This window comes from Stegodyphus dumicola, chromosome 10 (genome assembly GCF_044657685.1).
Source record: "Stegodyphus dumicola isolate Sdum_Otavi_A_Nest chromosome 10, ASM4465768v1".
Lineage (NCBI taxonomy): Eukaryota > Metazoa > Arthropoda > Arachnida > Araneae > Eresidae > Stegodyphus > Stegodyphus dumicola.
In genome coordinates, this window is record NC_140777.1 from 134,351,586 (window position 1) to 134,928,301 (window position 576,716).

At 33.5% G+C, this 576,716-nt stretch overlaps 1 protein-coding gene across 7 annotated transcripts; it reads right to left on the bottom strand.

Annotated features, from left to right (window-relative positions):
• Positions 1 to 5,434: 5,434 nt before the first annotated feature.
• Positions 5,435 to 486,387, bottom strand: LOC118192450 (plasma membrane calcium-transporting ATPase 3-like). 7 transcript variants are annotated; one of them, XM_085825569.1, is made up of 20 exons: positions 486,031 to 486,387; positions 234,854 to 235,021; positions 153,012 to 153,212; positions 124,105 to 124,338; positions 102,277 to 102,402; positions 95,015 to 95,149; positions 93,706 to 93,861; positions 92,367 to 92,569; positions 88,252 to 88,387; positions 64,093 to 64,199; positions 59,798 to 60,039; positions 55,623 to 55,890; positions 51,629 to 51,808; positions 46,598 to 46,792; positions 37,482 to 37,673; positions 33,004 to 33,217; positions 27,415 to 27,626; positions 20,155 to 20,445; positions 15,859 to 15,957; positions 5,435 to 12,920 (listed from the first exon to the last, which is right to left on the bottom strand). In XM_085825569.1, the coding sequence occupies exons 2-20, from the start codon at positions 235,017 to 235,019 to the stop codon at positions 12,714 to 12,716; spliced, it is 3,564 nt and encodes a 1,187-aa protein (XP_085681695.1). In that variant the 5' UTR covers positions 235,020 to 235,021; positions 486,031 to 486,387; the 3' UTR covers positions 5,435 to 12,713. The 7 variants fall into 7 exon arrangements, 5 of the variants coding, with proteins under 5 accessions (XP_085681695.1, XP_085681693.1, XP_085681692.1 ...); XM_085825567.1 differs by lacking the exon at positions 486,031 to 486,387 and adding an exon at positions 422,236 to 422,461; XM_085825566.1 differs by lacking the exon at positions 486,031 to 486,387 and adding an exon at positions 404,696 to 404,816.
• Between the last annotated feature and the right edge of the window lie 90,329 nt (positions 486,388 to 576,716).

Consider the following 576,716-nt stretch of genomic DNA (forward strand, 5'->3'; position numbering starts at 1 on the left):
GAAGTATTGTAGAAAAAAGAAAATATATACATTTTATATGTATATTTACTATGTAATTACAAACTATGTACATACGATTGTGTCAAAACGCACTGATCAAAATGGTAAGACAATGAATGTTTTGGTCACCACGAAGGGTACTTATGGATTATCAAATTTATTGCCAGCGGATTTGAATTTTATTAGTGACTATTATGAATCTCTGCTGAATGGATGCTTTTAGCTATTAACTATAATTGAAATGAACAAGTCCTAAGACTCCAGGCTCGAATTTATCTTACATTTGGATTTAAGTCACTGTATGTTCTCGGCTCAACCGTAAAACCTTAAGCTACACTCGTCTGAGACCACTCGCTGATTTTTTTAAAGTTGCATGTGTTGCATAAAGTTGCTTTAACTTCTTGGGCACACATTGGACGATATTGTGCCTTACGTAACTATATTAAAATATTTTCGGTTGGCCCCAGAAAACGATTTGGCGAGAACATGTTTTTAGAAAAAATTTCTCGTATAATAATTTGCAATCTAATAACCTATACTCGTTTTAACCTCTATCTGTGCGTGACTATATAAGATACTGTCTTAAAAATATTTTTATCATGGTAATGGTTGTATAACATGGTCCAAAGAATCTTTGGATGCAAACAGGATGAAGATGAATCCTGTTTGCAATGAACGCGATGATCCTCGCTATAAGTAGCCTCATGCAGTGCATGTCAGTTGTCTTCGAAGCATCATATATTTTTTCGAAGTTTAAAACTTTAAATCGGAAGCCATCGTTTCCGAAATACACATTTTGAAAAATAAATAAATACTTTTTTTTTTTAGATTTCTACATGCATTTTTTTAAAAACTGAAACTTAAAACACTCATGTCATTTTTTTTGCATAGGTATTTTGTATTTTAAATTTCGATCTGATTTATGAATTCTAAAGTTTTCCTTTACAAATTATAAGAAATACATACCAAATTTAGCTGAAACAATGAAAAAAATTAGTAACTGATATTTAACTGAAAGGCAGTTAAAAATAGCAAAACATTAACAAGATTTAGTGATAGAACGCTATTTAGTGACTTAACCAAATTTTAAAAACGCAGTTTTGAAATTTCATCAAGTCACCAAGCAGCGAAAACATAAAATGGTAAATGAAGAGGTAAAAAACGAAAGACGAATAATCTAGTTGTGAACACATAGTAACTTAAAACGAACTGGTAACGAAAACTGACGAACATTTTAGGCTAAACTATAATAAAGTCAGAAATCTTTCTGAATTTATGCTTCAAGCTTTTTTAGCTCGATACATATACCTTTCTGCTTAGCAATAAATGTGCTGACTTCAAATTGAATATCTAGCATAGAATAGGTACAGAAAAAATAACCAAAGTAGTTAACCAGCCGCAATCAAAGAACTAAGATCAATTAGCAAGCTCTGAAATGGAAGATTACTAGCGGAATGGCAAAAGCAGCTGAATTCAGGTAGTTTGCCGTGCGTTCAAATGCCATTAAACGGATTATCTCAGTGCTAGTTAATAGTTAAATAGGAGTTAAAGTTAAGAGGAGCCAGTTTTCCTTAAAAAGCTCCTAGCCTTTTTTTTCTGACTATCGAAGTTTTGAAGCTCTTTTTTTACAATAAAATCTTGCACTTTTTTCAGCTGCCTAAGTTTAATTTGGACACATTGAGAGGTGCATTGTCTTTTTTTTTTTTTTTTTTTTTTTAATACTATGCTAGAATTTTACTGTGCCTTCCTCATAACACCTGATATATGAGTGAGAATTCAGAAGTCAAACAACAAAAATATAACTATTTTCAAAATTTTCACAGGACTAGTTTCGATGGATAGATTTTTCACATTAAAAAAAAATCTTTCTGTTCTAGTTAACGATCCTATATTCCAATCCATCTTTGCCTTCGGCCTTTAAAGAAATTATGTTTTAGTTCTGGTTTCATCAACAGAGGGCGCCACTAGCTTATTCTTGTCCAGGCTTTCTCATTATTTCCTATCTTGTTCATTTGCGGTTTTGCAGCTAAGGATGGTGGTTCGGTAAAACCATCGAAACTAGTCCTGTGAAAATTTTGAAAATATAACGCTGATTTTTGTTGTTTGACTTCTAAATTGTTATTTGTTCGGCGTGTTATTGTGTCTTAATTATATGAGTGAGACTTTGGTGTTTATTTTTTTATTTATTTTTTTTATTTATTATTTGATGAAGTGTGCGTGAATTTACTTTCAATTGTGTTATTTGATTCCTTTCCAGAATCATATTTTTCATTTGATAAAGAGAGGATTTCAGCTATTACCACATAGAACTCTCAGAAATCAAGAATTTGGGTTTAATAGCCGCATGGGTGAAGTCTGATAGTTTCAAGTTAAATAAAGTTATTTGCAGCTCACAAAAATATAAATATTTACAAAAATAGGATAGCTTCTTGTATTTAAATATATATATTTTAATTTAAGAGTTTGGTAAAAAATGTGATTCCATTCTCTTCGTAAAGAGTTTTAGCATAAAGAGTTTGATTTTCATTTACTTCAAATGGCAGACTGAATGTTTTGCAGAGTGAGACTTCGTATGAGTATTTTCTTGATTCAAGCTTATCGAAAGAAAAAATTCATAAAGAGCGGGATAATCTTGAAAGTTTACCTTTGATGATTAATATCTTTGTCTTTTTCTTCTTTATTTTTTTATTTCATCTATAGGAATGCAATTTGCATACTCAAATACATGCTCAAAGCAAAAGATATTAAGTTAATCTTAGCAGTTAATTTTAACTTAATATCTTTTGCTTTGAGCATGTATTTGAGTATGCAAGTTGCATTCTTCCCCTCACCCCGAATCAGTTTCAAGTTCAAGAAAGTGTAGACTGCAGTGTTGAGGAAAAACAAAGGAGGTGTTTATCGATAAAACATTGAAATTATTGAAAATAAAATTAAAAAGAAAAAACCTCAGGAAAAGTCTTATGTTTTTGTTCATTTAGAAACACATAACTTTAAAAACTGGAAGCTAAATCCATGTAAATAGGAGTACGAAAATATGCAAATCTAGCTTTATTTGGCAATAAACCTCTGTTTTGAAGAAGTAAGGAAATTTTAAAACTCAGACTTTGAAAAAATTCGCTATTAGGAACCAAACTCTCATATTTAATGTGTTTCGATTACCTACGGAAAATCAGAAGCTAATGTTTTTCCTATTATATATTTCTAGATTATTTAATTCATTTATATCTTTGCGAGACAAATTATGTTGAATGTTGGAAATCCTTCCTTGTAAGTTTAATTCAAAACGAGGGACTGATTCATGGTTTTTTCTGTGTGTAGCATGAAATCGACTTAATTAACTTTAGGTAATTCTCCACAAAAGCATCTCTCATGAAGACAACCTTAGAAAGTTTCACCTTAATCGGCTCAACAGCGTAAAATTCTTATGTAATTTTAATAGGAATCAACGAGTTGAAAGAATTTGTTTGCACGAAATTAATTGACCAACGCTCCGAAAAAAAAATTATCTATTTAACTAAGACAAGCTATTTTAAGCTGAATTATAACTCAAATACTAAAGCTATGTGAATCTTTTTCATTGAATATAATGCAAATTATTTCCTGCAATCAAGTTTTGAAAATAAAGGCTTCTCTTATCATGCATCTTTATATAAATAAGCGGCTAAAATGTGTGTCGCGGATAGTTTACTGTTGCCACTTGGAAAAATGAGCGCAGAAATTAACGTTTCCAAAGTTTTTAATTAATATCTCGGCTGATTAAAGTCGTACGAAGATGAGAACGGTATCGATGGATTCGGAGAATTTTTTGGAATCCGAGGATGCGTGTCTCGAATTTCAATTCGGCGCCGTTCCGTAGATATTCGAGAAAAAAGAATTTGACACGTAGCCAAATCCCTTTAATAGGGAAAACCCAAGAAAGAAAATGGAAAACGTAGGGAAAAATTAGTTTTTAATTACTATATCCCCTAATTAAAGTCCCAAGAAGACGTGAATGGTCAAAATGGCGCGCCTCGGACCTGCGGAATTCAACAGTGTGCTTCGCTAAGCCCGGGAGTCAGCCGTTTCGGAGGAGATAATGTTACTTCACCCCATGTATATATGCGGCTTAAGTGTCTATTTGTCGCCGATAGTTTATTGGTTGCTTGCGTAACTGTACTAGCCAATAGGGTGAAGTTGCCACGGCACAGGGCTGCCCTTTCAATTGAGACGTAGACAATTTCCTGTAAAACTTGCCGTTGCTAAGACCATCAATAAGTCTCAAGGCCAAACGCTTAAGCGTGTTGGCATTTTTTTCCTGAGCCTGCATTTGGACACGGCCAATATTATATTGCCTGTTCAAGAGTTCGTGAAAGAACGGACGCAAAATTAAAAAATAATGGATGGTCCTCTGCAAGGCGAGCTTCAAAATGATGGAAAGATCTACACAAGAAATGTTGTGTACAAAGAGAATTTTGACACGTGAATTAACATTTCATTATTTAATTCACCTTTATTGAATAAACTAGTGGTGGTTCTTAAGAAATGTACCGCCAGTGGTTTCCTTCATTGTAATCTACTTTAAGCAATTAAGCAAGTACAAGGGGGAAACCCCGTGGGGGTAGTAAGCAAAGGGGCGTCCTCGCCGCCTGCCCTGGGTAATTCAGTTTAAATTAGCAGACACCTTTGCACAAATAATTTTAATTACAATTTATAATATCTAGAACAGAGGTCATTTCGTATGACCGCCGGGCTTTCTAGTATACATATATACTTTAAAATGGTTCTAGTAAATTATTATTTACTTTTCATAAGTTTGATACTTCCTATATTGAATCATTTAACAAATAGTTAGCACTATAGAAGTCTGAAATATTGCTTTAAGATTTTACTAATATATTTAGCATTAAAATTTTATTTTATTGCAGTGAATATTATACGTGTTTGATGTTCAAGTAATAACAAAGCATTCATTTAAAATTACTTGCAGAAATTCTTTTATTTACCATTAATTTGAACAAAATAATTAATAGATGCACGAGAAACTGAAATAATTGCCAAAACTCTAACTTCATTTCGTATTAATTTTTTTAAAAAAAGAAACTCAGTGCAATTTGCTGGGTAAGCCCACCTTTTTTAGAACACGAATATATTTTAAAGAAAGAAGAAGCTGAATCCACGTTATTGTCATGCACTGAATCTCTTTTCATTGAATTAAATCCCCAAGTTAAGATTGAATGCTTTCAATTAATTTAGATAATTCTTATACCTTACATTTGTATGCACTCTTTATATACCCATTTATTTCTTTAATGCTTTGAATTAGCATGCTTTGTGCATACTGTTATTCTTTAAATTTATCGATTAGTCTTAATCGTGGTCTCAATGATACTATAGCATAATTAAATTCGTAGCCTCTTAATTTATCAAAAATGAAATAAAGAAGTCCAGTCAGAAGTAAGAGTAGAACTTTAATAACAAGCCATTCTTTTGGCATACTTTCAACTACTTACACAATCTTTCTTTCAAAACTTGTAACTCGTTGTATAGTAGTCATGACTTAAGCACAGCAATGGGACACATCCATGAAATTAAATATTTATTCACTAAGATTATTTATAAGTCCATAATCCACACTGGCGGCCCTCCTCCTGTTGAGTTGCTATTTTCGCGCACCTAGGTTGATGCATTAGAAATCTTTACTTATAAGGACGACTTCATAGTCTGAACTTTATTTATTTAAACTCGGTTTAAGTTAATGGCAAGCAAAGTTTTCAAGTCCAACAATTTAGCCTTACTGCTTATTTTAATCCATGACATCATTATCAAATGTACATATTAAAATTTCTTCAGCTTATAATAGTACTTTAATAGCAGCTGTTGCAACATTAAAAGAACTGAACGAATGTATGCTTATCAGGCGAAATTAAATCAACTTCCTTTCTCATTTCGAACATTTTGTTACATTAGATAATTTCTAACTCCGTGTTTGCTATTTTCTTTCAGGAGAAAAGTATTTTAATACGTACAAGCCAAAACTGGAGAAATGTAAACGGCATGAAAAGGGCAAATATTTCGATTGACCTAAATATAATTAGAAGAGCTAAATTTGTACTTCATTTCATTTTTTCTGCTTTGACATAATATTACAAAAATTTCTTTTGGTCTGTTTCTGAACTGGCAAAGCTTCACTTATGGAAAAAGATCTGCTTGCATTGCATTAAATATAAGAAAGCTGTATGACAATTTTAGTTAAAAACTTAAGGTTAGTTGAAATAAAATAAAAAAAATATTATAAACGAAAATATTTTATTAATAAACAAACAGGTAAAACAATTTACTATTCAATTTCACCTTTTAAAATTTGGTTTACGAGCATAATTACAGAGGAACAGAGATTTCTTTATAAATCTGAAGCAACTAATTAAAACTGAGTTTTGAACTGACTAAGAACGCTTTATAAAAGTTTTTCTTTGACATAGTATTCAAACTAGTTATTTAGTATCAGTTAGAAAAAATAAAATAAACTTTATATGTTATTATTTCTTAATTAATGACGTTGATTTATTGTTCCTGAGTATTAAATATTTTAATATTTTGTTTAATGGTATACAATATGTTACTTAAAGTACGTTACTTGTTCACTTCGTAGAACGATGAATCTATTTCAGACTTACCCTTTCAATCAAAAGTTATTAAAGAGTGAAAAGCTTTAGAACTTCAGTCATAACTTTGGGAAAATACGAAATTTAATCATTTCGTATAAAATAAAACTTCAACATACATTTACAACATTCTGACTTAAATATTATCAGTGTCAGGACAGAGAAAAATTCTCCAAAGATTTATTTTTATACCAAGGCAAACATTAATGCAGTAATAAGCTATAGCAACACCTCGAAAACACTTCTTTATGTACTTTACATTATTATCATTATAATGTCTCACAAGGACTAAATCATCATTATAGTTTCATAGAAAAGGAAATATAACATTCAGAAAACTGTAGAATACAAATCAAAAAATGATATCTATTACGTATAGGATGCTAATGTATGCTAAAACTTCATGCACAAATACCATATATAGCTTTAACAGACGAATACAAAAATTGGCAGTGTTTAATAATTAGCACTATGTAACTTAAGCATACTATTTTAAAATTGGAAAGATTTCTTACATCAAGCACAATAACTTATCAGTTCACTGTAAAAAATTTCCAACAGTAGCCATGATCAGCATGTGTTTTTACGTAATTGGGCTTACATCTACAAATAAAATTAAATATTACAAATAATATTTTAATTAAATGGTTGCGAATCATTTAATTAAAATTCTTTTTAAAACTGTGTTCCCTAAAATATTTTACATATGTATATATATACGATAATGAAGGAAAATCAGGAAATCGTTACAGAAAACTAAAATACCTCACATAAAGTTTTTACATGCCCACCTCATTACGAATAATAAGTCCGGAATTCTAATTTGTTTACGATAATGTGGATAAAAACATAAAAATATCAAAAAATGTTCCTTAAAAAATTTGTTACTGTGTGATTTCTGTAGCAAATTTTATTTAGTATTTATTCTTTTAAGGAATTTAAATAAAAGCTGAAACTGAAATTTTAATTATTTTTAAATTTAATTAAAAGTTCAGCTGACTTTTCTATATAAACATATTTAAATACTAAAATTTGCGAAAACGATAAATTTCATAAGTTTGCCATTTAAATCATTTTTATAACTGCAATGCAGATTTATTTACATACTAAGTTATTATTTTATGAATATAATTTTAGGTTTAGACTCTTAAATATTAATACGCTTTTACAAATGTTAAAGAATTACATAGATCTTCCCATTTTGTTCAGAAAAATATGGAACAGAGAAAGATCTGAGAACTTTTATTCCTAGTAACAGTTAGTTTGGAATATTTCGAACTTTGAAGTACCAATTTTTATATATATATATATATATATGTGCCTTTAAACTGTTGAGATTTTTTTTCGTAAGTGTACAGTAAGTAAACATACAGTCATTTTTGCTTTAATTTCTTCTTTGGTGACTTGAGTTCAAATTAAATAAAATTTTTATTGCCTTTCTATTAAATTAATTATTATTTTCGTTATAAATAAGGTATTTTAAAATTTATAAATATAAGTAATATGTTTTAATTATTATTTCTTTTAAAATATGAAAAGTGGGAAATTTATGCAGTGATTCTATCTGCATGTTTACTGTTTAACCGTCTGTGTGAAACATTATACATTATTATAGATACTTACTATACTTTACCCCTTATGGGCATATAAACATTCTCAGTTAAATTTTTGGGTTAATTAGTATACTCGCTAGTATTATTTCCTCATCTCTGTTTGATATGTATAGTTTGAATTAACTAATAAATATAAAATTTGTTTAAGTCTGCGGTAAGTAACGATAACAATGATTAAATATCATATACTTGCTTATATGAAGTTTTCATGAGCAAATTTTTAACCGTATAATCTCTAAGATACAAAATTTTATAAGGAATGCCAGAAACTTCTCGAAAAAAATTTTTTAAAGACTATTTTTAAAATTTGGGAAACACTCATGCAATGATTTTATTGAAAGCCGCCAGTGCAAAGCAGGTAAAGACATACACACACATACAACAAAAATCAATGAAATAAAATTTCCATTCCATGTGCAAAGAAAAAAAAAGCAAACAAACAACACTAAAAGAATTCGCACTGAATGGTCCCGTGATAAAAAGGAGGAAGAGGACACAAAAAACTTTTTTTTTCTTTGATAAATTCTGGAGGAAACATATATGTATATATATAGAATGAATGGAGACGACGCAGGGATTTTTATATATTCTTCAAAAAATGAATAACTATTTTTCAATATGAAAATTTCCCATTTTCATGTTTTCTATTCTTTATGTAGTAATTTAATACCAATAAAAGTTTTCGAAATATATAAATTTAGGGAAAATTTTCCTTCGTATTAAAATTTGCTCGCTTTTAAAGTGATTAAATTATTATATTCTAAATTTTCATATTAATCAAAATACAACTTTTCCAACAAGATTTCGTGAGTCTAACATTAAAAAACACCAAGCTTTCTGAATTTATAATTACAGAATACAAAAATTACATCTTAAAATGAGGAATAGTGATTTATATTTCGCCTCTTGTTTTTGTAGATATAAAAATCCATGAATTTTGAAACATGGAAATTTAGACAATGTTAAAATTTTTTACCCGAGGAGTTTCTCCAACAATATTAATTTATATTACATTAAGAAAGTTTCTTTGATAAAAGTTCGTTGTTTTAAAATAATTTCAGTTCTTTTTTATTAAATTTTTTTTAAAAATTTATTCATTCAGCGAAATTCAATTTACGCTGCAAATATGAGGTCAAGGAATTCAGAAACATAACTGGGAAGTTTTCTTTACGTTCTATTTTTCTAATGTGGAACATGTCAAAAACTTTTAAGCGATTCATTTACTTGTAGCTAAAATCTACAATACCACGAAATCCTAGATTAAGGTCAAGGTTTCAATCTAATAATCACATTTAACTAGATCAATGTGTTAAGATTTGAATCATCAGACTGAAACACTGTAACGATACTTAAATAATATAATTCAAAGTTTGTAACTTAAAATGTAAACAATATAATTTTGGATTGAAAGTGAAAATAAATATTGCACATACTGCTTTAATTCATAATATCTTGCAAAATTTCGAGCGAATTAGGAAGAATGATTGTATCAAACCTTCTCTAAAAGTGGCCAAAAGCCCTGTATAATGTCTATGCAAAATATCTCGGCTTGGATAAGGCTAAAAAGGAACTAAAAATGCATACCATAATTTATAAACATGGCTTTCATACATCGTGAACGATATGCAGTTATGAAACCTGATCTAAATTTCAAAAAATCAACTACAGCACCACATCGTCTAAGCATTTAATGGGTTTGCATTTATAAGGAATGTTTTAAGGACTTGCTAAGACGAACTCTTATATACATTTCGATGAATGCAATATTATTTTTTGTACAAAGCATGATAATATTTTGTCCGAATGTGTGAGAACATTCAATAATTCTTTTTGTCTTACATTGTTTTTCAAAAAAATTTCTCATTTATTTGAGAAAGCAGCAAAAAATGATATGCCGTGCAAGGATTTATGACGCTGCTTATGTATAGTTATACTGATGATTAGAGGTATATAAGAGAAAGCGATGTTATCTCTTTGACTTCGATTCCGATCTTTCCCTGTTAGTTGCATTTAATAGAAAAATTGTTAAATATTTGTTTAACGCCAAGACACGATTTTGTTTTCTTATTCTACTACAAATGACATATTTACAAATTCTTTAGTATTAAAGTTCTATACATTTGCTTTGTAGCAAACGTTTTGACAATATTAAACTTGTATAATATAGGAGTAAGTTATTTTAAAGAGTAGAAGTAACTGAAATCGTAAACCGTAAATTAAGAAATTTTTAACTATACAGGTATCCCTATGTTATGTGAAAATTAATAAATGAATTTTTATTATGTAATTTTCTACAATGTATTTTAATTAATTTATTTACATTAATAAATTAATTGACATACATTTTTATTTTTGAACATAGATCTTTCTCAGTAATAAAACATTCAAATAATACGCATATATTAATTGACAAAAAAGGATTTTAGACAAGGAATGCAAGAGACTTCAATATAAAGCTATGATTTTATCCAATTTCCTAAAGCTTCCCAAAAGTGCATCCTTGAGAATTAAAGATTTCAAACTACTCCAAACGAGTTAAAATATATAATCAATCATACTGAAAATTGCGACTTGTGGCTTACGTTTGTTGAAGAACCTTAACCATAAATGATATAATTTGAGGTTTGCATACCAAGTAAAGCATGTATATATTTTCGAATTCACTGTCGTGTCTAAAAAATATGATTCTCATATTAACATATCATATAACATTCATAAGTTAAGGAAGATAATGCTAGGTGAGAAAGTGCAGGAATATTAGAACTTCGGTATTCTACAATAAATATTTCATTTTAATGATTAATTAAGAATGATAAAATAGGTTAAGAAATGTTAATTTTCTAAAAGTAAGTTTAAAAATATTTACTTTGTCTCCTATTCAGTTTTCTCCCTATGAATTGCTTTTTAAATGCGCAGTAAAATTTTTTGAAATTTTTTGAGCATTTTAAAAAGTTTTATATCTTTAAATCTACTTTTATACAATTTTTCTTTATCCATATATTTACTACGCATGTATTTACACATAATATAGTAACATTAATTTTATTTTCAGATGTTGATTTTGATATGTGCACCTAAAATTCATCAAGGTATTGTGAAATTTAATTTTCGTGATACGATAAATTATTTCTCAGGTAATTCATGAGTTGTACTTGATATTCATCAATTAAGTATCTGGTGGTTTATATATAAGGGATACCTGTATTCCAACTTTACAGCACCGTTGTTTGCAAAGCTACATCTACGTAGAATGGGAGATGACCCCCTTTCCTCTGCATCCTACATTCTAACTACGCATCGCAGCGATACCGTACATTCGAAAAATTGCATGACTTACGTTCCTGATTTACATAAACTATAAATTCTATTGCGCATGCGCGAGTATTTCGTTGACAAGGGTTAAGATATAAAACTGACAGAATCCACATCAGAGCGCAACTCTTGTTGAAGCTTTAAAATTCTAATTAAAAATTAAAGAGGCCAGAAAACTGTATTTGGTCGTGTTTCTTGCACTTCTATTTTAAGAAAGCACTCGGTTCATTTTGAAACACCACCAATCTATTATTTCACCTCTATCCTGCAAATTCGGTTCTAATAGTTAAGTTAGCGGGTCGGCGTTTTTAAAGTATTTACAATATCTAAAAATGGGTTTCCATGCCCAACATTTAGATAGCCACCGATGAATTTAAGGGTATTTATTAGTGGAAGAGATTTCTAATTATTGACCACCCTTTCCTCGACGTCGTCTCCATCGCATTCTTCGTCCTCCTTGCAGCTCGAAGAACATAAAGCGAAGAAGAGGAACTTGGCATGGAGTTTTTTTTAATTTTTTATTTGTTGGCTTTGTAACTCGTTGTCAAAATCTCGATGCGTCAAAGAGTGGCACCGGACGTTTGCAATGGGCACCGACAGCACTCATTGAAGGAAATCGAACGAGGAAAGTTGGATCGAGAAAGTCTTCAGGTGTCTGCGACTATCACCACAGTTCACCATTTTGATATTTTCAGAACAGCGAACGACATCCTCTTTTTAATTTGTTGTTGTTGAGCACTTTACAAATGTACACGTGATTAAGTTGCCACTGTTGAACCTCAGCAATGTTTTTGTTTATGTAGTCACGATCTAACACACTAAAGAGCGATGATCTATTTGGTCTATGGGAACTAACTTCTTCCCTTGTTTATTTTTATATTTATATATATATATATATATATATTTATATATATAATATATTCTCTACAGTCTTCTCTTTCTTCTACTGGATTATAAAAACACACACAGTGTTACAGAACCGGATCGAACGGCTTGCTCTTGAGGCCGCTAAGTAGTGTCTTCTAGTACTACGAGTGAGACAGCCAGAAAAAAAATTTGGATTTTTTTTCCTTTCTCCTCGCACGAGAAAAAGAAGATATTAGAGAGATAGAGAGAGAAGGAAAAGAGAGCGAAAAGGGTTAGTAATTCAAACAGGGGTTTCGTTGTGAGCGGAGTTCTTCTTGTCATTACTGGTAGTTGCATCTTTGATGACATCGGCGCTGGTGGAGGCCGTGGCGTTGGGATGCAAGAGGGGAACGCGCTTGCTGGCAGAGCGGCCTAGGGCTCCGCTTGCGTCCGTTGTAGAATTCTTGCGCGAGTCCATCCCGCTGCGGAACGCACTCACCACACGAATCTGGAAAAGAGTGGATCATAATCAAATAAATGTGCATAGAATGCAGAATAAATTTAGTATGTGATCGATGCATCTGTTACAAGAATCGCTAAAAGACATACGACTCATTCATGAAATCAAAAAGATTAACGGGCTTTTCAGTATGACTTAGTTATTTCATTTTGGTAACTGTATGATTCCCGAAATCAATTAAGTACTGCTTTAAAATCAACTTCGTAAAATATAAAGATCCAAAATATTTATTGAAATGTATAGATTAAGAGAAGTTAAAATGATTAGAAAAATCTTTTGTTATAAGTTGCTCCATTTAAAAGGAACAAAAGTTTTAATGCTCTGAATTTATGTCTGAGCATTAGTATTTATAATAGTTCTTTCTTGTTAATGTCTACATGGGTTCATTTTTTATGACTTTGAGAGCTTATAAATTAATTAATATCATGTCTGAAAAATTTGACAATGACATAAATAGGAAATTTATAAATTGCAGATACGTAAATATAATATCACGTATACTTTAAGTACGGAAACGATTTGGAAGACAACACATGTTCTATTAAATAAATGTGAAAATACATAATTTTATCACATATGTGGATTTAAAAATATTTGAAGTTTAAGTTAATGTCTATAATAATTTATGGAAACTGCGTCCTTAGCACAGAAATTCTCATTTCATATTATACACATAGAATTCGGCCGATTCTACAACTTTATTGCGAATACATGTTAACAATAACTAGATCATTAGCTGTAATTTAGTAAAAGATTGTAATATGTAATCTAAACTTCAAAGACATAGGATATCTAGGAAAAAGAAATCACGAATATGTGATTTCTTTTTCCTAGATATCCTATGTCTAACTAACCAATTTTTGTGATGATATCACTAACCAACTTTTGTGCAAACCAAATCAGTGCATACCAAGTCCAGCATTACAATCCATATCTACAACGTATTAAATGAAATTTTACATTCTACGATTGAGTATTTACCGGTAACAGGAAATAGCTTTTGCTCAAATACAGAGTGTACTATGCAAAATTCAAGTCCTCTTCTTTATCCTCAACGATGTCGCAGCACAATTTATCTCTCTTTATTTGTCTGTTTATCTCTCAAATATTTGCAACCAACTCTTTTGTTTAAACAAAATTTCTTTACCATAGAAATTTTCATGTTAAATGGAAAATTATTTTTTAGAACGATCCTCGAGTTAGAACTTTTCAAAATGTGAACCTTAATTATGAACATTTTACGTCCATATTTATAAATGAATAATTAAGTGACCTTTAAAGAAAAATATCAATTTTTAACGAATTACTCTAAAATTTGCTTTTAAAATTAAGGGTGAAGAATATAATGACAAGGTTATTAACAACACTTGTTGTAATATAATAGATTTATAGCTTTGGAAAGTATGAAATATAAATAAGGAGTAAAAACATTGTTGACTATATATTTCAGCCTATATTCTTTATTTATTTTTTCATGTTTTTCTAATTTTATTCATTACTGATCCATAGCATTACAGAAAATAAGTTTATCAATTATTTTATCATAATCTATCTACCTATCTACCTGTCTATAAATCTATCTATCTAACTACCTACTAACTACCTATTATACGCATATCTAACTAATGGTAATTAAGATGAAATAAAAAATAATCAGAAATAATCAATGGCATATATTAAAAAGCATGCACAAAGCAACAATGTGTAAATTAGATAAGATAAAGATAAAAATAAAAAATAGATTATCTTTGGTCAAGTCAGCTTGCAGGGTTTATATATAATTTAACTAACATTTATTTTAAGCTATCTTTCCTGTCAAGCCTAACTTTCCCCTGGAATTGCCAATGCCAGAGTATGTAAATTTTAGTAGAACGCGCAAAGTATTCAAATTTTCAGCAGAAGTATTTTTGAGTTAAATAGAAGAGAAACGAGTTTGTAGGTGTGCTTTCTTGATTCACGAACGTGAAGCTTGCTAGGTAGAAATTTAAGAACCGCGCGTCTCGGCCTGTGTGCTTGCTTCGGCAGTTAATTGAATCTTTCAACTTTTTATTCAGAAAGTTTGCTGAAATTTCAGCTGTGTCTTAGAACGCGGTTAAGTTAGTTACGTTTAGAGAGCCTCGTAGGTAGTGACTTGTTATTATTCATTTTTAGTTGTACTTTCTTATTTTTATTTAACCGCCGGGTCGGCGTAGTTTGTGAGCGTCAAGTGAATGCATCTATAACTTCTAAAGTGGAATAAAAAGGGAGTTAAACCCTTCTTAAGAGTTTGTGTATTTTCCAGTATATAGCAGTCACTACTATTGTTGCGGGCAAGTTGGGGCCACGCAACACCACAAGCTAATACAGCGTTTCAGTAAGAAATAGCTCATATATTAGTGACATACTAGTATTATGATGTACGCAAATAAATGCAAACCAGTTATTATTCATAAGGAAGTTGATAAAAAACGGAAAAGTAGTAAATACCCAATGTCAGATGTGGACCATACACATCAACGAAAGAATATAGAGATTTGAAGAAAAGGGCTAATGATATTAAAATGTTCAAAAATTAAAAATTTATGTGTACAAAATTACCAAAAGGTTAAAATTAAAATAAAAATGAAGCTCAAGTTAAAATCTTATGAAAATTTCAAGTGAAAATATTTTCTTCCAGTACTATTTTTATGCAGTCTAAGGAACATTTTTATAAAACTTTTAATATGAAATTTAGGGTATGGCCCAGGAGTATGTAGATGACAATTTCAATCAGATCCAAATTAATTTGCTGTAGTTTTAGCCATTAGATATTAGTATGTTCTAACAAATATCTTCTTTCACGAGGAAATCTAAAATATGCTGATTCCTTTATTACTGAAATATCAATTACTGAAAGGAGAAATAGTCGTTTTCGTGGATGCGTCCGGAATCAAGATTTTAAACTTACCGCTTCATCGGTAGCGGCTTTACTATAGGGAACTGGTATCAATCTGTCTTGCAGCTCCCCGCCAATCACCTGCAACGACACACTTGATTGCAATGAAAGCTGAAACACAATGGCAGCACCTGGTTAGTCGTTGGGCTATTCCAAACAATGAACGAAATACTAAAAAAAGCAAAATTTTCAATAACTTTTTCAACAATTAAGTCACTCAGAAATGGCTAAATAATAGGGAAAATATATCACTTTTAGATCAAGTACCGCCAAACATTTATGGCACTTTCTGTGTCATCTCGCTTCTGGTGGTGGAGCGGAGAGGGTAGGGATCACCACAAAAACTAAAACGAGAACTGTAAAAAATAAAAGAAAACTGAAAAAAAAAAAAATTGCTTTGTAGGATTTGAGGTATTGTGAGCCTCACGAAGATGCGTTGAATGAAAATGAACGTTAATAACATCCTGACACAACAGTAAAGAAGCTTTATTTTGCCCAAAATGTATATTAAACTTTAGAAATTTACGAAACTTTACTTATGAAAATAAAAGCCCGAAACATATTATCTTCTGGGAAAATAAGATTTTTGGAGTTAAAAGCTCCAAAATTTGTGGACAATTACGTTAGGTTATATTAAACTATACTACTATTGTCATATCGTTCCCTTCTCTCGGAAAGAGTTGCAACTGTCCGAAATGTTAAGATTATCTATCTTCTATTCTTCTCAAGCATAACAAGTTCTCAGAATGTTGCCATTTTGCAAAACATAATATCTTTATATTTCGAATTTAACCGATCTGTAACAGAGTAATTTCAAAGCAATAAATGAACTTCTTTATAACTTGAATCTTTATTTTATTTTTTGATAATACATCTATCTAATTGATGCATTTTAAAATAAAGTATTACAGTAAATAAAGGCTGTTTCTGACGTCATTTAAATACATGCCTAGTACAGAATTGTTTTGCATCTCTTTTTTTACTGTAGCTATAAATTTATGGGAAGATTTTGATCAGACAGATTTGTTAGGGAAAAGTATTCTATAGAATTTTAGATGAAATTACTTATTTAGCAACACTTTTCTTTAATATGAGGAAATTAATATTTTTAATTTAAAAATAATAAATCTAAAAGGCCACGTTTTCCAAAAAGGATAATTTGAACTATACAACAAAATGTACATTTGATACAGTGCTGAGAAAAATAAAGGAAACTGTACAACAACAACAACATAAAAAAAAAAAAAAAAAAAAAAAAAAAAAAAAAAAAAATCAGTCTTCTCAGAAATGATATTGATACATAACGATCTCCTCTGTAAATAACGATAAATAATGAAACGATCTTATTCTTATAATTTCATGAAAAGTAAGTAATGTATCTAATTAATATGGGGTTTTATTTAAATGTTTTATAACTCCATTTTTAAAACACAAGTTAATATAGGTTTTTAAACCAGATCCTATGCCAATTCAAGCAATATCTAAAAGCAATCTTGTATTGCCTGAATAAAACGCGTGATTGGAAAAACAGACTGTAAAATCGAAGAAACTAAAAGGCCTTTGTAAAAATTTAAACATTTGCGTGTCTCACAATACATCAGATCCATGGTTTAAGTTTGCAGACACTGAAAAATAAAACAGCCCTTTCAACAGAATACATCGAAATGCCACAAGCAAATACAAATTTAATAATCACAGATAAAAATGGATATAATATGAATACGACAAAGCATAAAAACATGCAAAAATGGATCACAATAACATGCAAAATATACCTTGGTTCATGTACCGCTATTCCATGCTATGAATTCAAGATTAATTCAGGTATTAATCTTTCAGATATTTTGGGGATAAAAGGGCAAGGGAGAAACGGTATCGGGAAAGGGCTGGGAGAACAGAGTTTATGAAGAAAAAAAAAAAGGCAGTCCCTAATCTATTAAATTAACTTTCTTTCTGATATGTTTAAAAGTTAAAAAAAATTTAATTTCAGAATTTGCGCCCGGCATGGTTTTTTTCCTGTTTAAAAGGCGTAATCCACTTTATGCGGCTTTTTTTTTCCATTGTGAAAATTAAAAGAAAATTGCAAGAACTTGAATGAACATTATTGTTTTGTTTCTGAAGATGCTATGCAAAATTATGGAACAGTATCAAATAAAAGTTAATTATGATAATACTATAAGGTATTTTTTCTTTTCTTCTAGCGTGCCTTCGTGATGTAACGGTATCACACTCCGCACGTATACAAAAGAGGCATTGCTCATTTTTCATGTCTCCAGTTTAAAAAAAAAACCTAATGCCTTTACAATACCATTATTCATTTAATGGATCTTAAATTTAACTTCGGTTTACATAAAAATTTTTTTTCTTTTAGTTATGTTTTCAAAATAGAATACTAAATAAAGAATGTTTGCTGGTTATAAAATGTGCATATGGTTCTCATAATGATTATCTAATGAATATCTTTCTAGCGTCAGATTTGCATTTTTATGAAGAATTTTAGATTACGGAGATTTTTGCTATTATTTGTCATTCTTACGATTCTCATGTAATTTCTTGTTTTCTGCAGGATCTGTTTTATTGATGATGACTTAACAGCATGAAATTTATCTTGAATATTGATTATCAGATAATCAAAAACAATTTTTGAAATTAATGTATAAATTTTTAAGACATTTTGATATTTTTTAAAGCATACGCGGTTTTTAAAAGTCATTCTAACAAAGTCAAGCCATTATGTTGTGACTTTAGGGCTGGAATTGCAGACTAAAAGAAATTCAAGAATTACTGAATTTCTGAAAAACCGAGGACCTCTTTATGAATATACGGTTTTTTTGGTTTACTTGATTAGGGCAACGCATTCGAGGGCTATCTACCTAAGAGAAGGAATGCCTAAGGATGCCTTCGTGGAGGACTATCTAAGCGAAATCGGTTCAAATACAGATTGCTCTTGGTCTTGGTGAAAATCTAAAACGCCAAATATGAGTAGGGGGCGCTTTAACTAAGAAGTACTGGATTTCACCAGTTTCGTAGAATGACAAATGCTGCCATTATTTTTAAAATCAAAGTCATACTGAATATTTGGCTTCAAGCGATAAGTGGAACATAATAGTTGAAGAAAAATTATTAGGATTACGATAATTTATACATTTAATTACTAATTTTTATTAGTCCAAAAGGAGTTGGGTCTCGAAGGACTATTACTTTCGTTTTGGCATTTTGCGTCGGACTCCTATAAATGTCGGTTCACTTTTCAAACTGTTGCCACCAAATGTTAGAGTCCTGCATTATATTTGAAGAAATTAAATAATAAAGAATCTGCATAAAGATATGTATCGCATTGTGATAAAATAACGGTACATAGAGCCATCGAATTTTGAATGACGTAATCCTCAAACGAATATGGGCATGTGGAAGATCAAATTTGAAATTTGTTTATTATCGATTTCCTATTTTGTAAAACTCTAACGAATTTTCGATTAACATACTCAAGGATTTCAAAACGAGCAATGGCAACGTTGTGCAGAAAAAAACATTTTTATCTCCAGCGCGCGAGTCTCTGTATGGAAAATTCTAAAGATATGCTCATTTTAAAACTATTTTGCGACATTGCTGTTGAACTGGATCTTATGCTTTAAATGCGAAAAGAAAGGTAACACACAAAATGTTAAAAAACGCCCCTTTGGACGAATTTAAAATCTGAAACATTTCAGATTTTTTTATATTGTTTTTTATTTTATATAAAATATGAGCTTATTACACAAAATATGGTTAAATAATATATAATCTTTGCAATAGTAATAACGTGTAACATGCATTATTAAAAGTATGGCCTACTGTACTGTAAGTTATTTTTCCCAAAGCGTAAAATCATTAAACTACTTGTAATATTCGTTAGTCGGAAAATAGTTTCTGTGCAACCTCACACTAGTGTGAAAAATTAATTTGAGAAAAAAAAAATCATTTATGTAAACACTGTATTTTCTTTCAGTTGTCTCACACTGCTTTTAGGTATCCCGCACAGCACACATGTGATGTTACGTAGTAACAGCGTTTAGTATTCGCCATCTCAGTGATATTTAGATTTACAAATGTTTGCTTCTAAAAACTAAGCAGAAATGTTATACCTTCTTTATAGATTAAGGACTACCTTTAGTTATTACAATAAATGTCCATGACATATTCACTATTTATGACACTATAAATGTTTTCATTTGTTACTAATGTGCTTATGAGTATTCAAAGCATATCTGAAAAATTATACTGACTGTTAAACTACAAATAGAATGCAGGATGAGGCACAACAATTACCTGAGTTTGAAGGCGTGTGAGTCCTCTGATCCAAAGGATCTGTCCCGTTCTCTTCACTTCCTGAGAGATTGAACCCCTGGATGTGTCCTCCACCAAAGATCCTCCAGCGTCGAGATCCTCTGGGTTGCCCGAACCCCACGTGAACGTCTTGGGGATCTTCTTTGTGGGGATGGAGGTGATGCACTGGCCCCACACCAGTACCCCGGCACCTAAAAACAAGCACCACAGCCATTGGTCCAGAGAGAGAGGAGCTGTCGAAAAAGCCCGGCCTCCAAACTGAACAATTACAACCTGCAGAAGGCAATGAGCAATTTAAGATATTGCTGGTATTAATAAAGATATACACATGCTTTACATGAACGGTAAATAAAACTGAGATATTGAGTGCCAAAGAGAGTAAATTAAAACGAAAAAGAGTAAGACAGTTGGTGCAGCTATTATATCTAGTAGATCTAATATGCCTAATAAACAGTAAAATTTCACTTTTTCACCTTTTTTTCCTAAGCAGAATTTGGAGGGGGAAAAAGAGCGTGCACTTTTAAATATCTTTTGACTATTTGCTGCAGACTATTAAACCTTAAGATTTTAACAAATTTGGTCACATTATATCGTTTAATAAAAATATACGCAACCTGAATTTTTACATGGCTCTTGGTAAGGGAAAAAGTATTGTTGCTGCTTTTAATTGTATTCGGTCTACTGGAAAGTTATGTCCGTTTTATAACAACAATTTTCGACACATAAGCACATGTTCATTTGCCGTATGTTCGACTCTCTATTTTTATCGCGTAATGTATACATACTGAAGTAGCAAGTTAACTAAACCAAAATTGATTCACGTTAGTCTTACGTGTGGAGCGATAGTGTATCCATGGCCACTGATAAAGTTCATTAACGCCACTGTATTTTATACGAATTTCAACAAAGAATAAATGATACAGAAGCATGTAGAAATTTATTGAAAGTGTTTGTTGAAGGTACAATTTCTTACAAGGCAAGCAGAAGATGGTTTGACAAACTTGGAACAGGTGATTTCGAACTTTTTGATAAGCCTCGTTCTCGGCGATCATCTTTGCTCGGCGACGGTGCTGTTACGACCATGTTGGAGCAAGATCCTTTTGTGACAACATCGGAGATCGCAGAAAGGCTTAATTCAGCTCTTCAAATCATTTCGAACCATATTTGGAAGATAGGATTGGTGTGGAAATATTCAAGATGGATGCCACATGAATTAAGTCAGAAGAATTTGGATGATCGAGTCGTCATATGCACATCTCTGCTTGCTCCAAACAGAATGAAGCCCTTCTTGGACCGGATGATAACTGGGAATGAAAAGTGGATCACCCATAGAAACATCGTAAGGGCATATTGTGGACCCAGAAAACCTAGCCCTCCCAATTCTAAACCAAATTTGACCCTGAATAAAGAGAATGTTGTGTATATGGTGGGGGCATTCGAGGACCAGTACATTATGAGCTTTTAAAACCAAACAAAAAGCTCAATTGGGAGAAGTACTGTCAGGTGACAGGTGACGGAGGACGGGGACGCCTGACGTATAACATAGGTAAACAGGCATATGTCCCACGTCCTCCACTATCTCGAAGAAGCAACTCGCTGGAGCCCCGTGAGGCTGCACCAGGAGTTTACATGGCCATACAGGGGCTAGATGTCGGGTAGTTTTTACATAGGACGTTGTTAATAACACAAAGTAACTTAGAAAGAATATAAAGGATAGCATTAAAACATTAAAACACTCATATAAGCTGAAACACATAGATATACAAAATTAAACGTAAAAGCATAAAAACACACTCGTAATTACGTAACATAAAGACATAGAAACACACACGAAAATACATATCATGACACATAGAATACATATGGAAACACGTAGAGCACATAAATGCAAATATTACACTCAGAGGAAACATATAAGACATAGTAAGGTGTGCGTAAAGCAGTAGTGCTGTGCGGAAATATGCTCAGTTCCCATAATACATAATGTACATACTTTCATTAGGGGCTTCTGTTGCATGAATTACATATTTCGTTGCATACACTACATTCGTGCATTGTACGGATATTATATATTTCGATTTACGATAACACATCATTCCATTGGGTGCCCAGTGCTTCACACTGATAAACATGTCAGTAACATTATATCTGCAAGTTGGTGGCTATTGAAAGCAGATGTTAACACGAGGCTCGAAATTGAATGTGGAATGTGTATTACAGAATGTGTACATACTGCGAATATCTAATAGTTGAGTACATTGTCTGCAGTACCATGCTACTGTGGCTCGCAAATGTCTTGTCCTAGGGCGTTGATTTGCTGTACAACTGCGCAGATGCTCCTTATAGCTGGCGGGTGTTTGATTATGAAACGATAGTAAAGTGTTCTATCATTCGTTGGATGTGGTAAGTGGTGGTTTGTTGTTAGACTGCAGTCAAATAGATAGTGCTCGGGAGAACCTAGCATGCCACAGACACAATTGTCAGATGCTGAGATGCCATGACGCATAAAATAAGATGGAAATGGGCCATGACCCGTTATGTACTGTGTCAGTGGGGCTATTGTTATAAGACGTTCCGTGTCTACCTTTGGTAGGAAGTTATACGTCCTTCTCCCTGTGTCGCCACTATTCCATTCTTCTTGCCACTTTTCTTTACAGATGCTACGCAGAGTTTTCTTGAGGTGTGAGACGGGGGTAGGGGCACTTATAGTTTGAGCGTGGATGTTGTTGGCAGCCTCATTAGCCAGTCGGTCTGCGACGTCATTCCCTTCGTTGTCGGAGTGTCCTTTTACCCATACCATGTTAAAGCGGGCTTGATGATTATTGCGTAAAAGTTACTGTATATCTATGATGATGGGTGAAGCGTGGTGATGATCCCTGAGTGCGTGTAGCACTGACATGCTATCTGTGTAAAAAGTCGCATTGGTAAGGGAAAGGTTGAGGGCATGTCGTAGCGCATTCAATATTGCTAGTGCCTCTGCTTGGAAAATACTATTGCTGTTAGTGAGATGTCCTTTCCATTCCTTTACTAGTGTGCCATGTTCGTAGTGAGCAAACGCGCAGCCCACTCCCTGATCATGTTTTGATCCATCAGTGAACAGTTGTGTAATCGCACAGGAAGTGCGTTGTCTGGAGTGCGATGGCTGATGTTGGATTTTGACATGGATCCCTCTACCTTTGATGGCAGGGTGGATGTGTTGCACACTGCCAGGGAGTTCATAGTCTGTTGTTCTGAACGTAATTCCTGCATATGTGGCTTCATGTCTGTGATGAGTGATTCGTACATAGGTAGCCTCTGCCTCTGCCTTTATGTGTAATGGCAGCAGGCCTGCAAGTATCGTGGCGGCGCTGGACGCTGTTGTGCGATAACCTCCGCAGATGTTTAATGCAAACGGCCGTTGAATTGTGGTCAGTAGCTTGGTCTTTCGGCTGTTCATTGGTTGTGCCCATATGACTGCTGCGTAGAGAATTATTCTCTCTGCCACTGTCAGATATAATAGTTTCCTGATATGGGGGTTTTGTCCCCAATTTCTCCCTTGAAATTTTGAAATTGCCTGGCTTTCCTTGCGATGGTCGATGTTTTTGTACGTATTTCTTGGAGATGCGGTAACCAGGTGAGTCTTTGATCCCAAGTGACTCCTAGATATTTAATCGTCTTCGTTATTTTTAAGTTCTTGCCCAGTAGCTTTATACATGGACGTCTTGTGGGATTTGTGCCAGGACGTGGAATTACGATGGCTGCGGACTTTTGCCGAGAGATGGTTAACTTAAGTTTATTGCATAGGTCCGTGAATATCGAGCAGGTTTCTGTGGCATTCCGTTCCAGTTCATCTCTTGTGCGGCCAGACACCAGAAGGGCTACATCGTCGGCGTATGCTATAATATCTGTGTGCAAAGGCCATTCATGTTGTAGTATGGAGTTAAAGGTGATTATCCAGAGCAACGGACCGGCGCAAGAGCCTTGTGGACACCCTCTTTCCTGCCGCTTGATAGTGAGGCCATTGTTGTTGGCTACTATGAGCAAGCAATTAGACAATTTAAAGACAACAGCCCAAGAAAAGAGGCCGGCGATTTTCAAAAGGAAGGACATCGTACTGCATCATGATCACGCCAGGCCACATGCTGCTTTGGGGCCGCGTCAAAAAAATTGCAGAACTAGGCTGGGAAATTCTGTCCCATACACCACATTCCCCGAACTTAGCACCTTTTGACTATCACTTGTTTTTGTCCTTACAAAATTTTTTGAAGGGCAAAAAATTCAAAAATGAAGTAGATATCAAACAAGCACCAGTTAAATTTTTCGTATCAAAAGTTACATCATTTTTCAAAAATGTGATATACAAATTGTCAAGAAGTCATTAATAATAATGGCAATTATATAATTTTAATAAAGTTTATTGACGGTATGAAAAATTTGTATTTTGTTTTATTCCAGAAACGGACAGAACTTTCCAGTAGACCGTATATTTGGGCCAAACTTGGCGACCTTGCACTTAGAATTCGAACCCCGGGAACTCGGCAGAAAAAAATCTTAGAGGGGGAGAGTTCGTTGCTGGTGAAAAGTCGCATCGGTGTCAACTGTTCGAGAAATTAACGTTCTAATGTATCATATATTGTTATTATTGCATTTTTCAATAAATCTGAAGAAATACAAGCCTCATCCTCTAATGCAGTCCTTGAAAAGCATTTTTATGAAGTCGAGCATGAGCTTAAAACTGGCTCGTGAAAATTTCGTTTAGAAATTTCATTTTATTGTTTAGAAATTTCCTTTTATTGTTTAGAAATTTCCTTTTGTTGTGAATTCTTTGTTGCTTGATGTTGTGAATGTGTCTAGTTGAATATGGTTACACAGCGATCAAGTCGTCGTTAACCTGAGGAAAATAAGATCTGATGCCGCCATTTTCAATTAGGAACTATATATTTAAGCCACTGAATTTATTTTGTATTAAATATCGCTTTAAATTTTGAACTATCTGAAAATTTGTTTTATTTAACAATTCAGTATGGAAATAGAAAAAGTAAATAAAAAAAGATTATCTTTGCAAACTATTATTACGAGGTAAACTTCAAATCGAAACCGCAAATTCAAATCCACATAGTGACGTTTCTGATTAACTACTTGCTCAGTTGATGGTTAAAGAGCAGGACTTTTATTTAGCAGATAGCGAAATAGAATTTACCATTAGACTAATAAAAACGTAATCTTTCAAATTATGTCTCTTTGGGAAGCCTAACATAAATTATCAATTTAGAGGGATTTCCTCAAAATCAATCTACTGGCTCTAATAATCGAGGACCTGCTAACAATGATAGAATTTTAAATAAAAACTGCAAAGAGATTTAAATCAACAGAATGTAATCTTATGTTATTGGATAGATTCAAAAGTTTTGTATGAAAAGTAATGTCCCATATCACTGCTATGCTTACAGGGAATAATTTCTGATTGTCGGAGGTAGTGATTGTCTCTTTAATATTTTTATTTATTAAGATTATTTTTATATTAATATTTTTTAAATATAAAATATATTTTAATGTTTTTCCCCTTTTTATGGGCTAAATAAATAAATAAAGTATATATAAAAGCATATATTGACGGTATGAAAATGGTTTCATGGTTTTAATCAAATGTTTTGAAATTACAAGAAATATTTTTTTAGATATTCATCATTCTTGGTCATATGTGGCTAAAAATGAAAGCGTGGCATTTCCGTAAAAGCATTATATTGTATCTTTAACGGAATTTTAAGGAACGATAGAAGTGATAGAATAAAAATGGCAATGTTCAGTTCAGCTTAATTTTCTTTGACAATTTTGATATCAAATCCGTCATTGTTAATTTTAGTCATATATAACCAAGAACGTTATGATAGTTCAAAAATTATTTTTCAATTTTTTAATGCATTTAATTAAAACTGCGCACTTAAAAAGATTATTAATATATATTTCAAGAAATATTTTAGCAGTTATAAAAATGATCATCAAGATTGTCTTTGGGCAACTAAAATTTTAATCACTGCATTCCTTAACCATTTCCAGACTGCGCGCCTTTGTTTAAGACGTTCTCTCGGGACGGAGGAGAGTCAAAAGAAATGCTCCCACAGGACGGGTGCGTCGTAGTAAGTCTTAACTTTAGAAAAGAAATCATTAAAAAGAGTTTAAGTCGAAACGTCATTTTTGGTACCAGTTCAGACTATTAATTAAGCTATCATATACGTTAAAATTAGCAATCAATAGTCTTTTTTCTTTACTTTACATGAAAATATATTAAGAAAATTGCTTAAATTAAAAATAATTTTCAAATGAGCTGTTCAAATTATTGCGAAGCTTTAGTTGACAAAACACATTAACGAACTTCAAAACTAATTACAAAAAGTACAAGAAAGACAATTTACGAGAACAAGTAACAAAATCTTTAACGGAAAGTGGAAGGCAGGCACTCAGCTTAATCTCTGATAAATGCCTCTATCAGAATCACTAGAAATATCACTTTAGAAAATGAATCGTCACTGTAATTTATGTCATTAATTGGCTCATTTACTATGCGAGTATATCTTTCATCTGATAAATACCGTTTTCTCGCCAAAATAAGCTGCAGTGAAGGTTTTTCTAAAATTTAAAGGGAAGAACACAAAGCGATGCAGAACTTCACACAGTAACCCTAAAAGACCCTGCAAAGCACAGGGAAAAAAGACTAAAAAAGGATTCGGAGAACTATCGGGAACGCAAATGTTTATATTACGTGGCGAGTTAAAGAGGCGATCCCCTGTTTGTTTACATTATGCTTTCTTTCCCCTGCCAAGTGACTCATGTTTCTCTCATTTCGAGTAGAGTGTCAAATCTACACGCAACTTAAATCCTATATGGACAAGCAATGCCATCTTGTGGCAAAAGTTAGTTTTTAAAACGGTCCAAGAGACTAGCACAAATATGTGACGGCCGAGGGTGAACGAGAAAACTCTCTGGCACGCCAGCGTGCTAGCCGGGAAATGAGTTAGTTTCTTGCTGGAACATATGCATGACAATAGGCAAGGATTTGATATATCAGCAAATTTTATGAATTCGTTCAAGTAAGCAGAATTCTCCTGTTGTTACGATTAAAACAGATTTAATCATTTAGTACTAATTAATTCGCTCATTTTACACGTTATGATTCGAAAATCACTGAGTAGCACATTTCTATGGTTTCATCTGTTTCTGCTTAATCTGCAGCAAAAATTATAAGAACCCAAATTTTTGACGTACCTGAGCGGCGGCGGTGACAACGAGAATGCTGTAGAAGACGGGGTTTGTGAGAAGGCCCTCAAAGATGTTCCTCTCTCCGTGGATTTTTCGAGCATTGATCTCATTGAAGAGGGTCATCATGACGAAAGTGTTGAAGATGATGGTGAAGTGCTGCGTAGGCGGAGAATGTAAGGGCGCGTACATGCCCGAGTCGATGTCGAAGATGCGGTGCCCTAGATGATTAAATAAGAGTACCGTTATTGATTAGGTTATAACGGAGTGTGCTTCAGAAAGACTGCATGAATAAATACCTTCTGAACATAGTAAACTAGAGAAATTTAAATTAAAAATCAGTTCGAACATGCAAGAAATTGTCATTTATTGAAAATAAGTTGGCACTCATTTCAACTTTGTCAAAGCGTTGTCGTTACGTGAACACAGTGGAAGCTACATTGCTTCACGTGGAAGTTAGCGTACTTAGTCGAAAGAAGAGAGGCTGAATCTAGAACAGGTATTTCCATACCTTCCACAGGTATGGATTGGAAGCTACATTGTACAAGAGTTTTTTTTCAGAAAAATTTCAAAAGATGAATCCAAACTGAGTGTTTTGTTTAATTAATGTGAGCGAATCAATTGCAAGCCTGTTTTTGTACTTTTTCGCTTTTTTCTGTTTAATATACCGCATGGACGTGATTATTTTTATAATTAATAAATTCATAAACTCTTGGAGTTCCGATACTGGTGCTATGTTGAAACACTTAACGGTGTTCTGCAGTTCTGGACCGTTTTCAGGAACAAATAAAAATTATTCACATAGTAACTTAGAGAAAATAGCTTCCACCATAGACATCATCGCAGAACGGATAACGTTCGTTAAACAAGGCACGAACGTATCTCCTTAAACTCAACAAATAATGTATTTTTGGTTATTGCAGGTATGATTTCAGCGTTATTTTAAGAGTGAGTTAAAAATATATTTCTTTGTCTTTACGGGCTGTCCTATCAAGACCACACAAACTCTGCACTGCAACTTCCTCATTTGGAGTACATTAAAAATGCCAAAAGTAATGCATATCTGTACGACCCATACTTTTCGAAACAAAAATATGACGTAATATTCGATGCAGAATATCGCTATTTGCACATGTTTACATAGGAAGCTGTTCAAAATCGGTCGCGGACACTTAGCCGACAGGACACTTAACCGACACCAGTTAGCCGACAAGACATTTAGCCGACATGGACATTTAGCCAACAGGACATTTAGCCGACAGTGACACTTAGCCGACAAGACATTTAGCCGACAGGACATTTAACCGACACGGACACTTAGCCGACACGGACACTTAGCCGACAAGACACTTAGCCGACAAGGACACTTAGCCGACAGGACATTTAGCCGACAGGACATTTTGCTGACACAGAGAGTTAGCCGTCAAGACATTTAGCTACGGGATACTTAACTGTCAACACAAATAAAAAGCATAAAAATTGTAAGAGAAAATTGTTTGTTTGAATTTTTCTATTAATTCATGTTTTTAATTTCTATTAATTAATTTCTATTAATTGTTTGAATTTTTCTATTAATTCAGATTTAAAATATTCTGTATAGGACACAAAGCCGACAGTAACGTTTAGCTGACATGTACCCAATAATTATTCAAACTTACTATCAATTACAAAATTTCTCGACTTCTCCATAAGTTCAATATTTAAGTTATTTTTTCACTATCAGTAAAATTCAGTTTTCGATTCTTAAAGATCTCATGCATACTTTTAATTATTGTGTTAATTTAACTTGCCTTGGCGTATTGCCGGCTGTCACCTTGCCTACATCCGGAAGACTATGCTGCGAGTATAATTTTCAAGAAAAAGCTGGTGATAGCACTTCATTTCACAAAATAGAATTTTTAGATATTTTTATTTTTGAAACTGAGATTGATTTATAAAAATTTAGCATGTTTATCAGGCATAATTAATGTTCTAAATAATTATAAAGCTGTTGCATCCTTTCAGGTCTGGATATTTGTTTGGGTTTTCCTATGCTGTAAGGAAATTTGTATCTCCTTCTTTTAAAAAATAATATTTTAAATCTGAATTAATAGAAAAATTCAAACAAACAATTTTCTCTTACAATTTTTATGCTTTTTATTGGTATAAATAAGTAAAAAATACTAAAATTGAAAAAATGAATTTTTGAAAGTTTTTGCTTAAAATTCTTATTTGTACTGCTTTTTTAAAATTATATCTGAATATTATAGTATAATATTCTACAAAAAAGTTTTATTTCAATAATATTTCATGATACATCATAGTGATTAACACTTTTAACACTTTAATAACTTTTATGCATTTATTATAATGTTAAAAATTGTATTTAACTGTAATAATTAATTAATTGTGCTAGTATTTTATAGTGATTATTTTTTAAATTTATTTCTAGTTCTGCATAAATTTTCTTATATATTGTTAATTTATTTTATTAGCCCAAAGAGGCGGCAGCTCAGAAAAGCTATTAGTTTCGAAACGGCATTTTGCTTTGTTTCACTATAAATGTCCGTTTCACTTTGCAAACTGTTGCCACCAAATATTATCGCCCTGTATTATATTTAAAGAAATTAAATAATGAAGAATCTGCATGAATGCATGTATGTTTCTCTCGCACTGTGAAAAAAACAACAGAATTTAGAACCATAAAATTTTGAATAATGTAATCCTCCACCCGAACATGGGGCACCTGCACCGCCTAATTTCGAATTTGTTTTAATCCATTTCATATTTTGTAACTTAAACGAAGTTTTGATTAACAAATTCAACGAGTTCAAAGCGAGCAATGGCAACCCTGTACAGACAATAACATTTTTATCTCCAACGCGGAAATTCTAAAGATATGTCATTTTCAAATATTTTGTGATATTGTTCTTGAATTGAATTTTATGTGGTTTACTTGCGAAGAATATGATGTTTAATAAATAAAGGTAACACGCAAAACGTTACAAAAACGCTCCTTTGGGCGTAATATAAAATTATATTGCTGAGTGCTTCCAGAGTTTATCTTTTTTTTTCCTCATTACACTCAAAAAAGTTTATGCTCCGAATTTTATGAATTACTAAAATAAATAATCATCTTTTAATGTTAATAATTAATGATCATATAATCAAATAAATGATCGTCTTGTTATGTTATAATAATTTTAAAAACTACTGCCTGAAAATACTCATAAAATCAAAGAAAATTATCAGATCTTGTTTAATTTTACCTTATTTGTTTCAAAGCATCATATGCTATCAGTATTATTTAATTTTCCTTTATTTGTACACAAAAATAAGTTCATAAGTTTTGCGTTTAGAATTTTTACCGTTTAAGTAAAGAAATTTATACAAGAATTACGCTTGAAAAAATGCGCAAAATGCAATAAAAAATACTTTAATGAGATATATTAAATCTTGTTTGCAAAAACTGTGACTTTCATCACTTATACAACGTATCACATTTAATAATTAAAAACAGTTATGTGATACAAACGCCATAGGTTTCCGTAAGCCAGATCGTCCCTACTCTTTCTTGCGGACATGTGGGCGATGCACGCTCCGCCCACTGGGTTAGTCTATCTCTTATAAGGTCTATGTATGTACTATGTATCGTGCTGTTTGGTGTATATTGGCGAAATTGATAAAGCGCTGAAATTTCTCGTCAGGGATGAAAATGAATGAAATTTCGAAAGAAAAAAAGAATTTTTTTAGCTAAGTACGGCGGTCACTAAATTACATTTTAATGTGAGAGCTTCAAAAATTATCCATAAAGCTTCTTCATTTAATCAACTGGGTTCTTTTTAACACTTTCACATCATTAATAATTTTTCTTGTTTACTTAATGATATTAATTTTCCAATCTCGCTCTTCCAAATGCTTTCAAATTTTTAATACCTTTACGTTTCATTACTATTTTACACATCACATCATGTTACATTTTTTCCCTTACAAAATCATTTGGCTCCTTCCACTAATGAAATTTCCTTTCCCTGTCATGAAAAATCTGAATAATGCAATAAAAATTATTTTTATTCTTGAATTATACTTTTTATGGAAACATATAGTGGTGAGGGTTAGTTTAGCAAAGCTATTTTATTTTGTTATTAAAAACAATTAAAAAAAGTGAATTTTTTAAGACAAGCAAAGGTATAAATTACTATTTGTGACCTCTATAATTTGCAGTTCATGATTCTTGAGATAAAAATTCTGTAACATTTTATTGACCACGCCTCTCGCTTAAAATACTTACTTAGGTAAATGTTTATAGCCCTAAACTAGTGCATAATGTTTAATTTAGAAGTAAAATATTCTTTAAGGTTTTGTTTTATTCATTTTCGAGAAATTTCAGCGCTTTTTCAATTTGGCCAATGTACACCAAACAGCACGATACATATCAAACAATGCTAAATTAACACAATAATTAATAGCACAATATGAGATCTTTAAGAATCGAAAAATGAATTTTACTGATAGGTGAAACAATGACTTATATATTGAACTCATGGAGTAGTCGAGAAATTTTGTAATTCATAGTTTAAATAATTTTTGGGTACGTGTGAGTTAAACGTCACAGTCGGCTTAGTAACTTGTTGACTAAATGTCTTGACAGGTAAGTGTCCCGTAGCTCTAAATGTCCTGACGGCTAACTCTCTGTGTCGGCCAAATGTCCTGTCGGCTAACTGTCCGTGTCGGCTAAATGTCCTTGTCGGCTAAATGTCCTGTCGGCTAACTGTTCGTGTCGGCTAAATGTCCTGTCGGTTAAGTGTCCTTGTCGGCTAAGTGTCCGTGTCGGCTAAATGTCCTGTCGGTTAAGTGTCCTTGTCGGCTAAGTGTCCGTGTCGGCTAATCTAACTGGTGTCGGTTAAGTGTCCAGTCGGCTAAGTGTCACGGACCCGTTCAAAATGTCCGTAGCGCATATCAAATCACTCACGTTCACGTCGTGGAGTGGCTGACTGTTCACATTGTAGCAGTATGGTGTCCAACAAAGTACAAGCAGCATGAAGACCAGCAACTACGTCACTTTCTGTAGTAACTATATCTTGATAGACCAATTTCTTCACATGGCTCCATAGGAAGAAATCCAAAGTTGTCCAGATTTGGCGATCGTGACAGTCTAAAACCGAACCCCCCACGTTCAATCCAGCGGTCAGCATATTTCACATCTAGCCAATCCCGTACAGGAGCGCTGAAATGCGGTGGAGATATATTCTGCGGGAGCTATAGAGTATATAACGGATATGAACCGTAGGCGATGTGACGTTTCTTTCGCATTTATCTCGAAAACTATGGGTGGTACAGGTACAATTTCTGTGGCCGTTTTTTATATAGTCCAAGTCAGGAATCTGGCTGTGCAGAGTTTGGGTGGTTTTGATAGGATAGCCTGTATATATGATTTATTCAGATGAAATGACCTTGCTGACAAAATTCTAAAAATTAGTATAATTTTACTACAGTAAATAAATGATCGTATGTAATAAAAATGTAATGATCATTTCTAAAGAAGGACAAAATACAAACTAAAATGAATTCTTTCGTATTTTTACTTTCAGTTTTATATATGGAAGCTGAAAATCATACCGATGAAAAGTAAAGTGAAGATGACTGTCAGCTGATAAATGGCATGTCCAAGAATGTTTTTCATCATGGTCCTGGAGATGAGAGGTTTTGTCCTGCCGTAAGGCTTCCTCAACAACAGTTGGGGGGTTGGCATCTCTGTTGCCAAGGCCAGAGAAGCTAAAGTGTCCATGATTAGATTTACCCAGAGCATTTGCACTGCTTTCAAAGGACTGTCCTGAAAAAAAAATCAGGTTCGCAGAATTATACAGATGTATACAAGACACATTTTTTCACTCATTTCTAATCCTTGGTTAACTAGAAATTCAAAGACGTACTCTCAGAACACGTCTACGTACTAAGTGTTGCAGTTTTTACATTGAGTATATCTTACTTTTTCATTAACATTTATAAGGAATGTCGGTGACTATTGTCATTTAAAAATGTCTTTAGCTTAGGCTTTCCCATTATTCGTGTCACTTATCGTCACATTTTGTTATGTTAATCACCAAGGCGTTCATCTCCTAAAATCAGAAGGATTTAGAAGCAACATAATGTATATCTCAGTAATTTATATCTTTATTTTATCTCTCAGTTATGAAAATGATATAATTTATAATTCATAAAGCTGAAATTATTTAATATAGTATATGAGAGATAATTTTTATAAATATTTACACGTTAGAGCACTTATCTCTAAAGCGATATGTTAAGTTTTTCGGTACAGAGTAACCGTTTGCCAACAAATTTGTTACAATTTATTTTCAATAAATGTTTAAGCTGTTATACCAAGAATTGCAGCAACATTAATAATCACATAACTCAAACTGATTACTTTCCTACAATTAGTATGCAGTGCTTTATAAAATATTTCACTGTTGCCGCTGAATCCTAAAAAAGTCAAAACGCACGCGATTTCTTGACTTTTTACATCCCCCCCTCGTTGATGATTACAACCTGTGGAGATGGCAACCCTTACGGGTTACGAGGGTCTTCCTCATTCCTTATACTATTTACTTCTGGGTGACTACGTTTGAATCTCTTGTAAGACAAGTTACAGGTAATAGTTTGGACATCTGGAGAATAGTTTGGGCGTCAACAAAACATTGTTTCACTGTTGCCACTGAATAATAAAAAGTGAAAGCGCACGCGACTTGTTGACTTGTTACAACACATAACAGTAGCCTTTGCAGTAAAATATTCCGTAACGTTATAAAATTTCTAACATCAAATTCCGCTTTGAAACTTAATCAATTAAATCATATATTTTCTAAATAAAAGGTTATTAATAATTTTTTATAAATATCTGTATTTTAAGATGCGAAAGCCCATGCTCTCGAAACGTGTATGTGTTTATAAATGGGGGGGGGGAACCGACCGTTTGGGCTTAATATAAAATCTGAAAACTTTGTAGAGACATTAGAATTAACTGGAAAAGCCGGAGAGATGAAAAATTAGCAAACGTCTTCGCCGGGAATTGAACCACGGACCTCTGGAATACCGGCCCAGCGTGCAGAACCACTACACCACGAAGGCACGTTAGGAAGGCAGGAGAAATACCTTACAGCTTTAAAATTTTATTTATTTAATTAATTTTTTTATTATTTAGTATGATGTGACTATTTAAAGTGATTCAAAAATATAATATTCAATAAAAAATATTTATTTATTTTAGTAAGATATTAAACCTAACATACTAAAATCCCAGTTTTACGAAACTTGATGCAATCATTTTGAAAGTGAAAAGACCATTTACTTTCATTGACTGACTGACTGATAACATATCGCCAGAATACCACTGAGATCAGTAGTTTATCTGGCTCAATCAAATTTATGCCAGATGGGCGCCATAACATAAGACTATCTTCATATAATATCCGCCGTAAGGAGGAGCAAAGACGGATAAAGGATAGGAAGACCAGCAACGCAAGAGCTCAGTAATAATTAACAGGCGCAGTTAAGGCGTGACTAAGTGGGAGTCATAGTATGTGAGAATTTACTTTCATTATGGGATTAGGAGCAATATATACAATATATAGAGGTAGTTCGACATACGTTAATAATTAGTTCCAGCTCCTTTGACTTATACCAAACTGGACGTATATCAGACGAACTTTTTCGATAAGAAATAAAGGAAAAATAATTAAACCGTTCTTATAAAAAATTGTACTTTCGTTAGTATAACATTATTTAATACTTAAATACAAATGTAATGGATGAAATATATGCTGTACATCACTGGTCGTTAAACTTTGTCGACTCACGGAACCTTTAGAACTGATAGGTTTCTTTCGGATAAACCCATCCCTCTCTTAAGAAAATATATCTTAAAACAATATTTAAAGTAGATCAATAAGTTACAGGTAATGTATGTAAAGACATGTAAAGAGAAGTATTGTATTTTTTATTAAAAATTTTAGCATATAATTTACCCATTAATAGCATTAGCTCGTATTGCAGATGTCACTTACTTCTTCAGCAACTCAATCTTACTTCAATCAGCAGTTTTAAAAACTTCTCGTAAAATGGAGAAATTCTTCTTTCCATAACTCCGATAAATTAGGTATAGACTTAACTATAAAATATTTTAGAAATTTCTCTATTTGAAGAATTTAAAATTTTCTTCTTGCAACCTAGAGAATTCGTAGGTCAGCACTAAATCTTCTTTGAAAATTACAGAAAGGTGTAATTCATCATCCCAGTGCCTAATGCTATGAATATCGTGACTGAAGATGTCTTTTAAGAATTTCTTTCTACTTCTGATTTAAACAAGATTAAATAATAAATCAATATTAAGTTGCCCTTCCATTTTCCTTATATGTTTCATTTTTTGAATGCATTATGTTAATTAATAAATTAAAAGAATTAAAAGTGAGTTTGTGCGCTATGTGGATCAATGATTTTTTTACATTATTTTCAACACACATATTTTTATTATTCGTGCCCTAAGTCATTTTAGCAAAATGTTTGGAAAAAATCAACTCTTTGAAGCTTTTAAAAATGCCATTTTTCTTTTTCTTATTTTGGTACTATTTCGTTTTGAGGACCGTAAAAAATCGCCAAACTATTGTTGATGCCAGTGCCGCCAAAAATAATTGCGGCAACCCTAAAACAAGAAAGGAAGTATAATAGTAAATAACTATCTAAAGATTATTGTTTTAATTTAGATGAAGGGCTAATTTCATATAATACATTTTTATTATTATAATTAATATAAAAAGGCTAATCATGACTGAAAGGAAGCATAAGAGTAAATAACTATTTCAAATCATTATTATAACTTATATATAAAAAAAGCTAAACATAACTGAATGGATTCTTGCATCGCTATTTCGCTACCGAGTTATCGCTAAAGCATAATTTCATCTCGTTGGTTGTTCAAACATAATTTTCTATAATGAATGATGCCTTTTCTTTGAAAAAAATTCTCGGTAACGTGCAGAATCGCCCACTTATTTGTTTGGCGCTTTTTTTTTATAAGGGTAAAAAACAATTGAATTTTTGTCAATTTTTTTTAATTTTTTAAGCAAAAATAGGCCGACCTGTACATAGATAAAGTCAAGGGTGTGCGCAGTGCCATATTTATGCAATTCTGGGATTTTTTTTAAAGTGAAAATAGGTGGATGTGTACATGGATTGCAGACTTTTCGTCATGGGCAATACCCAAATTGTTAAATCCATAGGCTATTAAAAAAGGATTTAAAATCAAAAAAGGATTTAAAAATAAAATTAGTATTTCATTGGCGTCTTAAAAAATACAGAACTATCTAAACTTACGCAATTTGAAATCAGCGCGTACGCTAGATTTGGCTCGCTGTTAAATGGGCGCGTTTGTTAGACTTGGCGCTTTTGCGCATGCATTTTCGTTTCAGTTTTTTACGGTCCTCAAAACGGAATAGTAACCTTATTTCATTTAGTTTTACATAAATATCTGACTGTTATATCTGACATTTTAGATATATGAATTTTTCTATGCAAAATGCGGCAAATCTTCGACAGTTAGACTTAATTTTGTTGCTTTTCTATTTAAAGATTATCCTAAGTTGCGATATTTTAATTCTGCTTTCTTTTTATCGTTTCTGATGTTTTGTTTTCTTGTATTATTTCTTCACTTGTCTACTGTTGTGTCTATTTAATTAAAATTTACATGCTTTTCTCTCTTTTGAACTCAGTACTCAACCGGACTTAGTGGGTGAACATCAGAATTAGCATCTGCTAAACTTCTTTCCTTTTATTTTATTTACTTTATTTTTTTAAGCAAAACTCAATGAAGACAACAGTGATAATACATATAATAAATCCCATGCAAGATGAAAGCTTTCATTAACATTAGGCAAATTTTTTAATATGAGTAAAAACCAGAAGATTTAATAAGCATCAAATTTCCGCATACTGTTACTTATTAAATTAATATTATATTATATTAAAGAAGGATTTCGAATTTTTCGGCATATTCTTACTATGCCTCTTAAAAACAGGACGTAAATTGAATCATTTCTTACTTCGATTGCGCATGCTCCAACGAAGGCCACTATGACTGCCACGACGTTGACTGTCAGCTGGAACTGAAGGAACTTGGCGATGCTGTCATATACATTTCGTCCCCACATAACAGCTTTAACGATGCTTGTGAAATTATCATCTGTTAAGATGATGTCGGAAGCCTCTTTTGCTACATCTGTCCCCGCAATACCCTAAAAAATTGCGTATATTTCTAATTCTCAAGTTCCAGTATACAAATAAGCTACAATCAAAAAATTAATTAACAACTTTTTCAAGAGCTTTCCATGTAAAGTATGATATAATTTCATAAGTATGCATGATTTAAGAATTGTCATACACTTCATCATACAACAAAGAAGATAAAAAGTATAATAACCAAATAAATTTCTTTTATCACTCAATAGATTTAACACTTTCTGACTGAGAAAAATGCTCTCTCTGTGTCTGCGGGACCTCACCAGAAGCCAAATGGTTAAGACAGTAGAAAACTAGTAGTTATTGGCTCAGATCCATGCTAAGATGGTGGCTGCATAGTGCTTCTGTTATGTGAAACGATTTTGGTTTCGTTTAGTTTATTATGGAAAAGGACAATACAATAGGGCTGTCTTCGAAAAGGAGGAATACGTTCGTGGAAGACTTTCTAAGGTTCGTATACACGTTACCAATGGAGAAAACCAGAAAAACGCCAATGCAGCCAGCCCGTTCGCCTGGAATTGAACCGTTTCAAATTTCTACTGTTCAGGGGTCTTATTCTATTCAGCCACTGAGGAGCCTACCTTAATAAGGTTAGGTTAGGTTAGGTTATTTAATTACGACAAAGCCTCGAGGGCTATCTGCCTAAGTGGAGGAATGCCTTCGTGGAGGATTTTTTAAGGCAAACTGGCTAGTATACACGTTACACATGGGGAAAACGACGAAAACACCCAAGCAGCCAGCCCGTTAGCGGGATTCGAACTTCGGACCGAACTACCAGTGTTCAGCGACTTTACCGCTCAGCCGCTGGTGGGCGTCTATCTTAGTAAGAGAGAAAAGCGTCAGAGGATAAGATTGAATTAAACTGGATTATTTAAATTATGGAAACGCACGCTTGGGATATTTGTCTAAATGGAAGAGGTGCCTTAGTCGGAGATTGCTGAAGGAAATTTGTCTTAGAGGACAAAAATTCCGTTGTTGTGTTATGATAGGATCTGCTCTGTTCAAAGAAGTTCGAGTTTCTTTGCTCAGGTTCACTTTACTCAGATGCAACATGGTGCTAGTCAAAAACGTCTTCTCTTTTTTTTTCTATAATACGAATTGCACTATTCTATATGTTATTAAATTAGACTTTGCTTCTAAAGAAAATACGCAGATGCCATCTAACAGCCAAATTAAAAGTAATGCAAGTTCCATTCATGTGATAAGCCTTTTCTGTGAACTTTTAAGTAACTTTTATTTTTATGTAATTCGTAAATCATTCCGAAATAAAAGCGCAGAGGCAAAACTATTTTAATCAGCAGAACAGAAGACGTATTATATACGGTAAGGGTATATTAATGACAAAATTAAAAGAAAAAGACATATTCATAAAAAATATTCTGTACCACTGGGGTAACATTTTGTCTATGCAATCAATAAAAAGGCTATTATTTATATCATAAAAATTTTCATCGAATCATCGAATTTTTCACTAATCGAAGCGAATCAGAACTGCACAAACTATTAATCTCAAACAAACAAATTTTTAATTGAACTGTATTGTAAAAGTATAAGTCATTATATTTATAATTTTATCAAAGAGGTTTCATGTTTTATTATTCATGTAAAATTGTAGATGAGTTTTGGAAAGAGAATGGTTTAATCTATTGTTCCCATCCATCTATACGGTAAATTAGTGTTCTCCTTTTATTTCATTAATTATTTTATGAGTATTAAATAAAAGCTTATTTTATAAAACTTTTTCTTTATAAGTGAACAAGGTTTTGAGTGAAAAATGATATCTAGATAATGACAGCCATTTATGAGAGAAATAACATGATTGATAACATAAATCAGTATTGAAAACTTGATTAATCTTTATCCTTGTGGTAGACTAAAATTGCTTTTTCCAGAATTTATCTGTCATTTGTTATACTGTAAGCTCTACTTGCTTATCTTCTAAGTGACAACTGTACTTGTAGTACGTGCGTGTAGGAATTACACAGGAGAAGAGTTAAAAGTTCCCTTTATTAAACTGTTTAAAATTTACAATGCGTCGAGTTGACGCTAACACACTACGCCTCACTTGGGCGGTAACTCAAATCACAAGAAATAAAAATTCAAAGATTTTAATAAGTCGTAGAAATTACGCGACAGGGTTCAGATAATCCTGTTTCTAAACTCGCGTCGAAAACTAGTGGCAGCAAAGTAAATGCTGTTATGCCACGCAAACCAGCAATAAATGCAGAAATAGAAGCTCACGCTACAGAGGTGACGGCAATAGACTAACTCTCTAATTTTCCATTTTGAACTCAGTATTTAAACTTTGGTAGAATTTGCATTCCTTCACGCGTGCTACCAAATTTAAATATTCTGGCATTGATAATTAGGGGAATGAAAGCTTATAGGAAAGCTTAAAATTAAACTTGTTAACTAAAATAAATATAAATTCTTACAATATTTTGCGAGATTTGAACGAAGGAGTCTTATAACCACATACATTTCGTTAATTCATTAAGGTGAGATTTATTTCATAAAAAGATTTTCAAAAGTGAAGAACAACAGACATTTATTTTAAGATAGTTTTCGTTTTAAGTTGTTGAGATGAAAAGTTTGCTAACCAGCTACTCTTCTTTGTATGCTGAATATTAATCACCTAGAATCACATAAATGAAGGAAAGCATGATAAGTAATCTTTCAAGAAAGCTGCCCACTAACATGCAAGAATTGAAACAATCCATTAACGCGCAACCATTGAAAAGTGACAGTTTCTCATGGTAAACTGGTCACTATCGTGAAAAAATCCATTTTCATTTCTAAAAACCCCATTTGCAATATTCGTTGGAAAGCAAGCACTAAAAAGGAAAGTGATCCTTACTTAATCATTTATTTCATAGAGTGTAATAGATACTATTAAAAAAATTGACGAAAATTAAATCAAAAGACTAGTTTTAAATTCATACTTAACCAAAAATCCCATAATTTTAAAACTCATTACATTAGTAGTTAAAATGTAAAATGACAACAGGGCAATTAAACTTGTCGTTTAGAAAAGAGCAAGTTACCAGCATTAATCAAATTTACTCAGAATAATTTAATTTTTTTTTCAGTAATTGCTTTTACCTCTTTTAGAATTTCTAATGACATCCATCGTAACGTATCAGATAATCATATATGCATCATGCATTAACAATACTTCATTAGACTTCACAGAATTACTAAAGAAAAATATTATATGAAAAATTGGAAGTTCATTATTATGCTATTTGAGATTTTTGAAATAATTGAGCAAATCAAGATTGTGTTCTGGAAAGAATTGCTTTATGGCGAAAATTCTTTATGATTAATAAATACTTATGGGATAATTTAATGTTGAGAAGGAAGAATATTATAGTTTCCTACGCGTTCTCTGTTTTGTTGTGAATTTCAAAAAATTTAATGAATAGGGGAAAAAAGAGAGATTGCCATTATTTATTTATTTTTGGATGATTTGATGACTTACAATCTGATTAACTTGTATGGGTTACTGGTAATGTTCTACCACATTACAAGTACAATTTGAACATTTATTTTTTTACAAAATCAAAGCTGACTATTGAGAAAAATTAGACTCTGAGGTTTACAACTCTGAGGTTGATAAAGGCTTGTCTTTCGATGGCAAATCTGGGCAATTGGAAAATGTTCCAGTCTATGAAAGAACGAGTCTGGCTAGAAAGCTGAAAAAGCAGAATTTCTTAGTCTAACTCCAGTGATTTCTAACAGATCGTTAGAGCCACCTGCTGTCTTCTGTAACTTTCACAACTTGAAAGCACCATGCCGGAGCCACCTGTAAAAAACTTTTCAACAAGATGTACTTGCTAACTGTGCGTCTTAGTAAGGATCCTGTTGCCTAACATAGGGAGTTTTAAAAGATTCTATCACGTTAATGAATCACAGCAAACAAACAATATATATGCACGTGTATTGTTTAGATAACGTTTATGCGGTTTATTCTTATTTTTTAAGTTAATTTTTTAATTTTATGTCGAAGCGCTAGACCCATTCATCATCCAGTGGGACGATGGGATCCGAACCAGTCATTAATGGGGCCGTAAGACAGCACAGACCTTTTCTTGCCCGGAACTTATTCCTATGCCAAATGCATAGCCTGTGACAATGGAATTGTGATTAGGATTGCATATCATTATATCATATTATCAATATTACAGATCTTTATTGGCTCATACGCGACTCTTGCTACATCCGCAGCCGAACTTCAAGATCACTGTTGCCATTACAGACACATGAAGTGCGTTCGACATCAGAAGTTCACAATTGTTCGCAAAGGTATATTCCCACCGTCGTAGCTTTGCAGCTGCACTGCAATTTTGATAGAGAAAACATACCAGGGAGGACGGATCCGAGGATGTCCGACCCTTTTTATCATACCAACAAATCACTCCAGAGGGATTTCGGCTCTTCATTATTTTAAGCGCTGTCCTGCCTCACAAGCATTATACACTTGCAAAAATCCATCCCTTCCCGGGTTTCGAAACTGGGGCCAGTGATACGGCAACTAGCATCACAAACTACTATAGCAAACAGGGCGGCTACTGCCCTTACAGAAAGACGTACGCCCTTCATTCTTTAACAATAATCTAGCCGAAGCTATATTGACAGGATGATTCAGTTCTGAATGTAGATCTGAAAGAATAGAGCAGACAGTCGTGAAAAAAGAAATTCTGAGGCTAATTAGAACTTTTGTTTAAAGAATGGCTTACACTTGGATCCATTTGCGCTTTGCTTCGTACACTGCTTTTAAATATACGTACTGCAGAACTTTTGAAAATTGAACTGAAGAATGTTTTTGAAAATTTCGAAAACTGAAGAATAAAAAGTATTTTCTTGTTAAGGTCTGAAATGCCCAGAAGCTGACACAAAGTTAGAGCAAATTTTCACTAAAACGTATTAGCAGTTTATGCATCAGTGGTTACGAATTAAAGAATTCGTAAATAAAGTAATGGTAAGGAAAACTATCTAATAGTTTTATATTTATTTAATATGACTTGAAATGCTATAAAAGTTAGTAAAATAAGTAACCGCATTTATCAAAGTATAACATTAAATTATGGAAATTGAAAGAAGTTATTAGGGAATGAAATTTAATGACAGAAATATGCATACTGTATATTCAGCTAAAGTTGAGACGAAACGATTCTCGCAATAACAAACAGAGCAGTTATATGATCTAAAACTAAAACTGCTGTTATTTCTGTGTTAAGGATTCACGTCTTAAATAGGTTTTACAATGCTTTAATTAGAGTTTTCGTAGGCTACCATTTTAGAGAGATTTACGAATTTCTAGCACAGGCCCGCCTTATTGATTCTTTTATGTTCTAATCCAGACGATTTTAATAAATAACTGCTTTTTCTAGTTAATCTATTACACTGACATATTTACTATTTGGAGATAAAAAGGTTTTCGAAAAAATAATACAAAATATAACATTATAACAAATATTGGAAGCAAAATATAACATTATAATAAATATTATAATGTTGTAAATATTGTAAGGATATTACAACAAATATTATAATATTGAATAAAGGAAGAAAATTAATTGTTTTGTGCTACATTAAAATAAAAATAATATTTAATAAAAATAATATTATTTTTAATTACATTAAAATAAAAGTAATATTTATTACTACAATAAAATTTAGATTTCAAAATCGGGAGAAAAATCAACCATAAGCATTCTTTCTTTTCAAGTATTCTTTCGTTTCACTTGTTTTTGTGCAATCAACATATGAATTAGCGCACTAATTTCAGATTCGTAATGTGTCAGGAAATAATTCATAAGGATTTAAATATCTTTTGAGAGGAACCATTTTCAATGATTCAGATAAATATGAAAATGAAATTTACACTTTATTATTCATTACAAAATAAATAATTAAATTAGCAACTCCTTTCAACAAATACTGTGATATCGAATAAAAAAGAAAAATTAATTGTTTTATGCTGCATTAAAATATAAGTACTATAAAATTTAAAGATTCCAAAATCGGAACAAAAATCAACCATAACCATTCTTTTTACTTCCTTGTACGAAGTAAAAAGGAAGTATTGTAATCGCGAAAAGTGTCAGGCAGCATATTTCAACGAAAATATCCATTTTGACCGATATCGAATGCAATTTAACGATGTTTTTGCGCGATATCTGTACGTAAGGACAGAATAAAATACTCTTTTCCTTCAAAAAATTATAAAACTGCTTTAAAATTAATTCTGAAGAGAGTTTTTCGTGGCGTCTGTACGAACGTATGTACGTATCTCGCATAACTCAAAAACGAGTAGCCTCAGAACGTTGAAATTTTGTATATAGGCCTGCTATAACATGTAGATGTGCACCTCGTATTTTGGTTGGAATCGGCCGCACCAAACGTATATAAATATATTTATATATGTATCCACTCTGTTACCCGGCTCAGTGATCTCAATTTCTTTACTCTTATGTGTTTGTAAATTGTACATTTTTTGCTTTAAAAATGATTGTATTATGTTGTTTTTATCTTCCGGTTAAGGGTTTTATGCCTTTAGTAAATCTGTGTGCAATATTTTTAGAATTATCAACAATTTTAAAGTTGTCTAAGTGCAGCTAAGCCTTTTTTTAATGGCGGCCATTGATGTTTACATTTGAAACAGGAGACTAGTGGATTTGTTGCCAATCTAGAGAAACTTAGCTTCTCAACAGCAAAGATAACGCATTCATTTATTATTGCCAATTAAATCATGCTTAATTCTTTCTGGAATTTTTTTCGAGGAAATAAGTGTTTAAGATTTACTTCGTAATTTTTAATAGAGATATTTTGAGTTTTTATGTATTTTTGCTTTCTCGCGAAGTGAGAACTGAATTAATTAAATGAGAAATACTCAATCGTCTGTGAAAAAGTGTTTCTTTTTTGTTTTGTTTGCTTAATTTCTTTTATACATCATTCTAGCTTTATTATAGTATTTGAATAGAACACGTGGCAACGATTAGATAATTCTATTCTTTAAATCATATAAATTTTGTGCGTTATGAGTTATAATGTGAACGAAATATATAAGTTAACTGTTACATAATTATTGGATTATATAACATTTAACTTAGTTTCCGTTATATAATTATTATATAAGTTAACTGTTATATAATTATTAATACTGTTAAGTGAATCTAGCGCCAGAGTGTCACTATGGTAAACAAATACTAGAGTGAATTTTAAAAAAATGCATTTATTCTATTGTGATTTATGCGCTGTCAGCGAAGTAGATTTAATTCAATCCAATAAGTTTAAATGAAATGTAAGAAAAAGTGCGTATAATTTAATATTCCAATACAAGGAAGTCATGTGGCGTACACATCACATTTTTTATAAAGCGTACTTTCGTTTCACTTGCTTTTGTGCAATCAACATATGAATCAGCGCACTAATTTCAGATTTGTAATGTGTCAGCAAATAATTCATAAGGATTTAAATATCTCTTGCGAGAAATCATTGATAATGATTCAGATAAGCATTTTATTATTCAATACAAAATAAATAATTATATTAGCAACTCCTTTAATTTAATATCAATACAATCATACAGTAGATGAAAATAAATTACGAATTTATTTGGAAACTCCTTAACCGCAGTAAATTCTTCTCTCTTATGATGAATTTAAATTATCAAAACGATACAGCTGCCTGGAACTCGGCTGTAAATGAAAGACCGTTTGCTTTCTACTAGCAAAAGTTTCATTTAAAACTTTCTACATTCTTAAAATTTAAGTTTGTTTAATTTGTTATCTTACTCCATTGCTATATTAATTTATGGGCATATTTTGTATTTTATTGTTTAATACAATTCCACACTTTAAATGGTCTCTACTTAGTTATCTCTGTTCATACAGCCACAATCGAATAATCCAATCTAATGCGCTATTTCCATTTATATTTTATAGTTGTTATTTATATCTTCAGTTACTATGCATAATTTTACAGTTGCTATTTATATCTTCACTTCTGGGAAAAATATTTTTCTATTATTATTTTGTACAATTAGGTCTCGGGTGAGGTTCGAAATCAAGATTTCCGAACGCCCAAACAAACGCTGTAAAAACTGAAACATGCAGAGCCATTAACCAGCTCTTGTTCGGCAACCAGTATAATTCGTACTTAATCACAAGACTTATGAAATTTATTTTTTTGTATTTATTGATGTAATTGAATGCCGCGTATGTAAGCTCTATTGCATTTGTTTTAATTACTGTGCTTTTGTTTTTTCATGTAAAAATTCATACACATTAAGTCTATTTCTAATGGATTTGTTTCTATATTTTATTTTTGTTTCTTAGTATTAAATCTTTTTATTCTTTTTTTTTTATTTTGCCTCTAAGTCCTTTTTGTATATAGCGCGCCAATCATTTTTTATCTTCCTCTACTCAAATATTTTTGACAGACAGGCTTACATTTAGATATTAGTGAAAGTACCACTTTTCAAACATTAAAGAAGGCTTCTATGCTTTGTTTGTTGTTTCAATTAAAAATAAAGAGAAGCACACTGTGAATAAGTGATATTTTTAAGAATTAGGATTTTTAATCATAATGACTCAGGTACATAACCAATTAATCAATTTTTTTTTCAATGTGCAGTAGTTGCATATTGCGTTCTGGAAACGAGTAGAAATATACCATAAAATAGTGCATTTTGTCACTAATATTTTAAAAGATACAAAAGATTTCAGAATTATAATCTTGAAACAACATCATAACAATGCATTTTGTCACTAATATTTTAAAAGATACAAATGATTTCAGAATTACATTTTGAAACTACATCATAACAAATTCAGAGCTGCATTTAACTTATGTAACTTTTTCAAAATTCTTACTTTGTTTTCTACAAGAGAACTTTTGCTAAAAGTGTACATACCATAGCGAAGCCAACATCTGCTTTTTTCAGAGCAGGACCATCATTGGTGCCGTCTCCTGTGACCGCGACGACTTCTCTGTTAGCGTGTAGCTTACTGTCTATGATACCTTTCACTAAAGTGTATTTGTCTGTGGGTGAACTACGAGCTAGAACCCTTAATCGCGGCCAAATTTTGTCCAAAAGTTGTTGTTGTACCTAAAAATAGAAGCATCTGATAAGTATCAACAGTAATTTTCTAAGTTTACATTATTAGATTACCATTCTAGATATAATTATAATTTCCAGAGTCTGATGGCTATTTTCTCATTAGTATCAATTCATAGAAAGGCTTTGTTGTTAGTATACGAGTGATGAACAGTGTTGCCGCTATTTAGAGGAAAAAGTCATCAAAAGTTGCTGCCGACATTTATACAACTTGAGCAGTTTGAATAAAGTCATTGAGTTAACAGATTTAAAATTAACAAATCAACAATGTTAATATTCTTAACTGCAAAAAGAAACACCCGATGCAAATTCTCAGCTTCAAAACGCGCTCTTCAATTTCATTGGGTGAAACTCTGTAGTTGTCAAGGGAATATGGAAAAAATTTCATATGATGCGACCAATTAGGATTTTATTACTCGTATCTGCAAATACTCTAATTAGGCAATGGCTGGAGATGAAGCTTTTGAATAGACGAGTTTAACTGTTAATAAAAAAATTAAGAGAAGATTCTGATTATTTTTGTCGGCAGGCATGAAGTAAAATATTCTACTAAAGATATCACTGTTTTCGTTGGTCTTAACCGCCCAGTAATCTCTTATCTTTAGAAACAGTTTCAGATTAGTAGGCCTGTTTCCTATGGGATCAAGCGTTGTCACACCTTTTGATGATAAATATCTGGCTTTTAAGCTGAGCGAAATTGACGAGTGACCACATCAACTACAGGAGCAGGTTTACTACAACAGTTGAAATGACAATATTTGTGACTGCTGTGAGGCGCAGACTACATAAGAAACGGCTTAGGATATCATGACTTTGTGTCTTTTATGTATCAAAAACAAGAAAAGCAGAAGCAGATAGCATTGTAATCCTATAATAAGCGTATGAGAAAGCAATCACAGAAATGTTATTATTCACCGTCCTTTCTTTGCTGGCAGTATACTGATGTGCGGTGGGTTTCTTAGAGTTATTAATGGATTATAATGTTCTTGCATGTAGAGGAAATCTAAAGAAGAGCACCTCGAAACTTGAGGCATTACTTAGGTATCGATCAGCCACTATAATTATTCGACCTCAGCACTATCGAAACTTTAGGATTGCCTTTTGCATGTGTTCTCAGAACGTACCAAGTTCTCCTATGTACTCCTTAGAACTCTCAAAATATTCTCAAATAGTCAGAAATTTTCCTGTTTAGAGAAACGGCAATTATTGCCATCTTATGTGCTTGTCTACTTAACTGAATGTAAAACTGCGTTCAGACGACGGTATAAAGGGCATAAGTGGTTTAAGCCGAGCTGGCGTTGCCAGGCAACTAGTCTGTGGTACGTCAGAAAATCTGGTTTAGGGTTCTTGGCATAAAAAAAGGCGTAGGTCATTGATTGGTGTTTACACCAGGGTACCTGGGTTCAAAGACCCTACCCTTTGTAGAACGTGTTATAAGGTATTTCTCCCACCTTCTTAGCGAGCCTTCGGGGTGTAGTGGTCTGCACGCTCAGCGCGTAATTGAGAGGTCCGCGGTTCGATTCTTGGCGAAGGCGTTGCATATTTTTAATCTTGCCTGCTTCCAAAGAATACTTAATGTCTCTACAGTGTAAGTACTTTCGAATAGAATAGTGAAAGAAGATGAAAGATGACATATATATATATACATATATACGCAATATATTAGAAATTAATAAGTATATACAAAAGCTATTTAGTTTATTTTAAAACTATAATTAATGTTTAGTGTAAGAAGTGATAAAACGTCACTATAAGCAATATATGTATGAATTAAGAAGACTCATACACCTTAAAACCCATAAAATCATCGAATATGTGACTGTTGCAAGAATTGGGATAACTTATTTATTTTAAAAGCAATTACTTCCAATCTTTTACAGCTGACTACATAATATAGCTTCTTTCTGAAATAATAATCAGAAAGTTTGAGTTGCCACAAATATTTTTATAATTTCATCCGCTTTGTGTCAAAATGTTTCGCCATGTTTTCACCTTGCGCGCACAGTTTAAAACATTCTGTTGCATAATTTAATTCCATATTTGATATATAGCTTTTATAACATTTGGAAACTACTGTGAACCAAAAATTCTAAGAATTTCCTGTTAAAATTTTATTTTATTTGGAGTTGAGTTTAGAAAATGTATTTTATTAAAAAAAATCTGTAATGTTTTCGTGCATAAAATTTTTTAATATTAAAATATTCATCAGATTTTTGGTTCAGTTAGAAAATAATGCTCATTTGAAGACTTCCATCAAATTTTAAGTATGTACCATTACCCATTTTTAAAATATCATGCGCGCAAGGTGGAAACATGACGAAACATTTTGTCACAAAGTGGATTAAATTACAAAAAATATTTGTGGCACGACAAACTTTCTGGTTACTAGTTTCCAAAGCAGCTATATTATGTAGTCAGTTGCATAAAGTTGGAAGTAATTGCTTTTAAAATAAATAAAATATTCCAATTCTTGCAACAGTCACATATTCGAAGATCATAAGGGGTTTAAGGTGCATGAGCTCCCTTTAAATGGAAACCTAGGAATCGGCTAGACTAGAAAATGTTCCTAAGATCTAGGGGGGGGGGGAGGTGTTCGAGCTGGCGTTATGCAAAAAAAATGTTAGTGCGAGCTTTACAGTGCCATGTGATATTGAATACATTAACACAAACAATATCGCTTTTGTTTTTTGTACACTAACTTCAATTTTCCATTCTTTAAGCCAAGTCTCTAATCCATGTACGTGTTCTTGTAGTAAGTGCTGGACTTCTGGATAAACAAATGCGCTTTGTGCTAGGATCGCTGTGCCATCAGCGTACATAGGTAAAGCTGTGCTTGGTGTTTTAGGGATGCCGTTTACATAAATATTGAGTAAGACTACCTTGTGGGACACCGGCTCTTATGGCATGGCGGGTGGATAGTGGGCCAGAGATGTGAACGATAAAGTGTCTACCAGTAAGGTAAGAATTAATGATATTTGTGATGTAGCCTGGGAAGCCCAGGCTGTAAATTTTGTAGATAAGGGCGTCCAGCCATACTGTCAAAAGTCTAAATCAATGAAAACTCCTCCTGTGATCTTGCGATGGTGAATGCCTTTAGAAATAGTCTGAACTACTCTGTAAAGTTGGTTCGTCGTTGACAAATTTTTTCGAAAACTAAATTGATTTGATATGATAATATTCGTGTCTTCAAGATGCCTTGTAATCCTTTTCAGTAGCACGGCGTCAAGTAGCTGACTAAGTCCGGGCAGTAGGCTGATTGGCCTATGGGAATTAGATTTATTGTCAGGCTTCTAGGGCTTGAGGATGGGTGTGATGAATGCAGTTTTCCAGGGGCTTGGAAAATGCTGCGTACGAAGAATTTCATTGAAGAGCTTGGTAAGGATAAAGACCATATTTGTAGGAAACATCTTCTCGATGGTGTTAGTAATTCTATCCTTGCCTGGACTTTTTGATGCAGCTAAGAACTTCTGTCGGCATAACTGGACTAGTGTTGTCCGATTATGGAATAATTGTAAAAGTAGAAACTAGGTTTCCTTTTGTAGCATCAGTGAAGTTCGAAGGCAAAGTTCGAAGTTTTAAACTTTATGCCGACTTGGAATAAGCGTCTACCAATCAGAGCGAATGCGCAAAACCTGAATGGGAAAGCTGTAGATACATCCAACTCATATGCAAATTTAGCAACGCTAAGTGGCTGCGGCTTAGATCCTGTGCCACAGGTGAGAACGGAATTTCCGCATTTTACTCCTTGTGACTATGTCTCTATGACACTTACATCGCGTACGAAAGCAGCCTAAGAAGCTTAGTGTCAGAGCTTGCAAGTATATTAGAGGTGATCACATACCTTGTTAAGATAAATTTCTTTTCTTTGCATAGCTCACAGTTTTTTTAATATACTAAGTGTGATACATACATATATATATATAAGATAAAAAATATGAAAGCAAGCGTCTCAATTTAATTCACTATAACCACTTTTATTTTCTATTTCATTTGGAAACTTTATCTATCTGTTCTAAAAATAGCGCTTTAGTCTAAACTGCGTCATTCAAATTATTCATGCGAGCTTACGTAACCCTTAATGCAGATGCCTATTGACCAATCACCAAATTGCAAACCAAAACTTTCTCTTCGCGTGCTTCCATCTTGCAAAACTACGCACTACTTCAGCTTTGCTCTTTACTGTGCTGAGATGTAATTTCGCTGGGTTGCTTTCTATCTCAACAATATCAAAAATTTAAATCTTCTGTGGAAAGGCACGACTAGAATGCCGAGTGATTGTGGCCACAAACATCAATTGGAAATAAAAATGGAATTGGAAATGCCAAGGTCAAGTTCTTTAGATATTACCAAGTTAACATTATTAGCAAACTACGCAATCAAAATTCTTCTTCAGTATGGATCTAAGCACGCATCGGCACTGCTCCGGCTTTTACTTGTGCTCATATTATAACATATATATATATAAGATTGTAAATATATATAATATATTTTTATTAAGGTTTTTAGCCATGTATATGCGATCGAATTATCTACCATCTTTTGAAGAGTTTATTACATCTAATGAAATTTTGAGTCAGTTAAAACGTTAAAGCTTAACTTTTTACTTCTTGTATCCAAAGTTTGGAAAGAAATATAATTTCTATGAATTTTGCATGCTTATTACTAAATATTATAGCATGCTTTACTATTTTTGAAATTGCTGGTTTTTCAGACAACTAATCTATCATAATTTTGTGCTTGAAAATCTAGATTAAATTCAGCTTGAAAGCTAATAAATATCAAATGCTCCTGCTACTGCATATAAAACTTCAAATTTTTCATACTTACTTCTCCGTTGGCGTCTCGTATCCTTGAGTTGAAATCCTTTCCTTCCAATACAAGAAAGTCATCCCCTGGTCGAATGATACCGCATTTCATACTGATGGATCGCGCAGTGTTGATATTGTCACCTGTCACCATCCGCACCGTGATGCCTGCTTTTTGACACTGCCGTATGGCCTCAGGTACCTACAATCAAAAACAAGGAGTGGTAAATTGCATATTTCAAAATCATCCAGTGTGAGTGACAGTCAGGCATATGATGACTAAGTCATGATGGTTAATATTCACTATTTCAGAGTTAAGAGTTAAGTTTTATAGCTCTTGAAAGTTGTTTTAAAGAGCTAAATAAATTTGAGAATTATTAAATTTTTCTCTTCTCGGAAAAGAATAAATGGCTGTATTATAAACTGCTAATACAGCCTATATTATACTTGCTAATGTATTTTGGCATTATTGTCATTCATTTTTACCATTTCGTATCGCATTTTAGATTCACCATACCCCCAAAAAATCGCTAGCCGGCCTTTAGTTTTGCAAAAGTTAGTCGTAGACATAGTTTCAGCAACAAAAACGGGTACTATTCGGTTTTGAGGACCGTAAACGATTATTGTTTTAATTTAGATGAAAGGCTAATTTCATATAATACTTTTTTATTATTATAATTTACGTAAAAAAGGCTAAACATAACTGATTGAAAGCATAAGAGTAAGTAACTATTTCAGATCAATCTTATAATTTATATAAAAAAAGGCTAAACATAACTGAATGGATTCCTGCATTGCTATTTCGCTAATGAGTTATCGCTAAAGCATAATTTCACCTCGTTGATTGTTCAAACATAATTTTCTAAAATGAATGATGCCTTTTTGAAAAAATTCTATTGCAGACTTTTCGTCATGGGCAATTCCCAAACTGTTAAATCCATAGGATGTCAAAAAAGAATTTAAAAATTAAACTAGTATTTCAACAGCGTCTTAAGAAATATAAGCAAAATATAATATAATATATTGCTTAAGTTTGGTGAACTATCCAAAATTTGAAATCAGGGCGTACGCTAGATTTGGCGCGTTTGCTTGGTTTGGCGCTTTTACGTATACATTTTCACTGCAATTTTTTTACGGTCCTCAAAACGGAATAGTACCCAAAAATGTTTTAAAGCGCACAAGTATTCATGTTTTGGGATTTTTAAAATTAAAGAAAAGAATTTCATAAAAATTACGAAATGTAAATTTTATACGTTCCTCCTCCCGTACTTATATTAATCAAAATTTCTCGTTATAACAAATAAAACAAAATGTTTGATTCCCATACAATAAAAATGGCCGAGATATTTAATTTCAAAATTTGATATTTTTGAAGTAATTTTAAATTTGCATTGAATCATCTGTTGATAAATAAATTAGATTAAGTTGAGGTTGTTTATTTCCCTTTCAAGGCCTTCAATGATATGGTTTTGTAGCATTTGGTACGCTGAAAACAATTTCTCACAAGTAATTTATAAGCCTTCAAAGTTTAAAAATACGTTGTTAATATTGTCATGAAGTTATTTTGTAGTTATTTTGGAATCACAATCTGATAATCGTAAAAATGTCATTAAACTACAAATATGTTTCACTTTCAATTAATTTAAATAATATTACGAGTTGGCTGCGTGTGAGTACTGAAGCCTGTGAATGTTTTCTGAACAGGATTGCTATAAGATTCTGTACACAAGATCTTTATTTTGAAAAAAAAAAAAGAAAAATATATACTGAAAAATAGTTTTCATAATAATCTGCTTAGAGATAGATGCTCGTCACTTAATATCTTAACATCAGAAACCTTTTCTAAACTAATATTTTATTTTTATTTACGCATAATTGCAAACATTTCTCTCTTCAATTGTGTTCAGAATCTTAAATGTGATCACCGGTTTTAATAGCAAATATCTCGGTGTATTTTTGTCGACGGGAGTTAAACATGTCTGTGTTTTATTTTTTATGACAAGGAAAACATTTTCTTAAACGTAAGTATAGGGACAGGAGAATGTATAAAAAGTTTAATTTTGTGCATTACACAATTTTTTTTTTTCGTTTCGTAATTATTGTAATTGTATGAATTATCGTAACATTTCTGTAACTAAAAATAATATCTAAGATCTACTGTGACCAAGTAAGTACTTTTGTGGACACTGTGCATATTATGTTACAAATAGCTGGGAGGTTGTTACCGTTACAAATATAAGTCTTGGAATTACCATTGAATAATTATCTGTTATTGAAATTCACAATCATTGTAAAATAAAAACTGAATTTAGACCGATACTGCTTTAAACTGTTCTTTTTATTCATGTAAGCCAGGGTTTTTGCAAAATATTTCTTTAATGAGAGCGTTAAAATTTAAGCTCACAAATATTAAAAAAATAAATAGTTTACTTCTTTTCTCGATTATTCTATGGATCATAAATTTACTTACTTTTGGAAGTAAGTAAATTTATTTTTAGTTACTTACTTTTGGAATTTTCGTATTGTTACGAAACATGCAAACTAAGATCCCATTTACATTATGTTTCGGCTACGCGGGACTTGACGTCGAAAGGGACAAGTCTCAGAACCCGCACAATTCCAGGAAACACACGTAGCTAGGTTACCATGCTCACTTGCTACAAGTACTTGAACGCCAAACAGCAATTGATTATCGTTCAAATCGGGATCACGTGATCCTTCAGAAGCAGAACTTTCGTCTGATTGGTTGTCTGTAACCGGGACCCGAGACAATTTCGGTGAGGTTTAAGAAAATCCCGCGTAGCCGCAACATTGCTTCCGTAGCTAGGCGGGACTTCAGGCGGGGATATTTTTTTCTAGGAGTTTAAACCAGGGCTACCAGAATCTCCTTTCTCAGAAAAGTCCCGTCTAGCAGGGACTGTAGCCATGTGTGATAACCTCTTAAGGAAAAAAAAATATGAAAATCAGTTTAATGAAGATTTGAATCTGGAGTTATTAAGCGTGTTTTCCATTTCTTGAGGTTTATCGATTAAGTAACATTAATAAAATTTTAACTGAAGTTCTCCTTTCAGAACCTCTATGATTGGTATTTGAGCATCTTTTCCTATCACTCAAGAGCATTAAAATTTTCTTAAAACCAGAATTTTAGAAGTTAATGAAAAAGATAGGATATTATCTGTATTCAATCTCAGGGCCGTCGCAAGAGGGCCCTGAGATATGATTACAGTATTACTTAGATAATATTACGATTATCGAGACAAATTTTGTGGTTACAGCCTGAAAACCAATTACGTGTTTCACGTAGGAATATTTACTTTGTTTCCAGAAAATGCTTGTTTTCAATATCTTTTTTCTTAAATTTGACATTTGTTAAAGATTATAGACTACTGTCTTCTATATGTTCTTTGCTTTGATGCTACAGTATTCCTATTTCAATTATAGTTTACCCAGATCTATAATCAATTATAAAGTATTTTCTCCCTCCTTCCCTCATTCCTTCGTGATGTAACTGGAAGCACGCACTCGACGCAAGTTCAAGAGGTCCGGAGTTTGAATCTCGGCAAAAGCAGCACATTCTTCACATCCCAGCATAAAAAAAGTCTAATAACTCTGCAAGTAGCGCTCGAACTGAAAGGTGGTGGATGATATTGCAATTCGTTCCGATTTGGCGATAATTCGATTTAATTATAAATAATAACATAATAACACAATTAAGATAAAATAACCCGCCGAACATGCATTAATTTAGAAGTCAAACAATCATTCCTTTCCTTCCATCAATTATCTATATAACTGCACGTATTTTACAGAAATTTAATTTTCGAGTTGTTTATTCGCCTAAAATTGTTTTATGCAACATGTTTTATTAAAATATGTAAGATAATCTGATGTAAATATGTAATTTATTAAAATATGTAAGATAATCCTACGAACTGAAAATTATATTCCAGTTTATTACTAATTTAAACTTATTTGATTCATCAATAAGACAAATTGAATAGAAAAAATATGCTTACCTCAGGCCTGACAGGATCTTCTATACCGACGATGCAGATGGCTGTAAGATTTTGCACTATGTTTTGTTCATCGTCCCAGTTCGGCTCCCCATCGCACCTCTCTTGATTGATGTGGGCTTCATCCCCGATCACGAAATCTTTGTAGGCTATGCCGATGGTCCTTAGGCCGTCGCAGGCCATCGGCTCTATGACGGACGTTACAAGTCGGTCGGCATCCGACGGTGTGAACCGTTCCAGTTGTCCACCAGAGCCGAATATAAATGTACATCTTTTGAAGGAAAAATGTTTGTTTACTACAGGCATTACAGAAATGAGCATTTTAAAGCCTAATTTCATAATTTAAAATATGCTATTTTAGATTAACTATTAAACATTAAAATGCACGAATGCGGACAGGCTGAAATACTCAATTTATATCAATAGTGCAGCTAGTAGCTATTTTGAACCATGTGCAATTATATATAGAGTGACGTAACGATATAAGTGGCCATGATATAAGTGGCAAGTGACGTAACGATATAGTAAACATGGACTTTTATTTTCCGCTTATTTTTTCCATGATAGTAAAGCGACTGCGCCCAATTTAATGCAAATGACAGCTGCGCCCCTAGTGGCGAAATTTGTAAGAAAGACCTTGCAAATCGAAAATGAAAACAGATAGAGCAAAATTTCCAATTAGAAAAATTTAGAGCATTAGTTAATTAGTAAGAAACGATATTTGGTTCACACAGATAATATAAATTGTCGCCTGTATGCCCAAAGATGTCCGCAATTGATGCGCGACGATTCTAATCTACATATTCACCTTTCGGAAATGTAGCAGTGCGCAGTTGCAGATTGTGACGTTGTACTGTATTGTAACGTCTGTAAAACTTTAATTTCCAATGCATTTAAAATGTTAGTTTAAAAGGTGTTGGCTCTCGCTTTATAAAAACAGCATAATCTCAAACCTCATTATAATCTCGATGGTAGACGATAACATTAGCTATCACCGTGTGACCGTTTGCTTTTGAGGGTTTTTTTTTTTTTTTTTTTTTTTGGTCTGTGTGTGTGTGTGCAAAAATTTGAATTTAAATAATTTTCTTTTTATTTTGAGAATGATGCGTATATGAAATAATTATTAAATGGGAGAATTAAATATTATTAAAATTAATGTAGAAATATCAAAGATTTAAGAAACTAAATAATCGTAATAAAATTTATATGAGAATTTAATTAAGAGTAAAATGTATTAAAATTTGTTTGGAGTTATGGTAAATGAATACTATAATTATCAATAATTGTATGTTAAACATAAAGTATATTGAGGGAATACTGGTTCAGAAACAGAGGCCTGTTTTACCTCTGCATAATTGTTCCTTTTCCCCTTCTCCTATAATACAAACTTTGAAGGCTCCCATTTTATTTAATTTTTTATATAGGATTTTTATTTTTTATAATGTAGTGTGATTTTTTAAAAATATAATGGAATATTGTAACGCAGTTCAAAAGGCTAGTTGCCTTTAAACAAGGAACGGAGGCCTTTATAAGTAACTGTCAAAGCAATCTTTAACCACTCACGAAAATTTAGTACACGAGCTCGTTAAAGTGGTTATGTCCATGTATGTGTACTAGGAGAAAGCTGTGGGGTCTTCCAGTTTGTGTAAAATAAGAAAATTGTAAAATATAACATTAAAAGAAAAATCATAATTTCAATAGTGATATTACAAATGATAAAATATTAATTATAAATGTGAAAATTAGCATAGTGTAAAATTTTAAGATTTATGATTATTCGTAATAATTATAGGGCATATAAAATTTTTAGAATTGTGATACTGTACGCAAAAAATTTTTGAAATCCTTCAATGAAGTATCAAAATTGTGATGTGAATGTTCCAGAAACAAGAACTGTTTACAGACTGGACTCAAATCTTAATAGGACTCTAAAAATGTGCAATTATTTTGAAAGAATATATGCTTAAAATTATTATTGAATTCAAAATTTTACGACTTATCATTTTTTTTTCAATTGTTCAAAAGTTAATTTTATGTTTTGCATTTTCAAAATTATATCTCTCATACTTATCTGTTCTAATGCTTTTTCTCTCAAAAAGGCTTCTCTATCGCTCCGCCTTTTTCTTTTGAAGAGCAGAATGTGTAAGATAAAAAGTATGTAAGAAAAATAAAGAATATGTAAAAGGTTAAATTAGCAGTGTAAATTTCCTTCTCTATTCTAAAAATAGTAACCTCTATTTGCACCACGTCATTTCGAAAATTCAAACAGCCAATAATAATTTTACAGTATTAACTATCCAATAAAAATGCATTGAGAACCAAAACTAACTCAGTCTGAATTAAGATTTCATCCTCAACATAACGCACTTGCTTTCTACGCTTTCGCCTAGCTTGACTGCAGTCTGTCTGCTCATTCTTTCTTACTGCAAATTTATCCAAAATGTAAATTGTGGCCTCAACATGTTTACTAAAATAAAAATTGAATTAAATATACCTTGAGTGCCAAATTTCTTATTCATTGTGGATCGGCGCTTCAGCATTCTACGACATCAAAATTCTCGCTGTTCATTACAATTCAACCACCTGCGTTCTACTACAGTATATATTAAGTATATATATATACAGGGTGCATAAGAAATATATATATATATTTAAATTAAATTTAAATTAAGACATTTTAATTGCAAAAAAATAAATAAATATAATTATTATTGCTGCAAACTAATTTACAGTATCATTTAAATTCACAGAGCATATGTAAATTAAGTGTACGTATCTAAAACCATGAAAAAACATACTATTCCAAAAAATTAAATTTATTATTCCAAAAAAATGATTGCATAAGTGAATAATTGTTGAGCAGGCAGGAGACAGACGTACCAAGGGGAAGTTGTCTCCAACCTAGCTCTTCAATTACTCAATTCGTGTTTCGTCATCCATATAGGCAAGGGTAAAAGTAATTCAAAACCAAAAGTAAAAGATTAGAGTTAAAATTAATTAAAAGTCCATTAAATGTAGAAAACCAAAGTAATTTAGAAACTCTTTCCTATTGGAAACTTCCCCATCATAACATTAGGTTTTCTACATTTAATTTACTTTTAATTAATTCTAACTCCAGTCTTTTACTTTTTTTTTCTCAAAATTCCACTGTTTAAATTTCTTTTTTAGTCGTTCACAACAATTGGTTTCACTTTTGGTTTTGAATTTTAGTTTTTACCCTTGCCTATAATGATGACGAAACACGAATTGAGTAATTGAAGAGCTAGGTTGGGGGCAACTTCCCCTTGATAAGTCTGTCTCCTGCCAGCTCAACAATTATACACTTATGCAATTATTTTTTGTAATAATAAATTTAATTTTTTGGAATAATATGTTTTTTCATGATTTTAGATTAGTGTGTAATTAATTTACATATGCTCTTTGAATTTAAATGATATTGTAAATTAGTTCGCAGCAATAATCATTATTTTTATTTATTTTTTTGCAATTAAAGTGTCTTAATTTATATTTAATTTAATATTAGCTTTATACGAATAGAAAATATTTGTTAAATTCAAATTTCATTCCTTGCAGCAATGGCGCAAGAGAATAATTTAAATTTAATTTAACTTTAGTATTTTTTTGTGAAACAATATACATACATTTATACATTTTCAAATTTGGTCATGCAGCGCCATCTTACGAGATGGCTACTTTGAATGTCTTCTATTGAAGATGACATATGCAGTTACATGAGATCCCGATTCTAATTAAGGCTTGCAAATATATTACTGTTATATCTAATATTTTAAGAATAACTTTTATAATGGACCAGAGTTATAGTTCATTTCTACAGTGGTGTAATTTCATTTAGCACCGAGCATATCCATGCAGCCCGTCAGAACGAAGATTTGCACAGAAGAATCAGGGTAAGTGGTTGTATTTATATGATATATTTAGAGAATTTACTTTATAGATTCGAAATGATGTGCAAAACTATGCACAAACCTTTATTCTTTACCATTCTTATTTCCTTCAGAAGATTCTATTCTTAATGTCACACTAAAATGACTAGCATCGTAAAGGTTAAAGAAAAACATGTTACAGAATCATGTGCGTTGTAATAAAAAGAAAAATGAAAAGAAAAGATGACGTGCCGAAGCGCATAACCAGTTGGCAAATGAAATAAAAATTCTTACTTTTTTAGGACAATTTCTGAGGCTCCCTTGGTGAATATCCTAAATCCGCCGTTCGGGAGTCTTATCACAGTACTCATGGATTTTCTGACGGAGTTGAAGGTATACACTTTGTGAAGTTTTTCTTCAGGCATCTTATCACGCACCGCTTGATAGTCCTTGCCAAGGTCAAGCACAAACCCAAGAAGGGAACACTCCGTCTTGTTACCCACTTGCTTCGGCAGATCGCCGGGATTGTCAGGAGGCTGAATAACAATGAAGGTGCATTGTTTTTCTTACTTTACCAATTTGTATTTACAATCAAGGATTCCATAATGCACTGACCACCGAGAACAAGAAAATTATAAGATTAAATAGTAGTCCCCTGTTATAAATAATTTTTGTTATTCAGTGCTTTTTCACAGGAATCTTGATTTTACCATTAAATTTTTAATACAATATTTACATCAATATCATATTTCTTAGATTCTAAGCTATCACCGATTGCAGAATGCACTCGTTATTTCGTTATAGCAAACAGAAGAAAAGGCTTAGATTCTAAAATGACAAAATTAGTGAAAGAAAACGCAATGACTTTGTTAGATATATTTGAATAATTAGCTTAAATTTATTAACATCAGTAGCATTCGTATTAGTAAATAATTAGTAATTTAAAAAAATCTGAGATTATAAGATACCATTGATACTAGAACGTCTCGTTTTCAGCGCTATTTGTATGGGGAAAACGGTGCACCTTAGAATCAAATCTTAGAATCTTAGAATGTTTGAGAGAGGTGGCTATGAGTTTTATTTTTTTAAAAACTGATTCCAATAATGTATTTTACTTAAATATTTAAGATGCAGAATTTTATGAATGCAGTTTCAATACTGTGGCTGGAAAGGGATTTGTAAAAAAATTGCTTTCCACGTGTGTCTACAAAGAAAAATTATAATTAGTAAAATATTGAATTTCCTTGATTGATTAGTTGAAAATAAAACTTTTCTTATTTTTAACTACAAGTTTACCATGAAGGGGTCCATTTAATAATTAGTTAAGGAACCACCTACAAATTTGATAAAGATTGCCTATTTAACCCACTAATTATTAAGAAGAGAAACATTAATTTTGTAGCTTCTCTGTACATTTTTTTCACAAAGTTTCAATTGCATTTGTAATCAGCACGTAATGGATTCAATGCACAAAGAACAGATAGTTTGATAAAATTTGTTGTCGCAAAAGAATCACTTTACAGTTCTAGAACTTTTCACACAAGTTACTCATATAGCTCTTCTCAGTAGGGCAGAGTATAGTCAGTAGTTGCCACTTTAAACTACTAAATATTAAGCAGACACCAAAGCAAAGCGCATGTATAGAGCGAAGCTCATACGGAGATCTAATTCTTAACTAAAAAGCTGGGAACTGATCATTTCTCGGATTTTATATGATTTTTCGCCCGGAAGCCGGGAAATTTTCAGTACTTTCCCTTTCTCCAAATTACTGGAAGGCCTATACGGTTACATATAAGGGTCGGATATGGCTACAGTTAAATATAGGGATTAAGTACATTTAGACATGGACTGGACTAAAATGTTGCGAAGTTTAACGACATTTGGAGATATTTCGCCTAATTTGGAGGCAAAATTAGTTGCCAAAGCCATCCTCTTTTTCGTAATCTCTCGCCAACTTAACGAGGTAGTCATTTAGATTGCTTTAAATAGAGTTTATTATGTAACCTAATTTTTGCGGTAAAATCGCTTTTTCGAGGCACTTGATGTTACATTACATAAGAGCTACTATAATTTTACATATAATTCCACTAAAATTAATTACATATATACAAAATTCGTAACAATATTATATACGGACAAAATGTAACAGAGATCTGATTTTCTTGTTAAAATTTCAATTCTTATTAAATTCGAATTAAATCACAATTCTGCGTGATTTTAAACCAATTTCTAAGTAAACTACCAAAGAAAGTAGAATAAAAAGATAGCAAACATTTTCGGACTAGGTTAAAAAGAATGTGCCGCTTAATGTGGAGTGCACCCTTATAAAGAAGTTTACTTAATTTTTGCTAGAAATTTGCATGTCTTGAGCCCATGGGTGCTGAAAAATGCTACTTTCTGACGGAAAAGTTTAACGTTAATTACAAGGTGGGTTTAGTTAATATTGGTATGATTCTTTTGCCTTAATGAATTGGCAAATGGAAAGAAATTCCGTAATGTTTGGGGTTGTTTTTCTGTTACAAAATTTCAGTGGAAAACTAACCTTCGATCAAAATGTTTTCATGTTTTTTTTTTTAAAGTATTTTTAGCATTGTGTATATGTTAATATTATGTATGAATTATATTTAATGAAACTTGTGAACAAACAATTTATTCAAAGTGAAATTAACAAAATTGTGATCAAAGTACTATTTGTGGACAACCATTTGGAACAAATTAAGCCGTTTTACAGTAATTCCAATGAAAAAGACATGGAAGAACATTTTCGGAGAGGTTTTGATGGATTTGGTTGAATCGATGGTTGATTGTATTTTTGAATTTTTACAAATTTCTGATTTTAATCTTTATATTTAATTAATATTACATATTTTATATGGATTTAGATAGTATGTTATAAAGTCATACTTCGTCGTACAGTTTATACATTTTTAAATATAATCTTTGCAAATGTAAACGAAGTTTATAAATATTGCAGAAATTATTCAGTAGTGTACTACTATTTACTGTCATAGTGTCATATACATCCACTCGTATGTTTTGAAATTTTAAAGTTTTTTTTGTAATTTTGTCCCTTTTTTTTACAAAATGTAATATAACGGGTGTCTCAGTACCCCATTTCAGAACTTCCAAGAGCGGTAGGGCACATCCTGATGACTCGGAATCATATAGCAATGTAGGGTCTGAAATGCTTTTCTGACGCGGTAGATGGCTTTGCGTGAAAAGTTCCGAGCGTTCTTGTAGAGAATCGTCATTTCGCATAAGGATGCAGAGTTAGTAGGATGACTAAGGATATGAACGTGATTTCACCGATATACATTTAGGAAAGTCCAGAGATGTAGAATGTAGTAAGTAGCTGCACATTACTTACACACGGAACGATATACTACGTGGCTTATTGCCAGCCACAATTTCTTTACAACGCTGCACCGGGGTTTACCTGAGAAAGGTTCCTTTCAAAGAGCTGCTATGAATTGGGCACGATCAGCACGGATACGGACATCAAAGAGAATGTTCTACATCACGTTCAGGGGACTCCAAGTTTGAGTAAGCGAGGTGTAGTGCATACAGTGGGCGATTCTCATTCCAGCGTCTGGAGGATTCTCAAAGAAAACGAAATGCATCCATATCACGCGCAGCGTGTCCAGGCATTTATGCACTTCGTATTGCTTTTGCAGAATGGAGTCTCGAAAGGTGTGCTACATATCCTGTTTCCCTGCTACTGTGTTGTTCACTGATCAGGCATACTTCCCAAGGAAAGGAATTTCAACACATATAACGCCCTTTTCTGGGCGTTGCAGAACCCTCATGCAATACGATTCCTTGCAGCGCAGAGCCGGTTTTCGGTAAATGTTTGGGCCGATATTGTGTTGGATCATCTTATCGCACCATACCTGTTCTTGTTTTGTCTAACCGGTTGTTAATACTTGATCTTTCTGCAGCAAGTCTTTCCACAACCTTGGAGGCGAACAGATTTTTGCATTCAATGTAGTTCAACACAATGGAGCCGTTGCCCATTTCAGCCGTAACGTTCGTACCCATCTAGACGCCAGATTTGGCCATCTGACTTGGTGGTCTGGTGAACTGGCTTGCTTGATCACCGGACCTATCATTTCTTGATTTCTTTTTCCTGGGTCGTATGGAGATACTAGTATATTACACCCCTTTGACAACGCTTAGGAGCTTAACAATCGCAGTAACTACCGAGAGAATTCGAGATACAGCTAGAATATTCCAGATTATTCGGAATTCTCTTTGACGTAGATGTCAGGCCAGCACTGAAGTCGGTGAAAGAAACTCATAAACCATCTTTCACCCACATTACTTTTGTTCATGTAAATTTATTATCAAAACGATTATTAAATTACGTGGCGTCTTTTTATTTCTGATGTTTCTGCACACAACATCTCGTCAGGAAAGCATTTTTGACCTTGCATTGCTATATGATTCTGAGTGATTCGAGGTACAACCTACTCCTCCTAGAAGTTCTGAAACGTGGTACTGAGACACCCGATATTAAAAATAATATATAAAACAATCACAAAAATTTTAATATTAACATCAACATTAGAATAAAAGGAGAACATTATTACCATAACTCGAGATGTGTAGGCGCTGTTGATTGAAATAGCGTCCACGATCAAAGAAGCCACTTCGGATGGGAGACTGGAATATTTTGGGGTACTCTTGTACAGCACATCTTAACAGAGAGAAATTGCATTAAGAGACCAGGCAGGGAAAAACAATAATTCCATACTTAATTAATTTAGACTAAATTTTATTACTCGTTTTAAATATTTACTGCATACAGACACTGATTTCTTTTTACGGGCCATTGCAATTTACATGGATGTAAATTGCAACAAAATCTAGATCATTTAAAGAATGCTTTTATAATTAAGACATTAATGCTTTTATAGTCCTTTTTAGTCATGTATATCTGCTCGGTTACCCTTTATCTGGGGGAGAATTTAAGAAATTACCACATTCCCCATGCTTGCTTTTATATATGAAGTGCTTACACGTCCATCAAGCTGTTGAAAGATGTGTGGTTCAAATCTTGAGGAAGGCACACTTATTTCTCTATCTCCCTCTCCCTCTCTCTCTCTCTCTCTCTCACACACACACACACACACACACACAAAAAAAAAAAAAAAAAAAAAAAAAAAAAAAAAGCCTAATAAGCTCTACAAACTTTTTTTTCAGTTTTCTTTGTTGTCCAGAATATTAATTTGAAGAGAGACAACGAATTATTTGGCTAATAGTGAAATGATAGGCACATTTTTAGTAATATTATGCTAGAAATGACCTGAAAGCGAGTTTGAATTTAGTAAAGCTAACGATATATGGTTTTAAAAGACAAACATATTTTTAAATACATTTTATTTTCAACATATAGGCATGTTACGATTTTGTAATAATTGCTTACAGCAGCATGTTTCCAACTGACGTGCCAACTACTTAATTTATCTTTAATATTATGCCAAAATATTGTTTTATTATCGTTACAAAGGAAGTCGTTTTAAAGTCAATATATTTTTTAATAATATTTTAATACTTTTCGACAGCATCAATAGTTGTTATTAGAGTGTGAACTGCTGTTTCCATGTTATTAGGTTATTTCTCTTAGCCAGTGCTGAAATTGCGACCGGGCCCACCGGAATAGTATTGAGATGAATAGTATTTTAGAGGTGCGAAATGGAGCCCTTTTCGTTCGTGAAAATACTGGAAGAGTCATACACGTCCAATGTTAGTGGCTTCCAACGGAAAGACAGACTTTTTGAAATGGTATAGCCAAATACGGGGCATAAAAATTGTCACTTTCACAAAGCGTTATGTTTGTTCTCATCTAATTTTCGGATTCGTGGAGAAAATTTTTCCTCCTGTCATATTTTGCTTGATAACCAGAATTTTATCGACAGGAGATCGTGTTCAGAAAGTTTTGGTGTCTGAGCTCAGAAAGGCTTCTCTCTTTTTCCATACCTATTAATTTCCATACCTATTAATTCTCTATTAAAATTTCATCCATACTATGTTACGTTTTACGGCATTCTATCTTTTCTCATTAGTGAAGTTTTAACGTTTGAAACTTTTTAATTGTTTTACGCGAAATACAATTATCTTTTGTCATCTTTGAAATAGTACATTAAACTGTATATTTAGGGCTTAAATTTAGCCGGAACCTGGTCAGCTATTTCTTAGGTTTTGAGTGAAACTGTAATTTCAGCCGGAGCCCCAAATAAAATGAGGTCTGTTATATTATTTTAGCATTTAACAATTTAATAATGTAATAAATTTTTATTTATTTAAAAATTAGTCAAAACAGAAACTTATTTTGCCTTCAGAATTCATTTTTTCCTTGAAGAAAGGGAATCTGTTTTACAAATTCCAGCACGAGGACGAGTTTTGTTCAAAATCTGCATCAAAATAAGTTTGCCGTTTTGCCTACTTTTGAACTTTACACACGGGTGTTTCTTCTCTTTCAGTTTTTATTTTTACAATTTATTGAATTTTAATAATTATTTATCTAATTATTTTACTGTGTTATTAACCGTTATTTTATTTATTTATTTATATTTTCTGAAGCCCTTTTATAGCGCTCCAGTACTTTTAATTTTAGATATTAAGCCCTGCTCTTAACAATCAGAATTTTTACTTTAGAAATACCTCTTTATAAACAATAACTGTTTCACTGCTGAAAACTGTTTGTTTATTACTGGCAAAGTTTGTTCGATCACTGCATGCCATCGCCTACTTAAGTAATAAAATATGCAGAATTATTACAAATGGTCCGTCGTGTTTTAAAATCCTGTATTTTTCAAGTTATGGATCACATGTGTTTTTGATGTTTATTTAAAGACAAAAACTATGACTACAGTAGAAAGTATTTTGTATTTTATAATATGAAGACAGTTTATTTATTGTTATTGTGAAACGCGCGTTTCGAAGACAGTAAAATACAGATTCACCAAGCCGAATTCTCTTAGTATCGCCAACTTAAGAATATTTACAGACAAACAAATTATAAACAATTACAAACGTTTCTAATGATGTAATGGAGAAAGTTAGAGAGAGCTTTGCTTGTAAGAAGCTAAAAGAGTCAACAGATCGCTCTAGTCACAAATTTAATATATCGCAGATCACTATCTCGAAGATTGTGCAATGGAGACTGCAACTGAATCCTTTGTTTGTAAAACATACAATAAAGCCGGATTATTATATCAAAGGCGTTTTGCAATCGCATTGAGGAAACATTACAAAACATTACTTTGCCTCCTGTTTAATATTATGTTATGGAATGACGTTTTATCTATGCAGAACGGCACAATGTTTGGGTATAAACACAGAAAATTATCATGCTGTCTAAATAGGAAAGGTGTTCTGCAAAACTAAACGTCTTCTGCGCCGTTTTAGAAACAGAAGTGTATGAGCTCTTTTTTTCAGTTCCAGAATATTGTAAGTAATGTTGTAATCTAACTTATTGTGGTTAATTCCTCAAGTGGCTAATGATTCAGAAAATTTCTTATTCCACCAAAATGGTATTCCACCTGATTGGATAAATGAAATACGTCGCTAGCTGAAGATCAGCCCCTAGGTCGTTAAACTGGCCGATATTAGGTACATGACTTAGCATTGTTCATGTAGCCACCAATGCCTTCGAATTTACGCCTAGCGATTTGTTCCTCTGGGAAAACACTAAAGACAGTGTTTATGTTCCCCTAGTCCTAGCAACATGACAACATCACGACGGCTTAAAAAATGTTACACTCTTATGTGCACACTTGGAAGACCATTCTTTAGTATGTGTCGTATCACTAGAGTAGCATGCATAGAACATTCACAGTCTTATGACTAAAATCTAAAACAATTTCATTTCCTTTTTAGGTAGCGGTTTTTTTATTTTTCATTTCCAGAACTTTACAGAATTTAAAATCCTGTATATTATTTGTAATAGCGGTGTATTTATTCTCAATAGTTAAAGTAAAAGTCAAATAAGTGAATGGAATTTAATTCAAAGAAACTGCGCAAGAAATGTTTTTATGACATTTACAACGAAATAATAAAAATAATGAAAAGACGATAAATTGCTGTGAACTGGTTATTCGCGAAGTTTTCAGTTATTAATTGGCTGCTTTTAAAATAGCTTATTAGGAGGGTAATTTATTTTAAATTTATTTCGATTTTAATTAAAGTAAAACAGCACCAAAGATATTCATTAAGGAAAGGATGCTTTCGTGGAGGCTGTTTTAAGAGAAGTGGCTTTTATTTGCGTTACAGTTCGGGAGATTCATAAAAGTTACTATTAGCCTGCACTATTCACCGGGATTCAAACTAGTCAAACTATGAGTGTTTGGAAGACTTATACACTCATCCACAGGTGGGTACGCTATTTATTTTGCAAAACATTTGTACTATTGGGATAATCATAAAAAAGATGTGTCTAGCGTCATCTGTTATACAACACATCTAGAATAATTTTGCTCTAACAGCCATTTTATGAAACCTGAATCTTTGAATAACAAATAATATGTAATTCTTATACTTCGGAGGGATGTAAAAGAATTATGGAATGCATTCCATGAAAGTTCTCCTATTAAAATGTTAAGATGTAAATTATGAAATTTTCATCATAGATCTGTGTATACTGATCAATCAGTCATATTGCCAGTATCGCCTGACGGGAAGTTGCATTGCATCTTTTGCAAACTGATAGTAGTAAATTAGTCGTGGATTTTTTTTTCAAACTTGGCTTTGAAAATTTTGGTGTGGTTAATTTATTTAATTGTTTCCAAATGAAGAATGCAATGTAAAACACTAGAAGAAAAATGTTTTGGAGTTTGTAGTTGCAGATCGTAAGAGAAGTCCTCGAAGTCTTCAGCTCATCAAACAGCTCGAAAGAGCACTAAAATCAATCATAAAATTGTAGTTTGTGGAGTTCCTTCAAGTTAATTAACTAATTATTTTATAATTTAGACTTTTACTGTAACCTTTTTCCTTTTGTTTCCATGCTAAACTACATATAAGCTCGCCTATATTTAAGTTTTTAGATTATAAGACAGAGCATGTTCTGTCTTTCGAGGCATGTATGTTGATAGCTCCGATCAGATTTGTAACCTTCGGCATTGCATTATTACTGCCGATATTCATTCTCCACGCCGGTTAGATCTGTGAGACAATTTTGCCTTAAATTGATTTGTGTACCCTCCGGCTACTACATTACATGAATTTAAACTTTTACATTTGACTGTTACCTTAATTTAGAATTAATTCCTTTTACGAGGTAAAGGAAGCATTACAACCGCAAAAAAATTCAGGTATCACATTTCAATGAAAATATCAATTTTGACCGCACTCGAATCCATCTGAACGATGTCTTTGCGCGACATCTGCACGTACGGAGAGAATAAAGCATCCTTTTTTTCCGAAACGGATTGTAAAGTGGATTTGAAAGGGATTCAAAAGATATTTTATCATGACGTCTGTATGTACATACGTACGTATATATCTCACAAAACTCAAAACAAGTAGTCTCACAACATTGAAACTTTGTATATGGGACTGCTATAAAATGCGCTTACCTCCATTTTTGGTTGCAATCGGCCGCACCAAATAGTATACGTCCACTTTGTTCCCCGGCTCGGTGAGTTCAGAATTTTTTATTCTTACATGTTGGTAAATTATTCATTTTTGCTTTAAAAAGGATTAAATAATATTGTTCTTGTGTACCGGTTAAGGATTTTATGCATTTGGAATTGAGTCAGTTTGTGCATCGAATTGAGTGCCTTTTTACCGAGTGGGAGCAAAAGTAAGCTTTCAGTTTTGTACACCAAAAAAAATCTGTCTTCCTACCCACCAGCCAAATTGTTTGTTTTTGCGTAGAAATTCTAATTGCAAAAGTTGTTTTTTTTTTTTTTTTAAATTGTTCTTAACTGTATTTGGTGTTTTATGTTTTTCTGTATTTTACAATTTTTAATGAAGATGTTTTGAGTTTAATGTATTTTTGCCTTACCACGAAGGGAGAATTGAATCAATAGAATGAGAAATATATCTGTAAAAAAAAAAAAAAAAAAAAAAAAAAAAAAAAAAAAAAAAAATGTGTATAATTAATTTAGATGGCCGTAAAAGGAAGTCCTGTGGTGTCCGCGTCAGTGGTTATTTTTGGAACAATGCAGACTTATTTAGTTCCTTATACTTCTGCTTTTCTGTACTTCTATGTTATGACTTCATGGTTTAACTATTAGTTAATAGCTTTTACTTTTTGTCTAGAAACTTTTGTCTCACGAAAGCAAGAAAAGAATATTTAATTTATGTAAAAATTTCTGTTTAGTTTAATGGTGCGAACAGCGTTTTTGGTCATAACAAAGCACAAAGGCCTTTAGCCGCGTAATACCGCATTTTTAAGAAGTCACTGCCAACTACATTCACTTCTAAAAAATAAGGGCATCGTCCTTCTTCAGTGAATTAGGATGTTAGCCAAGAAGTTAACTCATTGTTAGTGCTTAATGAGCACTGTTGTAGTTGGCCGTCACAGCTTGTCGCTTTTGTTACAATGAAGTATTTAAAAGCGCTTTGTGCTACGTTCCTTTTTGTGTAAAAGTGATTCATTTATCCATAGCAAATAGCTGTTAAATCGAATAACGAAAGCGAGTTCAATTTACAGCTTTCTGTCTCTAGATTGAAAAGTAAAATAAAAAGGGCTTAATGCATAATAAATATTAAATACTTACGTATGCACTGTTGCATACGGGAATATAATTACGGTTAGAAAACTAGATGTTGAAAAGACATGGATATTAAACATATATGCAGTCTTCAATTAATCTAAGCGAAAAAGTTTCGTAAAAGTGTGAATACATTAAGTAACATGCACTTAATATACACTATTCAACTAAAAGTATGAAGAATATTTATAATGGAATGTTTGTGGGGATTTATTTAATTTACTTAACAGTTAATTTTATTTTGAAGCAACCTTTCCTATTGATCTCGCTTTCAACTCACGCTTTCTTGCCAGAATGTATATAATCTAGCTCGCGTGTATTCAAATGAGGTAGAAAGAAGTTAGTGTTTAAGGGAAGGTTTCGGAAGGTGATTTTAAAGAATTTCGGAAGGTGTTCTGCTTGCCTGAGGATCACGTTGTTATCTTTGATTTATTAGTAGGGATTAGATTTCTGTAGCGTTGAAAGATTCTTGCCATTAGACATGTTTATGCCGACTTTTACGAGTCAAAGCCTGCCTGCGCGTTAATTAGTCTGTGAAAAAACGTTATGATAACTAAATTCTATTTTATTTTAAGTTGTTTGTTACTTTTTGAGCTAAGCCAAAAGTGTTGGATTTTTGTAGGCACGTATCGCTGCCATCTGTGGATACTATTGAGTCAGTAAGGGTTCTTTACACTCTTCGGTTTGTTGTACTTCAGACTAAAAATAATTCTTTTCACAGTCTATTAACGCCTAGTTAGTTTGTGCTTGCTAAATACGAGACGTTATATGCTATCTGAAAAAATCCTGCTTCAGATATAATTATTTCTCAAAAGATAGAACTGTGTGCTTCATAATGCATGTATGATAATTACTGAATAGTGCTTTACAAAAAAAGTAGCTGTTTACAAAAAATATTGCAATTTCTAGTCGATCTATAAAATTTAGTTAACTAAAAGTGTTCAAAGACAGAAAAAAATATTTTTTTTCGAGAGAAGAATCTAAAATTATTCAGTGCAATCACTCAAGCTTTTAATCAATAAACTGTTGACGTAAGAAGCTGTCATGATAATATTCTTCTTCATACATCATAGAATATGTAATAGTAAAGTGAATATTATAAACTTAATTATTCTTTATTTTATTATTATTATTATTATTATTTTTTTTTTGTGTGTGTGTTACACTATAGTAAATATCTTTCGTTTTACCTAGGTAGAAAAAGGATGATATCTATTCGTCGATTACATTTGCCTATGAAATTCAAATTTAAAAGGTAACTAATTTTCATGTTTTTCTTGCATGGAATAGATTATAGCAAAATATGCAAAAATGGTTTTTTTCGTAAGAGAAGACTGTCAGTACAGACTGACATTTAAAAAATAACAGAAAAATCAGGTAGCCTTTCAGCGTGGTTTGTAACTTATATATATATACACATATATATGTGTGTATAGATGGTTTTAATGAATCAAGCTAGTGTAATTTCACAAGTTCAATTAGTGATTAATAACAACTGAAATGAATATGTGTTTTAGTAATTAATAATAACTGAAATGAATCTGTGTTTTTTGCTTTTAAATAACTAACTTTGTTGATAACAAAATAAATTTGATAGAAAAAATTAATATCTTATGCTTTGTTGAATGACTACATCACACTGCCGAGTGGAGATAAAAACATTTTAATTTGGTCAGTGGCAACACATTTCTTTTAAATCGTAGAATTTTTTATTAAATTAGGGAGACAAATATACTGAGAGTGGCAACACATTTCTTTTATACCACCGATTTTTCTGATTACATTTGAATACAATTATCTTAAGATTTGCTAAGTGGGAACCCAAAACTTTACCAGTGAAAAAGCGAGCATATTTTTTTAACACTCAAAGGATTATTCTGAATGCAAAAAGCACAACGTAAACACAGAAAGTGATGGGGCATACAAACATTTCTGTTCGCCTCCTTCAAACACGCTCCAGCACATCCTTATTCCATCACTGAGAGCATTTATTGTTTACTCCTTGAATGCGCCTCACCACCACCTATTCCCCCTCACTCTTCCATTCCTGCAACGGTCTGTACCGATGACTGATGACATACTGTACCAACCACATTATATTAAAGTACGCGAGCAACTCTTAATCAAGATGGTATTGAAATACCTCTTCCACGGTCTCGTTTAAACTTCAAATACCAACTAAAACCTCTTGCATCAAATTATTGGCAAAATTTGTGAAATAATGCTTCACAGGAGAGACGCACATATAAATTTATCTCTAATATAAGCTTCACATGTCTGTATTCGAATACTGCATAAATTACTATAGAACAGGACACGGATAGTTCCCACATATTTCAACGCAAGAAATATGGCGATCTCCGATATTTGTATATATGGAGAACCTACACTTTCTTATGCCCCTTAACTGGGGATAATCAAATAAAAATGCCCACAAAATAATCTGCTGTCATTCTAAATGTTTCTAATTAAAGATAAATATCAGTATACGAAATTTAAAAAATATGCAACGACTCTCTTCCTACGGCCTAGATCTTTGTCAAGTAAGTTCCTCGTGCTGCGTAAATTTAATGAACTTTTGCATCTTGTGAAAACTCTCACAAAGCTAGAAAAGTTTTTAAGGGTTAGTTAGTATTGGAAGGCATTATCTGTTGACCCATGTTATATAGCTGTCGCCTCCCCCATACTTTGACATGTACCTACAGAGTCTGTACAGAAAGTAATGAGACTGGCTCTATAAAATTCATTTATTTGAAGATAATTCTAAAGACACTTAATATTCTACTAAACAGCCTTCTTCTGCGTTAATACGCCTTTGCCAAATGACTCTGCCACCCACTGATACCCACCTCCAAGTTGAATGCTTTCAGAACGCGATGTTACTTTTTTTCTGCAAATTCTCCTGACTGTCAAATCGATGACATTTTAAACCGCATTTTAACCGAGGGAATAGAAAAAGTACGGGGGGGGATTTATCGGGGCTGTATGGTGCATGGAGGTAGGAAGTAAGAAGGAGTCGCCCTAAACAAGTTTCTCCGTACCCTGCTCTGAAGCACCTGCGATCCCTACGTGGTGACCAAAACATTGGGTCATTTACCATTGAGTTCTATGGGATTTGACGCGTTCGGGTGTAAATATTTTGTAATTACGTCGCAAATATACATATAAATGTATATATTTTCTTTTTCTACAACACTTCAGAGTCCTAAGTATGTGAAAACAACATATTTTTAAACAACATTTCATTCTGAACGGAATTAAATGCTATACTTTTCACAGGACAGTTTTCTCAGAATGGTTTAATTTCAATGAAATATTTTCATAAGTTTTCGTTAATTACATTAGAAAAAAAATTAAGGTAATTCGATTTTATTTGGTTAAGGTACAAAAATTAAGATCAAAGTTTATTGCATTATTAATATTAAAATTATGCATTATTTCTTTTCTATTTATAGAGCTTCTTCCTAAAATACTTTCTTAAATATGACATGATTTTTTGGCTTCTTTTAAATCGAAAAATGTAAGTCAATTTATAATTAATGCTCTATTCGGTTCATTTTAAATTAGAGAATTATTAGGAATTAAATAGTATTTGACTTTCTCTGAACATTTCTGAAAGGGAATAAAATAATTTTTTTTTTAAAGTATTATTTAAAACTTGTAACTGAGTTATTATAAAATGTAAGGGGAATAATTCTTTTAATTATACTTATCAGATTTTTTTTTTTACCCTTCATTTCAACAACACATATTCCAAAACTCTTTATTACGTTCTTAAGTGCGCATCTCATAGCATTTGCTTTACAATACCTTTTAACAGAATGCTTTCTAATACGAACAATTCTTGCTTAAATAGTTTTATAACGTATTTGTCAACAGGATTTCAATTTATGTTTACAACTCAATATTAAGGTTATTATATATTTAGATAACATTTATAATCATTATAAATTAGATACATTTAATCATTAGATTTCTTCACAGTGCTTTCATAGTTGTTTATAAGTGAATAAATTCTTCATTTCAAATACATTTATAAATAATTTAATGAATATTTAAGTATTTTGTCAAAGGCAGATACATGCTTTTTGCAAGCACATGCATAAATACCCATACATATAATTTTGACGAGGATTGCAGCATTTGATGGTAATTTTATTTTTAATTAACCCAAATAAGTAAAACGTGTAAGCCCAAAGTGATTATTTTTCAGATATATAAAATTAAAACGATGGGTCTAAAATGAGCAGCAGTAAAGCCTCTTCTCTAAAAAATTTTAAAAGGTAAATGTTACAATAATATATGGATGTGAAAAAAAAATTTGTTTTATTTAAAACATTTTGACGTTTGGAAAATAAAATAAAAGTAGCGAATACTCTATCAAGGGTATCGAAAGACGTATACAATTTTAAATGTACGTAAGGTATTTTTCATTCTTTAAGCATAACATTTTTCTTAAAATCTATATTTTTGTAGTGCAACAGCTTAGAATTTTATAAAACAAATTCATAATCAAAATCGCTGTTGTTAGTTATCGAAAAATGACCAAGATGTGATTTTTGCGTAAATGTCAGTAAACTATACAAATTGCTATTATCCATCACACTATGAATGTTTCTTTCATGCGAGAGTGTCCCTTTTTCGATTTCTATGGAACTGTCGTGTGTCGAAATACTATCAGAATCTTGTCAAGCGAGCTTCTGAATGTAAACAAAGAAACACCCCGTCTGGTGACCCAAGCTTCAAAGCAGTGCTTCACTTCTAGCGCGGAATGGCCCCTCCTCCCTTTCCTACCTCCATGGTATGGTGGTGGGGGCAGCATTTCGACTTTGTATTTTGCGAGGAACTTGGTCACTTTGAAGGATGTTTGGAGCAATGCATTATCCAGTTGTTTGTGAGCTCAGGGAAGACACGGGCGGTTCGATTTTTCACTTTTTAAAGCATTCCTTGTAAAAAATCTGCATTTAACTGTCTGTCCGGGTGGCATGAACTCTTTGTGCAAAGAGTGTCAAAGAAGGCATGGACTTCATTTTTGATTTGCTGACTTGAGTCTTCTTTGACAAGGAGATTGGGCAGTGTGCTACTCTGCACTCTGTGTTTTTGTTTTGGTATTATACTCAAAAACTCATGCTTCATCACCGGTAATCACTTGATTAAAAAATTAGGGTCACTTGTTAAACACTCTAGCAATTCACGTGAAATCGACTCATGGTTTTCTTTCTGTCCATCGGGCAAAATCCTAAGAACGAGCTAGGTACAAATTTTACGCATTTAAAGTTCTTCCCTGCTGATCTGATGCAAAATGAATTTTGTAAGTCCCAACATACGCAAAATTATTCGGACACTCATCCGACGATCAGAGTCCAAAAGCATATTAAGCATAGGAATTTTGTCTACATTATCTGAAGTTTGAGAGTTTGAAGGGCGCCCAGCGCGTTGCGTTGTTCATTTTGTCTTGCAGAACCTTGAGATCTGATTTGAGGAACCCCGAGGTTTCGTGGAACATAGTTTGAAGACCGCTGTTCTGAAGATATTTCGTTCGAACACTCTAATGCAGAGATTCTCAACCGGGGTTACGCAAAGAAACAAAGTATTTTTAACTATTAGATTCAAAAATTAAATACTAAAACATCCTGTTTAAGTTTTTTTCTCTAACACTCATAACTTTTTGTGATCTGAGCTTTGTTCAAGTTCAATAGTCGCTCACAGACTTTAGCAAAATTATCCCGTTTTTATTTTCACAAACATTCTTTTAGCCACAGACATAACAAAAGTTTGTCATAAATGAGGCTTTTAAAGGAGTAATAGAAGTGGCTGTTGTATTTAATAGAAATATAAATTTAATAGAAATATAAATAAGTATTAAAAGGTAACAATATCTCCCATCCGGAGACGACTGGCCAGCATCCATTAAGACGCCTACCACTAACGACACATCATAGGCAGTGTCGACTGGATTTTTGCTAAACTCGGGCGAGCTGGAGTGTGTCCAACTGGAGGTGTGTAATCTTCAGCGATGAATTCTGATTCAATCACAATGCTGATGACCAATGCACATGCGCATGGAGGCGACCAGGCCAGTGGTCTGATCTGTTGCTCATTGAGTGGCATTTAGCAATTACAGAAGGTGCGACGGTGTGGGGAGGGATTTGTTGGGACACACGACCACCTCTAGTCATCCTTCGGGACACTATGACAGATTGCAGTTATGTGGACATTTTAACGCTGGTTGTACTGCCTATACTATCAAGTTGCCCAGTTGCCATTTATCAGCCAGACAACGCTCATCCACATACTGCGGGACTCTCCTAACAATGTCTTCAAAGATATGATGCATTACCGTGGCCTGCCAGATCACCAGAACTCTCGCCAATGGGGCACGTTTAATGCATGCTTGGAAGGGAACTGATACTGTAATTCTTTTAGAGTTGATCAAGTTATTAGCATGTCTACACCCTTTCCGGGCTCATATTGCTCTATTTTGAGTTATAATAATTTTTGTACGTTGATTTGCTGCTGTGTCTTACAGCAGGTATTTTGTCTTTTTGTTGCTTCGTATTCCTTACCTTTCTAAGTGACTTGAGAATATCGTTGTTTGTTGTTTGTCTGTTCTTATTCGGAAGGCAGATTGTAAGGTCGGAATTTTCTCAGAATATCGTGTTATGCCTCGAATAATAATAAGAAATGCTTACCAGCAAATTTCTAAATTTGATAGAGGCAGGATCGTTGCATATCGAGAGCGTGGATTATACTTCCGTAATATCTCCCGTCGCACTGGTTGACATCCAACCACTGTAATGCAAATATGGAATCAATGAGTTGCTGAGAGTCATACCGAACGGCATTCAGGATCTCAACGCCCTCCCAAGACTAACGTCCTAGAGGACAGACATACTGTGAGGTCAGGTCTGCAAAACGATACGACCACATCATGGACCATTGGTCAGGAAATTGGCATATTTGCCGCACGCCCAGTGTCCGCTCGTACGGTGCATCAACGTTTGTAGCAGCGTGGCCTATCAGTACGGCGACTATTACTTCGGCTTCCCATGACAATGCAGCATAGAGAAAGACGGCGACTCTAGTGTGCCGAACGACAGAGCTGGATATTGGAGTGGAACAATGTCATCTTTGCAGACGAGTCCCGGTTCTGCGTGCATTATTCTAATGGCCGTATACGTGTCTGGAGGCTCCGCGTGGAGACCGCACATCGCCTGCTTATATTCGATACCGGCGTAGGGACCCTGCACCTGCCGTGATGGTTTGCACAGCCATTGGGCTTACGAGACGCAAATCTTTAGTTCAGATCGCTGGTAATTTAAACACAATTGGGTACATTTCTGACATCTTACGTGCAGTGCTTGTGCCCTATCTTCGAGGCCTGCCAAGCGCCATCTTCCAACAAGATAATGCAAGACCACATGTTGCACGTCGTGTTCTGAACTCCGACCTCCCTCGATACACAGGGTATTCGACTGCTTCCCTGGCCTGCACGGTCTCCAGATCTGTCACTCACTGAAAACATGTGGTCATGAGTTGGAGAGTAGCTCGCTACCTCTCTCCAGCTAAAAACTATTAAAGCATTCCTGTTGTAATTCGCGACTTAGGATTTACATCGCGAAAATTGGCGGCGAAGTATTTCTTTGCATACAATATTTATTGTATTGCAGTATTTTCTCGCATCTTGCACATTTCAGATTTTTCTCTTTCTTATTGAATGGCTTATTCTCAAAATTAAAAACAGATATTTAGGAACTCGCTAGAAGGCTAGAACATTTTCTAGAATTGCCTCGCTAGAACGTTTTTTCATTTGACAACACGCAACACAGTTAGTTGCAAACTTGATCATTCAGCTCTATGGTGGAAATGGCCAAAAATATGAGATTTCATTTCATGTGCACTTAGATATTCTGTTAAGTAAATGCATTGATATGAAGTTTTAAGGAATGATTAGCGTTTTATAATTCTGATTTAGACTGGAGTAGGATTATTTTACAGAAAGATTTCAGGGTAAATTCCAATGAAAACGTTTTGAAATTATTTAAGAATGAAAAATAGTCTAATAATTGGAAATACAGATTGAAAAAGTAACAGAGGAGGAATCTGATATACCGTGATTTATTTGGCTTTCGCGGAATCTGAGAAAAATCCCAAAATATGGTAAAATTATTCGCAGAAATTTGGACAGAGACAAAATACCGCCATATTTATAAAAAGCTCACTCAGCCATCTGAAATACAGTGCATGTATTTCTCAATAATATTTTTGGTATTCACACCATTAACATTGTTAATTAAATATTAATTATAATTTTAATAAACTGCTATAGCAGCTCAGACGCCTATTTGTTACTACGTAGCATGGAATTTTTTTAATACTAATTTTCCTAATTAGCATAATTTATAGTATGTGTAACCGATAACATTCCATTTAGAACCATTATGAAGTAATAAAAGCTTATTTATTACATTTGCAAACATCAATATGCAGTGCGCCACAGATAACAAGCTGCTTTAAATTCACAAAGCGACCATTTTTTGAAATTTTAACTTAAAATAACAATTTAATGTTATTGTCGATTTACAACAGATGGCGCCACAAAACATAAGCTTTAGAAACTTGTTAGCAAACATTTAATTGTAATACTTTTCTAGTCGTCTATCGAATGCTATTTAGAATGAAGGCAATGAAGTGTATGATAAATTAGTATAATTTTTTAGACCTAGAGATGGTTACAAGATTTTGAGTATTATTATGTGATAGAATGCTTAATTTAAGCTATTCACACTTAGTTACAGTTTTAATAAATATTACATAACGTAATGATTAGTTTCAATCGAAGAACACTGAATAAGATTCTAGTGCTTTTATTTCACTTTAGTTATAAATAATAGTATGCTCTAGCGCAGTAGAGCTTATGTCTAGATGAAACCCGCCATCGCTTTCTACATACATTTCACTAAATTAATACCATGTATGTAGCATTTAATGTATTCACTTTAAAAGAGGACATATCGTAAATGCAGTAAACTGATATATGTCAGAGAAAATAAACATATTTGCGAGAGATGTAAAATTGGAGACAATGGTCTTAATTATGTAACGAAGCCTTGGCGCACTGCGTTGGCGCAGTGGCTAGCGCATCGCTCAGCAACACCACAGGTCCGGGGTTCGATTCCCGGGTTGGGCAAGGCCGACTCAGCCTTTCATCCTTTGATTTCCATTACTTGGGTCGATAAAATGAGTACCAAGTTCTTTTGGGGGATTAAACACTGGGGGCCTGAGACCAAGCTGACCACTTGTTCAGGATATATGCTTACGCACCCCGGGGCCCACGGTCAAGAAAGCAGATTTTGGGCACTCCAGGCCTTGGCCCATTAGAGCTGTTGCGCCACTTAGGTTAGTTTAAGCAGAAAGTTACAAAAAGCAAAAACTTTACAAACAATAGAATAAAATAAGAACAAAAACACCGAAGTCAATGCCTAAGGAGCGCTTTTGCCTCCCAGTATCTCGACTGCTCCCTGACGAAAAGCGCCACATCCAAGCAGGTGGTCCCTGCAAATTTCTTCTCCAGAATTACAAAATTGGAAAATAGGATCGCTTGAAATGCCTGTGCGGTGCAGGTGATCGGAAAGGCAACATGTCCTGTGGAGAGACGGAAAGCCAGAAATGCGCTGCTTCTTGGACTATCGGGAATAAAAGGACTCATCATTCTCCAACTTGTTAAGGTTGTGTTAGTCTGAAGATCTCGTAAGATATTAGACGTAAATAAACTTTTAAAAACACTTGAATCCTCCAATAAGATATGGTTGTATTAGGATGTTGTATTACGCTGGCACCCCATCTTTTTGAAAGTACAGGGGTTGGACAAAAATATGGAAACACCTTTAAAAAAACATGTTTCTTTGCTTAATATGGTGTAGGAAACCCGTTGGCATCCAAAACAGCTTGCAGTCTTCTCGGAATGGATAAATACAGTTCCTGTATGTTTGCCAAGGGAATATTATACCATTCTTCCTGCAAAACGGTGGCAAGTTCAGATAACGATGTTGGCGGTGGATAACGAGAACGCACTTTCCGTTCCAATGTAGACCACAGAGGTTCGATAATATTCAGGTCTGGTGACTGTGGTGGCCAGGGGAGATGGGAAAACTCATCCTCGTGCTCAGAAAACCAGTCCTGGACAATGTGAGCTGTGTGAAAAGGGACTTTGTCGTCTTGGAAGACACCATTACCATCGGGGAACAAAGTTTGTACCATGGGATGATCTTGATCGGCCAAAATGTTCACATAAGTCTTTGGCAGTCATGTGCCCTGACACAGTTATCATGGGGCTAGCAGAGAACCACGATATGGCTGCCCAAACCATAGCAGAACCCCGCCATTTTTCACTCGTGGCAACAAGCAGTCTGTATTATAGGCTTGAGATGGCGTTCTCCAGACGTAAACTCGGCCAGAAGTGGGAAACAATGTGAAAGAAGACTCGTCAGACCATATTACTCGCTTCCACTGCTCTATAGTCCAGGCTTTATGGCTTAAACACCACCTTTTCTTGTTACGGGCATAAGCATCACTGATGAGTGGCTTCTCAATTGCAGCACGGCCAGCAATTCCCTGTTTATGAAGCTCCCTTCTAATTGTTTTGGTACTCACAGGGTTCGGTAACACAACATTCATTTCAGCAATAACTTTTGCAGCTGTGGTCTTCTTATTTTTCGCTACAATTGCCCTTAATGATCGTCTGTCACGATCACTCAAGACACACTTTCGTCCGCGCTGTGATTTAGCAGCTGATGTTTTTCCGCTTTTCAAATATGCGGAATAAATCTTCGATACGGTACCTCTTGAAACACTAAACACCTCGGCTACCTTGCTTACGGAAGCACCTACCATACGTGCTCCAACAATTTGCCCACGTTCGAAGTCTGTTAACTCTGACATAATGCAATGACAACCTCACATAACAGTACTCCAACAACAACTGAACTGTTTAGCACATTTACGAAGTTGTATAGGTAGCGTCAGTAGTCAAAAACGCCAGCGCCACCTACATATTTCATTAAAATCAATCCTTCTTTTCAAACATGCATTTCACAAGGTGTTTCCATATTTTTTGTCCATCCACTGTAGGTCCGCTTATTCGTTGCCCCAAAGGCCACAATGGCCAGGCACCCAGTGGAGACCGATTTGTTTCCCATTCAAAGTGAGAGTTCTCAAGAATTCTTGGCATTACAAAACTTCAGGTGTTTATGTGTGTTCAACAGAGCTAATTGATTGAATGGCTGCGTGAGAATCAGAAAAAAATGACTGCTTTTGTAAACTTGTAACGGATAGCTAATAATTGCTGTAGGGCTATACAGATGACTAATACTTTACTATTAAAGGAGGTAGCAATGTAACCTGCAGGGGCGTAGAATAATCTCAGTTACAAAGAGCTTTGAATGTTCTTTGTAAATGATATTTAAAAATATGCATACAGAATCACCCGAAAACTTTTTAAGCAAGATATTAAATAAAACTAAATTTTCAAGTTTAATAAATTAAATAAAGCTAAAACTTTAACAAATATACTTTTACGGGAGGCAAAATGTGTGTTAGGACGGCGCCTAGTGGCAGAGTTTAGGATTCGCCGAGATTGCACTGCGCGGCAAAAAGCCTAGCGCCGGCCTTGTTATTAATTAAAAATTTTGCTTAAAAAATTTTACATTTACTTTAGTTTGTTACTGATTTTATTTGTTTAATTTCATTATCATTTAATTGTTTAATCAAGTCTGACTGCTAAGGAACACGGGTTCGGTACTTATTTCAGAAATTAAGCACTGGTTTGACAAAGAATTAGCAGATGTTCATATGATATACTTTTAGTAATATTACATCACTAAAAATATTAAACATTGAAGTTACAGTGATGAAAGTTTTGCACTGCATAAATTCAGATTCCCGCGATCAAGTTTATGTTCATTTGCTTTCTTGAAGAAAGCAGCGTTTTGTCTTCTGTAATGGCCTTAGCGACATGAAACGGCGTTGGGACAATTTATTCCTAAGACGAGATGATTTGCTGTTAAATATTACTTGCACAAACATCCGCGAAACTGACGGCGTTGAACGATAAATCGTCAGTTCATTCGATTTCTGTGCAACGCAAGCTATTTAGTACATACATATAAAAGAAATTTAAGATAAATTTACATTTATTGTAGTATTTAACATAATTTTGTCAGCAATTAATTTAAAATAGCAACATGATTCAACAGAACGCATTTAATAGCTATAACTATCGTACTTAATGCAATTATATAAGCAATGTATTTAAAATAACAACATGAGCATGTCCAGAAGTTCCATTTATTAGTTTATTTAATGTAATTTTGTTAACAACTTATTAAAAACAACACGTATAAGCATACTAGAAATTTCACTGGAAAATTCCACAGACTTCTCTAGTGGCCAATAGTTCAGCAGTTGCTGCTAATAATGCCTCAGATATCAAACTATAGCTTCTTTTCCCATTGATGAAATACTGGCAGAGCTGGGGCTAGACTTTTCCCCGCCCGGTGCAAACTCCTCACATCCAAAATTCAATATATATAAAATCTTAACGGTAGCCCAAAAGGATTTGTTAAGGTTTTTTACGGTCTCGCCGAGCTTGTAGTCTAGCTGCCTGCTGTTACACTCACTCCTATTATCCTCTTTTTCTCTTATTGTTAACGTTTTGTGTGTTTACTTTATTTATTAAATACGACGTTCTTCGCGCTTTCCTCACATAAAATTATATTCAACAGCAATATCACAAAATATTTAAAAACTGCATATCTTTAGAATTTCCGATAGATAGTGTCACCTGTTGGAGATTAAAATATTTTTTTCCGTATAGTGTTGCCAATGTTCGCTTTGAAATCTAATCAAAGAAAATAATAGTTTGTTAATCAAAAAATCATTTAAGTTTTAGAAAATAAGAAATAGATAATACAAAATTTTCAAATTAAAAAATCCGGCTTGCCAGCTCTTGGCTATCAAAATCCGGGAGAGGAAAAGAAGTTTCCGGGAGAAGAAAAAAAAAAAATTTTTTTTCAGTTAGAACTGAAAAAAATCTTTGCCTCCTTAATATCGTTTAAAAGTATTTTTTGAGCTGCAGGAGCAAGCACACTCTCGCAAATACTTGTATATTTTGTTTTACCACAAGATCGTTACCACAAGATCTACCACATTTTCCGTTAAAGTTGTCTCTCTTCATAAGCTAAACAAATTGAGTTAACCATTTGTCTTGAAACGACGTCGAATATTTTGTCTTTTTTTGTGGTACTTGTTTACTTGCAGAATCAGAATCGTTGTTTTTCGCTAGACAATATTATGAAAGCATTTAAATAATTCAAAAATACGCACTTGTTTGAAAGAAGAGATTGAAAATGAGAGGGTGAGGGGAGATGAAGGCGCACGCGCCTCACCGCTCAACCGTAGATTGCTGCTGCAAAAAGAAATGCATTGACATTGACGTTCTTTAACTGCTGCGCGTGGTTGTGTGATTTTCGATGTTCTCAACCATTTCGTCCGTGCACATTGTGTCGCTATTTTCGAGAAACTTGATATTCCGGGAGAGTAATATTTATTTTAAATTCCTTCCGGGAGCCGGGAGATTTTAATTTTCAGGAATCAATTCCGGGAGAATCCCGGAATTTCGGGGGAGGTGGGAACCCTACTTCCAGGTTCTCATGTTCGGGTGAATGACAAGGTTATTCCAGAATACGATGGATCTAGATACCATTCTTTCTTCACAGCACTAGAAACATGCATGCATTTATTCAGATTCTTCATTATTTAATTTTTTAAAATATAATACAGGACGATAAAATTTGATGGCAATAATCTGAAAAGTGAAACGCCGTTGATAATGATTCAGCGCAAAATGTCGTTTCGAGACTATTACTCCTATCGGGAGTAAGGTCCATTTTGGGCTAACAATTGCATAATAAAATGTACTGATTTGGGAAGTAACTATTATTGTTAGGCGCAGTTAGTTTGAATTTAATAATCACTACTAATCTTTAAGACTTTTTAATTATTTGTATGTATGTGCTGTTATGATTAAAACATTATAATTCGTTTGAGAAATTCTATTTTTCGTTTTCTTCTTCATCGTCGCATTTGGTAAGTAAATTTATGTACCCCGCATTGAGAGTGTAAATTCTTCTACATCATTGTAATGATTTTGATTATATTAATTAATTATTTTGATAAAAAGCGCAGTTACGGTTTTTCTGTTGTTACTATATAACTGCAAAAATGATGTGAAAGATATACTTCATTCGAAAATAAACAGTAAGGAAATGGGAATAAGTTAAAAAAATCAAAAATTCGTGGTACTTCGTTCATTAGAAAAGTTACAAATATTTATTTGTATGCAGTACTAATCTATATGAATAATAATTAAATTAGTGCATTTAATCTTTTTATGGTTACTAAAAACTCGGCTCCTTTTATACGCATTTAAATTTATAAATATTGGTAAGCCTAGGTAATGTTATAAATATATCTACCTATATTTACTGCAGTTCAATAAACGTGTATTTGTTGCTCATTCAATAAAATACTAGCGAAATTTGGCTTGAAACCATCACAGATTGAATTTTCTCAAAATACCAAGAAATCATAGCATTCATTTTGTTGCCAATTCAAGAATGCTCAATTCTTAAACTCCAGAACTATAAAAAAACTATTAAAAATAAAAACAAACAAACAACCCCCCCCCCAAAAAAAAGAATCTGAAAGAGTTCAGATTTTAACGGTCTCCGGAAAAGATTTGTTAAGGTTTGCTACGCTCTGGCTCACGTTTTTCGCACTCTACCCAGTCTGCTGTTGCATTCCACCCTCCTAGCTTTCTTATAAGTACCATTTTCTTCTAACTTAAGCCATATAAGATTCAACAGCAAAATTACAAAAAAATTAACAGCAGCATAGCAGCATATATTTAGAATTCCTGATGCAGTGTTAAGTATTGGCATACGGTTTTCTATTTTTTTCAGTCTTTTCTCAGTTCATCATATCAAATTTCAATTTTCTTACTAAGATGGCTTGCAAAACATTTTTTGGGGTCTTTTTATAAGAGAAAACTTTATTTATTAGATATTACGTTCTTCGCACTTGCATGATATAACTCAACAAAATGAAAAAATACAGTGCTGGCCATTAAAATTACAACACCGTGAAGGAAAGCAAATACAAAAAGGTATTTATTGCACGGAAACATTATAGCATGAAGACAAAATGATTAAATTTATAGGCATTTTGGCAGTTTATAGGGGTGAGAAATTAGTAGAAACAGCTGTCAGTCCTGGGAGGTAAAACGACCCTACGCCATTAGGCATGGAGTCAAACTGCGCTTAGATGATACAAATGGGCAACTCATTCCATGCTGTTTCAAGTCTATGCCGTATTAACTGGAGAGGGGCTGCCGGCCAGTCCTTTAGTAACCCATGACCAGATGTTTTCAATAAGTGAAAAATCTAGAGATCGTGAAGGCTAGGGCAGCAGTCGAATACCCTGTGTATCGAGAAAGGTCAGAACACGACGTGCAACATGTGCTCTTGCATTATCTTGTTGGAAGATGGCGTTTGGCAGGCCTCAAAGATAGGGCACAAGCAGTGGACGTAAGATGTCGGAAATGTACCCATCTGCGTTCAAATTACCTTCGATTTGAACTAGAGATATGCGTGTCGTGTACTCAATGGTTGCCCAAACGATCACACCAAGTGCGGGGGCCCTATGCCGATATCGAATGCAAGTAGGCGATGTGCAGTGTTAATGGAGCTTCCAGACACGTATACGGTCTTAGAATATTGCACGCAGAACCGGGACTCGTCTGAAAAGACGACATTGTTCCACTCCAATATCCAGCTCTGTCGTTCGGCGCGCTTAGAGTCGCTGTCTCTCTCTACACTGCATTGTCAAGGGAGCTAAGTAATATTCACCCTTCTGATAGTCCACGCTGCTGCAAACGTCGAAGCAGCTTACTGATAGTGGGCGTTCTGCAAACATGCCCATTTCCTGACTAATAGTCCGTCATGTACTCGGACGGTTTTGTGAGCTGACCTCACAATATGTGTGTCCTGTCTGGCTTTAAACATGGGAAGGCTTTGAGATCCTGCATAGCGTTAAGTATGGCCGTCAGCAATCCATTGATTCCATATTCATATAACAGTGGTTGGATATCGAGCAGTGCGACAGGCGATATCACGGAACTATAATCTACACTTTCGATAGGCAACAGTCCTGCCTCTATCGAATTTCGAAACTTGTTGGTAAGCATTTCCTCTTCTTTTTCGATGCATAATACGATATTCTGAAGAAACCTCCGACATTACAATATGCTTTGAGAATGAGAAATCCCACTACACAAATTTTCTTTTATGCAGTGCTTTATATGTCGTTTCTCCCTCTTGCGCCGTCTAAATGCTCTGAAATACTAATCATTTGCATATCGCAGCCTCTTCTTCCTTTCGTGTGATTTTGAAGTTCGTCAGATCATTCCTTCGTGGTGTTTCAATTTTAATGGCCAGCAGTGTATTTCTGAGCAGAATATCTGTAGAATTTCCGACAGACAGTCTCTCGTGTTAGAGATAAAAATATTTTATTACGTGCAGAATTGCCACTTCTCACTTTCATATCATTGAGTTTTTTAATCAAAAATTAATTAAATTTTTACCAAATGTAAAATATAAAATTCAAAATTGAAAATTCTGGCTTCCAGGTGCGCATATTTGGGTGGAGCATAGCACCAACGTTATTGAAAATTATTATGGCACTAGGTACCGTAGGGTTTTCATTATGTGAGGAACAAACATACATTCATGTAAAGTCTTCATTATTTAATTTCTTTAAAGATAATACAGGATGATAGTATTTAGTAGCAACAATTTGAAAAGTGATTCGCCTTTATAGTGGACGACTCAGAATCTCTTTTCGATAGTAATAGTCCATTAGGAATAACGTCCCTTCAGGCTAAAAATAACTGATTATATTAAATGCAAGTGTAAAATATATTATAAAATTTTGATTAACTAAATTAAATAGTGCTCGAACCATTTTATCCAGTTTCTTACCAGAAAAAAATTGCGTAAAGTATGTATGAAGTAACTAAAACATATTCTCCAGGTTTTCACATAAAAGTTCTCGTTTGGAGTATTGGAATTTTCAAACATGTTTAAGAAGTATCAACACAAGCAACGGATTCATTTTAAAAGAATAAACTCGTACGAATACACACAGACAATAAAAAGTGTACCAGCTTCATCATATTGGTGCTTATAATGCTTTTAATTTAAGCATTATGACTCGACAGGGAATCGTTTAGGAGAAGGAATATGCAATAATATATGAATTAGAATATCATTTTGTGAATTTAATTATACTTTAATAAATTTGATGAGTTTTGAACATGGAGGACTAGACAGCTAAGTAACGCGGAAACAAAATATAATTGAATGAATTGAACATTTTTGTCTGAATCGTTATAATTTCCATGTGTTCGAATGCTGAAGATTTTAAATTTTATGCAATAAATCAGTAATAGGTAAAAGAATGTTAGAGCATTGCCTTTTTGATGAATTGTTTAAGCCTTTTTGTTTTACGTTTCTAAATTGCGTGGCATGTGTATGACTTGGTTGTATTTGTCTTTATAAATTGTTGCTTTAAAGGCTATAAATATGACGTGATTGGAGGATTTGGGGAGTCTTATCAAGTACAATTTTAATGCTATTTTTCCATCGATATTTAAATGATAAAGTATGTGGAAAATAAAATATTTTAGAATGCAACCTATAAATGTTATAATTAAGTAGCATATGCAAATGAAAAAAAACTGACATTATTTCTTAGTTTTAGATATCTTTTATGAATGTTTCGGTTTAAAATTAGAAGTGTTTAAGAAAATACCATTGTTGTGATTACAATGATAACCTTAATGCTTATTGTGCGAAATGCTACAATTGAATGCGATAATAATATAAAGTGACATAAAGTGAACTTTCCACTTACTGCAGATATAGCTTCTCACTACAGTCATTCTGTTGGTGGTAAGTGTTCCAGTTTTATCGGAACAAATGGCAGTAGCATTGCCCATCGTCTCACAGGCGTCAAGATGTCGCACCAAATTATTATCTTTCATCATTTTCTGGAATACAAAAAAATGTGCTGTTAAGATTCTGTTACCAAGAAATTATCAGAAATACACAATCAGAAAAGCGAGTGCAGTTTAAATTCACCACAGCTTGCAATGGAATTGTCATAACTCTAGTTAAATTATAAAAAGGTTTTATAGAAAAAATTTCTATAATTCCTTTTTACTTTACTTAAATTCATATTTATACACGACATAGTTTGCCGACAAACAAGAACTAAGCAAACATATTTACAGGTGATAGGTGAAGAAAGACGGGGTATTTCCCCCGTCTTCCACTCTCTGCAGATAGGCAGCACATCCCGTTTAGTCCCTAAGGATGCTCTATCAGAAGTATATTAACAACATATTCATACATAAGTATGCACGTAGCAGAGGTTCTGCTCTTGTGTAATAGATTTGTGTTTACAGGGTAATGTCCAATATTAAACGTATGACACTAAGACATATATATATATATATATACAATGTATACAGTACATAACATATAATAAAATTAAAATATAACTAAATAAACATAACAACATAACTAAATAAAGTACTTGGATGATTAAATTAAACATAAATTAATTTATGTCAAATAACAACAATAGCAAAAATGTAAAACAAGAAAAATCAGCTTTACACTTGCAAATTTTCCAGGACTAGTTACGATAGTTTTATTGAACCATCATTTTCAGCTGTCAAAGTGCAGATGAATTTAGCACTTATTTGCACTTTCGCAGCTGAAGATGATGGTTCGGTCAAACCGTCGAAACTAGTCCTGGAAAATTTGCAAATGTAACTCTGGTTTTTGTTGTTTGACTTCTAAATTAATCTTTGTTCGGCGTGTAATTTTAACCTAACTTAAAACATAACTTAATTAAACAATAAAAGTATACACAAATGATGAGTTTACGATCACTCAAATTAAAAAGTATTTTAAGTGTTTAGATTAAATACAAATCCATTTAAAGTCTTCAGTGGAAACAGCTCTTTCATTTATACTAAATAATATACATAATTACGTTTTAAAGTGCGCATGCTATAATTATTATAACCTAAGGTAAAATTTTAATTTCTGTGTTTAATAGTTAAATGGCAGTTCTTAGAATTTGTTTTAAAGTTCTTTGGGTAGAGCACCTGTTCTTTTGAAATTATCACGTCTGAACTTCATTGGCATCTTCATTCTGTTTGACAAATATTTCGCTCCATAGCTGAAATAGCGTTGATTGTATTGCTGATGTTCTTAATTGATGCACAGTTTTTGATAATAATTTCTTAAAAGTGTCTCTATTGCTAGTCAATTGAGGTAAATGAGTGGCAGCTGTAAGTGGACAGTAAATGTCATAATATGCTTTAAAATCCATAGACACATGTAATTCTATTTGAGATACAAGTGCGATGAAAATAAGTTGGAAAGGGTACATGTCTTATAATAATTAGTTGTGAGATGGCTATGTGTTTATTTGTGATGACTTTAGGAGTGAAACTATATGTGTAGCAATTTTTCTTAGATCCCATTTTATTTGCTACTGTTGTATTGCTCTTTCTTGTAGAATTCTTTTAGGTGGGAGGAATGAACCAGGATATTTAGCTCCTTTGCTTCATAATTATTGTTTGCTTCTTTAGCTTCCTAGTTTACAGATATGTTACCGTTTTTTGAAATGAATGAACTGAATGCGTAGTCTTTAGGGTTTTTTTGAAGCAGGAAACGTGAAAGATGTGCAGTGTCCTTGCCGGGATTCGAATTCCTGACCTTACGATTGCCAGCCGGACAAGCTTTCAGTTATACGCTGTACGGAGGGAGGAAAACCTTACATCTTATGCATTCGAGTTTATACTTAATGATAATCAGTGCATGAAAATGTAGATCATTCTTCCAAAAAGTAAATGGCAAAAACCAATCGAAAAGTAAATGGCAAAAACCAATCAAAAAGTAAATGGCAAAAACCAATCTTCTTTCGGCATTACTTCTAAAAAAATGAATAAACTCAAGGTAAAAAATAATAAAACAAAAATAGGTAACACGTGCAATTCAGAAAATTCAAATAACTCAGAGAAAATTTCGAGAGTAATGTTGCTACAAATAACCTTCAATATATGCTACGACGAACTTCTTAGTCTGTAACAGCAGAAATAAAACTTTTACAAAAAAAAAAAAAAAGAATTTTTTTTTGTAATATGGTACTATTAACAGAGAACATAAAGTAATATCCGAAATATACTGATGTTCAAAAGAAAATTTTCACATTTGGGTGGATTACTTTAAAAGTTATATTTTGGTAGAGACATTTTAATGGAATATTGATTGATAAAATACAAAAATGTATCCCACATACACATAAATGATCGTGTGTAATTCTCATCGACGTAGAAAGGTCTGAAACAGAGGTTGCGAAGAAAGGAAGTTTAATAGAAGGTCAGGTACCCTATAGCAATCATACAGCTCTTACAACACGACTTCGTACTGAAACTAAAGCAGTTATGAATCTTTGTGGAAAATGGTCTTATCTTCAATTCTCAAGGTCAATAGGAGGACTAATCTGAATTGCAGTTATCTATGGAGCTTAAGTGTGGAGATCTGGCTGGCCAAACAATTCAGTTAATATCTCATTTTTCATAAAATTATACGCATATTAGCCCGAGGTAGATCAACATTGTTGACCATAAAAAGTAAATGAAGGCCATTTGCTCCCTGTAAAAGCAAACAGGGCTCTACGACCTTTCCCTCGTACCTCTAAGCAGCCGCAGAGTCTCTGTCAAAGACTACTTAAAACTCTGTGCGTTCAGTAGTGCAGTTGGCCCTCATTTCCCTTTTTAAGTACGACAGTACTTGACACAGTGTACGAGTTTCTAAAAAGTGAGGGTATTAGCCGAATGGATTGGTTAGCTAGTTCTCCAGACCTGAATTCCATTACAGAGCATGTCTGGAAGGGCAATTAAACTCATTTTTCTTCTCCCAGAAACTTTTAAGACTTAGAAACAGCGTTGCTGCAATGTCAGCCTAACTTCCACGGGGATTCATTGCCAGCATGAAGTTGAGTTTAAGAACTGTGTGACAGTTAGAGGGGGTACATATGGATTTTTAGTCTTCTTTTTTACTCGATTTTCCAACTTTTGTTTTATATTTTCCTGCGCCAATAAGCTTTACAAACGATCATACTTGTATGCATGTTATACGTTTTTATAATATCAGCCTATATATAAGCCAAATTTAATTAAAATCTATCCTTCAGTTCTGAAAATAATCGACCAAATGTGGAAATTCTCTTAATTTGAAACACTAATGTGAAAGAAATACAACACTGTAATAAGTAAAATAACAAAACAATATTTGGAGTCTACTTATTATTAGAATGCACATGAAATTTCCTGAACTGCACGCATTATATTGGCTTTTAAACTTTCCATAATTTTCTTACCATTCTTATACCTTACACCTATATATATATATGTGTGTAAGAACAATACAAAAAAGACCAATTTTGGTCAAACCATTCTTATACCTTATAGTCTTATACCTATATATTCTTATACCTATACATTCTTATACTATTCTTTAAATAGTCCTCTACTAGAAACAATGCAAGATAATAAAAATTCAAGCAAAAGTTTTGAAAAATCTGGATAGCCGAATTTCCTTGCAAATGAAAATGGTCAACGATTTTATTGCTGACATATCATTCAGTTGATAGATATTATGCAAGCAATTTATTACTGAATTAGAGCTTTCTGATTTTATTAATAATACCTGTTCCCGTTCCCGATTTACTCTACGTAACAAAAATGTTAACATATTTGTTGGTGAACATAAGATTTAAAAATATTCTTTTAAAGGTTTGTATTTTAGGAGTTGATATTTCACCTGCTTTTAATTCCAATATGAGAAATATCAGTTTTCCAAATTAGGGTCGAAGTTTCTAGTAAAAGCACGACAGCAAACACCCATGCATACGTACTGTGACAGTTTTTTAAAGATGAAAGGTTTTACCTTGACGGAATAGGCAAGGGCGAGGGTTACGGCTAGAGGCAGTCCCTCCGGCACGGCGACCACCAGCACCGTGACTCCGATGATGAGGAACTTGACCAACATCTGTGTATGCTCCGCCTTCCATGTATTCTCGTTCACAACAAACGTTGTGATAGCAAACCGGATCATGAGGATTACAACTGTGAACGCTGCTATCGTCGAACCTTTTTAAAGAGAAGCAACATTTAATAATGAGAGAGTTCTTAGAAACAAAGGCTGCACATTAAATCTGATTTCTTTCTTATTAAGCGTATTAAATTTATATATCTTGACCTTATAATTGTGCTCATTTTGAACAGAATAAAATTCTGTTTGGAATTTGTATTGGCAATCTTAAAGATTATTATTATTATTATTATTATTATTATTATTATTATTATTATTATTATTATTATTATTATTATTATTATTATTATTATTATTGTTATTATTACTATCATTAAAATAATTTGATTTTTATTATTATTAAAATAATTAGGTAAATGAGCTGGATCCAAAGTAGTAGCTTCTAGCAAAATTACGTCTTGCTGAGTGATGTTGAAATAAAGAATGATAAGCTGGAATTTATGTTAAAAGATTCAGAAATACTGATTTCTAATTGTGTTACGTTATAGTAGCATATTTATTTTCATTTTTTTTATCACCAGGTGAATAATAATTTACCCATTAAATTATCGACGAGCTGCCGGTAATTTAACTCGCGCAAAAGCATGAAGTTTCCTAACTGAAATCGACTTTAATAAAAAATTACATTACACCATTCAATATTCCCTTTACAAATATTAAGACTATTGCCAGAATTCTAATTTTTTAAATTCTAATTACTATACATCTTATAAGCTAATTTATATGATGTATAGTACCATCGCATGAGCTAAATTATATGATGTGTAGTAGCCATGCTTGAAAAGGTTTTAGAGAAACTACATGAAAGCTGATGATTTATTGCAATTTCTCTTTTTGGTAGGTGATTACAGTGCTGTATATTTTAAAATTATTCAACTGTTGTCTAAGCTGATTTTATCAGTCTGATAGATTTATTTACATGAGCTGATTTTGAATTAACTTTTAAACGGAAGTTTCAGTTTTAATATTAGACCTCCCAGTTTTTGCTATAAACATGAATAATATAAATTCTGTTAAGATTTGTTGAAAAAAAAATATTTTATCTTTCTACTATGTTAAAGAAATTTTCCATTTAGTAAAGATATGTGATTATTATTGTAGGCTACGCAGCCCATATTATGCACTTTCGCTTATTACTATGAACCTATCATTTCTAATTATTTTCTATTTCTACCTGCGTATCCAATTTGAATAGCTAGCTTGGTCAGTTTGGCCTGGAGCACAGATTTTTCTTTGTGGGGATTACTGTCTTCGTTGGCCTTCTTTGGGGGGATAACTTCTTCTTGATGAGGGGCAGTATCATTTGGAATGTTTGCTTCAACTTCTGCAGCTATAATAATAAACAATTAAATAAAAATTTGGAATTATTAAATACTATACTGAAATCATATGTCAAGTACTAACTAAAATAATATGAGTCATTTCATCCTTTTATACATCGGAACTACAAGTTTATCAGCTTAACTAGAAATTTTCGGTCAATTTCTATTTCTCACAATCGTGACATCGCTGAACTGAAATCTTACAGCAAAGATTTTACGACCATGAATTTTTTTGGGTGAAGGGAAAATCACTCTTTGTTGAGTGGAAAGGTGATTGAAGCGAAAAGTTCGGCTTAGCACTAGAGGATATAATATCTTGTTGATTATTTGCAGAAACAAAATTTTATCTAAAATACAATTTAGTTAAAAACATTAAAAGTTTATAGAATACAACATCACATTTCCTTTTAACTCAATCTTGAAAAAGAAGTTAATTTCACTTGATTATATTTAGAATTTTATTATGACAGGGTATTTCTGCTGCCTTCTTAGCATGCCTTCGTGGTGTAACGGTCAGCACGCTCGACGCGAATTCAAGAGGTTCGTGGTTCGTATCCAGGCGAAGGCATTGCTCATTTATCATGACTCCTGCTTAAAAAAAATCGTAATGACTCTACAAGCTAAGCTCTCTCGCTATTTGGAGAAAGCATGTACTTGGATTGAAAGAAAAAGACTTTTTAATCGACCCTAAGCATATACTAGATCTTTACTGCGAACTCCAATTAATTTATTTGTGTGGGATCACCAACTGATCTATCAGTATTTTGAACTCCCGCTCCGTTCAGTTGAGAACACTACGGGAAGACAGTTTTTAAATCATCTGCCTAAATTGTCGAAACAATTCATCAGCAATCCGTTGAGCAGCCATAAGCCCGAGAGCATCATTGATTAATCGTGCTCGAAGCATTGAGAGTAAAAGGTGCTGAATTCATCATTAACATTAAGCGTTTGGGCAACAGTATTCCAATGGTTTAACTTTACCGATCAACAGTACCGTGTACCATCCTAACGCGCCATTTTTGCACATACATTCAATTTACAATCTTTTTAATTTTAGTTCTCTTTGCATTTTTGCCAGATATGTTTTAATCACACTGTATAAAGAAGACATGTTCAGGAAATTTAATTCTGAAAATGAAAGAAGTTAGTTACGAAACAAACCTTTAGGGTTAGGTTTGGCTACTGCGTGTTCTTCATTTTTGGCTGCTCCTAACAATGTGAAGATGATTCCAGCTTGTGAATTCACACCAACTGCAGCAACAAGCATCTTGCCGCTGCCTTCCATTACGTGTGTACCTATTAGAAAAAAAAAAACAGAGTTTTTTATAAGCAGTCAAAGTAATAAGAAAATTTTACTACTGGCAATATTCATAGAATTCATAACTTTTATTTCTACATATAATAAAAAACATATAATAAAATAAAGAATCTGTTTATGTGTGGTTCTTTTGTTCGTGCTGAGCGCAAGCTGCAAGCTAATAGATCCAGGGCTACGAAATATGGTACATAGGTGCATCTAGACAAGAGCCAGTGCACCTCGAAGCGATTTTTTTTAAAAATTTTAATCAGATTTTTTTTATTTCATCTTTTTTGATGAAATCGCATCATTTTGAATACTTTCATTCTTTTAGAAATATAGTTTTGGCAACAGTTTTTCATTCAATGCTTTGTACACTAGACTGCTGATTGTTGAAAATATGAGATAAAAAGCTGTTTATTTTCTTTTGATTTTTGGACACGCACATCGCAATCTTTTTATTCTGACGCGCATGAGTCTCGCGAGGCACAAGAGAAAGATTTTCCTTTCCCCCCTCTCTCTCTCTTTATTAGGTAATGGCAAAGGGGTTTGTATATTTTAATTATGTCATCCACAAAGCACAATTTCAATTGGTTATTGCTTTCTGACAATAGCTTTATTCTTTTAAAAATGTTGGTTTGGCAACATTTTTCATTCATTGCTTTGGATACTGGACTGCTGACTGTTTTCTCTTGAAAATATGAGATTTATTGTCTTATTTCATTATAATTTTTTATATTATGTTTGAATTATAGATAATTTTAATTATATAAAAAGTTTTGCATGATTTGTTTTAAGAAACAAAGTTTTAATTTCTTTTATACCATTTAAATTCTTAAGATTTTGCAACGGGAAGTTGACTAATTTATTTATTAGGATAATTAATATTTGTATTAAGGGATATTGCTTATTTCATTGTAATTTTTTTAATATATGATACATTTTTATTGAATTTTTTTGATAAAGTTGTTCTGCAGAGTAAAATTCTGTGAAGGTTTTAAATTTAATGTTTGGTGTTCCCTTTAGGCATTTTTACGGTACATTTAAAAGCCAGACGAAGGTTGGCCGCCTAGCTGCTAGTTTATCATATTTCAGTAAACTCAGTAAAATTTCAGTTTACTGAAATAGGAATTATATTTTTTTAATAAGAATCTGCAGTTAATACTTTCTTAACAAGAATCGGAAATTTTCTTGTTAACAAAGTGTACTAAAATCGAAAAATTAAGAAAATTTCTGGTAATAATCAATCAAAGAGAAAGAACGAAAAAACAAGAATTTTACTAAGACGGATAAAAACAACCTGCATTATTAATATTTATTTCGTTTTGTATGTGCGTATGCGTATTTCAGCTCAACTCAAACAACGCAGTTTTTAACGTTTTTCAAATACAAATACACATTAAAAATTAAGTTAATTCCTAGATTGCCATTTACCGTTGGCATAGCTGTTTTGTGACTCTAATAAGATATTGCCAAATATATATATATATAAAAAGAGACCGATGCCATTGGTAAAGAAAACGAATCATTTTTGTTTCATTACTTTCTCAAATGTAAGTTCTATATCTCTATTTCTACTGGGCCAATTGGCGAAATTCAAATCGCGCTTTTCATGTCTCGAAAGCGCGACTTAGAATAGGATATATATTAGATTTATATACAGCATTGCTCTAGGATAGGTATTTTGACACAAAATCGGACTTTTTCTGAAATGGCATGCCAATGTTTTTCCATATTTCGATTCTACGACTCAAATTATGCCTAAATATTAAATTTTGAAAAATTTGGTGCGAAATTTACAGATAAATTGAAAAATTTATTTGTACATTTTTTTTTCAGATTGCGCCAAGAGTATTTCACCTGGCGAACTTCTCAATTTATAGCAACCTATTTTCCTTTCCTGTTTTTCATTGTAAACGAGCGGAAAAATTCAAGCCATCGCTCATTATTCCAAATAATTTTAAGAAAGGGCGTAAACCCCATTTGGCGTTATTATTGCTTATAATAAATACGCCAAATTTCGAAACTCACCAATGTCTAATTTTTTGCAGGTGTGCTTAGAAATACATCTACTTTAAGATGATGGTAAAAATTTTGTAGGTTATAGTTTAAAACTGTTTTCGAAAAATTTGTAAAAATTGTTTAAAAATATAAATTTAAAAAATAAATCATAAAAAATAGGCGAATTTTTTTTTTGGAATGAATCTAAATTTCGAATTCTGGAATGAATCAAGAAAGTTTAATAAAAAAGAGATATATACCAGATATAATTAACACTAAGGAGCTAAAATTTTGAGAGCAAATTTTTTAAAAACTGCTTGTGTGATGTTTATAAAACTTAGCAATTTGGCATAATTTGAGTCGTAGAAGCGAAATATGAACAAACATTGGCATGCCATTTCAGAAAAAGTCCGATTTTGTGTCAAAATACCTATATTAGAACACTGCTATATATAAATTTAATACCAATCCGAAGTCGCGCTTTCGAGACATGAAAAGCCCACCAGCGGCCGAGCGGTAAAGTCGCTGAACACTGGTAGTTCGGCGCGAACGGGCTGGCTGCATGGGCGTTTTCGTGGTTTTCCCCATGTGTAAACGTGTATACGAGCCAGTTTTCCTTAGAAAGTCCTCCACGAAGGCATCCCTCCCCTTAGGCAGATAGCTCTCGAGGCTTTGCCATAATGACACACCCACACCCACGAGACATAAAAAACGAAACGCAAATTGAATTTTGACAATCGGCCTAGTAGAATGGGAGATACAGAACTGTCCTATTTTTCTTTTTCCGCTGTGTACAACGGCTCAAATCTGTCATCGGACACTTTTATTTTTGTTATTTGCATAGATCTTGTACTAAATATTGAGATATAGACTTAAGATATTTTCATAATATATTATTTTTTCTCTATTTTAATATTTATTAGTTACAAAATAAAAATCATCAAAATATTCTTTGCAATAAAATAATTTATTCCATAAGGGTAGTTCACATAATATTACTCACATAATAATTCGGATACTCGAAAGTTTTATTAAAATGTTTTGGAAGACGGTGGCTCTTGACTTGCTTTGTTTTTACTTTAAATAAAAGCACGTGACTATCGCCTGCATTTGGAAAATTACTGCTTTAGTGAAGTATATTAACAGTTCCATACCTGAAGTGAACGTGGCTAGATGCTACAATTTAACGACAAGTTCTGTTCGAAACTTAACTATTCACGATTTTATTGACAATATCAGAATATTAAAAAGAAATTCTTCATACAAAACGTATGTATTAAAACGATGGAAATTGCGTCGAACTTTTAAAAAGTCTGGACCACAATACAAGCTAACACGAAGAACTGAAGACTTATCCTATGAAAAGTGAAACAAAATGCAAAAATTAGTGCCGGAAAAACTTGAAACAACGACTTAAAATATAATTTAGCCCTAAAACTGTTCAAAGAGTCATTAGGATACTATGGGTAATGAGCAAGAAGAAAATTCTTCGCTAACAAGAAAACAATGAAAATAAGTTTGGCTAACGCAAAATCCATATTAAACTAAGATTTATTACATTAGAACAAGGTAATATTTGCAGAGAAATCAAAATTCCATACATCGGGTCCGATAAGTGAATTACCTTGTGACAAAAACTGAATGAAGAAGTGCATTTGAAAAACCTTTTATATACTGTTAACCTTTTGAAGACGGGATGGCCATTATAGTGGCCATAGAATCCTCTCTTTGAAAAGACGGGGTTGAACAAAATAAAACATTCTAATGAAAAAAAAAAAATGTTAGTTAAATCCATGTCAAAACTCATGAAAAGTGTAATTCTAGTTAAAAGATATCAAATGAAGATATGGATGTCATATTATTTTCATGTTTTTATGAAAAGTGTTGTTTAATTTAAATTTCCACGTTTCTATTAAAACTTTTTGACTCATAAAGAATATTTCACGCTTGTTTATAGCGTTCGAATACTTATGTAGGTTCCTTTACAGAAAATTTTAAAAAACTTTCTTTTTCAGCCCAGAAGGACGATTAGTCTCGAAATGGCATTGGGCGTTGAATCTCTTAAATACAATGTATCACTTTCCAAATAGTTGCCACCAAATGTTTTCTCTGTTTATTATATTTAAAGAAACTAAATAATGAAGAATCTTCATGAACGTGTGTATGTTTCTCGCACTGGGAAAAAACAACAGTATATAGAGTCATCAAATTATGAATAACATAGTGCTCCACCCGAACATGGGCACCTGGAAGCCCGAAATTGGAGTTTGGGATTGTCTATTTCATATTTTGTAAAGCTTTAACGAATTTTTAATAAAAATCTTAGCAATTTCAAACCGAGCAGTGACAACACTGTAGAGCAGGAGTTCCCAACCTTTTTCTCCCTAAGAATACATTCTAGAATATCTGTTGGACGGCAGTCACCATTTACGTTTACAAGGTGAATTTATAGTTAGATAGAATTAATAATACATGCACATAAAAAAAAAATTGGTCGCATTTCGCGTTTCACTGGTATCTGTGTTGGACGTGATTTCTGTTTCATTAAAAATGAGAAAAATTTCACATAGAATTTTATTTTAATCTTACAGCGGCGGGCACATGTTGAACGATCAGCGGGCGCCATGGCGGGATTTGAGATAGGGAATCCCTGCTGTAAAGAATAAAACGTGCGAGACTGTCTTTAAATTCTAAAGATATGCTGTGTTTAAATATTTTTATATCAAAGTGGCGTTGGCCCAAGTATATGTCTGTAAATGAAAAAAAAAAAAAATATCCCTTTGGGCGTAATATAAAATCTGAAAGTTTTTTTTTAGTCCACAAGGGCAATTTTCCCAGAAGAATATTAATTTCGTTTTGGCATTTTTTGTTGAAATGTCGGTTCACTTTTCAAATTGTTGCCACCATATATTAGAGCCCTGTATTATATTTAAAGAAATTAAATAATGAAGAATATGCATAAATGTATGTATGCTTCTCACACTGTGATAAACAACAATACATAGAACAATCCAATTTTGAATAATGTACGTTTCCACCAGAATATGGGTATCTGGAAGCCCAAATTTGGAATTTTGAATTTGTTTTATTATCTGTTTTATATTTTGTAAAACTTTAACAAACTTTTGATGATCAAATTCAAGGATTTAAAAGCAAGACTATCAACGCTGTGCGGGAAAATAGCGCGCTAGACTGCGTATCAGAAATTCTAAAGATATGCTCTTTTTAAAATTATTTTGCGATACTGCTGTTGAAGTGAATTTTATGGTTTAAGTGCGAAGAACATGATATTTAATAAATCAAGGTAAAACACAAAACTTTAAAAAAAGTCCCTTTGACCGTAATGTAAAATCTGAAAGCTTTCAGATTTTTTTTTAAAAATTCGCAATTATAAAAGAAGACTTTTTGTTTTCCACTAAGAAGTTTACAATAACGTGATGATTATATGTGAAAGAAGAACGAAGGCATTTTTCCAATATTTAGTAACTTGTATTTGCAAATAAAACTTAAAAGCACAATCCTCGATAAACAAATGTAAGCCATTGTCTTAAATCAAATATTGCTATAAAACTTTCAAAATATCATACAGCAGTAGAATATTTAATGTTTTTTCGAACTTCAATAATTCTAAGAGTCTTTTAACACCAGAAGATCCGTTAAAATAGTATTAACTGAAAACTGCTCTGGAGTAAATATTTGAAATTATTTTTATTAAGTCCCATGCTAAATTGCATTAAATTCTTCACTAGTTATAATAAAGTAAATCTATTCGTAAAAACAACCACATGAATTTTTATGGTATCTAAGTTTCCTTTCATAAAATTTCAGTATTTTATAATAAATTAAGGAATAGTAGAATAAACTTATATGATTATACTTATATTTATACGTATGTGTGACGTAGAATCGAACGTAAAATCGGTATAATTTTATTTTAATTATTCATCAGTAAATTAAAATATATGGAACTTTCCACTTGTTTTAAAAATTTAAAGAACGAACAGCGACTAAAAAAACTAAATTTTTGTTTATAAGAAAATGACAAATATTTTTACAGGATATTTATAAAAAATTCACATTCATCTTTATTTGAAGACGGACGTATTTCTTTTATATCTTGTATAAGGGAAGTAACATTTACATGCACAGTATTTACGCGCTAGCAAACCAACTTTCCTTTTAATATTATTTTCAAAGGTATCCTCAAAAGACTTTAACATATAATTTGACGATTTGAGTGCTGACAAAAAAATTTTCAGTAATCAGAAACTATCATTAAACGAGTTAAAAAGTAGTCTTTAAATATGCATGTAGAAGGTTTAGATAAAATTCTGTCGAGTTTAGTTAATATTCAGAAAAACTGAATTGTAAACCGAATTATTTTCAGCTTGATGTTTTGCAAACGATAATCATTTAAAAAGCCAGAGACTTGTAAAAGAAAACAATATGAAGCACTTATTTTTTTTTATTTATCTTCAAACTGGTGATTTTTGTTAACAGTATACGAAAAATAGTAATTATCTCTTTATTTAAAAGATAATTTTATGCTGAATAAGTTTAAATCTGAAGTCTTGTTTACAAAATTTAATCATTAATTGCGAAAGGAAAGAAAAAGTTGTAAGGTATTTCGTCTGCTTTTCTAGAGTGCATTCGTGGTGTAGTGGTTCTGCACGCTGGGCCGGTATTCCAGAGGTCCGTGGTTCGATTCCCGGCGAAGGCTGTTGCTAATTTTCCATCTTTCCGGCTTTTCCAATTAGCCTAATGTCTCTACAAAGTACACAACTAAAAAACACAAATGGGATTAAAAAAGAATGAAATGATGTATTTTGACCTGCAGTTAAGCTATTTGAAATTCGTTTTAGCTTTAAACAATGTTTAAAACAAATTCTAAATTTGAAGTTAACAGATATATATTTCAAATTAGCAATGAAACATGACATCAACCTGATAACTAAAGATATAATATTTATACAAATAACATAAGCAATAAAGTTGTTGTATTATTCCACCGCTGTGAATAGCATTTTAAAACTGTGAAAGACCTGGGTTTAAGTATTTTTACAGTTAAATTACTATAGTAAAGAATATGTTTCAAAATATATGCAAATAGCAATTTTTGAAATACCTGAGAGCATCATGGGGTCAAAATCCTCCCCCTTTTTTACATGATCTGATTCTCCCGTTAGAGAACTTTCGTCCACTTTCAAATCGTTGCTCTGAATGATGATTCCATCCGATGGTAAAAGATCCCCTGTAAGAGAACAGCGAATGTCGATTAGTTAAAAACATAATAGAGCACGAACGAAGCAAAGTAAAACAAAATTGGAGTACTAAAGCGAAACTTTTCGAAGATTATTAGATTTTTCTGAGGAGAGGAAAATGATAATACTGATAATAATAATAATAATAATAATAATAATAATAATGATAAAAATAATAATAATTAACAATAATAATAATAATAATAATAATAATAATAATAATAATAACCTCTGTCAGGATTTGAGGCATAGAATGTCCAGTTGCTGTCTATGCTAACCTTACAATCTTACACAACAGCATGCATCAGACAGTGCGATAATTCTCTACAATAAACTCTGCTTTAAGATATAAATATGATTCTTGCTATTTCATATCATTATTTTGCATTACTCATTAAAATAATTTTATTGGAGTTTGGATTCTCCCATTTATTAGCCCAAAGGAACATTGTCTCTGAAGGACTATTGTTTTTGTTTTGCGATTTTGCGTTGAATCACTGTAAATGTCCGTTTCACTTTTCAAACTGTTGCCACCCAATGTTAGAGTCCTGCATTATATTTGAAGAAATTAAATAATGAAAAATATACATAAATGTATGTCTATTTCTCGCATTGTGATAAAACAACGATACATAGAGCCATCGAATTTTGAATGACGTCATCCTCCTACGAATATGGGCATGTGGAAGACCAAATTTGAAATTTGGAATTTGTTTTATTAACGATTTCATATTTTGTAAAACTTTAACCAATTTTTTTTTATCAAACTCAAGGATTTCAAAGCGAGCAATGGCGACACTCTACGGGGCAAAATAACCTTTTAATCTCTAGCGCATGGATTTGTGTATCGGGAGATGATATAAATTTTGTGCATTCTGAGTTAGAAAATGAATTTGTTAAAAAATGACAATGACATGGATGAGATGTGAGTTTCTGTCTTGCGACGACGACTGCTCTTCTTGATTTTTGGTAAATATTATTTTTGCTTCAAAATCGTAAAAAACAACCTTATATTTAGCGTAGGTATAATGAAACACTCAATCGATTTCGAGGGCAGCTAAAGGTCCCTCCTCATCAGGAGAAAGATATACATAGAAAGAAGAAAATAGGAATCACAGAAACACGTGGTGCTTATCAGCACTGCACGTGGTTATAACTAGATTTTTAATCAGAGTTGCACTGGCCGCCTACTTTTACTGAGCCAGGCTGTCTGATCAAGCATAAAGAAATATTAGCGAAGTTAAAATAGGGAGCGAGGGGCAAATGCACATTACGCTCAAAATCTGAACTTCAAATAATGGAAAGCAATTCGCGCGAATTGGATTTTCTTGAGGCTTTTCACATTCACAAAGATTTAGAAAGTTTAGTTAATGATTTGAAGTCCAATCCAGTCCTTCCTAATGCCTTTAAAATTCTACTATCTTAATTCAATTATTTTTGCCGATAGATGGCGTTACCTCCTCGCACTTGGTACTACCAGAGGGTATAAAAATCCGTTCAGTGGTTGCTTTCCATTATTTGAAGTTCAGATTTTGAGCGTAATGTGCATTTGCCCCTCGCTCCCTATTTTAACTTCGCTAATATTTCTTTATGCTTGATCAGACAGCCTGGCTCAGTAAAAGTAGGCGGCCAGTGCAACTCTGATTAAAAATCTAGTTATAACCACGTGCAGTGCTGATAAGCACCACGTGTTTCTGTGATTCCTATTTTCTTCTTTCTATGTATATCTTTCTCCTGATGAGGAGGGACCTTTAGCTGCCCTCGAAATCGATTGAGTGTTTCATTATACCTACGCTAAATATAAGGTTGTTTTTTACGATTTTGATTGTCACATTAGCGTGTTTCTCTTCTAGTCTATTATTTTTGCTTGTTCTCCTAGATATGGCCAGTAATAGTGAAGCACCTGATAGGGGCAAAATTCCTTGGCATGCTACTTTCAGCGATTATGACAGCGATAATGATTCTACTTATTCAAATTATTCAAGAAAATCGACTACATTCAAAGAGATGTCTGTAATTGCTTCAGAGACCCGGCGCTTCAAAGCATAATCGCTACTCTAATTTATACTAAGAAAAGCAAATCTCAGAGAAAAGCAGAGAAACCCGCAGGAAGTCCTAAGAAAATAGCAGATAATACTAAGAAATTCAAACTCTCCCCTTCAAATTTTGAAGCAGTAGTTAACAAACACAGAAAAGTTTTTCCTAATTTAACAGATGCTATCTCGCAAGAATTAATACTCAGCTTCCGACTAACCCAAGAGATATCTCACTCAAATTAGAAAACGAAATCGCCGATAAATTAAACTGTGTTGAGTCTTTGAAGACATTAACCTCCCCACCAGCGATAGAAATGCGTTCAAAGTTACAAGAAGAAATTCAACAAAATCAGTTCATTTTAACAAGCATTCAGAACACCCCTCGCAAATTCTAAAAGAGATGATAAAACAATTAATCAGAAAGATTGGCAAACTCAAAAGAAAACAGAGAAAAATTCCTAGTCTATCCCACCACCAGATATTCCGCAAAATAACAGATTTTAAACTCTTAACGAAAATAACGAAGCTATGGAAGTTACAGATGAAACGCAAACGATTACAACACAGAATAACGCAGAACATAAAACGAAAATTCCCCCATTAGTCATTCCAGAAAACGATTGATTGGCCTGAAATAGAGAAAATGCTCCGAGAAATATGTAAAAACGAATTTGAAGTTACAATCAAAGCCAGACAGATTTTCCTTTACACTACCACAGAAGCCGATTATAAAGTTACAGTTAATAAATTCCAGAAAGCACAGATTAGTTTTCATACGTATCAAATTTCCTCAGCCTCTTCAATTAAAGTTATACTTAAGAATATCCCAAGATGCTACACAGAGCAAGCAATTCATGCAGACTTGGAACGCAGAAGCTTCCCTATAAAGTAAAGCAATTCACGAAGAAAGCAGAAGACCCGTTTACCTATATTTTTCCTTGAACTAAAAAGAAATTCTGCAGGAGAGAAAATTCATCAATTAAAAAATATGTCCGGATTCAATATCACAATAGAAAAATATCAGCCTAGAAAACGCCCAATTCAATGTTTCAGTTGCCAGGAGTTCGGGCACTCCCAAAATAACTGGTTAAAAAAGTCAGGTGCTGTAAGTGCGGACAAAATCACGGATCCAATACCTGTAAATTAAAACCAGATGAAAAACCAACTTGCATTTACTGTCACGAAAATCACGTTTCTTTTTATCGTGGTTGTAATGTATACAGAAAAAGATTCAATCATTTAGAAAAAATAGAAAAAACACAAGAAATGCCCACTAAAGATGATTTCCTCGAATTCATTCAAGCTTCAGGCCAAACTAATCAAGAAATGCCTAAAAACCTTTACAGTGACAAAGTTAAGCAGAAAAATCCACAGGAAAATTTAGCAGAAATCATTAACATTTTCAAAGATCCGAAAACCCTTTGTCTCATGAAATCAATAACCACAATAGCTCAAAGAATTAAATCAGCTAAATCAAATATGCAGAAACTTTGTCTAGCTTTCCAAGCCATCGAGATTATTTTGAACTTTGCAGACCAAGTTGAATTCGCAGCTTCTCCCAAGACATGCATAGCCGAGCGGCAGAAATCCTCAAGCTGCAGATCCTCACATAGTGGGGCCACGTTTACTTCTAGAGACTCTGCACTAGGTGCAAAAAGTACGTTCCATCTTACTGATTCAACTCATCATTAAAGACACCCTGCTTATAATATATTGGCAAAGGCCGCACTAGGCCGATTGCCTCTTAATTGTGTTACGACATAGACATAGACATAGACATAGACTGTGTATTCTGGAAATTCTAAAGATATGCTCATTTTAAAATTATTTTGCGACACTGCTATTGAACTGAATTTTATGGTTTAAGTGTAAAGAACATGATATTTAATAAATAAAGGTAACACACAAAACGTTAAATAACGCCCCTTTGAGCGTAATTTAAAATCTGAAACCTTTCAGATTTTTTTTTATTAGTTTATGTGTTCTGTTTAGAAACATAATGTATTTGTTCTCATTTTACGGAAGATGGGTGGTTTCGTGGTTTTCCCCATGTGTAACGTGTATACGATCCAATTTCCCTTAGAAAGTCCTCCACGAAGGCATCCCTCCCCTTAGGCAGATAACCCTAGTGTGCTTTGCCATAATTAAATACACCACACCATTTTTCGGAGGCTTTTAACATCTGATGATCATTTGCTTGCATATATAAGTAGGAATATCGATTTATCTCGAAAATCTTCGTTCTGCATGCAAAATTAACATTATCGAAAAGGTTTAAATTAGCATATAATTATACTATTTTTTAAGTGATACTGGAAATTTGAAAGCAAACTTAAATTATATTTCATGCGAATTTCAACAATTATTAGAGGTAACATGTCAAGAACAATTTGTTCTACTTTAATAACATTTGTGCTCGCTTGTTATGAAATATATTTTAAGATTTAACTAACGGAAGTACTCGATGGCAGTTAAGTTAGATTGAGAGTAATGTATCTAACAACAGAGAGAACGATACCGCTGTAATCCTTCTCTAACAACGGTGCAAAAAATACAATTCATAGTCATATATTTTTCAGTCTGATGCGATATGGAACCCACATAAAAAATTTCGATAGGAAAATAAGCTAATTCTCTTTCATTACATCCGCGACAATGGCACGTAGTTTTGAATGATTTTCGTCTTTCTAATCAAATGGTCGTAAAAGCTCACGTTCCATCCAATATTTCTCCTATATTCAATTTTAGTCGATTAAAGTGGCAAAAAATTCATCATAGTTGATTAGAAATCAATAGCGCGAACAAACAAACACACAGACATTCTTCTTTATATAAATAGATTTTGGAAAACTTACAAATTTTTGCTTAACAAACTCTACGATTTGAAAGCGAGCAGTAGCAATAGTTTTCGAAATAAAGCATTTTTATCCCCAAAGTGCGAGACTGTTGCCACTCGAAAGCATGAGTGCGAAAATGAGCGCTTTCAGAGTTTTTGATTATTATTTCGGCTGATTAAGGTCGTACGAAGATGGGAACAGTAGAAATGGCTTCAAACAAATTTTGGGAATCGGGAATAATGTATTTAATGTTTGGCAATTTTATTTTTACTTCATCGTAAAAGTTAGAAATTGTTTATTAACAAACTCTAGGATTTAAAAGCGAGCAGTGGCAACAACTTTCGAAATAAAGCAGATTTTCATCTCCAGCTTTCGAGACTGTTGCCAAAGGGAAAAATGAGGTTAAAAATTTATCGCTTTTTTCGAGTTTTTAATAATTCTGATTTTAGCTACTTTTTTTTTGTAAGAAACGTGGACGTCGACCTTTTCCGACGTGGATCCAGAAAAGAATCGTAGAAAGTTTGGCGACGATAGCTATAGTAGTGTCTGAGTTATTAGAGGACAAGCACACAGACTTTCTTCTTTATATATATATATATATATATATATATATATAGATATTTGAAGCTAATTTGCATCGCTATTCTTTATATAAATTTCCATGTTATCCTGCATCTGAGAAAATTCTAATCAGTTAATTACTTTTCCGTCTAAAAATCTCATTTTGGCACATTATAAAGAAAACACTCTCGATTATTATTCGACATTTTTTTTATTATTTTATATATAGTATTTAAATAACAAAAACATCTGATGTGGAAACTACGTAACTTCCTTGTATGGGCTATTAAATTATACACATTTTTTGCTGAATTTCATTTAAACTTTGGAATTTCATTAGAAATATGTTTCTCATTCAATCAATTCATTTCTCACTTAGCGGCAAAGGAAAAATACACAAAATCTCAAAATATCTTTAAAAAAAAGTTACAATTAAAATTAGAATTTCAACGCAAAAACAAGTAATTTGGCTAGCGTACAAGAAGAAATATGTTTTGGTGCACAGAACGGAAAGTATGCTTTTGGTCAAACTCGGTAAAAAGGCACTGAAGGTGCAGAAACTGACTTAAATCACTATTCTACTAAGTTTAAAATGTAAACAAATATGGTTGCTCCGATAGGCTTAGCCGCACATAAAGAACTTTTTTAAATTGTTGTTATCTTCATTAAAAATTGTCAGATACAGAAAAACATGACTCTAACGCATGACAGCATATATTGAAATAGAGGAAAGAACCCATCATTAATGTTTACCTATTCTTTTATAGAAATAACATTAAAATCACTTGAATTAGAATATTTATTTTTATATATTTTTTTTAATTTTACAGGTTGACAAAAGCATAGAAAAAATTTAATTTCTTATTTAAAATCAAACTCTTTAATGATTTATATTCAAAAATTTTAATTCTCAAAATTTTTAGAGAGTTAATTTACAACTCCAGCAAACTGTACTGACGTTTGCTCATAAAATACAATTTTTCCGACCAATTCTGGAGTTGAGGGTATATTTTTCTTTTTTTGATTTATTGTATACAAATTTACGATTAAGACAAAATTTAATAAAATCTTGGGTTTCTTACCAAAGAATTCTACTAAAACTAAATGTCACAAGAAGAAATCTTAACTATAAAAATGTTTGTTTTCTTTGCTTATTTTCTCTACGACAGATTTAAGAAACGTTTCCTTAAACAAGTCTAATGTTTTTCTTCTTTATAACCTGCATATCATAAACTTCAGACCCAGAACATAACTTCGAGTTATAAATTTAAACGATCTTTTAGAACGTAAAAAAGAAACTATTTCTGCAGAAAAATGAACTGAAAGAAAAATATTATTCTTTTTGTTTCCTTTGGAATAGAAAGCAAGAGTACTATAATAATCCGAAATAAATAATTTTCCTGTTAATCTGCAGTATATTTATTATTGTTTTTCTTTCTAAAGAGGTTAGAATACAAAAAGGATCAAAGCAGCTTTTCTTGTTTCAAATAACAATTACTTAATTCTTCTCTCAAAGGGATAACAAAACAAGAAAATTCGATTAATTAAAAAAAATGTGTTAAAAATTTCATATGTTTTTATATAAAGCACATGAAACAAATTTGAAAGTGAAGATGAAGAAGTAATTGCATTAATATGAATAATATTTATTTTATTCAATGTTAGTCTGATATTTAAATGCGTGGTTATGGCTTCAAACAACATTCCTTACACATACATAGGTTGTTCGCATAAGTGGCAGGTTTTTACATACGTAGGTGTACATGGGTTTTTAGACGATTTTGCTTTCCTATAAAAAATCATCCGCTTGGAAATTTTTTTAGCTGCAACTAGATTTTTTTAAAGTATAAATTATTGTCCGCTATTCATGTGTTGATTTATTATCTGCTACTGTAGATTCATCTGTTTTCACAACAGTTAACCTATCGATAGCAATTAAACCTATCGATATTTAATTATATTGCTATTTAACTGAACTTCCAGTTTTTTTCATTTTTATCATCTCAGATGAACCCGGGTTCAAATCTCAGAGAAGGCATGGATGTTTATAAGCAGAGACTGCCTGTGCGGTAAAGGGGCACTGAAAAGTGTTTTCGAGAGGTGGATGGCAAATCCCGGACCCTCGGGATGCTTTCCTTCAAAATGGAGCGGAGTTGCACAGTTAGTGAGGCAAAACTGTGCCTGTACGAACGATGGTGAATTTCGGGTGACCCACCCACATCTACCTGTACCTGCCAAAACTCTATGCCTGACTTCCAAGAATCCTGTTCTTAAATTTAGTATCTCATTTACATCTTGTTGAGAGCAACGGAAGGCAAAAGTGATGGTATAGTTCAAAATGGTAAGCTAAATAAGTTAATAAATATAAAATACTCGACTACGCCTCGACTCGCAATTTTTTGAAAAAAAAAAAAAAAAAAAAAAAAAAAAAAAAAACTTTCCTTATTTTTATCAATTTACTCTTTGTAAATTAAACTAATATTTTCTGCTCTCAAAAGAAGAAAAACAAAAGTTATCCGAAGTCATTACCGACTTATTTCAGGTAAGATTCCATTGCCTACTGGGCTAAATAGCTGAAGATCGGAAAATGTCTTAAAATCTTTCCACGTAAGAACGATTGCTGTTAAATGAATGCTACATATTGCTAAAAAATGCTTAGGAACAACATTGTTATTTTAATAAAGTACAGATTTCGTCAACAAATATACCCATAAAAGTGTAAAAAGGACGAAATTCACTAAGCTGGGAATAGCCGTCCTCCTTCTTTGAGCATGTAATCAGAGATATTAATACTCGATCAACTATATAATTCTGTACCTCCTTTCACTTCTATGATAATATATCCTTAAATTTAAGTTTTGGAATTAGTTCTTAATATATGAACTACAGAGCCGCCGACCTTTACTGTTTTCCTACTTTCGACTGGCTACAGGCTGTAATATACTATTATTATTTTTTTTCCACATTTATGCATACGTGTTTAATGCTCTTCTAAAACTAATTTTTTGCTCTTTCAAAATGAATTTCTTATTGTTCAGTTAGAAAATAGACAGCAGTAATTCTCGAAGGAATAATTTTTGCTTAATTTGCGTTCACTGATAATCAGCATATTTCTTTTTCCGTAAAAAGATTCCTGCAGATTTATACACGTCAGTCTCATGAAATTTTAGAAAATTTACTGAGTTTTAATTTATTATTTGATATGGAGGAATAAATTTATGCCACACGTTAAATGTTATGTGAAGACATCCATAGGAACACATGCGTATACTGTAGACTGTGTGTTATAATAATTCTAGCTAGAGATTGACTAGGTTTTTTACGGTACGTTACAATAGATAACACTTCAACTCGCATCCAGAGTTACAGTTGGCAGTTACAGACTGCAGGGTTCTAAATTATGTTACAATCTGGTCACAAAAGAGTTCATACAAGGAGTTTTACTTTTTCCATTTTGAAACCTACCTGAATATTTTGTGAACAAATAAAAAGGTTTAGATTTAAAATTTCATTCTTTTCATTCAACTCCTTCGCATAGATAGAAGCCAAAATCTACTCCCCTCAAACAACTAAAACGCACATGTTCACGAATTTCTGTTGGAATGAATTTTCTTAACTCCTTCCAAGTAGAATACTACAGGGTTAACAGTAATATACTTAAATGAAGTAATTACTTTTCTTTTTGAGATCTTTGTGCAGTTTTACCTACTGTGAGCAGTATACCCAGGACAGGATTGCAAGTGCAAGCATCAGTAGCTAAACGTTGACACTAAACAAAGGAGAGGGAAGTCTTTTCAAAGGAATGATTGACATGTCATTTAGCAACTCACGAAACCAATGAGCTATGTTTAACGTGATGGCACAGTGATTAATGTGACAAGCTGGTAAATTATTTGTGGTTAATTAAAACTTTGCGGTTCTGTGTCAGACGTAGCCATAACTTATTATATGTCTGTTAAGGCATAGGACTAAAGTAGAAGTACGAGATTAAGTAGAACAATATATGTGATGCCTTTTTTTTTTGACTAAATTACTGATCATGTCGCAAGACCTTACAATGTTTAGCGTCCCCCCCCGAGAGTTCAAGCTCCATCGGCATCAGGAAAACGGATGGATGACTTCAAGTTCATCTTAGACACCATGGAAGCATCGATGAAACCGGCCGTCCTTTCTTCGATGGTAGAAGTTTGGGAATGACTTTTCTGGAACAATTAGACACTCTCGTTTTACTTTATCCAGTTGCAAAAGATTACCACAGCTGCCGCTGAGCTTCGAAGATAAGCACTGAGTTAGTACAAAGACATCGGTAAATTTTTGTTGGGTGAACCAAGTAGTGAGAGTTTGAAATGTTTAAAACCGCCGTTGTGAAAGCATTCCCCATTATGAAAAATAGGATGGAACTAGAAGTGGAACGTTTTGGTAGATACCGAACTAAGGCTGAAAAGTTAATGTTATTTTAAGGAATATACAAATCGTAAACTTATTATTTGGAAAGAAGCCTGATGTGGAGTTTATTAAAATAGTTTGCCCAGATTTTGCCTCAGATTCAGGATTTTGTTGAGCTACGAAACCAGGTCACGCTAGAGTAATTATTTGAATTAGCGGTGAAGTTTGAAAGTAGGCGATTATCAATAAATACATGTATAGTGAATTATGAACAAAGGTCGAGCGGATATATTCATAGATCTGTAATGGAAGGAAGTCCAAAGTTTAAAAGCAATAGACGATTTAGTAACCAAAAATGTTCGCCCGCTAATGGCGATCGCCAAAAAAAAAAAAAAAAAAAAAAAAAAAAAAAAAATTGTAAAAAAGGAAAATGAGAGAGATTAGCCAGCTTTTAGACTAGACACAGATGCTGAAACACAGGAGGTACAGTCATTCCGGTCAGAAAAAGATCCTTCTTATATTTAATTAAATAAGGTGCTGTTAAAATTTGTCTCACCCTGTAATTCAAATTCTGTTAAATACTAGGAGGTGCATTATTGGCTACGGGATGCAAACTAGATTTTTGACAGTAAAATGTTTTAAGATAAATTTTAAGTGGTATAGAGTATTTGGCGTGGGGGGAACTAGCGTAATAATTGCCGGGGGCAAGCAGTGTGAGTATGTAGGGAAAGTATTCTTCAATGTGCAGGAGAAAAATAAGTACCAGAAGATTTTATTTTGTGTGTGTAGTGAGAAATTTACAGACTAATGTAATTCTGGAGAGGAATATTTTAAAAGTTCTTGGCGCTAAAAATTAATAAATTTCAGGAAACTACACCGAAAATGGAGATGAACAAGTTCATGAAAAAAGAAGTCCGACCGCCAGCTTTGAATCTGAATGCGAACGAGAGAGCTAAGTTGAAGCAGTTGGTAAGAAATTCTTCAGACTTATTCTATAACTTTGACTCAGGTAGTAAATCATACAATAGAAACCGGAAATTACCCTCCCTGAGGAGCAAAATTCTACCACTATGATAAGATCAAAGAACAAATAATTAAAAAACATATTGAGAAATTTCTGGAAAATAAAATTATAATCCCTATACTCTGCCGAAAAAAAAATAATCACCCATCCACTGGTTTTAAAGCATGGAATGTTGTTATTGAAAACAGAAAATTAAATAACAAAATAAAAAATTTTCTTTACCCTTTACCGATAATTGAGGAAATAATTAGGAAAATCAGATCCACAAAATACATAACAATAGACCTCACCTCTGGATATATGTGATATATGTGAAAATAGAGGATGTGACAAAGCGCATTTATTACCAAATCAGAAGTTTATGCCTTTCTTACAATGCCATTTAGCCTATGAGGAGCACTCATTACGCTTCAAAGAACCATGGATATTATACTAAGACCTGTCCTCGGTAAATCCATTTTTATTTACATAGACAAAATAATAAGCACTAAAAATACAAGTAATGAACACCTTCCGAGGTTTAAACGAAGCGTTTTTACTTCAGAGAGAAGTAGGTTTAAAGGTGAATGCGGCCTTTAAATTCGAATTCTATATCGAAGAACTTCGATATTGAGCTATAAGATATCTCAAATGAGAACGTAAGCAGGAGACTCTAAAATTATAGCGACAAAAAATTATCCATCCCGGAAAAGGACTTAGCCACATTTTCGGGCTTGTGCTCATATTATAGGACATTCATCAAACATTTTGTTCACATAGCAGAGTTAATATTGAGTTTAAAAAGAAAAAAGGGCCAAGTTTACTTAGTCGCCAAACAGAACCACTGCGTTTGTGAGACGTGAAGTGGCATTAATCCAAACTTCTATCCAGAAATTTCTTAAAGCGTATGCAAATTAGAAATCTTCGCAAATACATCAGATTTTGTGGTTAGTAGCCTTGCTTATGCAAGATGGACAGCTAGTTGCATATTTTAGCAAAACACTTAATCCAACTGAAAGAAATTATACCGCTATCCAGAGGGAGACTTTAGCATCCTTGTTGGCAATACAAAAATTTCGAGCTTATTTTGGGAAAGTCCTGGGCATGAGAACGCTAAGACCATTGTTCCTTTGTATTTCGGGAAGAATTTATATCACCCATACTCACACTATTCCAAAATCCAAAAAATTAATTATTCCATTAAATTCCAAAAATCAATTTAATAATTAAATATACGCTCGGGAAAAAAATGTTGCAACGGATGCTCCATTCAGAATTAAACTAGATGATGAGAGGAAAGAAGAAAATATGCCATGTTAACTTAAACAATTTTATATTCAACCGAAAACAGTTATCTCAGAACTACAAACAGGCCCGAAATTAAAAATTATTTATAGTTATTTAAAAGAGCCCGATTGTTTTGAACATTTTGATATAACTAGTATTAGAAACATCACAAAATCACAAATCACAAAATTGTTGACAATATTTTGCTCTACTTCAAAATAACAAATAATAATAATAAGACCAGTTATCCCAGAAAGTTTAAGATTAAGTATTTTATGGACTGTTTGATGCTCCAATTTCAGGCCATCTGGGAATAAGAGAAACAGTCTAGAGAGTAAGAGAAGCTGTTTGTTTTCCACAGCTACAACAATTTGTAACTCATTATGTCAAGTTCTGCTACATTTGCCAGTTAGTAAGTGATATTAATTCTAGCCCTGCCAGGTACTTAAATAGCAGAAAAGCTAGCTATCCTAATGAAAAAATAGGAATTGATACATTAGGTTCCTACTCAGGCAGTGAAGAAAATAAAAACAGGTATCTGCTGGTGATCGCTGCTTTTTCAGAGTGGGTAGATATAATCCTCTCAGAAGAACTTCCGTTAAAATTGTTACAGATTAATTTTTAAATAAATTTATGTTAAAATATGGAGTTATATCTTTTCTTTTATATATATATATATATATGCGGCTTAAGTGTTTGTCGTCGATAGTTTATTGTAGCTACTCGGAAAAATGAGCGCGGAAATTACGTTTCCGCAGTTTTTAATTAATATCTCAGCCGATTAAAGTCGTACGAAGATGAGAACGGTATCGATGGATTCGGAGAAGTTTTTGGAATCCGAGGATACGCGTCTCGAATTTCAACTCGGCGCCGTTCCGTAGATATTCCAGAAAAAAAAATCTGGTGCATAGCCTAATCCCTCTAATAGGGAAAAACCAAGAATGAAACTGGAAAATGTAGGGAAAACGTAGGGAAAAATTAGTTTTTAATTAATATCTCGGCTAATTAAAGTCACACGAAGACGCGAATGGTCGAACTGGCGTACCACGGACCTGCAGAATCTAACGGTGTGCTTCGCTAAGCCCGGGAGCCAGTCGTTTCGGAGGAGATGATGTTACTTCCTCCATATATACTATATATGCGGCTTAAATGTCTGTTTGTCGCCGATAGTTTATTGGTTGTTTGAGTAAGTGTACTAGCCAATGAGGTAAAGTTGCCACGGCACAGGGTTGCCGTTTCAATTCAGACGTAGACAATTTCCTGTAAAACTTGCCTTTGCTATAACCATCAATAAGTGCCAGGGCCAAACGGTTAAGCGTGTCGCCATTTTTTTACCTGAGCCTGCATTTGGACACAGTCAACATTATGTTGTCTGTTCAAGAGTTCGTGAAAGAACGGACGAAAAGTTAAAAATAATCGATGGTCCTCTGCAAGGCGAGATAAAAAATGATGGAAAGATCTACACAAGAAATGTTATGTACAAAAAGATCTTTGACATGTGAATTAATTATTATTTAAATCACCTTTATTTATTGAGCTAGCGGTGGCTCTCGAGAAATGTACCGCCAGTGGTTTCCTTCATTGCACTCTACTTTAAGCAATTAAGCAAGTAGAAGGGGGGAAACCCCGTGGGTCAGTAAGCAAAGGAGCGTCCTCGCCGCCTGCCCTGGGTAATTCAGTTTGAATTAGCAGACACCTTTGCACAAAACATTTTAATTACAATTTATAATATCTAGAACAGCGGTCATTTCGTATGACAGCCGGGCTTTCTAGTCTCTCTCTATATAAGCGAAATACCACTGACTCATCACGAGATCTCCGAAATCATACATCCGAATGACTCGAAATTTTGCATATTTACTCTATCTACGATATAGACGCTCACTAAGAACGGATTTTACGTAAATCCTGTCCATAATGTATTTTTGTTATACAATAGAAGTTACTCATACATTTCGTTTTCAAATCCAAGTTCAGAATTTTCTTTTATTGTTGCCAAAACTAGATATGAAATATAATGTTGCCAATGAATGTATTTTCCTTTAAAATTATTAAATTGGTAAATAACTTGCATCAATCCAATGAATGTAAACAATATTTAAATGATAAGGTTAATAATAACATTTATACCTAACTTTTATCATAAGTTTCATCAAAATAAATATTGTTACGAATTTGGTATTTAAAAAGCTAATGTTAGTTCAATTACAAATTAAATGGTTTTATTTCTCGCGCAGTGCAGCGCGTGACGAATATTAAAAGAAAGCTAAGCCGGAAAATTGAAAATACAAGAGCGCGTGCATTAAATAAATAAATATTTCTTTTTGATTTCGAGAAAGTACTGGAAATTTCTAGCGCGTGATTTTAAAATCTTATAAAAGGAGGAAAACATCTCAGTTTGTAGTTGCTTAGTTTGTTGTTGCTTAGAAAACTGCTCTTGTTGATTGTAGCGAATTCGCGGATTAGCGTTCTTTAGCTGTTTTGAATTACGTTCTATTGGATATTTGAGTAGTTAAAAGATAACTACTGTGAGATATTGTAATTCTGCATGATAATTTGAGAAAATTTAAGCATTTTTGTTGTGATAATAATAAATTTTTGTTCATTTTTCATCGGACTTGTGCATTCATTTCATAACGAACCCGTACGCACGCAACAATTTTTGGTGTCAGAAGTGGGATTTGAATGCCAATAACAAGAGCGATGGAAGAACAATTCAGGCAAATGATGACTGCATTTGCTGCTTTCCAAGAAAAGATGGAAGGAGCCGTCAACTCCGTTAAGGAAGATATAAAAGCTGTACAAGAAAAGATGGAAGCTGGCCAAACATCTTTTAAAGAAGAAATTAAAGAGGAAATGAAATTGGGCCAGGAATCCGTTAAGGAAGAAATGAAATTGGGCCAGGAATCCGTTAAGGAAGAAATGAAATTGGGTCAAGAATCCGTTAAGGACGAAATGAAAGCCGTTCAAGCTGGTCAAGAAGAAATGAAAAGAGAAATTACTTGCATAATAGAAAATAAATTTGAAGCTATGGAAGGCAGAATTGACGCAGTTGAAAATAAAGTTGAACATATTGAAGAAAAAGTTTCTTCCGTAAAAGATCATATTGAAGAAAGAGTTTCTTCGGTGAAAGAAGAAATAGAAGAAAGAGTTTCTTCTGTAAAAGAACATATAGAAGGGAGAGTTTCTGCTGTGGAGGAACAAATTGAAGGAAGAGTTTGTGCCGTCCAACACCAAATCGAACAACAAATTGATGAGAGAGTTTCTGCAGTTGCCAAAGAAATGGATACTTTAAAGAAATTCGTATCGTCGGCAGGGAGCAGGAGTGATGATTTTAAATTCTTACCAATGCCTGCTCGTCCACCTCTGAAGCTATCCACATATGATGGGAAGACCTCCTGGCAGGTGTATAAGACACAATTTTCTATCATGGCGGATGCGAATGGATGGGATTCCCAAGCTAAGGCCTGTCATCTCGCCGCTTCTCTAAGAGCCGACGCAGCGGATATCCTTCAGACTCTTCCCGAAAACAAAAGGTTAGATTTCGAAGCTCTGTCCGGTGCCTTGGAGTTGCGCTTTGGGGAGAAGTGTTTAAAAGACTACAGCAGGCTCCAATTAAAATCTCGTCAACAGAAGCCTACCGAAACACTTCAGGAGCTTGCCGCGGATGTTGAAAGGCTGTCCCATCTCGCCTTTTCGGAATACCCGACAGAAACAAGGGAAATCCTGTCCTTGCAATACTTTATCGACGGCATCCGAGATACTGAAATACAGAAAGCTCTACGAATGGCGGATGTAAAAGATTTAAAAAGTGCTCTAGTGTACGCCATGAAATTTGAGGCAGCCCAGCAAGCCACTCGTAGAGACCGCTACCCAGTCAGAGCTGTGCGAGTCCACGACCCAGGGGACCAATTGATGGCTCGTTTAGATGATTTATCCAGACAAGTCGATGCTTTGATACGGAGTAGCAGTGAGAACAAAGTGGCTGTAAGATGTTGGAGATGTGGTTCTGAAGGTCACCTACGACGGCATTATTCGTGCCCTGGGGCACGAATAATGAAACGGATGAGTTGACAAGACCGGTGAATGCTTTAAGACGGAATAGTGGTGAAACAAAACCGACCCTAAAGTGCTGGAATTGCGGTGTTGAAGGCCACCTACGAAGGAACTGCAGAACTCCCCAGAGCACGGAAAATAAGGCATACGATTTAAACAGACAATTAAATGTCACGGGAAGGAAAAGGACTGACAAGAAACCAAAGTGCTGGAACTGTGGAGCTGAAGGCCACGTACGAAAGAATTGCAGAACACCCCAGGGTACGAAAATTGAGACAATTTCTGAGCAACGGCGCAGGAAACAAATTAATGACCATATCAAGGAACGGAGGTTGCCAGATAATGAAAACCCTGTTTTAAAGCCCTTAAGATCTCTATAGTGAGTGGCAACAATAACGGACTGTCCATCAATGGGAATATCGATGGAGTTCCTTGCAATATGATCATTGACACAGGAGCTAATGTTACCATCATTAGGAAAGATTTAACGGAACAGTTTAAAGATAAACTTATTTGGACGCCATCCTGTGTTACCCTTCAGACTGCGTCTGGTGACAAGATCGACATAACTGGGAAGTTAAACGTAAACATCACGTTTGGAAGTGCCGCCTACCATCACACGGCATATGTGGCGGATATTACAGATCCATGCATACTCGGATTGGACTTTTTAAGGAAATACAATTTTTCCTTAGACTTTAAAAACAACAAATTGCTTTCAGCATCTGAGGACATGACTATCCATCCTCAGAGAGGATCTTCACCTGTAAACGCCGACATCTTGTCTGAAAGACCCTGCTCAGAAAGCTGCCAAGATCATACTAGAGTCGGAGAGAAACACCAAATTACTGGCTATCCTCCATCCCAGATGCTCTTCGCTCAAGACCTTCGTCTGTCTTGTGACCGCCTGTTTGGTCGCCCTACGGATGCGCCTTCATCGCCTGAGGAACACATTCAAGATGTCCAGGCCCGGTTTGAAGTGATGCACCGTTCTGCACGAAAGCGAGTCAACTTGGCGACGGAGAAAATGAAGACCAGATGCGACACAAGAGCTACTAGACAGAGATCCAACAAAGGAGACAAGGTGTGGTTGTGGAACCCAATTCAACGAAAAGGACTGAGTCCTAAATTACAGTCACCTTCGGATGGTCCATATACAGTGCTGAACACGAATGACGTCGTGGTTCGGATCCGTGAGTCTTTGAACTCTTACGACAGGTTAGCTTATTACTATGGCCATAGTACGTAATGTAAATAATTGTAAATAGTATCAGACCATGGTCCTTTATGTTTTTAAATGTGTATTTGATTTGATTTGTATTTAGTATTTGTTTTGTATTTATTATTTGATAGCATTTGATTTGTTTAAGTTAGTTATTGCATTTATTGTTCATGTTGTTTGATATTGTGATGTAATGTTTATGCCTCAGTTGCATTTATGCCACAGTTGTAAGTTTAGCTTCCTGTCCAGGGATTGTACTGCCCGGGACGTGCAGTCCTTGGGAAGGGGGCAGTGTTACGAATTTGGTATTTAAAAAGCTAATGTTAGTTCAATTACAAATTAAATGGTTTTATTTCTCGCGCAGTGCAGCGCGTGACGAATATTAAAAGAAAGCTAAGCCGGAAAATTGAAAATACAAGAGCGCGTGCATTAAATAAATAAATATTTCTTTTTGATTTCGAGAAAGTACTGGAAATTTCTAGCGCGTGATTTTAAAATCTTATAAAAGGAGGAAAACATCTCAGTTTGTAGTTGCTTAGTTTGTTGTTGCTTAGAAAACTGCTCTTGTTGATTGTAGCGAATTCGCGGATTAGCGTTCTTTAGCTGTTTTGAATTACGTTCTATTGGATATTTGAGTAGTTAAAAGATAACTACTGTGAGATATTGTAATTCTGCATGATAATTTGAGAAAATTTAAGCATTTTTGTTGTGATAATAATAAATTTTTGTTCATTTTTCATCGGACTTGTGCATTCATTTCATAACGAACCCGTACGCACGCAACAATATTATTGTTAAGAGAAATAAATTATTGTGATAAAAAATAAAAATGTTGTTATTTATAACAATTGTCATACATAAAAAATCAGAGACAAATAATTATAATAATTATAATTGATTAAAAAATTTGATAACAAAGGTAATAACATTTATTTTCATGAAACTTATGATAACGGTTAAATATACACTGGTGTGCAAAAATTAAGGACGAGACAGTTTTTTCAATATAATTTTGTACAAAAGCTTTCCAAATCAACACATTTAATACCGTAAGATCCCCAATACGTAAGGACATGAGTAATGTAAGCAACACTTACTAAAAGAGAAATCAGAGGAATAAAAAGGAGCTTTATTGAAAAAGTAGCATGGAGCGCAATGCGACTGAAGGCCGAAACATCCCTGTGATGGGTGTCTAGCAAGAAACATCCGGTCTTTAATAGGGAATATGATTTCCCCTGACTGCTAGGCAGGTTTCACAGCGTCTGCCCATGCTGAGAATGAGGGTGTCAATGAGTTGTTGAGGCATTGCTGCCTATTCGTCTTGCAGCGCCAATCGAAGCTCCGGAATCGTTACTGGTGGTAAGGTACGAGCTGCCAAGCGTCTGCCTAGAAAATCCCATACATGCTCGATGGGATTGAGATCCGGAGATCGTGCCAGCCAATCCATACGTTCAATATCTTCACTCTCTAAGAGCTGTTCGGCAGCTACTGTGCGATGACATGGTGCATTGTCGTCCATGAAAAGGAACTGCGGACCCATAGCGCCTCTAAAAAGACGCACATATGGAAGAAGAATCTCGTTACAATAACGGGGTCCCGTTGACTGAACCTGCGTCGAAGATGTGAAGGTCTGTACGACTACCAAGCATGATGCCTCAATGCCTCAACAAACAAGGACACCGCCACCTCCATACCTGTCCCTTTCAATGATGTTCGAGGGATGATTGCGGCTTCCCCGCTCTCTCCAGATGAATATGCGATGAGAATCGCTACTCAGACTCAATCTGCTCTCATCTGTAAAGAGTACTCGTCCCCATTCATTGTCTCTCCAATTCCGGTGTTCCCGGCACCACAGAAAACGCCTTCTCCGATGGGCAGGCGTTAGAGGTACAAACCGTACAGGGCGTCGTGTAAACAGACCACCACTATCAGTCTTCTGGCCACGGTAAAACGCGATATCGGTCGTCCAGTCGCCTGTGTCGTGTGGCTAGGGACTTCTCCCGCTGTCTGCTGCCTGTTTCTTCTGGCCTGTAAGGCAATATACCGGTCATCTGCGGGTGTGGTTCCTCGTGGACGACCACTACTAAACCCCCGGATAGCTGTTCCTATAGTTTGAAATTGTCTCCAAAGTCTTGAAACGATGCTGTGAGCAATTCCGAACTCTGCAGCTACACTTGTCACACTGCGGCCTTCCTCCAACTTCCCAATGATTCGACCTCGGGTAAAAGCATCCAGATGTCGTCTAACAGATTGATTATTCGCCATTTCTCGCTGAGGCAGCAACTCGGTGTGATTTTAACTGCTGTACGGCGTGCAATCTCTTTGCCAGAAATACTGATCTTACACGGACAACATGCTTTATACTACTCAGACACTCCCCCATTACGTCTACCTGCATATCTGCGCATGTGCTACCGTACATCACCTTACTTAATCTCCTGATTGGTCTTTCTGTCAGCTCTGCCTCTTCGTTCAGCTGATATGCTAATTTTTCAACTTCGTCCTTAATTTTTGCACACCAGTGTATATAAACCTTAGTTTTAAAATGGCAATTTTTCGTGGTGTAGATCCCACCATGTTAAATAACGGGGACGCATCCCGATACAGAGTCACTCATGGGTGATGTGGAAATCTGTGTATGACAGATTCACTGACTGGCATTATATTTCCCAACTTTAAATTAAAAATATGTACATTAATTATCAATTCGAAATTAGACATTTCGTGTATATAAGGAGTCTAGATTCACATTTACTTAGATAGTGTGCCCAGCAAAGCCGGCGGTTATCAGCTAGTTTAAAATAATATCAGACATCGGAAAGCAGTTCGTTAACCATATTTTTGAGAATATGTGTGCAAGTCTTTGCAGAATATATTTTAAGGTGGCTCCTTATCGACCACAGTCAGAATGCTGCTGACCGAGTGAATCGAAATATCGTTAAAATTATCCGCAACTGCAGAAAACATTAACACCAACATTAGTACTACTTTGTGAATAAATATATGACAGTTGTGTCAGGATTAGCACCCTCATGTAGACATTTAGCAAGTCCAGAAAATCCACGGCAGTTAATTTTTCAGGCAGAGTCCTCCTATCTTTACTTTATCTAACACAAGTTTCTGTCTATTCTAACAGCGATTCTTAACAGCCTTTTGATTGCTTCTTTGCTTAATTTTAAGTAGTTCCTAACACAATACTCTTTCTCCGTACAACAATATCCAAGCTTACATGTAGACTTATGAGGCTCTTAGCTGTCTATTCGGCTGCGTTCCCGGAGCAGGGTGGAGCAGAGAGTAGATGGTTTCTGCCAGGAAGATATCACACTGTGAGGGTAAGGCCAGGTCAGTGGTCTTCCTTGGTGGCGCTCACTCACTCACTCACTACTGTGTGAAAAACCTCGCATTTGCTTCGAGGACAGGTAAACATACTACCGTGAAGATGCAAGCTGAATTATTTGTTGGCCGAAAGTTAATTATACCTCTTGATAAACTGCTTTTTGTTGAAAAGAGGTCTGCAGAATATAAGATGGCCGACATTCACAAGTTAGTGGGTGAAGCAATTAGATATTCCGCTATGGTCCAGGCTAAACAAAAGTTTTATTATGAGAAGAAAAGGCGGGAAAAAGTGGGAAGAAAGGTGGGATATAAAGTCTTGAAAATTATATTCGTGTGCACCAGAGGGAAAGGTTCGGAAGTTTTGCAATAAGTTCAAAGACCCATTTTTACTTGAATAAGGGAGACAGTGGTACTTTCGAAAGGTTAAAACGGTGAAAGTACGAAAGAAAATGCAAACCAATAAGAAATGTGAAAACAAATTCAGGTAGTAGTTTTTGGAATTTAGTGGATGCCTGCCTCGAAGGAAAAATTGTATAAAACATTAGAAAAAGATCTGATTTTCTATTATTTATATTGCTGTAGATTTAGTAAATATCAGCAAACAGTGTTGGGTGGGTTTTTATATGCATAGTATACATTATTTTCGGTAGAAAATTTGCAAGATATTTTTCTTGTTGGAATTTTTAAAAGGCTTTGAAATGTATGTATTCGGTTTAGTCTTGCTAAGGTAAAATATCGATGTTATAAAAATATAATTCGGATTTCTTATTAACTAAATTAAAAAAAAATAAAAAAGAATTTAATAAAAAAATAAAGTAGCAAAGTAGTGCATTTATACTCACATTTGAACTTACGAATAAAATGCACAAATATGCGAATAAGAACTATCTACTTATTCCCTTTTTGAACTGGCAACATTTTACATACAGTTATAAATAAGAACGATGCAAGAAAAAAAAATAACTTACCATACTTGACTTGGCAGATGTCCCCCACCACGATATCGCTCACTGGGATCTGCATCACTTCCCCCCCTCTTATCACAGAGAATTTGTGCTCGTGCTCGATTCGGTTTTGGAGGCCCCGAAACTGCCGCTCTTTGGTGTAGTCGTTGAAGGCTGTCACCAACACCACGATCACTACCGACACCAGGATAGCTACACCTTCGATCCACCCTGCCTCACTCTCCCCTTCGTCATGTCCTGAATAAAAATACACTTAATGAACATAAAATCTTTATGAATACCTCTCACATAACATTAAATGAATTACTTATATGATGTCATTAAATGGCAAGGAAGTGATATTTTATTGCACAAAATTCATTTTTTAAAATAGGTTAAATATCTAATCAAATAACGTAATTTTAAAAGTAAAATTGGAGTATATTAATACGTATGCAGCGTCTGTTATGAAAGTTCAACCACTTTTACCTGATCAGTCTGAAAAGTGTTCAGTTTCCAGAGTCATTAGTCTTATAAATATTATTATTTTCACACGACAGAAGGTGATTCTAATGCCTATACTTTCATTATCGTAGCCGCATAGTAAATCTGAAAAGTTATCGGAGCCACGTAGCAAATCGGAAGTAAATCTGAAAAAGTAAAAGAAGAAAGCGGAGAGTCTTTTCTTTGTTATTGTAATGGTCATTTTAGTAATAATTAATAATAACAGTAATTTATAATTTCTTATTTATTTAATTTTTTAATTGGAAAAACTGGTTTCAAACTATTTATATAAATTTGTAAAATAAATAATAATTATATTAATCGTTTTTATTTTAGATACTGAAATTGCAAATCTAAGGTACGATTCTTGGAAACAAAGTAAAAGAAAAAGAATATTCGAGAATTAGAAAGAACGATTTTAAATGCTTTCTGTAATGGAAATGCCAAATGTGTGGTTTCCATCTAATGAATACAGAACATTCGAGAACGGGGAGTGGATAGCTGTTTATAGTAAAGAGTAATTTCCCTTGCCGTGGGAGTGTGGGCTTGGACTGAGTTCGTTGCCATTTCTGGGCATGGCGACAAACCCAATAAGAATAAATACCTTCGTTTCAGTCAAGAGAAAAAACAACTAAGTGGACGAACAGCAAAAGGGCCATGCAGTGGCGGCCGGAGAAAGCGGAACGTTGGGGAAAGGATTCTAAATAACTCGACGTGAGAACGGAGAAGGAGATAGTCTTTCACGAAGAGAACAATGGGACCCTTGCAGTGAACAGCCGGCAAGGAGCTTGCGAAGCACAGAACGGGAAAAAATTTCTTCATTTCATGGATTCGAACAATGGTTAATTTAGGGTCTACCACATTTCCTTCCTGAGTGCCCCTGCCCGGGGGTCGACGTAGAGAACTCTGCGAAGCTACTGGCTAGGATCTGCACCTAGGCAGTCTCGGCCACGGGGGTATAAAATTTATGAACTTGGTGGTTCTGAAGGCCCTGAGATAGGCCACTTATTGGCCGGCCTCGGAGTCTGGCATGTTCTGAGCGGTGTGGAACCGTAGCCGGGGGGGTCTTTCCCCCGGTTTGCTGGGTAACGGCCCACTGCGACGGGCTCGCCCATGCGACTGGCAGGAGCAATTGACGACCAGTGCTGCCTGGTGTCTTATCCAGGTAGTGCGCTGCTCCCCTGGAAGGGTAAAAGTGGAGGTTGAACCTCCACGAAGTGCCCAAAGGGGGAGTAGACCCGTAGTGTGGTTAGTTCACGGGGCGGGCAGCCAAGAACTTACTTTCTTTCCTGAGTCAAGTTGGCATCATACTTTCCTTTCGAAAGGGCGAAAGATGGAAGCAACCCGACAAATACCTTTAGAAAGCTTCTCTAACAACTTTAAGAAGAATTCTGCTGCTGGACAAGCCTGCGAAAGCGTTCTTCAGTCCGGCTAAATACAGAAGTGCGTCAGCTACATCCCAAGGTTCCTTATCAGAACGTGTTACTCATTGGTAAAAGTGTCCTGGTCTTGAACTGTATCGGGATTACTGTGATTTTTGTTCCCATAAGACAGTTTGCTGGTATCTAATACAGAAGTACGTCTTCTTCCTCCAGAGTTATCGTCATCGGAATTTATCGCCTATGGAAAATCGTGCCTATGGAAAACTGTGCCAGTAGTAGTACGAGTAAAAAGCAGAAGACAGATGTTCCCGTAAGATAGTACGTTAATGCTAAATGAAATTCCGTTGAGAGTGATTGTCCAAAATAAGATTATATGTAAATATTTCCAAATATGTTCTTTAGGTTTTGGTTAATCATAATATTATGTATTCCATTAACTAATGTTTAATAAAATTGCGTTAGTACATTCAAAAATTATCTTTGATGCAAATTCTCACTGGCCTCACGATTGGGTTATAAAGCTGGAAGTTTTTAAACATCATGCCGTCAAAGTAAATTTAAGGATAGGTTATTAATTATTAGTTATTATTGACAACTTAGCTGTAAGAACGAAACGCAAAAGAATTTTAATTTTAACGAAACTGAGTTTTAATTTCAAACGACACTATTAGTTTTTTTCTCCGTAACAAATGGTGCTGTGACTGAAACTGTACAACACAAGTTTTCACCATAACCTTACATTCCACCTTCTTTTTTAGATAAAGTTTGAGAAGCTCTTACGTTGTACCATCTATATGGTGACTAAATTAGTTAATGGTTCAATATCTGAATGTTGTTCATAGTGAAATATACATTTCTGACTTAAAAGATTCAATTTATATTTCATGTAACTAAGAACTCAGTTGCTTTATATTTACGTAATATAATCTGTAAAAGAAATAAAAATATTTACGTGAATGATAATTTTTAAAAGAAAGACCAATTAACTTTCTAAATATATTTTGAGATTTTATGTAAATGAAACTGAAGGATGAGTTTGCGTTCACTATTAAAAATATTTAAATATCACAGAAATCTAAGGAATCTTTACAAAGAGTTAAACAGGCATTTTTCATAATGCAACACGTGACAGTTATACGAAATAGGATAAATTCGTTCAAAGAGGACTATCCAAGGAAAATATATTTATAAATAATTTAATTATAAATTTCTAAATGTTATTTATGCCAAATGTGGGGAATGGAATGAAATTTACACAAAGCGAACACTTTGAATATTCAGCCTTATTAAATTAGCATATAGCATCCATTCAATTGAAAATGTCAGTATAAAATGTCTCATTTAATTTTGCTGAAAAGTGAAACAGTCGATAATTTCCAGAGTTTTCTACACTGCTGGCGATTAAAATTGCAACACCAGGAAGAAATAATCTGAAGAACCTTAAAATTACATAAAAGAAAGCAGTTGGGATATTCAGATGATGAGTATTTCAGCGCATTTAGACAACACAGGAATCAACAGTGAGAAACAACATCTGAAGCACTGCATAAAAAAAACGTTGTGTAGGGGATTTCTCATTCAGAAAGTATTTTGTAAGGTTGGAGTTTGCTCAGAATATCGTGTTATGCCTCGAATAAGAAGAGGAAATGCTTAACAGGAAGTTTCTAAATTCGATAGAGGCAGGATCGTTGCCTATCAAAAGTGTAGATTATTGTTCTGTGATATCGCCGGTAGCACTGATCAACATCCAACCGCTGTCATGCGATATGGAATCAATGAATTGCTGAGGGGCATACTGAACGGCAAGCAGGATCTTAACGCCCTCCCATGACTAACGCCAGAGAAGACAGACATATTGTGAAGTCAGCCTTGCAAAACCGTACGAACACATCACGGACCATTAATCAGAAAATGGGCATGTTTGCAGCACGCCCAGTATCAAGCAAAAATTATGGTCACGCTGCTGATAGTCTACGCTGCTGCAAACGTCGACGTACCTTACGAGCTCTAGGTACAGGAGTAGGACAATGTCGTCTTTTCAAACGCGTTCCGGTTCTACGTGCAATATTCTGACTACCGTATACGTCTCTGGAATGACCAAGGAGGCCGCACGTCTCTTGCTTACATTCGATATCAGCCTAGTGTGATGGTAGGGACAGCCATTGGGTACAAAACACGCGCATGTCTAGTTCGAATCGACGGTAATTTGAACACAGATGGGTATATTTCTGACATCTTACGTCCAGTGGTTGAGCCCTATCTTCGAGGCCTGCCAAGTGCCATCTTTCAACAAGATAAGGCAAGAGCACGTCGTGTTCTGACCTTCCTGGATACACAGGGTATTTATCTGCTGTTCTGGTCTGCACGGTCTCTAGATCTGTCACCCATTGAAAACATCTGATCATGGGTTGCTGATAGATTGGCTCGCCACCCTCTCCAGCTAATACAGTTGATGAAGTGTGGCATAGACTTGAAGCAGCATGGAATGAGTTACCCATTTCTGTCATCCGACCCCAGTTTGACTCCATGGCTAATGGGGTAAGGGCCGTTTTAGCTGCCAGGGTTGGCATACGTAACTACTAATTTCGCACCCTTGTAAACCTCCAAAATGCTTACAAACTTAATGATATTGTCTTCATGCCATACCCTTTACGTGCGTGCAATAAATCTTTTTTTTTTTTATTTGCTTACCTTCATGGTTTACAATTTTAACGGCCAGAAGTGTAATTTAGTACCTATTAACTCTCTTAAATGAATGTTACTTTTAAAATCTGTCTTTTAGGTTCCGCTTTCCGTGTTTCTGAAGACTTTAATTTTTAGTTTTATGACATATTTTTAAAACTGGTAGAATTGTTGATTATAATATTTAAGCGAAATTTAGGCATCTAGCGTGCCTGAGACAGAATAAACATGAATGAAACTATTATTGATTTTAAACAAGCGGTTTCTGAAATCAGCTTAGTCAAAATTGTTTGAAATTTTGCTAAATGCTGAAAAGAAAAAGACAGATTTTTGAATGGATATTTTTTAGATCCACTAGCATTATATTCACATGAATCATAATTAAAGAATACGAGATAAAACCTTTTCTTGGGTTATTAGTGATTTTTTCTATCAGAGATGATGTAGTTTACAAAATGCATCTAAAAATTTTGGATTACAAGTATGCGAAATGCTATGTTGCATTTATTATTCAGGTTAGTTTATTGATTATAGCAAAGCTAAAAAGGGCTATTTATTTACCTTTAGGAAATATAACTTCGTGAAAGACATTTTAACATTTCGTGAAAGAAGTTTTGTATTTCTGCCAAAAAACAAAGAAAGTCTCATGTAGCCAGACTGTTGATAAAACCTGAAACTAAGTCAAAATAACAGTGTTCAGTTAACTTATCTGCCAAGCTACAGTTAAGGCCCACCAGCGGCCGAACGATAAACGATAACACGTGTATTTCTGTCCGGGGCTCGAATCCGGGGAACAAGCAGGCTGTGAAGCATTTTCGTGGTTTTCCAATGTGCAATGTGTATCTGAGCCAGTTTTCCTTAGAAAGCCCTCCACGAAGGCATGCCTACGGCGCTTTGCAATAATCAAATGAACCAAACTAAGCCAGTCACAGTTAAGCAATTCGTGGGACGAACAGTAGCATGTTCCAGCAAAATGTTTATAAGCGATATCTAGTAATTTGCCGGAATTTTCCAAGTTGTCATTCTGATGTATTAATGAAATTAAGCTGTTATATGCGATAGCATGCTAACCATATATGGAATATGATTTTAAAACTGGGTCATTGTAAAAATTTAACAGATTTTTCACTTAAGAAATTTATTTTTCTGAAAGGACTTATAGAAATCCATATACGAGTAATAGCCGATAAGGCAAATGAATTATTAATGGAGATCAAGGACAAATTTTTGCAGGTCTCGTAGCCATTGAACCAAATTAGGGTGACAATTATAAACAAAATTAAGGATGACTTCAAAATTAAGCATTATTAATCTCTCAACATTAAATTAGTGCATGCTGTCATATAATCATTTATGACCTCTATATTCCTTCAGTATTAAGAATACATTCATACGGAAGTGCAAATGAAAACTACGAAGGCACTAATCAGTAATAATTGTTTAATTTGTCCTGGAGGGAAAGGCATCCTTATAATAATTTTGAGATGACGCTTGAAAGTTACGCAATGTAATTATAAACTTAAGTGACAACATTTTTGACATGAATATTAAACTATCAAAATTATTAAAATAAAATTAGATGTACTGTGTCATTATTTGCCACGTAGACATATTGCGAAATGAAGTAGACCAGTCTTCCGGACCATATCAGTTAGACTAGTCTTCAATGCTTTCATCAAATAGAAGGGACTTAAGCTATAACGCATACTTTGGAAAGCGACTATAAAAATGAATGTTAATTTTAAAAACTGTCTAATTCCTGTTAATTCTGAATAAATTTCGTTAAGAAAAAATGGTAGTAATTTAAAAACATCAAAAAATTTGGAATGTTACTAATTTTGTAGATTTTAAAAAATTGTCAGTAAAAATTAGAAGGTATCCTATGTATTACAAGTGCTGGCGAGTTATATACATAGGTAATGAATAGTCCTTTAAAACTACCTCTGTATTATGAATAACTCATTTTAGAAAAAAATGGAAATTTAGGATATCACTTTAACATTATAAGGTATTTCTCTCGCCTTCTTGGCATGCCTTCGTGGTGTGGTGGTCTACATGCTGAGCGCGTATTCCAGAGGTACGCGGTTCGATTCCTGGCGAAGGCGTTTACATATTTTTTACCTTTCCTCCTTCCAAATTACCTAATGTCTCTACAGTGGCACCCGAACTAAAAGGGTACTGGAGGATGATTCTCCTCATCCAAGATTTGGCGACTGGGTCTCTTAAAAACCCCAGTTGCCTTTTAAAAGGGGGGAGTATATAAGGTATTTCTCCCGCCTTCTTCGCATGCCTTCGTGGTGTGGTGGTCTGCACACTGGTATTCCAGAGGTCCGCGGTTCGATTCCCGGTGCAGGAGTTTGCACATTTTTCATTTTTCTTGCTTCCAAACTACAGAATATCTTTACAACATAACTAATAAATTAATTAGCCAACATTATGTGGATAATGCTGCAGCTAACCACTTTCAGAAGTGAAGCCAAATTGGAATAGTGTGAATAAGCACAACAGAGTTGTTTATTTGAAATCAAAATTTTCGATAAGTCAAACCGCCTGTCTAAATGCATAAAATATTGTCTGAATTTGGAAAGAATGTTAATATTTTTTGCTATCGAAATTTTTCTGCTCCCTTTCACAAATAATGAAAAATTGAATACACGAAGAAGCGTAGTGGCAGAGCAATACTTTGAGCTCAGAGAACGAGAGAATGAAGACCCTAATTTTGGAACAGAAACTAAAATATAATTTTCAGAGTATGCAATTTTAAGATTATTTCAGACTTTCACTCTTTAATATGAGCTCATTAACAGTCGCGTTAAAAATGACACAGCAATTGCAAAACAGAGATGAATTTTTTAGGGCCAAAAGGGTGTTAGCACGAATGTGATTTTGACGGCAACGGGATTTTCTGTCGTCAACTATAAAAGGCTGAATCATTTTTTCAAATTGCTGCCACCAAATATTATCGCCGTGTATTATTTTTAAGGAAATTAAATAATGAAGTATCTGCATGTATGTACGCATGTACGTTCCTCACACTGTGAAAAAACGACGGTATCTAGAGACAGCAAATTTTTAATAACGTATTCTTCTATTCGAACATGCGCACATAGAAGCTCGAAATTTATATTTTGTATTTGGTGAAATTTTAATGAATTTTTGATTAGCAGACTCAACGATTTGTAGGTGAACATTCGCTACACTCTACGGAATAAAGAAAATTTACCTACAGTGCGCAAGACATGTGTATCGGAAATTCCAAAGGTATGCTTTGTTTAAATATTTTGTGATTTTGCTGTTCAATTGAATTTTATGTTGCGTAGGTGAGAAGAACATGGCATTTACTAAATAAAGTTAACAGCGAAAGCGTTAGCAATAAAACGATTTAAAAAAAATGTTTTGCAGGCCATTTTAAGAAAACTAAACAATAAAATAAAATAATATATAAGATAATTTATCTAAAGGGGTAAATAATTATCCCTTTAGATAAATTATTTTTTGTCCAGAAGACGGAGGCAGAATTTAAACAAAAGGACATCCAAAAGTTAATTAATGATGCAATCAAAAATTCAGATGTAGCCAGAGAAAAACAGTCACTGTATTATAATAAGAAAAGAAGAGACTTTAAACCCGGGGACAAAGTACTGAAAAAAAAAAAAAAAAAAAAAAAAAAACACGCATTGTCTTGCGCCCCACTCAAAAAGGTATCAACATTTTTTACCAGATTTGAAGGCCCCCTACGTGATTGAACGTATTTGTGGATCAGTTTTATATTTAAAAGGAAGCACAGAAAGCAATATCACTGCCAATGTGGATCAAGTGAAAAAATACTATGATCGTAACGAGATGCCTATTTTTAAAGATCTTTTTCAGGAAACTTCAAACATAGGGCCCTCAACAGCACAAATCGTTCTTCCAGGAACCAAAAGGAAAGAAGACAGAGTCTTGGAGCCGGATGAAAAGAAGCTTCGACTTCAAGAGCCGAAATGGATGAACAAGCGGAAAATAGAAACACCCCATAAGAAAAATAAGGTCCTGAGAAAAGAAGGGGAGACTAGACCCCACACAAGATCGACAAGCAGGCAAATGGAGAAGAAAAAGCAACTGAGATATCAGAACTCACGACACCAGCCACTAAGGAAGGAAGGCAAGAATAAGTTAGCAACTCAAGCTCCACATTGGAAACGTCCATTAGACAGGGAGCCGTGGAACAGAAGAAAATATTTAAGAAACTCAGGAGATCCCACAGAGGTCCCACGGAGGTCCAGCACGGAGGTCCAGCCAAAAATTCTCCGGCGAGTCCAAGGAGGTTCTTCGGCCACAGCCGGAAAGCGTCCAGTGCACGCAAAAGTAGACCATAGCCTAAAGAAACCAGTTTGGGACAGAGGTATCAAAAGAAAACAGCCGGGAACGTAGAGCAATGGGAACGACTGGCTTCGGCAGAGGATCTGCGTGAGACACCTGAATCAAGTTCTATCGTGAGAAGACTTTGTCAAAAAGAGAATAACAGAATTATCTTAGACAGAACAAAGAATTATTCTATTTAAATTTATTTTAAAATCTAGTTCGAAATTTGTTGAAAATATTTATTTCAGTTTTGCCTCGGGAAGAGGACAATATTTGTTTAATTTAGCAAGAAACTTACAATTTTGTGTTTGGCAAAAAGCTAAAAAGAGTTGTTTTTGCATTATGCAAGTAATTCAAAATTTTTGTATTAAGCAAGTAGCTTTAAATGTTTATAAGAAGCAAGAAAGCTTAGCAAATAATCTTCGCCTTGTTAAAATGAAATGCTTGATCGCAGAGACTGTGAAATGCTTGAATGGTATCAAGAAAACGAACTTCGTTACTAAAGTGTTAGAAATTCGTGCATGTAATTAATCTATGCTTATTTTTCAGCGGAGTAAAGTAAGAAATTAATTAAGTAAAAAATGTTTGAATTCTTAAATACTTAAAGTATTTCGTATGCTTGAAATTGTTCTTCGAATGAAAGAGTAGTCTATGCTACTCATGATAAGTACTAAAGAGAAGTTAAGATAATCTGAGAGTGAATGTAAAGTAAAAGGTTAGTCTCTCCAGCCAACACTAAGTTAATTTTTGCCAGCGTTAGCACCTCAGGCTGAGATTTGATTGTAAGGTGTCTGTTTAAATCTAGTTGGTTTAATTCTAACAAGCAAATGTGGGGTAGTCGGTAAGTGTTGTACTCGTTTTACATAAAGCACGCTCGCATTTTACGGTACACTATGATGGAGAGGAAGGGGCAGTCTTAATGTGAATAGAAAGATTGAATTGAGTAAATGTAGGAAAGGGTTGAACTGTTAAAAAAATATTGAAAGTGTGGCAAGTGTAAGATAGGGTGTAAGCTCGTACTAAACTTTTTTCCTTCCAGGTCAGAACAAGAATTGCTAAAGAAAGAATATATTGTAAATATGTGCCCACATATGTCCATCTGTAAAACCTTAAATTTAGTTAAGATGTAGATTAAGATTGTAAAGGTGAACTCAAATGTAGATTTAAAATTTAGCTATCTTATCAAGGCTTTTAAAGCATTGTTATGTGATAGTTAATTTCTGGCGAGGGAAATTGTAGGGTTTTTCCTTATTTTGCATAACAAATTTATTTTAACTTTGATTTCCTGTTCTAAACTCCTCAACTTCCCTCACATTCTCTCGCCAGAATGTAAAGTTAAGGGAAGTGCTATTTGAACGTGTAAATATCTCAGTTTATTCAGAGCTGTTTCGCTAGCCAAGCGCATGTTTCATTGTTATTTCGCGGTCACGCTAGTAAACCTCTTGGCCTTATCAGATTAGTATCACGCCGGTTAGATTTCTGTGAGTCTACCTGTTAGGCGTAAACTTAAGTGCGCTCTTGCACTATTTATTTCAGGTTTGATTTGTATTATATTCTACGTTTTAGTTCCCACCGGAAGTGGACGGTGTTTTTTCACCCTTCTTCTGTGCTGGTAATTTATTCACGCCTGTGCGAGAATTCGCCAGGTTCATTGTAGGATCTAATTTAATTTATGTGGAATAATAGAGATAGGTCTTACAACGTGCAGAATTAATCGACTTAATTGATTCAATCAAGTCTAGAAAATTTTAAAGCACGTGCTGATCAAGAAAGCTGCCAGAAGTTTTACGAAATTGGAAAACTTTTGATGAACAATACGAAACTGAACAATTGTTAGTAAAAGTTAAAATTCCATCAAGTGTGTAATTATACAAAAAATCAAGAATAAATTCTAAACTGCTTAAATAGCTTCATTTGAGCATTAATTTTCATTCATTATTTTAGGACTAATTATTAGTTGTTAGTTATTACATTATCAGATAAATTTAAAACTGGTATCACAATTTGCAGTACACAAATCGTGGTCTATTAAAGTCAGCCGCTTAATGAAAATTATACTTATAACCAAATATACTTAAAGCCGTAGTGATACCAATTAGCGGCGGGTACTGTTTTCGCATGATTTTCCCCTCCTTCTACTGCACATAGTTTTATCCTACGAGGCTAATTTGGTAAATTATATTCCCTTCATTATTTTTATTTTTATTCGGCGTATTCAATTTGTGTTTGCAAAGCATTTCCTACATTTTTTTCCTTGCATTTATCATTTGAAACGCATTTTGTGCTGATTATTCGTTAAGCTATCTGCACGTGGCAGGCATCTTTACACTTAAGAAACTTCTGAAATATAGGATTTCGCTTCACTTATTTTATTTACGTTCCAGCTCATTGTAGCCTTCTCTACTGGTGATGTGTTCGATCTTTCGAAATATGTGTCTTTTGCTCGCCAGCCTTCTCCTTCGTTCCTGCAAAGATACTCTTGGGAACTACGGTCAAGAATCACTCATGTGAGGAGCTCCTGAGGCTTTACAGGGTAACATTACGCTCATATGTCCGGCTTAGTTATAATCAGGTATTATAATGTTAATCCTCTCGCTGCGCATCCCGACATTTCCACGGGCAACGTAAAAGTCGCAAAATTTGCGCAATCCGCGATTTCACTCGGGGATGAATTTTTGCCGTTTATTTAACTGTACAACCCGCTCTTTGCTCGTTCAAAGTTTCCTTTCGCCTTTTTTTGTGATGTTTAATTCTTTATTTAGGTTTGGGCTAACAGATGGCGTTAGTTGTCCACATTTCTGTCATTACATACAAGAATACGTAATATAGCATTTTGCCCGCGCTTTTCAGACCTCAAAGATGTCTAGCAGGAAGCGTTTCGCGAGTGATATAACCTATATTCCTGACGATATTTCCGACACTGATAGTAGTACTGACTCTCATTTCAAGTATATTGAAGATAGGTTCAGCGAAACTGATGAGAATTTCTCGGATTCCTCTGCAGATAGTGATGAATCTGAAAATTTAGTTTCTATTGAAAACGTTCGACAGTGGTGCAAAATTGACATGCAAAATATTACATTATGCAAATATTTTCATTAGTATATGTTTTACCTTTGTATTTTATAAAATAAATCATATTTTTGAAAATTAATTTAACCAATATTAATTTTCAAAATTTTTTCCTTTTATATCACCATTCTTCAATTTCAGTATTCTGACAACCTTTTTCTATAATCTATATTGAAAGAAAAAAACTCTTTTACAAAAACTTGTTGTATATTTTAACTCTAAAATACATGTAGATTTGAAATATGTAATAAAAAATACGCAATTTTTGAACCTATTTTGATAAAACAAGTACGTAGTGAGAAAGTTTTAATATTACTATCTATTCTTACTGGAATATTAAGTTTCTTTTAAACAAATAGTATTGCGATATCTACCAGCAATGACTTCTTTTCATTTGTTGTATTATTACTGTAACCGTATTTTTCGGAAATTAAATTATTTACTTAATTTCCCCCTCCCGATTTTCGGACGGTAAATTTAGTTAAAAAGGAGTGAAATGCGCGAGAAAATGCAGTATTTTTTGTGACGCTGACAGACCACCTTATCCAGAAAAACTTTCATTGATATCAAGGGGGCTATTTAGATAATACGCAATTGTTTCACGCTGTACATATTTTTTCCTTGAAATTAAAAGGAAACAAGTATTACTAGACTGAATTTGCTTGTAGCTAAACTTAACTTCTTATCTTCCTATGAAAATTACTAAAAGAGTTTAAAACAGAAACTGTTCTTTACTGGATTATAATTGCATTTGTTATCTGGAAAAGATAGTTGACTGGTTGATGACTGGTCTTTGCGGAGAATATTTTAAACGGAAACTAGTCCGATGTCAATGTAGATGAATTTAATTTTGGGATGAATTTAATTTTAATTTAAAGCAATTTTACAAATGGTTTAATTCAACAAAGATTATTTTCAAGGTATATATGATATACGTCTGAAAGCTGTTAAATTTTTTATTCGGTAACATAATTTTATAAACTTAAACTGGTTCAATTCGAAGAGAAGATATTCGGAATTTAGAACACTTGCAATCCAGACGAAATGTAAGCAATTGAATCATGGAACACGCAAAAAAGGACTCCAGAATATCATATGTTCTGAAGATTTATTCATATATTCTGAAGGAAGAGATTTTAAGTATCGAAAATCTCTTTATTCTGTTTTGCCAAACTGTTTAATTTGCAAAAGATATTCTTCTAGTAAGCATCACCATCAGTAGAGCGAGTAAACACTCAGTGGTTTATCAGGTTACGGGTATAGGTGCTCTACTCTTATATGCGCCCTAAGATCTCCAAATGTGGCGATATGTGTTCTGCGCTGGTTTTTGGCGCGATTCAGTGCTGTGGGATGGTTTGGTGGACGATGTTTGTATGGCAACCCTTTTGACTTTGAAACGTAACTCTTTTGCTGCAGTGATTTAATTGCTCGTTGGTTCGTGTCGTGCGTGTTTTGAATGTTGCAATGAGAGACGTGGTGGCAAGATTTCACTCATATATTTTAGATTGTGTGCAAACGAAATTTAGTATTAAAAGGTACGATGTTGGAGTTGTTAACCAGTCTTTTGTTCACGGGTGTGTTTATAGGTAGAAGTGCATATTTGGAATTTATTTCTGTGGGAGTCAGGACTTTTAAATCGGAGTTTGGCGTGTCCGAAATGCGGAGCTGATATGAGAACTCGGAAGAAGAATGGTAATTCTGATAGACTTGCGTGGGTTTGCAGTCAAACGGTTGCTGCTAAAGTATGTGGCTGTCAGCGGAGTTTAAGATTTGGATCGTGGTTTTCGTGTAGTAAGTTAACTTTGGAGGAAGTTTTTATCGTTACTTTCAAAATTTTGAATCACAGAAAGACATGTGATACAGCAAAATCGTGGCGCTTTTGTTCACAGACGTTGCGTGACTAGCGAAATTTTATTCACTTATGTATTATGGTAAGTGCATTTTATTTGATTGTCTTTATTTTGTAGAATGTTGTATTAATTGTTTTTTTGCTATGGATTTCTGTTGTTATTTGAATTGTTTGTAATTTATTTTAGTTTATTTTATTGACCTGTGAGCAATGCCTAACTTGTGCAATTCGCAGATTTTTTTAAAGTTTAAAGAGAATTCTGTGTACATGGTATTTTTTGAAATTTATTGTTGTTATGTTAATTTATTAAAGCGAGGTGTGCGTAGTTCTTAGATTCCTTCGCTGCTTAGATAGTGGAATTCGTAGATGTTTTTTTAAGTTAAAGCATATCTCTGTGTACATGGATTCTTGTCAAATATTTTTTGTTAGAAACTTTACGTTTTTGCTATCTAAATTTTTTGTTTTTGTGTCGGATTTTTACCTTAAATTGTGTGTTCAAAACGTGGTTTTTGCATGTTCGAAAACAGCGTTTTTGGAGACATATTAGGCTTAAAGTTGGAACTGAAGACAAAAAATTTAGATAGTAATATGGCACCGTGGAGTTTCTCGCCAAAAATATTTATTTTCACTTTCAAAATAACATCTTATGCGGATTCCAATTTCAAGATTTTATTACGGTATTAAACTAACATGCATTGGAAGCAAAGAATGAAGATTAAAAACTAATGAAAATGGCTCGACGCCAAATAATTGTATTTGTTTTAGGTTTTATTTACAGAATGCGGATAACACTTAAATGTAATAGCCGTGATAGCTTTTTAATTTCACTTACTTACTCGGTTAGAAAACGCTTACTTCTGTGTAAACTCAGTAATCAAATATAGAAAAGAGGTTATCTTTTATCGAATTTTTATATCCAAGACATATCCAAGAAATTTTTACTGTAGGAATTAGAAGTAAGCGATTTTATGTGGTAAAGAAAAGAATTATCTACACATTTTTTTTGTTTCAGTTTTGCAAAAAGACGGTATATTGTACTGTTCATATGCCTTCCAAAATATGTTAATTAAATGTAAATTATTTTCTTCTTTACGAATTTATTAGGCATTTAATTACCCGAGTCCTAAATTTAGAATCATTTCAATAAAATTTAAGTTATTAAAAATGTTTATGTTTTAAAAAAATTTATGTCAGTTTTAAAAGAATCTTTTACTAATCCCAGAACTTAACCCTAAGAGATAAATGGGATTTCTTAAGGAAAGTAAGCATAATCTAAAGAAGCGTTTACTTTTAAACTAACCAGTTTTATTCAGTTACTTATCTTCTCTATCGTACCTTATTCCCGTTTCTTGGCAGAATGATATTTCACTTTCGCGTGTTGTGCAAAGTAGGGTAGAAAGATGCTATTTAAGCTGGTGTTTGAGTTACTTTAAACAGAGCATGTTCTGTCGTTCGATCACGTTATTTCGCAGATTTAAGTAATCTATTTTACGGCCGTGCATACTAATTGCTGGTTTGTGTATGCCATCTCGTATTAATTATCTCCGTGCAGCTTCGACTGATTATTTAACTTAGTTTTAAGATTAGATTACATTTCTATTTTGAGCAAGCTAAGTTTGTAAGTACCAGAAATACCGTCTGCAAGTTACTTCTTGAGTTAAATAACAGGGTCTTTTCACGCTTTGTACGACTTGTCATTGATACAGATTGAACACAAATTTAGTTAGAATCTTACAATAGTTTTAAATGCTATAAATTTTCACAAAGAAGTATGGGCTGAAGAATTCTGTATATGGGACGACCAAAATTCCAGCGGCTTTATCTTCTAAACTGACGGAAAAAATTAAAGAAACAGCTATAAAAACTCTTGTAATTTACATGATTTTGCAGTAAAAACATGAAATTTCCAGAGAATCTTTATTTTGCCATGCCTGACATATCTTCAAAATGCATAAGTGATTATTTCTTTAAGAAATAAATTTAAAATAAGAACGTAGGAAATGTATAAAGTGGAGTATGGAAATAACCTTTAGAGCTACATAGAAAACAATTAATAATGTTTGAGGTCTCCCCTTACGGAAGTGGAAGCTTTACAGCGATTTTTCATGTTGTGTATTAGATTATTCAGCAGTTTCTGCGGTAACAAAGTGTATTTACGATAAACACTGCCTTGAAGCTTTCGTAGAGCTTTAAGCGGGAGCTGCAGTGGTGCACGTCTGCGTCCTACTGAGTGCCACACGTTTTTTATTGTATTTAAATCCGAAAAATATACGGATCTTTCCATCCGCTGGACTGATTCACCCTCAAGGCGACTTGTCACCTGTGCAATGCGATGAGGACGAGTATTATAGTCCATTAAGAAGTTATTATCGTTTGCAGCCCTAAATAACTTCATGTAAGTATTAAGGATATCTTTTCTGTATATTTCAGCATTCATAATTGCTGTGGTAAAAACGTGACGATCAGTGGAACATTAGAATGATGCTCCCCAAAAGCATTATTTCAACTTATTTATACCGCTTTGTTTTCACATATCCTTTTCGGCTTGTGTTTTGCTCTTCTCAGATTGTTAAACGTCTGAAATCGTTCTCCAAACAAAACGAGACGGGTCAGCAAAGAGAACTGAGTTCCAGTGCCATGTATTTTAATCACTATGATCTCGGCACCTCTCCAACCGGGCGGATTTCGCAGTGCCAGATAATGGGACACAAATGACGGGCTTATTTGCATACGGCACTCTTTTATGCAGACGGGCTTTCACGGTATATTTGGAGAGTTCATGATGCTGCAGTAAGCTTTTTAGCAATCCGAGTTGACGTCAGTTGTATATTTCTTTTAGCAATCATTTCCAAATAACGTCCTGTGGTTCTTTGTAGCACGGTTTTCAGCCCTTTAAATTGTGTCCAGATTGGCTACTTTTAGGTTTTTACAGATATGTGTCAATATCTGTCCTAGTTCCATTCTTTCAATCGCATGGTATTTCTCAAAATCCGTCAGATACCTTCCCAACGATACGTTCCACCTTACACAAGAGAAAATTTTATCCATCTACTTGCTCCTCGAAATTAGAATTTGAAACAATCTCTTACCCTCCTTTCCTTACGTGCCGATAGGACGGGCGCAAAATTACACTGAACAACATTTGTGCCAAAAGGACTGGGGAAAAATCATTCTGAACAATATTCGTGCCGAAAGGACGGAACAAATCCCACTGAACAACATTCGTGCCGAAAGGACTGGGAAAAAATCATTCTGAACAATAGTCGTGCCGAAAGGAGGTGGCAAAATCACACTCAAAAACATTCGTGCCGGCCGAAAGGACTGCGGCAAAATCATTCTTAACAATATTCGTGCCGAAAGGACGGGCGCAAAATTACACTGAACAACATTCGTGTCGAAAGGACTGGGGCAAAATCATTCTGAACAGTATTCGTGCCGAAAGGACGGGGCAAAATCACATTGAACAACACTCGTGCCGAAAAGACGGGGAAAAAGTCACATTGAACAACATAATATTGAACTTGAGTTACAAGCCAACCACTTTACATTGAGCTTCAAGTAATGGTATGAACATAAATCATCTAGTCTTTAATTTTTTCTCTCAGTGTAGAAATTTTGCAGTAATCTTAGAAGCTTTCAAGAACAGCAGGGAAACTTAAAGGTAAGCAAAATAAATACTTATAGGAAAATCTTTCATAACAGAGGCTCCAAAAAATGGTTGAAAGAGGGAATTTTTTGAAAATAAATGATTACCATCTACTAATATGTAGAAAGATTGTAAGATTCTACATAGCTTAAAATAATTTGGGTGCTGATCTTTACTTGAACTGTGAAGACTAGATCTTTAATGAACTATTCAATAAGTTCAACTTGTATCAGTAGCTATACTTAAGAAGAATGAAAAGACTCTTTTATTCAACTAAAAAACAATACGAACAGATGACACTTCTGGTGCTTTCTCGTCAATACTTTTGGCGGCAACTCGAAATAGAAAACGCAGAATTAAAACTAATCAAAAGTTGAATAAATCAACCGAAGCTGCAGAAAGATATTTAAACGCGTAGTTGTCTTTGACTAATATGACCGACGTAGATTAATTGGCAATTAATATGCACGGCCGTAAAATAGCAAGTTTAATAACAATAACAAAAAAAAAAAAAAAAAAAAAAAAAAAAAAAAAAAAAAAAAAACAGAGGCGAAAGGCAAACATGCTGTCAACATGCTCTGTCTGAAATAACTCAGACATCCGGTTAAATAGGAGTTTTCTACCCTATTTTGCATAATGCGCGAAACTAAAATCTCACTCTAGCAACGAGGCGTGGGTTAAAAAATAAGAAGTATACAAAAGATTGCTTCCAAAATAAAATTAATTGTTAATTTGTTGAGACATTAGGTTATTTCGTAAGCAGGAAAGATGAAAAATTAGGTATGCCCTCGCCCGGACTCGAACCACGGACCTCTCGAATACGTGTCGAGAGTGCTAACCACTACACTACGAAGGCATGCTAAGAAGGCGGAAGAAATACCTTATATACTTCCACTTTTAAAGAGCGACTGGGGATTAAGGGACCCAATCGCCAAATCCTGGTGGTGGAGAATCATCATCCATTAGTTCAGGCGTCACTGTAGAGTCATTAGGTAATTTCGAAGGAGGAGACGTGAAAAATGAGCATTGCCCTCACCGGGACTCGAACCAAGGACCTCTCGAATACGCGTCGTGCGTGCTGACCACTACACCACAAAGGCGGGAGAAATACTTTATATACTCCCCCTTTTAAAGGGCAACTGGGGATAAGGGGCCCAATCGCCAAATCCTGATGGTGAAGAATCATCATTCACCACCTTGTTTTTAGATCAGGCGTCACTACTGAGTCATTAGGTTATTTTGAAGCAGGAGAGGTGAAAAATGAGCAATGTGCTCGCCAGGACTCTAACCACGGACCTCTCGAATACGCTTCGAGCGTGCTGACCACTACACTACGAAGGCATGCTAAGAAGGCACTATGAAGGCATGCTAAGAAGGCGGGAGAAATACCTTATACGTTCTAATTAAATAAAACCCTCAAGATGTAAGAAAATATTGCAATAGACACATAGAAGAATGCAATTTCCGTGTTGAATTGTAAACTAAAATCAATTTAGAAGTTTTGTATCTTAAAATTTATTTTCTCATCTTTTTAAATCTTAATCGTTTAGATCGGTTTCTATAAATTTGTTGCAAGCCAGATTTAGGTCAAAAAAATTTTTCTCCAATGAGCTCATAAGCTTTCAGTGTTATTTTATATGTTCACAAAATGATTTCGGATTAATTAGACTATTGAGAAAAATAGGTTTTAAATTTATAATTTCACTTAAACGTTTGGACTTTTGGAAAGATCTAAATTTAATAAAGTTTGGGAATTTTGCACATATTAGCGGTGCATAGGAAAGATTTATTTATAAAATATATAAAATAAATACTGGTATATATAATACAAGACTGGAGAGAATAGTTGAATAAGTTATATGTTATAAAATATAAGAGTGAAGTAACAGGATGAACAATAAGTTAAAAAAAAATTCACTAGCAGTTGAGAGAAAAACCCATAGCATGTCAGCATTTTGATTCCGTTTGGAATTACTAACTGTCAAAGTATCCTCCTGTAGTTTTAAGAATTTTGTCCATATGCGCAACGTGTTATACAGTTCAGTTTTCTTCAGAAAACTTTCTATATAGATATCTTTCTTAGCATATCCGTTGAGCGCCTTTATTCGTGATAATAAAATACGTATCTACCCAATATTTTCTTGGTTCTAATACCTGATTAAAATAAATACATTTCTTATGTGTTTCATTCTAAAGAAGTATTCATAGTTTAGCAATAGCATAGTTTAGCATAATTTTTTTGATTGATCGAAATTTGATTTCTATTGAAATCAGAAATGTCTTGATTTCTATTGACATCGTTCGATAGAAAATTACATACTTTACGAAATAAATATAAATTACCCATGAAAATTAAATTCACGGGGATAATGATCGAAAAGATTCCATCAAGACGCTTGGTATTTTAATAAGAAACACGTGGTCGTAAATAATATGTGACTTGGGTCGTAAATAATATAAGTGATGTGAGTATGTGTCGTAAATAATATATGCGTTTAGCGTTAAATTTTTATTTCATAATTTTTTCCATCATTTCAGTTTTTGTTTTCTTTATGCACTTTTTAGTCCAAAGGGGCAATTTGCGCAGAAGGGCTATTCATTTCGTTTTGGCATTTTGCGTTGGTTCACTACAAATGTCGGTTCCCTTTTCGAATTGTTGCCACCAAATATTATCGGTCTGAGTTATATTTAAAGAAATTAAATAATAAAGAATCTGAATAACTGTATGAATGCTTGTGATAAAACAACGGTACCTAGACCCATCCAATTTTGAATAACTCAATCTTCCACAGAATTTGGAATTGGAATTTGTTTTATCATCGATTTCATATTTTGTAAAGCATTTAGAAGTTTTTCATTAAGTAACTCAACGATTTCAAAGCGAGCGATGGCAACACTATAAGGAAAAAAAAACATTTTTATCTCCAGCGCGCAAGACTGTGTATCAGAAATTCTAAAGATATGCTCGTTTTAAAATTATTTTGCGATATTGCTGCCGAATTGAATTTTATGGTTCAAGAGCGAAGAACATGATATTTAATAAATAAAAGTTACACGCAAAACGTTGACAAAACGCCCCTTTGGCCGTAATGTAAAATCTGAAAGCTTTCAGTTTTTTTTTTCATTTTATTTTTATTATTTAATGAATTTGAAGCCTTTAAGTTAAATTTGCGGAAATATTTTCTTTCCTTCCATCTAAATTTTACTTCATAGTCTTTGCTAGAACTGAATTTCAACAGAAAAAAAAAAAAAAAAAAAAAAAAAAAAAAAAAAAAAAACCACCTGATTTACGCTCCACGAAAAGTAAAACATAGTCCAGAATCTAGCCAATGCGCGATTTTTCATTTCAAACTGGTACCGGTTGCTGCGACGGCAAAACGAAAGTGGAAATTGAGGTTAATATCATTTACATTGAATGTTTTTTTACGGTGCATCTATTTAAAATGAAACGTGTGTGTGTGTGTGTGTGAATATGGCAAAGCCTCGAGGGCTATCTGCCTAACAGGAGGGATGCCTTCGTGGAGGACTTTCTAAGGGAAACTGGCTCGTATACACGTTACACATGAGGAAAACCACGAAAACGCCCATGCAGCCAGCCCGTTCGCGGGATTCAAACCTCGGACCGAACTACCAGTGTTTCGCGACTTTACCGCTCGGCCGCTGGTGGGCCTATTTAAAATGAAACGAAAGTAGATATAAAGCTCAAACAGAATAATTATTACCTTTTTGTGACTTGAAACTATATTAAGTTAGCGAAAATTACTCTACGCCATTTTTATTTCAATATTTTCTTGATTCCTTCCCTTTACATATTTTTGGAGATTAAACGATAATTTCTAGAATATTATCTCTTTTAATATATTTTTTTAGCTTACTATTTTAATAATCATTATTTGAAAAGAATTAGCACTTCATTTTAAATTTCTTATGTAAATTAATTTATCTTTTATTTGCATTTTCATTTATTTTTAAAGCTTTTAACTTTTAAAGCATTTATTTCATTAAAGCTTCAAGTTCTTTCTAATGTTCTTGAAACTCATAAAGATTATGACCGGTTCAGCAGGAAAGTTTATAAATTAAGAACTTAAGCCTCAAATGCAAACAGGAGAACACGACCACGTGGTAGATCTTCTTAAGGTTAAGAAATAGGCTGATCTTGTGTCCTTTCATATGTACTTTCCTGTGTGCTTCGTAAATGAATGATATGATAAAGAGTTTTTGAAAGTAATTTAATTTTGGGAAATTAGTGTGCTCTGGATCAGACAGAAATCTCAATAGAAGGTTTAAAGGAGATAGACATTTTTAATCCTATCACTATAATGAGGAAAATGATGTTTGGAGCTTACTTATCTCGATGATATAGCACTGACATGAGCTTCAACAATTTCAGCTAAAGTATAATTTAGCTGTTTTAGGGATTCTAAGCATAGTATAATCCTAAATATTCGAATCATTATTGCCCGAGGCTCGGCAGAGCCAGGGAACTAAATGTCTACAAATAATATAGTATTATTAAGTCCAAAGGGGCAATTTGCCCTGTAGGACTATTAATTTTGTTTTGGCATTTTGCGTTGGTTCACTATAAAAGTCGGTTCACTTTTCAAATTGTTGCCACCAAATATTATCGACTTGTGCGTTATATTTAAAGAAATTAAATAATGAAGAATATGCATAAATGTATGCATGTTTCTCGCTTTGTGATAAAACAACGGTACCTAGAGCAATCTAATTTTGAGTGACGTAATCCTACTGCAAATATGGGCATCTGGAAAGCCCAAATTTGAAATTTGGAATTTGTTTATTATCGATTTCATATTTTGTAACGAATTTTTGATTAACGATGAGTTTTAACGATTTAAAATCGAGCAATGGCAGCACTCTTCTACGGGGGGAAATAACTTTTTATCTCTAGCGCGCGAAACTGTGTATCGGAAATTCTAAAGCTTTGCTCATTTTAAAATTATTTTGTGATATTGCTGTTGAATTGAATTTTATGGTTTAAGTGCAAAGAACGTGATATTTAATGAATAAAGGTAACACACAAAACTTTAAAAAACGTCCCTTTGGGCATAATGTAAAATCTGATACCTTTAAAATTTTTTTATTTATTAAATTAAATTCCTTTTTATTAAATTTTATTCATTATTTATTGAATTTTAAACTTAAATTTTGACTTTGTTGTGTCATTTACTGTATAATTTCAATAAGAAGGCTACCTTGCTACCTAAGAAGGCTATTATTTCTCTCAGCTAATTCCTTGAAAAGATATTGTGAGATACGTAACACACTGTTTTATCTTTTAAAATTTATTTTTTGATTATTATTTTCTCTTATATTTCGATATATGGAATTTTAGGTAGTGTGGGAAAGATTTGAAAATTATTTTTTGCTGGTTTGTAATATTACATACATATGTCTGTACTATTGGGAAATGCGAAATCTGTAATTATGTGAGTATGCCGCGTGACAGAGAAAAGAATAAACCCAGACCTACGAAATTTGAAACATATGTTGAATTTTTAAAAATCCAGTTTAAAATTTTTTAATTTAATGTTGAAACTTTATTATTTGCCTTATTTTGCATATACCTTCGCTTGGTGAAGAAAGTAAAAATGTTAAGTTCATCCTGAACTTTTAACAAAATTTATTAATTTTTGATGATTTTTCCAAAATTATTCTATTTATTTTTAATCATTTCATGTCCATTATTTTAAAATTCCAGCATCCAAAAATGTATCTGGCACAAAGTTTTGAAGTTTTTGTACATTATAAAATCAACTCTTCATCCACTTTTAGAACAAGAAAGATAAAAAATATATTATAAGCGATTTCCTAGAATTTTTTTAAAACATACTGCAGTTTGATTTTAAGCCGAAGAGAATATTTCCGGTTTTTCTCCTGCGTCAGATAATATTGCTAGGAAATATTATTTCTTAGTCCTGTTGGTTTTGAGGTTATGATGCAATTATACGTTACGCCTTTCTAAACTTTCCTCCGCATAACTTTCTTTAATAAGGATTTTATTCAGTTATTTATCTATTTTCTTACATTTCTAGAAAGAATTTTTCCAAAGGAATTAAATATTCAGAAAAATAAAATTTCGCAAAGGATTATTAAAATGCCAATATTGTAACGAATTTGGTTTATATGTAAATAATTTTAGTGAAATTATATGTGAAACTGTAGTATATTTTTTGTATAATGTAACATAAAATGTTTGAAAGAGAGGAATCTCTGCCGGGAAAGTAAGATTACAGAGACAAGTCTATTGGAGGTAAATGGCTACCTCGCTAAAACGGCGAGATATTACAAAGTTGGCGATGATTTTGCTGACTAATTGTTGTTGCCAAATTTATCATGAAACCACAGAAAATCGCCATACCTAGTGAGCATTTGGCGACATTTCGGTCCGGTACCTGTGTAACTGCAAATGGTACTGTAATTGGATAACTGTAATTAATTCCTATATGTAACCATATCCTGCTCTTGTAACTTGAACCCTATATACCTTATGGAAGGTATCAGAGATTTCTCGACGGCCGGAGGAAAACTATCTAAGACCGGCGAGACTATCAGCTCTCAGTTTTACTGCTCAGAGTCAACATCGGCGTACTGAGATATCTCCGTGGGAGCTTCGCTCTTTAGATGGTCTTTGTATTGTTGTTGTGTTTAACGTTCTTACTAGTCTGAAGTGTAACTACTGATTGTGCTTTGCGATACTGAGGAGAGCTATACGAATGCTTTTGTGGAAGTTCCAGAACTTTAAAGTGTTTATTTGGGTAAAAACAAATTTTATCACACTATCACAGGTTCTATGGGCATTCAACCTATTACGAACCCGTACGTATACAACAATATGAAAGTATTACTTTTATTACTTTCATAGTGTGTAATTATATAACATTTTAGGATTATAAATATAGCCTTTTTTCCCTGCTAGAAAGGTTTATTTTCAAAGAAATTACTAATACCGTAAAGGTATTACAATTGAGTCCCGCAAACTCGACTCCTGATAACTCGACATTCCATATAGTTCGACAGTTTTTTAGGAACCTTTTACGATATCTCTAGGCAAAAAGATCAACTATTGCATATAGCACATATATTTATTATTTATGCCTATACCTTTCCTGTTCTAGCCCATGATGTGTTGATTTGCTACTCTTGATTTAGATGTGATGAGAATTATTACCACCTTTCCTGTTCTGCTTAAAGATTTGAGTGGTCTTTTTCTGTAATTTTTTTATGGAAATTTTGCTGTGTATGGAATTTGGTATGGAATCTAGTATGGCATCTGCTATGGACAATCTGTTCCTCCGTTGCCTACAGGATGAAGCTGCACGACGATGGTATGACTGTGAGATACAATCTATTATCACACGATATTTTTCTACCAAGAACTACTAATAATGTTCCTTTATTTCTTTATGTAAGTTTTTTACTCAATTATCTTAAGGTATTTGTTCTTTTTATGACTCCTATTGTGCTAGAACTTGACATAAAAAACAACAACATTAATTTAATTGTATGTTGTAATTTTCCATGTCTAATATTGTGCTACAAATGTCTAGAGTTATTTACAGTTAAATATTAAGAGTTCTGAAAAAAATCCACTCCTTATTCCGTAAAACTCGTCTTTTCGGAAACTCGACAGGCCACATTATGTCGAGTTTGCCGGACTGTACTGTATTATACTTGCAATAAAAGTTTCTGTTATTCAATAAATGTTGTTTCATTTTTTAATTTGTAAAGACAAGTTTTGGATTTAGTACTCATCTTATTACTCTCAATTTTTCTTGTCGATTTAGGGTATATAATAGCAGAGATAAAGACTTGACTAGCACTTAAAAATATCTGATTGTAATGAAAATTTTCTGCCAAAAATCTTTCTTAATAAAGTTAAGGAAAAAAAAAACATGAAAGCAGTATTTTTAGTGCAGGCAGTAATCACCATCGAAATGTATAATTTTCTGATAACTTTTTGGTAGTTTTTCAAAGCTTTCAGCACAGAAACTTAGTGGCCGCGAGTCCAAAAACAGATCAACATCATTTCGGACCTCCTGTACAGAAAGGAAAGTTAGCATCAGCAGGATGTAGCTGCAGGTGTGAAAAAATGTAAAAGCCCGAAGGGCCCGATGTCTTTGCTGTATGGTGGGTGTGGCATAAGATCCCATTCAAGCCCGAACAGTGTCCAGCCGGTGAATGCAGACACATGTGGTACTCTTTGCGGATAATACCACGGCAATCCTACCAGATACAAAGCAGGATGTTTTTGTTAGTCAAGTCGCTCGCTGCCGAAGAGCTCACCGAGAGCAGACCAACCTCCTTTTCGGCCTGTGTTGTTGAAGTAAACCCACGTTTCATCACAAGTGACTATTCTGTCCAGAATTTTGTTCTTGTGTTGATATTTGAGCAGATTAGTGCAAGTTCGAACGCGTCTGTCCTTAACTGCTTGAGTTAGCTCATGCGGCACCCAGCGACTGAAGTTGTATGTACTGATCTTTTTCCTCAAGTTCGCGCAGGCGGGCATCATGAAAATCAGTATGCCGGCCTGAGCGCTCTGCTTCTTGAATGTCATAGTCCTTGTTGTTGAACTTTCAGTAGAAAACCTTATAGTGTCATATGATACAACATTAGTACCTAAAGTTGTATACACGATTTGGTGACATTCTGTAGCTGAACTTTTGCAACAGAACATTAGAAGTATGTGATGGTTCTAACGTGGTAGCATGATAGTTCCATTTCAGACAACTTGCACGTAATAATAACGATATTATTTTGCATATTTAACAACACAGTGTTCTAAAGCAAGTCTCTTTCCTTTAAATGCCGAAAAGCGTTTGACAAAATATGATTAAACACGCCAACGTGAAGTGTTTGCGCGCACGATATTTGCGTGGCGGGAAGCTTTCGTTAAAACCCAATCTTTACAATTATACATACTATTTCATTTGTGATTTTTACATTAAAAATATTCACATTTTTCTGTAAGATTTTCTGATTAAAAGTTGATTTTCTTAAATTTATTGGGCTAATCTTTGGAATATGGTAACAGGTAGTTTGGTGAAATTTTGGTAAGGCGATAAAGGTTACTAGCTAGGACTTTAGCAGTGTACGTGGATAAAGTCAAGAGTGTGCGCAATGCCATTTTTTTGGAATTCTAGGACTTTTTTTTAAGTGAAAATAGGTCGACGTGTAAATGAATGATACCGTGTATGTGCAATTCTTAAAAACGCGGCAAGCAGTGGGCGATTCTGCACTTTCTCGCAATTTCGCACCTAATCTTCGTCATGATTAAGCACTTTTGTTCCATAAAAGTTCTAGCATAAGCGTAATTCGGCTAGCAGATTGTTTAAAAAAAATGTTGAGTAAAAAAAAACAACAACAACAACAAAAATATGCCTTCACTTCGTAAAAACAAAATGGCATAAAAAAAAAAAAAAAAAAAAAACTAGCAGGTTGTTGTAGCAGGGTTGGTCGCCAAATTTTCGGCAAAAAATCGCCAAGTTACCATAATTCGAAGATTAACTATTTATTGTAATGTATTCATATTTTGGATTTTCAAATTCCAACATCCGATATACACTTCCAAAATTTTCATGGGTGATATAACAAGCTTTTTGCCCTCTTTTAAAACAGAAATGTTAAAAATACTAATTAAGTGGTTTCAGAGAATTTTTTTTAACCTTTCGTCCGGCATACGCAGCTTCCCAGACCGAATGGATGTGAGATCCAAAGTTGGCCGCGTCGTCAGCTTGCACATATAAGAAGGTTTCTAAGAAATGTTTGAAAGTTAAAATATAGATTTTAAAACATTATTTGCTTTTTAAAATTTTTTTGTCGTTTTGTAAGTTTTGCCACGCCGTACTTCAACGTGAGATATACTCTCCTCAATAAAGTGTATCTACAACAATATATATTTTTACTTTAATTACGATTTTTCAAAATTATTTTCGAAGCAGTTTTGTTTTTGAGTTTTTCTTAAAAACTTAACTGTAAATTGCTTCACAAATCGCGAATTTTTAGGTGTAAATCGCTTTCCACATTGCCAAATTTATCGCAGTCGTGCACATTTGCATTCTAAATTTCACTTCGAATTTCCTAGCAGATAACCACCTTTATATTCTCTATAACTTTTTTATTCTCATATTATTGTAGGTATTATATCTCCTACAATAGAAATATATCAGAATAAAGTTGAATGTATATTTTTCTTTCTTAGCTCAGACATTCAAATAACCAAGGCTGAGTAATTTAACAGCGATCTTGCAACATGTAAATTAACAAGTCTTCTCATGAACAGCTGTTTAGAACTAATTGCGGCATTCCATTCTATTTAAGTATCATTACCCTGCAGAGCCGTGCCAAGCTATTTTTTCACCTGAGGTAAAATGGTAAATGTGCCCCCCCCTATATATAGAATTTAATTATTAAAGTAATATTGATTATATTATCTCTTAATATAAAGTTAGCAGAATGTATCTAAATGAAGTAACCCAAAAGTATGAAAATTAATCCCGAAATTAATACATTTACAAAGTTTTAATACAAATATAGCTATTTTGATATATATATCAAATTTAGAATTTAAATGATATTGTAAATCAGCAATAATTAATTAAATTTTTTTGCAATTAAAATTTCTTAGTTAAATTTTAAAATTAAATTTATATTAGCTTTATAGGAATAGAGAATATATATATATACATACATATACATATATATATATATATATATATATATTCAATTAATCAATACTGTTTAGGAAATAAATTATTATTTATTATATATATATATATTATATATATATATATTATATATATATATATATATTGCAGCACAATGCGGAAAAAGTTTTGACCGAAACTGGTCTTTTAAGTATTGCTTTTACAACTTTTATTATAATATATATAGCTATATTTGTATTAAACAAAAGTAAATGTATTAAATAAGGATATATATATAATTCTTATAGCATAATTATATTATAATTCTTAAAGTATTTTTTAATCGTAGCTTTATAAATTCAGAAAAATATTATAGTCAATTATTTATAACTTTCAAATGAAAATGCTAAAAATTCTTTTTTTGATAAATAAAAATGAAACATTGCATTAATTTCCAGATTTTTCTTGCAATTCTTCCTATTGTTTTATTAATTTAAATTTACAGAGTCTTATTTTCCCTAATAATAACTGACAAATTTATAAATAAAATTAAGGTAATTTTCGAATTCGTATAGCCAATTTGGTGCCCTTCTAGTGATTCACCTGAGGCAAATGCCTCGCTTGCCTCACCCTTGTCCTGGCTCTGTTAGCCTATATTACTTCAAATTATCGAGATATACTGCAGTTATATTTTAAGCTTGTATTATTTGTTGATTCTAAAATGCCTTTAAGTTTTTTCATTTACTGCTAATCTAAATCTTAGAATATATTCGTTATACAAATACCTTTCGCTCCCTCCTCTTTTGGTGATTCGTAAAAGGCAAGGCCGAGGGATACTAGTGCTGCCACCTGGAGGATGATGAGGGTGACATCTTGTAGCGCTTCCCATACCAACTGCAGGAACGTTTTGGGAGGTTTGGGGGGAATCATATTCGGACCGAAGACCTCTCTTCTGCGAGTGAGATCCGCCGCAGAACCACTGAGACCTAATGAAGAAACAAAACTTTATTCAAGTAAACTATCACACAAAAGATTCAAAATTGAAACAAAGAAGCAATAAAACACCACTAGAGCATTAAACGTGCGTGTATTAAATTGCAAATAAAATTTGATGAAAACATATTTCCGAGATACCGTGAAAGCTAATCCTGCATGTTTTCAAAATTTAATGTAATCTTCACTAGTCTTGGGCCCCACTTTATGCTTTTTAATCCTTACATTTTTCAATCTTGGAATTACTACGCATTGTATGATATGCACGAAAATGATCTGATAATAAAAAATCATAAATAGTTTTAAAAGAAATAGCAACACTATCACACCTGATATTCACTCATTAGCAACATTGTCGATGTCGGAGGTCCTATGACTTGAATCGTTCAGGATCACTCTAGAGGTCTTTTCATTAGAGGAAAAATATGATGGAGTGAGTTTCTACTTTCAGAGATAAAGAATGGACGGCAAGGAATGAATATGAATGCGATGTAATGTTGCAACTTCGAGCAACATAACATCAATTCGTCTAAAATGTTTAACTCTACTGAGTCACAGCATTCCATCATTGCCGAGCTTCACATGGCAGAGACATCCAATTAGTATGTTTCGTGGAAACGTTTTCGGTATCCCCCGTAAAGCCCTGACTTAGCCCTAAGAGAATTTCAGTTGTTCACTTATTTCAATGCTAAATGTAAATACACATGTTTCATGGATGATGCAGACTCTGAAAACGAAATTCGCAAGTTGTTATCGTGAGTATAGGTGCAGCAGATATGAGGACCCTTATACATCCACAGGATATGAATTTGAACATAGGGGACGGATCATGGAAAAAAAAAAACAGAAACATTGTTGCTGAAGTACTCCAAGGAGTTTTATTTCGATAACCTAGTTATTGACTGATAAGAAATTACCTCATTCCTTTGTGCTTGATGGGTAAATGATTAGACGCTGAGGTGGCTGGCTGATGGTCCGTGATTCAAATCCCAGCTATGATATAGCTGATTTCTTCGAATTACTAACTGTGAAAAACCTAATCAGTGAGCTTTGGAAAACTTAATCTTTTCCTATACTAATGCCCTAATAATGCATATATTGGAGGATAACGCTTCACCTCTCGGATTTGATCACTGGGTCTTGCGACTTTTCCCAGTCGCCTTTAAAATGGATCAGAATGTAAACGACTATCGTATTACTCCGTGCATGCTCTCTGGTATAAATGGCTAGCACATCCCGATTGGCAAATGGAAAATACGTAGTTTTAATACTAGAGAGGAAATCGTTCATTTTTCAGTCTTCTCCTCTGAGAAACTTAGTAGACTTTGGAGAATACTCTATGCATATCATTGTACGAGGAAATGTAATTTATGCTACTTTAAAATTCATTCCAACCATTGTCCCGTTGTCAGATCTGTTAGTGGAGATCAGCTACAGTATACAAATCAATGTTCTAATTGCTAATAACAATTGAATTGGATTATTTAAATTACGGTAAGCACTTGGCAGCTATCTGTATAAGAAAAGGATGTTTTCGTGGAGGATGTCTTGAGAGAAATTGGTTTATATTCATGTTGCGCAGGGAGGTAAATGGCCATGCCGCTAGTCCGTTCCTTAGAGTTAGAAACCAGGTTGAACTAAAACAGTTCAGCTACAGTATTCAATCAGTAGCTCTGAATTCATCTGAGCTTAAACATCAAATAGAGATTAAAGGCCTACTCATCAGTGTTTTAGGTTGATGAATTAATTACTTAAATTAATGCTCGTTAGGTTTATCTGAATAGAGAGGATGGCTTCTCGGAGAAATAATTGGTATCTATGTTGGGAAAATCACGAAAATACCCATACTACTGATAAACTTCAGTCAATTTACTCTTAAAATAGGCCACGGAAAGATTAAAAATCTTGCTTGTCTGTCCTTACCAATTCAAAATTTTTTTAAAATTCGATTTATTCTTTTCATGATTAGTTTACGGTTTTCCAACCTTTTTAGTCAAAATGTAGAATAATAAGATTTGCAGAAAGGTATTAATTAAAATGTCACAATTGTGAATAAAATTTAAATAATTTGTTGGTGTTTTAGAGAAATACATATCAGATATTTTAAATTTGTTGCTCTAAATAGTTCCATTAGCGAAATTAATTTTATTAAAATCTAGAAAAGGAATGTATAAACTCTTTATGTTTGTCCTTTCGAAATTAACGATAGGAATTCTGTATGCGTATAAAAATTTAATGAACTCATTAAATCTTTTAAATTTGTAACCTAATAAACCAAAGACGGCAAACTAAAAGATAATTTAAAATTTAATGCTTCATATTTTAAAAAATAAGGTTAATAACCCGTATTTGATTAAAAATTAATTATGCTAGGCTACCGTATCTAGAATGAGGTTGAATCTGATTTATAATGCCTCAAGTCATTGAAAAAGGAAGCTTGTAAAAGTATTTAGATTTAAACTAGACAATCCAACCAATTTTAAGACCACTAGAATCATTGATTAAAAGGCTCATTTACATCCATGGTTAGATGAAGCGTTTTATAGAATTCTGAAATGAGGATTTGAAGAGTTTTTAAAGTGCTAATATTTCTTTTAAGCTTATATTCGCATTGGAAGCAATCTTTCTAAAAGAAACTTCATTATTAAAATTAAAATATCTTTTTACAGCTATACAGAATATCAGGTAGAAGTTTTTAGAGTTTTTTAAAATTTATTTACGGAAGTTTTCTAAAGTGTTTAGATACCTATTCCTTAAAAGTGTTAGATGAATTTGTCAAATTCATGACCCCGCAAAATTTTCTTCATTTTTATTTTAAACTGCATCTGATTTCTTAAAAATTAAATTCCAAACATTAGCTTATGCACAACGTGGAATTTCCCCTTAGAATGTCCTTTATTTGGGTAGAAGCCAAATAAATGGCCCTCAAACACTTTGGCTGCAGTAGGTTGCTTAAACAAACGGTAGCGACTAAATGGTACGAAAATTATCTTTAGTTCAATATGATAAGGCTTCTTGTAACATATGCAGATCGTGTACGTATGTAACTGTGGATAAACAGAGGAAAATTTAAATATATTGTTATTAGACAAATAATTTTAAGCGATGAATAAATTATGAATACCTGAATCTCGAAATTTTTTTTTTGTTAATACGAAATGTTTAACATTTTTTATTTGTTCTTGTATAATAGATCATAACTGTAAAAAGAACATTGAATTCTCCTGGAATTCATGCATGAAATTCTGAATTTAAAACTGAGGTACAAGAATGCGAGAAAATTAAACTGAATAAGCACCAAACTCGAGAAAAGACAGTGGAAATATGCTGCATATAGGTTTCTTTCTAAATTTAGATACGTTAGCAACAACGCCCAAAGATATATCATTGAAATTAGATTCATTATCAAACTATCGAATAAAAGAACGAAAATGAAGTGCCTAATTCACCTTCCAAAACGAAAAGGAGGAAAAGGCAGCTATAATTAATAGCTGATTAAACGTTTATTAATTATCCATTCCTTTAATTAAAAAGAGCATCTTAGTGAATCCAAAGATGAAAAAGTTTCTCAAATAATTTTGTTTTAGATACCGCCAGTTTTAATAATAAAATGAAACTGGAAAACTAAAAGAATGTAGTTTACTAATTCAGAAGTCAAACAACAAAAATCAGCGTTATATTTACAAAATTTTCACAATTCCTGTGAAAAGTTTGTAAATATAACGCTGACTTTTGTTGTTTGACTTCTGAATTAGTATTTATTCGGCGTGTCTTATTGTGTCTTAAGAATGTAGTTTGCTTTCATAAAAACTAAAAAGAGATCTTTTATTCCATTTCTTAAGTAAGACGCTTCTGACGCTTCTAATATATTATTTTCTACAAATTCTAAAATGAATTTTCTCCTTGGAATTCTGTGACAGAATTTGCTCAAAGCAGCACATCATCTCCTTATACCCTTTTTACCATCATCTTTAGGACATTGTTGCACATCATCAATATAAATCTGCCATTGAAATCACCGTGAAATTAATTTGATATTTCTTTTCTACGAAGTTTATATGCGAGTGATATAGAACACATAAGTTTGAACAATCAATATTAACTTTTGCTTATATGCTTGCATCGAAAGCGAATATACAATTTAATGAAAATAATGTATTCCCAAACTGTGCTTAGATTTTTGATATTTAATTTGTTCCATACTATTTCAGAATTAACTATGTGAGACGTTAGAATAAAGTTTTTATAGATCATGGAACTATTTAAAAAAATACGCGCAGACATTTTCAGCGTAATTTAAGAAAACCTTTCATATTCTTCGATTTTTCTTTTCTTTTCTAAGAAATGGAAATCAATCCAAAATTTTTTTCGTTCATAATGGCTTCTTTTGATCAGTTTCTGTATAAAGCTTGACGATAATTCAATTTTCAACGTTATATTAAATGACTCAGAAAAGAATATTATTCTCAATGAAAGAGACACCCCGTACAAAATTTTATTTTACTTTGTCTCCTTTCGGAATGGTCAGTTGTATCTGTAAGACAATTCTTTTGAGTCGATGACCCTTTTTTAGGAAAAGAAATTACTTGCGATGAACAAATAATATTTTATCACCATTATTTTTTACCATCATGCCAGAACACAATAAAAAGGGCGAATGATCTTTGAATAAAAATGACAAAAGTTATTCTTTCTTCTCATTGCTTCAAAGCCAAAGTTTCCTTTATTCAAATTAATAAAAAAAAAATTACCAAAAGTTTTATTTAAACATGAATAAAATTCATAATAAAATTAATTAATAAAAAAGTCTGAAAGCTTTCAGATTTTACATTATGTTTAAAGGGGCATTTTTCTAACGTTTTTTGTGCTGCATTTATTTATTAAATATCATGTTCTTCGCACTTTAATTGTAAAATTCAATTCAACAGCAATCTTGAGAAATAATTTTAAAATGAATATAACTTTAGAATTTCCAATACACAGTCTCGCGCGCTGGAGATATAAATGTTTTTTTTTCCCCGTACAGTGATGCCATTACTCTCTTTGAAATCGTTGAGTTTGTGAATCAAACTTTTTTATCTGAAAAAATATGAAACAGATAATAAAACAAATTCCAAATTAGGGCTTCCAGATGCCCATATTCGGTGGAGGATTACGTTATTCAAAATTGAGTGGCTCTAGGTACCGTTGATTTATCACAATGCGAGGAACATACATACATTTATGCAGATTATTCATTATTTAATTTCTTTAAATATAATACATGGTTGTAATATTTGGTGGCAACAGTTTAAAAAGAAAGTCAACGTAGAAGTGAATCAATGCAAATTAATAGCCCTTCTGGGCTAACGCCCTTTGGGCTAATAATTTAAAAAAAAATTTGTGGAGTTTCATTTCCATCAACAATAAAATCTCTCATTTTTTAAGAATGCACAGAAATCTTTTAACGGACCAACATTTAAAGCATTATCTCGCGCTAAGCGTTCATTAAGTCAAGACTATGGACTATGTGCCAATCATTTTGAGTATCCATCGCCATACAGAACTCATTATTCTCCGTCGATCTCTAAGTTCACGGGTGTCTAAAATAACAGTGGGATTTTCCTACACATAATGTGATTAAGAATCAGAAAGATTTTACGAAAGAATCCGCTATTTCAAGTTAGACAGATAGTCCTTACGTTCTTTGTTATGTAGATAGTCATTATGTGCTATCATATCAGTGAATATACTTCGTAAGGCTTAAAATATCAGGGAATGTTATTCCGTTTAAAACACTTCTTTAAAACTGCGCATGTCTTAGCCTAGTAATTAAAAGATTATTAGGATACTTAGTTACAAATCTTTTTTTTTTAATTAAAAGAAACATTATTTACTTATTTTTGCCTCAAAGTAAAGTATTATACTATTCAACTATAGTGTTTTTTTAATACCTCCAACACATCAAGCTCATACGAGGTGTGACCCCCCCAAAAAAAAATACGAGACTGGTCCAATAAATCATTGTACGGAGAATTAGTTCTCCGTGACATTATCACCTTCAAAGTAGTCTTCTTCAGCATTCATACACTTCTGCATTTGGTGCTGCCATTGCTGATAACAGTTCTGGAACGAGGGTTTTGGAAGGCCGTTCAGGAGATTCTCCGTTTTTGCCTGAACCTCTTCAACTGAGGTAAAATGGCTTCCGTTTAAGCAAGATTTAACTTTAGGAAATTAAAAAAAGTTACATGGAGCCAAATCAAGCGAATAAGGAGGATACCCCATCACAGTAATGCTTTTGCTGGTAGAACCTGCTTAACAGATAGATCAATCCTTACAATTCTATTAATGAAGAAGACAGTTAACGTTGCCTTGGATTTTGATTTTGACATGCGTGCTTTGTCCCTTTCCCCTGAAAACCGCTTATGCGATTCAAACACACGTGCATGAGACAAAGTTTCATCTCCATAAGCCTAGGGTTACCTTTAAAATGTTTTCTCCGGGACTGATTTCTTAAGTTTCACAAGAAACTTGATGTTGATTCGCTGTACGGTTTTTACATTAGACATTTTTCCGGCAGAATATAGTTGCACGTGTTCACTCAATCAAGCATCTAAGCTTTAATTTTTTTTCCTTGGCAAACCATTTTTGTAAATGTTGGGTCATCTTATTTGAGAAGGTATTTTATATTCCGATCAGTATGAAATTTTGTAATGAATTAAAGAACAATATTTGTGAAATCGATGAAACTGATGGATACTAAAAAGTCTGCTGAAATTTATTTTGAAATTAGGGAGAATTAAACAAACTTTCATAATAAACATTTCTTTATTTCTTGATTTCATTAAAGCTAGTTTTGCAAATCTAAAAACAGACCTCAGAATGTTTGCTATCGGTTATGATTAAAAATTATAGTGCTGTAACGAAAGTTTTATTTTTGTTATCAATATTTATATTCTTGCGTGCGTACGGGTTCATAAATAGATTGAATCCACAAGTCCGATAAAAGGTTAATAAAATTGATTCTTATCAAATATATCAGAACTCAGAGAATTTTCCTCAGAGATATTCGCACAATGAATTTAGTGTTCATAATATCACGCAATATAATAAGTAGTTATACTTTGAACTACTAAAACCGTTAGAATACAATGCAATGCAAAGAGAAAGCTAATCCGATCTGAACTTGAGAAAAAGAAAATGATAATAGTAGATAACTAAACAACAACTGAACTGAGATGTTTCTCTCCGGCTTTTTAAAGCTTTCAATCGGTCTTGAGAGAGTTCTAGTAATTTCCTTTGCTTCTTGAGATTTCTGAAAACCAAAAGAGTAGAATTACGGTTACAGCTAACACAGTAGTCAAATACATTTATTCAATTTAAATATAAATTACCGAGATAGACGTTTATTAAATGTTAAATGCACTTGCTTTTGTATCTTTATTTTTCCGGTATAGCTTTCTCTTAAAATATGTTCACTGCTGCATTGCACGGGGAAATAAAATAATTTTAATTATAATTCTACTAAACATATCTAATTAAATACGAAATTCGTAGCAATATTGATGCAGTATTAAAAAACAATTGGAGGGCTTGAACCAACAAGGACTCAGCTCCACATTTTTCAATTTCCGGAAAATTTTAAACATTTTCGAAAATTAATTTTTTAACTTATGTTATAAAGGTTTGTCCGCATTACACGTGCTGGTAAAATGATTTTTTACGACTACTCCAATGCAAAGAATGATTTTTTTTTCAACAAAAATGGCCCATGAACACAAAATCCACCAAAGTTTAGCTGGGCCCTTCTTGCTGCAAGGCCTTTAATTATTTTTGGGTTAACAGAAATATTCTGTGAGACTGCGTGGTCGAAACTGAAGAGCAAGACAACAGAAAACGTGAAACTTATTCTGGTTTCAAAATAAATTCTGGTTTCAAAAAAAGTAAGGTTTTTACAAGAATACGAATTTTAATTTGTTGATGTCATTCTTTAAGACAAGAGGTAGCTATATTTTTTTAGAAATAGTGGTAAATCTATTACGAAATACTTATTCAGTGATATCTATTACGAAAATATGCTGTAGATAGATGATCTCAATTTAACTGTTTTACTGCAATGAATAATAATGAAAACTTTTTAAAATTTGATTACAAATATTTGATGCGTGAACTGGTACCGGACGTAACTAACGATTCGCTTCTAGCAGTATAATATTCTTCAATTCCTCATTTCAGCAGGCTTTTTAGAATTCACTGAATTCTTTTATCAGCCACTGGAACAGCGATATCGATCATTTAGTCCAGAATTAACCATCATTTTTTATGAATGCGAATCGAAGATAATGGAAGTTCTTAAAGTTCAGAACAAAAAGTCATAAACCTTATTTCTGGAGAACCATATTAAATAATATTGATGGTGGACAACCTCTACATATACGATAGAAATTTTACGATGTATGTTTGTACATAGAGCCATTCACTATGCTTTTCTTATCCAATATTTCCAAATGAATTCGGGAATTAAAAAGCATGAGTTATTTATAAATAATAGATACATTTATTCAAAACTATTTTTGTTTCTAGCTTCTCAGACAAAGTAACATCGATCAAACATATTACGCTACATATTAAATAATTTAAAATGTGATTCTGAATATATTTTTGGATAAAATATTTATGACCTTAAATTTTGAGGCTCAAAGTAATAGTAAAAACTAATTAATGTAATGTAGATTTTCATTCAGAGCAATACAAGCACCGTTTCTCAGTATATCTCTAGTTTACCAATTCTCAATCACATATAGGGCGCCACATATTGCATGTACCAATCTGAGTTAATAACCATGCCAGAATGTATGTGCGCATGTGTAGCATATCCAGATAGTGTTTACAGAAATGCTTGAGCTAAATTAGCAACAAGAGAACCGAAAAATAACAAAAACGAACATGTGACGTCAGAATAATGTGATTTTTGTTACTCCATAAATTCATGAGCTCACCTTGTAAGGATCTTAAGTTTTACTAACGTTTATTTTATTTTAAATCTTTACTATCACTTCTTATTTTCTACTTCCGGCCAGAATTAAAAGCTTTAACTTATTTATGCAAATTTGTCTTGCGAACGCCAAGTACTTAAGTTGTGGCTTTTTGCCAAGCAAGAGAGAGGAAGGAGTTAGTAGAAGCAGGCCGCTTGCCATTGCAGTTTTACTCGGTTGCTGGTTGCCTTCAAGGCCAGAGGTTTAATCCTCTTGATAATTGTAAACGTATCGTAGTGTTAACAGTTCTCTGTACTACATACGGCCTTTCTGTTAATATACGGCCAATCTTCAAGTAGCCATTTGTTTATTAATCCAAAGTTAAGTCTAGTTAGAGTTTAGTTAATATTTTTATATTGTTACGTTCAGACCACAAGTGGTTGGTCTCTGTATTCCGAAGTCCGGAAATCATTGTAAAGAGAGAAAAATAAAGGGTTTCGTATACCCTTCCTGTGTATCTTGTCTACTTCCCACATTTATTGAACATAGCTTTAGTAAGCTCCCTGCTCCGAGTCAGGTCATGTAATGTTCCCGAAGCAAGTAAGGAGGAACACTGAACCTGATAACCTAACTTCAGATTTGATAACGAATTCACTTTCTTTGTGCCGTAAATTACCGATTGTGTTTCGAATCTTAGTCTTTTTAATTAAGCTTAACAGTTTTGAGGAAAATCTTAAAAAACATATTGTTAATTTTCTATTGCTTAAATCTCAATTTGTTCTTTTAATTAGTTCATTATTAGTCCAAAGGAGTTTTGTTCCTGAAGGACTATTGTTTTCATTTTGTGATTTTGTGTCGAATTCCTCTGAATGTCTGTTTCACTTTTCAAACTGTTGCCCCCTAATGTTAGATAATATTTGAAGAAATTAAATCATGAAAAATCTGCATAAATGTATGTCTATTTCTCGCATTGTGATAAACAACGGTACCTAGAGGCATCGAAGTTTGAATGAGGTAATCCTCCTACGAAGATGGGCATGTGGAAGACCAAATTTGAAATTTGGAATTTGTTTTATGATCTACTTCATATTTTGTAAAACTTTAACGAATTGTTCAGTAACAAACTAAACGATTTGAAAGCGAGAAATTTCAGCAATCTACCGGAGGGGGAAAACCTTTTTATCTCCAGCGTGCGGAATTGTGTATCGGAAATTCTAAAGATAGGCTCATTTTAAAATTATTTTGCGACATTGCTATTGAACTTAAATTTATGGTTTAAGTGCGAAGAACATATTTAATAAGTAAAGGTAACAGACAAAACGTTAAAAAACGCCCCTTTGGACATAATTTAAAATCTGAAACCTTTCAGATTTATTTTTTGGCTGTAATTTTTCAGCTAACACTTTTTATATAATTCTAAGGATATTAATAATCTTTTCACTGAGCAAGTTCCTTTAGAAGATTATAGGTTATCCCCTTAAAAATTTAGTGTTTTAATTTTTATTGCTTTTTGATACTGAAAACCTAATTTTCTTGAGTTGCAATATTTGAAGTCCACTTAAAAACTGTTTATACCTACACCTGTTCAAACAGTATAATACTTTATTAACTTGCTCTTTACTTTACAGATTTACTTATAAATGTGCTTTATGAGATGGGAAATCTTTCTTTGACCTCTCTTCTAAAGACCAGAAATTGTTTACATTTACATAAGAAGGTAAATGCTTTGTGAGAAGGTAAATTGAAGAGCAACATGAAACCTTTTATATGAAATGTTTTATATAAAAACATTAACAGCTCAGATTAGTACAGTGTACACTATTTGAGCACCAGAGTATGTTGAGAAGCATAATCGTAGCTTTTCATGCATAGTACAGGCTAATTTATGCGTGATAAATGAAATATTTATTTCGAGAAACGTGTGTAAAATTACAGAATCGCTCAAATGAAAAGGTAAATTGATAATTATTAGTTTGAGTAACAACGCTATACAGCTTTATAGCGAAGAAGATATCAATAGATGTTAACATTTATCTTATTTTGCAAACGCAAATTCATATGTAGTTGTTGAGACTAATCTCTCTTGTATTAATTAGAACAAGCCCACGTAATTTATCGTGGCAAGGCGTTCAAGATTACGTCTGACGTTGGCAAGAGCCTTGGAAACCCTATGGGTGACAGTACGGTTTTGCTAGTTCCACCCCAATTTTGAGGCAGAGCACCTCGGAGGGTGGATTCTCTTCCCTTACCTTCAACCACACGCGAGGACTTTTGGCTCGTCATATATTTAGAATGCGCCCATGCCGCAAAGACACTATGCATTTACAAACATCATTCCCTTAAGATACAATAACACACCGTACAAGTATTAATTTAGAAGTCAAACCACAAATATCAGCGTTATATTTTCAAATTTTCATAGGACTGACTGCTAAATTAATCCATGCCTTCTCCGGGATTCGAAACTGGATTCTTCAGTATGATAGTCAGAATCATTAACCACTATCTCGTTTGCGCGGAGAATTCATATGTTCAGATTTTATAGAGAATATACGTATTATTATTATTATATCATACAAACAATATTTGCGGCAAGTAACTACACATGAGTTCATTACAATAAAAGAATGAATTAAGTATAATATAGTGGACATTGATCGTTATACATAAAATGCCTGACACATTCTTGCTCCATTTTCCTGAATAGTAGTCGGTTAAATAATATATATATTGTAGTCCTGAATCACTCTATTTAAGTAGAATTTAAGTCTAGGTAAGAGTTGGGATTTATAAGGAACAGCAAGACAAAAGCTGTAAATTTTATAAAAATCTATTCGTAAAACAGCTGTCTAGGTAAAAACATATCGTTTTTCAATCTATTGAGGAAAATACTATCTAACTAAGCCCGCCAGCGGCCGAGCGGTAATACCGCTGAACACTGGTAGTTCCGACCTGGGTTTGAATCTAGGCGAATGGGCAGGCTGAATGGGCGTTTTCGTGGTTTTCCCCCCTGTGCAACATGTATACGAGCCAGGTCCTTTAAAAGGTCCTCCACGAAGGTACCCAAACTCTCCGGAAAATAGTTTTAGTATGCTTTGCCATAGTAAACTAAACCAAACCTAAACTATCTAAATGAACTCTCTCAAAAAGCTCAGAGAAGAAATTTAAATATGACTTACTGTTTTCCTGTAATATGAAATGATATCAAAGAAAATGTTCAGGTGTTCAAAATGTCACAAATGATGTCAAATGTTATCAAACTATAAATATTGCCCTTTTTCCTAACCTAATTTTCGTTCTTTTGGAGCGAATACATACCTTAATAGCATAAAATAGACAAAAATGTGTATAAACCCAAAATTTAACTGATAGATATGAAATAGACAATAGAGCAAATTCGAAATTCCAAATTCGGGCTTCTAGGTTTTCATATTTTGGTGCAGGACTATGTTATTCAAAATATGATGACTCTAGTTTTACGCAGTACGAAAATGTAGACCATATAGATTCTTCATTATTTAGTTTCTTTAAATATAATACAAAGCGATAATATATAGTGGAAACAATTTGAAAAGTGACGCAACCGTTTATAGAGATCCAAAGCAAAATGCCGTTTAGATAGAATATCTCTTCTAGATTAACGACCCTTTGGGATGATAAAATAACAAATAGGCACTCGTATTTAGTGATGAAAAGGATTATTTTAGCAGAGTTTACAAGATTTAAGTTAAGAACCAATGGAAAAGAAACAAACAAACCATCTACTCTACCCGTCAGCTTTAAAAATATTAATTCTTGAATAGTAAGGCACACGGGTGACTATGCATTTGAGGCTGAAATTTATCTTAAAACTTACGAATAGATTTAAAACATGAAAATTTTACGAAGCTCATCATTATTCCTTAATACTTTGTGAGACATTCCATTTTCTGCCTCAGGCAAATACTGAAGGCTATGTAGCAGAGCTCAATAATTGTGATTGTGTTAGCAACACATGTTTTAATGCTTACGACAGATCAATATCGATTATCAACATTCTGAATCCAGAATCTCTTTGCTCGAAGGAAGCCTTTGAACCGTTAGTCTATTACAGTTGTCCTTTATATTAAATGTTATTATTCCAAAGAAGTGATATGATCGTTTATTCGCTCGGTTGCCAAAAATCCATGTATTGGCCATTTAAGATTTCTATTCTAGGTATGATAAAATATAAATTAAATAAGCCTGTGCGTAACCGATATTACAAAATGTTGAATTTCTGAGTGATGAATGATGGCGTAAACCGTAGGCAATATTTTTATTTTCTAATATTCAGTGCAAAGTTTTAACAAAACAGGAGTAATAAAAAATAAACAACATTGCAATTTGAAAACATCGGTTTACAGTCTACCATCTCAAAGAAGAGTTTGAAATTTATCTTATGTTAATTATAGTTTGCAATATATCTTAGGTTAATTAATCAATTATTATGATTTCAATCTTTACTTTATCTTCTTCTCTCCATATTCCTCAACAGAATGCAAATTAGGTGTGAGTATTTAAACTGAGGTTTCGGGATTTGAGACAGAGAGTGTTTTTGACATTCCCCCGTCACGCTGCATTTAATTACGATATGTGGCAACGGCGAAATATCTCAAGCACTTCTCCAGAATTTAAGTACGCACTTTTGCAACGGTCCCCAAGCTCAGGTATTTCTCCAAAATTTAATTACGCAATGTGGCAACGGCGAAACATAACAAGAACTTCCCCATAATTCAAATACGCACATTTACAACGGTCCCCAATCTCAGGAACTTCTCCGGAATTTAATTGCACAATGCGGCAACGGCGAAACATCTCAAAAACTTCTGTAGAATTCAAATACGCAATGTGGGAACGTCGAAAAATCTCAAGAACTTCTCCAGAATTCAAATACGCACATTTGGAAACGGTCTCCAAGCTCAGGAACTTCTCCAGAATTTAATTACGCAATGTGGGTACGGCAAAGCATCTCAAGCACTTCTCTGAACTCAAACATGCAAAATGCCATCGTTGAAATATATCAAGATCTTCTCCAGGATTAAAATACGCACATTTGCAACGGTCCCCAAGTCCAGGAAGTTCTCCAGAATTTAATTACGCAATGTGGAAAAGGCAAAACATTTTAAGAACTCCAGAATTCAAATACGCAGCTCTAAACAGTTGTAATTATTTTGCTTTGCAGTCTCTCGCTGCCGACATTTTGAATCTGACAAGCGGATTAAGTTACTGAGTTAGCTTCTAGTTGAGTATTTAACTGTGTAGACTTTGACTACTGTTCAATGTTTAATTAAAATTTGATTGTTCTATTTATTTACATCACTCCGAGTTGTGGTTATTGCAGCATAAGAACAGCATACACTTATGTTCCTAGTTCTGTTTAAATTTCAGAATCGCGTATTCTTAGGTAGCATAAACAAACGACTTCTAGCAAGACTGTATGAGGAATTATCCTCAAGTCTTAGACAGCAGAGAGCCAGATGAAGGGTGTAAATATCCTTCAATCATATATATGTGCACAGATGGCCGCACGTAGGCTTACATAAGGCAACAATTCAGGCTTAACTTAAAGAAGTAGCGTTGAACTTAATTTAAAATAAAATGTAATTAAACTAGCTTAACAGCTCACAGGATAACTTAAACGCGCAAGAAGGCTCTGACTCGTAGAAGCGGACGGAAACAAGCTTAATGGTTAGAAGCACTCAACGCCACAGAATCAAATCGCTTGTAACGTCAAAGTAACAACGTGGCCTTCAAGAGCAGACATGAAACGCTCTAAAATCACCTTCCGAAACCTTCCTTTAAATAGTACTTCTTTCACCCTAAATTTGAATATACGCTATGCGCGCGTTAACTGATTAGCATTCTGGCAGGAAACCGTGGGTGAAAAGGACAATTAAAGGAAAGCTGCTTTAACTAAAAATTAAATATTCGTCAAAATAAATGAATCCCTTACAAATGAAAAGGTTGTTATACCATTCTTAAAACTTTGTAATTGTTTTCAGACATAGCAATAACTCGCTTGACGCCCGTTAGTGTTTATGGAACACAAGTAGCATTATTAGATCAAGTGCAACATTATAAGTTTATTATCAAAACATGAAGAATATGTATGTTTATTGTCGGACTGTGGAAAACGATGGCAACTACAGTTACCAAATTTTGCACACACGCAGTCTTGTATCCAACCAGGTATAACACTGCGACCGAGTATATGACTGCGTGTCATATACCCGATCGGATATAAGACTGTAACCGAATATGGTCTTATACACGACCGGGTTAGAAGAGTGTATATACCTCAAAGCCCGAATTTTGAATTCCGAATTTGTTTTTGATTTATCTTATGTTTTTCTGCTTATTGAATGTATTTTATATGAGAAAAAGCTTTGAAATAAAATGCGTGTGTTATCTTCCCATACTTGTCGTGATAATGGTGCAGGTGTCCTTTATGACCGTAAACACTAGAAACTAAAATTTGAAAACTGCATAGAATAAAGTCTGAAGTGCCAAAGAAACAGAAAGAAATAGTTTTAAGAGAAGCGTGTTGCACAGGTTTTTAGCAAGCAAAATACTTATTACTAACACACTTTTTATTAACTTTTTATAATACACTGCTGACCACTGTAAATGTAACACCCTGAAGGAAGCATGCAAATAACATGAAATTTACAATATGCATTAGCGGAGGAGAGATAGACGATTTCAAGTTCGGCAAATGTGTTTTTCTTGTGGTTAAAAAAAAAAAAAAAAAAAAAAAAAAGATCAATTATGCCTCGCAGTAAACAGCGATCATCGTTTGATCAAGTATCCGAGTTCGACAGAGGAAAGATAGTGGCCTACCGAGAGTGTGGATTATCTTTCACGGAAATCGGTAGTCGTGTTGGACGAAACCAAACAACTGTAATGCAGATATGTGACCGTTGGATGCAGAAGGGTACGACGGACTGACGTGTTCGATCGCATCCACCTCAGTGCACGTGATGACAGGACCATAACAGTGACGGATCGCTCAGTCACATCACGAACCATAGCACAGCACATTTAGTCTGTAACACATCCTTCAGTGTCTGCGCGTACCATTCGACGCCGTTTACAGCAGAATGATATGTTCGCAAGACGTCCATTGCTTCGTCTACCCTTAACGCAGAACCACAGACGTCTCCGCCGCCAATGGTCCGATGAAAGAAGGATGTGGACGGCAGAATGGAATGATATTGTTTTTACTGACGAGTCACGTTTCTGTCTGCAACATCACGATGGTCGTGTGGCAGCGGTGATCTCCAACAATGGTAGCTACTCTGGCTACTGATTCTGGAAGGAACCACACTTTACAGAAGTCTATAAATTTAATCATTTGATACTTGCTCAACATGTTATCTACTAAATAAATTTTGTTGTCATATCTCTTGTCTTTCTTGGTGTTGGTGTGGTGTATTTAATTATGGCAAAGCACACTAGGGCTATTTGCCTAAGGGGAGGGATGCCTTTCGTGGAGGACTTTCTAAGGGAAACTGGATCGTATACACGTTACACATGGGGAAAACCACGAAAACGCTTTCTTGGTGTTGCAGTTTGGGTGACCAGTAGTGTAGGATAGCATTAATGTTTTTACATAATTTTTTAATACTATGCATTCGATTCGAAACATTCGATTTGAAAACCAACTGATAGTCTCCGTCTGGTCATTAAAAATAAAATATTAAGAAAAATTATCTTAAATAAACTTTAAAAAACATACAAATACGTCGTTTTTCTTCTTAACTAAAAATATAATCCATTGTTGTTAATTCACGAGGTAAAAACAGAAACGCATCAAAATATTAAAAACTCGTATTATCGTTTAATTAAAATTAAAAGCAAAAGTAAATGTAACGGCTTGCGATCTACAAAATGTACAAATATCTACGAATTGTAGATGTACAAATATGTACGATCTACTAATAAATAAATTTTATATTTTATACAGAATAGGATGCATACAAGAAATGGTCAGAAATTCTGCAATTAACTAATTATTGAGTGTTAATAATAACTGTGCTTTTTGACTAACAAACTCAACGATCTCAAAGCGAGCAGTCGTAACACTGTACGAAAACAATCTGATGTGTACACCACATGACTTCCTTGTACAGAATATTAAATTATACGCTTTTTTCTTGCATTTCATTTAAACTTATTGGATTGAATTAAATCTACTTCGCCGACAGCGCATAAACCACAATAGAATAAATGCATTCTTTAAAATTCACTCTAGTATTTGTTTACCATAGCGACACTCTGGCGCTAGATTCACTTAAAAATTATTACTGTAACTAAATTTGTATTACTGTCAGTTTGCGCGCAGTGCTTCAGTACAAATTTTAAATTTTCGGAAAATACAGTTAGTTTTATCTTTATAAAACAAATTCTTATACACTATTAAGTAAAATAAATCAAGAAATATAATCATCTATGTATAAAGATGACACACTGAAAATTTCATATATGTATGACAAAAACAATTTGACTTATTAAAACTCGAAAATCAGCTAAAATTCTCACTTTTTGTGTTGCGCAAAAGTGATGACTCCCCTTCAGTATTATATTTCGTTCGTATTATAACTCATAATGCACAAAATCTATATCATTTAAAGAATAGAATTATCTAATCGTTGCCACATGTTCTATTCAAATACTATAATAAAGCTAGAATGATGTATAAAAGAAATTAAGCAAACAAAACAAAAAAGAAACAGTTTTTCACAGACGATTGAGTATTTCTCATTTAATTAATTCAGTTCTCACTTCGCGAGAAGACAAAAATACATAAAAACTCAAAATATCTATATTAAAAGTTGCGAAGTAAATCTTAAACACTTATTTCCTCGAAAAAATTCCAGAAAGAATTAAGCATGATTTAATTGGCAATAATAAACGAATGCGTTATCTTTGTTGTTGCGAAGCTAAGTTTCTCTAGATTGGCAACAAATCCAATAGCCTCCTGTTTCAAATGTAAACATCAATGGCCGCCATTAAAAACAGGCTTAGCGGCAATTAAACAACTATAAAATTGCTGATAATTCTAAAAATATTGCACACAGATTTACTAAAGACATAAAATCCTTAACCGGAAGATAAAAACAACATAATTCAATCATTTTTAAAGCAAAAAATGTACAATTTACAAACATATAAGAGTAAAGAAACTGAGATCACTGAGCCGGGTAACAGAGTCAATATATATATAAATATATTTATATACGTTTGGTGCGGCCGATTGCAACCAAAATACGAGGTGCACATCTACATGTTATAGCAGTCCTATATACAAAATTTCAACGTTCTTAGGCTACTCCTTTTTGAGTTATGCGAGATACGTACGTACGCACGCACGTACGTACATACGTTCGTACAGACGCAACGAAAAATTCTTTTCAGAATTAATTTTAAAGCAGTTTTATAATTTTTTTGAAGGAAAAAAGTATTTTATTCTGTCCTTACGTAGAGATATAACGCAAAAACATTGTTAAATTGCATTCGATAGCGGTCAAAATGGATATTTTCGTTGAAATATGCTGCCTGAAACTTTTCGCGATTTCAATACTTCCTTTTTACTTCGTACAAGGAAGTAAAAAGCACTCATATCTCCATCGCGCGAGACTGTCTATCGGAAATTCTAAAGGAATGTTGTTTTTAAATATTTTTAGGCCAAAGGGGCATTACCCAAATGCTTTCAAAGGTGTATGTGTGTAAAAATGTTTAAAAAAAAAAAAAAAAAACACTCCTTTAGCCTTAGTATAAAATATGACAGCTTTCACGTTTTTATTTTTTATTATTTTTTAAAATTTAGATTTCTTGTTAAAGTTTTTGTATATAAGTGTGTTTAAGTTTATCTAAAAGATTTCAACTCTGGACACTCCAATCAAGTTATAAATTTATATGGCCTTTAATTTGTTTAATAAAAGCTAAAATCTTCAAACTCTATAATTTGCTTCAAAAATTGCTTTACATTGCTTTCTTTCTATTTTACATTTAAATTTTCTTTTCTTCAAATAAATAAACTAGGTATCCTTTAAAAGAAAATTTTCATAGTTTTATGTTATTTCTTAGGCTTAAATTTAACAAATTAGACAGATAGTTAATAGTTCTTTATATAAGTTTATGCAATCAAGAAGCTTATGTTTTTTTTAAAATGTCGGGAACTAAAACTCTCGTAATACATTCATATCCATTTTGGCAATTTATTGCAAGTAGTTATTTGGTCCGAATTAAAAATTAATTAGAATTACTATTGACAACCAAGAATTAAGAAATAATTACAACAATGAAATCAAAAACATAATTAAGAATTAAATTGTCGCGAAAATTTATTGCTAGGCCGAAAAATATAATTTGTACTTTCTTAACTAAAAACTTATAAATAAAACTTACAAGGTTTCAAATATCATCCTTTGTTTACTATTCTAAATTTTACAGAATTTTTCTATAGTTCCGGAATCTGAATACGCAAATGATCGTTATCGCATTAATAAACTTATCAGATGAGAAATGACAGCAAGTTTATAGAATAGACTAGTATTTTGGTTTAACAGATAATTAACTCATACCAAATACATTGCATACTTAGAATTAAAAAGAAAAAGAATATTTTCTGGCGCTGTTAGTCTTGTCAATGTTTAAAGGTAATCATAGTTTGATGTACAAAATATTCATAAACTTCTACAGATAGATTATAAAAGGCAGTTGCTTAAAATACATGAAGGAAATACACTGCTCTCCGAAAGTTAAAGAACAGCATGTTTTTCAAAGTTCACAAGTGAAAAATGTCAATAAAATTTTAATTCGCAGTTCATATCCATGACAGTAACGAAGTTTAAGAAAATATATGCGAAAACAATAGCTACCACTTTTATTTTATAGAAATGAAAACTTGAATAGGAATTGGTGAAAAAATGCAAAAATTGTAATTTTTGTTCACCAGCATTGATATTGAGTTGTTATTGCAGTTTCGTGGACAATATCCAGGAGAGTTTATCAATGTCCAGGAGAAGTCGTTTGCCGGATTCGTTTGGACGTGGCGGTCGATCGGATGGGTGGAAATGGAAATGCCACAAGCTGATACTGCTAGATGTCTCAATGTCTCTGGTAGTGTGGTCCACTGACTATGGAATCATCAGTTTGAATCCGAGGATTCTGTGTCTAGAAAATATGATCCTGGCAGACCTAGAGTTACAACACTTGAAGAAAGACCGTTATTTAGATCTTTCTGCCCGAAGGAGGAGTAACATTACTGTGTCTCAGCTCATGGCAGATAATTTAGTGGCGACAGGAACAAGAATCTCAGCCACTACCTACAGTGCGTAGATTCCTGCACAGTACAGGTCTGTATGCAAGACGATCTGTTGCTTGTATCCCCTTGACCCGAGGACACAGAGGTGCCCGTTTATGTTGGGCAAGAGAACACGTCTCCTGGACTAGTCAACAATGAAAGTCTCTTCCTTTCACAGACGAGTCCAGATTCACATTGGAGTGTGATTCAGGTCGTCAGCTGTCCTGGAGGGAACAACGCATCAGATACAACCAATACAGCATTGTGAAAAGACAGTTACAGAGGTGGTGGAATAACGGTTTGGGCTGGGATATCTCTGTGTAGTCACACTGACGTGTATGTGTTCCAGGGAAGAACTTTAACCAGTGGGAGATATCGAGACGAGATCCTTGATCAATATGTCCGCCCATATGCCACTGCTATTTGCCCTAGATTTCTTCTGATGGACGACAATGCGTTACCGCACCGAGTTCGGGTTGCTAAAGAATATCTTGAGGGTCACGATATGGAGTGGATGGAATAGCCAGCTCAGTCTCCAGACCTGAAACCGATAGAGCATCTTTGGGACTACTTTAGGAGACAGGTTGCTGCTTCAAGTCTTCCTCCAAGGTAGTTAGATGAACTTGAACAAGGAATTACTCCGTGATTTCATGATCAACAACTCATTGACAGCATGTAACGTCGCTGCTGCCAATGTATTGCAGCTAGCGGTGGGCATATTCCTTATTAGAACCGATTTTTGTAATGTTCCCACCTCATATTTCCTCAAAAAACTGTGATATACTGTTTCTCCAAGACTGGATTTCTCTGCCAAGAATGCAATATTTTGTTGTAATTCATGCTTGTTTTGTGCTTTAGAAATATTCTATGTCGCATTCATTAAAGAACTGTTAAATGAACATGGCCTTTAAATTTCTTTTTTTTCTATGTTGCTTCATTCTCAAATAAGACAGAAAGAACTTGCTGTTCCTTAATTTTCGGAGGTTAGTGTATTATTATCTTACAAATCAAAATACTAGTGTTTATAATAAAGCAAGTTATTCTTACCTAATACTACTGCGATTTACTGTAAAATAAGCGTATTCTCTTGACGTAATAGTCTGTTTAGATTGCTTTAATTGTGCGCTAAAAGAATTCTAACTCTTCGGGGTCAAAAAGAACTCTTCGCATCTATTTTGCAAGTTCGCGTAGACATTATTTTCACTGCTAGGATTAATGTTATTCTGAGGCTATGTATATATTTTAATTTATTAAAAAATTATTCTTTACAAATTGGTGTTTAATAATCATCTAGAAATTCCAAACGAGATGCAATGTTAGCCCATAGTTACACTTTAATGACTGTAAGCTTCTTAAATTTGAAATAAGAATAAATAATATGCTTTAGTCTCAAACAACGTGTATTAGTTCAGGCGCTATGAATTACAAGAAGATTAAAAATTCGCCATTTCAAACATTTTTGCGAGAATTCCATTTAAATAACAGAGTTTGGGAAAAGGAATTATTATAATTTAGTAATATATAGTAAGCCTTAATAAATACAGCAACGAGCCCTCTTCTCCAAAAAAATTTAGATTTTGATGACAGTTTTTACTTCGATTATTTTTAGATCAATATTAATTATGAATGTTATGAATGAAGAGAAAAATTGTTACGAGCTTCTTAACTCGATTTTTGCTTTTTTAATGTGTAAATGCTAATGACTAACTGACCTATTGAAAAAATATTTACTAAACCTAAGTTCTAAAATCAGGACTAAAACCTCTGAACTAAAACCAGGACCTCTGGGAGAAAACATTTATGTTCTATCACATGAATTTGCTTTAAGAACTGTTTTTTTTTTAACCTGAACCGTTTCCTTGTTATAAATTTTTGGAAACCACCAGTCTATTTTAGGATACCAGGTTATCAAACAACATTTTGCTAAAATTTATTTTAAAATTAGTTTTAAAATTAGATTTTGAAGTAAAATTTAAAGTTACTTTTAATTTTTCTAAATAAAATATTTGAACTTCTTTAGTCAAAATACATACTGATTTTCTTTTACTCATCAGTTTACATATGGTTGCAGATTAAAATATTTCATTTAACTTAAGGATTACTTTGAAAAGCATTCATTTCTATAAAATTAGCTAATACATGGAAGCAAAGCAAAGCAAGATATTTTAAATTTTAACTTCGATGAAATTGAGACCTGAATTAACATTGATTTTCTCGAATGTATGCCTTTCGAAGGGGACATGATATTATCAAAACTGCTAGTGAATTTATATAACTTTTATGGTGTATTTATACATAAAAAGTTAGATCAAATTTGACAGAATAGGTAGACAAAAAGTACATGTTCAAACCAAATGAAGGATATCAATTTAATTTACAACTAGCGGGCTTCGGCTAAAAAACTCCTAATAAATGTATTCTACGTACACCTGAAAAGAAAATGTATAAAAGCATTTCAGTATGAATAAAATCAATTCTATATCTATAAAGAAAAATGGCTGTGTGTTTGTGTTTTTGTTCGCGATTAACTCAGTCACCACTACAGCTATCCTCACCAATCCTTCTACTGTTTCTATGTTCTGGAAAAAATCGACGTCTACATTTTTCCAAAAAAAGTAGCTAAAATCTATATATACATATAAAGAAGAATGTATGTATGTTTGTTCGCGTTTAACTGAGTCACTACTATAGATATGGTCACCAAACTACCTACAATTCTTTTCTCAGTCATGGAAGAGGTCGACGGCCACTTCTTTCAAGGGGGGAAATAAGCTAAAATCAGAGATATTAATTAAAAACTCTGAAAACTCTAATTTTCGCCATAAAAATCTTCTTTATTTCGAGAAGTGTTGCCACTGCTCGCTTTCAAATAGTATTGTTAATTAAAATATTCCTCATTGCCAAACATAAATACATTATTCTCGATTCCAAAAATTCGTGGGAAGCCTTTTCGACTATTCCCATCTTTGTACGATCTGTAATCAGCCGAGATATTAAATAAAAAACTCGGAAAACACTCATTTTCGCATTCATTTTTCCGAGTGGCAACAGTCTCGCGCGTTGGATAAAAAAATGCTTTATTTCGAAAAGTGTTGCTACTGCTCGCTTTAAAATCGTAGAGTTTGTTAATCAAAAATTTGTAAGTTTTCCAAAATCTGTATGTATATAGAAGAATTTCTTTTTGTTTGTTCGCGTTATTGATTTCTGATCAATTATGATGAATATTTTGCCACATTTAATCGAGTAAAATTGAATATAGGTGAAATATTGAATTGAACTTGAGCTTTTACTCCCACTTGATTAGAAAGAGAAAATTCATTAAAAACTGCGTGCCATTGTTTCTGATGTAATGAGGGATAATTAGTTTATTTTTCTATCGAAATTTTTTATATGGGTTCCATATCGCATCAGACGGAAAAATGCATCACTATGATTCGTACTTTTTGCATGGTTAGAAAAGGATTACAGCAGTATCGTTCTCTCTGTTATTAGATACCTTACTCTCAATCTAAATTAACTAACATCGGACACTTCCACCAGTATTTTAATAATAATAAACAAGTCGCGTGAGTCCATAAATAGTTTTAATTTACCTCTGTTTAAAAAAGACGAGGGCAATTTTATAATTCCATCTCGCACACGATTCGGCTCGCAAAAAAGCAACCTGCGGGGTGCGAAAATTAGCGTTTTCAGAGTTTTAATGATTATCTGGGGTGACTAAAGTCGTACGAAGATGAAAATGCTCGAAATGGCTTTCAACGAATTATTTAAATCTGCTGGTACCTCTCTGGAAACTCAACTCCCCGCTGTTCCGGAGGAAATGATGTTACAAACAAACAAACAAAAAGACAGACCGACACGCACCAGCTCTGAAGAAATATCGGATACAATAATTGTAAATAAACATCGGATATAATAACATCAGGTATATATAAATATTGTATGTATATAATTGTAGGATAAATAGGCATAAATATGGATGCATAAAATAATAAACGCATATAAATATCGGCTGTAATTCGGTGCATATAATAATTTCGAGTAAATTATACTTGCTGTAAAATTAGGCAAAAATAAAAGTTAATTAGTTTACCAGATTACTAGATACCTAGATTTAGTACTTAACAGATTTCGCATCTTATATCGTTATAAACTTTTATAAACATTAGATTTTTATTTTTGTTTTTGGATATTGCGATAATGTTATGTTTTGTTTTACTTTATCTCCTAAATTTTATGTAATAATTTTAGCTTGTATTTTTTGTGTAATCAATTTTTTTATGTGTTTCGTGAAAACGCATTGTCCAAAATATAGTATCCAGTTTTTCACCTTCCCATCTTGGTAGTTTTTGAAGAGATCTCCAGAGCGATCCACTACGAATAGACGCATTGTTGAGTGCGTACGGATTCGTGATAGATTGAATGCACCCAACTTGATAAAATTTATTTTACTAAAAGGAACATTTCAGTTTTGGAACTTTCAACAAATATTCACGCAATTATTCACAATATCACAGTGTATAATCCATTGCACCTCAAACTACTAACAACGTTAAACACAATGCAATGCAAAGCGCATCTAATGAGCGAAGCTCACACGAAAATATCTCAATACTCCGAACTCAGGTGGAAGTAAATAACAACTGAGAAACTTACTCTCTCCCCTGGTCTTTTGGGATAAATTACTAGTACCGTCCACTTCTCGAAATTACTGGAAGGCATATGAGAATCGGATACGGTTACAGCTAAGCGTAGCATGAATTAGAGTTATTCAGTTACAAAACCTACTACAATTATACAAGAACCGGACAAAATCGCCAAATCGTCGACAAGTTTGACGACTTTTCGGGATTTCGAGGCGAATTTGGCGGAAAGAATTATTCCACAAAACCATCGCCAACTTGAGGAGAAATATACAACAATTTCACTAAAATTATTTACATACGTAATAATTACATACAAAATCCGTAACAATATTCTTTACATTTGCTTATAAGAGACCATATGGCATCTGCGTTTTATTACTGCATGTAAACAAGACTATAATTTTTTTTTATTAAGGCGAATATTTAAGTAAAAGTTAATTTCCTCTTCCTTACGTAGTTAAAAAAACATGGGTGTGATCAAGTAACCAATTAACACTAGCTTAATTTCTGGCGATTGAGGCGTTTTTACGTTTCGGGAAAATCGTTTCAGGAAAATTCATTAATTCGATAGAACCGTTTCCTACCTGTCAGTGTTCTAGCCATCTCTGGCCACTGATTATGAATGCAAGGCCATTTAATAAACTCCATAAATTATGCAAATCGTAACCGCAAAGTCTGTAACGACTTCATTAACCTTTCACCGCCGGCGAAAAAGAAGTTAAAAGATGGAGAAAAAGAGAGGAGGTTAACTCTAAGACATTGACGAATAGTCGCTGAAACACCCTTAATGAGGCCATTTCAGAATTTCAGGATTGACGCTTTTGTTAAGGGGGCTGAACAGGACAGAGGAAATGGGTAAAGGAAAAAATGATTTTCCAGGTAATAATTTTGAAGCCTGTGAATGGATTTGAGCTTAGGCTCTAAATTTGATAACGAGAGAGGAAAAACACTGACATATAAAAAGAACTAGTATTTCTTTTTAAGATGCTGAAAAGGATATAATAATGTTTTAGTCGCTCTAGTATTTTTAGAATAAAAAAAAAATATTAGGAGAAATTCTATATGCCAGAATAAGATTCAGTGCCTTTAAAAGCGAGAACTTTCATAATAAGCAACGTAAAATTTCTGGTGAAATTCAGTGCATTGAACTTGAGTGAAGGAATAGAGAATAGCGACTGAATACCATCGGAAATGTGGGGAAAGGTGTTGAGAAACAGGAGTTTAAAATATTTGATTAAAATATTTGAAAGAATTAAAAAAAAAAGTGTACATTAATATTAATATACGAGGTGTGACACACACACACACACACACACACACACACAAAAAAAAAAAAAAAAAAAAAAAACCGAGACTAAGTATGTAGCTTGAAACCAGAGTGGAGTTGGCAACAACTGTTTGTGTGACGTCATGCCACACACCTCCTCTATCCATGCGGCCAGTTTCGACTTAACCGACCACGCCAGTAGGAAATGCTGCGTCACTGAGTGAACACGTGCAATTGCATTCTGCCGGAAAAATGTCTGCTGTAAAAACACCAGCGAATCAACATCAAGTTTTTTGTGAGACTGATTTTTCTCTTTCTAATCAAGTGGTCTTAAAAGCTCAAGTTCCATCCAATATTTCAACTATATTCAATTTTAGTCGATTAAATGTGGCAAAATATTTATCACAATTGATCAGAAATCAATAACACGAACAAATAAACAAACAAACAAAGAGACATTCTTTTTATATATATATAGATTTTGTAAAACTTACAAATTTTTGATGAAGAAACTCTGCGATTTGAAAGCGAGCAATAGGAACACTTTTCGAAATAATGCATTTTTATCTTCAGCGCGCGAGACTGTCGCCACTCGGAAAAATGAGAGCGAAAATTAGTGTCTTCAGAGTTTTTAATTAATCTTCGGCTGTTTCAAGTCGTACGAAGATGGGAACAGTCGAAATGGCTTCCCAGGAATGTTTGGAATCGGGAATAATGTATTTAATGTTTGGGAATGCTATTTTTATTTAATTGTAAAACTTAGTAATTTTTAACTAACAAACTCTACGATTTGAAAGCGGGCAGTGGCAACAACTTTCGAAATAAAGCAGATTTTTCATCTTGGGTTTGCGACAAAGCTGCTATTCGTAAAAATGAGGACAAAAATTAGCATTTTCAGAGTTTTTAATTAATAGCTCTGATTTTAGCTATTTTTTTCTTTTGAAAAAAAATAACGTCGATCTTTTCCAGGACCTAGAAAAGAGTTGTAGAAAATTTAGTGAAGATAACTATAATAGTGAACGAGTTAATCAAAACAAACACACAGACAGACACTCTTCTTTATATATTAAGATAAAGAAATAAAGCAGAGAAGAAACATTTTTAAAAGGTTTCAACAATTAAAAGTCATGAAAGCGTAAGATGTTTCTGACAACAGGAGAGGTAGAAAGAAAGGAAGTTTTTATTCTCAGTTGTCGTGTGCAAGATTTCTTGCGTGTTTTATAATTCGAAAAGGTATTAATATTTTTGTATTTTACTTCAACAATTCGCAAAAACATTGCAAGTTAAGAATGACTCTAAGAATGGAGAATTCGAACGTTTAGGTTTGCAATGTTGTGGTTCATCGTATATCTCGTAGTTATCTATGCAATCGGTAATTTTAGTTTTATCTCAGAAAATCCAATTAAAAAATCTTCTTAATGAGCTGATAAAATATCTTAAGTAATGTAACGGTTCTTCAAGTATTTATCTTTGCCAGATGCTAACAAATCAGTGTATCGAGTTTCAAGCTCTTAACGTACAGCATTTCCTCGGCTTTTAATGTGTCGGATATTCAGTGATTGATTAATGTTTAACTTTTTTCTTCTTTGTTTCCAAGCACTCGTCATATTTGGTATATATTTCATTTCAGTGATTTTCTCAAGATAATTTAATCAAGCATTTTTAGAACGAAGTAGTACACCTGTCTCAACTGTTGTTAGATTACCTCGTTTTCGGTATTTTAAAATCATAACCAGAACTCGTATATATGCAATGCACAAAGCAAATATATTAACTCACCTTTCCGAAATGTCCATAAATGTTTAGTGTCAAGCCCCCCAAGTCATGTTTAATAGTCCTAATAAATTTCTATAATAATAAGGAATGACATCACTAAATTAAAAAATTTCTGTTGGCAATCGAATAATAAATAGAAGCTAACATAATCAACCTTTATATGTTAATGTACTCTCTAATCTGCCTATAGAACTAATCTGCCTTATATAAGAATATGCATAAAATTAAGCAGATATAAATCCCACGTGATAAAATTGACCTTACGAATGAATACGCCTTTAAAGAAAGAATATGACTACGAAAGAATATATCTGACGAAGATACCACAAGTATAACAAAATCAAGTAGATTAAGCAGATTAAATAAAGCAGATAAATTAAGTACGAATCAGGTAGATAAAGCAGGCAGTTTAAGTGTGAAAAAGTGTAGAATCGCTTTCTGTTATATTGTACATTACGGGGGGGGGGAATTTCAGATATTAACTTACTTCCAAAGGGGCGTTTTTTTTAACGTTTTGTGCGTTACCTTTATTTATTAAATACCATGTTCTTCGCACCTAAACTATAAAATTCAATTCAAGAGCAATATTGCATAATAAGTTTAAAATGAGCATATTTTTAAAATTTCCGATACACAGACTCGTGCGCTGGAGATAAAAATGTTTTTTCTGTACAACGTTGCCATTGCTCGCTTTGAAATCCTTGAGTTATTTAATCAAAAATTCGTTAAAGTTTTACAAAATATGAAAGCTATAATAAAACAAATTCCAAATTTCAAATTTGGGCTTCCAGATGCCCATATTTGCAGGAGGATTACGTTATTCAAATCTTGATGGCTCTAGGTACCGTTGTTTTATCACAATATAAGAAACATACACAAATTTATGCTGATTATTCATTATTTAATTTCTTTAAATATAATGCAGGGTAATAATATTCGGTGGCAACAATTTGAAAAGTGAAACAAGGCTTTTAGTAAATCAACGCAAAATGCCAAAATGGAATTAATAGTCCTTCTGAGCAAATTGCCCCTTTAGACTGAAAAAGAAGCTGCCAAAGTGTATTTTCCTGTCTTCAAGAACTCTGTTCTTATACACGTTAACTGAATTGCATACTGAAGAGAGAGCCAACGAATGTAAAAATGGTAGCAAATGTAAAAGCAGTAAGCTAATGGGTTAATACGCAAAGCTTTAAGCATGTACACTGTGAAAAAAAAATGGGACAATTCTATATCTCCCGTTCTACTGGCCGATTGATGAAATTGAAATTGCGTTTTTCATGTCTTGAAAGCGCGACTTAGGATATGTATTAGGTTTATATACAGCATTATTCTAACATAGGTATTTTGACACAAAATCAGATTTTTTTTTAAAAGACATGCCAATTTTTTCCATATTTAGATTCTACGACTGAAATTATGCCAAAATCACAAAATCGCCTTGCAAAAATCGTTCCAGTAGTTTCTGAAAATTAGCTCCTCAATGTTAATTGAATTTGGTATATATTTGTTAATATCTCTTTTTTTTTTTATTAAAATTACTAGCAGCTTCGCTGCCAGCCTTCGTCTGGCTTTTAAATGTACCGGAAAAATGGCTGAAGGGAACACCAAACGTTAAATTTAAAAACTGCATAGAATTTTACTTTATAAAAACGTTATTACGTATAACAAAATTACAATGAAATAAGCAATATTCCTTAATACAAATATTAATTATCCTAATAAATAAATTAACCAACTCCCCTTTGCAAAATCTTAAGAACTCCAATGGTATAAAGGAGGTTAAGAACTTTGTTTCCTAAAAAAAAAAATCACTCAAAACTTTTCAATATTTTAAAAACAGTGAAATGAGCAATAAATAACATAAAAGAATGAAAAAAACGAAAAATTCTGAAAAGCAAAGTACAATTAATGATATTTTATCTTATATTTTCAAGAGAAAAAAATTAGGTGCTACTTTGGTAGACGGTTGCACGGATTTTTGGCGATTTACATTCGCGCAATTGTTGGCGTGGTTTTTACAGTCATCAGCCATCTTGAAAAATGCTATTTTTACGTATTTTACGCATATAGTAAAGTATTAGAAACTTAAAAAAAATAAATATCGTTAAAAATAATGGATTCATTTTTTTGTTGAAAACGTTGTTTTTTAAGATGGCTGGCAAATGTAAATAAATACATTTACTAAGAGTATAAAATGCTAAAGTAAGGTTAAATTATTACTTTCATATAATAGAATAAAAACACCGCTCTAAGCCAACATTTAATTGGATTAAAATAATACTTAAATTGAATATCGAATTAAAAACATTATATCAACATTTAAAAGAATTAAAATATTACTTAAATACTTTAAAATAAGTTTTATAGGATTTAATTATTTAACATTAAAACATATGTGGCAATAAATATCTCAGGAAATTTTGAAAACATTGTATTAATTTTTTAATAAACGTTGAAGTATACAATTATAAAGTAAAAGAAAATTATGCACTTACATTTTTTTTAAAGTATTTTACCTGTCGTATATAAGTACCGCATAAAAAAAAAAAAAAAGAGTCTTTTAAAGGTCTTCATTTGTGATCCACATCTCTAGCACTAGCGAGGTTTTCTCCAAAAATTTAAAATAAATTTCCTCTGACGCTATTAACAATTTATAAATAAATCTTTGATTAGGAAAGCCAGATTGGCCAAAATAAGGACTCAAAGAGCAGTTTTTTTATTCCGATACCAACGATTCTTGGTAATTATAAATAACAATATTCATCTTCGAAACTAAAATATCCATTCCATTTGAAATCTGAGAAATTCGAAGAGATGAATAATAAAATTTTAAAATAGCGCGGTAATGCACAAATATTCAGTAACCAATCAGAGAGCTGATTACATCACGCATAGAATTAAAATTATTTAAATAATCATTCATAATAAAATCATTTTTAAAAAAATGCAAAATTAAATTGTATTTTAATATTTAACAGCCATAAATAATGTTTAAAACATTAGATTAAATTTATAGATATTAATAATACCAATTACTTTTTAAGTAAGGTGACGTCATTGATTACATCATCCACAACATAAAATTATATAAAATATTACAAACAAAAAAATTTATTTCAATTAAAAATGCAAAATTAAATTGATTTTTAATATTTAGAAGCCATAAATAATATTTAAAACACGGAATTTATGCATAATAAAACGCATTATTTTTTAAATAAAATGACATCAAAGTATCGGTTACCATAAATATCTTATCCAGCAATGGGTTTACCATAAGTCGTATTACTCACCAAAAGAAAAATCGCCAAAGTCCGAGCAACCGTCTGCCAAAGTAGCACCAAAAATTACAATGAAATAAGTTTTATCCCTTAATACAAGCTCGGCACCAGCTCGGCCGCTGGTGGGCTACCAAACATATAAGAGTAAAGAAACTGAGATCACTGAGCCGGGTAATAAAAATGATATATATATAAATATATTTATATACGTTTGATGCGGCCGATTGCAACCAAAATACGAGGTGCAGTCGAGGTGTGTTATAGCAGTCCTATACACAAAATTTCAACGTTCTGAGGCTACTCGTTTTTGAGTTTTGCGAGATACATACGTACGCACGCACGTACGTACATACGTTCGTACAGATGCCACGAAAAATTCTCTTCAGAATTAATTTTAAAGCAGTTTTATAATTTTTTGAAGGAAAAGAGTATTTTATTCTGTCCTTACGTACAGATATAACGCAAAATCATCGTTAAATTGCATTTGATAGCGGTCAAAATGGATATTTTCGTTGAAATATGCTGCCTGAAACTTTTCGCGATTACAATACTTCCAAAAAAATGACAATGAAATATGCCAATCTCTTAAAAACAGTGACATAAGAAATACGAGGAAAATTTGTTGCCAAACCTCATATTTCTAAAAGAATGAAACTATTTAAAATGATGCGATATCACATTTTTAAAGATGTGAGATGTGAGAAGTGTACTCTGAAGCTTCATTTAAAATTTTTTTTAAAATACAAAATATTATCATTTTTCCAAAATTCGTTTTGTAAAAGCAGTCGCAAGGATGAAAGTTTAACGTGTCCAAAAATCAAACAAAAATAAACTGTACATTTTTAAACATAAACTTTTTTAGAAAAAATCCCATTGAAAAGGTGTTAAGCTCACTTAACACATAAATAAATAAATAGATTAAATAGATTCGTATTTAATCGATTTATTGAAACACGAAATTTATTTTAAGTTCGTAAAATAGCTAAGTGCCTACGTTTCATGACGATGTGAAAATGGAGTGCGTGGAGTAAAATCTCGCTTTCCTATAGCCCATTATGTCACAAAATGATGCGATTTCGTCACAAAACATAAAATTTAAAAAAAAAAAAAAATAAAAATTCGAATTCGAATTTCGAAAAAATCGCTTCGAGGTGCACTGGCTCTTGTCTAGATGCACTGGCTCTTGTCTAGATGCACCTATGTACCAAATTTTGTAGCCGTGGGTCTATTAGCTGACGCGCAGCGCAAACGAAAGACACACACACAGACAGACTCTTTGTTTATTATATGTAGAGATTTGACTCTTTCTTTTGAATTTTGAAATTTAGTTTTATTCCAAATAAAATTAGCCAATTTTTTATGGTTTACTTTTAACATTTATATTTTTAAATAAATTAAAAAATGTTTTTTCACAAAAAAATTTAATTATAACCTATAAAAGTTGTAATATCATCTTAAAGTAGATGCATCTCTAAGCAAACTTGCAAAAAATTAGAGTTTTATTCAAAATTTTGTAAGATATACATGAATTTACATATTGGCGCGTTTTGAAATTTGGCATATTTGTTATAAGCGATAATAACGCAAAATGTGATTTACCCACTTTATTAAAATTATTTGAAAATATGAACGCTGAGTTTTTTCCGACTTGTCTACAATGAAAGAAAGGGAAAAAAATTTGTTGCTATAAAGTAAGAAGTTCATCAAGTTAATTATTTTTGGCGCAAACTTTGCATGCAAAAAAAAAAAAAAAAAAAAAAAAAAAAATGCACCAAGATAAATTTTTTAATTGAATTTCTCTGTAAATTTCTCACCAAATTTTACCAAATTGAATACTTAGGCATAATTTGAATCGTAGAAGCGAAGTATGGAAAAAAAATTGGCATGTCATTTCAGAAAAAGTCGGATTTTGTGTCAAAATACCTATGTTAGACCAATGCTATATATAAATCTGATATATATACGAAGTCGTGCTTTCGGGACATGAAAAACGCAATTTGAATTTCATCAATCGGCCTAGTAGAACAGGAAATATAGACATGTCCCCCCTTTTTTTTTTGCACAGTGTACATGCGTAATGTTTTGCGTACTAACCCATTAGCTTATTACTTTTACCTTTGCTATCACTTTTACATTCGTTGGCTCTCTCATCAGTATGCAAGTCAGTTAATGTGTATTAGGTGTCACAGGAACAGAGTTTTTGAAGATAGGAAAAGAGTTTTTGGCAACGAAAGTTGAACTTTGTCTGTATTATTTAGGGTGTGTTGTAACCCAAAAATCTTCAAAAAATTGTGATTTTGTATTTTTGCATTTTCAAATTCTCTACACTTTTATCTTTATAAAAATACCATTCTTTAATCTCTATGAAAATTAGAACTGTAAAAGATCTAGTTTTATTTTGTCATCGAATGCTTTGATAAACGAGGATTTTTACATAATAACGCGTTTTTCTCCAAACGTGATTTTTTTATACTCGATGTGCCTTTTCTCAGGAACTACTGCTCACAAGTATCTAAAATTTGTATGGCTTATTTAATAGGTTTCTTAATATTTACTGAAATGAGCTTTCTGTGATAAACTCAGAAAAAAAATAGTTAAAAAAATTGTGTGTGAGAAAAGTGCTAAATTTTACTATGCCTAACAAAATATTCTGTAAATTACTCTTAAATTTCAAAATGCTTCAAAATCTCATTTCAGTATAATCAGGTAGGTATTCTTTAATAACACAAAATATTTCAAGCGTGTATCTGCAGCAGATTTTAAGAAAAGGTACATAAAAAATGGCCAATATAACATTGTCGGTATAGGGGTTTGTGACACCCCTTAAGCCCAACTCTTACGTTGCCTGAATAAGGTTTAGTAGTTTGCTCGTCGTGTTTTCTCTGGTGATTAGAGAATCTGAGCCAAAGCTTAGGTTAATTTAGGTTACCTTAGTATGACACAGCACATGTAGGCCATTTGGTCAAAGAGAGTGATGCTTTCGTGATGGACTTTCTAAAGGAAGTTGACTTGTATTTACGCTACTGATGAAGAGAACCAACCATGCATCGCCAGGGTTCAAACACGAAATGAACTACCAGTGTTCGGCAGTCTTTAACTGTTCTGCAGTTTGCAATAGAACGTTGCCTTGTGAATTTTTTACCCTAACCATTTAAGTTTAAAGCTGTTATTTTATCAAATCTCGAAATTAACGATGGGTTATTCTGTTAATCACACAAATGGTGTAAATTATTAAGCTGACGTTTTGAGGAAATGCTATTTTTAACTGTCTTCTGAGTTCATAGCTACTTTCACAGGAAGTCTGAAACAGAGCTATAGATCGCCTGACTGTCTATACAGAGCAAGAATTAGTTTTGAAGTTAGCCAGTTTTCTACCTATGATAGTTGTTAGATAGTGCAGTAAAAATTGATTAGTTCTTCTTCCAATGGGAAAAATATTTACTGAAATATTATTAATGGAACACTCCATTTAACGACTTTCATATTTCATAAGAAGAAGGTTGTAGAACAAACACTCAGTTTAAGTTTCTAACATTTAAGAAGGGGATTAATTTAAATGTTTTAAATAATAATCCGGTAAACTTAAGTTAACTTTAGTAAAATGCGTATATTTTTAATTTCCATATTAGCGTTACAAACATCCGAAGATAGCATCATTATCACCGCTGAAGCTATTATCTTTTCGTCGAGGTAAGTGACGTGAATAATCCCTTTTCAGATCAGTTCTTGTCAATGCTATTAACTGAAATTCATTTTGTAAGTTAAAAAGGAGCTATTTCGTGAACGCACGATCGACATAATGAAGTGCCGCTTTACGAAGGAAAAGAGGGGTTTGTAAAAATGACAATACATTTTTTCCTATGCAGTATAGCGAAAAGTAACTTATTTAATCTTTAGTTGAAAAATAAAAATACGCTTATACATCAGTTGGGTTTCTATTACAATGCATTGATGAATCTTTTGATGCGAATTCTTATTTCGTTCCATATTGAAATAAATCTCTAAATATTTTTATTGTTTCATTACACAATATGAAAAATATCTTAAGAAGAGAATATATAAGAGCACTTTATAATAAGACGAGGGGTCGGTCTCTGTATAAAGAGAAAAGTAGATATCAAATGCCATTTGTGAAGTAACTTTCATAATATATTTCTTATAAAAATTTTAAATGTCTTAAAATATAGATGTGATAAAGCATATTAATATTTCCCAAAGAGGGAAATTGTATTTGAAATATAAAGAGGCGCAATAAAGATTTAAGTTTCGAAACCGTATGGAGACTGTTAAAACACTTTTTAAATGATTTTGCGTTGCTATTAAAAATCGTCTTCTTGGGAAAAATTTTAATTGAAATTATGTTTTTGAAAGTAAAATCTATCGTCTGCTGCTTGATAGCCTTGTTTCCATGGGAAATGGCGCTTTTATAGAAGCAATGGATGGAAGGTTGTGTTGTCGGTATGTGATTTTTTTATATGTAGAGCTACAATAGGTAATATTGTCAACAAGAGAAAGGAAAGCAACATAAAAGTTCAGATCCAAGTGGAAAAATTATTCCAAATACGGTAAAAAAAGCAAGGAACGGAAGGATAAGGAAAAAAAAAAGGAATATCTAAGGGAAAAGCGGAATGTTTAGAATGTTGCAAAGGTAAGATCTTTAATGCTAAAAGAAAATCCTCCAAATCAAAGGAGAGTTTCAGAATCACTAAATGATCAGTGTCAATTGCAAAAAAAGTGATGAATGTTAATATGAACCTTAAAAAGGCAAAGAAAAAAAAACATAATGTGCAATGTCTTTCTCCACGACATTTCGCCGAACGTAGAACGCGCTGCAGAATTCTTTATAAAAAGAATTTGTCTGGATAAAAATGGAAAAAAAATTGTCACAATAGGTGAATTTTGGTACATTTAAAAGAGAATAATAAAGCAATAAAAAAGAGATCCATTTATTATCATCAAAGAGAACGGAGGGTAAAGAGATATGAAATACCATCTCTTTACCCACAGTGCTATCAGGCAGTAGAACTACATCAAGACAAAGTAGCTACATGTTAAAATCCACTGCAAATTTTCTTAAAAAAAAGAAAAAGAGAACAAGAAACGGATATCAAGGCCCTTCACTCATATCCCTACTAAGCCTCCTCATGCAATACCCATGGAGTTTTGCGCTTTTCGACTTTTAAAAAGCGAATTATCCAAGCGTGGACCTACAACCCTCCTTCTACTTTAGAAAGTTGAATGGGACAAAATACCTCTTCCGATGCTACAAAAGCGTTATTGTCTTAGAAATTACGGTGCAGAAAGATAGTGAAGAATAATGGTTATCAAAACGAACATTTAAAACACAAAATGTTAGGTCAAATATTTCTGTATATATATAAGGAAAAGAAAAATCGTGTAAAACTTGTGCGAAAAGCCTCTGTAGTAGTTGTATATTCGTCGAGAAAGGGAAAAAAACTATATGAGTTAAAAAAAATTCGTCAAATGGAGAATTTAAATACTTTTCATTGTAAGTTGCGTTACGTCTTAAAAGGAATTATAAAAGTTTGACATGGTAATTCAGATATAACTTGAATGAAAGAAAAGTTCTACATGAAAATATAGGTATTTTAAAATAGGCACAGAAACGTCCGGTTTTATGTCAAAAGGTATATATTACCTCAAAAAAGTGATGCGTACTTTCAAGGAATGTTTAGAGTGAAAAGAAATATAAGAAACACCCAGGCAAATAAGATGAAGAAATAAAAGTTAGAGGCTCATGAAGATGATATGATACATTGGTATGATTTAGTAGTCTGTTTTGACGCCATATAAGGCGATAGGTCAGCAAAATAAAAATATATCATGATCGTAACATGATATTACACTAATATCATGTAATATGAGTCGGCATTGAGTCTGCAAATCCTTGAACTGTATTTTGAAGAATATTAACTTGCGCCCATGACTAGCGTTCACTTCAAAAACATGAGATGTTCATCGTCTTGTGGCCAAAAATATTCCACAAACTATCAGAACAGAAAGCGATCTGAGGATAATTATAGCTAACAAAACAAGACAATCTGTAGGCAATGTGCATTCTGTTAATGGTATTTGCATGTATTTGAGAATTATAGTGGAGACAAGTAACATTTTTAATGTCACCTGAAGATAGGGTGCAAATACTTCATCGATTTGCCGGCCTGTCGTTTATTATGGCTAATATGTTTATTTGAAACGATACGCTATTAATGCTGATGCCACTTAGAAGTGTGGCTATACCGGAAAGCTGCATCATAAAAAAATAATAGGGCCAGCTACTGAGTTCTCGTCGGCCAACATCAGTACTTTGATAGCATTCTGAACAGCAAACGTTTATAAAAAAGACAGTCTTAGAAAAGGATGTGGTAAATAAAACCCTACACAAGCTTGTCTATGGTCCAAGATATAGATCAGGAGGTGGCCAAACTTCATGACGAAAAGATCCATGTGTTAGCCGGCAAGAAAGTTCGAGAGCCATAGCTCGATTTTCCAAGAACCGCAAATTTATATTAATATAATTTTATAAACAATGAGACTTGGGTTTGAAAAGAAAGAAATTTTTAAAGTAAATAAATGAGAATTTGGAAGTTTTTATACGGTTATATACAATTATAGATAAATGAATCTTATTTCTTCTGATCTTCGTTTAGAAAAGTATGTTCCAAGAAAGTATACATTTGAAGCTATTGTCAGATGCAACTCATGACTCAGCGCTTTTCTTTAAAAGTGAAATCCAAGTATTTTCTTCTGGTTTACTTTATACCCCTCCTGTTATAATTGTTTAATTTTAATAAATGTTAACTCATACTGGAAGAATATGCATTACTCTTTATGAAAACAACAACAAAAAAAGATTTTAATTTGAGTGAAGAATAAGCCACTAATTAAAAAAATATCGAGAGTTTTATCCTTTATTTTTAACCCATAAAATCCTTTAGAAATAATAAAATAAGTAATATGGGATAGCTCGCCTTGCAGAGAATCTGTTATTTGAGGATTACAAATATTTAAAATTATGACGTTAGCTTTTTAGGCCTTTTTCATAAAAGTTAATTATTTTTTATCACACAATTAAGAGATACGGAGATCAAATATAAATCTAATAACACTAGCTCTAATTAACATACTGAGATCAAATATAACTCTAAATAGTTGAACTAATTCATCAGATGCGAATGTGATTATATCTTTTTTTATGATCCAGACATTCGAAGTTTCAAATCTGTGGAATCTTCAGAAAGTTTTGATCGAAACCGCGAGTCTTAAGAGCTTTTACATCTTTCAAATATTTCGAATATTAAACTAAGAATAATTTAACTCAAAACGTTGGAATGACTAGCTTTATAGTATAGAAGAATTAACTACAAATTGAAGGAGATTGCTAGTTTTGTGGTATATGAACCACCAGGATCGCTCATGAGGGCTATAAGTACCATATACATTGTTTTAGGGTGGCATCCAGTGAAATCTGCCAGTATTTTTAATCAGAATCAGTTCACAGGATGTAATTGTAAAGTCTCGAAATTATCTTTGTGTCGATAATTTTGGCCACAGATAACCCAACGCTGATAAACCCAGCAACTCATGTCATGATATACAAACGTTCCGTTGAGCACATATTCCAACTGTTAACAAATCGAACTGTTTAGCCGCAGCTTTTAAATTTTCAGCTGTTATTAAAATACAGAACAAATCAAATTTTATATTACAGAAATAAAATATAGCTGTAAATACTGTGGTGATTTTATGTAACAAATGCAGATATAATATGAAAATTTAAGGCTTCCGATGTTTAGAGACATGCACAGATGTTCGATGTGGAAGCACGTTGTGACAAATGTACAGATTTGTGACACAATGGTTTAATTCCTGAAGTCCTGCCTCACAAATACACGGACCCACTTTATTTTAATTGTTTATTGCCTGACTCTTAAAGAGAGTCAAATAACTGAATAAACTTCTAAGAAAGATATTTAATTAAAAATATAATTACAGTCTTTAAAATATCACCGAAAGCTATCTCTTGAACTTAAAAACTCTGGGCATATATTAACTAATTTGCTTTCTGTCAGGAACCGACGGAAGTAAAAATGAAAATAAACACACACATGAAAATATCTGGTTAATAAGCGTAATACTTTATACAGGTGGCAGCATAGCTTGATCAACGGTGTGGACCACCTCATCTGATCGCTGATGTACTTGCTGTAAATCTTGTTAAAGTGAAGTAAGATCATTAAAAATTGCAAAGCTGCGCGAAACAAAAGGCCTAAACATTTACCTTCTAAGAATTTCGTACATATTCCAATGTAACAGGCGGGATTTTCGTGCTCTAAATATAAAATTACACGTGTTCACGTTACCAGGTAAGCGAAATGTGAACTTCCTCAGTGAACACGAATCTGCCCCCGAAATCATCCACTTGCAGTTCTATCTTGAACTCTCTCCGTGTGACTTATCAGTAGTTTTTAATGTCTATGTTACATGAAATTTGTAAGACATGAACTGCAAAAGTTTGGACAACACACGCCATAATTTTGCTTATTGTACGTTTGCTTATGTTACCCGCCATTCCGGTTACTGACCTATGCTTGGCGGTCGACCTGGATGTGCTATGAGTTGTCAATGCATAAGAAACTCGTTTGTTCAAAGGGTTTCATACTTTTCGGGATGTTGTCATAGTAAGGTGCTTCTTTAGCGAATTTGATCCAGAAATGTCTCTGGATATCGGTGACTGATGCAGTTTTGCGTGTCTCCAATAAGCGGAGCGCGTGACCGAGTAATCCCAAACTGGCTGCCCGCGGAACGCATGTGGTCTCCAAAGCAATTTTTATGCGGCCTGCCGACACATTTCAGTTATGATTTTGTTTTCATACAGTGCTTAGAGATTTCGATGTAGCATAAATTCATTGCGCAGTGGATAGCGATGTAATGGTAATTAAGAAAATAGAAAAGTAGTAGCAAACATTTAAAGCAGTCATTACATTCCAGTTGAGTTCAAAGCTAGATAGCACACAGCCAAAAGTACTACATATGTAGAATTTAACAATAACAGCCGCGACCATGAACAAAAATACACATGCGCCCATTCGGACTAATTTATTCAAGAAATCGGGTGGATTCACATGAATCATTGGTAGCAGAGATATTTTCCGCGTTGTTGTTTTCACTGCTTATTTCTAATGCGTTCAGAGATTACAAAGAAAATTACTTTTAACTAATATAAGGTAATTTGCTGATCATCATTTCTAATTCAATGTTTGATTATACTGTGCTTAATTTTGTGCATTTATTTATATATTTACTTATTTGTTTATATATTGGTAAAAATATGGAGGTTCTCAAAACTTAATTTTACCATATATACATAATTGCATGATAAAGTGTAATAAATAAGTATTACTGTATTGTTATAATTATCTAATTATTATATTTGATTGTGTAATAAATGACTGACAATTAATTCTGATATAATACAAAAACATTTATCGTAAGTTCGTACGATATATTGTATAAGAATTCTCGCAGTCTTTTAACTTAAGCATGTATTTCTTAAAAACGTTGAGGATAGAGAAGATGTTATTGTTACAAAGAATAACACTCATTCCCTTAGAATAATTAAGAAATTCTATGATTTCAGTCATTTGGGTGGGATGCTCATTAGCTTTACAATTTCTCAATTTACGGCCTATCGTCTTTTACAGTTTTATCCACATAAGATTTATTTACCGTGGCTTAATCCTACGAGCCATCAATATGATTTATGTTCGAGCATAAGTAAACTCCTTTTTTAACAGTACTATCGTTTTTAGACGAGTTGATTCTGGGTTTAGGGAATTTAAGGCATTCACGATACGAGGTCGGGTGACCAGTAGATTGACAATTTATGCTCTTAGCCTTATTCTAAGGTGACCTCATAACTTCTACAGCACTTACCTTAAAGAGAAGTTGATACTGAGGGCATAAATTTAATTCCGATTTGTATCACCTACTTTGTAGTGTACCTTATGCCACTTTGTTTACCTTATGGTTTATTTTTTAAACGACTTTCGAACATTGAACTATATGCTGATTACGTATCTTCATCTTGCTAAACTACAAATAGGCTTAGATTTTTTAATATTAAAAGTCTAAGAACAAAGTAAAATTTGAAATCAATAATAAATTACAATGAACTCTAATATAATAATTATCATAATTGATTTTAATAATTTTGCGATATTAAGTAATTATTATAATTATACCATAATTAACAAATATGATATAGCTTTTTTCATCTTTGAGCTAAAATATATTTACATCAATGCACACTGAAAAAAAAAAAAAGAAATTCCTTAATAATTAGTTATAATAATTATACGATAATAAATTACTATTACAGTAATTTCACTACTTATATTAATCATAATAAACAATCATTATATTTCTTTTTGATTTTTGCTGTGAAATTAATATGCATAATTATATTTGGAGGGGATTATTATTATATTTGAATGCATTATTATAGATTTATATTACAACAACAAACTCTATAGTTCGCTCCTGCTACTTAAAGCAACTGCGGCTTGTTTGCAATGGTCGTCTTCTAGTAAGTGGGCTTGAATCCACGTTTTGGAACACTGAGTTATGTCACTCCTTATTAGGCGGGAGGAAAAGTGGTATTAAATTACATTTAGGTGAAATTTAATGGCCTTTTGGTTACCACGAGGTAAGATGGGAAGGCCTGTCGGTTAAAAGGGACATCAAAGGGTGACCGTTATTGGTTAATATATCTATCTGAAGAGCGCCGAGAGGCTAAAGGAAGGAAAGTGAGCATATGCTAAATGCTCCGAATTTTTGCCGAAAGATGGCGCTATCTTTTCACTTTATAGCCGTAGGATATAAGTACATCTGCCCACTTCATTCTAGTCTAGGAGATGTCTTTGTTCCTGACGAAGAGAGACCGGTACCTGTTTGTCCTCGAAATCGATTGAGTTCCTGTCTAATCTATGGCAAACATAAGGTGGTTGCTGCTAATTATATTTTATTTTGATTAGTCATAAATAAGATTTCTTTTCGTACCATTACCTTACAGGATTCTCGAGAATAATGTAGAGAAAGCGAACGTCAAGATTCAAGAGTTTATCTATGCTAAATTTAATGTGTATCTTTATGATAAATAAATTGTAATTTAAAAAACTGTATCCTTAAGTTTGTTTTATTAAACGTAGCCTCAGATTTCAAATTGTAATTTGTTCTTAATATTAAAATTATTTATATTAAGAACAAAGCACAATTTGAAATTTAATACGTTTTAATATTAAACAATCTAAACATATTTGTAGTATTGTTCAGCAAAATGAAGATGTGTAATCAGCATACACTAATGTCAATGTTCGAAAGTCGTTTAAAAATAAGACATAAGGTTAACAAAGTAGTATTAGGTAAACTGCAAAGTAAGTGATGCAATTGGGAATTAAACTTACGCCCTCAGGTATCAACTTCTTTTTAAGGCAAACCCTGCAGAAATTATAAGGGCAGATTACAAGAACCTAAGTGCACAAACTGCCAACCTGTTTGTCACCCGGTGTTGTATCGTGGATGCACCCAATATATATTCATCTAAAAACAATAGTGCTGTTAAAAAAGAAGTTTACTTATGCTCGAACATTAAGAAGTTATAATATTAATGGTTCACAGGATCAGGCGCCGGTGAATAAATCTCATGTGGATAAATTTGTAAATGACGATCAGCCCACAAACTCAGAAATCTCTAAAGATAATAACCATCCCGTCCAAATGACTGAAATCAGGGAATTTCTTAATTATCCTCAGTAAATGAATGATATTCTTTGTAAGAACAACATCCGCAATATCATTTTTAAGAAATACATGCTTAAGTTAATAGATTGAGGCAATTGTTTGAAATTATGAATGAAATTAACAATATTTGTAAATAGTATGTAAAAATTAACTGTTATATGATTAAAGACTTATAACCCTACATTTTTCCTTATCTTTCCTGATTTATATTTTATATTATCGAAAGTGTATTTTGAATACGGAGAATAATTTAATGCGCTAATCTTATAATTATTCTTTCATTGCTCCTAGTTTCCGACCCTTCTTCTTTTGGGCTCTAACCTTCCATAGATATGGCTCTAGATGTCAGTCTTTCCTCCCCCCATACCCTAAACTTGCTTATGTTGAATGTTCACTTACACTCTCTTCCAATCATTTGTCTTGGATCATCTATCAGCCAACTACAGCACTCGTACTTCTTGATGTCATATCCCCATCCAAGTAGTAGCAGCTCCATTTCGTGGCAGTCCGCCATCTACACCTTTGTATGGTTATTCGGTTTAACGATCTGAGTTTATTTAGAAATGAAAAAGTTGTTCACGGGAAGAATTTTTATATTGTTTCCTACATAATAACATCAGCAATGCTATGGATACGAAATGCTATGTATATTTACAGCTTCGATATATATACAGGATGGGACTTTCGTCCGAGTGCCTGTTTACATGTAACTGCATCGCCTAAGCCTGAACGACAGAAGAGATGGAATGATAAATCATATAAAGGAAAATTCATTCTTTTATTCCTGCAGAAATTTCTCATAGATGATGAATTTCATATAGATATCTGAATCAGAATTTTACAAATCAAGAACATTTTGCAATGACTCCAATGCCAAAAATAAAGCGCTGTATATATATCTTTATATCATATGCCGATGTTACTAAAATTATTCTGGAATAAGTAATGAACCTGAGAATCTTTTAAATGGGATCGAAACAAGAAGGAGATCTAGTATAATTAAGTATCTAGCTGTTCACGAATGTTACACACTAGTTGGAAAATAAAAACATTCTTGTATTTGTACTTAATGAATGCATTTTCATCTTGTTTTCTGTTATATAGTTTTTATAAATTATATTATTGTTATATTATTCATAAATTATATTATTATACAATATAATTTTAAGTGTAAGCCTGCTTGATGGTAAATCAACTAGCTATCTGGTAAAGCAAATAGCTATCTATTTCAAAACAGCGCCATCAGATCTTTCGATCCACTTGGATAAATAAGCTTTGCATTCTCTATCAGAAGTCAATCGCGGGACAGGTCTCGTACATTTGTGTTATTCTAAGCTAAGGGTTTGAGACAAAAGTAAAGTCTACTTGAGTTTTCTAGAGAGCAGCATTTCGAAGTTACAGGTATTTGAAATGGAATCTGCAGGAGTGTGGAAGTACGGTGATTTTACAAAACGGAAGACCATATTTCAAAATTGAGAATTGGTAGATCTGAACTGCAACAGCATTTTACAGCATATTTCTCGAAATTTATAGTGTTTAGGCAAATAGGAAATGTATAGTGTTCATAGTACAAACTTTTCTTGGGTTACTAAGCTTTCGCGAAACACGTATCAAGCGTAAAAGCTGATGAAAGATTAGTAAGACTAAAATTAAAGAAACATTGAAGATGTATAAAGTCGGCATTATAGCCGAACAACCAGTGCAGTGAACAGCAGTATGTGAGAGAATACCACAAGCTAAAATGATTTCACTAGCATTAGTATTCCATATTCTGACTGAAGCTTCGTAGAGGGCAAAACATTGTGTCCAGTTGGTCCCTTATTTCTCGGAATGTTATTTAAGCGAAGGTTTGATGATTTTAGTGAAAGATTTCTGTCTCAAATAACGGCAAATGACAAAACGTGAATTAAAATCTTTGACCAGACTTGAAATCGTTACCGATCTAATGGAGACGTTCATTCTTCCCGTGATCCCAATAGTTTCAAGATGCGGAAACATTGATAAAATAAATGATGATCTCTGCTTTGAAATTACTAAGGGGTTATCATTAAAGGTAGAATTTCAAATGGGAAAAGTGTAAATCCACCTTTTACCTCTGAATAATGTCGAAAATTGCTTAAAAGTGAGCTTACCTTCTTAGGAATGGTGAATTAATTTTGAAGTACACCCCCGAAGTAAGAACGTTATGACTTATCTAACAAAGCATGAGAGGAAAAGTCTACCTCACCAATCATAGAATTCCCCAAATTTAAAATTCTTTTAACTGAAAGAGACCCTTCCGTGGACAGCAGTTTTCATCCTTGAAAGAAGTTTCTTTAGCTTTTGACTGCACCATTTAAGGACTTGAAAAAACAGGACTCTACAAGGAGTAGCAGTTTCCCATAACACTGAATCACGACTGCTGTGAAGCAAGGGAATTACACAGCGAACCCGAAGCATAAACTGCCTGAAATAAAATTATAAGCTAACAGAAAAATATAAGGCAGCATTACTTTTTAAACTACTTTCGATGTTGTATGTTTTATGTGCCCCCGATGGCCATTATATGTGCGGTCTTGATAGCTATTGAAAGGAAAGTGGTAACTGACAGAAGAATTATTTGCAGTTTTGGTTTTTTATTCTAATTATAAGCAAGTGATGCACGGTTTGAAATTGACTAAATTATTACATGCATAACATAATTTAAGAAATTAAAATAGTAATGAATAAAGAAATGTGTCATTGCATGATATCTGTTTCAAAATGCAATTTAATCTATGACTATAATACAGAGTTCATCTATAATACAGCATTCAGTTTGTAGATAGGCCTACAATAAAGTTTTTGATAAATTCTGTCTTTGATTAAAGAGTTCTTGTCGACATCTTAAAGGCATTTCCTTTGTGTTAGTCATCATTATTAGGCATAAAACGAATATAAAGAAATTGTGTTTTTTGATATGTTTAAGTCACATATAGCCTCCACCAAATGTTTTACAGACTATTTTTCTAGTTTCAACTCGTATCTCCGTCACTCATTTGATCCGAAACAGCAACAATTTTTATTACTATTCTCTGTAAATATACTACGTATTTAGGTATACATACAAATGCTAAATGCGACATATTTTTTTAAACACAGCATTATGAGAGAATATCATAGTTATTCTTATAAATCTAATATCTACATAATATATCTGCTATTTGAAAAAGGAATTTATGTTTTGTGAACTGAACAGTTAAGATCTAAAACTATTCAATGTTTGAAGCATGGTTATCTCATACAGAATTTGATGTTGTGATATTCTGCCTTTTTAACGATATTCTGCCTTTCTACAAGTAATAAGGAGGAACTGAAGAGATAAACAGGTACTTTTTAACAAATGTAGCGCATTCAGAAGAAAATTGTGTTTAAGTGATAACATATTAAATACATTAAGAATTAATATATTGAAATCATAAATTTATTATGCACTGTAAACTAACAGACAACAGAACACCGCAGGAGGCGGTCCGAGGGTCTCCCAGCTCTCTTACTCTTCCACTAGCCACTCGAGAGGACTTAATAGGACAGCTCGCCGTGTATTTTGAGAGTCCCTTTGTCGCACAGACACTATTCACTTAGAAATATCCATGTCTTCTTTGGAATTCGAATCAAGGACCAATGGAAATAAATATCACGAACCACTATAACATCTGAACGGTTGTCATGTGAACACGCTTGCTTTTGAGTTCCCACAAATAAGAAAAGTAAATAAACAGATAAAAAGAGCTGTACTATGAGAAAGTAACAACTTAAATACATAACCGTTCTTGCCACCTTGTTGAAAACATCACAGAACGTCACTAAGTTTATTGTAAATGCGTCTGATGTTACAATCGGAAATCATTATCGAAACATTTATAACTTCATAAATAGACCAACTACCTGATTGTGATTTGGAGGAAGCGGATTTTAATGTCTTATGTTTTTTTATAAGTGTTTTATACATTTTGCATTAAGATATAGATCTAAACCACTTTAGCAAAAGCTAAAGATAAATAAACACAGCCATCAACAAAAGCTACCGTCATTTGATAAAGCCATAATATACTTTGTGTGTTGAAGCATTTTTTTAAGGCTAGGGACAAGAAAGCAAACTACTCTTCTTATTTTGCGAACACTGATCAGGAAATTCTATTTATAATTAATTTTGATGCCATTTACATGTAATAGATAATCTTTTCAAATTACAGCTATCAAGTACCTCAGAGATAGCTCTCTGAAATTTCTAGGATGCTTGATATTTTGACTACACTAATTCAGGTGTTGGTGCTTTGTAAATCTATTTCAGGGTGCCTTCATGAATATTATTACGCAAAGATTTGCTTGTTTGAACAAAGCGATGCTAACACATCTCAACTGGAAGAAAGTGAATAGCAATCTTCCTTCAACAATATGTTAAGTTCAGATAGTTGAAGTGTTTGTTACATTAATATATAAGGACATTTTGAGATGTTTAGCAAGCTATATAATTTTGGTTTATTTGCAATTTAATATCTTACTTATGGAGAAGAAATTAAGCGTCATTTCTTGCCTTAACGGCTGATTCTAGAAGACATGGTTGAGTTATCGCTTGGTACTGCTTACGTACTATTTAATACACAAGACAATCATTCACCTAAAACTTTACTATCCGCGAGTTGCGGAGAGAACATCTAAAAAAGAAACAAACTTGAACTATGCGAATTATCATCAACTTACATATTTCCTAACGCTAATTTAGCTCCATCAAATCTTTGGTATTTCTAATAACAAATCTGGCAGCCTCACGGAATAAATTCCAATAAAACATAATTAAGATAACATCCTGGTTTTAAAATATGCCGCTTACCGTACAGTTTGTATAAATATTTGGTCTGAGCGAGTATAAGCAGATGGACATAGGTAAAGGTGGGTCGAAGGACATATCGCTTAATACCAAAAGTTAACATGGAAATAAAGACGCACTGTGCCAGCGTAACACAATTCTTGACAGGCCAGGGACCATTCCCAGTATACCTCAACAGATTCAGACTTGGAGATATTCCTTTCTGCGAATGCGGAGAGGAAGGCGGCATGGACCGTTATTTACTTTCATTGTGTACATACATGAACCTGGCACTTGAAGAAACCAGCGGACTTTGCCTGGAAATAAAAGACGCACTGTGCTAGCCTAGCACAATTCTTGACGGGTCATGGACCATTCCCAGTGTACCTCAACAGATTCAGACTTAGAGATACTCCCTTTCTGCGAATGCGGAGAGGAAGGCGACACGGACCGTTATTTAGTTTCATTGAGCACATACAAGAACCTGGCACTTGAAGAAACCAGCAGACTGTACCTGGGCAATGTGATCGTCTAACACACTCAAAAATAGAGTAGCCCTTCGTAAGACAGAGAAAATCTCAAGACACCTCGTAAGCAGAAACAACTGTGAATAATATTATGCTTCAAATGTTCAGAATTTAAAGCAGATAATCAGAATAACGCTTGGTGCCTGCAGTTATCAATATATAGAAACTGTTATTAGTATGTAATATTCAACTTTGTTACTTTGGAGTTTTCCCCGCCGTGATGGTATATAATTCCGTTTGGTTCATGTTTCCATGGTCAGAAGCCATCACAGCGGTGCACTCACTCACTCACTCACTCATCACTGAGAGGAGACAAGGTTAAGATTCAAAATAACGTAAAAGATGTTAATAAAACTTAAATCACAAATATCACAAATATGCTATTTTATTCTGGATTTTAAAAAATGTCGAACAAATGTTAGATAAGCTTACACCAGAAAGATATTCTTCATTTGTTCCCATTTTAAATTTGAAATTAAAAGCTTTCTAAATGACTATTAAAAGGGAACAACTAATTCTAAAATTTATTCTTCACTTTGAAGATGCACAATTGCTAATTACTATAGACTTTTGAAATCGAATAACAATTTTTAATGTTTAATTTGAATAATAAGGCTGATTTCTGAATCACATGTGCAAAGTATACAATAAATTAAGAACATCAAATAAATTTATTAGTATTTCAAACGTAATTCTCTTCCCCTGCGGAAAACGCACAAAGACTATAACACTTGTATAATAAATATAAATAAATCTCAAAGCTCTTTAAAACAAAATCTATCGCATTCAAAAGGTACTTCCATTGCACAGATTCAAAACTGCAAATGCTTTCAAAATTTTCGTCAGCATTTACATGTAAGTATTTTTAATCCTGGATACATCATGCATGAATGGAGCAGTTTATTTACACGTATTATTAAAATAAATATAATTATTACTGGACTTCGTATATTATGTTTCTACGAAAATTCTAACTCATGCCTCTAAAAATTCAAACATACGAAACAAAAGCATAAAACTCCATGAATAATCAAAACTACGATTCCATTATTTGAATTAGGCAACTATTATTCCCATTGTTTCTATAATTTTCAGGGTAAGGATATTAAAATTATGATAGTGTATTGTATATTAAACGAGCGTTTCAATTAATATCTATTTCGATAATATAATAAAAACCAATAATATTTATTACAGATTGTACTTAATGACATGATTAACTGTTTTACACTTTGTTAATAAATACACGTAGACGATTATTCCTTTCAATTTCATAATAGGCTGGTAATTGCAATAATTAAACATTTTACGCAATATTTCATCACAAATGAAATTGATAATAACTATAAGTTAAAACCAAATTTAAATTCTCATTGTGAACAATATTTCTGCTGTGTCCTTGAAGTTATAGTAAGAATTGAAAATATTACGCAGATAAATGACAAAGAAATATATATATATATATATATATATAAAACAAATATGCATATTTGTTCTTGTTAACTTGATTCCACGACGTGGAAGCCGCTAAATTCTGTATTTAATGTAACCATTCACATTCGCATTTCGTCCAAATCAGCCTAACGAAGAATTTCTTCGGAAAAAAGGTTTTTATACAAGGTGTAAGGAAAGTATTTGGCAAAAATGTAAAGCCAAAAATATAAAGAAGAGATCAAAACAAGAAGGCCAAACAAGAAGCAAAGAAGTAATGGAATGTAACTGCCAAAATGACGCGTTGAATTTGTATAGAGCTTCGCTGAGCGGAAGATAAAAACACACAACTGGCGTAAATCGTAAGTTGTGCGTGCAGATTTCGAGCTTTATATGCATCTCTACAAGAACGCAAAGCTCGCCTACATGCTTTATCTATGAAGTTGCGGCTGAAATGGAGCAGTTATTAAAAAGAGCAGCAATGAACAATTATCACGTGCTTCCTTTGAGCAGTTGCTCCATTATCATCTGCAACCTTACTGATAAATAGTATGTCGGAGATCTATACTTTCGTATACCGGTGCATATTATTTAAAATCCACACGAGAAATGAGAATTCACGTCAGAGGTCTGTCTTCCCTGAGTACGTATTTTTACCAAATATTTTACGAATACTCCGAGTATAGTTGGATTTAATACATATACATTTTTCTGTGAAATATGTTTAACAGTTATTCTTTAACATTTTCTAAGTCTGTGGGCATTCATTAAAGTATTCTGGAAAGACAAAAATTCAAAAAACAGTCTGTGTTTTATAATACATTATTAATTAAAATTTCTGTCTTAAAAATAATTAATTATCAATTTACTTAAGGGAAGTAAATTCTGCGCTTTCGAAGCATGAGCATGCCCTGGCTAACTTGTAGTTTTTAAAATGTCCTATTGCTGAAGAATCGAAAGTATAATTCATTCAATGTATAGGAAATGTAATTTCTAAATTACGTAAGGGATCATTAAAAAATGTCATTTTTAGGAAACAAATTAAATATATTATGTACTGTAAAAAGGTCACCATTAGTAGCTACGGGAATATATCGCAGTAGGCATCGTATCTGTAACTCAGTTCATCAAACTTGAGTAGAAATCAAACACAACGTTAAAAGCAACTTTGCAAAATCTAGAAGAAACGCTGAAACGTACTAAAGTAAGAATAAACTTCAAACAGTTCTTTTATACTTTTCTGTGAAATATGTTTAACAGTTATTCTTTAACATTCTCTAAGTCTGTGGAATGTATACTTGCCACTACATTCATCAACTTTTAAATGTGTATGGGTAGCTATTTTATTATCTCCGATTAAAGATGCCATCTTTCAACAACATCAAAAGCCACAATATACATTGATCTGGCACGAAACATTCGACCATATTTGTGGTTTAAACCACAAAGGTAAGCAACATAAGGAGATGGGGATAAGCTGGTAGCTAAGTAAAACATAATTCAACTGGATAAGGAGCACAAGGATATGAGAAAACATTACTTCCTATAATCAAAGCTCTCATCAGTAAGATCAGGGTGGACCCCATGTTTGTTCCTCAGGCGAGTTTTCAGACCGAGAGCTCTATTTTTGTACTGCTATTGAATAAATGAAGAAAGAAAATTGAAAGAAAGGAGAATTTTAATTCAAAAGCAGCCACTAAAGGAATTTGATTTGGTTTATCTGATTATGGCAAAGCAATCAGAGTGCTATCTCCTAAGGGGAGGAATGCCTTCGTTGAGGACTTTCTGTGGGAAAATGGCTCGAATACAAGTTACACGTGGGTAAAATCACGAATACACCCATGCAGCCAACACGTTTGAGTATAAGGAGGCTACAGGCTGTTGATAGTTTATTTCAAGATTTTCAAATTTTACGCGCAAAAGACAACCAGTTAGTTTCCAGAGCAATAAAAAACTATTCCAGACGTAGTTTGATTGACTAACTTAGTGATCGTATGCCTAGTGTTTCAAAAAACCTATGGGCGCTGCCATTACTACTCTACTAAGCACATAAAAAGAGACCAAACTACGTCTAAGCAGCTTGTAATGTCCCACTGCACTTTGACCCAGGTTTTCTGAAATTTCATGTTAAGTAATAGGAACAAACGGAGCCACCTATTAATTAAAACTTTGCTATTTTACAATTTCTTTTCTTAGATTACAATAATTATAAAATATATTTTATAAATATTATGTAATGCAACATAAAAGAAGAAGCATAAAGTGGCCTACGGTTTAATGGTATGCAACGGACATTACAAACCTTACTTCTTCGTCGAAAAACGAAGTTAAAACAAATTAATTTTATTTAATGACTTAAATAGGTATACCATTACCAGGAAAAAATGGCTCTTTAAAGGATACATTTCTAAAATTCCAGGCTCGGTGGCGCAGTGGCTAGCGCATCGCGCAGCAGCACCACAGGTCCGAGATTCGATCCCCGGGCTGGGCAAGGTCGACTCAGCCTTTCATCCCTTGATTTCCATCCTTTGGGTCAATAAAATGAGTACCAAGTTTGCTTGGGGACTAAACACTGGGGGTCCTGCGATTAAGTTGATCACTTGTTCAGGGCATATGCTTAGGCACCCCGGGGCCCACGGTCAAGAAAGCAGATTTCAAAGCACTGCAGGCATTGGCCGGTTAGGGCTCTTACGCCACTGAGTTAAATTTTGAGTAAAATTCCAGCACCTTTCGTTCTGAAAACTGTTTTGACGAAGTAATGTTATTATCTAACAAATAACGAAGCCTCTGAAAAAAAGAAGGAAAACTATATTTTGTTCAGTTTAAGTAATGTAGAAGTTAAGTCTTTTCTATTCTACAATATAAGGACCAGTTTTAAAGAGCTAAAGATCTTTTGTGAAGAGTTCTAATGTTTGACTACACGTCAAGTGTCTAAACCTTTGATAACATAAATAATTCGTTAATCAGACTATTTGGATATTCATGTTTCCATTCTGCTTATTTTAAATAGTCAACAATGAATTGTAACTGATTTCTTAAAGGTAATTTATTACGAGGCTTTACAATTATGACTTTACGGATATCTTTTTATGTACCACTTATTACGTATTACTTTAGAGCAATGTCAGTTTCATAATACATATATTTAGCGATATTTTTAATAATTATTCAAAGCCGTTGAGTGTTTTGATGAAGACATGAAAGGTTAGCTAATATTTAGAAAACATTCAGTTACTAGCAAAGAATAGACTACTACAGTGCAAAGCACTCCATTTATTTCGAAAGAGGTGATGACAAAATCTAAGTATTTCTCTCTGATATAACCAAACTGCAAATGCAAATCTACAAAGTTAACCTCTGTTAACTCTACAATGGACTGGATTAGATTGGATTATTTAATTATGGCAAAGCACACGAGGGCTATCTGCCTAAAGGGAGGGAGGCCTTCGTGGAGACTTTCTAAGGGAAACTGGCTCTTATACACGTTACATATGGGGAAAACCACGAAACCGCCCATGCTGCCAGCCCGTTCGCGGGATTCGAACCTCGGACCGAACTACCAGTGTTCAGCGTCTTTACCGCTCGGCCGCTGGTGGGCCTAACTCTACAATGCAAATACGATGATAGAACACTAGTTCAACTGTAATGATAGAACTTGAGATGTTTACACCAGACGCGTCGCGAATTCCATTACAGGTAAACTATGCCTGTTCCCTTTCTACATTTACAACATTCTAAGTCAATCGCCTATCTTCAAAAAGCCCGTATAAAAGAGTGGTTAAAATAGCTCAGTATGCAAACTCTTAAGCTTAATGTCTTGCATTAAAAACGCCATATCCAACAAGTAAGGAATATTGATTTTTTTAACATACAATTCAACAACTTTAAAGAGAGGTTTAGTTCTCCATAGCTGTTCTTCATATTTGAGAGCTAGCAACTAATTGTTGGGGAACGTGTTAGTATTATAAAGTAATTTTTATTAGAAAAATGGAGGCATAAATGCAGAAGATGATTGTAAAATATTTGGCAAAATGTTCCTCAACATTTACGTAATAACGAAATTACATATTACGTAATGGGATGTGATTGCAGAGAAATAACGCGTTGAGGTGGTAATACTGATGTCGATGATGAAAGCATTCCACAAGCTTTCGTCATTTTCTGTGCTTAATTTGAGAGATATCCATCACTTCACGAATGCAGAGCTCCCTGGCATACACTTTTTTCTATGGCGCTGCAGAAGGAAACAGGAGAACTGCCAAAAGATGCGTACGAAATGATTGACAAATAAATAGCTGTCAGATCACCAAAAATTTAATCATATTAACGAGGAGCTGTGTGAAAGTAAATCTTGCGTTATTATTGGACACATTTTTGAGCACATCCTGTAAAATGTTAGGCGATTTAAAATGATTACTTCCTTTGGCTTTTACTTGTCTTTTTTTGTACCTACTTGTCTCACTTTTCTTACGGGTCATTGCTGACACGCGCCATTTTCGTATACACATTTCATTGCAAAATATGCTTATTTCATCCCATTTACCAGCTTTTACACTTCTGCCAGTTATTTTAGAACCTCGCTGCATATATTCTAATGATTTTACAAAAAATTCGCATGTTTTTGCAAACTTATGAATTCTGCTAAAGAAAATACGTAAATAAGAAAGCACTTCGCAAATTGGGGGTACTTCTGTGAAGAAAGAACATAAAACGTAGCAGTAAAAATTGTGCAATTTTAGGTGAATGTGTGGATGTGCCCATCAGATTTGAAAAATTGACTGCCGCATCTTTGAAAGACTATACTATGTTTTGTTTTTAAGCAAGAAAATTGAAATAAAGTCATATGTCATAGCAAGTCCAAAATGGTTTGCTTAGTTATGTACAAAAGTAACTTTCTCCATTTTCATCATTTGTAACTAGATCGAATTTCTATGAAAATGACAGCAATCAACACTTAGTTCAACATTTTAAGACACCTAAATAAAGCTGATCTCTTAAAATTTTCTCTTGCAATTTTTTAAGAGACTGTCCTGGAACAGGACACATAGCATTACCCCAAAGAATAAATAATAGGATAGATATTGTCATACAGTTACGATACTTAATGTGCTGCAGATTGTGATATTGATTAATTTGCATGCTCCGAAGATACATCTCAAACAATATGCCTAAACCTAACGTAGCGTTTGAATCTCTTTAAGCTAAAAAGTCAGCATACAGTCAAACAATAAAGAACACAGAGGTTACCGTCGTTAGTTCGTTTACACTTTAGTAGATCATTGTACATAGGCACACCAGCAGCCGGGCGGTGAAGTCGTTGGCTATTGATACTTCAGTCCGGGTTTCGAATCTCGGCGAACAGACTGGCTGCATGGGCGTTGTCGTGGTTCATGTGTTTGTCTCACTTGACTCACTTACTTAATGGTAACATCAGCAATAGCCCTCGAAATTCATTGTGGCAAGGACGGGAAATTCATTGTGGCCTCTCGTTGGCAAGAGCCTTGAGCACTTTGTTCAGTTAATCTTGCCCAGCCCAGGGATCGAACTTCGGACCTATGGTGCTGCTGCGCCACCCGGCCTTCCCCATGTGTAACGTGTATATGAGCCAGTTTCCCTTAGAAAGTCCTCCACGAAGTGATCTCTTCCCCTTAGTCAGAGTGCTTTGCCGTAATTAAATAAATAAAACTATTGTGCATAATTTCGTAAGTTGCTTTGTAGATAGAAATGGCCTACAATTTAACAGCTTACAAGCATCACAGGAAGTGAATAGATGCAGCTTTTCTGAAATAATACAGTGAAATCTAGATCAATCTTCTTATATTTTATTGCTTACAAATCAGGTTGGTTTTACTAAATTCCGTGATTTTGAAAGCCCTAAATTCGTTGGTAAAGATACGAAGATCAAATTACAAAACCTTTGTTTTGAAACCGGATCGAAACAGATGTATTAGACCCCTGATGAAAGACTGGCTAGGTATAGACGATAAGAAATTACGTTTGCGTCCCAAGCATTTTCTCAAGTTTTCCTCCAGCTCAAGAAGCTGCACTGTGCAATGATCCATAGTGCGGAAAAGATAAAAAAACATTGACATATCCATAGTGCTTTGACACTTAATTGAAAAACCTATGATACTTAATTGATAAACTTATGATACTTAATTGAAAAACCTAACACAAAAGATAGGACACTTTATGACATCCATATGCATGGGATCTACTCAGGCAGAATGATTCCGAAAATATTCGTATCTTTTTGGATGTAATATGTTTTCCTCTCAAGGAAATACGTACATATTCGGAGTCATGCTGCTTGGATGGTTCCATAAATCGATAAAAGACGACCTTTATCGATTTACAGAACCAGATCGTAGAGATGGGACGACTGATACAATTCGTTCCTCAATTGAAATGGGTAAAGTAATATGAAAGGTAATGCAAAATGCGTCATGAGGAGTATAAAATTTATTAAGGGAACGTCCATGTTATCTCAAATGATTTTTCAAAAATTTCAGTTTTTCTGTAGGTTCTAAAATCTACATAAATAAAAAAAAGGGTGTCTGTGCATTTGTCTTTCATCTTGCATACAAATCTACGGTTTTATTCCGTAATCTTGACGAACTTGGCGATCATGATGAACACACACTTGGCTTTCAAAACAAGAAGAAGGTCATTGTCTACATAAGATTTCTTAAAAACTATTCCACGAGGTCCGCGCTCTTTATATACGTATATTTTAGGTTAATTTAACGAACTTTCAATAAAAAACATAGCGACTTAAAAGTTTTGTGCTGACACTCTACAAAGCGTGAGATATTTATGGTTCCAACTGAACCAGAATATTCGAAAATATAGAATAAGTGTTTTATCAGTCAGGAAAAGGCAATACATTTATTTGTCGCTGGAATTTAAAAAACAAACTCCGCATTTTAGCATACATGTGTTGTCATTTCCCGAACTAAATTATTTTCCCCTTCCAAGTGGTATAAGGTATTTCTCGCACCCTCTTAGCGTGCCTTCATGGTGTATTTGGTCTATACGCTCGGTGCGTATTCGAGAGATCCGTGGTTCGATTTCCGGGAAAGATATTGCTTATTTTTCATCTCTCCATAAGATTTCTTAAAAACCGTCCCACGAGGTCCGCGCTCTTTATATACGTATATTTTACAATTTAACGAACTTTCAATAAAAACTGAGCGAGCCTCTACAGTGGCGCCCGAACGATAAGGGTGGTGGATGATGATTCTCCAGCCCCAGGATTTGGCGATTGGGTGCCCTAATCCCCAGTCGCCCTTTAAAAGGGGGGAGTATATAAGGCATTTCTCCCACCTTCTTAGTGTGCCTTCGTGGTGTAGTGATCTGCACGCTCGGCGCGTGTTCGAGAGTCCCGTGGTTCGATTCCTGGCGAGGGCATTGCTCAATTTTCATCTCCCCTGCTTCGAAATAACCTAATGTCTCTATAGCGGTAGTGTGTAGCAATTCAGAAAAGCGTAAGGTACATACTTTTTCTTTCAAATGTTTTCTGTTATTAATTAACAAGTGAAGAGATTTAAAATTAATAAATGCAGATTCATTTTGTTTGTTATTTTTTAGGCTGAAACAAGTGAAATGACATTTCTGGCTTATTTAAAATCATCTAAATACGCAAAGAGAGCACGTTTGTTTCTTCGTGTATGTGTCATTCCTGTAACTCTACAGCTTTATTGCGATCTTGATGAAATCTTGCACACTTGACTATCAAAACAAGAGGTAGGGCACTGTTTATATAAAATTTTGAAACATCACATCATGAGGTCGGCATTTATGTAAGAAGGTAGCGCTCATGGCACCCATCTTATGTTTACGTCGCTCTTGTTGAGTTAACTCCACTCTGCCAGTAGCAGTCATGCATGCTGAGCAAGGAATGTATACTTGCTTTTTATAAATTTGAAATCACGTAACCATCTTAATTTCACATCTCCGTTACTGCGTTCTCACTAGCAGTTCTTACTAAAACCATTAGATGGCGGCAATTTCGTTTACTCTTTAGAACCTTTAAAGCAAAATTTAAGTGTCCTCTCTATCCCTTTTTCGCGAACATTTCGAAATTGGGGAAGATATTTGGCAAACTGGATGGTGAATTTTGAAAAGCTGGTTTCCAAAGGAAGACATAATCGACAAAAAAGCAAATAACAATTCCTACTAAAACCGTTACAATGCTCCACAGTAGTTCTACCTTGTTCTACAGTTTTATTCGAGGTTGATAAAATTTTGCGCTTACCATAGTAGGAAAAAAATCACTTGAAATAAATAATAGTAATAAAAACTATTTTCATCGCCTTAATTGAAACTTCTTCTCTCTGCGCAAAGCCCGGGAAATCTCGGGTACTAAATATCATAGAAATATACCCAATGAAAGGAATACGAAAGAAATTCCCGAAGAATATGATATGTGAATTTAAAACATGACTCACTTACAAAATGATGTTTTGTTACAACATTAAAAAAAAAACTAAAATCACTATGACGGATCTTTTCTTTTGGCACTATAACTGCATGCTATTTGCTATCAGTTTTATAGAACTCACTTACAGAATTCATCTTAGAAAAATACTTCAATACATTATGATATAAAAACTTAACGAACTAAAACAGCTTGTCGCAAATTGCGCAAGTTAAAACTTTTAGAAAAATTAATCCAATACTTACAGTGACTATTTATTTACATCGTTTACTAGACTTTCATTAGCCATAAAACATTCGCGTTTTACATCACTGAGTAAAATAAGAAACTCGTAAAAGAAGCTGTATATGAATTAAACAAGAAATTCGTATCGTAAAACTTTCAATCCCTGAAAAAAAAAATGATATGAGGACCTCACGAATTTTGAATGGCATTTCCCAGACTGCTGCAGTGATAATTGTAAAAAAAACTTTACATTTTAGAAATTTCATGTGTTTTTTTATTTGCTAGAAATAAATACATTACATTTCCTGGGATTGGAATACATTTCCTGATTAAAAGTAAGAGGGTCCATAAGATTTGGAAATTTCAGAACTCACAATTTTTCGTTGGAGTACAAATTTTATTTCCTTGCTTTAAGGGAAATAACACATAAAAATTACATCTCATGGTTTCTTTAACAGTTAAATAGAAGACATTCGGAAAAAGTTACGACGAACCTGTTGGAGGCATTATAAGAGTTTTATTTTAGTTCAATAATCAATAAACAATATAAGCAACCGGTTAAGATTAAGAATAATATTCTGTTATCGTTTCCCATTATCTCACGAGTTTTATACTACCGCTTTTAGAATTTGAATGATAAAAGCGATTATGGAGAACTGAATGTTTAAAGAATAAAATAAAGTATATTTAAAAGCGAAGTATTTAATTATATCCATCCAAAAAAAAACAATTAAAAAGAGATTCGAATGATTCTGTATCAAATACGTCATACATAGTGTTAGAAATATCTTTTAGAAGTTACAGTAACTGTGCAGAAGCTTAAAACAAATTATCATTCGGATATACAGGATGAATGTTTGTTTTTAAAATGATACTACCAAAAATGGCGGCCTAGTTAGGCTTAGGATCATTTTAACTTTTAAACGCTTGATAATTCTATAACTAAGGCAAGCGGATTAACTGAAGACATAAAAACCTTATTCGGAACATAATAACAACCACTTTTCACTCTTATTCAATTACTTTTAAAGCAAAAAATGTACAGTTTACCAAAATTATAAAAAATGAGCTTGAATGAGCCAAAATTGAAATGTTCACCAAAAACTTGAATGATAAATTTTAGGAAGAAATCACAAGGAAATTTTGTGCGCAAACACAATAAGTAAACTTTCAAAACATATAAGTGGGGAGCTGATATTCAAGTACAAAATAATTTTAATGAAAGATTTTCTATATTACTTTAAGTATTAGTAATAATTATTTAAATTTAGTGAGATCCTTTAGCTTGATGCCTGCTGCAAAGAGATTTTATGTCAGGTTCCAATTTAGTTAACTTCTTCCTGTTTTATTATATCCAGAAGATTTCATTTTTTAAGCAGCAAATCATTTATGGCATTAAATCCACCTTCTGCTAAATATGAGATGAAAATGGTAACAAGTAAGTTCTCTTGAAAATTTTTTTTTGTATTTGGATATTTGATTTCGGTTTCCTCACAAAGCCATGCCATTGTTCCTTTTATATTAAGTAAAGTTTTAATTGACTCATCTTTTTTCATTTTTGCATCTTGATACTGCATATTTGAAATATCGGCCAAATCCAATAACATTGGCTGAATCATCGGAGTCGGGGAATCAATTTGTGTCAAATCAGAAAATTTTACTTTTAAATCAGTTGATAGAATTTTCAGATGATCGACAATAATATGTACAGCGGAATCAGCCACTTCACATTTTTGGTGCCAATGAAACTTTTCAAAATTTTTATTGTGAATATATGCCTGACATAATTCAATAAAGGTAATGAAATCAAATATCTTCGTTTTTGCATCGACAAGAGTTTTATTTGCTCCTTGAAGTTGTTTATTTAATATATTTAGTTTTCTAAAGATATCGGCTAAATAACTCACAAATGCAACCGTTAACAGGTTTTTCATTTCAGGTTTGTTGCTTAAAAAATAACTAAGAGTATCAAATAGGTACATAAATCTTTTTAAGCAGCAGCCATATTACTTCAGTGTGGAGTTATAAGTCTCGTATAGTCTTAATTTTGTTATCCGCAATTTTTAAAAGTTTTCCCCCAATGGCGGCACTTGTCTATAATGGTATTGGCCAGTCCTAAGGCTCTGGCCACTCCTAAGTGGTGGCCATTTTATTGTGGAGGCACCTAATAAGCGGCCACCGTTACGTCCTATTAAGGGGACAGTCAATTTTTACATCCATGTCGTCTTCGGTGTTTGAACTGGGCCTTGGGTAAAGTAGTCGGCTCTCCTCACTGTACCGTCTGAGCGACTTCTTCACAAAATAACTTGAAGAGACGTCCACATTTGGATATAGCATTGATACACATTATACACAATATACTAAATATTATTATTTAGTATTTAGTAGGCATTTAGAACAGGCGAAATGTTTATAGCTCCCAGGTTTTTCCTTTGAATAACAACAATTCACAAGAAGCATTTCTGTATTCTCATCTTTCATCAATTTTAAGCAACACTTTTTCTTCCACATCATATGAGAAGCACCAACTGCAGCACAAGATGTTATATTTTTGGTATATTTTTTGACATATTAGTAATTTTTTAGCTTACTATAAATACGTTTGGAGTTAGTGGTGCTTTCTAATAGTTTACAGAACAACAATTTTTCGGAAAAATCACCTTTATCAATCACCTTCCGAAGTTACAAGTAAGGCCTCAATGTCTTTTAAAGTTGATCCATTCCATTTGCACCGAAAGGTTTCTTGTTTTCAACAAGTTGTACTACAATATCCTCACTCATTTCATCTATTCTTCTGCTAACAGTATTGTTACTTAGAGGCATAACTGTCTTTGTCACCTTTTTCTAGAACCGTTTTAAGAAATGCTGATATTGATGGTTTGATAAAATTCTTCCCTATAGTAAAACGTTTCCCAGATTTAGCAATGAGTAATGAAATTTGGTAACCAAGCTTCAAAATTACGATTAACAGTTGCATTAGGAGTAGTAAATGAAGACTTCAATGTTATTTTTTTTCAAAATTTTTCTTGTTTGAAATTAATTGTTAATAAAAGTTTAAAAATAAACTGCCATTTTCTGCCCAGTGTTTTCTCCCATCATATTAGTACACGTATTAATGGTTTCAGAAGTTGTTAAACGAATGTTGTTAAATGCCAATAATTCTTTTGAAGCGATTAAAAGCAGCTCTGTTATTCAAATGCACCTTTCGTATCCTTTATTTAGCGTGAAAGTTTAGCTACTGTTGCCCGTAGTTGCAATTTTGTGCTAAGGGAAAAATGCAGGCAATGGATGAAACAACACAGTCATCCCCAAGAGAGAAGTAATCGTTTCACTTAGGTAGGTTATTGCTAATACTGTAGCATTGTACTTGGAATCCATCCCAACAAAAATTTTCATATACGGGCGTTTCTGGTGTTTGAGAGAAACATACGTTGAGCTCCGCCGATGTTAGTGATGTTAGTTAGATGAAAGTGTTAATTAAAGTTTTGTGGCTTGTAATATCGGGTAAGTGAGCTACGGATTGCGTCTTAGAATGCTACGATCTATACTTTGTCATAGAAGCATGAGTATTAAACCAGATAATCTAAATTACCATTTTTGTAAAGTCTGAGATACTTTAATCTAACATAAATTAGTTTCCGTAAATCTCTCTAGAGTCGACGTTTTCATGCCCTTTCCCATCGATCAGAGGAAGGTAATTTTGATCGTATAATTTTACAACCATCTTTTTTTGTCATGGTAATTTTATCCGATTTTAGAAGAAATAACTCAGAACGTTTGATTAGAACTTTGTTACCTCGTATATTCTTTGCTAACGTAAAATGCATGTGACGTTGAAAGAATGTTTAGTGAATTATCAACAAATAAAAGTTGAGTCTTTTAAAGTACTACAAAATCAGAAAGGGTGTATAGAACCCTTTATTAGCTCAAATCAGGTTTAACAATGGGTACCAAATCCTGCTTACAGAACCCAACACTTTTCTCTTAAATCAAAGGTAACCGATAAACTAAAGTTGATGAAAACTAAATCTAACCTAACAGCTTCACAGTTTAACGAGCGCGCAAAATCTAATGGCAAGAATAACTCAAAACCGCAGAATTCTAATCGCGAGAGAATCAAAATTAGCAACGTGGTCTTCAAGCATTCAGAAAAACCTCTGATTTTCTCCTTCGAAACCTTTCTTTAAATACTTCCTTCTTTCTACCTAATCTGAATTTCGCGCGGGCTGGAAATTTGCTTTTTGGCATGGAAATGATAGGAAAATCATTTTACTGAATAACGGGTTAGAAAATAAAATGAACCTTTAGATTAGAAAACTTGGTTAGAAAACATTCTTTGGAGAAGGTTTGTAAATATTAAAATGTTAATTTATTTTTACTAAAGCCATCACGTGGCCAACATTGTCGTTAACAGCAGCGCATACATTGTTGTTGTTTTTTTGTCGATGAATTTCATGGAAGATGGTTGCCCAAAGCCTCAAGGAAGTTGGACTTCTACTTCCACCTCAATTTTGAGATAAAGCGCCCCGGGAGGGGTCCAAAGATCTCCTCCTCTCTCTCCTACTACCAATTCACACGAGAGGACATTCGACTCGTCATATATTTAGAGGGACCCTATGTCGCAAAGACACTACACATTTACAAGCATATCCATGCCTTCTTCGGGATTCGAAGCCAGTAGGCCCTTCGGTATATCAGTAGGATTCCCTAACCTCTATACCGTCTGGGCGGCACGCATACCTTATTTGAATCTTGAAGTTATGGTTTATATAGTGACATATGTTTATTGTCAGCCAAGAGATATTTATTTCTGGAATATTCTTGGAATGTTCTCTATAAACTAGGATATACTTCTTAAGTTTTGCTTGTTTAGAAAATTAACTGAGATTGCTTTTATTAATCATTTCTTTATTATTAGATATTTATCATAATCTTTTATTTATCATAATCTAAGTATTTTACTTGAAATGGAATCTCTGCTTAATTGTGCTGTTTTCTCTATTTAATTCTAAGCTTTTCTCAGAAGTTTCTTTTGCTTATAAGTTCGCAATTAATTTTATTATTCTATTATTGTTTACATAAATAATACTTCTATTATTGTTTGTATTTTTTATTGCTATCTTTATTCTTCTTGATATTTTCTTCAATGAGATTAAAATATATTATTGTTTTTTCGCTACATTCGTTGGGTTTTGTAGTTATTATTTATTTTAGTTAATTTTTAATATGTTATTTTGCTTAATATTTATTTAGAAGTTTTACAAACGTGTTAATTTAATTATAAAGGGGGTCTCCTATTTTAACCATTTTCACCGTCGAGTAGTCTGCAGTTTTGGTTTCGAGAACAATAATAAAATCAATGAGAATTGTTTTATTTTTTATGGCGTAGTCGAACAGTATGTATGGTTACTATTATTTTGTATTACTTAGCTATTTATAATTTCATCCTTAACTATAACTTCCTTTTACGTTTCCGCACCAGAAATGTAAATTAGTTTGAGATCATCTAAGCTGAGGTTTTTCGGTTGTAAGACAGAGCATGTTTTTGCCTCTCAAATCCAAGTTACTAAGTTTAGGCAGCTCTGACAAGATTGAAATTATTCAGCTTTCCACTATAGCTTCCTTTATTTAAATTGTTACGACAATGCATAGTTTTGAGCTAACTTAGAATTAAAGTTAATCGTGTAGTCTTCTACTACTAGGCTTAGTTTGAAGTCTGGAATTTAGTGTTACTTTATATTACATCGCCACAAGCGGTGGCTGGTACTGTGAGCCTGAAATGTGCGTTTATTTTGAAGTTCTGAGTGTAATAAAAAGGTTATTTTAACCTTTTTGAAATTCTATAGCTCCTTTCAGAATTTCAGACCCAGCGATAGTTCGTTTATCGTATGTTAGGAGTGTGATACCAGTTTATGCAACATGTCAAATTCTAAAAGTGTTCTTATAATAATTTTCCTCATAAAAATTTTCATAGCAAACGGAAAAGCGTCAGTGATTTTACAATACAAAAAATACATAAAATGACAAAAACATCCGAAATGAGCAATTACTTAAATATTAGTAACAGAGGTTTTATATGGAATGGATTTAAAATCCTTAAGCCGATTTTGTGAGTTTTAAGCAATAAATATTTTAAAGGAAAGCTATTATTAAAATAACTGGGGTAAACGATTCAAATCTTTCTGTGTATTTAAATCTGATTATAAAATCGTAGTTTGTTAATCGAAGCCACCTCTTTATCAGAAAGAGTGCAATCTTCAGAATTAATGTTATTTTATGAAAACCAAAATTATATCTCAAAATGAACAATCAGTATGAATAATTCAGCAGTTGCAGAGGTAATTCATTATTAATGTACGTGCGGGATTTTTTTCATGTTGCAATTGATATAAATTACGGAATGTATTCACTGTCAAATGATTCTTCTTCTTAGACGTTCTGCCCTTCGTTATTTAAATTTATGTGGATATTCATTTTCGGGTTCAGTTAAAAGATTTTCTCTTGACTTAACTGTTACGAAACCATGAATTATTTTCTATAGTATGCAATAAATGAAGATCCTTCTCTTTTTAATTTATTACACTGTTCACAAATTTGGCTGGATAAACTCTACTGATTTTTGGTCATGGATATTGCATAACAGAGTCAAAATCAATCATTTTTAACTGCACGTTTTTATATATAGTCATGTGTACAGATGCATTCATACCTAAGTTAGGTAAAAATGGACCTTAAAATATAATTGTGATTTGTCAAATTCTAGTGCTTCAAATTTTCATCCGTGTTATCCGATAGAAAGTTATATTCTTCAACGGCTGATGTCTTACGCTTGCATTTTATATATAATCACTAAACGGAAATTTGTTATTCTTTAATACAGTGTTGAAGCACCAGGTGCTTAAAATAAAAATTACCTAAGTAGTTTCGTAACATTGCTTATAGATGCATTCATGATAGTTGGGTTTTAATACAAAATAGAAATATTTAAAAAAATGACTTGCTGCTTAAGTTTCGTGTCCTGTATTAATAAAAAAATGCACATTTTTTGAATCAAAAGAATATAAGACTCTTAAAATTTTATTCTCAGTTTCTGCATTTAACTTTTCAGGAAAAAATGATGCAAAAGGTCACAAAAATATAACAACATGCTTTTAATGTACGGTATAGTCACACAAACACTTTCTCGTAATATGTGAAACCCTAGCCGAATCAACCAATCGAAATGAAATTTCAGATATTACTATTATTTGAAGCTATGCGCTTGAGATTCCAATGATTTAAAATAACAGAATCCTCACGGTTACGGTTACAGTGAAAATCTTTCAAAATTTTCGAAAGGTAACATCCACTTTTTTCCCTTATACAAATTAATAGGTTATTCATATATATATGTAAACATGTACACATGGGTTACAGCTTATTTTTTTAATATAAAAGAAGTAATAGATGCTACAGAAAAGAATTGACGGCATAGAAAATTATTTATATTAATTAGTGTTTATTATGAAAAGGAAAAATTGGCATTAGTTATTTCTAGTATAGCTTCGGCAAGATTTTCTTTGTTGGAGGGTGATAAACTTCAGAGCTGAGGCTGAGAAGAGTCTTTCCACACTAACTTAGAGTAGGATGAAGAGCTGTTACTGTTAGGGCTACTTCTTTTAACTTTTAAGAATAGACTTTTATAAGTTCTAAAAGAGGTGTCTTGCAAGCGCAATCATATTTCCCCATTTATTCAAAGGCCGTATAGAAATCTTGTTTGTATTTTTTTCATTTTGATATCTAAAGGCTCTTGGTTCTTTAGTTTTATTCGTTTTGCCCTAGTCAATATTATCCAAAAATATTTCTTAAAATCTAATTCATCACAAGAAGAGGATGATAGACACTCGCTTGCAATGTCTGCAGGTTGACTGCCCTGATTCGAATTCTCCAATTGTTCTGAGAATAATTTTACTTTTAATGAAAGTCAATGGATGACTTTCTTTGCCTTTTTAATTTGTTAGTCATCCAAAAAAAATCGATGTTTTGGATCTCCATATATTGAACCCAGAAAGATCTCATTGTCTAGCAAACTAGTTTCTCTTTTCTTCATTGAAGAAATAATTCCTTCTGCAATAAGCCCTCCATTTCAGAAAGAACAAAGATTCCATCCTCGCCTCCTGTCACTTCTTCAGAATGCATCTTTTTTGTGGCTGTATACGGTGTAGAAAGAAAAATTTCCAATTCTGCCAGTTCATTCCACAGTCTTTCAGTTAGTGAAACATTAGGGTTATCTACATCTTCTAAAAACGTTCTTAATTCTAACAGCCAATTTATCATCAAATATGTACTTCCTTATCGCATTGTTTGATCAATAATTGCTCTTTTTCCTGTTCGCTTCCTAAGAATGGCATCAATTTTGGGAGTTCTTGCTGCTATTGCTGCTTACCTAAATTTACCAGTGAGATTTGTAACTAAATGAATCAGTTTAATCACTAATGGCAAATATCTCATCCATCCTCCTCCCTTATGTTTATTTATTAATAAGTTAATAAAATTGAAAATAACTATTTATTAATGTATACAGTTCATAAATAAAAATAATAACTCAGCTTTTCATTAATGGTTTTCAATCCATTTTAATTTCATTTCAAATTCAAACTGTCCAACGAAAACTGGAGTTGTAGTCGACCTGTTTTTAGCGACTCCAGCTCCGACTCCTTTTACCCCAAAATCTGCCCGTCTCCGATACCGACTCCATAACTCCGACTCCACAGCTCTGGTGTAATCATTTCTCTAACAAACTTTTAAAACTTTCGCAATCTTTCAGATTCATCACCGTAAAGTATACGACTTAAGTTAGTCTCGTAGATCAATTAACTGCTGTCTTAAAATAGCAATATCGAACTATTTCAGCTGCTACTTAAATACCATTTTACCCTCTCTGTCTCTTTTTTTCTTATACATATGGAATCTAATATTAATCGCTAATGCTATTTCTGCAGCACTTTATGTTGATGATTACCTATCATCGAACTCAATACATTATTAGCAATCATTTTATATTAAGTACTTTAGCTCCCATTTTATTACATTTATATTTATATTTTCAGTGGTTTTTCAGTTTTAGAATTCCACAGATAATATACATAACTTATTATTTTGGCAATAATAAATATTAAAAATTATAAAACATATAATCAAAAACTGATTATACTTGATGAAGATCATCTCAATAAAAGCAAGTGTAATTTATGCCTCATCCAAACTGATGATACTTTTGCATTCAAAAAGGTTTTCTTAACCAAACGTAATCAGATAGTAAACAGAACCAGTGTCATATTCTCTGTAAACTGAAAGGAAAACTAAATAATTATTATAGATTTATTAATATATTATGGTTGATAGAAATATAAATTATTCATTGTAACTCATCATAACTTTTTAAATTATGGGCATAAATTTTATGCTTATAGGCGGTAGTCTATACTTAATAGGCCGCTCAAATAGTATAGTTGTTAAGGGAGCCGAAGAACCTGGGTTCAAATCCCGCAGAAAGCATTGATATAAATCATCTATCCGCTCATAGGAAAAACGAGTATTTTAAACTCGGTTATATACCAGGACTCTCTGGAAGATGATACAGCTAGTCACACACAAATGAGAATTAACAACAGTACACCTCCAACACCATCCGACGTCCACTTTACCAATATGGAGGTAAAACAAGTCCTAAGACAATTACCAAAAAAAAGCCCCAGGCCCTGATGGAATTAATTATGCAATAATGAAAATAGCAGTGGGCGCTTGCCTGCCATTCTTTGTTAAATTATTTAATAAACTGTTACATACAGGCACATTTCCACAGGCCTTCAAAGTTGGACAAGTTGTATTATTCCTTAAAAAGAACCGCAAACCTCAAGACCCTTCGGCCTATCGCCCTATATGCTTGCTACCATCCCTGGGGAAAAGTTTTGAAAAATTGATCATGAATCGTCTTCGCCATCATCTACACTCTGGAAATTATCTGCATCCACGCCAATATGGATTCCGCACAGGATACTCTACGTTACATGCATTAAATGATATACAAAAGGCCATCTATGACAACCGTAACCATGGTTATCACACGGCTCTAGTCAGCATTGACTTAAAAAGCGCGTTTGATATGCTATGGTGGCCAGCAATAAAGGAAGCATTAAGATCAGTTAACTGCCCCAGCAACATCTTTAAAGTGCTTTCACACTATCTCTCTGACAGACGTCTCATCATTGTTCATAATAGTGGAATATTGGAAAACCAACAAACTATGGGCTGTCCTCAGGGATCCTGTGCGGGGCCACATCTGTGGAATGTTACCTTCAATGATATCATAGCGACATCCTGGCCTGAATATGCAAGCTTACATGCGTATGCAGATGATGTAGCATTCATAGTAAAGGGTAAGCCTCGCGATGAAATACAAAGGAATTGTAATGAAGTCTGTGAAAAATTTCATCATTGTCTAGAGCGGATATTAAAGATAGCTGATAACAAGTCAAAAATTATACTTTTCCCGAAAAAAGGTGGCTCACTTACCAGACAGCCCAGAATTTGCATTAACAATCAACGCATACAAATAGTGAAAACCTTGCGCTATCTGGGAGTCATTTTTGACACCAAACTCACCTGGATTTCGCACCTCCTCAATCTGAAACAAAGAGCAGTGACCATAGCCAATTATCTAAAACAATTTCAAGGCAATAAATGGGGCATCAGTCACCATTTTCAGAAAATCCTCTTCCAGACATTAATTGAAAAAATCATTACCTATGGATGCGCTGTATGGGCGTCACCAATGCAAGGTCGGAATATTAAGCACTTAAACATGATTCAAAGACCATTTGCACTACTGATTACTAGGGCCTATCGTACAACTTCTACGGATGCCTTAAATGTGCTTGCCGGACTACTTCCTTTACACATTAGAATTGAAGAAGAGGCAGCTAGGCAAACATTGAAGCAATTAAGTCAAATTTCTCAATACAAAGATGAGATTTATAACCCCTCGGATTATGAAGGATCTCTAATTAATGTTCAAATACATCCAGCCAAGAAAGGAATTGGAGTCCGCATACTGCACCAAAACGCAACAGATCCAGAAGTTAAAGTATGCCTATATACAGATGGATCGAAAATTGATAATGGCGTAGGAAGTGTATTTGTTGCAGTCGCTAACCAAAACATTCTACATACTTGGCAAGGGCACTTGCATGAAAATAATACTGTCTTCCAGAGCGAAATGTTGGCTACAAAAGAAGCATTAACTTACCTAGTAGAACAGCGTCATAATAGAGCTATCATATTTACTGACAGTTTATACTCGATACATGCGATCAATAATCCCGATCACTCTTCTCCCATTGTAACTGCAATACAAAAGATACTAAGAGAAAACTACAATAGCCAATATTTCCTCAAATGGGTCAAAGCGCATGCAGGTCATGCATGGAACGAATTTGCTGATACTTTAGCAAAGCAAGCGGCTGAAAATCCTACAGAACACAATATAAGGCAGTATCATATACTCTGGCCAATGTCACACTTCAAAAAAACAGGCAGAAAGCAACTGACACATGGCAAAATGAATGGAATATCAGCAATACAGGACGAAGGACAGCTTATTTTATTCCAAAGGTGCATCTTGAACGCAATATAGAGAATTCACTGTTAGTCCGATTTGTCTCAGGGCATGGCCCGTTTCCACAGTACTTTGAAAGATTCAGAATTATAGAAACAGATAATTGTGTTTGTGGTAATATAGGCAGCCCGGATCATTATCTCACAGACTTCCCACTCACAGAGCAGCATCACGTTCATTTACCAGAGCTTAATAGACAAGCCTATTGTAAATTTATAATTAAACAAAAATATCTTGTGGAAAAAATAACAAAAGTCATGGACAAACTATCTGCGTTAGGCACCGATCTTTGCCAAATAGCTTAGTAACACTGACAATGTTCATGTAATTATGTGCTTGAAAAAAACACCTGCAAGTGAATACACTATCAATCAATTGTCTATTTGCGTGAATATAATAATAAAAGTCATGCACATACCTTCTGCCTTAGGCTTGATCAGTGCCAAACTGTTCAAAATTGCTGAATATGTACTTACATGCTTGAGAATACATTTGTGAATTACTGCATAACTATGTGTAATATTTATCAGAATTACTAGCAGTAGCACTGCATAATTTGTAATGTATAATAATTGTATAATTGGTAATGTAATTAGTATTGTAATGTATAATAATTGTATAATTGGTAATGTAATTAATATTGTAATGTATAATAATTGTATAATTGGTAATGTAATTAGTATTGTAATGTATAATAATTGTATAATTGGTAATGTTTTTATTATTCATCGTAACATACACTGTAAAGTCTATGTGTGTACTGCATAATTAGTATTATAATGTATTGAAATTGCATAATTAGTACTCTAATGTATAATTGGTAATGTATGAATTGTATAAATCAGTATCGTAATATATAGTGCATGCTGCAAAATTAGTTTTTAAATGTATTATAATTGAATCATTAGTATCGTAACGTATTGTAAAAGTAGCATGTTAAAAAAGCCCCTGTATGGCCATGTACTTATATTTTTCTCAGATATCAACAAACACTGGGACCCGGGCAGTTGGACGGCAGCCAACCCCATTGGGGCTCTGGATAATGGCGGACGTGGTGCTGTACTGATTAACCATTAAGGTAAAGGGACAGTGCCCACGTCCTCCGTCACTTATCACTTATCATAGGAAAAACGGTGGCCACCTATTATGTGCCTCCATAATAAAATGACAAACACTTCTGGCCTTAGCAGTGGCGAAAGCCTAAAGATGTCTAGTGCCCGCCCCCCCCGAAAAAAAAATAACTTACAGCTAAAAAAACTAAAAAAAAATAACTAATAGAACTAAAAAAATAATTAATAATAGAAAAAAAAATAACTTAAAGCTGAGGCTTCATTTTAGACATGGCATTCGATTAAATAATTCTAAAAAAACTTAATTATTACAATCATTATCCTAAAAATGTAACAGGCTGCAAATTGCGTTTACTATTGCCATATCGAAAATATCAAGTATGCTTTTGTTGACTACAGTGTAGAGACATTAGGTATTTTTTTGGAACCTGCAGAGATGATATGGTCACTTTACTTAACCTGTTCCGCCAAACTAAGTTAATGGCACTACAGGGTTAGGAGCAGAGAGAAAAGCAGCAGAGATGAAAAAAAACAGCAACGCCTTCGCCGGGAATCGAACTACAGACCTCTGGAATACGCGCCCAGCGTGCAGACCACAGCACCACGAAGGCACTCTAAGAAGACGGGAGAAATACCTTATAGATGTTAGAATGACATTAAATTCATATTAATAAAAACTCTGATGTGTACACCACATGACTTCCTTATAGGAAATATTAAATTACACGCATTTTTTCTTGCATTTCATTTAAACTTATTAGATTGAATTAAATCTACTTCTTCGATAACGCATAAAACACAATGGAATAAATACACTCTTTAAAATTCACTATGTTTGTTTACCATAGCGACACTCTGGCGCTAGGTTCACTTAACAGCATTATATTTTGTTCATATTATAACTCAGAATGTACAAAATTTATATCATTTGAAGAATTATCTAATCGTTGCCACATGTTCTATTAAAATACTATAATAAATCTAGAACGATGTATAAAAGAAATTAAGCAAACAAAACAAAAAAGAAACAGATTTTAACAGACGATTCAGTATTTCTCATTCAATTAATTCAGCTCTCACTTCTCGACAAGGCAAAAATACATAAAACCTCAAAATATAATATATTAAAAATCATGAAGTAAATCTTAAACACTTATTTCCTCGAAAAAATTACAGAAAGAATTAAGCATGATTTAATTCGCAATAATAAATGAAGACGTTATCTTTGTTATTTCAAAGCTTAGTCTCTCTAGATTGGCAACAAATCTACTATTCTGCTGTTTCAAATGTAAACAAATATGTCCGCCATGCTATTTAAAAATTAGGCTTAACCGCACTTAAACAGCTTTTACATTGTTGATAATTCTACAAAGATTGCTTGCAGATTTCCTGAAGATTTTGCAGATTTACGCATGTCGTAAAATAGTAAGCTTAAACTAGTAGCAACAACGTGCCGAAAGGCAGAACACGCTCTAGCTGAATTAACTCAGACCTTAACTTAAATGGTAGTTTCTACCCTACTTTACATAAAGCTCTAAACTGTTCTGGTAGGAAAGCGTGGATAGGAAAATGAGGGTGCAAATGAAGGCAAAAGGCTTTTGAAAAATAAAAATTAACTGTTAGGAAAATAAAGTACACCCTTTCAACCTATACAAATTGTTATATAAGAGTAAAAAGTGATGTACAATTAATAGGTAATAACATATTTCCTTATTTACATCTTCTTTACGATAGTTACAGAGATGACAGGTAAGGAACGACGAAAACAACAGTATTTTGCTATCTTCGTTGATGGTTAAGGCACGTATAATCCTACACTTCTTGCTGTACCCCAAATCGCGTACCGCTGTAATGAGATAATAAAAAAGTGAGAAACCTATTTATACAGTATGCTCTAGAACAACGGTCCTCAACCGGTGGTCCACGAATTATTGGTGGCCCGTGAAAACTTTTTGATGGTCTGCAAAGAAATTGGAACTCTATTTATATTTTTATGAAGATTCAGTTAAAAAATTATAAGTAACAAAAACCTAATTATGGAATATGGATTATACTTTTTTTTTTAAATTTTAGCTACTACATTTAGCGAAATTCCTTCTGAATTTAGCGACTTTTTAGCTACTTTTGCATGTGTATCTGAGCGACATTTGAAAGGGAGAGTTGACATCCATGGGTATACTGCTGTTATCAATAATAGCGCGAAGTGGAATTCTCTTTCCTTTTGAATTACAAACATATGCTATTGTGGCCATTGATAATACGGTTTTTCTCCGTGTCAATAGGCATCTTGATGGATTTTTATGATAACCATCTGCATTCTTGTTAATAACTGCATCACTGGAAATTTCCGTTTTGTTTTGTATAACTGCTGATCGATGGCGCCATTGCTGAGTAAGCGATGATGATTATGTTTACAATAATTAAAAATTGACGGCATAACACTGACAGTTTATTGATATTGCTTTGCGTTCGCAGGTTTGCTCTTGTTTTTCGTGAAGTTCCTTTTCATTGGTACGGAAATGTGAAGCTTTCTGTACAGGAAGGTAAGATTTTTGTACTTTTCGTGTAATTTTTCAGTGTGAACGAAATATGTGTAGATTGCTGATTACTACTGTATAAATGTATTTACTTTTTTTAAATTCATATTAGTGGTCCGCCAAATAAAAAATTATATACTATATAGGTCCAGGAAGTTCTAAGGGTTGACGACCGCTGCTCTAGAAAATATATTTATATTTTGTATCTTTGTAATATATTTTGTGTCTTTATTATCGAATTCTAGACATATGTGTTTACTTAGAAAACTTCTCAAAATAAGACAGGGAATTTTATGCAAACAGTTTCAGCTTTGAGAAAAGAAGGTTTCTATAAAAATAAAACTTAGTATTTTATATTTCCTATAGAAGAAGAAGCGTAAATTAATTAAATGAAACAAAAAAAGCTAGCTATATTTCCTTAGGAAATTTGAGAAGATGGTAAAAAATGAATAGAATACTTTTGATTTCCTTTTTCGGAAAGATTTCCACCAGAGTAAGAGGTAACTATAAGCCATAGTTGAACTTCTGAAGGTTAAGGGTTTTCTATTTGATAAAAAATGGGCTGGTTATTAACTTTGTGGCCTTACAAAATTGCAATAAAATTCCTTAAAGGCAGCCACCCATGGCTCGAGACTATTTTGTACTTCTGTGGAGGCTTCTGCAGTCGGTTCAGATAGTATGAGAATCAGTATTATTTATTACTGATGTTTATGCTGCCAGAACAGTTTCAGTGATGGTCTTCATGAGAGATCTCGTTGCACAGCTATTAACATCTCCACAAATTTCTCACATAAACATGTAGAGCGTTTTGCATTTAACATTCATATGCAACATTTTATTAATTGTAAATATTACTGTAAGGTGAGACGAAAAAATGCTTTTTTTAGTAGCCCTGAAATTCCTTATCTTAAAGTTATATACCTGCATCATTTTGAGAAACTTTTGATGTCGTCAGGGTTTAAAGAAATAAAATTATAGCTAACTTTTTCGTTAATAATTTATTGCTTAGTTAGATAATTAGTATTTTGTGTTAATGTTACTTTGCTCTTCACAATTTCACAATCATTTTAAAAATGAAAAAAGAAAAACGTAACGGTTACTTATTCCTTTGCCTTTCACTTTTAAAGAAGATTGCTTACATCTGTTCCATAACATAAAATGATAAACAGCAGAAGACAATTCAAAGAGAGGAATTCTTCATGGAAAAAAGGAAAGGGGAGATGCTAAGAGAAACTAGGTAATTCACCTGTTCTGAACCTGTTTCATCCATGCTTATTCATGCGTCCTTTTCACCATAGCTTTCATTATTTACTCCACCCCTGCTGTCCCAAATTCGAAAAATTCTGTAGAGGTATTAGGCTATTTTTTGGAAGCAGGAGTGGTGAAAAATGAGCAACTCCTTCACCGGGAATCGAACCACGGGCCTCTGGAATACGCGCCCAGCGTGCAGACCACCCCACCACGAAGGCATGTTAAGAAGGCGGGAGAAATACCTTATATACTCTCCCTTTTAAAGGGCGACTGGGGTTTTTAGGGAACCCATTCGCCAAATTCTGGGTGTGGAGAATCATCCCTCCACCGCACTTTTAGTTCTGGCGCCATTGTAGAGACATTAGGATTTATTTTTTGGAAGCAGGAGAAGTGAAAAATGAGCAACACCTTAGCCTGGAATCCAGCCACGGACCTCTGGAATACGCGCCCAGCGTGGAGACCACCACACTACGAAAGAATGCTAAGAAGGCGGGAGAAATACCTTATAATATATATATATATATATATATATATTTATATTCAGGTTATTTTCGATGTCTTTCGTAAATCAAAGAACAGAAGACCAGAGTTCCAAGAGCATCATCATCTTCTCTGACTGAAGATCAGCATTGCAAGCTATCTAGAAGGGCGAATGTCAACTCAGTCATCAGATCATTGAGCTAATAAACAAAATCATTGCTGCCCAAAGAACCTGCATTTTACAATGGATACCGGCTCATATAAATATTTTTGGTAATGAGAAGGCCGATGAGCTTGCAAAGGCATCCCGTGATTCTCCTCAGCCATCCAACTGCCTAAGCCTTGTTGATGCCAATGCAGTCGCCAGCCAAAGACTAATAGGTCAAGTTAAAGGAAACTCCATCCCAGAATTGAACTGTGACAGAGCCTTATCGACTATCATAACCAGACTTAAGGTCAGTTTACACCTGTCAGAGCGGCTCGGAGCGAGTCGCTCCTTACAATTACTTTGACAATGTAAACGCTCACTTTGACGGAGTACAAACGTAGGGGAGATGAGTCAGCGCTTCCGTTTCTACTTTGAACCTGTTGAAAAATCTCTCCGGGCAGTTAATCCGAGCAGCGTTCGTAGGGACGTCGAGACAGTGAATTCTATAATCCGAGATTAAGCGATAGCCAAACCATGGCATTTTTCAATGCATACGCATCTTATGAAGTGTTTTACTTCTATAATTATGTGAGCTTATATTCATTTTTCTAAAAGCATCCCTACATGAGGATGCAATAAATATATGATAAACTATAAAAATAAAAAAAAAATATAAAAAAGATATGTAGATCAGTTTTATTGGGGATATTTAAATTTATTGCTTTGTATAAAAACATTCTGAGCTATAATTCGTTACATTTCAGCTTGGATGTGAAACATGTTCAGCTTGGATGTGTGTGTGCAAGTACTGAAGGTGTATTAAGGTTTATACAAATTATGCTAGATGAATTCTAATCTTTTTAAACTATACGTTTTATCATTTTAAAAGTAAAGTATAATCACTATATTTACCCATTATTAATTTTGTTGATATCACTTTGTGTGTGGTCCAGAAACACAATTTCAGTAGGATCCAAAAGTAACAATTTGCGATAAATATCTTCCTCTTGGAACTATGTTATAATATATATATTCTTTTACCTGTGGTAATATATGTAATACTCCCTAGTTTTTTGCTACTTCTTATTTATTTAAGATTTTCTGAATAATTAGGTAGATATCATACAGTTTACTTCTGTCGTGTTAATGGTAACTTTGAATAAATATTCCATGTGTTAATTTTGCATTCTTCTCTAGAAATAACACAGTTCCAGTCAGAACTCTGCATAATTAATTCATGCACAGAGAGCTACTGATTCTGTGGATTCTGGATGAATAAATATATTCTTTCTATTAATAAATAATAAAGCACATTATTACTTTTACATTATTTTGTAAATGATTAATTAGTTGTAAATAAACAGTTGTATATAGTAGAAAAACTTTGTTAATTTGACTTTCAGTAATCACAGTTGACTAAATAACTTCTCTCAAACTGAGTTTCTTTTAAATTCTTGTATCTGATATGCAATAACGTTTTTGTAACTTTGGACATTCTATCCGAAATTCATTTAATAGTTCATTTGATACTCCTAATTCATCGCGACAAGCTATCCAATCACGTACCCATTTTTTTTCCCTCCCAAGAGCAGAAATTAATTCGTTTGAAACTGCTTCGCAGACTTCAAGCACTGCAGCCTAAGAACATCTATGTATGTTCAATGCATATTCTTTCCTGCAGCTGCGACGTCGATATCCATTTCGTAAACAAACGGAGGCGAGTTGTCAGTCCACTCTGATCGGTGTAAACAATCTATCAGAGTACAGGTCCGTTCACTCGGTTCGAAACGCTCGGACGAGCGGCTCGCTACGAGCAGCTTTGACAGATGTAAAGTGGCCTTTAGGATAAATCACTCGAAAGGGATGAGGATATCTGCAGACGGACAGCGTAGTTACACCAACATTTGTCCTCATTGCCCAGATGACATCCCACTGTCTCGCCATCACATCTTCAGCTGCCCAGCAATCCAGGCCAGACTGTTTGACATCGGCACTGAAGACCCTGTGGACCTACGTTATACTGATAGAGCTCCGGAGGTTGCAAAAGCTGTCTTTGACAGCTTCGGAGCTTTATAATTGCACTTTGTCATAGACACGACATCATCAAAGAACAGAAACTATAGACAATATTGATAAATACCAAAACTTCAATAAAAGCAGTTTTTTTATATTCATAAACTAAAACTAAATATTAAAGACCTAACTAAATGCTGACCTCATTCCCCTGAATCTATGAAATCCCCCGTCCAAGGGAAAATTCCGTTCCGGTTGACAACCCTTGGGCTAATATTTATATTACACAGAGGAAAAAATCATAAAGATCATTTAAAAAAACTGTGTTTTGGGATCAGAGCATTATTCGAACCAACTGTGTCCAGCAGTTTTACACATTTTACACTGTTGGACGAAGATTGATTAGCAAGACAACACAAATATGTTTAGAATAATCTTTCGGAATCTGAACTGCCTATTAAGTGTGTAGGGATTTATATTATTTTTAACTAACAAGTTAAGTTTTAATTTTAAGCTTTCCTATAAGCCTTCTTTCCCCTAATTGTCAATGTCAGAATATTTAAATTTGGTTAGCTCGCGTGAAGGAATGCAAATTCTACCTCAAAGAAAGAGTTTAAAACCGAGGTTTAGTAGGAAAGTTAGAGAGAGTTAGGCTATTGCCGTTAGCTCTATTTCGTAAGCTTCTACTCCCTTCTGCTTATTGCGAGTTTTCGTGGAATAACTGCATATACTTGCTGCCACTAGTTACGACGCCGGTTTAAGAAACATGAATTACCGGTGGCCTGTAGATTAGCTCAACGATTTGTGCATATCTTCGAATTTCTAGTTTAGTTCTGTAATTTCAATTACCTCCCAAGAAGAGGCGTAGTGTGTTTGCGTCGACTTGACGCATTATAAACTTTAAAGAGTGTAATAAAGGGTACTTTTAAACTCTTCTTTCTGTGCAGTTATTACTCTTACAGTTCTCACGCAGAAGTTAGATGACAAAACTCTACAAGAGTGTTCAGTATTTGTAAGAGAATTCGAAGTTTTGATTGGTCGTCTGTTTTTGTTCTACTTCTATGCATTATAGGTGTTTTCTTTTCAACAGGAAATTTCAAAAATCAATACGAAAAACAGTTTTACAGCAAAAATCGTGGATTGTTCACTGTATCCGGCTACCTCCTCAAAATTTTGGAGAGTACTGAGTGTTTTTTTGTCACTGAATGGGCCATTTCCGGCCAAATCTGGCAATTCGCATCCACCTGTCACTTTCTGTCAACCCTAAACCCGCTCTGCGGGGAAGCTATCTCAACGTGGCTTGTATTGTTGCGTAGATGAACGGACCGTACAAATAAACATCAAGTACTGAAGTCTAAACTCAAAACATTTTATTTTTTTTTAACTGAATGAAGAACTACTTATATACACCTGAAGAACATGCTGGAATATTTCAGTCTCGGAATGTTCTGGAACATAAAGAAAACAGATTAATCAGAAGGAAATTTACATAAAAACCAGTTATCAGGCATCTTGCCTTTGATAGGTTTCGAATCCAGGACCTTCGGGTTTTGGGTCCTGCGTCTTCTTCGCTAAGCTATGAGGAGCTCAGACGAAAGGAGCAGTTTTCGCTACAATAGGAAAGCAACATCAGCTTGGGTGCTGTAATTAAACTTGTTTCATTGGAATAATCTTCATCAAGTATTACCAAGTTTTGTTATATATTGTTACGAAATATACAGATGCGGTAAGATAGCTTCCCCGCAAAGTGTTTTTAGGGTTGCCATAAAATAACAAGGAATGCAGAGTTGCCACATTTGGCGAGAAATCGCCCATTTTGGGACAAAATCGGCGATATACCATGGACGGATGGAGAACCTTCTGGAAAGAATTCTTACCGGTTTAGCTCAGAATGTTCTCGAACACAAGCCGAAAGCTATATAAACCTTGCTGGCTCGCAGTCAGTTAGAGAGTGTCTCGTCTAGAGTGCGAGATAGTTAGTCTCGAGTTAGTCAGTCCGTGCAGAGTCGATCGAGTTGACAGTCGGGCAGTGAGTGCCGAGTGGGTCGTCGAGTGCATCGAAAGAGTCTAGTGTATCGCGGTTAGTGCATCGTCGGCAGAGTGCGTTAAGCTCCGGGAACGACTGAACCGAAGAGTCGGGAGCTGTGCTCTGTGTGTCGTCGAATGAATCGCAAGTTGTAGCGTGGAGAGTCTCGAGAGTACGTGGAGTTCTGAGAACGACCGAGCAGAGTCGGGAGTTGTACTCTGGTGCTTTGCAGTGAAGCTGTGTCCACCGCTATTGCCTGAGAGTGTGAAGGACTGAACCGAAGAGTAGGGAGCTGTGCTCTGTGTGTCGTTGAATGCATCGCGAGTTGTAGCGTGGAGAGTCTCGAGAGTACGTGGAGTTCTGAGAACGACCGAGCAGAGTCGGGAGCTGTACTCTGGTGCTTTGCAGTGAAGCTGTCTCCACCGCTATTATCTGAGAGTGGGAAGGCTGTGTCGCTGATTGTTCCAGCGTGTTTGTAGTAGATCGTCGACGACTGCAAAAGCGGTTTGGAGCTGTCTTGATTAATATTGGTAAATAAAGTGTTTTTCGATATTTCATCAAGTGCTGTCGTCGTTATTCACTCCAAATCAACATGAACCCCGTACGAATGTGAAGGAAAAAAATAACGTAACAACTGGTGGCGCTAGGAAATAATTTAACAATATTATATATTTGATTATATATATATATATATATATATATATATATATATGATTTTTCATATTTATAATCGGCAAGATATTTAATTTGCGTACATTCAGGTTGATCATTTAAAGAAATTTAAAGTAATATCTGATAGTAATTGCAATTATTTGCAGAACCAGAGGTGAATTAGTCTGGTGAATTTCAAAATCTGCGAATCTACTACGAATTTAATTTCAGCTAAAACTCATATCCAATTACCCTGAACAAAGCAGCACTCACATGAATGCAGTTCAGGGTAATTGGATATGAGTTTACCCTGAACAAAGCAGCACTCACATGAATGCAGGGAAAAAGAAAACTATGTCTCCTAATATGTAGCTGTAATTCATATCTTGTAGAATCCCTTTTAAAAATATTTACATTTAACTGATTGCCCTCCAAAAACATGCAAGGTCAAACCGAATGAACTACTAAGCAACACTTGTTTAAACTGATTTTCTTTCGATCTTCCTTAAAAGTCAAGACTTCAAGAACACAAATGAAAGGCTAAAAGGTTTATTAAATTACAAATCTTGTGGCTCATCTAAAATGCAGCAAAAACTTCCCCTACCCCTGCTTTTATGCTGCCAGAAAGTCTAATTTTTAAATATGTACAACCCAAATGATACGTAGCTTTCAGCGCCTCACTATCGCAGCTTTAGCTACTTCGGTTTCTAGCGTGCGCCCAAGCAAATACAAAATTACTCATCAGAACGCAGATCATCATACAGGTAGTCGTTTCATGAATAAAACAGTTTTCTGTCATATTGCCAAAGCTCTTTCTTTCAAGCACAAATTTGCCGGCTGTTTAAAAGTAAACTAATTTACAATTTGGTGATGGCCGATGGAAGAAATAGAAAGTACAGTAAAGAATTAACATAAAATTTAACATGTTAGTTAAAATAACCTTAAACCAATGCACATGTGTTTGTCCCATAACGGCTAAACATTGCGATGAAAATTCTAAAATAATTTTTTTTAAATCTGAAACTGCTGAAGACGTTCATTAAAATTGATATGAGAAAGAAGGGCCACATTTAGACAGAAATTTTCCAGTCACTGACTTAAATAAAGGAAATGTGTATACCCAGCTACCGGTATGAGTATTATATGTAAAATTTAAGTTGTCGTGTTTGCTTTAGTTACCGCACATGATGGCATCGGAATTAAATAAAGAAACGTTCACTGTCACTTCATTGACGTAGAAGTACTAGGACTAGAAAATACAAATTTTCACTTTACCGTCTGTTGGAGAGGTGTGCAACTTCCTGCAGAGGTTGTGTACTCCCCCATGCTCGTCCTGTATCCTCTGGACCGCCTCGTATCCGCGGGTCTCCATCAGGTCGCGGAGCTCCGCGACGGTAACGTCGAACTCCTCCTGATCTTGGGTCCCTGAAGCGCTCGCCATGCCTGAAACAGGACACAGAGTTTATTTTCATGACACATTTAAACTAAATTACAGAACTAATAATATCATTAATATAATGCAGTATTTCTCAAGCATTTTAACCTGGTGACCCAAAATGCTTATTTATAGTTGCGAATGAATGCAAGTGTATGGTTGCCCAATCATATTCAGGTTGCGGCAGCGTTCATAGCGTAATTTGACTTGCGTAGTACAATGATGTACTGCATGAATGTGCTCCAGCTCGTGCCGCATTCGTGTACTAATGAGCTGCCATTTCGAAGTGTGACAGTGATATGAATCGGTGGAGTGCACAGCATCGTGCCTTTGCTGTTGAAAGTTATTTCAAAAATAACTACTCTGTTATTTCTACCCAGCGTCTATTTCGGAAAAATTTCAACTTGGAACGTCATGGGAAAGTTCCAGATGGACGGACCGTTTCGACAGACATTTCCAGGTAGAGTAATTTCCCGTTTTGGTGACATTTCCTGGCCGCCTCGCTCACCTGATCTTTCACGTGCAGACTTTGGGGGCACCTGAAGTAAGAAGTTTCCCGAACACGTTCCTGAGTTGCCACCATTCCTGAGTTGAAATATCGCATCAGAACTGCCGTCAGCAATGTCCCAGGGAATACGTTACGCCGAGTTATGGCAAGCTTCCAACGCCGCCTAGATGAATGTGTTGTGCAAAGGGGCATCATATTCAAAAAGTAATCCACGCAATGGACAATGACTTACACATTAGTAAATGACATACCTTTAATAACTATTTATTGAACATAAGGGGTAATAAATAATATACGGTTACTGCCTTATAGTGTGTTTTTAATACCCTACTATGAACGCTGCCGCACCCTGTAGTTGCGATTCGTAGCGACTCGCAGGCGTGTAGTGCCAATTCTTTGCGACACGCACGCATATAGTTGAGATACATTGCAATTCACATTATTGTAGCTGTGATTTATGCCAACTCACGTGTATAAAGTTGCTCCTGGAAGGAAAAACAAAAGAGGCTTCTATAGGGTGGGCCAAATAAGACCTACTAATGTTAAACACGGATAACCCTTGTAATAATCATTTATTTTGATTAATCCTTTTATACATTAAATACATTTTATGTAAATCATGTATGAAATATGACATCAGACAAATGTCCACCATTTTTCTCGATACGGAGATTGGCTGTTTTTAACGCGTTTTCCATTACACCACGTAATGTTTCTGGTTGAAGTCTCAGTACTTCGTCTCGAATATTTTGCTTTAGCTGTCTAATAGTCTCTAGTTTATTAACATATATTTTGTCCTTTGAATATTCTCATTAAAAAAACGATTCTGCTGCGCCATTGGCCGCAAAAAGTTTTCAATCATTATTCTGTAAGAAGCTCCGGAATCGTTTCCGGCGTTCCATCCTCATTATCGAAGAAATATGGAGCGATAACACCATTGGACATAACACCGCAACAAACAGTACACTTGAATTAAAATATTGCCGATATTTACGCTGCGTCATAACAATTGATCGTTGACAAGAATAGGAAAAATCGATAATTTTAACGTGTTGTTTTGTACTGTATGGTTCCATAATAAGTTTCCAAAAATTAAATTATAACCTACAAAAAGAAAAAAAATAAGTATATCAAAAAATAAAAAAGTTATTTATGTTTAACATTGGTAGGTCTTATTTGTCCAAACCTATAGAAGAAAATACCATAATAATGAGGTAATAAAAATAAACATATGCAGTTGTTCACAATTATTTTGGCAGCTAAGAATAAGTTCGTAACTGTACTCATAACCGCATAATTAACAAAATCGTTCTTGAAAATGTTTCGTGACCCGTCACAAATTGTGGCCCACCTTCTCATGTTGTGAATTCCCAATATTAAGGAGTGAAATACGTTGTACAATACGTACATGGTATCTATTACGTAGCAAACTGACTAGATTTCTCTACTTGTACTCTCTCTTTCTTGTACGAAGTAATCGCGAAAAATTTCAGGTATTATACTTCTACAAAAATATCCATTTTGAGCACTCTAATCCATTTTAACGATGTTTTTCCTTGATATCTGTAAAAGTTTTTTTTGTGACGTATGTATCTTGTATAACTCAAAAACGAGTAGAATACGAACGAGTATCTCAAAAACGAGTCGCTATAGAACGTTGAAATTTGATTAGGGGACTGCCATAACATGTAGTTGTGTACCAGCATTTTTCGTTATAATCGGCCGCATAAAGTTGTATATATACATATATACCGTGTATTCCTGCGCATAATGCACTTCAAACTAGGTTTTTTAGTTTTTAGGTATATTCACCGTATAACGGGCATTCTTTTCTTTGCGTAGAAACCTGGCAGATATAGTGCGGTTCTGCTATCTTTTGAAGTTATTCATTGCAAGATTTTTCACAGGCTTTCAAACAATGGTATACTGAATTGACAAAGCAATAAGGGAATGATATATGTGTGGGGAAAATGCTTGAGAGGGTAAATAATTCCGCAAAGATGGTGTATTGTATTCAATGCATGTGTGCACAAGAATATTATTCTAGGGTTTTCGAGATAGGAGGGACATTATTTGAGGTAGGGATGTATGCCAGACCCTAATGAATTCACGGAATTAACAGTTAGCTATTTTCTCTTTCTGTAGTCATTTAAAGCCGTGATTTTGAAGTGAATATCGAAATCAAAGAAGGTAAAGGGAGCCAAATACGTCGTATTAGCCTAGAAATAGTGCGTGAGTGAATAAAAGCATGGATTGAAATTAAACCCGATATAATTGAAAAGTCATTATGAAAAGGTTTTAGAGACATTAGGTTTATTTCGGAAGCAGGAGTGACGAGAAATGAACCAACGTCCTCGCCGGGAATATAACCATGGACCTCTAGAATGCGCGCCCAGCGTGCAGACCACCAACCACGAAGGCATGCTAAGAAGATGGGAGAAATACCTTATAAGGTAATATTCTAATACTGGAGATGTAACGCAAGTTATTTACGGATCAGAATAATAGTGATAGCGAAAATGAAACAAAATTCGATGGTGTACCTGAAGATATAATACGGAAAAAGAATACGGCAAACTTTTCATATTATCAAAGAAGAACATTTTTTAATTTCATAAGGCATGTCATTTTAACAGTATTTAAATGCATATAGAAATGTAACTTTTGTGTGCTCTATCGCTATGTCCAGTAAACAGACAGAAAAACGCACGAAGGTGTAAAAAGCCCTTTTATTTAACTCATTAATTTAACAAAAGGCACTTCTTGTACTTACAAAACTAGCCAGTATTTATGCCGTAACTCAGAAATAATAAACTAAGATAAGTCATCAGTTAGCCAAAGGCGACACAGAAAGAATAACCCTCAAGTAGGTTGAAATCTAACACCGGCATGTCGAAGCCTAGGTGAGAATAACGCAACACTGCAGACAGATTGCTGTCTAAGAGATACAATTAATAACGTGGCCTTTAGCAGGCGGAATACGCTCCGATTCAACAATCTAAAATCTTCATTTAAATATTCTTTCTGACGCATCTGAAAACATGCGAACTAAAATTTGCATTCTGGCAGGAAAACGGGGGAAGGAGAATGACAGAAGAGCTAGTGAACATTAACTGGTTAGTTAAAAATAAATAAGTTCTTAAAATTTTTTTATTACCATTAATCTAAGTAAAGATTTCACTAATAAAACATTCGTGCTTAGTTTTTTCTTACTTTTATGTTAACATTCTTAAAATGTTTCTTATCATATGTGCAGATAATACGGGTATCTAGAAATCCTATAAATCCAATAAGAAGTGAGGTGAAAAAGTAACAAGAAAGTATTATTTGGATCATTTATATGATTACCTTATAACTGAAAAGCCTCCTAAATATTGAAAGGGAAACTGATTTTGGCTTGCGGAGAAATGAAACTGTCAGATCCTGCTTTGTTAGAGTAACAAATGTTTTCATTAAAATTTGTCTTTTCTTTTCTTTTTAAAGCATTACCTGAAATGTTATTAACGATAAATGGTGCTCTTAACATCAGACTGTATCAGCTATCATTTACAATTTCGATCCATCGTTATGTAATGCTCATGCGGCTTAATACGATATGCGACAAGAATTGCCAAATAAATTCACCACGCAAACGGAACATGCATCATGCATTCTGTCACACAGAACAGCTTCCGCGTTATCCACACATGTGGTGATACTGAATTTGTTGATATCTGTCAAACATAACGCTGAGAGCTCTTAAAAGCCTTGTCTAACAAATCTATTTGCTTACGCAAGCGTTACGCACGTATGTTATCCATATAACTGCAAAGCTAGGTACAGTATAATATACATAAAATATGATTATGTATTAATAAACATGTCACAGTAATTCTAATGCCAGATCTTAATTCATCAAGAAATGTAGTTTTCAACCATTTCATAAACTTTTAAGGGAAAAATTAGCTTAAAATTTCGCTAGTATGATAAAATCAAAGAATTGAAAATTTTCAGAAATTTGCTTCGTGATTACTGCTTATAACCAATTCAAGTTGCCATCTTATTCTTTTCTGCTTTCGCCACGTTTTGGCTGTTACAACCTGCCTCAAATAAGGACGCTTTCAGAGGGAACATTTTAATATTTTGGCTGCCGCTTCACCCGTATTCGGGTGACGACATAAAATTCTGATTAGCATGCATTAGCCGTTACTCCGGTGTCAGTTCTTTGAGTCCTGAACGAGGTAAAGTAGGTATTCGAAAGAAAAATGAATGTTGAAAGAAAGAAACGAAAATGATTGTTGCCCGACAGGTAAATTATGTTCTTTCTTCGGTATCAATTTTCTTTCTTCCTAAACAACTAATTCTTGTAAAATATGATCAGCACATTTATTGTCTACAGCACATTTATTGTCACTGCACTTTTAAGTATTCAAACCAGAATCTGAAGATGTAATCTTGTCTACAATTATTTTTCTGAAAATTCTCGATTGATCCTTATCGCTACTATTTGTGTTTTTGTACGCCTCGCAACAGGTTTCTTCTTCACTGCTGTATGATTCACTTAAAAAGTACTTATTCGTGTTTCTTTTAGACCTTGCAAAAAGTTGGGCAACCATTTTCAGGCACAAAAACTTCATTCATTTGTCACTACAGAAAAAATATTTGAAAAAGAAGAAATAAAGTTCGAGTCTCACATCCTTTCGTAGAGAAATAAGTTGCTTCAAGCCACCACAATTTATAATGTCATGATCAATTTTTACATGCAAATAATAATGTACTGCTAGACAATATAATATAATTTCTGAAAATCAATTAACATAAAAACGTACGTTACAGCAAATAATGAATCGTCAAAATTGAGATGTTAAAGTTTCAGCACAACTTTACAACAGTACTTAAATGTAATCTTTGTAAACAATTTTATAGTTCTTAATTAATTCTGATAGTAAACATATCATGTTTACAAAAATGATTTGTAACGTGGGAACATCATGCCTGTTTCTAATGTAATATATAATGTCCTGAAACATGTTGCCTGTACCCACTACAATAGATAACATCTTGAACATGCACCTGCACAACTATGTATTTCGCAATGTATATCATGTAATTTAATCCCTTTTACTTTAGCTAATTTAACGCTGAAGGGTTAGGAGTACCGTTGATGCCACCGCCAGTGGCAGTACTTGTAGTGCTCATTGGGGTCACAATTTCCATCACGACTCGAGGAATGATGCCAGAATGTTTTTGCCATGAATGTCAGTTTTCTAATTAGTGTGTGGGGCTAATACCTGCTTACTTAGGGTAAATATTAGGTGGCCCCTCTCACTTCTACATAACATAACATAACATCCTTTCGTAGATACTTCGTTCTTGAGGAAAGATTTTAAACTGTATGCATGTCCCAAAATATTTCTTTCTAGATCTTACTCTTACGATCTTACGATCTAAACTCTTACGATTGGAAACAATTGACGCATGGTATAGGAACGCTCGTAGACTAAAGGAGATTTTCTTGCAAACTCGAGTGGCAGTCAATATATTAAGCAACATGTTCGCTGTCATATTACGAATGGAAAAATCGTACAATCTTTTGAAGCAACTAGTTTGTTTAGTTGTCTAAAGGCAAACCGGGAAAGGTTAGTTTCGGTTATATGAATTTGGCAAAGCAGTGAGGGCTATCTGCTTAAGAGGAGGTATGCCTTTGTGGAGGATGTTTTGATGTGAACTGGTTTGTAATCATGTTACACATGGGAAAAACCACTAAAACCAACCATGCACCAATCTTTTCGCCTCAGATCGATCCTCAGTTAGATCAAAATACCAGCATTCCTCAGTCTTAACTACTCGTTCATTGGTAAGGCCGTAAACCGCGGAAGAAATACTAGTGTTTCCAGGTTTTAGCCACTCATTATCTGTTGACATTTACACCTCTTTTTATCACGCGTATTTTTTACGACATCCGTTCTTTTACCATTTTCGGCACCTCAAAAAACGACAGAAATGAGTAAATATTGATAATAAATTTATTAAGAAATAAAATATTAATCGTATTATTGCGAAATACAAATGATATCACATTCAAATATAAGTAAATTATTTTTAAGTTCTTATGTTAGTGAGATGAAAATGCAATGATGTATTTCATTATAGAGGATTTTAAATTTATTATTTAATAATTATATTTTAAAATCGAAGCTAATTTTAATATTCATCGAAGACAATTATGGACAGTAAAAAAGGAAAACACCTTGGTAGGAAAAAAAGTAAGTTTAATATTACTTACTCCTGCAAGGAAATTCACTTCTTACTGGTTACGAAAACGCACTTTAAACTAACTTCAATGTTTTTATTTATTTCTAAAAAATAGAAATAAAAGAAAATAAGAAATGGAAATCTCTATTGTTCTCCCATCCAAAGGTTTCCTTGTCTTCCTTTTCTTCATCAGATAATTCTTGAAAAACCCTAGCTAAATCAGCTGGTTGCACATATTTTTTTGCCATGAAAACCGATATAAAATTTACAGAGCCAAATGTATTCAAATTAAAATAATAAAAGGCAATTAATAACACAAAATTACAAAATATTTGAGAAAAAAATATTTTCCGAATTTTAAAACACGACCACGGGCGTGTCGTAACTTTTATGGAAAAGCTGCCACGTAGCACAAAAGCCCAGTTAATAAAAAGTTAAATGATTTCCTGTGTGCACATTCCATGATATGGGAAAGGGTGGAAAGGAGGAACAGAAATGACCTTCAGACGTCTCAGCTTCAATATGCGAAAAATGTGCATTAAAAACTGAATTTGTCGTAAATTTTGCGCATACGCGCTTGCTGGAAGGTTAAAGTTCGTAGTATGCATTGCTTCTTAGAATCAGACTTAAGTCAAGCTCATCGTATATCCAAAAGGTATTTGCAAAGGAAACTACACTTGTATTTAACCCAAAAGATGGGAAAACATTTCATTTGTTAGGACTACACAACTATTGAGTCATACGCAATTTCTGATCGTAAGCAGTGAAAATATGAAACTTATTATATAAATAAAGAAAATATAAAATAGCTTTAGTTTTTATTCCATCATAATATAATGAACAATCAAATAGCTTTAGGTTTTAACCTATCATAATATAATGAATGTCTGTTTACAGTTGACTACGTACAACTTTGAAATAATTTTAATTAACATAAAAAGTTTTAAAAATTACGAATATTTTTCTCTTCTTAAAAGTACCCGGAAGTTTTCAGAGTAGATACACATGATATTCCCCTTTCTAAAATTCTAAGGAATGGCTGAAAGGATGTTAACAACAGAAATCTACTTTTTAAAACTGAACCCGAACAGTAAACTTCTGTATAAAATATAGAATTTCTAAATTAAATTTACCATAAGCAGATAAACATATAATAAATTTCTATCAAAAATTCATTTGCATAATATTTATGTTAAAAACAAAATTAAAATCAAATAACTGCGTTGACAGTCAAAAGTAAGCAAAAAATTAAATCAAGGAAAAATTATTGATTAGATCCTAAGGTTTGATCCTATTCAACGGATCGTTTTCTTCAGAGCGAAATGTAAAATTTTACTCAATATTCAACAACAAAACACATTTTACAGAACTGTTTAGAACAATGTATTAAACTTTATATGCTTTTTAAATTTTAATAATCATAAACACGGAAAACAATGACTTTTGTTCAAAAGATTTAGCATGCTGCAATAATGTATAATATTTTAACTTGTAATATTTTCTATGCATTCTAAGAAATAGGAACGAAATGGAAGGGAAACACGCCAAAGTAAACCATAAAATTAGGCAAAGAAACAACCTTGCGTTTGGCATTTAGTCAAGCCTCTATCGATTTTGAGAGCAAACAGGTATATTCCTTTATATATAGGTCTTTTGAAATGGTATATTAGTAATATAGATATTACTCTAATATAATAATTCAGAATTTCATCAATCAATGAAAATATAAGCAATTAAAGAATTCAGCTTTATTTCTACCAATAAATAAAAAAACTAATCAAAAAGCGAAATAAAAGAGAAAAAAAAAAAAAAAAAAAAAAAAAATGGAGGGAGAAAAACAAAAGAAAAATTCGGAATCCTCAATTAAAGTCCAGGTTTAAATAATGCATATCAACATTCGCAGAGTATGTATCGCATGAGTGATTGTATTTACGATAATTCAGATAAAACGAAATAAACTTTTTTTCATTACTTAAAGAAAATTAGTGTTTGCAGAAAAGATCCGACCACTTTTATTTCATATTGAATGCCCGATAATTTTAAACACTTTCCATTATTTAATTTATCGTTTCTTCATTAAATTTAGATTTTAATTTTAACTGAATTTTATCTATTGAATTTCCCCTTTAATTTACATCATATCTGTGGTAACATCGTTTGGGATACTGAAACGTCATCTCTCGAACTCTTCGCGTTGCGATTTTCTTTTTGTTCATGTGGCAACAATAAAAGAGTTCGATATAAAAAATAAACATTAGAATTTGCTCTTCAAAGAAGAAACTCGCTAACATTTTACTCTTGTTTTCTCGTTAAAAAATTTATTTAAAGAACTTTGTTCTCTACAGTGTATTGTTAATACATTTGTATTAATCAACGAATCTATAATATCCGTTTTAGTGTTTTATTTACGCTTGAATTTTAAATTAAACTTTAACATCTTTTATTAATTAATTCAAAGCTTTTGTTAAAAAATAACGGAAAAAATTAAATGCACACTAACTGTTACGGTATTTTGATTGAACATTATCGGTGCACGGCACTAAATTCCTTATTCCTGATCTTACAATGAACAAGTTGTTTACATACTTCAGATTAATTGAATGGTTTGCTTACTTTGGTTTATTTAGATGATAATTTCAATTTCACGAGCTTAATTAATTAGAAAAATATATACCGTGATTTGTAAGAAATGTCAGTTCACAGAATTATGTTTCTAGAAAACAAAATCTCACTGATCTGGCGGACTGTGATCTCACCATTTTTGTTTCCTAATATTGGAAAGGGCTCAGATTTTAATGGTCACCCAAAAGGGTTTGTTAAGGTTTTCCTACGCTCTCGCTGATGTCGCAGTCTACCAGTCTGCTGTTGCCACTCACTCCTGCTAACCGATATCTTTTTGCATTTTTAGTTTTATTACTCAGCATCATTTTTTTTGCACCATATACAATTCAACAGAAAAGTTACAAATATTTTAAAACTTGCATGTGTTTAGAATTACGGATGCATTGTTAAGTGTTGCCAGACATTTCTCAATTTTTTATTCTTTTCTCACTTGATCATGCCAACGCACAGTTTCGCACAGTTAAGATGGCTTGCAAAACTTTATGTTTTTATTATTAACGTTTTGTCTGTCAAATTTATTAATTAAATATCATGTTCTTCGCACTCACGCTGTAACAAATTCAATCAAATAGCAAAATCACAAAATATTTTAAAACAGCGTATCTTTAGAATTTCCGATAGACAGTCTCGCGAGCTGGAGGTAATAATGTTTTAATCCGTACAGTGTTGTCATTGCTCGCTTCCAAATCGTTGATTTTGTTAAAATTTCATTAAAGGTTTACAAACTATAAAATATAAATTAAGAATTCGGTCTTTATGATCATGGTCACGTTCACATATTCGAATGGGATGGAGGACTACGTTATTCAAAATCTGGTGGTCCTAGCTACCGTCGTTTTGCATAGTGCGAGAAACACACATACATTCATGCATATTCTTCATTATATAATATCTTTAAAAGTAATACAGAGCGATAATATTTTGAGGGAACAGTTTGAAAAGTTATACGCCACCAAATTCTGTTTTGAGACTAATAGACCTTTTGGACTTTGGAGAGGGGGAGGACTAGTGTATTTTATTGAAATATTCCTTTTGTCCTCCATTGAATGATGAGACCTCTGAACGCTGATAACTAGAAACAGGTTCGAATTCAGAGGAGTTGCCCGTCGAAACCATCCTGTAAAATCTTCGCGAAAGAAAGTGTCGCAGGGAATATATCGCAAGGGGAAAACATCATCGTACAAAACATCGTAAGACAAAAGCAAAGAAGAAATATCTCAATTCTAAAATGTAGTTGCATAAAATTTTGTGGTCGAAAATAAAGCGGTGGTAACGTTTCACAGTTTTAAAATATCGTGGTAAAAATTAAGCACCTACAAATCATCACATGATGATATAAAATCACAGACATGAGTTTTCTAGTTATAACATTACTAAAAAGCCCAGTGGTTGTACGAAATGGCCGCTGTTCTAGATATTATAAATTGTAATTAAATAGATTTGTGCAAAGGTGTCTGCTAATTCAAACTGAATTACCCATAGCAGGCGGCGAGGACGCCTCTTTGCTTACTGCCCCACTGGGTTTCCCCCTTGCTTAATTGCTTAAAGTAGAGTGCAATGAAGGAAAGCTCAGGCGGTACATTTCTTAAAAGCCACCGCTAGCTCAATAAATAAAGGTGATTTAAATAATAAAATGTTAAATCACATGTCAAAGATTTCTTTGTACACATTTCTTGAGTAGATCTTTCCATCCTTTTTAAGCTCGCCTTGCAGAGGACGATCCATTATTTTTAATTTTACGTCCGTTCTTTCACGAACTCTTGAAAAGGCACTATAACGTTGACCGTGTCCAAATGCAGGCTCAGGTAAAAAAATGCCAACGCGCTTAATCGTTTGGCCCTGAGACTTATGGATGGTCATAGCAAAGGCAAGTTTTACAGGAAATTGTCTACGTCTCAATTAAAACGGCAACCCTGTGCCGTGGCAACTTCATCCCATTGGCTAGTACAATTACGCAAAAGCAGCTAATAAACTATTGGCGACAAACAGACACTTAAGCCGCATATGTGGTGAAGTAACATCATCTCCATCATCTCCTCCAAAACGGCAGGCTCCCGGGATTAGCGAAGCATACCGTTGGATTCCGCAGGTCCGTGGCACGCCATTTTGACCATTCGTGTCTTAGTGGGACTTATACGAGATATTAATTAAAAACTAATTTTTCCCTACGTTTCCCGTACATTTTCCACTTTCTTTTTTGGGTTTTCCCTATTAGAGGGGTTTGGTTACGTGCCAAATTTTTTTTTCTCGAATATCTACGGAACGGCGCCGAGTTGAAATTTGAGACACTTATCCTCGGATTCCAAAAATTTTCCGAGTCCATCGATACCGTTCTCATATTCGTACGACTTTACTCGGCCGAGATATTAATTAAAAACTGGGGAAACGTTAATTTAAGTGCTCATTTTTCCGAGTGGCAACAATAAACTATCGGCGACAAACACTTAAGCCGCTTATATACCAAAGAAAATAAGAGAACCTGCTAGATGCCTTTTTCCTTTCGGTACCCATCTCACTTTTCCTTTCTCCGTTTTCTCATCCGAGATGTTTTCCATTTCCTGAATTCATTATGTCATGTGCCCTTGGGTTTAATTTAAGAAACCGGCAACGTTGCACCTGCAATAGCTCGGTAATATAGAACTGTCTAAGTCTACGTCGTGGTTGTGAGTGCGCGAGAAGTAAGTAATGATTTTATCTCGACGTTTCATATTTTCATGTTAACTAATAACTATTTTCTGAAAGAACAAGAGTTATACTTAAACATTCAAAATCTTGACAAATGTAAAAACTAATTGCTAGGTATAAGAGTTAATGGAACTTTAGATTTATGATCCTAATCACTAAAATCATTACTTTCTTCACCATGTTTGTAGAGACATTAAGTTATTTCGAAGCCGGAGACTTGAAAAATGAGCAACACCTTCGCCGAGAATCGAACCATGGACCTCTGGATACGCGCCCACCGTGCAGACCACTACACCACTAAGGCAGGCTAAGAAGGCGGGAGAAATACCTTATAACTTTATAAAGATGTATTGGTAGATTTTCATTAAAAAATATCGGATAAAAAGGACAAAAAAAGAAGATATATACATATTTAAAATTCCATTAATTGTTATATGTAGCAATAGTTTTTGCTGATTTCAAGATTTTAATGGCTTCTTGATTTCTTAATAAAAATTTATTAGGTAATGCCTATTGCAAATTAATGATATATAGAGTTAAAAGCATTACTCATCATTTTGTGCTTTGAAATCATTATGCGAAAATTTACTTAATTTTTTCCAAGCAGAAAACGCAAGTCTACAGTGTTGTCATTCATGCAAATATTTGCAGGCACTTTAATTTTTAGCAGGATATTTTAAAACTGTGGCAGTGGCTTGAATTGGGGGTGTGGAAAGGTGATAGGAGACACTAAGATAATTCCTTGCGGTGTTATTCTTCAAAACTCAAACGTAACTTCCCTTTTCTCTTTTAATTTAATATTCCGTGCAAGGAAGTCATGTGGTGTACACATCAGAATTTTTTCTAAAGCTAGCACTTTCCATGTACACTGTTAAAATAGTTTCTTTAAATCTCTGTGTTATTTTTTTTAAAAAAAAATATTGTTGAAATTAAGCAGAAAGATCTAAAAATATAGTAACTTTTTCCGAAATGTTTAATATCTATGCAGGGCGAATCTGAATAAGAGGGAAAATTTTATGGTGTAATAGAAGCAATATTCGAGCAATATTCGTCATAGAATGTATGGTCGGGAAACAAGCGGTCAGAAGTTACAGGGTAGTTTTCCACTGTCATATTAAAAGAATTAACACAAGAATAATAGGAGATACATCAGAAACCATTTGATTAATAGAACGTGCTCATAGAAATTACTCAAAAGATTTTCCGCCAGCTGTAATGCAGGCTTCGCACCTGCGGGATAGGAATTGACGCACATTTGCGAAGACATCAAGCATTTTCCGAATATCGGTAGTAAAAACGGCGATCTGGCGACTAGATCTATTTTGGTCACAATGGCGCACTCGTAGCTTAGGCTTTTCACGTGGCCCCACAGGAAAAGTCCAAACACGAGAGATCCGGTGATCTTGTTGGCCAAGCTATGGAACCACCTCGACCAATCCATCGCCCTGTAAATTTTGTGGTTTGTGTAACCAGCAATCCTTTCGGTAGAATCCACGGTAGAGAATGTCTTTGGGTGCGAGGACCTACGCTTTTTATACCATTAATTTACAATTTTTACAATGCCACCTAGCGGCTCTCCGTTTGATTTCCGACCATACATTCTATGACGAATATTGCTCATATAGTTATCTCCTATCACGCCCTAAATTTGTTACCTCTTTTTTAGATTCATCCCCCTCCCGGGGTTCGATGTAGAGAATCCTGCGAAGCTACTGGCTAGGATCTGTACTTAGGCAGTCTCGGCCACGGAGGTATAAAATTTAGGAACTTGATGTTTCTGAAGGCCCTGAGAACGGTCACTTATTGACCGGCTTTGGGGTCTGGCACATCGGTACGGCTGTAGTAGTCGGGGGTTGCGCCCCCGGTTCGCTGGGTTATGTCCCACTGCGACGGGCAGCCCGAGCGAATGCTAAGCAGTAAATTAATGACCAGTGCCGTCTGGGAGATTTTTCCTGGGCAGTGCGCCTCTCTCTCTGAGGGGCCAGAGTGGAGGTTGAACCTCCGCGCCTGGCTCTAAGGAGTGGGGTGACATGTAGTGCGATTGAGTTCGCGGAGCAGGATGACGTTTTATGACACGATGTTTTTTTTTCTTTGCTTTCTTATCTTTTGTATGATTGTGTTTTGTATGACGATGTTTTTCTTTGCATTGCTGCCGCAACGTTTTCGTCCGTCACCGTTTCGGCCTGTAACCCCGTCGAACGGGCTATATATGCAAGCTGGTTTTGGTGATTTTCTTCGTTTGTAACGTAAATATGTGTAAGTTTAAATTTAACACCTTTGCCCCGAAGTCGCCCCTTTCTTTCAGTACACACGCTTTCAATGCTTTATTTAAGCAAACAAACAAATCCTGCCTCTTCTTGCATAAATTTCAAATTATGTGTAACGGTTTTTATTATTTAATCATTATTAACAAATATGTTATTTATTAATAAAAGTCAGATTTTGCTAGCTGTTTTACAAAATAAAAGCAATTGTTAGCTAATGAATAAAATAAACTATATAGATAAAACAAAAATAAACTACTTATCATATTAATTAGATCTAATATTAAAGAATTACTATAATGGGACCCAATTTTCTGTATCACTGCCGGAATCAATGTGAGAAAGTATATTATTATTTGAAACACTTGCACACACACACACACAGATATAAATTACAATAAGAAATATATATATATACGTATATATTACAATAAGAGATTTTGCAAAAAAAAATTAAAAGAAAAATTTTTGTAAAGGATTATTCTACCTTAAGAAAAATCATGTATCATGTTAATTAGTAGTGAAAAGTGAAAAGTGGAAACTGGAGAAAAAAAGTTTTCGTAAAGGAAAACGTTTCCTTCTAAAATTTTTCCTTTTCACAACCAATTAATATGACACAATATTACTGCCCTCTACAGTTTTCCCTTAGATAAGATGATTCTTCAAAAACATTCTTTTTTTTTAAATTTTGGCAAAATTTCTTATTGCAATACTTGACTTTTATTCAATCCACTGCAGTCTGCATTTCAAGGGTAAAGACAAAAAATATGTAGTAATGGTGATGGCATAGCACGTAGCTAATTGAAGAGGAAGAATTGTGATAGCGCAAAATGCTATAATGTTGGATACAACGACTAAGAAATTTGGCAAACGAGTAAGATAAAATCTTCATTTTTATTTTAACCGACATTTGTTGGCGCTCTAATATTGCCTATTCAAGAACATTTACATTTTTGAATTCTGCTGAGATAAGAAGCGAGCGAAGGAAATGCTATCTTAACAGGAAGAGAGGCAAAAGCTAAAGTGCGTAGTTAGTGATCCAGTATGGAAGCTCACCAAGAGAAGGTTTTGGTTTAGGTTAGAAAGGTTTCAGCTGTCAAAATATTGGGTTCAAGTTCCAAATTAACTACGTCATCAGTGTTACGCAAGCCATGTGACATAGATTAATCTAGAAATGAGACAGTTCAGGAAAGGTATTACAATTTTTAGAAAACAGAGAGGAAATACCCAAATTAAAAATGAGGAATTAAGAAGCTATTCCTAAATTAAATTATAAAGCTGATTTACATATTTTTTATTTTATACACACACATAATATAATATATATATATAAATGGATTCCAGTCATAAGCGCTATTGAAATAGCAATGAGGGTTGAAATTAAATTAAATATGTCTAATCGCTTATTAATGTTTACGTCTTTACAGCAGAATGTAATTTGTAGAGGTGACCATTCATTACTGATAAATTACTCAGTTATATGTCTATTTTAACATGTCATGAATCCTGAATTGAAAAATCTGGTAAAGAATTTAAAATATTTTTCCATTCTCAAAACATTTGAAATCAGTCTGATAACATGACAATGGTATTCTAAAAACTTTAATAATTTTCATTTCTTGGCACAGTGTGGATAGACATACCACAAATTCCTCGTTCTCCTTTCCGCTAAAGTTTGAATTTTATTTTTGCTTTTTATCAATTAATTCATCTCTTGCAAGAGCAGATGTTACTGCCACTTGGATTATGTAGTTCGCATGTGTTGTGGAAAACATTCTTCATTCAAATCCTAGATCTTTACATCTGTGTTTCCTCTTACAGTGGCACAGGGAGTTCTCAGAATGGTGAGAAAAATAAAATTTTTAAATGCAGATATAAATGATCTTCTAAATTTATATTACGTTAATTTACGTCTGCACTTTATATAAGCTGAGAATTAAATTTTTTCAGAAGTTGCTTGCAGGGAATGTGGTAAAAGTGGATCCAAGTTTTACCTTCTTAAATGCTGATCCTAGAGATACCACAGAAGTAACCTATTTACCTTACATAAGATCGGTTTTGATTTCAGATTATAAACAACACTTCAGATAGGATTACACAACAGCATTACATGATCTTGCATTTTCTTTAACTAAGATACATGAATTATGCCAACAAGATTTTTAATTTTCTTTAGATATTGTAAGGATTATGTTATTTTGATTTACAGTTAAATTTTGAGTTAGAGTTCCTTTCCTATCAATCCTTAACTTCAGCTTACTACTTCCGGCCAGAACGTAGTTTTAGAATCACGTCTGAATACATAATGAGGAAGAGCGGTATTTAACCGCGAAGTTCTTCGGTCTTAGTGAGAGAGATACCAGGTATTCTGGCTGCACGCGTCTGCCTTTTTAGGCTACTCTCTTGTAAGTTATTTTTACGCTCGGCCGTACTTTAGGCCCTTGGATAGCTTCGCAGTCTATTAATGTTAAGGGTCCAACTCGGTTAGAATCTCAACAGCTTCGACTATATGTCTTTAGTTAAGATTAGTTTAGCATTATTCTTAGTCTCTTAAATTCAAAGCCCAAGTGTCGGCTTTATTGTACACTCCGAGACGGAGTTTGTTAAACTTTAGTTTGAATAATAAAGGGCTAGTTTACCCTTCTATCTTGTTGTTTCCCGTCACACGAACTCAAGCGATTATTCGCTTATCGGTTCTTAAGATTCTTCCAGTTCAACAGTAACTTAGCATTATACTGTGAGGAATCCTACACTATATTGCGTGAATTATGATAACACGACTTTGCATTTTATTTAGCTAAGTTGTGTGAATCATGATAACTTGATTTTGTTCTTTATTTAACTAAGTTGCGTTACCTAAGGTAGGCGAACTAAGTACAAAAAAGTTTTGCATATTTATGTCATCTAGAATTGAAGAATAATGATATTTAGTAACTTTCCTATGGTTTAAATGGAAAATTCCGAGTAAATTTCTGAAGACCTGATTTTTTAATTTTTTTTATAATACTCTGAAAAGGAAGCAAATATTTCATTTCTCTGAAGAAGTCCAGTCTGTGGTCTGAAGAGACAAGAAGTCATTTTTACGACTTTCTATTAGAAGATATAATAAAACTAGTGCCTTTAAGAAACAAATGCATTGAGAATCCCTGCTCTAATGTAGAAAACAGCTAAGATAAATAATGTCATTATGTTAAAACTTTGTTTTATACAGGATGAATCTTAACAATCACAACAACCCTCCTCTGCGAATTCAATCGCACTACAGGTCCCCCCACTCCTTAGAGCCAGGCGCGGAGGTTCAACCTCCGATCTGGCCTCTCAGAGAGAGAGAGAGAGAGAGAGGCGCACCGCCCAGGAAAAATATCTCAGATGGAAGTAGTCGTTAATTTGCTACTTACCAGTTGCTCAGGCTGCCCGACGCAAAGCCATACCGCTCAGGACCTGCCAGACCCCAAGCCCGGCCAATAAGTGACTTTTCTCAGGGCCTTCAGAACCAACATAAGTTCATAAATTTTAGACCCCCGTGGCAGAGACCGCCTAGGTACAGATACTAACGAGTAGCTTCGCAGGATTCGCTACGTCGAACCCCGGGGGAGGGGAGGGATGAATCTGAACAAGAGAGCACAAATTTTAGGGCGTGATAGGAGGCAACTATATGAGCAATATTTGTCACAGAATGTATGGTCGGAACTCAAACGGAGAGCCGCTAGGTGGCATTGTAAATAAATGGTACAAAAAGGGTAGGTCCTCGCACCCAACAACATTCTCTACCGTGGATTCTACCAAAAGGATTGCTGGTTACACAAACCACAAAATTTACAGGGCGATGGATTGGTCGAGGTGGTCCCATAGCTTGGCCAACAAGATCACCGGATCTCTAGTATTTAGACTTTTCCTGTGGGGCCACATGAAAAGCCTAAGCTACGAGTGCCCCATTGTAACCAACATGTATCTAGTCGCCAGATCGCCGTTTTTGCTGGGGATATTCGGAAAATGCGTGGTGTCCTCGCAAATGTGCGTCAATTCCTATCCCGCAGGTGTGAAGCCCGCATTACAGCTGGCGGAAGCTTTTTTGAGCAATTTCTATGAGCACGTTCTGTTAATCAAATGTTTCCTGATGTATCTACTATCGTTCTTGTGTTAATTCTTTTAATATGGCAGTGGAAAACTACCCTGTAACTTCTCACCGCTTGTTTCCCGACCATACATTCTATGAAGAATATTGCTTCTATCACACCGTAAAGTTTTCCCCTCTTATTCAGATTCACACTGTATAGATATTAAACATTTCGGAAAAAGTTACTATATTTTTAGATCTTTCTGTTTAATTTCAACAATAAATTTAAAAAAAAAAAATAACACAGAGATTTACGGAAACTATTTTAACAGTGTACATGGAAAGTGCTAGCTTTAGAAAAAATCAGATGTGTACACCACATGACTTCCTTGCACGGAATATTAAATTAAAAGAGAAAAAGGAAGTTACGTTTGAGTTTTAAAGAATAACACCCCAAGGAATTATCTTACTGTCTCCTATCACCTTTCCACCCCCCGGGGGTCGACGTAGAGAATTCTGCGAAGCTACTGGCTAGGATCTGTACCCAGGCAGTCTCGGCCACGGGGGTATAAAATTTATGAACTTGGTGGTTCTGAAGGCTCTGGGAAATGTCACTTATTGGCCGGCCCTGGAGTCTGGCACGTCCTAGCGCGGCATGGTACTAGTAACCCGGGGGTCTCCCCCGGGGTCGCTGGGTAATGTCCCGCTGCGACGGGCTCGCCCAAGCGATTGGTAGGAGCATTTGACGACCGGTGCTGCCTGGGGTACTTCCCCAGGTGGTGCGCTGCTCTCCTGGAGGGTAATAGTGGAGGTTGAACCACCACGATGTGCCCAAAGGGGGAGTGGACCCGGAATGAGATTGAGTTCTCGATACGGGGAATGCCCAAATCTTCTTCTTCATCACCTTTCCACACCCCCAACCTCTCGAGATAACACTTGGCTTGAAAGTATATTAAATGCCGTCATGTTGCAAAGACACTGTACACTTATAAACATCTATGCCTTCTTTGGTATTCGAACCCGAGCCAATGCGAACCCGAGCCATATGACTTCTGTACCACCATAACAACGAGTCAGGTACCAGATCAAGGCAAAATTTCAGTTACAGATCAAGACACAGTTATAGAAAAAATCTTCTACTATAACTTTTAAATCAAGAATACGTTTAGCAGAAAGCTTGGGATGGATTTACATTATTCAGAAATATATACAGGAGAAATTAGAGAAGCACAATAGATCGAAAATAAATTAACATCATTTATTGCATTTACTAAATCACTTCAATTAAAATAATTTTAAGAATGCAAATTAATATTCCTTTAAAATACAGTGAAGTACAAGTGACAGAAAGTTAAGGTATGCGATCAAGATTTTATAAGACTGTTACTTAAGGCAATGTATGTATGCAATTGGTGAAGATCATAATAGATTCAGAAAATATTGTTCATAGTAAACAACAGTAAAATGTAAAGAGATAGGTTTTTTGCTCAGAGTTTAAAAAATTAAATAAAAATTACTTAAAAGATATTCATTTGGTAATATAATATTCATACCATTAATGCAAATTATATATGTATTTTTTTACACATACCGGGTGTCCTAAAAAATGTTTTCTTGCAGAATTCTTGGTTTTAGTTCGAAACCTTTCCGACAGATAGCGCTGCAAATCCCTTCTAACGTTCTTTCCAGTTCTGATGTACGCAGATCATCAAAATACGCATCCGCAAGAAGGGGTCGATGTTTTAGCCCTCTGAGAGGCTAGGGTATTCGCTAAGAAAGCACAAATTTCCCAAAACTACTATGAGACAAATTATGTTTTTGATTTTAACGTAAAAACTCTCCCAATATTTCATACCTGGATTTGTGTACTTTTGATATATTGCCTTAATTTCGTTGACCTATTTTAATATGCACGTATATATACGGACTTACAGATATCACAAAAAATATTCTAGGCCGTATATATGCGGCCTTGCCGCTACTTATGTGTTATCTGTGACTGGACGAGTAGTAGAGACCTGGATAGCAATTTCTGTAGGAAAGTGTTGAAAATGACTAATTCCTTGGAGTACAGAATTTTCATAGCATCGAAATTCCACCGACTGTGGAAGAAAGAGTATTACCGAAAGAGTATTTCCAGGGCAAATTTTAAAAGTTTCTAATGATCTACAGCCGAAGATAGTGAAAACATACGAGAAATTCAAACCAAGAGGTAGCATCGCGGATGAGAAAGTCGGAAGTGTTGGACGACACCGGTCGGCTATTACAGAAGCAAACGAATAGGTCGTTGAGGAAACAATTGCACGGTCACCGAACTGCTTCAGTTTTCAGTTTCTTAGAGAATATTTTGATAACCGTGTAATTGCTTTAAATTACCCATGCGCCACAGAAAAGGGAACAGAGTGGCCACCGTGTTCATCAGACATAAATCCATGCGATTTCTTCCTTTGAGGGTAACTTTATAAGGTATTTCTCCCGCCTTCTTAGCATGTCTTCGTGGTGTAGCAGTCAGCACGCTCGGCGCGAGAGGTCAGTGGTTCAAGTCCCAGCCAAGACATTGGTCATTTTTCATTTCTCAGCTTTAAAAAAAACCCTAATGTCACTACAGTGGCCCCCGAACTAAAAAATGTAGTGGATAATGATTCTCCACAACCAGGATTTGACAACTGGGTTCCCTAATCCCCAGTCGCCCTTTACAAGGGGGTATATAAGGCATTTCACCCGCCTTCTTAGCGTGTCTTCGTGGTGTAGCGGTCAACGCGCTTGGCTCGTATTTCGAATGGTCCGTGGTTCGAGCCCCGGCGAGAACATTTCTCATTTTTCGTGTCTCCTGCTTCGAAATAATCTAATGTCTCTTCAACTTAAGCCCACCAGCGGCCGAGCGGTAATGTCGCTGAACACTGGTAGTTCGGTCCGAGGTTCGAATCACGTGAACGGGCTGGCTGCATGGGCTTTTTCGTGGTTTTCCCCATGTTGTGCATACGAGCCAGTTTGCCTTAGAAAGTCATCCACGAAGGCATTCCTCCCATTAGGAAGATAGCCCTCGAGGCTTTGCCATAATCACACACACACAAATTCTTCAACTTAAAGGAAAGATAAATCACCGAAAACTTGATACACTTCAAGAAATAATTAACGACAAATGTGCAGCAATTCTATTGGTCAATTTATAAAAAAATGTCTGCTAATTTAATTTTTCCGAATATTATATGTGATTGCGACTAACGGTGGAAATTTCGAAAATATTGTAGAATAATTTTTATTCATTAAATGCGCATTAAACCGAGTCTTCGAGTATCTACCTAAACTTAGTGAGAATACGTTTTGGCTGAAATTAATCTGAAATTAGTTCTGATGATCTCATGAATAGATACATTTTCTTCCAAAATTAATTATTAATTGATTTGTATATAATCATTAGACACTGGAAGAGAGTATAAGTACAATGGTAAAAGTTTCGAGTAAAACATTTTCAGATAAAAGAGATTAAAGCTGCGACATAATTAAAACGCAGAGAAAATGCACTAAAATGTGTCGTTTGGACTTATTCCAGCCATTCGCATGCTTTCAGATTTTTTTTAAGTTCTGGACCAAAATAATCTACTTATTTTGCAAGCTCAAAATATTTATCTGAAGGTGTCATAAAATAATTAATTACTCTAAATAAATATAATAATCTAAATAAATAGTGTAACAGTAATAGTGCATTTTTTCAGAAATTAAATGTCTTTTAACGAATTTACGTGAGTTTTGTAATAAAAGATGAAATTTAATAAATATCACTACATTTACTTTCTAAAAAGTGAAAATATTGGCTTTTAGAAAAATCAGTAAAGTTTTTATTCGATCTGCATGAATTTCAGATGATCTTTACTTCCTTGTAAGAAGTAAAAGAAATATTGTTATCGCGAAAAATTCTGGGTATCATCTTTCGACGAAAATATGCATTCTGACTGCCATCGAATGCACTTTAACGATGTTTTTGCATGACATCTGCAGATAAGGACAGAATAAAGGACTCTTTTTACACAACCAGATAATAAATGCGATTTTGCTTTCAAAATAATTGAATTATGTTCTTATCTTCCGGTTAAGGATTTTATGCTTTTAGTTAATCTGCATACAATAGTTGTAGATTTATCAACAATTTAAAAGATTTTACGTGCTTTACTAATTTTTTTACCGTAGCAGCCATATTTGTTTACATTTGAAAGTTACAGTGAATTAAGTCAGTTGGTGCATCAACGAGTGTTATTCTGCTCAGAGTGACCTAAAGTTAACTTTCAATAGTGTGCACCAAAAAAGCTATCTTTCTGCCCGCTGGCCGAATTGCTTATTTTTGCGTTCAAACTCTAATTTTAATTATAAAAATTGTCTTTTTTTAACTGTATTTATTTTAACTGTATTTTGTTTTTAACTGTATTTTACAATTTTTAATGAAGATATTATGAGGTTTTATGTATTTTTGCCTTCCCGCGAAGTGAGAATGAGAATGAGAATGAGAAATATATTTCTAATGAAATTCGAGGAAATAAGTTTAAATGAAATGCAGTAAAACTTGCGTATAATTTAATATTCTGTATAAGGAATTCATGTGGTGTCTGCATCAGATTTATTTTTCTATATTCTACTGCACATAATGCACGTTGATTTTCAACTGTTTCAGGTGAAATAAAAAATGGTGAGTATAATATGATGTATATAATTTTCAATAATTTTCAATTTGCAAAAGTAAAAAAAAAAAAAAAAAAAAAAAACATTTGATTGAAATATAGCATTTTAGAACCAGTAACTTGTTGCTATTAGTAATGATAAGAAAATTATTAAATAGTAATTAATTATAATATTAAACATAATAATCTATAAAACCATTTGACTCGTTTCAGTATCAAATTTTCAATGTATTATCATAGCCTTTTACTTCCTAGAAATAACTCCAATATATCTAGACTTGTTAATAAGTTTGTTTTAATCTAGAGGAATGAATTACTAGCTGATTACTAATTAATATTTATGAATTAACAGCTTCCTGAATTAACAACTTCCTGAATTATTCCTGAATTAATAGCTTCTCTAATAGTATTTCTGAATTAATAGCTTCTCGAATAGTATTCCTGAATTAATAGCTAATAATTAAGTAATAGTTATGAAGATTGTAAAGCATGTCGAAAACAACCGAGTGTTGGAATTATCAATTGCATCTTAATTAAAATATTTTCAATTCCTTGTCTCAAATGTAGTAAACTACGACTCGAAGTTTATGACATTTGAAAATATAATTTACCCATTGCTGCGTAATAAATTTTAAGCATCAAAGTAAAAAGCAACGAATACATCAGTTAATTAATACCTAAACATAGAGAAAGTAATTGAGCTGTGATACGTTTTACTATCCATTACGTGGACAATGAGAAAAATCAGTTGGTAATGTACCTGTTCTTAGATGGCAGCTGTGTGGCTGCGCCAGTTGCAAGCGAGTACGTTCACTTCCACCTGTTAAAATGAATCCAATGTGACTGACTAGCTTCAATACTTCATTCCCTAAGGTCCTCCTAATATTTTTTTTTTGTAATTTAAATTAAACATATATAAATTTACGTATGATTTATTTGAAGGAAATACTGAATAATTTCTATATGTATGTTCCACTTTTATTCATTAGGTTTATTGAAAAATGCTAAGCATTTAAACTTTAGAATGGCAACCAAGGTGTTTCATTCAAAAACTTATAGTTTTTCAATAGCTTCAAATCTGTTTAACTTAAGAACTGATCATTATGATTCTCAATGACTAAAATTTAATGAGTTAAATATGCAAAATGTAATATTAAAATCATTATGCTCTTTCGTTAGAAACTATTGCTATTGACATTTAAGCATGCTTTAAAATAATATAGTAAACGTTGAATGAATTTGCTTAAATTAAAATAGCTGAATTGACGTAAAATATTTGAAACTAATTTTACATTTAATTTTTATACGTGTCTGGGATATCGGAGGCCAAAATATAACTAAAGACTCACTTTTCTTTCCCAGTTAATACGTGCGCCCTAAGGTTGCGACATACAAGTAGTTTAGTGTTAAAGCTTATCAGGCAAGAAAATTTGATAAGCTGATTTGCAAATTCCTGATAGTTGAGAATTTCTTTAAAATCATAACAGTTCAATTTAAGAAAGATATAACGGGGCGAAATTAAGATATATATATACATATATGTTTATAGAAACAACTTTTAAGTCAACTCGAAGAAATTAACTTCTCATAAACCAATATACTTAGATAATAATTCATAGGCCCTTATTTTATAAGATTCACCCCATATATGGCGAGCCGAAAGTCCTCTCGTGTGGATTGGTGTTAAAGGAGACGGGTGGGAGACCTTCGGACCATCCCGGGGATGCCTTAACTCAAAACGGGGGTGCAAATAGAAGTCCAACCTCCTTGAGGCAAACTAATTTATGTTAGATAAAGTAGGTCGTACTTTACCAAAAAGGTAATTTACAAGCTCTGGTTCAATACTCATGCTTCTTTGATAAAGTATAGATTATAGTATTCTAAGAAGCGATTCGTAGCTCACGTTACCCATATTACGATCCACAAAACTTTATTAAGGATTTACGAATCATTTTAATCATGTAAGGCTATCTTTAAAAAAATGATTTTTTTCTGTAAAAAACGTATTTCTGTGCTTTGGAAAACTTATCACATTCTGAAAGTCTTCCTTATATAATTAAGTTTCTTAGGTGGATCCGTGGATTACGAGGATTACAAACCAGTTATTCTATGCATGATTATACGTGCAGTCGTTCTGAAAAATCCTGTCATAAAACATAAATTACAGTAGCCATAAGTTACTTTTTTACATAAAAACAAAAATGCTTTTAGAGCTAGTAAATTTCAAAATACTGAAATATTGAAAATTTTAAAGATTAATCTCAAAAGTTTTAAAATAATGGCATAAATATTAATACTGATGGCTCTAAAATACAAGACAACACTGAGGGTGGTGTATACAGTAAACGTTTTTCCCAATGTACTCCTGTGGGACACTTCAAGTCGAATTTTGACGTAGAGATCCTTGCAATCGCATTGGCTCTGGAAAGATAAAGATCGATTGTTTCTCTAAAGCAGTTATTATAGTCGATTCCAAAGCAGCCATCCAGGTTGTAGTTATAAATCATGACACAGATATCCGGATTATGTCAAAAATAAGACAAACCTTGAACTTTCTTTATAAACACAACAAAACAATCATTTTTAAATGGATGCCTTCACATGTAGGTATCGACGGTAACGACAAGGCAGACTCACTAGCCAAGAGAGAAACACTTGTGCTACAAGACAGCAAAACACATCATCCTGGGGCACACTTAGAAAGCATATTTTTGAGAAATTAATGGATACTCTTAAATCTGACCACACAGCAAAAGCAACAGGAAATCTTGGGCTAACATTCAAGACACATGGAAAAAGTTTTGTCAAAAACACCAAAAGGGGCTGTGGCAAACAGGTCACGATTGCATGGCACATCATCCGTATAAAATTGGCCTCCTTCCATCTAGTATATGCCAAATTTGCCATTCGGGCGTCATCAATTCAGAACATCTTATATGCCAGTAACTAGATAAGAGTCTCAGAAACGTGGTGAGATAAGTAAACTATACTGGAATGCCAGAGCTTTCATGAACTCTTTGAAAAGATTACATCTCTTATGTTCCTTTCCTTGTTGTTTAAATTTTTAACTTTTTTGTTCACATGTTCATTTGTTCTTTTTGACTATTTATAATTGTTCATGTGTGATACTTGAGCTGTTTTATATGTTTGGATTGATATTGCCAATAAAGCCCAATGTAACAACAACATTAATGCTAAATCTGTAGTCTTCTTTACAGAACGAATTTTTTTATCATAAATTTATCTTAAAACTCCTACCATTTTAATGTGCCTAATACACACTGATTTTAAAATTCGTGATTTAAAATAAAATTATGGGAGAATTATTTCATCGCTTGACAAATTAATGTATAATACGTATATACATATAAATGAATGATATTTGCACAATCTTAATGACATGATTTCCTCTTATTGCCGATGTAATTAGATGTTTGCATTTTGCATTGCAACTTCCTTTCATCAATATAAAAAAGACGCCAAAAATAATAAAACTGTGCTTAAAAAATATGAGACCAGCATTATTTTGACACAACAGCTTGCAGTGCTAACGTGAAACATATCATTATATGAACTAACATCTGCTTTGTCACGAAAACAAACAAACGTCGATATTATAATGAAAGAAAGTGAATTATATTTTCGACAGTGCGGCGGATTTCCTTTTGAATACTTAATATCTCTTGGTGACAAATAAATGTTATTTGGTTTTACCTACTCTTATGTTTATTACTCTATGGATAGTATTTTAAATCAATCGCAGAAGAAGAAAGTACCTGCTAAAATGCAAGGTAATACATCTATTACGTTGGTAAAAATGACTTACCAAAAAAAAAAAAAAAAAAAAAATCTGAAATGCTTCAGATTTTAAATTACATCTAAAGGAGCGTTTTTTTTAACGTTTTGTATGTTACCTTTTTTGATTAAATATCATGTTCTTTGCACTTAAACCGTACAATTTAGTTCAATAGCAATGTCGCAAAATTATTTTAAAATGAGCATATCTTTAGAATTTCCGATACACAGTCTATGTCTATGTCTTATCACTTAGTAATAGGCAACCGACCATTAATGGCCTTTACCAATATATTATTAGATACACAGTTCGACGCGCTGGAGACAAAAAGGTTTTTTTCCTCCGTAGAGTGTTGCCATTGCTAGTTTTTAAATCGTTGAGTTTGTTACTCAAAAATTCTTAAAGTTTTACAAAATATGAAATCAATATAAAACAAATTCCAAATTTCAAATTTGGGATTTCAAATGCCCATATTCGCAGTAGGTTTACGTCATTCGAAATTGGATGGCTCTAGATACCGTTGTTTTATCACAAAGCGAGAAATATATACGCAGTGATCCCTCGTTTTTCGCGGTTAATGGGAACCAGAATCTTCCGCGAAAGCTGAAAAACAGCGAGTAGGATTTTTCCCCTTGGAATTTTCGTGTATGCGAGTACAATAATGTTTTAAATATGTAAACAGTATTTATACTTTACACATTTAAGACAAAAGTTACTACAGTATACGTATTTACTTGAACGTGTCAGAACTAATTAATAAAGTTAATTACAAAAAGTATACAGTAATAAATATTAATCAACATTGCTTTCTGAAAGAGACGAAGAGTCTTGTGTTGGTGGCAGAAGAGAGGCTGTCACTTAACTCCATCGGAGACTTTTCTGCTGGAGGCGCTGACGGTAGAGACGGGGGCTTTACATTGGAGAGAAACATGGTGATGGGTAATCGTTGTCTTCAAAATTGCCCTAGACAAGGACATAACCCCGTCAACGCGATTGCTGAACTCGACAAGTCGAAAAATAATGTCGTCAATGTCTTGTGCAAATTGTTGCATCGCTCTTGCCATGTTGCAGATTCTCCAGGGTAAGGCCACGCTTTTCAGTTTCTTCGTCTTCCTCTTCGTTTTCTTCGACACTTGCAGACTTTGTCATGTCAAGGAATTCCGTCCTCATCGGTCAGTGGGTCCGAGTGGCAATCGATAAGGGCGCTGATGTCTTCTTTTGTCATATCGACAAATACTTCATCTCACCGAATTCTCCACCGCTGAGTGATAAACTTCTTCAGAAGTGAAGCCTGGAAGGGCACCACGTTCGGCCATAATTTCTTCCAGCTAGAATTTATGGTCTCACTCTTCATGTCCTTTAATGTTCGCTGAATGTTAGACAAACGTGAGGCAATGTCGTAACTGCGACAGTATGCTTTCAAGGTGAATTCGTCATTGGCATCGTCAACTGCCGAGATGAGGCTTTCCATCGTGGAGCTAGTGTAGAGTGCCTTAAAGCCACGAATGACACCTTGATCCATCGGCTGAATTACAGATGTAGTGTTCGGAGGTAGAAACTCCCGAACACTACATCAGCACACCGTCATATTGCACACCGTCACACTGTCATATTGCACACCGTCATATTGCAGGTCTGTTGCATGGCCTCCTGCACAGTCCATCAGGAGAAAGACCTTAAAGGAGAAGCCCTTTTCAACCAGATACACCTTCACCTGTGGAATGAAGCAATGGAGGAACCTTTCAAAGGTCAGAGCTTTTGTTATGCATCCAGAACGCTGGCAACAGAGCCGTACTTTTGTTTTTTAATGCCGTGTATCTTTGGCTTTATAAATAAGGCCTGGCTTAAGCATAAAACCTGCAGCATTGCCAGTCATTATGACAGTCACACGGTCTTTGTGAGCCCTTGAAGCCTGGCCCCTTCACTTTGTCCTTGAAGAGAAATGTATGTGAAGGCATCCTCTTTCAAAAAAGGCATGTTTCATCCATATTGAAAACCTGTTCAGGGAGGTAGCCTCCCCTGGTTAGGAAACTCTTCCTCCACGTAACGACAAGCAGATTGTTGTTAACAGAGGAAGCCTCACCATACAGAAACACGTTTCTCAGGCCGTATCTTTTTTGAAATTTTTCGAACCAGCCTTTGCTGGCTGAAAAGCCTCATCCTCGAGGAGGCGAATCACTCCTGGCAGCGCTATTACTGGCTTGAGGTTCGTCAGCACCTTCTTCAGCCTCTTCCCTGTCATCACCAGGAGAGAGTTTGGTCGTAGAGAGCTATGGCCTTTGTCCTGATCATATTAGTGTTCAAACTCACTGCCGTTTTCCTGCAATCAGCAATCCACAATGCCAGTGCAGCTTCCATTTTCACAATTCTGTTATTACGCGGAGTTACCACACGTTTCGCTTCTTTATTGAAGGTTATTGAAGCAGTTTTGCGGATGTTTCCTTCCTCTTTCTTGATGTACCGCACTGTACATTCATTCACCCCGTAATGGCGTGCCACAGATGTATAACTTCTGCCCTCTTTGATCATATCTAAAAGTTTCACTTTTTCGCGGATGGTCACCATCTTTTTCCTCTTGGGCGCCCCGGAGGAAGCTTTGGCAGGGACACAGCGCTTAGGCGGCATTATAAGGGCTTAATTAATAAAAAAAAGTTATCGCTTAAACAAAAAAAGTTATCGCCAACACAACACTAAAATACAGTATGTGAGACAGTCAACATCATGGACAAGACTGGCAAGATACAACAAGAGAATATGCTAGGTGAAGCTGCGATAATGCGCAGACAAATCAATTCACAGGGATAAATCCACTCGTACTCTCATTGCTCGATTGTCGCACCGGAAACCAATCGCGCGCCTTTGTGAGAGCCTGTGGTATGTACTCTGAGTCAACTCATCTCTTTGTTGGTTGTATTTTTTCATTTTTATTTTTTGATGAATATTTTGGAAAAGCCCGTGAAGCACTAAAGCCGCAAAACATGAAGCGTGAAGTGGCGAGGGAACACTGTATACATTTGTGCAGATTTTTCATTATTTAATTTCTTGAAATATAATGCAGGATTCTAACATTTTGTGGCAACAGTTTGAAAAGTGAACCGACATTTATAGGAGTCCGACGCAAAATGCCAAAATGAAAGTAATAGTCCTTCGGGACTCAAATCCCTTTGGACTAATAATGTTTCACTTAAATAAAATTCCTGTGAATTTATATAAAGATTTTGATACATTAACAAATAATACGGAAAACATCTGTGTATTCACAAGTGTAAATGTGCGGGTGATTGTATAGTGTATTGTTACGATTTTGCACAAAGATAGATAGATAATTTCAGTAAAATTATATGTGGGATTGTTGTATTTTTCGGTATAATGTAACATGAAAATCTAAGAAGACTATATTCTGCCAAAAAATAAGTATACAGAGGCATATCTATTTAACGTTGAGTAAATGGATATCTTAGCGAGATATCGCCATGCTGGCTGTGAGTTTGGCAAATAATTTTTGTCGCAAAATTTGGCGAGAAATCTCCCGAACCGCCAATATGTAAGACAATTTGGCGATAATGTGGCGACAATGCGACAATTTGGCGACATTTCGGTCCGTTTCGTGTATCATCGTAATAGGTATTGTAATGATTTCATATGCAAGAGTATATGGTTGTATCCGACCTCATATGCTTCCCAGCAATTTCGAGAAATACTAGACATTTCTCGGCGGCCGGGAGAAAACAATATAAGACCGGAGAGAACATATGCTATCAGTTGTTAGTTCAGCAAGAGTTCGGAGTATTGAGATGTCTCTGGGTTAGCTTCGCTGTTTAGATGCGCCTTTTATGTACTTATAACCTTCTTAGTAGTTTGAAGTAGTTTATCAAGCTATTACCAGTTCTGTGCGCACTGAATTTGTTACGGAACCGTACGCATGCGACAATACATTTTAAAATCATTCTTTAAAACATATTTAAATTTCTTTTGATTTTCGGGTAGTTTTCTTTTTTTATTCGGGCTATAGCCTCATTTTAGTTTAGCGTCATTTTCTGAGAAAATTGCTCGTAAGTATTTTTTAGTGGCTTTTCCAACTGCATTTTTGATCATTTTTTATAACTGTTGATAATGCTCGCGAGGGAAATCTGATTCAATTGTTATCTCATAACTTTCCTCTAGGGAATTTTTACTTCCTTGTAGGAAGTATTGTAATCGCGAAACATTTCGGTTATTGAATTTCAACGAAAATAATTCATTTTGACGGTTCTCAATTCCATTTGAACGATGTTTTTACATTACATCTATATGTACGAACAGAAGAAAGAGCTGTTTTCCAAAACATATTGCGAAATGGATTCAGAAGAGTTTTTTTTAACGTCTGTACGTACGTACGTATGTATGTATCTCGCATAACTTCAAAACGAGTAGACTCAGAAAATTGAAATTTTGAGTATAGGACTCATAACTCAACGAGTAGCCGTGAAACGTCGAAATTTTGTATTTGGAACTGCTATAACAAGTAGATGTGCACCTCCCATTTTGGTTGAAATCCACCGCACCAAACGTATATATATTTATATATATATATATAAATATATAAATATATACCCACACTGTTATCAGGCTCGGTGAACTAAGTTATTTTTATTCTTATATGTTGGTCAACTGTGTACTTTTTTACTTTAAATGTGATCGATTTATATTGTTCTTATGTTCAGCTTAATGTTTTTATGCCTTTAGTTAATCTGCATGAAATAGTTGCACAATTTTCAACAATTTGGAAGTTTTTTAAATTCCACTAAGGCTAATGACGCCGCCGTTTGGTTATATTTGAAACTTAGTAGCATAGTGAATTAAACCAGTTTCTGCAACAACTTCAGTGTCTTTTTTTCGAGTGGAGCCAAAAGTTTTGTGCACCGAAATATCTGTCTTTCTGCCTAATTTTAATTAATTTAAACTCTTAATTTTAATTGTAAAAATTAACGATTTTCAACTGTATTTGGCGTTTTAGGGTTTTGTGTATTTTACGATTTTTAACGAAGATATTTTGAGTTTTTCTGTATTTTTTCCTTGTCACGAAGTGAGAACTGAATTGATGGAAGGAGAAATAGTTTTCTAATGAAATTACAGGAAATAAGTTTAAATGAAATGCAGGAAAAAGTGTGCATAGGCCATACAAGGAAGTCACGTTGTGTCTACGTCAGATTTCTTGTTTACATTTGTGCAAAAGATCAGCATTTATAACGTATGTTTGTAAAATCCAATACCATAAATAATCAAATAAATTCAAGAACATTCACTTAAAATTTAAAGTTTAGATATGTGAAGGAATACAAATAATGTACGTTTTACCTTTACAAAGCAAAAATTCTGTTTCTGATAAAAAACGTAAAACCATAGGTTTTTTATTAGAAACGAACATAAAACTTGAGATATTTGGAGTTTCAGTTGTTCCTAATTAATCCTTTGGTTGGCAAACTTTTGTCTCCAGATATACAAGCAGAAGAAGTCGCAAGGTGCATATTAGGAAGAACGAGCTGCATATGGAAGATCACCATGAAATAAGGTCAGGCATCCAAGAATTAATTCTTCTAACACAGTCATAAGGTACTTCTGCTGTGTATTTCGTTATGGAAGGGTTAAAGTCGCACTATGAGAGTGATAAATAATTTTTTCCGCAGTACACCTTGCATAAAGAAAAAAAAAAAAAGGACAGTTCTTTATCTCCCGTTCTATTGGACCGATTGTCGAAATTTCACTTGCGTTTTCTATGTCTCGAAACGCGACTTAGGCTATGTATTAGATTTATACATAGTATTAATCCAACATAGGCATTCTGAAACAAAATCGGACTTTTTCTGAAATAACATGCCAATGTTTCTCCACATTTCGATTCTACGACTCAAATTACGCCAAACTATCAAGCTTTGTAAAAATCGCACGAGTAGGTTTTGAAAAATTAGCTCTCAAAATTTTAGCTTCTCAGTGTTAATTGAGTTTGGTATATATTTATTAATCTTTTTTTTATTAAACTTATTTGATTTTTCCTTTCATATGTCGAAATTCAGGTTCATTCCAAATGAAATTCACCTATTTTTTATGATTTATTTTATAAATTTTTATTCCAGAGGTTCGGCGTTCGATTCCCGGCGAAGGGGTTGCTCCTTTTTCATCTCTCTGGCTTCCAATAATTCCTAATACTCTTAAACAAGTATTTTATGTTTTACCACGATATTTTCGACGACGATGTTTTTAAACTTTGAAGTTTTTGAACCGCTTTATTTTCAACGACGATGTTTTGAACCACTGTGTTTTAGAACTGCAATGTTGTCTCTTCGCTTTATTTTTCTTCCATGCTGTTTCATACGACGTTACTTTGCAGTGTTTTTTCACGACGGGTTTTTGGAAGCAATGTATTTGCCGCTACGTTTCTGGCGGATATTAGTGAGAGGGAATGACACTCCAAGTGAAACTGAAGTTAAAGAAAAAAATGCTAATTGAAACAAGTTTTAACTTTAGAAAAAGCACTTTTAACGACTGCAAAAACAGCGAAAAGTAATTGCCCGTCTTTTATTTAGTTGCAGCTGAAAAGGTGATAATGTTCAGTCGCTGAAACAGCTTCTATTAAAATGTATAAACTATATTAATTAAAGTTGTTTTTCTTGCACTCAAAAAATATAAACCCTTTAAAACTCAGATAAGAAGGGAGATTCAAAATGAGTTTAAGTCTCACTTATAAATTTCGCGAAAGATTAGCCTAGCAAAAGTTTTAAATAAAAGTAACAACCACCAGGAATATACAAAATATAACATGTACGTTATTTGCCTTTGATAGAGATAGTCTTCATAATATTGCGATTAGTGGTATTAAAGAAAATTAAGAGCTTTTATATTATCACATAAGCAGGTTTGATAAGGACTTGGTTCTTACTGTTTCAAGCAAGCATTCTCAAATATTTTTCTGAATATCTTCAGTCAGGCCAGTTGGTTTTCCAATCCTGGCTTCCCGGATATTTTCCCCAATTTTCCCCAATTGTGTACCCAATTTTCGTTGACTTAGTTGTATTACAAATTAATGGTTCCCAACACGCAGCGGAGTAATAACTTTTGATTCTTAACCTTTCTTCATCTATGTAACCAGAGTAATCAAAAACATGGCCAAATGCTTTATTTCCTTAAATAAAGATCGTAGACTAGTAGAGTTATTAGGTTATTTTGATGCTGGGGACTTAAAATATGAGCAATACCTCGCCGGGACTCGAACCTGAATCTCTCGAATAAGCGTCGAGTGTGCTACCGTTACACCACGAAGGAGGAAGAATATACCTTATATACTCTCCCTTTTAAAAGGCGACTGGGGACACAATCGCCAAATCCTGGTGATGAAGAATCGTAATCCACCACCTTTTAGTTCGGGCGACACTATAGAGTAACTTAAAATTTTTCAATGTCAGGAAGCCGAAGAAATCCGCAATGTTTTAGCTGGGACTTGAACCTGGACCTCTCGCACTCGCGCCCAGTGTGCTGCGGTTACACTACATAGGCATGCAGAAAGGAGGAAGAACATACCTCTTACGTCATCAAGTAAAAAACGTTCTCAAAATATAGTACAGTTACAGCCTTGAGACTAGGTGTGTTTCATAAATACAAAATTTAGTTTTACATCATTCTCGTAAAATAGAATTCCACTTAATAGACTAAACATTATGTTTCATTTTGTAACCCGTAATTGCATAAACAAATAGTTTTTTATTTGCTGCCTAAATATTAGGAAATATTTACTTTCGAATGAAAATATACACTGAAAACTAATCTAAGTGAGTAAATGAGTTCACAAATATCTCCGCTAATTTTACGCATAAAAGAATGAAGCATTCTTATTAAAGCACTTGAATATTTTACTAATTGAAAATTTTACTTTCCATGCATTAATAAAAATTAAATTTTAAATTTACAAAACATTGTCAATACTAAAAGTGTCCCCATAAGCTTCTTTACAACATTCTGAGAAATTGTTTTAACTGAAAGTATCCATTTACGTCCAATATATATGAAACTTAAGTCTTTACAGCCTCCTGTTTCGAAAATCATTATAAGAGATTTAGAAAACTTTTAATAGATGTTATTTTAGGTATATACTCCGGGTATATGAGAAGCAAAATGGTTAGAATTCTAAAGAGAACAAAATTACATCACGTCGGTTTAAAAATCCATCACAAATAATGTGCAAAGATGCAATGAAAAAGATATGAATCATTGGATTTTCCAGCATATAAGTAACGGCACATCCTTTAACGGATCCTGACAGCACTTTTTTGTATCTACCCAATCATTCTTCTCGTTATCAACGCTCTGTCAGCACTTCTCTACCTAGGGTTTATTATCTCCACGAGCAGCGGCTTCGCAAATCACTACAAATCTGGTCATCGTGAGTGAAGAGACAAGGTGGTTGTTTGCGAGATAATTAGGATAATCCCCCCCCTGCAAAACGAAGTACTCCAACAACGTGACTAGAACTTTTTTTTTTTTTTTTTGTATGGGATAATATAACGTTGCGCTGGCACACTTCCAGTGTAGTCTGCTAGCTTATGCGTTGAACAAGTAGTCCCAGAGAATTTGCATTATTATCCACCTTAATAACTCCTGACAGCTATTATTAATTTAGCACTGCGTTACATCTGAGTTTAGCTGACCATTGCGAGGTACAACAAAAATAAATACACAGAAGCGACAATATTCACAGCTGAGGGAATTAATTATTTAATTCTACTACTTCTGCAATAGAAGGGTTTACTGAACTGTACGCACAATTTACCTACGTAAACTCCGAGAAGCAAAATTAACGAATTTACGAATGATAAACAACTGTTTTCGTTAGTTTAAAATTAAATATATTCGAAAAGTTCTAGCGTTAGTTATGAAACCCGCTTAACGTAGCAGCTCCTTTCTGCCCTTACTGTACGAGAGTTAATTAATTGTGTTAGTTTTGCTTGTGCATGTAAATTTCATCTGGGCAACTCATTGCGTAGTAATAATCACAGCTTTTTCTTTAAAATTTTCTTTATAACCACGTTTTCAACTTTTCAGTATCAATCAGAGGCTAGACATCTTATAATGTATTTCTCCCGTCTTCTTAGCATGCCTTCGTAGTGTAGTGGTCAGCACGCTCGGCACGTATTCGATAGGTCCGTGGTTCGAGTCCCGGCGAAGGCGTTGATAATTTTTCATCTTTCATGCTTCGAAATAACCTAATGACTCTACAGTAGCGCCCGAACTAAAAAATAGTGGTGCATGATGATTTTCCACCCCAGGATTTAACGATTGGGTCCCTGAATCCTCAGTCACCCTTTAAAAGGGAGAGTGTATAAGGTATTTCTAACGCCTTCTTAGCATGCCTTCGTAGTGTAGTGGTCAGCACGCTCGGTGCGTATTCGAGAGGTCCGTGGTTCGAGTCCCGGCGAACGCGTTGCTCATTTTTCACCTTTCCTGCTTGGACTGGCGAATAACCTAATGGGTCTACAGTTTTACTTTGCTAAATGAAAATCAGTTACTAACGCTAACATCTAAACAAAAACTGATAAACATTAGTACCAGCACTACATTTTACAATGATTATTTTTCAATTTCTCAATAGAAATATTAAAAAATATATTTATTGTCAAATAGCCAACCTAGTGGCTATTTGTATTAAATATGCACACATAAAAAACTATTATATTAAAATTGGTTACCGTTTTAATTATCAAAATTTAATTATAATACTTTAATTCTAAAATTTAGTGTGAAATTTGGGCCTGTTTAAGAAAGACCAATTTCTTTATTTCTGATCTTATTTCATTTAGCTTTCACCATAAATTAGGATGCACTTTTAATTTTGGTTTGTATTGCATTTCAAATAAAACATGGAAAAATCCTTGTTCACACAAACAGGTTGTGCAAAAAGGCAATTCAAATTTGATAGCTTTATTTGAAATGGCTTTAAATTCTTTTTTTTTTTTTTTTTTTTTTTTTTTTTTTTTTTTTTTTTTTTTATGGTTCAGTCAAAAGTTAATAAGTTTGTCATTTCCGAAATCTTCAGTTAGAATTCGATCACAGGAAATTTCTGTCAATTGTTCTTTTTCTTTACGAGATTTTTGAATTTAATAGTTAAAAATACTTTGCTTCTTTGCGTACCACCGGTTGAGAATCGCTGATTTAAATAATTCGAATATCAATAGTTACCAACTGTTACCAACTACGACACAACTAAGACTAACTATGACCACAACTAGGACAATTGCATAAGCTAAGTGAGAAACTTGCATTATGTTATGCATGTTTTATATAATTGGGAATTTTAAAGAAGCTAGAATTCCGCCATTTTTTTAAATACTTACTATTCGTTTCCAGCAGTGGCAGTATGAAAGGTATATATAAATGATTTGTATTCACTTTTACTTAAAAGGAAAAGTAAAGAGTTTACTTCCTCGTTTTATTCAATTTCTAACGTTTTGAAATTTCAGAATATTACATTTCGAAGTGCAATGACATATGCAGAATTACTAGCAATAAAATCTGCGATATTTATTTTCATTTAAAATATCTTTAAACGGAGGCTTTTATAAAAGGCTTATTTATGCTGCATTCGAGTAAAACGTTTTAATGGCTCGCAGTTAGCTTATATCTTAGAAAATCAAAGTTAAAAAAAGTATTTTTACACTTATATTTCAAAATGCATAATATCCGAGCATTAGTTTTATTGAAGCTTAAGGTTCTAGAATTCATAGATTCCGTTTCCTCTGGTTTATATTTTATTATGGTTTACTTTTTATTCTCTTTTCCTAACATGCCAATTGTAACATGTACAATTGGCATGTTAGGAAAAGAGAATAAAAAGTAAACCATAATAAAATATAAACCAGAGGAAACGGAATCTATGAATTCTAGAACCTTAAGCTTCAATAAAACTAATGCTCGGATATTATGCATTTTGAAATATAAGTGTAAAAATACTTTTCTGTTATACATAATGCTGATATATACAACCCATGATAAATATGTCTTGTTATAAGAGTATTTGCTTTATTGTTAACCCTTTGTTGCATCATGTCCACTCTAGTAGACAAAAGTTTAAATTTGTTTATTCTTCTGTAAATGCCTTAACAGGTTCCATTCCTGTGTTTATTCATTCTATACTATTAGAACTTTCAACTGTCGATCATACATGGCTGTATAGCATCATTAAGTAAAGCATTGCTATTTGGAAAATGGCTGCTACTTCTGGTTCCAAGTTAGTACAATTTCTCATAATAAACATTATATAATACTTAAATTTTCTTATACTGCCCTTTTTTATTCATAATTAGCAATTTTAGACATTTTATTTTAAATGTCAGTTTGAGAAAATTGTGGAGTGGGTAGATAAAGATCTACCAAAAAGAATGAATTCAAACCCAAATGCACTGCTTATCAAGACAAAACACCACTGAAAATGTTTATGTTTGGCAAGGAATTTCCAGAACATTTGGCGTGTGAATCCAATAGGTACAGGTTACAAAATCGTAGCAGAATGAATTCAATCACAATCTGTAAAATGAAGGTATTTTGTGGGATCTGTATGCACAGGTCAGTTGTAGATTTACCATTTAGAAGATGGCAAGGATCACTGCAAACAAGGCAGGAAATGATTTCAAATGCAATGACCGTAAATCGTTGGGAAGAGATTTGTATGCATGTACGTATATGCATGCTGTCCACTGTAGTGAACAAACTGTAGCAATTATTTAAAACGAAATTTAAATAAATTTTTTTTATTATTACTAAGGTTAATTTAAGTAAAAAAATACAAATATTTTCGTTTAACTTCTCTAGATTATGTGTATGCAACAAAGGGTTAATAAAGTAATAAAACTAATAAAATAAAAGGAATGTTTGGCTTCCGGCAATTTTATGACAATGACTATATCTGAAGCCCTTTTATTGCAATTTCTCTGACCAATGCATTCGTTAATAAAAATTTTCTGTAATTATTTAGTGGTGTGAGAAAATAGTTTATATGGTTTCTTGATGGTGACTTAATTTATGAATAGTTGAATAATACTTATTTACTCAAATGTAAGTTACTATCATTTACCGCTTACAGTTTATCAGACACTTGCGGAATGTACCATGTTCATTAAAGAAATTATATATTTCAAGGACTCAACATATCACACAGATCCAAGATACGTATAAAAATTATGTATAAATGTTTGGGGTTTACTATCAAACAAATCAATAAGCAGATTGTATCATACAAAACTAAGACCACAATGGATACGTAGACACAAAAGACACTGAAAGAGATCAACCAAAATTTGGAAATTTAAAAAATTGGTGTTCAGCTTCTGGAAAGTAATCGTGTACTGAATATATGTCTCCATTGCTACCATGCCTTTGCTTCATGGCATGAAAGGCATGGTGAATGCGAAGAGAGCCAGACTTAATTCAAGTAAGTTTTCAAAATCTGATTTCCAATTTCGTTTTGCTCAGTTTAGTGTATTTATAAATAAGATAATGAAAGAAAATTATCAGCAACAAACTGTTAACCGACAAATTGTCGAGCTAAAACTATCATGCAAATTATACTCTTTTTAATCCAATCAACAGCTACATTGTACAGATATTAGATATTTTGTTTAAAGCAGGAGTGATGAAAAATGAGTAACGCCCTCGCCGGGAATCGAACCACGGGCCTCTGGAATACGCACCTAGCGTGCTGACAACTACACTACAAAGGAATGCTAAGACGGAAGCCTTCTTAGTATGCTCTTAGCAATTTGTCGGTTAACGATAGTAACCTTATAACATATTGATGTTTCTTTGCACGTCTTCCGATTCTTGGACTCTAACGGCTATCAAAAGGAACATTTCAGCAGTTATATAATCCATAATAAAATCATTCTAATTTTTAAAAAGGAAACTGAGATGGCCTCGTTGGATATAACAATAAGGCACAATGACATACTCATGTCACATGATGGCACATACTACCATTAGCGGGATCATGTGTACTTTTGAGACCCCCTATAACGTTTCAAGTAATTTTATTGTTTTCAAAATTACATAAAAACTCCTGGAATAAATGCTTTCTTTTAAACATTACGTTTAGGATGCTGTTAGAAGAGAAATACGCACTCCCATTTAGTTCTACTTAGAAAACTTCTAAAGTTAGACTCATGATTTATTTGTGAAAGTTTTATTTATTTTCTTACTTCATGAACGGCGCACTCTATGTTACCTTCTATTTGTTAAATGTCAGGTTCGAGGTTTAAATAAATATAATTTTTCCTGCTATTTTAAAAGCTTTCAACATTTTTAAGGTCAGTTTCTTTACTGGAGTTTATATTAGTTCTCTTCTAAGAATAAAGCACTGAAAACTTATGTGTAATTTCTCTGTTGAATGAGCTGTAGGATTGTAATACCATCAGTTATATACCAATATGCATTCAGAAGGACAAGTAAAAAGGAAAACATACTTTTATTGCTCTAAGCTATTTAACTTTTAAATTTATGCGAAACATTTCAGTGTCCATAGCTAGATGACTACATAGTAAATGAAATCATATTTATTAATTATGAAAGCTAAATTAAAAGATTTAAAGTGAGGCATAAAAAATTGCAAAAATACGCAGAAGAAATGAAAATGCATACAAATTCAATATGTTCTCTTTTAAATGATGTCTTATTGATAATTAAATCAATCTACAGTTCAGTGATAAATTATAAAATATCGTATAGGTAGATTACTTTCCAAAATGTTTGTAAAATAAGGCTTCAAGCGGGTTTCGAATCTAGAATTCCTTTATAAGCTGTCAAAGTGTGAGAATGCTTACAAACTATTAAGAAGGCAACCAACTTTTTAAAATAAATACTAACTTAATATTGGCTTAAATAATGAAAACGTTTTAAATTTCATTTACAAATGATCATGAAATTATCGCGGTATGAAATTTAAAGCATTTATATCTTGTAAATACTTATAAATCAATGACTAAAAAGCTTAAGAAAGAAAACTGTTTACAAATAATGTACGAAAATAAGAAAAACAAAATAATATTTTAAACTTTAAGATTTTTCGAATTTCAAATGTAGAATCTTAGCAATTTGAAATTTAGTTCTTCTTTTGCGGTTAGTAACATAAACATTCACTGCAGAGGAATTTCTAGAATTTGTTAGAAATCTATTCTGAGAATGCATGGCCATGAGAAATAGTAACTATGAGCCATCAAGTGAAGGAAAAAATATACATTTCGGTTCTAATGCTAGAAACGCCTTTAAAGATACAATTCGGATTTTGTCCAAGAAGAAGAATAGCGTAGCAATCTTGGCAGAGATGTTGAGAATTCATTTGACTTTTGATTTAATTTTGAAACTTTTACAATCATTTATTGAGCGGATGATAAAATTAGCTTTTTAAAAATTATTTTAAATAAAGTATTAGGATAATTTCAATAATCAAAAGAAAGTTTCATAAAATAATTGCTGGTTCCGCAAAATGATACTTATAAACATTTATATAATGCATATGTCAGGTTATCCGGAAAATAATGCAAGTTTTTGCAATTGTTTATCTTTCCTGTACATTTTTAGCAACAAAAATATTTTGAATTACATTGGTTTATATATTTTGAAGCTCTATTTTTGCTCTATATTTCTATAATAATCATTGTGTTCCAAAATCATTTACTAGGTGTCTTTGTTTAGATGTCAAAACGGGGTTTTCTGCAAATTTACTTTTATGAGTGCAAGCTAGGCCACAGCGCAGCACAAATGGCTCGAAATGTCAACGAAGTATGAGGTGAGAAAAATGTTAATGAATCTACAGTTCAACGGTGATACCAAAAGTTTCGTCGTGGAGAATTTGACCTGGTAGATCCAGAGCATCTTGAAAGATCTTCAGCTGTTGATGACGATGATTTGAAGCTGACACAAACACGTGCATAACTGTTTGAGAGCTTGGCGTAAGCAAAACAACGATTTCTGATCACTTGAATCGTATAGGAAAATCTAAGAAGGTCGATAAGTGGGTGCCTCACGAATTGAAAGCGAAAATTAAAAAAAATCGCCGTTTTGAAGTGTCGTCTGCTCTTCTCCGCAACAAAAACGACCTTTTTCGTGATCGAATCATTACGATCAGTGGTTAGAACGCGATCGGACACCACAACACTTTCCAAAACCAAATTTGCACCAAAAGAAAATTACGAGAATTGTTAGGTGGTCTGAGGCCGGTCTCATCCACTACAGCTTCCTAAATCTGGGCGAAACGATAACGGCAGATAAGTACTGTCAGCAAATCAACAAAATGCACCAAAAATTACAACGCATGTGCTCGGCATTTTTCAAAAGAAAGCGGCCAGTTCTCCATGATGATGATCGGCCGCACGTCGTGCAACTGACCCTACAGAAATTGGACGAATTGGGATACGAAATACCCCTCTTCCCCCATATTCGCCTGACCTCTCGCCGACCGATTACCGATTTTCAAACATCTGGATAACATTCTGCAGAAGAAATGTTTCAGAAACCAAGACAAGGTCAAAAACACCTTTGACTACTTTATCGCGTCCAGAACTCCAGAATTTTATTCTACCGGCATAAATAAACTTATATCTCATTGGCAAAAATACATTGATTCGTCTGCTGCTTATTTTGATTAATAAAATTGTTTTTGAGTTGAGTTATGATACTTTAAATATATAGGTTAAAAACCTGCATTATTTTCCGGAAAACCTAATACCAATAAAAGCAACGAAATGCAACGAAATTTACTTTATTATTCATACTGCTTATGTATTACTAGAAACTGGTCATTTTTATCAAATATTGTTTAAACTATTTAGAATTATTTAATGAAAATAACGAAATAATATCATAAATCATGTTAGTACAGAATATTTCTATAACTAGAGCAGTTACAACTCTGTACAATTTCTTTAGTCGTTACAATGAAAAATAATCAAATGCGCGGGTTTTTCTGGCTCAAATAACTTCAAGCTAAGCGTATACAGATATACACAAACTCTTTACATCCCTTATTGGCAGAGGACATGAAAACATGAACAGAAAACTGTTCAAGTGTAAAATTAATTACGGTATAAAGCCCGCTTGCAGAAGATGTCTTGTCTATCACCATTTGCGTGGTACTTCACCTAGTTCTTGATTCCCTATGTTAACCTGTACTTCTTTCGTAAAGTTGTTTTGTTCAATAAACTATTATTTATTATTAAATGCGTGATTATTTGACGACACTTTCTATCATAAAAATTTATTGGCCAGCTATAATTCGGAAGACTGGACCAATTCAGAATTTGCAAAAGCTATTGTCCTTAACTGCCCTAATTGCTGAATCTTGCGTTCCTTTCCTAGAAGAAGGAAAATTTTCTTTAGAGGTAAAAGATAAACATTCCGTCTACAAAAGGCATTTTAGCAAGTAGAAGTAACCAATACTTATGCGATCTAATTCGAATTGCATTGTATGCTTCCATGCAACAATACAATTTGGGTCAAAATCGATCCGCTTTCCATGGAAATGCTTAGTTATGCAGAACTCAAAGGTTTTGCTTGGAATCTCTTGCTATGTCAATGGCAGATGGGTCAAAGTTAAACGAAGAAGTAGGATGCGCGTTCTTTGCACTCCTCTCAGAACAAGAAACAACAGAATGGAAAGGACACCTAAGGAACAACAACAGCGTTTTTCCAAGCTGAGCTTTCAGCCATAAAACACGCTATTCTATGGTCTCATCAAAAGCATCTAACATATGTTACCATCTACAGTGATAGCCAAGCGGCAATTAAAGCTGTCAATGATGCAACAAACAAATCATCAATAGTGCAAGATATCTACGATTTATTATCACAGCGCAAGAGAACATCTATAAAAATAAAGTGGGTAAAAGCGCATGCTGGACAAGCCCAAAATGAAAGGGCAGATGCGCTTGCTAAAAATGCAGCTCAAGACCCATCTCTACCTCCAATCAATGTCCCATTCCCTAAATCGTATGTGAAACATATGTTGAAAAAAATTACATTAAAAAAATGGCAAACTGAATGGGAAAATGCAGAAGTAGGTAGAAGGCTTTTCAACTTCTACAAGAAACCCACATATGATCCAATCTCTTATAACTTCTTCATCAACATATTCTTATCTGGACATGGTCCTTTCCCCACGTACTACTTTGCACGAAATTTGAGCGAATCAGACAAGTGCGTATGTGGGGAAAAGGGAGACCCAGAGCACTATATTTTCAAGTGCCAGCTCACAAAAGAGCTACACTGCAAAGGAAGGTCACAAATTACGCCTGAGTACATTAAATGCATGCTAACGATACCTCATTTACAACAAAAGGTTTCCTTGATTATGAAGAAACTTTTTGCATATAAAAGAGAAGACATATGTCAAGATGCTATCGCATCTGTATAAATACCTCTTATTCTACAACTTGCAAAAATAATGCAAGATTTCAGAAATATTACAAGTGTCTGAAACAGGCTAAATATGGTATAAATAGTTTTTATAAAATAGTTACATTAAGAGTTTGGACTGTATTAGTGTAATAATTAAATCATTAATTAAAAAATAATGTAAATAATATACGACTCTATTAGATATATTAGTGTAAATGTAAGTATTATGTGATTTTCTAATGTATATTTTCTGTATTTATGATACATTAATTTACAAAAATAATAATGTAAGACTTCAGTGCTGATGCATTTGTGTGTAACAAGTTAAAAAAATGAAAGGAAATGTATTAATAAGAGAATTCGCCTTAGTAATTCAACTAAGTATGATAAAATGCACACACACACACAAAAAAAAAAAAAAAAAAAAAAAAAAAATCTTCAATTAGTTTCTTAAAACGATGTTTATTTTAATTCGATGTAACTAGATATACTAATGTAAATATATTGTTTGTATGAAGTACAATGTACAATGAAAGTTTGTATGTATGTTCGAAGTAATTATGTTATTTCAATCTGCCATAATCCAACTTTTGTTGATAGGTTAATTTCTTTGCAATAATTGTATATGTCTTTGTAATTGTATATTCAATACGTAAGTCTAATATTAATGTAAAATTACTATGTAAATGTCTTGGTAGGCTAGCATCCGATGCGGGCCAACTAAAAGCCCAGCGGGGTACAGTAGTGCGGCGGAGCAACACCTGTAAAAGTCACTGACGAAGTTCTGGTGCTCCGTCCACTTTTCCCTGTCCCTGTCCTGCTATGTCAATGGACCTGTGCTCCATATTTATTATATTACAGAATATCTCTTAATTTACTTCTGCTAATATTAATTCGTACATAACGTTCTGCACTAAATCAATATATCTTATTCTTAAGGTTGTAGAGCTATTAGGTTATTTCGAAGCAGGAAAGATGAAAAATAAGCAATGACCTCGCCGAGACTCGAACCACGGACCTCTCGAATAAGCGACGAGTGTGCTGACCCCTACACCACGAAGGCATGCTAAGAAGGCGGGAGAAATACCTTATATACTCCCCTTTTAAATGGCGGCTGGGGATCAGGGGACCAATCGCCAAAGCCCTGCACTGGAGAATCATCATCCACCTCCGGGCGCCACTGCAGAGGCATTAAGTTATTGTGAAAGCAGGAGAGAGGAAAAATGAGCAATGCCCTCGCCTGAAATCGAACCATTGACCTCTAGAAATAGGCTTCGAGTGTGATGACCACTACGCAACGAAGGTTTGCAAAGAAGGCGGGAGAAATACCGTATAAGGTTTGTAAAATCATGAATTGTTTTTTATACATTGAAACAAGATGTTTCCGAAGCAAGTTAAAATCAATATAATAGTAGTATATATTTTCTGCGTCTTTTAAAATTTCACTTACATATAAATTAATCATGTATAACCACATGGAAATTTGTAGCCAGGGGTCTTAGCAATTAAGAGAACATAACAGTTTATACATCCGAACTTTCTTTCATTTAAATTCTTAAAGAAGACGTAGTTTATACACAAGATTCACAACATCTAGAACATAATAACTAGCTTTTAATGAACAAGCTAATAACGTTACATTTTACAAGCGTTCTTTATGAGAATTTTATATTAGCAGTCTAACAGTTATTTGAACAGTTAATAATTATATGGGAATTATATATATATATATATGGCTTACACACAGTGACTTGCTTATGGGCACACGGAACAAAGACGTTTAATAAACGTAAAGATAGATATAAAGTAGATAGTATTAACCAACAGAAATTAAATCGAAACTGAAACCAAATCATCCCGAATGAGGATTTCATGACCATGTAGAATTAGCATTTTCTTTTCCGTTTTGGCAACCTGCTACTGCTTCAAATGCATTTCAAAATTGAAACGATACCGATGCATTTCTTCAAGAACAGGCGCTACTGCGTCATTTTATCTGTGCTGACTATGAAATTACGTGTCAATACAGATAAAAAGAAATATTAAAATAATTCATGACTATAAGCTAATATTTCAAATGGATATTCAAAATTCATACATTTAAATTGTGGCTTGGACTTAGACTATTATAAAATTGTTGGCCTTTTAATAAAACATTTTAGTTAATAATGGACGTGAAACAATTTCTGTTAACCACTAGCAGAGAACAGGTGTCTCTTTTAATCGTTAAATGAGCTGAACTGCTGCCTCTTAAAGCGTAATATCTTAATAAAAATAAAAGAGGTAAGTAGTGAAGAGAATAATACTGGATATTAAACAGGTATATTATTATTGATAATTTTCCTGTTCTTCTGATGTATTGCCTTGTTATAAAATTTTTAACAACAACAACAACAACAACAAAAAAAAAAAAAAAAAAAAAAAAAAAACATCTGGATGTTGGAGAAGCTCAACGCCCTTATATCCATTTTCTGTTAGGCAAATAACAGTGTTCGCGCAATCGAAAACTTGAGATGATCACTGTTTTGTTTGTTTTTAAAGCAAATGTGAATTCCTAATAATTATTATTTTGAGGAAATTTTTAATTTTTTTTTTGTCATTTGCATAGATAATATGACAGTGCGTGAATGAAAACAAAAAGCTAGAAGCCTCTTTTATCTAGCAGAGGTAGAATTTAGGAGGATGAGGAATTTAATGATGTAACATATGGCGATCATATCATATATTGAAAAGGTCAAAGATTGCGGAAATAATAAAGCTTTTTAATAATTTAAGAACGTAATAGCTGTAAATGAAAATGCCAAAAATTGGAAAATAAAGTTAATTAAAATGTTCGTATTCATAAGCAGATTATCGCTCCACTTTTTCTAACACTTTGAAAGTAAGTAGCAAACGTAGAAACCTTAAGTTACATGCTAAGGAAATAAAAAGACAGCGAATCTTTCTCGTAAAAGTGAGGCAGACATAACAAATGCTGTGAAATTTATTATAACTAGAAAGCCCGGCGGTCATATGAAATGACCGCTGTTCTAGATATTATAAATTGTAATTAAAATGATTTGTGCAAAGGTGTCTGCTGATTTAAACTGAATTTCCCAGGGCAGACGGCGAGGACGTCCCTTTGCTGATTGCCACATGGGATTTCCCCCTTTTACTTGTTTAATTACTTAAAGTAGAGTGCAATGAAGGAAACCACTGGCAGTACATTTCTTAAGAGCCACCGCTAGCTCAATAAATAAAGGTGATAAAAATAATAAAATGTTAATTCACATGTCAAAGATCTCTTTGTACACAACATTTCTTGTGTAGATCTTTCCATCATTTTTAAGCTCGTCTTGCAGAGGACCATCAATTATTTTTTATTTTACGTCCGTTCTTTCACGAACTCTTGAACAGGCAACTTAAAGTTGACCGTGTCCAAGTGCCGGCTCAGGTAAAAAAATGCCAACACGCTTAAGCGTTTGGCCCTGAGACTTATTGATGGTCATTGCAAAGGCAAGTTTTACAGGAAATTGTCTACGTCTCAATTGAAACGGCAACCCTGTGCCGTAGCAACTTTAACCCATTGGCTAGTACAGTTACGCAAGCAACCAATAAACTATCGGCGACAAACAGACACTTAAGCCGCATATATATATGGGGTGAAGTAACACTTCATCCATCGGGAGCCCCAAACGGCTGGCTCCCGGCCTTAGCGAAGCACACCGTTGTATTCTACAGGTCCATGGCACGCCATTTTGACCATTCGCGTCTGCGTGGGACTTTAATTAGCCGAGATATTAATTAAAAACTCCTTTTCCACTTTCTTTCTTGGGTTTTCCCTATTAGAGGGATTTGGCTACGTGCTAAATTTTTTTTCGCGAATATCTACGGAACGGCGCCGAGTTGAAATTCGAGACGCGTATCCTCGGATTCCAAAAAATTCTCCGAATCCATCGATACCGTTCTCACTTTCGTACGACTTTAATCGGTTGAGATATTAATTAAAAACTGCGGAAACGTTAATTTCTGAGCTCATTTTTTTTCGAGTGACAACAATAAACTATCGGCCCACCAGCGGCCGAGCGGTAAAAGCTATTGAACACTGGTAGTTCGGTCCGGGGTTCGAGTCCCGGCGAACGGGCTGGTGCATGGGCGTTTTCGTGGTTTTCTCCATGTGTAACGTGGATACGAGCCAGTTTCCCTTAGAAAGACCTCCACGGGGCATCCCTCCCTTTCCGTGTAGTGCCTAAGGGCGGAGCACGTAATAAGAAAAAAAAAATAATCAACTATCGGCGACACACACTTTAGCCGCTTATATATATAAAGGTAATGTTATAAAACATCTACATTCGTGTGGTTTCAATAACTCTTCCCATTTAAACATCGCAAATTTTTATTTATTATTCAACTGAATACACGAATATTAGCATTCTTTGTAATACGAAGTCACACAAATATTTTTATTAATGCTTCGTCAAAACCCTTTCAATAAGTTGTAGAGACCATTAGATAAACTTCTGTATGAAAACCGGAGTAGCAGGAAACTACACAAGAGAAGGGTTAAAGCAGAGAAGAACAAGAGAAGGTTTAATAACCCTTTATTAAACCTTTGAAAATATACAATACGTCACCTCGACGCTAACAAACTTCGCCTTTGCTTGGGCGGTAAGACTAAATCTCTCTTTCTCTTACCGAAACTCGGCTTTTAAATACTTCCTGCAAAGTAGAAATTTGCATTCCTTCACGCGCGCTACAAAACTTAATTTTTCTGGCACTGGCAATTAGGGGAATGAAGGCTTATAAGTTTTAAAAATTAAACTTTATCTTTTTAGTTAAAATAAATATAAATCCCTACAAAGTACTAAAAAAGTTTACAGATGGTTCTTCTAAAACATTCATTCATAATATGTATTCGGAACAAAATGATAATTATGACTATGAGTAATTTATAAGCATTTAAAGTTAAACTACTGATATGACGAAGTAACGTATAGTAAACATCATATAAAAATATTTCACAGTTAAAAAATTTAATATGTAAACGCGTAGAGTCATTCTTTTTTTGAAGCAGTAAGTGTGAAAAATATGCAATGCTCTCGCCGGGACTCGAACCTTGACCTCTCGAATACGTGCCCAGTGTGCTACCGTTACACCACGAAGGCATGTAGAAAGGAAGCAGAAGCTACCTTATACCCCCCTCCCACTTTTAAAAAGGGCAACTGGCAATAGGGGTAACTGTCACCAGATATTGGTTGTGAAGAGTCATCATACAACCATTTGTAGTTCGGGTGCCACTGAAGAGACTTTAGGACTTTAGGAAGCAGAAGATGTGAAAAATGTATAATACCCTCACCGGGACTCGAACCTGGACCTCTCGAATACGCACCGAGTGTGCTATCGTTATACCACGAAGGCATGCAGACAGGAGGGAGAAAATATCTTGTAAGCTTTACGAATAAAATCACTATGTACACATTGCTAGAACACTTACATGTATTTGAAATCTAAAATTTTATTAAAAGAACAAATTTAAACAATGGAGTGCTTATTTTAAAGCTTGGAACCTATTTATATCGTTTGCGAGTCTTCTTACGTGTGGACATGTGCGTCCTCTCATATAAATGAATTCATTTGAGACTGTTCTTTGTACGAATAATCCGCCTCTAAACAGTTTATTTGTCTTTTGAAGAAACAGAACAAGGGAATCCCTCATAATCAGAATTATGTTTGTATAAAAACAAACTAATACAGTAATAAATATATATATAAACACCAAGAGGAAAATATGAGTACGGAAATCGGAAGTGAGGAACATTATTGAACTGATATAAATAATAAATAAAATAATAAGAAATTATTTATAATATTTTTTTCACAGATTTTCACAGGATAACGTTATTTTATAATTAAGAGATCAGGAGTACATTTACTAGAAAATCAAATATATATAATTAATTCTGTAGCAAGAATAATAATCTCGATTACAGAATTCGTAGTTATAAACTAGGAGGAAATTAGAATTACATTCGCGCAAATAAATTCAGATCATAATGCAAGTGCTCAGTTTATTACTTTATGAACTGAAATTCGAACAGAAGGTCAGAATATAGCAAGCTTGTCTAATGATGGACAAGAATTTCACAGAAAACGTTGTTGAAAGAAAATTAAATAGAAAAATACACTGTCAATCAAACCGTAAATCTTAATAATTCTGAGAAAAAGAGATTTTATTCTCCTGTCTGTAAAAGTAAAGAATCTGGCAGTTTGACAAACATATCAGAGTTGAGTAAAAAGACGTTGCTCAATTATAAAATAAAATTTAAATAATAAGGAAATAATAGGATACTAAAGAAAGATATATTTAGACACATTTTACGCTATACTTAGTTGAAATTCCGAACTCTGATTACTTAAAAAGAAGCAAAAGAAATTTGGGAAAATGAAACAACAGTATCAAGCTTAATATTTTTTAGAATTTATTAAACTGTTTTATATCATTTTATAAATATATAATATGCATGAATTAGGAATCAGGGAAATCTTCAAATTAAAACTGTCTTCATTCTAATTTTCTGTATTTTGTATCTTATTGATTTTATTTTAAATATGAAAACATTTTGATAATTCTATATCCGCAGATCTAACTGCAAATTTGAGCAATTCTGTTCTAAGGTATTTTACCCTGTCTTCTTAGTATGCCTTTATGGTGTAGTGGTCAGCAAGCTCGACGCGAATTCGAGAGGTCCGTGGTGAGAGTCGCGGCAAGGGCATTGCTAATTTTTCACATTTCTTGCTTCCAAATAACCTAATGTTTCTACAGTGGGGGCCGAACTAAAAACTCTGATGTGTACACCAAATGACTTCCTTGTAAGGAATATTAAATTATAAGCATTTTTCTTACATTTCATTTACATTTTATTGGATTGAATTAAATCTACTTCGTCGATAGCGCATAAATCACAGTACAATAAATGCACTCTTTAAAATTCGCTATATTTGTTTACCATAGCGACACTCTGGCGCTTCACTTAACAGCGTTACATTTCGTTCATCTTATAACTCAGAATGCACAAAATTTATATCATTTGAAGAATTATCTAATCGTTGCCACATGTTCTTTTCAAATACCATAATAAATCTAGAACTATATATAAAAGAAATTAAGCAAACAAAACAAAAAAGAAACAGTTTTTCACAAACGATTCAGTATTTCTCATTCAATTAATTCAGTTTTCACTTTGCGACACATACATAAACACTCAAATTATCTATATTAAAAACTACGAAGTAAATCTTAAGCACTTATTTATTTGAATAAATTCCAGAATGGATTAATCATGATTTAATTCGCAATAATAAAAGAAGGCGTTATCTTTGTTGTTGCGAAGCTTAGTTTCTCTAGATTAGCAACAAATCCGTTATTCTGTCAAGTAAATCAAAAACCGCCATCGCAAAAATAAAATTGTTAAAAGTAAACCGCCATCGCAAAAATAATTAGGCTTAGCCGCTCTTAAACAATCCTTAATCGAAAGGTAAGAACAACATAATTCAACCATTTTTAAAGTAAAAAATACAATTTACAAATATATAAGAGTAAAGAAACTGAGATCACTGAGCCGGGTAACAGAGTGGATATATAAATATATTTATATACGTTTGGTGAGGGCCGTTTGCTACCAAAGTACGAGGTGCACATCTACATGTTATAGCAGTCCTATATACAAAATTTCAACGTTCTGAGGCTACTCGTTTTTGAGTTATGCAAAATATGTACGTTCGTACAGACGCCACGAAAAATTCTTTTCAGAATTCATTTTAAAGCAATTTTATGATTTTTTTGGAGTAAAAGAATATTTTATTCTGTCCCTACGTACAGATGTCACCCAAACACTTCGTTAAATTGCATTCGGTAGCGGTCAAAATGGATAGATTCGTTGAAATATGCTGCCTGAAACTTTTCGCGATTACAATACTTCCATTTTACTTCGTACAAGAAAGCGAAAAGGTAGCGGATGATGATTCTTCACATACAGGATTTGGCGATTGAGTCCCCCAATCCCCAGTTGCCCTTTGAAAGGAGGAGTATATAAAGTTTGAAAGGATGAGTATATAAAGTTTGAAAGGAGGAGTATGTATATAAAGTATTTCTCCTGCCTTCTTAGCATGCCTTCGTAGTGTAGCGGTCAGCACGCCCGGAGCGTATTCAAGAGGACCGTGGTTCGAGTCCCGGGGAAGGCTTTGCTCATTTTTCTTCTCTCCTGCGTCGAAATAACCTAATGTCTCTACACTATATTTACATAAAATTTAATTACTTCTTTGAAATATTAATTTATTTACATAATGTCATATAGATAGGAATTTACCATTCAATAAAACTCATCCTCTTTAAATTTTATTTGAACTGTACCAGGAAATAAAATTCAGGTAAGCTCATTTTCATTTTCGATCAATGCATACAATATTTTGAATATTTAGAGAAATATAAAAAAATTGGCATGGAAAACACGTACACAACAAATATGAAAAATTAAAAGAACGCGTCATGAAGGCATAAAACATATTTAATCTGTTATATAACGTTTTACTTCGAAATAGATCAAAATATTTAATAGAAAGTTACAATTTACAAAAATACAAGCACAAAAACACCAGCAAATTCCCTATGATTTCATTCCTATCAGAGAACTATTTGCAAACATAAAAGTTATGAGGTATTTTCTCCCTCCTAATTGGAATAATTCCTAATTTTCTCCCTCCTAATTTTCGTGATGTAATTGGAAGCATATTAGATGCGTATCATCAGTACTACACAAGAAAACATGAGTACTACACAGTATTTTTACGTCATGGAAACTGATTTATTTCACGTACTTTATGAAACTCATTTGGCTATTGGACACGGAGGATGTGACAGAATGATGAAAGAACTTTCAACAAAATTCAAAAACGTTACACGTAGTGATATTGAACTGCGTATTCACCTTTTTGAATAGAATTAAATTAGCCTGATAAATGTTTGAATGGATGACGGTCGTATAGTAGGGTAAGCAAAAAAAAAAAAAAAAAAAAAAATCTGAAAGGTTTCAAATTTTAAATTACGTCTAAAGGGGCGTTTTTTAACATTTTGTCTGTTACCTTTATTTCTTAAATATCACGTTCTTCGCACGCGAACCATAAAATTCAGTTCAACAGCAAATATCGCAAAATAGTTTTAAATTGAGTCTATCTTTAGAATTTCCGATAGGCAGTCTCACGCGCTGGAGATAGAAATTTTTTTTCTGTACAACGTTGCCATTGCTCGCTATGAAATACTTGAGTTTGTTAATCAAAAATTCGTTAAAGTCTTAAAAAATATGAAATCGCTAATAAAACAAATTTGGGCTTCCACATGCCCATATTCGCAGAAGGATTACATCATTCAAAATTCGATGGCTCTATGTACCGTTCCTTTATCCACAATTTCCCATTTTTTGAGTAGTTTCATCGGTGAAAAACGGGGTATTCCATCGGTGTAGAACTTCTGTGGTGGAACTTGGCCAAGTGATTTTCAGTGGCGCTTCGGTCGGCCAGTTTTTTACCATGAAGAGAGTTTTGAAGAGACCGAAACAAATGGTAGTCAGGCTGTGCAAGGTCCGACACACATATACTGACGGATCGAAGATAGAAGACACAGCATATACTGATGGATCGAAGATAGAAGACAAAGTAGACTGCGGAGTCACTATAAATTCCGTGACAAGTACCTATACTGTATGGCAAGGTGTCTTCAGACACGAAAACAGCGTATTCCAAGCTGAGCTTACAGCCATTCTGAATGCTATTAAGCTACTTCTACCAACACATACGGACACCATTCACGTGATTACTGATAGCCAGTCATCTATCTGTGCTATCAAACAACAGTTTCCAAGCTCACCAATTGCATATCTGATTCAGGACTTAATACTCAACAGCAACAACAATTCATTCATGGGCTAGGGGTTACAGCGCTTTTGCAGGAAATGAACGCACTGACCTCTTAGCAAAAGACATAGCTATCCACCAAATAGGCACTCCAATCTCTATCCCGTGGCTAAAGTCAGTATTGAAATGCAAGCTGAAACAACTTGCAAATGCACAATGGAAACATCAATGGGACCACGGACAACAAGGAAGACGAACATATGAATTCCTCCCTAAAAGTAGATGAAAACATCACGTTTTCATCCTACTTCCTTTCCCAGTACATTTCGGGCCATGGCCCATTTCCATTCTACTTCTACAACAGACACAAAGTTTCCTCTGACAGATGTATCTGCGGAAGCAACGGAGACTCAGAGCACCATATCTTCAACTGTACAACGACGTCTGTTCACCATATCCGTCACCCAGGCAATCCAGGTCACCCAGGCATTCAGGTGATTTCTAATCAAGCACAGAAAAACATTTAGTCAGATAAAGAACATCATCGACTACCTCCACAGACAAGGACTCAATATGTGCCACCCTTAATCTTCAATCCTCTCATTCTGCAATAATTTCAAAGTGCCATTGTTATCTGGACGAAACATACACTTCTAACGTACCCTCAGTTTTCATTCATATCTGTGCCTTACCTCCATACCATGATATTGTATCTATTTATTATTACGAACTTTATCGTATCTCACCTACCTATGAACATTACCATCACCAAATGTAACAATATGCAGATATGTATATCCAAATGTATAACATCTGTATGATTGCACGTCACCTTGTTTAATTCTCAATAAATACGGAAAAGTAGTACATCGGGGCAATACCATTTTTGCTCATAGCGATGATATGGTGCCATCGGGGCAATACCATTTTTGCTCATAGCGATGATATGGTGCCCCCTGTACTTATTCCTGTCCTGTTCTGTGCAAGGTCTGGGATATACGGTGGATGCATAAAAAATTCCCAGCCAAGATACACCAATTTGTTCCGAGTCATCAAAGATGTGTTTGGCTGCGCATTGTCATGATGGAACACAACTCCTTTCCTGTTGGCCAATTCTAGTTGATCTTTCTCGATTGCTTTGTTGAAACGGTCGGATTTGTGCACAGTACAGGGCCGATTTGATTCTTTTGCCAGGTTGCAGCAGCTCATAATGGATATTTCTTCACGTGGCACCCAAACATGGAGTTTCTTTTTGTAGCCTGCTCTTTTCAAATGATTCCAAATTCTCATGAGGTTGATGTTTAGTGGCATCCTGACACTGACCCTATTTCCTAACAGCTTGTCTGCCGGTATTGCTTCATCGGTTGCAAAATTTCATCGACTTTTTAAGTGACTGGCTGACTAGGGCAAGGTGCATCTTTGACATCGTAATTTCCGGAACGGAATCGAGCAAACCACTCTTGGGTCCTTCGTTCATTCACAGCATTCTCACCGGAGACGTTACAAATTTTTCGAATTGCTTTTACAGCGTTTTTACCTTTTTATATAGTAAAAAACATCACATAGTATATTTATTCAGATATTTCACTCATTTTCAAATCAATATAACGTTCTACACGAGCAACGAATTAGAAAACTATCTTCACAAACAATGGAAGCTGAATGTCACCTATTAAGCACATGTTCGTTTGAGACAATCGGGTGAGTATTGCCGGATGTATAGGCATCAACACCATCTAGTAACAAAACACCGCGAAGATCTTTTTATATGACCCAATATATAGATTCTACCATAATTTCGTATTTGACTATATGTGAGATTTCCCTTGAAGAACGTGATGTGATAGGAAGCCATGAAACTGTAATTAATAATGGTTTGAACACGGTGTCACCCAACAGATCGAATTGCACGTTGAAAAACCACTGCAGTGGGTTATCTGTCTCCTACACTTAATGGACTGCAGTTCGGTCATTCATTTCATCACTCGGATAGTGTTACCACAGGACTGAAATTCTTATACAGGGAAAAACTCGCTAGCTATGAAAATCTTCCACTGGGTTAGCTTTGAACGCATTCTGTTCTCCATTCCTCAGAGTTGATAGAAAAGTGCTGAGCAAGAATTAATCACAGTTGCTTGGTACTTCTGCAGCCTTAATGACAGGTACCATTTTAGAAGAGTTAGCAGATCGTGATCCTGGTCCGCTTTTACACTCACGATGACATCAAATCGAGTTCTGGATCGAGTTCAATACAAGGAAGTCATGTGGTGTTTACGTCAGATTTGTTTGCTTACATTTGGGCAAACGATCAACATTTATAGCGTATGTTTGTAAAATCCAGTACTATAAACAAAACTGTCAAATAAATTCAAGGACATTCACTTAAAATTTAAAGTTTAGCTATGTGAAGAAATACACATAATGTACTTTCTACCTTTAAAAAGCAACAATTTTGTTTCGAATAAAAAACACAGAACCATATGTCTGGAGGTATTTGTAGTTTCAGTTGTTCCTAATTGATGAATTTCACAGAAAGAAATCTCTTAATGCAATAATCATTATAGAATGATGCATATAAGAATTTAAAATATGTATACTGTATAAACAATAATCATTTGAAGTTTACTAGCATTCTTGTTTTCATATGCATAAAATTTTCTTCAAGTTTTATCAAAATAAGTCTGATGCTTTTTATCATTTCTCACATGACTTTATGAAATTAATTATTAACGAAGTATAGAAATGATTGTAAAATATACTTCACAATAATATTTTAAACTGGAAGAATGATTCCATAGAAATAGTAGGCCAGTAGGTTTAAATCTCTTAAAACTGCATACTAACAATTGAGTACTGTAGAGATAAAGTCTCTATGAAAGTAATGCTTGTTGCCTCACTGAATGCAAGCGATTCTTATTTCGCTCCCATATTGCTTTTTCGGTTACAAAAAAAGCTTCTTCAAATTTTGAAAATCGAACGAGTTATTGAAAATATTGGCCACGCAAATGTACCTTACATAAAGAAAATCGCGGACGGTACATACCCAAAGACGTAGTTTGAGTGTGAAGCACGTTTATACTTTGACCAAGAATGTGTTATGAAGGATAAAGAGAATCTTTGAAATAAAAATAACACGAAAAGGTCTTAAATTATTTACAACGACAAGAAAACTACGTGGCAATACTTTTCCTGTCCTTTATCGGTCCTTTAAAGAAAATTCGAAGGCCCATTTCTCCGTGAAAGGAGAGTGTGTAATCCTAGGAGATAAGTTGTCCAGCTCCTTCTTTGCAACATAGTTTGGATTTCTCTTTTGGAGAGAAGAAGCAAAAATCAGAGAAGAAACTGCTTCGGAAAAATAAAAGACAAAAGAAAAATAAAAAAGTAATAATAAAAAGTTTATCCAAGGGTGCGGAGGCAATTCTGCCAAACTCGGAAAAGCAGGGTTGCTTCGAACACTGCTCGCACGCCGGCCATATCGATCGAAGATCACGTGATCATCTACACTTACATTTCGGCCAAACGATCCGGCGTGCCCCACTTTCGGCAGAAGCATGGAAGAAAAGTGCATGCGATTTTATGCGAATTTTTGCAAGAAATGCTCCATCTTTCAAATATGCTGCCACATTCCTGACCGATGAAATGTGTAATTTAGTAAACAATTTTAATTGAAGAACTCCTCTGGTAATATGTGGAAACGGAAAAAAACAATGATCCGGCCGGCAACGTCTAGAAGCGGAAAACTTTGAACTTTTGACCTTTAAAAGAGTTGAGGAAAAGTTCAGGGTTGTTCGGGCGGTTTTGAGGGAGGACGTGGGTCCCGTGCGCTTGCGAGTATCAAAACTGAAATCTTCTGTTACTTGACCTATCAATACTTTTTTCAGTATGCTTTTCATGATTTGTTAATATTTGTCCTGATGCAGGAATCAGTTTTTCCACCACTGAAAAGGAAGACCTGCAGACGAACATAGAAATACTTTCTTGCAATTGCACTAGAATAATGGCAATGCGTTATGACACAATCTTAACATAATGAGCGAAGCCAAGTAAACGCAGGTATACTTTAAATTTTGTTTTGGTTCAAAAAACTTAATATACCAGTATGCACTTCTGAATATTGAAAATGTATGAGAATATGACAATAAAATGAGAATTAGTTTTCTTTCTTTTTTCGGTATACATTAAGAAACGTGAATTAAAAAAAATAAATTCTTTCTCGAAAAGAGAAATTGAGTGCTAGAAATGCGCCGGGATTAAAGTTCTTGAAGATTAAGATATAACCTTCTTATATCAAACGATAGCTCTTTTGTTAATAATTTCTTAGAGCTTCTTAATTTGTAAGATTTAATAGAATCTTTAAAAATGTTCTATTTAATCTTAATTTATGATTTAATTAATTAATTAACTCACATTGCGCCGATTCCTATTAGTGTCAGTTGCTTTAGCATTTATGTTTTCGGTATATTTTCTGGTTTGTTACATGAAGCAAATACTTTTAAACTTAGTAATATACGTTTGGGGTTTTGTGCTATAATATGAATAATTCTTATTCTTTTCGGAGCAACAGAAAACCGTAATATTTGAAATTTTTATCAGAAACATATTTAAAAAATATTAAGGAAAGTCTGAAAGGTTTCAGATTTTAACGGTCGTCCAAAAGGGTTTGTTAAGGTTTTTCTCGCAGAGCTCGCAGTCTACCAGACTGCTATTACACTCACTCCTTCTAACCCCCCTTTTCACTTTACTATTAAGCATAATTTTCTTCGCACTTACGCCACATGAAATTCAACATCAAAATAACAATAATTTTAACAGTAACATAGCAGTATACGCTTAGAATTCCAGTTGAAGCATTAAGTTGTCGGCATACATTTTTCTCTTTCATCAGTCTCTTCCAGTTCAGCACATCAATGCTCAGTATCTTATTAAAATGGCTTCACAAAACTTTTGTCTTTTTATTATTAATATTTATTAAATATTACGCTTTTGGCGCTTAAGCCACATAAAATTCGATTCAACAGTCAAATCACAAAATATTTAAAAACAGCATATCTTTAGAATTCCTGATAGACAGTCTCACATGCTGGAAATAAAAACGTTTTTTGTACCCTCTTAAAATTGTTTAGTTTGCTAATCAAAAATTCGTTCAAGTTTTAAAAAGCATGAATTAGATAATAAAACAAATTCGAAATAAAAAAATTGGGTTTCCAGGAGCCCATGTTCGAGCGGAAGGCTACGTTATTTAAAATTGGATGGCTCTAGGTATCGTTGTTTCTTCACAGTGCGAGAAAAATGCATACATTGTTGCAGATTTTTCATTATTTAATTTCTTTAAATGTAATACAGGGCGCTAGTATTTGGTTGCAACAATCTGAAAAGTGATACGCCATTTATAATGATTCAATGCAAAATGCCATTTCGAAACAAATATCCCTCTTGGAACTAATTTCCCTTTTGAACTAAAATTAAAAGGTTTTCTTTACTTCTTTATAGAAGAAATAATTTCATTCATAATAATACATAATAGCTACTATCTGATGACAGGAAAATTTGACGGCAAGAGTCTTATTACAATCAAAATTTGAGAAGCAATGAAAATTAATTACAGTTTAATTATGAAAAGAGCAAAGAGATATATAAATAAATTGTAAAGTTATTTTTATACTCCTTAAGTTAGTTTTATACTGTCAGTTATTTTTATACTCCTTTAATTTTAAAAATTAAAATGAATTCACAAGCGTACAGTGATTGGCATTACATGATCTTTTTACAAATTAAAAAAGAATAATATTTTCAGCATTTTCCGTTTGCTTTTTTAAATACCACTTTCATTCGATGAGACAACACACAATTTGCAGGCTTTATCGAAAAGCCTGCCGGATATCAGAAAAATGTCTTTTCAAGGTGAAACAGCATCCAAGTTTTACTTATTTTTCACACTTTCATGTACATTTACTATGTGGGATCGTTAACACTAGGAATTGTGCGATAAAAAGATTTTACAGTAGATTCAAAAATTTAATTTGTCAGATTTAAAAATTTAATCGTGATGTAATAAATATAGCTACAGAAAGACGATTAGGTTTCAAATGGAAAAATCTGAAATTTAAAAATTAAAAATTTGCGATATTTAAAATTAGGCTGTAAAAGTTAACTTTCTTTGGCGTAGATTTTGAATAAAACTATCAATTTTGAGGTTAATTAGAACAGGCGCTTTTTCTTCTGGAGCAATATACCTTTTTGCTCGTGTTGATATCGTATCGTCAGAAATAAATTGTCTTTGCTTCATTGTTAATAACATGCTCTTCTGATAAGTGCCCACAAGAAAAATATATTTCAGCTATCCTTTATACCTTTTCCTTCGACACCATCAATTCAAAGTGTTTAATACTAGGACATCATTTAAATTAACTACAATGAAAGTTCCAAATGTATTGGAAGTAAATGTAAACCAGATGATACACAGATTGTTGTTGTTACCAATCTCACTTTTCTGATAATGATCATCACAAGCCCACGGCATTCATCGTGGCAAAGAGACAAATACGCGTGTCGTTGGCAAGAAGGGACGTTCCCACAGGGATTTATGCAGACTTTAATAAAAGGGCCGTTCTCACTGTGATTTATCTGAGCTAACAGACACAGCCGAAGTAGCTGACCCATCTCTAAAACCAGTTTTTTCCCCATAGGGAACAAGTTGAAAAATCTGAACTGCAGGCATAGCGGAGCTAGTCGACACATGAAACTGACTCCCTTAGATCTGATAAACCCCAGTGAGAACGGTCCTTTACTGAGCTAACAGAGTCAGTTCCATGTGTCGACTAGCTCCGCTATGCCTGCAGTTTAGATTTTTCAACTTGTTGCCCTATGGGGAAAAACTGGATATGGAGATGAGTTAGCTAAGTTAGTTGTCTCCGTTAGCTCAGATACACCCCAGTGGGAACGGCCCTTTAAGCACCATATAGGTAACAGCCCAACTTTAGCTCAGTTTTGCACCTCCCTCCCTCAATCTTGAGAGACTGCGCTGTGGGGCATGGGTCCGAGGTCTCCCACTTCTCTTCTCCTTCCACTAATCTTTCTAGAGAACTTTCGGTTTGCCGCATATTTAGAATATCCCCATACCGCCCAGATACTACACATTTACAAACATCCGTGCTTTCTCTAGGATTCAAACTCGAGCCTTTCAGTACGACACTCAGATTCATTAACCACTATCCAGGTTGGGAGGCTGAGATTATAGAGATTAAATATATATTACAACAACAAAATATCCTAGTTTTTATTCTTTTGAATAAGTAAGTATTTATTATTACTCACTATCAAATGTGATGATTAAATAGATTTTCTCCCAAGCCGTATATTTCGCATAGTTAATAGTTTGAATCAGTGGTATTCAAACCTTATGACAGCGCCATCCTATAAAAATGCAAACAACTCCCCCCTCCCAAACCACAGAAACAATTTCGCGACACCAGCCGAAGCGTGGACTCTTAGTTTTATACCATTTGCCGACCAGCCAGTATAGTCGTTTGTGACAGAAACGCCGTCGCATGGACCTCCGATCTAAGGTTCTGCATCAATCAGAGTTATGTCCATGCGAAGGAAAGAGATATAACATCCACCACAGGCGGCATTCATTGAATCAGTGATAGTAATATTACAATGCTAAATTAACAATGTCATCTTTACAACAATTGTTACATAATAGTTCGTATGAAAAATAAATATACAATCAATTAATCATTACATTGCCATGGATAGGATCTATGCTGGAGAGAGTGGAACTTATACATTAACCAGTCTCTAAACCTATGTCTACTTCAATACGTCATAACTTCACGTTCTTATCAGTTCCATACCTAATGATGCGTGTCCTTAGCAATTTGTACACTATTTTTGCTATTATCCACGGAGTAGGCCGTGGATAATAGCAAAAATAGTGTGCAAATTGCTAAGGCCGAAACATCAGTTTCGGCATGTAATAGTTCCATAGCCCAAAGTTTATGATGTTGTGTAGACTATTCTATGTTCATATAAACTGGATTTGAAGTTAACTTTTGATAAATTGGAAGTGCACGTTTGTTAAATTCATTGTTCACGTAAACACTTGTCCATTCGATACATTATAACTTAGTATCCTTAGCAGTTTGCACACCTCATTATGTGTGTCCATAGCAATTTCATATTGTGTCGCAGTTATCCACAAAGCAATCAAGAAATTGCAGTTGGAAAATTCATAGTAATATATACACTATTTACTATTAGTGACGGAAACGCCATCGCATGGACCTCCGACCTAAGGTTCTACACCAATCAGAGTTATGCCCGTGCGACAGAAAAGAATCTACCATCCACTGCCGGCGGCGTTTACTGAGTCATTGATAGTAATATTACAATGCTAAATTGACAATGTCATTTATACAATAATTGTTACATAATAATCCGTATGAAAAATAAATATACAATCAATAAATCATTACATTGTCATGGATAGGATCTATATTGTGGAGAGTGGAACTTATATATTATCCAATTTTTAAACCTATGTCTTCTTCAATATGTCATAATTTCATGTTCTTATCAGTTACACACCTAATGATGTGTATCCGTATCATCGTTGCAGTTATCCACAGAGTAGGCCAGTCACATCAGTTCAGGCAGTTGATAGTTCCATAGCCCAAAGTATATGATGTTGTGTAGAGTATTCTATGTTCATATAAACTGGATTCTAAGTTAACTTTTCATAAATTCGAAGTACATTGTTAAGTTCATTGTTCACGTAAATACTACTTGTTCACTTCGATACATCATAACTTTGTGTCCTTAACAGTTCGCACATCTCATTATGTGTGCCCATAGCAATATATACACTATTTTACTATTATCAACAGAAGCAAATGTTTTGTAAATAATAACTTGGCTCCCAGATGATTAAAAAAAGAAAGAAGAAAACTAATTCTTAAATTTTTTCAATACAATTCTAAATTGTGCAAAACTACATATCTATTTATAATGATTCTTATCCATCTAAATCAATTCTTATCTAGGCAATAATTTTTCTTAATTATAGAATAAATGCCCTCCTAATTAACATATTCCGGTTTAAAATACAATTATTCTCAAACACTAAGAAAAAAAACAAACAAATAATATAGCAATAACATTTAGTTTGCTATTTTAAGAAATAGCCTTTAACTGAGAACGTAACTCTTTTTTAAAAAACAGGGCAAGCGTATGAATTAGAAGTGTGACAAATGTTGTACTGTGTGTGCGTTTCTAAATTTGCTCTTAAACAGTTAATACAAGATGGACCCTCTTTACAACTAACTACTAAATTATCATGAGTATGAGCGCAGTGAGAGCAAAATAAGGAATTTGTACAATTTCGAATATGGCGGCCAAAAGCCTGGCTACCATAGCATCTTAAAATTCGAATATATTTACGAAAACTGCAAGAATGGAATCCGACATAAACGCGACCCTTATGACCCAGCAATGTCAAAGACTGTTTGTCTATTTGTAGAATGAAATTCTTACTATTTTCTGTGCATTTAAAGCTTGTGACAAAATTTAAATTAGTATCTCTTGGTAAAAGCGCCTTAAAAGCATCTTCGATAGTACCCTCAGTTACATTAATAGGAACTTCAAATAAAATAATTCTATCCATATGCGATCTGGGTACACGTGCCGAGCTATTAGTGGCCCTGACTGTCGTAGCGATGGTTCCGGGTTCGAATCCCGGAGAACGCATGGTTGTCGCGGTCCGTCCCTTCACAAGGGGCAAAGGTGGCCACCTGTTAGGAGCTTCCTTCATGAAATTGCCACCACTTCAGGCCCTTGCAGTAACGCAAAGTTAAAATAATACGCTTGGCTATTAAGAAAAGTTTTATACCCTTAATTCAGATTTTTTAAAACTTTTATCCATCTTCCGAGCCTCCTGTAAATTTCTGCGACCTTAAATGAGGTCGCGACCCGTAATATCACCGGTTTGGACCCACAATAACCCCTCCCATTGAATATCACTGGTTTAAATGAAGATGACAGCAAAATATATTGAAATATGGAATGCTTAAATGGCTTCAGATTTTAGCAATTTAACCGATAACATAACTGTACATAAAAGAGGCTAGACAGACAGTTGATATTTAAATACCTGTTACAGTTAATATCATAGGTAGAAATAAACTAAAGTAAATAATTAATTTTGCTTAAATATGTATTTTTTCATGAATATGATTTGCTTACATTGATCTAAAAAAGAAAAAGCGTTTATGCGTTGCATTTTGGAATTGGTCTTAAACTAGAACAACACGTATCTCCAGGTTTTATAAAACTGTCTTATAAAATACATCTCTGGCATTTTAAACTCTTTCGAAGAAATCATATTACATCGTCAATCGCGTTTTTTTTTCCACTCGAATTTAGTTGTATGAAAAAACGTACGTGCTCAGAGTATCGAATGCAATATCTTTTCAGAACTAAATATCATCACTTTTACATTTTTACTTATTATTTATTTTTAGACTGAAGAAGGAATACAAGTTAGATGTTTCAAAATTATATCGATTGTAATTTTGTCATTAGAAAGTGTTGAGTTAATTAAAGATAAACAACAGCATCATAGCATATAATATTTCACATTTATTTTTCTATATTTTTATCATTACAGTAATGCATCTAAACTTGAGGAAGATAAAAGACACATACCGATGTAGTAAAAAATAATTTAATGATACCCCCCCTAAACACACACAAAAAGGACAAGAGGATATGATTGCAAAACCGAGGAAAGCTTCCTTTGCTACAAAAGAATTGAATTTAGTCGTAAATGAAAATGAAGAATAAACACAATTCTATGTCATATAATTACGAAATCGAATGGAGAAATATTATAATAATTATAATTTTAACTAAAGAAACATTAAGTAACTAAGATTGCAGCTATCTCAACTCAAATGAGTTTATCCACCAGAAAGAAAACAAGATATAATATACTTAAGATGTTTCTGTTTAATGTCGTTTAATTAAAAGATTTAGAAAGTTGAACTCTTCATTTTTTACCCCTTAATTTAGTATTTTATTAGAAACAGAAAACATTATCTTTAAACTGAAAAAAATTTAAAAAATCAGCAGTGAAGGAAGTTGAATTACAGTTAGTGCTTTATTTTATGGAACTCTGATTAATTAAGGACTGATACAAAGAAATAGCTTAAATATGTAGATAATATATCGTGTTTTTTGAAAAAAACTAAGTAAATTTGCGTACCATAAAAATACAAGCGTATTTAATATTTACGAGTCAATCGTAAGGAGGGAAAGAATTGGAAAAATATAATGTGGACTCCACATGATTTCCTTGTGTAGCCTATTAAATTACTCACATTTTTTGCTGCACTTCTTTGAAACTTATTTCCTCGACTTATTCAAACTTAATTAACCGATCTTCAAAGATTTCAAATTTTGAAATTAAATGTGCCGGTCAATTTTTGTCTCACGAAAGTCAAACATCTTCTAATTTTACATTTTCATAACAGTTTGGTTGGTTTGGTTTTTTTTAATTACGCCAAAGCATTCAAGGACTGTTTGCCTAAGGAAAGAGATGCCTTCGTGGAGGACTTTCTAATAGAAACTTGGCTCGTATACACGTTACACATGTTTTTCATAATGAGTATAAAATCTTCCCAATAAAAATATAGAAAATAGGAAACCGCATTTAAAGTTAGATTTCGTTATTTGTCGAAATTTAGTATTTTATTCGAATTCGAAATATTGAAATTTTTTTAAATTTGCCATTGTTAATGCATGAATATTTTCGTCATTTTAAACACTTCTATAATTGGAAGTATATGAATGATTGCGAAAACAAGGGACGGGTAAGGGCTTTTAAGTCGGTTGATTGGGTTGGTATCCACTGCAGTAAAAAGACATTTGCACACCTACATGCTATAGGAGTTCTATGTACAAAGTTTCAACGTTCTATGGTTAACTGTTTTTGAGTTATACGAGATGATACATACATACATACGTATATATGTACGTAGCAGTTCCTTGTACAAAGTTTTAACGTTCTACGTTTAACAGATTTTGAGTTATACGAGATGAGACATACATACATACGTATATATGTACGTACAGACGTCACGAAAAAATCCTTTTTGAATTCACTTTAAATCCATTTTGAAAAACACAGTCTTTTCTATCAGTACATGCAGATGTCAAGCAAAAAATTGTCCATATTGATTCGGGAACGGTCATATTGATTCGTGAATGTATAATTCTGTTGAAATATGATAACAAAAATTTTTCGACATTACAATACCTCCTTTACTTCGTACAAAAAATAAAAGCAGTATTGTTAAATAATTAAACAAAATCATCATTATCAATAATCCAAATACTGGAATTTTTCAAGATTTTTTTTAAGTATATAGTGTGATTGAGGTTATGACTTATTAAAATTTAGCGTTTGATTAATTGAAATGCCCAGAAAAATATCACACATATAAAAATATATATATCTTTTCATAAAATGAGAAATGACTTTAAAATATTAATTTTGATTCACTTTGGTTATACTTGTAAATATGCAAACGATTGGGAAATTATTCGAGACCCTTAATTTTAAATTTAATGAATCTTTAAGTTCTTAGCCAGAAATTATATATCCACTTTCATTCAAATGGAAAATTAGATTTTAATAACATATATTGCTATAGAGAGTTATGAAATTGCCCCGTATTGCTAAAAAGCCTGTTTCTCTATTTTGCCATTGAATGGAAAATATTACAATTATCCAGTCTTTGATATAACATATGAGATAACAACTAGAAGAACTGCTATTGTATCATCATAATCGTCAAGAAAACTGAAATGAATGCATCTAAAAGTAATGTCCTAGAATGTAAGAAAAAATTTGTCTTACAAGTAAATTGAGATTTATCTCTTGTTTAAAAAAATGTTAGCTTTATTTATACATCATTTTGCTTTTAATACACAAAATTCTATGTGCTATTTTGATTGTGAAAAGTATTTAAATTAAATTTTTCCCCATTTTAAAATTAAGAATGCTCGATTAAATATGTCTTAACAGTTAAATACAGTTTACGAAATACCATAGTTCTAAAATTAACTTTATTACAAACTTACTGAAATATACATATATACCAATCAGAGTAATTTTGCTGAATTTATGTTGTAAAATCTGCTGAAATTTTTTCTTTCGAATTAAATTTATAATTTCTATTTTTAAACTTGAATTATTTAGTTCTTTGGACATATAAAATAGATTTGATTGATTTGTGTCCCCCGTGTTAATAATGAAAATGTACTAAATAATTTATGTAATTTAATAAATTCTTATTATTAACATTTTTATTTGTCTACATAACAGACAAGAAAATATTAGGTTCAGAACTCAAAATTGTCAAAATTATGATATTTAACATAACTGATTATGTCAAGGTAAAATTTCTAGTGTACGTAATATATATAGTCTTACCAGAAATTCTGCTTCGGTAAGTATTTTACTGATACGAGTTCTGAAAAATCTTAAGATCTGTCTATTTATTCATCATGGGGACACTGGCTATATTAAGTTTTTGGCCATCGGAGGTATACTTTGTTAAATCACTTTTCATAGCGTATGAAACGAAATTTACAGTATCTGAAGCACATTAATGATATGATTTGCAACTGTTATCATAAAGGCATGGTTTTGATTCTTTAACCATTAAACGCCAGATTAGAATAACTTTTACTGTTACATTTAATTAGTTTACAACTACTCAAGAAGTAAAAGCAAATATGAAATTTATTTTCGTTCATTCATTTGAAATGAAATAACGGTGACTTTGAATGGTTCGGACGTCAGCAAAATGAACTTCCCCGTGATAATAAGCAAAAAGATGAAATATCTAGCTCATTTGTTCATTATACTAATAACGAATGAAAATTAAAAGGCAAAGAAGGTCGTTCACATCGCTGTTTCATGTGAAAGTAATTGTTAAATTTTCAGATGAAAGGATATAAATAAAAGAGGAATATTCATTACTCATAAGCTATTTTTGGAAAATGAAATTACCCCAAAGTGGTTGTAAAAATTAGGCATTCAGCGTAATCTAAACAATTAAACGCTAAGAAGTTTTCGTATTAATATTAATTATTCTACGTTTATATTTTAATTTAAATGAAAATAAGACATTTTCTTATGTCATTGTGTGTTGTAAAATAGGTTTCAGCTATTAAAATAAAAATAAACTATTATGCCAGATACCGAAAACTATCACGGGGAAAATGAAATAAGTTGAATAATATTTAATGGAAAAAAATCTGAAAGCTTTCAGATTTTATATTACACCCCAAAGGGACGCTTTTTTACACTTTTGGTGTTACCTTTATTTATTAAATATCATGTTCTCCGCCCTTAGACCATGAAATTCAATTCAACAGCAATATCACAAAATATTTAAAAGAGTATATCTTTAGAATTTCTGACACACAGTCTAGCGTGCTATAGATAAGAATGTCTTTTTTTCCCGTACAGTGTTGCCATTGCTCGCTTTGAAATCGTTGAGTTTCTTAATCAAAGACTCATAAATGTCTTAAAAATAGATAATAAAACAAATTCCAATTTCCAAATGCCCATATTCGGGTGGAGACGTACCTTTTTCAAAATTTAATAGCTCTAGGCACCTTTGTTTTATGACAATGCGAGAAAAATACATACATTTATGCATATTCTTTATTATTTAATTCCTTTAAATATAATACAGGTAATATTTGGTGGCAACAATTTAAAAAGTGACTCACCGCTTGTAGTGAATCCAAGCAAAATGCAACCAGGAAAGTAAAAGCCGTTTTAGGCAATTTAGGCAAATTGTCCCTTTGGGCTAAAAGAAAACTTTCTCCCTCCGAAATATCTTTTTTCACTTTTTTTTTTTTTAACTTCGAGTGTAACTGCAAACTTTCAAGCATCAGAACATTTTCGCAAAATTAGGTCAATGATATTTGTTGGATTATGTTTGTATTCCTATACAGAAACGACGAATGCATTAAAGATGCTTAATCATTGCATTGACATCCGAAGATTTAAGAAGCCTACCAACCGATATAGTGTTTATCTTCGCTGACTCCGTGCCGAAAAGCCTGGGTTCGAATTCCGGAGAAGGCATGGATGTTTGTAGACGTATAATGTCCGTGTGGCATGGGAACACTCTAAATATGAGGCGAGCTAAAAGTCCTCTCGAGAGGGGGTAGGTGAAGAAGGATGGGAGACCCTTGGACCCAACCCCGGGGTGTTTACCATTAAAATTGGGGGCGGAACTGAACTAAATCGCACTGTCACCAGTAAGGTGCTCAAGGCTGTTGCCAATGACAGGCGTCAACTTGCGCTTCTTGCCACGAGGAATTTTGAGGTCTTGGGCGGACAACAGGTCAGACAAGTGAGCATTAGCAACAACAAAAACATATTTAAGAAAGTAGGTTTATTACAAGGGATGGGAAACAGATTTACATTTCGAAGATACTCAAACATTTTAAATTATTTGCCACAGTAACAATCGTTATTATTTCGATACTGGCTATATTTCGTTTCATGTTAAAATATTTCTTTTCATTTTTGTTATTTGCATACGGTGAAAAACTTATTAATCCTTCTTATTATATTTAGAACATATCTCAATGTAACTATGATTCGAGATAAAATATTTTAATTTTTCCTAACACATCTGAGACTCATACCCCATCGCACTGACGTAATAGCCATGGACGTAATGCCATAAAGTCCGTAACTCATCTGAGACTCATACCCTATCACATTGATGTGATAGCCATTGATGTAGTGCCGTAAAGGCAATAACTCATCTGAGAACCATAATCTATCACACTAATTGTGATAGCCATTGATGTAATTCCATAAATTTTAGATGCTCTTATTTACTAAGAATCAAATTTCAGTCGCATTTTAAAAATCATATAAATGTAATCCTAAGTGATGTATATTTTAAAAATGCAAATATGGATTTCATTTCTGTACAACGCTTAACTTTAAAGAAATATTAAAAAAAAAGGAAGTAGCATTTCGAAGAAATTATACAAAGCAAAATGTGAATTGCTTTTTTCACTTTTGACGTAGTTAATGTTTAACAAACAGTAAGATCTGAAATGGCACATAGATACTTAAACATAAAACCAGTACATACGCGTTAAAAATACACTACTTTCATTTTAAGAAAAGCGCTTTTCTTACATTCCTGATTCAAAACGTTTAGTCAAAATTAGATCAGAATACAAGCAACTCTTATACTCCAATCCTGGTGTAAAGTCGTTGATACCTTAGTGAGTTTTTATTGGCTCTTTTCCAGCTTCAATGTGCAGGACACGCAGTAATCTGATCTGAGATAATCATAGGAATAAATGGGTTCTAGAACACAATTTCAAGGCAAACAGAAGCAAGAAAAAGAGATTATTTTCAGCTTAGGATCGTACCAAATGTGTCTTGAGATTAACGTAAGTCTTAAAGATAGATTCCTGTATATCTGGTATTTTTGCCATTAAACCTTTGCAATCCTTGGTAATTTTGACACTTCAGATTAAAGATCTCAAATCTGATAACCTGGATTGAAACTCATTCTGGAAAAACTGCAATATTGTAGTTGTTAGAGTATCTTCTTACGAAGGATGTCGATTAAAATAATTTAAGTAAATGGGAAAAGCTAGTTATAGCTGTGCTAGTGTAGTTGCTAGCTTATCCTCCTATGGAACATATTGGTTAAAATAAATGAAGTAATCTGGTAAAGCTATCTGCAGCTGCAATATTCTATTTGCTAGATTATCGTCTTAAGTATGTTGGCTAAAAAATAAAGTAATTTGGTAAAGTTAGCTATAGCTGCAATATTGTTATCAAAAATTACGTCCAAAGAAAAAACACAATTTTAAAAAAAAGTAGATGTTTCTGTTTATTAACATTGACAATAGTAGCTTTTGTTTAAAAAAAGACATTTGACCTCGGCTGTAATACTTTGAATATCATCTGTGAATTTTTTTTTTTTTTTTTTGATATGCTGTATTTTGTAGCTACATTTGTTTTCGTGTTCGTTGTAAGAATTATGTGAAATAAAAGTATTTTCTACAAATTTAGTCTTCAAGTACTGCTTGTTGATTTTCTGCCTATTAAGCTCACCCCGAGATTTGAATCTTTGGAAGAAGAAAGGGCATGTGAAACCATTTTGCTAAATTTAGAATTTTTGAATCTGAAAATTTTAGTTATAAGTTTTCAACAACTGTAATTGCTGGATTATCTTCTTACAAACCATGTTGTTTAAAATAAATTAAATAATCTGGGGAAGCTAGTTATAGCGGCAATAGTGTGGCTGCTAGATTATCTTTTTACGAAGCATGTTGTTTATAATAAATTAAGTAATCTACGGAAACTAGTTATAGTGGCAATATTTTGGTTGCTAGATTATCTTCTTACGAAGCATCTTGTTTAAAATAAAATAATCTAGGAAAGGCTAGTTGTAGTTGCAATATTGGAGTTTCTAGATTATCTCCTTACGAAGCATACTGGTAAAAATAAATTTTGGTTAATATATATTACTAACTATCCTCCTCTCTTAATTTAAAAATTACACTAAATGTCTCTTATTTTTTGATGACTCGTTCTTTCAGTCTCTTTCATGTACAACCAGCGTCAAGTTTTTAAATGTAATAATAAAAATGTAAAAAGAATTTCTCAACATTCTGGTGCTTTCATATACTGCGTAGACTATACAAGATTTTTTACCACATGGGCAACTAAAATATAGTATACAATTTACAATTGTTTAGCAACCAGAGTACATTTTCTAGCTAAAAGGATTAAGTTTACACTGTTTAAATGGTGATCGCTTTTCTGTTGAGCTAAGAGGTAAATGGAAAGTAAAATTACTGTGGTCTTTGGAATAACTCTAGAAGTTAGTATTTCGTAGCCACGCTGGTTTATACTTCTTCTGCCAAGGAAATTAGAACACGAGACATTACTTTTTAAATTTTTTTCATAGTTAATAGAAAGCGTCATACTGGAATGCATTCATTGCTTGGTTAATTTTTTCACTAATCTATCATAACATTTTTTGCTACTGTCGCGCTTCAATTAACCTTACTAACGCTTGATGACGAAAACCAATACTTTTTTACTTGATCGGTTTTCATTACTGTGTAGTAGCTGATGTTTAATATTATCCACCGAAACTTGCCCCAAACTATTCATATCAACAAACACTATAAAAGGGGATGCAGAGTGTCGTAAGATCAAAGAAATGTTGCCATCGCCAAAGTAATAGCACTAATTATAAGATTGTGAAATTTTATAAATGTTGCCATCGTAAAAGTAATGTCACTAATTATAAAAATGTGAAAATGAGTAAACTAAAAACCACACCACGAGATCCGCATTCTTTATATACTACATATAATTTAAGCTTATTTAACGAATTTTTGATTCAAAACTCAGCGACTTAAAACCGTTTGTTGCCACTCTGCAAAGATATTTACGTTTCAAATTCAATCCGAAAATTCGGCAATATAAAAGAAGTGTGTTGACAGTCAGCAAAGCACAATATATTTGCATTTTGGATTTAATAAATAAACACAGCGATTAGAAAAAATGTGGGCACTTGTCTTCTGCAACGGGCTTGGCGAGAATGTTGTTTTGGAACATTTCAGCATTGGCGAGAAACAAACAGTTATCGATTTGCGTATATAAACAAACGACATATGTTAATAACAAATATAGACATATGTTAATAACACATCTCTGCCTCCGATAATATTAATATCTTCCACTTGGTGCCTGAATATTAACTCTGCCAAACAGGATTCCAAGTGATGGTGAGCCGTACCTCTGTGCTTTAAGTTTCGCCATTTCGTTGATACCACAGTGTTTTAACAAAGAATGGTACTTCCTTATTATAACCGCCTCTCACCTTATTTGGTGACCTTAGGATTACGCCAAAATTGCAGCTATGATTTCGCCAAGCTCGGGAAGCGGGAATGTGAAAAAACAACACAATATATGATAATAACAATAATATTCCCATGGCGTTTCCTAAGAATATTTTCAGTAATCGTTATGCCAAGGCCATATTCCCCCAAATTGGTTTCAATAATCCATCAAAAACGCAGTTTGTTCTTATGTTCTTTCTTCACATAAATTCCGAGAGATGATCTGAAGAGATACCGAGTCGTGGACGCTGTTCTTTACCACGCCACTATTACAATTTCGTGGCCACTATTAGAATTTTTCCCCATTTCTCACTTTGAACACCCTTTGTCGACTCAACGAAATTGTACTTACGGTACGCATAAAGTGACTGTAACCAGCTTCTTCAGTTTACTTCGTTTTATATCCCTTCCAGCAGTCTGAATAGATAGTTGATTCGTCTTTCACATGTTGAAAATTTCCTCCGTAAGGGTACCACCATCTCTATTCGAGATTTGAACGATAAAAGCACTAGCCATCTTCCCGGCATATTCCTCCAAAAATCTAAGGTTGTGAGAAAACCAATATCACTGGTATTGTTGAAAGTCTCACCGACAACCACGTGATTTGCGCATGCGCGCAGCAAAAACTAAAACAGAACTTTTTTTAACTGAACTTTGAGAACTCGTGATGGACGTTTGAGTAAAACATGTAATCTTTCTCTTCTGTGTTATATACATATTTTAGTTTAGTGATGTGATTGTAAATTAAATATCTTATTATCTTAGAAGCCTCTCTCTTTCCGTGAGTAGTGCCTGATAAATGAAAATAAAATATTCCCGGATATGTCTTTGGATTAGAAAGAAGATCGATTAAAAGGTAAGCCTTTTTACCTTTTATCTTCTAAGAATGTTCATGACATGCTATTAATCATGAATACATTATACAGGTATTCTTATGTCAAGCAAACAGATTTTCATCGATTTCAATTATTTTATTGGAACTGCCTATCGCCCACTGAATCTTTGCATCAGATGTAGATAACACACTTCCCGCATGTACCTGCTTCACTCATTCGCAGAATTTTCATACGTATTAAGCTGTTTGTCACACTATTTGATGGACGTCAAATCCTCTCTTCAAGGATATACAAATTTAATAGCAGTGACGAACTTTGTTCTGGGACCACTGAACCAATTTCAAACACGGAGGACCTTCTTCTTTCTATAAATTTTCCAAATGGTTTCGTCGTCAATTTATACTTTCACGTTGATGTCATTTTCCCATCAACATGAAACTATTTACGATACTATATATATTAACGATACTATATATATATTAACTACATACTATATATATTAACGTTTATCAGGTAAAATACATATTTCTTGAAAACATGATATCGTAGCCACTTTTTTATTTGATAAATTAAAGATTGTTAATCGCATATTCACAAAAAAGACCAGGAATATTTTTGAAACACGAATGCGAATTCTAAAACTTTTGCAAAAATGGAATGCTGTGTTAATATATATTATAAGGACACACGACGAGAACGAAAATGTAACATAATGCTAATTTACAAACACGTGGCGAGATTTTGGAGGGCTATCTCGGTTGACTGGGGATTAACCTTCGGGGGGGCGGCTATACTAAGGAAGTACCGAAAGGATATTTGTGATCCTCTAAAATTCTTATCACTAAGACTTTTCTTCTTTTAAAGCTGCTGTCATTTCGTCTCCAAATTGTTTATTTTTCAACATATTATAAGGTATTTCTCCCATCTTCTTAGCATGCCTTCGTGGTGTAGTGGTTAGCACGCTCGGCACGAATTCGAGAGGCCCGTGGTTCGAGTCTCGGCGAGGGCACTGCTTATTTTAAATGTCATCTGATTTAAAAAAACCTAACGTCTCTACAGTATAACTGCTTATACCTAATGTCTCTACAGTATAATCTAATGTCTCTACAGTATAATCTAATGTCTCTACAGTATAATCTAATGTTTCTACAGTATAATCTAATGTTTCTACAGTATAACTGCTTATTATGCCCACTTTCATAAATCTTTTCTTTTGGTAAAATACCTTTTTCTTGTAATAAACTACTAGAAGAAACGCATATGCGCAAGTCGGTAACCAAACACCTCTTTAATTAACAAATTAACCGATTTAAAAGCAATGAATGTAGATTCATTTCAGGTTTTAATTATTACTGCCCGGAATTTTAAAACCACATTAGCTGAATTCCATAAAATTATCTTTGTATGTAACGAATGTCTATTTGTTTGCTTTTGTGGGTGTAATTCATAGAAATATACAGTTATAATAGGATCTTGATGAAATTTGAACTTTCAAAGCAAGACAAAGATCACTCACTGCCTATACAAGATTTCGAAAAATCATGCGATGTGGTCCACATTCAAAATGTAAACATTAGAACATTGCGTTTACTACACTCATTTTAGGTTCACGTCGTCGCAGTTACTTTCCCGCTATCAGTGCAGGTCCTACATGGTAAGCAAGAAGTTTATATTCATTTCCGTTTTCTCCTACAAAAATAAAAGTTAACATTTTTACACGGGTTCTGGTTCAGGTTGACACCTATTGTTTAACCATTGGTAATGTGGGTATTGTCCAACTGCACTATCTATTTTTATTTGAACCTTATTATTATTATTTTTTTAAATTTTGATATATTTACAAATGTTTACAAACGGTTACAATATACTTGTGCCATATGGTGCCTTTCGTACTCGAATACATAATAGTAAATACAGAACATAAAGGTAAATACATAACATAAAGGTAAATATGTAACATATTAATACATAATAGTATAAGATAACAATACATTTACGAACATATATATAACATGAGTATATACATAAATGCAAAGAGCACTTTTTTGCCTGTATATGCAGAGAGTATATACTGAGAACATGAAGAAATCATGTATATGTTACCGTGAAAGACCGAAATTGGAGAATGTCGACTTTCACCGGAGAATATCAACATTCACCAAAAACGTCGGTGAGACCGAATATTTCACTGCATTCTTGTATATTCGGACCCTCACAGGTGTATGTCGACAATCACAGATATGCTCTGGTGAAAGTCGAAAAGAGAAGTCATAAAGTGCCATAATAGTTTAAGTTGTTGCAATAAATAAGATTTGAATCACATAATTTAGTAAGTTTTTTATGACTGTTATTTTATTTTCTCATTTAGAACGTACTGTATAATGAAATTTTTAACTTCTATTATTTTCCTTTCTCATTTTGAATGCATTGTGTGTTTTAGGTTCTCATGTTCTTAAGTTCTTATTTCAAGTCTCAAGTGCGTTTATTCGCGACTGAATTACGGAGAAGAAAATATAATATTGTTATATGTTTAACATTCACCATTAGTACATGGTGAATGTCGATATTGACCGGTGTAAGTCAGAGATAAGAGTATTTGGAAAATATTTCGAACATACACCAAGAGACTATGTGAATGTTGACATTCACCGGTGAAAGTCGACATTCTCCAGATTTCGGTGTTTCACCGTAACATATGTACTCTCTGCATTTTGTATATACTCTCTGCACAGTATATACTCTATGCATTTTGTATATACTCTCTGCACAGTATATACTCTATGCATTTTGTATATGAATTATTTGTTTTGTTGGATGTAAAGAGCTGTTGTATGGTCCTCTAGTCTTTTTTGTCAATTCTAGTCTATATTTTTATCAATTGTTTCCTTCAATGTTTTCTCAAGGAGATCGCTTTGTTAATTATAATTTAAATTTTTCAAAATTCCAGTGTGTTATTATTTGTTTATCTTGTATTGCACAATTCTTCTCCTCTTCTAGCGAGAAATACTACTGAGAGTTCTATTTTTCTTCTTAGTTGTTTGATTTTTAATGCTATTTGCAAGCACTGATGTTAGTCTCAGGAAGTTTCAAGTGATAGATTTTTGTTAATGGACATTTGAAGATATAATGGTTAGTGTCGCCCTTTTCCCCACATATGCATTACTCAGAAGGAGCTGTGTTTCGTAAAAAAAGGGGAAATGGGGAAGGGGAAATGTCCTGTCATAAACCAATTGGTTCGTACTCTGTCCGTACTAATGTGTGAGGTTTAAGTTGGAAGAGTCTTCTTCCCTTATCAATATTTTCCCATTCTTCTTACCATACCTGTTCCCGCAGGCATTTAAGTTGGTGTTTTAGCTGAGATTTGGGCCAAGAGGAATTTTTTAATTCTGCGGCAATGTTAGTAATATTGCGTATAATGTTAGTAATTTATGCGTGAACAGATTTTCTATGTTCACGCATAAAAAGTTGTTCATTCCCACTCTATGGTGTTACTAAAACTGTTAGATGGCGCCCGGTTACTTTACTCTTTAGAACAGTGCAGGACTTTCTAGAGGAGGATGTGTAGGACCTTTAACGCAGAATTTAAATAAGTGGCTCTGTGTCAGATTTCCTCGAGTTGAGTGATCATACATAAGCTCGTGTTTGATCATGTAATATCTATATCAATAATTCCAAGGTATAGTTAATCAGTCGTTTCAATGTATAGTATAAAGTTGTTTTCAAGAGAAAAATATTATTTTCTTATTTTATTTGTAGTGGTTTCAATGCCTATCTTACTTCTAATAGCAAATATAGACTTAATATTATTTTTTGCCCGAATGAAAAATTAAAGAAAGAAATAAAACTGCATTTTGTATCCCAATAGTGAAAAAAAAGGAAATCTATTCTCATTCCACGAAAATCACTCAGGATATCACTAATGAAAATTTTCGGAGACACTATTAAAATCTAACACTAGTTTTAATTAAAAAGTCAGCTAACGTTTTAGTCTGAAATGAATAAAAAAAACATCTAAATGAAAATGTTTATAACTATTGGATCTAAGCATCTCAGTAAGAATAATTCTTTGGCTTGAAAGACCTCATAATTAGCATGTATGCACCGTAAGGCATGCAATCAGGGTGCATCTTTGTATCTTTGACTTATACGACTGTAAATGAACGAAGATCAATTTGTAATTCTTTGTTTATTTATTCGCTACTATCAAAGCCGGGACGAGGGTGAGGCACTTGCCTCAGTGAACGAATAGAAGAGGCGCGCTCCAAATGAGCTACGAAAATTCAGATATATACTTTAAAAAAGAAATTATAATATTAATAAATAAGTTTTAATTTTGGAATACCTCAAAGAATATCAAAAGAATGCTGTAAACAATCCAGCTGGGAAACAAAGAAGAAAAGAAAGGAAAAAAAGATATAGCATTAATATTTCTCGAAGGCGATGAGCTCGATGGGTCTCTTGAAGGCGATGACAACGAAAACTGGAAAAAGTGCGCCAAGCTAAATTTTTAAGTCTCACACCAAATTTCACAAAGTTTAATATTTAAGGGTAATTTTGGTCGTAGAATCGAAATAAAGAAAAAAATTATTATATCATTTTAAAAAAAGTCCGGTTTTGTGTCAAAATACTTAAGTTAGAACAATACTATATATAAATGTGATATATATCCTAAATAGCGCTTTCGGGAAAAAAAGGCAAATTAAATTTTGTCGGTTGGCCCAGTAGAACGGGAGATATAGAACTGTCTCTAAATTTTTTGAAAGCGTATACTATATTATTAGTTATTTCTCAATTTTTTGTTCATTAAATTTTTTTAATGAGTGACGCGCATGAATCGAAGTTTTTACGCTTGGGTGAAAGATTTTTGTCATTTCTGTGAATAAAATGTATTTAAATTAATAAAACAATTTAAATTAAATTTCGAGAATATATCAGATAGTAAAACCGAAATTTAACAAAATCCTCTGAGCTAACTGACGAAGTGAAATAATAAAAGTAAAATACTCCCGCTAAGTTTCAGGCAGCATATTTCAACGAAAATATCCCATTTTGACCTTTTTCCAATGCAATTTAACGATGTATTTCCGTGATATCTGTATGTAAGGACAGAATAAAATACTCTTTTCCTTCAAAAAAATTATAAAACTGCTTTAAAATTAATTCTGAAGAGAATTTTTTGTGGCGTCTGTTCGAACGTATGTACGTACGTGCGTACGTACGTATCTCGCAAAACTCAAAAACGAGTAGCCTCAGAACGTTGAAATTTTGTATATAAGACTGCTATAACATGTAGATGTGCACCTCGTGTTTTGGTTGCAATCGACAGCACCAAACGTATATAAATATATTTATATATGTATCCACTCTGTTACCCGGCTCAGTGATCTTAGTTTCTTTACTCTTATATGTTTGTAAATTGTACATTTTTTGCTTTAAAAATGATTGAATTATGTTGTTTTTATCTTCCGGTTCAGGTTTTTATGCCTTTAGTAAATCTGTATGCAATATTTTTAGAATTATCAACAATTTTAAAATTGTTTAAGTGCCGCTAAGCCTAATAATGTTTTTGATGGCGACCATTGCTCTTGTTTACATTTGAAACAGCAGGATTAAGGATTTGTTGCCAATCTAGAGAAACTTAGCTTCGCAACAACAAAGATAACGCCTTCATTTATTATTTAAATCATGCTTAATCCTTTCTGGAATTTTTTCGAGGAAATAAGCGTTTAAGATTTACTTCGTAACTTTTAATACATATATTTTGAGCTTTTATGTATTTTTGCCTTGTCGCGAAGTGAAAACTGAATTAATTGAATGAGAAATACTGAATCGTCTGTGAAAAACTGTTTCTTTTTGTTTTGTTTGCTTAATTTCTTTCATACATAGTTCTAGCCTTATTATAGTATTTGAATAGAACATGTGGCAACGATTAGATAATTCTCGCAATGATATAAATTTTGTGCATTATGAGTTATAATATGAACAAAATATACAGTGGATGGACAAAAATATGGAAACACCTTGTGAAATGCATGTCTGGAAAGAAAGATTTATTTTAATGAACTATGTAGGTGGCGCTGGCATTTTTGACTACTGACGCCACCTATACAACTTCGTAAATGTGCTAAACAGTTCAGTTGTTGTCGGAGTACTGTTATGTGAGGTTGTCATTGCATTATGTCAGAGTTAACAGACTTCGAACGTGGGCAAATTGTTGGAGCACGTATGGTAGGTGCTTCCGTAAGCAAGGTAGCTGAGGTGTTTAGTGTTTCAAGAGGTACTGTATCGAAGATTTATTCCGCATATTTGAAAAGCGGAAAAACATCATCTGCTAAATCACAGCGCGGAGGAAAGTGTGTCCTGAGTGATCGTGACAGACGATCATTAAGAGCAATTGTGACGAAAAATAAGAAGACCACAGCTGCAAAAGTTACTGCTGAAATGAATCTTGTGTTACCGAACCCTGTGAGTACCAAAACAATTAGAAGGGAGCTTCATAAACAGGGAATTGCTGACCGTGCTGCAATTGAGAAGCCACTCATCAGTGATGCTAATGCCCGTAACAGGAAAAGGTGGTGTTTAAGTCATAAAACCTGGACTATAGAGCAGTGGAAGTGAGTAATATGGTCTGACGAGTCTTCTTTCACATTGTTTCCCACTTCTGGCCGAGTTTACGTTTGGGGAATGCCATCTCAAGCCTATAATACAGACTGCTTGTTGCCAAGAGTGAAACATGGCGGGGGTTCTGTTATGGTTTAGGCAGCCAAATCGTGGTTCTCTGCTAGCCCCATGATAACTGTGTCAGGGCACATGACTGCCAAGACTTATGTGAACATTTTGGCCGATCAAATTCATCCCATGGTACAAACTTTGTTCCCCGATGGTGATGGTGTCTTCTAAGACGACAAAGCCCCTGTTCACACAGCTCACATTGTCCAGGACTGGTTTTCTGAGCACGAGGATGAGTTGTCCCATCTCCCCTGTCCACCACAGTCACCAGACCTGAATATTATCGAACCTTTGTGGTCTACATTGGAACGGAAAGTGCGTTCTCGTTATCCACCGCCAACATCGTTATCTGAACTTGCCACCGTTTTGCAGGAAGAATGGTATAATATTCCCTTGGCAAACATACAGGAACTGTATTTATCCATTCCGAGAAGACTGCAAGCTGTTTTGGATGCCAATGGGTTTCCTACACCATATTAAGAAAAGAAGCATGTTTTTTTAAAGGTGTTTCCATATTTTTGTCCAACTCCTGTAATACTGTTGAGTAAACCCAGCGCCAGAGTGTCGCTATGGTAAACAAAGTGAATTTTAAAGAATGCATTTATTCTATTGTGGTTCATGCGCTGTCGGCGAAGTATGCTTAATTCAATATAATAAGTTTAAATGAAATGCAAGAAAAAATGCGTATAATTTAATATTCCGTACAAGGAAGTCATGTGGTGTATACATCATATTTTTTTATTTAAGATTAATGTCAAGTGAAAGTGGCTCTTTTGTCTAATTCTAAATTGTGTATCGGCATGTTTCTGTTTGCTTTGGTTAAAATTATTATGACAAAGTACTGGAAGGCAACTGCCTGAGGTGATGGATTGCCTCTGTTTAGGATTTCCTGAGAAAAACTGGATTGTATCTATATTACACTTAGAAAAAAAAGTGGCAAGCACTCAAGCGCCAGCCTAGCTGAGATCTGAACCTAGGTTGAACTACCAGTGGTGAACCTAGATTGAACTACTATGATTTGATCGCTCAGTTGCTGGTGAGCCGTTTCTTAAGTTCCTTTAGGTACTTTTCTCATTTACTTGATGAATTCCATCTCATTACAGGAAATATCCAACAGCAGTATTTGTAATTTACACAAACTACTATGATTAAAAACGACGTTATCACTTAGACTATCTAGTTAATGTGTATAATAAGGGTTTCTGAAGCTAACATTTGACGTTATTACTTTCACGTAGCTCATTTTTAACTAACTGGTCAATTAGATTCGCGTTTGTTTTTAACTGCATCTATGTTTTTTTAACTAAAACACAGAAAAAAAATCTTAAAAATAAAAATAAAACATGTTATCTTTATAAATTATCTAATAAAAAATTAAGATAAAAAACTTTATTTAGTTTACTGCACAAAAGTCATTATTCTGATCTACTTAAGCGTTGGTGCCTGCGTATAAAAGTTGAAATATTAGCTGCATAGTTTTTCAAAGAATGAAATGGAGTAATAAATATTAGTTTGGTGACACGATCTAAAAGCTAATTAAGCCTAAGAACTTTTGAACTTCGGAAGTATTTCTGATTGAAAATTAAAACACTAAAAAGTTGCATATGGCGTAAGAAGCAATGCGATGTCGGGTATTAAAGGGTTGATGGCCTAACGTAATAATTTGTTTTTCGTTCGATGGGTCTAAATTTGCATTGGTTAGTATCCGAAATATTTCACATCGATATGGACATCTGAAAACTTTAATGGCATTAAGACGGATAAAATATTTTGCTGATTTAGATCGTACTGTATCACTTTTTATACCTCAGAGAATTTAGTAAAGTGAAACTCAAAATAGTTTATCAGAAGTGTATCTTATTGCATCAGGGTTGAATCAGTCATTATCAAATTGTGTATTCTCATGGTTAAGATCTTTAATCTGATCTAGTTATCAACTCCGGATAGCTTAACTTGCAATATCATCTTTCAGCGGAGAGAACGTTTTTGGATTAAATTCCCAGTCGTTCTGATATCTGAAAGGATTACATGAAAATAACTTAGTTTCTTAAAAATACTTTCCTGATTTATGAGCTCCATTCCGAATAACATTTAGATTTACAGGCATTTTATTTATTTCATAAATTTATTCTAAGTTTTATTAGATCGCGATGTTTGTATTCAACTGATTTTCGTCGTCCATCCTATTCACCACGTCTGTTTTCTCTCGAAGGCATGCATGAAATGCTAACTCGAGGATTTATTGGAGAGAGTCGAGGAATCTGATAACAAGTGTTCACGAGCATCTTACGCATGCCTCAGTTATTAGTTTAGTGCATTATATTAAATTCATTTTTCAATTAAACGGCTTTTACATGCGTGGTAACTCAGTGGAGAACAGTGCATAATGCCATGCAAAAATAATTCCTGATTACTAAAATACTAATAATGTTATAAAAATATTCCTTTATTAGAGTGTTTCTGAATCTCTCGTCAACGGAACATGGTCCTCCAAGCCTGCTCCTGTGGTCCTTTCAGATTCCACAAAGGACACAAATTAATATTCAGATTAACTGGATATACCGACTAAAGTGAAAAATCTTAGAGTTTGCAAATATACATTACAAATGTCTATTTTCTCCCAAGATTGAATGTTTTATAAAATTTGCTACTGATATCCAACTTAATTCCTACTTTAAAATTATGAATAAAAAACGGATTCAAAGGCACTACGGCAATGATGTTTCATACCAGCATGCATTCAGTCACAAAACAACTATACTAGTACAAGCAGCCTCACCCATCTCATTACATGAGGATACCAACATTTATTGTATTGTCAGTTGAAGAGTTATTAGGTTCATTTTGAAGCAGGAGATGTGATAAATGAGCAATGTCCTCGCCGGGACTCGAACCTGAACGTCTCGAATACGCGCCGATTGTGCTACCCTTACGCAAACGAAGGCATGCAGAAGGAGGGGAGAAAATACCTTATGTACTTCCCCTTTTAAAGGACGACTGGGGATTAGAGGACCCAATCGCCAAATCCTGGTGGTGAAGAATCAGCATACACCACCTTTTTAGTTACGGCGCCACTATACAGTCATTAGGACTTTTTATGCTGGAAACGTGAAAAATGAGCCATTTCCCCCCTCCGAGTTCCTCTCGATTCCCCCCTCCGAGTATGCTACCGTTACACCATGAAGACATACAGCAAGGAGGGAAAAAATACCTTATACAGTTAATAAGATCAATTCTTTTCCAAGATGCTCCTAATGTTCAAAGATGATGTCCATCATAGATGTCCTAATGTCCCTCCTAGATGCTGTAATAGTCTCGAATTGTTGAAAACAAATACAAATTTTCTACTATTAACTTAATATCAATACGAAGATAAAGGAATTTTAATTAACTGTATTTTAAAAATATGTGTACACTGGTAGTAACATATGGTAAAAAATTGCTTTCGAAGGGGACAAGAGTAAGATCGTCGGCCCAACATTCTAATTTATAAAAGTGGTCCTCACTAGAAAAAAAGTTGCTTATGCATTGATTGTTAACTTTCTCCTAAATAAAAGAATTTTTTCCGAATAATTATGATTCAATTAGCTATTTTAACGAGGTTCATTTAATATATAAAGGAGACATTTTAAAAAATTTCTTACTGTAATAAACCTAAAGGAAAAATTATGACATTTTTTGAAGTATAGTTACTATTGTTAACTAAAAGAACAGAGCATAGATTAAATGTTTAATCAGAAGATTCACGTGAAAACTGTTTGGAAGTCTGACAAGAAAACTTCAGGTAATACAGAACATCCTTGCCAATTTTCCATTTCTAATAACTCATTGCATTATTCATATGATAGTTCAATATTTCTTTTATGAGCCCAGTAATTAGTTACTTATCTCTTGACTTGTATCTTAAATTTGCTTGAATATATTAGAAATACGCGTAATATTGCTGCAACTGCTATAAGTATTTCATCTAAATCTAATTATTTGTTAATTTTCAAAATACTTGTTGCGATTTAATTTTAGTTACGCAAGTTAGAAAGAATTATAATGCACATCGAATTGGTGTAGAAAGATAGATTAAAAACTCGTTTTACATTTCAGAAAAAGAGCGCTTATATTTTCTTAATTAACATCCTTCGATCAAAACTTTAAGGTGTGCATTTTTATGAAACCATCAGTGCACCTGACGGAACACATGGCGTATAGTAAGCTTTCTACTAGTAATTAGTAACCTATACAATTAAAACAAGATACCTTATTTGCGAAGCAAACTGTTATTTTGGCAAACAACGTATGTTTACATATGTTACATATGTATGTTTACTAATGTTTCTTAACAAATGAAACATCTTACTTCTTTGCAATTTTACAAAATATTCTATCTCTTTGAGCTAATTTTTACTTCCTTGTACGAAGTAAAAAGGAAGTATTGTAATCGCGAAAAGTTTCAGGCAGCATATTTCAACGAAAATAACCATTTTGATCGCTTTCGAATGCAATTTAACGATGTTTCTGCGTGATATCCGTACGTAAGGACACAATAAAAGACTCTTTTCCTCCAAAAAAATTATAAAACTGCTTTAAAATGAATTCTGAAGAGAATTTTTTGTGGCGTCTGTACGAACGTATGTACGTACGTATCTCGCATAACTCAAAAACGAGCAGCCTCAGAACGTTGAAATTTTGTATATAGGACTACTATAACATGTAGATGTGCACCTCTATTTTGGTTGCAATCGGCCGTGCCAAATGTATATAAATATATTTATATATATATATATCCACTCTGTTACCCGGCTCAGTGATCTCAGTTTCTTTACTCTTATATATTTGTAAATTGCACATTTTTTGCTTTAAAAATGATTGAATTATGTTGTTCTTATCTTCCGGTTAAGGTTTTTATGCCTTTAGTAAATATGTATGCAATATTTTTAGAATTATCAACAATTTTAAAGTTATTTAAGTATCGCTAAGCCTAATAATTTTTTTGATGACGGCCATTGCTTGTTTACATTTGAAACAGCAGAGTGGTGGATTTGTTGCCAAGCTAGAGAAACGTAGCTTCGCAACAACAAAAATAACGCCTTCATTTATTATTGCGAATTAAATCATGCTTAATCCTTTCTGGAATTTTTTCGTTTAAGATTTACTTCGTAATTTTTAATACAGATATTTTGAGTTTTTATGTATTTTTGCCTTGTCGCGAAGTGAGAACTGAATGAATTGAATAAGAAATACTCAATCGTCTTTCTGCTCTGTTCTGAAAAACTGTTTCTTTTTTGTTCTGTTTGCTTAAATTCTTTTATACATCGGTCTAGCTTTATTATAGTATTTGAATAGGACATGTGGCAACAATTAGATGATTCCTTAAATGATATAAATTTTGTGCATTCTGAGTTGTAATACGTACGATATGTAATACTGTTAAGTGAACCTAGCGCCAGAGTGTCGCTATGGTAAACAAATCGAGTGAATTTTAAAGAATGCATTTATTCTATTGTGGTTTATGCGCTATCGAGGAAATAGATTTAATTCAATCCAATATTTTTAATGAAATGCAGGAAAAATGCGTATAATTTAATATTTCGTACAGGGAAGTCATGTGGTGTACACATCGGATTTTTAAAAAATGATTAATTTTATGTATTTTTACCTTGTCGGGAAGTGAGAACTGAATTAATTGAATAATAATTACTAAATCGTCTGTGAAAAACTGTTTTTTTTTTTTTTTTTTTTTTTTTTTTGTTTTTTTTTTTGTTGTTGTTTAATTTCTTTTATACAACATTTTAGATTTATTATAGTATTTGAATAGAACATGTGGCAACGATTAGATAATTCTTGAAATGATATAAATTTATATGCAATCTGAGTTATAATATGAACGAAGTGTAACGCTGTTAAGTGAACCTAGAGCCAGAATGTCGCTATGGTAAAGAAATAGAGTGAATTTTAAAAAAGGCATTTATTCTATTGTGGTTTATGCGCTGTCGGCGAAGTAGATTTAATTAAATCCAATAAGTTTAAACGAAATGCAAGAAAAAAGGCGTATAATTTAATATTCTGTACAAGGAAGTCATGTGGTGTACACAGCAGATTTTTTATATATACATTACCTGAATTGCTGTACGGTCATCGTTTGGGATAAGTCAATATAAAAGCTAATTGGACGTATAGTAATTATGTAATGTAAATTGCTTTATAAAGAAATACCGAATAAAATGCTATTTTCCTAGGTTTCGTTTTACTCCTTTTGCACGCTTGGTTTTTAAACATATTTGTTAGCATAAATTTAGGTATTTTGCATAATGAAACTCGAAAGGCATACGAAACGAACGTGCGCCAAGATATATATTGGCGAGAGAAAGTAAAATTCGTGTGCAATGCAGTATATTTGACTTTCACCTTAGCTACGTGGAGTGTATCATGGCCAAAGTATAATTCAGTTAGTGCTTTATCTTTCAGGTACGGTGTCAACGTATGTTCCTGTTTCCTTTTTTTATTCCCTAATTAGGTAAGCCTGATGATATTTAGGACTGATGATGATTCTATGTAAGTTATTCTTTTCAATACTTCAAGTTTTAATGTCTGAGAAGATTATTACTTTTTGTTATGCTTAACTTAAGAAAAATTATCCTATTTTATTAAATAAATATTTCGTAGTTAATTTTTTGACTTATGATTCTTTAATGAAAACTGCGCTTGAGGAAACTTACTCATTACGCCTTTAGTGTTAATGCATAAACCAACAATATTAACAACTATTTACGATGAGTTTTATACATAATGAGATTGACAAGCGTTGTAAATCTTCTGTTTGCAGCATAAGATTCTTAACAGAGTAAATTTTAAGTATGGGATGTTTTTTCAGCAATGCGTTTTGACTGGAGTTGAGTTTTTAATAATACGCCTTTGCAGTTTCTTATGTGACATGTATCAACACATCTGAGGACTTTTACTTTCGATCATTCTATTGTACATTCATTTACTACAACAAAGTATATCAATCGAAACATATTGCAAGAGCCCATGAACATAGAAAAGCATATTTGGCATTACTTTCTATGTTTTATGAAGCTATTACATGTATCAAATAAACGCTTCAGAGAATTTTAAACAACTCTTTCCTTTAAATCATGTTTCTTATCCAGTCTTTAAGCCGAATTCTACTGGGAGCTGCTATATAGCACTTTTAAAGCTACGTTTCCTAAATGATCTTTTTTTAAATCGTATTTATTAATTTTTCTTGAAAGATTCGATAATTGCTCCTGAAAATCCATATTTAATATTCAAAATTAGGAAATGGCGCTTGAAAATTCTTACCGAATGTACAGAATTTAAAATGAGATACATTCCTCAAGAGAAGAAGAGGAAGAATGACCTCTTTTGTTTATATTAGCTATACGTAAGTCACATAATCTATGAGCTCATCGGAATGTATGCTCCTGGAGAGAAAAAAATAATAATATGCTCACAAAATTCAGTCTTATTCTATTGCAATAATATTTTTCACGATTATCAATAAAGATATTAAAGCTGGAACACATTTATTAACACCGGTTTAAAATTACGCTTAAGAATTAAGTCATTAACTGCCATTTTGGCAAACGAGACATTTATATTGTTCCATCGGTAGAGAAATCAAATCAAATCAATGCTTTCAAGAATAGATATGATATGAAAAGTAAAATGGAAACTATTTGGGGAACTATATAATACTATGACACTAAATAGTATTTGTTACAGCTTTTACTAAAGCCATTGCTCCTATTTAGAGTAGTAAGATGCAAGATCTATTTAGAGTAACAAGATACAAGATCTATTTAGGGTAGTAAGATATAGAATCCACTACAACAAGGTTGTCAAACTCGCAGCCCACAACAAATAATTTTGCGGCCCGGCCAATATATCGGCAAATAATAATACATAATAATAAAATAACATATCGACGAAGAAAAAAATGAAATGTTTACTGCTAAGTAATTAACGATAATTTATTCAGTGTTGTTAGATTACTCACAGCGAGCTGACACACACACTACTTAAATTACAAATGCGTGTGAGTAGCTTGCGTTCAGCTACCTTCGGCTTTTGGGGGACACGTGCACTCAGAACTTGTACGCATCCCCCGATAGCCGAATGTGGCCGAACTCATGGTCTCAGTTTTCCAATCATAGTTTTGTACGATATATTGGTGCATGCATGTGCATGCACTTTGCTTTATAATTAATTATTACTTAATTTTATTATATTATTACTTATTATTATTACTATATTATTATTACTTAATTATTATTACTTAATTATTACTTTATGCATCCCCCGATAGCCGAATGTGGCCGAACTCATGGTCTCAGTTTTCCAATCATAGTTTTGTACGATATATTGGTGCATGCATGTGCATGCACTTTGCTTTATAATTAATTATTACTTAATTCATATTGTTACGGATTTCATAGTTATTTATTTAGTTAATTTTTTTTTTATTTAGAATTGTAATTAGATTTGCTTCATGTTGCCTTAGCAACGCAGACGAAAGACAGCTGCGTTGGAAGGTTAAAAATAGAACAGCGCGTGCATTTAATACCTAATAAATAAATATCTCGTAATTGCTGTTGCCATCCACAAAAATCCAGATATATATAGATGTTTCCAGTATATTCGAGAAATTAATTATAAAGCTTATAAAATCCGAGAACAAACAACTCATCTCAGTAGTAGCTGTAGTTCTAGCGAACTGTTTGTTTACTTAATGCTGTGATTGATTTGTAGCGATTTCGCTGTGAGAGAGAATTAGTTTCTCTGTTTTGAATTGATTTTTGCTAAACGTTTGACATTTTGTGATAATGTTAGAATATTTTTGAAGAAATATTTCAGCATTTTGATTTATCTCTTGTGGAAAGAATAAATTTTTGTTAACTTTTAAACGTTAACCGTGTTTATTCCAGCCCTTTGTATTCAGTATGTCTATATCAAAACCAAGTGGTAGTAAAATTAAACGAAAAATCGCTGACGAACATAGAATATTCCAAGTAAAATGGGAATTAGAATATTTTTGCTGTGAAATACAAGATAAAATAATCTGCTTGATATGTAATAATACTATTAATGTACCAAAGTTATATAATATTAAACGTCGTTACGAACAACACAAATCGAAATATAACAATTACGAAGGATTAATGAGAGAAGACAAGTTGAAAGAGCTCAAGTTAGGAGTGAAAAAGCAACAGTCCATGTTTAGTAAAGTATTGCAAGAAAGTGAAGCGGCGGTACATGCAAGCTACGTCTTGTTCGAGTTGATAGCTAAACATTCGAAGCCTTTTACTGACGGTGATTTCATCAAGGAATGCCTAATGAAAGCTGGAGAAATTGTTTGTCCTGGAAATGTGAAGGCTTTTCAATCAATTTCATTGTCTCGAAATGCAGTTGCGGAAAGAGTTACTGATTTAGCTGCGAATTTAAGTGATCAGATCAAAGCAAAATCATTTAGTTTCGAAAGTTTCTCCATTGCCTGTGACGAGAGCACGGACATTAGTGGCAAAGCTCAATTAGCAGTGTTTCTTCGTTCTTGTGACAAGAATTTTAACATTTTTGAGGAATTACTGGAACTAATACCGATACCTGGTACTACCACAGGAGAAGATATATTTACTTGTCTTTTTGGACTTCTGCAGAAATACAATCTACCTTTGGCAAAATTAAATTCTGTAGCTACAGATGGCGCTTCATCAATGACCGGGAAAAACAAGGGCTTCGTAGCATTACTAAGAAAAAAACTTAGTGAAATTCACGGTTCAAACATTCATCATATGCATTGTATTATACATCAAGAAGTTCTATGCACAAAAATAATAAATATGGAGAATGTTTTGTCATATATAAAAAAAGTTATACATTTTATAAGATCTCGAGGTTTAAATCAGCGTCAATTCACTGCTTTCTTAAAGTGAGTTAGATAGTGAATATTCGGGTTTGTCCTACTATACCGAGGTACGTTGGTTATCTTGCTCCAAGATTCTCAAACAATTCTGGGATTTGAAAGAAGAAATATGTCAGTTTTTAAAAACGAAAAATCAAGACGTAAGTTTGTTTTACGATCCAATATGGATACAAGATTTATCTTTCTTGGTTGATATAACCAAACACTTAACCGATTTAAATTTATCGTTACAAGGAAAAGATCATATCATTACGAACATGTCTGACATAATTAAAGCATTCAAATGTCAACTAGTTCTTTGGGAAAAACAACTTAAAAATGAAGATTTGACGCACTTCCCGACGTGCAGCATGAATAAATCAAGTTTAGATGATACTTGTTCGTATCAAAAATACGCAGAAAAAACTGCAAATTTAACAACTGAATTTGAAACGAGGTTTAATGATTTTAGTTCCCTCGAAGACAAATCTTTTTTGTTTTCTTCGATTTTCTCAATAAGTATTGACTCAGTACCCAGCCATGTGCAAATGGAGGTGATCGAGATTCAATGCAACTCAAATTTGAAAGCAAAATTCATTGAAGTGGGCGTGCCTGAATTTACAGGTTTGAAAATACTCGAAAATTCGCATATGAAATTATTTCCATGTTTGGTAGCACTTATTGGTGCGATCAGTTATTTTCAGTCATGAAAGGTAATAAGTCTCCTACTAGAAACCGTATTAATGATGCTCACCTTGGGTCAGCGTTGAAAGTTATCACTGCAAACAAAATTTCTCCCGAAATAGGAAAGATAATAGCAGAGAAGAGATGGCAAGTATCAGGACGTAAACATTAAATTTTTCTTGTTCTTTTCTACGAGGGCCATCCAGGAAGTAGATTACGTTTCCGTCTGTGTCCGCTAGGGGCGGGGCTAGCGCGGCCATCTTGGGGTCAGAGCGTTGCGCAGCTCAGTCTGCATATATATATATGTTTATTATTGTATTATTCGAAATAAATCTACGTTTCTATGAATATTGATTTTTTTTTGGCGGCCCGCCTAAAGTTAAACCTTGTTTGTTTGGCCCAAGTGTACCTATGAGTTTGACATCCCTGCACTACAATATACAAGATCCATTAGCAGATACAAGATCCACAACAAGAGCTATTTAAAGCAGTAAGATACAAAAATCCCTTGCAAGATACAAGATCCACTACAAGATCTATTTAGAGTAGTAAGATACAAGATACAATAGAAGATCTATTTAGAGTAGTAAGATACAAGATCCACTACATTATAAAAATAAAATTTATCATAAGGTACAAGTAAAATACGAGATCCACCACAAAATCTATTTAGAGCAGTAAGATGCAAAATCCATTATAAGATACAAGATACACTACAAAATCTATTTAGAGTAGTAAGGTACGAGATACAAATAAAATAAAAAGTTCCATTTACAGTATTAAAATACAAGATCCATTAAGAATTCTGAATCCAATATTCTTAAATTTTGGATTTAGAATTTAAAACCAATGATATCTTAACAGCCATTCATAACACAGAATCTAAATGGGATAATATAATTTAGGAAAAATCAAATATTAAAGCAGTTATGCGTAAAAAGAAGAATTGCTAAAATGTTTCTCAGAATTCTGTTACTTTCGTATTATGAATACGAAACGAAAAGTAGATTTCTCTGTTTTTCGAAATCAGACCCAAATTCTGTGCTTGTTACCATAAATGACAGAAGGCTAAATGTATGAAGGAGCAGTAAATGTATAAGATTATTTTCTGATTTTTTAAAAATTCTTTCCATGGATATAAGAGATTTGTCCGTACATTATGAAAGAAAGCAGAAGAAACAATTAAACAACAGATGCAAATTAGTTTAAATTAGGATTTCTACGAGTACAGTGACTTTATTTTTATTATATTTAGAAAAGTGACATGGGTTTAATTTTATGTAAAATATATTATACTAAACTCAAAAGTCATAGCTTATTTAAAAGCTTTTCAGATATTACATTCTTAAAACATTGTGGAAAACATACATAATATATTGTTTTTACCATAAAAAACAGCACACACTTTTTTATGTGATGCGGACGATTTTTACATATTCTTTACCCGGTACTTTAGATTCCTAAAGTACGGACAACTTAATAAAATGGAATAAACTCGCTCATGTTTTTGAAACACAGTCTTGAATTTTCCTTTACATCTTTACTTCGTATAAAAAATCACTCTTTCTCCACAGCCAAATCTAGATTCCACATTCGAAGTTTTATATTCTCGAAAGTTTTTATCACCGATATTTTTCAAAATCTACTCACGTTCCTTTTTCTTTTCAGAATACTATCCGAATTTCGTTTTTTGTATACATTTTAAAAATTGTTGAGATGGTCTGGAGGGCCGTTTCAACGTTCTGAATATGGATTCTTTCACGGAATTTGCTGTCTCTATCGATTTTTGCGGGTATCGCGAAGAAACAACCCCACGCTCTTTCCCCATCGTCTGGGTTGCCGTGTCTATATTTAGCCCAAACCATTTGGGCTCACTTATATTTCCTTAATAGTATGATCCAATTTGGACAAAGTATGCATGCTTCAACGAACAGTACTGAAATTATTCGTCGGTAAAATAACGCTAATGCAGGTATTTAGATTTGAAGCTTGTTTTCGATGATAAGAGATCCAAACTGGATGCTTAGCAAGGTATAAATATATACTATTGTTTAAACCGGTGTTTCTTAAACTATGTTCCATAAACAGTTACTAACTGTTACACGAAAATTTATGAAACAGAAATTAAAAAAAAATGAAACATTGGTAGCTTTTCTGTATTAGGCACGATTTAAAGCAACTCTTGAAAGAAATTTTAAAGAGAAAACATAAAGCAAAGTGGTTTAAATCGCTCGCGTAATAAATTTAGAAATATACAGTGGTTGTTCTTACATTTTTTAGATGATTTTTCTTCGCTGTAAAAAATCTTCTGCTTTGAAATTTTTTAACTATATTTTTAAAAATATAAATTATCGTCTGCTACTTTTTACTACTAATTTAGTTTTCATATAAAATAACACTTTAAAAGAAGCAAGGGACAGAAGGCTATGTTTGTGCTCTTTCCGAAAAAAATTATTCGTATTTAGTTATTGAAAAATGTCGTGAAAGCCATGACGCTTCGATATCTGAAGCTTTGATAGGTAATGTTGTCAACAACAAAAGAAGAAAACGTCAAAATTTGGCTTCAAGCGGAAAACTTGTTCTGCATACGTATCCAAGGAAAAAACGGAATGTTTCGAATGTTGCAAAATAAGATATTTAATGTAAAATGAAAATCCGCCAAGTCCAAGGACAGTTACAAATTCATTAAAATGCTTAGTACCAACTGTAAACAAAGTTATTAATGCTGATTGGAATCTTAAAAAAGCCAAAAAACACATTGTGCATCGTCTTTCTCCACGACATACAGCCGAATGAAGAACGCGCTGCGGAATTTCTCATGAGAAATATTTATCCGGACAAAAATGGAAAAGTGTTGCTACAATACACGAATCTTCGGTGCACTTAAATGATTAAAATAAAAAGAGATCCTTTTATGATCATCAGAAAAGAGGAAAAAATCTTAAACGCGGTTCAAGGAATCCATAGAAAAGTTTTCTAAGGGATTTATGATTATTGCTTGTTTTTCATATAATGCCACATTAAAAATAAAGTCAGTGGAGAAAAACGTTAAGATCAATTCCTCATATTATCAAACACATATTTTATATCCAATTTTCAAATTTGATACAGGCTCTCTTTACCCACAGTGCCATCAATCAATAGAACTGCATCAAGACAATGCAAGCAGCGATACGTCAAAATCTACTGTTAATTTCCTAGGGAAAAAAGGAACAAGAAACGGGCATCGAGGCCATACTCTTTACTCATATACCTACTAAAACTCCTGTTCTATCACCAATCTGTTTTTACGCCTTTGGGCTCTTAAAAAACGGATTGTCAATACTTCGACCTACAGCCCTTTGGACCTTTCTACAGCCCTTCCTGGAAAGCTGTTGAACAGAAATGGGATAAAATACTACAAAAGGCTTTATTGCCTTGGAAACTACTGTATAAAATGTTAGTGAAGAATAAGGGTTATCAAATAGAACATTTAAAAAGTACAAATTTTAAATATAACATTTCTGTAATTACAGTGAAAATCATCTAAAAATGTGCTAAAAGCCACTGTAGCACGACATCAACTGATTTAAGTAACCATCAAAATATTTGCAGAATGTATTTTTGTTAGTATTTCTGTCTGATTTCTTGGAATTTCAAAGGTTGCTGATTAAAGTCAAACATCAGTATCTGAAATTTCAAAAAACTGTGCAACGACTCTATAAGTCCAGATATTTGTTCTCATGATGCTTAAATTTAATGAACTTTTACATTAAGTGAATATGTTCAAAAGGATTCCATGTATGAACTTTATAAACGGTAATAATCTTTTATAACTGTAATAATTCAATGGTCACCTCTTTAGTATTATTATTACAGTTCATTATAACATTGTGTTCCCAGTATGCAATTGTGCTAATGTGTACTACATGCAAATGTGTACTATAATATGTAATTGTGCACCTCACTTTTTTGTTGCAATCATCCGTAAAAAAGTATACATACAGGATTTTTTCGGAGAGTAGTATGACTGAATTAAAAAAAATATTATTCACAGTTTTGACAAATCGACTTCATAGTTTTCAAAATATGTCCCTCCTGCAACAACACAGCGTTTCCAGCGACTCTGCGAATCACTGAAATTTCTCTGGAATGCTCTGCAGCTCCATCGTTACGGCTTCTTGAATGGACTGGACTAAAGCGCGGTGACCTCCTTTCATGATCCCTTTCAGTCGGGGGAAGAGGAAGAAGTCTGAAGCAGCGACATCTGGGCTATGGAGTGGCTGAGAAGCTATGTGATGCCACGTTTGATCAGGAAGTCCATGGAAGCAAAGGCGATTTGGCTCGGCGCATTGCCTTGATGGAGCCCCCATGGTCCAGCAATTGCTGGACGGATGCGAGCGACTCGTTTTCTGAGCTGAGGTGGACAGAGTTCAAATGATTTCCCACTTACACTAAATTTTCGTCACTTTTTGCGCTGAAGGGCGTCCTGACCCTTGCTCACCTTCAACTTGCTCTCTTCTCTCCTGATTAATTTTTCGACTCAAAAACACTTGATCGACCCATGGAATCTAACCCAAAGCAATCTTTATCATATCATGGGTCTCACTCGCAGTTTTACACAGTTTGAAGCAAAACGTCACCGCGTAACGCTGCTGTAACGGACGATTCATTGAGGAGATGACAAGGCACCTTGAAAGGGCCTCACCTTAAACTCGACCTACATTCCTTGAAGGGTTGGAGACGACTGGTGCACTGGTAGCTATGACACCTCCCAGCCTCACCTTAAAGTCGACTTATATTCCGTGAAGGCTTGGAGACGACTGGCGACTGGTGCGCTGGTAGCTATGACACCCCCCACAACTCAGCCAGCACAATAACATCCCCCTCCTTCACCGCGTTTTGGCGGGAGAAAAATCAATCCTACTACATCCCGAACAAACCTTGTGTATATACAGTTTGTTTCAGCAAGTAAGTTACAAACTTTCAGGACACATAGAGTACACTTTTAAGATGGAAAATCGCATAGCAATGCATGGTCAAAAATGCTTTCTTGCACCGGTAGTAATGACACAAAACACAAAAAGAAAGGACACAAGCAGCGAGTCAAAACATGTTTTATTATGTTTAGTATAGCATAAACCAACAAATGAGATTAAAACCAGACAACGATTGTCAATAAAGAAGGTATTCGAAATTACGCCCCGGACGGTGAAGGAGGCCTCACATCTCCGGCGCATGGAAGATCTACTATATAACGCATGGAAGATTGCATGGAAGGCGCAGAACGCATGGTTCCTCCGTCACTGTATGAGTCGTAACTTCCTTAATTACGATTGTCGTATTTTTTGGTTTCCGTAGCGCTAAGCATAATAAACATTATTCTAATCCTGTTCGCGTCCTTCGTCTCTTGTGCTTTGTGTCGTCACTACCGCACCAGGAAAGTATTCCTGACCACGTATTACTATGTGTTTTTCCATCATCTAGGTGTACTCTATCTCTCCTGAAAGTTTGTAACTGATTTGCTGGAACACCCTGTTTATATGCACCTATTCTCTTAACCGGCTAGCTGAGCTCTGTGTTTTTATTCATATATGTTGGTAAATTGTGCATATTTTGCTTTAAAAGTCATTGAATTATGTTGTTCACATGTTCCTGTTAAGGATTTTATGCCTTTATTTAATATGTATGCAATAGTTGTAGAACTATCAACTATTTAAAAGTTTAAGTGGCACTAAGCCTAACGAGGCTGCCATTTGTTTGCATTTGAAACTCTTAGTAGAGTAGCGAATTAAATCAGATGATGCACCTACCAACTTCGGAGTCTTAACTGGGATTGAGTTTAATTGGGACCAAAAGTTAATTTTCAGTTTTGTGCACCGAAAATTTTGACTTCCTGTCCTTTCGAAAAACTGCTTGTTTGTGCGTACAAACTGTAATTTCAATTATAAAATTTATCTGTTTTAAATGTACTTGGTGTTTTAGGTTTCTCTGCGTTTTACACTTTTTAATGAATATGTTTTGAAATTTTATGTATTTTTGCCTGGCTGAAAAGTCAGAACTGAATTAATTGAATGAGAAATATATACCTAATGAAATTCGAAAAAATAAACGAAATACAGCAAAAATATGTATGATTTTATAAGCCGTACAAGAAAGTCATATGCTGCCCAAATTAGACATTTTATCTCCGGTCTTATCAGCTTTTCCTAATCTTTTATGTAGTAGTTTGGCTCTATTTTCCTAGGGAGTTTGATCTTATCTAGGGAATGTCTTCAAGTTCTTCCCCAATGTTCAACTAAGATAATCATATTTTATATATTTCATTTTGTTACTCGGTGGATTAAACAAGTTGCACAGGTTCGTAAAAAATTACTTCAAGAGAAGCATAAGATTTTAAGTATAAACTATAAGAATCTCATTTCAAAGTAAGATCATCTCATATCAAACGAATCAGCTCATTCGTAATGATGCAATATAAATACGTCACCTTCTGAAAGCTATAGCAAAACTGCATAGATTACAAATTTAATACTACTTTTGGGTTAAATCTATGAAATCTATGAGCGTTATTACAAGAAATGTTAAAAAAGTCCTTACTGTACTGATTTTATATCATTTGAACTTCACTCACACTGTAACTCAAGAAATTGGAGTCAAGTACTAATTCTTAGCTTATATGAATTTTAAACTGTTTTAACTTGAAATTTAATCTTATATTACAAAAAATTTGATGTGTACACCATATGACCTCCCTGAGCGGCTTATAAATATATACACAATTTTTGCTGCATTGTATATAAGCTTATTTCCTCGAATTTCATTACAGATATTATTTTTCATTCATCAAAATATAAATACTCAGAACACCTTCATTAAAAACTGTAAAAAACAGAAAAACCTAAAACATGAAATGCAGTTAAAAACAGCTAAAAAACAATACTTGCAATTAAAATTAGAGTTTCCAGGCAAAAAGAAGCAATTCGACAAACAAACAGGAAGAAAAAAATTCCGTTGTACAAAGTTGAAACCTAATTTTTGATTCCACTACGTAAAAAGACGCTAAAGTTACCCGGCTCTGTGAGGACAGCTTTCTTGTTCTTATATATTGTGCAATTTTTGAAAAGTGATATAAGTGACTTTTGAATCACTTTAAAAGTGATTGAATTATGTCGCTGTTATGTTCCGATTAAGGTTTTTAGACTTTTAGTTAATCTACGGGCAATAGCACCAACTGACGCAATTCACTATTCTGCAAACAGTTTCAAATATAAACAAATGGCTACCACATTAGGCTTACCGCCACTTAAAGTTTTAAATTGTTGATTATGCTACAACTATTCAACTTGTTGTATGAAAAGGCAGTAACAATCGTAAATCCCTTTATAAAGCTTTCTTTAAATTCTTTGAACCATGTTCTAAAATTTTTTGTTCTCCTCTTTGAGACAATAAATGGATCTCTTTTTATTGCAGTCATTTAAATACACTCAAGATTCATCTATTGCCATAACAGTTTTGCATTTTTGTCCGGATAAATGTTTCTCATGAAGAATTTTGCAGCGGGTTCTGTGTTCGGCAATATGTACAGTCTGTGTTCTCGCCATTTTAAAATTCAAATCAGCATTAATTTCATTGTTTACAGTTGAGATTGAGCATTTTAATGATTTTGCAACTGTTCTTTAACTTAGCGATTTTTCGTTTAACAATACTGGAAACATTCTGTTTTTCCTTTGGAAATGCATTTGAAAAAAACTTGAATTTTTCGCTTGAAGCCAAACTTTTACGTTTTTTCTTTTTCTTGTTGATAATATGAACTATAGTGTTAGACATTGGACAAGTATACTTTTACAGCACTTTTCAATAACTATATACAGATAATTTTCTTCGGGAAGTGCGTAACATAGTGTTCCATCGATTTCTTCTTTAAAAGTGCTATTTTGCATGAAAACCAAACTGTCAAGTAGCAGATGATAATTTATACTCTCAAAGATTTGTTGCAGTTAAAAAACAAGTTTCCAAGCAAACAGTGTTTTTTTCATGGCAAAGCAGAATTGTCTAAAAATTTTGCGAACGGCTCTGTATAATCTAAAAACATCGAGACCTCATTTTAAACATTTACTCAATATTCCTCAACAGAATGAAAACGAAAAAACTTTAAGAATCTTAAAACTGCTTTCATGGAATTTCGAATTCAGGAATAGTCGTTAACCCAGATGAAATACAAAGGTGAACAGTTTTTATACGTTTTCGATCTAAAAACAGGGAAAATGCTTCAATGGTCTTTTATAATGGGAAATCATTAAGTTCATGGAAATCAGGCTGTTTTTTTTAATGTTTAACTCATGACACTTTTTTTAAAGCTTTAACTTTTTTAGAAACTGAAAACGATCTACTTCTCACGTTGAAGCATACGTCATACAGTTTTTTATTGATTAAATTAAAAGCCCAGTTCATTGGTTAACATACTTACATTAAGGCGTAATACATGCTCGTAAGTAAGATAAAAACTAGGAGCTTAGCATCAGAAAAATAAACCAGATCTTTGTTAATAAAATAAAATTTTAAAATGCTGCAGCATATGACATGAAGTATGCAAGATGAAAAAAACAAATAAGATAAAGTACTAACCTAAATTTACAGTAGTCCATGAACTGTTCATTTAAATTTAGCTGTTTCCTCTTTCTGTAGTAAAAATAGTAACTGCTTATAATAAATCTTTCTAAATTGTTTCATTTCAACATTAATTAATCTTTTACGATTTTTATGTAAGCTAATGATGCAGGCACTTACGTAACGCTTCAGCCAATGATAAAATTCAAATTTACGATATGAAACTAAAAACCACCAATCAAAATAACGCTGAACCAAAACTAGTCTAGCCTTATCCACACCTTCGTTGTATGATCCGTGCATTCCGTTTTTTGCTGCGCTCTGACTTGTCTGTTTATTGTTGCCGCTTTAAATTATTACTGCAAATAAGCCTTAAAAAAAGAAAATTATTAAAACCCGGCGTGTGTTTTGTGCATATCAAGAATATTTTTGGTCAAGAAATATAATGCGCGTATTTGTCAATACATAAAAGCGTAAATGTGTGCGTGGCGATCACAATTGCTGCTGCATCTTTAAGTTCCACGTCATTAAATTCTGACTTGAAGCAGTTTATGCTTTTCTCACTTCGTCTTCAACATTTACACCATCGCACTAAGCCGAACAGGACAGAATCTAAATCTTAACCAACCGTCTAACAAAATATAAATGTACTATTACTTCAATATAGTGCAGATTATTCAGTGGAAACGTCTCTTTAAAATAGTCCCTTGCATAACAAATTCAATATCCACTATCTAAAAGAAAAAAAAATCTGATGTGTACACCACATGACTTCCTTGTACGGAATATTAAATTACACGCATTTTTTTCTTGCATTTAATTTAAACGTATTGGACTAAATTAAATCTACATCGTCGATAGCGCATAAACCACAATAGAATAAATGCACTCTTTAAAATTCACCTTATTTATTTACCATAGCGACACTATAACGCTAGGTTCACTTAACAGCATTATATTTCGTTCATATTATAACTCAGAATGTACAAAATTTATTTCATTTGAAGAATTATCTAATCGTTGCCACATGTTCTATTAAAATACTATAATAAATCTAGAACGATGTATAAAAGAAATTTAAGGAAACAAAACAAAAAAGAAACAGTTTTTCACACACGATTTAGTATTTCTCATTCAATCAATTCAGTTCTCACTTCGCGACAAGGCACAAATACATAAGAGCTCAAAATATCTATATTCAAAATTACGAAATAAATTTTAAACACTTATTTCCTCGAAAAAATACCAGAAAGAATTAAGCGTGATTTAATTCGCAATAATAAATGAAGGCGTTATCTTTGTTGTTGTGAATCTTATTATGTCTAGATTGGCAACAAATCTACTATTCTGCTGTTTCAAATGTAACCAAACATGTCCGCCATGTTATTTAAAAATTAGGCTTAACCGCATTTACACAGCTTTTAAATTGTTGATTAACTGTACAAATATTGCTTGCAGATTTACTAAAGATTTGCATAAAAACCTTAACCGGAAGACAAAAACAACATAATTCAATTATTTTTAAAGCAAAAATTGCACAATTTTCAAACCTATAAGAGTAAAGAAACTGAGATTACTGAGCCTGGTAACAGAGTGGATATATATATATATAAATATTTATATACGTTTGGTGCGGCCGATTGCAACCAAAACGAGGTGCACATCTATATGTTATAGCAGTCCTATAGACAAAATTTTAACGTTCTGAGGCTACTCGTTTTTGAGTTATACGAGATATGTACGTACATACGTTGGGGGGAGGGAAATGCCTTTTATTCTATCCTTACGTACAGATATCACGCAAAAACATCATTAAATTGCATTCGATAGAGGTCAAAATGGATATTTTCGTTGAAATATGCTGCCTGAAACTTTTCGCGATTACAATACTTCCTTTTTACTTCGTACAAGGAAGTACAGGGAAGTAAAAATTTTACTTCGTACAGGGAAGTAAAAATGTTAATTCATGTCCTGTTATTTAATAAACGATTGGTCTTTCAATGTACATTTCATTTCGGAAATCTGAATATTACAGTTGACTGAAACATCATGAAAATGCCTGCGTTATTATTGTTATCTAAGTAATACGCGAGAAGTATTAAGTTTAAAATGACAGAGGCTAGAGACATTTATTATAAGCAGTTACTATTTTTAGAAGAGATAGCAGAAGTTTTCAAACTCAAAAAAAGAAACTTAAGTGACCTTTATAAATTAAAGTTAGTACTTTATCTTGTCTATTTTTTATTTATATATACCTATAAATATATTTTACGTATTCTAGATATTTGGTCCGCTTTTTATCCAGCAGAAAAAGAGATCGATAGGGTCAACCTAAGTAAAAGATTTTAAATCTCCACAGAAGACTAAATGTTTTTGAGTCTAATTTAATGTCGTGATCGCGTGGGACATCTATATCCAAGCCATCAAAAAGTTAATGTTATTTTTAAAAACAGAATACTTTCTTTGATAGTAATATTAAAATGTTTTACAAGTAAAAGAATTATCAAAAGCCATGGAAGAAAATGTCTATAAATGGCTACTAATTTCAAATAAATGAGTTCACTAGAAATTAATGATTCTGAAGAATAAATTTTGAGAGATAGACAGAAGTACATAAGAATAAAAAGAAGCCATTTTATTGCTTACAAGATGATGTGGTAAAAAAAGGTTACTTATGAACAGTTGGGCTGAAATCAGATTCATTTCGATTAATTATAATATTAAGTTGTCGGATTCAGTTTCAAAACTGAACTGGATTTCCGGATAATTCGAATTCATAAAAGGTAAAATATGTGTTAAATCTTCTCTATTACCATTAGAAAGAGCAATCAGATTAGGGTAATCCCGCTTTGTTTTGTATTTGCTGACATTTATATGCTTTATTTTAAGGACAAATTATTTGAAAATGTTTCTTTTCGATTGTGAAGTCGCTGCGTAGATGATACATTCACGCTTTTGAAAATTGGAAAAAGAAATCTGAGAATCCTCTCTTTCATATTCTTATCATAATAATGAAATATATGTAAATCTTTTTCAGTTTGTTTGTTTCCTTATACTAAATCATAATACTTGCAAAGTCTAGGAAAGGTATATCATTTTGAAGCATTTCATTCTCTAAAAAAGGCTTATTTTCCCTCTAAAGAATAAATTCTGTATTCATAACTTTGTCGTCACTTCGTTTCGTCCTTCTCTAACTTACTAAATTTCACAATCTCCAAGATTGCAACTTTCAGGCCATTTCCTCACATATCAGTTGAAAACACTGTTCGATTCTTAATGCTTACATCTCTGATTTTAATTAGTGGTGAATTTAACTTATCAGCGTGGTTTGAAATACGTTGTCCAGACTAAATTTCATTTCAAGGAATACTTTTATTTTACTGTTTTAATTTTCTGAGTATAAGTTATTATACGTCTTTTGGCTTTCAAACATTTATCACAAATTTACACACGGTTTAATCTTATTTTTCGTTTTATGTATATTTTTAATTAGTGCACAGTTTATCTCCAAAGAAAAAGCAGTATTTCTGTGTAAGCAGGTAATAGAAAAGTGCCTGAAACGAAATTAAGTTACTCCGAGTAAAAAAACTACTTATCACATGTCTAACTTAAGAAGGAAAGGCACAAACTGAAGCAATAATATAGTTAACTTCCCAGTTAAATTACACAGATCTTATTATTTATAAATATATATGTTACATTTTGAGTATACGTTTATATTTATTTCTTTTTTTAACAAAAATAACAACAAAAAAGTGTTGTTGTCGTTTTAAGTTCTCAGCAAATACAATTCCAATATCGTAAAATTTGGTTCGAAAACTTAAAAGACCTAATTACATATTGCAGTTCATGTAAAACTACATGTAAATGTCTCTCCAATTTAAGAATTAAATTTAAACTTATATCGAATGCGGAAAGGCACGCTTTTGGAAAGTACGAAATAGTTTATCTGGATAAATTACTAGAAAATGTATTTAGGTTTCTATTAAATCACCAGTGAGCTTGTAGAGTCATTAGGTTATTTTTAAAGCAGAAGTGAAGAAAAATGAGCAACGCCGCTTTAAGCAATACATGTCACATTAATGACCCCGCAGAAGCGAAAATGTATAAACAGCTTTGTGTAACTGCAGCTACGAGTTGATTTTCAAAATTTATGCAAGGAAAGAAAGAGCCGAAGAAAGTAAGAGTGTAGAGACATTGGGTGGGGAGGAGTATTTTGGAAGCCGGAGAGATGAAAAATTAGCAACGCCTTCACCGTGAATCGAACCACGGGCCTCTAGAATACGCGCCCAGCGTGTAGACCACTACACTACGAAGGCATGCTAAAAAGGCGGGAGAAATAACTTTAAGCTTCTAATTCACTTGGCTCAGGTTCAATAAGCGTTTTCGATAGGTTTTTAAAATCTTAAAGACATTTTCTCCTTCCTTGCAGCATGCCTTCGTGGTGTAACGGTAGCAAACTCGGCACGTATTTGAAAGATCTAGGTTCGAGTCGCAGCGAAAGCATTGCTCATTTTTCACGTTTCCTGCTTCAAAAAGTCCTAATGACTTTACATTATGATATAATTTATTTTGTCGTATATCTTTTTTGTTGGATACTTTTGGAGAAAGTCTAACCTCTGTAGAGAGTCTAACCTTTAATTATTATAAACTTAAATTTGCTTAGTTTCCATAATAGCAAGCTTTATTTCACTAAATGGGTTAGAAAATGGCTTATACTACTGATATGATCTATGCTTTATTGAAATTTGATTTACTGATAATTTACTGATCATAGATCTGTGAAAATAGTTCTCATATTAACGTTTCAAAGTCATGCAACAGAAGGGAACCGGAAGCTATTTTATAGACAGCTCATCGCCAGTGAAACTTTATTCTTAAGAGTAATAAAACAATATGAAAATATTAATGAGAACATCTTACGCTGCACTGGTGATTCATTTGAATAAAACTATTTAATCTAACTTTATTCCAGCTATCAGTTTAATGATCGAAAATCGTCGCATCAGTTTGGAACCATACAGTTTTATTCAGCATGAGCAAAAGTAAGTAAATTAAGTAATTCTGAATACTTCAGTGTAACATTTACCGTCCCTAATCTAAACTTGTTTAACCGTTACTAAGCTAGAAGCATTTAAGGACACCTTAAACATTAATGACCGCTTTCTTGAAGTAAATCTTTTCATGTTAATGTAATTTCAATTCGGGAGAAGAGCGGTCTGGCGTTAATGAAAAATACTCTGAGGAAAGATAACTTACTAACAGAATTAAATTTTAGAAGTTTTTTAGAACTTGAAGCACTTTTTATACTTGCAATTATTTAATCATCATCACGGCAAATCTAAAATCTTCAGTTATTATTAGCATTACATGCAGTACAGCTCTAAATTTAAGGAAATGTAATTTGTCTCGTGATTTTTTTCAGTTAGCAACCGAGAAAATCTATGATAGCAAAATGTCATTTGCCACATATATAGAGCGTTGCTTGCGTCTTAAACACATAATAATTACTCTTCTAATTTGATACGGAATCGGATATATCAGTTCTGCTAACATCTGTAACAACGATAACAGGCTTCGGAGTCTAGAACACTTTTTTTGGAGGGGGGCGAGATGGTCTTATGGTCGCTGTGTGTCTTTGAGAGATTGGAAAAAAGACAGCTGGCAAATGAAGAGACGATAGGAGAACAATTAGTTCGGATGCGAGAATGGAAATGTAAAATTACGATTGTTACTGTTGGAAATTTAAGAACAAGAAATACGATTGATTTATTTTCGTTTCATTTGTGCATATTATAACGGGCTTTAGCAAAAGTTTCTTGCCACCGCTAATATCATCTGCGCAAACGTTTCGCGTTGGCGTGTTTAACCATATTTTGTCAAACGATGTTTTGGCATTTGAAGCAGACAGACTTGCTTTAGAACACTGTGCTGTGAAATATGTAAAAAAATATCGTAATCATTGAATACAAGGTGTCTGAAATGGACCTATCGCGCTACCTGATTAGAATCATCATTTACTTCCGATTCTGTTGCAAAAAGGCAGCTACAGAATGTCACCAAATCATGTGGTGACATTCTGTAGCAGACCCTTCTCTAGCTGAATCATCACTAGCTTTAGGTACTGATGTTGTGTCATATGACCTAGTGAAAATTTGGAACCGAAAGTTCAAAGGACCATGACATTCAAGAAGCAGAGCGACTTGACCGCGCTGCTTCTTGAAAATCTTGTGAAATTTGTAAACCAATATTGTTATCAGTATAAGTATAAGGTATCTGAAATGGAACTATCGCGTTAACAGATTAGAACTATTATTTACGTCTAGTTCTGTTGCAAAAGGTCAGGTAACAGAATGTCACAAAATCAAGTATACTGCTTTAGATACTAATGTTGTATCATATGACGCGGTGAAGGTTTGGTATTGAAAGTTAAAAACAAGGACTATGACATTTAAGAAGCAGAGCGCCCTGACCGCCCTACTGATGTCAATGAGGTCCGCCTGTGAAACCCTGTGTGTGGAACAAGATAACACTCGAGAGCTTGCTAAGGAGATACACATTAGTGGCATGTCCATTTGTCGCGCTATGCATTGCATAAACTTGACGTACAAATGAATTGCTTGGAACTGCAGGAGCTGACTCAAGGAGATAAAGACAGACGTGTTCCGGCCTGCACTAATTTGCTGGAATATCAGCGCAAGAACAAAATTCTAGACTGCATTGTTACTTATGATGAAAAGCGGATTTACTTCAACAACACAGCCGAAAAGGGGGTTGATCTGCGCTCAGTGAGATCGTCGGCAGCGTCGCAGAGAGCAAGTTGACTAACAAAAATATGATGCTTTGTATCTGGTGGGATTGCAGTAATATTATCCAAAAAGAGTATTTAAGAAAATGTAAAACACTCGAAAATGAGGTGTACAGAAAGGTACTTGTCCGCGCTGACACTTGCTATCAAGGAAAAACGTCGAACTGAGTTCCGGCGCAAAAAGGTAACGTTCCATCCAGATAATACAAGGCCACATGTATGTGCATTCACTGGCTGGGCTCTATACGGGCTCAAATGGGATCTTTTGCCACACCCACCATTTGGCCTGGACATCGCTGCTTCGGACTTCTACCTTTTTTTCACACCTGCAGCTACGTCTTCCTGGTGTTATTTTCCATTCTGCACAAGACGTCTGAAATGAGGTTGATCTGTTTTTGCAGAATCTAGTCTCAGATTTTGAATAACAAACTCTAATGTTTTGCAGGTATGCCTAGAAATGCATGTACTTTAATATAATGATAAAAATTCCATAGGTTATAATTCAAAAATGTTTTCTAAAAATTTATGAAAATTGCTAAAAAAAATTTAAAACTAAATTTCAAACTTTGAAAGAAGGAATAAAGTACTTTAGTAAAAACTCAGATGTTAATAAATATATACCAAATTCAGTTAACATTGAGGAGCTAATTCTTTAAAAAATACTCAGGTGATTTTTACGAAACTATGGCATAATTTGATTGAATCGAAATATCAAAAAAAAAATCGTTATGTCATTTTAGAGAAAGTCTGATTTTTGTGTCAAAATACCTATGGTTGAACAACGCTGCATATAAATTTAATCTATACCTGAAGTCGCGCTTTTGAGACATGAAAAACACAAGTTAAATTTCGGCAGCCGGCTCAGTAGAACGGAAGATATAAAACTACTGCCCCCCCTGTTTTTGAGTGCACAATGTACATTACGCCGAAATTGTGCTTTGAAATGTCAACGTCGTGCTTTTGACAGGTCTTGTTTAAGACTACCAAAGCTGAATTTCAACGTATGATTGATCTTGGTCGTATGAAGGACATCAAAAAGCAATTATTCCTTCCCCATACATGTGTTTGCTGCTCAAGACAGATTGTCCAAAATGGAGATGGTAGGTGATTATCCGGCAGTGAATGTTCAACAATCAAGATTCTTATGGAATACCCCAAATTTTCGATTCTGCCTCTTGAGGTACGCCAAAAATTCTTTTTCTACGTCACAGGTTTGCAAGTTCGTTTATCTAATGCCGGTTAAATCTGACAAGTGTACACGAAGAAATAGCATTTCTCTTGTACTTTGTTAGTATAGTTTCAGCACCTAAACCTCTAACCGATTAAGTAATTAGAGATTTGTAACTTGTGTTTGCTTTCGAAGACAACAGTCTCATAACATAGGTAGATTTAGAACATCACCCGAAATCTTTTACATCATTTTTATGATTGCAATCTCTTCATCGAAATTGCCTAAATGTATGGTTGATATAAAATACTTATAATATCCATAATTGCAGTTTTCTTCTGAAGAATAAAAATCATCAAAGCAAAATGCAAGCAAAAAGCAAAATGTTTGCAGTTTTCTTCTGAGAAATAAAAATCATCAAAGCAAAATGTTATTAATTAAATATTTTCCTCACCATAATTATCTCATAAAACGTTTTCACCTTTTAAGGTTATGTAATCTCTATACGCGTTTTAGGGCAATAAGAATTATATTAGCTCTACAGACATATCATTCTTAGAGAAATATATCTACATAAAGGTACTTGTTGTGCACGAACAAAGAAAAAAAAACAAGTAGCTTTATCCCCAAAGATTATTGCAGAATCAACTAAAATGAACCGATGAATTATTTAAAGAAGCAAAAGTAACTTTTTTTCGATATTCCAAATACTAGATTTTGTTTCGCGTAAATACATTGAATTTTGCAATTATTGACGTTATCATGCAAATTATTGATTCCAATGGGAAAAAAGTGCATCTTAACTCAATAATGTATAGAATAAATTATTAACATACAATCGCAGACTGCTAGTAAAGTCTTTGAAGATTTTGATTGAAATATATGTTTGAAAATTGAGATTTCATAACAGATACTGATCGAAAAATTCTAATTTATGTTTTTATTTAAACCATCAAACGAATGTTCCCGAGGACTACTTTAACATCCAGATTTTGTATCCCAAGTTGCAATGAATAAACATAATCGGAATGATTTCGGGAAAACATAAGTAGCGATAGATGTTCTGTTTCGTATTGCAATTCATTAGGCGCCTAATAATGAACCTTTATATACTAAGAAGATTTATCATCTTCGTATACAAACAAGGAAAAACAAGAATGTTTGGTGAAATTTATTAAATTGCTTCTCAAACTGGTATAGAAAGTTACTGATCTTCAGCTTCTTCAGCTGGTATACAAGCTTACTGATTTTATCAGATGCTTGTCAGTTTTTCGTATCTCAGAAGTTCCGACAAAATTTCCTGAAAGTGCTGTTACAGTGAAATTTATTATTGGATGTTAATTTTTTTTGACTAGATACGAAACGAATGATCAATATGTAAAAAAAAAAAATAAAATTACATTTCACGTGAGCTCTTAACTTCACGAATACACAAAAGTATTAGATGAGACTTTCCCTTCAGTTATACGTTTTCACATATGCATGTAAAAGTAATAAACTGGACTACCAGTACTAATTAAATGGTAAATAATTAATTTCATGTGTTATATTACATACTAAGAAAAGAATAATATCATTCCCATTTCAAATGTTTTTGCAAAAGGGAGCTGTAAATTATTTCTGAATAGATGAACGCGATATTTAATATTAAACTGAACGGTCGTGTTTCTATTCCCTTTTCTTAATATTCGTACGGCAATAGTATAGGTGCAAGTCTTTGACTGCCTTACGTTGTCAGCTGAAAATTATTAAAAAATCAATGGACCTAGGTATAGTTGCAAAATTAAAGAAATACCAAAACAAGATGGAATTATCTTCACCGGGCGTATAACAAGGGATACCATACGCTTACCTCTATGTCAGACATAAACTGATCACCGTAAAGTTTAAGCAGAACAGGAAAAATTCGCAATCTGCATGAATTATAAAATTTTAAATGTAGTTTATTTATTGTAGAACAGGAATACATTTGCTTCTGAATTAATTAACTTTCGCAACAGAATTTATGAAACTTCGATTGCCCTTTTCTCAAAGTTATATCTTATACAAAACACCGCAGAATACTTTATGAAGTTAGACAGCATATAATATTTCTGTTTTGCCATTTTTATAACTACTTTTCCCCAAAACATTATACTATTTTTGGGAAAATTCTATTCCACATATAGTGTTACTTATAGTTTAACCACTTATAGTGGTATATACTACTTCACTTATAGTGACTTCACTTCACTTCCTTTCTACGAGTTCGTGGATATGGAGTGATTGATCACAACACTTAATGAAGAATCAAAACACAATTTATTCGCCGGTATTTCACAGGACATTTCCAAAGACGCATTACAGTCGTCGAAAAACTACGACAAACACGCTGAAATAATCAGCAACAGAGCCTTCAGGATATTAGGCTTTGACAGTTCAGACAGCTTCACAGCAAAGTACTATAAAAATTACTATTCAAAGTACTATAAAAATACTATTCACGGCAAAGTCAAAGCACTAAAGTACATCTCCATACTCGGTTGATCGCTGAGCTGATGTCTGAACTGAACACACTACTACTGAACTTAACATACTCTCGATACTCTCAAGATAAACTGCTACTCCGCCTACAGGCAGAGTATATATAGCTTTTTACCCTACCTTCGAGAACGTTCTCTAGAAAACCGGTAAGAATTCATTCTATGGCATGTCGCCAATGTTTTCGCCAAATGTCGCCAAACAGACAATTTTACTCCAAATCTGCTAACTCTGCCTTTCCCTGGTACTTTCCGGCAAAGCTGATACCGTTTTCCAGGGAAGTTATACTACCGGTCCTGGGCATTTCGTAATAACATTCTCTTTCATTGGCAAGATACTGTAGCAGGTATTTTGCATCTTCCAATTTGTACAGAACTCTAAAAATAGGAAAAATTTATAAGTTGAATGCATTTTTAGAAAACGAAACGTTACTTTTCATCAAGATCAATAGATGTTCTTCTTTTAAATCTTATGCAGTTCGTTTCTGTTTCAGCATAATCTTCCGAACACCAGCATTTTCCTGATAAATTATTAGATGAACTGTAATATAAACGCTTTCTTTGCAAATCATGGCTCATTTCACTTCAAAACAATGCCTCCGAATAATAACTGTCTCAGATTTGAGACCGTATTCTTCTTCTGACTGGTAGCTTGCCAAAATTTTGATGTGATTGATGGATGCCATTTTGAGAAACATTCTTTTTGTTAAGGATAGTTTAGAAGATCTCAGCTAAAACCTAGACTATATTTGTGATCCTTAAGTACAGTTGCATGTTCTAAGTGTTACAGGCATCTCAGTAACATAACATACACATGAAGCGACAGATTAGCACAAAAAATGCAATTTTCAGTAAGTGAATTTGAAGTTATTTTACATTCAAACACATCTATTAATTTTTGAAACTGAAACACAGCTATTATTCATAAACAATTCATAATTCATAATTTGGAGTTGTAATGGAGTTATAAACGGAGTCTTCAATGGAGTTATAAAAGTACTTCTTTCTGAATATAAACTTATTAATCTTTCTTAGACAGCTTAAAATAATTTTTCTTATAACATGCTTTCATTATAACAAGTAAAATTTTATCATCTAACATTTTAACTACGTTATCAGAGATTATCTTAATTTTTATAACATTTAATCTAATTTTATGGAGAAAATTATAACCTTTTGAAACGACCCCTGGCGGTATAAAGTCAAATGGGAATATTTTACGCCTGAAAAATCCGAGTTTAAATAAAAAGCATTTTCTCTGTTTTTAAATCAAAATGAACGTAAGAAGCTAATTGAAAACTAATTAAAAGGCCTTTCTGAAATGAATCTGTCTGCGTTCATTTGGATAAATATGATGCGGACAATTCTACTAATGAAGTGTTACGAGACCAAATAAGATGGAAATTTCTTTGCAGATTCCATTGGTGTAGTCCTCTGTAACATGTAGTAAATTTCTTCTAACCCTACGATGCTAAGAGGCTTTAAAAACGAACCTATTTGCATACAACTCACATTCGTGAAAACATCTGCAAAATGGTTTGAGTCTATATTCTTCTTTCGGTTCCAATTGAAAGCTATCTTTGCTGCGGCGGCTAGATTTGACACCTGCTTCGAAGGATTTTATTGGCAAATAACGGCCACCGTCTGAGATATTTGAATACTTCCTCTCTCTTGCAACGGACTTCACAAACGTATAATTAAATTTCGTTGTACTTTAATTGTGGGCTTTAAGATGCGTTAGGTTCGATTGGTTTAATCTTTCAACGGCTCGCATTGGGGTTTTCTAGCAAAATCTATTGATTTGACATGCTAATATTAGATAAATGTAACCAAATATTTCTTCCACTTGCCAGAGCATTTGGTTGTTCATTTCCGAAAGTAATCATTTTTTTTTATCATTTTGCGATCGATGTCAATTTTAACATCACTGATACTAATTTATATTTCGAATTGCTTTCTAAAGAGTTATTATTTCATTACTCCGAGATATCGTTTGATAATTTATTAAAATTTTACTCAGCAGTTTATTCAAAACTGAATAAAATCGTTTAACAAGATTGTTCCTATAATTTTGTTCACTAGAGTATCTATTCAGTTTCATGATTTAAGTATTGAAAAAAATTAGTCTAGTGATAGCCTCTACTAAATAAATTTATTTGCTTGTTTGAATAAGGATTTAGGAGCAAAATGCAAAAGGACGAATGCCTTTGTAAAAGTCTTTCCGAAGGAGACTTTCCAAAAGTTTGTATTTACGACTGGGGTTTTTAGGTGACTCAATCGCCAAATTCTCACTGAATTATCATCCAACACCCTTTAAGTTCGAGCGCCACTGTAGAGACATTAGGTTATTTCAAGGCCGGAGAGATTAAAATGAGCAACGCCTTCGCCGAGAATCGAACCACGGAGCTCTGGAATAGCGGCCAGCAGACCACCACACCATGAAGGCATGCTAAAAAGGCGGGAGAAATACCTTATGTACTTCCCCCTTTTAAAGAGCTACTGGGGGTTTTAGGGGAACAATCGCCAAATCCCAGGTGTGGAGTATCATCATTCAACACTCTTCTAGTTCGGATGCCACTGTAGAGTCATTAGGTATTTATTGGAAGCAGGCAAGATGAAAAATATGCAACGCCTTCGCCGGAAATCAATCCACGAACCTCTGGAATACGCTCCAAGTGTGCAGACCACCACACAAGGAAGGCATGCCAAGAAAGCGGAAGAAATGCCTTATAAGGAAATCATACATTTATGAGTATTCTCAAAAGAAATGTATATTTACTCAGAGAAGTCATTTGCATTTAAGCATTATATGCCACACTAATGACCGCCCTGAAGCAAAAAAGTACTATAAACAGCTTTGTGTAACTGTAGCTACGAGCTGATTTTCAAAATTTATGCAAGAAAAGAAATAGCCGAAGAAAGTAAGATTTTTCAAAAGATGGTACTACTCATTATTGAAGGAATTGTCTTTCTAAGATAATTTAGTGTATTGTGATAATATTCTTCTGCCAGTGATTCTAAGACAGCGATTAAGGGGAGTCATTACCTTTGCATAACACAAAAAGTAAGAAATTTGACTGATTTTTCGTGTTTTAATAAGTCAAATTGTTATGGTCATAGATATATAAAATTTTCAGTATGTCATCTCTATACATAGGTAATTATGTGTCTTGATTTATTTTACTAATAGTGTATAAGAATTTATTTTATAAAGAAAAAACAGTCTGTATTTCCCCCAAAATTTAAAATTTGTACTAAAGTACTGCGCGCAAACTGACAGTAATATAAATCTAGTTACAGTAATAATTTTTACAATTTTGTCATGAAACATCATTAGGCATGATTCTGCACCTATTTAAATTTTAAAATATCAAAGAATATTAACACCATTACAATAATATCTTAAAATCAGAAAAAAGTGTTAAAATATTCAAGTAAAATTTTATGAATATTTAAAAAATAATTTTTAAAAGAAAAAAGTAAGTGCATTTTTTCAGCAATATCATCATGTACTTACTCTGGAATTTTTAAATCAATAGCTATGATAGATTTTTTTAAAGAGTGCGCGCAAGTATGAAAAGCACCATTTTGAGAAAAATGGTTTTAAAGTTTCAAAATTTTCAATACATTTTCTCTCAAATAACACTAAAACACTCCTTTTTTTGCTCTGCAAGCATCTATTGTAGACATCTCTGCCTTTATTTCGGCTGACTGAATACGATGTTGATCAGTGTTTGCTGCAAACCTGACTGCATTATCTCCAGTTCGATATCCAAGTTCATTCATAATATGTAATCGCCCAGCTTGACCTTCGTTGTATATAATAACTGCCTCATTTACCCTCATTTACTGCTGTATTAACAAAATTATAACCACACCCGGAATTTTTTGGACACAATTTATAAATCAAAGCATTCAATGATTCATTTGGATTTTGTGTTTGTCCTCCTAATCCTAATCACTTTTTAGTGATAATGACATACTAATATCTTTAAACATATCTTTGATAGCATCCATTACAGGTGGTGGAATTGAATTTTTATATTTGCACGATCTCAGATTTCCACTCGCATTCGCTCTTTGATATGTACACCACGAATCCTCCCCTGTTGGGCAAAACGTGTGAGTAGGTTCCACGTCGGTTGAACGTTTGTGGTAAAATATTGCCACACTGCCTTTTGCATACCTTTTACAGAATTGCAATGTTTTCTAATAGCATTTCCGTAATAAATTGTCAACTGATTTATAATATCATCCGTAAGCGACCTTTTCCACTGAGAGTTTTACCGTCATTCCCAGTTGCTTCCCCTTCATTTCTTGCTTTCGTAATCTAGTGCCCATTGTTTTCTGAATGTGTCCGAAACATTCAATTTTACCAATATACATGATGTTAACAGTAAAAATTAAAGCAATCTACGAGTGAACATTCGTAAGCAGCTGCGCGTACAAATATAAACAAACGTCAAGTGATAATTTAAATGACCGATCTGGCAATATTTACCTCAAAATCGGTTTCTTTATTTCATAATTTTTAAGGTTCTAATTCGATTATCATAACGCCGTTTGTTTTAACAGACACAGAAATGTTTACAGTTTCTAAAAATGCAAAAAAATAAAATTCGAATTTTTTGAATGTATAAAGGTGATGACTCCTCTTTTGTAAGTTATTTACGATAGAGAAACGCTCCACAGCCATCTGTCCACCTTACAAATGTCTTTCTAATGATATTAGTTTTGATTACATTAGACGCCGAAAAACACGAAATGTGTCATGCAACCAACTCATTCCTTCGCCGGCAATCGAGTCGGTTACACACTAACAATCTTTAGCAATTTCGGATCTAAAAGTAAATCTCATTAATGGAACTCTCCCGTATCAAGGAGAAAATTAGTCTTTCCAATGAAACTGCGATCTGATCTCTTGCATAAGAGTTTCCGCTCCATAACATTACAAGCTATGGCTTTTGAATTCTGTTACATCTGTTTATTGCAAAATTACTATATTTGCCGTAATCTCAATAAAACAAACCAAACCATACATAATCGCTCAGTAAAGCAATTCAGCACTAATATAACTATTACAAATAAATAAATAAATAAATAAATCTGAAAGCTTTCAGATTTTATATTACACAGAAAGGGGCGTTTTCTTAACGCTTTGTGGGTTACCTTTATTTATTAAATATCATGTTCTTCGCACTTAAATTATAAAATTCAGTTCAACAGCAATATCGCAAAATAATTGTAAAATGAACATATCTTTAGAATTTCCGATTCACAGTCTCGCGCGCTGGAGATAAAATTGTTTTTCTTTTTTGTACAGTGTTGCCATCGCTCGCTTTGAAATCCTTGAGTTTGTTAATCAAAAATTCGTTAAAGTTTTACAAAACATCATATACATAATAAAACAAGTTCCAAATCTGGGCTTCCAGACTCCCATATTCGAGTGGAAACGTGCGTTATTCACACTTTGAGGGCTCTAGGTACCGTCGTTTTATCGCAATGCGAGAAACATACATCCATTTATTCAGATTCTTCATTACTTAATTTCTTTAAATATAATACAAGAACGTAATATTTGGTGGCAACAGCTTCAAAACTGAAACGGCATTTAAAGTTTTCAACGTGAAATGCCAAATTGAAATTAATAGCCCTTCTGGGTTAACGTCCTTTGGCCTCATAACTAATATATTTTAAACAAATATATCTTTTTCATTTACGATACTAATTGGCACATTTATAAAGATGTTTTTGTTATTTAATTATGGCAAAGCACACGAGAGCTATCTGTTTAAGGGAAGGGTTGCCATCCTGGAGGACGTACTAAGAGGAACTGGATTGTATGCACGTTACACACGAGGGAAAACACGAAACACCCATGTAGCCAGCCTCTTCGCCTGGAATAGAATCCAGGTATGAACTACCAGTGTTCAGCGACTTTACCGTTCGGCCAGTAATGAGCCCTTATTTTTAAAAATGTGTGATGCGATTTAAGAATAATAAAAGAAAAGGACAAAAAACATTAAAAAAAATTGCAACTTTGAAAGTATACATAGGAGTTTTCTTGCATCAACATTTTACTGCTTTTTATTCTTATAAAATTTAAAACACTCGCTGTGCATCTATAAAAGTTTCCCTTTAGAGATGGATGAATGTACTTAAAAATTTGAGAGGCAATCCTTGAAATCAATATAAATTGTCCTCCCTTTCCCCACACTCCCTGTACATTTCAGGGAATAAAAATGCAATCCATGACGCAAATTTAAAATGATCGAACTGATTTTGCGCTACTGTTTCTTTTCTTGTTCCCTTTGCTTCTAATGCATAATACGTCGGAACTAGGAGACGGGGGGGGGCGAGAATTTCTAATCGATATCTCTTTCTACTGCAGTCTTTCCACCATCCTAATTTCTTGAAATAACCTTCATTATTTGCGATAGCTCTGATAGTTAGTACTTTCTTCGTCATTTTGTATTCGCTTGTGGATTTTGGCAACAGGCCAGACTGGAAGATCTGCTTTTTCGATTTATGTGGAATTCAGTAGCAGCAAGGGAATAGATGCAATGTGAACATCGTGTTTATTTCTCATTTTATTTCACTGCTTGTAATGGATTCTCTCCATCAGGAGCAGTGTAATTTTACATCAGGCGACCGTTTTCTTCCGCTGCAAAAAACGGGTGTTTTATCGAGGGAAATACCACCAAACAACCATAGTGCTTTATCGTCATTTTCAGTTGATTAATTGAAGAAAGGCTGTGACTAACTGAAGGATTTATCAAGGAAAATAAAAAAAATAAAAAAAAAAAAAAATGTTTAAAATGTCACATTATGTGGACGCATTTTTAAGTCGCAGAACCGAGTTATTAATGTTTTCCGGGGGGAATGCAAATGGCATATAATGAAGTTATAAGTAATATATGCAATGTGAACTAAAGTTATAAATACTTATACGCTATAATGCTATAATATATGAATGGTTTATAATTCGTTTTAGATATTAAAGCAAGCAGCATAAGTGATAACATAGGTTTAGTTGGGCAAAGCACACTAGGGCTATCTGCCTAAGGGAAGGGATACCTTTGTGAAGAACTTTCTAAGAGAAACTGGATCACGTTTAAACATAGGAAAAAACACGAGAACGCGCATGCAGCTAGCCCGTTCGCCTAAATTCGAACCCGGGTCGGAATTCCCATTGTTCAGTAATTTTACTATTCCTCCGATGGAGAGTCGTGATAATATAGAATATTCGGATTTCACCAAAATAATTCCACTAACTGTTATCACGGAGCGTTTGGACATTAAACAAGTAATATAAAAAAATAATGTAAATTCCTACTAAGGTCAACAAACAAAAAAAAAAAAAAAAAAAAAAATACAAAAAAGATATAAAAATTAAAAAAATTAATGTGTGAAAAACTGTATTAACATCAAGTGTCATCCACTACAAGTTTAAAAAAGGTATTTGAACTTGAGTGGATGAATAAAAAGTATTTTAATAACGATTCAAAATTTGAACAAGATATAGGTGGGATATATAGATATAGGAACAAGTGTGGGTTAATAGTAGGAATTTAAAAATAAGGATAAAAAGAATATTATCTTTTGCAAGTCAAACATACATTTAATGTAAGATCACAATATAGATATCAAATGTTTGATTTTCGGTTATTTTATTGTAATTTAAAGCAAAGTTTATATAATTTAAAAAAACAGCAGTCCCCCCCCCTCTACAAAACAAAATACCAAATGCACTTTTTTAAGCAGAATTAAACGATAATTTCTTTTCTCAGATTTCAAATCAAACAAATGCCGGACGGTGAAATCGTTGAGCACTGATAATTCACCTGAGATCGAATCCCGGTATGGAAGTTGTCGTGCTTTCTTCCATATTTTAATGTGGGTGTGGGATAGTTTCTGTTAAAAAGTCCTGCACGAAGGCATGCCTTTCCATAGGCAGGTAGCTCAGTTGCTTTGCCTTAATCAAGTAGCCTAACCTTTTTTTTTGATTTATTTGTCTGCACCAAAAGGCTAATACAAAATAACTAACTGTGGTTATGCTACATCATACTGTAAGACAAATATTCATTACGTAGGAATTCTTACTTGGGCTTCCTTAGAAGATACAACTGATATAACGTCATCATGTTTATTTAACTTAATTTTAGAAAAGCCATCGTTCCTGCGGGGAAGAAAAAGCTGTCGCAATACAAATGTAGCGGCTGCGTTACGCATTACTTATTATGCAGCCGATTCATTCACTAATAATTTTGAGTTAACGTCTGTCGAGCTTTGTAAACCAAAACTTGCGTCACGATACATCGTCTCATCCAAAATGGGAGAAATACACTTTGTATATAAAAAAAGGACAGTTCTATACCTCGCGTATTGTTGGAAGATTGACGAAATTAAACTTGCATATCTTGAATGCGCGACTTAGGATATATATTAGATTCATATATAGCATTTTTCTAATATAGGTATTTGGATACAAAATCGGACCTTTCTTGAAATAACATACCTTTTTTTCCATATTTCGGTTCTGCGACGCAAATTATGCCAAAGGTCCAAGTTTTATAAAAAATGGCACATGTAGGTTTTAAAAAATAGCTGTCAAAGTTTTAGCTCCTCAGTGTTATTTGAATTTGATATAAATTTTTAATATCCCTTTTTTTCTATCAAACTTACTGGATTCATTCTTTCACTGTTTGACATTTAGATTATCTCTAAATAAAATTCGCAGATATTTTCTGATTTGTTTGTTAAATTTGTACTATTTAACAATTTTTAAAATTTTTCGAAAACGATTTCAATCATAACCCCTAAAATATTTACCATGATCTTAAAGTAGATGTATTTCGAGACACATACCTGCAAAAAATTAGAATTTTTATTCAAAATTTCTGAGGTGCACATGAATTTATATATTGGAGGCGTTTCGAAATTTGGCATATTTGTTACAGGCAATAATAACACCAAATATGGCTTATGCACTTTGTTAAAGTTATTTGAAAGAATGAACGATGCACCTTTCATTTCGTTCGTGCACTGTGAAAAGCAAAGGAAAGTTGGTTACCATGAATTCAGAATTTCGCCAAGTGAATCATTCTTGACCTAAACTGAGAAAAGTGCGCCAAGACAAATTTTAAATTTCTCGTTAAATTTCTGATCAGATTTTACAGAATTTAATATCTAGGCATAACTGGAGGAGTAGAATCGAAATATGGAAAGAAAACTTCTGTTATTTCAGAAAAAAAAAATTATTTTCTGTTAAAATACCTGTGCCAGAACAATGCTATATATAAATATAATATACATCCTAAGTCGCAATTTTGGGGTATGAAAAACGCAAGTTAAATTTCGTCAATCGGCGCAGTAGAACGGGAGATTTAGACTTTTAGTCCAAAGGGGCTTTGTCTCTGAGGTACTATTGTTTTCGTTTTGCGATTTTCCGTCGAATCACTCTGAATGTTCGTTACACTTTTTAAACTGTTGCCACTAAATATTAACACCCTGTACTTATTTGAAGAAATTAAATAATGAAGAATTTCCATAAATATACGTATGTTTCTCGCAATGCAATAAAACAACGGTAACTAGAGTAATCCAATTTTGAATGACGTTATCCTACTGCAAATATGGGCATCTGGAAGCCCAAATTTGAAATTTGGAATTTGTTTTATTATCGATTTCATATTTTGTAAAATTTTAACGAATGTTTGATTATAAAATTCAAGGATTTCAAAGCGATCAATGGCAACGTTCGCGTGGTTCGATTCCTGACGAAGGCGATTGCTCATTTTTCATCTTGTCTGCTTTTAAAAAATACCTAATGTCTCTACAATGGCGCCCGAACTAAACGGGTGTTGGATAATGATTCTCCACACCCAGGATTTGCCGATTGGGTCTCCTAAAAATCCCAGTCGCCTTTTAAAAGGGGGAGTATATAAAGTATTTCTCCCGCCTTCCTAGCGTGCCTTCGTGGTGTAGTGGTTCTGCACGCTGGGCCGGTATTCCAGAAGTCCGTGGTTCGATTCCCGGCGAAGGCGTTTGCTAATTGTTCATCTTGCGTGCTTCCCCCCAAAAAACGCTTAATGTCTCTCAGGGACGCCCAAAGTAAAAGGGTGGTCGATGATGATTCTTCACACCCAGGATTTTGCGATTGGGTCCCCTAAAACCCTTTTAAAAGGGGGAGTACATAAAGTATTTTTCCTTATATACTCCCTTATATAAGGTATTTTAGGTATACCTTATATAAGGAAAAATATCTTGTATAAGGTACTTTTCCTTATATACTTTTTATATGTGGTTCGATTCCCTGCTAAGGCGTTGCTCATTTTTCACTTGTTCCAAAAAATACCTAATGTCTCTACAGGTGCAGTGGTTAGGGAAGCCGACTCTGGTACCAAATGGCCAGGGTTGGAATTCCGGAGAAGGCATGGCTGTAACTGTCCATCCCTTCATAGGAGGCAAAGGTGACCCACCTATTAGGTGCCTCGATAATAAAATACCACCACATTTAATAACGTGGAACACCACTTTGGCCTTAGTAGTTACCAAGCTGAAGTTGGTTAAGGGCCCACTATTGGTAAAAAAAGATTCTTTTATACGTAATCATACTGTAGAAAAAAGGATAATGCAAAATTATCAGTATTCGGCCATACATTCAATGCATACGGAAAGCAAAAATGTGCACCCAATTTCAATTAATCATTTATGAAAAATTCTTGAAGAGTAGAAAACTTATTGAGCTACAACGCTCTAGTTCCATGATTCTGCAAAAACCGGAATAAAATAAAAATTTAAATTTATCTTATCAATCTGTTACTTTATAATAGAGTTGCTCAGTTAGGATATTCAGGTCATGGCATTTGTGCCACTCTTTATGTAAACCTTTAAAAATAAAACTAAAAGTATCTTTACTTTCTACATTCAATACTTTATTGTCTTCCAATAATCTACTGAAATTGCTTTATTCTAAGAGAAGATTACTTTCTATTTAAATTTCTTCTATGGCGTAGGATTCTATGGAATTTATTTCTTCTAAATGTTTGTTTTCATTTTATGCATTATTATACAAGACTAATTTTCCAGGAAATTTCTTATCTATGCATTATTAACACACCTATACGCGCTATTGCTATTTAATAAGCGAATACATAAAAACGTAATTTGGAAAACTTGTATAGATTTGAAAGCAAATTGCTTAGTCGTTTTTTGTATTGATGGAAATACTGAAATCTTTAAATGAAGAGATTTAAAAAAAGATTCGAAAATTCAAATCTTCCCGCCTTTTAAATCATTCAAAGAATTGAAATCCTGGTTCTTCCCTCCAAGAAAAGAAAGAAAGCTAGAAAGAACAGAAAAGTTAAACGTTTAAATTAAAACTTTGAAAAGATAATTGGCATCCAGTAGGATAATTCATTAAAAAACAGCTCGATAGTTGTAATTCTAATGATACCTAAATTATCAATATCGTAATGTTCTCTGTTCGCACATTTTTTAGACGATTTTAATCGTATTTACGGAATATTTTATCTAAACATTTTGTGCTTTAAATGTCATAATTGACAATCTTCATTCTTCACTCTTTTCATACTGTAATTTCCAAGACAATAAAGAGCATACCTCTTGAACAGCTTTTCAAAGTCTAAGGAGGGTTGTAGGTGGACATTTGAATAATTAGCTTTTTAAAAGTCCAAAGGCGCAAACATTCCATGGGAGGCACATCAGGAGATTTAGTGGGGATATAAGTGAAGAATACGGGACCGATATCCCTTTTCTGTTTCCTTTTTTCCAGGAAACTGACGATGGACTTCGAAGACTGGCTGCTTGCTTTGTCTTGATACAGTTCTACTAATCAAAATCGTAAAAACAACCTTGTATTATGCGTAAGTATATTGAAACTCTCAATCGATTTCGAGAGCAGCTAAAGGTCCCTCCTCATCAGGAGAAAGAAATACCTAGAAAGAAGAAAAATAAAGGGGAAGGAGTCTCAGAAACACGGTCTCAGAAAACGAGACTCCTTCCCCTTTATTTTTCTTCTTTCTAGATATTTCTTTCTTCTGATATTTTTCTGAACTGCTAATGACTTTATATTAGAACAGGAATATTTCCCTTGTGGAAATAAGAAATGAATTTTAAAAAAAAAGTTAGAAAGAGGACATATATGTAAATTATTCATAGAAATGAGGTACTGTAGTGCTACTGAAATGTCATATTGATTATTATCTACGGTTTGTAACACTGAATGTTATAGAGTAACAAAGAATTTCATGGATCATTTCCGATGCTCCATAATTTCCGAATTTTTAAAAGATTTAATACTATTTTCAGTATAACTATCTTTGGTCAACTTGATTAATCTATATCGTTTTGAGTTTAAAATATCAATATTGTTATATATATATCATAATATATATCGTAATCTATATTGTTTAATATATATCGTTATCTATATATCGTTATCTATATCGTTTTATATATATCGTTATCTATATCGTAATCTATATCGTTTTGTCTCGGGGTTTCTATGCCTTTATACGATTGCTTTTTAAGACCTCTTAAAGCAGAAATAAAGAAAATATATTTTTTTTATTTAGTAGTATTTTTTTCGATATCCCTCGAGGAAAGCAATCATTGGGTTCAACATCAGAACTCTTTGGCTTCCTATATATGAATTGGATCCTTTGATCCATGAGGGAATGTAGCAGTTTTTCATCACCGGGTGAATTTTCAGCACCTTCATCTGCTGTTAACCCCCCTACAACCACCACCCAATTTTTTTATCTCCTTTTCTGGCATTTCAGTGGGATCATGCTTTAAAAACGGTTGCAAAGCTTCTTGAAGATCATATTCGGAACTTATTAAAACAAGAGAATGGGCTATTTCATTTTCCGAAATAACCGATTTAAACAACATCGTCTTCAAGACGAAACCACTGTTGATTAAATTAAGACCTGCCTATACTAATCATGACTGGCATTTTAAAAATAACCTGATGTTTTGACGTAAGTCAGAAAGATAGCTTCAAGCTTCATTTGTCCACATGCATAAACACTGTCTGCGTTTCCGAAGAAACCTACAGAGTAGCCATGAGTTTTGAAACGTCATTTATACGGAGGTTTGCTAATAAGTAAAGTTGACACATTGATAACAAAAAGACGCAGAAAATGTTTTGTAAGCCATCTTATTAAGAAAACTGAATAGCGATATGATGAACTGAGAAAAGACTGAAAAAAATAGAAAAATTGTATGTCAACACTTAAAAGTGCACTGAAAATTCTACACATATACTGCTGTTAAAATTTTGGTATTTTGCTGTTGAATCGTATATGGCATAAGTGCTAAAAAATATTGCTTAATGGTAAAGCTAGCAGCAGTGAATGCAACAGCAGACTGGTATTCTGCGAACTCAGCGAAAGCGTAAAAAACTTTAACAAATTCCTTTGACGGATCGTTAGAATCTGAACTCTTTCAGATTTTACTGTTATTGTTATTATTTTGCATAAGTTAGTACAAAATATATTTGCTAGATTATCACCCAGTATATGATTCTATTGGTCGATTTCTGTTAGTCAGCTTAGGGATGTTAGTCAGCTTAGACATTAGGTTAATTGGGAAAGCCGGAGAGATGAAAAATGAGCAATCGCCTTCGCCGGGAATCGAACCACAGTCCTCTGAAATACCGGCCCAGCGTGCAGAACCACAACACCACGAAGGCACGCCAGAAATGCGGGAGAAATACATAATAGGGTTACTTTACCCTCCAGTCGCAGAGGGCATTTCTTCCATATGCTTTCAGTATGTAGAGGTCAACGGTCTGGAAATTTGAAAACCCGGTAAAAGATTGACTAATGACGCGATTTAGCTTCTCAAGATGGTTAACTTTCGAACTTGTAGTTTATCTAAAAGTTTATTTTTCGAAAGCTGTAGTCAAAATAAAGATTCATAAAATCCCGCTCAAATAACAAAAATTCTCCCAATATTCATTGATTTACATTTTCCATAAATTAATGAGTACCTCAAAATCAAATTAAATAATTATATATATCGTTTCTACAAAGTCATTAGAATTTATTTTGGAAGCAGAAGAAATGAAAAATAAGCAACGCCTTCGCTAGTAATCGAACCACGGACCTCTGAAATACGCGCCTAGCATGCAGACCACTACACCACGAAGGCACGCTAAGAAGACAGGATAAATACCTTATTAGGTTAACCAAGAATATAGTTTATTTCTAAAGACTACATAAAGTTATAAAATCTTAATTCGCTTAGTTCTAATAATTAGGCCAAAATATTTTCAACATCTGTGATGGGCAGAAACTCAAGCATATCGGATTCTTAAAGGAACAAAAATATAAATTTTTCCTGTTCAGTGCTACAGCAGATAGATTTAAAACTTGAAGAATTCAATAATGATCATAGATTTCAGATTTCAATATTTAAAAGGGATTACGCCTTGTATTGAAAGAAAACTGGGAACTCCTTACGTACCGGAGTGTATCATTAGAGGCTACATTTTTGTCTAGAAAAAACAAATACTTTTGAACCAAGACAGAAAACAAAATACTAATATGCCATACCTGTAGCAAATCATTTTAATAAAACGTCTAAAACTAGTATGCAGTATCTTTTAGCTTGTATTTTTCTCGCTCCCTGATAGAATCTGTTTTCTGTAAAATAGTATATTATGCGTTAAAATAACAATGCCATTTGAGTTCTTTAATATATTACTACGCAATAGCAATAAGCTTATGACGTGACTGTATCATACTCACACAAGATCGCCATACATGATAATGAGTTCAAATGTCTCTAAATGACTGTCACAGTACACATTAGCTCGCCATTTTTTGACTGGTCTGTCGTCTATATAGTTGAATAGTATTTTTACACACCCACATATTGCATATAGCATTAGGGTTTTTATCACTAAGAAAGTGACAGCAACTATGAAAGAAGTGTAACCAGAAAAAAACCAGAAATCCTAAACAGAAAGATCCTAACCAGAAGTATCCTAACCAGAAAAAAAAAATTGCCACCTGTTTAAATTCCATTTTACGCTAAGACAACATATCTTACTATACTGGAATATTTCACGCTGAGGTCTAAAATGTTATGGTTATCGTTAAATCAGTACTTTTTGAGGTAATATAATAAGATATATATGTATATATACATAAAGAAAAAAAAAAAAAAAAAGAACTTTGAAACAAATTTATTTCAAAATTTATTCAAAAAGGACTAAAAAGTAAAATCTTGCGTAGTTGCTGCAAAGATAATATTTAATTCAATAGAACTAAATATTATCTACAGTGCATATAAAGTATACAGAATTACAGTAAATATAAAGGAAATTATCTCCTAGTAAATAACTAAGTGAAATTTAGAATGCAAATAGGTGGTATCGTAGTAAAAATTGGCAATTTAGAAAGCCCTATTGAGTTAAAAATAACTAATTGGAATTATAAAAGAGAAGAATAAAACAATAGAATAATTGCTGATTCCATGGAAGCGCATTTTCATTTTTCTCTTTTTTGTTTCTCTCTATATACATACATATATACAGATATATATATATATATATATATAATACCACCCAAGACGATAGTGGTTAGTTACTTTTGTGCCGAAGGGCCTGGCTCGAATCCCTGGAGAAGACATGGACGCGGCGATCCAAAAGTCCTCTCGAGAGGTTGTGGTAGGGGAAAAGGGATGGCAGACTCTCGAAATCGAGCCCTGGGGTTCTCTCTCTCAAAAGTGAGAAGGAACTGAGCTAAAGTCGGGCTATCTCCTATATGGTGCTTAAGGCTCCTGCCAACGACAGGCGCATTTGATTCCTTGCCGCGATGAATGTCGTGGGCTTGTGCTGACTTTTGTCACACAAGTGAGACCGGCAGCAGCAACAATAATAACGCATATATATTTATCTACACTGGTGAAATAAATTTAAAAAATTGCATGTTTTATCGAATTGCACTAAAAGAACTGAACTGAATGAAAAACTAATGCTTCTAGATAAAAATGCATATCTTATGCGGCAAATACATAAACGTACACGTGTGTGTAGGCGGAGCCAGCAGGAAAACAGGCTTTATAAGCGCGTGGAGGGTAAGACGTATTGCGTTAGCTAGCACACCTCGGTGAATTTCTTAGTGTTATCTTGCAGCAATCAGTTAAATTCACATCGGAATAGTAAAAATGAGTAATCACCAACATTTAGGTGATGGAAAGAGGTGGCAATTTATAGGAAGGCTAGAGGCAAGCCAATCGCAAGTCCAGATATGCAGAGAGTTTAATTTAATGCCCAGCACCACGAAGGTCAGAGAAAATCGCTATTTGTCCATTTTATCGAGGCATAATAGAGAGGTTACAGCTTCTCAGTTCACTAGGCACATGTATGCAACCACAGGAACCCGTGTAACAGGGGTGACTGTTTCGAAAAGACTGAATGAGAGAGGGTTGTTTGCTAGAAGACCGACTGATTGCGTCCCACTCATGTCCGATTAACAGGGTCCGATTAACAGGACAGGGAAGTCCGATTAACAGGGTGCAGGTAGCATAGTGATTGGAGTACGGAACAATGGGCGACCATTCAGTTCCCCGACGAATCCCATTTTAGCCTAAACACCGATTCTCGCCGTACTTTCATATGGAGAGAGCCAAGAACCCGCTACCTACCCTCCAATGTTCGCGAAATCAACAATTATCGTAATGGTCTGTACATCATAATGGCGGTGTAATGGTCTGGACAGGCTTCATGTTGGATGGCCGCACACCTCTCCACGTCTTTGAAAGAGGCTCTGTGACTGGTGTGAGGTATAGGGAGAAGGTCTTGGAGACCCATGTTCGCCTTTTCCGGGGTGCAGTGGGTCTTGAGTTCATCTTACAGAACGATAACGCGAGGCCAGATAGATCCCTTCCGCTCGACGAATTTTTCGAGAGTGAGGATATTCGTCGGATGGATTGGCCAGCCAAATCTACAGACCTCATCTCTATACAGCATGTCTGGAACTCTCTGGAGAGGGCAACTGCAACTCGCAACCCCCTCCGAGAACCATCCAGGAACTGAAAACAGAGTTGTTGAATGAGTGGGACCAATTGCCAGAGGCACTGATAAACTGCCTTATTTCCAGTATGACATCCCCTTGCTAGGCTTGTATGGCTGTAAGAGGGGACCATACCCCCTATTAACCCATTTCATTTGTGTCTTCATCAACCACTGTTTCAGACCTTCAGACTCCCGTGAGTGTTACACACGAACATGTGTGTCTATTATAACTGTTGAATGTTGTATTATATCAATCTATGTTCACACCAAATTTTATTAAAATCTGTCTAATCTGTCTAGTACTTCTGGAGATCGTACATCAAATACGAAAATTCTCATAATTTATTTCACCAGTGTATATACAGGTTGATTCAAAACTATATGTTAAAAACATAAAGGCAGGTAGAGGGGACCTGAATAAGCAGATTTCGTGCGTGCGATTATGCTGCATTAAAGCGCTAGCACGTAAAGCAATATAAATGATAGGAAGCTGAAAACAAAAGTAAAAGCGGGAATGTAGAGCTCATATCTAGCATCAACAGAAAAGCAGGCAACAGGAACTTTTGCATATGTGACGGGATTCTCGTACACGAAGCTTTTAATACGATTCCAAAAGATGAAACCTAAGCAGGTTTAATCAGAAGAACGCGGAGGCCATGGAAATTGTCCAGCCCGTCCTGTCCAATGCTGGCCGTAGACAGCATCCAAGTAATTTCTGACATTCATGAAAGCATAATACGATCCACTCGTGCTTAACTCTCGAAGAAGATGCTCAAATGTTCTACAATCCTCTGATTTCTATCCGGGAATCGTTCCCTGGACATTCTTAGAGCAGCTAACCCATTTCCTTGTACAGCCCCATACATGAAATGCATATCGGCAAGCTCCGCATTTGTGTAACAATGCATTTTGCTCGAGATCCGAGCGGGAAACAAAAAATCCATTTAGAGCAGCGCTTTTATACGCCGCACTCATTAGCGCTTTGTCAGCTTAACGCGCCATTACCGCAAACACATTGCTACACAAAGTATGCTTATTTAGGTCTCCTCTACCTGCCTTTACAGTTTTGACATATAAATTTGAACCAATATATATATATATATATATATATGTATATATATTTATTAAACTGATAAAATTTCAGTTTATTCTTAATATACAAATAATATACAAAGAACAAATATAAAATATATGTATGGAAATGAATGCTGTGTAAAGAGAGTCTGGAATTGAGTTATGTAGTTAACTTTAGAGGCAATCAAAGAATATAAATAGCAGAAGAATAGAAATTTAAACCTAAAAATGTTTTACTGAAAATCATGATTAAAGCCATATCAAAAGACATAATTAGCTTTGGATTTATTTACTTTCGATAATAAAAGATAGTTAAATCTAGTTCTAATGATTCGATGAATGAATAGCTTTCATTAAAATGTAATTTACTGAGGTAGGGATTTAGATGATGATTGAAGTTTGAGTGAATCACCATAACCCGAAAGTAAATTCACTTTTTTTTTAAACCGAACTATTAGTACCAAAGGTTAATTCATATATATAAAAAAGTAACAAAAGCTATTAAAAGTGTCTTTGATATTTTTTACATTTCTTTTGAATATTATGTAAGACATTTTAACCGATATGTGCCTTGTGATTTCTATTTTATTAGTACCTTTTTTGCGAATCAGATTTGCCAAGATTGTTTGAAATCAAAGAGTTCAGTTTGAGTATGATCTCTCTGAAACAGGAAAAGATACAAAAGTCAATGAACTTAAAAATAAAAAAAAAAAAAAATGAATTTCAGTGAGTTTTTAAGGTATGATAACGCAATTACCATAGAAATCCAAAACATTTACAAACATTTACAGCTTTTCCATAGTTAGGAATCTTACTACGAAAAGTATTTTTAATTTACCATGTATAGTCATGTTCCCCAGACAGCACTTCATCTATAAAAGGCCGAAAGGTACTTGACAGCAAATGCTTAATAATCCAGCAACATCACTGAGCATTGTCTGAAGATGAGATAAAACTACAGACTGCAGAAACAGCGTTTCTGAAGTAATTTCCCATACATTCCATCGCACAGCGTTTTCTCATATTGCACGTGATTCTAGCTAAGTATCCGTTAATACTAAGTAGTTCACAGTTTAAAATCACAGTATTTGTGAATCTGGAGGTATGTGTGAGATTTAATACTGAACGTAATGGCTCATTACTACATTTCAGTTGAAAACAAGAAAAAAAAAGTTGAAAATAATAAAAAAAAGTATATAGGCTAATGCTCTTTTATGTGTAAATAATTAAAAAAAAATCTCGAATTTTCTTTCCTTCGAGGTTAGGAATGATATTTCATATTACATCAACCATAAAGCTGCATTTTGGCAGTGATACTTAGACACTTTCGATGTCATGTTTTATACATGAGTCATACCTCCCTTAAACTGGGGTCCTTAAATACTAGAAAGCGAGTTATTATGGAGGCGCCTAATAGGCGACCATCATTGCATTGTACGAAGGGACATATAATTTACATGCATGCCTTCTGCCTTCTCCGAGATTCAAACCTAAACCCTTCGGTACGTCAGTCAGAGTCACTAATCACTTTCCTGTCTGGGCTTCCGTACTAATGTATAGACTTATATGGAAATCACTTGAAGAGAACACGAAAAAGAATAGTGCCTCTAGAACAAGGCAAGTCTGACACGGACAAGCAGAACTATGCACTGAGTACCGCAATATACAATACTACAAAATGTACCTAATACAATTTCGAAGCTTTGGCTCTGCAGTCTCGTGCATTCCTATCTAATTGAGCACCCGTACGCTATACGTATATACAATATTCATAGACATACACTTTTTGATAAGTTTATTAACATTTGAATTACCCAGTAGGTTTTAATAAACATATTTTTTTCTAAATAATACGATGCTTTTGTGTTGCACACGATTATGAAATGATATGGTATATGACGCATTGCCGTTTTGAAACACTACAGCCGTTTCGAAAACCTTCAGAAGGTAATCAACATTATTTGTAGAAAATCAAGGATTGAAGCATTAGATATTGGTGAGTGTGATATGATCTCACGGCAGAAACCAACAAGGAATGTTCAAATATAATAATAGCGGTTCAAATAGAATAAGGAATGTTAAAATATAATAATAGCGAAATTTCTGGTCGTAATAAATTCACATAAAAAAATTCGACCAGTATTTATCCGAGAAGCATGAGACACCATCATAAATCCAAATCCCAGAAATATTTTTTTCCAGATTAAATCATGTCAAAAAGACAAAAAACAAAACTTATTTTATTTATTCTGGAAATTTCGCCTCAGCTAGTAATTTCAAGAATACCACAAATTATCGCTCTTGTGAATAAAAAAATATTAACGCAGTACATATTTTCTCCGAAGAAATTGTTTATCCCAAATATTTAAGGTATAAAACTTTATACCGTACTTAAATTTATCTGCAAAAATCCTTATTCTAAAATCTAGTCCAGCATTTTAAAACATCTCTCTGCCTTGCAGATGAATACCGGCTATGCATTAGCACTTGTAGTACTTTCAAGTTAATGGTCCGTAAATTTCAAGACATAAATGTTACAATGATGCGATTGTTACAGTTATGGTTCAAGGTAAAGAATGATAGTCATAGCATTACTTTCTTTAAAAGAAATTTGCTTAGTTTTTAATACTCTTCACGGTTATGGTTTTCATTGATGTTGACGAAATAATGTCTAAGAAAATGCGAATCCCAAAGAATTTTGAAAGACTGCCAGTTTTACTCTACGTGAGATCCGTGAATTGGGATTTTTATATCTCCTGCCAGCTGGCTTATGCCGGCGTCCCCCGCTCACCTAGTTATTGTTAGAGTCTTTTTTAAAAAATATGCAGTGATATTATTACCGCTGTTAAAATAGAAGAGCCAGTGGGTGTATTTAAAAAACTTAAAGAAGGTTAACTCGTCGCTGAAAAGATGCACAAAAGCCGTTTTGAGCGAAGTTTTCTGTCTGTTACTTCACGATAGCTTCGAATCGCATTCGTAACATTTCAGAAATTCCATTTTGTCTCTTAAAGAATATCGCTGCTGAGAGAAACTTACGCAGATGGAAAGGGACGGGGGTGATGGAGCATAAAAAATATATTACTTGTTTCTGCGATTTATTTTTAACTCTCTACCGAAACGTATAAAAGTACTGAGAAAAAGACATTTTGGAGGTATCTTATTTCATGTTCTTATTAAGACTAGTAAACAACCTTTTTCTTAGTGTATTTTCACAACAGGATCACTTTTAAAATGCATTTAAAAAACAGAAAAAAGGCGATTTCCGCATTATTTACTTGAGCTTATATTTTATAATCAGTTGTGTGGTTACACTCGTTGCTTTGAATGATCATAATGGTATGGTTAAAAGCACATTTTTATAATAAAATTGTTTTAAAATTGTGTTTAAATATTCTTCTTAATTACCACTTATTGGCTCAGAATACGTCTATAGGACGAGGATACTTTGGATTGCTGTTAACAAACTATGTTATGAATGTTAATGAATTCTTTATTGCAAGGCTCTGTTTGCCATAAAAGCATCATTTTATTTAAATCTGTTCTCTCAATGTATCATTTAGGTTCTAAGAATTTTTAAACAAATCAAAATATACTTTATTAATGAAAAATGTCAAACTTTGTCACATTCTGTATGATAAAGTAAAAACGACATTGAATTGCTGAAAAATCTTTTAAACCTAAAATGTTAGGAAGCTTCCGTCAGTTATGAAAGAAAATGAAAATGATTCTTTGTTTTAGTCTAATTTTCAAAACCAAATTAGAGCATCAAAAAGTACAGTGAAAAATTACGGAAGAGTCCGATGTGGCCGTGCATTGTCATCGATAAAGATTAAGTCTGGGCCAATCGCATCTCAGAACAGACGCACATGGGGAAGGAGTACCTCCTCACAATAGCGATCCCCGGTAACAGACCTTCTGTCGAAAACGTGGAGCTCATCCAGCATAATGCCTCCCCAGACAAGAACTCCAGGACCACCGTTAGGGTGTCTTTCCTTGATGTTACTGGGATAAAACCGAGTTCCGACCTCTCTCCAAATCAAAACGCGTTGAGAATCGCTTCTGGTACTGAACCGACTCTCATCCGTAAAGAGGGCACGTCTCCATTGATCAGTTGCCCAGTTTTTGTGCTCTCTGCACCACTGTAAACGGTGGCGTCGGTGGCCAACTTTCAACGGGAGGCGTCGTTCAGGACGGCGGGCGAATAGGCCCCCTTTGTGAAGACGTCTGGCCACAGTAAACCGCGACACTTGTCGCCCCGTTGGCTGTACACAGTTGATGAGCAATGGCGCTTGCTGACTGCTGTCGGCCTCTTTTCGCCTGCAGGACGATATATCGCTCATCCCTTGCTGTTGTCGTCCTCGGGCGGCCACCACCAACCTTTTTAACAGCTGTACTTGTGGTTTGGAACGCTTTCCAAGCGCGCGAAACGACACTTTTGTTGATTCCGAACTCTGCAGCTATACTGGTGCTAGTACACCCCTCCTCCAGCTTTCCGATCATATTTCCACGTGTGAAGTCGTCCAGGTGATTTCTTCTAGCCATATTTCACGAACTGACTCAATGGCACTTGCAGCGAATATGTTGAATTGCCTCTCCGTCCTTCCTTTTATTCTACTGTTGAGCTGCCACGCGTTTTGTGTACGCTCACGTCGCCTCTGACGTTTCGTTTCTGATATTTGCGTACGCAAGACGTTTCTACTGACTTACGTGTTCATTGTACTGATCTCCAGATCTCCTTTTCTGCAATTTCATGGCTATCTGCTAAATTTTTACATCGCTATTGTTACAAGTTTTGCATACCAGTTTAAAATTAAGAGAATTTGCACAATATGTCGAATTTCTGAAAAGTAATAGACAAATTTAATGAAATTTGGTGTAAATATACATTTATAATAGAGAAAGAGATGGGCATTACGCAAAAAAAAAAAAAAAAAAAAAAAAAAAAAAAGGGGACAATTCTATATTTCTCACTGTATCTGGCCGATTGACGAAACTCAAATTGCATTTTTTATGCCTCGAAAGCGCGACGTAGGGTATATATTAGATTTATATATAGCGTTGTTCTAACATAGGTATTTTGACACAAAATCGGACTTCAGAAAAATAACATACCAATTTTTTTTCCATATTTCTATTCTAGACTCAAATTATGCCTAGGTATTAAATTTTGTAGTTTTCGGTGAGAAATTTAAGGAGAAATTTAAAAATTTATCTTGGCGTTTTTTTTCCAGTTTGCGCCAAGAATAATTCACTTGGCGAACTTCTTAATTTACAGTAATCTATTTTCCTTTCCTTTTTTTCCCTTGTCCACGAGCGGAAAAAAGTCATCGTTCATACTTTCAAATAATTTTAACCAAGTGCGTAAACCACATTTTCGTTGTTGTCTCTTATAATATATACACATAATTTCAAAAGGCACCAAAATGTAAATTCACGTATATCTTAGAAAATTTTTAGTAAAAAACTCTCATTTTTTGCAGGTATGCTTAGAAATGCATCTACTTTACGATGATGGCAACACTTTTATGGGTTAAACTTCAAAATCCTTTTCGAAAATTTTATAAAAATTATTTAAAACTAAATCATAAAGATGTGCGAATTTTATTTGGAATGAACCTAAATTTCGAAATAGGAAAGGAAGAATCTAATAAGTTTAATACCAAATTCAATTAACAGGGAGGAGCTAAAATTTTGAGAGTTAATTTTTTAAAAACTACTCGTGCGATTTTTAGAAAACTTGGCAGTTTGGTATACTTTGAGTCTTAGAATCGAAATATGGAAAAAAGTGGCATGTCATTTCAGAAAAAGTCATTTTCTTTCAAAATACCTATATTAGAATAATGCTATATATAACTCTAATACATATCGTAAGTCGCGCTTTCGAGACATGAAAAACGCAAGTTAAATTTCATCAATCGGCCCAGTAGAATGGAAGATATACAACTGTCCTTTTTTTGAGCAGTGTACCATTCAAAAGTAATTTCATATATGCATGATTATCTTTAAATTTCAAAGTGCAGGGATGTCTTAAATCCACGTTGCAATATCGAACTGAATATGAGTCTAGCATGGGTTATGGTCCTTTCTCATATTTAAATTGTTAGACAAGTGGCACAGCATAACACTAGACAGCAGTTAGTCGAGGAGGCCCTGTGGCACTCGATTCCCCTCCTGGAGCAAGAATGTTTTCAGCTCCCGGATGGTTCTTGGAGTGGGATGGTAAGATGAAACTGAACTCCCAAGAACGTCCTAAATAGGGGGGGGATATCAGGGGAGATATCAGGAGATTTGGGCGGCAATCCATACGGAGAATATGCTCTCCTCCCAGGTAATTATCGACCATCTGAGCTTTATGTGGACGAACGTTGTCGTCTAGTAACAGGAACCCAACAAATTGTGCCCCTGAACAATCGAACACAGGGTCTAAGATCTCTTTTCTATACCTCACAGCAATAAGGGAGACTGTGAATGATTTTGTGAGCCAGAGTAATGTTATCGGGTTCTACACTCTCTTCAGATACACGTAATAAGAGGAGAGAATAAGTGTCCAGGCTCAAACTGAACTCATCTTTAAAAAACACGGTGCTCCACTGAAGTCTGGTCGAAAGCGCATTTTATCAGCACCGCCATACTAAACGTGCTATCGTGCTGCAGAGAGCGGGAAGCAACCAGCGGGTCCTCTGGCATATAACCCCATCTCGAGCAATTGGAGACCATGAAATTCAGATTCCAGTGGCAGCATATAGATCACGTGAGATCTGTGAAGCCGTGAGATTACTTGAGATCTGTGAAGACCTGAGTCACATCTGAAAATGCCAAATAACGATATTCATTCTTCTTTGTGTATCTTGGTCGAGCTAGTTCAGGTTATAAGGTATTTCTTCCACTTCCCTAGCGTACCTTCGTCACGTAACGGTAGCACGCTGGGCCGGTATTCCAGAGGTCCGTGGTTCGATTCCCGGCGAAGGCGGTTGGATATTTTTCATCTTTTCTGCTTCCAATTAACCTAATGACTCTACAAGTGGCGCTCGAACTAAAAGGGTTGTGGATGATGATTCTTCACACCCAGGATTTGGCGACTAGGTCCCCTAAAACCCTAGTCGCCCTTTAAAAAGGGGAGTATATAAGGTATTTCTCCCACTTCCCTAGCGTGTCTTCTTGGTGTAACGGTAGCATGCTGGGCCGGTATTCCAGAGGTCCGTGGTTAGATTCCCGGCGAAGGCGGTTGCATATTTTTCATCTCTCTGGCTTCCAAAAAATCCTAATGACTTTACAAGGTCTTCACGATATAAATCTAGCATTCTTAACCGTTTCCACAAATTGCAAACAAAACTAGGTGTTGCATTGGAAGTAGGCGGTTGTGACTAGCCTATTTCTAATCTACTGACAATTCTCTATCTCATTGCGTCACCATACTGTGGCTCATAGTGGCTACTCGTTTTGCCTGATATTTTGTAAAATTTACCAACTCTTGCAAGAAATACGGTGAATGTCGGGAAGAAGTACGAGTATGTGCACACAAATCTCCGAAAAACCCTCATACACTCATACCTCCTTCGCAATGAGAGTTCCACAGACACTCATATAAGCTAACGTATTTGACTCTGAATTATTTGCATAATTTTTCGGAAGCCCATTTAGTACCTTTGAACAACGCCTTCGTAAAAATATACATAATTTGCAAATCATCTTAATTTTGCACACAAGTATACTTGTACTATTTTTCCTGGGAACTGTTCTCCATTACAAGAAACATAAAATGAGAGTTTCCTTCCTTCGTTTTAATAATCTAATAGTGATCTCTTTAAGAGATAAGTTCGTAATTATAGTACATTTTATTGGTTGTACTGACTGTCTTCCAGAAAACTGAGCTTTCCTAATATGGAATTGTTGACGACACCATTGGAAATGCTTTCCACATCAGGGTCTTCTAATCATCAAAACGTATTTTAATGTTATTTCTTTGATTTCTCCTGTTTAGTTTCGTTTTTCACTATATGAAACGACCTTTTGCATAAAGCTATCTAATAAAAATTTCATTCCTAAATTTTCGACTGAGGCTCTTTTCTCAAACTGTGCAAAACTATTCCTGCCAAGGTTCAAAATATGTGATCACAAAATTCCAGTTGCAATAAAAATTTGAGGCCTTAACGTCCTTTTATTTCTTGTTCTAGATTTTTACAAAATTTTAAGTTTGATGCAAGCTAACTTTTGAATCTAGGTTTCGTAAGCTGTATCAGAAAATGTTTTGCAGATTTTAAATTTCTCAGAGTTCAATAAAAAAAAACAAAAACGAAAGTGTACTTTCAGAAGTCCAATTTTTGTCTTACCACTTAGCGACATCTGGCGATTAATTCAATAGTAATTGCAGTTTGCGAAGAAATTCTACAGATAGCAGTAAAATTGACAGTTACAGAATTTTTTTCCCACATAAACCGTGGTTATTGGCTTGAATAATTAAGTTTATATTTTACAAGTTTATTTATTTGAATGATTTTAATATGGCCAGAAAACTGAACTAAACACTGTACCGTAAAACGCTGGAGAAGAGATGTTTCTAAGAAAATGATCTGCATTTTCTCCCCACTCGTTTCCAAAAAATACGACTGAACAGAATAGCGTGGCAAAACATTTAAAAAAATGAGCTTGTAAATATTGTGTTTTAAACAGCTAAATATTTGCTTCTTTCAAAGAAAATGCGTACATTTTAACTGGTTTCCTCGTTCAGACATACAGTACAGGAACAGTTTCTCGTACAGGAAACTATTTTCATGTCATTAATTTTTAATTCTTAAAAACAGAATACTTAAGAAAAATATTTTGAAACGTTTGAAAACCAAAGCGAAAGAAACAATTTAAATACCTACTTCTGATACCTGTAAAATATTATTATAGTCTCATACTTGAGAATAATGTGTATAATATTTAAAGAATTATTTTATGTTCATTAAAAAAAAATAGTCATTTATCGTCCAAAAACATGAGAATAGTTTAAAACCTTTGCACTCTATGCATCGCGCATCATATCTCCGAGTATCAAGAATCTTATCGTCCTTCCAAATCCAATAATGATTTTTACTTTTAAATTATATTTTAAAATAATGTGAGTGAGTTGGAATTCTATTGCATATTATACGGTATGGTTTTTAGAATGAATTACATCAAGCAAATCAAATAAGTTTTGTGTTTTAAATAAATGAGGAAATCTAAAATATATATCACAGCTGATTCAATCTAATAGAAAAATCAACTGAAACAAAATGTATAAATTATTAAAATTTTTAAAAAATCTGAAAGCTTTCATATTTTATATTACACCCAAAGGGGCGTTTTTTAAACCTTTTTTGTGTTACCTTTATTTATTAAATTTTATGTTTTTCGCAATTAAACCACACAATTCAATTAAACACCAATATCGTAAAATAATTTTCATATGAGCATATCTTTAGAATATCCGATGCACAATCTCGCGCGCTGCAGATAAAAATATTTTTTTCTTCTCCTTACACTGTTGCCATTGCTCACTTTGATATCGTTGAGCTTGTTAATCTAAACTTCGTTAAAGTGTTGCAAAATATGAAATCGATAATAAAACAAATTCCAAATTAGGGCTTTCAGATGCCCAAATTCGGTGGAAGATTACGTTATTCAAAATTTGATGGCTCTAGGACCGTTGTTTTATCACAGTGCCAGAAACATTTATGCAGATTCTTCATTATTTAATTTCTTTAACACAGGGCAATAATATTTGGTGGCAACAATTTGGAAAGTGAATCAGCGCAGAAAGCGAATCGACGTAAAATGCCAAAACGAAACTGATACCCCTTCTGAGCTAACGCTCTTTTGGGCTAAAATGTTAGAAAATAGTACACCAGATTACTTTTTGAAAGGCTATACTTAAGGTCATGGGCTTAGTAAAACTGCTACTAAGAAGGTTGTAAAAAATTAAGACCATGTGTATATTCTATGTGACTCCACCTAGTAATTTAAAAATGAGCATAAATTTCTTGGAAAAGCAACAGGTTAAAGCGTTCTTGGAAAAACTCTTTAACAAGTGTTTCTGTTACGATTACTTGACGTTTAACATCTCAACCAAAAGTCACATTTTTATTTCGCTTTCCAGGTGCTTATGTTTTTCTTCTTTAAGACTTTCATAAGCATTTTTATATTAATGGTTTTTAGCGCTGTTACTTCTAAGGATCACTTTTATTGCTTTTACATATCGCAGTCCTGATTCTGGAGTCTTTTACATTTCGTTCGTTTGCTAGAAATTGCTAGGACAGAATTACTTTAACCCTTTGAAGGGCACCGGTATAGAATATATACCGGTTGTTTGTCAATTTTTTAACCTCCGAAAAAATGCTAAATTTTCTACACCAAAAGCTATAATCGTAAGTGTCTAGTATTTTCTTTCGATTCTAAATGGTAACATCACCCTATGAATGCTCAATATTTTACAGTTATGAAATTAATATACGTCGTTCCAAGGTATCATGTTGGAGGATTGATAAATTCTATTGGAGGGAAAGAAAAAATTCAAAATCTGCAAATATATGACGTACACATGCTGAATCTTATATATTTACTTCATTTAAGTCAGAAGTGATAATTAACAGCAGATTATTTATACGATTTTAAAACCGGTATATAATATATACCGGCGCCCACACTGAGGGTACCACGCCAATAGATGGCAGCACCAGTCTTCTCCTTTTCTACTCTGTGACGTGACAGAATTTCTTTATTATTATAACAGTTTATGATGTAATAATACTTCATGATTAACTTATAAGTCGTTTAGGATTAAATATTATGTTCATGGAGGAATGGGGAGTTTTCTGACCCTGCGCTAGGACTGAATACAAGTATATTAGTTTCATTTATTCTTTGTGTACTCAGCTCAAGTTTCCTTCGTCTGTGTTTAGCTAAAATTTTTATTTCAGCACTTATCTCTTTCCCAAGAGAAAGACTCATCGATTTCAAAATTGCCGTCTGGGGTCAAAACTTCACACAATTGTGGGGGTTAAATGTGGCATGCTAGCCCCCAAAAGACACCTGTTGCTTCCTGTTTTCCAAAATCCTAGAATGTAAGAAAATGAAAAGAGGTGATTGACAACTAATTTGTCTTTCGGGAGCCAGGCCTTCTTCTCTTTGTGAAGTGTGATAAGATCACACTTCACAAAGGGAAAGCTCACTTAAAATGGAAATGTATTTAAGGTCCATCTCATAGTGTAATCACAAAAACTGCTGATTTGAAAGCATGCTTTTATTCTTTAGGGAAATTCTTTTTAATTCTTTGTTAATTTCAGATGAAAGACTAGAGAACACATGAGAAATTTGCGCTCTGGTTGATACAAATAGGTTGTTTCGGAAATAAATTTTCACAGTTGGTGAAAGGAGGAAAAATATATCTAAGCCCCGTTTTAGATGCAAACTAAAATTTATCCAAAAGTTGAAAAGGATCCCCTATGAAGCCAAAGGGGTTGAAAATCAGAATAAGAGCTTTGAGGTGTATCAAATAATAAAATTGTTTAACGGTGTTTCTTCCTGAACAAAAAGATATATTACAACCTATATTTACAAAAAATAAAAAAGGGACCCTTACGGTCCTCCGTAATCTAAAGTGTGTGTGCGTGGAGGGGGGGGCAATTCTTCGTATCATAGTATGAAGCATGGTTTTTTTCACATATTATCTAAAGCATAAAATACAACTTCAAAAATGCAACATACTTTCTCAGCTGAGTCGGTCGTAATGCTTCATTTTTCAATTTTTTTTTAATTTTCGGCTGAGTTACATCTGCTTGTAATATTATACTAGTTCAGTTACAGCATGATACGATTTACACATGCAGTGTTATATTTGCTAAATTTTTTTTATAAAATAATATTGAATTTAAATCAAGTTGAAGAGCTTTTTACCCATAAGTATGTTCAGCTGGGTTGCATCATCAAAGTGCATAAAAACATAAATTTTATTTTTAAAATTTTAAATTTCTGCCGAAATTTAAGAAAATTTTGTCTTTAGACATAACTATATTCAAGCACTCATCACTACAGACGCACATCAAAAATGCCCAAAATTAATTTAAAAAACAAAGATTAACAGTTGGCAACTACCTGGAAAAAAATGTCCTAGAGGGGCGCCGGTATAAAATATATACCGGCTCTCAAAATTCAGGATTTTGCTCTAGAATTTTTTTAAGTCTCAATTTTGTGTCCTTAGGGTCCATAAGTTATAGTTTATGCAAAATTTTACCACAGTTTAAATTATTTTATATACCGCCCCTCAAAGGGTTAAGTCACGCTATTTTTCCATTTTCATTTCGGTAAAAGGGTTTCTTGTTTATGCATATAGCAGAATAATTTGGGGAAGCCCATTCTAAATCTAATGACTGTTTCGCCAGATAATTTGTTTGCATATCTCGATAAATTTCACTATATTAAGTAATTGTACGTTTTATAATTTAAGATAAATGCGTTTTAATCATGATAATAATATATTCAGTGGTGTGTTTCTTGGTGGAAAGAATTTAATTATTTCAAACTTAAGAAATTTCAATTTACAGTGAATACTCTTCATGATCAACTAGGGTTCCAAATGGTCTTTAGCCAACCAGTGGCCGAGCGGTAAAATTGCTGAAAACTGGTAGTTCTGTATGGGGTTCGAATCCCAACGAATGGGCTGCCTGCACGGGCATTTTTGTGGTTTTACCCTTGTGTAACGTGTATACGAGCCAGTATGCCTTAAAACGTTCTCCACGAAGTCCTCCATACCATTCAAATTACTTTTAGCGAAGCGTTTATGTTCATTACGGATGCCTGTTTTTATTCTTAAAATAGTGGTGGCTAACTTCAGTGATAGTCGTCTTAGAGAAGTGATCGCCTAGGAAGTGTTCATTATATTAATTGCGCGATATTTAATTTCCAACTATACAAATATCCATATTAAAATTGTAATTTTAATGTTCTTGAAGATTTCCAGATTCGATATTTAAGCAAATATATTCCTTTTACAGTAAATTACTGTTTCTTTCCAGTTTTATGTAAACATATATTAAAACATTTTAAGATGAGGAATATAGTTTGCAAAAAAGGTAGTGTTCGTTTGCGTGAAGCAGCTATTTCGAAACTTGCAGTTGTTAAGATTTCATATTGAAATACTAGACTGAAGGTAGAAAATGGGTTACACTTGATAATAAAACAAATGTTGAAATTGTATTAACTATCATCTGAATATATGCTCGTTAACATTAATATTTTGCTTTTTACATCTCAAGGTAATTATCGCACTTGATATAATTCAAGAACTTTGTTTAGTAATTTGATTCACGCTCGGATTTTCTGAATACGTAATCATCTGAAGACTTCCTTTATTTCATTTGCAAAGTTTTATCCCAAGGTTTAGTTATTTTATGTATAAATAAAATCTTGGATTCATAGTTTTGAATCATGTTGACGTGAGAATGTTGCGAACCTCTCTGCAATGACTGAGTTATGTATTAAATATGCGATAATGACCAAAAACATTAAGTTGAAACTGAATCCAGACATTTAATAATTTTTTGGCTAGGCCATCGAGCAAATTAATTTTAAATTACAGAAGTTTAATACATCCTTAAAATTTTTTTATCACTTTTCATATCTATAGAAGCTAATATGATAAGGAAAAGTATGATGGTTTATTTATTATAAAGTACAGCACAACCTTGCATCAAAATATATTTAATATATTTAAAAATGAGAAATATAAAAGAAAAATTTGTCATAAAAAATAAAACTAATTTTACGTAATTTAATATTCATATTTTATGTACATTATTAATTTTGTTTCAGTATTGTTAAAACATCTTCATATACGATAAATTCTAAAAGTACGTATTTATTCTTTCTTTCTGATATTTTTGCTATATACCTCATTATTCACTTATGGGATATATATTTTCTGATCCACTTAAAGGACTACTTGGCAGTTCTGTGGCCTGTTTTTAGGACATTTATACATTATCTTTTAAGACATCATCATTTCATTCGTGATAGAAACTATCTGGTAATAAAATTTTAAACCCTGATTTTCTGAGAATCAGAATTTTATTAAATTTGCTGTAATTGTTATGGAAACTCATCAGGATTTTAATGAAAAATGACGTAAAAGTGATGAAAAAATGTAACCATAAATCTAAATTGAATGAAAACGGAACTCGTCCAAAAGGCCAATTTTAGCTAAAAATCTGAATTTTTTAATTATAAATTTTTAAAGGTTATATATTCTTAGCTATAAGAAACAGTTTTCCTTTTCTTTAAATGTTGATTAGAACTGGAGATGCATTTTTCTGACAGAGGATAAAACGGAAGCTACTGTCTGCCGCACCGGAAGTGAATGTTTAAAGGGTGAATTAAGGATGCAATTTTTCACCTTTTTTATGTAATTTTTTAATAATGACTTTAAAACATTTAAATATAACTAAAGAATTTGGCAAAGTATTTTTATTATTCATTTTCTCATTTTCGTTTGGCAACGTGAATAGTCTTGTATATATATGTCACGTAACGTGTATCTGAAAATTATTCATGCCATTTTTGGTTGATTGTTTTCTTTATTATTTACGTCCACATAAACCATGATATCTTCTTTAACCATGATAACTAAAGTTCCTTACAGAATCACTTGAAATGTTGCACAAAGAGTGTGTTCATTATTATGCATGAATAGAATAGGAGTTAAAAAATTAACGTCATAAAATTTAAATTATATCAAATTTCTTTCAATAGTGTACGTACTTTTTAACAATTTTTAGGTTTAACTGACATGTTTGGCCATATATTACTTGTGAAGCAATATTTTCCAGTTATTGTGCTTCACTGTATGCTTATGATTAGTATATACAATATAAAATCAAAATATGTTTTTATCATCATTATTTCCTTGACAGTGATGTTTGATGTTTTTGTCAATTTTAATCTAAAATATTGCGTTTTTTGCATAAATTTCACTAAATAATGAATTTTTATCTTTTTCCTAGTAATTATATTTAAGTGTGAGTGCAATCGAATACAAAATCTCATAAATTCGGAAGTATAATAAATATTTTGAAAAAAGGCCTTTGGAACGAGGTCGGTTACTGTAACAGTTTTTTATAAGTTTACCTCCTACCTGTAGTTCCGTAACATCATACTCAGTAAAATTAACAGGGAGTTTTAACTGAAGTATCATTCACTGTGAAAAAATCTAAACTTATAAGAAATTTAAACAGCAAATAGAAATCTGAAAGCTTTCAGATTTTATATTACGGCAAAATGAGCATTTTTTAACGTTTCGTTTGTTACTTTATTTATTAAATATCATGTTCTTTGCACTTAACAACAAAAAAATTTATTTTAACGGATCACAAAGTATTTAAAAATATCATATCGTTAGAATTTTTGACAGTCTGTCTTGCGCAATGGAGATAAAATTCTTTAATACGCACAGTGCTGCCTTTGCTCTCTTTGAAATAGTTATATTTGATAATTAAAAATTCGTTAAAGGTTTACAAAATATGAAACAGATAATAAAACAAATTCGGAATTTAAAATCCAGGCTTCCAGGTGCTGATGTTTGGGTGGAGGATTAAGTTATTTAAAATCGGATGGTTCGATGTACCGTCGTTTTTTTCACAATACGAGAAACATAGACACATTCATGCGGATTCTTTATTATTTAATTTTTTTAAATATAATATAGGGCGATAATATTTGATGACAACAATTTAAACAGTGATTCGCCGTTTATAGCGCAACGCCACAAAATGCCGTATTGAGACTACAAGCCATCTGGGCAACCATCGCTTTGGGCTAATAATAAACTTTAATTGTATTTGACTACAGAAAAGTGATTTTATTAATTCATATTATAAAGTTAGCATTATTTATCAGCAAAGGTTAGGTTAAGTCTTTGAGGTAAGGCATACGAAAGCTATTTGCTTAAAGGTAAGGATACCTTCGTGGAGAACTTTCTAAAAACAATGACCCGTATTTATGTTACACATGAAAAAATCGACAAAAATGTCTTAAACAGTCAAGCTTGTAAGGTATTTTCTCCCTTCTTTTCGCATACCTTCGTGGTGTAATTGGAAGTATGTTCGAGAGGTCCAGGTTTCGAGTCCTGGCGAGAGAACTGCACATTTTTCAGCTTTCCAGCATATAAAATCCTAATAAATCTGCATTCGCCGGAATTTAAACCGAGGTCGAGTTACCAGCGTTTACTGCTCGGCCGCTAGTGAACAATTACCAGAAGAAAAGATGGAGTAAATTTAGGAGAAAACTATTTTTTTAATATTAAAAAGTTATCGTTAACGATTGCTTATGATGTTAAATAATAGGATTTGCAACGTAACCTTTACACTATTTTCGTCATATTCTTCAATGATAATTCTACTTACAAAATATTAAAATTTTCTTTGATTGTTATAGCATATTTCTTGATTGTTAAAATTACTAAGATTACAATTTCTACACGTCATTGAACTTCGCACTTGTTACATGGTTCCTTACATTTTCACGAAATTATATGCTATTAAAATACATTTTACTAACGTTTATATAATCACAAAATCCAAAGCATTGAACAACAAAGCAGGAAAGAATTCATACAAAGAAACCTCTAAATACACGAAGGGGAATTTTCTAAGGAGAGGAAAAGATTTGAATGGAATATAATTTGAAAATAATAAATTAAACAATTTTAAAAGAAAATAATAGAAGATGCTATTAAGAAAGAAAAGTAAAACAAAGATTAAAGATCTCTTACATAATTACATGTTAGTGAAAATCCAGATGGTAATTACGATCGAAATTACATAGACGTAGTTTTATAAATTTTTAGGACAGGGGGCCAAGACAATTTACTTCATGAAAACGAGGAAGTTTAGGCTCGATATAAAATTGCTAGATTATACTCAATGACATTTAGTCAATTAAAAAAAGGAAAACGAAGTTACGGCTTCATTTCATTTTTAATTGACGTATAAAAATTAAACCAGCGAATTAAACAACGGAAAATGTTTGATAAAAAAGGAATAATTTATTTTCGTTTTGTATATAAGCAGGAGAATCTTTTACACTTGAATATATACATTATACTCCAAAAGTTAAGGAACAACATGTTTTTCGTGTCTAATTTGAGAACGAACCAATATAGAAACAAGAAATCTAGCGGATATTGACGTAGAATGCTTCTTAAGATCATCACAAACATACATTACAACAAAAAATTGCACTCTTGGCAGAGAAATCCAGTTTTGGAGAAACAGTGTATCACAGATTTTAGAGGAAACATGTGGTGGTAACATTAAAAGTCGGTTCTAATACAGAATATTCACCCCTAGCTGCAATACATTGGCAGCAGCGACGTTCCAGGCTGAAAATTAAGTTGTCAGTCAGTGAAATGGGAAGCAACGACCAGACACGGAGTAATCGTTGTTCAGGCTCATTTAACACCTTGGTGGAGGAATTAAAGCAGCAACCTGACTACAAGGTACTCCCAAAGATGCTCTATTCGATTCAGGTCTGGCGAATGAGCTGCCCATTCCACCCGCTCCGACCCTCAAGATATTCTTCATCAACCCGAGCTCGATGCATTCGCGCATTGTTGTCCATCATAAAAGAACCAAAACCAGTAGCAGCAGCATATGGAGCGGATATATTAATCAAGGATCTCGTCTTGATATCTCACACCGGTCAAAGTTCTTTACTGTAACACATGCAGGTCAGTGTGACCACCGACAGAGATCCATTTTTCCATCAGCTCTGTAACTGTGTCATTTCACAATGTTGTATCTGGTTCATTGTTCCCTCCAGAACAGCTAACGACCTGAATTACTCTCCCATATGAACCTGGACACTTCTGTGAAAAGAACAGAAGCCCATTGTTGATTGGTCCAGGAGACGTGTTCTTCTGCCCAACATAAACGAGCAGCTCTTGTGTCCTCTGGGCAAGGGGACACAAACAACTGCTCGTTTGACATACAGGCCTGCATTGTGCAGACGTTTGCGCACTGTAGTAGCTGAGATTATTGTTCCTGTGACAGCTAAATGATCTGCCATGAGCTCTGGCACAGTAATGTCGTTCCTCCCGGCCGAAATAGCTAAAAAACGGTCTCCCTGTGGTGTTCAGACTCTTGGTCTGCCTGGAACATGTCTTCTAGACACAGAATCTTCGGATTCAAACTGATTCCTTAGTCGCTGGACTACACTGCCAGAGACATTAAGACATCTAGGTGCATCAGCTTGTGACATGCCCATTTCTGTCCATCCGATCACCGGTTACCTCAACAAATCGGGAAAACGACCTTTCCTGGACATTGATAGACTCTCTTGGATATTGTCAACGAAATTGCTAATAACAGTTAAATATCAACACTCGTAAAGAAAGCTTACTTGCATTTATTCTCCAACTCTTACGCAAGTATTCATTCCTATAAAATAAAAGTACTAGGTATTGTTTTTGCATATATTTTCTTAAACATTGTTACTATCATAGAATAAATTTGTGAATTTAAATGCTACTAAGGTTTTATGTAATGATAAACTTTGAAAAACACGCTGTTTCTTAATTTTTAGAGGTCAGTGTATTTTAAAGAACTCGATATATATATTTTCAAGTATTTTCTTAGCAATTTCTGAAAAAATGTAAAATTAGTTTCTTTAAGAATGCAGATTGTTATTGTCCAAAAACATAAAAGCTTGTGTAAAGTTAGATTTAACCTACTTTCATTCCATTTTTAAGCACTGTAGTACTACTCTGATCATTAGAAAATAAGAATTTTTATTTACTGTTTTAAGTAAAAATAATAATAAAATTACTGTTGATATTCGATATTCAACACTTTGACAAATGCAAATTTCATAGAAATTGTTTTATTTATTTGAAACGCCTGTAGTAATTATTTCTACTGATATAGCATTGTTTTAATTTGGATAGCTTTTTTAATTCTCTCATTCTGCGTCCAATATCTTACCGTATCCACATTTTTATTACAACCGTGTTAATGCAAATAGATTCAAAGGAAGCAAAGTGTGGCAGTATATGTAATATGCAATATATAGGCAAGAAGTAACATAACCACGCACTGAAAGCTGCTGTAATTTAGCGGAAATATAAAAAAATATGATATATATAGTAAAACCTTTGAATCATATGCCACTGAAACAGCAACATAAAAAAAAAAAAATTGACCTGGAGACACCACATCTTTGTATGACCATCCCGTGGGACGAGTCCACGGGTCTTTCATCCGTCTTTCCCTGCCACCAACCCCTTGAGAAGACTTTCGGCTTTCCGCATATTTAAAATGCTCCTGCGCCACAGAGACGGTATGCATTTATAAATATCCATGCCATCTCCGGGATTCGAACCCTTTGGTGCGGCATTCAGAGTTAGTTACTAACCACTATCTCGGTTGGGCGACGGTTAAGAAGTTACTAAATAATATATCATCTCCAAGTATTCAAAAATTGTTCTTACTTTAAAAGAAGTGTTTATGGATAATTTATCGCAGATAACTGCATCGCAGTAATATTATAGTGCGAATAAAGGCAGAATTTAATTTCAGATCTGTTATAAAGAATGGGACTCGAGTGGAAATTAGAATTTTTCGATGGTTTTTCTCACAAAAAATAATATGCACTTAGCATTAGAGCATATGAAAGCAACTTGAGAAATGTACGTTTATTGAAATTTATGTTAATCACGCGACGTGACAGAGAAATTAAAAATTTCTGATTATAAAAACATAATTCTTTCTTTGTGTCAAGATACATTTGGTATGGCCTTTTTTGTGGTCTTAATGAACTGGAATTGAACCTGTTTGAAGGCAAGCTTATGATGGTACATAGAAAGATTAACAATGATTGCAGAATTATGAAGGTGTTCCTATCGACGGAAGTTGTGCATATTACATTTTAGAAGTTATTTTGAATAACAAATTTCATTGGAAGTGTCAAGTTTCCTATTTCTCCAACAAATATGAGGAAAGCAATTTACTCTTATACAAACTTTCTAAGAACACTCTCAGAGTTAAAACAGACGTTTCTAAATTGATGCCTATGAAAGAAACTTTTTTATCGAATGGCGGACACTCGCCGAAGGCCAGAAGTGGTGTCCATTTTATTGTATAGTCATCTAATAGATGGCAACCGTTGCATCCCAGCAAAGGACAGACAGTTACAACCATGCCTTCTCCGGGATTCGAACCCAGGCCTTCGGTATCCCAGTAAGCTCTCCTAACCCCTGTACTATCTGGGCGGCACCTATGGAAGGAATAGTTTCTGTCATTTCAATAATGCATAGAGGTTTTTTTTTGTGCTTATAACGTGCTCCGTCCTTAGGCAATACACGGGAAAGGAGGGATGCCTCGTGGAGGTCTTTTTAAGTGAAACTGGATGTATCCACGTTATACATGAGGAAAACCACGAAAACGCCCATGCAGCCAGCCCGTTCGCCAAGACTCGAACCCCGGACCCGAACTACCAGTGTTCATCGTCTTTTACCGTTCGGCCGTTGGTGGGCAATGCATAGAGGTTGAGGGTAATTTTCAAGGAAAATAGTAGACGAGTTGATGTAGAACTGTTAGTTACCAAACAGTTTTGTTATCTGTGTTATTCTGCCCATTGATACTGAAATATTAAACAAAATTACTATTAAGGAGAACATTACAGACACATTACGTCTAGTTTTTATGACGACAGTCTTCCGATCAATTTTCTGTTTGTCGCATTTTAGTAACAGGAACTTATGTCAGGTGTTTATTACGAGGATTTCTTGAAAGTTATTCACGAAAATAGAATGAGTGACAAAGTTGGCCTCGTTTTCGTTTCTACGAAAATAAGAAAGGAAAGAGAATTCGAACAATACCGAATTAGCAATAAGTGTTCTTTTTTAGATTGAGTTACTTTAGTTAATCTTCTTTATGAAATGGATTCAGAAGCTTTTACTGCCAGAAGTACTGGTTTGTTATAGTTGCAGTTTTTTATAAATGATTCTCTTTCCTAGCTACAATTTTTGCAGAAAATTAGAAGAAGAAGTAGAAGAAGCTTGTTGTTGAAGTTCAAGCAACTATTAAAATTCTGCAAGATTCTGATAGTCGGATTTATTTCCCTTACTTATTTCATATATCTATTTCTACTCTCGAAGTTGTAGAAATGAGAGGACAAAGTTAGCCATCTTCGCTTTGCTGCTATGGAGTTAGCCATGAATTTCTATATATATATATTTCTATAACATGGTAGATGCGAATAATTAACGTCTTCAGCGAAATTAGCCATAAATCTCGACATTGATTTAACCCTGAGCGTTCCACCTTTTCGCTAGAAGTACGTTTAGAGGAAAGGCACTGTCTGCATTTGATACAGGGACTAGCTTGTATGACCAAAAGCAAAGTGAAAAAAGACCTTTTCTTACAGTTTTTCAAAGGTAAAAAATTGGCCAATTTTCCTCATACTTTAAATTGGCCGAACTTTTGTTCCTACATAGACAATTTTTAAGTTATTGAAAACGAGGTTTGGACTTACACCCATTGCAATATGTATTTGCAGTAGCAGTGTTGAAGTGTAATATGCAATATATAGGCAAGAAGTAACATAACCACGCACTGAAAGCTGCTGTAATTTAGCGGAAATATAAAAAAATATGATATATATAGTAAAACCTTTGAATCATATGCCACTGAAACAGCAACATAAAAAAAAAAAAATTGACCTGGAGACACCACATCTTTGTATGACCATCCCGTGGGACGAGTCCACGGGTCTTTCATCCGTCTTTCCCTGCCACCAACCCCTTGAGAAGACTTTCGGCTTTCCGCATATTTAAAATGCTCCTGCGCCACAGAGACGCTATGCATTTATAAATATCCATGCCATCTCCGGGATTCGAACCCTTTGGTGCGGCATTCAGGGTTAGTTACTAACCACTATCTCGGTTGGGCGACGGTTAAGAAGTTACTAAATAATATATCATCTCCAAGTATTCAAAAATTGTTCTTACTTTAAAAGAAGTGTTTATGGATAATTTATCGCAGATAACTGCATCGCAGTAATATTATAGTGCGAATAAAGGCAGAATTTAATTTCAGATCTGTTATAAAGAATGGGACTCGAGTGGAAATTAGAATTTTTCGATGGTTTTTCTCACAAAAAATAATATGCACTTAGCATTAGAGCATATGAAAGCAACTTGAGAAATGTACGTTTATTGAAATTTATGTTAATCACGCGACGTGACAGAGAAATTAAAAATTTCTGATTATAAAAACATAATTCTTTCTTTGTGTCAAGATACATTTGGTATGGCCTTTTTTGTGGTCTTAATGAACTGGAATTGAACCTGTTTGAAGGCAAGCTTATGATGGTACATAGAAAGATTAACAATGATTGCAGAATTATGAAGGTGTTCCTATCGACGGAAGTTGTGCATATTACATTTTAGAAGTTATTTTGAATAACAAATTTCATTGGAAGTGTCAAGTTTCCTATTTCTCCAACAAATATGAGGAAAGCAATTTACTCTTATACAAACTTTCTAAGAACACTCTCAGAGTTAAAACAGACGTTTCTAAATTGATGCCTATGAAAGAAACTTTTTTATCGAATGGCGGACACTCGCCGAAGGCCAGAAGTGGTGTCCATTTTATTGTATAGTCATCTAATAGATGGCAACCGTTGCATCCCAGCAAGGGACAGACAGTTACAACCATGCCTTCTCCGGGATTCGAACCCAGGCCTTCGGTATCCCAGTAAGCTCTCCTAACCCCTGTACTATCTGGGCGGCACCTATGGAAGGAATAGTTTCTGTCATTTCAATAATGCATAGAGGTTTTTTTTTGTGCTTATAACGTGCTCCGTCCTTAGGCAATACACGGGAAAGGAGGGATGCCTCGTGGAGGTCTTTTTAAGTGAAACTGGATGTATCCACGTTATACATGAGGAAAACCACGAAAACGCCCATGCAGCCAGCCCGTTCGCCAAGACTCGAACCCCGGACCCGAACTACCAGTGTTCATCGTCTTTTACCGTTCGGCCGTTGGTGGGCAATGCATAGAGGTTGAGGGTAATTTTCAAGGAAAATAGTAGACGAGTTGATGTAGAACTGTTAGTTACCAAACAGTTTTGTTATCTGTGTTATTCTGCCCATTGATACTGAAATATTAAACAAAATTACTATTAAGGAGAACATTACAGACACATTACGTCTAGTTTTTATGACGACAGTCTTCCGATCAATTTTCTGTTTGTCGCATTTTAGTAACAGGAACTTATGTCAGGTGTTTATTACGAGGATTTCTTGAAAGTTATTCACGAAAATAGAATGAGTGACAAAGTTGGCCTCGTTTTCGTTTCTACGAAAATAAGAAAGGAAAGAGAATTCGAACAATACCGAATTAGCAATAAGTGTTCTTTTTTAGATTGAGTTACTTTAGTTAATCTTCTTTATGAAATGGATTCAGAAGCTTTTACTGCCAGAAGTACTGGTTTGTTATAGTTGCAGTTTTTTATAAATGATTCTCTTTCCTAGCTACAATTTTTGCAGAAAATTAGAAGAAGAAGTAGAAGAAGCTTGTTGTTGAAGTTCAAGCAACTATTAAAATTCTGCAAGATTCTGATAGTCGGATTTATTTCCCTTACTTATTTCATATATCTATTTCTACTCTCGAAGTTGTAGAAATGAGAGGACAAAGTTAGCCATCTTCGCTTTGCTGCTATGGAGTTAGCCATGAATTTCTATATATATATATTTCTATAACATGGTAGATGCGAATAATTAACGTCTTCAGCGAAATTAGCCATAAATCTCGACATTGATTTAACCCTGAGCGTTCCACCTTTTCGCTAGAAGTACGTTTAGAGGAAAGGCACTGTCTGCATTTGATACAGGGACTAGCTTGTATGACCAAAAGCAAAGTGAAAAAAGACCTTTTCTTACAGTTTTTCAAAGGTAAAAAATTGGCCAATTTTCCTCATACTTTAAATTGGCCGAACTTTTGTTCCTACATAGACAATTTTTAAGTTATTGAAAACGAGGTTTGGACTTACACCCATTGCAATATGTATTTGCAGTAGCAGTGTTGAAGACGTCAATCCCATTTTTCTTTCAGCACAGGAACAGAATATTTCAGAAGGACCTGTCTGCATTATGGCCACCATTCTTTTATGAAACGTGACCTATTAAAATGCATTTAGGGTTCTTGGAATTCAAATGTTTATCTATTTAATTTTTTTAATTACATATAAATTTAAAAAAATGCATTGATATTTTACTTTATTTATTTATTGAGCATGTTGTTTCTGTATCTTAATTTTGTAAGGTTCATGGTATATTTGTACGCGAAAAGACGAATCTAAGGGCTACTAACAAAAGCAAAACAAATAAAAAATTTAACTCTAATGCAATGTTTGCTTTCTATGGACTGTCAAAGTTACTACACGTCTGTTTCTCTGCGAAGACGTTTTTCTGACATTCAGTACTTTTCGGTATTCAAATAAATGACTGAATTAGGTTGTTCTTATGTTCCAGTTAATGATTTTATGGCTTTAATTAATCTGCATGCATTAAGTGTAGAATTACCAACAATTTAAAAGTTGATTAAGTGGTACTAAGCCTAACACAGCCGCCATTTGTTTTTAGTAGAATAGTAAATTAATTAAGTTTCCGCACCAACATTAATGTCTTTTCGCCAAGTGGGACCAAAAGTAAACTTTCAGTTTTGTGCACCGAAAAATCTGTCTTCAATTTCGCGAAAACAAGCAATTTGCCCGCTGGCCAAATTGCTTGTTTTGGCGTGCAAATTCTAATTTTAATAGCAAAAATTGTTTTTATAACTGTATTAACACCATTTGGTGATTTAGGTTTTTCTGTATTTTACAGTTTTAATGGAAATGTTTTCAGTTTTTATGTGTGTTTGCTTTGCTGCGAAGTGAGAATAGAATTGATTAAATGAGAAATATATTTCTAATGAATTTTGAGGAAATAAGTTTAACGAAATGTAGCAAAAAATGTGTATATTTAATCGACCGCACAAGGAAGTCATGTGGTGTCCACATTAGATTTTTTCGTAATGCATTAATTTTTTCTGAGAAATAAAACCTACGGAACGATTTAATCAAGTAAATACTAAACAAATTTCGTTTATGATGGAGTTTTTCGTTCACCAAGATTTAGGTGAGATTTATTTGGGACATTTAACAGAAAAAATATTTCTTTCAAGCCAACAAAAGTAAAGAATTTCTATGTAAAAAAATTCAAAATTCTTTTAGACTTTATTTATTAGACTTTACTTAAGAAAGAAGGAAAATAAGGAGCTATGATCTATGAAGTTTTAACTAGTAATGTAGAAGTTAGAAGAAAATTGCACTTAGGACGAAATAGTATAATGTTGTGTTTGATAATTTTATATTTTAGAGAAAGCTAAATTTAAATTCTTTTTACTTTATTAACTTCCTTTTCTGAGAGTAATCGCTGTATAATACATTATTCTTTTAAGTATTACTTTTGTTGCCATTTAAATATCTCAGAAAAATATGAAAATATAAAGCATAACCTGAGAAAGAGAGGAAATTTTATCATATGTGATATACTTTAAAATTTCTAACGCATTTTAAGGGTTAAGATTAAATTCGTCCGAACGTTTTAGCTAATTTTTGTGAGATAAGAATACAACACTTTTAGGCTTTAAAATTAAAGTGCTATTCCTCGCACATTCATTCTGAACATTTCTAAACACTAAAATTTGATCTGATATGAGAAACTGTAATTTGCAATACTTAATGATGACACTTAACTTGAGACGAAAAACTTAATAATAAGAAGAATACGACATTGCTACGGACTGATGGAAAAGAAATTTTCATGTGCTTAAAGTGTACAGTAATTATAATTGGTTTTCACCGAATTGCTAAAAATACTTTAGAATTAACATCAAGCAATCATGATCCATCTATGACATCAAGAAACTGATGTATAAACGGTATTGTACCTTTCATTTTGTGTATTGTACCTTTCATTTTGTAGCTCTGTCGTGCTTGGGAACATGCTCTTACAAAGAAGGTTAACAAAAATCTGAGATTCAACGGAGAATTCTTATTTGTATTATTAACGGCTGTAGAATCTTAAGTTATGAGGCTACTTTTGTTCTTGCAGGTATTCAGCCTATTGGTTTTGAAAGTGAGTATAAGAATAATATTTTCGAGGCATTGGCAACTGATATTTTGGAGGACTGCCATAAATCGAAATGTCCCCTTCCTCGATCCTCCTCATCCAGCTGCTTTAGAGCCCATAAATTTTTGCGATTATAAAAAGACTACTGAAATGAGTTTTCATCCAGTTTTCTCTACAGACGGCAGCAGATGAACAACAAGGTTGGACTTGCAGTTATTCTTTTTGAATACCATTCTGAGGTTTGTTATTTTAAACACCGTATAAAGAATGAATGCATAGTTTTTCAAGCAGAACTGGTATCTGCTGGAATGAATTAACTGATGAGTTAGTTAAGAAGGGAACAAATCTCCAGCAAACGCTCCCTAATATCGGCCAAACACATCACTGAAGCCTTAATTCAAAGCAAAATCAAAAGCTCAAGAGAAGAAGCGTGTCGAGGAAAGAAATGGGAGAGATTATTTTCAAAATGTTTCATTCCAATGGCTCCACAAAGCTGTCGCCGTGACAGAACTCAGGCTGCGAACGGTGCTCGTGTGCCCACTTGCACCGCTTTAGTTTAGTGGACAGCGCCACATGTCTAACTCTGTTAGGATGGAAGAATGGATGGAGAGTGCGAAGCTCCAGTGAGCCAAACAGATCGACCTCGCAGCGCACAGTTATGTCCAGCCTATAAAGGAGCATGCTCGTCTTTGAGTGGCAGAACTGTCGAGGGTTGGCATTGGCTGAAGCATGTAAGTAAGTATATTTAAGTTTCAAATTTGATCGGAAAACTCGGCGATATAAAAGAAGTGCGTTGCCACTAGGGAAACGCAATATATTTATTTCTCTTTTAAATTCAATAAAAGAAATCAGGGATTTAGGACAAATGTGTTGTCACTACCAAAATTAAAATATTTTTATGTGTGTTATTGTTCAGCACGGTATAAGTTGTTTAATTTTTGTTTCAAATTTATTCTGCTATTAATTAACAATTTAAGTGATTTAAAATTAATAAACGCCGATTTATTTCAGTTATCATTAATTACTAACCAGAGCCGTAAAATTACACTATTTGGATTCGTTAATCTATTTAGAAGAATTATATAATATAGATTTCACACTATTTCTTGCACTCATAGGCACATTGGTAGATGACTTTCTACTTCTTTCTTCTTCTCTCAGTCTAGAATTAGGCCCCCCTTTTTTAAGCTACCTTTAACATCGGATCTTATTTTACATTTTTAAATTTTGATTTTTCGCCTTATGGGCAGAATGACTTAACTGGTGCAAAAATCTGTGTGCTTTGTCTGTCTGTCATCCCTCTCTTCCTCTCTCTCTCTCTCTCTCTATATATATATAAGGAAAAGTGTCTTTTTGCTTGTTTGCGCGTGAAATTCATATTAATTTACAGTTTTATAAAGATTTTAATATAATGAAATTTTGATATATGATAAGATGTAATGAAATTTTGCATTTTTGACCTTTTTGCATTCTGACACTATTTCTACTTTCACTACCTTGAAATTTTGCATTCTGACACTATTTCTTGCACTCATAGGCACATTGGTAGATGACTTTCTACTTCTTTCTTCTTCTCTCAGTCTAGAATTAGGCCCCCCTTTTTTAAGCTACCTTTAACATCGGATCTTATTTTACATTTTTAAATTTTGATTTTTCGCCTTATGGGCAGAATGACTTAATTGGTGCAAAAATCTGTGTGCTTTGTCTGTCTGTCATCCCTCTCTTCCTCTCTCTCTCTCTCTCTCTATATATATATATATATAAGGAAAAGTGTCTTTTTGCTTGTTTGTGCGTGAAATTCATACTAATTTACAGTTTTATAAAGATTTTAATGAAATTTTGCATTCTTGACCTTCAAAATAAGAGGAAGGTCACTGTCTACATAAAATTTTGAAAACTCATCCCACGGGATCTACACTCAGGGCGTATATACTCAGGCTGCGCTGCGCTCATAACATATGTCATAGGTTCACGTCACCGTTGTTGCGCTCCCGGTACCAGTTCTTACTAAAACCTCTGGATGGCGCAGTGTTCGTTTACTCTTTAGAACAGTGTAGAATCTTTAAATCAGAATTCAAGATTTTCTCGAATATTTCGAAAACTTGAAGAAATCGACCAAAATTAACAATGGTTTCCCAAAAGCTCATTTCTGAAAAACGCCATAACCGCTAACAAAGCTAGTATTATTATTTACTAAATCCGTTACATGGCGTCGCGTTAGTTCTACAGTTTTGTTTGAGCTTGGTAAAATTTTGCACAATTTATCTTGAACTAAAGTAGGAGGAAAATCACTTACTACCTGAGATTTCGAGAAAACTAAAAGAAACTTCATCATTCTGCGTTAAGCCCGGGCAGTAACAGGTACGTCATCTAATCTACAATACATTAACCAGCTTAAAATCCCTAAAACTGTATTCAAGGCTACAATACTGTCTATGTCGGAGTGAAAAACACATCTAACGTTCTACATTTACCACGTTCGACTAAAGTCAGGCTTTCAAGATTCCCATTCTGAGAGTTAGCGCTTCTAGGCGAGCAGGAGCACAGTGGTCAGAATTCTACTCGGAGAAGTCGGTTACGATTCCTTCCTACTTTTAACCAACGCCACTTGCCATTAAAGTTTCCCTCCAGACAGAGAGAGAACGTGACAAGAAAGACATAAAGGAAAGAAATAAATATACAGCTAACTATTAACAAAGTTTAAATGAAATGTCCCAGACTCATTAAAAATCTTATTTCATTGCTCATGTTTGAGTAGACAAAGCTACTGAGTTACTGAGTGGTCTATGAGAATTGTAGTCGAGGTTTAAATGAAGAAATAGGAGTGATGATGAATTTTTTCTGTGGTTTAACATTTTAATTGGATGGAATAAAAGCGTGATTGAGGCATTTTTACAGCGTCGAACATTACGAAAGGTTAAATGCTAGTGAAAAACATAAAAATTGCGTGGATATCAGATGACCAGCAATCGAATATGTGGACTATCACACTTTAACTGGCAATCGATTGCAATGTCTATGCAGCTGCTTAACTACTGCGTCACTGCAGCTACTTACTTTTGCTCTATAATACGGTCAAACCCTGCCATAGGTAGGACGGTTTATAAGGAGACTACGGGTGTAACATATTAAACATTTTGGTGCCGTTTAGTTTACTGCACATTTAGGTTATCTTATACGACTCGAAGTGAGGATTCAGATATATAGTTATCGGATGTAACAAAATTTAAAGCTTCCACTGAAATATATTTTGCATTCTTTATATTCTTTCCGTAAATTTTAACTGAGAAATTACTAATCCACTATGATCAATAAACCCTTACTGTGAGGATAAAGGAAATTACTTTTATGTTACCGTTCTTTTATCTTTACGTCCATACTTCTTTGTGTTCTAAATAAAGGTTATTCGAGAAGCAAGTTATAGTTAATTCTTGGAAAACAGGCCACACGATAAGCATATGTTAGAACACCATATAATGTACGTGACTATTGAACAGAATGACTTGAAAGCACTCTCTCATTCCATTCAAATTATTTGATTCAGCTGTCGAACAGAACTCTGTTCGAAGATGACTCTGTGGTGGAAATTTTGAAGTTTTCTTTACTAAAGGGAAGATAAAGTAATAAATTGATTCTTGTGATTTTGGATCTATGTAGGCGATTAGTCTCTGAGGGACTGTAATTTTTGGTACTACTTGATTTTTAAGGCCCTCGCGATAAATCAACAAATTATGTAAAAAAAAAAAAAAAAAAAAAAAAAAAAAGGTAGCCAAACGAAGGGCAAACATAAACTGTGTCATTTTCGACTTGTATTTGCCGACCTTGAGGAATAAATGATAAGAGATATTCAATGCAATAGTTTACCTAAAATAAACCCGACAATAAACAAAAGATACAGTAAAACGTAGCTGAAATACTAAATGCAATAGTATAGTCGAAATTGATGAGAGGTTTTTTTTCCAATGGCAGATTGTGAACAATTACAAATGTAACCCAGTCCATTAATCTATACAAGGCCGGATGTGGTGGCCTCTTTATTATGGAGGCACCTAATAGGTGGGCCACCATCGCTTTTGCTATGAAGGGACGGACAGTTGCAACCATGCCTTCTCCGAGATTCCAACCCAGGCCCATCGGCATCGCAGTCAGCTTCCCTGACCACTATACCGACTGGGCGGCTTGATGAGAGTTTGTTCACACGACGAACAAACAACTCTGGCAGGGTACTTCCACAACAATGGATATTCGGCGGGTTATGACATGAAAGTGACGAGTGCTTTCTTCTTCAGGTTCCCAACGGATTTATATATATATCGATATTATATCGCACGTATATGTAACAGCCATATGAAAGTTATATCACATGTATGTGTTACAGCCATTAGTTAAATAGCGATATGAATAGGCAACGTGATTGTAAGATATACACCGATTTCTTTTTTTTTTTTTTTTTTTTTTGGCAAATTATCAGCAATAGCAATTACTTTCATCAGTTTGTGAAAATGATCTAATATACTTTATCTATGCATTTTAGGCTTTAAAATCCGTTAAGCTAATAAACACTCAAAAAATGTTTTCTGTGAATACTGTAAACTTTTTGAAATTTCCACCATGATGGATCAACATATTACTAATATTTTAAGAATAATATATTTTTATAAAAACGAAAATAATTTTTTTCTAAAACCAGAAAGCAATTAAAACTGAAATGATAAAAATAGTCTGTAATAACAGTTCTAGAACTTTTATTACCCTTTCCCGAATTTCCTTTATTTTTTATACCAAACTTTTTATCTGCAATTACTCTGTAAATTAAATGAAAAAATTATCTAGAAGTAAAACGAATCTTGAATTATGGAAAAAACGAGAAAATAATCCAAAAAGAAAGCAAATCCTTTAAAATAGATGATTTTATTCTAAACTTGCCATGCATATTAATTTGCTTTCAGTGCACAGAATGGTGTTTACTATATACTTATGTAACACTTAGAAAATATTTCTAATACTTTTTCCTCTAGATCTGTTGACATAATTGTGAGCTCAGAAAAAAAAAATAAAATAATTTTAAAAATATAGTTTGATCTGAAGTACTGACAATAATTTTTGTTTTATATTGACTTGTTTTCTCCTTTTGAAAGTTCTCAAGTGTTTTTAGACGTTTACAAAAAGTATCGTTGTTTTTTTGTATGCATGTCTATAACGAAGTTTTCTCGTTGTAGTTAAAATAAGCGCTCTCGGAATCTTGCTATTAACATATATCTAAAATAAATATAAATAAGAAAAGTCATAACAGTGAAAAATCCTACCGTATGCAAAATTGGAAAAAGGCTGAGAGTTTAAAAAATTGTATTGTTTTATTTACACCCGATAATTTATCGTTAAAATGATAATGAAACCCGAAATCGTGTTTACTGCATTAAAATATACTGGTATAATTTCCTTGTAATTTAAAGTTACATTTTTGCACAGAAATATAACTTGTAACACAATGCCAATTAAAAGAACTGAAATTAAACTTTAATTTTTATTTGCTTCCTGTCCATTTCAAAGATATTTTGTTTCAGAAAAATACCACAACTTCATTAATAATTGCTGAATTTGAAAGCGGTTTGCAAGCTTTCAAAAAGAAATCTTCGGTGTATATTACTGATAAAAAATCTGACATTTATCACTGGAGAAAATTTAGAAAATTTCCTACCTTATGAAAATTTTAAAAAGCTATTCTGAATTTTTTTAATCAACTTTGAGATCAGTAAACGGAATATATTAATTTAATATATTAATATATAATTAATATAATTTAATATATAATTATATTAATTCAGAAGTCAAACAACAAAAATCAGTGTTATATTTTCAAAATTTATATATAACGCTGATTTTTGTTGTTTGACTTCTGAATTAGTAAATATTCGGCGTGTTATTGTGTCTTAGTATAATCATATTTTAAATTATAATATATTAATATATTAACTTAATATATAATTAATATAATTTTTAATAATTACGTCCTTTTTGATAAATGATGACAATAGAAAAAATTATTATTTAAAAAGTAGCTGCTTCAAACAAAATTTTGCACTCAATTACTAACTATTTTCTTTAATTAAAGCATGGGTATGTGTAGACAATCAAAAAACAGACAAAACCAAAATCGCAAAACGGTCTTGTGAAATTTATGCGCGACCCATAGCTTGAGAGTAACTGTTTCGCATGCTTAATTAATTTCGCATGCACCGTTATGAAGGGCTTCAGTAAATACATATAAGATTTTAAAATTAAAATATAAGGTGACACTATAATGCTCATCAAGGCTGATGGTCTTTGGTGTCATACAGGTTCACTGCACTGAAGGTCAAACGATAAGTCATCAGTATGAGGAATATAGTAAATCTGAATATTTTTTGAAATACAACTAGACTGATGAATACAGGTGCCTCTCAAAGAAATTGGCCTCTGATGACTTACAGATTAGTCATCGATGACTTCTGGTTAATAATGAACAATCCATGATGACTTGTGGTCGTGCATAGACACATTACTAAAATTAAATGACGCTGAAAGTTTAACCTCAATGGTCGGTGGCAATTTGCCATTAGTGGCGAATAGATTTTTCACTTTCTGATTCATAGAACAGATCACTGCAATGTTGCTAAGTCATAACCTTTGCTAAAACAGGGGGTCCTAAACTGTCCGCTAAAGAACTTTCTAACGTCAAAATTGTAAATCATAAATGTAACAAAAATATAATCAAAGCTTACATTATAAGGTATTTCTCCCACCTTCTTAGCATGCCTTCGTAGTGTAGTGGTCAGCACGCTCGACGCGAATTCGAGAGGTCCGTGGTTCGAGTCCTGGCGAAAGCATTGCTCATTTTTCACATCTTACGGCTTTCGAAATAACCTAATAGCTCTACAACATTAATTAAGTATAGAATAAGTTTCATACATAAAATACATTCGTACAAAAAAAAAGAGAAGTGCGAATCATAAGCCTATTAATAAATAAATAAAACTACAATAAGTAAATTGAACAAGCATCACTAGTGCAACTTCTTAAAAATTGAAAACTTTACAATTATTTCTTATAATCAAAATGTAATGAAGTTAATTTTCAAAATCTTGATTTAAATTTTCAGATTTTCGGTTATATGATTTTGTGTGTTATTAAAGGACACATTCTAAAGCACTAAACGTTAATAAATTCTTTTGACTCGGAAAATAAGCAAGAAAAGATTTATTTAAATCCTAATAGTCATTTTATCATTGTTTACAAGAACTTCCGCGATTTCGTGAACCTTTTCTTTTCACCAGATTTCTTACATAAAAATTTTATTATTTAAAGCTTAGAAACACTTATATCCTTAATACATTCCATCATTACAATCTTAAATAAGGTACTTTCTTAGCTGCTGTTCGTTCTGTGAAGATAAATGTTGCCAGCTTTTTAAAGAAAACTGAAAAGAATTCGTGGGGTTTTTTCCGCATCTCAACCACAAACCTTTCTATAAATATGATGTTTCTCGGAAAACAAGGAAACTTTTCCGAGCATTTTTACTTCGAGTAATTCACCTTATTTATTACATAAGGTAATATGTGTTCGTTCATATTATAGTTTATTATTCTTTTTCAAGAGATAGTTCGAATCGAATTTTAAAACAAATGTGCAATTTGTAACCTTAATTAGCTTAAAGACCACTGAATTAAAAAAAAAAAAAAAAAAAAAAAAAATCTGAAAAGCTTTCAGATTTTATATTACGCCCAAACGCTTTGTGTTTTTTAACGCTTTGTGTGTTACCTTTATTTATTAAATACTAGAAAGACCAGCCGTCATACGAAATGGCCGCTATTCTATATTGTAAATTGTAATTAAAATGATTTCTACAAAGGTGTCTGTTAATTTAAACTAAATTACCCAGGGTAGGCGGCGAGGACGCCCCTTTGCTTACTGCCCCACGGGGTTTCCCCCTTCTACTTGCTTAAATGCTTAAAGTAGAGTGCAATGAATGAAAGCTCTGGCGGTGCATTTCTTAAGAGCCACCGCTAGCTCAATAAATAAAGGTGATTTAAATTATAAAATGCTAATTCACATGTCAAAGATCTCTTTGTACACATTTCTTGTATAGATCTTTCCATCCTTTTTAAGCTCGCCTTGCAGTGAACCATCTATTATTTTTAATTTTACGTCCATTCTTTCACGAACTCTTGAACAGGCAGCATAAAGTTGAACGTGTCCAAATGCAGGTTCAGGTAAAAAAATGCCAAAACACGCTTAAGCGTTTGACCCTGAGACTTATGGATGGTCATAACAAATGCTATTTTTACAGGAAATTGTCTAGATCTTAATTGAAACGGCAACCCTGTGCCATGGCAACTTCATCCCATTGGCTATTACAGTTACGCAAGCAACCAATAAACTATCGGCGACAAACAGACACTTAAGCCGCATATGTATATGGGGTGAAGCAACATCATCTCCTCCGAAACGGCTGGCTCCGGGCTTAGCGAAGCACGCCGTTGGATTCGGCAGGTCCGTGGCACGCCATTTTGACCATCCGCGTCTTCTTGGGATATTAATTGGCCGAGATATTAATTAAAAACTAATTTTCCCCAACGTTTTCCCTACATTTTCTACTTTCGTTCTTAGGTTTTCCCTATCAGAGGAATTTGGCTACGTGCCAAAATTTTTTTCTCGAATATCTACGGAACGCCGCCGAGTTGAAATTCAAGACGCATCGGATTCCAAAAAATTCTCCGAATCCATCGATACCGTTCTCATCTTTGTACGACTTTAATCGGCCGAGATATTAATTGAAAACTGCGGAAACGTTAATTTGCGCGCTCATTTTTCCGAGTGGCAACAATAAACTATCGGCGACACACACTTAAGCTGCTTATAAAGATAATGTTCTTTGTACTTAAATACTAAAATTTAACAGCAATATCACAAAATAATTTTAAAAATTTTAGAATTTCCGACAGAAAGTCTCGTGCGCTCCAGATAAAAATGTTTTATTTTCGTACAATGTTGCCACTGCTCGCTTTAAAATCGTTTAAATTGCTAATAAAAAATTCTTTAAGTTTTACAAAATTTGAAATAGGTAATAAAACGAATTCAAAATTTAGAATTTGGGCTTCCAAGTGCTCATATTCGGTTGAAGGACTACGTTATTCAAATTTTGATGGTCTGATGATTAAAATTTTGATGGTTTCGTTGTTTTTTCACAATGCTAGAAACATTCATGCATACTCTTCATCATTTAGAGTTTCTTTAAATATAATACGAGGCTGTAATATTTGCTGGCAACAGTCTGAAAAGTGAATCAACGCATAAAGTTACGGTTGACGGTTTAAGAACCAAAATGCGGTTTTGACGGTTTGGGTCTAACGCTCCTTTGTGCCAAAAATAAATTTTTTTATTGACAGACTTATGTTTACCTAGTGAGAATCTCGCACAAGAAACTGGGAGTTTTGTGCTACTTGTCAGAGCTCATGCTTATGTAATGACTTCATGTTTATATAGTCTCATAAACTACAAATGCATATATATATATATATATATAATGTTGTATGAACTTAAATCCATTTAGTGCGAATACAAGTTATTATTACTTGCGCAATTGCTGCAAAGTTAGTTAATAATAATTTATTTCCCAAACAGTACTGATTAATTGATTATACTATCTCCCAAGTCCAATCAAAGTAGAATTATTTTAAAAGTGCGCATCCACACTGGTAAGTTATATTTTGAAAGATGTTTTGAAGTAATTTGAAAGCAAAATGTTAATAATGTTTTAACGGAGACTGGAGTTAAATCATCACGAAGAATAATATTACAATTGTAAAAGGAAAAATTAAAACATGTAATTATTGTCATTGATCGGAAATTAGTTGACTTTTCAAGGGGAACAAACCAACTCCCGTTCAATGAACAATAATTGATAAAAATACGTAAATATGAAAGTGTTTCGTCTTTACTCGAGTTATAAGTTAAAGCCAAACCGACAATTCTAGTCAGGCCAAATATTTCCGCGATAGTTGCTACTCAAAGAACTTATTCTCATGAAGCATTTTAGTCAATTCAATTTGGAGTAAAAATCAATTACTGTAGAGAAATCCTGTAAAACTCGAGTAACCGTCCCCGACACTATCATCTTTATGTATCTGAGTACTATATTATTTGTAGAAATTAAACATTGGAAATTGTCATTATGAAATCGAAATCAAAGTAAAGTTGAAATAAACATAGAAGATTATAAAAAAGATAAATAATGCAAACTTTGTTAAAACAAATCAAAGAAAACATAAAAATAATATGAAAATAATAATATAGAAAATAATATAAATAAGATCAGTGAATGTACATGAAGATATAAAGGCCAGAAAGGTATTAAGTAACTTACATTCTTTCTAGTGGGGGAGTTGGCAAAGTGTTCTTTTCGTGTCTGACTCAGAAGTGTAGGGTGCCCGAAAATTCTTAGCGGCAGTAGGGGCTTTGAATAATATCAGTCGGTAAGACTTGGGTGAAGTAATTTATGGTAGTGGGTGGGACTTGGAATTCTTGAGGGATGTATTTTGTGGAGTTCTTATCTGAGAGAGACCGTCTGTTAAGATTTTTTCGAAAATACTAGTGAATGGAAATTAATTAATTTCTGGCTAATTGTCGTGTCGCAATGATTAAGAATTTAAGAAAGGAAAAAGGCATTTTCGCTATCCAAGAGCTAGTAGACAGTCTAAAGGCAGGAAATAGGCCCATTTTTTTAGTAACAGTATAGTAACAGTATATGTCTGAAGACAATTAGCTTTTTACAATATATACAATTGAGTAATTACACTATATACAAATCTTTCAACTTTTAAACCTGAGAAGGCGGTATAAGTTGGATGACTGTCAGTTGAAAGATTTGTATATAGTGTAATTACTCAATTGTATATATTGTAAAAAGCTAATTGTCTTCAGACATATACTGTTACTAAAGTCAACTAATTTCCGATCAATGACAATAATTACATGCTTTAATTTTTCCTTTTACAATTGTAATATTATTCTTCGTGATGATTTAACTCCAGTCCCAGTTAAAACATTATTAACATTTTGCTTTCAAATTACTTCAAAACATCTTTCAAAATATAACTTACCAGTGTGGATGCGCACTTTTAAAATAATTCTACTTTGATCGGACTTGGGAGATAGTATAATCAATTAATCAGTACTGTTTGGGAAATAAATTATATATATATATATATATATTGATCAAATAAGCGACCTAAAATACAATAGCCGGGCCTACGAATCGTTATTCCCTTCTCTTATGTACCCAAAGATTAATTTCTTGTATAACTGAATGGTTTTGCAATGTATAATTTTATAAGTATCTTTGTATATACTATACAAATTGGACATTTTTCGAAACCCTTGTTAAATTTTCTATCCGTTTGGCAGGAACGTAACTTTTAGCTTTACAAATTATTTTATGTGCATTTAACTCTATTCTATTCTGCGCATTTTCTCAAAGCTTTATTTTACACTAGTATACTTAAATCGTATTTTAACTCTAAAGTGCTTTGTTGGTGCAGATGCAGATTTGTTAACTGTGATCCGGCACATTCAAAATTTGTTTGTAAATTTTTATTATTTATGTCAAAGTGAAAATATCTGAACAATTAAATACTATTAATTATTTAGAGAATTAAAAATAATGATACTTAATTTATTATCAACATCAATACTTTTAGCAGTTAATTATTATTAATATTTTAATTGTACCAGGTATCATAGTTTCACATTTCAGATCTCAAATATCAGTGAAAATGTTTTACTATACTAAAATAGAACAATTCATTTTTCTAGTTTCAGTAACTGATGAGGATATTTTTCAAGCCAATTCTTTCGAAGCATTTTTCTTTACTTACATCAAGTTTATTTATTTTTAAATGTTTCCAAAATTAATATTCTGTAAATATTTAAAAATATTTGTCGTTATTTATATTATAGATTATTATTAAACAATATTTCTAATCATATTATAGACAAATATTTTTGATCGCAACTAATAATATATTACCATTATTTATGATTAATAACTATCAAAAACTGTAGTTTCCTTTCTAGATGCATTTGCATCAATGTTTAGTCGAAAGATTAACAAGGAAATAATTGTTCAAGAGCGGTTAGAAAGTGAAAATAAATAAGGAAAGGACAATAAATGACTAATTAGGGTTATGAATGAAATATGAAATTATAAAAAGAGCGTTATTAGTTTTTATATAAGTCGAAACAAATATGTTTTATAAGGACATCCGAAACTATTAGTTATTTATATTTTTATCCGAATAAACGAGTATCCTTTTATTTTACGCACTGTCCCTAACTAGTGACTTTTTATAAAAGTACGCGAATTCTATCTATCAAGGTAGGTGGACCTTATAAGGTATTTTTTTCCCGCGATCTTAGCATGCTTTAGTGGTGTAGTGGTCAGCACATTCGGCGCGTATTCGAGAGGTCCGTGGTTCGAGTCCCGGCGAGGGCATTGCAGATTTCCTGCTTCATAATGGCGTAATGGCTCTACAACATTACTTAAGTATCAAAAATGGTACTTACCGTAAAAGCGTCATTAACCAAATTTGAAAAAGTGTACAACCTCGTTACACACCTATATATACATAAAGAAGAAAGTCTGTTTGTTTGTTAGCTAATATCTCAGTCACTACTATAGCTATCATCTCCAAACTTTCTACGATTCTTTTCTGGCTCCTGGAAAAGGTGGACGTCCACTTTTTTCCAAAAAGAAATAGCTAAAATCAGGGATATTAATGAAAAACCATAAATTTCGCCCTTTTTTTTCCCAGTCTCGCAAGCTGAAGATGAAAGTCTGCTTTATTTCGAGAACTGTTGCCACTGCTAGCTTTCAAATCGTAGAGTTTGTTAATAAAACATTTCGAAGTTTTACCACGAAATAAAAATAGCATTGCCGAACATTAAGTACATTAAATAAGAATAACATTGGCAAACATTAAATACATTATACCCCATTCCAAAATTTAGTGGGAAGCCATTTCGAATGCGTTCGAATTTAATCAGCCTATATATTAATTAAAAACTCAGAAAACATTAATTTTCTCACTCATTTTTCCGAGTGGCAAAATAGTCTCGCGCGTTTGAGATAAAAAGGCTTTATTTCGAAAAGTATTGCTACTACTTGCTTTCAAATCCTACAGTTTGTTAATGAAAAATTTCTAAGTTTTACAATATCAATATATAAGGAAGAGTGTCCGTTTGTTTGTGCATGTTATTAATTTCTGATCAATTATGATTAATTGTTTTGCCATATATAATCGCCTAAAATTGAATACAAATGAAATATTGGATGGAACTTGAGCTTTTAGGACCATTTGATTAGGAAGACGAAAATCATTAAAAACTGCGTGCCATCGTTGCTGATATAATGAGAGAGAATTAGTTTATTTTTCTATCGACATTTTTAAGTGGGTTTCATATCTCATCAGACTAAAAAATGTACGGCTATAAATCGTATTTTTTACATCGCCATCAGAGAAGGATTACAGTGGTATCATTCTCTCTTTTATTAGGCATTACTCTCAATCTAACTTAACTGCCAACAGGCACCTCCGCTAGTATAATATAAAACGGTTTAAGGACGCAGGCGTGAATAACTATTCAGAAAAACACATCAGGTAGAAGAAACCAGAGAACATTTAAGTAAGAAATATGGAAAATGCCTATTTTTCATTCTAACATTTGTTTTACTTACTGCAACCTATTACTAATATTTTGTACGTTACCGGAAAATTATGAAATCCAGGCATTTTATAGAATACTGAAAACCGGCTGGCAGTGCAAGAAATGATTAAATATTTCACCCAGTTTGATTAGGCATTCCATATAAATGCCAAATGACGACGGGAAAAGTATAAAATACATCTACAATTCTTTTCGAATAGCCGAAGTTACTTACCAGAAGTTAATAAATGATGTAAAAAAAAAAAGCCAAAGTGACTAAGAAGTAATCACGAGACTATTGGCGGGTGAAAGATATGATGTTTGTGGAAAACAAAAGTCAACTCATTTATCTTGTTAAAGAAGGATTCAGTAGTATACAGTGTTACGTCACGGACACTGAGTTATTTCACGTACTTCATGAAACTCATTTGGCTTGTAGAGTCATTAGGTTACTTTCAAAGTAGGAGTGATGAAAAATGAGCGAAGCCGACGCCGAGAATCGAACCATGGACCTCTGGAATACGCTCCCAACGTGCAGACAACTGCACTACGAAGGCATACCTTATAGGCTGTTGGACCTTATAGAAATACCTTATAGGCTGTTGGACACGGAGGATATGTCGGAATGGTGAAAGAACTTTCAATCAAATAAAAAGAAAAGTTACATGTTATTGAACTATAGATTCACCTTTGTGTGCCCTGACAGAGGAAATAAAAGTATTAAAAAAGGTATTGCTCTATGATTTTTCTCAATTCAATTCCACTGGGCCAGTAAATCTTACTGATTTTCAGTTTCAGCCAGATATAGAATACAAGCGCATTATGGCGTACCAGGATCATCTCTCTAGTTCTTTTTTACGTATTTTGAATATAACTTTTTTAATGATATGATTCATTATTTTTTCTAAAAACCATTTATATTTTTAAGGACAAAATATTTTAAATAATAGCTTTATAATGATATTTTTTATACTTTGCCTAAACGGCATTTGTCATTCTGTAGAATGCCTAGGTATTATATATAATGTCCAGGTAAAATATATAATATAACAATTCTCATATTTAATACTTTGGTAAGCAGATCAGTAATTCTATAAAATGATTAAATATTCTATAGAATGCCGACATTTCATACATTGCCGGAAACATGAATAAATATTACATAAATTAAAATCTGAAATCTTATTGTATGGTACCCGAATATATAACAGACTAAGTTTCTATTTTATAATATTAACGAAAATTATAAAATTAATGTATAACTCACCTGTCTGGAACAGACAACGCATTTTTTTCACGATATTTGGCATAGCTTTGAAATTTGTCCCTCCACCTTGATAGAAATAAATTCTTATTACGTGCGCAAGATATGCGACATCAGCACCTGCTCCATCAGAAAAGAGCAGAGCTGTGGAGAAACGTAGAATTTGGAGCTATGGGTGTCGTACATTAAAGCTGTGTCATGTTTTGTCATTAAAACTCGTCGATCTGAAATAACGCAGATGTACGTACAGTAAAAATATTCCCAATGTGAAGGTCGTATGCTGCATTTAATTTTAATGATAGTTGGAAATTGCTGTTCATTCTTACATGAGAATTAGTATTTAAAATTTAAACTAAATACGATAATCCCGATCTGAAAGGTTTCAGATTTTAAATTACGTCCAAAGGAAAGTTTTTTAAACATTTTAGGTGTTACCTTTCTTTATTAAATATTCTCTTCTTCGAACTTAAACCATAAAATTTAGTTTAACAGCAATATCGCTTAATCGAGCTCATCTTTAGAATTTCCGATACGCAATCTCCTTCTCTGGAGATAAAAATATTTTTTTTTCTCTGTACAACATTGCCATTGCTCGCTTTGAAATCCTTGAGTTTGTTAATGAAAACTTCGTTAAAGGTTTACGAAATATGAAATAGATAATAAAATAAATTCCAAATTTCAAATTTGGGCTTCCAGATGCCCATATTCTCAGTAGGATTACGTCATTCAAAAGTGGATGGCTGTAGGTACCGTTGTTTTATCACAATGCGAGAAACATACGTACATTTACACAGATTTTTCATTATTTAATTCCTTCAGATATAATACAGTGCGCTAATATTTGGTGGCAACAGTTTGAAAAGTGAAACGGACATTCAGGGTGATTCGACGCAAAATCGCAAAACGAAAACAACAGTCCCTCAGGGACAAAGCCCCTTTGGAATAATAAAAAAAAAATTAATGCTTCTCAAGCAAAATCCCTGAAATTTTAATTCATTTGAAGATTATCCTTCAGTTAAGCTTGGCTTGATCGAATTAGTAAATTATGGTGTAGCGCTATGTAATGAAGGTCTTCTTCCTATAATAACAGATGTTTATTTGAAGGTCTTTCTGAAAGAAACTGTTTTATGCTTAGATTTTGCATGAGGAAAATATAATGCATAGGTAGCCTGTTGAACTGTCACAAACAGAATTTGGGCCAGTCTAATCAGTGTCGTTTGGCTGTAATAGTTAATTTTTAGTTTAATTGTAATTTTTTTGGTTTAGTTGAAAGGTATAATGTCTCCTCAGCACATATTAAATTAACAAAAATCAATGCCATAAAAAATCAGTTCAATGAACAAGAACAGGTGCAGGTACAGGTAGAATTTAAAAGTATGAGAAACATCAGCAATGTGTGTACCATGGGTCACGTGGTCGTAATGCATTTCCACTCTAAAGGGGAGGGAGGGAATTCCAAGTTTTATAAGAATTTACATAGACTGAAGCTTTCCAAACGGTCTTAGAGTTTGCCTGTTATGGTACATCGTGCAATCCCACCGTACGCCCCGTATCCAGTATTTATTAAAAATAATGATGTAGGACGTAAGGAGATTACAAATTAGTCTGAATACCATTTGAAATTCACAAATTAAATTGAACATCTGTTTAGGTGCAACAAAATTAAGAGATAAACATAATTAGTAAAAAGATAAACATAATGAGGTAAGTATAATTAGTACTGGCAAAAGAGGTGGGTGTCCATGAGTTATTTCAGATATAAAGATATAGAGTTCACGAGTGGAATCATTTTGTGCATAATCACAGCATGTAAAAGTTCACTAAATTTATGCAGTATGTTGACATACACTTGACAGAGAGCTAGGCCGTAGGAATGAACAGGAACAGTGGTATTATGAGCAAAATCGAATTTCTAAAATTCTGAGTAATGGTAAATAAGCTCAGGAGAACTATGAATGCACCACAGCTAAGCCGCTCAGACTCAGCACTTATTGAATTTCGCTTCATCATGCGTCCATTTTGATAGATGCATTTGCATTTGTTAGTTAACAGTCTAATGTTTTTCTCCGATTTCTGTTGTGTTATCGGCGAAAACCGTGTGTTAATGTAGGATTATTTTGCGTAGATGTGCTTTCTTATTCAAAACATGAACTCGAATTCCTCAACTTGCTGGACAATTCGACTCGTCAACCGCATGGAAATGTTACAGAACGGATAGGTATCTCTTGCTAATTAATGGAATTCCTGTTATATTGCACAGTCAGTGTAGGACTGGTTTCTTAGCAATGAGATGGAAATGTTAAACTAGCTTGCTCAAAATTCTGATCTTAATCTCGCAATATACCTGTGGGATAAATTGGAGCGACGGATACGAAATCGAACCTAATGATCTTCTCTGATGTTATCTCCAGTACAGTGACTAAATGTGAAACATTCCTGCTGAGGCTTGCAGGAAGTTGATTGATAGCACGCCTCGATGTATCGCCTCTATTATAAGACCAGAGATAAGAATAATTAGCGAAATAAGGCCATTTTCTGTCAAGTTTCATACCATTTGATTACATTAATAACATAGTGCATTTTATTTATACAATGAAGGTAAAAGCTCGTATTATGAAGATAAAAATAAATACCTACTGCTCAGTCTCAAAATGCTTTTATGCTCTAGGTAGCGTTGTCCTCGTGCCAGATGTTTTTCTGTTTATGTATTTTTAACTTTGTTCCTGTTTTTATGGCAACAGATGTAAAATACCAAACGACATAATTCAGTATTCCATGAAAATGTCAACGTGTAAAAAATTTCACTACTGCATATAAAAGTCTAAATGTTATTTATTTTGTATACTTATGTGGGTTGGCATCGTTCATTTATAATCGGATGACGCGACAAGCTGTGAGAGGAACTCTTTCACTTTTTCGCTGACGAAAGCAGACGATTCCGCCATTAAGACGATGACGCGATTCAAAGATGTTTGCTTATGAAATACGATTCCTTCTCTTCGTTTGCAAATAATCTCACCTATTTCCTTCTACGTATGTAATTACTTTGTAGTTTGTTGCAACTATTCATGTTTCATTAAATATTCAAGTTATTTGTAAATTGGACTAGTTTATTAGCCCCTAGACAGCCACATCGGAAGTAAGTTTACAGACATCATATTCCTAGACAGTAAATACCGATTCTACAGATTTGGGGGCTCGGCAGGGATGAGCCTAGGAAGAAGCATTATGAATATTACAAAATAAGTAAATTTTGTTTCGATTATTTCCACATTGTTACTTCTAAGAATAGTGTTCTATGATACTGTGAATTAAGATGACTACCTTAAATTCTATTCCTAGAATTTCAAATTCTTTAAAGACTGGGCCTACTAAGTCAATTAAACTTTTACATCAAATTGTGTTTGGAATTTTAGGTGATCGGAAAAATAGAGCTAGATTGCGTAACTTTTGCGGTTTTCCATCTGATTTTAATATTGAAGAAACAAAACAAAAATTACTTAAAACTTTTACTGCAAATGATTTTATTTCTGTGTGTAATTTGTTACATCTTAATTATGACTCAAATCCTGATAAAAACTGTGATTTAATATTGAATAGTCTTCGTGATTTTAAGCTTTTAAAATCCGAAAGTGATGACGATGAGAAGTTATCTGAAAACGAAAGTGTTTATGATTCTGATAGAAATGATGATATTAAGTCTGTTCTGTCAGAATCACCTCCCATAAATAACTCAGTGAATGAAAACATTATAATGCCTAGCAATATTTCCTTACATTTTCGTGATATTTTAGAAACTGTTTCTGAATTTAATGGCACTGATACATATCCAGTTGAATCCTTCATTGGTGATTTAGAAGAATCTTTTAAATTATTTAAGTTATCGGAGTTACAGAAAATTGTATTTGCTAAAAAATTGCTTACTGGTTCTGCTAAAGTATTTATTAGGTCTTTGAAAGGCATAATATCATGGAAAAAATTAAAAGAAAATCTTTTATCTGAATTTGGTTCTAAAATAAACAGTGTACAACTTCATAATTTGTTACAGAAACGACACTTAAAACCTGGTGAATCACTTTCCGAATATTTAATTGCCATGCGTGAAATAGCCAGTCGAGGTTCTGTGGATGATTCATCAATTCTTGATTATGTAATCAATGGAATACCAGATCAGAGTAGTAACAAAATTGTTTTGTACGGTTGTAAAACTATTTCTGAATTCAAAGAGAAATTAAAAATTTATGAGAAAATTTGCATTCCAGATACGAAAAATAAGGGTTGTTCAAGTACTAACACACAAAATAAAACACGCGCTGTACCTAGTAAGATTAAAGAGCCAAGGTGTTATAACTGCGGAAGTTTAGGTCATAAGTCTAATTTTTGTCACAATAAGAGTAAGGGATTTAAGTGTTTTAAATGCGATTTGTTTGGACACAAGGCCATAGATTGTTCGAAAACATCATCTAAAAATATCCAAGATGCCAAAGCTGTTACTACGATAACTCAGACTTGTCAGAAAGAAATGCATAAAATTGTTAATTTGGGTAATTTGCAAATTGATGCTTTAAATAGATACTGGTAGTCAGGTAACGTTAATCCGAGGGGATATACATAAGAAGATAGGTTCTCCTGAACTTAAGTCGGCAGATCTACAGTTAACGGGGTTTGGTAATGGGAAAATTAAGCCTATAGGAAGATTTGAAGGTGAATTCGAAATTGATGGTTCTTCATTTCGATCAAATATTTGTGTTATCGCAGAAAACGAAATGTTTTTACAAGCGATCATTGGTACTAATATTATAAGGCAAGGGGAATTAACTGTAAATAAAAAAGGACTCGAAATTAGAAAATTGCAACCTGAAAACTATTTGATGTGCATTCGTGATATTTATAATGACGAGGAAATTGATTTAAGCCATATCAAAGACGGAGTACATAGAAATGAAATACTACACTTAGTGAGTGAGTGCGTGAGTGCACCGCTATGATGGCTTCCGCCAAGGACATGAACCAAACGGAATTATATACCATCACGGCGGGGAAGACTCCAGAGTAACAAGGTTGAATATTATAAACTAATAACAGTTTTTACATATTGTTAACTGCAAGGCACTAAGCGTTATTCTGGTTATCTGCTTTAAGTTCTGAACTTTTGAAACATTATAATATTATCTACGGTTGTTTCTGCTTAGGCAGTGTCCTGAGATTTTCTCTATTTTATCAAGGGCTATTCTGTTTTTGAGTGTGTTAGACGATCACATTGCCCAGGTACAGTCCGCTGGTTTCTTCAAGTGCCAGGTTCTTGTATGTGCGCAATGAAACTAAATAACGGTCCGTGTCGCCTTCCTCTCCGCATTCGCAGAAAGGAGTATCCCTAAGTCTGAATCTGTTCAGGTATACTGGGAATGGTCCATGACCTGTCAAGAACTGTGTTAGGCTAGCACAGTGGGTCTTTATTTCCATGTTAACTTTTGGCAGTAAGCGAAATGTCCTTCGTCCTACCTCTGCCTCTGCCCATCTACTTTGCCAATTTTGTAGTAGACTTGTCAAAGTTGTTCGCTTAATATGAGACCAAGGAAGTTTAGTTGGTCTTTCTAATATCTCCGTATCTGGCCTGAAGATGCGAATAGTGCTGACAGATCAACTTTCAGTTTATTGCTCACCGCGACGCTTTCCCCCAGCTGAGCAGCGTGAAATTGATAAACAGATTTCGGAGTGGTTGGAGAAACAAATCATTAAACAAAGCTGTTCTGATTACGCAAATAATATCGTGCTAAGTAGAAAAAAATGTGGCTCATGGAGACTTTGCGTGGATTATCGGCGCCTGAATAAAAAAATAATTCGCGATCGCTTTCCTCTGCCATTAATTGATGATGTTATTGATAAATTACAAGCAGCAATGGTATTTACAACACTAGATTTAAAGAACGAATTTTTTCATGTTGAAGTGGACGAAGAAAGTAGAAAATACACATCTTTCGTGCCACAAAACGGACAGTATGAATTTCTGAGGGTCCCGTTCGGTCTTGCCAACAGCCCAAGTGTTTTCCAAAGATACATCTACGATATATTTCGTGATCTTTTAAAGGACAATATTGTTGTAATCTATATGGACGACATCATTATTCCTTCCGAAAATGAAGCTCAGGGAATTCAAAAATTGAAACGCGTATTACAGACTGCATCGGAATATGGACTAGAACTAAACATTAAGAAATGTCAATTTTTGAAGCGCGAAATCGAATTTTTAGGACACAAAATTAAAGATGGGAAATTATATCCTTCTTCTTCTAAAACGAAAGCAGTAATTAACTTTCCAGAACCTAAATGTGTAAAAGATTTTCAAAGTTATTTAGGTTTAACTGGTTACTTCAGAAAATTTATACCTAATTATTCATTAATTGCAAAACCGCTTAGTGATTTACTGAAGAAAGATTCTAAATTTAAATTCGAAACTAAAGAACTTTATGCTTTTAACGAATTGAAACGCATATTGACATCAGAACCTGTTTTGTGTATTTATAATCCGAAAGCAGAAACCGAAATACACACTGATGCTAGTGCTGACGGTTATGGTGCGGTTCTGTTACAGAAGTCCTTAATTGATAATCAGATGCATCTGGTTTATTATATGAATAGGAAAACGACAGACATTGAACGTAAATATTCGAGCTACGAATTAGAGGTTAAAGCAGTAGTAGAAGCTCTTAAAAAATTCAGGGTGTACGTATTAGGCATACCATTTAAAATCGTGACAGATTGTAATGCATTCAAACAAACTATGAGCAAGAAAGACATTTGTACTAAAATATCTAGATGGGCATTAATGTTACAAGATTATGATTACACAATCGAACACAGATCTGGCACCCGTATGGGACATGTGGATGCTCTTAGTCGAAATCCTGTATGTATGCTAATTCAAGATGGTATAACATTTAAAATAATTCAAGCTCAAGAAACTGACGAAAATATAAAAGTTATAAAAGAAGTTTTGAAGTCTAAGCCATATGAAGATTATTGTTTGCGGAATGACGTGCTTTACAAAATGGTGAATGGAATTGAAGCACTAGTAGTACAAATTATGCAAATTGAAGTAATTAAAGACGCACATGAACGAGGTCATTTTGCTGCCAAACGTACTGAAGAACATGTGAGACAACATTTTTATATCCCTAAATTGAAAGAGAAAATTGAAAAATGTATCGCAAATTGTATTACCTGTATACTGGCCAACCGGAAATCTGGAAAGAAGGAAGGATTATTACATCCTTTACCTAAAGAAGATATTCCTCTAAACACTTACCACATAGACCATTTGGGACCTTTGGAGAGTTCTAACAAGAATTATAAATACATTTTCGCGGTTATTGATTCGTTTACAAAATTTGTTTGGTTACATCCAACTAAAACCACCTCTAGTAAAGAAGTAATAGCTAAACTTGAAATTCAAAAATCATTATTTGGAAATCCCTGCAATATAGTAGCTGACAGAGGTACTGCATTTACTTCTCAAGAATTTGCTGTTTATTGTACTAAGGAAAATATTCATCTATCCTTAATCACAACAGGATTACCAAGAGCCAATGGACAAGTAGAGCGGTTGAATTCCACTATCATATCAGTCATTTCTAAGTTGGCTATAGATGACCCTACGAAATGGTACAAACACGTAAATGATGTCCAGCAAATAATTAATTCGACTTTTCAGAGGAGTATCAATTCGACACCTTTCGAGCTTTTGTTTGGTACGAAGATAAAGACGAATAAAGACAGGAAGATTAAAGAACTAATAGAAGCTGAAATTCAGAGGGACTTTATCGAGTCTAGAGAAAATCTACGTAAAGAGACGAAAGAGCAGATTCGGAAGATCCAGGAAGAGAATCGAAAGACTTACAATCGAAGTCGAAAACTCCCTCGTAAATACAAGATCAATGATAGGGTAGCTATTAAACGCACTCAACTAGGGCCAGGTATAAAGCTAAAATCCAAGTTTTTAGGTGCATACAAAATCACCAAGGTGAAACCTAATGACACATACGACGTGGAGAAGGTTGATTTTACCGAAGGACCTTTCAAGACTAGTACCTGTGCTGAATACCTGAAACCATGGACAGACGATCTTTGATAATGAAATACCAATTTTGATGATTCCTGATTATAAATTTTTTCCCAGGTTGACAAATTTCTCCCGATCTGACTAATGGACTTGGACTATTATTTTAAAGACGTGAACTAATTTAAGAAGACTGAAGATGATGTCTAAGGATGAAATGTATGAAGAAATACGGCTTAAAGAAGATGATTTTGAGAAGACGCATTCGAATGACGGATCTTGAAGATATCTAAGACGCATTCAGAAGACGTATCCAGACGGTATCTAAAAAGACGCATTCAGAAGACGTATTCAGATGGTGTTTAAGAAGATGTAAATACGAAGATGAATTGTTTCAGACAACATCAAAGGAATACGTGTTTGTAAAATACATGTATTCAGATAGACTGTTAAAGATGAACGAACACTGAAAGAGCTAACGCCGTTATTTCTGAGGATGTTAAGATGAGGAGAAAAGACGGCTGAAATAAACCATTTAAGACGACTTTTCCATCAATAGTAACTAAAAATCTTTTTTGTTTGTTTGTTTTTTTAAATTTTATTTTTCAGATCCCTAGATGTAGACAGTGGTGCTGCGAGAATGCGAGGCCGCATTCCATCAGGATGGACGAGCAGTTGTGGGTTGGCATCGTTCATTTATAATCGGATGACGCGACAAGCTGTGAGAGGAAATCTTTCACTTTTTCGCTGACGAAAGCAGACGATTCCGTCATTAAGACGATAACGCGATTCAAAGATGTTTGCTTATGAAATACGATTCCTTCTCTTCGTTTGTAAATAATCTCACCTATTTCCTTCTACGTATGTAATTACTTTGTAGTTTGTTGCAACTATTCATGTTTCATTAAATATTCAAGTTATTTGTAAATTGGACTAGTTTATTAGCCCCTAGACAGCCACATCGGAAGTAAGTTTACAGACATTATATTCCTACACAGTAAGTACCGATTCTACACTTATTTATTTGAGTCAAAGGGCAAGTGCTTTTAGGCAACTAAAAGTCTATAAAAATCTAAGGTAAGCTATTTAATAATTATTAGTATTGAACTTATCACCAAACACCTACAGTTCATACATGTTTTTAAAAAGAACAAATTATTATTACCTTGAGTCAAAATTTCAAGCAGTGTTTGCTGTTCTCTGAATGCAAAAATTAAGTTATTCACATGAATTTTATCACGTGATATTGTGTGAGTTTTCCAGATATTATTTAGAACAACGTAAGAAAATTGCAGTTTGTTCAAAGTAATATAGCTAGTAAGTTTCCCCTTCTTTGCCCATTTCAAATCAAATGTCTAATATTCTTCATCTATTCAACTTATATACAAAATTACTGGCTTTATCTTAGCTACAACTTATCTGCATTTCCTCATATCATAAAATTTCTGTAAATTGTTTTCTATACTGCAAAATGCAGAAGTCCATTGCAGTATTAATTAATCTTTTAATAGCTCTCCTTCAAATTTAGAATTTTTACATGTACTCTATTCTTCTAGTTAGTTTTACATTTTCTCTAAGTTATATTTTTAGAATTTACAAAACGGTTTTAATTTTCTTTAATTTCATCTTCCTTTCATCTAGTACACTAAATGGATGATACATCTAGATAAGCATATAACCTTTTGCATGATATTCAGCTTTTTCATATATATATATGTAACTGATACGGAATAGCATGGGGTACAGATATGAATACTTATCACCATTTCGGGCTATAAAGAATAACTGTCTCCCTCATTAAATGTTATTTCCAGCAGAACGAAAGCAATTTTTACTGAAATCAGCGCCATTTTGTTATTTAATGAATTTAAAACTCGACAACTCACTAAACCGGCAAATGAAGTACGTATTTTTGAAGGATTAGCGGTTGAGCGGTGCGTGATATTTTCTCCTAAACTGAGTTCAAATTGCCTCTCCTCGTCGCCGACATTCACGTAAAACTCCGCTTTCATGCCTTATTAAATTCCAACTCCTACCGTCAGGGGGCGGAGTTAGCAGAACGATTTAGCGCTGCTCATTCATTCTACACTATATGTCGTTTTATTGCTCGGTCACTCAATTATTACGCTTGCTTCAGACGCTGTTATAGGCCAGGTTTCGAATTCGAAGATGTTTAGCTATAATGCGTACGATTAAAGCATGCATATTTAAATTTGCTTTATGTAGGAAACGTCGATACTCAATTTTCGATTACCTTCATTTATAGAAATTTACTCTATTCACAGTTATGCAATTTGTTTCTTGTTTTCTTGAGGAGTGTAGGGGCTATTGGAGTTAGGTAGGGTTCAGTATTCGTACTAGTAAGGGATCAGTTTCGTTCTCATGGAACAGAAGATGTTAAAAATAAACTGAAAGAATTTCAAACTCAATTAGCTGTAATTCCAGGAAACCTAACTTGTCAGCTTCAACCTTTAGGTGTCTGCATTAATAAACCATTTAAGGTATTTATGAAGGAGAAATAGAACAGGTGGATGCAGTCTTTAAATTTTGAGATTACACCATCAGGAAGAAGGAAGAGGCCTAGAATTTTGCGAGTTGTGAATGGGTGAAAGCTTCTTGGGATGCTGCGAAAACAGAGACAGTGGGTAAATCATTTAAGAAGTGTAGCATTAGTAATGCGCTGGATGGTACAGAGGGCAATTTTTTGTATGAGGACTCAGATGCCGATTTAGAAGAGGTTCCAAGTGACTCTTCATTTAGCTCTGGAGAGGAGTGTCTGGGTTTTGACGAAGAAACATAAAAGGTGTTCTTTCCCAGATAGATTGCATGTTTGCAGAAAGTACTATTTTATATTTGCATTACTTTATATTTAAAATACTGTAAACACATTAATTATGAAGATCAGAAATAATGTTTTATCCTTCAAAAATGTGTATAAAAAGTGGGTGCGTCTTATACGCCGCAAATATGGTATCTGCAGAAAAAGTCAGAAAGAGACCAAATACTGTGGAAGTATGCTATCGGCTAGATGTAATGATCTTTCCATTTACAGCTGACTAACAAAGCTATACTAAAGAGAAACTTTAAGAGTTATTTTGAGTATTTATAATGTCAAAGTCCTCGAGGTTTCCTTACTAAGGCGGAAAATCTTCATGAAAGAAATCTTCGCTCGTGATTGCATCAACTCATGCGTTATTTGCATCAGACACTTTCTACTGCTATAAATATAACGTGCCTGTCTCGTTTATCAGTAGTTCGTTTTTGGATTTTGCGTACGTAGGGCTGTTGTATAATTGTTGTAATGGGTAAAACTCCTTCACGTACTGTTGCAAAACTGGAAAAAATAACTGCATGAAGTTGGCCTTTCTGATAGATAAATAAATAAGTTCGAAGGTAAATGTCAGAAAGATAGGTGCGCATCAATCTATCGGTAAATTAAAAATTTCGGGCAATTATACTGATCTTAAGAGAGGTGGTCGCCCAAGAAAAACTTGTCACGTGATGATCGTGTGATAAGAAGGATGGTCGCTCGATGCACAACAACCTTTTTTAATAAAATTATAGCTGCTCTGGCTGCAAAGGGTACCGACGTCAGTTCAAGAACTATTTTAAGACGCTTGACTAAAGATTATGGTTTATTTTCCCATAGAGCTTCAAGGAAACCTCGACTTACTCAAAGTATGAAAAAGAAAAAGACAGACAATATCAGAATTGGATCGAACAACAAGGAAGTACGATGTTGTTTTCCGATGAATCAAGTGTGTAGCAATTTTTTGCACGTGCTAAATGTATTCGCCGCCCATTTGGAAAAAGATATGATGACTGATGTACGATTAACAGTGAAACACCCTCCAAGCCAGATGATATGGGGTGCTGCTGTATTTCCTAACACCTAAAACCACGATGAACGGCAGTCGATACCTTAATTTGTTATGTGACAAGTTGCAGCTTTACGTGGATGTTCACAGATGTTCAATTTTCATGCATGATGGGGCTCCGTGTCACAAGGCAAGGATTGTTAAAGAATATCTGAGGGCTATTCAAATCCAAGTGCTTGACTGCTCAGGTAACAGATTTGAATGCCATAGAGAACTGTGGTGTATTGTGAAAAACGAAATCGCAGAGAAGCTACCATCCAGTGGTACAGAAATTTTTGAAGCAATAAAGCATGTGTGATGTACAGAAATTTCTCAAGCTTACTGCTAGTCTCTTGTTCATAGAATGCCTAAAAGGATTGCAGCAGTGATAAAAAATAAAGAAGGTCCGACAAAATATTGAATATACTTCAAATAACCTTCAACTCTATTTTGTTTATTTATAACACATGTTTTTGTTGCGGAATTCCAATAAATCTGATTTTTCTATGTGTGGTCTTAAACTTTAGCGCACGACTGTACAGATTTTTTATGCAAAAGTATAAAATAATTTCACCGAATGCAAGAGATTTTTGCATTTTATATTAAAACTGAAAAAATCGTCTCCAACACATAATGCATATGGAGAGTATAACTTCCCTCGTTTTTTTCGCTGAAGAACAATTATGCATTTTACATAGAGATTAAAAAATTTGCTTCAAATATGCTAAAGATGTTACCTCGCTTGATAAATCGAATTTACTTGTACTATATTAAAATATTTTATTACATTTCATTATAAAATGCTACCTAATTCTATCCCTGAACATGAACACATAATGTGTGAGCATATGTCTTGCATAATAAGATATTGCCATTTAAAATATGAAAGCGAGGTTGTTAAATGAGAAAATTGAAATAAATTTGCATGATTAAAAACCTTAAAGCTTTGATATATGAGTATTAGGTCAAAAACTCAAGCAATTTATATCAAACTGTTTCAGCATTTTTTACGTATACGTATTCTTTTAAAATACTCAGTTTACTGCACACAAATGCACGAGTTTCTGGGAAAATACCGCTTTAATTCCTGTTCAAATGAAATAATTTAACTGGATTTCATGATAGAAGAAAAAGGATTGTAAGAGAGATATCAGAATTACGTAGAAAACTGATTGGTACTTAAAACTCATAATATGGAAAAAAAGACTTGAGTATTATAACATTCGGATCGACATCATGATATGATGACAATTATCATGCAGTCAATTTCTTTTTATAGACGCCAAAGCAAGCTGAAACTGACGTTTCTCCCAAGGTATCAAATTATTTTTCAGCGATGAGTATTTAAATTTTAAAGTTATAAATGAATACTGTTAAAGGATGAAGAAGTGTTTGTGAACATTTTTACTATAATTTTTTTTTCAAAATTGGCATTTGCGCTACTTGGCGACTTTTAATTTTTAATCATACTAAAATATATCCATATAAAGAAATGAAGAACATCTCTACATTTCTCCCATTTTTTAACTTTCCTCAAAACTTCCCGATGAGCTAATTTATTTGGCGGATGAATTTAGTCCGAGATTCGTGGAATGAAGTAGTAGGTGAAATTTCTTTGAATGCGGGAATTTTATCTCAGGATGTGTTAGCAGGCATATACAAAACAAACAAACAAACTGCGGAATATTGTTAAATAAAGCCACGTTCGCGTTCTGGCTTCATATGTTTTCGGGTGTTTCCTTATATTTATCGTGACCTTGAGCTATTTCCATCAGAAATTTCTTCACGAAGGAAGATAGTCCTTGAAGACTTCGCCACTAATCAGTTAATAAACCAGCTACCCATTTATTGTAGTAGTATTAAAAACAGTCAATTTTTTGCAGCATTTTGGGTAGTGTAATCGACCCAATATCACGAAAGTTGTAGGCAGGATAATGTCGGAGTGTGCAATGACATTTCACAAAGCTAATAATTTTTAGATTGCACAAAATAATCTTTAAAAATTCTAATGTCCAAATTTTTTGTATTATTATTTATCCTTCTGATATGAATATCAGCCAGACCATGTCCACGAATAACATCATGATCAAGAAGAAATGGATAATGACTGTCATTGGTCAAAGCCTTGGACACATTATAGGTAACATCGCAAGTTCTCTTATATTTGCCTAAGTTTCGATGGAGAAGATCCCGAGATACAGATGTAAGGGTCTATGATTCTTCTTTTCTTAACAAGACTCTCAATATTTTCAGCTGGACGGTATATGTTCCCATGCAGAAAAACTATTATAGCGCAGTATACAGCGAAATTAATAACTAATCAAGAGATAATAATTAAATTAAGAAAGGAGGACTAACAATCCAGCAAGAAGTACATACATCAAAATTGAAAGAAAAATAATTCAATAAAATATTAAAATAAAATTACCGTAACAATTTAACAAATTAATATAATAAACTTAAAAATTCCTTGAGGGAAAAAATAAATCAGAAACGCGACACCGCTGAAAATTCTTCGGTTGCTCCTTGAAAAAGACAAGGAATTTTCAACAATTAGTTATATTAATTTTACTCTAATACTTCATTAAATTGTTTTGTTTTTGTTTCAGTTTTGGTGTATGTATACAGCGCAAAAAAAAAAAGGGACAGGTATATATCTCCCGCTCTACTGTCCCATTCACGAAATTCAAATTGCGTTTCTCATGTCTCGAAAGCGACACTTAGGATATGTATTAGATTTATATATAGCATCGTTCTAATGTAGGTATTTTGACACAAAATCGGACTTTTTCTAAAATAACATACCACTTTTTTTTTTCTATATTTCAATTTTACGACTCACATTACGCCAAACTACCAAGTTTTGTAAAAATCTCACGAGTAGGTTTCAAAAAATTAGATCTCAAAATTTTAACTCCTCAATGTTAATTGATTTGGTATATATTTATTAATCTCTCTTTTTTATTAAACTTATTTAATTCCTCCTTTCACATTTCGAATTTCAGGTTCATTTCAAATAAAATTCACCCATTTTTTATTACTTATTTTAAAAATTTGTATTTTTAAATAATTTTTATAAATTTTTCAAAAAAAAAATGAATTATAATCTATAAAATTTTTACCATCATCCTAAAGTACATGTATTTCTAAGCATACCTGCAAAAAATGACAGTTTTTTTATTCAAGATTTCCGAACATGTACGTGATTATTATACGATGTATGTAATTATTACGTGACTGATAATATATTGGCTCGTTTTGAAATTTGGGATATTTGTTGAAAGCGATAATAACATGAAATGTGGTTTAGGCACTTTGTTAAAAATTATTTGAATATAGGAAGAATGAGACTTTATTCCGCTCATCCGCAATGTAAAAATTTAGGAACGATGTGACGTTTGTTTCGCTCCTGCACAATGGAAGAGAAAGGAAAATGGGTTGCCATATATTAAGAAGTCCGCCAAGTGAATTATTTTTCGCGGAAACTAAAAAAATGCGCCAAGATAAATTTTTGAATTTATGCATAAATTTTGCCCAAATTATACAAAATTTAATATCTAAGCATAATTTGAGTCGTAGAATCGAAATAGGGAAAATATGATATGTTATTTGAGAAAAAGTCCGATTTTGTGTCAAAATACTTATGTTAGAACAATGCTATATATAAATCTAATATATATCATTCACACTTTCGAGTCCTGGAAAACGCAATTAGACATTTGTCAATCGGCACATAGTATGAAAGAAAGTATTACAATAAATGTTCGTTTAAAGGTTAAATTTACGTTAAATGTCAAATCTAGAACTAACGTGTTCTTAAACAAATTTTAGGATAGGAACACCCAAATGACAGTTTTAGTTTTATAAATATAAAAATAGATCAAAGCATAAAAAGCACTATAATTTACAGGTTTCGTAAGATAAAAGCTGAAAGAAATGAAATAAGATAAAGCTTATTATAACTAAATAAAAAAATAAGGAATTCCTTTCCCAGCGTTTCAAATTTCGTAAAATTTTAATTTTTTGTCATAAGATCTCTTTTCTGAGAACATTGTGGACAAAACTTACCATAAGTCGAACGTATTGAAGGTAAAAGTCTTAAAAGTATTTGGCAGTTCTGTTTAGAAATTAGAGGTTCAAGGCATAATGATTTTAATTTGTTACCTCTCTAAAGGAAAATGAAACTTCCAGAAATTCTTATTCGAGGGAATATGCTCAACATGCAAATAACAGATAGAAATTATGAAGGTTAAAATCCTCTGACCGACAAGGCCATATATATATACGGGGCTTAGAATGCTTTTTGTAATGTCTATGAGAACGTATATAAACGTGCATCTTAAAATACGTCCAAGAAATTAAAGTGATATATTAAAAGTACATAAATCCTGGTGTAAAGTGCCAGGGGCATCTTGACACTGAAATCAAAAAAAAAAAAAAAAATATTTTTCACGGTAGTTTTGGGAATTAGTGCTTTGTTAGCGAAAACCCGGACCGGTCAGAGGGTTATTTCTTAAGAAAATATTAACGTCTTAAGAAATTGATCGACTTAACCAACTTAGCTGAACAGTATGTTGACATAGCCAAACGCTTCTATTATGAAGATATTTCTGATTTTGAAAAGTGATATGCTTCCATTTTATGAATTCTGTTCTGAAATATTATTTTTACTTGAGACAGGTTCGAATTTAATGTTACAAAAGAGCTTAGCAAAGAGAGATTTTGATGTTGATGATATAAATCGTACAACTAGACATTTAATATGCTTACACTATTTCTTAAGGCGTTTATTTTCAACTGTTATTTTACAAAGGAACTTTATCCAAAAATATCTTGAGTTAAAAGTAAAAATTCAATTTAGTGTGGATATTTTGATGTTTCTTATATTTCAGTATAAGTTTTGATTACGAGATAGTTAGATGGGAAACCGTTTGTGAAATTACGTCTTTTATAATTATAATTTCATAATTGCTTTCTTGCGTTTAACTTATTTGATGTTAATTACACGTATTATTTAATCATAAGGGAATTTAATCTGCAACTTTCATTCTTTAACGAGTTGCTTTTTTAACAATTGTTATAAGAGGCATTTTAAATTTAAAAAGCACATTGGTATTCAACATTCATGAATATGCCATATTTTTATAAATTTTTACCATGAAAAAGAATTAAACGATTCAATACATAAGCATCACAAGTGAGGAAACGATTGTATATTAATAACACAATATGAGCTTTTTAAAAATGCTTAATTAGAGATATAGAAATAAAGATTTGCTGGCTATGCTACATTTAATCTGACAAAAGTACAAATATTTCATTTGTTTAAAAATTTTTTTTTAAGATTTAAGGCATGATTTTGTATGGTTGTGTCTAAGTTCCAGCAATAATCTTAATTGGTGTATAATAGAATTTGTTATATCATATTGTTAAAAAGAATTACAAATACTTCTAGAAAATTATGCATAAATAAATTCCATATTTTAAGTTTAGTGTTTGCTTTACGAAATTTATTTGTTAGCAATTAAAGAAAAACTTAGAAGTTTAGAAATCTTATTTCATACAGAGTAAACTGAAATTACTTAGCTTAAAATTAGAAAGGGAGCTGAAGCGATAAAACTATTACTTACTTATGTCCCATGTCATTCTACTTCCGCAATTTCTTCAACTACTTATCCAATATCACTTGCTAAATCCTTTGCAAAAATCACACAAACATGATGGCATTTTTACTATCTAGGATCAAGACATATTTTTTCCAGTTCTATTCATTGCTATATTAATTTATCTGTGTATTCCGCTATGTTTATGCCTCTCGCTGATTTGATGTATCAAGTCTCTCCAGTCTGGAGCCTCCAGTGGAAGAGACAGTCAGGGAAACTGGCTGAAAACGCTGGTTTTCTTTTTTTTTTCTTTTCTCATTTACATGCGCCAGGAGAAACCTCAAGAAAAGCGACACAGAAAGGTTATGATTTGCTTCCCTCTTCGGCTTCCCGCCAGCTGGCTGTCAGCCAGTCCTAAAAGTTGTTTCATTCAGAATGCCGCTTTCTGACAAATTCTTGTCTTTATAGAAAGAAGAACTAAAAAGGCAAATACTACATCCATAAATCAGCTTGAAATGTCCCCTTTCAACAAGCAGGGACACATATTTTAGACAGTGTTCATATACTTTCGTGATATAGTAAAAGTTCAATGAACTTGAATGAATTGATCCAGACATTCACCGAAATGGGAATTCAAACGGGATTATATGTTACTAACTTCATCAAACGGGAATAAAATGTGTCTAATTTCAGAATTATGGCAGCTGTTTATATCGAGCTCTGTCTACTTTAGCTCACAAAAAACTGAATTTTACTTTCGACAAAATATTAAAATTACATATTACGTAATATACGACTGTAAAAAAAAACTTGCTGATGTTAAACTTGAAAGTATAACTTTTAGCATTTTTCAATAACAACTGTGGTCAATTAAACGAGGTAGGCCTTCAACTTTTTTCAAAAATCTAATAACAGATATATTATTTAATTTTAAATAAATGATTTTTTATATAATTTAATATTTATTTATATATATTATTTAATTTTATAGTATATAACTTATAGTATTTATTTATAATATTCTATTAGACTATTTAAACGTGTTTAATTTATAATTAATTAATATGTATTGTATGGACCCTACTGATATAATGTATTAAATGCGTAAAAATCCTTACCAATTGTTCAGTTGATTTCGCCTCAAAATACTTTTCTGCAAACTATCCACAAAATGCACTCAAGATAATCGAAGCATCTTATTATTTTATTATTTATTTTAAATCGAAACATCTTAATTAATTTCTTTATTAATATTTAGTTGCAAAACCTTTGTCTTTAAGGATTGCACTAATTCATTGCGGCATAAAGACGCCCTAAGTTTCGATATTTTTCATCATTAATAAGTGTCATAGTGTACAGACATTAGGTATTTTTTGGAAGCAGGAAAGATGAAAAATAAGCAACACCTTTCGCCGGAAATAGAACCACGGACCTCCGGAATACGCTCCTAGTGTGCAGACCACCACACCACGAAGGCATGCCAAGGAGGCGGGAGAAATACCTTATATACTCCACCTTTTAAAAAACGACTGGTTTTTTTAGGGGACTCAATCGCCAAATCCTGGGTTTGGAAAATAGTCATCCATCATCCTTTTAGTTCGGGCATTACTGTAGAGACATTAGGTACATTTTGGAAGCAGGAAAGATGAAAAATAAGCAACACCTTCGCCGGGAATCGAACCACGGACTTTTGGAATACGCGCCCAGCGTGCAGACCACCACACCACAAAAAAGAAGGCGTAAGAAATACCTTATAATGGATCTTGTACAGTTTTCCAAAGTTTTTTTTTTTTTTTTTCAAATATGAAGAGTGACGGTATTGTATTTTACCTTTTAATTCCTGACATAAGTTCTCAGTTTGATTTAGGTCTAGTGACTAAGAAGGTCATGACAGACTATTAACCATGTTTCCTTCGAATCAGCATTCCATCATCTTTCCTGAATGCTTCGAATCACTATCATGCTGCTAGTGTTATTACAATGGTATGTGCTCTTATGCCAACGGTTACTATCTTTAGCATAAAAGCACATTCTCTTTGGTTATGATATTATCTGTCCAAAACACCATACCTCATGCCATACGACAACAAACAATTGCATAAGACTGCTACTTCCACCATTAACGGTTTTCCTTACGTACTTTGGGTTAGATACCTGGAATTGAAAACGAACGGAAGACAAACGGCTTCCTCTCTATTCTAAGCACTTTATTTTTGTTTTATTACTCCAAAGTACATTTCATCAGTGTTTCATCAATTTTTCAAGTCCATTTTCGACACGGTACAATTTGGCAAAATGTGTACACGCCTTCGGTGTTTATGTTCTTTAAAAATGGAACTTTCCGTGCTCTTCGAGAATATACCTTTCCTTTAACCAGTAGGATGCATCGAATTGTTCTGCTGCAATAATAACAATTTTACCTTAAAACATTCTGTCGGGCAAAAATGGCTTTTCCCTTGATTTTCAAAGAGGCATTCTTTTTTTTTTCCTCTTGAAGTTATTTTAAAAAGTCTGCCTCCACGTTCAGGCAAAATTTCGACACTTTATTCTCTAAGAACATTTCTTGGGGAACATCCAACTGATGTGGTAATTTTCTGATTGATTAGCTATTTTCGTATATCGACGAAATATAAAAATAGTTTGTAACTCCGCGTTATTGCAATAATATTTTCATCTATCTATTGTTTTCCATATAACTGACATAACAAAAGCAACCATGTGTGTGGAATTTTAGAACTGAACAAAAAAAGAAATGATACATTTTGTAAATCACTATTATTTTTTTTTTTTTTTTTTTTTTTTTTAGAAAATGAGATTGATGGTATTCCTTTTTTTAATGGGGGGGGGCATAATGCAATTTTGGATAGTTCAGGGAAAAACATTATGATATTATGATAAGAAAACACTCTAATAATAGGTGATGATTCTGAAGGAATCCCTAAATTATGTCCCTACAGTCGAAACAATACACATTAGTTATAAATTTAAAAAATAAGCAGGCGTTATTCTTAAATTTGCCAAAAAATTATGTAGAATTTTTTCTGGCGTTAGCTAGCTCGCCCACTCTTCGAATTAGCGTGAAAATAATAAAAAATCAAGAAACAAATACAGAGCCAGTAAAATCGTACAATAACAAATAAGTTTATTATTAAAAGAAAAAGGTAAGGAAAAAGTTAATGTTGTTGAAAATTCAAGAAATAATAAATAAATATGTGTATTTAGTAAATATGAAAACACAGAGTATGAGTATGGTAGAATGCTAAGCATGTGACTCTGTATGTAAACAGTGTTACTGCCAAATCTTGAAGGATTACAAATATTTCCAACTGCACGTGTTTTTTTAACATTTTAATATTTTTCTTAGAATAACGCAGCGTGCGGATGATGACTTTCCACACCCAGGATTTGGCGATTGGATCCCCTAAAAACCCCAGTCGCCCTTTAAAAGGGGAAGTATATAAGATATTTCTCCAGCCTTTCTAGCGTGCTTTCGTGGTGTAGTGGTCAACACACTGAGCCGGTATTTCAGAGGTTTGTGTTTCGATTCCCGGCGAAGGCGCTTGCTAATTTTTCATCTTGCCTCCTTCCAAAAAAATCCTAATTTCTCTACATTGTAAAAGAAGGTACTAAGTGATTTCGTTAAAATAAAAGCCATAAAAATTGCAACTTTTTAAAATATAGAAGTAAAACTATTCCATACCAAAAAGAATAAAGATAAATAATTTTTAAAAATTCTGAAAGCTTTCAGATTTTATATTACGCCCCAAAGAGGCGTTTTTTTTTTCATTTACAGACACATACACGTTTCAGGACCATTTGAGCTAATGCCACATTGGGCTAAAAATATTTAAAAACAGCGTATATTTAGAATTTCCGATAAAACCGTCTCGTGCGCTCGAGATAAAAGTGTTACATTCTGTACAGTGTTGCCACTGCTCGCTTTGAAATGGTTGAGTTTTTTGATAAAATATTCTTTAAAGTTTTACAAAATATGAAATAGACAATAAAACAAATTCCAAATTCCTATTATTTCAAAAGTGAATAGATGAGGCAAATTCTTGGTATTCACACAAAGTATAAACAAACAATAAATTTAAAATTTAAAATACGGGATTGAACGTGCACATGTATTGATGCACAACTAAGTGCGATCAAATTTTGTGGCTCTAGATGCCATAGTCTTTCCATAGCGCGACAAAATCGCATACTTTCGCATAATATTCGTCTTTTAATAATAATACAGAATGTTGCAAATAGAGCAACTACAAAATATTGACCTAGAATAGAACAAATTCAAAATATTAAGTTATGGTATTTAATATAATGTCGAGATTGCAGCGATTCAAATTTTTGAAAAATTTCTAGCCGAAAAAGGACATTACTCCCGAATGGGATATTAGTGTCGAAACGGCATTTCGCGAGGAATCATTATAAATGGGGCATCACTTTTCAAATTGTTGCTGTCAAATATTATAGCCCTGAGTGTATTTTATTAAAAAAAATTATATAATGAAGCGTGTTTATGAATGCATGTTTCTCGCGTTGTGAATAAGATAACTGTACATAGAGCCATCAGATTTTGAATAGTGTAGTCCTCCACCCGAAAATGGATACCGCGAAGACTAAATTTTGAATTTCAAATTTTTTTATAACCTATTTCAGATTTTGAAAAACTTTAATGAATTATTGAATGTAGTCAAAGCTGGGTTAGTTAATTAATTTCGGCTGCATTGTATTGGGTCAGTCCATAAATTCGTGCAAATTTTTTGGTAAATTTTTAAATAATATCAAAAACACAATTTAACATTTTAATCAATTATATATTTTCCTCCATTATCTACAATATCTCGCCATCTTACGGGCAGTTTTTTTTATGCCATTGCTGTAGAAATACTCTGGTTTTGATGCAAAAAAAACTTGAAAGTTCATTGTGTACATCCTGTTTAGAATTAAATTTTTTTCTCAGTAAAAAATTTTGTAAGGCACAAAATAAGTAAAAATCACTTTATTTTCTATATTTTAAAAATAGAAATTTTTATGCCTTTTATTTTAATGAAATCATTTAAGATCTTTATAATGTAGAGACATGAGGATTTTCAAATATCCCAAAGCAGGATGTGGCAAAAGCTCCCAATTAAATGCACCTTTTTTTAGAAGCGCTGTTCGAGCCGTATGCGGTCTAGCGTTATCATGTTGAAACAACACTTTCTCTATATTCACCGATCATGGGCGTTTTTTGATCAATTCTGAGTTTAGACGGCAAAGTTGTTCACTATAAACTTCTGAATGAATCGTTTGATTTGGTTCTAACAGTTCAAAACATCCTGAAACGGGGTTCATCGTCAATGCTGCTTTTTGCAACTTTAATTTTTTTAAAATCATTTCTGGGCAGTCCTTACACTAATAGTGTGTTCACCATATACACTAATAATTTTTATTGCTGTAAACCTGGCAGCTTCAAAATACGAAAATAAAAAAAGTAGCACGGCACGTTTGTACTGATTATCTATATTCATTTTCTATGGGTACTAAAATGCGTTCGATATTTACGAAAGTTGCTGATGAATTGAATGATAATATGCTAGTCAAACGATGACAAGTTTCAACAGGTTCAAAATTGTATTGCTTTAGTAAATGCGTCATAGTGGATTCCACGCATACTCTTAGTGCGCGCGAACTTATGGACTGACCCGATACTTAATTGTCAAAATGTTCACGAGGAAGTAAGAGTAGGAAGAAATTTGTGTTTCATCAGATTTTGTGATTATTTCGCAAAAAAATGTTCGATACAACAGTTCAGCGATTTTAAACCGAGCTGTGGCAAAACTGTACGAGGAAAAAAGATAAAAAAAACATTTTTATCTCCAGCGCGTGAGTCTGTCTATTGGAAAATCTAAAAATATGCGGTTTTTAAATATTTTGTGATTTTGCAGCTGAATCGAATTTTATGGGGGCATAACTGCCAAAAACATGATATTTAGTAAATAAGGTAAACACACAAAACGTTAATAAGAAAAAGACACACAAAAAAGGTTTTTTTCAAAAGCCATTTTAATAAGAGTGTGCGTGTGTGTGTGTGATTATGGCAAAGCCTCGAGGGCTATCTGCCTAAGGGAAGGGATGCCTTCGTGGAGGACTTTCTAAGGGAAACTGGCTCGTATTGGCTTTTTCATAAGTTTTTTAATTTCTCATGTTTTTAGAGGTTTATTAGAACTGAGGTATACGAATTGAATACTTTAGTCATAAAAAGGTTTTGGTTTGGCTTATTTAATTATGACAAAGCACACTAGGGCTATCTGCCTAGAGATGCCTTCGTGGAGGACATTTTAAGGGAAACTGGCTCGTATACACGTTACACATGGGGAAAACCACGAAAACGCCCATGCAGCCAGCCTTTCGCGGGATTCGAACCTCGGACCGAACTACCACTGTTCAGCGACTAGTACCGCTCGGCCGCTGGTGGGACTGTTATAAAAAGGCAAAATCTACACTTTTGTTTGTTTACTATTTATGATCAAAATTATAAAATAATCAACTAAATTTTACGCACCATTTTTGTTCAATATGTAAAACTGAATTTACTTAATTAATACTTTTTATAAATTTTCGTTCTTCATTTATGTATTACCTCAAAATTTCCTAATGTGAACTTATTAACTTTGATCAGGATATAAGTTCGTGGTATTATAATAAAAACATTTTTGATCATTCGTAAATTATGTACACAGTACAGGTGTTATTGTTATGTTAGAAATTAACTTTGTTACCTTCGGAAAATGAGAAAATATAGGCTATACTGCTGGTGAAGAGTTTTCTTTTCACCCTGAGACACCTAAAACGAGCAGGTTTACTAACAAATTTTGAAGTGTCGTATTTTACAATGCAGATATTTCTTGCCTAGTTTTAAGATGAAACTAGGGCATGCACTGAGACGACGTTAAAATCTTAGTTTCATAGTTTGATCCGAAGCAGCCATTGAAATTATTTTCTTGAAACATATTTGCTTTATCAAAATGTCTTCCTCGCGCCACTTGGGGTAAAATGTCTAATACCAGTTATTTTTGTATTAAAATAAATTTTGCATGCATTTTTAGTTCTTTAGTAGAAAGAAACATTTCTAATTATTATTTAAACATACTTATTGGTATTCTTACATATACTAGAAAGCATTTAATGTGCAATGATGAATCAAAATATTGATCATTCTATATAGTGCTTTCATCAAGAATATAGTCCTGATCTGAAATTCTTAGCAACTAACAATATTCTTTTGTGCAGTGAAAGCTGAACTTTCTTCATTGATCTTAAAATTTCTCGTAATGAATATATTTTAATTCGAAATGAGTCAAAAACAATTTATTTGAAGCGGTATAGGTCAGTAAATCTAAAGTATTTTTATTAATATGTTTCCTGTTTTTTATTATTAATATATTTTCCATAGGTTTGCCTATTTAAAAAGGAGATTTGTAGATAGTTTCCCCTTTCTACGTCTATAAACTATTTGGAGAGGGGGTATTCCCATTCTGCAGTTTTCAAGAAACGAACTCCTCCTAAATAGAAGCCAAGTTAATTTCACACGTTATTAACTTCTTGATTTTTAACGCATTCCTTCTTTACCTCTAGTTTACTTTCGCCCTTTTTTTACTTGTTTATGCATCTTACCATTAACTTATCAGCGAAGGTTTGTCTTAGTTGGCAGTAATTCACAGATTTTTGGTGCCGCAGTAGGAAAGAATAATTCATCCTCTAGGATAAGTGAAAAATAAAAATAGTTATCTTGGGTAGTCTGTAACACTATAATAGGAGACCTTAACACAGTGATAATAATAAGAGGTGTCCGCCGACAACATCGCGGCAAAAACATCGCGGACGAAAACGTCGCGGAGAAAACAACGCAAGGCGAAAACGTCGTGCTACAAAACATCGTGGGAGAAAACATTGCAAAGAGAAAACGTCGCAGTTCTAAAACATCGTGGCGCAAAACATCGACGTCGAAAATAAAGCGGTTCGAAAACTTCGCAGGTTAAAATCATCGTCGTCGAAAATATCGTAGTAAAAAATAAAGTATCTACAAATCATCGCATGACGATAACATCGTAGACATGCTTTTTTCAGGTTTTAATAATTCTAAATGGATATTCCCATAATGATTCGTGAGCGGAAGATGTAAAGAAGGATAATTTTTACTTTCAAATTTTTTATTAACTAATAAATTTTTGCTGAAAAATTAAGAAAGAAACTTAAGCATGGAAAATTAAATGCAACTTATAGATTATACTTTTCATGAAAAATTACCATTAGAAACTTTATTAAAAATGATTTATTAATGGACTTTGTTAGTTAACTATGTCGGTTTAAAATTCTATTAAGTGCTATAAGTTGCATTAATTTTCTATGCTTAAGTTTCCTTCTTATTTTCTCAGCAATAATTTATTAGTTGATAAAAAATATGAAAGTAAAAATTATCCTTCTTTCTATCTTGCGCTCACAAATCATTATGGGAATATCCATTCATAGTTTCTAAAGCCTGAAAAAAGCATGTCTGCGATGTTATCGTGATGTGATCATTTGTAGATACTTAATTTTTTACCACGATATTTTCGACAACGATGTTTTTAAATGCGAAGTTTTTGAACCGCTTTATTTTCGATGGCGATGTTTTGTACCACGATGTTTTAGAACTGCGAAGTTTTCTCTTTGCGATGTTTTCTCCCACGATGTTTTGTAGCACGACGTTTTAGCCTTGCGTTGTTTTCTGTGACGTTTTCGTCCGCGATGTTTTTGCCGCGATGTTTTCGGCTGTAACCTAATAAGACGATCGCCGTTGAAATCGATAGAGTTTTATTTAAAATTTACCCCCAAACCAGGGTTGCTTTCCTTTTGTTTAGTTATAAATTTTTGACATTTTTCTTTACCATTTGATTATTGCTTGGTTCTAGCCTATGTACAATCTTCCACTCTTTGAACTTTCTTTTAAAACACATGTTCTTCTGCTTTGTAAAACGGGTAATAACGGTGACAGTGTTGATTTCTCTGTATCTTGCAAAATGCTCCGAATAACAGCCACTTAGTTTCAACACCAGGACTGTCCAGTAGGTTTGGTCGACCGATAGCAGGGGCGCAGCACCGAAGATTCGAAGATGCAGACATCGCAACCCTGGAAGTGCGAGAAGGAGCACTTTCCTTACAGCCGTTCCAATTTAAATCATAAAGCTATATAATGTTATTTTAAGCTACAGAGTAAATAGGAAATGCAAATTCAAACAGTTGATCAAAAAGGAAGTAAATTATGAGAGATCGTTTAATTTAAAATCATGGAAACTGAGCTTGGAAACGAAAAATACTTGAACACACACACAACCTCAAACTTGGCTCTGGCAAGATAGCTTAACATTGTGGGGCTAATTTGATAAGCGCTCAGTGCACTAGCCCATTAGAGAAATTTCTTTATGGTTTACAAAGTTTTGTAGAATTAGATAAATGTCGAATATTTATTGATGACTTCTGCCGTTGGATTTTTGAATTGTGTTATTTAATTATGGCAATGCACACGAGGGCTATCTGCCTAAAGGGAGGGATGCCTTCGTGGAGGACTTTTTAAGGTAAACTGGCTCATATACACGTTACACATGGGAAAAACCATGACTTCTGCTGTTGAAAATCATTAAATGCTTTCTGCTACTATGCTTTATTTTGTCTTTCGTGGCGGCAGGAATATAGACTACACTTGAGTATTATTATCGATATTTAGAATGTTTTCACCTCTAACTTGTTTATTTATCTTTTCGTAATGCTTTTAGACACTTATGCCTGTCTTCACGTTATTTGTACTTAGTTCTATGACATTTAGAACTTAATATTTAAATTTCAATTCTTTTATTCCCTGCTTATTTTAAAATGTAAATATTTCATTTTAGGAAATATAGGAACGCGATAATCAGCACGTTAGTTCCAACATTTCCCCGATCGATAATTTCTTCCCTCGCATAAGGTAGACAGCATATAAAATAATTTTCCGAAGTTCGTGCTTGGCAAATTTCCTCATTCAAATAATCGCTGTTTTCAAGTGTCCTTTAATCTTCGCTTCATTACTATATACTTGATTCGATTTGCTCAGCAAGAGCAATAAAAAGAAGCAAGAGTGCACTTCCAATTAATCTGTTTGCGAATATCGAGAGTGAGAAAGTGAAATGAGTATCCAGACAACACGACTATATCGATTAATCAATACAGCGTGGATATAAAACTGAAAGATATGGTGGAGAAAAACTCCTTGCCCGGAATGTAAATGAAAGGTGCAAAACTGAGATAAAAGTTAAATATTAAAAATCACATAATTTCTCTCTTAAGTATTGTAGTTTCATATAGATTCATCAGTAATTAATTTTAAGGCTTGCCTAATCCGTTTCCGAATTGATACGATTTTTAGAAACGATAAGTGGAATTTTAATCAGTTGGATAAGAAAGCTAGAAAGATCATGGCTAGGCTAATATAAGATTTTTGTCTTCGTTAGTTAACTTGACTTTGCCAACAGTCAAAATTATACTTCTGTAAATTTCTGGTTTACTTACATTTAGATAAATTTTCCTACTTGTAAATAATTTTGTAACTTTTCCAGACAGTGCTCCAAAGCTGTGCTAAATAACATTGTTTACAATGATTACAGAAATTGAATTATTTATTCAGTTCTTTCAGTTTGAAGTTGAATCGTAGATTGTCAAACATTTCCGCGAAATTTGTGTTTCATTTAACAGTTATAGAAGTAAATAAAAGAAAACACTTTGGAAGTGTGCATTAATGAAAAATTCAAATTGCATCCTCATTTCAAGAAAGTCATTCATGCCACAAGCATTTCGTTGAAAATGCTTCCACTTTTCAAATCGAATTGCCTAAAACACATTATTCTAAAACAGTTCCCTATTTCCATTAAATGAAATTTATTTCATTTAATGGAATGTTTGCATAATTATTCTACTTATGCCAAAACATATAATATTTATTCAAATTTAATCCTCCTCTCAAGCGTGTGATGAGGGCATTATAGACTCATTTTCATAAGCGAAGGAATGAGCCAGTACTCGTGTTTGTAACAATTAAATTGAAATAAAAAATAAAGCGAATAGTGATGTTATCATTCTCGAAAGGAATAACGAAAGTTTCAAATAATGCTTAATTGCTGGTGTAAGAAATTTCGAGTTACTAATATTTAAAGAACCTAATACTGCATTTACATCTGATCGAGTTAGTATCGCGTTTTCACACAAAAAAATCGTTATAGAAATCTGAATGTTGGCCCAAGAAGCCATATTGATGATTGTACATGTATATAAACAAGCACGGTTGAGTTTCACAAATTACACGCAATGATTTTCATATAAGTGAAAACTAAAAGTATACTTATATGGTAAAAAAAGTAACCCTGTTGTGATATCAGAAGTATCAACAATATGAATAAATAAAGGGCTGAATACTTGTTATTAAGCAAAAATTTATTTCTATTTGCATCAGAATGTGATTCGCATAGTTACATTTACCACGAAGTTTGTAATAAAGAAATAAATACCATTTATTACTTATTACGTATTACAAAGGATATTGTTATGAATGTTATACATATGTAAATAATTTTAGTGAAATTATATGTAAAATTTTAGCATCTTTTGTATAATGCAGCATGAAATGCATAAAAGAGAAGAAGCTCTGCTGGAAAATAAGATTATAGAGGAAAGTCTATTTAACATTGAGGTAAATGGCTATCACGTTAAACTGGCGAGATATCGCCAAGCTGGTCATGGTTTTGGCAACTAATTTTTTCTGCCAAACCTGTCGGCCATTTGGCGGCATTTTGGTCCAGTTTCTGCATAAGTGTAATTGGTACTGCAATTGAATAACTAACTGATTCCTATATGTAACTGTAACCATATCTGACCCTTAGATGCAACTTTAGCCGCGAATGCCTTCCAGTAACTTCGAGAAATGGAAGATACTAGAGATTTCTCGGCTGCCGAGAGAAAACTATATAAGACAAGAGAGAGAATTTGCTCTCAGTCTGAGTTGACTATTGAAAGATATTCGTAGAAGCTTCGCCTTTTTTGATGCGCTTTGCATTGCTTTGTGTTTAACGTTCTTAGTAGTTTGAAATGTAACTACTGCTTGTAGTTCACGATATTGAGAAAAGATGTGCATGTACTGGTGGTGGAAGTGGAAAGTTCCAGATCTGTAAAGTGTGTCTTTTGGTAAAAACGAATTTTATGAAACTATCGTCGGTTCTGTGTGCACTTAATCCATTACGAATCCGTACCCACACAAAATGAATGAATAAATACGAGTCAAATAAAATATTTTCCGTCTAAATACTTGCTTCGTAGGATGCGAAAATTATTGTGGATAAATATAACATTTGTTAATTCCATCAATAATTATAGAAACGGCCTCCTAACTTTATATAAAGATGGTTATATTAACTTTATACAAACGTTGGCTACATATTTTAAATGAACATACCTTTTCATATACGATGAATGCATTAATCTGATACACAGCAAATGAAAATGAAAATTTAACATGGTCACTGAATTTTAATATGTCACCAAACATTGATGTAGAATGCCTTATTTTTACCTCCTGTGAATTTATAGACCATGAGTGGCCACAACGCGGCTCCAAGGCCGTGTGCAGGGAGTGGTGTAGCTGTTCAGAAAATAAAATATATGTTTGAAGTATGCTAAACGTACTAAAATTACTCAATATACAAAAGAAAATAAGGCAAACTGGCACTGAATGATTGTTTACAATCAGACGTTTCTTTTCATTTAAAACCTCTTTCACTGTATTTTAAATGATATAAATATGGACTTCTGGCGTTTGGAAAATCCTTTTGCAGTTCTCAAACTTTCCTGAATTCTTACTGAAATTTGCTGTATATATAAATGACGGAGGTGGTGTTTTCGGTCCCACATTTTGGTTGTGAGTTTTCAAAGAACAAGCCCGAATTAATCACGAACAACATGTTTTATTATTTTTTAAATGACGTCTATCTACCTATGCGTCTGTGTGCATGTGTGTGAAGAGATTTAATTTTCTAGAAGATATTGTATTGAAAAGTATTTTAATATTTACATTTAAAGCTAAGAAATCCGTAGGTGTTCCCATTCAGAGGTTCATTTCCACAAAGAACTGAAAATGTTCTGTACTTTCAATAACCATGTGCATTAGCATCATGAAATTTAAGTTTAGTTAGAGTGGTTTATTCTGCCTGAAAGAGGAAAGATGAAAAAAAAAAAAAAAAAACCATAATTTTCTTCCTATAATACGCATACCGAATTTTTCTCTTATTTAGACTCTGTTTATTTTTACTATCTCTATATTATGCCTAAAAATGTTTTGTAGATTTGAGAAGAAAATGATCTAGAAATTAAAAAAAATTATCTTAATGCACTTTTATTTCAGTTTGCTCTAAGAACAACTAATTTTCTTGGCGAATGCAATTCTTAATTTTTGAAAACCTATTTTCCTTTCCCTTTCACTGCACTCGAGCAGGAAAAAAGTGCTCGTCCATTCTTTGAAATAATATTAACAAGTGCATGAGTCACATTTGGCGTTATTATCGCTTATAACAAATAGACCAAATTTCAAAACGCAGCAATGTATAAACACAACAATATATATTTTAAATTAAAAAACTCTTAATTCTTTTACAGGTATGCCTCGAAATCATCTGTTTTAATGTAATTGTAAAAATGTTATTAATTATAATTCAAAAATATTTTCGAAAAATTTATAAAAATGACTAAAATTAAAAATTTAAAACAAATCAGAAAATGTATGAGCATTTTATTTAGACTAAACCTAAATTTCGAATTATGAAAAAAGGAATCAAATAATTTCAGAAATATAAAAGATATTGGTAAATATATATCAAATTCAGTTAGCATTGGGGAGTTTTGGGAGCAAAATTTTAAAAATCTACTTTCTCGATTTCTACAAAACTTGGCACTTTGGCTAAATTTGAGTCGTAGAATCGGAATATAGAAAATAATTTATATGTTATTTCAGAAAGTATCCGTTTTTATGTGGGTATACCGATGTTGGAGCAATGTATATAATTATAACGTATATCCTAAGTCAATTTTTCGAGACATGAAAAAATGAAATTAAATTTCTTCAATTCGGCCAGTAGAACATGAAATATAGAACTGTTCCCCTTTCATTATTCAAAAGGGGCAATTTTCCCTAAAGGACTATTAATTTCGTTTTGGTATTTTGCGTCGAAAACTTTAAAAGGCTGTATCCTTTTTCAAATCGTTTTCACCATACCAATATATTATCGCCCTGTCTTATGTTTAAAGAAATTAAATAATGACGAATCCGCATAAATGTATGTATGTTTCTCGCATTGTTAAAAACAATGGTACTTAGAGCCATCAAAATTTGAATAACGTAATCTTCCATAGAATATGGGCATCAATTTGGATTTGAAATTTATTTTATTATCGATTTCAGATTTTGTAACACGTCAACGAATTCTTGATTAAAAACCTAAACGATTTCAAAGAGAGCAATGACAACACTGTATAAAAAAATTATCTCAAGCGCGCGAGACTCGATATAGAAAATTCTAAAGATATGCTCGTTTTAAAATTAATTTGGGATATTGCTGTTGAAGTGAATTTTATAGTTTGAGTACGTAGAAGTATTTAATAAATAAAGGTAACGCACAAAACGATAAAAAATGCAACTTTGGGATGTAATTTAAATTCTGAAAATATTCGTATTTTTCGTTTTTTAAAATTAATTAATTAATTTATATATTTTCATTTTTTATTATTTATCTTTTTTTTTTTTTTTTTTTTTTTTTTGGCGCAGAGTGTACAATACCAATTAGCAATTTGGTGCCACTGACCTACATAATTTCTGAAAATGCTATTGCTGAGCAGTTAGTAACAAAGGATATGCTGGAGTAAATAGAGCTAGATTTAAATTACTATTTGAAAGTTGTTCTTGAGTCTACGAAAATTGTCTACGAAACATTTGTAAATGAAACTTGGTAGAATTACTTTTAATTTGATATATTCTAAATAACTCGGTATTTCTAAATCCCAAACATAAGGCCACTTAAAATCGTGTCAATCACTTAATAACATTGTGTTTTCCCCATATTGAAAATATTTAGAAATGAGAAAGATGTGACGCTGTTCTGAGATTATAAGGTTATTGTTCTTTGAGGTAATATCTAAGAACAAACTTGCGCAGGATGAAATGCCAGCGACTAGTACAGTAATTGGTAATTTGAATCTAACATTTTTTAGACTTTGCCCATTGTGGCAGTTTAAGTGAGATTATTAAGAAAGAAACTTTAGTATTGCTTCTTAATACATATTTTAAATTGTAACTTTTCTCGCACAAAAGGATAATTATTTACTGATATGAGGCAATTTATTTACTACAATGAGGCAAAGAAGTACGTAGATTTTGCTTCAAACATCTAATACGAGAAATCGTACATTTCATTAGATAAAAAGCACTGCAGTATTTTTCTGTCGCTCCCAATTTTTATGTGAGTGTTAAATTAAGAGAAAAATATTTTAACTGTTTAAAAGGACCTCATTATTTACTGACAGAAGAAACGCAGAAAAGTAAGACTTCATTATACAAAAATTTTCTAAAAAATAAACACTTTTCTAGGAACTCGTTCTTTCCTAAAACTCTTACCAGTTTTTTTTTTTGAATTTATAACTGCTCCAAAATGGACTAACGTGCTCTAGAAGAAAGAAAACAAACATCTGGAAGCTTTTAAATTTTTTTAAAGGAAGGAATAAAACGGAAGCATAGCTGGGTCGATTCAAAGAAGAGTAGGAGGAAAAACTTGAAAACTTCTCTTTTAAAGGAACAAAGAAAATTAAATTAATTTGTTGTACTCTAGCTGTGTGGAACAAATTAAAAAAAATTAAAATTCCGCCCTTCTTAAGTATATATATATATATATATATATATATACACGAAAACGTGAATAGATATTTATTTATTGAAATCATATGGAGTTATCTATTCGATGTTTTAACCCTTTCAGTCCCAGTGGGTTATATAAGTCCCAGTATATATATTTAAAGAAGCCTAGAGAGAATTACACGCATCACTACGTAGTTGCTCTAACATCCCCAATACAAAATTGCATATGGTAGACCATATACTACCACTACAATATGGTAGACTAACCACTACAGTATGGTATACCATCATCCAGTTCCAAGTTGTTGAATATAGGAGATCACTTACCCATCGAACGGCCCCCTAGAAGAAGGTGTCGCAGCTGTACCAAGAAAAAGAACAAGAGAAAAGTACTAAAACAATTTGTGTAGCATGCAATCTTCCACTATGCAAAAACTGTTTCACTTCTTATCACACATAATTTACGAAAATAAAAATCATACGGAGTTATCCATTCGATGTTTTAACTCTTTCACTCCCAGTGGGTTATATAAGTCCCAGTAGATATTTAAAAAAGCCTAGAGAGAATTACACGCATCACTACGTAGTTGATGCCAAACTGATAGTAGGCATCATCTCTAACATCTCCACTACAAAATTGCATATGGTAGACCATAGACTACCACTACAATATGGTAGACCACCACAATAATATGGTAGACCACCACAACAATATGGTACCATACCAGTACAATATGGTAGACCATCATCCAGTTCCAAGTTCTTGAATATAGGAGATCACTTACCCATCGAACGGCCCACTAGAAGAAGGTGTCACAGTTGTACCAAGAAAAAAAAAAGAGAAAAGAACTAAAACAATTTGTGTGGTATGCAATATTCCACTATGCAAAAACTGTTTTACTTCTTATCACACATAAGTTACGAAAATAAAAATAGTTTATTTGGATTTTTCCCTTTTATGTGTCAGCAGTTTAGTACTAATGGGACATATATGTCCCACCATTATTACCGAAGGGGACATATATGTCCCACCATTATTACCGAATGGGACATATTTGTTCCAGGTCCCTGGAAACCACTCATTTTGAAATAAAGTGTTTAAAATGATATTTTTCAATTCTTTCTGATAATTACCAAGAGTACATCGAAAAATCAAACAAATTGGAACTGAAAGCGTTAAAAAGAAAACTGATTTTTTTTTTTTTTTTTTTTTTTTTTTTTTTTTGTGCTTAACGAAAACAATGAAATGGTACTATAATCTTATCATGCTTTCAGGAATTGAAATTAGGAAAAAAAAAAAAAAAAAAAAAAAAAAAAAAAAAAAAAAAAAAACACGCAGAATTTTAGTTACTCGTATTCTGCCACTCGTGGTCTATGGACAGAAATAGAATGTATATACGGAAACCAACAGCGATGGTTTATACTAGCGCCCTCTATTTATACAGTTAGCAGAAACATACTAAACCTCATTTAGATTAGAAAATGCTACTCTACTCTCCAAAATACAAATATATAGAAGGGAAGTTAAATTAAAACTTACTATTTACTTGCCTTTTTAGTATTATTTATGTGTTTTTTATAGATTGTAATTAGTTTGTTTTTGATTTACATGCATAATTCGTGTCGGGGAAGTTTTCAAATAGGTAAAAGTTTCTAAATTACTTTGGTTTTCTACTCTTTTTACATTGTAAATTTACATTTAATTGTTATTTTGATTCTTAGTCAATTTGCTTTCCGAATTTATCATAATTCCTTTTGTTTAAATTTTTTAGTAATTAACTACATTTGATTTACTTTTGGTTTTGAATATTACTACACCGATGTCTATATGGATAACGAAACACGAATTGGGTAATTGAAGAGTTAGGTTTGGAGGCAAGTTCCCCTTGATAAGATTTTGTCTCCTGCCTTCTGAACAAGTACTCACTAATGAAAATTAATTTAGTTTTAAAAATATGAAATTAACTTTTTAGGATTATTTTTGTAGAATATTATATATTTACTCACGGTTTTAGATACTTGGACTTAATTTACATATGCTCTCAGAATTTAAATGTTATTGTAAATTAGTTCGCAGCAATAACTAATCAATTATTTGTATGCGATTAAAATTTCATAATTTAAAATTAAATTTTAATTACTTTAAATTTGCTTTATAGGAACAGAGAATGTTTGTGAAATTCAAATTTCATTCCTTGCAGCAATGGCGCAAGAGAATTATTTTACTTTAATTTAATTTAACTTTACTATTTATTCTTATATATATAAACCATCGCTTAGGTTTATATATATAAATCTTACCAGTTAAGTATATATATATATATATATATATATATATATATATATCTTGGTTCTTTCAGTTTGCTTTGTTTTGCTTTTACAGCCCTTTTAATTTCCGTTTTCCACCTAATAGTAATGTTACTTTCGTTTTTTCAATCATTTGTTATATTGGGTTTTCGAAATATTAACCCCTTAAGGACCAACATCGGGAGAACGAAACGCAGTCACGGGACCGGATCCACTGAAATGGATCGTCGCCACCGGCTCTCGCATTTTCAGCAGTTAAGCCTAATTTTACCCCAAAAAAATCGTATAAAATCAGCATTTTAATATTATGACTTGAATTTTTGAAGTTGCGTATTTAATGTTCTTGTTTTTAATGTGTATTAATATAAAGAATATCACATTAATAGAAATAAATTAAAGAAATTAATAGAAATAAACAGGCAGAATATTAAAATCATAACTATACATACAGAAATGAATACTATAAACATGAAAAAAATTTACAAATACGAAATTAAAAAACAACTAAACAAGAATTACCTGTAGGTAATTAAATTCCAGTTTAAAAATTCTGCTGTGTATGAAATAATTCAAAACAAGGATCGACACGCAGTCCTACATTGCATAATTTCGCACTCAAAATACGTTGTTTGCTTTCGCTTTTCCTTGGTTTCAGAGCACACAACGCATATTCTCCGACCTTTATTACCTTTTCCATCAACGTAAATTTTCAGAAACTGTCTTCCAGTTAGACGGAAAGGTGGAGTGTCCGGTGATTTTGGAAAAAATTTTAAGTAAGGTCTCTTAGCCATGGCTAACGGAATGAAACTGAATATAACCCCAACACATGTCCCGAAACTTCTTCAAAAGACACTCAGAAATATTTCCTCTTTCATGACATTTTTAAAATATTTATAACAATTTTCACTTTTTGGACGGTCCTATTTGATTCGCACGTATTAATTTCGTAAAACTATCATACCAACTTTAAAATTATCGTGAAGTAATATGTAAGATTATTTGTGGTGAGTTAACAGAAGCAGTTGAAATTCCGCAGACAAATCTTTGCCAAATGCAGTTAAGCTTTTATAAATATATGCAAATAATGGATGTTTACAAATGCAATGAAACAAGATTATTTCATTAAATGATTCCTTAGAACGCACAAGACAGTAGAAACAAGTCCTCTTTTTCTACACGTAATAAAAAGGATGGGAAATATAATAAACAGCATTTAACCGCTTTGTTTTGCATTCATATTGATTAAAGCAAAACTCTTGCAATCGATAAAGTAATGTGATCAAGTTGTTGCAGTTTTAGTTTATCCTTTTCACAAATAAAACTCACCAATGATAAACATTTTTCGACAGTGTTATAAGGTATTTCTCTCGCTTTCCTAGCGTGCCTTCGTGGTGTAGTGGTTCTGCACGCTGGGCCGGTATTCCAGAGGTCCGTGGTTCGATTCCCAGCGAAGGCGTTGTTAATTTTGCATGTCACCTGCTTTAAAAAAAACTAATGTCTCTACAGTGACGCCCGAACTAAAAGGGTTGTGAATGATGAGTATTACCTCTAATCTGCAGTCCTTAGATCAAAATGTCAGTTCATGTTTTTAAATTATTAAATTAAGCTAATAATTATATACTTACTTACACGTGCTGAATAAAATCCTGAAAAATAATAAAGGTCTAAAAATGTTCTCTATTATTTCCCAACACTTACTAAATATAAAACTGCAGGAAATGAATGCTTGTGAGTTATTTCGTGAAAAGAGTAATTTAGTTTTTATCAAAAGCCAAACACGTACGTATGCATTTAAATACTTTCCTTCAAAACAGTCGGTTTGCAGAGTCCTGATTTTCGGTGCTGTTGCAGTGTAGACGATGTTCTTCAGCAGTAATAATGCACGTCTGGTCAAAAAATAAGCAACAAAGGTAAAACACGGAAGGAAACAAAAACGTTTTAATGGACACGTAGGGAATTGATCCAAGAGCTTGGTGTAGTGTTACTAGAAAACACAGCAAACAATAAAGCAAAGACATGTGTTACGACCATTACGTTGTGAAAGACCAAATGCATCGGAAGAATATGTAATGGAAACATCACGCTAATAACAGGTATAATATTCTCTAGCTAAAATACGTGCTTGACAACAGCGAGGCAAGCTGGCATTAGTGTCGCTGATTCCTTGTTATGGCAGATGTGAAATGGTTTCCCGCTCTAAATAATTCCGCATCACTTCAAGCTCTGTGGGGCGCATGCTATCGTCCATAAATATCGTGTCGTTACACCCTTGCAAAGATAAAAGGGAACACTAGAGGATATAGAATTTTGTTGCGATATTGGAAAGCTGTTGCGGAACCATAAGGAATCACATAGAGGTCGCTGTTGCTACCCCAGCCCATGCAAATAAGCCTCTTTCTCTGTAATGGTCTCTTTCAACAATGTCCTTGGCTCTCGCCATATCATTGCCTTTCGGAAATCATTCTGGATGTTAAATAAAGACTCACCCGTTCAGAGTATGTGGCCTCACTGCTTTGGTGTCCAACTGCGATGTTCATGGGCCCAATTCAACCGTGCTCTTATGTGCGACGAGAACAAAGGAACACAAACCACAGGTCGTCGGGCGTACAGTCCTCCTCAATTCAGTGATGCGACACAGTTTGGCGGGATATGTGCCGTCTTGAAGCAGCAGAGAGATGCGACGCCAGTTGTCGTGCTATTAGTGACCTACCTTGTCTTGCAGATACCACAGGAAGCCACCGTCTGCTGTTGTGGTAATCCTCCGGCGTCCAGACCTATGTCTTCTACATGGGTTTTGTCCCTTTGGTAACGATTTTTAATGACACTGCGATGCAGATGCTGCTCTTTCACAACAGCGGATTGTCTTGCACCAGTTTGCAATATCCTAACAGCCCTCCAACTCATTTCATAGTGCAAATGGTCTCTTCGACTCTTGCTTTCCGTTTGTCTATCCCGGATTATACGGAACTAGTGCTGCTTGCAAACTAACGCATAAGTTCGGCATGTCCGTTTTGAAGGCGTTGTGCTGTCTCTGTGGAACTGCGTTTTATGCTGATTTGTGTTGCCTGTTTCATTGGTTCATGAAACCTCATGTGTAAATTGTATGTTTTAATTCCTCTTTTTGCATTCGTAAGTTTTCTTTTAGTGCATGTTGCTTATATGTTTTAGCACGAGTGTATAATGCATTTTCCCATGAATCTTTCTAATGAATCTGGTATTTTAAAGCATTGATCATTTAGCTATTTATTAATATAACGCATATTTTTTCTATAATATACAACTGAGCAATTAAAAAAATTCCAAAATCGTGGATGAATACAGACATGGTGGATGTAGATAAGCATCTATTATTAAAAATTTGATAATTTTTAGCAACTACACTCATTTTTCACAATGAAAGTTTTTATTGATTTTTATCTGAAGCTGTGTATTTGTATACTGAATCTTTCAACTAATATCTTCAAGGAGATATGGCAAAGCTACTTGTGTGCGAGAAATGCTTTCAATAGACTGTATTTATCATAAAGAACTGATTCACTAAGCTATCTAACAACACCCTAATCTGACTTGTTCTTTATTAAATGATACGAAGAATCTTTAACTCAATATAATATACGTTTTCTCGAATATGAGTGTGTAATTTAATATTAAAGTAATCATATACATATATATAAATATATAAATATACTTCTTTCCCGCATTCGAAAAATAGATTCCAAAAGTTCCTGCCTACGCTCTCACTCATTTTCTCTGCCCTTCCATTCTCCATCCACTTCGAATTCCAAATTCCATTCTGAGTATGAAGAAAGTAACAGACCTGTCTCGCTTTTTGATAGCTAGCAAACACATGAGTTAATTAAGTCATCTTCTGGTCATTTATGTATATTATGAACATTTAATTTTCATACATTTTAAGTTTTACCTTTTTGTCTTATACGAATATAATTTTATTCATCTTTTCTTACTTGTTTAATTGTTTTTACAAAGATTGAATTATGTTCATTATTTTTACAAAGTTAATATGATTACATTGAGTTAATATGATTAAAGGCGAAGGTGTCGAAGGCATTTTTCTCAAGTAAGAAAATACAACACACTCTTACAAAAATATATCACGATTTTAAAGCTGATTTTTAAACTTGACTTAAAAACAGACGCTTTCTTACTGAATTCTAAACAGCGCTTTTACTTCATTCATCTCACCTAAACTCTTCTTAGTTTAAACTAATCTTACTAAAAAGAGTTTTTGGCATAATAATTCTTTTTTTAGAAAAAGACGAAACACCTTCGCATTTATTGCATTTGTTAATTATTGTTAATTGATCGGAAGTTGGTTTGTGGATCGGAAATTGTTGAAAAATCTTTTTCTCATTTCCGGTCAATGACGAGAATAACTTGTTTTATTGATTATATTTTCACTTTTAATTATACCATTTTTTCATAATTATACTTTACAATATTTTCAAGATTCAGTTTTTAAATATGCTTATAAGTTACCTCATTTCAATAGAATTCTAATTACCTTTATCAAAGGAGATATTATACTAAATACGCCATTAGTAAACAAATTATATATATATATATATATAGGTTAATTCATTATTTCATCATTTGCGTACGAAGATACTTCCTGTGGTACTTTCTGTGGAAGTTTTGCTGTTAAATATAAATGCATATACATGTAAAGGCTAAATTATTTAGCATGTCTTAAAAATATGTTCAGAATTATTAGTAAACATGGAGTTGTATAAAGTGCTGTTATACTACTTTTCGAAACTTAATATCATAAATGCCTCAAATCAGTGAACGGCATAGTTAAAAGGTTTTTTTTATTAGGTATGTGGTATATTCTGTAGAGGAAAAAATTTTAATCGAGAAGATTCAGAGCTGTGGTTTAAAGTTTAATTCCTTATGAAAGCTTTATATTCACAAGGAATAGCTTTTGCTTTCATTTTATCTGAAGTAATTTTATTTTCTAACAAACTAAGGAAAAATCCAGCAAATTTTTACACCAAGTATTACTTCTAAATGCACTTTTTCGAAATTACATTTGACTATATTAAAGAAAGATATTGTGGAAAACGAAAAGGAATACATTGAATGTACTCAAATTTTAATCCCGTTTTCCAAAAATTAAACTAAATATTTGATGCCACTTAATAAAAAATTTTATAACGTTTGGTAAAACATTTTATAAATTTTACCTCGGATAAATTATGGAATATAAACTATTGGAAAATGTAGATCACAAATCATTATTTTTCCTACAAATGATTTAATGAGATCCGAGAATTTTTACTAACGAGTGTGCTTTTTTAAACACCTATTGCATTAGTTGTTTACAGATTAGTTGGTAATTTTTGCACGCATTATTATTCTCACGGCTAGAAATGTGACGACGTAGATTGCGTGAGCAATTTGCGTGCAATTGCTAATTTCCAAGATCGGCGCAACCTTCTTTTCTAAGGCAGAGCAACGGATCTTGCTTTAAATCAAGTTATGCAAGGATTTTCTACAAAGTTGCCTTAATTATTGCGATCCGAAACAAATTAGTAATTAGTGATCCCACGAGGCATATTTTATTCAGTGGCATTTCAAAGAAAGTTTGAATAAGACCATATTATAATCACATCACGCAAAAATATATTTGTAAAACAGTTTACGTAAATGGTAAAATGCACCACTCTCATAGAACTATATTTTTAAAATGCTTAACCATACTCTTATAAAAGGTCGGTTTAGTACAATTTCACCCAAAGCAGTGAATTATACCCGAGCGAACGAAGTATCCAAACTTTAAATACGTCCGTTTTGTAATCCTACCACGTAGAAATATACCTACAAAATAGTTTAAGCAAATAAATAAATTAAACTCTTCAGGGAACTATATTTTGAAAAATGCAATTAGTACTACTCAATGATAAATGTCAACCTGCTTTGAAAACAACCTTTTAATGCCTAATCTAAGAAAGTTTCTAAATTTGCTCATTAGGAATAAATTACCTGAATCTAACTTATACAGCTCTCGTTACAATAACACAGTTGTCTTTAATTATAATGATTCAGTTGTAACAATACAGACATGAAAAAGAACTAAATGTTAAAGTAAGAAATGATCTATACTATTAAAATGTGTGAGAGTCTGTTTGTTTTTTTGTCACCTCCGAGACAGCGGTGAGTTGAATTTCGAGAGAGGTACCACCTGGATTTCAAAAATTCGTGGAAAGCCATTTCGACCATTTTCATCTCCGTACGACATTTGTTAGCGGAGATATTAATTAAAAACTCTGAAAACGCTCATTTTCGCCCTCATTTTTTCCAAGTGGCAACAGTATCGCGCTCGAGAGATAAAAAATGGTTTACTTCGAAAAGTGTTGCCATTGCGCGCTTTCAAATCGTATAGTTTGTTAATCAAAAATTTGTAAGTTTTATAAAATACGAAATAAAAATAACATTACATACATTAAACACATTATTATTTTATAAGGTCATATTCTGACATAGAAGGAAGCACGCGATTGCATGTGACACCAATATATGTCAAAAACTGTTCGTTAATGTCAGCATTTTAAATAAATAGCTGCCGATGGCAACTTTTTGTTTCAGGTTAGTATAACTACGATACTGCCACTTTAATTTTTTTACCAATATTGAGAAAATTTTGTTATATTCAATTCAATTTAAATCATAACACCATACGTATAAACCTGAAGTATCCAAATATTTTGTTTCCTGGGTCGGGAATAGAAAAATTATTACGAACTGGTTGCTGCTTGGTAAGGATGAACTAATTTCTTTCATATTGAAATGTTTTCACGCATTTGCTTTCAGGTGTACATCAAACTCAGAAATACGTTTCAGTCAGCATAAAAACTTCTATATTAAGATTTTACTCTTTTATTGTTTGAAACATATTTTCCTTTCTCAAAAAATATAAACTTCATACTAACCAGCTCCGTTTTTTTCATTATCTGATGCAATTCAGTTTCAGTGAATATAAAAATTATGTACAGAAACTTAAATATTGTGGTTGCGATGAAACATCGTAGTCCTTTTAAGATCTGAAAGATATTTTCTTTCTTGAAAATTTTAACTTCATATTAACCATTAATGTAAGCCAGCATTTTCATACCCAGATTTAGAGAATGATTATATATATATAAGTCCATATTGTTATGAAAAAGGCCAAAGGCCATTAAATGTTTTACTAAAAATTATTTAAACTATTATTTTTAATTCAATTTTCATATATTTTCAAAAATATGTTCTTATAAGTCAGTATTTAAACCACAAACTTAGCTTCATTTTAACTTATCCTCAGAAACCGCTCAATTCTGTGATTGTTAAGCGGCCAAGTGGTACAGTCCCTGAACACTAGTAGTTCGGTCCGAGGTTCGAATCTAGGTGAACGGAACGGTTGCATGGGCGTTTTCCTGATTTTCAGCATGTATAACTGTATACGTGATAGGTTCCCTTAGAAACTCCTCCACGAAAGCATCTCTTCTCTTAGAGAGGTACCTCTCGCATGCTTTGTCGTTAATTGAGTAAAATCAAATAAACTTAAACCAATAATAATTATTAATCAATTAAGCCAACTTAAACCAAGAGTTGTTGTCATTTTCGTTGCTTAAATAGTAAGAGCTATGTTTTGAGCTATTCTTATTGAGTAAACTACAGTTTATTTAAGATATGGATGTTCAAAGGATTTCCCAAAATTATTTTAAATTCAAAGGTAATTTTCCTCCGGAATAAAACACAAAAGTAAAGCCCTAAAAAAAAAAAGAAAAAATTGTGTATTACATTAACAAAAATTTTTCAATGCACTTGAGCTAAAAAACTTCCTTTGAAGCAAAATATGCTTTAAGTTAAAACTAGAAGCAGATAGTTCATAAAGACTTTCTACTAAGGTAATACGCATCTATTCATTTTCTTACAAGAATTCTAAATTCATCTGACTCTTTATACTTTCAGAAATTATGCATTAGAAACATTTAACTATTATACACTTCTGAGAAATAAAAGAAGACATAATAATAATCATTAAAAACGTTCAAGAATAAAACAGATTCCTGAGTAATATTCCATGAAGCCACCTGAGTACTTTACGAAGCAAGATGCAAGCATTTAATTGTTTTAAAAGAAAAACTCTCTCATATTACGTTTTTATAAGCAGCTTAGAGAACTTAAAAATAAAACTTATTAGTCCATCGAGCAGCGAAATTTATGACTTATGAAATGCTGAAAAGGAACAAAAGAGAAGTAATTCAAAAAAGAAGAGTTTTTATTGGCTAGAATTACCCGTAAGAAATGGGTTAAAATAGCTACTAATTCGTAAGTAGTTGCTGTTTATGTATTTGTATTTTAATTAATTATTAAAAGCAAAAATCTAAACTGGTGTTATGAATTGCCTACGGCTATTTATTTTGTAAAGGCTGTGTAGATAATAAGAGTTTGGAGTAAGAAATAATTGCAAAAATTTACTTTCGTTTGCTCGGAATCGAACTTGGGTTTTCAAATTATAAGAATTGACGCGTTAACCGCTGCAGAATGATTCTCGAGATATTAAAAGCTTATGGGAAATTAATTAAATTAATTAAGAGGTACCTAAAAGTACATACTCTACCTTAAAATTCTCACAAGACTCTTAATAAATAATAATTGTTTTAGCCCAAAGGATGTTAGCCCAGAAGGCTATTAATTTCGTTTTGGCATTTTGCCTCGATTAACTTTTCAAACTTTTGCCATCAAATATTACAGCCCTGTATTATACTAAGAAATTCAATAATAAAGAATCTGCATAAATATATGTAAGTTTCTCTCATTGTGATAAAACAACGATAAATAGAGTCATCAATTTCTGCATAACGTAATCTTCGACCGAATATGGGCATCTGGAAGCCCTAATATGCAATTTGTTTTAATAGCTATTTCATATTTTGTGAGACATTAAAGAATTTATTGTTAACAAACTCAACGATTTCAAAGTTATGTATGGCAACACTGTACGAATAAAAAGAACATTTTTATCTCCAGCGCGAGAGTGTGTATCGGAAATTCTAATGATATGCTCATTTTAAAATTATTTTTGCCATACTGCTGTTGAATTGAATTTTATGATTTAAGTGCGAAGAATATAATATTTAATAAATAAAGGTAACACACAAAACGTTAAAAAATGCCCTTTGGGCGTAATGTAAAGTCTGAAAGCTTTCGTTTTTAATTTTTAAATTTTTTTGTTGTTATTTAAAATTTTTATGGCATTTGAGAAATATTATGTCTCGATAATTAATCAAGAGAAAGAACTTCAAACATATGATCGGTTATTTATACAAATATTAGTAATTTTAATTAAAGGCGAATTGCATTCATTAATTTTACTCATAGTGCTGCAACTACTGATATTCCACAAATAAATATAAAACAGTCATTAGTTAAATTGAAATAATCATACATGTGAGGCCCGGACTTAATAAAGTTTATTGAATGCCGATGTTCTTAAGCATTGTAACTCAAATAATTATGTTATATTATTAGCTTAAAGCTTATACTTTAAAAGTAGATGAGAAGGAGAAGGGATTGGTAGAATAAATCGCAAGTCATTTATGACGCACACTTTTCCCAGATTCCTTTTAAAACCAGAACTGAAATTTCGAAATTCAATATGAATTTACGTCAGAACTGTAGGTTCATTATTTTTGAAATTTTTAACACTCATATTTTCGTATACCTTACTTTTGTAGCACAAATATTTTATCATTTTGTGTCCTAAATTTGAACTAAATTTCTTTTAAAAATTGATGCGTTCAATAATAAGAGTTTGGTGATTTTTCTGAATTTATCTTCTCTTAAAAACATTTCTTCGTCTCGTACACTATTCAAAATATCATTATACCGTACGTTAAAGTACCCAAAATCAAAGCATTAACTTTTAAAGAGAAGGCAATATACTAAACAGATCTAAAATCTAATTATGAAAGTACAAATAATGCATTTTTAGAGACACTTTGTACTTTGGTGAGCTGAATGGATATTATTCAAGTCGTAAAAGACGAAAGACGCGAGAGAAATTGTAGTAAATAAAACCATGATGAATATTTCCCTTGCTTTTACTCAAATTATTCTCAAACATCCTCCATTTTTCTCTCTTTTTCCCACATTTTATGGATGCATAGAGCATCTCTTCCAACTCCACGTCAGAATACACTCGCATTAAAAAAAACTGGAATTCACAGTAAATAATTTACGAAATGGCTTCCTTTTTAGACATTTCTCTTGATGTTGTTTTCGATCGGTGCATAGCGGTGTTTTAAAGCAAGTGTTTACTATTTATACAAAATTAAGGTTCTCGTATGATAATATGTTATTAGGATATTTTTCCCTTAATTGTTGATTAAGTCTCAGAAGTAGCATTATGCATACCATTTCTACATTCAAACAGAATGCTTTTATTGTTTAAGGAAATATATAACATAATCGTACCCATAAAAGATATTCTACTTTATTTTATTTCTAACAGTTAGAATACTGAGGAACAATATTCAAGAAATAACTTTCTCGGATTATTATCTGATAAATGCTGCTTCTACCATGAAAGATTCTATATTACAAAAAGTAGTCACTTGCAGTTTAGGTAAGGATTTGGATTCGAAGCTGTTTTGGTATTAGAATTTATAGCTGTTTCACGGGATGGCAAGTTTATTAGAAAACTTTGATAGTAAGGAATCTAAGACGATTATGTTATGCCAGACATTTCCAGAGCTATAAAAACATCTCCATGTTTATTAATACGTTTTAAAAATGCGACAGATTATTGTAGCTAAAACAAAATTATCTGAAATTAGAGTTTACAATAAAATACCATTTCGTAAGAAGGAATACAGATGTCGTGTAAAATTGAAATAATAAGAAATGCAGCATTCTCAGAGTAAAAGTTAGAATATTTTTTAAGTAAGAGTGTTGTGAATTGAAAGTAATAAAATAGATACCTTTTGTAATTAATTGAAAATATGGTAAAATTAAAAATGTTAACAATAAAGAGCGTTAAAGAAAGTGGAATAATAATAATAATAATGTGATGTATATGCAAAGTGGTGTTGCAAAATGCAGATTGTCTTTTATTAACTTACGAACAAATCGTATTACAGTTGTTATAAACTAAGTTTTATTAATTTACTAACAACTTCTGCTACGATTGGTATAGACTGTTTTTTTATGGATTGAAAAACTTGTAAGCTGTTTGAAATTGTTACAGAAATAGTTATCCATAAGTTGTTTCAGCAGAAAATTTCTGAGAATATATAACAAGAACGTAAATTCATTTTCTTAGACTTATTTAATGAATCTGTTTATACTTTTATATATATATATGTATTTAAAGGTAAACTTTAGATGTACTTAAGTCAATGTGGGGAAAGTCTTTACTTATGATGAAGAGAAATAGTCATAGACAGTGTGGGAAAAAATTTCCTAATTTGTAAGCTTCTAATTTGTCTTTCTCAATTTGTGAATTCTTGTCACACAAGATGATTTCACATTTATTGCCTTTTATTTCATACAATTTAGCTGTCAACCTGTTGCATAATCCCATTTTGCTAATAATTTAAATTAAGCCCTAATTTGGAAGCCTTAATTTGGAATTAAGTAAGAGAATTACACTAAGTGAACATACGTGCTGTTATATCCATGCCACTAGAACAAACAAAATATTTTCAAATGTCCCCCATGTGTAATGCGTATGTGTAATGCGTAATGTCCCCCATGTGTAATGTTCTGATTCAGACAAGCGAAATTAGTCACAAAAACCTCATTAAGCTATTGAATTAAACTTGGAACATGTTTTCAGGAACATGGTTTTTTTTTATATTCTAGAGACTAAACGGACTTTATCTTACATATATTTAATCAAAGATGCAGGAGCAAAATGTTGTTCAAATCACTACTTAAGTTTAAACCCAATTTCGGCATTTTTTAAATAAATTTAGATTCATTCAAAATTTATTTGATCAGCCTAAAAATTCTCGAGATGAATAATTATTACTCTGCTATAAATAATTCCTTTGCTGTTAAATATGACTTCTAAACTCAAATATGATTGCTTAACATAACTCAAGCTTCTGTCTAATTAATTTTTAGACAACATCACATGGCGAACACATAAAATGGCAGCGCGAATTCTTAACCAAAAAACATCGCTCTTTGATGAATGAATATAGTTGCTTCAAAATGAGGCTAATCGAACCATTCGGTGTTGTTTTGAGCTCACAGTTTTCTTGATTATACCAGTCAAGTTTCCGAAGTTAAAAGATTTTCACTGTACCATCACTGCAGATATATCCGGAAAAGGCGTAGCCGGAAGAGCGAAGCCGAAGCCTCCTTCCCCTTGCAAGTACGTCATCGAAAAAGCGGGAAAAAAACATGCCGTTGAGTATTTATGCAGTCGCGCTGCGCGAATTCAATGAAGATTAATTAATCGCGGTTCAAGTGTGAATGCTTGCTTTCACATATACATATGTGAAAAATCGTTCTATAAAATGTGCATTTTAAGACGAGAAAATAAATTGTCTATGCTTCCAACCTAGTGTTATAAGGCATTTCTCCCGCCTTCTTAGCATGCGTTCGTAGTATAGCGGTTAGCACGCTAGGCGCGTATTCCAGAGGTCCGTGGTTCGATTCCCGACGAAGGCGTTGCTCAGTTTTCATCTCTCCTACTTCCGATTAACCTGATGTCTCTACAGTGTCTTCTGACAAAATCTAACGAAATTGATATCTGCAATCAGATTCCTCATTTGTGTATATTGTCTTATATAAAACGTTATAGCAGAATTCAAAAGAACTAATTTACTCTATTCCATTCGAACATTAGAATATTCGCTTCGTTTTTCTACTTTTTTTTTAACCAACATACTGAATACCTTATTTAACAGTTCTCAGAAGTAATTTAGTATCAATACACAATATTAAAGGGAAATCTTCATCTGTCAAATGTTCTATAAATTTACCTAGGCGGGAAGCATAAATTATTCGAGATGTGTTTGGGAATTCAGAGTACTGGAGAAACTGACATTTTGATTTGATATTAAAATTGATAAGCGGATGTCGTTTGTTTCTGATTTGATTAAGCTTTAGTTTCGTAAAACCTAAAATTTAATTCGTTGTTATAGAAAGGCATATGCGAATACATTTTGTGTGAATACATGGAATTAAGCGCATAAAACGCGAAAGTGTGGATATTTACTTTATATTTAATTATGGACCTTGTTACGTGCTTAAATATTTTCCCGATTGTGAAGTCCATTTTGTGCAGAGTTTGTACTAGCTTTCTCTTGATAAACTAGTTCTAGTGTTTATTCAATAGTACATAGACATGTTTAAGGGTTAACGGGTTCACAGATAAGAGATATTTATGTTACTTAAAAGTGTCGTGAAGAATTTCCTTTCGGGGTAAAAGGAAATGTTATATATTTCAGTAAATTAAATTTCATACCAACTATAAACATTATTTCTTATTAGCTTTAAAAATAGACTTTTAGTAGTTTATTTTCCTTCCAAAATGCTTTGTCGAAAGCAAAATGATCATATCGTAATATTTAATCATAAGTACTTCCATGTTGTTTGAGGTAATTCAGATTTGAAATCATGACATTTTCGCATATGAATATGAAATGCAATAAAAAAACCTGAAAGGTTTCAGATTTTAACGGTCATCCAAAAGGGTTGGTTAAGGTTTTTTACGCTATCGTTTACCTCGCAATCCGCAAGCCTGCTGTTACACTCACTCCTATTAAACAATTTTTTTTTTCTTTTCAAGTTTATTATTAAGTGTAATTTTTTTCTCTTTTACGCCGTATACAATTGAACAGCAAAATTACAAAAATTTTAGAATCAATATAGCAATATACCTTTAAAATTCCCGAAGTGTTGGCATGCATTTTTCTGTTTTATATTCAGTCTTTCCCCAGTTCAACACATGAGTGTTCGGTTTCCTTACTAAGATGGTTTTACATAACTTTTTTTGCTTTTATTGTTAACGATTTTTGAGTTTACTTTATTTATTAAATATCACTTGGCTCTTACGTCATATAAAATTCAATATCACGTTTTTTGGCGCTTACGTCACATAAAGTTCGATTCGAAAATAAAATCACAAAGTATTTAACTACAACATATCTTTAGAATTTTCGTTAGGCAGTCTTGGGCGATACAGACAAAAATGTTTTATTCCATACAGTGTTGCCACTACTCCATTTGAAGTCGTTGAGTTTGTTCATCAAAAATGCGTTAAAGGTTTACAAATTATGAAATAGATAATAAAACAAATTCAAACTTCAAAATTCGGGGTTTCAGATGCCCATGTTTGGTTGGAGGAGTACTTTATTCAAAATTGGATGGCTCTAGGTTTTCGCAGTGCAAGAAACATGCATATTTTGATGCAGCTTCTTCATTATTTAATTTCTTTAATAATACGATAGTGCTTAGTGGCAGCAATTTGAAAAGTCATACGCCGTTTATAGTGATTCAACGTAAAATGGCATTTCAAAACTAATATCCCATTCGGGACTTAGTCCCCTTCGGGCTAAAATTATTTCAATGTAAAATGAGTGAAATTCATTATATTACTTTCAGCTGCTAAAGAACGTTCTTTTGTTGATAGTATATTTATTATTCATCGCTTTTTAAAATGTTTCGTACAAGAAGGTATCTGTGATAAAAATTCCGTCTTTTTGGCTGTTTTTGCTTTGATGTTTATCTTCATTTGATTAGTTTTTTTTAACCTTCGTTTGATTTTATTTATGTTTATTTCATGTTTTTCCGTTTCATTCCAGCATTTTACGCTAAGTAGTTTTTCCTATGCATCTAAGATAATGATAAAATTTGAAAACGGGATATAACTTTATCATATTTAAAATTCTTAAGCGGATATCTGAGTTCTCATTTCACTCATTGAATTGATATTGCCGGTATTAGATAATCTTTCAAAAAATATATATAATAATTTTAAAAAATCTGCTTTTAGATTTTATGGGGTTACGCCCAAAAGGGGCGGTTTTTTCTTTTGTATACATATACACGTTTTGAGAGCATTCGGGGGCATGTTCCTTTTGGCATAAAAATATTTAAAAGCAGCATATATTTAGGATTTCTAATGGAGATAAAAATGTTTTTTCCTGCTCGTGTTGTCATTGCTCGCTTCGAAATCACTGAGTTTGTTTAAGTTGCACAAAACATGAAATACACAAGAAAACAAATTCGAAGTTCAAAATACGGGCTTCCAAGTATCCATATTTGGATGGAGTACTACATTATTCCAAGTTTCATGGCTCTAGGTACCGTTGTTTTCTCAAAATCCAAAAACCATGCATACTTATGTAAATTCTTCAATATTTAATTTCTTTAAATATAATATATGGCGATATTTGGTGGCAGCAGTCTGAAAAGTGATTCAGAATCTTATAGTGATTCAACGCAAAATCTTTGGACTAAAAATAAAAAAAAAAATGTATGTAAATAAACTACGATCGACAATAATTATCCTTAATAAACATATTATTGAGATAAAAAAGTAAAGCTACAAATCTTACGTAATCATAATAAATTCGAACATTTTTCAGAGATGTGTTTTAAACCTTATATTTTGAGTATATCGTGGAAAATACAACTTACCTCGCAATGGCGTGATAATACGCTTTCTGAAAACAAAAGACTTTCCACTCATTTCTCAACCTGAACCTGTTGGTATCATTTCAGAAGCACATACTGAAGTAAATGAAGTCGAGTTTGAGGTAGCACTGAATTTAGCTGATGGAAATTCATTTTCTTTAAGGGGAAAGACCTTAATACTTTCGTCACAATAATGGCTATATCCAAATGTTACAACAGATATACAATAACTTCTTTCTCTGGTCTAATGTATGGTGTCCCAGTGTATGAAAGTTTCCTCTGGCTTTTGACTGTCCTAGCAGCCGTCTTTTTCAACCACAATGGAACAAATCGATGAAAACGATCGAGGGAGGTTTCCATTTAAAGCACTTTTTTCTTTGTTTTTTTGTTGCTATGCATAAGATGCATCGACAAACATCGATACGAAACGATCGTTTTAAGTCTTTGCTAGGTGAGTTTCGTGCTTTTTAAACTATTGCTTTGAAACAGTGCTTTCGAAATGCTTTTTTCGTGAGCGATAGAAAATACAGAAATAGATCATGAATCGAGATTTTGTTACAGTCATTTGCTATCCACAAGAGGCTTATCTTCATCTATATGTATAAGTGCATATATGCATGTATTTATCAATCTATCTAAATAATTATCTGTATATGAACTTTAATTTAAATCAAAATGGGTGCACGAGAATGTGATTCTGTTAACCTACATAAGATTTTAGTGCTGCTAGAAGCATAATAGTGAAGATTGAAAACAAAATAATCATCTAAATATGAATCAAATGATAAAAACTGTTGTGCACTGAAATATGTAAAAGAGAAATGTATAAGAGATTTCATACTGTCACTATAGTACGAAATGATTAAAGGTGTTATGCATTTTTTCAAAAATGCATAACACCTTATTTAGTCTAAAGAGCAAGCAAGAATGTTAAAATGTTTCTTAGCAGATCTGAGGAAAGTCTAACAAGTCTTCGCAATCTAAGAATGATATACAAAATGCTAAAAACATTACAAAAGATAAATGACTTTCAGTACCTTCAGTTTGTTTTTAAAACCATACAGAAATTACATATAGTTTTAATAAACAAGGACGTAAAAAAGGGACGAGATTTTAAAAGATTACATGAAAAATTAAAAAAATAATAATATAATGTTAAACAACAGCAGAAATCATTGCCATAATAATTCATTCGTCTCATTTATGAGAAAACAAGTTTTTAGAAGTTTCTTTTCATGCGAATGGAAATTTCAACATTTTTACTTCCTTGTACAAGGTAAAGGAAGTATTGTAATTGCGAAAAATTTCAATATCATACGTTATTATATCCATTTTGAACGCCCTCGAATCCATTTAAAAGGTTTCTTTGAGTGACATATCTGTGCAGACAAGCCTCCACATTATTCAGCGCCAGGTGTGCTAACCACAACCGCTCAAGGACTACACGAAAAAGATTGCAACAACCGGTTTCTTGCTCTTCTGCTGCTGGCGTTCGAGGAGATAGGACAGGCTTCGGTCTGTCCTCTTCCTGGCCGATGCGATGTGCCATTTTCCTGCCTCCTTTGCTGTTCCTTCGATGCAGTCTGCTATACATGAAAATCCTTTTTCTTTTGTGAGATTTTTACATGAAGATTCAAGAAAATAATTACTCCTGTTTCCTGTACATTGTTGTAGAAAATAATGTTTGCTCAGCTTCTTCCTCCTTTCGAGAACTCTTCGCGCGCACGTGTTTGGAAGATCTGAAACTTCCTGATTTAAAGAGGAAAAAGCAGAAATACCTTGATTAATCAAGTACGCTTAATGACTGCCATCAAAATTTGATTGCTCCTTTTACACCAAGACTTTGTTTCGAGACGATGGAGAAAGATTGACTTTATTCTGAGTGCAACGTTAATTCTGGTGATGCGCATCACTCGTGCTTGATGTTCAAATTTATTCGTCTGTCTGGTTGATAATTTTATTTATATTAATTCTTATTTAAATATCAAAGATGAATAATAAAATATAATTTATTTGGTAACATACAGTTGTCATACTTTGGGGTAATACTTCATATTTCCTTCTAGCTCATACATTTTGATCTGCAAGTTAATGAGTATTTATGGGTTATTGCTACACAACGCGATTTACTAATTAAGCAATTCATTTGATTTACATTTGTTAATCCTTTAATTCAAAAAACGGCTAGTGTCAATTTTTGGTGCCCAAGTAATTCTGATTCACTACACTTGATTCTATTTCATTTTTACATTTAGCACAACAACAGACAATCTATTATAACAATATGTACGTACGGATAGAATAAAGGACTGCTTTTGCCAAAAAGAATTGTAAAATGGATTTAAAGTGGATTTAGATGAGATTTGTTTCTTGACGTCTGTACGTATGTACGTATCTCGCATAACAGAAAAAGAGTAGCCGTACAACTTTGGAATTTTGTATATGGAACTGCTATAACATCTAGTTGTGCATCTCCCATTTTCGTTGCAATCGGTCACACTATATATGTCATATACATATATGTATATACTATATTTCCACTTCTGTCACTTGGCTCGGAGAGCTCAGGTTTTGTATTCTTATACGTTGGTAAATTGCGCATTTTTTTGCTGTAAAAGTGTGTAATTACGATGTTCTTATGTTACGATTAAGGATTTCATGTCTTTCGTTACTCAGCATGCAATGTTTCAGAATTATGAGAAATGTAATCGTGTAAGTAGTGCTAGATCTAACGAGGCCGCCGTTTGTTTACATTTGAAACTTTTCGTAGAATAACGAATTAAATCAGTTGGCGCATCAACTTCAATGTTTTTTTCCCCAGTGAGACGAAAAGTGAACTTTTTTTTTGTGCGCAGAAAATTTTGTCTTCCTGTCCTTTGACGAAATTCTGTGGCATAGAAAAGTGTAATTTTTACTGTAAATTTTTTTAAACAGATTTAAGCTGTATTTGGGGTTTTCAGGTTTTTTCCGCTGTATTTTATAATTTTTAATGAAGATGTACTTAATTTTTATGTACTTTTGTCTTTCCACGAAGTGAACTGAATGATGGAATCAGAAATATATCTCTAACAAATTTCGAAGAAATAAATTTGAATGAAATGCAGCCATGCAAGAAAATGCTCAAAACATTTGAATGAACTCAAATGGTTTGAGTATTCCTTTATCTGATTCATATCAATAATAATGAAATGTTTTTATTACTTGATATTTCTAAATGGTTTCTTTTCTATAGTCAGCATCTTCATGTAAGCAAACCTATTCAGAGATTATTCCTTAATTCTCCTTTCCAAATATTTATATCATTTTGTGAATAATAATACTTCATCCTTTTATTTCCTTTTCATTATTACATTCATTCGGTTAAATTTAATTTTATGTGAGATTTGGCGATTTATCGATAGTTCATTCTAATGGAATTTCAGAAATCTTCTCTATTTAAACCGTGAGTTATATTTGACTACACTCATATTTTTAATGATTCATCCTTTATTTTGCCTTATAATGCTCTAATATTTCACATGATCGACTATAAATAGATCTTTAGCGAATTTCGCGAAGAGTCTGCAATTTTAAGCGTAAAAATCCCTGCAGCTTGAAATTCTGTCATTATGCTTATCAGTGTAAATACCATGCAGATTATAAGTTTTATAAGGATATAGAGACTCACCCTCTTTGTTAACATAAACTTACTGATGACTCCACAAAACTGAAGCGAATTGTCACTTTGTCTTGCAAAATGCAACAGAGACGTGGGAAGGGCGTAAACGACCCTTTATTAAAATCAATAAATAACAGAACGCGCTACTCTTGCTTACAGAACCAGCCATCATTTTTGGCATAACTAAAAAGTAAAGAATTTAACTTAACTAAATAAACCGTAAGTTAGCCAAAAGACTACATAGATAGAATGTGCGCAAATTGGGTCATATCTAAAGTCGGTATGACAAGCCTTATGGCCAGAATAATGCCGCAGATAAACTGCTATCGAGAGATCCAATTGGTAACATGACCTTCAGGAGGCGGAATAGGCTTTGATTCTGCAATCTAAAGCTCACCTTTAAATACCGTCGCTTTCTAACTCATCTGAATACGCGCGAAAAAAATTAGCATTCTGGCAGGAAAACGGAAAGCGAGAAAAACAGCAAAGATAATTAACATAAAATAACTGGTTAGTAAAGCTAAATAAATCGTTATAAGGATTTAAGAATGATGGCAGATTAATCATTTAAACTGGATTCGGTTTGTTAGCTAGTCACAGAAATAAACTACCAAAACACGACTCCATTTGTCAAAACACGACTTGAATTGCTAAATCTTAAGAAAACAATGAAGCACACATTTTCTTAGAGAAAAGTTCACAAGGGAAAAAAATTACCATTCATAAACGTGTTCTGAAAGTAACCCATTAGATATTATGGCTTCTATTACAAGTTTTGAAATTGTCCGAAAAGGTCAAAGCTAGATATTATTGCTGCTTGAAATTTAAGTCACGTGCCAAATAGATTGCAATGTCCGGCCGCGGGTGCAGCTGAATTCGCAATATTTTTATAGCTGCATGTGAAAAGAGTGAAATGTTATCTCGAAGGAAGGAACGCTTAGATGGCTTTGTTCCTCTCGCCAAGAATTTCTCCTCTTCATTGTCAGGTCTTTGGAAATTCTAACCTTCTACATATTCAACAGCTACAGACAAAGGAATGAGTCGCTTCCATTTTTCGTCTTCACTTCAGAATTAAAAGTTCAAACATTATACTCTTCCACCCAAGCTAACAATTCAAGACATTTTTGTTTTGTGAAGCCGAAGTCAGAAAATAGAAAACGGGAAATTTAAAATAGGAAAGAAAGAGATAAAATGGAAATTGAAAAAATGTAATAATAAGTAAAGAGTATAAAATTATCATTTTTTTATCTAGTTCCTAAGGTGGCAAGAGAAAATAGAATTCATTCCTCATATATAATGTAATAATTCAACCATAGAAGAAAGTGTTTGCTGCAATATACATGTATATATATTAATATAGTTATAATAAGTACTTTTATAAAAACAATGATGTCACTGCCATAATGTCAAAACGAAGACTTTTAAAGAGTAGAAGATTTGTTTGAAAATTTCTAAAAAATTATTTTCAAAATAAAATTTCTTGAAAATGCTTGAGAAAAGAGTTCTGAATTTTGCATAACTTTTTATAGTAATTTTCTTTTTTTCTTCCTCTTTTGGTAAATATATCATAAAGCACTGAGAAAATTCATTTAGTATTGACCTGGATTATTTAATTATAAAGACATTAGGATTTTTTTAAAGTAAGATGGATAAAAATTAGCAACGCCTTCACCAGGAATCGAACCGCGGACCTCTGTAATACACGTCCAGCGTGCAGACCACCACACCACGAAAAGACACGCGAAGAAGGTAGGAGAAATACCTTATATACTCCCCTTTTAAAGGGCGACTGGGGATTTTAGGGGACCCAATTGCCCAATCCTGAGTGTGGAGAATTATCATCCACCATCCTTTTAGTTCGAACGCCACTCTAGAGGCATTAGGATTTGTTTAATGCAAAAGTGATGAAAATTTAGCAACGCCTTCGCCGAGAATTGAACCGCGGATCTATGGAATACGCGCCCAGCGTGCAGACCACCCCACCACGAAGGTGAGAGAAATACCTTATATAATTACTGGAAGCTTATATTACCATTTGCCTCAGGGAAACTGTTATAATTTGTACGAAAAATTATGGGCTTTTGGATATCTCTGTCAACGCGGTAACATAGAGCAAACAGAGTTTTTCCATATTAATCATTCGACCACTGAGGTGAGGGTGGAATATATTTAAGAAAATGTAAGATTCAAGACTTTGAAGTAAACATATAGAAATATCTGATTATTATTAGTTATGAAAAGGAAAAAAGTATTATGTCCATTTTCGTGAAGTATGCATATTAAGATATCTTTCTGATTCCCACATACCATCAATTTTAATTAAATAGCTAAGAAAAGAGTAGTTGCATATAAGGTAATTAATTTTCAACCCGTTTATTGAAAAGCTAAAAATGTTTACCTTGTGGTTTAGAACGTATGAATATAAATTCATGCTTAGATTATAATAAAGAATTTAAAATGTTAACTTACGTCCCTACATTGGCAGCAACAAGAAGTTATCCATTGCTGGATATTTTAGACATTTGTTTTCTGAAGATTTTTGCGTAACTTTTATAAAAATTTAGGTTTCCTTTCCAGAAATGTAACAGTATTTAACAGTAAGGAAATGGAATAGCTGTTCGAAGGATATACAGGGAGCAAACGATTCTCGGATAGGAATCAGCCGGATCGTAGAATATTCGAGCCTCTTCACCGGAAGTTAAGCACGAGGTGGATCGTTTTATGCGTCCAAGCGTGATACTGACATTCGAAGATATCGCGGAATTCCTGCAGTGGAAGAAATCGTACTAAACACAGTAGGTGATAATCCTCCATCAAGCTCGAGAGTTGGAGGATGTGCATTGGATGTGAGCCATGCAGTTGTTTTGAGGACTTCACATGAAGAGGGAATGCACCCGTATCATTTACAGAGAATGCAAGCAATGATCTCTAACGATTACCTTCCACGTCTCAACTTTGCCCATTGGTGGACGAATGTGGTTCCAGCACAATGGAGCCCAACTCAAGTCAGCTGGAACATGCGGAATCACCTGGACGCTGTCTACAGCCATTATTGGATAGGACTACTTCTTTGGTCACCCGATCCATGCACCACCGCTGTGAATCTCGTATCACTGTTGCTGGCCGCTCTTCTGAACAACTATTGTAAACTGTTAACTTTTTGTGTTTACTTGTCTTTTCAGTTTACTGTGATTCATACTGTTTACTTGCTAGCACTTTAATGCGGCATTATAGCATACACATTCCTATACGAAATCGGCTTATTTAGGTCTTCTCTACCTGCCTTTAAATTTTTGACATATAGTTTTGAACTACCCTGTATATAAAGAAATACGAGAAGAAAATTAAGTTAAGGAATTTTAAAATTTATTTTAAAAGAACTTAAAAAGTATAAACCTGCGCTATCATTGCTAAGATTAAAAGTTTTAATTTAACAGAGAATATATAAATTAAAAATTATCTCCTAGGAAGTGTGAAGTATAATTTAGATAGTAAATGTGTATTATTGTGAAAATCAAAATTTGGTATTTGTATTTAATTAAACTGGAACAGGTAATAGTATGCTAAATGAATAAAAATTAAATTTAAATAATTAAAACAAGAGAATCGTTGTTGATTCCAAAGAAAAATTCCGACTTTCAAGGGAAACTGATATCTGTCTATACAAATCTCAAAAAATTTCATATCGCATTCCCTTTTTTCGCATTTCTGAACAAAATGTCTATTCAGTTTTAATTTTCTAATCAGTTTATAAAATTTTACTTTAAATCTTAAATAGTTTCAAATAGCTGAAAACATTCTCCGACGCAATGATAGACAAATAATTGCTATATTAGTATTAAAATTAAAAATAAGGATAAAGATGGTATTCATACAGAATAATACTTAAGAATAAGAATGAATGAAAAAGTATATGAAAAAATGAAATAAAAATTTAGCAGCAAATTAAATGAAAGAAATTTACAACAAAATTTAATAAACACTGATTTTTGCGTATTAATAGAATAAGTTAATTGTAAATTTTAGTTGCATTTTATCCTAACCTAAGGTAATTGAAAATTGCGCATTCACAGTTTGAACCCGGATCCTTCGGTATGGCAGCCAAAGTTATTAACTCATCCCGGTTTGGCAATGAAAATTATGTTTTTTAGTATAAAGGCTAAAGAAAACAAGATTATAAGAGTCATTCAGATAATCGTTATAAATAACTAAACCGCAACTCAGATAAACACTTAATTACATTTGTTGATGAACCATGCTGTTTGCTTAGAGTTAAGCTTGAACAAAATATTGAATTTAAAATACATTTTAAAGAAATGATGATATTTTATAAGAAGAAGCATTTCTTGTTCATTCATTTGGAGAAGAGTTTCGTGGAGTTTATTTCTGAATAAACAATTTTCACTGTTTCGTTTTAAATCAAACCTTAAATATATATGAAACACCAAGCTGCGTGAGCCTCAACATTTTTCCAAATAACCAAATCTAGTATGATTGCGATTTCAGCATCAAAAGTACTTTTTGCGCATTACTTTATAATACGCTATGAATTATTTACAAGTACGATTTGTGACTGATATATTTTCATAAACTTTGGCATTTCGGTTGGGAATTTTCCATCTGCAATGAGTAAATCTATATATATCCTGAGATTGGGAAATAATTTGTAGAGTTTATTTAACTAGTTATTTTATGTTCAGAATCTTTACTGTCACTTCTCACGTTCCATTTCCTGCCAGAAAGCAAATTAGCACGTGTATATATGAATGAAAATTTGAGAATGTTTAGATTGAACGTGTTCTGCCACATTGCTAGAATTCCTATTCTAAGATAAGAAATTCCTATCTTCGGCCCTGCATTATACTTACCGTTAAATTCATGCCGTTGAAAGTCTTACAACATATTTCACGATCAATTTACTTTGCATACCCTTTGGGTATTAGATATTTAGTTTTAGTTTTACATTTAAATTTCTGCTTTGAGTTCTTGCCCTAAATACTGGTTGGTTAGTAAGCATCAGGCGTGCCTTTTGTTCATTTATGACTTAGCGATACGTGGCTTAAAATCTTATTGAAGTTTGGTCACAGGTTGCATGAAGAGGGAATGCATCCGTATCACTTACAGAGAATGCAAGCAAAGACCCCTAACGATTACCTTCCACGTCTCAACTTTACCCATTGTTGGACGAATGTGGTTCCAGCACATTGGAGCCCCAACTCACTTCAGTTGGAACATCAGGAATCATTGCCTGCTTGTCTGTTGTTCCTGGACATGTGTTCGAAATGTTTGACGTCTTTCCTAATGTAACCCGATCCATGCGCTGTCGCTGTGAATCTTGTATCGCTGTTGCTAGCCGCTCTTTTGAGCAACTATTGTAACGGAAGACCAAACTAAACTAGACCAAACTAAACTAGACTTTATTAACGGAAAACCAAACTAAACTAAACTCAATAGTGCAAAAGCTCTAGTGGACCACGACCTGATTTCTTGACCTTTGGGTCCCGGAGAGCATCAGCATATGCCCTCGACAAGTGTCAGCTTGTCGCAGGACCCCCGGTGTTTAGTCCCCAAGGGAACTTGGTACTCATTTTATCGACACACTTAAGGGAAAAGACCGAGTGAACGTTGCTCAGCCAGGAGATCGAACCTCCGACCTGTGGTGCAGCTGTGCGACGCACTAGCCACAATGGAAGGCCAAATACCTTACAGATTTACTCATTGAGAACTACGAGAAATATTTGTCAACTTTGTTATTACAAAATCTTTCACAAACTCATTAACTTGCAGATCTAACACGTCAGAGGTTTAAGAAAATAATATAAATCAGAAAAACCAAACAGATCTTCACCACCAAACCAATACATCCACCAAACGATTAACAGACATTAATATTTAAGTTACTTACAAAGACGAGCACATGGATTTCAATTTATAGCAAAAATTTATTGCTTACCAATCATGCATTGTATTTAAAATTTTTAATTTAGATGTATTGAAAATAAATTTTATACAGTTACATAATAGGTAATTTATATGAATGTATAGGCGCAACACGCATGTTTTATTACAGCCACCCACGGTGCTATTCAATGAAATAGTTTAACACTCGAAATTGATCCAAAATAAAATTAATTAATTATTCTCTTTTAACTGGTTTTATATTTCACATGCTTCATAAGTTTTCAGTACTTCTGAACTTCATATTAATCATGCATCAAACTAGAACTGCATTGAGCCATTGATATTACCTTTTTATCATTAACAGAATCCCTCAATTAAAAGCTTTAAAAAACGTCTAGGTTTAATCGTTTTAAAAATTCCTACTTCTAACATTCCTGAAAAATGGCTAAATATCTTAACTTGATTACAAGTCTAGTAAGTCTCTCAATCTCGCGTTCATTATATAATTTGCGTTCTCGGAACGCCGCTGCAAACCTTGATCACACAGAAGTTATTAAACGTTGTGAAAAAACATAACATCATTTGACGTGGCGTTGTTTCGTTGCTATGCAACGAGTCGGAAAGAACTCGTGCATTTGACCTCCGTAATGTCATTGGCTGACATTTTTCTTTTCATCTTAAAGAAAACAAAACGTTTATGAAGTTCAAAACCCTTAATTCTTCAGGGATCTGAAGCATACTTTTATCGAAAATGGTTCCCTGTCCGTTCCTGGAATTTTAAAAATAGATCTCATCAATGTTATCGAGAAAATGTGGTACTTTTAAAGAAAAAACGCGTAACATAAGAATTTCAGACAGCGAAACGATTGCAATCTCATAAAGAAGTTTGAGACAGGAATATCATAATATGTAAATTATTTACGACAGGAAATCGAAACTAACATTTCTAAAGTGTCAGAACTAAAATATACGTTATAAGTTAAATATCAAAGATAGCCCTGTCTCTCGTTTATTTATTTTTAACTATTAGGATAACTTAAAGAAATTATAAAAATTTATCAAACAAAAATGGGAATTTCAATCTTTTATATTTTCTAAAATGTTTAAAAATAAGAGAACGTATTTTTAGAATTGATAAAAATATCAATTACAGATTGTATGAAAAAAACCGATAGAACATTGCTAGAAGTTCGAAATTCATTTACCATAAAATCATAATATCAAATAACACATCATATTAGATACTTTGTTTTGAAACGTCATGGCAACTTCAAAAAACATCATAATCATTAGAAAATGGAAACTTGTTTCAATTTTGCAAGAAGGTAAAATAAGTTTATCTAAAAAAAAAAAATAAATAAATAAAAAAATGCAAATTAATCTAATCTAATGTAGATTTGAGACATGATTTATCTACATTTTGTTATTCACTTTTCATATAAGAAAATTTAAAAATTCACAGCAATAGCTTGATTAAATTTATTTGGTATTCATCCATACGTTTTAACTTCGGTATCTATTCAAAGACCAAACCTGGTACAGCAGGCATTTCATAGTTAATGTACATCAGATTCTTCCACATGCAATTGTTCTTGTTTTATTATAGTTATTCTTAAAACAATTCTTTTGTTACTATTTTAAAGCTTTATAAAAAATTTTAAAGCTAGTTTTCAGCAATTTTTATTTCTGTAGTGCATTTTATGGGTAATCATTAAAACCTTTATACAGGTCGCCATTGTGTATGCGGGCTTTTGGGAAGTTGTCCCAAAAATGCATGTTCATCTTTATTTTGGAAACTGAATAAATATCCAATGTTATTGTTAATAATCCACGATTTATATGCATTACGTTAAAGAAATTTATCATTACGTTCGAAATATAAAGGCTAATGTTTTATCAAAATCCGTCAAACAGATAGATAGATTTAGATTCATTAGGTTACGAAAATGTCCATCAAGTCTATGTGGAAAAGATAGGAATATTTTCATGAAGGAGTTTCTAATGAAAACTGTCTCTTACTCACTTTCTACACGATAAAAACCGTGAAAACGTTCACGAAGCCAGCCTGTTAGCCGAGATTTGAGCTAGAGGCAAACTACCAGCGCATTACAATTTTGGCGGCTCAGTTGCTGGCTGTCGCTGAACAGACAGATTGGACTAACTGATAGCATTAAATAATTAATGCGTGATTCAATTCTCAATCCAACAAATTCTGTTTAATGAAAACCCACCATAAATAATATTTATGCCATAAAATTGGCAACAGTCAATGAACTGAAAGTAGGCATTAAAATGATCTCAAATAACACATAGAATGATTCGTGACGTTTTCCATTCCAGTGGTTTACGTTAACAGCAGCATCTAAAGCAGAACTGCTATCATTTCGAATACTTGTAATAATTTATTATAACTCTTGGAAATGTGTATTCCGCTTTAAGTCTGAGAAATGCCGAAGAAGATGAAATGTGCAATAATATATAAATGCCTATAGAAACCAGAGCTACGCGTCGCTCTGTGTGATGTAGCTATCCGTGTAGCTGGAGTAACAGAACCTATTCATTTGCTAATATATGTAGAAAATGAAACTTCCAAATATATTATTTCTTTCAGCGAGGTGTTGAAAAACGGAAACAGTTTTGCAATAGCCATTTGCTGTCTCAGTTAAAACATTTCGTATTTTTTGTACTATCGTTAAATTAAGATTTAATCATAAAAGTTACAACTGAAGCTTAAATTCAACTGATTTATTAAAAACATTCATCGTGTTTCAAGAGTAAATTTGGTAATGAGCGTTGCATGCACTTTTTAGCGAAAATAAATGTTAAGATGTATCCAAGATAAATGATTTACATGTTTTATCTCCCTTGTGATAATTAATGGGGATATTTTAGCAGTATCAACGCAAATATATATTTAAACTATAAATTTTAATTACTATATTAAGCTAAGTTTGTGGTTATATTATAGCAAGTACAACAGAGTGTAAAATGTAGCGTCTTGAGCTAAATTAAAACAAACATAATATATCATGGGCATTATTATTACATTTAAGGGATGTCAAGCATAATATATACCATATTTCCTCAGGTACGTTCCCCCCCCAGCTTTTTAGTTCTAGCTTCTGAAAATTTTCAAAATATTCGCGTAATGTTCCTCAATGAGCTCAGGGAACAAGCTGCTCTAAATTTTAAAATACAGAGTGTTTATAAAGTCTCTAAACATTTTTGCTTAAACTGGCTTTATTCTGAAATATATGTTATTTTCAGGAAAATGCAACATAATAGGATACTAAATTAGTACGGTTCAATATGGCCTCCCTGAGTATCTAGGCACAATTGCCACCATTCCAATACACTCCGAAACAGCTTATGTAAAGTTATTGGTATAATTTCATCTTCTGCAGTCATACTTCATTGTTTTACTTATTCAGTGCTACCAATCTTCACCGGGTACAGTTTGAACTTGACGAAAATCCCATACGAAAAAGTCTAGGGAAGTTAAGTCTGATGATTGTGGAGCCCCAAGCCGTTGAAAGCCTCGACCAGTCCACTAACCAGGAAAAGTTTCATTAAGATAATTACGCACAATAATTGCAAAATGGGGAGTTGTCCCACCCTGTTGGTAGACAACAGCTATCTGATACTAGCTGTGACTCAAGATTGTTGCAACATATCGAGATAAATGTCTCCAATGATGATCCTTTTTGCAAACATGAAAGGTCCATAGAGCTTAGTAATTCCAATCCGTACATTAACTTTACGCCTGTCTCTTTGAGATTCGTATAACACGTTTGGTTATTCATCAGTCCTCATTTGGCAACTATGCTAGCCGCTGAGATGGGATGTGGCTTCGTCGCTAAAGAGAATATTCTCCATTAAGTTCTTATTATCCACAGCTTCCAAAAAATAAGACATGACTTGCCGAGCTGCATAGTCCACGGCATCAAGCTTATGCACAGTTTGAATATGCTAATCATCCTTGTTTAAATGACAGCTTAGTTTTCCAAACAGTGGTATGCGAAATACTGAGTTCCCGGATGGTCTCCGTGTACATGCCTGGGGCTACGCGTAATCGCTCCTTGTATGATTTGCTAAACTTGTGGCTTTATAGAAAATCTCCCAGAATGGTCTTCATCTTCAACACTACTAGCTCGCTTGAATTTGTTTACCCAGGTTTTAATAGCTGTTCTGGTAGGGCCTTGTTGTCTAAATTTGCAGGGGAGGTCCTCCTGCACCTGTTGATATATTAATCTATGTGTACGGCCACTAACAATGACTATTCCGTCCTCTGTTTACAGCATTCTTTCAGATCACCTCCAAAGAAATTGGAATTACAACGTATTTCTCAAAAATGAATAGAGACTTATTATTATTCTTATTATTAAACATCCTGTAGATTCGTCCACGTAGAGACTGTTTCTGTCTTGCTAACAAGAACAAAGCCTAGCAAACTACCTTCGAAGGTCACGCAGAACCTTTCCTACTAACTGCTGAACATTATACTATCCTAATACGAGAAGTGATATTTCACAGTGAAACAAACACTAACTGACGTTCAGGCTGCGATTTTTCGGAGTCAACTGTATATGCACCTTCTTTAATTATTTACGAAAGATTTGAATCCAAATGAATAGCTCAAACAACAACAAACACAGCCGAGTTTAAAATTACAGTGAAGATGATTGAATCAAGATAATAATGAATAAGATAATTTATTAGAAATTGTAATGTTAATATGTATTCTTATTGGAACGTGCTTTTTTGTAAGTAATACTGTGATAATTATCTGTAGTTAATCCATGATTACTTTTCATTTATTATATTCATACTATAATCGCATTTTTTGTAAATTACATTATTCGCGTAATTTCCCTCCTTCCGATTTTCGGAAGATAAAGTTGCTGAAAAAAGGCAGGAAATAAACGAGTAAATATAGTATCTACGATATACAACGAACTCTGTCATGGCAATCATCTAGGAAACTGTCCAGGTTTTCTGAGAGCGTAAATGTCCACTGGTATTGAATATCATCCTTCTAAATTTGATACTTGCATCGACAACCAAAATCATCTAAAAAACTCGGTCAGTCGTCTTTCACGATATATGAGTGCAACATAAATGAAATTTTACATTTTGTTATTTTATTTAATGCTTTTAAAATATATAAATACTGTAATATACTACTATTACACACTGCTGAGCAGGCTCCCGGGCAGGGTATCCTTTAAACTGGGTTATCACAGCCTCATCGCAGTTTTCCTTAACGTAATTATACAGATGGTCTTGTACTTATGCAAAAGCAAGTGATTTCGACAAGTGATTAAAATTTAAGATATAAATAAAAATAAAAGAGTTTCTTAACTTTTTTATGCTCTCGTTGAGCTCGCACTCTATCAGTCTGCTGTGAACTTACTCATGCTAACCCACATCTTTTTATCTTTTCAGTTTCATTATTAATCATCATTTCCTTCGCACTTATTCCGAATACAATTTATAAGGTGTTTCTTCCGCCTTCCTAGCGTGCCTTCGTAGTGTAGTGGTTCTGCACCTGGGCCGGTTTTCCAGGCGTCCGGGGTTCGATTCCCGGGGAAGGCGATTGCTCATGTTTCATCTTGCCTGCTTCCAAAAATACCTAATTTCTCTACAAATTCAACAAATAAATTTCAAAAGTTTTAAAAGCAGCATAGCAGCAATGTTTAGAATTCTCGATGCAGCATTAAGTGCTGGTACACAGTTTTATTTATTTTCCAGTCCTTTCTCAGCTGATAATGTCAATATTCAGTTTTCTTAGTAAGACGGCTTACAAAACTCCTCTTTTCATTTCATTATTAATATTTTGGGTGTTATATTTGTTAATTAAATATAATTACAACTCTTCGCATTGACGCACATACAATTCAATTCAAGAACAAAATCATAAAGTACTTAAAAACATTATATCTTTAGAATTTCCGATAGAAAATACCGCTTTCTGGCGACAAAAATGTTTCATTCCGTATAGTGTTAATGGCCCACCAGCGGCCGAGCGGTATAATAGCTGAACACTGGTAGTTTCGACGTAAGTCTGAATCCAGGCGAACAGGCTCGTTGCACGGGCATTTTCGTGGTTTTTCCCTTGTGTAACGTGTATACGAGACAGTTTTCCTTAGAAATCAAAATGTATCCATCCATTTAGGTAGATAGCCTTAGTTTGCTTTGCTATAATAAAGTAGCCCAAACCCGTATAGTGTTACCAATAGTCGCTTTAAAATCTTTGAGTTTGTAAGTCAAAATTTCGTTATGGCTTTACAAAATATGAAATATAAAATTCGAAATTCAAAATTCCGGCGTCCGGGTGCGCTTTTTCGGGTGGAGGACTACGTTATTCAAATTTAAACTGCCTTATGTAGGGTCTTTTTTTCACACTGCGAGGACAATACATAAATACATGCATATTTCCTTTTATAATTTGTTTAAAAATAATACAGGGCGGTATTATTCAGTGGCAACAATTTGAAAATTCATGCATCATTTATAATGGGCGACGGAACGTCCCCTTTCGAGACAGATAGCCCATTCGGGCTAACGCTTTTTTGGGATAATTGAAAACTGTGAAACACAGATTGTGTACATTAAAAAGGAAAATCATAACAAATATCTAACCTTGGGAGGCGAATTTTTTAATATTTGAAACCATGCTTTATTGGTCTTATTATTTGAAACTTGGCGTCCTTGAAAACCCAAACTCTTACAATTTCATCTGAACTAAATACTTACAGCTGATCTCTCACGGAAACAATATAGTATTTCCTTGCTTACTTTGACTACGTCGAAGCATATAGGATTATGTACGAGTATTTAAGAAAAGGAAAGCTTGCTTAGAAAACTTCTGAGAGAAGCTGGCTGATCATTCGTTTTCTTCTTCTTAATTAAAGAGTCCAGTTACTTTTAGGTTCATTAAAGGTAATTCATGAAAAACTATTACTAAATTTATTTTCTTTTTTCTGAAGATAAAAATCATACAAATTTAAAGTTCATAAATACGATTCTTCCAAATGAAACAATAAAGATTTAATTTTAATAATTTTATATACAGAATGATATATTATAAACTGCAAATACGTAAGTAATTATTATGGGTAGTACCGTATCGCAAAGAAATATGCACTTGTACTAATTTTTACTTTTTCCCAAGCTATGTTTTTGGGTGCTTTCATGTGCACATTTAAAACTTTAGAATCTAAATTTTACACTTGGATTTCAATTTGGTTTATAAAAATGTACTATTTTCTAAGGCCAAGATAGGCAAAAATCGTAAAATGTTTCAAATTAAAGTTTGGTTTATTTTTTAAATGCCACATGATTACCTGTTAAGGATGGTTAGATATTTTTAACTCAACCGGATTACTGAATTTGGGTTCAAAACATAAACTATTAAGCTTTCCCAATATAAAAATTCAATTCACACAGAAAAATCGTTTTTGCTTCTCGTTAACATATGTGAATATTACGCGGGATACTTAAATATCCCATGAGCAGTCACTGCGAAATTTAAAAATCACATGTACCAGATATTATGCGATTTGAAGTGAATGCAAATCCGTGTAATGTACTATCAATATATTACTTGCATTAGTAGTACTTTCTTTTAATAATAGTAGTTCGTGTGTTTATCATACGTAATACGATTATTTATCATACGATTATTTAACATACCATTATTTATCATGCGTAATTTTTAGTTCCGAACGAAAGAAAACAATAGAACAATATATAGAAACGATTTCCTAAAGCGTATTCGTAATCACAAATGCTGCACAATTTAGAAATTAAATTCACTAAGTGTTATAAAATAGAAACTTAAGTGAATTAGAATTTTAATTATAATTCCTAAAATATTTAAATATTAGTCGTGACATTAAATTCAATTTAAATCTAATAGGCGAAGAATGTCTTCAATTTGCTGTCTTTGAAAAGTCCTTAACTGAAGTACATTATTTCTTAAAGCACCTCAGTAAGTAAAACATAATTTATAGGATCCCCCAAAAAAATAAACTACAGGATGAGCTACAGGTAGGCTAGAAACATAGCTATATGTTTGAAGTCAACTTCATACGCTGTAGACTGAAATGTTATACACTTGAATCTTAATTATTTCATTTAGCATGATTCACGTATCCGAGCTTATACCATATCCAAAATGGCTCTGAAAATGAAGCATCAAGGTACAGTCTAGGCGACTACGTAATAGAAAGATCGAGAAGCTGTTATTTTTAGCAACCAGAATGTTAATGAAGCAGTTTTGGAATCGATTTTTAAAAGTAGAATAAACGATTGCTTACAAAAGAACTTATTGCTTAAAAAAAGAACTGGAAGAGATTCGAGGATCGAGTTCTGAAGAATGAGCATCTGCTTCGGTGCTTTTGTGCTTTTCGATATGTGTGAAGTAAATACGAGCCAGGCTTTCTTAGAGCGTCTTCTGCGAAGGAAGCTCTAAAGTGGTTCAAGCGTTTTTGTTGTTGTCTTGCCTGTGTACTTCATGGAAGAATGGTTGCTATAGCCTTAAGGAGGTTGGACTTCTACATCCATCCCAGTTTTGAGGGAGAACTCCGCGGGTTGAGGTCCGAGGGTCTTACACTCTTCCCCGTTACCACCAAACCACACGAGAGGACTTTTCACTGTCCATATACTATTTAGAGAACCACCATATCGCGGAGTCACTATTCAATTACAAACATCTATGCCTTCTCCGGGATTGGAATTCGGGCCCTTCGATGCCACAATAGGCTCCCCTAAAAACAATGCCGTCTGGATGGCATATCGGCAAAGCATCATACGTACTTTGCTAATGTTTAATTAATTCAAAACCTGAAAGCAGTTGAACCTGAACATCCTGAAAGCAGCTTTAGGAATGACTCTAAAAGCATTCGAAACGACAACCAGTTTGAGATAATAAAAGGAATGTGGTAGGTACTTTTGTGCATCATTCGTCAGTTTGAAGACATTTTTACTTCAACGGCATCGTTTCACTTTCCCTAGCCTTAATAGAATCATTATACTATGCGATCAAAGATGTAACCTTGATTTGTTTTGATTTTTAGGTCAATAAAATGTTAATTATCTTAATATGAAAAGGCATAAATATTTAAGTACTATAAAATAATCAATAATCCACGCAAAAACATTAATGATTTTACTAGCCTAATTAATTATGATGTGTTCGGAAACATGCATGTATATGAAAATTATTACAGTATTATTATTTGTTTCTTATATTTTATAAAACTTCCTTTTGATAATGACTTTGAATTTCAGTGATTATTCTTTGTTTATTCTCTTTAAAATGATGTTTTAGGATTTTTAATGGGAATTATCATTTTAGGCAATTTTTTATAATCTCTCTCACCTTCATTAAATAAGAAGACGTTTCACTCATAAACCCTCGATTTTTCATTTCAGTCGTATGTTAATATATGTTGTTTAAACCGAATTCACATTTTCCGTTAGAATTATCGAAATTTTTATGTTTTAATGATAAAATAAGAAACTTATTCTAGAAACGTTCCCATTGTTTAATAAAATGGCTTTCTTGTGCTTAAATTAAACACATATTGTTTCATTAGCTTTCGTTTAATAATGTAGCAATTCATTATTCAAAAACTTATAATGAAAAGGAAAAACTAACCCACTAAAATTATAAAAAAAGGAATTATGAGCACTGCTTGCATAAAACTTCGAACTGGTGAACTCTTTTCATCCATTAATAAAGTATGAATAATGGAATAAATAAAAAAATCATTTAAGAGCCGCAAGAACACTCATAGCTACATTATTAAGATACAAATCTCATCACCATTATTTTTTCTTCTCTAAAGCTAGAAAAAGAAAATGTAACAATGGTTTAAGGAACGATGCCAAGTATCTTTATATCGACGGATAGTTATAAAAGAAACAAACGAGCACGGCACAAAAATTATTCTAGGAGAAACATCCTTTCAGTTAATGTAGCAGAAATGGCAGACATGATTGTCTATTCGTATTTGATGACTGAATCTTTTTTCTTACTCTTAATTCATTTTGCTGCATTCGTTTTTGTTTGTGGCTTTGGTTAGACATTTACTATATCGGAATTTTGCCAAATGCTGTTTAAGCTCTTAAAGAGCTTTGGACTTCAATATAGAAGTGAAGTTTATTGACTTCTTAATTCAAATCCATCGATGTAGAATAGTCAAATTTGCGATGCTGCATGTTTTGGAAATGTGTACTTAACCGAATTTAATTAAAATGAAACACTGCATTATTTCGAAATTATCTCTTGTATTTTTACCCTTAAAATAATTTTTCTTTCATATGAGCTTTTATACAATACTTCGTTTGTTAGAAGAAATTGACTAGCTTATATGCATTAAAACAAAGATTAGCAAGCATACATTCACTTAATTATATTAAAACAAATAATAAGCTTTCTTCTTTTGCATATTATCCTAAGAGCAGTAGTTATTAGTGATTACAGTAGTCATTAGTTTAGCACAAGTGAACAAAAATATATTACATTTTTATAAACAATATAGGCAAAGAAAATAATTTTTATAAAACCTCAACATATCATTTCTACGCGTGACTAGTCTAGAGTATAGGACATTATTTGTTTTGAGATAATACGAGTATAATGAACCCAGTATTATTTGGCAAATAAATTGAAAGAATGTATTAAAATATTCCTTAAGTATTTTCTTACAAAAACGAAAATGTTAGGTTTTTCTCTTTGACAACAGGCTTTCACGGTAATTTAACATGCTAGAAAACATTTTATGCGAAACAGTCAGTCATTCCTCTGCAGAGAGTGATGGACCGTTAGCATATAAACAGAAAGTCTCATGCTAGTTCTTGTAAAAAGTTCAACGCAATCGCGATTCATTGAAGAAACATCTACATGTTCGAACTTGTCAACCGCAGAGCTAGTTTCTCTGTTAGTGTTTATACAGGGACAGAAAATTTATAGGTGTATAGGACAGCGGATCATCGTTAGATTTATTAAGTGCCATTCCGTTTTAGATTTATTGGAGACTTAAGAATTATATTGAAGGTGAGTATCTTTGTCAGTGTATGGTTGGCGCAAACTTTTAAAGGACTCCTGGTGATAGCTGAAAATGAACCACATCAACCAAGAGCCTCAACGGATGAAGACAAGCTAATAGCTGTTGAATGCATTACTTCAGATCGAGCGGATACCCACGTATTGATAAACCTCTAGTGAACTTAAAATAAATATTTATAGTATGGCAGCAAGTATCGATTTTGGAAATATTTATAGTATACTGCAATATTTATAGTTTGAGAGCAAAGATCGTCGTAAATTTAGCAAAATAAGCTCCAAATGGGTTTCCAGCCTTTTGATGCTTGAATGGAAAGAAAGAAAGCTGGTTTAAGTCACATAATTTCTGCAGCGTTATCAAAGGGTAAAAACAATGTTTTACATTCTGTAATGACGGAAGTGACGTTCGACTCGAAAACTGGCAGTGGGAACTGGAGGAGTGGAGCCGAACGAAGGCTAGAAACTTACAACCTGACCGGCAAGCATGTCGTGCGTGAGATTTTAGCAGGTAAAAATGTATTTGCAAGAAGTGTGCATAAAAGTGCACAATAGAGTTCTTTATTTGGTGTTCAGGTATTATAAAAATGTAAATATATGTAACAAAGTGGTATACTGAATATTCCATCGAATCAGTTTCCATCTATCGAGTTCCAGACTCGAGAGGGAGAGTCATAGGAACTTTATTTATCTTGAATTAAGAAACTCCCTGAGCCCCGAAACAAGTTACTGCAGTAGTGGGAGATTAGAAACGTATAGCTGTTAATTTCCTGTTTGCATTTGAAATGTATACATTCAATTCTACTATATAATTTCTCGTTGTGTCAAACTCAAAGATATCCAAAAGGTTCACGTATATACAAATATGCAAACGAAACTTATGAATAATTAAAACGTTAAACGCGACCGTCTAAATGGTTGTAAAATGCATGTAATTAATACTTCATTCAAAAAATTGAGAAATTTTAGAAGTAATAAAAAAATTCTAATCTAAATGCAGCCTCCAGAAAACTATGCCTATTGGTATATAATTATAAAGAAAACTTAAAACTGATGTACTGATACATTGCTCAGTAAAAATACCTGACGGGCACTATAATATTAACAAGAAATATTTTTCCCTGGAAAGTTTTTGTTTCGGAAATATTCGAGTTTAATAAAATTCATATACATGGAGGCATTTAAATATGCCTTCTATGTCTTAAATTAGCTTCTAAAAAGCAGCACATTCGGAAAATGGTAAATCGATTTCATTGACAATAAACTTACAAAATTCAGAATTCGTTTTGTAATTATTTTCGTATTTAATACAAAATTATGATAAAAATAACATATATAGTCCTCATAATTGCAAACATATGTATAAATATTTTTTTCACATTTATGAATTTCAATCGTATCTCATCAGAATACAAGACAATCTGCGTATTACTTTCGGAATATCAGCATTATGTGTTTCAGTGAAGAATTGTAATTCCTACTGTTTGAAAAGATTTCTACGTTTGCCAGCTCGCCATCAGAGTAACTAATAAAACATATACTTAATTAATACTTTACTAAACCGCGTGAAGCCACTCAATCACGTGATGTAAGTTGGTACATCCCATTACTGACTCCTAATGCTTGCAGAACCTTAGTAAATTAGTTCGACGAAATTCGAAGACGCTCTTAACTTTTACCAGAGTACAAAAACAAAACCCTTTTAAGATTGCACCAAAACTCATCAAAGCGAAGGTTTGTTAATATTTTTCACTCTTGTAAAGCTTTCTACTTAAACAGCAAAAGATGGAAGATTTCAAACGAAATGCGATATAAGTCCAAAAATAATTGCAAATGAAAGAACTAGATAGAAAACGAGTAGTATTTATTTTGCAGCTTTACGTTAGCTTACACGTTTTTACAATTATTTCTTAAACTTAAATTTTAAAAATTGGTTTTCGAATATTAAATTTAATATGAATTTGTCCAATATTTTATATGTTTTTCGTAGTAAAACTCTCTGCATTTTAAAAGATTCCTTTAACTAGCATTTTAGAAATAAATTCAATTTTAGCATTATAAGATCTAACTTATTTTAGGAAGTTAATATAATGCTTATGCTTCGAATATTTTCTTCGTCACGAAATGACTCAACGAATTTAGCATAATCATGTGCAGTTATTAACACTTTTTCTCTTGTAAAATTAGTATTATTAAAGTAATAGTAGCACTAATACTTTTTAGAATGATTAAAATATTTTAAATTAAGGTATAATAATATTTCTGTATGTCTTAAAGTACAAAAAACGTTTCTGAAACCAATGCCAATTTGAACTTAATGTTTTCGTTACTTAAAAAGTAAAAGGTATTGTGGTAATCTCTCCTTAAGAAGACCACTTACGGTAGTGATCAACATTTCTTGGAACATAATTAAATAAGGTGGATGTAATACCAAAACATACAAAGGGGCAAAAATTATTACTATTAGTGGTATTAGATCTAGAAGACTTGTAGTTATATTTTAGAAGCCATCATCTTTCACAAAACTTCATAGTTGTCTGGAATTTCATGAAATTGTTTTCATGTATGTTTCATTGTATTTGAATTCGTTTTCATGAAACATTGAAGAGCAAAACAAGGAATATGGAGTTCGCAGGAAAGTATCCGAAGTAATTGTATTAGAAATTTAATTAAAAAAATTAAATAAATAAAAAATCTCAGTTAACTGCAAAATTCATTCTTTTTACCAGACGTTTATTAGGACTGATAATTCCTTTTTATTTATTACCATCTATGAGCTTTGAGGAATAGATTTTGTGATCTTTTTGAAAAGCACAGAATAAAGTCCTAAGAGTAAGAGAATTTTACGTAGAATTAATAAATTCATTTCTAGTCAAACATTTATTTATCAAAAACAAAAATAGACGAAAATTTATTTAAAGTCAACGATGGTTAAGTAATAAAACTTCGTTATCAATGCTGGAAAATTATCACGAAGTATTACATCATGAATTAGAGATTTAAACAGATGCACTTTTATTTTACAGTGAAAAAAGGTCTGTTAGCAAATAGTAACATTATTAAAAAATCCCCAGGTCAAATCTTTATATCTAATTCATATAAAGACTATAAATGAGCAAGATGTGATAAGGTGTTTAATAAATTTGCATCTGATGAAAAGAAAAGTTGAAAAAGTTAATTGTTCTTTCCTTATTTTGTGGAGGTGGCACTAAATCAAAGTGTTTCGCGAAAATTAAAAAAAAAAAAAAAATTCTAACTTGTCATCGCAAAGTATTCGTCTTTTCCTCACACCGATGCTTTATTTAGTTATCAAACCATTCCAATTATTACAACTTTTTCCGCCATCTGTAGTCATTTTGTTTTACTGTTTTAATATAAGAATTCATCATTTCATCCTAACACCGAAAAGAAAAATGAACCTGCACGTGATTAGAAGAAATATATCACAACCTGCACTTTGGAAACGAATATTTTATCCAGAAAAAAGCATTTTGTTTCGTGAAGCTGCTGTCTGTCTGCAATGAAAAGATTCCCACGATATAACATAAAATAAAATATGTAGAAGATAGTATCTAGATCTCAAGTGTTATCCAGTTATTTATTTTAAGCTTTTCGTGTTAATGTTTCATCATCGTTTAATTATATTTTAAAAGCTCAGTGTTCTTAATTTCGACAACAGATTAATATTCTACTATTGGAAATTTATGAAAATGTTATAAGTTACAAAGAACCGACATTTTGCTTTATAGGCCCTAATTTAATTTTACAGAAGTTGTGACGAAAAGTTCCAAAAGTTTATTGCGTGATAAAGTGATTCTTACTGAGTCTTGCATTAACCTGTTTATACTTGTAGATTGTCTAGCAATCTTTTTCTTGTAATACTGTTAGAATTAAAATTATAATAGCTAAATTTTCCCAAAGGATTGAGAAGAATTCATTTTAGACAAAACGTCGCAAGTATAAAAAGTATTTTCGAAATAAATCGAAGTTTATCTATAAAGTTTATTGGAATCATAAAACCAGAAACACTGAAGTTAATTTATAGGAAATTAATACTACTTTTAAATAATATGTATCCGTATAAAATTAAAATTTTATATGAATACATATTATTAAAACGTATTTTGTGTTTTCATGTAGAATTAATTTTTTCTGTTTATAATTAAATTTAATTGAATTTTTTATTCGCTTTTGGAAAACATTTTAAATATTTTTTTCTTATACAGTAGAAGCTTAAAGTTTTATTTTTATGAAATTACTTTCTTCATCGAGTAATAATATAAAGTTTATTTTTCTGAACTGCTTATAATACAAGATGGGCTGTATATAGGTAATGCTTTTAGGCGCTTTAAAATATTGAAATTAGTTATGAATTAAATGCCGTTCTGTAAAATGTAATTAATATGAATATTACGTGCCGTGTTGACTTAGCAACTTTCTAGCTTCTAAACAGAAGCAAAAAATATCGTAAAGAAAATATTATAAAAATATCTCTTATAATATTTATTCATAACACTTTAAGGTTTCTTTCATAAAACAAATCTCTAAGAAAACGCGCTTTTAAAATTATTGAAGATTTTATACTTCTAATGTAATTAATTAACGTAATGATGTGGAACATAATTTTTTAAATTAAGGCTGATCAAGGTCTATTTGTCCAAAATCCTTAGAATAACCCTCTCCTTTGCCACCAGTTTCTTTTTAAAGAGCTTTCCGATTCCATGAATTTTAAATACCCAATACATGCGGCATACAGGCTAAAGTCACAAACATCCAGACTTTGTCCATGATACGGGCTGAGTTTAACGTTCTGACAGTAATAATCCTACTATCTAAACGATTGTGATCTTGATCATAAAAGAACATTTGGTCGGGAGTGATCTCAATGTCACAATATACAATGTGCTCTGAGGATTACGAATAAGTAATAGTCATTAAAAGTACTAGATTGAAAGTTGAATTCACATCTTAAAGCTACTTATTATCTTACTCTAAATATTTATCTTTTGTATCATGCATATCTATTACGTAATAAAGCTATGATTAAAGAAAATTCCCATATTATCTTTTGATTAAATTTAATCAGAATATAATATGACAACTTTAATTTCATTTATAGAGTATCAAATAATATTTTGAACTATTTATTATGTTCATTTGTTTCGACTTTATTGCATGTGTACGTAAAACAAATTTCTGTTTAACTGTTCCATATATTTGCATATTCCTATTTTAAGAAGTAACAGAAATTTGAAATATGGAAAGAAAACAATTTAAATTTAAATAAATCGAAGGTTTTTGAGAATTTTAATATGAAATGGATTGATTTCTATATAATAAAGTCTTAAATTTATCATTTTAGCCATAGTTTACAAAAAATACTGTAAATCTGAAATGATCTACAATTATATGTGAATAATGAAGTTTTTCTTAAGTTTATCATTATCGCCGTAGTTTAATAAATCAAAGTTTTACTATGAAAATTTGAAATGATCTACAATTACATGTGAACAACAAATTATTTCTTAAATTTTCCATCATTGCCACAATCTAATAAACAAAAGGTTTACTGTGCCAGTTTGAAATTATCTACAATTACATGTGAACAATTGTGAATAAAACGTTAAGAAATTAAATTTTTGTTTATAAAAATACATTGGCGTCAACGTAGACTGTAATTTTAATATATTGTTAATAATCCTTTATATTTATTAATACTCTGTGATAAACTTACTTTTATCTTATTAATTATAATTATTCTCATCCAGTGTGTTCAAAATCGTACTTAATTTACATTACACACATACAATTTAATATTATTATACTGAATATACTCTGAATTTTTTAAATGTTTTACAAATATCATAGAAGTGAAGCTTGTCTGGCTCGTCTTCACAAAGTAAAATAGTATACAAATGTAGTTTCAGATATAATGAATAATGAATAATGAACATACCTTTTAAATTCAAACTAATGAAGTAGAAGTTAAGTCATTGAATGAAAAAAAGATTCTTTTATTGTTTTGCATGATGATTTTTATGAGAATAAAATATGTTATGTAGTATGAAGATTTGTTTCAAAAAAATAAATGAGTTTATGAAATGGAAAAACTTACAAAATCTCTATTTCATTAAAATAAACTTTTCAAACTGCATTCCACTAAACTTGATAAATTGAAATTCTAATAACTGCAATTATTTCAGCGTTTACCTGCTAATGTATGAAACTGGAAAACGTTATAAGAAATATTATCTAAATTAATTATATTTACAATATTTCAAAATATACCTTTAACTTAGCTGCTACTTAAGTGGAATTTAAGAGTTTCTATGGAGGTGTGGTGTAAATAACTTTTAAAATAATTTAATTCCACAAAAATGTAATATGTTTTTATGAATATATTACACATTTATTACTTATCGTTAATTACTATTTTGGAGCATTTATAGTGTTTATAAAGTTTCTCAATTTATAAATCACAGAAGCAAAAATTCAGTATAAGTTTAATTATTTGTCAGTTATTTAATTTTACTTAACGATTAGGCTTATGATTGTAATTTATAACTGAATTAATTAGTAAAATAATATGTACAAGTTAAAGAAATGTGTTCCAAATGTAAATATATGAAACTTGTAATTGTCAAATACGTTCTTACGTTCGCAAATAGCAATGGATTACGTGCAAATGAAAAAATGATAAATCTTTAATTTTATTCGGCAGTTGAAGATTCATTAAGTTATAAATATCTGTAGCATACATTTACGCAAATTTGTTCTATTCTTTAATGTGGATTTAAAATATGCAGATTTAAAAGAAGAAAATTAAATTAATTATAATTTGAAAAAAGTATCGTTAGGAAGTTATTTAAGAACATGATGTTAGTTCTCATAAAATACTAATTTATTTATTTTATTTTGTATGTTTATTATGGTTGCAAATTAACTTTTTAAAAAATAATGGAAATTGTTTTGCAATAAAGTTATTATTAGAAGAGAGATATTTTGTAATAAAGTGATATTTTTGTGACAATTATTTAAATAAAGAGAAGCACCAAAATTCCTAGTTTTGTTTTAGTAAGTTAGAGGTAATGATATCTTTACGCTTCTTTCATTCACTAGCTTTTAAAAATACTCTATAAACTCTCGTGAATGAAAGACACGTAAGATACCATTACCTTTACTTATTATGTAAACGTTATGCACAATGAGAAATGAAAAAACGTTTTACTAGTGTGTATTCTACATGTTATTAAAGTAAGTTTTCTTTAAAATTTGTTCTCTTTCTGTTGACAATTATTTTATGCTATTAGGATATCTTTTTGTAACTGGGAAATATTACTTTTAAAAATAAACGCAGTAACTTCTTCGAAGAATTCTGAAATATTCTGGGTTAATGCAATAAGATACTATTTCATTTATAACTCAGCTATGGCGAATACATAATAAAACGTATTATTATTTCTTTCAATGACAAAATGTTTTATAATATGAAGAAATATGCATAAATCATGAAAATGTAGAATAACGTATGTATCCGGTTTACTAAATGGCTTTTTACTAGTACATAATGTAAGTGTTTTAAATTACGTAAAATTTATCATTTAAGAACTATTTGTTACTATTAGATAATATACTGTTAATATAAGTAACTGAGTTCTTGATAATACATTCTTTTTATCATCTGGACTTGTTTCATATGAACGCATTATTCTTTCTTTCATTGAAAATTTTTTTAAAAATGAAGAAATATGCATAAATTATTAAAATGTGCAGTAACTCCGTGTAACTTTATTACTAAACGGTTTTTAACAGTGTTTTAAGAGAATTAAAGATAGTTAAAAAAATTTATTATTCCTGAAGCATTATATGTGCAATGCTCTATTCTGCCGTTCTTACATAATAGGCTATTAACATAAGTAACAAAGTTCGTGATAACACATTCTTTTTATCATTATAACATATTTCATACGAAGGCATTATCCTTTCTTGCAGCGAAAAAATGTTTTATTAAAAATGAAGAAATATGCATAAATTATTAATATGTACAATATCTCCGTGTAACTGATTTTGGCTAACGGCTTGTTAACAGTACTTTAAGCACTTTAAAGATTATTAAAAAGAATTTATTATTCATGAAGTCTTATATTTGCTACGTTGTATTCTATCGTTATTAGATAATAGACAATTAGGATAAGTAGCAAAGTTCATGAAAATACATTCTTTCTATCATCTGTGCATAATGTATATGACATTTTAAATCTACTCTATTTCTTTAAGACACTTGACATTTTTTTTCAATTTTTTTTTTATTTTAGTATATTAAGATGTACATTAATATCTGTGTAAATTATATAACTGTTTTAATATTTTAGGTTCTTTGTAGATGAGCTTCATGAATATATATAAATTGCAATCACTTATAAACCTTTATAATCAGAATAAAAAATGGATTGTGACTTTAATAAAAATGAAAAAGTATTTTTAAGAAATTCATTAGATTTTTTAAAGAAATTTATATTTAACTAAGGATTTAATTTAAATTCATATGAGACTAAAATACAATAACTCAAACTGTGCGCCTGTATTTTGAATCTTTCCTCAATCCAGATATCCTAAAGGAAAAACCAAATTACCAGGCGTACCTCTAAGCAGTCGAAAAGTGGTGAAGTAATCGCCACTAGAAAAGGAAATATTTACACAACCTCTTCAGAAAACATTTAAATGTTAGGCAACGAGAGACAGCTGGAAATAAGTTCATATTTAACGCGAAGGAAACTAGTATGGAAACAGACAAAATTGAAAGCTCTTGAAATCTTAAAAACTCTAAATACTGCAAACTACTACACTAAATATAGCAAAAGTTCTCGGGGGGGGGATGCTGGAATGTCGCCAGGTGAGAAAAACGTTTTTAGCTTTATTTCTAAATTTATAATCAAAGTTTTGAATTAATTGATTTTTTACAGAATTTGGTTTTAAGAAAACCAGCGGAGAAAAAACAATATGAAATGTCCTTGGATAATGACTTCTTGCAGCACATGTCGTGTGTGCGTACTGTGTACTTAAGGATGAATTATCGTGAAGCCATCCAATTTAAATGTTTGTAGCAGTTCTCTTAAAGAGAATGAATATCAATGCTTAGAAAAGTTTGATCGAGGAGTTTATCCATTGAATAGATTCGTCCACCCCGTATCGTAAGGGTTAACGAGACCACCCCAAGAAAATAAATGTTGAGGATGCACACTGAGTCTCATGAGTGGATGAAACCAAATAAGGACTTACCTCTTCTGTTAGTGTCCTCTGATTCAAAGGTTTGGAGTATCGAAATAGGTGGAGGAGGAGGGGGTGAATCTGCTCACAGGACCCTCTGAGGGGGGGCCACCGTGGATTCCATGCACCCTCCTAGTCAGCGGATGAGGTGCCGATGGAGCATCGTCGTTTCCGCCTTCTGTCGTCTGTCGAGGTAGAAGATCCACCCCATACCTCGCATTCTTGCACTAATGATGCTTTTTGTCCCTTTATTTTTCTCGTTCTGGGCTTTCGGTAGGGAATCCCGAATGTCCTGTTATTGAAGGGAAATAGAGGCTGTGTGTAGACCACGTACCATGGCCCTCTCGCACCCTGTAAATGACCGCGGTGGGGCGGACGTGGTACGCATGCGCCGCTCGATAGCTTCTCTTCCTCTCTTTCATTCCGATGGGACACGGGCAATGTCAATGACGTCATGCGCACATCTGCAGTCGCAAGGCGCCTTTTGATCGAGACCCCCGAATCCTAGTCTCCCCCTACCCCCTTTCGCACTGTCTCCTGAAACACCCGCCCGGTTCCAAAAAATCCGGCAACGTTCTCCGGATCGTGGAATCAAAGGAAGGTTTTCCTAACTTCGGAAGGACTCTTTATTTTTTTGCTTTACCTATTTGTGCATATGTAAATAGATAGCAATCTGTTTTGCAAAATAGTGGGATAGCTAAAGGTCGAAGAGGGCAGCAGCGCCTAGCATCACGTGACTCACCGGATATCCTGCTTTTGTTACGTTAGGTATATCCAATACTTTTTGAGCTGGAGTAGCGCGGTCGATGGATCCCTTAAGTGCACACCTTGTTGCACTTTGGTGAATATAATCACTTTTGCCAAGGCATGTCTAATTTCATTAATACCCGAGAAAATGTCGTTGTGTTACGCATGGAAATCTATCCTTATTTTTAGCCAAGGATTATTAAACATATCTGAGTTAAATTTATTACAATTTGGAATTTTAATTATGTCGCGTTTAAAGCAAGTAAAACAAAATTAAAAAGTGAAATACGTTTAACATTATAATTCAATTTGCACGGAGATTTCAGTACTACAAATTCCAATTATGACTTGCGGTTATAGTAATCTTTCCGAATAGCTAAAATTAAGGTAATTGAAAAAACTATATTTTATCTAAAAGCTTCTGATTTCAATTTAATACCTCAAAGAAGAATTTACCACTGAAACATTTATCTACATATAACTGGAAGCGTTAAAAAAATAAAATAGAAAAATATTAAAAGAGCTCACTTATTTTTAACTAAATCTTTATTGTTAAAAAAATGCACACTCCATCCAAAAAATATCTCAGTTTTGAATGCTCCACTATTTGTTTTTGCTTTTCGTTTTTGAGCATAAAATTATATAAACAGAGAAATATCAAAATATTTTAAACGAATACCAATTATTGGAGGTGCATACTAGTATATAGGTATATACCAGAGGAATATTAGTAATTCAGTATGTTTAAAAATGTTTCAGCATTCGTTTTGTTTTATTAAGATACTCAAAATTTAATATATTTATCAGTATAAATTAACACACACAAAACAAAAAACGATTTTAAAAATATTTATAAAGATAAAAAAAGTACCGAACATATGCATCACTGACTGGCAATAGTATATTGGCGTGTTTCGTATCCTTATTTGCCGAGGGAAGATTGCTTCATCTGTAACAGTAAGAATTCTTTTACTAATTTAAAACAGTAACACCTAATCAAAATGTTAATAATTATCACAATAAAAGATTATTAATAGTTAGATATTTATAGACTTTTATATATTTTAGAATATTAGTTTCATAGTGATAATAATAATGGAATTATTAAAATACTAAAAAGATTTATATTTTCAAGCAACTATGACTGGTGGGAAATGAATATTCATCTCTAAAATTTTAGAATGTGATTATTGGTTTCTCATTCATAATATGTCTCCTTTCTGTTCAGTTTGGAATAAAATAAACTAAAACCTATTTACGTTTAACAAGAAGAGAAAACTGGGAAAATAAGAGAGTATTTGCAAATTTTGATGAAGCACAAAATATCATAATTATAGTCTCATGATTTAAAAATTTCTGAAACTAATCGAATCTTTGCATGCAAACACTTTTAAAAACGGAATGATTTTACTTTAACGGTCGCATTAAAAGACGCTAACTTGTGCTGTTCTAATTTAGGCTGATTTGCGAAATAAATAAAAATTTCAATATTTAGACTAGCTCAAAATTAACTTTTAATGTCATAGTTTATTTTTCTAAGTTTTAATAAAATTTGAACTCTTTCTGCGCATTCTGCAACGTCTTATTTCTGCTTTAAGAACTAAATATAGGTTACAATCAAATATTTAGAAAACCATAAGGAAAAAGAGAATCGAGGAAAGAATCGAGGAAGAATATAAAATACACAGAAATTAAATTTTTAAAAATGTGCATGAAAAGGAATTGTTTTCCCAAACTTGCAGCTTATCAAATAAAAGTTGTTCGAATAAAAGGAATAAAAAAAATGAATGTACAAAATAATGTTGCACATTAGAGAGTCTATAAAAAAGACAAACTGAAATAGTTGCTATTAGAAAACAAGATTTAAAAACATCAAAAAGTGAGTGTAGCTGATCAGTGAAACATGTAAATTTAATATGAATATGAGTGTAGCTGATCAGTGAAATATGTAAATTTAATATATTTTATTAGGAAACTTTCGATAAGTAACTGCTGTTATCGTGCTAATGATATTAATAACTTATAGAGCAGGCATAGAAATGCAAATTGAGTAGAAAATATAACTACCATGTGCATTTTGTAGTATGAACGGAGACTGATCAGAAGTGTTTATTTGAAAAGTATAATGCTTTAAAATGATCTTATCTTTACCACCTTGTATGGGTTGAATCAATCCATTTCTAAATTGCTTGTATAATACTATCTCCCTCAGGCTGATGATCCAAATTTGCAATGGTTTGAAATATTATTTATTTTATGCCAATTTTTCAAGTTGTTTGAAACATTTGTAACAGCCTTGAAGGAAAAGTTATATTTTATGTCTTTTACCTATCGATCTACATTCCTATATGCCTGAAGACCACAACGAAAGCATTTTTAGAAATACGCTGAAATATAGTAAATCATTGAGGTATGCTTAAACTATTCACGGCAAACCATATTTATCTATTGTCTTATCTATTTGTTTCTTTACATTAACTAATTAATTCTTATCTATTATATCATATAATTTGTTATTAGCCTAGAAGGGCATCAGCTCTAAAGGCATGTTAATCTCGAAACGAGATTTTGCGTCGTCCACTAAAAACGGCGAATCATTTTTCAGATTGTTGCTACCAAATAATAGCACCTCGTATTATTTTTAAAGAAATTAAATAATGAAGAATCTGCATGTATGTATGTATGTATGTTCCTCGCATTCTGAAAAAAAAAAGGTACCCATACCCATCAAATTTTGAATAGCTTAGTCCTCATCCAAACATGTGCAGCTGCAAGCGCAAATTTTGAGTTTCGTATTTTATGTTTCATATTTTGTAAAGTTTTAATGGATTTCCGGCTAACGAGCTCAACGATTTGAAAGAGAAAAGTGGCCACACTATATATAAAACATTTTTATCCTCAGCGCACGAGACTCTGTCGGAAGTTCTAATATACTATTTTTAAATATTTTATGCTTTTGCTGTTGAATTGAATTTCATGTGGCTTAAGTGCGAATAACGTGTTATTTAATAAATAAAGTTACCATACAAAACACAAAGACAAAGAGGTTTGCAAGCCATCTTTCTAAAAAAAACTCAATATTGACATAACGAACTGAGAAAAACGGAAAAATAGAAAAATGTATGACAACACTAAACACTGCGTCGGGAATTCTAAACATACGCTGTCATGCAGGACTCGCATATGAACTGCTTGTGGGAGTAATTGTGTGGCTAATTTTCTAACATTTCCTTAATGTGTTTTTTGATTATTTCCTCCTCGATTTTGAATTGCTCAGCTCTTACAGTGGGAGAGTTCCCTGTATCTCTTTCTCGATTTATCTTCCTTCGGCAAATGGCTGAGTTCGATTTCCTGCTCTTGTATCTTGTCCATCTGCACATGCAATATGGCATCCTGAAATTCAATTTTACGCTCGCATCTTGTAAAAAATCAATTCTCAATATTATTGGAGCTATCAAAATTTTTACTCCGAGGAAATAACTCGTTGTTCTTCGTTTTTAATTTGAACATGCAAGTCCACTTTTCCGAGGCATATGCATTTCTTGTCCCCGAGCGATTATAATTTATAGTCCAGTCATCTTGAACACACGATATCCTTTAAAAATTTTTAATAGAGTCTTGCGACAAAATGCTGCACGGAGCCCCAGTGTCTAACAAAGCTATAGCTAGCACGTTATTTAGCAAAATTCGGATTTCCAACAAAGCCAAATTCTTTACGAACAATCTATTTAATTTAATTGCAGATGGGTTTTCGTGCATCAGAATTAATCGTGCCCTCTTGTCACCGTTTCCCTGAATTAGTTTAATTTCTGTTCCTCCAACCCTTGTTATTTTTTCCTGCTTACTCTGGCGATCACCAAATCTTTACCTTTGACCACTTTTTCTATTACCGCCTTTCCAGTGCATAGCGTTTGACAGTAATATTTCCTATTATTGATAACGTGTAGCCTTTACTGCGTTGGAGATCTGAAAATCTGTACAGCCTACCCTCTGCCTACATCCTGCCATATGCATACTTTTCGTTACTCGCCGACTTTCGAATTTTACTGCTAACTGAAATAAATTTTCATGCATGGGAGGATTTCTCGCCTCGAAAAAGTTCTGAATTGAAGAAAGCAGCCTTGCTATATTCACTTCGATCACCTAGGAGTATGGCTTCTTTCCGTACAACATATTGAAGATCTGTATTTTGCTTAAAATAAATTATTTTAACTCCTGGACCTTATTCTGATTTTTGCTGAAATGTTCAGCATCCAACTTAACTCGGTCCTTTACTATTAGGAATGCTTTTATTAACGGATTTTCAAACGTTTCCCAAGTGTAGACATTTTATTAACGTATTTTCAAACGTTTCCCAAGTGTAGACATTTTATTAACGGATTTTCAAACGTTTTCCAAGTGTAGACACGACGTTCTGGTTCACTTATCAGGAACTTTCCTATGCCGTTTTAGCAGCTTAACGCTTGGCCTTTCAAATATGCCATAGCAATCGTAATTTTTTGCATTCCTGGAACAGGATATAATATAAAATACAAATCTAACTGTTCCAGAAACGACATAACGGATCTCTTGCCGTCAAAAATGGCTGTGTTATTCATAGCTGGGCTGATGATCTCGACTGAGAAGCCAAAAACCCTCCATTGGTTTAACTGGTCCCGATGAAACTTGAAGCCTTTGATACGCAAATCTTTCATTCTCTTGTGACATGATTCGTGTTTTCTGCGCCAAATGTAAGATTGTAGCTAAGCGAACTTTACTTTGTTGCCAGATCTTTACTTGAACTGTGAAGCGACTATTCTCGAAGTTCAAACTGTATCAATGACAAAGCGTAAGAAGGGTGAAAAGACCCTTTTATTCAGCTCAAGAAAGGATTTACAGACGGCAATACTGGAGCTTACAAGCTTAGCTTATACTTTTGGCTGTAACGCAAAATGGAAATATAAAATTAAAACTAAATAATCCTCAGAAGATGCACACAGATAATTAACGCCAGTTGGCTCTTAGCCCTACTACCGACGTACACAAACCGGACAGGCAGTTAATATGATATGCACGGGCGTAAAATAGTAGGCTTAAATTGGAGAAACAACGTGGCAGAACACTCTCTGAAGTAAACTTAAATAGCATCTTTCCACCCTAATTTTCTTATCACGCAAAACTGAAATATCATTTTGGCAGGAAATGGGAATGAGTGAGGATAGAATGGAAAAGCTAAGTAACTGAACAAAACTGGTTAGTTTAAAACTAAAATATCATTTTTTACAAAGTTATATAACATTACATAAACATGAAATGATTTTGGAACCCTAAATGGCATGCAATAGATGGCTTGAATGAAGTCGTAAAATGCATTTTTATATTAATAAAGTAAGAAAATTAAAATTATATTAAAATTCTAAGAACTCATCAAAATCTCTGAACTTAGAATTTTTAAATCTGTTATTGCAGCCTTCATTGTTTTAGGTTTAGAAATGTAAAAATTAATCTTAACCGTTGTAAAAATTAATCTTATACACACCAAAACGAAAAGCGAAAAAAGACTCAAAATATAAACGCAATATATTTCCTTTGCAATTTTGGACACACGCAACAAGCTCATTTCAAGAAATATTTAAAGGACTCGTAACTATCGACTAACAGAAAATAACGTGACTATTGCTCTTAAGTTTTACATGATATTACACATTTTGTTATGGAACTTCACTTACAGTCACTATTTTCTATTTTTCCTTTCCTCGATCAATTTTTCAACTGATGAAATTTTAATTTCTACCCTTCCTGATCGTAACTCATATTTTCTAGACGTCTTTCAATTAAAAATATACATATTGGCCTCACATTATTTTCTCAACCTAAATTTTACATTTTGTAATAATATTTAAATTTTTTTAAATTTGCTAATTGAAAGTTTCTGCATTTTGATTTTAGCAAAGTCTTAATAAGATATTCTGAATTAGAGAACTTCATCATGTATCGTTTCCATGTAATGAATCAAAAACGACATGAATCCGTTCCAGGAATTGTAACTTTGACTGAGGCTTGGTTTTGTGGCTGGGGTATTATCTTCATATCAGCACGCTTAAATCTTTCATTGCTTTAATTATAACATGATTATGATCTACAGATGAATATTTGATAATGTTGATCTCATGTTGTTTAATGTCCGATTGACAAGGAAATTGTGACTTAGCAAGTGACTGAAATATTTTATTGTTTATTATTTACTCATCGCTTGGTTTAGATAAGGTGTTTTATGAGAGCTTTTAGGAAAAACCACAATTAGCATAGTTTTCATTACAAAAAAAGTTTTTGACTTTTTAGATATATTAAAAGGAACAAATAAGCGTAAAATAATGCATACATCAATGTTTTATTATTTAAAGTAGCTATCTCTGGAGTCAAATATATAATTATCATGTGTTTAAGTTCAGTAATGTTAAAGCTTGAAATTTGTAACTATTAATTTAAAATTTAAAACCATTTTAACCGTTTTTACTTGAAAAAATGTTATTATTTAATAACATCATTTTACTCATTTATTAACCAAGGATTATAACAGAGATTACCATTCTCTATAATAAAAACACATTTAACAAAGATCTAGTTCGAACCGCTTTTCATTTGTGTTTCAATATATGGTACTGGAAATGGTACTTCATTCGGGACGTGAATTAATGATCAACATGGTACGAAAAACTTCTGCGTGAAAGAAATCGATAATATTATTACAATACTTTCTACTCTCACGCACTTAAGTTTAAAAAAAAAAGGGTCTTGATTAACATAATTATCTCGTATGTTGCATATGAAGATCTTCGTATCAGTTTTGGTTTGGTTTATTTAATTATGGCAAAGCACACTAGGGCTATCTGCCTAATGGGAGGGATTCCTTCGTGGAGGACTTTCTAAGGGAAACTGGCTCGTATACACGTTACACATGGGAAAAACCACGAAAACGCCCATGAAGCCAGCCCGTTCGCGGGATTCGAACCTCGGACAGAACTACAAGTGTTCAGCGACTTTACTGCTCGGCCGCTGGTGGGCCGTATCAGTTTTGCTATTTCAGTTTAATTAAGTATAGAGACACTTGATTTCTTAGAATTCTACGTTTGTAATCTCAGTTTGTTTAAAGTTGGCAAAAACAGCAAGGTAAATGAAACAGTTGTAAGGTCCCGTTCAGTTTTTTAACCAGTTGGTTTGTGTTAATTCATTTGTTTTTGTCCTTCTCGTTTCCATTTTCCTGACAGAATGTAAATTTCTAGCTCGCATGACATTCAAATGAGGTCGAAAAGAGACAGTATTTAAAGAAAGGTTTTAGAAGGTAGACGTAGAGCGTGTTCTGCTTGTCGAAGGCCACGTTGATAACTTCGACTCTCCTGAGAGTAGCATTCTGCGGCTTTGCGTTATTTTCACCGTTAGACTTGTTAGGCTGACTTTTAGGTCAGAGGCAACTTTCGCATTACCGTTCGTATAGCCGTTAGGCTAGCTTATGTTATTTATATAAGACAAATTCTTCTGATTTAAGCCATAATTTCTAGCTATGTTTTGTAAGCACGAATGTTGCCGTCTGTTAAATTTTATTTAAGCCTGTTCATAAAAATGTCCTTTACACCCTTTTCCTCTTCCGGTGGTACTTTACAAGACATAGTGATAACTCACTTCAAAGTCTTTTAAGAAGAACGTTTTGTACATTTTATTCTTCCAAAGAATACTAGACATTATATTTATTTGAGATTAGTTATAGAAATGTCATCCTCTGAGCTGGCAGTTTATTTTAAGCTAGATTATTTATGGTTTAGTTGCTTAGTTTATACTTATATTAAGCTAAATGAAATTAACGCTGAAGTTAATTGATGAAGGTACCTTTAGACTTCACGCAGGTTGCGTCTTTCTGATTTTATCTTGCTATTTTAGTTGCGTCTTTCTGATTCTATCTTGCTATTTTAGTTGCTGCTCTCAGTTTTTTCCATCATTAGGTAATAGCAGATAAGCGTAAGTTAGGTTATTTGAATATCACAATGTCACGAGGGTTATCTACGTAAGAGGAGGGATGCTTTCGTGAAGGACTTGACTAAGTGCACTAGAAAAGGTTTTGTAATTCGTGCAGAGGAAACTTAAATGCTCGGCTGCGCATACATGAACACTTTCGCGAAAGGGAAGTCCGCTGATTAAAGCGAATTCCTACCAAACACACATTTATTCTTCTTTTCAGTGTTGCCGTTCTTGATGGCTAGCATTAGGGGACAGCCATTGTTTAATCCTGGTATACACTACACCAAATGCATTTTATATCATATACTACATCTGCACCGGTTTCAAATTCTTCTAATGATATCGATATTTTAAAGTAATACCAAAGAAGATGACAAAATGGGAAAATGATGAAGCAACTAAAGACCTAAATTCAAAACCTTTCACAAACTGCAGTAGTTTTACAAGCCAAGAACAACATACAATTCAGAAAATATACACCACTGCAGTGATACCGAAGACCACATATAAATGGATGCTGACACAGCTATTGTATTTACACGTGGTATGGGAATACATTATTCCACTAACATTAAAGGAAGATTAGTTCGTCCTAGGGAAGGAAATGACAGGCTAAATCACAGCCATTGCCAACAAGCACTTTCATTTGCAAAATCAGAAGAGGAAAGAGCAAAGGGTGTTTCGTGTTTGTGACAAATGATGTGACATATTTAACAACTAGTTGTTGGATAATTCCCTATACAAGCATTCATTCCACAAAGGAAAGGCAAAAACTGCGTTTACCCAATAAAATTCATAAAATTCCTTCTCATAAACCATTCTTGATGTCCTAACCTTGACCTTGAGTAGAAATGGTTGTCTTTTTCACACCTATCGCACTTACAAATGGGAGTTATACTACTTTCGTGAGCTAGCACATCGTCTTGATGGACGTCGCGTTTTCAGCATGAAACAGGTGAAGAAGAGCAATCTCAATTGAAATGAAAAGCATCTGAAACAATGGATCAGAGAAGTGCTTCTAAGATCTCTAAAATAGTTAGCAGAAGCTTGTAATGCAAAACGCTCTACCTTGAAAATGCACATACTATTTAAGCATTGTAATTCTATGAATGTTGGTCCAGTCAAACCTAACTTTATCATTTTGCTCACATGACAATCAAAAGTTTAGTAAATATGTAAAAAAATTAAACTGTTTAGTAATACCAGCAAAATTGAAAACACTATCTTTTGTATTGGTTATCAAAAATTAAAACTGGTGAAGGATAAAGTAAAATATGTCCCAAAATATGCGCGCATGTTACTAGAATTAATATAGTATAGTCAGTTGCTTTTCGTTTAATACTAGTAGAAACAAAAGCAACTTCAAACATTCACTGCAGAATACTTTATTATTGAATTTTAACTTCGCGTACCTCTGAATTTAACGAGACTACTGTTTACAAAGTATAACTTTGTTGTGATTCAGAGATTTTTCTTTAAAACGAATGTTTCTCGTCATCCATTTGTATGACACTTTATTATTATTAAAGCACTTAAACGGCCTTTTGCTTTAACCCACTTCTACGAGTCAATTAAAACTTTGACATCTCTATCCTTTTAGCCTTCTTGAAGTACTCGGAAATGGAAAACTGTTTTCAATTACAACAGATTCTGCAAACCCATTGTGTAAGAAATAATAAACAGCAACCCACAAGCCCTGTTTTAACTCCTGAGTAGTTGATAGGAAATGTGTTTAACTCTCTAGAGAAAAGAACAGCTGCGCAATCATGGAAGAAAAAGTATGTTTGTGCACGCTTCTGAATATCCTATCCCTTTTGTTATCGCTGAGCAAAGAGAGGGCTTGAAACGTAAACCGAAAATCTGATCACTCCTTCTTAAGTTTTGTTTTCGATTAAGCATCAGTAAAACAAATAATCTTGAAGTGAACATTTTACGCCAGTATCGTAAAGTAAGATCTGTCGTCAAGTTTCCAACCAGTGTTAATATAAAAAATAAAAAATTGTACAATTCGAAAATTTGGAGAGGAAAAGACTTTTTTGGAGAGGAAAGACTCCAAAATTACAAAGTTAGTTTTATCAAAATAGCAAGTAATTTCTCTTTACAAATAATACAACATTCAGTATTAAAATGTTTGCTTGCAGAATACATATTACAAACAAGAAAATAATTACAATATCGCTGTTTAAAATAGTCCTTATCTAGTTTAATATTCTTACTCCAACTTTTAGCAAGTGTGTAGATAAAGCAGGAAATGAATTCTTACTGTTGGGTGCTGTGCTTAGTCGTTCCTGCATCATCAACAGAACTTCATCGCACTCTTAGAGTCTTGTTCCAGTTAGTGTAGCTAGCTCTCAATTTTGACTATATACTAGAGAAATGCTTTATCACCAGCCTCCTATGAACAGAAGAATTCTATACTAGAGAAATGCTTATCATCAGCCTCCTATGAAAAGAGAAATTCTTTGCAAGCATCCAAATATCCTTTTTTTTTTTTTTTTTTTTCATTTTAGGTGTCAAGTGTGCGACTGTGAATCTTGATACACTTTTTGGATCTTCACTTCATCAAAAAATGAAGTGATGATCTGCTACTACTACTACTAATAATAATACCTTTTTGATCGTGATGCATTGGTTTTCATATATCACATTCCACACGATCGCTAAGTTGTTTCCAAGACCTCTGAACAAAGGCGATGTAAAACGTTCACGCTATTGACGCCGCCAGTCTTCAACGTTTTCATTCACTCAAACAACTACCTAACGACTCATGTATTGTCAGTGTATTGAAATTTACTGAATATTGAACAAATAATGGTTAGAGGACACTGACTGCGATATAGAAGGGCCCGAGATCGAATCCCGGAGAAGGAATGAATGTAAATTTATCTGTTCCTTCAAAGGAGGTAACGTTCGCCGCCTATTAGGTGCCTCCACAAAATTTGGCCACCACTTCTGGCCTTAGTAGCGGTCAATGGCGTTACAGGCAAGTGCCCACTATTGGTGAAAAAAAGTTAATTGATTTTGATTTATATTTATTAATATCTCCTTTTTATTACACTTACTTTTAATTCCTTCTTCCAGAATTCGAAATTCAGACTTCATACAAATATAATTTGCACATTTTATATGATTTATTTTTAAAATTTGTACTTAATGTTTTTTTATAAGTTTTTGGGAAAACGTTTTGAATTATAACCTATAAAATTTTCAACATCATCTTAAAGTAGATGTATTTCTAGCCACACCTGTAAAAAATTAAAGTTTTTTACTTCCTCGTCCAAAGTAAAAAAGAAGTATTGTAATCGCGAAAAATTTCGGGTATCATATTTCAACGAAAATATCGATTTTGACTGCTATCCAATGCAATTTAATGATGATTTTCCGAGACATCCGCAAGTAAGGATAGAATAAAGGACTCTCCTCCACAAAAATTATAAAACAGATTTTAAATGAATTGTAAAGAGAATATTTCGTGGCGTCTGTGCGTACGTATGTATGTACGTATCTCGCATAGCTCAAAAACGAGTAGCCTCAGAACGTTGAAATTTCGCACTATATATATAGGACTGCTATAACATGTAAATGCGCACCTCGTATTTTGGTTGCAATCAGTTGCACCAAAAGTATATAAATATATATATATACTCAATCTGTTGCTAGGCTTAGTGAGCTCTGTTTCTTTGTTCTTATATGTTTGTAAATTTTGTATTTTTTGCTTTAAAAGTGATTGAATTATGTTGTTCTTATCTTCTGGTCAAGGGTTTTATGCCTTTAGTAAATCTGCATGCAATATTAGTGACGTTATCAACAATTTAAAAGTTGTTTAAGAGCAGCTAAGCCTAATGAATTTTGCGATCGCGGACATGTTTGTTTACATTTCAAACTTGGCAAAATAGCGAATTTGTTGCCAATCTAGAGAAACTAAGCTTTGCAACTACAAAGATAATGCCTTATTTTATTATTCCGAATTAAGTCATGCTTAATCCATTCTGGAATTTATTTGAGGAAATAAGTGTTTCAGATTTACTTCGTAATTTTGAATATAGATATTTTGAGTTTTTATGTATTTTTGACTTGTCGGGAAGTGAGAACTGAATTAATTGAATGAGAAATACAGAATCGTCTGTGAAAAACTGTTTCTTTTCTTGTTTTGTTTGCTTAATTTCTTTTATACATCGTTCTAGATGTATTATAGTATTTGAATAGCACATGTGGCAAGGATTATATAATTCTTCAAATGATATAAATTTATATGCAATCTGAGTTATAATATGAACGAAATGTAACGCTGTTAAGTGAACCTAGCGCCAGAGTGTCGCTATGGTAAACAAATATAGTGAATTTTGTGGTTTATGGGCTATCGAAGTAAATTTAATTCAATCCAATAAGTTTAAATGAAATGCAAGAAAAATGCGTATAATTTAATATTCCGTGAAAGGAAGTCATCTGGTGTACACATCAGATTTTTTTAAAGATTCCTAAGGTAAAAAAAAATTTCCTAAAATATTCGTGAATTTACATTTAGGCGCGTTTTGAAATCTGGCATATTCATTATAAGCGATAATGACGAAAATGTGATTTACGCCCTTTGTTAAAATTATTTGAAAAAATGAACGATGGACTTCTTTCCTCTCGTGTATCAATGAAAAAAAAAGAAAGTAAGTAGCTTACTATAAATTACAAATTTCGCCAAGTAAACTTTCGATCATTGCTGGCCACCAGAATTTTGTTACCTAGCTCCTCGGTCGGTGGTTGCGTATACTTTTCCATTTATCTGACTTCAACTTCGGTTGAGTTTTGAACTTGTTTGGTGATTTTTTCTGCATTTGAAATTGTATTGATTATGTTTAGTTTTATTTGTAAGGCTTTTGTATTTGTAAATATAGGTTGTATTTTGCATATTGTATCTTGATTATTTATTGTATTTTGTATTGTATTCTACTCGATCATTGTATAACACTTGGTCATTTTCAACTCTAGTCAAGCACTGAGTCATCTGTCTGATTCATTTTTGGTTTTGGTCCTTTTAGGTCTCTCCTTTTTCTTTTCCCATCCTCCAATTTCTCTTCGGAGATTCTCTCCCTATCCACAGTTCATTACGCCATTTGCCTTCGGGCTTCATTTCATTGAATCGGCATCGTTGCACCTCACAATAACCCGGTTATAATATCGAGTTTAAGTAAATTATTCTTGGCGCAAACTGAAAAAATTGCGCCAAGATAAATTTCGTTATTTCTCCTTAAATTTCGCACCAAGTTTTACAAAATTTAATATTTAGGCATAATTCGAGTCGTAGAATCGAAATATGGAAAAACCTGGCATGCTATTTCAGAAAAAGTCCGATTTTGTGGCAAATTTAATAATAGTTAATTTATTAGAACAGTGCTATATATAAATCTAATATATATTCTAAGTCGCGCTTTCGAGAGAAAAAGTGCATTTTGAATTTCACTAATCCTCACAGTTGAATACAACTGTTACATTTTATTTGCAGTGCACATTAACATTTTAAAAAGTAATCTACTTTTTCATATTTTATAGTTTTCCTCCCTTTCACTCCGTCTTATTGATGAGGGAAATTTTGAACAAAGCTCTAGAAAGCACATAAATAAGTATGTAAAATGAAAATCGCAGTATGCAGACTATACTATGTTCTGAGTTTTGATATCACAATAATTTCAGCTCATCCAATAAGAAAATGTGTCTAATGGAACCGATGTCTCTACAGAGTAAGTATTTTTTCCGCTATTAGATATTTTAAAAGTTGAAGACCAAAATATACACAGCTAGAATTTTTCTACGAAGAATGCAATGGAATTCATCGCAAAAGGCAATATCTATAAAAGCCTGCATTAATGATACCGCTATGCGTAAATGGTAGCAAACGACTTATAATGTCCCTGAAATTAATGATGGATTAGCTCAAAGGTCAAACGATAAGCTTCTATCGTAAAGGCAGAGAACAACTAGAGACAAATATTTAATTATTTAGGCAACAAATATTTTAATCTTGAAGACGACGGCGAGAAGTATGTGTCTAACTTTTGTATATATTAAAATAATTCCCTTCCTTCGCATTCTCATTTTGAAGCTTTGCAAAACGTAATTAAAAATAGTCCTTGTGTATTTTCCTTAAATATGAGTAACTTTCCCATGAAAAGAGGCTTCGAATTGTCTAACAATAATCTTCTAAGGTTTTTCTGCTAACAATTACTTCCTGCAAATTTTATTTTAAAGCCCATCAGTGATTATGCGGTTCGAAAATTAACGATGATACTCAAACATTTTTACTGGAACAGTTCCCTTACTTCCGTATTTTATATTCATCCATTTCTTGTTGATTTTACTTTGCGAAATTTGTATCCATTGTGAAATAAAGTTTAAAATAAAGGTGCCAACCTTCTATTAGATTCAAGGTTTTTCTAAAAATAAACAAAATAGACTATGATTGAGCTGCGTGGTATAGCCAGAATGAATATTTCAGTAAATAATCTTTAAATTCCAGAAGTTCCATGCAACTCGTTATCTGTCATCTACTAAATTTCAAATGGATTTCTTACCCTGAAAACTAAAGACAATCCGTGTAGGTGTTGAATAAAAAATTGCATGCGTGTTATGTTTCGGGAGATAAAAGGAGAGAAAAAATGATTTATTCCTTCTAGCCAAGCCGAGAGAAATGTAAAGAATCGATATGTTCCATTTAAGGTGTTATAAGTCTTAAAAAACGAACGCGACAAGGTTGAAGTGGAATAAAATTGAATATTTACAGAATGGATCGCGCTAGGATATTCTTTTACTCGATGAATACGTGACTATCGTTAGTGATGCTTAACTTAACTAAAATGGCTCAATCCATTTAAAATTTGCTTAAAGCCATGGATCTAAATTAAGCATAAAATTACGAAGCAGAAATATTGGAAACATATAAAGAATTTAAGAAATATTTACAGTTAATTTCTTTTTAAAAGTTTTTTTTCAACACCTTTAGAATTATTATTATTATTATAAGTTCATGTATTTTTAAACAAAATACACTGAAAGGAAAAGTGCTGCGGTTTTATGTGGAATTTTTCTAATGAATCGAACGCCTTTAATAGCCTTGTTTGTATTTCACACCTTTTGAGTCAAAAGCCAAAATTTAATTATTCAGATGATACATGTAGTAATTTCTGGAAGAAATCTAGATTGAATGAATTTTAAAATAGTCACAGCTATTGTTGCAACTTAACATCTTTTAACTACTACTTAATCATTTCACATCAAGAGTACGATATAAAAATAAAATATGGATACAAATATTTAGCACAGAATTCCCTAATTAACATCAATATAAAGTTAATGACTTCACTTTAAGAGCTAAAGAAGTATTTAAATCAGATCAAGTTTGATTAGTTAACAAAAAGGGAATTCCATTTTACATGTTATTTATCAAATATTGTTGGAAATTTTGTATATGGGTAAATAATTTTAGTGCAATTATATGCGACATTGTAGCATTTTTCTGTATAATGTAACACGAAATGGTTGGAACAGGCGAACCTTTGTCGGAAAAATAAGAATACAGGAACAAATCTATTCAACGGAGTAAATGGCAATCTCGCTAAATTATTGAGTTATCGCTAAGCTGGCGACGGTTAAGGCAATTAATTTTAGTTGCCAAATTTGGAGAGAAATCGAAACCCGCCAAATTTGGTGACCATTTGGTGACATTTCGGTCCTGTCCCTGTCCCCCCCCGGGGGTTGACTCAGGAGAATTCCTGAGTACTGGCTAGGGTCTGTACTTAGACAGTCTCAACCATGGGGCTATATAATTTGACTTCACAGAACTAGAACTCTAGTGTTGTACTCAGTTTGGTTCAGGCTTGTCAGGGACCGTACTAGTACTGTCGAGTCTATTCCTCTAGCTTTGGTGGAGCTATATCGTATGTAGATCTGACCTTTTCGATGGGGGTTTGGCCCTCATAGTCCCAGTGACGGAGACTGACAGAGTAAGGCAAGGCAGCGAGAACGAATCTTTTCGATGCTGCGGGAGTGGTGCTCCAAGGCGAAGATGATAAAGCGATCCCTTTTTTGTATAAAGTTCTAACGTTTTCGTCCTTCCTGAGGCTATGTATAAAGCCGGGCAGAGACTGTGGGTTCTGCGCCGCCATTGAGGGGTCTCTGGAGTTTGGATATCTCAACCCCGATAAGGCTTGTTCCAGGATGGGGATCCATCTCTAGAGCCCTATCCGGTCCCTGTATACTGTAATCGCATAACGTAATTGATCCCTATGTATAACTATAACCCTGCGACCCTTAGATGTAACTTTAACCGTATATGCCCTGTAGTAATTTTGTGAAATGGAAGGTACTACAGATTTCTCGGTTGCCGGGTAAAAATTGTGTAAGACCTGAGAAAGAGTCTGTTCTCAGTTGCTTATGGAAGCGGTCACCCTCAAACTTGTAAGCTGTCATCTAGAAGGAATACTCTGATTCCTCAACAATTTGGATTCCTCAGGAATTTATCAACCTCTTCTCAACTACATCGTGTTGTTGAACACATTTTGGAGGGTCTTAAAAGAAATTCACGGAAGAATTGTTTACCGATGTAGTCAAAGCTTTCGATCGTGTTTGTTTGGACGCACATATTTACAAAATTCACAATATGGAATTCCCAGATTACATTATACACATAATTAAATCCTACCTAACAGGTACAGGTAAAAGTGTTGTTAGCACCAGAACTTCATTAAAGATTGCACAGGTATAGTTCCCAATCACTAACCGAATAGAGCAAGGGGGAAGGACAGAAGAAGAATAAAGCTGATGATAGTTCTTTAGAGGGAGATTTAGAAGTTTATTATTAAGAGAGGAGGACAGAAAGGGAGAACGATTTTTAGAAGAAAAAGAAGAAAACTAGAAAAGGTGTCGTTAGAAGTGTTACTGTGTAGTGCATACATCAATTATTAGCCCACCGGAAGAGACTAGATCTCGAAACTTTGTACCGTTGAGAAAGGAGGGAAATCTAATAAAACAAGTTTTACATTAAGCTAGTAAAGAATACATCATATGACAAATTTAGAATAATTCTTAAAATATAAAAAAATACAGAAAAAATATGTAGAGAATAATACATCAAGTATACAATAATACATAAAGTGTCATTATAACAAAATTTTGAATTTTCAAAATTTGGAATAAAATGCTAAAACTTAGAATGTGTCATGACAAGTACAGAATTATACTTAAAATATAGAAAATAAAATATAGCATAATACATAAAGTATAGAATAGTAAATAATATATCATATAATAAACTTAGAATTTTGAAGTGCTAAAATATAGGATAATACATGATGTATCATATAATAAAATTAATAAAATAGAAGTATAAAATGTAGAAGAGAATAAATTTTTATTTTAGAGTCCATGATCACAAATAGTTTTCAGTATTCATTAGGCAGAGTTCATGAGTCATTCAAGTGCTCATGATTATAGAGTTCATAAAAAGTTCATGGTTTAAGTTCATATATTTTACATGGCTCATACAATATTCATAGCTCATTTTTATCATGACACAACAAATCAATATCATGACTCACCTTTTCAGTTTTAGTTTACTGTCATGACTCAATTTTTATATTTCATTTTGTTTATTATGGATTTTGTAAGGCTTTTGTTGTTACAATCAGTACAAGTAAGTATTTGTTACAAAGATCGATAACTGATCTTTAAAATTCTGCAAGGTTCAAAAATAAATATTTTGTTATATTTCGTTTGTTGTAGATGGGGTTACGCTGCATAGATTTAATCCAACTATGTTAAGTTTTTGGTGAATTTGTCCACTTTCATTGATTTGTATTAGTTTACTGTATTATTATTGTATGTATTCTTTTTAAATTGTGTATGATATGTATAAATAAACTTTATCACTACGATCGCTTGCATTGTGGATTTAAGTGCTTTTTGTTCTCTTCTCTATCAGTTTTCTGAACAATCTCCTGCACCTAATTAATTAACATTTATAATTTATTATAAAAATATTCAAAAATGCGATTTGTTATTTTATTTCTTAACGTTTTATTAAATACATTACTTCGAAATTTTTAATCGTTCGATTCGGGACAGGTCACTGGGCCTAAGCATTCGGGTATCTTATACCTGTTTGTACGTCAATTGCTACTCTCAGCTGCTGTTGTTAGTTCAGAGCTGAATTCGGAGTATTAAGACATCAGTGAGTTTTTAGATGCGCTTTGTCTTGCGTTGTGTTTAACGTTGTTAGTAGTTTGAAGGGCAGCTACTGATTGTGTTCTGTGATACTAAGAAGAGCTGTACGATAATTTGTTGTGGAAAGTTCCGGAACAGTATAATGTTTCTTTTGGTAAATAAATTTTGTCATACAATCTTTGCTCCTCTATGCATTCAATCCATTACAAACTCGTACGCAGCCAGTAAATATTTGACTTTTGCTGTTTCCGTGGCCCTCTGTGGTTCACAATTCAGGATATCAGAATTTATAACTTGGTCATTAGGTTTTTTTGAAGCAGGAAAAGTAAAAATTGTGCAATGCTTTCGCCGGTATTCCAACCCTGAACCTTTCGAATACGCATCGAGTATGCTTCAATTTCAAAACGAAGGCTGGAGTTAAGAAGGGAGGAAATATCTTATAACTTTAATCACTCAAATCATTATTTATTTTATTTAGATAATATCAATTATCCTATTTAATTACATATTTAATAAACTTAAAATGAAAATAATCATAAAGATTAAGGTGCGTGAAATAAAAATTAATGAGATGCGACCACGTTCCATCATTAATAAACCAATATCGAGAAGTCACTTCACGAGAAGCTTCAGGTGCATATTCGCATTCTATGTATTACATATAACAAGGCCATTGTCACCATACTGCTATCGTACATTCAAGATCAAAATGTATAAGTAACATCGGGACAATGCCATTTAGGTCAAAAATGGCTTTAGAGGATGCCCACATGGCTCATGCCTAAGACCAATCTTGTGGAATGTAGTGGCAAACTCGGCATTTCATCAGTTCGATAGCGTAGAATATGCCTACGCAGACGATTTTATGCTAGTTGTGGCTACTATATTCTAATCATATGAAAAAATATGTCAAAATTCTTTCAAAAAAATTATAATGTTCAAATAAAGAGATAGTGCAGTTGGACAATACCCACATTACCAATGGTTAAACATTGGGCGTCCGCTGCACTACAACCTGAACCTGAACCTCCTAGTTGTGGCAGGAAGTAGAATCCTGAAATGAGATCAAAAAGTACTGTCTCGATCTGTTCTTCCAATGGGCCAGAGAACATAAGCTTCAGATTTCAGCACAGGAAACTAAAGCTTTACTCAAAGGACGCAGCAGGCAGCTTAAACGCAAACCAACTGTTAAACTCAATTGCATCTGATAAAAAGTTTCCCCAAAATTGAAATCGAATCTTGGGCTAATACTCGACAACAGACTTTCCTGGATGCCACATGTCAGGAATCTTAAGACTCAAATCCTAAGAAATAAAATGAAATGCATCCTAAGCAACAAAATGATATGTATGACTTCATATAAATGGGGTACCTCGTCTAAGCTACTAAACATTTGACATAGAACCATTACAGAAAGAGTAATCACATATGGAGTGGCAATCTAGGGTGGTGAAGTTAAAAAAATCTTTGTTAACATTATTTACAATCACTGAAAAGCATTACATTTATTAAAGTAAGTTCAGCTGCCTAATTGGGATAATGACTAGTGGCTACTGTAAGAAATCCCATGAAGCTAAGATTGGTGCAAAATATGTTTTTCAAAGTCCATGATTTCGTCAGAATATGCTTTCAAAAGTTTGCGAATTGAAGCTTGAAGCTGAAATGACGTGACGCTCTCTTAGAGCTTATTTCAGTTAGACCTAAAGCATTAAAATCATTTGGAATTCTAACAAAGGAGAAAATAAGGGTTTCTGAAAATCAAATATATCTCATTATCAATTTCTGGATCTATTATTCGCTATGAAGTTTTCCATTGAAACAGACATATTCTTCTAGTTTTCAATCTGCTGCATTCATATTTAATTTCTCTCAGAACAGCACAGATGGTTTCACTTACTATTATTCCAGAAATAGCTTCAGTTATTACTAGAGGGGTGAAGCGAAACGGTACCTCATTGTTTTTAAAATCTTCTTTAAGAGGTCAAGTAAGGTATGGTTCTGCTACCTAAGCTTTCTATTGTGTAAAATTCGACAATAAAAGGAATTTTGTAATATCAAAAACATAATAAAGTAGACTTAAAATTCTGGATTTTGTTTCAGAAGGATTAAAACAAATACTTTCAAATGTTGTTTCTTCACGTTAAAAACTATGTTAATGTTATTTTATATATCTGACTTCGAATCTTAATTTTCTGAAGAACACAAACCTTGTAAAAACTTAAAGGTTTATTCAACTAAAATTTCCGAAATGATGATAACTGAACATCATGAACAAACTTAACATCTTAGGTGGAAAAAATACCCGCACATTCAAATTCCCAGGAATGCTTTGAACTGTTAGCTATTCGGCGACTGAGGAAAAGAACACATCTTATAAGAACAAAAATCCGTCTGGTTCCTCTGGCATAAATGTCCCTTTAAGTTGAACTGGACTCAAAACAGCTGGACTGGAACTGAACTGAACTGGAACCCAGACTGGACTGGACTGGATTGGAATGGAAACCATCATCCCCTCAAATCTCCTCTGGACAGGTATGCTCTGCTTCGAACTGAAAATGAACTGTTTTTAATTTACACCTCCTAACAGAATGTCCGAATTTCAGACACTTGTAACAACAGCGTGTCCTTTACTTCCTTACTTTGTCCTTTACTAAAACAAATAGTTCCTTTTAATTCTAACATAACAGATATTGAAGAATAAGGAAACATTTATTTTCACTATGCCGGTGACATCGTGAATATTTCTGTAATACCGCAAAATATCGGTACTAATTGTAGTATAGTTCTGAAATAATAGAAAATAAATGTTTTTATGTATTATCAATTTGTATTAAAGTAAAAACGAAGTAGAATAACACTAGTGCTCGATAATAAGTAAGGTCCTTAGGAAATAAAACCGCAATCAATATACTTATTGGCGAGCTTTTTTTTATTACACAATTGTACTTATTTCTCTACCAGCGATCGAATGGATAAAACCACTGACTAATAGTTGTTCGACTTGGGCTGAAATCCTACAAGCGGGTCGGTTACATAGAAGGCGTCATGGTTTTCTCCGTCTGTGATATCAATACGAAAGCTTTCTCTGAAAACGTCTTCCTTGAAGGCATTCCTTCTCTTAGGTAGATAGGCCTTATGAACTTTGCCATAATCTAATAAAAGAAACAAATTTATATACCTCAAAATAAATCACTATAATGGACTATAAAAGTCATTCACAAAATGTCTGCATGGATGCCTTTGTGATTTACTCTGCGTGTAACGAAACAGAAATTTCTCTACAAAGGATTTTTCCCCTTTAATCAGGTAGTCCGTGGGTTCTTTGTCATGCTAAACGAAACAAATGAATAACTAAAATAAAAAAAGAAAAGGAAACAACAAATGAGCCAACAGTTGTTGGTAACAGCTTAGAGGAAAAACATTTTTCGTCTTAAAACACACACATAGTTGAAAACGTACCTGTCGGTAGATACCGAAATCGGTTTCGGGCTCAGATGCTTACATAAGGAGATTTAATTTTACGCTTACAAACAGCTATTTGGTCTTCGTTCCTTCGCTATTTGGTCTTTGTCCCTTCGCTGCTTAAACACACCTATATTAATCCATTTTACAAATGATTTGGAGGAGATGGATCAAAAGGAGGAATGTGAATTGTGTCAGGGGTACAGTCAGATAACATAATGTACGGAGAGACAAATCTGCCGGTAGGTGGTACGGAATCTAAATCACGATATTGTGTAGAGTGTAAGCACTGTCAATATTGTGCAGAATGTGCATGGAGCTTTGAATGCTTCAGTACAGTAGAGTCCCGCAAAACAGACATAACGTGGACTGACAGACTGTCGAGTTTCCGAAAGGTCGAGGTTTTCGGAATAAGGGGTGGGGTTTCCAGAACTCTTAATATTTAACCCTTTCGTACGCGCAATATTATTTTTATGATGTTTTAACTAAAAAACTCTTGAAATCGAACATTACGATTCTAAAGTAATCTCTAGAATCGTAATATTCGATTTCAAGAGTTATTTATGAATTTAAAATTTTGCTCTTACCCATTGATCTGTAGGTGATGGTTACTTCTTTTTCCGTGTGTCGAGGCAGCCAGCACTAACAGTAAATCCAGGCTCTCCTTCTTGAAATTCAACATAAAATTTTACGGCTTTCTCTTGTAAAATTGATCTGAAATGGGTGTTCCATTTGCTGCTTGGACCACAAATAAAGTGCCTCGCTCACGTTTTCGTATTCACCACCTTCCATACATTTTCTTTCCTTTAAACAATCCATATATGTTCTTTCACGCACAAACACTCGATTTCGGACCTCTTCTTTTTCCATCCTATCAAACTAGTCTATTCAACACCTAAATCCATGGTAATTTTGTTTACACCTTCTCCTTTCTCCAGTCTCTTTAAGGCATCTAATTGTCCATTTTCACGTTAGTTTGTTTTCTTCTCGAACAACATTTTCACTTCCCGGAGTGTGAAAAGTAGATTTGAAAAATAATTACTGATGATTTTGCTTTGTTACAAAGTAGAAGAAATATGCCAGAAAAGTTACGCAATATTTTATATTAATTGTATTACTTTCTGTACTATTTCAAGACCGTTTATCAAAAGAGGGATAACTTAAAAATTTTTTCTTTAAAAAAATACAGATTATTTTTTCTGAATACATAAAGCTGCAAGTAAAAATTGTTATAATAGCTATGATTTAAACTTGTGTAATGTAAAATCTATTCATATGCCATGAATCCCCTTTACGATGATCCCATTATGGTACAAAATAATTGTGGTATTTCTAGAGATGGTTAGTTTAGAAAGGTTATGCTTTCACCTGAGTATTTTGGAATGCGATAGGTTAAACTTACTCTCGCTCTCACTCTGTTTTGGAATGCAGGAGTATAAATATTACACTGGCTGACTGATTTGCAAACGATCGCTGGAAAAGGGTCTGTGAAAAACAAAAACAAAAAAAATCGGTGAGTGATCTGCGGGACAAAGAGGTTTGGAACCTGTAATTTAAGGCAGTTCACGACAAAAGGCTCAGTGAAGTTAATTTGACTGCATCAGAGGCACACATTTACCTTTTGGCCTCAGGTGAAAAAATATTTGTGCACGAATCTGATACCATACAGAAGTCTCAGAATCATAGCAGCTATAAATGTTTCTGTTCCTGAAGGACTGAAAAGACTGTAGATTTTACAAAAACATTTCTAAGTATTTCATTTAATTAACTGGCTGATAAATGCAACTTCTCGTGTTAAACTCATTTGTTTCTTTACAAAAAAAGTCCTTCCAACAGCCTGTTAATACTTCTTAACATTGTCAGATACTGTCCTTCGTGAAGTTAAAATAATTTTGAATTATCTCCAAACTTGCCATTTAATTAAAAAAATCTGATGTGTACACTACATGACTTCATTGTACGGAATATTAAATTATACGCACTTTTTCTTGCATTTCATTTAAATTTATTATATTGAATTAAGCATACTTCGCCGACAGCGCATAAACCACAATAGAATAAATGCATTCTTTAAAATTCACACTATTCGTTTACGATAGCGATACTCTGGCGCTAGATTCACTTAACAGTATTATATTTCGTTCATATTATAACTCAGAATGCACAAAATTTATATCATTTAAAGAATTATATAATAGTTGCCACATGTTCTATTCAAATACTATAATAAAGCTAGAACGATGTATAAAAGAAATTAAGCAAACAAAACAAAACAAACAAAAAAAAAAAAAAAAAAGAAACAGTTTTTCACAGACCATTCAGTATTTCTCATTCACTTAATTCAGTTCTCACTTATCGAAATGGAAAAAATACATAAAAACTCAAAATATCTATATTAAAAATTACGAAGTAAATCTTAGTTTTTCTAGATTGGCAACAAATCCACTAGTCTGCTGTTTCAAATGTAAACAAGCAATGGCGGCCATAAAAAAAAATATTAGGCTTAGCGGCAATTAAACAACTTTAAAATTGGCGATAATTCTAAAAGTATCCCTGCTAAAAATGCCCCGTAGAAACCCATAAATTTTTTACGGGGAATTGGCCTACGGGTACCCGTACAGCTCTGTGGGTACTCGTAGGCCAAATCCCCGTAAAAACCCACAGACAGAAACCCGTACAACTGTTCGGGTACCCGTAGGCCAAATCCCCGTAAAAACCCATAGAAAGAAACCCGTACGTTTGTACGGGTACCCGTAGGCCAAATTCCCGTAAAAACCAATAAAAAGAAACCCGTACGATTGTACGGGTACCCATAGGCCGTATACCCGTAAAAACCCATTGAAAGAAACCTGCACGGCTGTATAGGTACCTGTAGGCGAAATATCCATAAAAAACCTGTAAACGGAAACCCGTACGACTGTACGGTTACGAGTAGGTTAAATCTCTGTAGAACTGTAGGCACTATAAACAAAATCCCAGTAAAAACCCATAGCCAAAAATCAAAACTTTATATGCATATCCATTGGCCAAATTTCTATTAAAAAAATGGATATTCCGTAGGGTAATGCTTTGTAAAAACCAGTAAACAAAAGCATGTACACCTATACAGGCACCCATACGCCAAATCCTGTAAAAACCACTACACAAAAATCCACAGACCTATAAAGGTACCTCTTGGAAAAATCGCTGCACAAAACCCATAAACAGAACCAATAGCATTATACCATAATGGAGTATCCATACATAGAATCGTGCATAGAACGGGTATCCATATACAGAATCCCTATAAAAAACAATACACAAAAATAGAACTGTAAATCAAATTTCCATAAAAACATAAACCAGCAGAAGTACATAATTAGCACTGATGAAATGTACAGAACTAAATTGCGGAGAAAGCATGTAAAGTAATTTTAAATAAAACTCAATGCGAATAAATAAAAATTTTAAAATATCTAGAAGCCTACGAGCCCGTCCTTCTTAATGCATGTCAATATCTATAAACATATTACAAAATATTTGTATAAATTCTCTTTACAAAATTTTAAACTACCTTTATATAATTCTGAAAATAAAATGAATAGAAAGATAATAACCAAAGTCATGATTCACAACCATCGAATGATAAATGTACATATACATATGTAAGAAAAATGAGGAATATGCAAAAGATTAAATTAGCAGCGTAAAATTAATTTTCCTTCTCTATTCTAAAAACAGTAATCTTTCTGCACTGCATCATTTGGAGATTAATTCATGTCATATGACTCTTACATAATTTGATGTTGTAAAAGAAACTAAAACTCAAACAGCCAATAGTAATTTTACAGCAGTATTAACTATCAAAGACGAGTAAAAATGCATCGAGAACCAAAATTAACTCGGTCTGAATTAAGATTTCACCCTTAACATAACACATTTGCTTTTTACGCTTTGTATTAGCTGGATTGCAGTCTGTCTGCTCCTTGTTTCTTACTACACATTTATTAAAAATGTTAATTTTTGGAATAGGCATAAATAATGTGCCAACTTGTTTGTGGCTGCAACATATTTGCTGAAAGATAAGTTGAATTAAATCTACCTCAACTGCCAAATTTCTTATTCATTGTGGATTGGAGTTTCAACATCTCTAAGCCATCAAAATTCTTGCTGTTCATTACGGATTCAGCTGTTTGTATTCGACTACAGAATCTATTACATATATATATAATATCATTTCATTTGATGGTTGTGAATCATTACTTTGACTGTATATATATTATTGATTTCATTATAAATATATACATATAGTACTGTACCTCACTGCATATATTTGTATTTCAGTTCTTTAATTGGGAAATTAAACGATTGTATTTAATCACATCAGCTTGTTTAACAATTTGATACCTAATGAGAAATGTATTGCCAAAGGATGGTACTTTCTAGCATCTGCTTAAATTAAGTTACCTACAATGCACTAAACCAAATTTAAAAAAAAAAAAAAAAAAAAAAAAAAAAAAAAAAAAAAAAAAAAAAAAACTAGAAGAAACCCAAATTTTCAGGAAGAGAAACATTATTAACAAGCAAGCAAAAAGAATACGGGACTTGCAAATTAGAAACTTAACATAGAGTTCAAATTTAGCATACTTGCTATCCCCTTAAAGCTCGCTTACCAATGATAGTAACACCCTGCAGCTTATTATGACATGCATACACATAGATGTTTTGCGTGGAAGAAAGGATGAATCCAAGAATATAATGTAGTGAAGAAATAATAATATACAAACACTGTGTCGACCCCTTATTACAATACTTTGAATGTTACCTGTATCTCTCAAAAGATAAATGAAACATGAAGATAACATATAATAAACTTAATAGTACCCAAAATACAATAAATTATATTGTAACAAAATGAATTTTAAAAAATTTACAAGTTTCAACAAATACCAATTCTCAATGCACAGTTCGGGAATTAAGAAAATATCTCATAGCGTATAATGTTTTATTCCGTATCTCACTTTTAGTGCTATATAATCTTCCACAGATTTTACATAAATAAAATCTATAACATAATGGGTATTTATAGTATATGTAGTTCTTGATGTAAAAAAGATTAACTTTTGTACTGTAAAAATTCCATCTATGTGAATAAGTATGAATATACTCATATACACATAATTATACTAAATAACTAATTTAATGAAACTAAATTCCTATAGAAAAATGGGGAAAGTGTAGAATCGCCCACTGCTTGGCGTGTTTTTAAGAATTGCATATACTCGGTATCCATGTACACATCGACCTATTTTCACTTAAAAAACATCTCAGAATTGCACAAAAATGACATTGTGCACTCCTTTGACTTTATTCATGTACACATCAACCTATTTTCACTTAAAAAGTCAAAAGAAAATTGACAAAAATCCAATTCCTTTTACTTTTGTACAAAGTGCCAAATAAATAAGTGGGCGATTCTGCACTTTACCCGAAAAAATATATAAAAATACCATTTACCTATATATATTAATAATTTATTATTACACAAGATGTTTCATATATCATCTCAAACGAACATAAATTTAATTAAAGCGATGCATTATTGGAATAAATTTGAGTCAGTGTTTTACGTGCAAGTTATTTAGATTTCTATTATAGAAAGAATACTTGAAATAATGTATAGAAATATTATTCTGAACCATAAAAATTCTCAATAGTAAAATTTAAAGTACTGAAAAGGTAGCTATTGTTTTTGACAGTAGATTATATAATATAAAAATACCTCATGCTGAGCATTTTCTGAAATTACAATGCCAAATGAAATTGATATAGTGCAGTATTTAGCAATAATAACTTTTTGTAAACAAATGTGGCTATATTCGCTTAATTGTAATGACAGTAATTTTAACTGCATTTGTATAAGGCTGTACAGAAGATTTATTTATATGGGTTTTCATTCGCAGAGAACAACCGGATTCCCTGTGGAAGTGCTTCCGAAAATAATGTTTAAATATTACTCTAACTATATTTGAAAGCAATGCTATAACAGTGCCCTTATAAGACTCATGATCCGAAGAGCTTTGGTTTTAAATGTCTCGTAAAAACTTTCAATTACTTCTGCAAAATTCATACCCACGTAAAAATTACTACACCGAAGTCAATTGATTATACAGCAAAACGTTCCTAAAACAATCAACTCCACAATTCGAGATAATGCCAGTTTCCTGTAGCCTGACAAATCTATGAATGATTTTTAAGTCCTGTTATTTAATTATTGTCCTGACAAATGTGTCATTATCAGAAGTGGTCATTTAAGAAAATAACCACTATATGAGGTTTCAACTTAATGTAATTTTTTTCAAATAAATAATTCACTTTTTATACTCCCAAGACTAGTACATTTAATATTACATTTAATATTACATAAATCTTATTCACAAATCTATTTCTATTTCAAAAGCAATTTATGAAAAACACATTTGAAATTTTCTTCATCAAACTAATAATAATGAAAATTAAAGTATGCATAAAAATGATTATATGTGTTTTAACAAAATAGCACAAAATATTTAATGTAAAAATGTGGTTCTAGTCTCATACTTGTAAAGAAAAATAGACCAAAAAGGAAAAACAATGTAAGCTACTATGATCATCTAAATTTTCACATAATTTTAGTAGTGGAATAAAGATTCCTTAAGCTTGTATGTCTTGTCTACCCCATTCAATAAGTAATAAACACATTAAATACTTCAATGTTTATTTCATTAATAAAACTTACCTTTTTTGCTCGCGAAATATAATTAGTACATTTTTTAAAACATAAAAAAACATTCTTTTTGCTCAGCCACATCACATTAGTCGAAAAATTCAAAATTGAACCATGCAAGATCATTTTTAAGTAAGGTATGCTCAAATTTATTAGTACATAGTATTCAAATGATAAAGCATCTACATGAACAAGCTTTAAAAAAGTATTTCTAAACTGTAATCAAAAAAATAAATTTTCCAAAATACAGTTTCAGTAGAATGCAAAAACTACATTTCTGCATCTGCACACTGAAAAAAATTATCAAGCCTAAAATTATCACTTTTCAGTCTTAAGCACATTGTTTTTCAGTATAAAGGTAAAGATGGAAAATCAATTTCACGCTCAGAAACTCCATTTCACAACTAGTCAGTTATCAGCAACGTTCTCTCAAACATTAGACACGATTACACGTGCATGGCTTTAGTGGTATATTCATAGTCAGTGCTGGTATTTTATTATTTATTACTAATTTCTAAACAGTAAAACATAGTAAAATTTGTAATACAGTAAATCCTAGTAAATAATATACTGCATTACTACAACTACGAAGAAAATAACACCACCATCACACAACAATAACTAGAGCGGCGCCATATTGCTTGTTTGGGAAACTTCTGAGAGTGGGGGAGGGAGGGGGAATTTTTTTTTTTCACGTCAGCGTTAACAGGGAGAAAAGTTTTGCGATTGTGAATGAACTTGTTCGCGTTAAAGAGATGTTGGTTGATATCGGTGTTTATTTGTAATATCAGAAATGTAAGTGCTTATGTGTGTGTATTCAGGGAACCAACTCGTAGCAAAAACCACCTCCCTAAGACGACCGCCTCTGAAAGAAACCAGTATTTCTGAAAACATAAGTATACTTTGGTATTGAATATTCCCTCTGTAAAGCGACCATTCACAAAGAAAAGTCTACAAGTGTGTCTGGTCGCCTTAGAGAGATTCATTCCGTAGATGTAATCTCCCTAAGGCGACCACCTCTAAAAGATAAACGTATCTCTGAGAACGTGAGTATCTATTGGTATTGAGCATCACCTCTCTAAGGCGACCACTTACAAAGATGAATTTTTATTTGCGGCTGGTCGCCTTGGAGAGACCTCGTTGTGTGTGGTGTATATGATTACTGTTATTGTTTCCGAAAAAAATTTAAATCAAATAAATAAGCATATTTAGTAAAAACCCTCTCTAAAACGACCATCTGCGTTTCCAGGTTACTTTGGTGATCTTAAAGAGATCATATTTTCATTCTGTTAATTTTATTGTTTACAAGGAGTATATTAACGTCAGATAAAAAAATAGCACAAACCCATATAAACCAACAAAAGATTTATTATTATATTGATACCAGTAAGTCAATATAAACCTATACAAACCAGTACAAAGTTCTGCCATTGAATGTTGGTTGTATGGGTGTCAATTGATACCAGTAAGAAAAACCCACAGAGATCAATAGAAACCAGTAAAAGTCAATAGAGACCATCAAAAATTCTATAGGTACCAGTAGAAAGTTTTACTGGTTTCTATGGGTCATTTTGAAACCAGTAAAAAAAACCCACAGAGACCAACAGAAACCAGTAAAAGTCAATAGAAACCCATAAAATCTTATGGGTACCCATAAAAAGTTTTACTGGTTTCTATGGGGCATTTTTAGTAGGGATTGCATACAGATTTACTAAAGGCATAAAAACCTTAACCGGAAATAAGAACAACATAATTCAATCATTTTTAAAGTAAAAAAAATGTACAATTTACAAACATATAAGAGTAAAGAAAACGAGATCACACAGCCGGGTAGCGGAGTGGATCTATATATGAATATATTGATATAATACGTTTGGTGCGGCCCATTGCAACCAAAATACGAGGTGCACATCTACATGTTATAGCACTTCTATATACAAAATTTCAACGTTCTGAGGCTACTCGTTTTTGAGTTATGAGAGATACGTTTGTACGTAAGTACGTTCGTACAGACGCGACGAAAAATTCTCTTCAGAATTCATTTTAAAGCAGTTTTATAATTTTTTTTGGAAGAAACGAGTCTTTTATTCTGTCCTTACGTACAGATTTCACGCAAAAACATCGTTAAATTGCTTTCGATAGCGGCCAAAATGGATATTTTCGTTGAAATATGCTGCCTGCAACTTTTCGCGATTACAGTACTTCCTTTTTACTTCGTACAAGGAAAAAAAAGAGGCTGTGTGTCTTTCGTTCGTGCTGCGCGTAAACTAATAGACCCAGGGCTATGAAATTTGGTACATAGGTGCATCTATACAAGAGCCATTGCACCTCGAGCGATTTTTTCAAAATTCGATTCAGATTTTTTTAATTTTATCTTTTTGATTTTATCGCATGATTTTGAATAGTTTCATTTATTTAGAAATGTGATTTGGGCAACAGTATTTCATTCAATTGTATACTGGACTGCTGAAAATGAGTACTGTTGCCACTTGGAAAAACGAGGGCGATAATTCTGTGCAGTTTTTAAATTTAATGTTTCTCTTGGTTACTAGACGTTTATTGATGGAAGGCAACGGGAAGTTCGCTAATTTATTTATTAGGATAATTAATATTTGTATTAAGGGGTGTTGTTTATTTCATTGTAATTTTGTTATATGTAATACTTTTTTTTTTAATTCGTGTTGTTTTTTAATGAAGTTGTGCTGCAGAGTAAAATTCTGCGCAGTTTTTTAATTTAGCGTTTGGTATTCCCTCCAGACTTTTTTCCTGTACATTTAACAGCCAGACGAAGGATGGCAGGGTATATAATAAAACATATAATTTCTAGTATATAATAAAACAAATTCCGTATTAGGAATTTGGATTTTCAGATGTCCATATTCGAGTAGAGAACTACGTTATTCAAAATTTGATGTGTGTAGGTACCGTTGTTTTTTCACATTGGGAGAAACATGCATATATTCATGTACATTCTTATTATTTAATTTCTTTAAGTATGATGCAGGGCTTTAGTATTTGGTGGCAACAATTTGAAAAGTGAAACGCTTTTTATAGTGAACCAACGCAACATGCCAAAACGAAATTAATAGCCCTTCTGTGCAAATTGTCCTTTTGGGAGAATTGAACTTACTCATTTTATGGCATCTTGACTGCTTGTCAATATATATACGTACGCACAGATATATTCTTATAGTTGATGCATGAAGATATTTGGAATATAGATATTTTCGTTTTAAAAGTTCTACTAAACTCTTAAATGTGTTGCAAAGTTAAATTTTTATTAATCAATAATTTCACAAAATACCATAATATTTTTAAATTTTTAATAATACAATGCATATTAAAGCACATTGATATTCAGTTTGGAAATCGTATTTGCCGATGCGAAAGAACGCTCCCATCAGATATAGTAAACGCAAAAATCAGAAATTTTTTATTTTATCGAACTTCACCTCTTCCCAACCAAGAACTGCTATTCATTTTCTTATTAGAGTGTAGGGTTTATATTTATTTTAACTAACATTTATTTTAAGTTTAAACTATCTTTCCTGTCAAGCCTTACTTTCCCCTGAAACTGCCAATGCCAGAGTATGTAAATTTTAGTAGAACGCGCAAGGATTCAAATTATCAGCGGAAGTATTCTGAGTTAAATAGAAAGGAAACGAGTTCGAAGGTGTGCTTTTCTTACTTCACGAGCGCGGAGGTAGTTAGTCAGAAATTGAAGAACCACGCGTTTCGGCCTGTGTGCTTGTTTAGGCAAATTGTTAATCTTTCAACGTAACATTCAGAGTTTGCTGAATTATCAGCGGTATTGTAGAACGCGGTGAGGTTAGTTACGTTTAGAGAGCCTTGTAGTTAGTGACTTGTTAGTATCTCTTTTAGTTTCTTATTTTTATTTTACCGTCGGGTCGGCGTAGTTTGTGAGCGTCAAGAGCACGCATTTGTAATTTCTAAAGTTGAATAAAAAGGGACTTAAACCCTTCTCAAGACTCTGTCTAATTCCCAGTTTCAGCAGTCACCACTTTGTTGCGTGCAGGTTGGAGGCGCGCAACTCTACAAGAGAATGTAAAACAACGAATGATGGAATTTTACAGAACTATGTACTGATTAATTTTAATCTATCATGCCATTTTTCTGGTTAGAATTCTCTACCTTTTATAACTACGTTCTCTTTACTTAAGATTTAATTTTAATACTGCATTCATCTTTTCGAAATCTATTAACTTTATTGATCGTCTTTCTTACACACACAAATGCTCTCTCTCTATTTTCAGTTACTAAATATTAACATTTACCAGTTATAAATATGTTCTTAGTTCTATACTAGTATTTCCTAGTTGCAAATCACTTCCTGTATATATATTAGCACTTCTAATCACTTACATAACCACTTCTCGGTTATACATTAAAACTCCCAGCTATAATAGAAGACAATTACATAGTGTACTTTTAAAAGCCAGTATATTAATTCTTGAAATGTAAGTCTAATTCCCAGTTTCAGCAGGCACCACTTTGTTGCGTGCAGGTTGGAGGCGCGCAACTCTACATTGGCGCCCGAACACTTGTTGAACTGAAATGGCCGAAAATCGGATGGAAGCCGCGGGACAACAACAAGAAATGGCAAGCCAATTGGAAGGATTTGGATACCTGGTCCAGACGTTGACAGCGTCAATCAAGCCAAACGTCAATTTCGACGGATCGGTGGCGATATTTCTAGAAAACCTCGACAATCACTTTCAGCTCTACCCTGTGCCTGAAAGACAAAAAGTTGCCATCGCCACATCTGCACTAAGAAGACAGGTCGCGCTATGGTGAAAGAATATAGGCAAAATTTTATTAGGGGAATTTGGAAGCCAGACATATACATTTGAAAATTTCAAAAAATCGTTATTAAAGGCCTTCCCCATATTGAAAGATCGAGCAAGGCTAGAAGCCGAACTATATAGTTTCTATCAACGGGATATAGAAGAGTTGACGGACTTTATTCTGCGAAAAATTAAGCTGACGGATATGCTGTATGGGAAGAAACCCGACGCTGTGATTATTGAAATAATCTTACTAAGATTTTTACTTGCTGTTCAAGACTACTTCGAAATTAGAAACCCAAGCACATTGTAGGAGCTCTTCGAATTGGCGGTGAAGTTTCAAAATCGCAGAATAGCGGAAAAAGCTAGAGGGGCATCGTATCCTCAAGGGATCCGAAGGCAATCTTCAAATGAGCAGACCAGAAATGCAAACCGCTCTTATGGGGGAAAGAGCTATCAAGCTAACTCATCGAACCTCAAAGGTCAAGGCCCAAAAAGGAAATTCGAAAACAAACGTCCGCGTACCCAGAAGGCAGAATTTGAAAGGAAAGCTTTAAAAAACGAGTACAGGGGCCTGTGAAAGCGAGGGTCCAGACCCCGGAAGTTTTAAAAAAACCCTCAAAAAGACACTTAAATACGGTCATCGTAAAGAACTCACATCTACCAATTATACAAGTCCTGGTTGGCGATGTACCAGTAGAAGCCCTCATCGATACTGGAGCAGAAGGTAATTTTATGAGTGAGACATTTTTCAAAAAGAATTTTTATAGGTTATGATTATTTAAAAACAAAAACACAGAAATTATAGCGGCGCAAGGAAAAACCTGTCACTGCATCGGGAAATTATCATTAAACATACAGGTAAAAGAGGAAAGCCTCAAAGTATTAATTTTTGTAGTAAAACATTTGCAAAATCCTCTTATTTTAGGTATGGAGATTTTAAGAGCCGCGAGGGCCAAATTGAATTTTCAGGACAGTTCTATTGGGCTGGAGATGGACCAGAGGGTGGTCGAACCTGTGGAACAACCGCAAGTTGACCTTAGCCATTTGAATGACCATGAAAGTCAAGCCATCCACCAAGTGGTGAGTAATTTTTCAAACTTGTTTTCAGAAAGGCCTTTTAGCTGTCAAATAGTTACGCATCAGATACAGTTAACTGCCGAAAAACCTTGTAGGACTAAACCGTATCGTTATGATAAACAAAAAGACCTAATCATAAAAGAACATATTCAGGAAATGTTAAAGAACAAAATAATGACGCCCATAAATAGTGAGTACGCGAGTCCAGTCGTACTATGTAGGAAAAAGAACGAGTTTCCTCCTTCGGATAAAAGGGCTTGGAGGTTTGCTATCGATTACAGAAAACTAAATAGTATTACTAAATTCCCAGTTTACCCTTTGCCGGTTATAGAGGAAATTATTAGAAACATTAAATCTACTAGATACATGACTACTTTGGACTTAACGTCTGGCTACTATCAAATAGCTATGAGACCCGAAGACATACATAAAACCGCGATTATAACAAAATCGGGCACTTATGCACTTTTACGCATGCCCTTTGGGTTGTGTGGGGCCCCATCAACATTCCATCCACCAACATTCCATCCAGGGAGCTATGGACATTGTTGTAAAGCCTGTCCTAGGAAAATCGACTTTAATCTATCTAGATGATATAATTATAACGAGTAGTACGTTGGAACAACATATTAAAGATCTAGAAGAAGTGTTTAAATTATTAAAAGAGGCCGGTCTTACAATTAACGCCTCAAAATGCAAGTTCGCAACTAAAGAACTTAAATATCTGGGTTATAAAATTTCGCAAAAGGGTATAGAAACGCAAGATTCAAAAATAAAAGCAATCAAGAATTTCCCACCGCCCAACACTGCCAAGAAACTTTCTTCTTTCCTTGGGTTATGTTCTTACTATCGGTCATTCATAAAAGATTTCGCTACTATTGTTGAACCCCTGTTATTAATTAAAAGAAAGAAAAGTAAATTCACGTGGACAGCGGAAGCAAATACCGCATTTGAAAGATTAAAAGAAGCGCTCATCAATGCCCCTGTTTTGAAATTCCCGGAGGGGGAAGAAAATCTGGAAATTGCAGCAGATGCGTCGGACTATGCGGTGGGTGCGGTTCTTATGCAAAATAGCCATCCTTTGGCACTTTTTAGTAAAACGTTGAATCATACACAAAGGAATTATACAGCTACAGAGAGAGAAACATTAGCCGTATTAATGGCTGTACACAAATTTCGAGTTTATTTCGGCAAAGCGCCAGTAACAGTCTTTTCGGATCACGCGGCTGTTGGTAGATTTTACTCGGGGAAAAACCTAACGCCCAGGTTAATAAGATGGGCTTTAAAACTCCAAGAATATAATCTAATAATAAAATATAAACCGGGTAAGGAAAACAATGTAGCTGACGCACTTTCTCGTATAAAACTGGACGATGAAGGTAATGAACTTAAATGTGCTGAGTTGACTTCAAAAATTTTAGATTCTAGAGATACAATTATCGTTGAACTGAAAGCTGATCCTGAATTTGGAAGTATCTATGCATATTTGAAAGACCCTGAAAGCTTTGAACATACAGATATCGATGCGATAAGAAATAGAGCAGAAAACTATGAAATAATAGATAATTTATTATTTTATACGAAAACAACAAACGAAAATCTCGAGTACAAACCAGTCATCCCAGCCTCGCTCCGATTAAGCATTTTGAGGAATTACACGACGCGAAAACAGCGGGTCACTTAGGGGTCAGAAAGACTTTAAAAAGGGTACGCGAGGCGGTATATTTCCCGCAATTATACAAAATAGTAACTGCGTATGTCAGGTCCTGCAATCAATGTCAGTTAATAAATGATATTAATTACAGCCCGGCCGGGTACTTAAATAGCATTCGCGCTACATTTCCGAATGAAATTTTAGGCATATATCTTCTTGGTCCTTTCCCCCAGAGCGAGTTAAATAAAAATCGTTTTCTTTTCAAAATGGACAGAAATTGTTCCACTTAAACGCGCGTCAGCCAAAACAGTCGCAGATGCATTCTTACACAGATACATTTTAAAATACGGTGCACCCCGATAAAAGTCATTAGCGATAACGGTAAACAATTCATTAGTCAAATATTTGAAAACATATGCACTGGACTTGGCATACGCCACATCAAAATGGTTCCGTATAGACCACAGGCAAACATAGCAGAAAGAGTTAATAAAAACATTGTAAAAATAATTCGCAGTTACGTTAGCACACATCACAAGCGCTGGGATGACTACATAAATGAGTTAGCTTACGCTTTAAGAACGGCAAATCACGATACTACGGGAAAAACGCCAGCAGAATTATTTTTAGGCAGAAAGTTAATTACGCCTTTAGATAAATTATTCTTTGTGCAACAAAGAGAGCAAGAATTTAAACAGAAAGATGTGCAAAAACTTATTGACCAGGCGCTTAAAAGCTCGGATACGGCAAGAAATAAGCAAAAAATATATTACGATAGAAAACGCCGTGAAGCAGATTTTAAAGTTGGGGATAAAGTATTGAAGCGGAAATTTTCTTTATCAAGTGCCCCAGACAATTTTACTGCAAAGTTAGCTCCAAAATTTGAAGGCCCCTATGTAATTCAGGAAATCAAAGGAGTCGTATTGTACCTTAAGAACGAGAGAGGGGAAATCTGCAAAGCAAGTCCAGACCAGGTGAAAAAATACTATATTCAAAATGATTTTGAAATCCTTAAAAGTTTCTTGCAGGACTCAAGCGTAAAAGAAGTAGAAGGTCCAGAAATAACGTCACCCGTTCCACCACCCAAGAAGCAGAGAACTGAAGAGAGACCTAGCCCTTCTACAACCCAGGCGACGGTACCGAAAAGAAAAAACGAAAACTTTCAGACTCCAGCATTTAAGAAAAACAAGAATGCAAAGCCACCGCGTAAAGAAACCTCGGTAAAGAGGAAAACACCACCCACAACGTATCGCAGTAGAAATTATACATCAAGGAGAACGCTGCCAGGGACAGAGAGTCAGGTGCAAACAAAGCCGCCGTTCCGGAAAATAAAAAGACAGCAGGAGGAACGAAAAGACCAGCAACAACAGAAGAAATTCAAGAATGACTCCAGACTGGAGGACGCCAAGACCAGCCGTCCAGGGAAAAAACGAAAAAGACAGCAACCCGACGACTACTACGCCAAGAGGCCAGCATGCCGAGGACGAAAACGAAAAATTAATGTGGAGGACACTCGGAGGTCATTAAGGAGAAGATTAACGTCCATGAAACCTATAACGTGGGAACAGTTCCGCCAGAAAAGAATGACGGAGTTCCAATCATCGAAAACTCAAAGATAAGTTAAAATCTTCTATAATTTTTTTTTTTTTTTTTTTTTTTTTTTTTTTGTTCCAAAATGTTATGCGTAAATACGAAGTTCTATGTTTTGACGAAAGTCAATGTGTCCCGGTTGAGACTTAGTTTTGTTTTACTTATTTAGCTATGGCAAAAGTATTATTTTCTTTCAGTATAAAATCTAAGAACAAGCAGTTTCTGTTGGTCGAAAGACTAATTCTGTTATGTTAAAGCCAAAATTTGGCCGAAGATAAAAAGAACTTCGTATTATTGTATTAATAAGAATTTTAGTTTCAGTGCAGCCAGCTTGGCGAAGAATGAGTAAAGTAAAAATTTATTTTTCTCTTATTCATTTTATGGTAAAATGTAAAAATCATATGTATTAGAATTTTGTAAATATACGTAAATACTTGAAAGTTATGTAAAAGTAGAATTTAGTCTAGAAGCATAAAATTTTAGATGCTAAAAGTAAATGCTCAAAAGCAATGAATTCAAATTTAAGTATTAAACTGTAGATAAAATTATGCTTTAGAGCGAAAGCCTGCATGTCTAAAGATGAATGAGGGGGAAGTTAGAATGAATGTGTTTTGTAGGGAAGTTAGAATGAATGTGTTTTGTAGGGAAGTTAGAATGAATGTGTTTTGTAGGGTTCTCCACCTACACTTGAATTTTAAGAATGTTAAAGTAGCTCATCGAGTTGTAGAATGTCGAGTAAGGTGTGTTTATTTGGTCGTTGAATTCTAACAAATCATTGTGTTTAGGGGATGTGTTGCAATACTAAAACACGAATATTCCCGTTTGACACCACACATGGTGGAGAGCCAGGGTAAAGTTAAATTAATGTTTGAATACTTGAATGAATGTGAATTAAGCAGTAACTAAGGAAAATAAATCGTTTAAAAACAAAAATTTATTCAGTGTCAAGAAAGTGTAAATTATAATGTATTTAGAAAGATACTGATACTTATTCCTTCCAGATGCTGGAAGGAAAAGAACAAGATTGATTGCTGAAGTCCAGGAAAAGTTGTTGTAAGAAGAGAGATTTAATTAAGTATACTCAGAAATTTTATTACCTTTTGTGAGATAAGATTTTTTTTATGTAATCGAGGCTCTTAAAAGTTAGTTCAGAATTGTAGAAACTTTACAACAGGTCGTTTGTAGGACCTGCTTCCAAGTTTTCCAAATTCTGGCAGCGGCAAATGTAGGGTTTATATTTATTTTAACTAACATTTATTTTAAGTTTAAACTATCTTTCCTGTCAAGCCTTACTTTCCCCTGGAACTGCCAATGCCAGAGTATGTAAATTTTAGTAGAACGCGCAAGGATTCAAATTATCAGCGGAAGTATTCTGAATTAAATAGAAAGGAAACGAGTTCGAAGGTGTGCTTTTCTTACTTCACGAGCGCGGAGGTAGTTAGTCAGAAATTGAGGAACCACGCGTTTCGACCTGTGTGCTTGTTTAGGCAAATTGTTAATCTTTCAACGTAACATTCAGAGTTTGCTGAATTATCAGCGGTATTGTAGAACGCGGTGAGGTTAGTTACGTTTAGAGAGCCTCGTAGTTAGTGACTTGTTAGTATCTCTTTTAGTTTCTTATTTTTATTTTACCGCCGGGTCGGCGTAGTTTGTGAGCGTCAAGACACGCATTTGTAATTTCTAAAGTTGTATAAAAAGGGACTTAAACCCTTCTCAAGACTCTGTCTAATTCCCAGTTTCAGCAGTCACCACTTTGTTGCGTGCAGGTTGGAAGCGCGGAACTCTACAAGAGAATGTAAAACAACGAATGATGGAATTTTACAGAACTATGTACTGATTAATTTTAATCTATCATGCCATTTTTCTGGTTAGAATTCTCTCCCTTTTATAACTACGTTCTCTTTACTTAAGACTTAATTTTAATACTGCATTCATCTTTTCGAAATCTATTAACTTTATTGATCGTCTTTCTTACACACACAAATGCTCTCTCTCTATTTTCAGTTACTAAATATTAACATTTACCGGTTATAAATATGTTCTCAGTTCAATACTAGTATTTCCTAGTTGCAAATCACTTCCTGTATATATATTAGCACTTCTAATCACTTACATAACCACTTCTTGGTTATACATTAAAACTCCCAGCTATAATAGAAGACAATTACATACTGTGCGTTTAAAAGCGAGTATATTAATTCTTGAAATGTAAGTCTCTTTCTAACAGAGATGCGTTTAACTTAATTTTTCATTAACTTAAAAGTCAATGAAAGGCATTATTTTACAAGCATAAAATTACCTAGGATATATCAACTTTACTTTCACAAGAAAATGTAAAAGCCAAGTGAGAAATGAAAATTTTGGAGAGTTTTGCAGAAGATCATTCCATAAAATATAAATAAATATACAGGGTGTACCCCAAATGTTGCGACAAACTTCTACAGGAAGTAGGGTACATCATAAGGATTAAGAATTGCATAGGGACCTATCCCGGAAATGTCAGGGGTACGTGGTAGTAGAGTTAGAAGATGGAAAAAGAAGCAGGAGTGATTAATTTGAAACATTTATTAGACATGAATACAAATGGTGTACGACAGCTTGAATGTTACAACAGATGCCCGACGTGTGCACCATCAGACACCAAACATGTCTGACTCCGACGGATCATTTGAATGCCGAGAATTACTTGATCTCTCTGGAGCAGATTCTTCCCGATTTGCGTGACGATATTCCAGCGAATGTGAGGCGCAACATGTGATTCGAACATAATGGGTCCCCTGCTCATTTGACTGGAAGTTCGTAGCCATATGAACAGATCATTACCGCATCGATGGACTGGGCGTGGTGGACCAGTTCTCTGGCCCCCCCGTGCTCACCGGATTTATCAAGCCATCAAAAGTGTCGTGTACCACGATCCTGATGTGTCTGAAATGGATCTCGTGACAAGACTAGCCAGCGCAGCTGCTACTATCAAAGAAACTCCCGGTGTGTTTGAACATAAATAGTCCGTCGGCGTCAGGCATGTTTGGCGTCTGATATTGCAAACTTCGAGCATCTGTTTTAACATTCAAGCTGTCGTGCACCATTTGTATTCACGTGCAATAAATGTTTCAAATTAATCACTCTTGTTTCCTTTCTCGTCTTCTACCTCTGCTATCACTTACCCCTGTCATTTCAGGGCATGTGTTCCTATGCAATTCTTAATCCTTATGATGTGCCCTACCTCCCCTAGAAGTTTGCCGCAACTTTTACGGTACCCCCTGTATATTGGTTTCCAAAAATTAAGAAACAAATCAGAAAAATAGCGAACACTCGTTCAAAAGTAAGCCAATCAGTATAAAATTTGAATATGTTGTCAAATTAAAACTGCCGAGTAAAACTGCAGTGTGCAAACTAGTGACGCTGCAATCGAAATACGTCATCCACGAAAGGCATAAACTTGCATGCTTCAGAGCAAGCCTGGAAATTTCGCTGTGATACTGAGATAATAAATCTGGGACAGCCACTTTGTAACAGTGAACTCTCCAGGCATCATTTGCCCGATGAACTGCGATGGTGAGCTATTGGGGGACTACAGGCAGGACGAAGCCAGACAGAAGTGGCCAGATGGCTAAATGCCAGTCCCTCTGTGGTTCATAGACTTTAGCAGCAATTTCTAACCACATATTCGGCATCCAGGAGGCTCAGCCAAGCACGGCCAACCGCTGCGATGGAAGCTGATGTCTGATATGTTTTGTTATGCGCGCGAAGGAATAGAAACTCAGCTCCAGCTCAACTCAGATCCTCCCTTGCTGCAGCCACTGGAAGATTGGTGTCAACATCAGTCGAGTTTCAAACAAGCTTTACAAAGGAGGTCTGTATGCGAGGCGGCCAGCCATTTGCGCACACGCACTGTCATAGAAGGGAATGTTTGAGGTGGCCACGTCAACATGTTCACTGGACAACTGATTAACCCTCTGACTGCTCCTTTGTGAACCGAAATCGCTTCAATTTTTTTTTTAATCTATATATATTGGAGAAATGAAAAATGCATTTTTACATTCTAGAAAATATTTTGTACATAGATTTTTTATCATGAGAAACTAAGTTGCCAGAAAAACCTATTTCAGATGTAATCACCAAAAAAAAATATTTTTTTAAATAAATTTCAGTCGAATTATAGTTAATTTATATTTATTGCATAATATAAAAAAGTAAAATGTATAAAATTTAAGAAAATATAAAGCGCTGAGGAAAAAATACCTTAGAAATGCAGTTTAGTTTGATAGAGTTCAAAACAGTGTTCAAGTCCAACTTCACAGTTTTTGTACCAGATTTAATTAATATAATTAATAATCAATCTAATTATTAATCTAATTAATAATTCAGTAATTTAATTAAATAATCAAGATAATCGCTGAACGTTTTCTAGCAGCCGTTTCTATAAGAAAAAAGTGGCAAAAAGTGAACTTTGAGCGCTAATACCACGTGCCTTCAAATGCCGCAGTTTAGTGGACAACAAACGATATCTGTTGGCCAAAACGTAAACTAAACGCCTAATAATGTATATAATTTACACTCATGGTCCATAAATTAAGGGTAATGCAAAATCAGGCAGACAAATTTGACTTATTTGTAAAGCTTATTTATTAAACAAAAGGTGAAGAGCAATAAAAGATGCTATATGTTTGATATTATTAAAAAAATTAGCGATTTTTTCTCCCTGGAGCAAATTACAAAAAAAAAAACCTATTTACAAAAAAACAATATTACATGGTTGGTATGATTGTTAATACATTGTATGTCTCCCAGACGATGCCATACAGTCCGTACAACGCCTAGGCATGCTGAGTATCAAATTATCGATCTGATCTTGGGGGATATTACACCACTCAAAACGCAATGCTCTCCAAAGTTCCGGTAGATATGTAGGAGGAGGTTGACGGACTGAAACTGGTCGGCCAAACATGTCCCACACGTGCTCTACTGGATTCAAGTCCGGTGAGAATGCTGGCCATTCCATACGGGTGATATCCTCCGATTGAAGGCATTCGCTTACGATGTTTGCACGGTGAGGACGGGCGTTCTCATCCATAAACACAAATTGTGCGCCCATGGCGCCCCAAAACAAACGTAAATGTTGTTCCAGAATGACATCCCGATAGATTTGGCTTGTCATGGTTCCAATTTGAACATGCAGGTCAGTTCCGGAACACAGAATAATTCCACCCCAAACGAGCGCTCCTGCACCACCGTAACCGTGTCGTTCAATGATGTTTTTTTGGTGGTAACGGGTACCTGGAGCTCTCCATATGAAAGTCCGGCAAGAATTCGACTGCAAACTAAACCTGGACTCGTCGGAAAACATCACACAAGCCCACTGTTGCAGTGTCCACAATGCATGCTCTCTACTCCATGCTAACCGCAGGCGACAATGAGTTGCAGTAAGTGGAACGCATCTGATATGTCTACGAGCATATAGACCAATCTTCCCTAAGCATCTGTACACGGTCTGCCTTGAAATTGTCGTACCAGTGGCTGAAGAGAGCTGACGAGACAGCTTTGAGGCTGTGCTCCGTCTGTTTCTTTTGGAAGTAACTGCCAAATACCGGTCCGCATTCGGCGTTGTAACTCTGGGGCGACCTGTGCTGTAACGTCTAATCACATTACCATCATCTTGGAATCGTTGCCAAAGCCTGGAGATGACACTCTGGGCAATTCCAATTTCGTCTGATACTTCCAGTTGGGTACGCCCACATTCCAGTCGGCCGATAATTCTACCACGTAAAAAATCATCCAAATGCGTCCTTTGTGTCATAACTATTCGGTTATTGCACTGAAATGCTTATAAAGCGCCTGCGAACTATTTTACTTCTTTGCCTTTATTCCTTATATATCACTCTCTTACACTCTCGTCATTATGACGTACCATCGGTGTCATCTGGTTACTTCCTGAAATTTGCATATGATTCTTGAAGATGTGTGTAGTGATTTTACAGGTGATATATTTATTTTAGAGTTCGATTTCCGCGTGACTCCGGATTATTCTTAATTTATGGACATGAGTGTATTTCAATGCTTAAACGGGGAAAAAACAGGATGCGTAATAATTCCGGGGGCATATGTTTTTCTCAATAAAGGAAGAAAAACATATGCCCGCGGAAATCGCGAGATAAGTAAATTTTGCTACATTTGAGTTGCCCATAGAAATCGCGGGATGATCAGCGGGTAAGAAGATTTGCGGGTAAAGAAGGTTAATGAGGGTCCGTTCTCTTTACGGATGAGTCCAGGTTCAGCCTCCAAAGCGAGAGTAGGAGTTATTTGATTTGGAGAGAATCTGGAACCGCTATTATCCATCAAATATCCTTGAAAAAGATGCATACGGGGAGGCTATGTTTAAAGTGGTATCTCTTTGAGTGGACGCACATACATCCGTGTCTTTCCACGTGGAACCATGAATGCTTAAGCCTATAGAGGTGACATGCTTGATGTTTATGTGCGCTTTTATGCCGGAGCAATGAGTGAGAATTTACCGCTACAGAACTATAACGTTAAACCGTCTAAAGGCTCGCATCGCGGATGTTTATCTTCAGCAGCAAACAATTCAGCGCATGGAGTGGCCACCTTCATCACCGGACCTGTATCCTATCGAACATATCTGGGATGCTTTATGAAAATGTATCGCTGCTCTCAGTCTTCCTCTTCAGACCACTGCCATGATTTGCACTCCTTTGCAAGAGCAAATGGCGCTCACTTCCCGCGGAATTCATAGACTGCGTAATTGACAGCATCACACCTTCCTGTATGCGTCGTATTGCTTCGAGGGAAGATCATACTCCATATTGAATTTAATTTTCCTATACCTAACTGATACATCAATTGTTCATTTTATACATATGATAATTTCTATAACACCATAATTGTCTGGTAAATTCTTTTCGTGTTATTTTATACCTTACAATGTGTTGTGTAATGTGGATCAGTTTCATTCAATTCTATATGTAACCTTTTCAATAATCGCAATTTTTGTGATTTTTCTTTAATCAATGACAACCAGTGTAGTTATAAGTGCACATAGTATTGACTTCCTGAGTTATTGGTTAAAGAACAGAAATAAAAACATGATTTAGCAGCTGAATATCTGTAACTGTTTATTATTCCTTAATTTTCCCCATTTTTCGAGGTGTAATTTTCAATTTTCATAACTGTATGTAAAATACGCTGAATGTAAAATGGCAATATTAGATATAGATAAATAAAATTTTAAATTTAATCCTCATAAAATTAAAATAAAAGAGACCTTTACATACCCAGTATTTCTGCTTGTGCAAGACCCACTATCGGCCAAGCGGTTAAGTCGCTAAACACTAGTAGTTCGGTATATAGCTGAAATCCCGAAGAACTGGCTGGCTGTATGCGTGCCTTCGTGGTTTTCGCCATGTGTAACGTGTACGCGAGCCTATTTCCCTTACAACGTCCTCACCGAAACTATTCCTCCTGTTAGGCACATAGCCATAATCGAATAAACTAAACAAGTTTTTTGCGACAATCAAATAAAACAAACCAATCTGTTTATGTAATATTTTCTGTTCAAAACGCGTCATAATAGATAGCTTTTTCTTTTACACAGTCGCCTGAGAATTGCATATTTAATTTAAACAAATAAAGTACAAAAAATTGCAAAAATAAAATTCGTCAATTGAAAATGATTTTTCATAACAATTTCAGGTCATTATCGTTCTCATATATCATATAAAGTAAACTAATTTACTTTAATGCATTTTTGAACACAGAGTTCTAACATCAGAATAAAAAAATTTCCGTGTCCTTACTTTACGAAAATGATTTTTCATGTCTCTTGTTAAATGGTTTTTCTTGTGTATTATTTCTTAGAGTATTTATCAGCGAGAAGGTTTCCCAGTTTCTTTGTTAAATAGAGGCGTATCATTTGTCAGTATTAACGCAATTTCTTGTCATCGTGTCACACAACGTTTGAGAAAACATATTACTATTTATTGTCCTCTCTTCTCTTCCTAATCCCGAATTTATTATTTTTTCACTATATTGAACGTAATGGGTGAAATATTTATTTCCCTTACATTAATAATGTATTCATAATCGATGCAATTAGTGTTTTGCAGATTGTATGTAGGGAAGTTCAGACCAAAATGTTAGATGTTTTTCATTGGACAGAGCATTTATGATACTGATATATATACAGAGACTGTTTGAACATTTTTAGACTATTTTCATTGTATTTATAGAAATATTTCACCAAATAGTTTTTGTTTTTAATGTACCTTTTGATCAGTAACTTTCTGCACCGTAAATTCCAAGTCAATAAAGCCATTTGCAGTATAGGAAGAAGTATTTCATCCCATTCCTCTTCAACAGCTTTCCAAAAGTCCAAGAAGAGTTGTAGGTCGACGTAAGGACAATCCGTTTTTTAAAAGTCCAAAAGCGTAAAAATCCATTAGGAGATTTTGTAGTGAAGGTTATGGCATTGAAACTCGCTTTTTGTTCCATGATTTCCAGGAAGTTTAGCGGTGGATTTTTACTTGTGGTGCTGCGGGTAAAGTAGGTATTTTATAATTGAAAAATGGGTTTAGCATATGTTACTGATAATATGTGATTATAATTCTGCGCTCTATTTTTAATTTGCTACTGCAAAAAAACCAGCAACAATCATAAATTCTTTCGAAAATTTTCTTCAGATTCTTTGAACCATGTTTTAAGAATTTTTTCTCACCTTTGTTGTAAATAAATAGATTTCTCTTTATTGCAGTTATCTAAATATATCCAAAATTTATCTATTGTGACAACATTTTTCATTTTCTTCCGAATATATGTTTCTCATAAAGAATTCTGCAACGCCTTCTGCGTTCTCTGATATGTCGTGGAGAAAGACTATTCACATTAGGTTTCTTTTGCCTTTTTATGATCCAAATCAGCATTAACCCCTTTATTTATAGTTAACGCGGAGCATTTTAATGATTTTGCAACTGTCCTTTGTCGAATAAAGCAAACCAGTCTTTGCTACAATCAAATAAAATTCGTCAAATCAAATAAAATTTACGGATTTTTCTTTTAATATTAAAAATCTTATCTTTGACGCATTCGAAACATTCCGTTTATCCTTTGGATATGTATTTGGAGAAATTTTGCCACTTAAAGCTTAATTCTGACGTTTTCCTTTCTTATTGACAATATTACATTTCATAGCTTAGATATCGAAACACCATGGATTTCACAGCGTTTTTTAATATTTAGATATAAATAATTGTCTCCCGAAAGTGCACAAACTTAGCCTTTCAACCATTGCTTCTTTCAAACAGCCATTTTGCATGAAAACTAAACTGTTGAGTATTAAGCGATAATCTATACTTTCAAATATATAGTTACAGTTAAAAATGTTTTCTTTTTCCAAACAAGACTATTTTTTATAACAAAGCAAAATCGTCTAAAATGTGTGCGAACAGCCTTTGCATATATTATATATATAATTACGAAACATTTTTTAAAACAAAATATAAACATGCCTAGTATTTTCTCGCATTACTTGATATACATATATATATACCGAAGAGCCATTACATTATGACCGCCCTGCTAATAACATGTAGAACCACATTTAGACCTCAAAACTGCTAGCACCAGGCGTGGTTGACTCCATAAGGTGCTGACTATGTAGTGTGAGGTATCTGGTACCACGTGCTCAATAACTGGTCCTGCGACTTCCGCACATTGCGAGGGGGTAGCGTGGTAGCATGAATTTGGTTTCCCAGGTGGGACCACAAATGCTCTATTGGATTAACGTCAGGTGAATTTGGAGGCCAAGACATGAATTGAAAGTCACTGAAATGTTACTCGAACCACTCTCTGATGATTCGACCCTTATGAAATGGTGCATTGTACTGTTGATGAACAACATCCCCCGCTCGAAATACTGTTGTCATGAATGAGTGAACTTAATCTTCAATGATGTTCACATAGGACACAGACGTCAAAGATTGTTCTATGGGGACTATAAGTTCAAATGTGCTCCATAAAACTTTGCCTACGCCATAATGATCCTGTCACCGGCTTGTCTCTGTCCAAACGAAATCCTGGAGCCAGGATTGTGTTTTGAAATCGGCGTATTAGAACACGCCTGTTGACGTGATGGACCAGAAAACGTGATTCGTCGGACACCTTTCTTCCATTCCATCGGAAATGGACATTCCATTCAACGTCCATTTCCGATGTTTCTCGACCCATCGCAGACGCAACTGGCGATGACGTGCCGTCTTTGTAAGGACATGCTTCGGCCTCCGGCTGCATAGGCCTACGCTCAGCAATGTACGCCGCGTCCGGGTCGCCGCTGTTGTAGCTGGTGGTGATTTTCGCTGTTGTACTCTTCAGGCACGGTAAAAATGTGTAGCAATCTCCGCTCTCCTATGATATCAATGAGACGTTGACGACACTACCATCCATACACGACTTTTGATATGTGCTCACAAACACTGCACGTGAACAGCCCACTAAACGCGCCGTTTCTGAAACTGATGTTCCCAGTCACCGAGCCATAACCATTTGACCTTTATCGAAGTCTTATAAATCAGCTGGTTTTCCCATTATGTCGCTAACCGAGCTATGTTTAGAAAGAATCGAATTGAATCGAAACTTAATATTCCGTGAATATCGCGCAGAGCGCGAAGTGTCTGGGTCAATGACACATATTGCCATAAAGGCACATAACATGAATTCAGTCATAATAAGTAGGACCTAGAAGGGAGTAGCAGTGAGTGAAGTCAAAGGGGGGCAAAAGGGTCATAAAATAACCTGGCATCGCAAACAAGGAAGAGCTGGAGTATATGAAAAAGGAAGTCAATAAGTATTGTTACGAATTTGGTATTTAAAAAGCTAATGTTAGTTCAATTATAAATTAAATGGTTTTATTTCTCGCGCAGTGCAGCGCGTGACGAATATTAAAAGAAAGCTAAGCCGGAAAAATTAAAAATACAAGAGCGCGTGCGTTAAATAAATAAATATCTCTTTTTGATTTCGAGAAAGTACTGGAAAATTCTAGCGCATGATTTTAAAATCTTATAAAAGGAGGAAAACATCTCAGTTTGTAGCAGTTGCTTAGTTTGTTGTTGTTTAGAAAACTACTGTTGTTGATTGTAGCGAATTCGCGGATTAGCGTTCTTTAGCTGTTTTGAATTACGTTCTATTGGACATTTGAGTAGCTAAAAGATAACTACTGTGAGATATTGTAATACTGCATGATAATTTGAGAAAATTTAAGCATTTTTGTTGTGATAATAATAAATTTTTGTTCATTTTTCATCGGACTTGTGCATTCATTTCATAACGAACCCGTACGCACGCAACAATTTTTGGTGTCAGGAGTGGGGTTTGAATGCCAATAACAAGAGCGATGGAAGAACAATTCAGGCAAATGATGACTGCATTTGCTGCTTTCCAATAAAAGATGGAAGGAGCCGTCAACTCCGTTAAGGAAGATATAAAAGCTGTACAAGAGAAAATGGATGCTGGTCAAATATCCGTTAAGGAAGAAATGAAATTGGGCCAGGAATGCGTTAAGGAAGAGATGAAATCCCTTAAAGACGAGATGAAAGCAGGTCAGGACGAAATGAAAAGAGAAATTACCTGCGTAATAGAAAATAAATTTGAGGCTATGGAAGGCAGAATAGACGCGGTTCAAACTAAAGTTGGACAAATAGAAGAAAGAGTTTCTTCGGTAAAAGAACAAGTAGAAGAAAGAATTTCTTCTGTAAAAGAACATATAGAAGAGAGAGTTTCTGCCGTCGAACAACAAATTGATGATAGGGTTTCTGCTGCCGTCGCCAAAGAAGTTGACAGCCTAAAGAAGTGCATAGCGACGGTAGGAAACAATTCTGAAGGTTTTAAATTTTTATCGATGCCTGCTCGTTCCGTTCTGAAACTATCTACATATGATGGGAAGAACTCCTGGCAGGTGTATAGGACACAATTTTCTATCGTTGCGGATGCGAATGGATGGGATTCCCAAGCTAAGGCCTGTCATCTCGCCGCTTCTCTGAGAGCAGACGCAGCGGATATCCTGCAGACGCTTCCCGAAAATCAAAGGCTAGATTTCGAAGCTCTATCCGGCGCTTTGGAGCTGCGCTTCGGCGAGAAATGTTTAAAAGACTACAGCAGGCTCCAATTAAAATCTCGTCAACAGAAGCCTACCGAAACACTTCAGGAGCTCGCCGCGGATGTTGAAAGGCTGTCCCATCTCGCCTTTTCGGAATGCCCGACAGAAACAAGGGAAATCCTGTCCTTACAATACTTTATCGACGGCATCCGAGATACTGAAATACAGAAAGCTCTTCGAATCGCAGATGTAAAGGACATAAAAAGTGCTCTGTTGTACGCCATGAAGTTCGAGGCAGCCCAGCAAGCAACTAGTAGAGATCGCTACCCAGTTAGAGCTGTGCGAGTCCATGAGCCAGTGGATCAACTGATGGCTCGTTTAGATGATTTATCCAGACAAGTCGAAGATTTGATACGGAGTAGGAGCGAGAAGAAAGTGGCTCTAAGGTGTTGGAGATGTGGTAGTGAAGGTCACCTAAGACGGAATTGCAGAACACCCCAGGGTACGGAATATAAAGCAGATGATTTTACCAGAGAAGTCAGTGGCTTGAGACGGAACAGAAGTGAAAAGAAACTAATTCTAAAGTGCTGGAACTGCGGAGTTGAAGGCCACATACGAAGAAACTGCAGAACATCCCGAGGTATGGAAAATAAGACCATTTCCCAGCAACAACGCAGTAAACAAATTAGTGACCATATCGAGGAACGGAGGTTGCCAGATAGTGAAAAACCTTGTTTTAAAGCTCTTAAAATTTATACAGTGAGTGGCAACAATAACGGACTGTCCATCAATGGGAATATCGATGGAGTTCCTTGCAGTATGATCATTGACACAGGAGCTAATGTTACCATCATTAGGAAAGATTTAGCTGAACAGTTTAAAGATAAACTTATTTGGACGCCATCCTGTGTTACCCTTCAGACTGCGTCTGGTGACAAGATCGACATAACTGGGAAGTTAAACGTAAACATCACGTTTGGAAGTGCCGCCTACCATCACACGGCATATGTGGCGGATATTACAGATCCATGCATACTCGGATTGGACTTTTTAAGGAAATACAATTTTTCCTTAGACTTGAAAAACAACAAACTGCTTTCAGGATCTGAAGACATGACTATCCATCCTAAGAAGGGATCCTCACCTGGAAATGCCCACGCTTTGTCCGAAAGAACCAGCTCGAGAAACAGCCGAAATCATGCTAGGGTCGAAAAGAAACACCAGACTACCAGCTATTCTCCATCTCAGATGCTCTTCGGTCGAGACCTTCGTCTGCCTTGTGACCGCCTGTTTCATCGCCGTACGGATGCGCCTTCATCGCCTGAGGAACACATCCAAGATGTCAAGGCCCGTTTTGAAGTGATGCACCGTTCCGCACGAAAGCGAGTGAACTTGGCGAGGGAGAAAGTGAAGACCAGATACAACACGAGAGCTGCTGGACATAGATCCAACGAAGGAGACAAGGTGTGGTTGTGGAACCCGATTCGACGAAAAGGAGTCAGGCCTGATTTACAGTCACCTTGAGATGGTTCGCACACAATCCTAAACAGGCTAAATGACGTCATGGTTCGGATCCGTGAGTCTTCGAACTCTTACGACAGGTTAGCTCATTACTATGGCCATAGTACGTAATGTAAATAATTGTAAATAGTATCAGACCATGGTCCTTTTTGTTTATAAATGTGTATTTGATTTGATTTGTATTTAGTATTTGATTTGCATTCAGTATTTGATTTGTATTTAGTATTTGATTTGTATTTATTATTTGATTTGTATTTAGTATTTGATAGCATTTGATTTGTTTAAGTTAGTTATTGCATTTATTGTTTATATTGTTTGATATTGTAATGTAATGTTTATGCCTCAGTTGCATTTATGCCACAGTTGTAAGTTTAGCTTCCTGTCCAGGGATTGTACTGCCCGGGACGTGCAGTCCTTGGGAAGGGGGCAGTGTTACGAATTTGGTATTTAAAAAGCTAATGTTAGTTCAATTATAAATTAAATGGTTTTATTTCTCGCGCAGTGCAGCGCGTGACGAATATTAAAAGAAAGCTAAGCCGGAAAAATTAAAAATACAAGAGCGCGTGCGTTAAATAAATAAATATCTCTTTTTGATTTCGAGAAAGTACTGGAAAATTCTAGCGCGTGATTTTAAAATCTTATAAAAGGAGGAAAACATCTCAGTTTGTAGCAGTTGCTTAGTTTGTTGTTGTTTAGAAAATTACTGTTGTTGATTGTAGCGAATTCGCGGATTAGCGTTCTTTAGCTGTTTTGAATTACGTTCTATTGGACATTTGAGTAGCTAAAAGATAACTACTGTGAGATATTGTAATACTGCATGATAATTTGAGAAAATTTAAGCATTTTTGTTGTGATAATAATAAATTTTTGTTCATTTTTCATCGGACTTGTGCATTCATTTCATAACGAACCCGTACGCATGCAACAGTATAGTAAAATTAACTGACAATGTTTTAAAGTAAGGAAATATCCTGTACAAGGATACAATGCAAAACAAGTACAATGAAAGACAAAACAAATGAAACAGTATGAAAGAAAAATGTGAAAAGTGACTAGATGATAGGAAGATCAGTCTTCTTGTGGTGTGCGGAAAATGACTAGGTGATAGGAAGATAAGTCTTCTTCTGGTGTGCGGAAAATGACCTTAGATCATAGTCCTCTTCAAGTATTTTATAGTTGAAGAGATTAAATGAATTTAAGTATTGACATCCAAGTGCTTTATTGAAGAATTTTGTGTTTTTTCTGTTAAGATAAGTTTTAATGGTGTTATGTCTGTCATCTTTCACAGATCTGTGAATTGGATCTGTGAAGTGTGACATTTCTGACATAGTAATGTGCATTACTGATAATGCGAAGGAAACGATTTTGAATTTTTTGTAATTTCAGGAGATAATTTTTTGTAGCAGAGGTCCATGAAGATCAAGCATAAACTAAAACTGGTCTGATAATGGAGGTGTAAACATAACTTTTTTCTAAAATCCATACCTGAATGTTTTCCAACAATGGGAATTAGACTGTTGACAACATTATTTGCTTTGTTTCTAATCTTGTTAATACGATCATTCCATTTTAATTTAGGATTATAAGTTGTACCCAAATACTTGGCAGTCTTGACTAAAGGAATAGTTTCTTTGAATAGGGTTAGCTGACGAGTAGACTTAGTCCGGGAGGTTTCCTTCTAACGATAAGTAATTGAGATTTCGTCGCACTAATAGCAATTCTCCATAAGGTGCACAATCTCCCGATATGAGGGACTTGATCTTGTAATTTTTTAATCGCATGGTTAACATTTGTAGATTTAGCCGCGAGAGCTGTATCATCAGCATAACACAAGCTTGTCACAAGATGGTCAAGATTTTCTTTGGCGAAATCGGCGACGTAGAACAAATAAAGTATAGGACCAAAAAAAATGTTAGATCCTTGGGAGATGCGTCTGATGCTTGAACAGTCATTTTCTTGGGTCATGATGAATTTCTTGTTCGAGATGAATGACATCAATAGGATGATAATGTTGTGTAGAGAATTTGTCTGATAGCGTTATAAAAACTAGGTGAATGATTTTCTGATTTATGGAAATCTTAATTTTATTTGATTCTGAATTATTTATTTTAAGGCTTTAATTTTGGGGAAAAACAGATGCTTCTGGGAATATTATTTAGTTTAAAAGAATATTATTTATTTTCCTTTATTTGCAAATTTTGTACAAGCTTTGATTCATTGTGAAAAGAAGCAGGGAAAGGGAAGCAATTTTTGCTAAGTCATGATTTCGCGTGCTTTCTCCTTTAGAATGTTCTAGAAGGAATTTCATTGTGTAGTTGACCTTAAGGCAGGAAGTACGTGACAGAAAGGTCAAAGGTTGCTACGTGACTTTCAATGTAAGTCATTCAGGTTTTTGGCGATTGAGGGTCCGGTTGTTGGCTAAGTGAAGAAGGGAGCGCATGCGCGATCACCCTTATTTCCGCATTCAGGGGTTGAAAACGCAAATTTTGCCAAAATTAAGGGGGCGATAAGTGAAGCCATAGTGGGAGCCCGCGTTTGTGAAGGAGACGAAGAAAATTTGAGTTGAATCACGCACTGGCTGGCTGAACTTACTTTAGGACGTTACTCTTGGAACTTGCTTGAAAGCGATAGAAAAGATGTAATTTACGAAGAGAGATGTTTCCCGGCCGCGTTTTGGTTAAGAGGCGAGGTTGAAGAGGTATGAATATCTGCTGAAAGATTTAAGACTTTACTCACTTACTCTTGGAAAGACTTTTTGGTGTCTTTTTTTTTTTCGTGCGAGACTTGGAGAAACTGTTCGTGCGAGACTTGGAGAAACTTTTCGAAAATTAAACTGTTCTTTAAGTAAAACAGACAAATAAGTGACAATCTGCAATAAATAATTCTTTCGAAAATTTTACTAAGTCCGCTAATTAAGCTAATTGGGCGATACTCATCCGGTTTAGCTGTATCTTTAAGTTTAGGGATGAATTTTTACACATTTCCACAAATCCAGAAAATGAGTCAGAAATGCATTAATTATACTGGTAAGTTTGTGATTAAGTTTAAGGGTAAATTTCTGATAGCAATATTTGGAATATCATCCTGTCCTGGTGCTTTTCTGATTTTAAGTTTCTTAACAATATCTTGGAATTCATATGGAGTAGCGAATTTTAGTAAACTTTTAACTGTGGGGGCATTGAGCCAGCCTCTCATTGTATGACAAACTTCATAAGTGAAGTTAATATCTCTGGGTTCAGCATTAAGAGTAAACTCACTCTCTAAGTGATCAGCAGAGAATCTAGCTTGGGCATCATTAGAGATGATGTACTTTTTTATTTGTCTATTAAGTTTGTTAATTTCTTTCTTCAAGTTAGGGCTCAAGTAAGATGCCATTTCTTTTTTTTTCTGTTTGTTTCTTTAATAAGATTGATACTGCAGCCGAACACTAGTAACATCAAAACAGTTATGCAGAATGGCTTTCGAAATATTCCTGATAACAATACTGATCGAATCCCTTCACATATTAAAGATCTTCTTAAAGATCGAATCCCAAGTTATGCAGAGTTTTGCCGCTTTTACTGCTTCTTTTGCGGCTCCAGTCTTTGTGCTTAGAATTTAAATCCCCTGCTAAAATTACAGGTTTATGTTGTGGAAGAAGTCCCGACAAATTTCATAATTCAGATAGTTGTTTGGCGGATTATATAAAGCCTTGAAATACATATTTCTGTAATAGGGAAGTACAGCAGCAACAGTAACTAGTTCATAGTTGTAACGTCAAACTTCTTTGATAAGGCAAGACTGAAGAGAATTTCGAACTTAGATGCCGGCACCTCCGCCCCTATGGGTGATTCGGTCACGTCTATATTTAAGATACAATAACACGCGGAACAAATATTAATTAGGAGTCAAACAACAAAAATCAGCGTCATATTTTCAAATTTTCACAGGACTTGTTACGATGGTTTTACCAAACCATCATCCTGCTGAGGATGATTTCATTTCATTTAAACTTATTGGCTTGAATTAAATCTACTTCGTCGATAACCATAATACAATAAAGGTACTCTTTAAAATTCACTACATTTCTTTACCATAGCGATACTCTGGCGCTATGTTCACTTAACAGCCTTATATTTTGTTCATATTATAACTCAGAATGCACAAAATTTATATCATTTAAAGAATTATCTATTCGTTGTCACATCTTCTATTCAAATACTATAATAAATCCAGAACGATGTATAAAAGAAATTAAGCAAACAAAACGAAAAAAGAAACAGTTTTTTCACAGACGATTCAGTATTTCTCATTCAGTTAATTCAGTTCTCACTTCGCGACAAGGCAAAAATACATTAAAACTCAAAATATCTATATTAAATTTACGAAGTAAATCTTCAACACTTATTGCCTCTAAAAAATATTCCAGAAAGGATTAAGCATGATTTAATTCGCAATAATAAAAGAAGGCGTTAACTTTGTTGTTGCGAAGCTTAGTCTTTCTAGATTGGCAACAAATATACTATTCTGCTGTTGCAAATGTAAACAAACATGTCCGCCATGTTCCTTAAAAATTAGGCTTAACCGCACTTAAGCAGCTTTTAAATTGTTGATAATTGTACAAATATTGCTGGCAGATTTCCTAAAGGCATAAAAACCTTAACCGGAAGATAAGAACAGCATAACTCAATCATTTTTTAAGCAAAAAATTCACAATTTACAAACATATAAGAGTAAAGAAACTGAGATCACTGAGCGGGTAACAGAGGTAAATAATTATGTATATATATATACGTTTGGTGCGGACGATTGCAACTAAAGTACGAGCTACACATCTACATGTTATAGCAGTCCTATATACAAAATTTCATTGTGCTGAGCCTACTCGTTTTTGAGTTATGTGGGATAGATACGTACGTACGTACAGACACGACGAAAAATTATCTTCAGAATTCATTTTAAAGCAGTTTTATAATTTTTTTGGAGGAAAAGAGTCTTTTATTCTGTCCTCATGTACAGATGTCACGCAAAAACACCGTTCAATTGCATTCGATAGCGGTCAAAATGAATATTTTCGTTGAAATATGCTGCCTGCAACTTTTCGCGATTACAATACTTCCTTTTTACTTCGTACAAGGAAGTAATAATTCGAGTACCAATAAATGTACTATTAGTATTGATGTTTTATTATATACAATTTTGTGTTTTTTATCGCATGTCAATGATTGACGATTGTTAATTTTTTATATCTTACGCCTTGCTTGGAATGAGAATATTTTCAAAATTTGCAGTTACAAGTTCTCTAAAGAAAGTATCGGAATTCAGGTGTAATATGAAAGGTGTAATATGAATTCAGGTGTAATATGGAAGGTGTAAAACATTTCTATCTTGCCGAAACTCTCGTTATCGAAAATTGTTTATGGCACGAGGAAGTCACGTTCTGTAGTTATGACTGGGAACAACTGAGACAAAATATTCGACGATGAAACCTGCAATCACTGAGGTAGGGATGTATTGTTTGTTTGCAGTGTAGAAACATGCTGGTTTCTGAGACGTGAAAGTGCTTATGGAAAATATTCCAAAAGAATTCTCCTAAACCTTTCATTACATATTTTAATAAAACTTTGTATTTCTGAAAGTATGTCTCCTGAAATAATAAAGACTAACAGTTGACTTCTTCTGACTGATTTAAGTAATAAATTCAGATCTGGTTTATTATTTCACTATTTTGCATTTTATTTAGTCTTGTTTGATATACAAACAGTTACATAAACTTAGTTCCGTATATTTTTTTACGTCTGTATCTGATTATCATCCATTTAAATACTCAGCTAAAAAAAAAAAAAAAAAAAAAAAAAGCTTATTTGAAATAACGAAATTTTAACTACTACATGTTCCGATACTTTATAGAGTCTCCCTCTCTTTGGTGACATAAACTATGAGAACTCTACAAAAACCTAAGCGACTTGACACTATGAGTTGCAAATTACAACAGAGATTGTGAAGTGTGTAAAAGTCCCTTTTATTTAAGTCAGATAAAATTTAATAGAAGGCACTACTTATGCTTACAAAATCAGCCAACATTCATGGCGTAAATCAAAAATAACGAACCGAAGTTAAAGAGTTAATCGTAAGTTAACCTTTACGTCTGTGTACCCAAAAGAGCTACACAAATGATAAACGCTCAAGTTGGCCCATACCTCAAATCGGCGTGACAAGCCTAATAGCCATAATAAAGCAATGCTATAGATAAACTGCTCTGAAGAGAGAGGGCAAACACGGTCTTCAGCAGTCGGAACAAGCTTTGATTCTACCATCTAAAAAACTTCCTTTTTAGCACTTGCGAATTAGAGATTAGCATTCTGAAAAAGAAAATAGGAATTAAGAAGCACATAAAAGCTAATTTAGAAGTAAAACAACAAAAATCAGCGTTATATTTTCAAAATTTTCACAGGACTAGTTTCGATGGTTTTTACCGAACCATCATCCTCAGCTGCAAAAGAGCAAATGAACGAGATAAGATATAATGATTAGATAAGATAAGAAAGCCTGGACAGGAGATACGCTAGTGGCGCCATCTGTTGATGAAACCAGAACTAAAACATAATTTCTTTAAAGGTTGAAGGTCAGTCTGGATTGGAATTAGGGTCGTTAACTAGAACAGAAAGACTTTTTTGAATCTGAAATGCCTCTAGAAAATCCAGTTCACCAATGAAAGATGTTTCTTGAATAAGTTTGGCAGCAGAAAAATTTAAAATGTGATTTTTGGACCAACAATGTTGGGCAACAGAAGACTTCTGTGTTTCCCTTTTTCTAACATATGCCTCATGTTCCTTAACGCGAAATTTTAAGGCTCTCTTAGTCTGGCCAATGTAAACTAAACCACACTGGCAAGGAATCCTGTAAATACCCCAGGAATTCATATCCGGAATGGGGTCCTTGAGTATGGAACTCGAAATTTTATTGATGGGAGAATAAACGACCCGAAAGTTAAATTTCTGCAAAATACGTGCAATTTTATAGCTAATTGATGGAAAGAAGGGAATGACAACGGAAGTTTTATAATTTCCTAAAATAAGAGCGTGGCTTTTGGTGTGTAGATGTGTGTTTTTCTTGTTCGACTATAATTTAATGTTTTTATATAGTTATTAAGATTTTCAGTGTGGCAACATGATTTAATGTTTTTGCATACTTATTATTCCTTTAAATGAGCGTCGTGTTTTTGATTTGTTAATAACCATTATATAATCTCCTGAAGCGTTGCAACAGAAAAGAATTGTTATACGACTTATCGCTACCTTATGACCACTATCTGATTTGCAAACTTTAGCTAAATAGGTTCTTTCAGGCTTTTTTTTCCCAGACCAACTCGGACTCGTCAGCATTCAAGATCTGATCAGAAGTGTAGAAATTGGCGGGAATGCTTTCAGCAAATGTTGCTGGATATTCTTGTGCTGCATTCGAACCAGCAGACGCACTTTCTCCTTTCAATCTTAGATTATGTAAAGAATATCTTTGTTTAAATCTCTCAAAGCAACGAAGACATGCGGGAAAAGATACCTTTTTTTCATCTGACGAAGTCGACGGTGACTGATTTTTAAGTGCTTTATAAATCTTTAAAGCGTTATTTGTAATAGCTTTAGTATCAGTTGGAACCCGTTTTTGATTTTGGTATTCTATACATATCACTAATGCCTATTCCATATTTTACATTGTATCATCCCTTCCAATGAAATTATGCTCTTACTGCTGCAAGTTACAGCTGCTACAATTTTTCTAATAAAGTCTTCAATTTTTTTAATTTTCCTTATTGTGGCTTCCTTCATGGAGTAAAATTTAGCAACATTTGTCACCCTTTCTCTATTACGTAGACGGTCTAATATTTTAATTTTTGTTTCTAAAGAAATAACTTTTCTTTTTATTTGATTTTTTCAAATCTTTTGGCATTTAAAACCTTAATAAATTTACGTAAATTACAAAAATGCCACAAAAAATATGAATGTTGAAACCTTACCAGTAAACATTAAAATATGTAGGTAAAAATGATGTAAGCTTTGCTGTTAAAATACTGATTCTGCACTAGTTCACATGAACCAAATAGTTTTACTGTTGTGAAATGCATACACATACTACGGGGATTCTCAATTTACGGACACAAGGAATCCCCATACTCGTTGTTGTCACCAGTGTTACCAAAAGAACTGAGATTCAAAAAGGACTTCAAATGTATTTGCGATTATACAGTCGAATATACATTTTTACCAAGTTTTTAAAATCCGTTAAACCGTGTAAAACCGAAATCGTGTAAAACGAGTACCGTGTAAATATAGGGATAGGTGTAATCTTATAACTGTCGGATGAGTCATCGCACTACGTTGATAAAATGACCGCCGAATGACAAAAGGGAAATCTTTCATTAGCAAAACAAACAAAACAACCCCCTCAAAACAAAGGGAGGGAGAGAGGGTGAAAGAAATAGAGCTTGAAAAATCGTAGCATCACCTGACGCTGGATTACAAAATCCACTGCTGTGGTGTTTTGACATTATGTAATATTTACACTGCAAATAAAATTTAATATTTCTGTTTCAGACGGACGAATTATAGTTAAAAATCCATCTAAGAATTCGATCTGAAAATCCTACTAGCTACAGTTAAACACAGAAGTGAAAACATAATAATCTGGGCTATTTTACTGCCTCTCGCATGGGAAGTGAATTTTTGCAGAAAAATTGTGGAAATGCATGAAAATGCAAAATATTATACACGAAGACTTTAAAACATTGAACGCATTTAATTTCATTAGAACAGTGATCCTAAACACACAGTTTTAAATGTAGAGTTGTGACTATTATGATTCCCTTAGCCTTGAAAACGTTTCTAATTTTTTTGAAATTTAATCCTATCAAATTTCGCCTTGCAGAACGAAATGCAGGTGTCAGCAAAGAAATATGATATATCTTTATAAAAGCCCGAGAAATTAATTTTGACGAAGGAATAAAACAAAATCGTAAAACCCTTCTTAAAAAAAATACGTTGATTTCATTCCAAAGCACAATTTTATCTAAAGAATATCAAGTGTTTCGTTATTTGCATAATTTTATTAAACATTAATTGTGGTTCATAAGAGTCCGAATACTATAATGAGTACGTTTACAGCAACGTTTGAATAATTATGTTTTTAAATTTATTATTAAAACTATTTTGAGTATTTTTCGATAAGATATGAATTCGAAGAAAGTGGAGAAATCTGAGTACCTTTAGGTCAGTTGTATGATAACCACAAGCGGTTATTGAAATCAATATATTAAGGATCGTTATTATGATAGAACTTGGTCAACCAACAGCCGAGCGGCGGTAAAGTCGCTGAACACTGCTAGTTCGATCCGGGGCTCAAATCACAGGCTGGCTGCAGGAGTGTTTTTGTGGTTTTCGCCATGCACAACATGTATACAAGGAGGTTTTCCTTAGAAAGTCCTCCGAGAAGACAGCCCAGTCTTCTCCATTCTTAATCCTCTATCCGGAAAGACAGCTCAGCCTCCACCTTGGTGCTTAACAGCAAGCAATGCATTCTGGACAGTTCGATACAACTCCGATTGTTTTAATATATCAAAGATAGTTGAATAAAGTTTTGCATCAAGGATTTTCCTGAATACTTTGAAGTATTTTTCGTCTTTAAAATTGTGAATAGTTAAATTTCGAACAGAACTTGTCATTAATTTGTAATATCTTGCCATATTCACTTGCCATATTCATATATATGGAACTGTTACTATATTTTGCTAATTAAGTAATAATTTCCAAATGCAGATGATAAATATTGCGATACGTTTTTGGTTTAAGAAAAAAACACTACAAGAAAATCGTCTTTCCAAGCATCTCAAATTTTCTATTGCCTAAATTATTATATGAGTTACTTATTAAAATTTTAGATTAGATTATTTCATCACAAAGAATATTTTTATGCTATTTATTTTAAGCAAGCAAGTCTTCAAATAGAAAAATTAATATATTAGGAAAAAAATTGAAATCTTTGTTTCAATATTTAATATAAAATCTATAAAAAATGTGAGCCACTGTATACTAATAACGTTTACAATACTATAGTAATTAATTAAAGACGTTCCTAAAGCTAACATAATACCTTTCTGTTACTTCCAATTTCTCAGAAAAGTTTTAATTTTTGGAAGCATCCAAAAATTGCTTTCAAAAAAATAAAGTTTATGAATGTTTTGCAAAAATTGTGACCATTAAACACATACATAACAACTAATATTACGTCAAAAATGCAGACTGCAATGGTGAAATACTTCTTCCTCTGTTTAATACTAAACAAAGTTAATATATTATTTGTTTATTATAATGCATTTAATTTATAATGTCAATAAATTCATTGTCCGCATTAAACTCGTGAACAGCTTAATGAAATTTAAAAAAAAAAAAATTATTGCAATATAGAAAAACAATGCTTAGTGAAAATTCTAAAAATTATTTCATTATACAAACGATTAACAATGTCAAATGAAATAAATATAGAAATAAAATGTAGCGATGTAATCGTAGCAGTGAAATGTGCTAAAGCGCCATCTAGTGATAAAAACGGAAAGGAGAAAATGGAAGTTTCAAAAAGTCTTCGTTGAATAGCAGTGTAATAATACTAAGTAGTTTAGGGGCGGATTAAAATCAATGAACGACATTTTTAAATACCAGATTATCGCACATATAAAAATTGAGTTATAAATGAGCAATCTTCATATTTTTTAAAATATAATTTTATTTTTTCATTTGTAGAGGTTAAACCATTATGAGGTAAAATACTTCAGAACTGCAAGAATTTACGCCTTAAAAATACTTTTGAACGTGGAGAAAGAATCTGTAAATCTTCTTTTTTAACCCAAATAGCGTTAGCAGAGAAGAGCTATTCATTTCGTTTTGGCAATTTGCGTAAATGGTGAATCACTTTTTAAATTGTTGTTACCAAATATTAAAGCCCTGTATTATATTTAAAGAAATTAAAAAGTGAAGAATCTGCATTAATGTATGTATGTTTCTCGCACTGTGATAAAACAACAGCACCTAGAGCCATCAAATTTTGAATAACGTACGTCTCCACCCGAATACGGGCATCTGGAAGTACAAATTTGGAAACAGTTTTATCTCTAGCTTACGAAACTATGTGTCGGAAATTCTAAAGTTATGCCCCTTTAAAAATTTTATGATGTTACTGTTGAATTGAATTTTATGCTTTAAGTGCAAAGAAAATGATATTTAATAAATAAAGATAACAAACAAAACGTTTAAAAAAAAGTACCTTTCAGCGTAATATAAAATCACAAAGCTTTCAGATTATTTTAGCCCACAAGGCTACTAATTTCGTTTTGGCATTTTGTAGCTTTTCAATATAAATGGTATTTCACTTTTCAGATTGTTGCCAATATAGTATTGCCTTGTATTATGTTATTATGCCTTATTGTACGCAATATAGTATTGCCTTGTATTATATTTGAAGAATTAAATAATGAAGAATTTGCATAAATGCATGTATGTTTCTCGCATTGGGATAAAACAAAGGTACCTAGAGCCATCCAATTTTGAATGACATACGTCTCCACACGAATATGGGTATCTGGAAGCCCAAATTTGGAATTTGTTTTATTATCTATTTCATATTTTGTAAAGCATTTATGAGTTTTTTTTCTCAACTGTTTCAAAGTGAGCAATGGCAACACTGTACGAAAAAAAGAAACATTTTTTATGCCCAACGCGCGAGATTTGTATTAGACATTTCTAAAGATATTCTCTTTTTAAATTTTTTTGTACATTGTTGTTGAATTGAATTTTATGGCTTAAGTGCGAAGAACATGATACGTAATAAATAAAGATAACACACAAAAATGTTAAAAAAAGCCCCTTCGAGCGTAATTTAAAATTTGAAAACTTTCAGATTTTTTTATTTATTATTATTATTTGGTAGCAACAGTGCTGAAAACTGAAGAAGAAAATTTCTATGCAGCTGGGACAGCGTGAAAGGCCAAAACAGTCTATTCACATTTGCTGATGAGAACTTAAATTATACCATTATTAAAGAATTTAAATCAGATCTTAAGAGTATTAGAAGAAATATTTTCTTCTAAATATGAAGACTTGTATTTGTGAACTAGTTTTGAATTTTTGATACTAAAAAACTAGATAATGAATAATCCCTCATATTACTGAAAATCTTACATTCGAAGTAAAAATTGAACGGGTACGATGGTTCTTAATATGCGAATTAAATATATTTTATATAAATTCTCATATTTAAAACTATTGTATCAGTTTTAAACATGAGAATTAAATATATAATTTTATTTATAGTCAAAAAAATTTCATAGTAATTCAAAATGTCGAAATAAAAAAAAGGCATCTGTTATCCTATGAGAGAAACTAGGAAGTTTTAAAACGATGTAAAAAGGAAAATTTCAATAAGCATCTTTTCTTTTGTTTAATTTTAAAACATCATGTATCTGCCAATCGATATTAATATAATCAGTAATATCCGAACCGAAAGTAATATAATTAATTTTTTATTCAGGCACTAATAACTTCAAATGTTTGCTAAATTTATTCAAGTTACACAACCTAGGTTTGTTTATTGTGTTGAGTTATCGTCTGGTATTTATTTCTTTTCTTTATAAATATTTCAGAACAAAAAATGAGCTTTCTTGCTACTGAAGAAAAATAACTTCTGTGATAACGTTATTGGTAATGAAGCATTTTAATTTTCTAAATGTAACTAAATATTTAATACTGATTGAAAGGAAAGACTGAATTCAATCTCCTTAAAACATCTTTTAGTTAATGAGGCTTCCACTTCAATTAAGAATCCCTTGTGTCCCCTCTTTCCCAAACATTTGTCCCACTTAGGAAAATGTTTATGTTATAAGAAATAAATTTTGAGTAAACAAAGAGATTATTTTCATGTCATCTATTTAAAAATTGCTATCTCAAAAGGAAATCAAGTTGTTTGTATCCGTAGCCTACATCAAACTACACATCAGAGTTTCCACGTGTAATTTTCAAATTAGTTCTATGTCTAGCTTCCGTAGAATATTTTTCAAGTTTTCGTAAAATGAACATAAAAAACATTTACAAAGTCTGGAATAATTAAAAATTCCTTTTTAATTATATAAGTTTCAGTATGAAAGCAGAGTGTTATTTTTTCTTTCTTAGTATTACTTTTGACATTCCATCATATAATGAACGCTCTGAAAGTTGCGTTTGGAATTTGTTTTTTTCCGCATTTCCTTCGGAAGTCGGTAGACCTTACTCTAGATCTCTATAGATCGTGTACTAGGACATTTCGATTTTACTTCCTTGTACAAAATACAGGAAGTACTGTAATCTCTAAAATTTTCGAGTATCACATTTCAAGGCAAATAGCCATTTTGACTGTTCTGGAATCCATTTAAATAATTTGTTGCGATATATAAAGACAGAATAAAGGATACTTTTCTCCAAAACTAACTGTATAATTCAGCTAAAATGGATTCAGAAGAGATTTTTTCGTGACATATGTACGTATGGATGTACCTCGCATAACTTAAAAACGAGTAGCTGCGAAACGTTGAAAATTGAAATTTATCTGTTTGCATTTGAAACTTTTAATAGAATAAAGAATTAAACCAACTGCTGCACCAACGTCAGTGCCTTTTTCCCCAGTGTGACCAAAAGTTAACTTTGTTCAATAACGTAGCTGAATTTTGTGCATCGAAAATTTGGATTTTCTGCCCGTTAGAAGAATTACTTGTCTCGGCTTAGAAACTCTAATTTTAATTCCAAAAAAATATTTTTCTTTAACTGTACTTGGTATTTTAGGTTTTCCTGTATTTTACAATTGTTAACGAAGATGTTTTGAGTTTTTATGTATTTTTGTCTTGCCGCAAAGTGAGAACAGAATTGATTGAATAAGAAATATATATGAAATTCGAGGAAATAATTTTAAATGAAGTGTATTAAAAATATGTAGAATTTAATAAGCCAATACACATATATACATTGTATGCAAGGAACTCATGTAGTGGCCACATCAGGTAATTTTTTCAGCAGCTTTTTACAGCAAATCATCTTTACATTTTGCATGTGTTAGCACTTATGGCGACGTGGTTGCCAATGAAATGATTTCAATTAAGACCTATTTTGTTCATCTCAACTACTGCATAAGCTACAAATAAAAGTTAAAGCGTCGCTTAATATCTACCCCTTTCATGCAAAAAATTGAAATTAATTGGGTTACCGTCGTCATTTCCGATAATATTTTTTTCCGATAATTAAACTGGTTCTTGTAAAATACAAGATCAATTGTACATCAAAGCATTCTCGATCCGCCAATCAATGTAAAAATAACAAAAATGGCTCATTTTTATATTCAGCATATTCGATGATATTATTATTTGAATGCATTTTGCGCAAATATATATATATATATATACATGAATTTCAAAATTTCCATTTTAAACTATGTAAAGAATTTTGTAACAGTAATTTCTTCCTTGTACAAAGTAATAGAAATATTGTAATTCTGAAAAATTTTGGATATCATATATTCAACGAAAATATCCATTTCAAAGGCTATCGTAATTATTTGAAAGATGTTTTTGCGTTACATCTGGACCTCCGGGCAGAGTAAAGAACTGTTTTTTGCCAAAAAGCATTGTAAATTGGATTTAAAATAGATTCAGAAGAGATTTCGTGACGTTTGTCCTGATGTCGTATGTATGTATCTCGCATAGCTCAAGAACGAATAGCCGTAGAACACTGAAATTTTATATATTGGACTGCTATAGCATGTACTTGTGCAGTTCCCCTTTTCTTTGCAATCGACTGCACCAATTGTATATAAGTATAATTGCATATACTTATATGCTGTCCTCCAAAAGTTAAGGAACAACATAGTTTCCAAAGCTCAACATTACAAAAATGTCAGTAACATTTATATTAGTCATTTATATGCGTGATAATAACGACGTTTAAGAAAATATATGCAAAAGCAATGGGGTAGTGTGGTTAGAGACTCTGACTACCGTACCAAAGGATCCGAGCTCGAAACCTAGATATAATATATGGTGTCTTTGCGACATGAAGGCACTCTAAATATATGGCGAGATGGAAGTCCGGGGGGTTTAGTGGTAGGGAAAGAGGAATGGGAGACCCTCGAATCCATCCTTGGAGGTGCTGTCTCAGTATTGCGGTGGAACTGGGAAAATTCGTACTGTTATCACCTATATGGTGTGAAAAGCTCTTGCCAATGACAGAAATATTCTTGCTTTTCTTACCGCAATGAACTTTGTTGAGTTGGTTCTAATAATGAAGTCAGACAAGTGTGATTAGTCACAACAACACACTGTAATTATAAACGTATTTTGTCCATTTTTCAGAGGAAGAAAAAGACAAATGGATGAAGTTGAACATATCCGACGCATTATGCTTTTGAGTTTACCCGAGGATCAAATGCAGTTAAGAGAGACATATTTGAGACTACTGTCGCTGCAGAAAAGTGTGGCATAGAAATGGATCGCTAGCAAAAAAATCAGTTTCAAATTAATTTACCTTATGATTCCCTTCAGGAAGACGTCACATTTTGCGAGAAGCGTGCTGAAACTAGTAGCTTCACAAGAATCTCCATGGAATCACGCAAGGATTGGCACAATTAATGGAATGTGACGATTCATGTATAGTAGGCCGTTCACATTCTGTTAGAAATAACTAGTTAACAACATGCTACATATTTATCCGGCTACCCAATATATTAGTTTATAATAAATGAACTCTACTTAAATGAATGAAAATATGTATTTAACTTACTTTGAAACTTTTATGTCTTCATCAGGCTTTAAGATATCGAAAATGAAGTAAATTCTTTAAGTGATTTTGCACTGTTAATTGTCTCTAAAATATTTCGTTTCGTATTTAATAAGCATGAAACACATATGAGTATCTAATATTTAAAATTTTAAAATTATATATGAGATAATTTAGATGGCGCATATCGTTTCTAGAATTAAGTATCATGCAATGGATTTTGGAAGCTAGCAAATTTAGAAACAATATTTAATTTATTTTATCAATAACAATACTGTATTACGTACAACAAAATGTAATTTAACGGAATTTTATATGAGACTTTCTTGCAAAAGCAATAATGAAGGAGTATACTATTTCATGCATACCTTGTTTTGTAACTGCTCTTTCCGTTCTTTGTTTCAAATTTTTATTTGTTTTAATTTACACTGAAATGTTTTATATAAATAAATCATTGATTTTAAATATGTGTAGCATTTCGATAACTTTTTCTGTGCGTTCAAAATTAGTCGTTTCTAAGAACTGCACGTTGCAGGTAAAGTTATGATTTTTATTTTGCTTCGAGAACAGCTCTGCATATCTGTATTCTTAGTGTTCAAATCTGTTATGCAAATATACGCGTTGATTAAGTTCACCTGGCATGTACAGAGGAAGCGAAGGCGAGAGGAACAACACCGGATGTCATTTATTAAAGAAAATTAAATTTCAGTGACATGCGGCAATGATAAAATTTTAAATTAACATCCTGGAATTTGGAGAGAAATTAACAGATGTACTCTTGCTTCGTGGCAACTTCAAAGCTTTGAATACTTTTCACAGTAAATTCAGATTAGAATTAAGACATTATTATTAATTTTAATGTCTTAGAGAAATTGATTAACAAAAGTAGATATGTTTTACAACTTCAATTATGAGGACAAAGTAAATTCTAATTAAGTATGCATATGATTTCAAACTTCAAGAATAAATAAAGAATAAACGTGTAATTTAGGAAGTCTTGGTATGTTTACTCAGTCACGATGGAAACGAAAAGCTGGTAATTTATGCAAAATCTGAACCTCCATCAAATTTACAATGAAATAATACAAGCTTTTGAAATACGAAGGAATGAAAATAGATTAATTCTGATGTCATTCTAAACTGATAATTAAAACTTTGTGTAAAATGGAAAAAAATTAGGAATCGAAAAGGTATTCAAATTATGCCAATGAATGATCAATAAAAATCCATAAAGTTGCAGTATACTAATAGAACTTTGGGAGTAATATTGAGACATACAATATGGTCTAAAACCTACCTACTAAGATCAAAGTTACATTGTAGAGGACAAAGAAACATGGCCATTTCCAAGTAAGTCGACTGCAACGCACTGTTTTGGACAATAAATTGCGATATTCTTTTGTCCGAGGTGTCATTCAAGTGTTAGCACATAGCAGCTGTACCGTACACTATCTTGAGACGTACACTATCTTGCATAAACCAGGAATGAATTCATTTCATTCATTCATTCATTCATTCACAAACACCTGTCTGTTAATTGGGAAGGCACATTTCCCTTCACAAACAATGATCCCAGTGCCAACAGGACGTGTGAATGTCTAATGTGTCCTGTCCATCAGCAGTCGACAAGACACACTACACATTCACACATTCTCCTGTTCATCAGCAGTCTACAAGACACACTACACATTCACACATTCTCCTGTCCATCAGCAGTCGACAAGACACACTACACCTTCACACTTTCTTAGCTGGAAATTTCAGCAATTTTAATATAGAGATTTTATTACTGTACACCAGTTTTGCCGATTCACAAAACCATATCGCCAAAAAGGTGCTTCAGTCGATCCTTTTAGACTTTGATGAGTGTTGACTGCGCAAATTGCAGTTGCTGTCTTATGTGTCGTCTATAAATGACTATTTGGTCTGAACAATGTGGAGAAAGAAATGACTATGCAGATTTTGTTAAGCTTATTGCAAAGCTTTCATGGACTTTGAAATTTCTTTTAGTATCTCGATGTAGAGAGCATTCTTCTGTATAAGTTTTAACATCCATATTGAAACCTGCAGTCCTGAATTTGGTCACTAGCTTCGTTATTGTGTGTATGTCTGGGCCGACATGGCGCTAAACCAATTAACCATAATGGTAAAGGGGTGGTGCCCACGTCCTCCGTCACTAAATTAAACTAACTATAATGGTCTGACGGGAAAGCAAAGATAAGGACGCCATTTGAGGCGTGAATGAACGCTTATATCTTCGAAACTACAGATGTTACAATTAATCTAAATACATCATTAGACAGATGAAACAGCAAACATATAAAAAACAGCAAACATATAAAAAATTTTAATTCGACATAGGGTATATGCGTTGTAACGCAGCAGAAATAGTGAAATTTTGGTTAACCCCGTGCGTATGCGCCACCGCGTGTAAGAGCACGATCATGTGGTGGCCAGCCAGCGTGTTCGGATGTCTGAAGTATTTTATTTTATTTCGCCAAGCTAGTGGTTTTGCGATTTATAGAGATTTGATACTTGTAGCAGACTGACCATCAATGGAATTTACTATTAAGCAGCGTAAGAGAAGAACAGGCAATATTTGTATGGTTTATGTAACTGGTAATGGACAATCAAACTTATTCTAGCATTTGTAATACATCTATCCAAATATCAATTCAGAAGATTTGAAGATGTTCTTCTTAGTACATTCATGAAGTATTCTGAGACCATTTTTATGGATCGGCGAAGAGTTTATTGTAGATACAGATGGTTCCTATTATTATAATGGGAGAATTCACTGTAGATATGTCAAAAGAAATGAAAAGGCATTTGATTTTATGAATCCTCATTTTAATCTCGGTATGGTTGCAGGTAACTAACCAAGTACGCTTGGCAATTCATTTATAGATTTAACGTTTACTAGGAATATGACAGCGCACATCTTCAATTATTCATCTTATTTCTCATACCATTGGACAGTCTTACATGGGGTCATTTGAACGTACTCGTATAAACGTAATAAACAAGAAATAAAATTAAAAAGAAATCTAAAAGCTTTAAGGTTTTAGATACACATCCAAAAGAGCGTTTATCTAATGTTTTGGCGTCTATCTTTATTTATTAAATATCATCATATTCTTCGCACTTAAACCATAAAATTCAATTCAACAACAATATCGCCAGAGCATATCTTTAGAATTTCTGATACAAAGTCTTGCGCGTTGGAGATAAAAATATTTTTTTCCCGTACCGTATTGCCATTGCTCACTTTGATATCGTTGAGCTTGGTAATCAAAAATTGGTTAAAGTGTTACAAAATATGAAACCGATAATGAAACGAATTTCAAATTCCCAATTCGGCCTTCCAGATGCACATATTTAGTGGAAGAAAACATTATTCAAAATTTGATGACCATGGGTACCGTTGTTTTATCACAATGCGAGAAACATACATACATTTACGCAGATTCTTCATCATTTAATTTCTTTAAATATAACATAGGGCTCTAATATTTGGTGGCAACAATTTGAGAAGGGAATCGACATTTATGGTGAACCAACGCAAAATGCCAAAACGAAATCAATAGCCATTCTGAGCTAAAGCCATTTTGGCTATAAATACATGTGTGTGTAAAATTGTTTGTTTATTTTATTTGATCTATAACATCCTCACACGTCCGGCTCTTTAAACGTAAAGATAGAGTTTACTGGCAGTTTTATGCGAATAATTCTGGAAGATCATTTTCCCATTGCCTTTCATTTGTACTTCTACTAATAAGCCATAAAATATTGCTTCTTCAAATTAAATATGCGCAAGAACTTAAAATCAAATATTAAACTTCAGACTTATAAAACACTCGCAGTGAACTGTATTTGTTAATATATGTGATAATCACAAACCATCTTTCTAATGACAAATTATTGTTCAAAATTAATAATATGAAAAACTAGAGTAGAAGGTATTGTATGATTCACTAATAATCACTTCTTTCAAATAGTGACTGACTGTATTAAGATCGCTGTAGTTGTGATTACTAAACTAAGACATAACAGAATAATGTGATATCACACGAAGAAGCTACAATGAACTTGAACTTTAACTGTAAAAATGTTAGTAGGTTATGAATCTCAGAGGGCGTGGCAATTGATTTAGAGTTCTGTGTCTGAAGCACGTGAGTAAGGTTTCGTATAATGGTCCGATAACTATGATTTATACTCGTTTAAGAGGCTTTGATGCAATGATTTTAACTAACTTTACGCCAACTGAAAAGAATATATGTTTCAAGCTTAAATGAGCTTAAGATTCATTCAGACATGTTTCACATTTTGAAATATTAAAGTTTATACAGATCCGTTTCTTATCATCTGAGTACTAACCTTCACATGCAACTTTTATTTCAAGATGTTATTAATTTACAGTTAAAAATGTTTTGTACATGAAAGCATTTCGTTATAAAGTTTATCCTGAAATGGAAGTTGGACCGCAATATTTCCATGCTAAAAATACAGTAATAATTATTATAACAACTACGATCTGAAAATTATGGATTACAGTCTAACAGCTAGAAGAATTCATCATTAGAGTCCCAAAAATTAAAACACCATGAATGAATGAAAAATACAGAAATTTCAAGATAAAACTGAAATTATCATCTATACTTCGCATGCAGATTTTAATTTAACAGCTAAAACAATTCTAAGCTGAAAAATCGAGGAAGTTCTGATAATTTAATATTAATCACCGGGAAATTGAAAATATGCTACGTAAAATTACATATTTAGAATTTAAAGTTTGGAAACTAATGTAATAAAATAATATTTCACTATTCAAATTGTAGCTGTTTATTTTATTAATTCTATCCTTTACACGAGACTTCAGTAAATATTTCTCAAAAGCCCGGTAACAATACTTTCTATTTTTGGTGAAAACAACTAATTGAAGACAATAAAAACCTCAAAAATGGTTTTCGAATTTTAAAATGAGAAAGAATTAGACACGAGGTCTTCATTGTAATAGGTGATGTATCTAAAAAAGTAAATTTCTAAGAGATGCAAAATGTAGAAAAATATTTCAGAGCGAATTTTAGCAACATGTGAGAAATTTATATCTGCTTTTATTTTCAATCCAATTAAGAAAGTGTAATATTTGGTAAAATGTAATACTTGGTAAGAACCAAATATTACATTCTGAAGTACGCTTGATATTACTGTTTGGTATTGGATGTGCCTTAAATTAACAATGAGTAACTTATTACATCTACATCTGAGATATGAAATTATCGTTTCTAAGATATGGCTGGTTAACTGCTGAAGACATAGCACACAAAGTCTGTCTCCCTAAGGAAAAGATTGCTTTCGTAAAGGACCTTTTAAAAAACTAGCTCATATTTACACTACACATAAGGAAAGCCAAGAAAGCGTCCCGACGTCCACCTTGACACAGTGGATCGGCAGCAATGCATGAGGTGCTTTCTGCTCATGCGGCTAACGGTCCTGGACTCGCTCCTCACGCTGGCCAGACGTTGCGTCTGTACCTCTTATGTAACTGGCAAAAGTGGAAATTAGCTGCCTTTCATCTTCACAAAATACCCTTCATACGGTGGTGCGTTCAGGGGCCTACTGAAAGTACTGATACTTTCAAGTTTGATACGAACTATGTGCATTGTTACAGAACTCTTTAGATACTTCTGATTTTCGAGTGTCGAAATTTGTATGTGTAGCTTTTCTTGTTACTTGTTACAGCACCTGTCACTAGCGTACTATCGTTAAAAATGAGCGGAATTGTTTATGATCCGTAGGGGTTCCGTGTGAACGAAAGAACGTTGTTTAAAAAAAGATTTCTTATGCGTTATCGCCAAATAGCAAGAAGGCCGAAATTAGGGAATCTGAAAATATGGAAAAAATTTCGTTGTATGTGGTGACCAAACAGCTCTTGCTTTGAACAAAGTTCCCGTTATTAAGTACGTCGACATTTTACTGTCGAATTACCTTTAGATTAATAAAGCAATAAAACGTAAACAGTTTTTTTACGAGGTCTATTACTTCTTATCCTTCCAGCACGCGCACTTGGCAATTTCACATGAGCCCGCGCGCGTCGTATTTTTCACGACATCCGTTATTTTACTGTTTTGGGCACAAAAAACGACAGAAATGAGTGAATATTTATAATAAATTTGTTAAGAAATAAAATATTAATCTTATTATTGCAAAATACAAATGATATCACTTTCAAATACAAGTAAATTATTTTCAAGTTCTTATGTTAGTGAGATGGAAATGCAATGATGTATTTCATTATAGAAAATTTTAAATTTATTCTTCAATAATTATATTTTAAAATCAAAGATAATTTTAATATTCATCAAATGCAAGTATAGACAAATAAAAAAGGAAAACACACTCACCTTGGTAAGGAAAAAAGTAAGTTTAGCACTACTTACTTCTGAAAGAAAATTTACTTCTTACTGGTTACAAAAACGCACTTTAAACTAACTTTAATGTTTTTATTTATTTCTGAAAAATAGAAATAAAAAAAAATAAGGACTTGAAATCGCTATTGTTCTCCAAAGGTTTCCTTGTCTTTCTTTTCTTCATCAGATAATTCTTGAATAATGGGAGCAGAATCAACTGGTTGCACAGATTTTTTGTTATAAAAACTGATATAAAATTTACAGAGCCAAATGTATAAAAATTAAAATAATACAGGCAATTAATAACACAAAATTACAAAATATTTTAGAAAAAATATTTTCCGAATTTTCACCCACGACCATGCGCGAGTCGTAACTTTTACGAAAAAGCTGCCACGTAGCACAAAATCCCAGTAAAAAAAAGTCAAATGACTTCCTGTTCGCATATTCCATGATGTGAGGAAGGGTTGAAAGTAGGAATAGAAATGACCTTCAGACGTCTCAGCTTCGATATGCGGAAAATTTGCATTAAAAACAGAATTTGTCGTAAATTTTGCTCATACGCGCGTGCTGGAAGGTTAAAAGTCATTTTATCTGATGCGCTGGAATTCATGCATTCGTTAAATGAGATAAAAAATACGTTAAAATACGTTAGCCTCTCTAGTAAGAGAAAACGTGGTGTGTAATTTTAATAGTTGTGCTCTTGCAATTGGTGTGACATACTCTTTGACCAGTGTAAGACTATGCGACGCTTGGTTTGGTCTAAAGTAAATTCAAGTTAATAATTGTACAGGAGGAAAGTAGTGGAAATATGCTAAAAGAAGAGGAGAGAAGGAAAGGAAAGAGCAAAAACACAGAAGATCGTTATGAGTACGGGGCTGATGTTGGGAAGGAATTTCGAATAATGAGAAAAAAATGAAAAAAAGAAAATTGATGGTGAAGTAGAGACTAGAAAATGGGTACTGCTGATATGAACTAAGTTGTTAAGTAACAGTTTGACATTCAAGAACAGATAGATTTTTACGAGTTCCTTTTCCTACGGTGATAGGTGTTCCGATTTATTGCTATTTCCTGAACTTCCTGAGTGTCTTCTTGGCTTTTAGCATAGGATGATCGGCTACGACGATTTCGGTTTCTGACTACGACAATCGGGTGATATGTTTCTGTCTGTGACGTGTTGTGGTTGACGAAATGCCGTTTATATAACCTCTTAAATGATGATCAATCAAAATTTATTTTAGACTTACTTATTGAGCATTGAAAATAACGAATCATGAATGTCTCAGTTCCAGTCTTAGAAGAAAGACTTAAAGAATCCAGTTTTCATTTGAGTGAAACATTAGAACTTGTTATTCTCCATCCACGTAAATTTCAGATTTGTTTAAAATTTCTCGGAACTCCTGAAAACGGCTCAGGAGTTATGGGAATGTCTGGATGAGAATTTCCCGGGATTTTATTTATTATTTATGAGATGAATTTACCATCTTAGCATAACTGTGTATTTTCATGTTTGTAAATCTGAATATTTCTAAGTTAATATGTAATTTTGATATAATTACTTTTTAGTATTCCAGAAAGAAACATACACGTCGTAATCTTTTGTAATGAAAACGTGCATGATTTATGAATTTCTGGAAGATATTTCTAAGCCTCAGCTACAAACAGAATGAAAAGGTAATTTGCTTTCCCATCCTAACATAGCACTCTGGAGACTGAATTCGAATAGCCTTTCACTGTTACTAGCTAAAACGCCTTAATTTTAAATAGTAGTCTCTGACTTTAACAAGAACTAAATGATAAAAATTCATATAAATTTTTTGTACACTAAATAATACGATACACATTATGCTACCATTCCGGAATAAAATGTTAATACGAACTATTGTTTACTATTCATCATACTTTATAAAATTTAATTACATATAAAAAATTAATGCCGTATTTTCTCGCATACCTCTCTCCATGTTATATACATTCTATAACACATTAACTGAACAAGGAATATCATGCGAATAATTGAAATTCCGAAGTACGCGGGTACAGTAAGAGCATAACAGATGAAAAGTATTCATGGGTAAACTAAGTATTCATGAGTAACAATACTATTTACCTAAAAAACACCTACATTTCAATATGAATACATCGTAATATTAATCTATCTTACATATTTGCAATTCTATTGTATTGTATCTTAAGTCTCCCCACTGGTATTGCTGTCCGCTACTATACCCTAGGCCTCAAATCATTTAAACCTGCTGGAAATTCTTTCTGTGTCATCTGCTACAGCTTACAAGTCGTGGGCATCGTCCCCGTCACCGTTTAGTACATCTTCCCCACGTACAATAAGGAGATCATCATGAGTATTAGATACATCCGTTTTCTTGAAGCTCTTTTTTATTATTTCGTTAACCACAGTCCATGCACTCATATTCCACAAGTAAATATCTTAGACAAGAACAATCCCTACGTGGACTCAAACATTTTAAAATTTAGGGAAGCTTGCTTTAGCCTTGATCAAGAGGAAAATTACGTGATTAATTAAAAAACTTTCAGAAACTTGCTCTAAACATCTAAGGGGAGGAAAGGCGCGAGTATATATGGTAATCAAAATCTTAGCATCAAAATAAATTCGTGATTCTTTTCCGAAAATTTCAATGAAATATTTCCATATTTTAATGATCTTTTATGATGAGAAGACCTAGAATTGTAATATACGTATTATATCATTATACTTATATATATGCGACAAGATTATCTTATTTGTCGCAAAAATAGCAACTTCACCATAAAGACTCACTCCCCAACCTCTTATGTCTTACATGTTCACTAGAAATAGTTTGAACTTAATTATATCTCTTGTCGCTTTAACCCTCTGAGCGGCCACAGGTTTCGCTAAGAAAAAACAAATTTCTTAAAACTACTATGAGAACAAATTATTATTTTTTTATTTTAATGTAAAAACTCTCCTGGTATTTAATAACTGGATTTGTTAATATATTGCCTTAATTTCTTTGACGTATTTTAATATGCAAGCATATATACGTTCTAACAGATATCACAAAAATATTCTAGGCCGTATCTATACGGCCTTGCCGCTTAGAAAATTTTACTGAACTCAAGACAATATGAATTAGCGCATGAAGACATTATCTTAGCCAACACAGCATCAGATGAAGTCATTAACTTCTGTGGCCATTAACCAGATAAACATCACAATATATCATTATTTCAAGCATTGAGAAGATTGTAATTGAATATAGATTTAATGTTACTATTAAAAATACTTTGCTTACTTCTTCCTTTTGGAACGGCCTCTACCTGAAGTATTCCATCTAAATAGAACAGTGAAAGGTATCGGAAAGAATTTGATAGGTATGTGAGAAAAGGTATGAAGATTTTCCTCAGCATAATTGCAATGATGTAAGCGATTCTTGAGCGAATGTAACTGAGCAAACAAAACTTACATGCAAATAATTAAAAAGGCCGTTTTACTAAAAATCAGCAACAAGAAATAACTTCCCACGGTTTAACATAACTTTTTATCATGTTCCAGAAACTAACTTTGAAGTAGGAAATTTATATACGATAAATAAGAAATTTAAAACAATTGGTTTTTTGTGAAAATGAAAAGCCCTACATAAGCTCAATTACCTGAAGAACAAATTAAGTGCTTCTACTGAACTATCTAACGAAATGCAAAGGATCAACAACGAAGGTCAGTCTTGAACTGTAGGGTAAAAAACCCTACAGTTTGGAAACTTTTACGAAAGCTGAAAAAATTCCCTCCATGTGATTCGAATTTGCTGTGGCATCTAACTGGGCTGAGAAAAGTAAACGTTTCTCTAGATAAGACTAGATACAGCCGTCTAAATCACATGGCAGAGTGTGATTATCGACGTCACTGCATACCATTTGTGGTTTGTTAGAAGTTCATCTTTTCTTCTACCAGAAAAATTTAAAACTTCCTCAGTTGATTCATTAGATTCCTCTGAAGTTTCCCATACCCATAAAAATCTTTCGATGTCAGTCAATGACTATTGACTCGGTGCTAAATTTGGACTGGCTAGGAAGCCAGAAATTCGAGACTAATGAAGCTTCAAAAGAACGTTTAAGCCCATATAAAGTCAGTGGTGGCAAAGTTCTTAAAAAAAGGGACAGGAAAGCTCATCTATCAGTATGACGAGTGTCTTGAATCTTCACTGCGGTATTGTCTAAAAGTAACCATGTTTGTACATAACTTTTGGCATTAAATTTCATTTTATTCTTTAATCTTGTCTTTTTTGGTACAATTCCGTTTTGAGGACTGTAAAAAATTTGCAGCGAAAATGTATGCGCAAAAGCGCTAAATTTAGTGTGCGCGCTGATTTTAGATTACGTAAGTTTATAGTTCTGTATTTCTTAAGACGCCATTGAAATACTAGTTTAATTTTTAAATCCTTTTTTTGATTTTAAACCCTTTTTTGATATCCTGTGGATTTAACAATTTGGGAATTGCCCATGACGAAACGTCTGCAATAGAATTTTGGGTAAAGTGCAGAATCAGCCACTGCTTGACCCGTTTTTAAGAATTTCACATACTCGGTATCCATGTACACATCAACCTATTTTCACTTAAAAAAGAAAATCCCAGAATTGCACAAAAATGACACTGCACACATCCTTAACTTTATCTATGTACACATTGACTTATTTTCACTTAAAAAGTCAAAGAAAATTGACAAAAATCCAATTGTTTTTAACCCTTGTAAAAAGCGGCAAACAAATAAGTGGGCGATTTTGCACTTTACCGAGAATTGTTTCAAAGAAAAGGCATCATTCATAAAATTATGTTTGAACAATCAACGAGATGAAACTATGCTTTAGCGATAACTTGGTAGAGAAATAGCGATGCAGGCATCCATTCAGTTATGTTCAGCAATTTTTATATAAATTATAATAAAGATCTGAAATAGTTTATAACGTTGCTTGCCTCCAACTTGCACGCAACCAAGAGGTGACTGTGAAAGCTGTATAAAACACAGAGTCTTGTAAAGGGTTTAAGTCCCTTTTTATTCAACGTAATAAATTACAACTGCGTCCTCTTGACGCTTACAGACGGTGCCAACTCGGCAGTCAAATAAAAATAATAACCTGAAAAGAAACTAAAGACAAGATTCTAACTACGAGGCTCTCTAAAATAACTAACTCACCGCGGTTTACAATACCGCTGCTAATTCAGCAGACTTGAAGCTCACTGGAACGATTAACACTACTTCCCGCCAAGCACATAGGCCGAAACGCGGGGTCCTTCAAATTCTCGCTAACTACCTCCGCGCTCGCTAAGTAAGAATATCACACACCGAACTTGTTTCCTTCTATTTAAATCATAATACTTCCGCTGATAATTTGAATCCTTGCGCGTTCTACTAAAATTTACATATTCTTGCATTGGCAGTTCCAGGGGAAAGTACGGCTTGACAGGAAAGATAGTTTAAACTTAAAATAAATGTTAGTTAAAATAAATATAAACCCTACATTTGCCGCTGCCAGAATTTGGAAAACTTGGAAGCAGGTCCTACAAACGACCTGTTGTAAGTTTCTCTAATTCTGAACTAATTGGCGAGAACCTCGTTTACACAAAAAAAATATCTTATGTAACCATTTGTATACTAAAATTCTGTTGAACGTTACAAAGCTCTCTTCTTACAGCAACTTTTCCTGGACTTCATCAATCAATCTTGGTCTTTCCTTCCAGCATCTGGAAGGAATAAGTATCAGTATCTTTCTACATACATTATAATTTACACTTTCTTGACACAATAAATTTTTGTTTTTAAACGATTTGTTTTTCTTAGTTATTGCTTACTTCACATTCATTCAATTTTTCAAGCATTAATTTAACTTTACCCTGGCTCTCCACCATGTGTGGTGTCAAACGGGAATATTCGTGTTTTAGTCTTACAACACTTCCCCTAACCACCATGATTCGTTAAAATTCAAAAACCAAATAGACACACCTTACTCGACATTCTACAACTCAATGAGCTACTTTAATATTCTTAAAAATTCAGATGTAGGTGGAGAACCCTACAAAACACATTCATTCTAACTTCCCCCTCATTCATCTTTAAACATGCAGGCTTTCGCTCTAAAGCATGACTTTACAGTTTAATACTTAAATTTTGACTTCATTGCTTTTAAGCATTCACTTTTAGCATCTACAATTTTATGCTTCTAGACTAAATTCTACTTTTACATAACCTTCAAGGATTTACGTACATTTATACATTTACAAAATTTTAATACATATGCTTTTTACAATTTACCATAAAATGAATAAGAGAAAATAAATTTTTACTTTACTCATTCTTCGCCAAGCTGGCGGCACTGAAAGTAAAATTCTTATTAGTACAAGAATACGAAGTTATTTTTATCTTCGGCCAAATTTTGGCTTCAACATAACAGAATTAGTCTTTCGACCAACAGAAAATGCTTGTTTTTAGCTTTTACACTTAAAGAAAATAATACTTTTGCCTTAGCTAAATAAAGTAAAACAAAACTAAGTCTCAACCGAGACATATTGACTTTCGTCAAAACATAGAACTTCGTACTTATGCATAACATTTCGGAACAAAAGAGAAAAAAAAAATTTATAGAAGGTTTTAACTTATCTTTGAGTTTTCGATGCTTGAAACTCCGTCATTCGTTTTTGGCAGAATTGGTCCCAAGTTAGAGGTTTCATGGATGTTAATCTTCTCCTTACTGCCCTCCGAGTGTCGTCTACCTGACTTTTTCTTTTGCGTCCTCTACATGCTGGCCTCTTGGCGGAGTAATCGTCTGGTTGTTGGCCTTTCCGTTTCTCCCTGGGACGGCTGGTCTTGACGTCCTCCGGTCTGGAGTCCTTCTTGAATTTCTTCTGTTCCTCGTATTTTTGTGCCTCCTGTTGGCGTTTCAGTTTCCGGAACGGCGGCCTTGCTGGCACCTGACTCTGTGGCCGTGTGCGCGTTCTCCTTGATGTGTATGTTCTCCTGCTATCCTTTGTAGGTGGTGTTTTTCACTTTAGCATGGTTTCTTTACCCGGTGCATCTGTATTTTTGTTTTTTTTTAAACGCTGGAGTTTGAAAATTATTTTTTCTTTTTGATACCGACATCCGGGTTGTAGAAGTGCTAGGTCTCTCTTCAGTTCTCTGTTTCTTGGGTGGTGGAATAGTTGTTGTAGTCTCTGAACCTTCGTTTAGACTTGAGTCCTGCAAGAAACTTTTAAGGATTTCAAAATCATTTGGATTATAGTATTTTTTCACCTGGTCGGGACTTGCTTTACAGATTTCCCCTCTCTCGTTCTTAAGATATAAGACTACTCCTTTGATTTCCTGAATTACATAGGGGCCTTCAAACTTTGGAGCTAGCTTTGCCATAAAATTGTCTGATAAAGAAACTTGATAAAGAAAATTTCCGCTTCAATACTTTATCCCCAACTTTAAAATCTGCTTCACGGCGTTTTCTATCGTAATATAGTTTCTGCCTATTTCTTGCCGTATCCGAGGTTTTAAGCGCCTGATCAATCAACTTTTGCACATCTTTTTGTTTAAACTCCTGCTCTCTTTGTTGCACAAAGAATAATTTATCTAAAGGCGTAATTAATTTTCGGCCTAAGAATAATTCTGCTGAAGTTTTTCCCGTAGTATCATGATGTGCCGTTCTTAAAGCATAAGGTAATTCATTTATGTAGCCATCCCAGCGCTTGTGATGTGTGCTCACGTAACTGCGAATTATTTTTACTATGTTTTTATTAACTCTTTCTGCTATGTTAGCCTGTGGTCTATACGGAACCATTTTGATATGGCGTATGCCAAGTCCATTGCATATGTTTTCAAATATTTGACTAATGAATTGTTTTCCGTTATCGCTAATGACTTTTATCGGTGCACCATATTTTAAAATGTATCTGTGTAAGAATGCATCTGCGACTGTTTTGGCTGACGCGCGTTTAAGTGGAACAATTTCTATCCATTTTGAAAAATGATCTACTATTACTAAAAGAAAACGATTTTTATTTAACTCGCTCTGGGGGAAGGGACCAAGGAGATCTATGCCTAAAATTTCATTCGGAAATGTAGCGCGAATGCTATTTAAGTACCCGGCCGGGCTGTAATTAATATCATTTATTAACTGACATTGATTGCAGGACCTGACATACGCCGTTACTATTTTGTATAATTGCGGGAAATATACCGCCTCGCGTACCCTTTTTATAGTCTTTCTGACCCCGAGGTGGCCCGCTGTTTTTTCTTCGTGCAACTCCTTCAAAATGCTTAATCGAAGCGAGGCTGGGATGACTGGCTTATACTCAAGATTTTCGTTTGTTGTTTTCGTATAGAATAATAAATTATCTATTATTTCATAGTTTTTTGCTCTATTTCTTATCGCATCGATATCTGTATGCTCAAAGCTTTCGGGGTCTTTCAAATAAGCATAGATATTTCCAAATTCAGGATCAGCTTTCAGTTCAGTAATAACCGTATCTCTAGAATCTAAAATTTTTGAAGTCAACACAGCGCATTTAAGTTCATTTCCTTCATCGTCCAGTTTTATACGAGAAAGTGCGTCAGCTACATTGTTTTCCTTACCCGGTTTATATTTTATTGTGATATTATATTCTTGGAGTTTTAAAGCCCATCTTATTAACCTGGGCGTTAGGTTTTTTCCCGAGTAAAGTCTACCAACAGCAGCATGATCCGAAAAGACTGTTACTGGCGATTTGCCGAAATAAACTCGAAATTTGTGTACAGCCATTAATACGGCTAATGTTTCTCTTTCTGTAGCTGTATAATTCCTTTGTGTATGATTCAATGTTTTACTAAAAAATGCCAGCGGATGGTTATTTTGCAGAAGAACCGCACCCACCGCATAGTCTGACGCATCTGCTGCAATTTCCAGGTTTTCGTCCCCCTCAGGGAATTTTAAAACAGGGGCATTAATAAACGCTTCTTTTAATCTTTCAAAAGCTGTGTTAGCTTCCGCTGTCCACGTAAACTTAGCCCTTTTTCTTTTGATTACTAAGAGTGGTTCAACAATATTAGCGAAATCTTTTATGAAAGATCGATAGTAAGAACATAACCCAAGGAACGAAGAAAGTTTCTTGGCGGTGTTGGGCGGTGGGAAATTCTTAATAGCTTTTATTTTTGACTCTTGCGTTTCTATACCCTTTTGCGAAATTTTATAACCGAGATATTTAAGTTCTTTAGTTGCGAACTTGCATTTTGAAGCGTTAATTGTAAGACCGGCCTCTTTTAATAATTTAAAAACTTGTTCGAGGTCATTAATGTGTTGTTCCAACGTACTACTCGTTATAATTATATCATCTAGATAAATTAAAGTTGATTTTCCTAGGACAGGCTTTAGAACAATGTCCATAGCTCTCTGGAATGTTGATGGGGCCCCACACAACCCAAAAAGCATGCGTAAAAATGCATAAGTGCCGGATTTTGTTATAAACGCGGTTTTGTGTATATCTTCGGGTCTCATAGCTATTTGATAGTAGCCAGACGTTAAGTCCAAAGTAGACATATATCTTGTCGATTTGATCTGTCTAATGATCTCGTCTATAACCGGCAAAGGGTAAACTAGAAATTTGGTAATACTATTTAGTTTTATGTAATCAATAGCAAACCTCCAAGCCCTTTTATCCGAAGGAGGAAACTCGTTTTTTTTCCTACATAGGTACGACTGGACTCGCGTACTCACTATTTATGAGCGTTATTATTTTATTCTTTAACATCTCCTAAATATGTTCTTCGATGATTAGGTCTTTTTGTTTATCATAACGATACGGTTTAGTCCTACAAGGTTTTTCGGCATTTAATTGAATCTTGTGAGTTACTATCTGGCAGTTTCCTGGTTTTTCTGAAAACAAATGAGAAAAATTACTCACCACTTGCTGTATTGCTTTACTTTCATGGTCATTCAGATGGCTAAGGTCCACTTCAGGTGTCTCCACAGGTTCCACCACCCTCTGGTCCATCTCCAACACCACGGAACTATCTTAATTTAATTTGGCCCTCGCGGCCCTTAGAAAGTCCATACCTAAAATAAGAGAGTGTTGCAGGTCTTTCTGCACAAAAATTAATACTTTGAGATTTTCCTCTTTTACCTGTAAGTTTAATGATAATTTCCCGATGCAGTGACATGTTTTTCCTTGCGCCGCTATAATTTCCGTATTTCTGGTTTTAAATAATCGTATCCTATAAAAATTCTTTTTGAAGAAATTTTCACTCATAAAATTTCCTTCTGCTCCTGTATCGATGAGGGCTTCTACTGGTACATCGCCAACCAGAACTTGTATAATTGGTAGCTGTGAGTTTTTTACGATGACCGTGTTTAAATGTCTATTTGAGGTTTTTAAAAACTTCCGGGGTCTGGACCCTCCCTTTCACAGGCCCCTCTACTCGTTTAAAGCTTTCCTTTCAATCTGTGTCTTCTGGGTACGCGGATGTTTATTTTCAAATTTTCTTTTTGGGCCTTGACCTTCGAGTTTCGATGCGTTAGCTTGATAGTTCTTTCCCCCATATGAGCGATTTCCATTTCTGGTTTCCTCCTTCCTTCGGGTACTTTGAGAATATGTTTCCCCTCTCGCTTTTTCCGCTATTCTGCGATTTTGAAACTTCACCGCCAATTCGAAAAGTTCCTGCAATGTGCTTGGGTTTCTAATTTCAAAGTAGTCTTGGACAGCGGGTAACAATCTTGGTAATATTATTTCAATAATCTCCGCATCGGGTTTCTTTCCATACAGCATATCCGTTAGCTTGATTTTTCGTAGAATAAAGTCCGTCAATTGTGCTGTATCCCGTTGATAGAAACTATATAGCTCGGCTTCCAGCCGTGCGCGATCTTTCACTATGGGGAAGGCCTTTACTAACGATTTTTTGAAATTTTCAAATGTATATGTCGGGCTTCCAAATTTCCCTAATAGAAATTTGCCTATGTTTTTCCACCATAGCGCGGCCTGTCCTCTTAGTGCTGATGTGGCGATGGCAACTTTTTGTCTTTCAGGCACAGGGTAGAGCTGTAAGTGGTTTTCTAGACCTTCTAAAAATACCGCCACCGAATTTTTTCCGTCGAAATGGACGTTTGGCTTGATCGATGCTCTCAAAGTCTGGACCAGGTATCCAAATCCTTCTAACTGACTTGTCATTTCTTGGTGTTGTCCAGCGGCTTCCATCCAATTTTCAGCCATTTCAGTTCGATAATTGTTCGGGCGCCAATATAACGTTGCGCGCCTCCAACTTGCACGCAACCAAGAGGTGACTGTGAAAGCTGTATAAAACACAGAGTCTTGTAAAGAGTTTAAGTCCCTTTTTATTCAACGTAATAAATTACAATTGCGTCCTCTTGACGCTTACAGACGGTGCCAACTCGGCAGTCAAATAAAAATAATAACCTGAAAAGAAACTAAAGACAAGATTCTAACTACGAGGCTCTCTAAAATAACTAACTCACCGCGTTTTACAATACCGCTGCTAATTCAGCAGATTTGAAGCTCACTGGAACGATTAACACTACTTCCCGCCAAGCACATAGGCCGAAACGCGGGGTCCTTCAAATTCTCGCTAACTACCTCCGCGCTCGCTAAGTAAGAATATCACACACCGAAATTGTTTCCTTCTATTTAAATCATAATACTTCCGCTGATAATTTGAATCCTTGCGCGTTCTACTAAAATTTACATATTCTGGCATTGGCAGTTCCAGGGGAAAGTAAGGCTTGACAGGAAAGATAGTTTAAACTTAAAATAAATGTTAGTTAAAATAAATATAAACCCTACAAGTTATTTACTCTTATGCTTCCATTCAGTCATGTTTAGCCTTTTTTTATATAAATTATAATAATAAAAAAGTATTATATGAAATTAATCTTTCATCTAAATTAAAACATCAATATTAGATAGTTATTTATTATTACACTTCCTTTCTTGCGTTAGGGTTGCCGCAATTATTTTTGGCAGCACTTTCATCAGCGATAGTTTGGCGATTTTTCACGGCCCTCAAAACCTAATAGTACCTCTTTTTTTAATTTCCTGTCGAAGGTTTAAATTTTACTAAGAATTAAAAACATTAGTGTTTTAAATTCCTGTTTCGGAAATATTTTTTGTGGTTTTACAGGTATATTTCGCTTTAAGAACACTATCTTTATGCTATTTCACTTTTAGAAAACACCTAAATTTGTACCATTCATCGATTAACGCAAATTATCTAAAGACTAATTTGGCTTTCACCAAAAACAGTATAAAGCAGTAATATTATTTTGAGCTCGTTTTCAGCGTTATGTCAAGCTTTTTACATCAGACACAACATACAGGGTGATTCAGAATTCATCATCAAATTTGGTAGGGAGGTAGGGAATAGGAAAAGAAGATTTCACATATGAATGGATGGGCGCATGTGCCATGTAGTAGGACAAATAATCCCAGTTCAATGATGGAAAGACCACATAGAAAGGAAGTAGTAAGGAAAAAAAACATTTATTATCTTACATGTAATATTTCTTTGCATCGGTTTTACAGACTTACAAGAGGTGCTCAAACTGCTGACCATGTGCTAAAATACATGACTCACAACGGCGTTGCATGGACAACCGGACCTTCTGGAATGTGCCTGGTATTTACATGCATATCTGCAAGTTCATTCCACGTATACCGGTTCATTTTACTTCTGCAAAGTCACCTAGTTGAATGACGAATGGTTGCACATGTCAAACAGCTGCGCTTTCCTATGTGAAACTTTCCTATGTGAAATCTCCTTCTCTTCCTATTTCCTAACTCCCCAACAAATATTGATGATGAATCAGCCTGTATAACAATCTCAAAATTCGACACTCCGACCACTTAGCTTTATGCAGTATCGTCACTGCAAGCTTCCAGTGAACTTATTGGTATTTTAGTTTTAGAATGTGAAATGCACTGCACATTGATTATCTCAGCCTGTTTAGATTTTGCATTTATCATACAGCTCTGAAAATGTATTTTAAATTTGAAGAGTTGTTTGCCACAATTTAATAGTTTATTTTTATTTATTTATTTTTTTGCAATAAACATCAAGAAGAAAAACTCTTTGAAATGTTAGATGTTTTCAGCTCACGAATTTCAAGTCTCTGCTGTGTAGAACTATTAAGACGTTTTTTCGAAGTCAGAAAATTGAAGAAATCCGCACTGCCCTCACCGGGATTCGAATTACGGACCTCACGGAAACGCGCAATAAATCGAGTGTGCTTCCAGTTACAGGGCATGCGTAAAAGGAGGAAGAAAATACCTTACATACTCTCTCTTTTAAAGGACGACTGTGAATTAGCTGACATAAACTTCAAACCCTGGTTTTGCTGAATTATCTTCCATGACCTTTTAGTTCGGGCGTTACTGTACAGTCTTTTAGAATTCTTCAAAGACAAGTAACTGAAGGAATCCTCAATTCTAGAAGATAAGAAACTTATGAAATCCGCTTTATCAGGAACAAACAATCTGCAGATTTCTTTGCTTCTGATGAAGATGACCTGTATCGTTTTGCCCTCGAAATCGATAGAGTTCTTTACTAAGTCTACACCCAACACAAGTTTATCGTTTGATAATTAAGCATTATCATTGTTTTCCTGTAGTTTTACCAGTATGCTTCTTATAACACTCAACAATTACCATGTGCTGTTTCACATCTGCACCTACATATGTATTGCTAACTAAACACGTCTTTCCCTTTCACTGAAACAAATGATTGCTGTCATGTGTCTATGCATTCTTGTGTCTGTTCCAACATATGATGATCTCTTTGCTGTTTAGAGTATATTCTGAGAACATTTTTCCGAGCCAGTTTTGTTTTGGCAATCCTGTAATTAATAACTCGTAAAATGTCAAACCAAGGAAAAAATCTTATTAAATTTCAGTTGTGGAAATAGGTAATTAGCAAAAAAGAGAGAGATCATCTACGATATTCTTAAACCAAAGTGAAATTTCCACGTTATCTTGTCCATATAGCTTAGTGGTAATGCCCTGTAACAGTAACTCATACTATTTATGCGTTAGTAACAGTAACACATACTAATAAGCATTAAACCGTTAGTTAAACGGTTGAATTAAGAATTGTAAATTGATCATGAAATAAATATTTGTAAATCTTTGAATGCTTGCTATTAGTAGATATTTTAAAACGTTTTGAGTTTTTTCCTAAAACACTGCAACCTATAAAATTTTTAATTTCGTAGAAATATTTCGTTGCGGAATTTGATTCTTAATTGCTAATTTTCATTCAGTTTTTAGCATTTATTTACTTCCTGTCTTCAACTGAAGGCTTAATTAATTTAACTATCAAAGATCTTTAATTTAATTTGACGTTTTGACTTTTGCTTATATTTTTGATAATGAAAAGAAGTCACGTAATGTTTTATAGAACATTGTCTCGTAATTATCTTCAAAAATCGCCGAAAGCAATTCGGTACTGAATATCGAAAACCAGAACGAAAGAAATGATGCATTTTTAGGATAAGTTTTTTTTTTTTTTTTTTTTTTTTTTTTTTTGTTTAATATCGTTTTTTTTGGGGGGGGGAGGGTGAGTTATAAGTTAATATTTTTTATCGTAGTAGCTGAGTGCAACCTACTTGAACACGCATTTCCTCTGAAGTTGCTTTCTCGAAAAGTCAACAAGCTTCTTCAGTTTGTCTGGAGAAATGGATCAATATCTTCGCGTGACGTGAAGGCCTACGCCCCTGAACTACCTGTAGGGGGAAAGAAAGTGCAAGTTTGAAGCATTATAACCTTTAACGTTTGCAAGGCGTCTCAGCACGCCAGGTCCTAATGCTTCCCAAAGCTAATCTTATTAACATCCATATTGAAGGGAGCTACGATTTTAACGTGTGTGAAAAAGTTAAGTATATGTGATGCTTGCTAGATTACGTGTACATTTTAATGAATACAATCAAGTGTTGGTGCATGTTAGATTTGCCCAGGAGTTTAAGCAGTACGACCATTTTCCTTTTCCTGACTTAATTTTATCTCAGTACTTTTTCCATGGAACAAATTAGAGTCTTACTTCTAACTGGTAAAAATAATGACGTTTTGACAGGGCAATAAAAGTCCATTTTAGGATCTGCTTTCTAAAGATAATTTTAAACGTACGTTTTTGGTCTTTAATTCTTTTTCTCTGATTTTCATTTAGATTTTTTAAAACTGCGGAACTGCCATGGAGTAACTTATAACCAGTGTGAACCCATATGAGTAAAGTTTATGCGAATTTCAAGTCAGGTCACATTCTTTTGCCAATAAGCATAACTTATGAATACAAGTATCAATTATCACCACTATCATATAATTCGTTTTTCGCCTTCTGCAGCTTAGCATTAGAATAAGACTAAGAAGTTTAGGAGGTGGCATTTCCATCCTTGGAAAATTTACCTGAATTATTTTTGCAAATGTAAATTATGAAGTGTCATTTAAGTTTCTAACCAGTTATTTGAAGTTAATATTCCTTCCTATCGATCTCATTTCTATTTCCCTGCCGGAATGTAAATTTCTAGCTCGCGCGATATTCAAATGAGGCAGAAAGTAGAAAGTATTTAGGGGAAGGTGTTAGAACGTACGCTTGTTTTGCCTGCTTGAATGCCACGTTACTAAATTTGATTCTCTCGCAATTACTATTCTGCGATGTTGAGTTCTTCTTGTCGCTAAACTTGTTTACGCCGACTTAGGTCAGAGCAAGATTGAGCGGTATTGAACTTCGAAGCCATTACGCTATACTTAGTTTCCTTAGTTTAAATTAATTTTCTTCTGCAAGCATAAGTTAGTGCCGACTGTTAAATTTTCCTTGAACTATTAAAAGGGTCTTTTACACCATTTTTCTGTCTCTGTGGTACTACCTTTTAAAGTTTCCGTCTCATTTTATGGTACTAAACATCGCCAAACCCTGCAAAATATCTGTGCTTACCTGGGTAATGTCACAGGGTGTGAGTGGAATTTACTTACGTTCTTTCACTATATATATATATATATATATATATATATATATTTATATATATATAACACATCTGTTTTGTATAAATAGTAAACTGTGTATAACCGTTGCATTACTCATCTCTTTCCTCTGTCACTTTTATTTCACTTGATTTTAAATATAATCACGTTAATCAAATAACAAAGTTATTGCGTTTAATATTCGTATTTTTTATATGTTAAGTTTGTGAGTATTGTTTGTAGAGATATTAGGTTATTTCAAAGTAGAAGAGATGAAAAATAAGCAATGCCCTGCCGTAACTCGAACCACGGACCTCTTGATACGCACTGAGTTTGCTGACCGCTACACCCTGAACGCATGCTAAGAAGGCGGGAGAAATTCCTTATATACTCCCACTTTTAAAAAGCGACTGGGGATTAGAGAAACCGATCACCAAATCCTGGTGGTGGAGAATTATCATCCACAAACGTTTTTTAGCTAGGGCTCCACCTGTCATTGTGCATTTCTAGTTCTATAACATTCATAATATCTTTCTATGAACTTAGTGATTTCAAATGAAATCTTAAATTCAACAGATATTTCAACTGGCTTATCATTCACTAT

Coding starts and splice junctions, on each gene's coding strand:
- LOC118192450 (XM_085825566.1), bottom strand. CDS start 404,738: ATGCCAAATATCGTGAAAAAAATGCGTTGTCTGTTCCAGACAG. Junction 88,388..92,366: donor CCCTTGCCTATTCCGTCAAG/GTAAAACCTTTC, acceptor TTTGTATTCCAG/AAAATGATGAAAGATAATAA. Junction 51,809..55,622: donor AAGATCCTGTCAGGCCTGAG/GTAAGCATATTT, acceptor TTTTGATTGTAG/GTACCTGAGGCCATACGGCA.